Genomic DNA, 561,487 nt, shown 5'->3' on the forward strand with positions numbered 1-561,487 from the left:
GGCAGCTGAGTCGTGGTTAGCCTCCAGCTCTGGGTGGCACTCCCACAGCCCTGCCTGGAGCTTGGGGACGTTGCTGCTTCAGTTTACTTTCCATCCCACTTCCCCTCCCCTGCGTCCTTGTAGCTGTTTTGCTTGGCACTAAGCACAGGGGCAGGTGCAAGTATGTGGCAATCCTGCACAGAGATCCGTCAGTGCTGTTAAAAACTGTCCTGCACCGCCTCTGCTCCTGCCCTGTGTGCAGGTCTGGCCCAAGGCCACAGCTGTGAGGCTGTGGAGCTCAGCTCTGTTGTCTCCCACAGGCTACCCTGACTGCAGAGCAGACTGAGTGAACTGGAGCTGCCTTGGTTGCCTTTGTGGAGCCATTGTGGAGCTGCTGGCATTATGCTTAGGGACAGCAGGCTGCAAAAATCCCTTCTGCTTGTGAAGAAAGTTGCAGTCAAAATGGGCTTGAACATTCCCCTTAGACCTTTAGGTGATCATTTCTAGACTAACTGCACTGAGACCAGCTGCTGACAGATCATGGGGCTGAATGTGAGACAAAGCCGGTGCCAAAAACCCCACCCTGACCCATGGAAAATACCTGCTGCAGGCTGGCAACAAAGGTTGTGCAAAATAAACATGAATAGTAAGGTGGCACAATACAAGGCAAAGTGTCTTCAGAGGGACCTTGCACCAAATCAACCCAAAACTGAAAAAGGAGTAACGGAAAAAACTTGCAGCCATGTGTTGAAACACTGTCCAGGTCCAGGCTATAAGGAGCTGAAAACCTCTGGGCTGCAAGGGAGTGAGACTTTATCAAGCTACCTAGGTCCTTAGCAGATCAAAGAGGATTAATACGAGATGATGAACAAATCCTTGCTGAAAGACAGGGGAAGGGTTAGGGTCTTCTGTAACTGGAAGAATCTGGCTAGTTACCTTTAGAACATCTTGACTAAGCAACATGGCTCCAGTGAACTTTTCCAAAGTAAATTTCAGGTCAAACACCCCCAGCTGCTTTAGCACATCCATTTTCTGGCCGTGTCCTCCTGTTTTACATCATTCAGTAACCCTGCTTGCAGAGGTTTCTGGCTTGTCAGTCTCTCAGCTTAAGGCAACTATAGCTACAGGTTAAGACACCTCAACAGGCAGTGTAGTGGTGTTCAGCACTTCTTCCCTCTTAGTGTGGGGGTCCATAAGCTCTCCTTTTCAGTTTTCAGCACTTTAACTGGGTCCTTCTAGTTATACATCCTGTGGTCCCTTCCTCCTTGCATTTCCTTTCTGTCCAAGCAGCTGGAAGCCTTCTTCCAGGTCCTCCACTCTCCCCCTTTGATTTCACTGCCTCCTTCCTGAGTCTATTGTTCCTGCTTCCAGCAGGAGGCTGACAATAAAACAGTCACTGCCCCCAGCTGTGACCATACTAGCCCTTTCTCTCAAATTCTCTTCAGGGCTTCCCCCACAGGTGCCACACGGTTCCTAAGGAATGCTCTTTCCATAATTCTATGGATGTTTCACCAGTGGCTCTGCATCTCCTCTACACATTCCAGCTACCTATGGACCGAAGCACTGCTACCTAACCCCCCTGCACACAAATCCTTCATAGTGACCTCTTTGACAGTGGTGATTCCACTCTGAAAATCCTTTGTTTTCAAAAGAGCTTTCTCATTTTGCCTTGCTTATGACCTTGTCTTATGGTCAGCTCTGCATGCCTTTCTTTCATGGGTCACTGTCTTATGCTTAAGGCACATTACCAATGCTTGTACAGGCTGGAGACAATTAGTCCCTGTACTAGAGGGATTCAGTTTATTTAGAAAACTCCTGAGAAGGGTGATCTGCAGGGAAGAGAGATTACATATCTACTGGAGAATCTGGAAGAGTCATGTCTTATGGGTGGACAGCCCTGCTGGTTCTGACCTCAGGCAAGTTAGTGCCTGTGCTGTCAACTGCCCTTGAAAAAAGGGAGCTCAGGGTCTGCTCATTTCCTAGTTTTTCACCTTGCTTCCATGTGGTGTGATGTGTATGTCTTCCATCACTTGAGTGACTGTCCCCTGCCAAACAGCCTGCTTCCAGCAGGGACACCTGTAACCTTTCCAAACAGACCACCACAGCAAGATCTAAAACTAGTCCTCAGATCCAGGAAAACCCAGGCCACAACAGCTAGCATACCTCTACTTTGAGGTATGTCTAAAGTTTCCCAAGTCCAAAGCACCTGCCAGGCCAGAGGTGGTATTACCAGACATTTACAAATCAACTTTTAATTGTAACATTGGAAATGGAATAACAAAAGAAAAGCCTCAAGATACACATGTATATACACACAGTCATGTAACAACTACAGGAGCAGCATGCTTCTTTCCTGGCCCTACATTCCTGTCACCCTTTCCATCAAACCACAGCAGTTTTGCCTGGCAGCCCAGCAACATTGTTTGGCACAGCTGAAAGGGACAGTCCTCTCTTTCTCCCTTTCAAGACTTCCTAGCCCTTGCCTTACTTATTCAGCACTTGCACAAGCAGTAGATCAGCTCAGCAATGCAATGACAATCACTGTTTGAGCAGGGCTCAGGACAAGACAGCCCACAGCTACCATTTCCCAGAGTGGGTGCAAGGGACAGCACATGCAGCAGGACCAGCCTTTTGGCTGCAACACAACCCCAAATCACAGCAAGCCATCCATGACTACACTCCTCTATATCTCTCAAGTTACCCATCTGTTGTGTTCCTTAAATTATGTGTTCCTTCAACCTTTGCTGGCTTTTTTCCAAACCACATTTGCAAGACTGCAGTAAAATTGTGTAAGTTGTAAACTGTATTCACTCTATACTTACTATATTAGCTCCTTATCTTAGATCTTGCTGGTAGAATTGTGTGGAGCCAGTGAGTGACATGACTGCCTGCCTTGCTGCTGTACTTTTTCCTAGGGAGGCAGCTACTGATTACACTCAGTCCAGCACACTGGCAGCCTGGTCAGCCACAACCCTCAGCCAGCTGCTTCCCTTGCATCAATCCAAGTGAATACATGGCAGGGCAGTTTGCTGACTTGACAGAAACCTAACCTAACCCAAGGAAAAGTTTTCCATATGATCTCTGATGATAGAAAATTAGGAGCATCTTCTTACACACTGTCCCTTTCAGCTGGGAAGAAGCACGCTTGCTGAGAACCCGTCTCTTGTTGTAGTGAGGAGGAGAATGCTTGCTACTCGTTTTTCCTCTCCTCCATTCATGGCTGTGTTTGTTCCTTCCACTACTGAAAATAGCCAGGCTGCCCTTCAATATTGAGCAGAACTTTCTCCCAGAGTTACTGGCTATCCCCAAGGGAAATCACTTGGATTAGTTAGTGTCTGTGAACTGCTTAGTGAGAGAGAAGGACAAAAAAAATTTTTAAAAAGTTGTGTTAAAAATTGCTTCTTTGCCCAAGGCATCATTGTAGATTTCTGGTACCCCAACACTCAGCATTATGACCCATGGAAAACTCTATCTCCTTGTTACTTTTTGGGTAGTTTATTGAATTTGCCTACCCCTTTCCCAAAACTTCTCATTCAGCAAAAGTGTGAGAGGGCAATGGGTCTGAATAGGAGAGGAAGACTCAGCCACCTCATCTCTCTACTGCACAGTCCTATCACCCATGTTCTTTGCTGGGCAGTGAGAAAAGAACAAGGTCCCTTTTTCCCTCTTCCGCCCTGCTTTTGGACAGACTGACAGAGAAGCACTTCCTCTTACCTTTGGCTCAGGCCTGAAAGTGCAGGGCATATTTTATCCCCATCACAGCACTTCCCTCCTGAATCTCTCTAGCTTTTCCACAGTAACCTCATGCCCTCAGATAACCAGACTTCTGTACTGAAAATGTGTCCCTGGTGGTATGGCAGACTCCAAGATCACGCCTGGTCATCATCCTTTGCTTTCCTTTGCTCTCTTGGATACTGTTGGGAACTATCTTTTATTGACAGAAGTGGATAACAGCAAGGTGATCTCTGATTAGAAGGCTACATCAGGCTCAGGGTCTGGTGTCACAGCAGTCAGGAGGAAAGAGGTAGATGTCAGATGGGATGTAGATGGATAGGGAAGCTGAGAGCCAAAGAGCAGGCTGCCAGCTTGGAGCTCAGAAATTCAGCACTAAAGCACATGAGATGCAAAAGAAACAGATGCAGGAAATAGCAAAAACAGTGTTGTGACAGCACTCATTCACCGGGAACAGTCAGCAGCAGGAGGTCTTTCCTGTAGTAACAAAGGCAACAAAAAGAAGCTGATTATTTCTCAGACCAGCAGCATGTTCTCCCTGCTGCTTTTATGCAAAACTGATGGACCGGATCAGCAGCCTTGCCAGGATCTGGAGCAACCAGCATGGATTTGAAGGCCTGCAAGAGACCCTGCTGAGGTACAGAAGCTGAAGTAACCCTGCTGTATCAAGCATTCCGAGAACACAATGCAGTGAACAGAAACCATGCTTCCTACATGGAGGAGAGGAGCTTGCACTGTATCTCCCCATGTCTCCTAGCACAGACGGGCAGAGACAAAGTGTGACACTGACCTACTGGCCTCTGAGGCTGCCTTGGCTCCTCCTGAGCACATACCATTTCTCTCTGTCATGATTTAACCCTGCATCCAAGCATCACACAGCTCACTCCACCCACCCCATAGCACCCACTGGAATGGGGAAGAGAATTGGAAAAAGGTACAATTGGTGTGTGGAGACAAGAACAGTTTAATAGCTGAAATAAAGTAAAAAATATTAATATTAATATTAATATTAATATTAATATTAATAATAATAATAATAATAATAATAATAATAATAATAATAATAATAATAATAGTAGTAGGAAAAAAGTAATTAAACCCAAGAAAAAAGTGATTGACAATACAATTGCTCACTGCCTGCTGACTGATGCCCATCCCATTCCCAAACACAAGAAACAAGCAGAGAAGGGGAGCAGCAGCACACAACTGATGATGACAGGGCAGGAACAAACAACTCAGGTTGAGGCAGCTCCAGCCAACATGAACACAAAAGGAGGGTGCATAGTGTGCAGCCAGCCCTTACTGCACCCTGACATCAGCTCTCCTGGTATGACTGCCAGGACAGCTGCACCATGAATGGCATCAGGGAACTCAACTTGTTTAAAAATAACTCTGAGGAAAATGCTATCAGTTACTTTTACCTGCATTGCTTCCCCCGCACATGTGTGTGTAATCCCAGAAATGGCATATAGGTATCATTAAGGTAGTAGAATAAAAGCAACAGAAACTGGGGAATACTTAAGACAAAAGTGCTGCCAAGAATGAGCTCTGTCAGGTTAGATCAGTGTAATAAATTATGGTTGTATTAAAAATTCGGAGTATATAAGAAAGATATGTTTTGTAGAAACAAAACAAAATATAAAGCATGGAAAAGCCTCTCCCCCCAAGTGGGATGAGGCTTTCTGCCGAGGGGTTGCTGATTATCAGCAACGCCCAAGATAACTAACCAAAACCGGCCCATCAACCCAAACAAACACACAGGACACGGACCATCAGGAAAACAATGACACTGGCTCGGGAAATTATCTACCTCCGGATCCAAGCAACGCCCTGCGGATTCCAGTGGGTAGAGAAACTGATCAATCGAAAAAGACAAGTTCCAAAAGAAAAGCTTCGCCAGACTCAAACATTTCTGTGTCGAAGAAGCAATCAGGGAAAACAAAGGAGGAAACCCGGCCAAGATATTCATCGGCACCAACCCGGATTCCACCACCCTGTCATGAAAAACTTAACTTTGCAACACACAGAGTCTCCTTTGCATGAGAGGAGACTCTGGCCGGACACAAAAATAATATCATCATTCTAGGGCAGGAAATCCATTCACTGGACAATCAAGGACACTTGGTGAATGGAACTTGCCTGGAATTTTGGCCTGAGGACTTAAAAATCCTATAAAACCCCAATCCTGAGGCTGCTCAGACGTGGATTTGGGAAACCTATACCTCCGGTGTAGACCCCTGTCCACCCAGCGCTGCGCTGTTCTTTTTATTGTGGGTTTTTATCGCTGTTTCTGTTTATTATTGTTTTATTAATAAATTTCTCTTTGATTTTATCCCAAAATTGCCTTTGCATTTATAACAGATTGGTGCCGTGACTCGGATCGGAAAAACTGTGGGAGAACCTCGCTATCCAGGGGGGTACCCCCGCTGATTTCAGCGGCCTGGGAAGCCGAGAACCTCCGCAGTTCACTCCGACACCCGAACCAAATTTAGGCTGAGGTAAAAACCACAATAAAAGAGAAATACGGATCCAGGAAGAGCTCGGGAAAAGAAGCCGCGGCTTGGTAGCTCATAAAAAGTCAGTTGTGCACGAAGACATCCTCGCAGGAAAATTGCTGTAAGTACTGCAAGGTTGAGCAGAGTGATTGGGCAAGCGTGTGTGAGACGTGATCTGATCACGGAGCGAGAGCGGACTCCAAAGCCGCGGTTCCATCCTCCCGCGAGGGAATTGGCCGGCCACGGAGGAAGCGAGTCGGGGTGAGAGGACTCTCTCTACACGTTTGTAAAGCCTGGGGCCAAAGGGGTGCTCTGGGGGACTGGTCACGAAGGGCTGGAAGAGGAAGAGGACGTCCAGTAGAGCTCGGGAAAGAGTAAACTCTTCTAGCAATCAGGACCCAGGAGAGGTCCGGAGGAGAGATCAAAGCGCTAAGAAAAACCCCGGAACAGCAATCCGAGAAGGTGAGTATTAGCAGACTTTTTGACTCTCAAACTACAAACACAACGCAGAATACTAGGTAAGACTTTTGGTTTTTTTCCTTCACCATGGGACAGAAAAAGAGTAAAGTGCAAAAACCAGTAGACACGAGAAACCCTTCCATAGAAACGAAGGAATTGTTAGACATCCCACCAGAAAGTCCTTTGGGTTGGTTGTTAAAAGAGTGGGAAAATTGCCCTGAAAGGAAAAGGAAGTCCAAGGCAAAAATGATCTACTATTGTGCCGAGGTTTGGGGTGGACAGAAACTGAGGCCCCATCTCACTTGGCCAATATTAGGAACATTTGAAAAGTGGACGTGCAATGAGTTACTCTCGTATGTAGAGAGCAAGGTTCCCTCGGATTCCGAGGAACCGGAATATGCCCGACTCTGGCTAAAGGCCAGAGTAGGACTATTTCCGATCAAACTAAAAGATGAAACAAAAACAGAAACCTGGGAGCCCCTGGATCATTTACCTCCTCCATACCACGGGCCTGCAGGGTCTCCCGTGGTGGACCAAGTGGTGCCATCAGCTCCCACGAGCCAGCTGGCACAACCAAGTGAAGCACACACATCGCGAACAGGGGAACCGGCGCCAGCAGTGGTTCCGGTGGCCCCTCCCCTGGCTCCTCCTGTGGGAACCGCGACCGCTGCGGTTTCCCAAGAAACCATGGTAGCGCAAAATAGGGGATCTCCGTATCCCCCATTGCCCGTCCCGTTGCCGCAGTCAGATCCCCCAACTTTGGAAAGGGGGATCCTTCATAATAACCTAGCGGCAACTGATTTTTCATCAGCAATAAAGGAACAAACTCTCAAAAACCCCTATTCCCCCCCCTCAAGCAGGACTCGGTTTAAGTCTAGACAGATGAGTGAGGAATGGGAAGAGAATGAGAGTAGGCACAGAATGTTCCCTCTCAGGGAAGTGCCTACTGCTCCAGGAGTGATTGGATTTGTGAATGTACCCCTAAATTCAGGGGATGTGCGGGCATTTAAGAAAGAGATGGGAAGATTGTTGGATGATCCGTTTGGAGTGGCAGAAAGGTTGGATGAATTTTTAGGCAGTAGCATTTATACCTATGAAGATCTCATGGCTATCTTGAGATCTCTGTTTAGTCAAGAGGAAAGAGAAATGATTAAACAAGCTGGTATCAGGGAGTGGGAGCGGCGAAACCCTCAGGGAACGCCAGGCACTCAAAAGTGGCCGAGCGTAAGCCCGAGTTGGAACGCCCAAACGGAGGATGGTAGAAGGAGCATGAATGATTTAAGGAATATAATTGTGCAAGGAATAAGGGAAGCGGTTCCCCGGGGCCAAAATATTAGTAAGGTGTTTGGGGAATGTCAGGGGAAAGAGGAATCCCCCACCGAGTGGTTGGAAAGATTACGGCGAAGTCTGCAGATCTATTCTGGGACGGACCCTAGTTCTCCGGTAGGAGAAGTGTTACTTAAAACACAGTTCGTGGCGAAATCATGGGAGGATATTAGAAAGAAATTGGAAAAGATTGAAGGGTGGCAGGAGAAAGGTCTCCAAGAGCTTCTGAGGGAAGCTCAAAAGATTTACATGAGGAGAGAAGACGAGAAACAGAAACTTCAGGCCAAAATACTGGTGGCCGCAGTAAAAGAAGCTCAGAAACAAGAACAGGCACACGGCAAGTTTAAAACAGCGCCGAAAAAGCCGCAGGAGCCACAGAAGAATGGCTCCGCCCCGCGGAGAGATCCCCCAGAATGTTTTTACTGTAAGAAAGTAGGACACATACAAAGGAATTGCCACCAGAAAATAAAAGATGAAAAGGTATTTCAAGAAGATTAGGGAGGTCTTGGGCTCTTTCAGATGGGGATGATAACAGCAAAAGAGCCCTTGATAAAATTAAAAGTAGGTCCCCATCGCGAGGAAATAGAATTTTTGGTGGACACGGGAGCTGAGAGAAGCACCCTGCAAAAATTACCACGGGGATGCGTGGTAAGTAAGGAAAAGGTAGTGGTAATCGGTGCGAAGGGAGATCCCTTCAAAGTTTCTGTAATTAAAAATGTGGAAATAGAGTCTGAAAATAAAATATGCCTAGGAAATTTGTTATTGGTAGAAGAAGCCGATTACAATTTGTTAGGAAGAGATATGATTGTCTCATTGGGTATAAACATTGTCGTAAAGAATTCTGAATTAGTAATAAAGATATTCCATTTGACTCCAAAAGATGAAAAGGAAATCGATCCCAAAGTGTGGCATTCAAAAGGGGAGGTGGGGAAATTAGATATTACCCCCATCAAAATTGAAATAGAAAACCCAGAGGACCCGATAAGGGTAAAACAATACCCCATCCCGATAGAAGGGAAAAGGGGTCTGAAACTAGTAATTGATGACCTCCTTAGAGGAGGTACCCTCGAACCCTGCATGTCTCAACATAACACCCCCATCCTGGCTGTGAAGAAAGCGGATGGGAGCTTCCGACTGGTGCAGGATCTCAGGGCAGTAAATGCTAGAACCCGAACCAGGTTTCCGGTAGTGGCAAATCCTTATACTTTACTTAACAGACTCTCACCCGAGGATGTATGGTACAGTGTAATTGATTTAAAAGACGCATTTTGGACTTGTCCTTTGGATGAAGGGAGTAGGAACTTCTTTGCCTTTCAATGGGAGGATCCGGACACAAACAGAAATCAACAGTTAAGGTGGACGGTCCTCCCACAGGGGTTTGTGGAATCACCCAATTTATTTGGACAGGCATTGGAACAATTACTTACTGAATTCATTCCAGAAGAAGGGACAAAGCTCTTACAATATGTAGATGATTTATTAATTGCTGGAACCATGGAGGAAAAGGTCAGAAAAAGTACAATTTCATTATTGAATTTTCTGGGGAAAAAGGGGTTGAAAGTATCAAAATCCAAACTGCAGTTCACGGAGCCCGAGGTAAAATATCTGGGACATTGGATTTCTCAGGGGAAAAAGATGCTAGATCCTGACAGAGTGGCCGGGATTCTGGTGCTCCCAGCCCCAAAAACGAAAAGACAAATCAGGCAATTTTTAGGGCTCCTGGGATATTGCAGACAGTGGATTGAAGGATACAGTGAAAAAGTAAAATTTTTGTATGAGAGATTAAACACAGATAGAGTAAAATGGACCACACAGGATGAAAGCAAGTTTCAGGAATTGAAAACTGCACTTATAACTGCTCCTGTTCTAACCTTGCCAGACACAAATAAAGAATTCCAGCTATTTGTTGATGTAAGTGGACAAACAGCCCAAGGAGTTCTGACCCAGGAGTGGGCAGAAAAGAAGAAGCCCATAGGATTTTTATCAAAAATCCTAGATCCAGTCAGTCGAGGGTGGCCCACTTGCTTGCAAGCAATTGTTGCAGTAGCTCTGTTAGTCGGGGAAGCAAAAAAGATAACTTTTGGAGCCTCTTTGACAGTCTACACCCCACACGATGTAAGAACTATCTTACAACAAAAAGCCGAGAAATGGCTAACTGATTCGAGGCTTCTGAAATATGAAGCCATGCTAATTAGTTCGCCGGGCCTCGAGTTGAGGACAACTACTGTCCAAAACCCGGCGCAGTTTTTGTTTGGGGAACCAACAGGTGAGCTGTTGCATAATTGCATTGAAGCAGTGGAATTGCAAACTAAGGTAAGACCAGATCTGGAAGATCAAGAGTTAGAGGGGGGAGAAAAATGGTTTATTGATGGTTCATCAAAAATGGTAGAAGGAAAAAGAAAGTCAGGTTATGCCATCATAAATGGTAAGACCGAACAAATCATAGAATCAGGTCCTTTGCAAGCATGTTGGTCGGCTCAAGCCTGTGAACTGTTTGCACTCTTAAGAGCCCTCAAAGGCCTGAAGGGAAAAAGGGGAACTATTTTCACCGATTCGAAGTATGCATTTGGGGTAGTGCATACTTTTGGAAAAATATGGGAAGAAAGAGGTTTAATAAACACCAAGGGAAAAAGATTAATACATGGAGAAATAATTAAACAAATCTTAGAAGCTATCAGGGAGCCCCAGGAGATATCAGTAGTCCATGTAAAAGGACACCAAACTGGGTGGCGGTTTCACACCAGGGGAAACAATCTAGCGGACAAAGAGGCGAAACGAGCTGCGTTACTGGCGGTAAGTATTCCCGAGATCAGTCCCAAAGAAACCCCAGAAGTGTCCGTGCTTCCTTCAGAGAAGGAGCAAGAAGATTTCCAGAAGGTAGGTGGATATTTTAAAGAAAATAAATGGTGGTTGCCAGACGGGAGGGAGCTGGTTCCAAAAAGTATAGCAAAAGGAATACTCAGGAGATTGCATGAACAAACCCACTGGGGAACCCGGGCACTGGCTGAACAATTTTTAAAATTTTTCGGATGTAAAGGAATTTTTGAACTTGCCAAGCAAGAGGTACAGGGGTGCGTGATATGCCAGAAAGTAAATCGTGCCAATTCAAAACAAACAAATTGGGGTGGCCGGCCACTTTCGTATAGGCCATTCGAGAGAATCCAGGTAGATTTCACGGAACTACCAAAGATTGGGAGAAATAGATATTTATTAGTGATAGTGGATAAACTGACACATTGGGTCGAGGCATTTCCCAGAGCAAAGGCTACGGCCCAAACCGTATCTAAAATTCTACTAGAGGAAATAATTCCTAGATATGGGATAGTAGACCATATCGATTCTGATCAAGGGACTCACTTCACTTCCAAAATCATCAAACAACTGTCAGATGCATTGGGAATCAGATGGCAATATCACACCCCCTGGCACCCTCAAAGCTCGGGACAAGTGGAGAGGATGAATCAAACCTTAAAGTCACAATTATCCAAATTAATAATCGAAACAAAAATGACTTGGATCCGATGTCTTCCTTTAGCTTTGTTAAACATCCGGACCATGCCTCATTCTGAAACCGGTTTATCCCCTTTTGAAATGCTATATGGAATGCCATATAGGCATGGGATGCCGGTGGCACACCCTCAAATAGAGGATGTGCAATTACAACCTTATCTCATTTCTATAAATAAAAATCTACAGGAACTCCGGAAAAAGGGATTGATTCCTCAGAGCACAACATTGGGATTTCCAGTTCACAAAATCCAGCCGGGCGACAAAGTATTGATTAAAGTGTGGAGGGAACTTCCCCTCAGTCCGCATTGGGAAGGTCCCTTCCTCGTTCTCCTGACCACGGACACTGCTGTACGAACGGCCGAGAAAGGGTGGACACACTTTTCTCGGGCCAAGAAGGTTCCGGATTGCCAAGCCCCCGAGTGGAAGATCACCACCCCGCCAGGAGATTTGAAAATCAAGCTCCGAAGGCACAACAAATGAACAATAGCGAGAAGATAAGTTGTAATATCCGCGATTGTTATTGTTTCCCGTTTATACATTTTAAGTGCGCTTATTGTAAGCAGATTTGGGTAACTCATTGCATAAGGGGTTATAAACCAAGGGGATTGTGCACTAGGTGCTACGAAAAAGAGCTAGACCAGACCAATCGATTCCTGATACTTGCGACTCGAGCGGGCCTTTTGGAACTTGACTCTCCGGAGTGGTTCCTGTTTTACCAAAAAGGATTAAGGGGTCAGCTTGATTGCAAAGCAGACCCCTTGGAAATTGAGTACCGAAGGACCATAAAAGTACCTTGTAGATTTGAACCAGTTAAAGCCTCTCGGTGGGCAACCTTCAAGCGGAGGTTTGCCATCAGGACATCAAGGGCCCCTGAAGACAGTCCTTGCTGCCGGGAAGATGGTTATCCCCGCCGTATACTTTTGTACGGGCGGAGGGAATGGCAGAGGGATGCAATTGTGGGGAATCCTGATGTCCCTGAGCCTAGTCATGTACTCGATCAAGAAAATAGAGGCCGAGGCCCCCCTAGGGGAGGCTCCCCAGGGGAAGTGTGAGCAGTGTCAGACTGCCCCAGAAAGCGAGCTCATGACCAAGTGCCCTTCGGAACTACAGGCAGGTATTTGTTGGTTAAACGGCACTCAGCTTGAATTATGTAAATCAGAAAGGAAAATCTGGTGCTCAAACTCGGGAGCAAGTATCAAGGAAAAACCTATTCGGAACTTGGAAGGAATAGGGGCTGCTGAGACCCACTTCCGAAACAAAAGAGAAATAAAGGGAATTCCCCCAATCGAGGTCTGTGGACAGTGTAATAAGACTGTCTGGATTGGGGGAAAGAAGCATTCGACGTTTTTGGCATACCACCGAGTTAACCCTACCTGCTACAATGAAGCAAGCTTAAAACCGTGCATGATGGGGGGAAAGCTGTACTGGGAAGGGAAAAATGTAAAACACGAGACAAGGCTGACATTCAATAATGAACCTATAATTTTGGAATTATTGAAGTCAGACGATGAGAACTCGTGTCTTCAATTCGACCCAGTGTTTTGCTTTTCAAAGGATGAAAAGGGATTGGATCCAGAAAGTAAAATAAAGCAAATAGCTATAGATTTAAAACGGAAAGAAATGGAAAATAAAAAGAAAAGGCTGGAGCAAGAGAGGTTAAACTCTCTCAGCGAACAATATGAATTATTAGAGAAACAATACGATAATTGGAAATTACCCAGCCCTAACCAAAACTTGTTTGTTGACTTAATGCAGGAAATAGCCACTGAATTAGGTATATCCAACTGCTGGATATGCGGTGGTTTAAAATCAGCAGAGAGGTGGCCATGGAAAGGAGAGGGATTGACCCCGGAACAAATATTAAAAGGGACAGAATTAAAATTCTCAAAAACTACCCGGAGGCCAGAGGGATGGGTCATAGATGACCGAATAATTGGAACGTTTTGCATTAGCCGGGAGGGAAAAGAGTTTACCGATGTGGTAGGATACACTCCGTGTGTAAATACACTCACGGTAAACTCAGAAAAGAAAACAAAAATCTGGCACCCGGAATCGCCCGAAGGATATTGGATCTCCTATCGGGAAAACAATTGTGAATGGGTAGAGACTATTGGATTGTGTTGGAACAAGAAACCGGGGGCCAATCCCTTCCATGTTTTCATAGGCCTGAGGGATTATTGGGAGGATCCGGCAAAAACTAATAAAAACTGGGAAGCTCCCGATGGAATTTACTGGATATGCGGGAAAAAGGCATACAGTGAATTACCTCGGAAGTGGAAAGGGTCATGCACACTGGGACTAATTCGGCCGTTTTTCTTCACCCTACCAAAAGATGAGAGTAAATCCCTAGGGGCTCCCCTCTTTGAAACTTTAGCTCGACAAAAGAGGGATCTAAAAAAGATATTACCGATAGCAGGAGGGAGCCAGAAATGGAACGAGGAAGAATGGCCGGCCGAGAGAATCATACAATACTATGGTCCGGCCACCTGGGCGAATGATGGCAGTTGGGGTTATAGAACCCCCATTTATCTTCTGAATCGGCTCATTCGACTGCAAGCGGTAATGGAGGTAGTTTCCAATCACACCTCAGAAGCCCTGGAACTCCTAGCAAGGCAACATTCTCAAATGAGGGCCTTTGTTTACCAGAACAGACTAGCCCTCGATTACTTGCTAGCTGAGGAGGGAGGGGTGTGCGGGAGATTCAATGAATCGGAGTGTTGCATGGAAATAGATGATTATGGCGAAACTATAAAGGGACTAGCTGCAGAAATCAAGAAAGTGGCACATGTGCCCGTTCAAAAATGGAATTCTATTCTACAAGCCTCTTGGTGGGATCAAATTTTCGGTCAAGGGGCCTGGTGGAAAAAGCTAGTGTTCTTTATAGGATGTTCAATAGCCGGAATCATCTTTTTACCTTGTTTAATTCCTTGCCTGATTAGGCTAATACAATCTGTAGTGCAAGGAATGCAAATTGCCGCCCTCCCAATAGATCCAGAAAAATCACAAGATAAAAGTGCCCTTCTTTCTAAATTGCTGGTTTTAGAAGAAGAGAAAGAGAGTAATAAGGCATTAAGGGCCTTAGAAAAATTTGAAAACGAACATATGCTGACCACCAAAATTGACAATTAGACAAAGAAAAATGATGATGGAAAAAGAATAAGAAAAGGATACTTTTCTTTAAAAAGAGTGTAAAATAACGAATTTTTAAATGTGATAAATTATTAGGTGGGGGACTGTAATAAATTATGGTTGTATTAAAAATTCGGAGTATATAAGAAAGATATGTTTTGTAGAAACAAAACAAAATATAAAGCATGGAAAAGCCTCTCCCCCCAAGTGGGATGAGGCTTTCTGCCGAGGGGTTGCTGATTATCAGCAACGCCCAAGATAACTAACCAAAACCGGCCCATCAACCCAAACAAACACACAGGACACGGACCATCAGGAAAACAATGACACTGGCTCGGGAAATTATCTACCTCCGGATCCAAGCAACGCCCTGCGGATTCCAGTGGGTAGAGAAACTGATCAATCGAAAAAGACAAGTTCCAAAAGAAAAGCTTCGCCAGACTCAAACATTTCTGTGTCGAAGAAGCAATCAGGGAAAACAAAGGAGGAAACCCGGCCAAGATATTCATCGGCACCAACCCGGATTCCACCACCCTGTCATGAAAAACTTAACTTTGCAACACACAGAGTCTCCTTTGCATGAGAGGAGACTCTGGCCGGACACAAAAATAATATCATCATTCTAGGGCAGGAAATCCATTCACTGGACAATCAAGGACACTTGGTGAATGGAACTTGCCTGGAATTTTGGCCTGAGGACTTAAAAATCCTATAAAACCCCAATCCTGAGGCTGCTCAGACGTGGATTTGGGAAACCTATACCTCCGGTGTAGACCCCTGTCCACCCAGCGCTGCGCTGTTCTTTTTATTGTGGGTTTTTATCGCTGTTTCTGTTTATTATTGTTTTATTAATAAATTTCTCTTTGATTTTATCCCAAAATTGCCTTTGCATTTATAACAATCAGGCTTCACTACCCAGCTCAGAAACTCATCTCAGAGCAGCTTCAATCAGATGTGCCAGCCAGAAGCCTCTCATCTTACTGCATGTGCCTACCATATCAGGTCTCACTGTAATCATAGTTAGAGCTTTGCTGATTCCCAGAACACAAGACCCAGCTAAACCTGCAAGGGTTTTTCTGCAGGGCTATTTTTTCCCTCAGAAACTCTGTTGCTCCTGATTGCATCTCTATGTCCCATTACTTTATGTATCTTCTGAAGACCATGGGTCCTAAGTTCCCATTGCAACGAATTCTATTGTCTAGCTTAACATCTGTGGATTGTCTGGAAATGAGTGAAGAAAGCCTTTAAATTTAAACTGAAAGTTGTCCAGATATTAGTACATTTAAGAGTTTCTTTTAGTGACAAGCTAGTGCTGCAGAGCAAACTCTTTTCAGAGGTAAGGAAATACCAATGCATTCCATCTCTGTAATACCAAGCTACTGATTAACTTTTGTTGTTGTTCTCATCCCCCTGAACCTCTTACTGCTCTGCAGTCACTTTTTCTCACTAAAGAATGAAATGTATTATATGCCATTGACTTTTAGTTCACAGCACAACCATATTTTTTCCTATTTTTCTTGCTTTATAACTCAGTGCTTTTCTAGCCAATACTCTACTGCTTCTAGGCAGGTAATACAGTAGTTAAAGGCCCTGACATTATCTTTGCTCTGAAGTGACAACTTCCCTACCTTGATTGCTGCCTCATGATGCCTTGATTACTGCAGTCAAGTAATAGCCTCTTGAGAGGTCCCCCCCTGATTAAATCAGAGCTGTGAAGATGGAGAAGAGTCTGAAGGGGAAGCCATACCAGGTGAGGATGAAGTCACTCGGTCTTTCAGCCTGGAGGAAACTGAGGGGACCTCATTCCTCATCGTGGTCTTCAGTATCATCACGAGGGGAAGCATAGGGGCAGGGACATTCTCTTTAATGACCAGTGTCAGGACTCTAAGCAGAGATTTGGGTTGGCTATTAGAAAAGAGTTCATCACACAGAGGGTGATTGGGCACTGGAACAGGCTCCCCAGGGAAGTGGTCACAGCACCAATCCTGACAGAGTTCAAGAAGCTTATGGACAGTGCTCTTAGGCACATGGTGTGACTCTTAGGGATATCCTATGCAGAGCCAAGAGTGTGACCCGACGATCTGTGTGAGTGCATTCCAACTGAGGACATTCTGTGGTTCTGTAAATCATTTCCAAATCACCGTTCGTTTGTGCCAGTGTACCAAGCCCGGTGCCCTAAGGTCGGCTGCTGGAGCAGGTGATGCCTGTAAACGCTGCTCTGAGCTTTTCCCCCGGTAGCAGATGACCCACGGCAGGCACTGCCCCACTGCTATTCTAAAGCGCCCTTCTCTCGGTGCGGGCCCGCAGCGGCCCCAAAAGGAGGGGCATAGCCAGCAGGGCTCCGCAGCAGCGCCGAGCAGGGAGCTGTGGGCCTGCCCTAAACGCTCCGGGCTCACGGCGGTCTCGGGGCGTGCAACGTCCCGTGTGCGTAAGGCGATGCCGTGACCCCCGCTAGGCGTGGGGCCGGCAGCCGACGCAGCGCTTGGGGTGACCTGGAGCTAACACTGCCCCACATCCCGGCACCGGAGGGAAAGCGGGACCTTGCTCCCTTCTCGCCGTTCAGACCCAGGGACGCGGCTGGGGGCCGGCCCACGGGACTCCACCGCGGCCGTGGCGCCGATTGGGCCCGGCCGGCTGCCGTCCCCGCGGGGGTGTCTGGGAAGGAGAAATCATGGCGGCGGAGCCGAGCAAGACGGAGATCCAGACTCTCTTCAAGCGGCTTCGGGCAGCGCCGGCCAACAAGGTAGCGGGGAGCGGCCGGGGTCCGCCGAACTGTCCGCGCCGGGCTGTCGCCCTGCGGCCGCGGCTTGCGCTCCGGCCGGGCCCCGGCGGGCTCCGGGCCGCGCTGCGGCGGCTGTTGGGGCGGCCGGGCAGGGGCCCTGGGGGAGCGCCTGGGCAGAGCGGCCGGGCCGCCGAGCTGAGGCAGGGGTCGTGGAGCGGCAGAGCCGTCGCTTCAACCTGGCTGTCCCTCTGTCTTCGCTTTAGTCGTGCTTCGACTGCGGCGCCAAGAACCCGAGCTGGGCCAGTATCACCTACGGGGTCTTTCTGTGCATCGACTGCTCCGGCGTCCACAGGTCCCTGGGCGTGCACCTCAGCTTCATCAGGTGCGTGGGGAGCGCGGCCCGCGGCACCGCCGGCAGGCCTGGAGCAGCCAGCCCGCCTGGGGGTGGGAGCACGCAGGGACTGGGAGAGAAGCCTTATCACGGAGCGATCACCTCGGGGTTTATGTGGCTTGCTCGCTGGAGGTTCTCAGCATTTCCAGTTCCAAAATGGAGTTTCCAAAGCACCTCAGGTGGAACGTCGACATGTTGCTTTCGCTAACCTTGCAGAAACGCTGTCTGGACTTGGCATTGTAGGAGCAGAGACGAGAGTGTGGTGTGTGAATCTTGCCAGTAAGGCAGCAGTGTGGTGTATATACATTTCATAATGCTGAGCAAGGCAAAAAGAGGAATATTATTTAATCTTTTACTATTAACCTAATGGGGATGATGGTGTTGGCTTTTCAGCCTAGTTCTTGTTTTCAGTAGTTGTAAAAATTAGCATTTTAAGTTAACAGAACTGTGACCTTTATTTGCTAGGAGAGAAGTTGAGTAAGTGGTATGAGACACTCTGTGTCCCCTCTAGCTTTACTTGGATGTATTCTCGGTTGCTCTGTCACGTGTTTTGGCCCAACCTGTGGGATGGGCTGACTATGAGTCTCTCATGTTGCGGTGAGATCACATGTAGAATGAAAGTTCTTGGCTGTGCTTTCCTAGCTCAAGCTGTGCCCTCTAAAACAAGCAGTACAAGGGAGAGATCATAAAAATTTGGATGAAAGCTGGTCTTCTTCCTTACTTTAAAAGTTAAAATTATTTTTTTACAGGAGCAAAAAAATTCCCAAGATGTTCTTTTCACCCTTGCCTCTTACACTTTGGAATAGTGGTGGGATATCTGACCATTTTAGGCCAGAGCTTGGTTTTGCGTTTGGTTTGCCTGGTCTTTATTAATAGAAATAATTGGTTCTCACTCACACAGGTCCACAGAGTTGGATTCTAACTGGAACTGGTTCCAGCTGAGGTGTATGCAAGTGGGCAGTAATGCCAACGCGGTGAGGATCCTCTGTAGGCATTTTGCTTGCTTTCCCTCTTGCTAATCCACATTCTCTGCTTCTTGTCCCTTTCCTTTGTGTGGCTTTCTTGGTACCAGTCTCATCTGAAATGTGTTATGAAGGGAGGCATTTGTCAAATGTGCTTGGAAATCAGACTGATTTTTGCATGCATTGTTTTCTGGTGTGCAGATCTCTCATTTTTTTGCACCTCATTTAAATGAGAGGCATAGCCTTCTTAAATGATAGGAGTTAATAACACTGATCAGTTTGAAAGCTAATGCTCAGCATTGTGACTCAGAATCATCCCTCTGTAGAGAAGATGGATGATTTTCATAGGCCCTTGGAGTGAGACTTTGTGTAGAATGCTGATCAAGGAATGGTTGGTTCGTGCTGTGTTCTCAGTTTTTCATCCTCTGTCTCTGGGAAGTTTTGTTTTTCTGTTGAGTTTGCCTAGTGCTTGCTTGAGTATGATCTAGCAGTCAGGAAACTAAATATTCCTCTCTTTTCAGACTGCTTTCTTCCGACAGCATGGCTGTACCACCACAGATGCCAATGCTAAATATAACAGTCGAGCTGCCCAGATGTACAGGGAGAAGATCCGGCAGCTGGCAAGCGCTGCCATGGCCAAGTATGGCACTGATGTAAGTCTGAGAGCTCTGGAGTGCTACATGGGTATGCTGGATGCTCAGTCTTGTAGGATACCTTCTTTTTTGCCTCTCCTCTCTTTAGTTGCTTATAGATGGACTGAGTGGAGCCCCTGGGCACTCCCCTGACAAGAGCGATGCTGATTTCTTCATGGAGCACACGCAGGTGAGAAGAACTACCTAAACCAGGCAGCCTTAATAGCTCTCCAATAGCCAGCTGTTCAGCCAGGAGCAGTGCCACTTAGCTTGGAAGGACTCTAAACTGTATAATTACTCAGTATAATGTGCAGTCATCTGCCTGGGACATAGTCACAGATCTGAACAGTCCCTGTAATATCCATGTCCTTTGTTTTTGAGACCATCTTTGGCTTCAAGAAGTACTCAAAGCTACCACCTATGCCCTGGAAGATGCTTTGTGTATTGTGTTAATACTTAGCTTCTTTCTACTGCTGAAGCAAGGTCTACCTATTACTTTGAATTTCTGGTTTAGAAGAAACTTTTCAGAACATAGACCCTGATAAAGTGGATTTGGGCAATTGCACCATGCCAGGCAGACTTTATCAGCTAATGTATGAATTAGATATATGGCAAATAGAGACACTGGAAGTGGAGATTAATTTTTCCCAGGAAAACTCATTTAAACTTTCTCCCAGATTGAAACTCATTTCCTTTAACCTGGGAAGTCCTCACATTAGCCAGCTTGTCAAATGATTCTGTCATTCCTCCTGGCCTTACATTCAGCTTAGCTTCCTTTTCTTTTTTAAATTTTTGTCCCTACTAAGGGAATCCACACATTATATTCAGGGAAGGCATAGTCTGAAGCTTGGAATAAGTTTCTTTTGGCTTAAAATTGAATACAGGTCACTAAACCTGTATTAAATTCAGGATTGTTTGGTTCATTCATCTTCTGCAAAAAGCTGGAATGAGTATCTCCTTGCAGCCTTCCAGTACCTGGGATGTAGCAGATGCCAGCCAGAATCCTGCGCAGTCTTCTTCAGAGGTAGAAAAAGCAGAAAAGTCATCAGAAGGCAGCGAAGTTTCGAGTGAGTTTTTACTGAGTAATTTTTCCAAGAATCTGCCTTCATTTCCGGGACAGCACAGTTCTGTACCACTGCTGGAAGGGCTGAACTTAGGCTTTGGTTCAGGCCTGAAGGAGGGGAAGTTCTATGCACTCTTATCATGTTTAGTTAAATTAGTGGAGACTTCTAAAAAAAATGCTCCATCTTGGCTCAGTTCTTCACTTTTCCTGAAATGCACACACAACTGTTTTGGGGATTAGCTGCCCCATTTGTCTGCTTTCAGACCTTATTATTTGTCGAAACACTCTTCTCTACCCCTTGAATTTGGTGGGTTTGAAAATTACATAGGACAGAAAACTTTCTAGGGTGAAGGGACAAGGAAACCAAGAACCTGGGGGCATAGCTGTAATTTGAAATCAGCTTTGTATATTTCTCTGCAGACTGTTTGCTTTCTTTTACTGTGTTAAGAACACTGCAGAAGGAATAATTTACTCTGCGGAGATGTAAAGTTGTTTTGCTTGGGAAATTGTATATTTCAAGCTGCAACTGGATTTATTTGTGGGGGCAGAGGAGAGATGTAGAGAAACTGTGAACATACTGGAAAGAAAATGGTTGAGAATCAATCTGCTGAATATTCTCTTCTGGTTTTGTGCCCACAGATCCCAGCCAAGGTCCATCTATTGACTTGTTGAGCACATCTCCTAAAGCTCCTCTAGGTAAGACTCTTCACTCTCAGATCAGTCTTGTTCTTACACCCGCTGCTCAGTAGTAAACTCAGTGAAGGTGGAAGCAGTGAGCCAGTTTCCAGAATGTCTAAATGAGCTTATCTCCCTGTTGAGCCAGTACTTGGGATGTTCCTGAATGAAGCCCAAAATCAAGTCACAGTTTTCTGGAGGTTTCCTCCTCATTTGGATAATTGAGTTCAAAGCTGTTGCTTTTCCAAAAGCATGTTTTCCTGGTTTTGAGCTTTGGACAAAACTTGGTACTTGCGTATGTAGAACTTGGGTGATCAAGGCCACATGGCTGGTTTTTTTGTTTGTTTGTTTCCCCACAGAACCTTTGGAGGCAAATGAATTTTTAGCTTTCAGATAATAGGGATTTGTATCTGATTCTTCCCTGCCATTACTGTCCTGGCTGCATACAGAAGATCTAGCTGGAGCTTCTTTCCTTATTGAGAGCATGCTCCTAGCCCACAGTGGGTTCATTCTGGGTGGAAGGCCTGTGTCCTCAAGTGTCTGTTCATTCCCCATGTTTTACATCTCTTCCTCAGACATGTCCATGTATCTGTCAGCACAAGGGGCTGCTCCTGCTGGAGGTAACTGGCTAACAGCTGGCCTGCACTGGCTGCTTGTGACAGCTCTGCTTGCCCCTCCTGAGATTCTGCCTTCAATTCTAACTTTAGCTTCCTGTGCTTAGAGAGAGAGAACAAGACAAAGCTTATATTGTTGTATTGAGATCTAAACCAGATATGTCATATCTGTAAAGAGCTCTTATTAACATTTCTGTTAAATGTTTCCTGAAATATAAAAAAACCCAAACACAAACCCAAAAACCTCGAATCAAGTGTTAGGAACAACAAGCAGAAAACAGTTTCAGATAGTGTGAATGTTTTGAAACCCCTTATTTAAAAAGACTTATCATAAGACTAGAAAAGATAAAAGTCAATGTGTCAAGAATAATTTTTGGGCTAACATCAGTCATGTGGCTGTAGAAAGTCAGGAGACACACACACAGAAGAAAAGCCCAACAAGGATAATTAAAGATTTTGGACTTAACTATAGGAAGCTGGAAAACGTTTTGGGCAGTCCCTCTCTGCTTTGTTCTTACACTTTTTCCCAGACATCTGCTGCTTGGCTGGCCCTTGTCTGGTTTTACAAGTGTGGCATGCCCTCAAGAGTGACAAGTGCAAGGTGTTGGGGAACCTGTTGCTTTTACAGCTTGCTGCACTTAAGGTCCATTTTTTTTATGTATGTTCATGGAAACACAACTTTAGGGTTCTTGCTGCTTTATCCCTACGGCATTGGTGAGGCTCTGACCTTCACATGTCTCTGAAGCTGCAATTTTTTGAATTTGTGTATGGGATAAACTTAGTCTTTCTCTAACTACCCTGATACCTACTGCGTAACACTCAGAGGAGTTATTCACAGTTCTTAATTCAATTATAAGTTGCTCCAGAAATACACATGCTTCTTTAGGCCACCAGCCTGCAACTGTGGAGCTTCTATGTGCATCTTTCTTGCCTGGATGAAATCACCCAGGCTTCTGATGTGAAGCTGCATGGTGTGCCTTGGACGCTACTGCAGCTGGACTGTGGTGGATGTTCATGTGGGTTGCTGTCTAATTTTGGCCTCTTAAATTAATTTCCTTCTGCTTATTTGCTGCTTCCCTCCTTTTGCAGAACTTAAATCCTCCCTCATTGGAAAGAAGAAGCCAGGAGCTGCCAAGAAAGGGGTATGTCTGAGCTGTTTTATGGAGGGGAGGTAAAGCATGTCTTGCATTTCTGCTGTCCTTTCCCTGATCGTTGCTTTCTGCTTAACTAAGCTGTGTGACAAAGCTGTAGAGATCTGTTTTGGGGAAAGGAGACCTTAAGCAGCCTGTATATTATTGCCAAAAAAATTATGTTGTGGATCATTATTGGTTGTGGTCTGAAGCATATGTGGTTGATCTCTAAGTGTTGGCCACTGGTGGGTTAACTCAGGTGTTCTTCCATACTGTGTTGCCAGCTCTTTTGGGTCCATAGGCTGTGACTACACAGGGAGACTGAAGGCCTCATAGGTGCAGCAAGAAGTAGGATTCAGGCTTTCTTCTACAATGACCAATCTACAATGAGAAATTCACAGGATTTTGTTTTTGTTTTTCAAGCTGGGTGCAAAAAAAGGTCTTGGAGCCCAGAAAGTCAGCAGCCAGAGCTTCACTGAGATTGAGCGGCAAGCCCAGGTAGCAGAACAGCTGAGGGAGCAACAGGCTGCAGAGTCCAGGAAACAAGCCGAGGAGTCCATGTAAGTGCCCTGTTTGGGATGAGTACCTTGCATACCTAAGGCAGAAGTAGTGTGAGGTTAATGCTGTTCACCCTAGGATCACTAAATGTGACTACGCAAAATGAGAGGAAGAGCAGTAGCTATATGCCAGTATGGCCCTTGCAGCAGGGCACAAGTTATACTGCTGTATTTTATTCAAATTAGCATTCCTGGAAGGGAATGCAGGGAGCAGATATTTCTGTATCTTGTGTTTCTGTTCACCTTTGGACAGGAGTGAAAAAGCCAAAGGCTGAACTGGATGGATCATTCTGGGTGCAGGGGTGGGTAGAAGACAGACATTGTGATGCTTACAGTAAGGAAATCATGGTTAGCCAAAGAAGAGTTGAATCCCAGTGGAGGAGATGGCAAAACAAGTAATAGCTTATGTGCAAGGATTTTTGGCAGAGCTGTTGTGAAAGTGGCCGTTTAGAAGCGTGGTCAGGGTTACTTAACCACTTGTTCTACAACATGGGCAGTGAGGGAGGGTAATGGGCTAGCACCCACCATGGATCTTTCCCTTAGAGTCACCTCAATGCGACTGGCTTATCAGGAACTGCAGCTTGATCGGAAGAAGGAAGAGAAGAAACTCCAGAACCTTGAAGGGAAGAAACGTGAACAAGCAGAGAGGCTGGGCATGGGATTGGCATCCAGAAGGTACTTGGTTGTGGATGGTGTAGGACAGACAGGTGTCTTGGAAGTTCCCTGCTCTGGAAAAGTTTCTTGAAGGCAGTAGTTCGCTCTTGTAATAGATAAGGAGATGAGTTAAAAGTGCTTATATGCTGGTCTCTGACTGAAAATGCTTCAGGCCCCAGAAGGAATAAGGACTCTGTTCAAAGGTTCTGGTTCTCATTTGAGCTTTTCCCCAGATATGTGTGGCCTGTCAGTGTCTAGCACTAGAGCAGTGTATCAGAGCTTGACAAGTATCCCCCTGCAGAATCCTTCCTTTAAGAAGGTAGTTCGGGACTTCTGAAGGAGCACAGATAAGCATTCAACTATCACATGATAACCATTCTATCATAGAAGGGGACTGACATCCCACAACTCTCCCTCAAAATTTGTGTCATCTGCCCTGCCTGTGAAGGCCGGATTCAGTTTTGAGGCAGACTTGGTTGTAGGGACTGGATGCTGTCAAACCCATCAGTCCTGACTCTGCCTGTTTGTTGTGCTAGTTCTGTTTCACACTCAGTGATGTCTGAGATGCAAGTAATTGAGCAAGAGACGCCGCTGGTAGCAAAAACTTCCCGCTCCCAACTGGACTTGTTTGAAGATGGTGGAAGCTTCACATCTGGACCCCCCAAGTAAGACTTAGCTTCAGTGTGGTCTTTGCTTATTCCTGAATTTCATGTCTGGTGTAAATTACCCATTTTCTGTACCTAGGTACAAATACAGTCCCTTCTCATTCGAAGATGCATTTGGTTCACGATGGGAAACGGACTCTTCATGGGGTATGGACAAAGAGGAGGAACCAGAGGTGACCGTTTCCAGCATTCGGCCAGTTTCAGAGAGGTAAAGTGCTTGCCACTGCTAGTGTACCTTGTGCCCCTTATGTAGGGGGCAAAGGATAAGTGTGGGAGCTGTGGCACAGATGCTACTGTGTTATAGTAGGAGCCTTGCGCTGCAAAAAATTACTTGAAGAGGCACAGACAGGCCCAAGAAAAAGGGCCTCGAGTGAAAGGGCCTTGGACATCTCTTTGCCTGTCATGTCTATAAGTTTATACACTGTGGTCATCGAGTGCTGAGTGTCCCGAGGTGGGGAGAGGAGACCCACAACGTAACTAACACTTAAGGGTGACTTACTTTCCTCTGATTAGATGAGGTCTGAGACAGAAGTCTGATTCTTTACTGTGTTGGTGAGCTTGTCTCACTGAGATGTCTCCTCTTGTTTCCTCAGACCCACCAGCAGGCGGGAGATTGAGAACAGGCCGTCCATGGTGGAATCCAATGAAGCTCGGCAGAAGTTTGCAGGGGCTAAAGCTATCTCTTCAGATATGTTTTTCGGACGGGAAGCAGATGCTGAGGTAGATGCATTCTGCAGTGCTTACACTGGTACAGCTCTGGCTTTACCTCCTCCTGTGTGCTCAGGTTATACTTTGTTCCCTTCCTATATAATCTTTTTGTTGTGTTTTCTGCTGCAGTATGAAGCCAGATCCCGACTGCAGCAGCTCTCGGGCAGCAGTGCCATCAGTTCTGCAGACCTGTTTGGAGAGGCTGACAATGTGCACTCAGGTTTGTTAGCACTCAGTGGGTTGAGGAAGGGAGCAGTTTTGGAAGACCTAGACTGGAGGGGATCAAGGTGCTTTCTGGAGCTGAGGGACTCTGGGCTAACTCCTCCTGGTTCTTGTAGGTGGTGTGTCTATTGGAAATGTCCTGCCTGCAGCTGACATTGCACAGTTTAAGCAAGGAGTGAAATCAGTTGCCGGCAAGATGGCTGTCCTGGCCAATGGGGTGATGAACTCCCTTCAGGTGAGTTTACATTATGGCACCTTCAGAAAGGCTGTTATCATGTTCAGGGACTTTCACCATACCCTGGCTTCTATTGGAATTATCACTATCTTCTCAAATTATGTGGAAAGTCCCAGGTAGACACCTGTCTTGTATAGCTGTTGACTGCAGTACTAAGCAATTGCAGGTGGCCAGTGAACTCTACTTGGCCAGCCTTACTGTCCTGCTGCACAGGACACCTTGTTATGTCAGATACACCTTTTCCCACAAATTCCAGGCAGAATTTTAAAAATCAAGGTCATTTTACCTTCTGCCTTTGTACAGTGTCCGGTCTAGATAACCTCACACTGCATAAAATACCAAACCCCCCAATTTCTTGTTATCTGTCTCTGGATTTTGCACACAGATGTTGTAGCAAGATGTCTCTGTTTCTTCCTTAGGATCGTTATGGTTCATATTGATGACCCAGGGACTGCAAAGGGAAGCCAGCAAGAGGCACTGATGCCACCTTTGCCTGATGTAAACTCCGCAGGATTGTCTTATTTGTCTGGGTTGGGTGGGGAGGGGAGAAGGTGAGCGGAGGGGGTCAGGAGATGGCTGTGCCCAGGATGCTTTCTGAATATCTCTGGATTCCACTCTATTAAAATTCAATGTGCCCTCATACCCACTGCTATCTACTAGCCAGTGGAGACAGGCCTTTTTACAGGGTTAACCTCATTGCTGTAAAAGATATGACAGGAACTCCTGGGCTGCCCTCATCAGTGCTCCTGCCCTTCTTTGGCCCACACCTTAGCACACCAAGTGACAGAGAAAAGGGGAATGCTATTTTCCTGAACATCATGTGACATGACTGTTTTTTGTTCTGATCACTCTTCCCAATCCATGGTGCTGTGGAGTCCTCTGTATTCGCAGGGTTTGCTTTTTACCGTGATCTAGTCCTTTTTACTGTCTTCTAAACCAGCATATATGAATGCGGGAGAAAAAAAGATCAAATCAAAGATTATTTTTTTAGCTTCTATCTACATCATCAGCAAAAAAGGCCCAGGTAAAGAAGTAAAGAAATTTACTGGATCCCTGGTTTATTTTGTTGCCCAGCTTTGCATCAGATCAAAGTACTGAGCCTCTGACTTTACCATGAGGTGCAGCAGTGAGGACTGTCACTTTGGTCCTGTTCAGCTTGGTCTCTGGTTTTAACAAGAGTGCTTTTCTCTTCCTTGGACTATTGTGTTGAGAACTAGGTAGGAAGAAGAAGGTTGGGAAAGGGCTAGCTTTAAAACAATGTTAGCAAAAGTGAGGCTGGGGTTGTTTGTTGTGGAGCCTCCTGTCTGGGACCGAGAAGAGGCTTGCATGGACTTCACCTCTCCTGTCCAGTTGAGGGGCTGCGGCAGCTGTGGGTGGGAGGGGGAGGGTTACTCAGCGGCTCTGTGCTGATGTTTCATCTTGGTGGGGAGTGAGGGGATGAGGGTCAGGTCTCCCTGTTCCTTGTCTCTGTGCTCTGACGCAGTTGTCAGTGTCACAGTACCCACAGCAGGCTGGGGCTGCAGGGAGTGGTGGTGCAGCTCCGGGGTGTGGTGGTGGTCCAGGCACTCGGGGGTGGGGCCAGCGCCTTCCCAGGCTGAGGCGAGAGGTTCCTGGGGCCCTGGAAGCTGGCCTGCCCACCAGATACCGCTCCCCTGAGGAGGGGCTGGGGCAGCCCAGAAGACCTGAAGACCCAGACACAGCAGAGGCCTGACACAGCATGCTTTATTGCCAGGCTGTCACAGCCACTCACTGAGCTGGGAGAGAATGCACAGATCATAAATAATTCAACTTACAATAAATAAATAACCCTACTGGCACCCTGCTACAAGCTTTGGGTTTCCAGCTCCTGGTGACCTGTGCTGCAGCACTTTATGACCAGGAGGAGCAAGGAGGCTCCCAAAGAAGCATGAGAAACTGAAGTTCCCCAAGAAATAACTAGTCTATGCAAGCTGGGGCACAGGAGCTGGGCTAGACAAAGCATTCGGGTCTGTGGAGGTTTAAACTGATGAGTTGGTTGCTATTACTGCAATGTGATGCTACTTATTTTTGTAGTTTTAAGGGCTATGCTGCTGCTCCAACAATACCAATATTTACAAAAAATCCCAACTTGATTTCATTTGAGGACTGCTGCTTTTTCCCTTAGTGCTTCTGCCCACCCAGCTCCAGTAGGTGCTCTGTATGCTTGCAAGCCATACCACCTGTGGCCAAGGATTTTAATGACCGTATCTCTCTCTTCCAAGTCCTCTGAAATTCACTTCTCCAAATGCCTGTAATATGCGTTTGGAAGGATGGGAAGACCTCACAGAAGGGTACTCAGTACAGCAGCGGAGCCAGACAGCACCATGCAGTACTTACTGCAATCTAGCTTATTTGCTGTATTTGCTTTGGCAAGTTTTGGACACATGGAGGAGAAAGCACAAAGCAGAGACAGGTTGCATGGCAATATCTAAGTTGCCCTTTTTTAGGAACTTTGTGAATTTCCTTACCTTTGATTATGTGCAGATGCAGCTTTACTGGGAATAATAATGGAACACAAGTGCAGAGCTGCTGCTGACGATTTAACCACTGTGTTATCTGGGCCAAATCTGAACAGAGCTGCACAACAAAACAGTGGCAAGCGGCCTGAACTAGTGCTCCCGCTGCTTCAGCACCTGCTGAACTGCGGAACTGGGAGGGAGAGCCCCGGTGAGAGCATTCCTGGCTGCTTCCAAGCACTGGCAGAGCTGGCGTTTGCTGGCTTGTCTTGCCTGCCAGCAGAGGGAAGCATAACACTGTAGCTGTAAATGGCTTCTGCAGAGGCGCTATTCCTGCACGGATTTGGAGCTAAGAAAAAGGCAAGTTGTTGCTGGGAAAAGATGGGTGAACCCGGCCCTGGGGATTAGCACAGCCACACACACACTGCTGACGTAGACAGAACCCACTGTTAGAGCAGATGCTCTGGGAGGAGGTGCTGTTCCTCCACTGGGTTCTGGAGAAACCCAAGATGGGAATGGTGCCCACCCTCACAACCTTCAGTTTTCAGAGGAGTCTGTCTCTTCATTGGAGCCTTCACTCTCAGCATCCATTTTTCGACGATGGTGCAGAGGTTTCCAAGGTGAATTAATCCTGGGCGAGTTACGAACAGGTATATTTGCTGTGTCTGCACTGGAGCTGGCAGGACCAGAGACAGAAAGCCCTGAAACCTGAGCTACCCTGAAAGAGAAAAGACAAACACTAGGCAGCATGTTGCAAAAACTTCTACTGCAGCACTCTTGAAGTGAACCTGGGAGAAAGGCTTAAAAATAGTACAGGGATGGAAAGATGTTCATGGCATAGTGGGGGAACACGTTGCACTGGTACCACCCAGACTCACCAAGATTCACTCAAGATGTGAATCTTCTCCTATTAAACTTATCTTCTGGGCTGATGTCGTTCCTTCCAACACTCCTACTTTTCACCATCCAAATAAGATTTCCCTGTTCATTAGAGACTGCTGCTTCCTCTAGATGCCTCTTTGAGTCTTCTCCTCTGTGTCTGAAGACTTTTGTAAGGATTTTGTTAACTGCACTGAGGCACCACAAGAAAGAAGCCCTTTCTGTTCAGGCTGCTCTTTGAGCTCCTCTATTGTTTTGTAGTAGAGCAGAGGAATAGGACAGTACTTTATTACACTCTTCTTTATCATGCTACCTTTAATCTGTTGCTTTACCTCCTAATTTAGGCAGTTCCACTTACAATTTCTCAAGTTCTTGATCCATGGCAGGGTCCAGAAACAAGTCTCCTTTATCTGGCAGAGCCCCTGTGGGGAACAAAACCAACCAAAGTATCAGCAGTTAGGCTATTCATTCTTCAAGAGAGCTGTTCAAGCCATAGCAGCATCCAAAATCTGGCCTGCAAGACAGACGACAATTTTCCTGATACCTATTAGAGAAATAGACACAATGTTTGAGATGACAGATAAAGAATGATGATTGATGATCCATTTTGTATGTCTTTCATACATGCTATAGCTGAGCTCAGACGACATGGGAGGCAACCTCAGTAGTCCCACTTCCTACAGTCCTGAGGATTGGCAGTTTTCATTCACTACAAAATTAAGAGTACTGACTGTCAGGGGTTGAGTCTGTCAACTCTGGGCCTCTGTTCATTGCCCAGTATAGTCACCAGTACCAGATGTAATACATGTGGTGCTGTCAGTGCCACAGCCTGAAACATACACTATACCACTCAGGATTATTTATGTTTTTGTGCCACCTGCCTTTCTTGTGGTGCACTGATCTTGGGGATCAAAACACTCCACAGGTTTAAGGCTTTCGCTTTCTTTGCAACTCAGGAAAAGTCAGGCCTGACTCTTGTGCACATTTTCTACAGATGTTAAGTGTGGATGAACTGCTCTAGCATTGCTTGCTGTCTGGGTGTGAGAATGAAAGGCTGGGCCAGTACTTGGGTACCCTCTCAGCATAAGATAAACATGCTTCTTTTCACATTAGAAACCCTACTCCAGGTGAAGGAAATGGTATAGTTCAGGACTGGAATAGCTGACTGATAATCCTTGCTCTTCTCTGAAAACACTGGGACCTTATCAGAGCCAGAAAGGAAGATGGGGCTCTTAGGAAAGCCCTCCTTACTAATTCTAACTCCACCTTGTGTAGGGGTCATGGGAGAGTGTGATCAGCCAGCACAGAGATTGTCTACCAGACCCTGGAGAGTACCACTGCACACCTGGACAAAAAACCCATTTGATAATCTATACCAACAGTATAGTAAGGAATGCTCTAAGGTTTTTCAGGAGACTTGGGTGCTACACTCAAAACCTTTGGAAAGGGGCTTTGTATTCTTTATGGGGACACAAACGTGTTTTCTGGCTCTGTTACCTTCCTCTTGCAGGAGAGGCTGGAGAGCCACCTGTTCCTCAAAGACAGGCTGGGACCAGTCATCAAAAATGTAGTGATGAATGCCTGAAAACTAGAGTAAGTTTAGACCAGAACTGATTCCCTCATTTATTTGGGTTCTAGTCTACTCTAGTAAATGAGCAGGAAAGTCTGGCACTGCAAAACAGTATCAAGAGATCCACAGAAGTGTCCCAGTCTGCTTCTCTTTGTCGGCTCAATTAAATTAACAATAAGTAACTAAAGGTTAACTTGGTTCTGTAGTTGCAGGGTGCACAGTGAAGTCTCTAGGGCACAAGATTTACTTGGGACAGTTGAAAAATGGCACTTGGAGCATTCACAAATCAACACTGACATTGGAGATTGCCAGGCAGACTGGATTCTGCAGTCTAACTCAGTGGCACTGTCCCAGCCTGAAGAAGCTGCTTTAATCTCTATCCGTGTTCTTCAAGAAGAGCTTCTGGCTTTGTGAGACCAAAACCTCCTCTGCCTGAAACTGCTCTCGCTGAAGGGCTTTGGGGAGCTTGTGATCCCCTACAGACCAAAGACTATTGAAATCACCCTTCAGGAGAGATTAAAAGACACCAGGAAAAGAATCCTCCTTTCCTTGCCAAAAATGCTAGCACCTGTCAGACTTGTGGTTGCTGCCCCTCCTCTGAGAGAGGCCTCAGCAGGAGGCTGGCAGAGGGCCAGAGGACAGGCCTACATTAATGGAAACTAAAACCCACTCACTTTGTAGATGGCACAATGGAAACTGTGGGCAGGATTTATTTTTTCTTTTTTTTTCTTTTTTTCCTTCTCATCTGTTTTCTTTATGCTTGACTAGAAGTGGATTTCATAGGGCAAAGGAAAAAAAGATTTTGCTTGCTGCCATCCAGGCATCACCTTCCTCCCAGTGAATACACTGCTTTCTAAGCCTGTTTTCAGAGGGGATTGCAGGGCTGCATTCATGCACCTTTGATATATAATCTGCCCTGCCCCAGAGGAGCATTAGCAGCTTAAATGGTTTGCTGTAAGAAGGGGCTCAGCCAGGGAAGACACACTTTTACTGCAGTAGGACACACCTGTGCAAAAGAAGCAGCCCTCAGGCAAGGTACACCTTTTCATTGAATTTTGTCTTTGCAATTAGAGACTGGAAGATACTCAGGCCTAGAAGTAGAGGAAGAGGATACTTACACAAAGACAGAGAGAGACATCTACCCTTAATGGCCAGGTGTTTTGCTGAGTGGAGATGAACTAAGCTAACTGTTTGAGACACCCCCCTCCCCCCAGCCCTCCCTCCCTGCTCCTGCCATTTAAATTTATCTCCTGGATACAGTCTTGTCAAACAGAAAAGCCATTTCTGTTCTTCTTTGTAGGAGGAGGAAGAGCACAAGCAAGGCGTATGGGGGAAATATGAAACTGTGAGTGAATTATGGATGGATTACATACTGTCCTTTGCCAGTGTAACACTGCTTCCTTGTTCCAAACCAGCACAACACAGAAACAAGCAGTGAGATGCTGGTTGGTAATCCCTGTGGTTCCCACAGCACCATGCTACAGATTTTTGTAGCAGTTTGTGTTTTCAGCAGGCCATAGCTAGCTTCTAGCAAGATTTTGCTGCCTTGAGGGAAAATGAGGAGGAGCTGGGAAAGACTGAGATTTTAACCTTTGAGCCAAAGAGATAGCAGTTTTCCATTAGGTGTGCCTGCTTGTCTTATAGATGAGAGCAGCCGTTTAAAATCTGCGGGAGCATAAAGGGCTAAAATATAAGATGGCACCTCAACTCAGTAATCCTTGAGGAAGCTCCACAGCTTCAGGCAGACAGGCACATGTTATATTTTTAAAGTTAATCCATCAACAAAAAGATGAAAAACTTCCCCTCACTCTCTTCCCGACAGTGTAAAATATGGGTTATAATTACAAAAGAAATTCCATAGAAATACAGAATGACTGGAAATCTAGAGCTGTATCATTTAGAGAAGTCTTACCTAGGGCTCGATTGATGCCCTGATCCTTTGCAAGAGCCATAAGGAATTCATAGAAGGTCATTCTCTGCACACTACTCAGCATTTCCTTCACAAGAGCAGAAGGTGGGCAGCTAGGAAAAGAGAGACTGAGATAATTTTGTTTTCTAAATTATAACCTTTTTTTTTCTCAGACTCAGCTCAAAATCGAGAAATAAACCCTTTACCTATTCTAACACTGTCAGGCTGCCTTGACTCAGTTTAAAATGCTGTTATCACACTATTATCAATGATAGTCATCCAAGGGGTAAGAAAACCTCTCCAACGATAGCCTAAATATGTCAGAGAACACTATTTAGGTGAGGACTAAATTAGCATATCCCCTTCTTCTACACTCACCTTAACCCCTGGTCCTGAGTTCTAAGCAGTATTTTCATGGTGATTCTTGCTCTTGACCAATATCTCTTGAAGGATTTCATGCAAAATCAAGCTGCCTTATAAAGAGGAAGTGTTGAACAGTCAGTGGTGTGGTGGTACCCCTGGGAGATGTGGGGGTGAACTGGTGATCCCTTAGGCAGAAGTGGTTACCAAAGCCTGACTGAATATTGAGCTACTGCATGAAAGGCTGGGAATTGCTCCCCTCATAGCGCTGTGCAAAGCACAACACACCTACCAGATGGGCCCACAGTACTCTTCCCATCTGAAGTTCTCAGGACATACAAGGAATGTATGTCCTTTTTTTATTGTTTAAAAGATCAAAACAACCCATCAACTCCATGCTTAGGTATCTATAGAACTGGACAGCAGTTCCCAGTAATTTTGTGGATCACTCCTCCATCCTCTGCTGAAGTAAAGCTAGTCTTGTACCTGGCATCTGTAGCTGGAGACCTGCTCCAACACAGGCTCAGGTACAGACTAACAGTGTGAACTCACCTATGTACTAAGGCTTCATACTCCATCCACCCAGTGGGCTCTTGGAACTCCCAAGAACCCAACTGCACTTGTTTATCCCCCCTAGCTAACTCATAATGGATCTCTTCTTGATGAAAGTGTCAATGCAGAAGTGAGATGGAGAGCAGATACCCAAATCCATCTATTACTTCAAGAATCAGTTCAAACCCCATGTTTCTCTGGTCCATGCAATTGTTTCTCTCATTTGGTTAAAGCTGTTCAGCTATGATGTCTTCCTTTGTACTTCCTCAGTGAGAGCCATGTGGGAATATCAGTTTGTTCAAAGCCCTCTCTTTCTTAACAGCTCCAACCTTACAAAGGGTCTCCACAGACAGGGACTTCAAATTTGTATTTTAGACTCTGTTTGTACCTGTACTTTGATCTGTCACACAAGGACTCCAGGCACTGGTAGAAGAGAGATGCCTCTACTCCTTCAAGTGGATTGCAGTCATTTGGAGGCTGGCGTTGCCGATGTTGTCCAGAGGATGATGTTGGCACAATCACAGTATTTGGATTCTTACCAGCCAGCAGGTCTTGATAAATGGCAGCCACACTTTCCAGGAACTCTAAAAGAATAGAAATAAATTGAAAACTCAGGGCTGTAAACAGCAAAGCAACCTCCTGACCTACCAGACTGTGGCTTAAACTGTTGTTCTGTGTTGTACATAGCACTAACAGGAAATAAGCACAACTCTACAGTATCCTGCATGTTCAGAACAGATATTATGCACACCCATACAGCCATTTCCATAGAAGTTGCTGTCTTCTTATTATTAGGATGATCATGAGAGGTCACTCACTCTGTTGAGAAGATTAATCTCAAGGGAAAAAAGGCTAGCTAGCACACTGATGAAACAGTGAGTGTGAAAGCTAATGTCAAACACAAAACTAGTTTGTGAAGTCTAAAATATTTTCCTTCTCCACCTCTTGCCACTGTTAAGACCTCGTCCAAGCTGGGAGCAAACTATATTGAATTGCAACAGGAGGAAAGGAAGCATATTAGTTAGGGCTCCAGGCTGTATCCCAGCTTGCCTCCGTGCTGCTCCAAAGTAAATATAACACAGGATTGAGAAGAAGGGCCAGGGCAGGTCAGGGCTGGAGTTGGCAGAAAGCCTCTCCCCAGGCTCCTCGTACTACCCACTGTTTACTGCAGGAGTCTAATTTTAAACAAGTTTGTTTATGGATGTGGTCAGCAGTTTACAAATCCAGATTCCATTTGGAGTGGTTTGCATGTGTGTGGGTTGGTGGGAGAGTGTATGACAGGCTGCGTGTGTGCACTGTGCCTGGGTGAACAGGACAGGGATGGGATCTTAGAGTGTGTGTACACAAGAATGAGCTTGCCAAGACTCCAGTGGCATTTAAGTTCTGAGTGAATGGAAGTGCAATGCCGTGCGTGAGGTGGGTGGAGAGGAAAGTCAAGATGTCAGCAGGCCCTGAGGCTGTGCTGAGGTTCTGCAGCTCCATGGAAATATTTGTTTTATCAGAGAAAAGTTTCCAAACACATTTTCTGTCCCCGACTAAAGGCATTGCAAGCCTGGTTCTGCCCAACTCAAAATCACCATTTAGAACTGTTTTTTTATAATGAATTGTCATGGATAAAGTGATATGCACAGTAGAGTTACAAGGGACGTATATACAGAGAACTATTGAGAAAAAGAGGTTTTTATATTAGGGATAGCAGAGGACTCCCAACTGCTAGGATGGGAACTCACAGGTTGGATCAGATCAGAAGGCCACCCAGGTTTACTCTCTGACCACAGACTATGCTCACAACAGCTTCTAGCCAGTGTTTCTGAGTACCCAAACCTAGCCCGTTCCGCCTGGTGGAGGCCAATTGTGAGCTACGTCCATCAGAGGGAGCCATTTCAGTGTGAGTGGACAGAAATCCAGGAGCTTTATGTTAAAAAGTGCTGTGCGACAGGAGATGAGAAAGTGGCATGCTAGCCAGTGCTTGGGAGCATTATGTAATGCTTCCCTCTTTTTGTCCTGAATGAGATTCTCGTTCCTCAGTCACAATTTAGAGGGGCTAGGGTGGCACGACGATATATTTTAAAGCAGTCTTCCCATACAGGACAAGCACCTTAATGCTCATCCAAGTTTCTCCACCTTGTTTCCTGAAGTTTAAAAATACCTGGGGATTTTACAGATGTGTATGTGTGGGTGAGCATGAGAAAATACACACACACACAAGCCAATATTATTTGATTTGTACTTTTCCTGCCAAGAGTTTTAGAAGTATCCTATCTAGTTAAAAATCAGACTGGGGAAGTGGGATTGAATACAACAAATGACCAACAATATGAAGACTGTTCACATGGGTTATCTGTTCCTTTTGCTTTCCACCTAGGGGTTCTCTAATCAAACAAAAGAGGTGGTTCTTCACTGGACAGGTGTCAAACCTGTGCAATTCTTCACCAAAAGGTGTGGAAGTTACAAGTTTATATGATTTCAAGGGGAGACCGAAAAAGTTCTTGGGAGTGGAGTCCACTGAGGGTTCCTAAACCCATGGAAATTATACCCAGTTCAGAAACTCTCTGAGCTGAAACCACCTCATAGTTGAGCAAATATTAAGGGGAAGAATTATATAGATTTGTCCAGTTGCTTTTTCCTTAAAGGCACCAGCTGGGGGGCTTTTCCTATCCTGTTTCCAGCAGGAATGAATAATTTCCTTAAAGAAAGGGAAGAAATGTTCCTAGTAAAAGCTAATTGTTAGGTGTTAACATAGTCTAGATAAAGCTGGAAATTCATGTCTCAAGACCAAGACAAATAAATGCATCGGACATAGCAGTTGTGGGTATGTCCTTATTCACAACAATTTGGAATCTCCTCATTAAGTCTCCTAATCACATCTGTGATGTTTTTCATCAGTAGAGTCCATTAGCTATATATTTTCTGTGAAAAAAACATATCCTCTCAAAAAAGTGCAAAGATTGGGAAGCTGTAAATTGTAATTCTACAAGTGGGAGAAGTCAACAACTTCCTGGCATTTACCTGAATAGTAGAACTGGATCTGGAAAGCAAAGAGGAAATCAGAAAAAGACATCAGGCAATCCATTGCATCATCCATCAGCACAATCCTATGATAAGATGAGAGAAACAGTTTAGCATCTACAAAAAAACTGAAGTCTGTAACCAGGAACCCCAGACCTTTAGAAAGTGCAGCCAAGGAACTGTGTGCAGCTGAGGATTGCTAGTGGCCCAGTACAAGAAGTTAGGAGAGAGAAATGGGAACACCCACTGCTTCATGGATGTGGATGCCCTAATATCAAATGAAGGCAGTTTAAGAACCTGAAGCGAGCTGAAGATCCTGAATGTCAATCACACACTTCAGCTATAGTGTGAACAGAACAGTGCAACATTCAAAGCCCAATGGACAAGATGTCCAAAGAGGTACAAAACACTGGTACATAAAAATGCGGGGCTAGTTCATATGGTTATATAGAATTGTAGAATACCCTGAGTTGGAAGGGATCCACAAGGATCAATGAAGTCCAGATTCTGACTAAATGTGACTACAGACAGGACAGGTACACAAGTAGTAAACTCATATAAGCAGAATGAGACTCATGCTACTCCTCTGTATATCAGAATTCATCAAACTGGGACATTTTTCAGATTCATAAATGTCACAACAGTTGCAATTCAACATCTGTACTCAAACAAACTCTACTTGACTACAGAGGAAATAACATTGCACCAAAAATCAGCTTCCTAAATGCACTCTCTGAATATCCTATCCTCCCTTCCTGATAAAAGAATTGGTCTTTTTTCATATTAGGTTTATTATTTGACTATCAAGTCAACTAGCACAGCAACTGAAGACTTCTTGGGCCAGGGACAGTCTTCTTTGTCCCTGATAAGTCATAGGTGCATGTAGGGAGCTACAGACATCCTTACTTTGAAGACTATTTCTTGAATATGGAAAATACCAGCAACAGGCCATAAAGATGAAATGTAAGTGATAGCAAAGTCCAACTCTTCCTTTCAGAAAAAAAACTTGTTGATTTCAGGGCAGAAATGAAAATTAAAACAAAAACAATGCTCTGGTCACTGCCACCACTACCTAAGGATAAAAAGGTCAGTCTCTGATTGAGTGGGGAAAATCAAACTCATCTAATTAATGACAACTTAGACTGTAAAACAAAAGAAAATACTCCACTTGGATGGGGAAAAAGCCTGGAGTATTCAGGCAATGCTAAAGAAATGCAATTGGTATTTCTTTTCAGCTGCGTGTAGGTCTACTGAATCGGTACAGTCAGCATGTGGCACACTGTGCCATATGAGGACTGTCAGTTCATTACAGCCAAAGTATGGGTCATCCAGTAGGACCCTTTTGAACACAGGGCCAGATGCGATCTGCACACCAACTCCTGCAGCATCAATTGTCTAAACACACTGCTGGGGAAACACTGTTCTGTCTCATGTAAAAGACTCCAGGGAGCTGTGTGGGAGGCTAACCTAGAAGAACACAGGATCTTGCAAGACTTCCCTGCCACTCAGACCAGTTCTGTTCACTGTGGCAAAATCAAACATGTAGAGCAGCTTGAATTAATTATCTCAAAGAAGAAAGACTGGGGCTAAGAGGGTCCCCAGGAGAAAAGCCAGTATTTAAAACAAAACCCTTTGAAGATGTCAAAGTGCTTCTGATTTATTTATTACATTCCAGAAGCCTCCTCTCCTCCTGTATAAAGAAGCAGTAGCTTCAGTTCTTAATTCTCACTAATAAGCATGCTACTGAGATTGTCAGTGGCCACATCAAGGAAATGGCTTTGAAGCTGGCAGGCAGAGCATCTTCATCTCTCAGGCAATACTGTTCAGCCACTGGCATTTCCAGCCACTATTTATGCACTGGAAATGTGATTGGCCACATCACTGATGAGCTGCACTCTCTCCTTTGAAATGATGGTCTGTCTCCCAGATACCCTCAAAGCACCGAAGCTTTCTTCTCAAAAATGCAGAACAACAGTGGTGAGTGGTTTTACATATTTGTTATGCAGAGAGACAATATTACATCACCTTCATAACAAGAAATTTCACTTGTTAAATTTAAAACTCTGGTCAATGGCAGTGCTCTGCAGCACCAAGTTCCAGTCTCTTACTTAGAGGAGAACATGAGGAAGTATGCAGAAGTATGAGAATTTGATGGACAATTTTTGCTGTTAAAGACAGGAAGGAGCCTCTGAGGAAGCCTGTACAGCACATATGTGACGGAGGAGCATCTAAATAGAAGCAGGTGCACTCTGGTGCTGGGTTACTGACTCCGCTTGGCCCAGGAGTTTGCACACCGGAAATGTTGAGAAGTCTTTAAATCCCATACAATCATTTATGAGGAGATTGACTGCAGCTGGCAATTCCCCCACATGGCCAGCTGACTAAGCACTCAAGGAAGCAGAGAGAGCATCATATGCAACATATCTGCACCTCTTCCTTGAAATATCTGGCAAGGAGAAAAACCTAGCTATGGACTGTAACCTAGACAGCAGGACCAAAACTGAGGACAAAATCTGAAAGTCTGAATTGCAGCTCAAAAGAGTCCATCAGGTATCTCATATTTCAAGGGATTTTTTTTTCTTGTCCAAATTAGACTTTAAACCCTGAGGCCACAGATGTATTAAAAAAGTTAGTAGCTGGCACTCAGTGAATAATGAAAATCAAGGAGGAACTTTGGAAAGGACTGAAGAAAAATGCCTACACTTGAGGCATTCTGGTAGAGGGTATAGTGGTCTTTCAGGGTTCAAGTGGGTTTGGCTGGCAGGAAAGCCTAACTGTCGTGCCAATGGGGAAACTTTATGGTCTCTCCTGATTGTGGTTAAAATCTCAGAAATCCAGACTAGACAGGATGTTCCCAGGACAAACTCTAGACGAGGCAAATTGAAAGGACTTTTACCATTTTCTGCTACCATTAAAGGCTGACACAATCTGTCTTAAAGCCAGGCTGGATCAAATGAGCTTTCAGAGACTTGGTTTATTTACTGAGACATGGAGGCAAAAATAAGCAAAATGTACAAAACAGTCTGCTCTCTTAGGCAGTCTTTTAACAACAGGGCTACTGAATTGCAAGCCCCAGTTCCATTAGACCTGATCAGTGCAACGTGAGCTCACACACCAAATAAAAGAGCATAGCAGCTGTGAACTACTTGGCGGTAGCTACTCAGATGTGGGCAGTGAGTTCCTTGTGTTTCTCTTACAATAGAAAAATCAGTACTCAGGTATAGATCTTAAAACCATGGCATCAAACCAGAAAAAAAATCCTTCATATTGTGTCCTGCATTTTCAAGATTCAGAAAGCCAAGAGGGGTCTCTAAAGATCAAAGGTATCTCTGTAGATTAAAGTCTTTAACCTGCTAATGGCTATAACCATTAGCATAAAATTATAAGCATTATAACCATTAGCATAAAACCCCAAAAAAACATCCAAGAAATCTCACAGACACAGATATCCTAGTTCATTTTTTGGGTATGACTTCTGCATTTGTCTAGCGTGCCAAGAACAGGAAAATAGAGTTCTCTGATGTCATGAGAATAAAACCTATATTGTTGTCGTCTCTGTTCTTATGTTCTGACATATTCTGATCTTAGTCTTATTGTTTTTTATCAGAGCATAGCAACAGCTCCTGGATGAGTGGACTGCACCATGCTGTGAGATCATCTCAGTCATGCAGCACATAGGCTACAGCTATGACTTTCCTCTTTGCAACAGCACCAATACAGGTCCTGGCTGTTGCACTGAATGTTGCTGCTACTTTATTTCATTCACCCTCCCTGCTACTTTATTTCTTTCCTTGCCAAAGAAAATTAGCAACAGAACTATTGGGTGTGTGCGGACTGAAGAAGGAACAATGTCTCTAGGTTTGCATGTGACCCTCATGTTTTGCAAAGACTAGGTCAACTGGTGCTGTAAGAAAGTCTGCAGAGCTCACCCTTCTAACAGGCAGCAACCAAGGAGGACAATGGGGAGTGTAGACCAGAAAAAGGACAAGAGAGTGAGCAACAGTTGTAAGCAAAGAGAAAAGTGGTTTAGAAATATGACAAGTTTTATTAAGATTGTTCAAATAGATCAGCTTGTTACAGAGCTAGCAATGTGCAAGTAAATCTCTAGCAAGCCAAAAGTAGGAATGAGGTCACCCCCACCTGAGCCTCTGACAGAGATCTCATAACTCTCCAACACCTGCTCCCAAAGCCAGCTTGTCTGTCTCTATGGCACATGCACAACAGTACTGCAGGCCCCTGAATGGGGCCTCTAGTTTACAGCAGCCTTGTGGACTAAATTCCTGGACACAAACATCACAACATGTGTAGATATGCTGAAGTCTCCTTCATTGTATGCACCATCACAAATTCCTGCTCAGTTCAGCTGGAGCCCTATGAAATACACACCAGCACATGGGACTGGTGCTTGTGTACCTCCATGAAAGGAAGCAGATTTCTGCTATAGGACTAGCATTCTTAGTCTGGCATTGGGGGCCACGCAACTGAACACGTGTGTGTACCTTATTACATTTTCAATATCAGATAGTTAATAATCATCTGCCTGGGCTGGACTGGAATCAGCAAGCACAATCAGTCAAATACTCCGTATCACATTATCAACGCCCTGAGCCAACTATCTGCTTTTTGCCGTGTCTAGATTAAAATAAAATTTCAAACAGATTAGCTGCCATGTTCTTACCAAACATACTTTAAAACACTGGCAACCCTTCAGAGGTTAGTGTGTTTAAATGTGATCAACCATAGAAGCTGGGACAAGGGGGAACACATTTTAGAATGGTAAACAGTATTTGAAATCGAGTTTAAAAATCATGTCAGTTAAAAACATATTGGCTAACATTCTTTTATCTATAACTCATCCGAACATAGAGCCAACAGCAGCATTCTGCATTGATATTTCAGTCTCTTGAATCTTGAATACATACTCTTTCACACTGCTAGAGAAACACCCTGTTCTTAACTTCAAAAGATGGTGTCTTTTTTCCCCAAAACCTTAAAAGCGGAAGGTCCCTGTTCATACCTTTACCCACAGGTCTAGATCATGCATGTAGGTCTAATCTTGCCTTTAAAGAGAGAATGAGAACCCACCTTGCTGCTTTCTGAGTGAGTTCCATTGGGAAGTCAGGGCAGAGCAACTGCAGCAGGCAGTGGTATTCCTGTGCTGTCAGCAAATCTGCAGAAAAAGAGAGGTGAGAACATTGTCATTCTTTTATAGGCTGTTCCCTCCCCTTGCTTCCTCTCTAGGAAAAAAGCCTCATATTCCCTTGACTCCCAATTCAAGTAGTCTGAGTATTAAAGACAATATAACTGTTCCCTAGACTTTCAGAGATGGGCTCTTCAGATGGAGTTCCCAGCACCATCTGAAAGAGGCCTGATGAAGGGGAAATCCTATTGAACAGGTCCTGCAGAAAAACTGGTAACAGGTAGTGTTTCAATCTGAAAAAGGGGTAACCTAAACAGGGCAGTTTCAAGTGAGAACACAGTTTGGTTTGACTTGAATATACCCATGTGGAAAAAGGAATAATTTCAAAGTTGCTTAAATTTGCTGAAATTCACTGGCATGGTGACATTCCCCACAATACACTTGAAAATCATCCACAGAACATCTGGCAGCAGTAACAAAGGCAAACAAGGTTTTTGGGTTGTGTATGGAAAGCTACAGAGTATAAACCACAGACGTTATTACTTTGGCATTCAGTAAGGCAGCTGGATGGTCTCTTTTGGAATAATGTGTACAAATCTGGTCACTGTATTATAGGAAGCACAGAACAAAGTTCCAAAAAACACAAGGAAACCAATCAAATGATTCATGTTTCAGAGAGCAGCTTTGTGAAAGACTGGTCAAGAAGGAACATTGTGGCTCAGCAGAGGGAGTCTAAAAGAGGTGACTCGTAGGGAAGCTTATAGGATCCCAAGGGAATGGAAACATCCTGATGTTAAAAAGCCCTACATGATTGTATGTTCACAGTCCAAAAGGCTGTGGACTGGAGTTAAGAAGAAGACTAGCTGAATAGCAGCAATTTTGCAGTACTTCTATATACAGAAGAATGCAAAGTATGGAAGAAAGAGCCAGAGGTGGAAGCAGAGCCAAGCAGTAGTCAGGGAGGGGATCGCAAGGGCACTGGAAGAGGGACTGAGGTACAGAGCATAAGTTCTTTTGCCACAAACATGTTAGTCTTCATTAGGCTCTCATCCATATAATTAACCTTGTTTCAGATGACAGCCACAACTTAGAATCACAGAATCATTAAGGTCCAACCATTAGCCAACACTGCCAAGTCCACCATTGCACCACATCCCTAAGCATCACATCTACATGTTTTTTTAACACTTCCAAGGATGGCAATTCCATCACTTTCCAGGGCGGGGCAGGGCATTCCAATGCTTAACCACACTTTCAGTGAAGAAATTTTTCCTAATAGCCAATCTAAACTTTCCCTGGTGCAACTGGAAGCCATTTTCTCTAACCTTGTTACTTGGGAGGAAAGACTGACCCCCATCTCTCTATCTCTTTTCAGATAAATGTAGAGAGCAGTAAGGTTTCCCCTACACCTCTTTTTCTCCAGGCTAAACAACACCAGCTCCCTCAGCCATTTCTCCCAAGACTTGTACTCCAGACTTTTCACCAGCTCCATTGCGCTTCTCTGGATGCACTCCAGCACTTCAATGTCTTTCTTGCATTGAGGGGCCCAAAACTGGATGCAGGGTTCAACGTGTGGCCTCACCAGTACTGAGTACAGGGGGACAATCACTGCCCTAGTCCTGCTGGCCACACTACTGCTGATAGAGGCCAGGCCATTGGCCTTCTTGGCTACTTGGGCTGCCATTCAGAAAAACTTCAACAGGTTGAAGAGATGGGCAGAGAGGAAACAACTGAAATTTAACAAAGGCAAGTGTAGGGTCCTGCACCTGGGAAAGAACAGCCCCATGTATCAGCATAAGCTGGGGGCTGACCTGCTGGGAAGCAACTCTGTGGAAAGGGACCTGGGGGTACTGATGGACAACAAGCTGTCCCTGAGCCAGCAGTGCCCTTGTGGGCAAGAAGACCAATGGTATCCTGGGGTGCACTAGGAAGAGCATTGAGAGCAGGTCCAGGCAGATGACCCTGCCCCTCTACTCAGCCATTGTGATGCCACATCAGGAGCACTTTGTCCAGTTCTGGGATCTTCAGGACAAGAGAGACATAGAGCTCCTGGAGCAGGTCCAGTGGAGGGTTACTAAGATTATTAAGGGTCTGGAGAATCTCTTGTAAGCACAGGCTGAGTGACTTGGGCCGGTTCACCTTGAGAAGAGAAAACCGAGAAGGGATGTCATCAATGTCTATCAGTATATTGAAGGGAGGGTACCAAGAGGATGGAGCCAGGCTCTTCTTGATGGTGCCAAGCAGTAGGATAAGAAGCAATAGGTGGGAACACATACACAGGAATTTCCACATGGATATGAGGAAGAACTTTACTGTGGGAATGACCGTGCTCTAGGTTGTCCAACAAGGCTGTGGAGTCTCTCTCACTGGAGATACTCAAGAACCATCTGGATCAATCCTGTGTTGTGTGCTCTAGGATGACCTTGCTTGAGCAGGAAGGTTGGACCAAATGACCCACTGTGGCCAGTGATCCATTCTGTAATTTTCCACAGGCCCAGCACAGGAAACAGGTTACATGAAAACATAGAACATGGGCATATAAAAGCTCTTGTTGAAACAGACACTTTCTCTTAATTGAACAGGTAGTGTGGACCTCTTACTCTTCAAGGATTCTAAATCTAGCTTTGAATAATGCTGGGCAATAGATTTCTCATCTTTGCTAAAAGGTCTAGATGTTGGTCTGAAGGAATCACACCAGCTGGAAACTATGCAATATTCAATTGACAAATTTTTTATTTGCTGAAATTAAAATTATGCATCCTTACACCTCTTGCTTGTTATTATTTTTTCTTTCATTTGTCACCAGACCATTATAATAACCCTTTCTTCATACTATCTTATTCAATCCACTTAACAGATAACTACATTTATCTAAAGTTAAATCTGTTTACCTTACCCTCTACTTCTTTCCCTTCTTAGCCCAGTTATATCTGTTCCTCTGCTTTAATCCCCTTTAGGTTTTCACAGTGTGGTGTCCAGCAATATACAAAGCATCCTTCATGCATTCAGAACAGACAGGCTCTAGGAGGATAATCTGCCTGCTTTAATCAGCTAAGGCCCATTTCATTAATTTTGGTTTTTAGTCTCCTCTTTTCTCCTGGCAGGTGAAGGAGTTTGAGGCCAGCATTTTTTTGAAGGATGAGGTCTCCAAAGAAAGTTACACTTTTTTCTCAGTCCCTGTCTGATTGATAGACAAAAGCAGCTTGAGAAGGTAACTGGGTTCTAAGAGAGCATTAGTTTTGAGGCATAAATAGAGATCTCTCACTTGGCAGAAATAACATATTTCAAAAATTTATTATAATTTATGCTGTCTTTTTCTTCGGTCTCTTCTTACCAAATCACAGCATCATCCTTACTCCTCTACCATAAAACAACAAAACAATATAGAATAAAACAGAAGTCTGTTCAGAAAGAATTTAGGAAAGGGTGGCAGAGATCCTCTCCAAACCAGCACATTAGAGAATAAAGTTTGTTGTCAATAAAAGTGGAATTAATTACAGTTTTAATCCTTGGGCAAATGGTCCATTTGGACTAGAAACTGCCCATAAAGCTGAAGTGGTACAGAGAAGTTCCTCCTCTAAAGAAACCCTTTGTTTCTAACGCCTGGGGAAATGGCATCAAATTATTCACTGAAGTACACAGGCTGACTTTTTTAGGCTGTAACACAACTCAGCCTGTAGACAACCCAGGCGTCTGACCAACAAATCATACCAATTTTTCAGGCTATAGGTGGGTACCTTTTACACAGGAAGTGGGATCACCACAGACCTTAGGAGGTGTCTTCGGTTTGCTGTGATCACTGTTTTCCTATCCCCTACAGCAAGGTCAGTGAAGACCATGCAGAAAATTACATTTGCCCATGTACCACATTGTCTGCCAAGAGCTGCTTGGAATAAACAAAGGCAGTTTTGGTGCATGACCACGTTGCTCCTTCCTGTCTCCAGGCCACAGCTGAGTAAATAGAGTTCAGTGTTGCATGATGAAGAAAGAACGAAAAGAAGGAAGGTATCAGTCAGAATGGGTGAAAACTGGAATCCACAACTGCTACTTTGGTTGCTACCACAAATTACTGCATCTCAAGTTCCAGTAACAAATGAAGCAAATCATGTAGTGTTTAAATCTGACCCCACAGCACAGGGCAGTGAGATATATACATTCTATGGTGCCCTTGCAGTGGAACAAACTTGCTCATAACCAAATGCTCAAGGATGGAGATTGCAGTCTCCATGTTAATCATGTTCATTTACAGCTGAACTAACACTTTGCTCTTCTACCGAAAAAGAACTAATAACAAATTCCAAAGTCACTTTAAAACAACAGCTCACTGAGAAGGAGCTTAACAGGAAGTACTTCAACCATTCAGCATAATTTTTACTCTACTAGACTTCAAATTCTTGCCTAGCTTGTACTGCTACTGAGACCATGACACTAGCAAAATCCTAACCCTTTCCTAGAGATTGGATTGTCCTCTGAGTAGTTTATGGTCTTCTAATGCCTGAGGAAGATTCAGAGGTACAGTGGAGAAAGAATTTTGTCCATATGGTACAGTCTTAGAAGGTACCATTTCTGGACAAAAATGGCCTGCCTTGAGAAATATGGAGGCAGCTGCTTTGTACTTCCCTGGCTTTTAAAGCACATATTAAAGCTTTTCTGGTTTGTATGTGGCTAACAGATGGCACACAATCTGGAGTGATGCAAACTCTAGGAATACTAAATGATGTGTTAATGCTGCTGTCAGTGTTGTTCGTGAAGTGTAGACACACCTGAATTATCTTAAAACCAGTTATCTTTCATAGTGACAGCAGCCTAGACATAGAAGCCTGGAGCTCAGTGAAGGCTGTAAAATCTACCCAGGAAGCCAATAAATATTTAGGACTTAGCCTGAATTGCAGTCATTGCTGCTGTATCTAGGCTGCTTTCAGCACAAGAAGTAGCTATCTACAACATTGTCACAACATTGTGACAGCTATAAAATGCCCAAAGCAGTAGGAGAATATTTACTGCAGCTGGTGTATGAAATCTGCCCCAAAAAGTCACATTATTAGCTTCCCAGAAACACAAGGATTGCCTTGATGAATATACATTAAAAGTTCCCTATTTCCATAATTTTTTATTTACAGCCAGTATCCAAGCAGACTGGAGCCCTGAGCAATGTAGCTGTCCCCTTTGAATTATGTTAGGACACACAATTTCCACAGGTTGTTTTTCTACCACAGTCATGAAGTAATTCAAGAGTCATAAAGGCATAGAGCTGTAAATTAGTCTCCTGCAAATACAGTCTCCTGAGAACAGCCTATTTTTAATTTTTTAAATTTTTTTTTTAAGTGTTGGAAGAGTCTTTGTTGGTCTTTAGTTTTTTAGTGTTTCTGGTGTAAGTACCACATATTTAGGACTCTCTCCATATCCATGAAGGATTGCAACCTTGTAGAAAACAACAAAAAAACCAACCCCTCCCCAAAATAAAAGTCTACATCTTCTCATGCTGTCTATAGGAATGACAATTTTACAAAAAAATGAACATAAACATGAGCATTGATAATATTGCAACTTATTAAGTATCATCCGGCTAGTAGGCTAAACCCTGCACATGCCTTGTTCAACTACAGGATACCTATGGCCTAACTTCCTCCATACATCTATTGCTAATAACAATCAGAATGCCAAGAATTCTAGGGAAATTAATCCATGGACAGGACTGAGCATGCTCATGTCAGACATGTACAGCAGAATTCATTTTGCTCTTGAAGAGTACACACAGCTTCTACAATCATTAAATTATAGTGTAGAGAGTGTAGGAAAATCAGAAGAAAACAGAGAGACCCACTTGTTACTTCTAAGCAATAGGAAAACGCTCTAAAAGCCTAAGATTGATGTCAGGTTAGATAAAAAACAACTTAATTTTTTAAAGGAAGATTTTCTAGGAATAGTTTAAAGAGGATATTGGTAAAATCTCTATCATGGATCAACATAAGAACCTGTTCTTTACATGGAATCTTGGGCATAAGTAGCTTTAAATACTGCGGCTTTGTACAAAGGTCTGGCTCAATCTCTTTATATACTGGCATATATAATTTCTATATTTCATACATTTTATAAATTACTAGAATGTATTTTTCTTATTTTAATAACTGGATGCATTAACTCTGTCTTCCTGATGATAAGTTCATCATGCACCTAAGCAAATTTAAACTTACTTTTGCTGAAAGGGACAGGTTCAGTCCCTTTTTCTCCTTTCCCATCACTTGCTGGTGACCACATGGTTCTGAACCACCCCTTATGCCAGCTCTGGCACTCAGCAGGCTTCTTGCTGAGAAACTTGCACAGGCTCTCAGAAATATGTGATGAAAACTCATGCAAAGCAAACTGTGGAAGAGCACAACCAGGTGCAGGGAAGAGGGAAGGAGGTGGATAAGGATAGCAGATTCATCCCTCCTCAGCAGGGAAAAACTGTTAGACAGGCTTAAGGAGTTCCCTGCTTAAGACATTTTAATCCTTAGAGTCCAGGATGTATGCAAGGCAATGTCATAGGATTAGTGACCCTCCTAGGTTTCAGCTTTACCTGCTGCACTTGCACCCTGCCTGCTACAATGGTTTGTGAACACTCTGGTATCAGACACATTTAAGACAGAACTTTCGGCATCCTTACTATCCAAGCAGGCAAATGAATTCAAGTTACTCACAGACCTACTCTTTCCACTGATACTGTTTAGGTCCTCCCAGATGGGATCCCAGGACATCCTCAGGAGGACTCCAGAAGCCTTTGTGTCTGACATGACAGCAAAAGCAGACAGAGTAACTCAAGAATGCACAGAATTACTATAGTTTGGCTTAGATAGAAAAGTATCTTCAGCAACTGGCTGCACCCTGGATTGCCCCTCCTAACCTGTGAGAATATGAACAAATTCCTGCCAGACATAAGGGAAGGGTGCTGCTCCAGGTGAGCCATCTTCACAAACAAGATGTTTTGCAAAAAAGGATCCTTCTGCAAAAGGATCATGGCTGCAAACAGCAGATTTAGACGACTCCTGTTGACAGTAGATAAAAGAGCCAATTTATGATATGAAAAAAAAACAAAGAGTGAAAGAGATTTAGTGAGATTTGCCTGCAATAATCTATGTCCAACTCAGGATGAATATAGTGGAGAGCTAAGCAGACTGACCTAAAAAGATTTTTTGGGGGAGTGCTGCAAGAGAGAGCAAGGAGAGAGCATTAGCACTGTGATTGAGCAGAAAGCTAGTTTTGAAGTACTCAAAAGGAAGGTAAGAAGGAAAAGGTTCAGGTGCAGCTGATATGAAGAATTAACTCATTTGTTCTGGAGGTAGCCTGACAGTTCATATGAACTGAGAAGTGGGTCCATTACAGGTAAAGCTGTAATGCTTTAAAGCACCCTACTTTGAGCAAGCTAAAGGTTTTTAAGAGTTAGATCTTCTAGATGGTGTGATTGTTTTCCTGCACTTTGATCCTGAGTCCTTTTATCAATAAACCACTTGCCAGATTAACAAACACAGAAAATGAATTTGCACAGAACTTCTCCAATTCTATCCCCAGAATTCAGATTATTTCTGTTTATACAAATGTTAATCATCCTCTAGTCTCTTTCAAATGCCCCATAATTACCCTTTAGTATGAAGTGTTTCATGTGGCAGCATTACTTCAGCGTTGAGTGAATGTTAGTCAGGGCACCAGGAACTGTGCCAAAGGTACAGGCCAAGGCTATCATTTGGTGTGCTTATGTGGCTAACATGGCACATCCACAAACTGAAAAATTTGAACTTTCATTAGAAACATAAAGTTTTCAGCTCTCATGGTTGTAAAGAAAACTTTCCAATATTGGAAGAGTTTAAGTGATGCAGTGTGATATTCCTGAATCCACAGCAAATCTGAAACATGATTGAAGTTTGATCTTTTCCCTTTAGGAACCTAAACACTATACCTAATACAACACTAAAGACAATGTTAACTCTTTAATTTCTTGTTTTAAGTCTAGAATGGGACTTTGAATGTAGTTTGGGCTTAAAGAATTCGAAATTCCTGAAGTGCAAAACCAGCAAACAATAAGAAAGGAGAAGCAGCCCACAACTTCTGGCAATATTTCCAGAAGCAGAAAAAGAAGATAGAAGATGACAAACAAAAGAGTCTGGTTTAAATTTTCCAGTACATAGTTGACTACAGGAACCAGATGGTGACTTAAATGGACACCCAATTTTCTCCATGCAACATTCTTTAACATTTATAAAGATAAATCTATGCATATTCTAAAGCACATATAATCCTAAAGATATGCTCAGCTCATTGAGTATGATCTCTAAGGACATGTAGCTTTCTCTAAAGGACACAGGCATAGTTTTGTAGACTACAGTATGAGAATGTATGACTACCCATCATGTTTCAGAGGCATAGCAAACCCAGACCAAAACAAAGCAAGACAGATAAGTGGCTTTTAAGACAGATAAACTAGAAATAAGGTACTGTTTCAGAGTGAAAGTAATTTACAACTGAAACGCCTTAACATTTGACATTTTTTTGTATGTGTCCACTATGAAATTATTTTTTCCTTTCACTATAATGTTACTAAAGACATAACTAGCAGATCTCCCCAACTATAGGTGATTTAGCCTGCTTTTATCTTGTTCAATAGTTGACTTTTGCTCGTTTTGAGAAGTTTTCAGTCACTCGTGTAGAAAATAATCAATCCAATGCCAGAGCTAATTGGTCTTGTAAACAATAAGGAGAAAACATTCCTGTTGAAGTTCTGACCATCTGGGGGGCAGACTGCTCAACCACTTGAAACAGGACCCACAGCACTCTTAATGGTGAAGTACAGGAAAGCCAGCAACACTTCACTGAAGGGGACCATCAACATTTCCCCAAGCTCTCAAACAGCAGCAGTAATCTTTAGACAAGATGTGGATCAGCCTCTACTCAAGAAAACAAGTTGTCATTAAGCTTAAGATCTTCAAAACAACTGAAGAATTCATGGCTACACATCACGAGATGGGCAGAGTAAATGGGCAGGTGGCATGCAGCTGTATTTCATTCAATGCAGGACCTTACATACAACCCCTCCTCCCTTAGATATGTACTAGGACTAGTAACAATATGGCCAGTCTTCAATTAGTGTTTGGTATTTCCTTTCTGCTCTGGGAGCCCCAAGAAATAGTTAGCTGGCAGACAGCTCATCTGTGTCATGCACACAGGGTCAGGGAGCAGAAGAAAGCTATGACATTAACCTAAAACAAAAAGGAGGTAGAGGACAAGGAGGACACACAATGAACAGTGGAAATGCTGCAAATTGCTGTAGCAATGTAAGATCAATGATTTCCTTGATTTCCGGTTTCTTTCTAGAAAACTTTTTCAGCAAACATCAGCGAAAGGTTCCAATGAACCACTTCTGGTAGAATCAGGTATTTTCAAATACGTGTTCATATCACACAAGGTGGCATCTAAAAGCGTGAGGTGCAACAGTCAACAATTTTCTCAGAACAATGAATAAAAACAAGGAATGTTTTGGACTTTCCTCTTTTAGTGACTTATTTGGAAGAAGCATTCAAAAAACAGTGCAGCTGCTACAATCACCCAATGGAAGAGAGACAAATCATTTCAGCATAATTTATATCATGACTAGGGACAGCCTTGTGTGTGTCTCTTCCTGACCCTGCTCCATATCAGCTCTTCACTAATCCACTGCAAAGTTTTGAACAGTTAACTGCACCTTCACCAACAGCTGTCATCACAGCAGGCACTCAGATACTGCTTCTCTGAAACACATCCATCATGAGCCCAGGCATGAAGGAGACAAGTTCAAGCATGTGAAGAATGGAGAATTCCACATGCCGCCAAGAGTGACACCAGTATGGAATTACACAAAGCAGTCAACTCACTGTGGTTGAAACTCAAGAAGCTGGTTGTGATCCACAAAGCACTGAAGGATCTAGAACATCTTTCTCTGTGCACTTGTGTTCACCTGGAACCATTTGGCTACCTGACATAAACATGCATCTTCCAAGAACTGAAAGCCACCAGCAGACCTGGCCATTCTTTCACTTTACTGCTCAGTGTATTCAGAAGAGGTTTACACACAGGCTATGCAGTATAATCCCAAGTACCCAGACTGTGGGCTAGTTTTCTCCAATTTTCTTTCATAAATTACAATGCCCAAAAAAACAGTCTGAAAGGAAAGGGTGTTTTTTTTAGGAGCCTCCGAGTCAACAGTTAAAGTCTCTATTCATAAAAATAAATATGGTATCTGGACCTATGCTTGGGCAGTGTTGTTCAGTCATGTAAAATGCTGTTAAACACACCAATATTAAGTCTCTTTCATGAGTGTGACAACTTAAAAAGAAAATGAACCTCAAAGAGAGTAAATCTATAAAACAACTGGCTGGAGAAAGGTAATCTGGTTAATGACAAAGCTGAAGAAGTCATCATTAGTTATTTAGAAGGAAATGCAGTGGAGCATGTAAGCTTCACAGAGAATGCTTGGAGCCCATTACAATATCAATGAGCTAGATTAATGATTGTAAATGACCACCACTACAGAACTGGTCTGAATACAGAACAGAATGAATGCACTAAGAGAAACCTGAAACAACAAGGCATCCAACTGCCCCTTTTAAGGGTATGCTTTTGGCTAAGGTTCTGTGATGTCCCTTGATTTTAACTCTTATAATACTCTAGTGAGCTATGTGTCAAAAAAATATTTTTTTTCTAAGATTGAAACGAGAGAGAAAGAATGATAGTTTTTTCAGTATTTCACATGGAGAAATAAATATTTAATAAGAATTTAACATAGATATTAATATCTAAAAAATGAAACAAAGCCTTTTTTTTTACGGTTTCTTTAAGAAAGTACTAAACTTTTCCATTAATCCTGAAAGTTTTATGGACTTCATGAATCTTTGTCAAAGTTTAACTTAAATGCCTCCTATTTCACAGCTAAATAAACTTCCATGGACCATCTACCATGAGCCACAAGTTAAGAATATTTTGATGGAAGAAAGTTCAGGAAAATGTCCTAAATATTCAGGCATTATGCCCTAACACTGATGCTATGCATTTATTATGGTAATCAGAGAAGCATAAGAAACTAGACAAAAGAGCAAGTTGTTGCAGAAATAGAAAAGGACACTTTCTTCTTGTTGCACAGTGCTTTCTAGAGGGGAATAAAAGGCCATCTACTGGAAGACAAGAGTAGATAGGAATTTATACCGTAATCCTGGCTTGTTGAAACTGAAAACAGAATTCAGTTGTGTAATCTTTCTCAGCCTCATAACAAGGTCAGGCTCTTCAAGATCTTTGTAAGGATCTTTATAGCAGGAGCAATAAAAAGAAATATCACTTAACTGATTAGTTGTGGGATGATAACTTAGTACAATGAGTGAATTATTTTTACTGGGTATGATATGCAAGTGATTTCTCCTAAAGGAAGCATGATCAGTTTTCTGTAGAATCCTGGATGGATTGCTGCTGTGATGCAGGCTACTGATAAGACAACAACAACAACAACAAAAGAAAAAAAAAAGAAAAAAAGAAAAACCAAAACATCATCTCTAAAAGATGTAGGAATGTCCTTAGTTGGAACAGAAGATGGCAGGAGCACTAAAAACCCACAGTTACTGCTGACTAACCCTTTAATAGCAACAGTCAGTGAGATGGGCCATCCACAGTGAGTAACACTGTATTAACCTCTACCAGCAGCTGGGCCCTCAGCTACATTGCTCTAACAGAACTGTACTCTTTGTGGTTTCACTTACATTTTTTCATCTCCCATGCAACAATATCCTGACTGTTCAGCAAAAAAACCATCATGGAAATGCAAGTATGGTAAACCCTCAGAGGAGGAGTAAGATGAAAGCTGCTCTTTAAGCATCTCCAGCCATTGAAGACTTAGAACACACATGTTCCTTTTATTTCCTGCAACATTTGCCCTTTTTTTCCCATTCGATGTTAAGACTTATGGAGCAAGTCTGAAAATCAGATGGCACAAATCGTACAGCAATATAGCTGTAAGAAGTACTTAAATGTAATGTATTTCAGCATGTGTTCTTGACTCAAAGGAAATGTGCTGCATCTTTCAAAGCAAAGATTTAAAGCAAAGCTTTAAAGCTGAGGTCCTATTTGCTCCCTGTGATTAGAAATATTTCTTAATACTGCCCTGATGGGGAAAAAAATTGCTTCCTGGTGTTTCTGGCAAAAGAACTCTATCTCAATTCACTGCATCAGATGTAGCAGTATTTTAGTAGTACTTTATGAGAAATGGATGGTAAAAAAGGGGATTCTATATGAATGTATTAATTCATACTCCTCTCACTTTCACACCACGTTTAAAGGTAGCATCCATCCTTTCAGTTGTCTTTCACATGAGTTATCTTCTGTCTGGATCTGTTTCAGGCTTTGCTGTGCCAAGTCCCCACCTACACGCAGTACTAAGGCCTCCAAAACTAGTAGTGCTAGCACTTGAGAGATTCAAGATTAAATGAAATTATTAACACATTGGGGATCCAAAAGGAAAGCAAAAAATATCCCATCTCTAAGAATCCTCGGAGACGTTCAGCAGACAAATGCAAGAGACAGTTTCTCAGTTATTAGAAAAGTACAGAAAATGACTGGAGAACATGGGTCCATGAGCCAAAACAAGACTTAACTGATCCTGGAATTTGAAACAGGAAGAATAGGGGCCTTTAGGATTCATGCTTGTGGGCAACAAACAATGTACAAGTTCAAGGTTTATAAATTATCTCCAATAAATGGGATATGTTTGGAAAGTCACTTTGCATGACATGTTTATCAAGGGGAAAAACAAATCTTCTCACTATTTACTTTTGTGCTTTCCTTTCAGGAGGATGTTTTCTGGAGTTTGGTAAAGAACAAACAGATGAGTGCTACAAAGGGAAATAGACTGAGAGCCTTTATGTGTACATCTCATTTTCACTTGCAGCTTTGTATACACAGCTGTGACCAAACTGACTTTTGCTGAATGAAGGACACACAGTTCTGCAGCCACTGCCACAGCAAAGGGAAGATGATCATTACTTGCTTAGCAGTTAAGGTCTGAAATAAAAAATCAGTGAATTATTTGGAAATTCAATTAGCTTTTCTTCTGATTTCCTTTTCTTTTTGAACTGCTGTCTGTATCACTCTAAAGTCTTTCCATGAATACAGTGTAGATCTGAAAGCTTTCAAAGCTAGACAGATTAGATTCTAATTTCAATGTCTGAGTAAAAATATTAACTATTCTAGATGTTAAAAGTAAGCACTGAAAATGCTTTCTATTATACTTATTAAGAAAAAAAAAGAAAACCATAAGACTGCTACAAGTGTCTTGTATAGCAGGAATATGTGGAGATGCAGGAGTGAATTTGTTGCTGCACTAATGTGCCTTCAGATGCAAAATAAGAATAGGGACAGAAGGGTTTTGACTAGATAATATAACATATTCTTCTTCTTTTCAGTATTTCTACCTTTCTTTTAGTATTTCTACATGTGAATAGTACTGGTCACAACACAAGATTAATGATATATCATCAGACAGCCATATCTGACTCAAAAATGTCCAAAAGCTATAAGGGAAAAAAAATTGAATTATGGAGTAAATTCAAGCAGGCAAAATAGCATCTAGAATGTTTAAGCAGAAAGACAAAATGTATTTATGATTTTCTCAAAAAAGTGATGATGTTCAGCTCAGTGATTGTCATATTTGTCACAGATGAAACACATAGCTGCATATAGAATGTTTGGGATCCAGTCATATTTTCTCCCCTGCCTAGGAACACAGGAGAAGAACATAGTGGTCTAATTATTCATGTTTAGGCATTTTATAACAAGTTAAAAGTTGATATGTAACATTATAAAGAGAGATCTGTAATTCTTTTACGAACTTGACTATCATGGCCTACAAGCATTAATGGGAGTAGAAAACATGGCATGAATGAACAGTCTAGAGAATCAAAAAGTTATAAAAAGACCAACATTTATACTGCCCTCAGAAATCTGGTATAGCAGTTACAAGATACTAGTACATTTTCATGTTTCAGGTAGAAAAGCCACATTGATTTTCTAAGCAGAGATTGAAAACAAACAAACCAAACCCTAAAAAACAAAGTACTGGCACTCTCAATTCTCCAAAATAGTGGAGATCCCTTGGAGAAAGAAAATGGTTACCTGACAGGGAAAACCAAGTGATCTGTGATACAAATACAAACTAACATAGAGAAGTGAAATAAAAAAGTGGGAGAAATTCTACATGATCCTCAGGTGGAAGATTACAGTGTACCTTATAAACAGGCTTACATAACATTTGCTTTCAACACTTTTCTCTAAGGAGACTTAGAGAACCTAGCACTAGTATCTCAGAGAGAACGTGCATTTCAGTCCTACCAACTAGAGGATTCTAATTTAGGAAAAGGGACTGCAGAACCAGGAACACAGCAGACAGTAAGAAAAATCGTAATTACTTCATCCTGCATCAGGTCTGACACTGAAGAAGAATACCTGATATTAGACAAGGAAAGGTCAGAGGTTCAGCCAGTCTGGTAACTGTGACACTGCTTATTTACCACTGTGCACCCAGCCATACTAGTGTGCCACCCACAGCAGAAGTCTTGCCATTTCATAAGATGAGGAATGTAAGCACTTTCTTGCTCAGAGCATTAGCTAGAACTGAAGTTGAACAATAAGGCAAAAGAAACTTGTTTCCTCCTAAGACATGCACAATCACCTTCTCTACTCTTAAATCATGTACCCCAGACTTTTCACTTTGAAAGCAGAAGGCCTTGGGTCAGGAGAGACTCTGCTTTCACAGAATGAAAAAGGAATTAGAGCACCTAATGTATTCAGAGACCCAGAGATACACTACTGCCTGCTCAGTATAGAACATCCACAGGACAGAGTCATGCATTTAAGTCAGCTACCCAACACTAGCTGGATCCTTCTGTTATGGATCTGGTTGCAAAATGCTGAAAATTTTCTTCATTAATTTGGCTGGGTAGATTATTGCTGAAAGGCTAAATTAAGCATTATTGCTAACTGAATGGATGAGAAACAAATGAACCAAATCCTCAATGAAGAGATGTAAAAGCACAGCAAAGCAGACAGCCACTAGTGTTCTGATCAAAACCTCTGTTTATTAAACTGGTTAGTATTTAAATTTTTTAAGTTTAAGTACATATGTGTTTCTATTTCTAGGGTTTTCCTTGTCTGTTCCAAGACAGATCATAATGTGAAATTGGAGCCCAACATTAACTGTACAGAAGGAAGGTCTTTAAGTGATAGTACATGATACCACATTTAACAGTGTTCCTGTGCCAATCTGCATAATGAGTGGGGGATGAAAAGCAATCGTTTTTCTTCATGTACAGCTCAGTGAGGACAGTTCCAAGCCTGCCACACAAAACTGCTTTAATAAAGCAATCCAGTGCCTTTGATTTGAGAAACACGCAAAAGAATAAACAACCTATTAATCTAAATTTTCTTGTTTGCCTGAAAGTACAAAGCAGCAATGAACAAACCTCTTGGCTACATTAAGTGTACTGAAATGCAAAACTGCTTCTTTTCTCACCCTACAGTTACTCAGGAAAAAGAAGGGTAGAGAAGAGGGAAAGAAAAGAATAGGCAAGAGAAGCAGAAATGGTTTTAATATAAACTGTTCAGTTAAAAAACCAGGCACAACAAATTCTGAAGGAGGGCTTTCAAGTATTGCTACACGAAGGTACTTTAATACAAGTGGATGTGCTCAGAAGATGAGTGCTAGAGATAGCACTACTTAGTAAAGAGAAAGAATCCTCAGGCTAACCAGCTCTGAATTGAGCTGGTACTGTCAAGACTAAGGAACTACTGATAATAGCCTGAATAATGTTTTTAGTGGTTTTGTTTGTTTTGGGAAGCTTCAATACAAAATACAGGTGAACACTTTGTTTAATGTTAGTCTCCTGACTGTCTGCAGTGGTGTGTTTTGCTCTGTTATTCTAATGTACTTGCAGTCAGCAGAGGTGCTTTCATTATCCATCCACTAATTTTAACATCTGAAACAGAATTATTCTAGAAACATTGTCAGTCTGACTCAGTCTGAGTCTGCTGTGCTCAAGCACTATGAGTGTGGTTGGAGGATATGTTTAAGAATTTGGCTAAGCAGTTTTGGCAAACATTCCTGGTTCCCTTAGAGCTTTTTTCACAGTTTGAGAAGGGCAGAGATATATTAAAGTTACTTGTCAAAGCAACTTTATTACATCTATGGTCTGAGTAAAACATGCATAGTTTTATTCAAACTCTTTTCTGTACATATAGCAAATTATAACATGCATCAGAGAGTTAGGAAAAAGAATAAAGCTACTTCATTTGCTGTAGCACTAGCGAGCTTTTGGAAAAAATAGAAAAAAATATTCTGACAACTTTGGGATAAACAGAAGAACAATAAACTGAAAAAATGCCAGGACCTATACCATAGAGGATTTAATATCTGTCAGTTAAGCATCCATAACTTTTTATATGGAAAGTTCAGGAAAACACTAGAAATACCTGCAACCAGGATGTTTTCAGTAAAATGTTATGTGAGCCAATAAACAAGTCATCTTTCTGCTTTGGCTCCCACTCTTCCACATGCAGTTAAAGCCAGACAAGACAAATTCAACAAGCTGTTGATAGCTTATGCTACAATTGCAAACAAGAGATCCAAAGCTATATATAAATTGATTTCTGAGGAAGCGAAGTTTGATGGTGTTAAGAGCAGGTCTGGCCTACCAGGTCTTTTATAACACTATCAGACAAAGCTGTAATACAAACATAGATTTTATGCAGGGTCTTCTACTGCAAAGGGAAGTTTTTATTCTCCCTTAAATTTCATTCCCATCTTCTCCATTATTCCAGCACAGCTGCCTATACAGCTTCATTACAAACAGGACAAGAACTAATGAAATTGAAATTTTCTTTTTTACAGGTTATTTTTTGTTTGGACCAGTTCTGTGCTGCCTTCACTACACAGCCAACTGACCCTCCCCTCCAAAGAAAGGGAAGAAAATCAGGAGTAGAGAGGAAGGCAAGGACTACTCCTTCTCTCACCAGTGCCAACCTAACAGTCTTTATCTGGCCACAGGCTCAGCTGTCATCCTTGGGAAGAAGCAGTTTCCTTGCAAACCACTTTGCAGCACAGCTGGCCATAGGACTCCCAGGCAAACTCTTTTCTCCGGTGTCTGAACGCAATGCATCACCTTCCTCAGAATGCAATCCACAAAATGTCCCTACCTCCAAAGCACACAGGAGAGAGTGACAGACAATGCTTTATAAATGACAGTACCTGCAATTAGAAAACGTGACTGAAATCCATAATATTCCTGTTAAAAAAAAGAAGTCAATGCCAGTGCAAAAGCAGGAAATTAATCTTCTGGAGAGTAAGCTTGACTATCTCCTGCATCACACAATTCTAAATCATTAAGGAAATAGCTTATGGTTATTAAAGCTAGAGCATTAAAGGGATAAATCATTCTGAATTTATCTACTGAAGAATCTCTTACAAGAGTAAAATCTTGAACTAAAGTTAGTGAATAAGTGTCAGGTGCCTCCAATTATATCCTCCAGTAGCCACCGTGCAAAGAAATTTAAGGTCATCTTAATTAAGGACAAATGAATCTTTAACCAGTCACTTTAGCACTCAGCAGTGGTTTATGAACCTCTATTTTGTAGCATCAGAGACTGCATTTTATTAAACAACACCAGAACATCCCTTGCTCTGGGCAAAAAAGTCATTAGTGCAGTTAGTTCCACCCCCTCTTATGCATTTATGTATTTGACTTGGAAAGGTGCATCTTCTTCAAAAGTGCCATGTTTGCCTTAAGGTATTCTAAACAAGTCAATTTTCTTTCCTAGTAATGGGAGTACATACCCTTTTGAAGTTTTGGAGTTTGCTGGTTTGGGTGGACTTTTTTTCAAGAGTTACTCATGACTATCAGGTGGTTGAAAGTGTGATAATTAATTTTGAAATTACCAGATTAGATTTCTCTGCAGAGAGTGGGTTATTAATAGCTAAAGAGTTCAAAATTCTGAAAATCCACCCACAGTTGAATTGACATGCCAACATAAGGCTTATTTTGCCTTTGTTGTCAGCTTCCATCATTTAGAAGACTTATTATTCAGCTTTTTAAATGGCAAACCATTCTAACTTGCGTAAACTGAAAAACCTGCTTTTGGATCTCCACTGTTTAAAAAAAAAAATCTCACTTTCCATTCAATAGAATAAAATAAGAATGAGCAGAGATAAATCCATTTACAGAAAATAACCATTTTAGAAACTTTATGGCATTGCCTAAGCCCTGAATTTTTCATCTTATGCTACAAATTCCTGTATGTGAAACTGAAAATTTCCCCTGTTTACTCCTTCAGATGTTTTGGAAGTCATACAAAGAACAGAAGCTGTTACCTAATTTTATGCACAAGTTGTAAAATGAAAAAAGAAGAACCACCTACTATGGAATTTGTTCAGTACATGGAATACATGGCAGTACATGGAGTAAGAAGGCTGTTAGTACTCATCAATTATTTCAGTAATGTAAGACCTTGTTTATCTCAAAAAAACTCATGGAAAAGTTATTTTAAAACATGACAATAATACAACATGGAAAATGTCAAAAAATGGTAAAATCAGGAATGTGCAGAAAACTATCACAAGTCTGTATAAATGACATCAACACTTCTTCCATTATGCAAACACTGTTTCAAAGCATTATGCTATTATATATTTTCTCCTAGTTTCTTTATAATATTTATCATTCTTGCATACTTCATACAAATTACATTGTCACAGTGCTCCCAAACATCTTTATTGACACATTTTTGTATTATACTTTATTTGGATGAAATATCACACATTTCTTTGTGAGGGGAAGAGGAGGGGCAGGCACTGATCTCTTCTCTGTGCTGACCAGAGACAGGATCTGTGAGAATGGCCTGAAGATGTGTCAGGGGAGGTTCAGGCTGGATATTAGGAAAAGGTTCTTCACTCAGAGAGTTGTTGGGCACTGGAACAGGCCCCCAGGGAAGTGGTCACAGCACCAGCCTGACAGAGGTCTAGAAGTGTTTGCCACATGGTGTGAATCTTGGGGCTGATCCTGTGCAGGGCCAGGATTTGGACTCAACGATCCTTATGCATCCCTTCCAACTCAGCATCTTCTGTGATATATTCCTTTCCAAAAGGTGCACAGCCTACCCAAGATGAAATTCAGATAGTGGGAGAGATTAAGTTGTCTGCCAAACACTGACAATATTTGAACTACCTTTCTGATATATTTCAAGTGGAAGATTCAAGTAAAATTCATCTAATATTAGCATAAATATCTTTCATAGATTCCTAAGCAATATAAAAATAAATAATATAATGTTGAAAAAAAAAGCATCTGACAGCAGTGAATAATAATGAGAAGACAGGATTTTGCAGAAAACTAGGAAAAGAAATAAAATGAAGCTGGTAAAAAAAAAACAGGAGAAAAAAGACAAAGATAATGATATGCATATCAGGAGAAAACTGAAGTAATGATAGTCCTCTTGACATTTTGCTACATGGGGGGAAAAATAAAGTAGTGTTCAGAAAAAGCATGTGCTGTATTTAATCTGATACATATAATCCTTCTTTTTCTGCAGAATCCAAAACATTTTCCATTTCAATGATAATTTGCAAGGATGTCAGTAGTGGAGTGGTACTTAACATATTAAAAAATTAAAAGCAGATGTTCATAATTTCTGTGAGAATTTTGAAGAGGGTTGCCTGACAAGCTCTCAGCACTACTGAGAAGTGATTTTCAAAGCCTGAAACACCTGGGAAATTTTACAGGACTAGAAAAAAGCTGAAGTTACTTCAGCACTTAAAAATCCTAAGACTGGGGCTTACTCTGAGTGAAGTGCCTACATAACAAGAGCACACAGTATATTGATGCAAGCAAGGAGGGGTCAAAATAACACTTAAAGTACTGACACTAGTTGAGATTACATGGGCATTTGTACCATGGCCACTTTGATAGCATTCCCAAACAAAATACTCAAACAGGAAGTATTGCATTTAATGTGTAAATAACTGATAGCTAGGAAACATGAAGAAAAGTTTCTTGGTGAATTAAGCAATCTTTTCAAAGGGGAACACAAGTCTAGGTGTAAAAAACCATCAAAAACAAGGTTTTCTGAGGTATTACACTTCATACAAACAATGCTGTGATTAAAAATTTTGAATTACTCAAAACAACAACTAACTACATCAACTCTGACATCTCAAAATAAGGATGAGGAATCACTATTTAGGAGATGTACTTCTCTTGCGACCCCCAAGAACACCTCTTTAGTTTTACATTTTAAAGCAATTTTTCAATTCATGGCCTAGAAGAGGAAAAGAATTAAGTATAACATTTGTGAGCCATATACAAAGTGAGGAAACTCAAAATTTAAAAGGAGAGAGTAGAACCGTGGAAAAATCTCATGGGCGTAAGTCAGCTCACATGTAGCTTAGAACCTCATGCGTGAAACACTGTATCTAGCAGCAAAGAATGCAGAGCACTCCACCTGGGTAAATAGTTTCTACAAACACAGGTGAAGAAGGTGGTCACAAGAAATGCTCAGAAAATGCAATTAGGAGAATAATATGGTCCTGAGATGAGTAAACACAGCAATGTCAAGTAGAGAGGCTCAATTACCAGCACTTGATCAATGTGAGATATCCACAACTTTGGAACGATGGTTGAATTGAAAAGGAGTCAGATGCGCTGCAGAATGATCACGTGCTTACAAAACATGCCTCACAGAGAGAGGCTCAAGGTGGTAATTTACTTAGCTTGTCAAAAACAAGAATAAGACATTGTCTTTAACATATGATTGAAACACTTAAAACCCCATAATTTTCATAAAGTTAAAAAAAAATCAGGTGAAGTTAATCACACTGTTAAAGACTGCCACAAGTTGAGATTGTAGTAGCGTGCTCAGGAATCTGATTTTACAGGCCCCCAAAGAGATGCTTCAGTTCAAAATCAAGTAAGTCTTAGTAAATTCTGACCTACAACAAAACACACAAGTTACCAATAAACAACCTTCCTCCCCTGTCAGGACAATTTCTCTCTCAGCTGGCCCTTCCACCTTCACTGATGCCGCTGTCCTCTCAGCAGCAGCAGTGAGGAGTGTGCACCAGGGCCACCGTAGTGCATGTCTGCAGAACAACTACACATGGCTCAGGCTCCCTGAGTGAGGTGTCCGAGAGCAGGCAGTTTGCAGAAGTGCTCCTTCCCATGAAAACTCACTACTTCATGGGGACCGGGCTGCAGGCCAGCCTAATTGCTCTGGCAGCACCGGCAGCTGACTGCTTCCTCCTGCTATTTTTCCCAGGGGCCCTTCGGCCCCTTCAGGCTCACATGACTTAATCAAACCTGAATGCCCTTCTGGAAGATATGCAAATTATTTTTCAGTCAGACAAAAGTGTTTTGGCTGAATACTGGTGTTACTAAGTGAAGTTTAATGATGTGCTATACAGGTCAAACTTCATGGCCTAATGGCACTTTCTGGCTATAAATGCAACAAGTGTATTACTCTCTAACGGAGGTTTTAAAACAAAATATTAATGTATTCAGTACATTACCTAATTAGACTAGACTAAATATCAATACAAAGCACTATGACCTGTATTTAAGGTCAGGTTTGTTAATGCACTTCGGAACCGTTGTCAGTTTGAGTTCAGCCATGGGTGCAGAGTACCACACTCTGCATTCCACCTCTCTGTGACCTTGCACTGGCACATTTCAATGTGCTGTGCTGGGAGAAAACTAACTCAAGCAGCAGAAGTACTGAATAGTTTGCTGCCAGTTTAGCATGCTGAGACAGATCAGCACAAGATGGAACAAGTGCTGGAGCTGCCATAAGGAGGATGCAAGAAGGCAGTACTAGCCAGCAATTAGATCAGGTTATGCTGACATGGTACTGTACATTTAATTAAGGCATTAGTAAAGTCTCAGATGCATTCAATTCTGAGAAGACAACACCTTCAGTTTCCAATTCATGTTAGGCATATGACCAGAATAGGTCTCTTTTTCCTGTCTAGCTCTTACCACAAGAAACTGAATCACTAGGATATCTTAAATGCTGAGCCTTTTTCCAGTGCAAAGTAGAATAAACCAACTATAAATGTTTCATAGCCACATGAAGCATGGTGGTTTGGTTTTAGAGCCATTTTTATAAATTTTTGTGAAGAAAGAAACATTATATTGCTTCCAAGGTAATGAAAGTACAATTCCTAAAAGAACAGGTTTCAACTTGCAGTATTCCTGAGCAACCCATTTGCACTGTGGGGTAGACATACAGTCCTGTATATTTCCTTTATTTATATTAAAGATACAGTGTGGGATGATAATATGTATTACTGGCAATAGCACTTAACTGAATATTGGACATGTACTTTCTTGGTTCTCTTTCACCTGGTAAGGTCAACTGAAAAAAACCAAGGATACCAGAAGTAATGCTAAGATAAGCATGGTGTCAGTTGTTCTCCTTACAGTAAGACTTCTGCAATAAAGTGCCAAGCATTTAACTAGGTGCAGGGATCAGTTCTTTATAAACAATAATGGTGTGCCTCTACCTTATCCAGTCAGCTGCATGTCCTTGTATATATATTACTAGAATTAATACTACACAGAGCTCAAAATAATTTGTTGTTTATTTACAGTCACCCTTCTTACATGCTAATGAGTGACACCAGCTCTTCAGAGGGAAAATTTGCTTTTCTTGCCAATTGCAATTCTGTCTTTGGCAGACTCTGCCCTCAAAATAGAAGATTTCAGGGAGGGACTGAAGCAAATGAGAGGGAATGCACGGGAAGATAGTATGATATGAGAAGAATGCTTGCAATTTTACATGGAGAAAACCCAGCTGCCAGTTATTCAGACATTTGAACTCACACACACTCTGCTGTTTCATCAACAAAAGGTATACACTTTGATACTGAGTGGCCAGGGAACAGGTGCTCCTCTGTGCCCTAACCTGTTTATGCATTTCTAATTAAAAATGGCTGTATTAACAAATAATGCAATACATCATGCTTTGTCCCACTCCGTAAAAACATCTCTATTACAACACCTTCACCTCCATGTTAGACAAAGCCTACACAGAAAACGTAGTTACTGGGCAGCTTCTTCAAACTCACTTGTGAGTCAGGTAAAACACTGTGGAATTGGGACTTTTCAATAAGCAAAAATTTAAAATACTTTAGAACTTTGAAACTCCTTCAAAACCAGTGAAGTAATTTGCCTTTCTTTTGTTTTCTTGCAAGCTCCTGCCATGGTGCTTGTGGCCATTTCCAAATCACTTGACGCTCCTGGGAAGCAAGGGGATTGCATGCAGTAGTTTTATCAGAATTTGTCTATTCAGTGAACCTAAAGCCTGCAACAACATGCATGCACAAAGCACTTGAACTATCACAATGTTTTAGTGATCCCTAGATGTCATGTGGTTCTCAGGCTTGAAAGTCACATGTTAAAACTGTAGAAGACAACCAAAGGATATTTTGTAGAGGTACCATTCCAGACCAGGCTAAAACTGCAGAACAGAGTATCCCTTCAGGTTCTCACCTGTACCTTAACGTAACTGGGAAAAAACTGTATAACTACACATGCAGAAATGGGAGAACAAATTCTGCAACAAATTTCAAAGATATTAACTCTAGCAGAATTTGAAGTACTTCACTTAAAGCCGAAACTGAATTCTGTGAAGTCACCCAATTGATTCTCAGCTCATCCCACTGAGATAATCCAATGACAAGATTTCAGAGAAATCTAATTATGAAAGTGATCTGAGTTAAAAATGAGCTATAAATAAATTCAGTAAAAGTAGTGAAATGATAGAACACTGTACAGAGTATTCCAGTTAGCAAAGGGAAAATAAATTCTTGTGCAGAAAAATTAGCAGCCCACATGCTGCTCTGACTGCATTCAAGTCCCAAGAAGTTCTGCTTTGCACTTCCAATTACAGCAGATGGGAGTTGGTCTCACAGGCTTAATTGAAGGTACGTTCTGTGAGATGTTTTTGTAAACAATTCTTTCTCAATGTAGTCTCTTTTGCTTATCTGGTTTTGTTTCTCCTCAAAATCATCAAACAAGACAAATAAAATGTTATTTTTTCGTTAAGGCTCAAGGATAATAATATTTGTCAAATCTGCATTTACCTTGAAAACATTTTAAGTTCAAAGTGATCTGAATAAGGCTTCTGAAGAGCAGAAAAATCACTTCTGGATACTTCAATAACTGAAAACTGCAGTATTTTGAAGAAAGCTCTCTTGCTATTTTCTTTAAATCATCTCTTCTGCAGAGGTACAATCTATTTAAATCTTTAGTCATTTTTTCTGTATTTATTTATTTTTGCTTGTATTTCCTCCAAAAGCTACTATAGTCTGAAAACAAGATTTTAGAATAACTTCTGGCTATAACTTGAACAATCACATTCCTCGGTTGTAAGGAATATGTTTAATGACACAGTTAACTCCTTAAGGATTCAGGCTGCTCTACAGTCATTTACCACTACACTCCAGTTTCAAAACAAACACTTTTGTGTAACTTTAGGAGTTATGTAAAGTCCTTTTCCTATTGTGCCTGTAAACATCTTAAAAGACAAATAAATAAATTTCTAAGGTGAGGTAACTTAGCAGCAAGCAAATATCCAGCATTTTGAGGCTGCTTAAAATATTAGATTAACTTAACACTTACTTAAGCTTCTTCTAAAAGTATCTTAGAGCCATTGTTTAGAACTGACATAACAGTGAGGTCTCTGCCCTGCAGAGTAGTCATAAGTGAGTAAAATGTAAAATTCTTCTCTACCTGTATCTCCATTACATAAAAAATGCTCACAAAAATAAAAGGTAATTAAGACAGATTTGCTTGTATGATGACACTTTCCTAATCTGAATTTTTACATTTTTTATATGTTCAGTTTGTACCAACTAGAAACATACAAATATCCACAAATTAACTACTGGATGTATTTAAATAACACCTAATTTTTTATTAAACATTTGGCAAATGCTCAAATACAAAGAGAGCAAGAAAAGGCAAAGGAGCAAATGTTAACAATTGGGCTAAGAAGAAAGGTACACCTCACACTCTTCTGAAACTGTTCCAGATCTGAAAGATTTCAAGATGATTCTGTACGTTGTGTGTGACAATCCTTTGCAATCAAACCACAACAAACAGAGCTGCCACTTTCATATTTACTCTATGCAGGTTTGGTTAGTTTTCACATGAATAGCTTGAAATCCAGTTCTATCTATCATAAAGCCTTTCCTCCCTTCCTCCAGAATTGATTTTAATATCATCCAAAGAACTGTTAAAAGGCAGGAAAATTCCCATAGGAAAAAATGTTGAGTCTGAACTGGGGGAGGCGGGGAAGAAAGAAGAGAAAAAAGACTGATATTAAAGGCTTTTTTATGTTAAAGTTTTTAAATTTCAAATGCTTATAATGTTTTACTCATTCTTTTTTCTGTATTCAAAAAAGAGTTAAATTATTTTGATAGAAAGAGGCTGCAAGTTTACATGCATCTGTCTAAAATTAACTGTTTACGACTAACAAAAAAGCGAGTGTTCATTAAAGCCTTGATTTCATCAAATTTGATCTATACAGATAGCTAAATAGTTTTACTGATCCAGCCAACACTTATATGTCCAAAGATTACTTAATTCGATCCAACAGGTGTAACTCCAGGTTATAAATAGAAAAATGAAGGTACAGTGAGATTAAGACACAGATTAACAGGATTAGGATTCAGGAGTTGCCAGTTTCAAGTTCTTTGCTTATCCCATATTTGTTCCAGCAAACTAGGTACAAGAAGGACAGCACAGAACAGAGAAAAATGCTCACATCTTCCACTTGGCACCAAGAAAATAAAAGTTCAAACCTCTATTCAGTATCAGCTGTCTGACTAGGAATTGCCTTTACATACACCTGAAGCATGCCTATTATCAGAAATAATATTTGAGTATATAAGAACTAATTTAATTTATTTTTAATCAGTGTAAGACCTTGTAAAACAAAGCTCCAGGCTTTGTATGTGTATAGGGATGTTCCAGATACATTCTTCTAACTGAGAAAGACAAAAGAAGTAACAAACAAAGCTTTCAGTAGCCGTACTACTTCTTTAAAAAACACTTCCCTTAGTAATCTTGTTTATTTGCTGCATCTGTGTATTGGATTTGTATGCAAGGTTTTGGTAGAGGGTGAAGATGCAGGGATGGTTTGTGTGAGAAGTTTAAAGAAGCTTCACTCCCAGGTGTGAAAGAGCCAATGCTAGCCCAAAGCAAAATCAACCCATTAATGGCCAAGGCTGAGCCCATCACTGATGGTGGTAGAGCCTCTGGGATAACATATTTAAGAAGGAGTAAAATCCACAAACTGCAGAGCTGCAGTTGGAGAGAGAAGTGAGACTATGTGTGAGAAACAGCTCTCACACAGAGGTCAGTGGACAAGGAAGGGCAGGACGTGCTCTGGACACCAGAGCAGAAATACCCCTGTAGCTCTGGTGGGGCGAGGAGGTACAGAAATCCAGAATGAGGTTGAACCTAGGAAGAAGGGAAGGCTGGCTGGAAGATGTTTTTAAGATCTGGTTTTCTCTTTATCCTACTCCTGATTTCATTGGTAATAAATTCAATAAATTTCCACAAGTCATGTCAGTTTTGCCTGTGACAGTAACTGGTGAGTGATCTCTCCCCATCCTCATCTTGACCTGCAAGCCTTTAGTTATACTTTTCTCTTGATTCTCCAGCTAAGGAGGGGAAGAGAGAAAGCAGCCTTGGTGGGTACCTGGCATCCAGTTAGGGTTAACCCACCACAATCTGCTAAAGCTAGCAGATTAAGCTAAATTTACTTAACAAGAAACAGATAAAGAACATTTTACTAGACTTCTTTAATACTAGTTCTGCAAGATATCTTAGCTGGGGTTCAAAGGAAATACTTGAAGAGATTACAAATTCAATTTCAGTGACCATTGATTTGTTTCTTAACTCCTCTAGTCTAGTAAGATTTAATATAGTATTCACTTCCCTTTGCTTGGCTTAGGGGATACTTTAGATACAAAAGCTGGAGGAGATTTATAAGGGACAAAAAGCATCATGGAATAAAAAACTTTCCTAAAATGTATTCATGAACTTTACAGAAGAGTGAGTGCCAGAATAAATTAACACAGTATCATTAGAAAGACACATTTTTTTAAGGGTTTAACGTACTGATCCAGAAAACAGAAAATGTTTGAAATGCAGAGAGAAATGCAATTTTTATGTTGCCTCTCCTCAAGCTCCAAACTTAGAGCTTCAATGAAAAGGCTGCTCTATCTAAATTCCTAGTGTAAACAACGGGAGAAGGATAGTGACCAGAAGCCCATCCAAACTATTCAAAACTACCCTATGGATCAGATGCTCTCTGCTGACTACCAAGGAAGTGCATTAGATTTTGAGTTGAATTGTATACTCACAGGGCAAGACATGATGGACACAACCTGCAACAAGGGACAAGCTCCAGCAGGTATTCTTTAGTTTTGGCTTTAGCTACAACGTGTACTACTTGACTTTCCCATGGAGCAGCCTTTTCAGAGCAAATGCCAAAATGCCACTTTTCTGGGTTTGAGACCCAGAGTTCAGCTTTTAAGCCTGTTTTGCCAGATAAATAGGAAGCCATGACATAGCCAGATCAGGTTCTAAGCTTCATTGTTTTACTCTTTTAATGAAAGAATTCAGAAGATGACCCTTCACAGAACAGGTATGTTTAAGAAATCTTTTACTAGACATTGTATGCAACTTGCCTAGTAGACTGGACCTAAGGGGAAAGAACAGTCTGCTATTTTATAAGGTGGTCCCTTGAAGAAGAACATGCTTGAACAAGACTCTACTAGTTAGTACTTTGAAGCTAGGCAAAAACAACAAAGGACAGCAATCGCTGTATAAAAGGGAAATAGTCTGAATTTACAATGAGGGAAGATGAATAAAGAATATACTTAAGCATATAAAGTAGTTTCTATTTTGAGCACTTTCAAAAGGGAAAATCTCTTGGCAATTTTACTTTAGAAGCCAGCAACTTCTGTACACCAAGACTGGCTTTCTATGTGATACAGTTAAGTTACCAGCTAAGCACCAGACTGCTTATGAGCCAAGACACTTTCAGACAGGGTACACATTGGTATTACACACACATGAAATAACCTTCCCTTACTGAAGAGCGAAGAATTGTCAGGAAAATAATACTGAGCATGTGGTTCTACAACAGAGATGATGAACTTGATGACATATGTTCATTAAACTGATTTCTATCTTGCTCTAAAGACTTTGTTGAGAAAAGTTTGTAGCAAAGGGGGTTGTAATATCAAACTTGAAAACAACTACAAATACATCCTGCATCATCCCACACAGCTTATGCACAATGATCTACTATTCTGAGAAAGACGAGTACTTTCAAAACACTTGAAAAAAAAGATGACAAATTCTTAAAACAATTTATGTAGACAGTGTTACTTCATACTAACATATGTGTGTTTTCCTACTTGTTTCATGGTAAAACAATCCTGTATCTGCAAAAAATGCAACTTTAGTATATAAAACTGAAGTAATATATCAAAAGGCCAAACGTCTTGAACTCTGACTATGAGAACTTCAGCTAATTATTTCATTTCTCTGTCTCACTTTCTGGGACTGTGAAGTGAAAATAGCAATGTCAAGAATTTTGGGAAGCTTCATTCCTTAAGATCTATAAAATACCTGGAGATCCTTAGAGAGCAGATACAGAAAAGTGTTATTAATAATCATCATTCTGAAATTAAGACATCCCATTTGAGGTTCTGTCCATCACAGAAGAAAGCTGTAAAACACTTCTCAGCACCTTAAGAACAATTACACTTGCTAAGTCATTTCAAGGGTCTGATAAGAGAAGTTTCCAATCAAAGTAGACAGAAAAAAATAAATTCTTTCAGGAATAAGCTGCAATATTAACTGCTCACTATCCTAATAATACTAACTAGCATTTACTTTGTATTGTAACTTTTCACAGCACACCTATCCCTCTGCCTCTGCCAGCAGAATTAAGAAATACCTAACAGCAGCATGGGGAATGGGGATGAGAAAGAGGAAATAAAGAAAAAGCTTTGTTTCTGACATCAGATAGTGATGCAGCGACAGCTTCACACCAAAAGCACTGACAGCTTGCCTTCTTTTCAGATAATGTTTAAGTTATTCTGGGAATTCTATAAGGGAAATTTGACTGAAGAGTAGATGAGCACTTGGAATATGTAATACCTTAACTCCAGCAGAAAGAGTAGGGAGAAAGGTAAGCAGATACCATAGCTGGAAGGAAACAAATATATGACAAACAGATTATCAAAACAGAGATAAATAATAAAAAATAGGCAGGTAAAGGGCTGACTAGAGAAGGGGATGAATACAGTTCATAATGGAGATTGTCCTATAACACAAAGGAACCAAAGGGGAAGTCTTAAAATTCTATTCAGGATAATACTGCCTTTCCTGACATGTCTCCCTACCCTCTATGAAAATGAACACTAGTAACACTTTGGAACCTCACATATTTGCATTTCCAAACAAACAAAAAAAAATATTTTCAAATGTACAGTTTCCTTTAGGTTCATCATATAAGTTATGTACTCTCTAGCCCCCTTGATGCTAAAGCTTCTTTTGTTGAGAAACACCAGGTTACAGTTATATTCTCCAATACAGTGCTATTGGAGAAGCTGTACAAATTCATTAAATTAGCTGATGTAAATTTTTACTGTTTCTGGTTCTGAACCTTAATGCATGAAAACCTCAGAGAAGACAAGATTTGACAAGTATCTATGCAAGCACTAGAATTAACAATGCTTTTATCCTATGGATTTTTGGGCTTTGGCTAACTGACATTGCAATCCAGGAAGTGTGAACTTCTGTGGAAGCTTTTCCTGTGCCTGAAACATTTCGAAGGTCTTTTTCTTTATACCTGAAAAGCCATTTATAAAAGTTTCAGAAATGTATCTACCTGGCAATTAGAAGGACCACAGCCCTGGATTTCAGGAGAGCAGACTTTAATGACTTCAGATATGTCCTTGAAAGAATCCTATGGGATATGGGTCTAAAGAGAAAAAGGGGTCAAGAAGGGATGGATATTTAAGTAAGGTCCATTTTTCCAACAGAAGTTATGAGATTCATGCTTAGTAGGAGCACAGAATGTAAATCACTCTCAGATCAGCTTATGAAGGGAGGTATCACAGACTGTACATTACCACAATCACATCCTGTGGCAAATTCAAAACAGATCAAGCTTAATTTATAAATATTACCTACTACATTTCATAACTCATTTGCAGATTACAGGTTTTCCATAGTAGTACCTTATCCCCATTTCACAGAGTAGTAGTAGCATATCAAAGTACTAATCATGCATGCAGATCACTTCTACTGATACTCATCTAGGATCTTTGAAAGAGGCATAACAAAGTATAAGCCAGCAATCCTTTTCATCATATACAACAACTTTATACATGATCATATTGACTTAAACCAGACTTAGAGGTGTTTACTGGGGGGAAGGCAACTTTAAAAGGATGAAAGAATTTCTGTACTTAATTCAAAAATCACACTTTAGTCAAACATGGACATAGTGAATGGAACCAAGGCCTCAAAACAAAGTGCAAAGTAGAGACTTCCTGAAAGGTTTTAAGATTCTAGGATCGAGTTATCTTGCCTAACAAGAAAAGGCTTGCTGGAAGAGTTCAGTTATGTAGTTACAGAAACAGAAATTCAGTCAGTCCTTTTAACAACACAGGGAAAAATCAGTTCCTCAAAAGAAATAGATGTCACTCCCAAGGTTATTTTATCAAAATAACTGAATGTAAAGCTTTTGTGAGTATAACTATTAGATGAAGTGGAAGAACAGGGGGTTAGAAATTGTAGTTGTGCAAATTCCCAATGATCAAACAGAAAAAAACTTTCTACGCAGAGGTCAGGTCTGCTCAATCCAATGAGAGATACGTCTTGTAGAGTCAGGAGTGCAGTATATAAATCTATAATCTATAAATGTTAATTTAAGAAAGCTAGGTAGTGAATGTGTAGTGATGGAAACTATAAATAACAAGACCATGAGAGAGAAAAAGCTGAAGAAGAACCTGGGATGACAGAGACACAAAAATTATTTGCTCTGAGATTTTTTGTACAGCTGGACAAAAAGATAGCTATCTCTTCACTTAAAATGACAACTCCTAGTACCAAGGCTATGTCAAAGATTTAAATGCATGTGTGTAAAGAAGAGTCCTTACTCTTCCATTCATGCTGAACACACATTCGTCCTTCACAGTCTTCTTCCTCAGATTGCATCTACACTGCTCACAGCAGCTTAACACAGAGATGCTAGAGTTTATTCCACAGAAATGAGTGCAGACACACCATAATAACACTCCCCATATGTCAGCTGATCTGCTGAGACAGACCTATTAGGCTCAGGCTGCTGTCAGAGCAATATAGCTCTGCAACTTCCAGGTCCCAAGCCAGTATCTTGAGACAGTGCTGAATTGTACCATATGGAAATACAAACCCCAAGCTTCATTGTTTAGGTAAACATTGCATTGCACAGCACAGACACACACTTGAAGCCAATAGCATGGGCAGAAGTATGCTTTAGGGTTCACAGAGAAGGGAAGTAGATAATGCGTTCCTCAGTTTAGGCACTTTCAGCTCTCAGGGCAGACTAAGAGCCAACATTAGGCTGAAAGCAGATGTGGGTTTCACAGAGACTTCTCTTAAAACCTCTTTGCAGAAAGTCACAGTAAAAGGAATTGAGATAAAACAAGACTTTCACCTACTTTTCTACCTCTCTTTCAGCATTTCTGCTGCTGAAGAATAGATTAACAATATCATAAAACATACTAATTAATGAAACTAAGGTTTCATAGACATTCTGCTGGATGATTGCCTATGCATATGAAGTGCGCAGATCATCTTTCAAGACATATCACAAGTGAGAGAAGAGATAGACCAAGTTTACTTAATAAAAGAAACATGGAGCATTCAGAATCCTAGACCAGGTCAAACAATCTAGAACTAGTTTTGTTCCAGTAAACTTCCCCACAATTTGTAATACTAACTCTTCAAGACTATATTGGAACCTAAAAAAGTCTTAATTAAAAAAATCCATTTCAGTTGGTTTGAATAGGAATGCTGTCATAGGGATGGGAAACTTGCCAGAAGACTGCAAAGCAAATAGTAATAATAATTACCGGTTGAATTTTGGATAATTGCTTAGCAGAATGCAACAATGATCACTGCTTATTTAAATGTTTCGCTCAACTGAGCGAAAGAACATATTAATTTAATTTGCCAATGACACAACCAGTGAAGAAGTGTCAAAAGACACAAAATATCCAGAAAACATTAGAAAACAAACAGAAAAGTTTCTTGGTTTAAAAAAAAAAAAAATAAAAACAAAGATATACATCTGTAACATGGAATTGAGAAAAAATGTTTGAATATTAAGACAAGCTGGTGTATGCTCAGAGACAGTTGAAAAGGAAATAAAATACTGGGGCAAAAAATAAACACCAAACCAGATTAGACAAGGAGGATTTTCAGTGTGCTACATTTAATTTCACAAACTGCCTTGAAAGAATGGCATGAACTGAATTCAGGGAGGGACTAGCTGAAGACTCCATCACTGACCCAATTCTACAAATGATTACTACAATGCATTATAGATCTATGTAATGCAGATGTTTAAACTTACAATGGCTTGTCGATATATCTCACCATCTCTAAAATGTAATCCTCCACTTATTTCTCCCCATCTTCAGAAATCCTTTGTCCTGATACTTTAGAGTCATGATCGCTTCCAGGCAGAGCTACATTGATAAATCATAAATAGAAACAGCTGTAACTGTAGCACAAAGGAACTATGACGTAAGGTTGGAGATCAATCATTTCAGCCAAGGCTATCTGCTATTTCACCGCAGAATGAATTTCCAGAGAATACTGCATTAAAATTCACAGCTTACCTATCTTTAGGACATGCTGGGAGATCTCACTGATTCATAAAAGATTGCCTACAATGACATGGTATATAAATCTGATTTGGTTTCAATAACCAAATAAAAAAGAAAGGAAAAAAGATTCTGATATTTATGGTGATTGTCACCATATTGTTCTAAACATCTCAGCAGAGATTGGCTAAGCTAAAAATGGAGATAGTTTAAAAGCTGACAAGGGAGGGAATAAAAAAAGGCAGAGCAATTTAATACAAAGAATAACGTGTAGAAGTATTAGAAATACACTAGCAAAGGAAGGGATTTTGTAACCTCAGGAAAGTTATCTTGTCAACAAAAATGTATTAAAATAGCATCTTTCAAAATTGAGTGGTCCATTTAGCTCTTCTCCATCTCCAAGTTACATGAATTATATAGATTTTTCTATGTAAAATATAGAACATTTCTTTAATTTTTAATTTTTGTAAGGAATCTAGCCTTCCTGGCAAACTCAAGTAGATATAGTCATAGAGGCTTACCACTCTTCTCATTTCATGACATAGCTCATGTGCTTGGTTGTGTTAAACTTCCCTTTCCACAAGCTCCCGAGACAGCTAGGCTTCCAATTTCCTAATGCAAGTGTGCAGAAGTGAATGTGATGAATGTGAAAAGAACATGGCTACTTTATAAGATTTTATTTCAATATGAACAGTAACAGTACCTTTTGTCTGAAGGGGAGGCAAGTGTCTGCAAAAAGGATTCTCAGGCAATATAGTTTAACATACTTTCTGCAGCAGTTTCACATTTCAGTGCTATATCTAAGGTATCAAACAACAGCTATTTTTGCTGGAAGCAGTTCTAAATTGGGAGGGGGGGAGGTACAAAGAAAGAAAAAAGAGAAAAGCTGTTGAAAAGCACCAAAGAAAGCTGGGGCTCTAGAAAAGAAGTGCCAATGGCTCTGACTGAGCTTTCTGTTCACTTCTCAGTACATCAGGCCTGGAACAAGTTTCTCAGTGCAAAATTTCTCTAATTGGCTGGAAAGCATTTAAGGAAAAATCTTTTTAATTAAAAACAGAGAACCAACAAGACATGAAAGCCATGGGGGTTGGGAGAGGCATATGTTGACCTTATGAGGCTTCACAGCAGAACTCTGCAGGGGCCATTTAAACTGAGAAAGCACAGTTTTAATTAAAGAGTCCTGAGGAACAGACAATTCAAAAGAGCAGGTCAGATAGATTCCAAGAGGTCAATTTAAGCACAAGGAGAGGGAAAACAAGACTTCTGGCCATTCTGCCTTCCTCTGGGAGAAATCTGTTGCTAACTGATCATTATGCTTCAACAAACACTAGCTGTCCTCTAACCACCTCTGTGAGTGTTGTGTATCATTGCTACAAGTTAAAAGGAGGGCACAAAGGGTTGTAGTAAATGGGGTAACAGAATGGTGACCTCTCACCAGTGGGGTTCCACAGGGCTCCATCTTAGGCCCAGTTCTCAACATCTTCATAAATGACATGGATGTGGGGCTCAAAGGAATACTAAGTAAGTTTGTCAATGACATTAAACCAGGCAGAGCTATAGACTTTCTCAAGGGCAGAAAGGCCCTGCAAAGAGACCTTGACAAATCAGAGGTCTGGTTATTCACCAACCATATGAAGTTTAACAAGGGCAGGTGCCAGATTCTGCACCTGAGATGAGGCAAGCCTGGCTGTGTGGACAGACTGGGGAACAAAAGGCTGGAGAGCAGTGCCACAGGAAAGGGACATGAGGGTCCTGGTGGACAGAAAGTGGATTATGAGTCAGCAGTGCCCTGACAGCCAGGAGGGGCAAGCATGTCCAGAAGTGCATCAGGCACAGCATCACCAGGCAGGCAAGGGAGGGGATTGTTCCGCTCTGCTCTGCACTGGGGTGGCCTCACCTCGAGCCCTGTGTGCAGTTTTGGGTGCCACAATATAAGAAAGACATGAAACTATTACAGATTGTTCAAAGGATGGCTACAACAGTGGTGAAGGATCTGGAGGGAAAGCCGTATGAGGAGTGGCTGAGGTCACATGCTCTGTTCAGCCTGGAGAAGACACTGAGGTGAAACCTCATTGTGGTCTTCAGCATCCTCACAATGGGAAGTGGAGGAGAGGGCACTGATATCTATTCTCTCGTGACTGGGGACAAGACTCAAGGAAGACGTGAAGCTGAGTCAGGGGAGGTTTAGGCTGGATATTAGGAAAAGGGTTCTTCACCCCAAGGGTGTTTGGGCACTGGAACAGGCTCCTCAGGCAAGTGGCAACAGCATCAGCCTGACAGAGTTCAAGAAGCATCTGAAAAACACTCTCAGGCACATGGTGTGATTCTTGGGGTCATTGTGTGCAGGGTCTAGAACTGGATTCAGTGATCATGGTGGGTCCCTTCCAACTCAGCATATTCTGATTCTATCATAAGAAATTCTGTGAAGTTTTTTTTCAACAAGAAACCTCAATTTCTTGACACTGGATCACATTCATCTGTTTCCTTCTAGTCCTGGTATCACATTCCCAATGCATGGAATCCCAGATATGCTTATGCATACTTGAAAATAGAACTCTGCTTCTTACTAAGCTTCTAAAACCACTGGAAAATCCGATAAAATAGATCCAGCATATCACCAAAAAGAAATCCCCCTAAGGAAAAAAAAAACCAAACAACCCCCCCAAACAACAAACTTTACTTTTTCAAGTGTTACCATCACATTTATTGAACCTAGTAATTTTCCCTTGCTATTCAGAGACAAAAGAAAAAATACATCTAGTCTCCAAACAAAAGGACTTAAAAAGGTCAATGTAACCAGAACCCATCAAGTAACAGAGCTAACATCATAGAAAAATAACATAAAATCTGCTATATTTTTCCATGAAGAGCTATTTCCCAATAATTCAAAAGGATAAGGAATTAAATAGAAAGGTAACATCTACAGCAATTTCCCAAGAGAAACAGTAATGTTAGTGCATTTCAATTACTGTATACATGGTTCTGCAGACACACAGATTGTTACACCTGAGCACTGCTTGTGTTCAGACAGATTTCTCTATTACTGGCCATTTGAGAACTCATGGCTAGATGCATCTGCTTGAGTGAACAACATCACATTCTAAGTCAAGGCATGGTCAAGACTGACAGACAAAGCAGGAAATTTCCCTGCATCAAGGAGGAACAGCTAGAAGCCAGATTAAGCAATCACTTAACTTATTTGTGAGATTTTATCTACTTTTCTAAAATCCCAATTACACACTCAGAAATGAAAAGATAGGGGTTTTGTTTGTTTGGGGTTTTGTGAGTTTGTATAAACTTGGAAATGGCATCATCTTACATCTTTAATATTCTCCCTTGCTTCCCTCCAGCCAAGGTAAAAGCTTTGATGTAAGTTATTTATTAGGTGGACTTATATGCTCATAAGGCTGGTGTTTATGTCGTTTATCAGGGGTAGCCTCCACAGATGGAGAAAATTAAGAAAAAGCCACCACTCACTCCTAAAACATGAAATTCAAATCTGGAATGAAATTTAAAGTAAATGAGAGAGGGGCAAACAGCAGTAAACACTTTTGTGACAAAGGAATTAATAAAACCAAGAACATCCTAGAAGACATGGAAGTTAGTGAATGTAATACTTTTGACAAAGGAAGACAAAAGATGCCTTCATAGTTCTTCACAGACATAAATCAGTGACAAAGAATGGAGCAACCCCTGCCCAGAAACAAACCCAGAGAGAAAACTGGGGCAGATCAGAATCATGCTGTAGAAAACAAAGGGTATATTATCATCCTTTTCTGCACACAGAAATTCCATTGACATAAAGCGGCCATTTGATGAATAACACTCCATACACCTGACATAGGGCATCCAGTGCAGAAATTCTAGTTCAGGTCTCAAAAGTAATATTCCTATATTAGCCCAAGTTATATGGCTACTAATTTCAGAAACAGCAGGTTGTTTGTCCCATGCTCTGTTGCACAGTATATAACCATAAACAGAATTTCTTACCAGGACTCCATAAATTACCTACCTCCCTGTGGTGGTTTGAGCCTGGCTGGACACCAGGTGCCCACCAAAGCTGTTTTCACTCTACCCCCTCAACTAGACAATCAAGAGAAAATACAATGAAATCCTCATGGGGCAAGAGTAGGACAAGGAGAGATAACTCATCAGTTACTATCACAGGCAAAACAGACTCGATTTAGGGAAATGAAATTGAATCTATTATGAATGAAATCATAGTAAGAAATCAAAATCTTAAACCTTCCACTCACCCCTGCCTTCTTTCTGGGCTCAACCTCACTCCTGATTTCTTTACCACCTTCCAACCCATAAGTGACACAGGGAGACCAGGAAGCTTTTCAAACATTGTTTCTGCCATTTCTATCTCCTTGCTCTCTTCCCCAGCTCCAGTATGGCATTCCACTCATGGGAGACACTCCTCCACAAAGTTGTGCAGCACAATATCCTCCCCGGGGCTGCAGCTCATCACAAACTTCCCAGAGTAGGTCCCTTCCATGGGGCACAGTCCTTCAGGAATGCATTGCAACAGCTTGAGTCCCCCATGAAGTCACAAGTGCTGCCAGCAAAGATGCTCCAGCATGGGCTCCTCTCTCCATGGGTCCACAGGTCCTTCCAGGAGTCTGCTCCAGCATAGGCTTCCCATGCAAACACAGCCAAGAAAAAAAATCTAGTTCTAGTCTATGCCTGAGTGTGGTAATGACCATATTTCACCCACCACATTGTACAGGTTCAGCTTCTCAGTAAATGAGTTTAATTCTTAAATGGCCATGAATGTTATGAGTTCCCCTACACACAGGTATAGCAAAAAAAATTCCATAGCAAATAAAACTGAAACGAAAAATATCAAGGTTCTAGTTCATAATTCTGGCTAGAAAAACAGAGAAATTGGACTGAATGGATGAAAATATTGAGAGTCATTATATAGAGTGATGCATTTCTGTCTCTATTTAGTGTAAAAAGAAAATGTATGTAGATGTATAAATATACAGTTAAACATGTAATATTTACTCAGATTAAGATGTGAAGCTACTGGACTTCAAAGTTAGAAAAATATACACCGAACTCCTTTTAGGCCACAATCAGAGCTTAGCAGCATCCACCTGAGCTTTTGTTCCTGTGCTTATGTTCCCTTTCTCTTCAAAGTACCTTGGTGATTGCACTTCCTTCCACAGACTTTTCCATACTCACATAAAACTACTAAAAGTTAAAGAGAAAGGAGATACTACAAAGTTATAACTTTTCCATTTGTTTCAACAAAGCCGGGTGCCCTTTCTCTGGCTGAGGTCAATGCTGGATAAATAAAGCCTGATGAAAACTTGCACTGAAAGTACTGCGGTGGACACTTTGCATCAGAGAGCTTCTTCACAATTTTTCAATATGGTTTACTTCTAACAGCTGCAATTCTGGTGGATGACTTCTTCACTATTATCTCTAATTCCTATACAGAAATATGTTCTAGGAGTCTACATTTTATTTTTCCTGATTATGACCTGATCTCAAATCAGATATGTCCTTACTGCATACTCCTAAATTAGTATCATATAATTAATCTGAAATCTTTAAAATACTATCCTCGAACTCAAGTCAATTATTTATAACATAACAAAGTACCTCTCACTGGGAAGAAGGTGTTACAGACAGCATGGTCAGATACCTCAGTAGCTTACTACAGATTTTGTCATGTTTAACTATGATTGCTTAATTGCCAAAAATCTAGACAGCATACGTCAAAAAAGTCTTTATTCATGGTCTGGCAAACTCTGCTCATCAAAAGCAGAAGAGTTGCAAAGCTTAGCCAGAAGGCAAGGTTTCATCTGTATTTAAGATACATCTTTCCTGCAAGAAGAAATGAGGCTAAATAGCCTGAAAAAAATGAGGCTTATAGTTAAAAAAAACCCCACCAACATTCATATTTGTACAGCAACTTTCAGTGTATTTGCTTAAAATACTAAATTAAAAAGTAAAATAAAACATAATTTTAGTTGCATGTAGTTACAGGAGTTTATTTTGAACTCTGGCCAGTTCTGAAATACCTAATATACCAAGTGCAATATAAGAATAGCTAGGCATGATAGCACAGTGCTGAGTATTTATTTTGGCACTGAAGCTTTTTCCTTGTGGGTAGGGTTGGGGAAGAGGTCACACAGTTGTCAGTGGTCCCTCTTCCACAGCCATCAGGATTCTGCAGCATCATGTAGGAGCTATGGCAGGACTATTCAGGCACAGCTCAGGTGGCAGCGTTAGCCACCCCACACTGCTATAAATGCAACCTCCTGCAGGCTCCTAATGAAAGCACTCAGGAGCCCAGCTGGCTGAGAATTTCAGCACCCTCTTCCCTCATGCTCCACACCTGATATTCTAACTTGCTCTGGGCCCCAGTCAACAACCTCCAGCACATTTTTTTTCCGATCTATTGCAATGCACAGGCTCACAATGTCCTCCCTCTGATCTACTGTTGCTTGACAGGCTCTTCTGTAACAGAAGTAGTGCTAGCAACAAGGTGCTATTTTCTGGGAGCCATTTTTAACCATCTCACAGGGAAATGTGATGTTATCACCCCATTAATAATGTTAGAATATTAGAACATAATAATGTGAAGGGTCAGTATTTGTAGTGCATTAATAGCCCAGCTAATGATTTTCATGTCAAGGTAACAGGACAGCAGCAGATGCTGGAATACTTGCCTCCATTTTTCCCCACAGTTCGGAAACACCTCCAGAAGGTCCGAAGAAAAGATGCCCTATTATGAGGGGTGGCTTGAACAAAGCTGAACTCACGGAACAAAATGTGTGTTCCTTGCCGCACGCTGTTAAAACTGTGGACATAAAGTCAAAACAAGAATGTTAGAAAGCTGAACCAACATAAATGTTCTGGGAACAACTAGAACAGCGGCAAGAAAACCACTGGCCATTACATTTTGTGAAACCAAACCTCCAAAGTTTATACCCATCTGTTCTCTAGAGAGAAGACTATTTGCAAAAACCACACATTGAAATTTAATTATAGGAATTAGAGGCTTGTGAAAGTAAAATTCATTCTAAAGAATCCCAGCAAGGAGTGTCCAAGCCCCACTTATTTGAAAACAATCCATTGGAAAATGGCTCACCAAGAGTAACTGTTGTTTATTTGACCAGAAGATGCCCTTTCTTTTAGTACCATTTGAACTTCACTGCTATTTTCATTACAGTTTTCTTTAAAGCCACAAAAAAAATCCTCTTTAAGAGAAGCCTCAAGATATCATTTCTAGGTTACTGAAAATTTACTATTGTATGTATAAAATTTACTGTAGTTGTGATGAAAAGCTGATTGACACATCACTAAACAACAATTTGTACTAATGCACTTTGAAAAGAGTAGCTGGTCATTGTGATGGATCTTCAATTCAACACTCATGTTTTTGTATTTTAGTATAAATTTCTAAAATATGAGTTGTAAGCACTTTAGGCTAACTTATTACAGCAAACATTTGTCTTACAAAGGTTTCTCTGAAGTGCAAGAAGTTCTCCTTTGGGCATGGTAAAGCTCAACATACAAGAACAAAAGAAATGCAAATACAAACATTATATACCAAAAGGTATAATGACAGGGTTGCCTCAAAGATAGATTTTGTGCATTTCACTCAGCATCATGCAAGTGGGACAAAGCTTTGAAACACTCCAGAGAGATCATTAAAACATTCACTTGGGACAGCAGCTTAACTCTCCCTCATAGGAGAGAATTAATGAAAAGATACAAGTTTACTTTCATCACAGCAGATCCTCTCCATAGGTAGCATCTCCACAACAGACAAAATCCGGTGGTCAGTGTGAACCCTCTCAGTTTGCAATTTTAAATCACCTCTTTAAATATAAAGACTTTAAATCACTTTATCCTTCATAGTACAGAAAAGTGTTTCACATTTGAAAGAGAATTGTACCAGACAGAGTTTAGCAAAATTTAAAAAGGCATGTAACAACTGGGTGTGGGTGTGTGCGGAGAGAAGGCATTCAATTTTTACAAAAGGAATCACAATTTCTCATTTTTAATATCGTGGTTCTCAGACACATGAGCGAACGCAATCTGTTGTCATGTGTTGAAAGGTAGTACAGAACACAGTCTCTAGCCCCCCTACCCAGAAGGAAAGGTAACTCAAATAAAATAAGTACAATCAATTTATGATTAAGAAACACTCGTGACACTTGAATCCTGGAATCAGGAGTATTATTTCTGTAAATATCATGGACAAATACAGTATTTCATATTTATGAAACCTTTTTCATGCAAAGTAAAGCACAACCATTGTCCCAAGAGATTAAAGTAAATAAATAAATCATGTGCTGGATCAAAATATGCCAAAATTACATGACTACCACTGTGAGCAAAGAGTATTCATTACAAAGTGCTGCTGCTCACTGCCTTAGAGTGAACAAGTTCAGAGTACAGTAAAGTAACTTGCAAGAAGTCCCACAAGATGCCTGTGACAAAGCTGGAAATGGAATTTCAGATCTTCTCATCCCAAACCACAGCCTGTACGACTTCTTTCATTTCTGATCTGCATTGTTTCGCTGATGATTTGACAGACTGATGGAGAAAAGAAGGCTACAGATGAAAAAGAAGAAACTTGTTGTAATAGAAGAAGGCAGCTTTCAGAAAGATAATACACATAAGGGAGACATTTTGGAAGAGAAAGAAAATGAAGGCACAATGATACAATTAAATGCACCAAATTATACTGCTCAGAACATCTACAGAACATGCAAATTTTGGAAGCAGATCCTGGCACAATTGTAACGGAAAGGTCCAGACATGAAGCTAATCTACTATTAATTCACAACAGACAGTCCTACTACATTACTCCTTATTTCTAATAAGCAAAAACTCCAGTCACTTGCATTTTCAGCATGGCATGGCTCTAAACCTACCAGGCAGAAGGGTATGATATCATTTGTTGCTTACTCAGTTAAAAGAGTGGGTGGATATGCTGGAACATCAGCACACCTGGATGTGCTGACAGCCAAATGCCGCCAGCCAGTTGAGTAAAGGAGGATTTTGTTTAACTATACAGTGGAAAGATTTTCCCCCAAAAGCTCAAGACTGCAAGCCTGGGAGTCAGAATTTTATCCCAGTTAAGATGCTACATTTCAGAAACCCTACTTTATAAATTCCTTTTTATAAGTAGTAAAAGTTCAGCTCAAAGGAGCCAGCCCATGATGGAGCTATCCAGAAAGCAGCCCAATAACAAATCTACTCTCAGACAGGGTCAAGGTCACTATAAGGAACAGGAACACCATATATTTTGAATAAACGATGTGTGTTGAAATTTCTGTATCATGGGTAGATAGGCAGTACCAAAATAACTTGGCTACCTTTTTTTTTACAGCTGCCCAGAGATGAAGTTACCATTAATGTGGCAATCTTACAGGTAAGCATTTCTGGATCAAAGAAAAATTATGGCAACCCAAAGTTGTTACACGTATTCTACCAGTCGGTAGGGCATATGACCAACACCTTACCTTGATTTTAATACACATGCAAACAGACGTTTTTTCCCGATTACTTTTGAATACAAAAATGAAACAAGTTGCACTCAGAGAAATGGCATAAGCAAGATACCAACAATAAAGGAACAAACTTAACCATTAAGCTCAATCATTCTCAGCAAGTTGAACAGCTGCTGAAATTCTTCCCGTAGGATTGTACAGTCTTCCCTCTATCTGTCCTCCTCACTGAGCAGCTCATACTGTTAGCAAAGTTAAATGGCCAGAGCTTTTCAGCACATTTGAAGAAGAAAGACAGGAAAAAACAGGGTACCTCAACAAGTTATTACTTTGTCCTCAATCATTTAGAAATGGGTTTAGGAATCCAAAGCAGGGAAAATAATTTTTCACTTCTCTGGTTAACTGCTCTTTTCCCCCCTTTTAGGCATTTAAAGTACAGCCATCTGCAAGAGATTCCTTCCAGAAGAAAGCTTTCAACAACTGTGCTAGTCTCCAAGCCTCCTTTTGCAAACCTAATGATTGCTTCAGTCCTCTACATTATCAGTAAATAGAGAAGGCAAATTGGAAGAGTAACAATAGTTACTAATGATGTAATTTTATTTGTCTTGCTGAAACCAAGACTACAAATTGAACTGAATGTTCATTAGTTAATACCAGTTTACTGTGAGCACTCATATTTCACACAAGAATTGTCAGGCAACTGGATACTCTGGTAACAAAACAGCTTTTTCCATTCACTTGTGAGAAAATCCTGAAGAAAGACAAGAGAAGAATAAAGCAAGGTTCTCATTTGATGGAGCTATCTAAAGAAATTCTTACAGTAGGGGCTTCAGGATGCTTTCTCCCTCCTTTCCTTCCCATGTCCCAGAGCAGACAAAACCCAGAACAGTCTCCTCCAACACCACTGCTGAGAGGGCTGCATCTTGCAGCACACCCATGCAATGCTTGTGGGATGGTACATGCATGTGAGGGGAAGAAAAAAGGTTTGGGAGGAGACTTTGATAAAACAGCCTCAGCTCTCAAAAATGGCTGTGCTGGGAATTCTCGCACTCAGGTGCTGCTTCTCTGAACAAAGCAGCCTTCATAAGGCTTTGTCTTTTGTGTATTTACATTTTGGCAACCTGCCAGAGTCCAGAAACTTTCAAGTACTCTTTTCAAACCTTTGGACTTCTAAATAGATTGTAAAAGTCTCAGGATGCTATGGTAACATCTCAATTGAAACTCATTTTAGCAGTTAGCCTCTGCCTGCTGAACCCAGGCAAAGCCAAATGTGCACAATGTAGAGTCCCAAGTCCTGAAGAAGGATGGAAGAGCTTGCCAGGACCCTGCTGTCCCTGTAGCAGGTACCACCTTAGGTTACCATGCAAAGAGTTGAACAAGCTCCCAGGACCCCTCCTCTACCAAATGGAAAACAAGGAACAATTACTATTTTTTTCTAAATTGACAGCATTACTGCTTACATTTTCTATCAAGAACATGATGAAGAAAAAATTTTGAAGGCTTCTTGAGCATGAACCATTTACACACACACACACATACACCCTTTTCTTGCCAGCTACACAAGTGTCTAAGTCATTAAAACCGAGTTGAGTGTCTCAAGCAAAAATAAGGTAGTCTCAAATGCTAAGTTGCTATCAGAGGCTATGTTCAGACTGACCAAAACATCTGTAGATGAAAGGAGTGTGGAAGATTTGTTTTTTCTTGACACATGCTCTGGACTAGTTCTAATCTAGTCCCATTGACTGAATGCTCATTTGCAGAAGGAGTACATCTTCCAGTTTAGTTCCATCTGAAAGGAACCCAGAGCTCCAAGACTGCATCATTGTGTGAGCTAAAGCATAGGGATAATAACCAGGAGTATTAGGATTAGAGACTGTTCTACAATGGGTACCAAAAAACTAGCTCTAGCAATAGAAAATACTGAAATACAAAAGGCTTTAAAACCCAGGCCATTTCTGTTGTTAAATAATTTATCCACAACAAAAGATCCCCCAAATGACCAATTGCATTTAGCGCAAGGCTATGCTCTGAGATAGCAAAGTGGGGCTTACCTTGCCTATAAGGATCTCTGAGAGGGAACACTTAAAACTGGAGGCATAACTGGGTGAAAAAATAAATCACTGTTGTACTGATTAAATTACTGCTATATGAATGTAGTTTAAGATCATTTTATTCTTCACCTCTTGGTTAAAGTGTACTACAAAACAAATCATTGGACTATTTTTTTAGCTATCACCCATGGAAGGTAGTGTAGGACCACGAGCATTCCTCAATTCAAAGCCATTGTTCCAAGTGCTTTTTAAAATTCCACAGATCTTAGAACTTGGGACACTGAGGTCAGCCTCAAGGAAACCACCATCTTCTTCTAATGAAATTAGTAGTGCTTTTCAGGCATTTCCTCAGCAATGTGTTAAGACAAAACAGATGCTAAAAGTTATTCCTGATGACTGGCTTTAAGGGTAAAGAGTTGGTTTTTTCAACAAGCAGGCAGATAGGAAATCATTACACTACAAAATTTTGTCAAGACCGGGTGATATAGCACTGCAAACACAGAAACTGGATTTTTTGAGATCCTTTCTGTCTCACCCTCTCCAGCTAACTTCAGCTGAAGGGTGTGGGAAGGGGGAAAGGAGTGACACAAATTTTAACTATGCGTTTTCAGACTTCTTGATATAGGCTAGGAACATCTGTATTCATGGCAGACAATACAGGTGGTACAGAGATTATCCCATGTACCGAAATGAAGAAAATGAACAGCACAGCACCTGTGACACAGCTCAGAGTAGGCAGTGAACAAGCTTTGTTATGTTGCTTTGTAGCAAATCAAACCCTCTGAGACCAGTTTACAGATTCTGGAGAAGGAAAGGATTAAAGGAGTTGCTGTGCTTGCTTGTTATTACCCAGAAAGTCTTCATCTTTTCTAGAGTCCCTCTCCCTTAATTTTTCATATGGTAGGTCAGTAATTTAACACCTCAAGGCTTGCAAATCACAAGCTAAAATAACCGTACTGCGTTAAATTATTTGCCGAGGATTTAAAAAAAATGAAAAAAAAAAAAGAAAAAAATTAAAGGCAAATGGGGAGGGGTGGGGATGCAGGGATCTTTAAAAACAGAGGCCTTTTGATCAGAGCAGCATCCTGCAGTTTGCTGTAACTCAAGCTGACCATTCTTACATAGCAGGAATTAAGAACTCCCCCTGCCAGGCAGGGCCCTATTAAAACACAATAGCTGTTTGAAAAGGGTAAGCAAGCTGATATGGATATAATAGGCCACATATTGGGGCCCCTTTCTACGGTGAAATAAAGCTTCTTCTTAGAGTTATGAGCTGGGAAGCCTAGTATTCAGGAAGATGGGAAAGGGCATACAATGAAAGACCGTAAATAGCCCTGCAGAAGCCCTCCAAGGTGCTTAAGGGAAAAGTAAAGAAGCCTTCACAGATAAGCATCAATCACCCATGACCAGCTCTTTCAGTCTGATCAGGTGCAATTTCAGACTACACAGTGTTTCAACGAGTCTAGAGAGGTCTTGCTGGTATAAACAGAGATTTAGTTTTTACAGTAGGAGACTGTAAGTTGCACACCACAGGAACAGCTGCATGAACACTATTATAACTAGCTTTTATGGAGATCACTGCAAGTTGCTACCCAGCTTTCCTCAAAAAAAACCTGTTTTTTTCTGCCCAAACCTAAACTAAATACATAAATAATAAACCAATCCAGATTTATAACTACACAAGGAAAACTGGTAACTCTCCAGCTAATCTATTTAGTATTTGCTCAAACTGGTCCAACTTGACATTTTGGGGGCAAGAAGAAAATTCCTTCCGAACTGCTCTATAACCTTCTGTGTTCTGGGGGTATGGGAGATGCAAGTCTTCTGTCAGCTTCATTATCATACAGCCATAATTTCCATTCTTTGGTTTCCTTTATTAACCAACAGGTATTTCTGTCCTCATTGCCATGCTGTGGAATTCATTCACTAGCTTCCAGATGCCACAGAAACCATACGTGAACCTGTGGCAAGGGTGAGAAGATGGTACAAAAATGAAAAACACTATTAAAAACACAAGCCACACAGGGTAACATTCTGATTTCCTCTTATCTAACAGTTCAGAAAGTAGCTAAGGAATTGACATTGGCTGGAGATGGATTTTGATACCAAAGCATAAATGTCCGCCAAAGGAGGAGTATGGATTTGAAAATTATTGAAGATCTGCAGCCATCTTGCGCTCCTGAGATCAAAGTAAAATGCCAAGTAAAGGCAAATTGATTTCCCAGAAAGCTGAGGCCAAAGTATAAGTACAAGTAAGGGCTTTCTTGTTCCATTCTGAATGTTGCAAGACAGTTCCATGTTTTATAAACTAGACTTTTAGTTATTTTAAAAGGTTGCAGCACAATTATGTTATGACTGTGATGATGCATGAAATACTGAAATATAACTGAATACCTGTTCCAAAGAGATTCAGTACTGGTGCCATGCAAACAGATCTGTATTTGCTCCTTTCAGTCTTGGTCTGACTGGAGAATTTCAGAAGAAAAAATTTACCACTGGTACTCTCTCACCTATTCAGTTGCCTTGGCAAGAACTATAGCACATCAAAGACGGAGCAGCTTCCAATATTTTCATCATGGCAACAAATGAATCTTGCCAAAATCCCTTAATATAGATGAAGTTACATCATTTGACATTAATGCTAACTCTGCATTTGGAGATTGCTTAGCTAAACCACTTTGTGCTCACTACAACTGCTTGGCTACAGTGTTGACCAGCTACAGTTTGTTTAATTCACACAATAACATTAAATTTGCAAGACATGTGGTTATTGCAAGTCACTAAAGTTAATGTATTCTGGGATCTGTATGGTTTCAATACAGCACCGCACAGAAAATCTCGGGTTCTCTATGAAGACATGCAGATTTCTAGAAACTAGATTTTTTGCTTTTTTTGCTATTGTTTAGTTTTGTTTTTAAAGAAAAGGAAGATAAACCACATTTTTAAAATGCATTTTCCAGGCTTGCAAGACTTTCAGTGATTGATATACATGGAGATGCAGACATGGTTAAGGGATTTTATCCTGTAAGAGATAAGGAATCCTATTATGGGATGTTAGCAGATCCCATTGCTGCAAACATTTGCTGATTTTTACAGTTTGGCATATCTAATTTAGGAAAATTTTTCCATTTGCTGGCCTTGTCCACAAGAGAACACATATATTCTTAGCAAAGCAATTAGAAATGTTCCTCAGGGTTTTCTGTGATGCCTCAATATTTTGCAGCCAAAGAATAAACATGGAAGTCCTTCCATCAACACAAAATTGGGGAAAAAACCCAAACCAAAACCAAAAAAACCCCAAACCCTGACTTCAATTCTGATCCATTTTTCCTTAAAAATATTTCTGGGAAAAAATAAAGTGTTCTTCAAACTTACACTAACTGACTCCAATTTTATAGAAAGCCTTCTACGTTTAGACAGATGGAAGCTGAGAACTCTAAAACTGATCTCCTATTTACATAAAGTAGCCTAGACCCCTGCCAAAGTGCTTCATTAAAACAAGAGCTAAACCATGTGAGTTAGTAATACAGAGAGAGGTACTGTTGTTCATGAAGTTACCATGTATCCAACAGTGGTACTCTTACTGCTTGAGACATCAAAAGCTTTAATGGAGGAAATAGTATGTTAAAAAGAAAATATTTCTAACAGAAAATTATAAAACTGTGACTTTCATTCTTAAGAATAATTTTAAAGCCCCCACATATAATATGGGGAAATATACTGTACCAAACTTTCTACACTGCTATGTTTTTCCAAAGCTGCTATTTTTGTGTGCATTTCTACTGAATTCCAGTTCCCATTTTCACATTACTAAAACAGTTTTCTTCAAAACACTTAGAGAAACTGCAGGAAATCAAATCTTTACAGCATGTGACCAAGCATGAAGTGAGATTACTGCTTTATATACACATTGCAGATCGTGTGCATAAGTAGTCCCACTACATCTGTGGTGGATATATCACTATTTATCTTTCTCATATTTTCCTATGTATTCCAACAGTGACTCAGCAAGCACAATTGAGCAGTTTTCCAGATTGATGGAGAAAGTTGCTTGTCAATCAGCATTGAATATCTAATTTGCATCATGGCAAACTCTACTACAGACTTTTCCTCAGTGGAAGATGGATATTTCTAGAACTCCCCAATTCTGACTTGAGGGCCTTTTCACTTCTGCGAGGATACAAACAAAACCACAGCAGAGATGCATGATAAGAAATGCAAGAACACAGCAGGAACTAGCCAATATCACAGATATTAAAAAAAAAAAAAAAAAAAAAAAAAAAAAGCAGACTGATGGAGAAAGTAAAACTAAACAGAAGACTCTGTGACATCCCAGAAAGGGTGTGATGTACATTGCCAGCTCATGTCCAGCCTCTCATCCACCAATATCCCCAAGGCCTTCTTGGCAGGGCTGCTCTCCATCTGTTCATCCCCCAGCCTGTATAAGTTCATACATTTGAAGTCACAAAAGTGTGATTTTAACTCCCAGCTGGGATCATATACTTCTCCAAATTTGAACTAGTAATATCAGCAAATATGATGAAAAGCAATAAAAAATTGGAAGCAAAACCAAGAGTTTTACTAGAGTTAAAACCTAAAGCTAGAGAGAGAATAGTACATTCAACTCTAGCACAGAGAAAAAGCACAAACACAGTTAACTCTGATATATTTTGTCTTGATGCTTGTACCATTTCCCACATTCCTGGACTCTGGCATTTGGGAAATTTCTTTCCAGTTTTATTAGCTATCCACACCGCCTGTATGCAGTTGCCTTTAACCTAAAGGAAGCTCAGTTTCATGGCAGGTGTGTTGCATTTCAACCTTCAAGGCTATGAGAACAAATAAAATATACCAAATTACATAAGGTCTCCATAAAGTAGTCAGCCAACTCCTGCTGAAGGTATTCTGAAAAAGACCACAAGTAAATATGTAATTCCATGATTTAAACTAATAGAAAAGAAGTGGGCAAAGACTGCATTGCTACTCCAATGAATCTATACTAGGAGCATCATGACCTGATCACACTGCACATGGAAATTGTAATTACCTCTCTTCAGAGAGGCTACAGTGCTAACATTCATATGCTTTGGCAAACCCTGCAGATTCTTCTGTCATCAAAACAGTATGAGAAGTTTCTTACGTGGAGTATATTACCACACAGAGCATCACTGGTAAATGCTTTAAATTCAATTCTGTTACTGCTTTGCTACACTTCTTCCAAGATAATCCTGTTTACCAAAACCAAAAAGATTCTTTACCTTTTTATCCCCCTGTATTTCTTTGCAAGGGACACATCTGAGTATCCACTCATCTGTAAGACTCGCAAGAATAAGGTAAGAAAATACTACATTTTCTAATATATTAGCAACATGTACAAACCACAGTGGGAATTGTGCTATTGAAATTAATATATGCATTTTTCCAGCTGTTTACTCAACAGCAGTTATCCCAATCAGCATATTTGTCAGGTTGGGACTTGTTGCAATGTTTGTTACAGAGAAATAACTCTGGGAAAATAATGAATTCATAGATCCTCGCTGTCATATCAAAATCTCAATGCTGTTTCTGCCATAAAACAATTCTATAATAAAAACTTTGGGCAACAGATCTACAAGTTCCAGACAAAATTCACATAATTTAAATCTTAAATAGAGTTATCCACAACCCCCAGATCTTCCATAGCTCTCACACAAAATACATACCCCATGCACAGTGGGCAGGAGGTATTGAAATCCCATTTCTAAGGTGCATTGGAAAAATCCAATTACAAGAAAGAGAGTTTGCCCTTCTGACAATGCTACTCTGTAGAGGTGATACTGGAAGGCAACAAAAGTACTAGCAGAAAGGCTTTGTGTCCATTAGCAACATTCTTAGTGGAGAAATATGCAATTACTCTAGGTTCACCAGAAAGATTTATCAACAAATTCAGTCCTGCAAATCCATGTACTCTGTGAAGAGACACTTTCAAAATGTTTCTTTCACAGCAACTTATTCGTATTAGCTGCAAAACCTCCTCAGAGCTTCTGGCACAAATACTGTGTCTGAGTTCACATATTCACTCTCTTTCCACTGATAACTGAAGAGCAAAGGAGAGGCAGACAGCAGTCTTACGCAGTGCCCTAGGGATCAAGGAATCCCAAGTAAAAGCCTGTCAGGAACCATCAAGTACATTATCCCAGCTGAGATTTTCAGCCCAAAGGGCTGCTGCACAGCTAGGTCATTGACAGCAGCAGCTTGATACCAATCACATGGCTCAGTGCAGTCTTGCATTGAGTGGGATAATTTTATTTTTTTTCTCTCCAGAGCAGAAGACAAGTAGGAATCAGGACAGAATTTGAAGAATATATGAAATGCTGTGGGGTTTTCTGCAATTGTTCCAAAGATTGTATAAGAGAGAATATCAATATTTTAGGTAATATCCTAAAAGTATTAATACCTCACAGATACTACTGATTTTCCCAAAACACAAAGAACTAACACGAAAAAACCCCAACAACCAATGCCTCTCCTCCAAACAGTTGTACTGAAAAATCCTAATGAATGGCTTCATCTCTCAGGAAGGGAATCTGGCACAACTTGTCAAAGCCCTAAGGACCTTCTCACTACTGTTTTTGCTGTTTGTACTGTAATTGTACAAAGCACAGAGTCAACATTCTACAATGCTAGGTGCTGTAAAGTACATGCAGTACAATATCATTTCTGTCTTGAAGAGCTTACACTATCCTTGCAAACAAGACAAAACAAGTAACTCTGAAAAGGGGAAAGATGCAGAGCAGATGACAGCAAGATGATGACGATGATAAGGCCTACATACACAGATGCAAAGTAAAAAGAAAATTGATGGCTCTAAGCTAGCTCTAAGAATCTCTCCTTTTCATAATCAGATAATTCAGCTTATTTCCAGTTGCCAATTAAGGTTGCCTTCAGTGAGTGGCTTAGTTCTCATGGGCATCCCATCTGTCTTGTTCCTGGCCCTTCCCCCCTGCCCTCCACCCTCAAGGGTATTGAGACTTTTTTAAAGAGGAGGACATTGTTTACTCTACAGATTTATTTCTGTAATGTTGTACAGCAATAAAGGACTGAACAAGGCAAAAGTTTGTCTGATACCAAAGCCTGTGTCTACTGCCAGAAAAAGCCAAGGGGGGCGGTATCGTATTTGTCCCTAAGGAAAGAGTTGAACAAATTGTTCCAGCCAACCCAGATAGCAAAAGAAAATGAGGTACTTTCATTGCTAGAAGTTGATACTTCTCACCATGATAACATCTTCCTTCCCAAGGATCCCAAACTATACAGCACTGGCAGTCTTGTTACTAGGAACAACGCAAATGTTCCTTTCTGTAAAACAGGACTCTACACATTGCAGAGCTGGTATTTTGAACTGCCAGGCACACAACATATCTAAAAGCAGCATCTGACCCTCAGTCCTGTCAAACACATCACAGATGCCTTCTCAGATAAATACTGTTAAACTGTCACACAAGACCCAGCATGGGCGTTCAAGGTAGAGGCAGAAGAAACATCCTTAACAGAAGAAAGCGGATCTCAGACATCAGTTTGCAGTGTCCAGTGGAAGCAGTGCTACATCTGCAAGCTAAAAGCAAGATGTTTTTCACAATCATGCTCCAGATGGCAGGTGGTCAGGAGACATTTCACCAGAAACAAAAGAAAATAAGTGTTTTGCGACAAGAAAGAAAACAAAACAAAACCCAAAACAACAAAACAAAACAAGTCCATTCCCATGTCTCCTGTTCACTTGTGACTGATCTATCAAACTAACAATTAAAGTTACAGAAAAAACAGTTTCCTAACCAAGGTAAGTTACAACTGGCTATTATTTCTGAGCTTTCCAAAGAGTCTTGAATAGAGCAGCACAGGTACCTGCATGCTGGAAGAGAAAGTTTCAGGCAAAGGGTTAGCCTGCAAGAAAAGTAAAGCATAGGAAGTGTCTTCATCATTTTTTTTTTGCTGGTTCTTTAAGCTGAAATGAACAAAAAGACACACAGACTCCTTTTAAGAGCCCAGAAAATACAAAGTGGGATGCTATGAACATTCCCTCTGCGTGATCAAATGCATTAGCGTGGGGGCCCTGTTTTTCTTCAGAATAGGAAAGATCAAGAAAACAGGATGATAAATAATGTATAGGGGGAACATGTTCCTTTAAGATATGTTGGCACGGACATTAGGCTGGAAGAAGCAAAGCAGCATTAGTGTGTAATTACACAGAGGGTTTTCAAGAGTCTGCATTTCATGGATATTCAAGAGCAGGGCTGAGATTTCTCAGGCTTGTAATGAACAAATATCAGTAGCATTTCAGCATATCTATAAGATCAAGATTAGTCCTAAGAGAGATATAATTTTATTTGTGTAACTAAAAGATGTGGATTAATTGGCAGAGAGGTGATTGATCCCTATTCCTGTAAGGGTCAGGAGTGAGCCAGATGAGGGAAGCCTCAAGGTACTCCCAAGATTGAAAGCAGATGTCCACATGATTGGGACAAATGAATACTGGAATAAAGTGGGAGAAAAAACTATCCTTGAAGAGTAAAACTATTCTGGAAGGAAAACTGTAGAGATTAAGGTCAGCCCTCTGCAATCAGCAATCACAGGGCTAGACGGTGGATAGCAGTGAAATACATACTCAATTCCATTTCTTAGAGACAACTGGAAATTCTCATTGCCAGCTAAACACTTACTGCTTGAGCCACACAGAGCTAGAAGAGCACATAATTTTCAATTCTGAAATTTCACTCGGGTATGCTAAATCCCAACAAAATTTCTTAATTACCCAAAAAACCAAACTTGTCATAACTGGCTCAAAGACATGAATTGACTTAAGGTAAAGCGGGGCATTGCAATGCATAATGGAAATGCCATCAGGTTGCTCTTCAGCAGTGAATCCAGTGGAGAGGTCCATGGAACACCACTGTATTGAAAAGTAAGCCCTCTGAGAGGAGTTTGAAGAATATCCAACACCTGTTCTTGACAGACTAATTTCAATTTCTGAAAAGTTACAGTAGTATTTTTTTTGCCCCATAAACACTTAAAAGAAGTTACATGTTTGGGCCTGCCTGCTAGCTTTCTAAACCCTGGGCTAGGTCTCTGATTTTATGTCTGGACATCCTAACACCAAGTCCCTTCATCTCAAATCACTGCAGCATACTTCAAAATATGCACACTCCAATCCTCTCCTTCAGAAAAACATGGATTAAGGAAAATACTGGGAGAGTGCCCACAAACCTTCTAGAATCTCACAAGTTATCTTTGAAGATGTTGAGACTAAAGATCAAGTTTATTTGCTTGGGAGAGAAGTGTAGCCTTCAAAGCACAGCCAGAACAAATGTTGATAGTTGAGTGGATGAAGAGAAATCTTTTGGGCAGTGAGGGCTCACCACCAAGCCCTGGTAGCCAGAACACATGACATTTTCATAATATGAAACTTTGCATTCTATACCCATATTGGCTATCATTTATTCTCCAATTTTTCCCACATTTCAAATCTTCACAGTTCTCAAAATTACTAAGCTTGTTTGTGCTTTGGTATGGGGACACAGTTTCATTTGCTAAACTCGAGATATTTTATAAAAGAAAGAAGATAATTACTAGGTCTATATTACAGAATGAATGAACATGCAGCCTTTTCCTGTCTTTCATGAAATCAGAAACTCCACAAAACACTGTGAACAAAAAACCATCATAAAAATCATATCTCTGAAAATAAATGGGAAAAACAAGATCTCCAGCAACTAAGTCAATCTGAGGGTTTTCCTCTATGGAAAACCCTTCTGTTCTGTTTGTGATAACCGTCTTGAATCACTACTTATTCTTTCAAAGGTAGAAGAGGAACAGGAAGTGAGAAGAAAATGGTTATTATGTCAAGCTGAAGAAATACTACAGAGAAGGATTTTGAACAGTTTCACTGTGTAAATGGTCTCTTGCTCACCTTTCCATTTTTGAAGTATATATGATCATAAGTTTTGAAAAGGCACAGAGGCATCAGTTTGAAATTAGTGGCAAACTAAATCTAATCTGCAGATGCCTGAATGACAATTTCAGCTGGGTATTTCAAAGCCACCTTGCCTTCAATGCTGGTAGAGAAATCCTGTCACTGGGTAGAGGTCATTGTAATCCTGCTCTTTATCTTTCTTAAGGTCTTGTTTACTGACTGAACTTGTTTCTGTAGATAGAAAGCACACAGCTTTTCCCTAAAGAATTTTTTTGCAAATTAGCAAGAAGAGATAGTGCCCACATCCAGTATTTAAGGACTTATGCAGGTTTTAAATAAAGAAGAGACATCCTATTAAAGCATTCAACAGGACAACAATCACACAAGGAGACAAACAGCTCTAATTCATACTCAGAAAAAGGAAGAATGAGTGCTGCTGAAACCAGAAGCAGTCTGTGAAACAGTTCACTTCAGTATTTCTCAAGCAGTTTGGTACTAACAGTCCTGACCAAGACAAGCAGAATTTGGTTTTCCATGTTTTTAAAATTGCTGTTCCCCAGAGTGACTGCTTCACATGAATGTTTGTAATAGAAAAGGTACTGAATTGTACAAAACCCACATACATTTCCAAAATATGCTCAGGGAGCCCTTGGCTAACCCAGTAAAATCCAGCATTCACAACATAATCAGCACATGTCCAGCTCCATTCTGCTTCCAAAAGCCCCATCAGGCTGGCCCTATTAACAGCATCCTGATGTACTTACTATTCAGTGAAGAACCTGGCAATGCCATACTGACTAATATCTTCTCTGTTCTCCAGCAGCTGGCTCACTGCATCCTCCATGTATGTGAGGACATGTCGCTGAGCTGCAAATAAGAGAGAATAAGAGACAGAAGTTAGAATATTAGGGATCTGCAAAGTCCAGAGCCAGACAAGCCCAGCTGTGTGCCTTACACAAGACAGCAAGCATTTGCTTCCTCAATTAGAGTCGCTTTCTCCTAGAAATGGATAGCAAAATTCATCACCTAAATCCTGCTTTCCTTCCTGGCTATACAGAGTTAGGCATTAACATTGCTGATTCTTTTTTAGAATCCTCTGAGATTTTGGTATTGAAGGAAGATAAAGAGTTGTGAGGCAGTTTCACTGGAAAATGCTTACTCCAGAGGAGTTCCTGATCTCTGTTCTGAGCCATCTTTCCTACATAGCTTGTCAATGCTGTTTTGATGGGGCTGCTGCAGAGCTTTAGGTGTTCCTTCCCCTTCCCTCTAGACCAAAGCCAAGTATCTTTAAGGTTGTTCTGTAAAGGTTTCTTCCTGAAGGTGCAAATAAAAGTACATCTATTTCCAAACAAGCATCAATATATGTGGCAGGTGGGGAACAGGTCTGAACGCCAAGAGAGATTTATATTGCTCAACAGCCGGTCTCAAATAACTGTCTAGGCCAAACACAGGAGAATTTCAGAAATGGTGGATCTGCCAATACCCCACCACAGAATGACACTCACTTATAAGAAGCCTGAGTAAAGACAGTTTGGTGCAACACAAACTGTTTTGCCGCTTCTGCAGGGGGCAGACTGTACAAAACAAGCATTTGCCAGGGAGGAAGCAGCACAGATTTACCACTGAGCCCCTTTGATGTTTTTGGCTAGAAACCAAGTAAGAGCAACAAAGAGCTGAGTCTGAGGTGATGTGCCAGCTAGCAAGCAGTAGACTTTCCAAATCTACAAGTTCAACAATCAGAAGACAAGTTAGAACGAACCCAGGAAAATCATTCCTAACCTGGAAAGCACACAAACCCTGTTCCCAAACCACACACCTCCATCCTAAACACGTATCCTACTGCACCTTTGCAAGTAGTGTCGTGCTCTAAAAAGAGCAAGAGAAAACCCTTAGGGAATTTAGGAAAGGCAAGGGGTGTTCTTGTTCCTTGCCAATCTGCTCCAGACTTGGCAGAATCACCCCCTCACCAGCAACTGGCCAACCTCAGACCCACATCAATATTTTCCAAACCATTTTAATTTGTGTTTAATATCCTGGTAAGCATCAAGCCTGTGCCACTTGATACACAGCATGGAAGACCCTTTCATCTTAGTGTGAGGCAGGTGGACGTCAGGAGAGGCCCGGAAATGATTATTCCCAGTGGATACAGTGATTAAAAGTATGCATGAATATTGATTGCTATCAGGGGATTTCTCTGCCTAGAACACTTTTCAGGACAATGGTAAAATTGGTTAAGCACACCCTGGAAAATACCTTGCAGCTGATAGCAAAATGGTGAGCCAAAGGTTTAAAGATATTATCTGGCACTAAAAGATATAGGGCGTAGCTTTATTTAATTATTTTAATGCAAAGGAATAAATTTAATTTATGTGAGTGATTAAAGAAAAATAGCTCTGCGCACCTGTGTCCCCTGAGGGAAGAATGAGTCTGTGCAGCTCAGTCATAGGCTCAAGATAGCAACAACTGGGTAACTTTACTTCAGCCCGTCCTTCCTCCCTCCTCCTGATGCAGTCCATCTCACACTCAGCAATCATCTCCTCAGGCCCCTCTTGAGATGTCAGCAGTACCAGAATATGCCAGGAAATGGTACTAGCAGACAGACTTCCACTCATCTCAGCCTGGAATGAACTTCTGCTCAACTGCAAAACCATTCTCAACAGCTTGTGGGGAAGTATGCACTCCTTTCATAGAACAGTCCCTATCAATGAACCGTATTTCTGTTATTTTGCTTCTTTAGAGACATAAACCTCCCTCAGAAGCCTTTGGGAATAGACCAGCATGGTCCCACAGTGCTACACAGCACAATGTGGCTGACCTCTATCATAAAAACCTTTGAATCTGCTCCTGGAGAATAAATTAACTTTCAACATAGAATTTTAGACATTTCAAAATGTACACAAAAATACATAGGTCACAACTGAATACAATTACTTGTAAAGGGGTACTTCTCTTAAGCTTTTTGTTACATAGCCTAAGGATCCTGGCAAAGAACCTCTTTCCCTATTTCCCAGAAGAGTGGGTAGAGGTGTGGGGAAGGGAAGAAAACTGTGAGCAGAGAAGTTACAAGAAAATAGCACTTGAAATCTCCTTGAGAAGTCTCCCTCTTTGTACCTTTGGCTGCTGTGCTCTTTTCCAGGTAGCACAGTTCACACTGCCAAACTAAATTCCAGCTCTGGCTTCCTGTTCACCGACTGCCCAGCTCCATGGAACGATGCAAGTAATGTTTTACAACCCAACTAATGCTACACTATACAGGAAAGTCATAGAACAAAATGTAATTTGCAGACAGGTTTTAGCAGGCCAGAGAGGCAAAATAAAGTGCCAGGAGTCTGGTTTTAGCAAAAGAGTAGTTCCTTAATTAACACAAATGTTACTTTCCATAACAAACACTGGAACCATACCGGAACATTAACAGTTTATGCAAGCATAGTCAAAAATCTGTAGAGTTCTAGGCAAAATAAATGAGATGATTCATACATTTTAATAGGTTTTTTTTAAATCCAGGGATAATGAAGGTTGCTCATATTTTTGAGGCCCAATTTGGAATAATAAGGCAGCAAGTCCAAATCAGAATGTAAAGCCCAAATACTCATACCCCTGTGCTATAACAGCTTTCTGCCTCTACTAATTTTCTTCCTGACAGAACTCCAGTATACTGAAGTTTCCATATAGGAGGTGTTACATTGGGACATCAGTATTCGTTTGTTTCAGGTTTATTGCAACAGAAGTTCCCTACTCATACAGAACTTTCTGATGCAACCCATATTCTTTAAACTATAACAAAAATTTTTGACTCTGAAATCCCAGGCAACTACCCCAAACAGGAAACCAGCGTGCCTGCCACACTCATTTGGTAGGTGCCACACTCTTTGCTGTCAGATTTAAAAACTAACAGTCAGCTTTCACAAAAGAATCTGACAGAGTAAGTTCACAGAGGATTTTTCAGGCAGCCCATAACCTGATGCTAAGTAAATACCTTTGCACAGAATATCTTAATTCTTATCACTAAACCACCAACAGTGATGTTATATTTGGATCCTCAGTCCAATCAGTAGCAGCATGTACAGCTCCTCCAAAGCTGCCTCCTGCTGCACTTAAGAGAACAGCCTCTGATACTCATGTGCTCACATCCCACCATCACTCACATGCCCAATGTTTAAAATGAATTTTGGAATGAATGCAATTTTGGCTCAGAACCAAATTCAAGGCTGAGCAGCGGCTGTTCAGTGCAAGCGTGGCCAGACTTCAGCTTACAAGTACAAGGCATAATGAGGATTCCACCTACAGTCAATCCACAATCTCTATGGATTTCTCTAAAACAGATCACAACTAATTCCATTTAGCCATAACCACACCAAATTATTTTGCATATGTATTTAATATAGTCTTTTTATAAGTCACCAATGTGAAAAATGAGGTTCACTCACTTAATAAATTATAAAAGGTTTAATATGAACAAAAAGACAATTAGGAGACAAAGATAATAAAGGAAAGGGTTAAAACGGCCGGGTGCCCTAGCACACTGCCAGGAGTACACCTGATATCTTTGGAACACTCCTTTTATCCCATCCTTCTGTGGGCTTTTAATGCATATTCATACTTTTCCAATAAGTATTTTGCATGGCTATGCCCTGAATCTGCCTTTTTAGAGCAAGCATCTTAAAGATTTTATTTCCTTTTATCACATTTTTATTTGGGCTGGGGTTCCTTCTTCTGCAGGCAGTTAAGTGTTGATAGTAGCCTGGGCCTCATCATCTGTTTCCTGGAGGTTATCTTGCTTTATACAGACAGGACCTAGCCCTAATGTCCAAAATTCTTCTTGACCTATGCCTAAGACTTGCTAGCAGGAGAAAAAGACATAGCAAAAGCATATAACATATAACATTCAACTTAATACTTGCGAAAGCAAATATCACAATATGGATTTATAACACCAAGTTACTTGTTTCAATCTTTTGATTGAAATCCACTACTTTGTAGGTTTGATTACAAATCTAAGAACAAGCACTGATACTTGAAAAGTCTTGAAGGAAAATTTAATGCAAATAATATCACTGCACAAAACTGAATATATGCACTGAAATTCTCAGAGAGAGAAATTCAGAAGGAAGGAAGGAAATAGATGTCACCTTTAAGTCATGATACTGTGTATATATAATGGTTTTATTATCCAAGACATGACTTCTTATGACTTCTTCTGAAACAAAATCTGTCTCAAAGCAATTTGTAAGCACACAAGAGGTGTGTTTCTTTTGGTTTGGTTTTTGTTAAGTTGGGGTCATTCTTGGCATAACTGAATGTGCTGAAAAATCAGGAGTGGGAATTCCTGGAAAATGAGACCAGCTTTTCTTACTTATTTGCCTCCTTCTCAGCTGAAGTGCTGAAAATACACACTATTGATGCAATTAACATTATGATTAATTTCAGTTATCAGAAGCTCAAGAGCATAACAAGCTTTAATGTATCTGGAGTATTTCAGGCATTTCTTAATCGCTGAGAACATATCCTCTGAGAGCATAAGGTAATAGTTAAACACCCTTTCATTATTTGTTCTAAACCGGAGCTTAACTAAGGACACCACCTTATTACACACATTGGAAAGATACATCTCTAGTAACATAAAATCAATTTCATGCAAATATTATCAAAACAATAATGATGCAAGAGAGAAATAGTGAGGATAAAAACTGCAACAACAAAATCACATTAACTCTGGAAATTTTTCCAGTGTTAATGGTTTTTCAGGATGCTCTTCATAATCTTTTCAGATATCATTAAGGACTTAATCTCTTTAGATGTTGCTAAGTAATGGCCAGGGAAGAGAAGTGAACAAAGCAATTAACCTAAATGTCACATCTCTGTACTGTCATGGTTCCTTCCAGCCTTGCATAGCTTCACAGCGTAATTTCCTATTAACCCTCAAAAGGAAAATGTTTTTTGAAGGACAGAATATATAAGGACAAGTAGATCTTGTCATACTACAGGTATCACACAACATGAGACGTGCTGTTACTCAGGAGCACATGCCAAGGGCTCACACAATGTAACTATAGCATATTTCATATGTTCGAAGTTTCAAAATAACTTTCAACAAAAAATTTAAGAAACATTTCCATTTATTATTTAATCTTGACCATAGCTGAGAATTTGTTTCAAACAATGAGCAAAATACTGCACACAGACTGACTTAATTGTGCAACTCCTTCCAGCAGTCTGCTTCCTGCAAGGTGTCACACAGCTGCTAGAAACCACCCCCTCACCAAAGCAAATCTTTGAGCTATCTTTTCTTTTTTGTTTGGTTGGGGTTTTTGGAGGCTTTTGTTTAAATCTAAAATTATTACTCGTGGAAGAAATTGTCATTCTAGTTTGTTATAAGGCTTTAAGTAGCCTAATGGTTCCCTATCTATTCATGCTCAGAGGGACATAAACAAAGGACTGTACTCTCCAGTTCTGGAAGTCTACCTAATTCAGGATCAGCTTCCACCTGTACGTTTCAAGTTAAGGTGGAAATCCTGTGGTGCAAGCAGTATAGTGGTGAAACCCCCATCTTTTGGACAAAGTACTAGACTGAGTCTAAGAAGATTCAAATTTAATTAACATTTCTATAAGCAAACTCTTACACATTATATTCAACTTCTACATTGTAGCACTTCTATTTGTACAACAGAGCAAGAAACCAAAATTTTAAAAAGGCATTTTCTTCTCTTTTTCTAGACCATGAGATCATTCAGCCACAGTGCTTCACAGAAGTTCACCAAATATCTATACTAAGAGGAGAATCAGTGTCAGCTGAAATGTCTGGATAACAATGTGCTTATTATGCTGTTAAAGGAAATTATTTTACTTGCACTTTCCAGATCAGTATTTCTTAAGACTGTTCAGAAGACGAGTAAGCCTTAGGCTTCAGCATAGTCTCTACACAACTCAAGTTCTCTGTTGGGAGCTCAGTTTTGTAAAAGAACGTATACTCTTTCTAAGCATTGAACCTGAGACCTTTTATGAGAGAGATGAGGAAACACAACCGTGTTTCTGCCACTTGATAGGCCCATGCTTTACTGATAAGGCACTTTCCTAGCAGAAATGCCTTATCTTATATGCCTTATCTTATCTTATATGCCTTATATTGGCAAAAAAGGACAAGTAACAACATCCTGGAGTTGGGTAGTAGAAGGCAGGAGAATACACAGAAAACAGGAGTTTGGAAATTAGCAGTACTCTACTGCTTTTTCTCCATAACAGGAAAGGAGAGCAGGGAAGTAATACAATATGAAGCTTCAGAGACAGCTGCATGAGCAGAACAATACACTAAGTGCTCCACTGCCTGCTATAAATAACTGAGCAATCACCAGTTATTAAACCATAATGAGGAAGGCATGAAAAAGTGTCTCAAACCCTGCCTACTGTAGTTCCAGTCGCATCCATCAAATGAGACACATTATCATCACTATACCCAAACAATAAATGTTGTTTATTCAGTGAAAATACTGTTTATAATGTCCTACTTGTAATGACATCATCTTCACTGTAGTTTTTCTGCCAATTCTGCAGACCTCATCTCCATTGCTATTCACTAAGTGATGGGCCATCTCTTTTCTTCTACTTACTGTCTCATTGTGGCACGAGACATGTTGCCCTGATTTTTATATTCCAGGAACTTTGGCATAACAAAGGTTTGCAACTATTTTTCATCTTAAGTGAATATGTAATTCTCTCCCTGTTCATTTCTATTTTAACTCACAACTGCTTTTATTTCCCTTTTAGCATTCTAACTGGTTGTAGAAGAATTATCTCAAATGGTGGGGGGGAAGGGGGTGTGGAGTAACACAGCAAGTAGCACATTATGTTATTCTGGCTGCTCAATTTATACATTGGCCTTGGTTTTGGTTCTTGAGAAAGGGAAGAGGGGAAGAAGGGTTTGGGTGAGTTACCCATTCCAGTTCAGAAATGGCAGAGTCATCTGGTCTGTGAGAGTAAGAGAATACCTTAAGCTAGGGCAACACAACTTCAGAATGAAATTACAGAAAGTGAAATTTATCACAGTTCCTTACATCTCCCACTTCAGACAAATGTATTAACAAAACTTTGAAGTGCACAATAGAACACCTAATGTGATTAATGATGATTTCAGAATGCCAGTATAGAAAACAGAAAAGCAACTTAGAAAAACATGTGGGGCGGTGTGTTTATTTGGGGTGGGAGGAGGGGGAGTTAGAGGTTGTCTTGTTTTGGTTTTTAACCATCTTCCTACTGCTAATACACACCAAATTCCTCAGGATCTGTGAACAGTTTGATAAGTTACAAAGTCTCATGAAGGCAGAAACACTGGTTTTGGTAATATTTATATCTAATAAGAATATGCTTTCCTCCCCTCTAACAGCAGAAACTGCAATCTAAACCCAAGGTATACTAAGTAATGAACAGAACAGACTATTATACATGTTATTCCTCAATCTAATATGGTCACACTTGTCTTTCTTCTGACCCCAATGTCAGAACAATTTAGAAACTTGTACAAAATGAAAAGAGAATTCCAAATCAGCATGCGGAACAGAGATAAAAGGAGGCTCACTTAAGTGGCTAGTAAACAAGTGGCTGCTTCTACCTAACAATCCCGTACATCTAAGAAATCTCATGTCTTAGCTTCAGATGTGCAACAGAAAACTGGTTTATTTTCACACTTTAAGTATTTTTAGTCTGCTTCCTACATTGTTTTGAGGGATTCAATCCTGACAAGTTTCACCCAATTAAAAGTGCCAATTTCATTAAAAACAATTAGAAGAACCTAAAACCAAGTTGGCTCATTAAGAAAAAGAAATTTTGCAGGTTTCAACCTAGAGCTACTCTGGAAAAGTTATGAACTTCTCTATTAGCATGTAGGTTGAAAATGCTGAGGTAATGTGACAGACTAGCATAAACCCAAAGGAGCATGTCTAGTGTGTCTACATGGCACTGTGATGCTATTCTCAAACACCCAAAGCTCCACAACTGAAATCAGCAATAAGAACTTCAGTGAGGCGAGTCCCATGAGAGTCACCCTGAATAGAGCAGTAAACAAACCTTCTTCTGCCTTGAGTTTCCTTGACACAGAACAGCATTACAGTTATGCGGGTATGCACAAAGCACCCTAACAGCAGCACAATTCTACTCTAAGACAACTTAGATCACTCCTTTGCTTAAATGGTTAAACAAAACTTTTTTAGTCTAGTGCTTCCTGCAATACAGCTTTTCCATTTACAGCAGTGTTTCTATACTCTTGTTCCATTTTGACTTGCAGCAATGGCAAAATCATGATGGAACAAGTAGCACAAAAGAATCATTTCTGACCATCCCTTGTACAAGAAAATAATAGAAAATCACGTATACCTTTATAAGGGTTACTATCGAACAGTCTCTTGTGCCTAGGAAGTAATGGCTGAAGAGTTTCACTTCACAAACACTCTCTTGAACACAATCCAAATGCTTACTACTTGTAATTCATCTCCTCTTCAGCAATTAAATGAAGTCATATTGACTTTATTCCATCCTAATTATTTTTATTTGACACATTAACATCAAATCACTTTGCTCCTTAGTTTCCTGGAACATCAAGCCGTTAGAGACAGCTTAAGAAGGATGTCATCTTCAAAGGTAGCTGCTTCACAGGTTGAAAGATTTTCATTTTATGTAGGAAACATTTCCAATGTTACCTAATTTCAGAACAAAAGCTAGCATTCGAACCATCTCGCAACATAAGAGCAGCGCTCCTTCCCTTTGCTGGGAAACGAGCATGAAATAGGGATGCTCACACAGATCTGCGAGCAAAACAAGTGGGTAACGGGTGAAGTCTATCACAGAAAGGCCGGACGCCGCTTGTTACTACTCACGTCACCAAAGCGGGCAGTGGAGGAGACGGCAGCTCAGCTCCCGCCGGCTGCTGGCGGAGACCACACCTCTGGGCACCGGGGCGATGCTCCCTGTGCCCGAGAGGGTTCTGCAGCCCTCCCACCTCAGCGTCCGACAAGCCCGCTCTGTTACGGGCCCGTGCTGCCCGCTCCCCAGCCTAGGCAGACACGGGGCCACTGCGAGCCCCCTCACCCCGGCCCAGCCTGCGGCCGCTCGCCGCACTCCCCGCGAAGGACGGGCCGGGCCGCAGCCGCCCCAGCCCCGCCGAGCCCTCCCCATGCCGTGCCGCAGCACACCAGGGACAGAGAATCCTCAGGAAGCCTCCCCGCCCCGCTCCTCACCCAGGTACTCGGGCCCGGGCAGCGAGAGCCGCTCGGGGCTCAGCATCCTCCTCCTGCCGCTCCTTCCTGGCTTCCGCCCGTTTCCAAGGCGCCCGACGCTCCCGGCGCTGCTCGGCCGCTCGCCCCGGCTGGGAACACGCCCCTCGCCGCCACAGTTCCGCGCCCACAGCCGGCCCCGCCGCCCGGCCGCCCCGCCGCCCGTGCCCTCAGGGGCTGGGACAAGGCCGGGAAAGAGCCCGAGGGAAGGGCCTGAGCCCGGAGCCTGCGGACAGCGCCATGAGGAGGGGGCTGCGCGGAGGCCGCGGTGGGCCGTGCCCTGGGCAGCTGCTCCAGGGCTGAGGGACACCCCAGAGAGAGGAGAGCGAGCCAGCAGGCTCTCCCGGAGAGCCGTGTGTAAGGTTATTCTGATTGGATTCAAGTTGTCTAATTTAAGGTGTCTACTGCTAGGGGTTGTCTAGGACTACAGCTGTGGGGGAAAGACCTTGGTTTGAAGGTGAATTGTAATAAGTTAAAATCACAGAATATGCTGAGTTGGAAGGGACCCATCAGAATCATTGTGTCCAGCTCCTGGCCCTGAGCACGACACCCCAAAAATCGCACCATGAGTGTGAGGGCATTGTTCAGATGCTTCTTGAACTCTACCAGGCTTGGTGCTCTGACCACTTCTCTGGGTTAATGAAGTTAATGTGTAGCAGCTTTGTCCCAGAGAGCAAGGACTGAAAGTATGACCACGGAATCCTTTCAAGTTGTGTCCTTCTGTCCATACTATCCCAGAGCTGGAATTTTTGCATCCCTTGTGCTCAGGAGAGGCAGGTATGGAGAGCCTCAGGAACTGTCCCTTCTGTAGTCTCAAATACAAATGAGCAGAAAAGTCCTGAGTCACAGGGCTCTTTCTGTTCTTGGCTGGGAACTTGGCTGGGAATGGCCAGTGTACCAGGGATGTAGGAGAGGCAGAGCTCTTCATGTGGCTGGAAGCAAGTCTGCTGGGCTCCTCTTTCCCAGAAGCTGATGTGGCTAAAATTCCCAAGTTATTTTGCAGTTTCTTTCATCACCATTAGGAAAAAATACCAGTCCAGGATGTAATTCTGGGAGTAAGGAAAAAAAAAGAAAAAAAGGGACTGCAGGTGTTGTCTATGATTTTAATGACAAATGCAAAAGAATAGAAATTAAATTACTCATTTGTACATGCATATGATCTGCCTTTATTCCACTAGAGGAAAATGCTGAGGCATTGGCATTTAATCTGTATTTAAAGGACAGCCATATGTAAAAAGGGCAAACAAGATTCTATAACTTAACTGTTATTATCCCACACAAGATTGCCTGGACCACTCCTCTGTCTTTTTTTCTGTCTTAAAAAGCATATAGCTTGGATATAAATATTTCAAAGATGAGCAGAGAGAATAGTTTAGGGAGCAGACAATGAGATACTCCAGCGTGAAGAATGATTGAAAAAATGTAAGATTGCCTTAAAGAGGATAAGCATAACATATGAAATTATGTTATCTAAAATTATCTGTGCTACAATTAAACTCATTCAAAACTCCAGTTTGTTCAGTTCTGCACTTTGTGCATTTTATTATAGGCTATAAATTTAAATATGGGATATTTTTTAGTAATAGATACAATCAGATCGCAGAATACATTGATACAAGATACTTTTGAGCCCAGAAATTCAGCAGAATTTAGAAAGGAAGTGGATTCAAGCAGAATGAGAAAACACAGGATTATATTTTTACACACATAATCAATATCATTGGTGTTTAAAAACCTCTTCTGTAGTGCTGGTCAACTGAGCTGGTGGAAGCCTTCCACAGGTTGTGCACTGTTTCCTTTTGAGTTTTTAAACCATTTCTGTAAACAAGGATTTAGCCTTGATCAGTATCTGGCACATTGAGGCCTTTAAAGTCCAGTTTTGAATACTACATACTCTGACATCTCTCTGGTTTTTCCTTTGGGGTTGTTGGTTCTTTTTTTGTTGGGTTTTTTTTTCTTTTTTCACTTGTTACTCTTTGGTTTCTATAGGTTAGACTTTGTTATTTCCTTCAGACCATCTAAGGGAAACCTTTTGAACACTGGTCCCATTGGCGGTTTTAATAACTTTGTTTCAGTAGTAATGGTGCCTGACTGTTAATAACTTTAAGGAAAATTATACAAAAACGAGGTGTCATTTCTGGAGCCATTTATAGACTTCCCTGTTTACTATTATTTCTCCCTTGGCTTGCCAGGGCCCGGATTAGGTGATATAACAGATCAGCAGCACTCATCTGTTCCCTAACTCTCATGACCTCAAAAGAGAGAAATGCTGCCAGCCTTGGCCATAGGTGTTAAGTCTGTTTTACCAACTTGAGTTTAGAACCCTTGACTAGTGCATTTTAATAAATTGAGAAGGCTTTTCTGGGCCACTGGAAACCATCTGGAGGTTTAATAGCTGCCCCCAGAGGGGCACATCTAACAAGGACTTAATGTTCTTTTGGACCCAGCTGGAAGAATGATGCTGAAAAAAATTCTTTTTCCCTGTCACAGCCCCTTGGCAGATTATCAGAGGTACAGATCTCACTTCAGGGAAAGCCTATGGAGTACACTTTTACCATCTACCCTGGGAATCATGGTGGTGCTTACATTTCTTAATTAAAATTGCTGCATTCTGTTTACCAGGGATTTGGGTATCCAAATCAGTCTTTCAAGAAGGATCAATTGGATTACATTGGTACATTTTGTGCACACCCTCTTTTAACGTGATCTTGATTTGATTTGGCTTAATTCACTTCGAAGTGTGGTGTAAGTAGAATTTCAGAAATCATACGTTTAGTAAATTGGGCTAACTTAGTTATGTAAGAGTCCATTTGACCACAAGTTTGAAAATAGTGGTGTAATTTAAATTATGGAATGAAATAAAATATCTTTATTATGTTAAGATGCATGGACTGAAAACCTCTCACCTTTGTGTAAGTTTTGCGTTTCTCAGCAACTTTGCTAAAATCAGATTTCTGTTTTTCTCCAGAAACACATACTTTGCCCCCACTATGTTAATTGCTTAACTTACACTCTGCTGATTTTATGTTCATTTTTCCGAATTATACTATCAATGTTGAACTGAAATATTTTCCTTTTATTAGACAAAGTTCTCCTGAGAAACAGCTCCTCTTTCAGATAGAGTATTATATAGAATAATAAACAGGACTAGATATTAAGAAAAAATTCTACAGGAAGTGCCTTGTTTTAAACAGACTAAGTCACTTGGCCTGGCTTCTATTACTTTTATTGGAATGAAATTCTTCATTTGCTTAGAATTTCAACAATTATTACTAAGGTAGTTACAATACAGCTTTTTAGGTGTATTTGAAGAAACAAACTTTTTTTTTTTTTTTCTTCAAGTCACTGATGGAAATGTGCAAAGAACTAAGCTGTGGGCAGTCTTCAGTATTATTCTATGTGACTGTGAAATCAGTCTAAGGCAGTTTCACAGAAACACTGAGAAAATGTCTCTGGCCTTTTTTGTTTATCCTTTGAGCGTCCAAAGCTTTATCCTGTTTTAAAGCATAGTCAGCTAAGAGTCTGTCCTGTGCAGAGCTTGGCTTTTTTGACTTTGATAGTGTTTTGTGTTCTTCAAGGCTTCCCATGTATTTTCCAGATGAGTTTTTCCTTGTACATAATAATTAATAAAATTGCAGGTGTGGTAACAAAAAGACACATGAAAACCAAATTATACTGTGAAGAGAAAAACATTGACTTAAACAACTGTCAATCTTTATTGATAATCTATTATTTTTTGGCACATTAGCAGAGGTAAGTTTTGAGGAGAGATCTGAAGAAATGGAGAGTTAGAGTTTCACATGCTATTATTTATGTAAATTATTTGAAATATTGTAAGTGAAATTAGAATTCTATTTTGTAAGTCATTTAAAAAATCAAGGGCACTGAAGCTGGATGATTCATTTATGAGTCAGCTGCAAACCCATAAAAACCTCTCATTGAATTTTTGATTTAATAATTATTTATAGGAATGATGACCAAACTCTCTAAAGACGTACTAAAAGTAAGATTATCTTATATAAAACAGTCAGCCAAAACCTCAATGAAATTATGTGATGAAATCCATATTTTTATATTGTTGGTTCCTCAAGAGTCATTTACAGAAGAAGATCCACTACTTCTAGTTCTTCTCCTAATCTGAGCCTTCTCAAGTTGAATGAACTGTTTATCTGGTTCACCTACAGCACAGTGATTTTGCAAGTAAATGAATTATTTTTCCCAAATAATGCAGTATTAATACTTGTTTACCTCTTCAGGTAAAACCTAGACAAGCAGATAGAACTTACATTGTTCTTTAAGACCTTTAGAGAAATGAGATTCACCAAGTTTCTCTCTCCTAAAATCTGCCACAAGAGGAATTTTGGAAACAACTGTGTGTTTTCCAGCTAATGATAGATAACATGATAACAGCAGCAGCTCTCTTAAATAGCCAGCTTTTCTACCATTACAGAGCTTAACCAGTAATTGTACCTGGAAGTCTTAAGTCAGGAATATACTTAACTAGTAAGATGTCATAAGCATACAGGAAAATGTACTGTGAACACAATGCCATCATAATTTCTATTTTATTTACTAGTTTAACTGCATTTTAATCTGGATTGCTAACATTTTATTTTCCCTCTTGGACAGAAAGTAAAGAGAAATCTGGTCTGATTTTGAGATGTCTGTATTGTTGATTATTTAGGCCTAAACAAGCTCCAAGATCCTTGTATTTTAAATACAAGTTGTTGGGGGGGAAAAAAAACTCCTTGAAATATTCTTCTACTCCTCAGCCATAAGGAGTACTGTTGAACTTTGCATGATGTGCTTATGGGAAAAGGGAATGTAGTATGACAGATTCTGTGGCTCATTGAGGCCACATGTTCATTTTCAAATCAATGGTAGCTGTAAGTTGTATAATAGATTCCTGGCATGTATTAAATGCACTGTCCAAATTCTGATTTTGAGTTTAGTGTTTAGTAAGCAAAGTTAACTTTTTTGAAAGAGCAAACTGTTGAAAGACTCTCCTCCAGTTTTTGTTCCCATTATCTCATCAGGAAGGAAAGGACATCTTTAAAAGTACTTAAGTACCAAGTGAGTGACCCTTCTCTGTTGGAATGCCGCCCCACTAATGATGCAGAGAAGAAAAACAGCCATTTCTGGCAGAGTTTGCAGGATCTCTCATGCCAAACAAAGGAAAAAAATCTAAAATGCCTGGTAAAAATAAATATCACTATGAAATTCTGGCATGGAAAGCCTTTCTGACAGCCAAGGCTTAGCTCATCCTGGGGGGTAACCCAAAAAGGCCTGCAATTTTCATTATTTGTTTCTATTTATTGAATGTTCCTTGCAAACATAAGCTGCCAGACTCTGTTATCCATTAGACAAGGTGTCTGTGTGAGAAAATGATAATAAGTAAATGGCTTTGTGTGTGTGCAAGAGAACAGGCACACCCTCTGTAAGTGGGAGTGAGCTGTTGTTTCTGGGGGTGGAGTGAAGCTGTAACTCTGATGGCTGCAGTGGCCAGCTCTTGTGGGAAAGGTGCATAACTTTCCATGTGCAGAACAGAGATTAATCACATGCAAAGTACTCTGAAAATATTTTGTCTTATAACATCTGCATAGAAAAGCAAACGATGGAATCAAGGGAAAAAACCCAACAAAATGAAAGAAAGAGGAGATCACAGATTCATTAAAATACTGGAATTCTTGCAAAACAATTCTTAATTCTGTCTGCTAGCTACTCAGAAGGGCTTTTGGAAGACAGTGCTGCAGAGCCCCGCCACTCCACAGGAGTTGCAGTCAAAATATTTTTCCAGCAAAAGCACACATCTGTAGCCTAGTGATTCATTCCATAATATAAGAGGATATAGTGATAAATGTTTTTTTTCTTTTGCAACATAATGCTTAAGGTGTTTTCAAGAGTAACACCTTTATGGAGTGACTAGAGGAGAAGGTATAATGGTTGAAGTACTTAAGAAGAAAAGCAAATCACTTACTGAGAGAGGATATAAACCAACTGAGACTGAAACAGCAAATGAAGATTATGGCAATTAATTCTAAACAGACTAGAGGAAGCATAGAACATTTTTCAGAATATAGTAGAAAATTATTAAGTAACCTAATTAATTTTTAGCTGAGGAATGTTTTTAAATTTTTCTTTTGATTTGTTAACTTTATCATTCTAGTTTCTTTACCACAGCAAAATTCAAATTCTGCGTTTGAATCTGATAATAACATTATATATTAAGAAAATATCCTTAAGATTCTAACTTTAAGTGTTGAATTTTACACTATGTTAGTAAAGGAAGAGGTGTTCCTTGAATATGAAAGTTTAGATGTGAATCAGAGTTTTTCTAAAATTCTGTGACTAGATATTTCTGATACTTACTAAACATACTCAGTGTGCTCTAAGTTATGTGAAACAGAAACAAGAGAAACCTGTAGTCTCTATGACATGGTTTTCCCATGTGCATTATATGTGTTGGGTTTTGCTCAAGTCTCTGATAGAGTTTGCAACAACTCTGCTGACCTAGAATGAAGCACAAATGGAAATGCAATACAAAAACCCCGATTACCTTCAACTCTTAGAATGCTTTAATGTCATGTTAAAGTTTCTAAAATCCTAATCTTGCAATGATATGGACACAAGCATGTGACTGGGAGGGAGGCTGGATCTATGTGCATATGTGTGGGTGACTCGTGAAGAGGGTGTGTGCAAGTCTGGATCTTGCTCCCACCTGTGCCTTTATTCAGGTCTCACCCAGTGCTCCTAAGGAGCAATTAATTTGTTCCCTCACTCACATTTATCAAAAGCTAGTATGACAGAGGGAGAGGTGTTAAGAGGTATCTCTGATACAGCCACCCGATAGGAAAGCAGATGGTTGACATCTTATCAGAAACACTCAAGGGTTATATCTTGTTTGTGTTGGCAGGACTTGCCAGACCCATCATGCCAATAAAGTATTAGAAGTGAATCATCTTCAAAAAAGAAAATTCTCTTTATCATTCTGTCTACATTTTTACATCTCCACGGTGGCTTCTGTGAACAAGAAAGGTGTGTGAGCTGAGAAAAAGATGTTTATGTCTTTCACATCTATTCCCATGACTACTTGTTTCTTTACAGGCCAAATTTATGTATTCTAGGTTTTTTTCAGAAAGGAAAAGTCAGCCCATTGAAGATACTCCACATACTGAGAGGTATAAGGTCACCTTTCTTTCTGATTGTGTGATTGATTTTTACCACAAACTTCTTATCCGAGTACAGAGACTATTGATGGCAAAGTACATTAATAGCTGGAAGTCAAAGAAAAACACACGTCTTCAGTTCTTTAGAAAGTGCTTCTCTGTGGAGTCAAAAATTAATTTAGGAGACACAACTTGCTACTTATCCATTTGAATGTGTTTGGGGAATAAAGGTGGCTAGGCTTCTGTCTTCAAACTTAATTCTTTTGCTGGCTTTTAAGAGAACATTTCCCTTTTAAGCTCTTCCTCTTTTCCTTTTTTTCTGTGCCAGAATCAAGGTATTAAGCTGTGCAGTTCCTAAGGATAGGCCATAGGCTATCTTTGCAATGTAGACATTGTGCAAGGCCTGGATAATTGCCATTTCACTGCAGGGAGGAGTCTCATCAGGAATAGAAGAGGGTGTTTATTTGCATTATTTTTACATAGAGGATGTTAGGGAACCAGCACAAGAAGGAGCAGAACCAGCTTTCAAAAACACAGGGAGAAAGAAACACATGAAGAAAGGTTTGGTTTGGTCTGTTGTTTGATTTTGGGGTGTTTTTTGGGTTTTTTTCCCCTATTTTGAGAGTCAATTTACTTATGGTTTTGTTCTCTTTTCTCTCTTTTTTTTATTTTTTATTTTTTTCTTAGGAAGATTAAAGTGCCTTGGAGCTTGGTTTCTGTCCCACCTTCTAGACATACACATGAAAAAGGAAGGGGTTAGATGAATCTGTACTTTGGACAATACATTACAAAGAACCTTTTGCAAGATTCTTCATATCTCAGCTTTTAAATGTAGCCATTTAATGTAATCTTTAGTTTTGCTGATCTGAACTGCAAAGTAGAATTAATAGTGGTCCTTGAGATGATCACAAAGTTTCCCAGAACAAATGTGAAATTGGAATGCTTAGAAAGCAGCAGTTAATGAAAGGTGAAGAAAATTAAGTAACACATTGTGTTGTAAACTCTGACTTGCTAACCTGAATTTTATATTTTTGTAAATGAAAACAAGTGGTAACACTGCGGAAGATGGCACATGGTTTTATTAAGAATAAGTGAGCAGTAACTTGAGAAACACTGTAGGGGACAATGGTGACAGTATTTGAATGTTTATGACACCGGTGAGCATGTCTGGGTACACAGTAGTAATGCCAGTATTTAGAAAACTTAAGGGAAGGCAACAAAGGAAAATGTGAGAAAATAAAAATACAAATCAATGTTAAAATTTCATTTAATGTATTTAACAGAGAAACCATAATTTACAAACTAGGTAACCAGATGCAAAAGCTGACAATTCCTCAGCTCTTTGGAAAATTAAACTAGTTCTTTACATCAGTGAAGTTGGACACCCAACTATCCTGAGTATGGGAAAATCTGACTTTTAGCTTACCTGGTAATCCAAACTACCACCTCTTTAGTTCACTGGTGGTATGGAAGAGGGAACTGATGTAGGTAATGTACCAGTGGAGTAACTAAAGAAATTAAAAGGACCATTGGAAAATCTCATGGTCTAATACCTGTGATTTTATCTAGAACTTAGAGCCCTGTTGGTAATGTTTTGGTGTTTTCCTGGCTTTTCTGTTTATTTAATGGAGCTTGCTAGTAAAACAGAATTTGATCACAGTGCAGAGTTTGTAATTATCTTTCCAGTCCAGATTTCCTGAACTATATCCATTGTAGAAAGCAAGTTTGGTAGGTGTTCCAAAAGATTGCCTAGTCCAGTCTGTACGGCATCAAGACTAAACATATCAAGGCTAGTACCAGCATGTTTATCGAATTGTGTTCTTATAAAAATCCAGTGGAAGGGATTCCACAGTCCCTCTAGACAGTCTGCTCCATTTTTTGTTGAAAAATCCTCAGTTGGAATGCTGATCAGAAAAATATTTTAAGCATTTCTTATTGCAAATGAAGTTGACTCTTTCATGTCTTTCTACTGGAGCCATAGAGGATGGCTGATGAACATCTCTGTAATTAGCTCTTATAAATATCAGAAAGCTGCATCTGTCTTGAAGCTTTTATTTCTTGACTAGGCATACCTAATTCTTTCAGCTTTTTCTCAAAGTGTTTGATTTATACATTTATTATGATTATTATTTTCTTGTTTCTCTTCAGTTGTTTTTATGTTTCTATGGTGTTCAGGCAGGACCAGACATACTATCTATCCAACAGGGGCTTCAGTATTATGGGAATTTTAGAAAACAAATTGTCTCATATATGACACACCTGTTCAGATGTTCCAGAATTCAACACATTCCTGGCAGTGCTGCTGCATTGTTGGTTTATATTGTTTGTAATCCTAAGATGCTGTATTTCTGTCTAGTCCAAAATTCAGTGCAGTTTATTAATTTTTCATTCTGTTTCCCAAGAATAGTATGTTTCTAACTACTGTGGTTTACCTTGTTGGTTTTTGTGCAAACTGATCAATTTGCCAATAGGATTTGGGGTGTCTGATCTCATCCTTCCTAGTGTTTCCAGCCCTTTGCCTTTGTTTTGAGGTTATCAGTTGCCGTGGCTCAGATTTTACAAGCATAAATGTTGCATTGTTTAAGTTGTCAGCGAACATAGTAGACAAAACAGAACTCTAGATGCATCTAGGAACAAATCTGAAGTGCCTTTTTCTTTTGATGAATAATGACTAATGACCACTGTGATTTCCTTCTATCAGATGCTTGCAGATTTTCACGTATCTGTATTTAAAATGTCATTCTACTAAAGTGTCTTGTGAGATGATGCCGAAAGCCATACAAGGTGTATCGTGTCTGTTGCCTTCTGTTCACACAGCGAGCTTTACCTTACTTTAAAAAGGGAACTTGTTTTAGCACAAATGCATTTTGCCCATTTTTCATGTGTTTTTCATTCTAGTAAATTAATTCACTCTGTCTCAAGTATTTAAAATACAATTGCTCCAAACCTTTCTGAACACAACAATTAAGCTACCCAGTGTGTCATTCTCTTCTAGGAAACTTGTGTGAAGAAGCATGAAAAGATAATTTAAATCCTTTAAAAATACTTTGATAGGTAAGACCTACACCATTTTTTCTTCCCCCCCCCCCCTTTCTTTCTTTAAACCTCTTATTAAAATCTCTACAGTTTCAAGATAGATGAAGTGTATTTTCCCTAATAATCCTACCTCATTCTGGTCCCTTTCTTTCTTCTTTTTCTAATGACACTATGTTCTTGGTTGTCTTTTTCCTGACACAAGTTTGTTATTTAAAAACACCCTGAAAATTATGCAAATTATTAGTATTATTTCGTAGCACTTATTTTCTGTCATTGGATTGGTTTATTTCTCTAATGTTTCTTTTTGGAGGGGGGTATATCTGAATTATGCCCCAAAATGCTTAATAGGATAATAATCTTCTTCCTATTCCATTTATAATGCCTGGTGGAGGTTTTTTTGCTTGGGCATGTTGTCATATAAATGAATTGTTAATTATATTTTAATTAATTCTTTCTCATCTGTCTCACAATACTTGCTTTATATATCATTTATCAGTGATCTATAAATTATTGCAGGTTATTTAATGATGTTCCTCCCTCAGAGGTGTGGCTAGGAGCAAGTACCTACTGTGTAGGTTCAACCCATGCTACTTGTGCATGGATTGAAGTGTATTCTGATATTTACATAATCTTAAAGTTATTTGGTCTGAAAGAGGCAAGACCAAAACATATGGTTAAATTTTACCAACATTATTTAGCAACTTTTCTACTTTTGTCATAAATACCCATTTTACACTGCATAAATCTACTTTATAATTATTCCTCAAAGATCCCACATTCAATCAAATGGTGATTGAGAAGTTTATAATATAAATTGGTAGGTAATTGAGAAGTTTATAATATAAATTTTTATAATATATATAAATTTTTATAATATAAATTTTCATATGTTCAAATGCAATCTATTTAGGAGATTTTTGTGAAAGATAGTACTATGTGCTTCTCTGACATTTCACTAGGGGATTTCAAAATTAATAATAAGGCAGAGATACAGTTTAAGGAAGTTGAGTTTAGAGAGGAAAGTGATTTGCCAGAATACAGTGCAGGGTGCAGAGGACTGGTAAACACATTTTAATAGAGTGGGTAAAAAACATTTGTTCCCTGGGGAGAAAAGAACTGAAAAGCTAACAAGTGAATTTAAGTGTATTTAGGACAATATTTTTCGAGGGGCTTTTGTTTCAAACACAGGAAAATAGTGATCTCAACAGCTGACTGTTCCATGACCTAAGTATATAATTATCAGGAAGTTCTGGGCCCTGCCTCTGTCCTTTATCACTCTCAGTACTTCAGCACCTAAACTTCTAAAAGTTTCTGTGAGCCTGAAGTTAGAAGGACTCCTCTGAGTTATACTACCTGATGATCTAGCCTTAGTAGAGAATATAAACATAAATTAATTTTGGTTACATTGCTCTGTATTTTAGGGAGAAACAGTGGGGGTTTTGCATTCTAGTCAGTCAGCCACTCAGTGTGAGGTTATTGTTTTCTCTCTCTTAAACTTAACCCACTATTCAGAATTCTTACCCTTCAACCATCTTAAACTCTGGTATCTTGTAGTTTATTACTTTACAATAATTGCATATACTTTCTGTGCCTCAGTCTGTCACTGATTCCAAGTCAGTATTAAAGTAGAAAAGTTTTTTTAATCTCTTCACCTCAACAAGTCCCTCTTGACTACCTGTATTTGTTGTTACTCTTCTGCAACTTTGCACACTTTGCCTATTTTGCACTAACGTGGATTTATTCCTAACTTGAAGCAGTGGTTCTGCATATAAAGAAAAAAGACTGCTTTTTAAAAATTTTGGTGGCTGTGTACGGTAGATTTAAACATGGTTTGTTGCTCACTGTTTCTTCTGGTGTTCCTGCTCCTGGGAGTTCTCCTCAGTGAAGCTGTGTTGGATTATTTTCTCTTTCCACTGAGCACAGTTTGTCAAGACTCAATCCCTGTTATAATTTTATGTTGACATTTTTAATAATACCCGTTGTCTTCACCATTTTACACTTAATTAATAAGAGTGGCATAATTCTCTCCATCACATGCTGTGCCATTTTCTTACTCTTGTGATTGTTTAAAGGATGGGATTAATTACAGCTTCCTCTAAATTCATCTACAGGAAGGCTTTAAACAAGACCTTTTCTATTACTGGCTCTTTGGTCTCAATTTGACAAAATTCTCATCTTCCCCTGTGGTCTGGGTTTGGACTATCCAAGTCAGCTTTCTGTTCGAGTTAATACTTTGAGATCAACTGAGATTATTTATTTAACAACAGTTCCTTGTATTGTCAACCCTATGTATTAAAATGTCAAATCATACCAAAAGGATCATAAAACTGGCTCTAAGGGTGATCTCCAGCCTGTCTGCTTTTTAATGCAACACAGAACAGAAGGCACATAAGCTAATTGTCCAAGCGTTAATTTCTGTTCCTGCAGGAAACAACCCTGAATCTTGTTTTTTTAGGGTACCTGAGGTTCATACATAGTTAGCTATCTTCGGACACCGTTGCTATAAGGAAAATAGAATATTGTCTCGAACGGAGGGAAAAAACAGACGTTTCTCATAGGTAGCAATATGCATGCTGGGCAAAGGACTCGTGAATGTTTCCCTTTCGAAGGGAGTTTGGGAAATGGGGACGGGACGGGAAGAAGGGCTCTGCGATTTGTCTTGGGTACAGCCTAGCTGGCACAAGTCGGGAAGCGGTGGCAACACGCTGGGACAGGAGGATATCGGGCAGCCCTGCGGCGCTCCGCCGAGAGCCCGGAGCAAAGTTCCTTGGCGATGCTGCTGGAGTTGGGACAGGGAGAGCCGACATCGACGGCCCCGAGCACCGGAGTTGCTTTAGGAAGGGCTTCCCCGCCCGCGGTGTGGGAGCCGTACCCACGGCAAGTCCGGGAGCTCTGGGCGAGCCTAGGGGTCTCTCTAGTGACGGCCCCACGGGGTGGGGAAGGGAAGCGCGTGTCCCGAGCGCAGCCTCGGCCGCGGGACCGCCTCTGCCTCGCCGAAAGTTTGCGAAGTGCCTCGGCGCTGGGGGGAGCGGGGCGGGGGCTGCCCCGGCGGGGCTCCTCCTTCGGGGCCGGGCCTGGGCGGGCGGAGCGGAGAGGGAGCCCCCGGCCCCGGAGTTGCCGCGGCTGCGGACGGAGCGAGCGGCGGTCGTGCCGGGGCGCTCCGCGCAGGAGGAGCCCGCGACGTCGCTGCGGGCGGCCCGGGCGCGGGGCCGGGGCGCTGCCACCATGAGGCGGCGCGGCGGGGGTTGTCTCCTGCCCGCGCCTCCGCAGCTCCTGCTGGTGCTGCTGGGAGCGCTGCTCCGCTCCAGAGGTAAGCGGCTGCCGCGGCACGCTCTGCCCCGCGGCAGCGCGGGGGGCCCAGCTACCGTCCCGGGCTCGGCGGCGGCGATCCGTGCCCGGGCGGAGAGCCCTGCCCGGCCGCGCCGCTCACCTGCCCGCGCCCGCCGGGGCGGGGAGCCCTGCCCTGCGCCGCCCCGCCGCCGCTGCGCTTTGTCCGTGCCCCGTCCCGCGTCCAGACGCGGGGCTCTCGCCTTCGCCGTGTCCCGGGAAGAGTGACCCGGCAGGCCGGAGCGCGGGTCGCGGAGAGGCGCTGCCCTGGCCAGCGGGCTCTCCCCAGCGGAGAGCCCACAGCGCCCACGCGGCCGCTGCTCCCCGCGGAAGTTTGGCGGCGGCGGCGGCGGGCGCGGGCTTTGTTCCCGCGGTGCGAGCGGCGGGCCGGGCCGGGGCGGGCGCGCAGGTTGCCTCGCAGGCTGCCGTGCCCGGCGTGTCGGGACAGCCGCCGCTCCGGAGCAGGAATGCAGCCGCGCACCCGCCGCGACGGGCCCCTTAAAGGTACAGCCCGGCTCCGCGGTGGCGCCCCGGGCTACCTGCCTCGCCTCGGCGGGGACTGGGAATCCTCCCGCAGCGCCCTGGCACAGCAGGGCCAGAGCAGGAGTACCAAAAATAGTGACGAGGGGAGGGTTTCGCTGCGCTCTTGGCTAGCCGGGAGGTAGTCCCATGAAGTCTCGCCATGAAAACTTTAACTTTGTGGTTGCTCTGTCAACTGGCATCTGCTTTTCTTCGTTTTGTGCGGTGTTTCTTGATTTTACAAGTGCGCCCGGTGGAGAAGAAAGCATCTAAACGGTTCGGAAGATTGTTTATAAAGAATTAGAAGGCTTTTCGGGGAGGGGTGTGGAGAGGAGATACGTACCTCATTTCTTTCCCTTCATTGCTTTGGCAGCTGCTGTAAAATTTCACCCATCCGTTTTCTGATGTGCTACTCTGAAATTACAGGAAGCATTTGCAGTAGTGCTGCTGACCTCCATCATTCTACATGTATTGCCCCTGGGGCAGAATCATAGGGAGTTTGGGTTTCAAGTAATACTATTTCTCTTCTAACAAAAAACCTAAATGCAGGCAGCTTTGAATAAAGTGCTAAGGCAGCTTGGATAGACTGACTTGACAGGGCTGTATTTCCGTGTATCAGAAAGCCTCCTTTTTAGGAGCCAGAAGTACTCTTGAGTTCCCAAATGCCACACAGATACTTAGCTGCTCTCTAGGAGTGAGAAGGATCTAAAAGATACATCTTAGTGTAGGTACAGATCTGGATGTGTTTTATTTTGGCTGTTACCCAGGTGCTCCTAGTTAATGTGTCTGGGCTGTTAACAGCCATGTGGGGGATGTCTGATTGTAAAATGCAAGCTTGCTAGTAGGTGGTTGTTCCTTGATGTCTCTAGGATGCTTTTTTATGGCAGCTTGTTTCTCTTTCAAGTAGTTTTCCCATCAGTGCACTTTTGTGTATCCTCTTGATACTGTGATGACTATAAGTTTATGATTGAATGTACAGCTGCTTCCAGAAGTGAATATCTTCTTTCCTTCATCAAAATAAAAAGAAATAAGGACGCAATTTTGAAATAAGGACACAATCCCTGAGCAATCTTTTTCTTATTTGAAGCAAGGAAGAACAGGAGGCGATATCAGGACAGAGGTGACAGAGAAGATACCAAAATTTGTGATGAGTCAGTGTTGCTCCACTTAGCTAGAAAATTGTCAAAGTTGTCCTTTAGAAGTACCTGCAGGGGTGGTGTGCTGTCATAAAGCATCCACAGAAGTTGCGATGCCAAGCAGGTAAGTTGTTAGAAACGCTTGGTCATTTACTGCTCTGCCTCAGTACAGGAGAGCGTAAAGCAAACAAGTCTACAAGACTGACCTTTGACTCTTATAGTGGATAGTGGCAGATCAAGCTGGAGAAGGAAGTGCCAAAAAACCCATAAACCAACAAAAGAGTGTGCAAGTACCTTGAGCCCTTGGAAAAGTGCATTGCAGGTAAAAACAGGTATAGAGAAGGAAATTAATGCTAATGTCATGCACTGCTAGTGGCTGGATTGAAGAAGGACCTGGTGTTAAAATGGTTAGTATAAATACAGAATGTCACAGAACCTGTCTGGCTGATATGTTTGCTGTCCTGGCTCCTGGAGGTCTGCCAGAAAAATATATAGCTAATACCAGAGCTTCATTTCTGAAACATCTTAACTACATTTTATAGCTGGAAACCTGAACGTGTTACTTCTGTCCAAGTATATTTTGCAGTGGGACTCAAAATTTCCATTACCTGTGCTTGGCATTGCTGTTGATTCTACAGCTATTAGCCACGTGCAAAGTACCCGTTTTCTTATTGTCAGCTTGGAGGTGATAACGTTCTACTTCCTGGGTATGTTGAGAATGCCAGGGTTGCTGATCATCAGTCTGGATGATACTCACTGTTCTCTTGATCACCCTGAATTACCTTAACTTTCTTTTTTCCAAAGTGGTGATGGCACTGAGTAACATTCCCTTATATTTCTAAAATGAAGAGCAACGTGCTGCAGGCGGTGACAAGTGGTGGTTTTTTTGTTTTTGACAATTCTGTCTACTAAAACATAATGGAAAACATATGGCATTAATCTTCCAGTGTGAAGTTAGCGTTATTGTTTTATTTAGTGTATATAAGCAATTTTCTTTTATATTCTCTTTCTAGAAGCTTTCAGTTGTGTGCTATAGCACTGTTTGCTTCAACAGAGAAACTCTTCTTATATCTTGTGAGTGTGGGTGTATGCAGCAAGAAAATTAATAGGTGCATAGTTATATAAAGTGCTTGCATTTCCAGAGTATCTTGTGAACATTGAAGAGGGACATTCTCTTCCTGTGGGCCATAAAATGTGATTTCAGAAGACTTGTAGCTGTTTTTCTACATTGTATTCCTTGAACTTACAGAAGGAAAGGTGGTTAGATAGAAACATTATCCAGTTGTAGTTCAAACGAGAAAGCAGTACTTGCTGAGAAAAAGAAATCAAAGTAATTTGTATTTTGTTTTTACTTGTAAATGCTCTCCAGACTAGTGAAATTAACATTAAAAAATAGTTAAAACATTAATTCTATGAGAATGATCTGTAGTCTGATAGTGCTCTTGAATCTTCATGCACTCTTGTGAAATAGGCAAATATTATCCTTGTTTTGTAAATGTGGGAAGTGAAGTAGAAATTGTCTTGCCCAAGGCCAACTCCATTTGCCCTAGAATGCAACTTACTGTCAAACACAATAGAATGTATGCTTCATAACACTTATAAAAGCTGATAAAGAGATATTATCTTAAAAACCAGTCAAGGTTTTAAAAATAGGTTTATATAGTAAGTGCATGTTCTGCACCTTCATTGGATTCCTTTCTGCTTGTGACTATTTCTGTTTTTAACAGTACTTATGTTTCTCTTGCTGATAGTCAAAAGATCGTAAAATCACAGAAGTTTTACTGACTGTCTGTTGGAAAGGGTGAATTGGTAAATAAAGTGTTATTAAAATAGATGTAAAAGAAAGGTGGATACTTAATTTCTCTAGTCCTCCATTATTTCTAGTTTAGCTCTGGCATACAACAACCCCACTCCCTTGAATGGCATACTGTATTTAGCATCTGTCTGTGTTTCACACAAATCATGGCAGAAAACACTAAATGTAGTTGTCATCCACAAATCTCATGTCCTTGATGGTTAGGCTCTTTTGTGTCTGTGGTGGCAATGGTTCTTTGCCATTGCTGTTAGGTTAGGTATTTTATGGGATTTTGTTGCTCTACTGAGTGAAAACTGAGCACTGTAATGCTCTTTGAATCTCTTCTTTCTTCTGTCTGTAGATTTCCGTTTCCCTGTACTAAAGATAGTAAGTATGGATCCAGGGGCATGTTATTCTGTAGACTTGTAGTTTATTCATGCTGTATATCTGGTTGCTCTGGGACTGTTACCTGGGAGCATTTGACTGCCCTCCTGTTGTGAGTGAATTCATGTTCAGGTTTTTCAGCTTTCCAGGCATGTTTTTTTGCCTCTCTTATGCAGAACTGTCTGTTAGATGCTGAAGCGTTCCAGCCTGTGCATTTGGTCTTGAGCTGCAGTGAGTCTTTCTGTGAGCAGCAGATCTCCTCAGCTGTTGTGAGCCTAGATGAAAGGAGACTCACTGTGAAAGGGCAGGAAAATAAGTTTTCATAAAGACTTTATTAACATCAAATGGAGCTAATGTTTGTTGACTTTTGTAGCGCTGAATTGTGAATGACTGAAATTCTTCATATCAGGGAATTACATCTTATATTTAATTCTATAATTCTATTTAATTATAGAATTAAATCTATAATTTAATATAGAAGACAAAGGAAAAAAGGGAATTGAAGTGTCATGAGCCCCATTCTTTTGGTATGAGATATATTAAGCATTCTGGTATAAGCATGTTAGCACACCTGTGGGTTGAAAAGTAGTAACAGAAGCTTTGTCTGTCATGAGGTTCTTAGGTGATTAGGTTCTTCTGGTATTAGCCACCAGTCAGGAAGTCACAAACCATTAAGGTTAACAGACAGTAATGTAGATGCATATTCAATATTTGTACTGCCGGTTGCATTTTTGTCAAAAAGTGCATGACCAAAGACAGTGCAGATCTTGTTTCTCAAGCTGTTTGTTGTATGTTGATAGCAACTTTCTGGTGTTGCAATACTGACTAGTAAAAAGCACCAGATTTTTTCCCTGAATGGGTTAGAATGGAATTCACCTTCCTGTACTATAGTGATGAGGTTGTGTAAAGAACTGTTGTCCAGCAAAGCTTCCAGTAGATAACATATGTGCCTGAAAACAGACCCCATGTTCTGTAATGTCAAAGTGGAATTTTACTCTTGGAGTTAAATCTACCAGCAGTGAGACGTTATCATGACTCCATGCAGGGGAGACCCCTCTCCTGGCTTCCAGCATGGTGACTTCCTCCGTATGCCCTAGCAGGGCATAGTCTTCTGTGTCTCTTTGTTAGTGCCTGACAGCCCCTCCCGGCTGCTGGAGCTTTCTGTTTCTATTGCATAGCAGCAGTTCTTTAATCAGAAATCTTGTTAGTATTCAAGGATAATTGATCCGACTCTCTGGTAGGGGGTGGGGACCCAGCCTTGCATCCTTCTCCTTCTTGCCACCCCCAGTTTGACCCCTGTTGTCTCTTTGTTTTCTCCTGTTAAGTTTGTGCCAGTGATATGTGTGTGTGCTGTTTTTCCAAGCAGCCTGAAGTTGGCTGTAACCAAGAGCAGCAGTTAAATAGAGCCCGATTTCCCCGCTTCCTGGCGTTCAGTTGTTCGGCTCCATTTTCTGGTCTTCTGTGTTTTTGATTTGCAGAGAAGGAACTTACTTGGTGCCCCCGGGCATCTCTTAAACCCATTAGAACAAACTCCATTATTTCACTGTACTTAGAAATCCTCCTCCTTTAGTCCCAGCATCCATCAAAATAATGTATCCTCTGTAAGGCCCTCTGGAAAATGTTTAATAGGATCTTTTCAAACTCAAGGAGAGTTCCAGTTGGAAAGGGGGAGGGGAGAAGGCTAATGGAAGATCTGACTGTGACTTGCAGTAAGCCTGAACTTGGCCTGTGTCAGCTCTCCCTTCACCTCCATGCTGAGGGAAAGCTGAACAGAGCGGATCCAACACTGGGATCAAAGCTGGAAACAAAAGGCTTTGGGAGAAAAATTTCCCGTCTGGCCAAGAGGCAGCCACACAAAAGTGGTGCATAATTTATCACTCGAGGTTTATTTCTGCTGTGCTCCTTCTGGAGAGAGGAGGAAAAAAGAAGTGACTCTCCTGCTGTTTCGAAGTGGATAAGTGATGGCTTTGGAGATTTGAGGCAGGAAGGAGCTAGAGATACCATGGAAAAACCTTTTCAGTGCATTCTGTACCCAGCTCCTCTCTTCTCAGACATGGTCGGACATTATTTCTGTTGAGGGGAACCCTATTCTTTCATTTGGAAGTTTCAAAGTGTGAGGACTTTTAACTTCTCTGGTAATTTCCAAATCACAGTGGTGTTGCCCTTGGCAAAATCAAGTTCTTTGACTTTCTGAGGTGTGTTACTTAAGGATTGGTTTAGGTGCTGTGGCTCTGTGCAACATGAAGGAAGAGGCTACGTTTGCCCCAAAGGCTTTATAGTCTTAATTGGACATCTGACATCTGATAAGGATCAGGGATGTGATAATTCTACTGGGATAGATAAGATCAATATTAAAATGGTATCACTTTCTAATTAAATTTCCTTTAACTTTGGTTTAATGGGAAAAGCTTCCAAAGTTTTTCATTCCAATCACTTCTTAGAATGACGATAGAGAGAGGTTTTGGGTAGGAGCTTGGCATCAAAGACTACTGAAAGTTGGTAACTGTAAATGAAGCAGATGCAAGAGTAGTGTAAACCATGAGAAGAAGGTAAAGGAATATAGGAGTATAGATATTAACAGAAGCAAAGATAGGCATTTTGGAAATGAGAGCCAAGGACTTGAGCTGGCAAAGGAACAGAAGAGTTGTGTAAGGAAATCCAAGTGGAGTAATTATGTGGGATCTGATGGCAGAAAGAGTTGTTAATTAGGTAGGATAAAAGATGGAAATTTTGAAAGTGAAGATGAGCGTTGAGCATAGTTTAACTGCTGAGACAGGGAAGAACTTATTTTACGAATGCTTTAAAGGAGGATGTGACAGATTGTTAGGAATCTGTGACAGTAAAGTCCCTGACCTAATGGAGTGATTTTATGAAGTATTAGGAGCCTAGCAATGGGGTCAGAGGTGGAAAGGAAGACTATTATCAGAACAGTGAGATGGTGAACCCATGAGATAGTTCCATCACCACCTCTATCTGCAGTGGAATGCAGGTAGACCTGCAGGTAGAATGTGGAATCTGTCAGTCTTGGAAACACAAAGCCATAAGGATTTTTGAGTGGGATGTTCAGGAGGATATTTTGGAGGACAGTATTGTCTGAAAAAGTGTATAAAATGGGAGGGAGGGCAGAACTGAATTGAGAAGCTAGAATTTTGGAGATAATTGCTTGGAGAAAAGCATAAAGTGAGAATAGGTGATTACTATGGGTTTGGTAAGAAGTCTGGATATAGAAACAAGTGTAAGTCTGGTGACAGAAAATTGCTCCTTTCCTGGAAAAGCAGCCTACTTCTCTTCCCCTTCCCCATTAAGAATTGCTTTGTGAAAGAGTGAGTCACTATTTTGAGCAGTTAAAACACAGACACCTGATGTTCTCAGCCTTCTTCTCTGAAAGGCTTGTAAGAAGCATTCTGGGACTGCAAGGTTAGAGGGAAATACACACTCTGCTCCTTTAGCCTGAATCTCCAGCTCTGTCAGTTCATTTGACTTGGTGACAGCTGGTAGTGCTGGGAGAGGTTCTTGCTTAAGGTGCAGCCATTCAGTGTATCAGAACTGTCTCGTGGGATCTAGGATTAGAATAAAATAAAGACACACCTTCTTTTTTTTTTTTTTTTCCCTTTGTGCTCCCACCCAATTTTAGTTTAGAATTTCCATAACTGCTGAATAGTCAAATCCTTTCTTTGCAACTCTGAGGGCAGGAAAAACAAAAAAAAGGAAAGAAGTCTTGGGGTTGTAATTTCCTCTTTCTGTTCCAAGCTTCTGAGGATGAACCAGGAGGTGGGATGATTCTCTGAATTAAACTGCATTTTTTAAGAGGAAGCCAGCTTTACTGCTGTCTTTTCTTTGTTATTCAGACTTTGCCATTTCTTCAGGCTTGACAAATTTAAGAAATTAGGTTTTTGAGGCCTCAGAGACTGCATTCTCTTCACTGTGATTTTTGAAGCTTGCTACTCCTGAAAAGCCTGAGTTGAGTTTCTTGTGGCTGGAGGACATGCCACTAATTTGTGCTGCCTTTATAAAAGGGGCTTGATCAGCATAGTACCTATTAGCATGAGGAAAAACATAATGAGTCTGTCTGTGAGAGAAAACTAGAGCTTGTGGTATGGGAAAGGGGAGATTGCCATTCTGGAGGCTTTAATAGCCAAGAAACAGGAGAGAATAGTCATTGGTAAGTAGGAATGCTAGAGGACTACCTGCATTTTTGTCACGGATCTCAAATAGAGGTATTCAGTGTCTAAGTCTTAGAAAGCATGATGCAAAAGTAAGTGAGAGACTGGATCAGGAATCCTTCAAAAGCAGTAGTCTTTGCCCTGCAGACAGACCAAAGTTAAATACAAGGAAAGAGGAGGTTGAGCTCAGAGCTGTATGCATGCAGAGATGAAGTGATGATGGGAATTTTCTTGGGCATTGTCCTGGAAACAGGGAAGGACTGATTTGTCTGGCTGGTGTGGTTATGGCCCTTTGCTATCTTAGGGAAGGCTGCCTCTGCATCTGACTTCTTCCCTGATCCAGTGACCAGCAGCTGCAAGAGGGTGTTGACTCATGAAGAGCTGATTGCCGAGCAGTTGTCTCTACCACAAGGGTGGTAACCTCATGTGTTCCAGTTTGAACTGTCACCACTCATGAATCAATACTGTTTGGTAGGCCTTTGTTCACTACATTTTTGAATGTATGGAAGAATTCAGACCCACAGTCAGCATTACCTTAAACAGCAAAAGACCTTTAGGCCTTTTGGGTGTGAATTGTTTGTTTTAGGGGGTTTGTTTTTGTTTGTTTGTTCCATTATTTGTTTTGGTTTTTTTCTCCAGGCACAAGGTTCTTTTATCTGGAAAGCAGGTGGATCCCCTGCCTGTGCCTCAACTCCTCTACTAGAAGGGCAGATTTGTCATCTTTGCATCTTTGACAGTTATGCTGAGTAATTTCTATGCTACCAGTATTCAAGCAAGAACAACCTTGGTGTTCTCTGACTTCTGCAACCTTTGACTACAATCTTTGGTTTGAAGCAGCTTGCTCACTAACAGCAGAAGCCTGTTATTTCTCTGAGGTTTTTCTTGTTTGTGACCTGCCTTCTGTGAACTGGAAGATGAGGAGATTTAATCTTCTGTTGCTCTTAATGCAAATACCAGACTAGAACAAAATAAACAAATTGCATACGTTTAAGTTTTCCAGTCAATTGTCCCTAGAAAATGTTGGGCATTTTTTGGTGCTTCTTTTCTTGCCTTGTTATGGTTAGTTCTTCACCCACAAGTCTTTAGAAGTCTGGGAGCAAACTTTTAAGCTTGAAAGGAATGTCTAAAAAAAAAGACAATTCCTGTGATACTATGTAGTAACCTTTTCTTAGTTGGTTGTGCTGGAGAAGCAAGCTTGATGATGGTAATATGTATGCCGGAAGAACAAGAGAAACTCAGATGATTATTTTTTGAGAAAGGACCCGTGAGCAATTTTTGTGATAAGATGATTTAGAACAGACTGGCAAGAAAGAGGGGGTGGCAGACACTTGCCTCCTTTAAATGTTTGGCAAAACCCCACTTAGCTTAATTGGGTACACAAGGTGAAACCTAACACAGTTGCAATATAGAAATAATGGGAGATAGAGGGCAAATTAGACCCATGTACAGTTCATCAATTGTAGGATAAAAATAAACAGTACTCAGACAGAAGCCTTCGAGCAAGGAAGGGAGTGAGGCAGAGATGACATCTTCAGTATGTACATCTTGACTTACCCGCTCAGGCGAAACAGCCTCTGAGCTCAGGCTTCGATTAAGTGACTGGGACAGCTGCCAAAACACCTACGTTTGCTTGCTAATAAACTGCGGTGCATTGGTCTTGCAGGTTTATCTGGGAATGACATGGAGTGTTATCTGGGTTTGTCTTGGGTTTTTTCTTGAACATCATAACAACATGCTTCGCCTCCTGTGTCAAGGTCTTAAACTAAATATGGTGGCAATGCTAGAACTGCTTCTTGAGGTGTTGTGAGGACAGGGGGCAATTGGAGTTACACCCCAGAAGTCCAGGTAGCCTAAGGAGCCAGCTTTTCTGACTGTGCAGGCTGCATACCAAAGGCTCTAAGGTATGTGCTTTATGGCTCCATGCCCTTCAGAGACAAGTAGAGAGGGAGTGGCTCACAGGAGCAAAATGACAGTAACTCCATAAGGAGAGTATTATTGGTTGTGGGTTGGGACTGAGCTAAGGTGGGTAGACAGCACAGACCCTCTGTAGCCCCACAGTAATGAGCCTCAGGAACTTTTGCATGCCTAAGGCTCTGCGTGGCTGTGCTGGCTGTGTAAGTGGCCCTAGCAAGTAGGACATGTTTGAACTGTTCAAGCCATTAGAACTGAATACAATGCTGAGATTTTTCTCCTATACTAATCAAGAATAAATTAAATATTTGACTCCCACAAGAACAAACTCCAGAGCTCTGTATATTCTTCCATTGTAAGCCAAGGGAAGTCAACTTCTTTATTTTCAGATGTGCAAAGATATGAAATTACTAGATCTATGAGATTTGTGTAATGATTGCTACAGAGTAGGACTGGGAGAATTTCCATTGCTGATCCTAGCAGCACCAAAACCAATTCTTTTTATGCAATCTCATCCAAAGCAGCAAAAATTGTCTCTGTCTAAAAGGACAAGGGAACCATAGACTGAAACCAAGTGAAAATGCTATCTATCCATGTCTATGAAAACATTGTTTCTGGGGTTTGACACTCCTTTTGAGGCTTGGGAAGCAAATAATTTAATCCAAAATTCTCAGGAGAGACTAGTAAGAGTCTAAACCAGAACAGAAGTTTCTATAGCAGAAAAAAAAAGTCCAAACCTAGCCAACTAGACCGCCACAAGTTATTGTACAAAATTATTCTGCTGGCACCTAGTACCAAGTGAAATGTGCAAAATCAAGTCAGACTTTTACCAAGCTGGCATGTGCAATTTGGATTGCAAGTTGGATACAGGGAGAATACTATAAACAATAAATGTCAGAATGAAAAGTAAAAGGAGAGATTGAGAAGAAAATTTTATAATCTTATGAGGAAAAGAACATATATTAGAGCAAGAAACACTTATCTTACTAGAAATAAAATGTTATTCTTTGGAACATTTTCATTTCTATCCTTGGACTCCATGCCATGTATCCTTTTCTCTCAAAACCTCTGTGGAGACAAGTCCTTCGTATGTTTAATCTACTAGAGGAAGAAACTCAAGCATCCTGCTTTTTACATGTGGGTAACACTTGCAGAGCTTGTTTTGCCAATAAAAGTGTCTTTGAATTGACTGTGGTGGGATGTGGTGTGAGTTCTGATGTAACATGGGGCTCTTTGCAAGTGCAGATTTTTATGAGAACTCATCTCTAAAATCTCTAGTAATTTTGTTTTCTTGTTGCTGTTGGGAATTGGCTCCTTTCTTTCTGTGGTCCATTGTTGTATGGATGATGTTTAGAAATGAAATTACTTCCATCTGGTTAAGAAATCTGATTTATCTCTGGGGGCCTGAACTGCTGTCTTAGCTAGCAGGAAATAAACAATGTTCCAACTGTCCCAAATTATCACCCACTTGCCTTTCTGTAGATCCATGTCTTTTGCAAGGATCCTAGAAGAGATGACTTAGGGATCATGAATTGCATTTTGCCAATTTCTGTTCCTTTGTATCTATCAATTTAGTCCTCTTCTCCTGTTTAAATTTGGTAAATTAAACACACTGCTAAAAGCAATGGAACAGTGGGCTGGACTATGGAGGTCTGGTTTGCCTGGACACAGTAGGTAGCTTGTTTCAGGTGGCACTAGGAATGCAGCTCCAAGTAACTTACAAGGGCATGTTACTGATTCAGAATAGGGTTTAGTATAATCTTGCTTTATGGAAAATATTGTCATCAAAATACAGTTATATGGTAATATAAAGCCCATGTTTTGGAATACCAGAATTGGAGTTTTTGCTCCTGCTGCCTTTTCTTTGAGTAAACTTGATATCTTTCTGAGAGAAACTTTTTTTGTGGGGATGCTAGGATGTTGTCACTGCTGAGGATTGTTCTTCTCTGCCCGCAGTGTATGTGGCTTGGCCTCCAGCTGCCGGGCTTCCTTGGCCCAGGGGTGTGGTTTCTTGTTGTGCCTAGTCTGGTGCAACTGTGGGTTGCCCCAGAGAGCAGTCTCGCTCCTTTGTCCCTTTGATAGGTCTGTGTAGATGTCTGCTGGATGAATCAGTCTTGAATCAGCTTGTTGGTCTGTCACAGAACTGGCCTGCAGAATGGTGAAACCACAGATTGTGTGGTATTGGCAAACTGAATTGCTCTTCAGTGAGCTCATCAGTATACTCCTGATGGAAGGACAGAGGGAACCGAGACCAACCATTTTTTTGGCACTGACTTGCTGCTTCCTCACTTCGCTTTGATAGTAATTTGGAAAGGCTTTCCCTAGAAATAAGGAAAGGTGAGAATTTAAGCCCAAGATCTAATATCTGTGGCTCATGTAAATGTAAGCCTCTTTATTGTATTGTTACTTGTATGACGGTCTTAGTGCTGTATTAGCAAGCAAGTGTGGTGAAAGATCAACCTATAGATGTTGCAACTGGTGTAGTACATTAATGGATGATGCCCTTTGTGGTGGAAACTTCTGTTCATTAGGGTTGGAAGAAAAGACCTACTATCTTATTTTAGTTGGGCTGCCATGTTGTGAGTTGTTGCCAGAGAAATGGTCAATCTGAATGTGAAAAGCTTTATTGCCTGCTAGTGCTTTGATTTTTCTTCCTTAATCTTGCCGTTTAAATGACTAATGTCTAGCAGAGAGTTGGTTTTTGACCCTCATTCACAGACTCTGGATCAGAGTTTTGCTTTCTCTCCCCACCACTCTATGCTGATGTAGAATAATGTTGTGGTTTGACAAGCCCGGCCTGGGCATGCACACAGAAGAAGGCGCAATCCACTCTCCTTCCAAGCTGGTGTGGAAATGGCAGTGCTGATGCGAAGTGTCTGGTTAGTCACAGGAGGACAGAGCTAGCTGTGGGAAAGCATAAGCTGTCTAAATGGCCATTCCTGTTCTCCCTGAATGAATATGTGGCAGGCTGAAGGGGAAGATGTACATAGGATGAATCTTACACATGAATTGTCAATTGGATCACGTAAAGATTCACTCTAATGGAAATCAGAGCTTGACAGTGTTACATGCAGCATGTGCATACAATAAGGACAATCCTGACCCTGAAGAATTAATAATTTCTACATGTAGTAAATTGACAGATATATGAAATAATGATATAAAATCCCCCACAATGAACTACTGATTAATGTAGTAAATAGAGGCTCCGCTTCAGCTTTGCCTTTTAGTCTGTACAGTGATGCTTCTTCCTGCCTTTCTGTTGAATCTGCCTTTCTCTAATTGTTCTATATCCCCCTCTGATACACTGCATGCAAGATTATCACAATTAGGCACATTTGTTGTGTCTGAGGTCTGATACTGGGAGAGTGAAAATTATTCTCAGATGTAATGTCCTTCTGAGAGGATTTAGTTGCTCTTTTTGCCCTGGATAATCTATGTTCCTGCTATCTGCCAGCATATTCAATAAACAGTTGGCACTAGTCTATTGAGGAGCTTCATATCTAAACCTAGCTTGCAAAGATCTGTTTTGTGTCCCTGACTCTTCCACCCTTTCCCCTATCCTGACTGTAGCATCTCTTAGGATGGTTCACAAAATGGTATTTAACCATGTAATCACAAAGGTCAAGAAATTTGAGAACAGAAGCTCAGCTTGGACTTGGTTAGAAATCCAAGTTTTAACCCTAGATTCCTGACTTGGGATAGTTTAGCTGTGGCCAACTTTACCTAATAATTATTAATTGCTCCTTTTTGCTGCTTTGTAGCAGCAACCTAGATTGCTGGGTAGAATTCTGTAAATACATAATTGGCTCCAGTGGCTGTAGTTACCCAATAGCTGAAGTGGTTTTCCCTGCCACCCCCTGGAGATCAGCTGTACCGAACGTGGGTTGGGAGTGCCATCTTTGCAAGCTGTTACCTGAGGATTCCCTATGGTTGTTGGGCCAGGTCTGCTAATGGCTAGGTGTGTGATTTTTTTACTTTTCTCTCAGGATAGTTGACAACTTCATTTTGGAGTCTACAGATGTTTTTCTTTTGAGGGTAAAGAAGTTAACAATGATGACTGCTTAATAGCTGGTTTTTTTCTGCATGCTAAAGTCAGTGTTTTTTTCCCAGATTAGAATGTTACATTTTTAAACATTTACTTATTCAAGTGTAGAATGATCTAATTCACTGTGTTTATTCCTTTTCATAAGAATTTTCAGCACAGTAGCATGCCTATCCTACTTCTAAATGTACAAACACTTGGTAAGCAGACTGTAAGAAGAAAATCACTCATGACCCAGTGTAGTAAATACATTTGTAAAGCCTTAAACAGGAAATGACCCCAACTGTTTCTGTCAGTTTGCCTCTGAGGCCATGGTTCTGCAAGGAGTGAAGCACCAGGAGGAATCGAACTAGGCTGGGTGAGGAGGAGTTGGAAGATCCTTCAAGTTTGCATCTTTTTGAAGCTCGTTGCTCACTGTGCCACTTTTGCTCACCCTTTTTTTTTATCAGGCTGCACAAAGCTATATCAGTTTATGGGGGTTTAGGACTGGCAGCAAGAGGAGGGCTAAGAGCTCTTTAGGATTGCACAACTGATAAATATAAAATCCCCATCCTGAAGCTTCTTTCTCATTTTGAGCAAACATCATTATGTTTCTGGAGAACCTGAGAGCTGCGTTATCACTTAAATATAGTTAAATCAAGACTGCTGTCTATCCTTTGCTTATTGTGCACAGAAGAGGGTTTGTTTCAGAGGGATACGTGGAAAGAAACTCGATTACAGCATGAAGGGCAGAAAATTCAATCTTACCCATGGAAAACAAACCAAGTTCTATATTCCTCTGAGGCCTTGATACCTAAATCATCATTTCAGTTTGCCAAGTGTTTGGGCAGTTTTAAAGAGGGGTATGGGAATGATTTCCCAAATTCTGTTTTTATTTGTAATTCCACATTGTTTGATAATGTACAGTAAACAAATGAAGTGGGGGTAATGAAACTCTAAGCATGATTCTCAAAATCTGAACTTAGTGGACCACATTTAGGCTCAGAATAAAGGACCTGGAAAGCTAACTGAGGTCAGCTTCTGAAGCTTAGATAGATGCTGTCATGACTGTAGTGTTGTGTAGCTTAGTTGGGTACTGTGCCTTAAACTGACCTGATCTCGAGAATAGTTGGCTGAAGGTCCAAATGTACCAGATGTTTCTTATTTAGAGGATGATCCATAGGAATAAATGTTATGTTCTTGCCATGTCTGGGGATGGTAGCATAAGGTACCAGAAGAATCAAGCAAATTTAGTCAGGATACAAACTGCACACTAAGGCCTTCCCCCCCACCCCTGCCGAAATAATTTTTTTCCTTTTTTCTTCCTGACTGAAAAAAAAGGTAATTTTACTGCATAGCTATTGAAAAGAATAACTCCTCCACATAGGAGTGGAAAGAAAGAAAAAAAAAGACTGTGTTCAACTGAAAAAAACTCCCAGGAACTTCTCAAGGTAGACCGTAATTACTGGAGATAAAATTCTGCTACAAGTAGACAAGTAGCCTTGTGTTCTGTCACTTTTCTACTGTTATCCAGTCATTTTAGGTAGCATTTATAGCACTGATGGGCTTGGGTTACTCTTTGATCATAGGAAGTACTCTATATTTGGCTGAATAATATTATGTCTTGCAATACCCAGAAATTGGCTCAAAAGCCTCATTCAACTTAATTTGTCTGTTGTACCCTACTCCCCAAAGTATGGTGGAATAACAGAAGGAAAATTGCTCTTGAGTCATTGTGGTAAATGCATCTGTAAGACAGGAGTCATCACACTGTCTATTCATGGGTTTTGGCCCTGACATCATGGTTATAGCAAAAGGAAGTATGCTTGCATGGGGGACACAGAAGAGTTTAAAAGCTTTTCAAGTGTGAAAAATTCTTCTTCCAGGGCTGAATGATGTGTGTGCTTAAATGGTTTCTGAGCTTTATGAGGAATCTTTTATTTAAATAGCACTTCAAATCCTGGAACCTGGTCCAGGAAGTACCAGAAGCACTTATAATATAGTTAATACAGGCAATTCTCATGAGAAAAATCTGCAGGCATCTTTAGCTTGCTTTTGTATGGAAGCAGTGGTTATTTCAATATGTGTGCATATCTCCTCAACCGAAAAAGCTAGTCCCAGGGAACAGAAGTTTTATAGGAACACGCAGCACAATAAAGGGAAGGGACGACAGAAGTAACTTGGCTGTGGGTGAAGACTCCTCATGAGTTTGCATTTTGAATCCCCTCCCTCCATTTGACAACAGATGCATCAAAATTGACTGTTAAGCGATGAATCCATCTGATTCCATCTGAAACTGGCTTTGAGAATCCTGTTTCTCATGTAGCTATTGAGATTATTCAGGTGTGCAAGTTGGGGTCTTAATGGAGATAAGCCTATTTCCAGGTCCCCGAGTGGTGGCAATGGTCTGAGTGGTTACTTCATCAAGCCCAGGAGATGTTTAGTCCTCTCTCATTAGGAGGCAGAGGTCTATAATGGGTTTTAATTGAGTTGAACTTTAGGACTGCTCAAAAGCTTTGTTTGGTTTAGGATGTGGCTGCTTGGTTAGAGAGTAATATTTCTGGAAAGAAGCATGTTAAACCTGTGTTTTGAGCTAATTTGTTGCTGGCTATTTCCCAAATATGAGTGAGGTTTTGGGTGGGGTTTTTTATGTTTAAATTCACAAAGTTTTTGGACTGGATTTTATCTCTTAAGGTTCTGATATTGTGCTCATCCCCAGCTTAAGGACCCATGGAGGCTGTGCTCTCTTGTATAGCAAGAAATTTTAAGTGGGATATCTGAAATTATTATTACAGTGATCCGCCCTGTGCCTCTGAGTGGCTGAATAGGAGGTAAAATATTGCTGAATGTCACAGTTTACAGCCTGGCAACTTCCATTTATTTTAGTGTGCTGGGTTATAAACTGGAGCTTTAGGAACTGTGCACAAGTGTCCTGAGGTAATGCATTGCCAGATAAGATCCTCTGAATTGCTGGGTCTAGTCTGATTGAATTGGAAGGAAGCTGCAGGCGTGACTCTCTCCTCCCTCTGGAGATGTGCCTCTTGCTCTTCAGGCCGTGTTACAAGGCCTGTGTGCCTCAGCCTGGCCAGGGCAGAAGACAGCTGAGGGCTTTTGCTGAGGGCAAGGAAAGGAAGGAAAGGTGTCCTATTTACTCCTAAACATCCTCAGTGTCTTGAAGCATGAGAGAGACATTTTACAATGCAAGTTGAACCAGTTCTGATGGTTTTTCCTAACTGGTTACATCAAAAAGGCCAAGGATCATTACTTCTTTTGCTGATTTTTTTTTGTTTTTTTTTCTTTCAGCCTTCCTCCCCCTCCACCTTTTGTCTTGCTTTCAGTTCACCCATCTGCATCTGGTCTTGCCCAGGCAGCTGCTGCTCTATTTGTGTGTTCCCTGGGGGAGCTCTGGTGCTTCTTTAAGATCTCCTATTGCTTTGGGAATTCACCTTTTAGACATGGTGCTAAATTAGCCTCTCTCATTTATTTAGTACTGTGAGAAAAGATTTCCTTTCCCAAAAAGCAGAAGAACGAGTTTCCAGCAGCCTGTGCTTGAGAGAAGAGTGTCTCTATGTAAATAGAACAGGTTTAAAAGCTATTGGCAAGGCAGCAGCTGGAGAGGTTTTGGAGGAATATTGTTTGTCCGAGTTGGCACTGTGAGGCCCTTAGGAGGCTAAGGCTGAAGAAATCCCCCCTGCGCTTTCTCCCTGGGGAAGGTTTGTCCACTGATGAGTGACCGCACTGCCCCTGTGCACTGTTGCCTCTTGTCCCCTGCCTCGGTCTCAGCACGGTTGCTCCTTTTTATTGCAGCTCGTTAGAGGAAAAATAGCCATTTGGGATTTTTTCAACCATTGGGTTCTGCATTTCCTCATTTGCCGCCCCTCTCCCCTGCCGGGCGTTGTGGGAGTCGTCCCCTCTGCAGGCGATGGTGGGAACGACTCTGGCCTCACTTATCATCAGTGACAAATCAATGGCAGCCTTCAGAAAGCTGGCCCCCAGGATCCCCGGTCGGCCCAGCTCTGGAGCAGTGGGAGGCTTCCCTGGTGGATAAAGGACTCCTTGCAGCCCTGACTTGTTGCCTTAAATCTGACTGAGGAAACCTTTTCAGTCTCTTCATCAGTGGCCCCCTCCCCTCTCGATTTGTCTTGGGGAAGGTGGTGGCTGGTGAAGGAGGGGGGGGCACATGGGGAGGTGGGGGGAGATGAGAGTGGGAGAGCATTGGGGTTTGGAACACTTTTTTCTGTTTCCCTTTCACAATAGCCTGGGTAGTGCATGCAGAGCTGGGCTCACAAAGCCTCCCCGAAGTGCCCGGAGTCCCGCAGGGCTCCTCAGTGTAAGTTTGCTGTGTGTATTCCTACCAACAATACAGCTGGGCCCAGCAACAGGCTCCAGCTTTGGGCAAATATTTCTACAGCTTTTCCTTAATCGCTTTTGAGGGGAGGAGGGTGAGATGGGTTTGAGAGGTAGGAGGGCGAAAGAAATTTAGTATATGCAAAGGAGACAAAAATAGATGTGGGTAGACGGATTTATCTCTGGCTTCTGTGGTCCAGGCTTCTAAAAGGAACCTTTGTCAGCATCCATGCTGAAGCTAGAGAGAGTTTGGGGAGCATCAGTATTGAATCTGAAGGAGAAGGGAGATTAAGGCAGTGGTTTCAGCTCCACAAGTCTAGTTTTTTTGTTTTCCTTTAAGAAGGAAGCATAGCTGACAAGCCCTTTCTGTGTAGTTTAATCCAAAGTGTTGGTGTAGACCGAAAGCACAGCCTTTCTTTGTGCTAAGTTATGTCTAGCTTATTTCTGCTTAGCTGTTCTGTAGAGCTTGTGCTTGATTTCCTATTCTCTCTATTACCTGTGAATTATGTCTCAGTTTCTAGCTTATTTGATCTGGGTCGCAGCTCCAGACTGGAAGAAATCAGATAAGTGATGTCCCTTTAAAACCGATTATTTCACCTTCACTGATAGGTTTTGGCTTTGGATGTTGCTTGAACCCACTGCTATAGCCCTGGGATAAACAGGTAGGCTCATGTTGATGTGCTGGTTTTGTCTCCTGTTTCTAAAGTTGTGGTGGAGATACCTAAACAGCATGAAACTGCTTGATTGGGTCAAGAAGAGATCATGTGAGCCCACTTCTCTGCCTCATTATGAGGAAAAATTAGCCAGGTCACCTCCTTTAAACATTGCTTTCCACCTCTGCAGGGCTGGCAGCAAGCCTGGCATTCCTACAGTTTGGAGTTAAATTCTTACATTGGTTAAGCTGTGTTGCATGTGTATTAAAGGTTCATATCTTAGATCTGATGTTTGTGTTACAGTAGGAATGATACCAGAAGTATAATCCTTTTTCCAGGTGTGTTATGTCAGAAATTAAATTTGGGCAGGAGGTGCTCACCTCCCAGAACAGGGAATACTTCTGCTCTAAGGTCATGGTTCCACAGATGCTTCACACTGAGCATAGCTAGGGCTGAACATATGGAGACTGAGCTTCCTGGACTCTCTGTCCAAGGCCATGTGCAGGATGAGGGAGACTACTGTGCAATGGTAAAGCTGAGAGTAAAGGTCTTAGCATGGATATAACCAATGCTTTTAAATAAGGGATATCCTTGCCTTTCATTCGGAGTGGAGCACAGAATATGAATCCTTATTTGTAGGAAGAAATTACTAATAGGCCAAATACAGATCTAAGTAAAAAGAACATAGAAAAACATCTGTCTTTATGGAGATGTTCAAGCACCCTTACCCTCACTAGCATCTGGTGACTGCCCCTTTGTTTTCTATTACTGATGATGTAGTGTTTGTAGAAGCATTCTAGCCATAGAACATCACAACTACTAGTGAGGCAAGGTTTGCAGGAGAAGAGAACAACTTTAGTTAGACCAACTAAGGTGGTTGGAAAAACAAACAAGATTTTGGGAGCAGTTTGTCCTGAGAACTAAAATAGAAGCCTAAGTCTTTAAATTAAGAAGACATTGAGGACACTTGCTTTGAGTTCAGCTTCACTGTGTTAGTGAATTGGATATTACAAAGAAAGTTCCTGATACTTCTGAAGCAGAAGGGGGATGATATGTAGGAAAGGAGTTGGTGCCATTAGGGGCCAAGACTACTCCAGTCCTTGTCTGATTTTCTCTTGCAGTTGACTAAAGTGTCAGGCTGAAATTTGAGAGAGGGAGAGACGAGTTTCTGCTTAAAACTGTCTGTGCAACTTAAGTTAGAAATTATTTGGTGAGTTTGGAAAATATGGATGGAGAGTGCTTCCCCCCTCCATGTTTAAAACCCTGCCATAGTACAGAAACATTTGAAAATATTAGAGTGCTTCTCATACTCCAGAAATAATAAAAAAGAAACAAATAAAAAAACCCAAACAATCCAAAACCAGAAGAAGCTCAAGGATTGTTTGGTTTCTGAAATTCACCCATGAATAGTGGAGCTGTAAATACTTTGTAAACATTCAAACACTTCTAATATTTTAAAAACTTTAAATTAGTATTTGTATGTGCTGAGTAGGAATTAAAAACCCTGCCAGCAAAACCCTGTTTGATGCTCAGTGTGGTGGACATTTACTATCCAGTCACTTGAGTTACCCAGGAGCTTCCTCCAGTTATTGCCTCCAGTGAAGGGCTCCAGAGGAACTCTGGTCCAGAGAATGTCTTCTGAGAGGCTGTCCTATGGGCTGAGGGCTTCTTTGCTGGCCGACTCACTCTGAGGAGCAGAAGGCAGCTGCAGGGGGCTATTTCTGTGTGCCACAAAGCAGTGTTGAAGATTGTGTTGCAATGCAAGAAATAGCATGGAGAGCTGTCATCCCACAAGGGATAGGTGCAAAAACAGTGCAGCTGTGTGATGTCAAATACCAAATAGTACAACCTGTCTGCCAGGTCACATTATTCCAGGTAATTTTAAAGGGTTAACCTTTTGGTTGCTAAGTGATGCAGATGGAAAAGAGCTATTTTGCCATCAGCTTGCACCTGGCTTAAACTTGTATATTGGTACTCAGTGGGAATAGAGAGAAAAGTGACTGTGCTGGCATCTGATTTGGACCGAGTTTGAATTTATGAGCATTTTTCAGGGGAGAAGAAAAACCACTGAAGTTTAGGAGGAAGGAGTAGCAGAAGAGAATTGAAGATTATAGAAGTAGGGAAGCTTGTTAAGAGACAGAAAGAAATGAGGGAATTTGGACAGGTGGAAGGAGGGTTCTGAGTACTGAATGTGAGATGGGGCACTGCCTTTTGCTCTCTTTTCCTTCATCTAGCTCTTACATGTAGCCTGTACCTTTTACTCCCAAGTCCCACTTTCCTATAGTGGCTCACCCACAAAGCAACTTTTGTCTTTCACATTCTTTTCTGTAGCTCGTCGTTTTTCTTAGAAAAAGGGGACTTTCTAGTTTGAGAGGCCTGAGACTGACCTGTTTGGCACCATGCTTTACCTCCCTATCACCTGTGTTACTCCACTTTCCTTCTATAGTTTTTAAAAGCATCTGACCCTCGTGCAAACCGTTCTTTGGCTTTTCAAGTTGGACACTTGGAAACAAGTTGGATACTTGGGTTTCTGTCACGGGACTCTGTCTCTCAGAGATCTTGAAAACACAGCTGATGATGCCATTTAAAGAAGTAAGATGTAGAGGTGGATGAATCCATGTTTATGGATTGCTTAATGGTTCTGGTGATGAATAACATAGTAATTGTGCATTGAGTTCAGGAGTTTGTGTTGCAAATAATACGGAGATTGTGTGGTGCCCAATTCAATAAAATTGCAGAAGCTGTGCAGGTGAATTTAATTCTGGGATTTCATTAAAACTTTTTCTAACTTGTTTAGAATGGATTTTAAATGTTCTGTGTAATCAACAGCAGCTGGATTTTTCTTCTGAAGCATTCTGCATAACATATTCTCTGCCAGACTGTTGCTCAGTTCTACATACCAGGAAGCAACCCTTTTAAATTCACACCTGTGAAATTAAATTTATTAAAATCTTTCAGGCCTTGGTCCCTCATTTCCTTTCAAATGGAGGGAGAGCTGGTGTTGGGGGTGTGTCTCCTAGCATGGTGTTTACTGCTACCTCTGTGATTAACCTGTTCCTCATGGACCATTCAATGCATTCAATTACACTACATATTTCCTCCTCTGTTGAGGAGTGTATTTGTATATAATACAATATTTTAAATTTGATTTGTCCCTTAGCAGTTCCTTTCTCTTTCTGCTCCTGCAGAAAGAGAAGGTCCAGATCTCTTGTAACACTGTGCTTGCAGCCTCTTTCAGCTCCTTTTGACCCATTCCCTGTTGAAGGAGAAAGTTGAGTAAAGGCCACAGGTCTGCAGATGAGAAACACAGGGAACGTGAGTTGAGATCCATGTTAATTTCCCTCCGGAAACTGCCTCTCCATAATGACAGTTCCAACATCCTCCAGAAGAAAAGGGCCCTGTCCCCCCTACAGCCCCCCTGGCAAATTTGATGTTCCTTGCAGCAGGGAAACCGGGCATGGAGCAGAACAGGTCAGCTGGGGCTTGAGAACACTCCCTTTTGGTGTCTTCATTGCTGAAGGGGGCTGGGGGCTCTTGCTGTTCTCAACCCCCTTCTTGCCCCTTCTCTCAAATCTCCCAAGTAAATACAATTTTATTTTATTATATTGCTGCTGATCTGCTGTTGTTTTTGATACAAAAAAGGTGGAAGGGGCAAGAAGGAACGAAAGAATCTGGCGACAGGAAGAGATGAATTGCTGAAGAATGACAGTGGCAGGGACTATTGTTCATTTTAACGCTGGAGCAGGAGCAGAGAGAAACGTTCACACGCCATTCTTGGGCATCCTGCTGGGCAGGCTAGGAAAGGGGCATTCCAGCTGGTCGTGAGATTTGGCTGGACAGATTGAATTGGGCTGAATAGAATGCTTGCCGTTTTTTATTATTATTATTTTTTTTCTTATAAAGAAACCCACTGATTAATTGCAATGGAACCCGATTAAAGGGAGAGCCTGAAACCCACACAGACATTACAGACATAAAGCTGTCAGCCTACCAGCATGTGATGACTGGGCTTTAACCCTTTACAAGGCTAATGGGGGAGGGGGATCCTCACCGGAGTCAGCATTGCTCAGTCTGTGTGTACATGTTTGTGAGAGAGAGGACTTCTGTCATTTGGGGAAGGAGTTGTGTGCACAGCAGGAGACCTGTAAACAGACTGTATCTCATGAAAGACAAGGGACTGAAGAATGAAAATAGGGTTTAGGGTCATTTTGTTCGTGGAGAGGTTGTATGAGGGTTTGCTCAAATGTTACTGGCTGTATTTTAATAGTTTTGCAGAATTCAGTAGCCCTTGTCCAACCATATCTGTCTCTACTTCTGTGCAATCCTCGGTATGGCAGTAGGAAAAATTCAGTAAAGAGACCTGTAAAGTTCCACAGGCTGCTTGGGGAATGTTGCAAAAGAACTTGGTAGAAACATGAAGAACATAAAAACCAGGTAAGTATATAAAGGAATGCTATAATGTGTGTGAGAACAAAGCTGTAGTTGATCTCAATTAGGAGACTGGTGTGGAAAGTGGATGGCAGCTTGGACATATGTTGTCTCAGCAGGGATGGGGGATGGAATGGAATTTCAGAATGCTTAGAAACCCCTTTCTAGGACTAAACGACTCATTTTTATTATATATTGATTTAATTTTAAAGCTTTTGAAAAAATTCCATGTTGTGATATTTGTGGTTTTCTTTAACCTATTTTTTTGCTCATCTGATTTAGTGTCTGGGCATGGTTCAATGCTCTCTGCTTATTCTCTTCTTCTTTAATACCCTGTTTGTAGCTTGCTGCTGTTGAGAAGCACAGATGATTTATTCAAATAGACTCTTCAAGCTTTGAAAGGGGTCTCTGTGCTGCAGTGCGAGGAGATTGGTAGGGGGGCAGATGCTCTTGCCCCCCAGCAATGCTCAGCTTCAAGTGTGGCACAGTAAAGGATGGCACATAAGTCCTCTAATGAGTGTGCTCTCCAGTCGTTTTATCTGTTTCTACAGCACCCTGTGCACATGTGTGCCCACTGGCTTGGAAATGTTTCTGTAGAGAAGTGGAAAGAGTGGAGATACGGTTGGAGCAAACAAAGGTCCTTTGTGGGCTCTGGGAAAATGACAGAGGGGTTGGTTTTTGCTCTCTAAAGCTCCTCATTCCTTCCAATTCATCGAATAGTTAAAGTTGGAAAAGGCCTTTAAGATCAATGAGTCCAACTGTTAACCAAGTACTGCCAAGCCCACCCCTAAACTATGTCATTAAGTACAATGTCTACATGCCTTTTGAATACCTCCAGGAATGGTGACTCTACTGCTTTCCTGGGCAGCCTGTTCCAATGCTTGACAACCCTTTTGGTGAAGAAATTTTTCCTAATAAATCTAAACAAAGCATTCCCATGCGTAACTTGAGACCATTTCCTCTCATCCTATTGCTTTGTTGCTTGGAAGAAGAGACCCCTGCTTCACTATAACCTCCCTTCAGGGAGTTGTAATGGTCTCCCCAAGCCTCCTTTTCTCCAGGCTAAACACCTCCAGCTCCCTCAGCTTCTTGTCATTAGACTTGTTCTCCATAGCCTTCACCAAAAGTGGCCGCAGCACTTGAGCTGTGGCTTCACCAGTGCTGAGTACAGGGGCACGATCACTGCCCTGGTCCTGCTGGCCACACTGTTGCTGATACAGGCCAGGATGCCGTTGGCCTTCTTGACCACCTGGACACTGCTGGATCATGTTCAGCTGCTGTCAACCAGCACCTCCAGGTCCTTTTCTGCTGGGCAGCTTTTCAGCCACTCTTCCTGCAAGCTGTGGTGCTGCTTGGGGTGGTTGTGACCCAGGTGCAGGACCTGACACTTCACCTTGCTGAGCCTTGAGCAATTGGCCTTCGGCCCATGATCCAGCCTGCAGAACCTTCCTGCCCTCCTGCAGATCAACACTCCCACCCAACTTGTCTGCAAGTGACTGAGGGTGTGCTTGATCTCCTTGTCCAGACTGATAAAGATAATAAACAGAACCAAGCCTGAAACTGAGCCCTGGGGATGGCCACTGACCGGCCACCAGCTGGATGTAACTCCAGGCACCACCACCACTCAGCCTGGCCATCCAGCTGGTTTTGCATCCAGGGAACAGTGCACTCATCTGAGCCATGAACAGGCAGTTTCCCCAGGAGAATGCTGTGGGAAACCATGTCAAATGCTTTACTGAAGAAGAGGTAGATAACATCCAGAGCCTTTCACTCATCCACTAAACAGGTCACATTGTCATAGGAGCTTTCTGAGGTGGAAGTTGCTTATCTTCCTTTTTTTGTCCTGCATTTCACTTCATTCAGAATGCCGGTTGTACCTTCACTGGCTTGGCTTCACAGGAAGCAGCTGTCAAATGGGCTCAGTTCCTGCTGGGAAAAGAAAATGAAAGTCAAAACATCATCTTTAAACTATCTCTCTGTACACATTAGTATTATATCAAGGGTTTGAGTATTCAAGAAAGAAGGGCATTATGCTAAGTCCTACAATTCATCAGTAAAATGAAGAACATGAACATACGGGATCTTGTATTATTTTCACTGCATCCTATTAATGAAAAAGAGACTGCTGCAAAAGTTGTTCATGCAGACAGCTGTGTACCACTCTGAGAACATGGGATCCCTTGAGATCTTAGCAAGGGATACTGGAAATATTCACTCACTCTCAACTGACCAAGGATGAGAGTCAAATTTCATGGTAACTCAGCATCAGTGTAGCCCAGGGAATCAGGAATGGCAGTCTCCTGAGATTCTTATTCTGTATTTTGAATGTGGAGATAGGAAGGTAGATGTTAACCACTGTAGTGCAAAAGCCCTGTGAGTGAGCAGGACTTAAAAAGCCTAGTGTTCATGCAGTGAAGTGTGGAGGGGAGGGATGGGGGGAGTCACTTCTGTACAAAAATCTCCTTATTCTTTGGTCGCTTCCTATGTCTTCTTGTTTCACCTTCTGCTGTTCATTTGTGGCTTCCCTTCCTCTTCCTCACCACCTACTAGTCCTGCTGTAGTCCTTTCCTGCAGCTCTGTTAACGTTTAACAAATTTCCCTCCAGTTCCTATGTTTCTTTTGGCTGTTGCTCAAGGCAAACTCCCCAGATCCAAAACTAATTTAGGGCTCTGAGCAACAGTAGCATTTAGCTGTTGGCTTTGTGCCATCAGGCGGGCAGCCTCTTCACTGAGAAGAAATCTAATTCCAGTGTTTATTAGATTAACAGTGGCCTCAGGACTGGACTTCCTTTTAATGTTGTCCTTTTAAGAATTGTAAGACTAATACAGGAACTTGGGAACCCCCAGGAGGGCCCCAGGAGCCTGGCTCTGACCTTTTTTTTTGGAAGCAGGACTTGGATCTGACTTAATTTGGGTCAGATGGCATAGGGGAGCAGACTGGTGAGGTGGAGCAGGAGGTGTTATTTTGACTTACCAAGCAGCGTGTGTAAATCCTTCCTTGTTTGTGCAATAGGGGCTTTGATTTCCTGAAAGTTTGTTTCAATAAGCTCTCTGGGGTAAGAACCTAGGTATGCAAGGGCAAATTGTGCCCTGGTTAAGAAGTGAACTGGGACTGGGTAGGATCTGTTTTAATTTCTCAGTTTGGCCACAAGCTCTTTGGGAAGTCACTTAGGGTTCAGGTTTCCAAGCATGAAGACTGCCTGTGGTGGGAGGTATGAGTATTTTGTAATATTCAGTCAGGTCTAAGTCTCTTAGGCCAGCTGTGTAATGATAGTTAAATATCTAATTTTCTACTGATTTTAATCGACTTAGGCACCCAAATACAGTTCTATGCTGTTTGGCTTCCATTTTTTGCTCCTGTCTTGAAGATAATACTTGTCAGCTTTTTAAGAGGTGTTAAAATTGTTCATTAGTAGAAAAAGGCAATTTGACACTCTCATAGTAGAGACCACACACATACCTAGAAAGATGTGGTTCCATGACTGGGCCATTTTGCTATTTGTGTGTCTTCCTCTGCCTGCCTTAGTGCTGTTGCTATTGTTTAATTGAAAGTGAAGCCCAGTGTGACCAGTACGAAACTGACTGTAAGAGGTTCTCTGGTGCTTTTCACTGTTGTGGTTAATTTTCCTGGGGTGTGAGTATAAATGAACTGTGGGACTTGCAGGTTTGTACAGGCATCACCTGAGACTTCCAGTTTAAGTGGAGGAAGAGTTTTATGAGCATGTTCTAAGTGTTGCAAAGGAGTCTGAAGTCCACGTGGGAAGTGTGGGTTGGTGCTTCATGGGCTGCCCTGAAAGCAAACAAATGTGGGTGGGCTAAACAGGGGCTGATGTACAGTATAGCTGCCCTGCAGTAACCCCAACACTGACATTCTTGTTCTTCCTGTTGGCACTTCTATTAGAACTTATCCCACTTGAGCCCATGAAACATATTTGCATTAAACTTGCATTTTTGAGTTCACGTGTGTGTGTGTATATGTATGCATATAGATATTATTAAAAAAAAATATTGCTGGTAAAGGTTTCTTTTTTACTTTAAAGTTAATCCAGTTCTCTGGTAGGCAGCACAGTGGCTGTGATGTCTCTGTGGTTGTGTGGTACCTCTCTTTGCCAGACCCAGCTCTGTTCTTCCAGCTCAATTTGGCCAGTTAATAATTGCCCCTTTGCCCCTCATCCTCCAATGGCAACATAATATCATGTGTGGAGTTATTTTTTAGAAAACAACATACAGAGCAACTCTCTTTGTCCCAAGATAGCTCCATTTATCTTGTGGTTTGTGCTTTTGAAGTCCTTCTGCCCGTGGGATTGCAAAAACGAGCTCCTGCCTCCTTATTGCCACAAAACCGCATTGCGTATCCTATCCCTTCCCTGGAGGACTCCTCTGCTAAGATGAGCTCTTGTGGTTGGCTTCCCGGTCTCTTGTGTGGCAGAGCTGGAAAGCTACAAAGCTCAGATGCTCCACTGCTAGCATGAGGGCCTCTTTATAGAAGACCAAAATAAACTCCTTAAAATGATCTCTCTATAAGAAAGCAGTCTCTATCTTGTCCAGGAACCTGGTCTTTTTTGTATCATGCCAAAATGATGGGAAGAATCTGACTGCAGCTTGCAAAAGCCAAAATGGGCTTTTTTTGAGCCAGAGTTGATCTCTTTGCACTATGTGCCTCGACAACTGCAGTCCCACTAGAACCTTGAAAAGGAAGACTTTTCAATGTTTTCACTTTTACTTTCTGAAAGGAAATACATGGCTATCAGTATTGGTGTGTTCTGGAACTGGTCAAGACAGAAGTCTTGAAAAGGTTAAACAAACAAAAGAGTTTTCCGGGTTTTGGAAAGAAGTTCTGGAGGTAGAATGTCCTTACAGCTTGTCCAGTGCCTGGAACATCTGAAAGATGAAAGAAGGTGGCTGATAATTTCCTGTGGGACTAACTTAGAGTAGTTTAGAGAGGCAGTGCCAGGTGAAACCTTAAAGACAGAGTAAAAATGGCTTTGAAATTGTGTTGAGCAATGTTTTGGGTAATTTGTAAATCCAGAGAGCACTGGACTAGCACTGATGCAGTAATTAACAAAGATCATGAATGGTGTGGCAGAAGAAGCTAAAAGCTCAAGCTCAAGGAGCTTTGAATCAAAAGGAAAAGGATTTTCCTGTAGACTTTGTGATAAGGAAGTGGCTGGATTCTGAATTTTCAAAAACACGTTTATCCTTGCAACCCAGATTGAAAAATGCCGCTTCTAGTTTTTCTTGGATCCCTGAAGTCTCTGAGTAAAATCTCTCAAGCAAAGATGGCAGTGGTGCTTCCTTCTCTTAAGCTGACATCTTTTGACCTCTTCATTTTCCTTTCGCCCCACCTTGAGACACCTTAGCTGCTCATGACGCTGCATTTTTTGTAATTAGTGCATTTTACAGCCAGTAGATTAAAACCAATTGGCATTAATTTCAGTTTTTGTTAATGCTGTGATTTGTAACTGGCTCCTTCATAGCTTTTGTCATGGTTAGAAGCTGCTACTGTTCAACACTATGTGCAGAGAGGAAGATGTATAGTTCTTCTGTATGAAACTGAAAACTGAGGGTTTTTTGCTTATTTTTAACTCAATTCATGTTTACTTGGTGGTGAGATAACAGCTATGTCTTTCTCAGCTGTGAAGCAAGGAATTCAGTGAAATCTTGAGGATGCTTGTGGCTTGGAAGAGGACATGACAGGAATGAAAGCAGAAGCAGAAAAAATGCTGGAAAAGCACTGATTGTTTGTTTGCCTGAAAAGTTAATTCTTGAGTTACTTAAGAGAAGTGAAGTAAAAGAGGGAGGAATGCATGTATTGAAATTAAGTCTTTAATTTCACATATTGTAGTTATGAGTGACAGATGCCAAGCTGGTTTTTACTGGGTCTTGTAGTTTGCTTGCATTCTTCTCCATTCAGTGAAGGGGAAAGATTGCAAAGCTTCCAAATTTCTGCAACAGCTCTGAGATTCTGATTCTTTCAGGTTGTTTCCCAGAAGTAATAGAGCATATCCCTACCATGACTGTAATAAGCCTTTGTTGCTCCTGTAGCTGAGATAATGTAAGGATCACTTTAGGATAATTACTTAAAGGACGAGAGAAATCTGTCTATGAAGTAATGGAAAAGTTAAAGGAAAGCTCATAGAACCTAAAATGCCCAATGTTTCTTGCCCTGTAACTGGGAAAACAAAGTCCAGTGTTTCACCTCCATGAACTTTGATATACCAGAAAGTTTTCTGGCTGTTCAGTGACCTTAATTCGTAAGTGCTGTCATGCTAGTGAAATTCACAGGTGACTGTACTAGGTGAAATACATTATAAGTACCTTTTCCCTGTGGATTATCTGCTTAAAACAGCAGGTTGCTCCTCTACCTGGCACTTAGCAATTGCTTCTCTAGCTGGCACTTAGTAATTTTGAAAGTCACCTGGTAACGTTTCTGCTCTTGTGCTGTTATTTTCTAAATTTTAGTGTTCTGCATGATTTGTGATAAATGAGCAGTAAATTGTTTGCAACCTTTATGGAACAGGAAAGGGTAGAGGTTGTTAGTGTGTGGGTTTAAAAAAAAAGCCACCACAATGAAAGAAATGGAAAGTTATGTGTCTCATGTTGCTGAAGTGACTAATTCTTGCAAAGCATGATGTAGGTTTAAGGTAATATTTTAAAGTGTTTGTCTAGCATGTGTGTGTATTCTGAAAGGGTCTGAGACCTGTAGCTCTGCCTGTCAGGCCCTTCTGGTCCAGCTAAACATTGCAGCAATGTTTTAGGTTGGATGATGATGTCCTTGAGTGATGTTATGCACTAACAACCTTTTTTTTCTGTCCATTTCTGAGAGGACAATAGACAGTATTTCATTTCTGTTTTAATATGCTTGAGTAGACTGATCCTGCATGACAAGTAATTTAGTGTTGGGCTAAGTTCCTTGGATTCTTTGTTGTAGCTCTCTATTGACATGCAGTTGCACAGGAGTTTGTAGCTATGTAAGAAAATGCTGCTTCATGTTAAAATCAGCAAAGCGTGTTTCTTGATGTCATCCTTCAGGTATCACTCTGCACTTCATAATATAAAATGGATGACATGCTCTCTGCTTAAGAGAGAAAATCCACAGGTAATGAAATGCCGAGACTGAAGGGATGCTTTTAACAGTAACATGAAAAAAAAATCATGTGATGGGAAGCAATGTTCTTGCTCCTTGGAATCCAGATTTAGACGTAGGAAAAATGATTCAGTCCACAGAGAAAGTAAAAGTATGTGGGTTAAAGTTATGTAGGAGGCTCAGTCTCTTCCAGTTAGGGCCTTGGAGGTAAGAAGCAGAATGTCAGAGGTAGCATACTGCAGCTCATGGCTTTCTGAGGTCTTTGCACCTTCATAGATACTTGGTGAAACAAACAGATGCTTCCACTATCTAATGTTTTTTTTACACACTTGTAGAATGAGTGGGAGAACCATCATACCGAATTCTGATCTTTTGAAGGGCTCAAAGACTTTTTAAGGGGCTGTTTCTGTTAACATAGGACATGATGTTTGAAGCAGGATGATACGATGCTTGGTTTCTTGGATGTCAGCAGTGTTTGACAGGCATGCAGAGCTACAGAACAAAACCAGCATTTTCTACTCTTCTGCCATTTCCAAATGTTTGAGAGAACCTTGTTGCTACAGAAAGGATGTTTGCCATTTAATGGCTATTAAATATGCAAAATGTATCACTGTATGGTCCCCCGTACAACATATTTTATCATTGTTTGTATTATTATTGTAACAATACAAAGATATTTTTCAGCCAAAATACCTGGAAATTAGAGTTGAGGTGTTTTACCAGGCCCTTACAAAGTACTCCTGGTGTTCCCGGGAAAGAGCTGTATAGGATTCTGAAGAGAAGGCTGGAGGAAAAAGTCACAGAATGGGTCAGGCTGGAAGGGACCACAGTAGGTATTCTGGTCTAACCTTCTGCTCCAGCAAGGTTATCCTAGAACACATGCCACTGGATTGCACCTAGACAGTTTTTGAATATTTCAAAATTGGTGAGGGAGATTCTACAGCCTGTCTGGACAACCTGTTCCAGTGCTCAGTTGCCTGCACAGCAAGAATTTCTTATGCTTGAGTGGAACTTCCTGTACATCAGTTTCTGTCCATTGCCTCTTATCTTGTTGCTTGGCTCTACTGAGCAGAGCCTGGCTCCATCTTCTGACACCCTCCCTTCAGATACTGATAGACATTGATGAGGTCCCCTCTCAGTCATCTCTTCTCAAAGCTGAACAGCCTCAACTCCTTCAGCCTTTGCTCATAAGAAAGATTCTTCATTCCCTTAATGATCTTCATAATCCTCCACTGGACCTGCTCCAGGAGCTCCATGTCTCTCTTGTGCTGAGGAGCTGAGAGCTGGAGATAACACTGCAGATGTGGTCACTCAGATACAGCTTTCTCCTGTCTAGCCTCACCTGTTAAAATTCCTTGGTCTATTTGAAATAGTTGTCATGTACCTGATACTTCCTGCCTTCATTTGGACAGGAGCTTCAGGCTGAGATTTTGATCTGTTTAACATTCTTTAGTGGTTGAAAGGTTCCTGTTTCTATACTGAGACTTCATGTGTTCACCATGAGCTACTTCCATAGGCACCTAAGAAGTTTCTCAGGAAACAGAGGGTAATATATTTCCTATGCAGACAGAAAACCTCATAGAATTGGTAGTTGTTACCTTTTGTCTGATTTCAAGAACTAAATATTCAGGAGGGAATAAGAATATACCATGTTGGTTCAGGCTTCAAACAGAGTCTTTTTGGAGTCTTGAGGGAACTATGTACCATAACACACTTTTAATAAACATTTTGTTACTGTGGTTAGAATATGTTGCTTAGTTTCCCTGTACAAGCCTTAGTATGGACCTTAATCTTACACTCCACTTCTGCAAATGGGGAGAAAGTTTATTCCTCCATGATGTGACATTTATGCATAATTAGCTTAAAGTATTTTTTTTCTGGCTGCCATATTGTGTCATAGCAGAAACCAATGGCCAGTCTTTTGTTCTTGCTCCTTGATTTTTCCAGGCATATCTTCATCTCAGCCTTTTCTATTAATTTGTTCAATCTGTTTCAAATTAATTTCCACCAGATGCACCAGTTTAAAAAAAATACTTTTTTGAAGGTTGAATCTTAATTTCCTGCCCTTAACACTAATCTTCTAAAGTCCCTTCTATATTGTTTCTTTTTCCTCTGTTGTGTTTGGAGCAGAATATTTCCTATTTTGGTATCATTTTCAGGCTCCTTCAACTTGATACTTACTTTTTCTTGCAGATCATTAATGAAGTTATTTAATGAGACTGGATCTAATGCTGATCCCTATAATACCTACTAGCTAGCTCTACCCCCTGCAGCTTGACTTGCTGCCATTTCTCATTATCTTTTGTTTATGGTCCTTCAGCTGACTTTTTTTGATCTGTGTTTGCTGGTAACTCAGCCAATTTGAGTAAGATTTTCATGGCAATAATAATGTACCTTCTGTTCAAAGACTGTATATGTAGAAACAGATTAAACATTAAGCCTCAGTACATTGTGGTGGCATAATAGTAGTATACCCACTTGTAGAAGGGAAAAAGTAATTTTGTCAAGTTCTGTAGAAGATATAGATAGAGTTAGGACAAGTATCTAGAGACCTCAGTTATAGTCACATTGATTATTGCAAGGTGTTAATTTATGGCTTTAAAGTTTTGGGAGAAGGAACTGTAACAATTGCTTCTTAATCCTGGAGTCTTTTTATGTTCAAATCAAATGCTTCTTCAGTATTTTTTTCCAACATTAGCTTACTATTTTTTAATAATTTTTTCAATGGTAGTGGAAATAGGAAATGCTTTCCTATTTCCTGGGTGCAGGTAGGGGTTTTCAGTGAGATTGCTGGTCTTTAATTCTGTGGGATCAGAATTGGGATCCAGAGACTCAAGCATGTTTTTAAAGGCCTCCTATTTTTCTCCCCATGCAGTGTTTCTGAAAATACAGCTTCTTTTCCAGTCTAACTCAGTCATATACCCATTGTACTAACAGTCAGTCAGTTTGCACTTTGTTGCACCCCTTATTTTCTTGAAGTCCTAATTAGCAGAAGCCCTGTGGAATTTCTTTTCCTTATGCTTTCTATTCTTTGTGCTCACATTAAGTGTAACATTTTTGAGGTCTAAGGTGTGTAGTTGTATAGTTTAATATGGTAACTGAAGGTGATTGTGCTTGATAACCTCTGTGCTTGATGTGCCTCTCCCTAGTACTTTGTTCAGTCACGTGTTTAATTGAGAACAAGCTGGTTCAGGATTGAGGTATCCCTGCTTTTTCAAATTGAAAGGGGAACTTCTAGGACTAGGAAACTTTCATTCTCACTTGGAGACTGCCAAAATAGACACCATATTCCACTACCAAAAAGCGGTAACATCTTCAATCTCTTCTCTGGTTCATGTGGTTTTGTTGAGGGTATGTATTTTTTTTCCTTAACCTTACCACCATCACATACTTCCTCGAATAAAACCTTAACAATTCTGTTTAAAGCTTTGAAAACTTTTGGATTGCTCTTCCTAGTGATGTTAACTTTAGGCAGGCTTCAACAGCTCAAAGACCATGTGGGTACCCAATCAGAACTGCTTCAGATGCTTCTGTAATAGGAGTAGAAAAGAAGAGAAAACTGTTGGCTTTTATCAGTGCACGGTGCCCCTTCTGACATCAGGCTGTCACACTGTAATGTTGCCTTTGCTGTGTCTGCCAGCAGAGCTCTGAGTTTTAAACAATGGTCAGCAAATCCCTTTTCTAAAGCTGGATTAACTGTACTTTTTCCTTCAGTGGAAACTGCTATTTGGGTAAGAGAGGAATCCAAAATTTTCATTTTCTCTCAAGACAGGCAAGCAAATAAAGCTGAGCTTCTTTGCTGTAGGAATTCAGGGAAGTGCTGGATAAAGAAGGAATCATCTGAACTATGTATTATCTGAACTATGCTTAACACCATCTGACATATCCAACATCTTCCCTCAACAAGGTGTGTATGTGATGGGAATGCAAAAGTGAGCCTGGAAGCGGAGAAAAAGGGATAATTGTTATCTGACACAGACCTTCTAGCAACAGGTGTGTAAGGTGTTAAGAAGGCTGTTAAAAAATTCTGTGTTACAGAATTCACTAATTTTAACCCCAAGTAAACAATCAGATGCTTGTGAGTTCTTAAAATACGGAAGAAAGAAATTCAGTGCATCTGTTGAAGCCAAGTCAAAATATTCTGATGCTTATTCCAGATTTGTTCAAAAATGCATCTGGGGATACCCTTCCATGCTTTCTCTGTGGAAAAAACCCTACAGCCTTATGCCCATCTCTATTAGGACTTTAGTTCTCTCCTTTCACCTTTAATTCCATCAACCATATTCCACTTCATTTACAAAGTCCTGGATTTCTTTTTCCCTCTTTGTCACTCTAAGTGTCAAATGTGTCCTGTATTTTCACACTCATTCAATATTCACTTACATTTTCTGTCCCCTCATGATTTTTCTGTGGTAGAGTTGAAATTATAAAATATGGTATTGTCATATTTTTGATTCTGTCTCTTGTAATAATGAGGTTTGCAGAAAGAGCTCTGCTTCCATTGAAGGTCTTCTGTAAGCCAGAATTAAGAGCCTGTCCATGGAGGGGGGGAAACCCAGGTTCATATGTTACTCAAAGCTGGACCAAGAGAATGATTGTTCTTACCAGAGGCTTCTGATTCTGAGCTGAACAATGTTCAACTGTAAATAATGCCAAATCTGTTTGTAGTTCTGGCTTTTCTAAAGTTGTTGTTGCTTTTTTCCTTGCAGCTTAGAAGGACTTAAAGGATACTTAGCGGTGGTTTTAGCTGTGCTATCCCATATTACAGGTACATGAAGAATTGGAGGGTGGTGAAAACAAACTGATGGCTGTGATCTTCCTACTGCTGATTTTAAAAATAACAGTAAGAGGTCCTATGTTAGGATCAAAGGGAAAAGATACAATCAACAGGGTTGTGTGGAGTGGGAGTCTCTTTTATGTAGTTGATTCTTGATACCTGGATGAAAGAAAATTTGGAAAGACAGCATGGCATTGACCATTGAAGCCAGGATCTTTTGCAGTTGTTCATTGAGGAAACTTCATCCATATGTGAATATGATAAAATTCTGATAGTGCTAGAATGCTACCAGAGACTGACAGGAATGTGTTCATCTCAACAAAAGATGCTTTTTACAGTGAGAACAATCATGCTACCTCCTCACTACCTCCCCAGGAACATGACAGAGTCCCCATTGCTGGAGGTTCTCAAGATGCAACTGTACTGGGTTAGTCTCATCCAGGCTCCCATTTTCCCTAAAAGGTTGCAGCAGCTGATCTTTTGAGGTCCCTTCCAAACCGGGCTGCTGCATGATTCCATGTTGAAGCAACAGCCTGTCAAAAGTTGAATAATAGTGAACAAAATAGTGTTAAGATCTGCCATGTGTCATTATTTTTACTGAAGAGGGAGAGGGTTAGAATTTTTCTTTTTGGAATAAAGCATGCCTTCAGGACTTAAACAAAACAGAGTTTTCACTCTCCACCAGAAATCTACTGTTTCTATCAAAGCAATAACAAGAGCCCGGTTTGGTAATTACCCTGTCTACTTAAGTTTTCTTTGTAATGTCAATATTTTTATGAATCTGTGGCAAATACAGGGCTGCTCTGTAGTAGTTCTGAAGGTTTGCATATTAGGTTTTGCTTTATTGGGGTGATGTTGTTTGGCCTGATGAAGAGTTGCTGGGAGGTGAAGGAAGCAGAGTAACAACCCACTGTTTAAGCAGCCCTGCCCTTGCTCCTCCCAACACCCCCACCACCTGCCCCCCCTCCAAATAAAGGATACACAGAAATGACAGGATGATAATTGACTTCTGCTTTTCAGCCAGAAATGACATTACTGCTTTGCCAGCTTTAGACATAAAAACATAAAACGACATAGATCCTAACTATTGCTTTAAGAGGGGAGGGGCAACTCACCCTTCCTCAGGAGACATTTCATTTCTCAAATAAATACAAAGATGTGGAGGATATTTGGAAGGAATCTGAGGAAACAGAGCATGCCATGCTAAATTTAAGGTGATGGCAGATACTAAGTATGAGGCCTGTGTTTAGACTGACTTCCTGTTTTTAAAATCTGGAGGTTGTTTGTATACTTTGATAGAAAACTGTTTGGTTACTGGATCCTGCTGCTATGCATCTGGAGGGAACCAAACTACAGAGAGTGAAGATGATTTTTTGGTTTTTTATACCCACAGGCGAGTGACAGTAGGAAATTGTTGTGGTCACATGAGGGATCAGGAGAGGCCATGAAAATTGAGTGATATCAGCTCAGCATGTGGCAATATCTCTGTTTAGCTTTTTCGTATTGTTTTGTATATATTGCATTGCTAAAATAAGTCAGGGGCTTGCCTCCTGCACAAGTGAAAAGATTTTTGAATACAGAGTTAGTAAAATTTCCACGCTTGCAATGTAATGTAAAGTTCCAGGAAAAATATTTGCCATAACTAATCCCAGAGGTGCCTTTCATTGTTCCTGCTCCAGAATAATGTGTAGAAGTGCAATTAGATATGTGCCCTTTGATTGCTGGTCCAGTTGCCTGAACAGCAAGCGCTGATTTCCGTCCTGTTCCTGGCCCACTGACTAACTGGGACTGAAACGTGACACTGGAGCTTTATATGTGTGTTTGGTCAGCCTTCTGTCTTATGCTCCCAGTGTTTAATGAGAGTTTGAGGTAAGAGAGTGGATATTCTGCTAAGGCGTCTCACACCAAGTGCACCACTTCCGCTTGGAGCTGGAAAAAACATGCTTCTCATCTTTATCCTTCCTGACCCTCTACTGTTACAGATAGAGTTACAGGATAGTGTCACTGGAGCTCTGAGCACTGGAAGATAAGCATGAGACGTCAAAGGTGAAATACTATCCACACTGAAATCATTGAGAAAATTCCTGCTGCCTTCAGGTGTGCCAGCTTTCATTCACCTTGTTCTTTTTGCTGGGAAACACCAGACATCCAGGATTGCTTCTGAAACTTTTCATAGGTTGAAATTGGTGTGCTTTCCCAGCAATCATGTGCATTACTTCACAAGTGCAAAACCGGGGTAGATCATGATTTATAATGACTAGAAGGTTAGTTCCCTTAAGGGAACAAATCACAAACTATTAGATCTGCAAAGGCTGTAATTCAAAATAGTTAAGCAAAGTATGCTTACATAACAGCACTACAGACACCAGCTAGTGCATATGAGAGAGTGCTGGTTGGTATCTGGGTCATAACGTGTCATTCAGCTTCCAACAGTTTCAGTAGCGTGGTAAAATCACAAAGAAGAGATGATGGAACATAGCAACTTTAATGAAGTGAGAAGAACACATTTAGTATGTGTGTGCTTATATATAGCCTATTATTAGTAGGAACTTTGAAGAGAACTATGTGTTTGACAATACAGCAGATTAAGTTACAGTTTGCAGACTGGGACAGCTGCACTAATTCTTTCTTTGCTGTTGCAGAGCTGTACTGCCATGCTGCTCACAGGGAAGGCCAGAAAAGCTGGTGAAAGGATTAAAGAACAAGTCTTCAGAGGAGGGGCTGAAGGAGCTAGGGGTTGTTTAGCCTGGAGAAAAGGAGGCTCAGGGAGACTATCACTCTCCACAACTACCTGAAAGGAGTTGTAGGGGAGCTAGGTGTCTTTTCTCCCAGGTACAAAGGGGAGCAGGATGATCAGAAATGGACTCAAGTTCTGTCAGAAGAGGTTCAGATTGGATATTGGGGAAAAATTCTTCACCAAAAGGCTTGTCAGCACTGGCGAACAGGCTACCCAGGGAATGGTGGAGTCTCCATTCCTGGAGGTTATTTAAAAGGCATGTGGATGTGGCACTTAGAGGTATGGTTTAATGGTGGACCTGGCAGTGTTGGGTTAATGGTTGGACTTGGTGACCTTAGAGATCTTTTCCAACCTAAATTATAGTGGTCTTGTTGGTCCTTTCCAACAGGAAGGGGTATTGGAGCTTAAAGTAGCTGGGATGAGTGTTTTGGGGTGCTTTTGAGGATAATGGTAGAAAATTGATTTGGAAAAGATAGTTTGAACAGTAGCTATTTTGGCTACAATATACAACTAGTTCTGGCTTTTTAAAAGGTTGTAGGTGACAGCAGAAGATGGTTTTTCCTGAATGTTCTGTGTTGTCAGTTTGAAGAAACCTATTTGATTTTTGTGGGTGGTTGTGGTTCTTCTGAATTTCCCTTAGTTTATTTCTACTAGTCTGAAATGTTGCGCAGATGATGAATTGCTTTTTCTTAGGAATGTCTGTTGCTTTTTTTGCCTTCTGGCTATATCACCCACTTGCTGTCCTTTTGACCCAGCCATTGGCCTGGCCATACCTGGAAAGTCCTCAGGAGATCTGACCACTCTACCCTCTTTCATTCCTTATTCAACTGTTCTTTCGGCCTTTATCCCTTGATACACCAGATGATGGCTGCTTTTTGGTTGTATGCGGTAATACCTTGAGATGTATGTTTTATACTAAACCTTTCAAAGATAACTTGTAGTGGATATGAGCAAAAGATTAAAAGGTTTTTACACCCATGACAGATGGAATAGAAATCCCACAACTAATTTGTTGGGTGCAGTTCAGCTTGGAAAATAATTTGTAGTTAAGGCCTTGCAACCTGCAGTGTAGCATTTGCAGGCAGGCAGCTGAGGCTGGCAGAAACCTCTTCAGCCAGTTTTGTGCAGAAGCAGCATAATGTAATCCCTTTTCAAGGAAGTGCATCCCTTCTGAAGTTCAGTCTTTGCTTTACTTGCACAAGTGAATCTCTTCACTGAAGGGCATTCTGTTGTTGAAAGAGTTGCAGAAGTATTACATCAATTTTTCAGATTCTGCTTTTCTCAATTAGAATGGAAAATTAGGAAATCATGAGGCTTGTTTTTTCTTCTTCCTTAAGGTTGATACAGTTTATGGTTAATCACAGGTACACTAGATGTATAAATGAGGTCAATGAAATCAAAAAGTCTGAAAATAGTTTAGCATGTATGTGATTACCACTTGAAGCAGGTATTTCTCTGTAATTCTTTCCTTATGATCTGTTGTTTAATCTAAGAGCTTTGGGTTTGAATTGCAGAAAGAGCCATGCAAAAAAATCCAACCCAGCTAGCCTGAGGGAGTTGATGATTGATAGAGTAATCATTTGTTTAACAGTGATATTGATTATATAGATTGTCTAGATAATGTCAGACAGAAGTTCAGGCATGACCTTTTAATTTTTGGGGGGTTGTTATAGCTGTTCTTTCTCAAGGAAGAGAATTTTTTAAGAGAAAGTGTGGGGTAATATCAAATAGTTGAATTTGCACAGAAATGAGAGTCAAGAGTTGTGTTAGTGTATTGTTCTGAAGGTGGGAAAGGAGGGCTGGGAGGTCCTTAGGCTAACTTTAAGGCTGGGAAAAAATATTCTTATCAGGCTATAGATTATCATTTGGACTACATTTTCTTTTGGTCAGTTTGTAAAGCTGAAAATCCTCTCGCTCTTAAAAATGTCAGTTATGTGCAGCCTATGTAACAGTTTAATGTTTACAGGTAAATAATAAAAGATTTTTTTTCCATTTTCACTGGAGTCTGAAATGTCTAAAATAGTGACATGCAAAAGGTATATATCTATAAAGTTTAGGGTTTGGAGAAGACCTTTCAAATAGCAAGGATTCTACTTCATAGAGTTTTCCCCTTGTGTTGTGGTGTCAGAACTAAGTGAAAAGCAGCAGCAGTGCTGTGGTCTAGGAGAAGACTGAGTTTGTAAAATAAGAGGGGTGTTCTGATACCTGGCATTCCTAGAATGTTTGTGATTAGTGACGAGTTATTTTTCAGCTGATTCCCAAGTCTCTTTTTGGCAAGTTTCACTTTGCTGTTGCCTTCAAAGAGCCCGTTTCCATGAAACTGCGCATAGTAATTGATCTTCAATTTCATCAAGCGAGGAGGGTGAATATTTTCCTTTGCAGTCAAGGATGTGTTCATAACACAGTAATGCATACACAGAGAAGAGTTGATGTCACTTTGTATTTAATATTTACTCTAGAATAGATGGGATCTCTTCAAAACATCTTTCTTTTTTTTCTTCCTTTACAGGTGTTACAAGTAGCACTGAGTGCTCCTGTGGACGTAATCATTTTACTTGTGCTGTCAGTGCTTTTGGTGAATGCACATGCATCCCTGCTCAGTGGCAATGTGATGGAGACAATGACTGTGGGGACCACAGTGATGAAGACGGCTGCAGTAAGAATACCATACTTGACTTGTGTTTGGGAAAATTGAGTATCTTTTTCTCTGCAGGTGCTTCCCTGTTTTACAGGCACATCCTACCATTTGTATGACAAAAGTTTTTGATTGTAGATGATGTACTTTTGACTGACTCAGAGTCAAACAAAGCCATTGTACACTGATATAAAACACTGTGAAAGCCCAACTTTGGCTTTTTTTGCAGCTAGTTTTAGATGGTGGTAAGACATGACTATGTTAGAGGGAGAGGAGGGACAGAGAAAAGTACCTCTCATTTTTCCACCCTTGCAAGAGCACTATCTCTGAATGATTTTGCTGTAAATATTAATGGAAAATAAAAAGCGTGAAGAGGCATATTGAGGGTATGTACCCTCTTAAGTAACATTCTAGTTTCTGTCCTGGCTGCCCTGTGAAGGGCGGGAAGGCAAACACTGAAATAACATTCATTGGTCTTGGGGTCTGCTGAGAGAGGTTACCTTGCAAGTACTGTGTATCTGCATAGTGTGGGCATCTGTGTAGCTGAGCCCAGCTAGGTGAGTACTGATGTGAAATGTCATTCTGAGTGGGTGTAGCATGACAGATGAATAGAGAAAGCCTCTTTCTGTGGAGACACAAGCAAATTCCTTTTTTACCTCATCTCTTTGGATTCCACAGAGCATGGTTGAATTGAAGAGTGGAAAAAAAGGCCTGGTCTCATGAAACTCCCTTACTAAACGTTGTCATAGAGCTGAAAATTTAAGGCTCCTAGCAGTGGACATGAGAGAGAAATTTATCTTTCCCTGCTGGATCTTTCTCTAACCTTCCCTGGTTGCTGCTGTTGATACCGTGTAGGAAGGAGCTTTCCTAGTCTTCTAAATATTGTCTTAAAGAATCTCTTCTTCATTAAATGTAGAAGTGTCAACCCAGCTTCATGAAAATTTCCTTCCTTCTCAATTCTTGTTTCTTAAAATATTGCAAAAGCTGAGTAATGTGGAAGACCTTGAGTCTTGGGGAGGTAAGGCGTATCCAATAGCTAAGCTGGTTTTACTGGCTTTTTATAAAGCACAGAAGACATTTTTTGGGGGATTTTTTTTTTTGTTTGTTTGTTTTTTGTTTTTGCAGGTAGGCATGGAGATTGGGGGATGGTGGTGGGGTTGTTTTAACTTTTTTTTTGGTGGGCTTAGTAAAGATTTAGACAAGTGATACTTCTTGATATGATTTTCTTTGTAATTCAACAAGTTTCAACTCCAAAAATTTCAAGTTAAGCAGGCATGGTAGGACTTAGGGGTGGTGCGAAGGATAAGATCTTCCATAGGAAGCACAGGAGGTGCTAACAAGAGTTGCTTCATACAACATGTGCTTAAACTGTGAATCTCCTTGCCACAAAACATTGAAACGTAAAACATTCTCAAATGCCAATCTGACAAGTTTATGGACCTATAATCCACTAAGGGCTGTTAAAGATGCATATGCCATATCTTGTTTGGGAAGTCTTTGTATTACAAGTAGGGGCAGATTTTGTGTTTTGAGGAAGAATGTTTATTTTCATGCTGCCTTCTTCTGCTTTTCTCTTGAAGATGGGAATCATCAACTGATGCATCATGTGTCTCTGTTACCTGTAAGAGAGGAACCTTTTGGTCTTGCACAGATATATTAAGCACAAGATATAATATATTAAGGAGATCTGGCCTGTATCTATTTGAATGGAAACTGTGCAAATTAGGAAGTAGTGCTGAAGTGTGAGCAATCCACTGATATTCTCAGACACTGGAGGTTGGGAAGGATAGAGGTAGACATATAAGAGACAGACTATAAAGTGATGCAGAGAATGTGGGAACTGGGTTTGACTTCTGCCTTTTTTAATTTACAGTTTATAAGAAGGTTGGCCACTGCAGTTAAGACAACAAAAAAAAAATTTCTATAAATACATTGGCAGTAAATGGAGGGCTGAGGAGAGTCTTTACCATTAGGTGAATGTAGAAGGTAACATTGTATCAGGGAAATGAGGAAAAAGGCAGAGTTACTTAATGCCTTCTTTGCCGTAGTCTTTAATGCCAAAACCAGTTGTATTCAGGGTACCCAGTTCCTTGAGCTGGACTTCAGTGACAGAGAGCTGAGTGAAGCCCCCATTTCCCAGAAGGAAATAGTGACCAGCATGCCATGTCTATGAGCCCAGATGGGATGCACCTAAAAGTAATGAGAGAGAATGAGAAAGAATTTGCCAAACCACTTTCAATCATTTACCAGCAGTCCTAGTTAACTGGAGAAGTTCCAGTTGAATGGAGATTGGCAAATAAAATACCCATCTAGAAGAAGAGTCTGAAGGATCATCCAGGGAACTAAAGGCCTGTCAGGCTGACCCTGGTACCAGGGATGGTCATGGAGCAGATCATCTTAGTGCCATCATACAACATGTGCAGAACAACCAGGGATTGGGCCTAGACAATATGCTTTGACAAAAGGCAGGTCCTGCTTAACCAACCTGATCTCCTTCTATGACAAGATGACCCAGTTAGTGGATGAGGAAAAGGCTGGGTTGATGAGCTGAGACTGTGCGAGGTTCAGCGAGGTGAAGTGTCAGGTCCTGCCCATGGGTCACAGCAAACCCAGGCAGTATTACAGGCTGAAAAGCTGCAGAGCAGAAAAGGACCTGGGGATGCTGGTCAGCAACAGCTGAACATGATCCAGTGTGTGTGTTCCGGTGGCCAAGAAGGCCAGTGGCATCCTGGAAGGATACCCTGTACTTGGCACTGGTGAGGCCACACCTCAAGTGCTGTGTCCTTGGAACAGCAGCTTAAACTTTAAATCAGTTTAAGCTTTCCACAAATCAGCAGTGATGCACATAGTACATGAGAACAGTTGGTTCACTGATTTTTCTTTCCATCTCTGGTTGTTTGTCTGTGACATGCAAAAAGTTTCCTGGTTGGAGTGAAATTTTGAGCTTCTCTGTTTTGAACTTGGTTTATGGTTTTATTTGTTTATTTATTTATTTTTTATGACTGAAATGATTAAATTTCTTGTAATACAAATACTGAACTAAAGATTTGGATTGTTCTGATTAAGTCATCCAGCAAGCCCCAGATTTACTAAGGCCTTTTGAAGAAACTCCTCAAAAAACATGGTTTTTTAGCCATAGTCGATGGCTAATCTTCATGCTGGAGTGGGTCCAGTTGTTTTTTCTGACTTACGAACCTCAACCACTTTATATAGAGTCTTCTGAGATGTTAGAGCTATTAAGATTCTTTTCCAGCAATTGTATGGATGTGCAGCTCTGGCAGGAATTTACAGGCAGGAATTATAATATCGAGTAGATGTCTTTGATTGGAAGAGATGTGTTTGCAAGGAATCTCACCTTTCCACTGGTCTGCTGCAAGTTAGTTTTGGAGTTACAGGATTTTCTTTTTTCTCCTGTGAATGTCCAAACTTTCCAGAGAAATAAAGCTGCAACCATACCTTTTTAAAGTGTACTTTTCTTCAGTGTATCATATGCTCAAATCTACACTATAAGCCAATACAATGAGAAGAATGAGTTCTGTCTACTTCCTTGGGAATAAGAGAGGAAAATGGGAAGACATTGGACTACTGGACTCTTAATAAAGCAAGAGTGAAACAGGTTGGGAGTTAATTTAGCAGGTCAAGATTCAGTCTTGCACCTGTGTCTATACAGTACTTTATATATGCTTGAGTAGTTGATTGGAGTTTGCTAAATTCTGTATTAATGCAACTTTCTAGCCTTGAATTGGTAATCTGTCTTTTTGGTTAAAGAATAACAGCTTGAAATGCAGTGTGTGGTGTAAAAAAATAAAAGCAAGATGCTTGGTAGTGAGTGGAGTTACAATTATGAAAAACAGGAGCAGACAGGGGAAACACTCCTTTTGAGAGACATTTTCAGTTTTAAGACAAATTCTTAAAATATATGGTGTGTTTTTTTGGTTGTTTTTTTAATATTCTGTTGCACACTATAAAAGAAATTACCACTTCTTGAGTTGGTTGCACTAAGTTTTTCCTCATCTGTCACTGTTTCTGCACACCCCAGACACTTTACATTTGTATTTGTGTCCTCAGAACATCTGCCTCTCCATAGGTATTTTCCATTGGTTTTAGGGGAGCCCTGCCTCTACTAACCTGTGATAGAAATTGTTCTCCTTGCATATTAGAAGCTGTGATGGAAGCCAATTATTCCGTGACATGTTTGCTTCCTGCTCTGGATCATGTTTACAAGCCGGAGTCCTGTAGTAATAATAGCAATAAGCAACCTGCCAGCTGTCATGCCAGCTCCATAGACTGTCTGGTGTCAGCTCTCTGGCTTGCTGACAGCGTCTGGCTTGGAAGCCCTCGCTGCACATGCACAGAGTTCAGCTGCCTTCCTGCCTTGTGCCAGCAGAGACTGCTTTGGCCTGTCCCTAACGAAAGCTGCACGCAAGCAGAGGAATGGTTTTCATTCTGCCCCCCTGCACGCCCTTTGAAGTCCTGCGTGGTGTGAATGAGTCTTACTTCCTGTGGCAAGGGTGAAAGGATAACTGAGTAAACTTAGCCTGAGGACTGATAAATAGTTCTGTTTCTCATAAGATACACCAAATCTCCCCATAACCATCCCCCCAGAAGAGTGTTCTTGCTCTGAATTTTAGATCTGTATCATACATAATTAACTTGTAAATGTGTTACTTTTTGGGACACAGACTTGCTTGCTTAGCTCTGTGCACTGTTGTACAATACTTCTTCCTTTGAAGGGACTGAAGAAAAATTTACTTCTTTTACCTGAAAGATTATTGAAAGTGATCTGTTGTTCCCATCTCATGGAGAAATCTATGCAGTTCCTGTTGAGTTACAGCTCATTCAAGCCCAGTAGAGGGTCACTTCCTTGCCAGGCAGGACCATCAGTATAACCTGCTCATCAGCCCCACAACAAAAATTTCTAAGGTGAGGTTAGGATAAAAATCTCACAGGTCTTGTATTAAAATTAATGAAAACTTTGAAAGAATAATTTTCCTTCGGCCATTCACTTAATCACAAGTCTTGAGCTCAGATGCATTGGCTCAGGTGAAGCTTCACTTCTAAACTTCAAGTTTTAAGAACTAGCAACTCTTGTCAAGAGTTCAGTGTTCTTTTGAAAACACGCCACTTCCATATCTGCGACTTTGTCATGTTATTGGGCCTGGAGAATGTGTGTTTCCTTTAAAAGGCACCAGAATTAATGCAATGCTGCCTCGGGCAGAGTGCTTGTGATCAAAGGGCTGTGAAAGATTGGATGCTGATAGTCTTTTAAATTATTTTTTTTTAATTTTTTTTTTTCTTTTGGCTGGCAACATTCTTAAATACAGTTCAGCAGTGCAATAACATTTTATGTTATTCTGGAACTAGATTTTCCAAAATGTTTGTTAGTAAAATGCAATGTCTCCTTTTCCTTTCTGAGAGTGGATTAACCTCCTTTATTTTTGTCCGTGGACTTTTTGCCAGCTGTGCTACGGATCTCAGCAAACAGATCTGTTTGCAGGTATGTATGTGTTTATACACATGCATGAATATGAACACAGCTGGGGGTCAGGCTGCACTTTTCTAATGTAGGTAGCATGAAATTTTTGAAGGTTTCTTTTATATTTATTAAAAAAATTAACTTCTCATTCTTCACGTGAATGAAAGTTTGTCTGATTAAGCAGCCAGTATTGTTCAAGCCTCTCTGCGTTCCAGAACTCTGAACAGCAGTTGCTTGCTGTCCTTGGGTACAAAACAACCTGCTCACCACAGGCAACAGGGATAAAGTGTTCAAAGGACAGTGGGACGTGATTCAGTCTGCGTTTCACCTTATAAACTTCCCTTTTCCCCCACCCTCCCCCTTCTCCTTCTGCTTGGCAATAAAAGAGTGTCCTGTGTAATAGGAGTTGAGAGAGGGGGAGGAATAGCAGGCTTATGATAGACCTAGCTTTTCTGAAACATTGGATGATGTCCAGTGTGACCATGCAGAGGATGAGCTCAGGGAAATGGTTGGAAGTTCAAAGGCCTTTTTGTATTGCTCACTGTCAGTTGACAGATGTGCTCTCTTTAGTTGTTGCTGCCCAGCCCAGTTCTTCCCACTGGCTCCCCCTCTTTGGGTTTGCTCCCCACCGTGCCTCTGCCTGGGGAGGCAAGTTAGTCCCTGTCTGTTTGGGTATTTGCCTACCTTCAGCTCCATCCTGGGGCTTGCCTTTGCTCATCTCTTTCAGGAACATAATGTTTCTTTGCATTGATATGGAGAGAACCATCTGGAATTGAGCAGAGAAGGGGAGGTTGAGGCTTAACTGTGTTTACTGTTGGCATAGCCTAATCCTGCTGTGAGTACTGGTGAAAGCACATTACTACAATCTATGATTGTTTACTTATCAGTGGAAGCAATGCCTATGAAGAACTTGCAGCTGTTTCAGAAAGTAATAAATACCCTTCATTTTACAGGTTGGAGAAGGAGGCTAAAGAGGTAGAACTGTCCCAGGGTCATGCATCAATATCAAGCTGGGATGAGGATATGGAGATTCAATTTCTAGTCTTCTTGATACTAATCCAGCTTGTTCTCCAGCAAGATGAAGCGATCTTGTTCCACCCCGTCAGTGAAAAGAGTTCTTGCTGCTTCATTTGTATTGCATGTACCTGTCTTCTGATTATGGCTTTTAAAATTATTTTAAATTAATATATGAGTAAAAGCAATACGCCTACTAGACTGTATAGCTGTTCCATTATGTCAGAGCAAGACATAGATAGTGGTGGTTGTTTGAGTGTCCTAAGTGTGACCTCCTGACTTTCGAATTTTGTCTTACCTTCAAATTTCCAAACACTTTGAATATATTTAATATTAATTAAATATAATTAAGCATAAATAATTATTAATCAGCATAATTATAATAAATATAATAATAAAATAGAATTAAGAATAAAATATTAAAAATAAACAATAAGATAATAAAATAATAAAAATTAATATAATTAAACAATATTAAACATTCTCTGTGGGCTAGTGATATGGCCTCGGCTTTAACTCCACAGAAATAAAACTCTTCAAAATATGAAGTAGTAAATGACCAACAAAAGAGCTGATTATTAACAACCCTAGAGCAAAGGGCTGTGCAGTGGAACTGGAATCTGATGTACTGAGAACAAATGGAAGGAAACAAGAATGTTTCTGTGTAAGCAGTGAGCTTTTTAGTGGGAAGGGATTGGAAGGGCAGAGCTAGGAAGAGAGGGATTAGCAAGAAATTACCTTCATGTGAAAGCTGCTCCCAGAATTTCTTGCATTTTCTTTTGAAGCATCTATTTCTGGCCATTATTAGATTCAGGTTACAAGGTTGGGTGCATCCCTGCCCTGATCCCATTGGCAGTTCCTCTGCTCTATGAGACATCAGCCCTCATTCATTAGTTTGGGTTTTTTGGTCTTAAGTGGATTTGTGGTTTTTCTTCCTCCTTTAAAGGAGAGCTCCTGTAGAAGGAGATTTAATCCCACCCTTCCCCCACCCCAATGTTGTCTGGGCTAGCACACACTTGCTTTCTGCTGGGTTGGGGAGTTTGGTCCTCCTTTGTATATGGCAGTTTGTGTTTTGCTTTCTTCCCCTGTGCTTGAAGCTTGATTTTTATATCTAGGGGGAGTATGAAATTGGCTGAACTACTCCCTGTAGGGGTGGAATTTCATTTTATGTTGTTACCTCATGAAGGGATGCAGCAGTTCAGTGGGATAATGGTATCCGCTCTGAACCAGCGCTAATGGCTTAACCCTCTGGGAGCCTGAAGAATTCTCCCCTGGAGAGTGAGCATGCAAATTCCCTTCCAGGTGGCTTCTGTGCAGTCCTTTGGTGATTAGTCATGCTAAAGCATATGCTGGGAGGATGGTCTTAGTCCTGAAATTGCAGCTGAGGCCAAAGAGGTTTTTCTCAGCGAGCAGTGTTTGGAAGTTGTGCTTGGGGTAGAGAGGTCTGATCTGTGGGACTGATCATCTGTATCCAAAAATGTCTTGGTTTTATTTGGAAGCAGAGTTTGGAAAGTAGAGAGTTTTCTACTTATACCTGCTCTGAGGAAGAAGAAAAAACTTCATTTGGCTGCAGCATCCCAGAGAAAGTGTAATGTAAGGAAAGGGGTCAGCTATTGGAAGATCAGGGTGCTGTCAAACCTGTAGTGGGAAAATACAGATTTTTGTGTTTCTCTCTCTTTCATACCCCTCCGGGGCCTAGAAGTAGCTGGATATGAGATAGGTAGATATCTGCATGGGGTAGCCTGGACATGATGGGAAGGGCCTTTTCTCAAGGGCCAATGCCAAATTCTTTGAGTTTTGAGAGCAATCACATCTGCAATGATGTCCTCAGATACAGAAATGCCTGCCATGCTACAGGAACAGCTGAGATGGTCTGAATTTGTGGTTAGAAAAATGGATGTTAGGGAAAGTCTGAATTTATCTACCCTAATATATTCTTACAGAGGGGGGCTTTTAGGACAGGGCCTTGGTGAGAAATGTTGAAGGACTTACTATGTAGAGCAGTGAATGATTTAGAATGTATAATCCATGCTTCTTTAACAGGACACTGGCAGCAGTCCTGGGCCAGGGGGAAACAGAGGGTTGAGAAAGCTGGAAAACCTGAAAATGTGGCTATTTGTTCTCCTTATTAAATCATCCTCCTTTTGTGTGTGGCTGCTGTCTTCACCTTCCTTTTTACCCACCTCCCTCTGCTCTCACTCCCACCTCCAGGATAGTGTTGGCAGGAAAGGGAGTAGCAGCATAGCAGAAAAGGGCTGGCCTGCCTGGTGACAGATGGGAGTTGCTGTCGGCACACTGGGCTGGGATGAAAGGGTTTCAGGCAGTAGCCTTTCCAGACCTCGCGTCGTCACATCACCGAGCAAATGCCTTTCTTTGGAGAACGCACCTGTCAGGAACAGTCTTGTGCAGCCCCTTGCCCCACAGCTGGCAGCACTTAAAAGCATGAACCTTTTGGGGTTGAGTGTTCCTCTCATCTGTGGGGGAAAGAAGAGGACTGGTGCTCCCCCTAGAATTCCAGCTTTGTGTCTTCAGGCCTCTTCAGACACTGTGGATTTTTGTTCCACTCCACTGCAAACAGACTCCTGCGTAGGGAAGCATTATCCCATGTCTGTCCTCTTCTTCCATCCTTTCTGGTTGGAAACCCCAAGCAAGATCTGGACTCTGTTGTTCATGCCTGAGGTACAGCAAATTATCCCCAGCAGTGGATTCTTGCCTCTTAGCTTCTTGCATATTTCTTAGACAAAAAAACTGAGAGTCCCCATGCTGAAACACACTGTAGCATGTTACTTTGTAAAGTCAAAACATTGCTTCTTATAGTTCTCATTTTAAGGAGCTTGCTGTGTAATATAAACAGGATGGACTGCCTCAGGAATCATGCAGGGAAGATATTGATAGTTTAATTTTGCTAGTTATAAAACAAGTGCAGTTATGGGAGGACATCAGGCTCAAGGATGAACTCGGTGAGGGAATTGCAACAGCTACTTTATTGTGGAAAGGTCAGTGTTTCTCTGGGGAAGAGGGACTGCTGAGCTATAGACCTACCCTGACCCCCCTCTAAGGAACAGCTCTTCCTGATGACTTGAAATTTTGTCTCTTGTTTCTAAGAGATTTAGCTCTGCTCCCTCAGGAGGGAAGGAACTTTGTTTCAGGAAGGAAGCTGGCTGCAGCTCCATGAGGTGTTTCTTTGCTCTTTCAGTGCTGCCCACTTGCTCCCCCTTGGACTTCCACTGTGACAATGGAAAATGTATCCGCCGGTCGTGGGTCTGCGATGGAGACAATGACTGTGAGGATGACTCTGATGAGCAGGACTGCCGTAAGTCACCTAAGGAAGAGGGTGGGTGCAGTGCCTGCCTGCTGTGACTGGGGAAAGTTGACCCTTTTTATTACAGGAATGTACGAATCTATCCAATGAATTGGACCTCTGCCTTTGTAATAAGCTATATTCTGCCTGTGACAGAGGTGTGTACCTGTAAGCCCTGCTGCCTTGGCACCTGGCTTGCTGTTCAGCTGCCTGTCTTGGGGGAGGAAATGCTTCTTCATCCAGCTGTAGAACCGTTTATGCCCTGCAGCCTTGCTAGTTAATGTCCCATGAAGCACTTCCCTGAGCTGGGCTTCATGCCCTCCCCTGTTAGTGGAAACACCTAACCCCTGCCAAATCCTACTGAACTCCCTGTCTGGCTGACTTCCTGTGGCCTCAGGTTCCACTGTCTGACTTTTCTGCAGTGCTGGCCTGTCACCAGCATCCTGCCCCTTCAAACAGGGCTCCTTGAGGAGAGGATGGGGCTGTAGGGATTCTACCTACCCAGAGTTGTGTGCATGGCGCTCCAGAGTGACTCTGATGGAGGAACCCCATCTGAAGAAATGTGGAAATAAAGCTCTTGACTGTCCACTGCATGCATGGAAATGAGTTCATTTTCTGATCAGTATAACCCTGATCTTTGCCTGCTTTTTTGGGCAAAGAACTGGGAAGCAAAGTTCAGGGGTTGACATCCTGTGTGATGCTCTGGAATGCAGGACTAAGCTCAGTTTTCCAGTCTATTCAAATATATTCATGAAGGAAAATATATGTAGGCCTGATTGATTTTCTGTTTTATGTAAAAGGTTGAAATGCCCTCATGTCTAAGATGACAGTGGAGATGGGTATAATCAAAAGATTTGGAGACTAATGAAAGGAGAAAGACAAGGTTCTGTGCATGAGAGATTCCTGGGGGGTTATTCAGACTAGCAGTAATCATAAGAGGGTTTCTGTTGGATTGAAGTCCTTGGGTGCTAAATTTGTAGTCCCTTTCCTTTCCTTACTGGTCTGCAGACAAGCTTCCTTAGGAGACTGGCAAGAAGAGTGGAATGAAGCTGCAAACACTGAGGTGTTCAGAAGAGGAAGTTCAAATTTTCTCTCTCCCTCTTCAATGAACCTGTCCTTTGCTTTGAAGACAGCTTTGGCATTGTCAACAAGGTGGAAATACAACACTGCTAGCAGTTATTTGTTAGATAATATTTGGGACTATTAACTCATTTAAAAAGGGTTAAATTAAATAAGTTAATTTAAAAATTACCTTTTTTCTGTGAAGGGTTATCTTGAATCTGGCTTGGGACTGTGCTAGAATACATGCCAGCATAGGATGGGTGGCTTCATCTCTCTCTTCCAGCTACTTCCTTCAACCTAAACCTCAGGTTCTAGAGTCTGATGTACTGTTGGTGTGTGAATGGAGTGGAAAAGAAACACTCAAGAAATCTCCCAGTGGCTCTCCTGGTATTTGTTAGGAAAATGAGCTCTCCAGCATCACCATGTCCTTGGAGGATGATGTCACTTGACTTGTAACAAGTCACGCATTTGCTGTTCTGCAAGCTAAATCTTCTTGCCATGCCTTCACCTTATCCCTGTTGTGTCCTTGCAGCTCCAAGGGAGTGTGAGGAAGATGAGTTCTCATGTCAGAATGGATACTGCATTCGCAGCCTGTGGCACTGTGATGGTGACAATGACTGTGGGGACAACAGTGATGAGCAGTGTGGTGAGTAATGTAAATACTGCCCTCACGGTACTTTAACAGGAGCTGTGCAGAGTCCAGCCTGTGCAGTTGTAGGATTCCCCGAACATGGCTAAGGCTCCCAGCTGGCTCTTCTGGGCTGAATTTGTGGGATAGTCCATTCCAAGGGCTGACTGCTTAGGATCTTGGACTATGTGGCTTACCTGCCAGGCAGAAAAAATCACTTGAGATCTTTCATTTCTTGACATGGCGTTGTGAAGTCCCCTTGGATTCATGTTGAATCCAGCACTCTGTGTCAGTTCAGTGAACAATGATGGTTGCACTCAGGCCCTGCCTGACACAGGTATATATGGTTTACTGAGCAGTCTTGTTTGTGGGTGCCCTAGGAGCTTCAGGAGGATGGTGTGGTGTTTTCCTGGGTACTCTGAAAAATGCCAAGGCTTTGTTTGCATTGCTATCTCTGCAGATATGAGGAAGTGCTCAGAGAAGGAGTTCCGTTGCAGTGACGGCAGCTGCATAGCTGAGCACTGGTTCTGTGATGGGGACACAGACTGCAAGGATGGCTCAGATGAAGAGAATTGCCGTAAGTGCTCTCCTTTGTAATCACAGGAAATAGCCCTTTGGACCTGCTCTTGCCTTGGGTTTTGGCATGTTTTCTGCAGCAGAGATCAAAAACGTGTTATTTCTGCCTGTACTGGCAGCTACTCTACCTTCTGCTGCCTACCCCAGAGGGCACAAAAGAATGGTGTCCCTCTTGTGTTACCTCACAGGCATACTTTGTCTGTGCTTTGCTGCTTCTCTTCCTTCCCAAAGCTGTGACCTTGAGTCAAGCAGGAGGCTTATGCTTTACTGAATATAGCTCTCTATAAAGGAGTTGAGGGGTAGCCGGAAGGCGAGAATACTATCCCTTGTTTTTCCTCTTTTCTGATTCTGGACTGAAATTTTAGAAGTGGAGGGCTACTCTGCTTATTGAAAGCACCCTCGATACTGGACACTGAAGGTACCTCCTATCTGCCCACTCTCTTTTCACTTAAATGCTTTTTGCAGGAAGTTGCTCAACAAGTGACCAATGCTGAAAGAGGTAGGTGGTGTTGGGGCATGAGAACCCGCAACAGTTGTTTCCTTCTTCACCTTCACAGGCTTGTAGCAAGTGGGACGCAGGAGTTTGTGTCCCTTTCTGATCCACACTGCCTCTCTCCTGAGTCTGTGAGCACTGTCCATGTCTCTGGAACTTGCAGTGGTCCCTTCCCCCTCCCTGCTCTCAAAGGCATTTTGCAGAATTTGTTCTAGATAGCAGGAAACTTCAAAAGGCTCTGGGAGGGGGATGAGGGCTGCCAGCTCCTGAAGGGCAGGGGGAGTGGATGCATGGGGGAGTTGTCTTTTATCTTTCCAGATAATGAGAGTTGGCAGAAAGCCAGGGGCTGCAAATATTTCTAAGCCAGGAAAGGACTCTACGAGGAAGCCAGCCTCTCTCCCTCTCCTTTCGCTCTCTGCCTTTCTCGTTCTGTTGCCTGTCACTTCACCAAAGGCCATGAATAGACCCTCAGGAGGGGAAGATCTATGTTCCAACGTTGCCTCCTGTGGGAGTGGAAGGGCATCCAGAAGTGGTGTACCTGTTTCTCTGAGTTGAAATGCTATTTCAGTCCTGGCTGGCAGTTGTCCCTATAAGACATTTTAAGTAACTTGCAAAGAAGTTGTTTGGCTACCTCCTATTCTTCATCCATGTGGTTGTCATCTTTTCCTTATCTACAATCACGTTTGTCATTTATCTGGGACAAGGTCAGATCACACTCTTCTTTTTTTGTCTAGGTTTTTTTCTTTTTGGTTTTTTTTGTGATATGTGTTTTATAATTGAATCACACAACATGATCATTTAAGTCACTGATTGCATTTTCTCAAGGAAACTGAAACACTCAGGTTCCTTTGGTGAGGGACACATTAACACACATTTTCATATCCAGCCACTGACACTCACTAAATGAAAACTCTTAATTCATGCCTTCAAGCTGTCCCCTTTTCTTCAGGTTGGAGAGACAGGTGTAGTTCACTTGCTATATTACTCTTTCTTATCAGTCTCTCTTTTCTTTTTGTTTAATAGATTTATATTCAGAACTCCTCAGTTGGGAGACTTCTTTATCTGAAATGTACAGCGCATTCTCCAGATACTATGAGAAGAGGTGTCAGATTCTGTTGTGTGGGACTCAAAATGTTTTTCATGCCTTCCCACTTAGTGTACTGTTGAACAGAGAGCAGTAGGCAAATCCTTGACCATTAGTTTGTTTGGCTTTGCCCACGGTCATCTCTCTGGCAGTGCTCCTTACTGAATAGGCATCATTGTTTTGGCCAGAGCTTGAGAGGAAAGAGAGGGGGAAATCCTCAAAGGTCAGGTGCTGGCCTGGACACCCTACTGCTTCCTTGCTTCCTTTGGTCTTCAAGTGCTTATTTTTGCTAAAATTTTAAAGGAATCATTCCCTGGTTTAACCTTGCATTCTGACATGCCTCAGTCCTTAATATGGAGCTATCCCTAAGGGTTTTTTTTATTTTTTTGTTTTTCTATCTACCTTTTTTTCAGGTTTATTAAAAAATTTAAACACTTTCTTGGCACTAAGACGTAGTGTTTCAAGCATCAGATAGAAGGTGATACTCCTGGATCCTTTTTGAGGACTTCCCATTAATTCTTCCCTCATATCTTTTTGCTTCTCTAGAATTTAATGGCTCTTGAAAAGTTCCACCTTTATAGCCTAATATCCTATGTAACTTTTTAGAAAAATTGTATTTACTGCATAGTTTCCATGAGTGTCTTTATATATAGGTTTAACCTGTTTTTCAAGGAAGCAAAACCAGCATGACCCTCCATAATGCAAATCATGCAGAGATTTAGAGCAATGGCTAGTAATTTCCAACCCCTTTCCACTGAATACTTGCCAAACCATTATGGGACTGAGAAGGTTGCCTCTAAACTGGACTGTATCTTGTCACCTCACACATTTTTTCTCTCATTCCCTTGTTAGCATCAGATGTTCCAGCTGCCACCTGCAGCTTGGAGGAGTTCCAGTGTGCATATGGACGCTGCATCTTGGACATCTACCACTGTGATGGTGATGATGACTGTGGGGACTGGTCTGATGAATCTGACTGCTGTAAGTTAGCACAGGGTGATATCCTTGTTCAAGCATCAGAGTTGCAAACGTAGATGCATTTTGCGTTGGCTGGAGAAGGGGTTACAGTGTAGATGGCAATCTAATTGTTCACACATAAGATGGCTCCTTCATTATTTGGGGTTTTGTTGAACTCTGGACAGTGAGAACAGTGGTGAGAACTGTACAGTCAGTGCAATTCTGCTTACAAGAATTACAACATTTTCCAGAAGAAATCTACTCGGAACCAAGTTCCGTAGTAATGGAGGGTAAGGGTGGTACTGAGGAGCTTTGGGGACTGTTACACTGGTCTGAGTTTTCTCTTTTTGTGTCTTATCATCTCTGCAGCATCTCACCAGCCTTGTCGCTCTGGAGAGTTCATGTGCAACAGTGGCTTGTGCATTAATGCTGGTTGGAGGTGTGATGGTGACTTTGACTGTGATGACCAGTCAGATGAGAGGAACTGCAGTGAGTGCTGGGAACTGGTGGAAATATTCAGTTTCTGTGGATGCAAAAGAGTGTTTCGGACAGTGATTTGGAATTGGGTCTCTTCTGATCTATCTTGCTTATCTAACATTCCTTTTTTTAACCCTCAGCAACATCTATGTGCACAGCTGACCAGTTCCGCTGCAAGTCAGGGCGCTGTGTCCGTCTGTCCTGGCGTTGTGATGGGGAAGATGACTGCTCTGACAACAGTGATGAGGAGAACTGTGAGAACACAGGTTTGACCTGCTACCTTGCTGCTTAATAGCTAATTAAGTTTCCATCCTGATGGTAGGAGGTAGTAAAGTCTCTTTTGTATTGCTTCAGAGAGTCTAGCCTGGAGTTTCTGTCCTTACCAGAGAATGGGATCTGTAGGCTGTCTTATATGCTTGCCAACTTGTGCAGGTCTGTGTGCTTAAACTAACTTAGGTGAAGGTGTTTTCTGGTCATGTATCCTCCTGTCTTGTCCCTACACTGTGAGTTACCACTGAGCTCTGGGACAATTGCATTCAGATTTGGAAATATCAATAATATCCCAAGTTACTACCCTTTGTCACATGGGCTATACTAACTTATGCCTTCTAGGTAGTTCTGGATAGCTTTTCTGTAGCATTGTGGAGTTGCTGAACAATTCTAGCAGGCAGTGGGATCAAAAAGGACATTTGGTGGAAGAGAAGAATAAAGCCTATTTTTAGAGGATTAAGGGTGTCAGCTTCTCCCTTAGATATTTGCTCAGGAGTTACTCTTTCTAGTATTAATTTCACATATTGCTATTCTTTTGTATGATAGTGGTTATGGGGAGGAGGAGGGTTTCAACACACCCTAGTGTTATGGTAGGATTCAGCGAATGTTTAGAATCTTTGCTTTTCTTTAAAGCCTTCAGGATACCTATAGGCTTTGTTGAGATATAGAGTGTACTGGTCCATGAATTCATCCTAGTGAGCGGTGCCCAGCTATGTGTACTAATCCTTCTGGATCAGTGTATTCTGAACAGTGGTTTCAGGGTGACAAAATGGATTTGTGATACTGTACCTCTTGTTTTGGGGCTGTTGAGGAGTGGAGAGTGGGTGTTCTATGAGGACAGCTGAGCTTAGAGGACCTGGAGAGGCACACTTTGTAGTCATTTGAGAGAAGCTGCGCTCAATTGGTCAGCTGTTGTGAGCATCAGTGTGGTGATCCTGGAAAAAGCAATCGTACTTAAAGACAAGCTGGTAACCCTGTTTCCTCATCCTGATAACAAAGGCATTTAGAGGTACTGAAAGAAGCCATGTTCAACTTCCAGAGCCACTGAAATTCATTACCTCCATATCAAATCCAGCACAAGATATAGTTACTGTAAGTTAGTTGTGCAGTTCTACATTAGGTCTCTGGTGACAGTGAAAGGTCTGTGGCAAAAATTAAACAGGCTTTTCTGGGATGTGTACTGGCTCATCTAAGCGACATAGTGTGGTGTCCCAATGTCTGTAGCAAGAGTTAAAATCCTCTTGGTTTTAGAGCAGAGTTATATTTTTATTTGCCATAGAGAAGATTTCTAAAATACAGTCAGCTGGTGTAAGGATCTTTATGTTCAATGTGACAAATGAAGTCCAAGTTTCAGAATCCTTCATATACAGTATTCCTGTGCTCTGAAAAGTGAATCTGCATGTGGTCTGGTTTTATGTTCCCACTTGGTGTGTCTGTAGTTCTTAACTGTACTTGTTAATCTCGCAACTACCCTTTTCCACACTGTTTACTGGCAGTCTGCCAATCTGATTTTTTTCTCTGTTGGTAACTGTATTGTACTATTATCTTCATAAGATTATCAGAGGGTGATGATTTAGGGACCGCTAATCAAGTCAGCTCAAGAAATAAGACGCAACAGGACAGTGCAGTTATTGCTGAAGAAACAATCAGATTGGCAGAGTCCCTACAAACAGTATTACTTTGCTTACAAGAATTCCGTAGTCTCCTTGCCAACAGCAGAAGTTGAAGCGTGTAGGTCATGTGAAATCCTGTTGCCTTAGCTCAGATTTCAGGGATGCATGTAAATCTCATTCCAAGTCCCTCAAAGTGCAGTTGGGGCTAGACAAGATGTTCCTTCTTAGGCAGGCTTAAGATCCATAGCTGTGCTGGTGTGACAGATCAGATTATTAAAGTGAAGAACTGACTCCTCCTTTGCACATGCTGAGTAGAGTTGTGAATTCTGGAAGCTAAGGCAGGATCTTCCAGTCATTTTAAGATAAACTAATCAGATGAACTTCACAGTAAATCAACAGTGGACTCAGACTAGCAGAGAGTTTATAGACCTCCAAATCAATATAAAAATATGCAGAGCAGTAAGGAGTGCTAGATGAGCTAAATTCAAGGGAAGAGGAAGTCTCTTGTTGCTCCCAGCTGAGCACAAAGAGGATTTGTACTCAGTTGAAAAGTTTATAACACATCTTAGAAAATGTTCTGTATTCTTTTCTTCTTTCATTCTACCATGACTGTTCCATCAGTAAGCTGTGATTTCCCTTTTTCTATTGCAGGCACCCCTCAGTGTGCCCCAGACCAGTTCCTGTGTGGGAACGGGCGTTGTATTGGCCAGAGGAAGCTGTGCAATGGAGCAAATGATTGTGGAGACGGCAGTGATGAGAGCCCACATCAAAACTGCCGTAAGTCCTCCCAAGTTCAGTCTTAGACATAAATGGAGGCCCATTAATGTGTGGGAGTCTGTCTATCTGGTGCTACTGAAGAATGTGTGTAGGAAAGAAAGTCTGAGCTGTGATAAATGGGAGCAAGTTAAAAATTGAGGAAAAAAAACCTTGTTGGTTTTGCCAATTAAAGGTTGAACACAAGGAATAATGGGGAAAAGATTAAGATCTCGAGTATCACCATTTGTCTGCAGAGACACTAAAAGCATGTTAATCTCTGTTAAAAAACAGTGAGGAATTGTGTGTTAAATTATTGTAAAAGCTCTGTTGTCCTGTTCAGTTGTGGCTTGCAGAGGAGAGCTCTGGCTGCAAGGAGGAAGCTTCCAGCGCAACTTGTGTCCTCCCCCTCTTGTTCTGCCTGCTTTGAAGAGTGACTGCTGCCTAACAGCTGAAGGCAAGAGCAGCTGCCTTGTGGTTTCAGCTCAGTTATCTTCACATGTTTCTTCTGCAGGTCCACGAACAGGAGAGGAGAATTGCAATGTCAACAATGGTGGCTGTGCTCAGAAGTGCCAGATGGTACGAGGGATGGTGCAGTGCACTTGCCACACAGGTTACAGGCTCCTGGAAGATGGCCGATCATGCCAAGGTGGGTTTTTGGAGCAGTAGCCTCCTCCCTGCTGCTTTGGTATGTTTGAAGTTGGTGGCTATGATAGGGTAAAAATCAGAGTATGAAAGCAGTTATAATCTATCAGTGAGATCGTCGGGTTTGTTGATGATCTATCTAATGGTAACTTCCTCTGTAAAATGCAGATGTGAATGAATGTGCTGAGGAAGGCTACTGCAGCCAAGGCTGTACCAACAGTGAAGGAGGCTTCCAGTGCTGGTGTGAGCAAGGCTACGAGCTGCGACCTGACAAACGTAGCTGCAAAGCTCTAGGTAAAAGGGAGTTCAACCTAAAAACACAACTGGTGTGCATCTGTTGGTCCAGTTCTCATAATTATATCTCTAGTGCTTCACTGGCAACATTGTACTGTTCGCCAAACCAACGCGTGAAGGAAAGAAAGCACCTGGATTTGTGTTAGATATGCCCATGCTGTTGATAAATACTTGTGAGAATTTTGTGTGATTTTGACCATGGAGAGAGGTACTGTTTCCTTTCCCTGCTAGGGAGACAGCGCTTGCCTTCTCTTCCTAGAGCTTTGTTGTTCCGTGTGACTCAGAACCTGGGACAAAATGAGCTTTCTGTCTCTGTTCTGGAAGTGTCTTACTTAGCCTTTCCAGTGAGTGTGGTTGTATCACACTTCCTTGTGCTCTGACCGATGGGGCTGGTCACCAATCCTGAATGCTGTGAATGGCTGCTGAATGGAGATCTGCTGGGTTTTTTAAAAGATATCTGTTTCACTTCTTTAACTTTACTCCTCCTCTAATGTAGGAGATGAGGAATTAGAAATTCCACTTAAAGACTTTAGATTTCATTAGGAATTCCCCTAGTGAAATCCATAACAGTTGTTGATATTTTGGGGATTTTTTTTTTTGCAGTGGAAGTACCTGCTGAGTTTATATCTGGCAGAGGCAGATTTCCTGTGTCCTGTCTGTGGTAGAAGGTGTAGTAGAACGTGTTTTTTCATGGCTAGAAAATGCATATAGGAAAAAGAAATCCTAGTCCAGCTGCCAAGTGGCTGTCTAGTGATATGGTTTCAGAGACTGAGGTGAGGCAGGCTTAGGTAGGACCTGGAATGATCACTTCTTGCTGAGTTAATGTTTGCCAGAAGGTTTAAAACTGCTCATCTTTGAGTTAGAACTGTGCATAGAGGATGTAAAAACAGCTCTCTGAAGTGTTTTGCACTTGGGGGTTGATTTCTGCTGCTAGTACTGTAAAACTCTGTTCTGGGACTTGGTGCAGAGGGAGTGGTAGGCAGGACCCAGTCAAATGCTGTCAAATACTCCAATGCTGTCTTCCTGTATATTCTTAGGGCCAGAGCCTGTGCTGCTGTTTGCCAATCGAATTGATATCCGACAAGTGTTGCCTCATCGCTCTGAGTATACGCTGCTCCTGAACAACCTGGAAAACGCTATTGCCCTTGACTTCCACCACAGCAAGGAGCTGGTGTTCTGGTCTGATGTCACGCTTGATCGCATCATGAGGGCCAATCTGAATGGTAGCAATGTGGAAGAGGTGGTTTCCACAGGGCTGGAGAGCCCAGGTGCGTCATCACAAAAAAGGCAACAGTATAGAGGGTGGGTGAGTGGAGAAAAGGGGGGACACAGCATTCAGAACAAAGTGCATGTCCCTGAGGAAGGGTATGGGTTGGATGGAATGGGTGTGACGTGAGTGTCCCCCTAATCTTGGCTGGCAGGAGAAGAAACTGAGCCTCTTCTAAGGTGGACAGGGAAAGGGAACTATTTTTCTGTGCAGATCCATAGTTTCATTCTGTGCTTAATTCTGTCTTGTACATAGGTGGACTTGCTGTTGACTGGATCCATGACAAATTATACTGGACGGACTCTGGGACATCTCGAATTGAAGTAGCAAACTTGGATGGCACTCACAGGAAAGTGCTTTTGTGGCAGAACCTGGAGAAGCCCCGAGCAATTGCCCTACATCCTATGGAGGGGTGAGTGAAAACACGGGAAACCAGGGGGAAACCCAATGAGCCCTCCATGTACATGCTTCTTGTTGAACATTGAAAACCCCATTCTTGGCTGCCAAGGTTACCTCGGGGCTCAAGACTTCAGTTGGCACTGACAGTTTGGGGAACCTGGCAATGCTGGGACCCTTCAGAGCCTTAATCCTGCTCTGGGCCCTTCGGTTTTCAATTTTCAGCAGGCTGGGTGTTACTTATCACTTCTCCTATGTCTGACCCAGTCTGACGCTCGAGGTCACAGGACTGATACTGTTTTGCCCTGATAGGGAGTGATGTTGGTTCTGTATGTGGGCCACAAGTTTTCTCTTGTCTCTCCCTGCCTCCTCCAGTACTATCTACTGGACTGATTGGGGCAACACTCCCCGCATTGAGTATTCCAATATGGATGGCTCTAATCGACGCATCATTGCGGATACACACCTCTTCTGGCCCAATGGACTGACCATTGACTATGCAGGACATCGAATGTACTGGGTGGATGCCAAACATCATGTCATTGAGAGGGCTGACCTTGATGGACGCAATAGGAAGGCTGTTATTAGCCAAGGTAAGTAACAGGCTTTCTCCAGGAGTGCTTTCTGCAATAAAGACCACAGAGTAGCACAGTGCTGAGCTGAGTTTGACACAGTGGCTTCTGCATCTGTACTTGTCTCCTGTTCTTTCACTGTGGATAGAATTCTATCACCACTGAGGGATGGAGTTTGCTACCGTCAAATCAGTGGCTGCATCAAAAGCAAGCTGAGGGAGGTGATTATGTTCTTGTGAGACTCCACCTGGAATGCTGCATCCAGCTCTGGGACTCCCAGCATAAGAACATGGAACTGTTGGAGGAAGTCTAGAGGAGGGCCACAAAGTTGATAAGAGGACAGGTGCACTCCCCTACAAAGGCTGGGAAAAAGCTGGGGCTGGTCAGCCTGGAGAGGAGAAGGTTGTGTGGAGACCTCATTACAACCTTTCAGTATCTGAAGGGAACCTACCAGGCAGCAGGAGAGGGACTCTTCATCAGGAACTGAAGTGTTAGGACAAGGAGTACTGGATACAGATTGAAAGAGGGGAAATTCAGGTTAGGTGTTAGGAAGAAATTTTTTACTGTAAGGGTGGTGAAGTGGTGGAACAGGTTGCCCAGGCAGGTTGTGAATGCCCCAGCCCTGGCACTATTCAAAGCTAGGTTGGATAAGGCCTTGAGCAACCTGGTCTAGTGGGAGGTGTCCCTGCCTATGGTGGGGGGATTGGAACTAGATGATCTTTAAGGTCCATTCCATCCTTCCAATGTTCTGTGATTATAGGACAGCAGAGAGGAATTGTGTGTTAAATTAGTGTAAAAGCATATTTGAGCAGGTTGAGTGTGGTGAAGCCTAAGGGGCAGTGGAAAGAGCATTCCCTTGTCTCCCTGCTAGCCTGAGTCATGTTAGATGTGATTGTATTCTTTACTGGATGTCTATTACAGGGCTCCCACACCCATTTGCTATCACCGTGTTTGAGGATAGTCTGTACTGGACGGACTGGCACACCAAGAGCATCAACAGTGCCAACAAATTCACAGGCAAGAACCAGGAGATCATCCGCAACAAACTTCACTTCCCTATGGACATCCACACGCTGCATCCTCAGCGTCAGCCAGCAGGTAACTGCAGAGCGGGTAGAGGCTCACTTGAGCCAGTAGAAGATCTGGAACCACCCACTCCCTGTAAAGCCGGGAGATGACAGCCTGAGCCCAGCATGAGGGACACACCCCCGCCTGTGCCCGCGGCCGAGGCACAACTTGCTCCACCGCCCTCGTGTTGAGGTTTCTGGCCCGGTACCTCGGAGTTGGATGTTACTGCAGCTCCCCCTGCTGACATCGGGGGTGGAGGCCTTTCAGTAGGAAATACTTGGGGTTTGTTTACACAAGAGATGTTTTGGGACGGGGAAAAATCATAAGTGGGCATCATAATGATTGACACCTCCCTTACTCCTCTTGAATTACCATTATCTGCTCTTGAAATGGATTGAGTTAAATGTTCATTTTAAAATTGAGCCTTAAAAATGGAGTTAGTGCTTTAGGTTATATGTTTCCTTATTTTCAGTTAACTTCTGGGTTGGGAAGTTATATCCATGTGGTCTTGACACCTCAACTTGTGTTTTTCCTAATTTCTTTACTCTTTGCTTTATGCGGTTGCTTTTGTCTTTGGCTACTTGAGCAGGGAGAAACCGTTGTGGGGACAACAATGGAGGCTGCACTCACCTCTGCCTGCCAAGCAGCAAGGATTACACCTGTGCCTGCCCCACGGGCTTCCGCAAGACCAGCAGCTATGCCTGTGCCCAGAGTAAGTGAGGTGGGACCACGTGCTCAGACGTTCAGTGGGTGGCAGAGGGCTGGCAGTGGGACTAAGCATGAGATCATTTGTTTCCAAGGAAATGCAGCTGGATAGACTGAGTTAGAAACATTAAGGGTCCTGCCAGAGGATGCTTCACGTTTTTGATACATTCCCATATTTTGTATTGTCACTGCCCTCACTAGGCTTCATGGGTGGGGATGCAGACAAATTCCACCTTTGGTTCTTATTTCAGGACTGCTATTGGCACCATGCTACCTGGCAGAGCTGATTGTCTCCCTGAAATTCCCATAATGGCTTTGTCAGTGATGAACAAAAAATTCAGTCCTCATCATTGCCACATTTCTCTTAATTTGCAACTATGTGAAGGAATTAGAGCAACTATCTCTCAGATTCTCAAGAGCTATTTTTAAATACCTATTTGATTTGGAGGGATGTCTATGCCATCCTTTGAAGAATATGTTTGCCCTTGTTCCCTCAGCATAGGGTACACCCCAAGAGAGAGCTCACGACCACTCTGACCTCCCCCTTGCCCATTCTCTCCCAGTGATATATTGCTTCCAGTAGAAAAAAAGACCAAAGACCTGCTAGTGAGAGATGATGTAGGTGGTTAAGGTTGTGGATATAGCAGGGAATTGTCTGTCTATCACTGTATTGTTGAACTTAGAGAAATTAAAAGAAGACCTTTCGACCTTTGATCAGGTCTTGACAAGTTCCTGCTTTTTGCCCGAAGGATGGACATCCGTCGGATCAGCTTTGACACAGATGACCTGTCAGATGATGTCATCCCCCTTGCTGATGTTCGCAGTGCTGTGGCTCTAGATTGGGACTCAAAGGATGACTATGTCTACTGGACAGATGTTAGCACTGACTCAATCAGCCGAGCAAAATGGGATGGATCAAACCAGGAGGTAGTGTTCACTGTGTGTGGAGGTCATCTGGCCAGGAGACTCCTTGAGCATCAGATTTGAAGCCACTGGGATACACTGGCTTTTTAAGGCACTGCAGTTCATGGTGGATCTTTTGTTCATTAGTTTGCCTAGTTCTGGCAAACTAATGAGATCACTGGACACTTCATAAACAATTGGGTGTATGAAGAACCTTGAATGGAGATATGAAACATGGTGATTTGTGGGCTGTGGTCAATTCCTTTGTCGTAGCCCTAGAATATGAAAGGAAAAAGTACTAAATCCTCTGTTATGTTCTACATTTGAAGCAAGAGTCGCGCTCTTTGGGAATGCTTTTTAAACACACTCCTAGGCTGATGGTACTATAAATCAAATGGAGTTCAAAGTTTGGATTTGCAGTTTGAACAGGCACAAAAAAAGTAGATGTTTCTTGAAATGAAAGCCTTATTGGACTTCTAAGTCCTTAATGCTCTCTCTTGTGTGGCATTGCTGTGCTCAGGCTTTTGCCTTTTGAAAGTTAACATTGTTTGTGAATAGGTAATGCATTGGACAAGTGCTTTCTCCCTAAGGTCTAATGTCACTAAGGAATTTTTCTTTTTGTTTTAATTTAGGTTGTGGTGGACACCAGCCTGGAAAGTCCAGCTGGACTTGCAATTGACTGGGTCACCAACAAATTATACTGGACTGATGCAGGTACTGGGATCCTCTGCTTTACATAGACTTCTGTCTTCCTCATTAGTTATGAAAACTGGAAATACACTCAGTAGTTCAGTCTGTTTCATTCCAAATTTGTCTTATTTCTGTGTAGCAAAAAGATGGAGTTTCATGTCACGTGTTTCTAACTGAGTGTGAATTGAGGCACAATCTTTAGTTTAATTCTCTTTGCAGTATCCCCAGTACTAATTCTGTAAAAATATTTGTCACTGTTGTCTTCCTGCAGAGCTTGTGATTGTGCATGTTTATGTATCTTCCAACAGTGTATCTTGGGGTGCAGCAGGTAATACTTGGAGCATGTTCCCTGCTGGAGAGTCATAGTTGAGAGATGTGAGGAAGCTTATTCTTTTCTAGCTGTTCTTTCATGGCATGGGGGCTTAGGTAAGAGGTGGATTATATACAGGACTCTGCATCTGTGACAGCCACAGAGGTGACTTGAGAGGATGGAAAGTGACACTTGAAGCTTGATTTCTTATCTGTCTTCCAGCTAAGAACACAGATGGCTACAGGGGAAGAATACATTGTTGTATGGAGGTTTTTGCCTTAGCTCTTGCAATTCCAGCTCAATCTCTGTTATTTTCTCTTTCAACTTTTGTAGGAACAGATAGGATAGAAGTCTCCAATACAGATGGGACCATGAGAACTGTTCTAATCTGGGAGAACCTAGACAGACCTAGAGATATTGTGGTGGACCCTGTTGGAGGGTAAGAGATTCTTTCTTCTGGGATGACATAACAATTCTTGCATGTCTAAAGACTTTCTTGCACATCTAAAGACTTTCTGGTTCTTTGGTTTTGTACAATTTTCTGTCTCACTGGTGCCATTGTTCTACAACCTGCTAATGACTGAAACTAGAGATGTGATTTTAGATGCTAATGGAGCAAGATAAGCAGAGGTAATTGCCTGTTGTGCTGTGGAGCTTGCAGGAGCTGGCTGGTGTTTTCATTTGTTTATTCTGGGGATGTAATAACTAAAGATGTGGTACAAAAATATGGAGAATGGGGCCATCTAGATGTTTTTTATTTCTCTGTTCCACATGTATGTTGAGTTTGTATTTCCTGCTTATCAACTAGAGTTTCAGTCAGAAGGATGTCCTCAGACCTTGTGGAGGTGGGGATAGGGTGGATAGGAAAAAGCTTGTCAGCCATTGCTTTAGAAGCGTTGAATGCCTTGAATCAGAGTGCCATTCTTTCCTTGAGTGGGTTACTGGAAGACAAATGCAGCAAGAGTGTAAAGGGCTAGTGGTGTATATTGGTAAATAATCAGTTAATTTTTAGACCTTGACCTATTTTCTTGAATTTTTTCCTACACACTGTAATTAGGCCAGCCCATGGGCAGTAGAAGGTATATGAATTTGAGCATGATCTTAGGCACATTACAAGAACCCAAGGCTGGACATGAGTACAGTAATACTTTAATGCTTCTTCCTGCTAAGTCCTAAAGGCACCAGACTCCCTTGCTTCTCTGGCAGTGAACAAGTGTGGGCATTCACTTCTGTCTGGGCTTCTTTTTAGGTTCATGTACTGGACTGACTGGGGAGCTAACCCAAAAATTGAACGTGCTGGGATGGATGCCTCAAACCGCTTGGTGATCATTTCCTCCAACCTGACCTGGCCCAATGGCTTGGCCATTGACTACGAATCACAGCGCTTGTACTGGGCAGATGCAGGCATGAAGACCATTGAGTATGCCAGTCTGGATGGAAGCCACAGGAAGGTAAGGAAACCATCTTTGAGGAGCAGGTCTGGGAGCCTGAGCACACAGTAATGATGGCTCCTGCCTCTTTTTCTGATGGAAAGGGAAATTTACAAATCAAAGTACAAAGCAGCTTTCACTAGGAGAAAAGAACTCCCTTTCAGTTTGAAACTGTGTGAGAGGGAAATTTGAGGGCTAAGGTTGCCTCATCATTCTCCTTTTGCTGTGATTGTATGTTCTGATGTTGAGAGGGGACAAGGGAAACCTCTTCTCCTTAGTGACTTAATAGTCACTAATATATATTTTATATATATATATAAAAGTAAATATATATATATAAATATTTTTCTATATTATATACGTAAATATAATATCTAGATTCTATTTTTATATAATATAATATTTTATATAATATTTATATATAATATTTATATATAATATTTATCTTGGGGTGATGGGGGTAATCTGAGCAGGTGCTGATTGGGAACAATCTGCCTCACCCCTTTGGACTTACTCTTTATGGTGAGAGACTCTACTGGACAGACTGGCAGGCCAAAAGCATCCAGAGCGCAGATAGGAGGACTGGGCAGTCTCGGGAAACACTGCAGGACAATCTGGAGAATCTTATGGATATTCACGTTTTCCACCGGCACAGGCCACCAGGTACAGAGCTCACGCCCAAGCCCCACTGAGCTGAGAGGTTGCTCAGGCTCTGCCATGTGGCACTTCTTTTCCACAAGGAGCTGACCTGTCAGCCCTCATTGTCTTAAGTGTCTGTGTGGAGTATGAGAGCATGAGAATTAACTCTTAACTTGGTATTTGAGGACATTCTAGAATGCATTTCTCTAGCTGCTGCATCCTTTTTTTGCGCCAGTGCTAGTGGCTTATAGATTTCTCATCCTCTTTTCCATAGTGCACACAGCTTGTGAAGTTAACAATGGAGGCTGCAGTCACCTGTGCCTTTTGGCACCTCTTCCAAAAGGTTACAGCTGTACCTGCCCTACAGGAATCAACCTGCAATCTGATGGCAAGACCTGCTCCCCTGGTGTGTAGAATCCTCACTGCAGTTTTGTATCAGAGCTACATTTTGCCTTTGCCTTGTTAAAGAAAAAAAAATTCACTTTTATGTGCTTACCTGCTTTATGCCTTCAATTTGAGTGGGAATTGTTATGAAGAAACTTACTGATAAATGGATTGATGGAGACATTTTTCTTGAAATTATGTTGGACAAGTAAACCAAATGTCACATTTTTTCCCATACTTTTGCCCTAATATTGAGGTGAATTCCTAAACTACAAGGTGATATATTCTTTAATAGGTCTGTGTACGCTCCTCCTGTGGACCCTCTTGAGGACAGTTGAAGGCACTTGGCTTCAGGCCATGGTACATCCACTTTTCCTCCGTAGCAGGAAAAAGTGACTCCTAATTTCCATTTCCCACACATATTTGCAGAAGTAACTATTCTTTGAGTGTAATGCTTTCCAACTTGGATGTAAAACAGCATTAAGTGATGCTCAATAAAGTGATGCTTTTGTACACAGACTGTCCATAAGCCAAGATCTGTCTTGAGACACCATCCCTTTTCCACTGAAGTTGATGTAACCTCTAGAATATTTGATAAGTGATGCCTGCTGTTGACTGAACTTGTTCCTCACTAATATCTGTCCATTGTCCACTCTGCAGGAATGACCAGCTTTCTGATCTTTGCCAGAAGGACTGACATTCGGATGGTCTCTCTGGATATCCCTTACTTTGCAGATGTTGTTGTCTCAGTCAATGTCACCATGAAGAACACCATTGCAATTGGAGTGGATCCTCATGAAGGTCTGAACTTCTTACTGTATTTGACTGTGTTTAAAAGGCAACAAATAGCTTTCTACCTAAATGTCTGAGTAAAGATCCAGGCACAGATCTTACTGTGGGCTGTGGATTTGAGTAGGTTTTTATTTTCCTTGTATGTGCTGCAAATAATTTGTTTCCAGTGAGGAAAGAAGTATCCTTACAGGAAAGCAGAGAACCCAAACTATACTGCCTGCAATATTGAGTGGAGTTCCTGTGCATTTTGGATTTAAGAAAGTTCCTCTTGCTGAGATCTTTTACAACAGTAGAGCTGAGACTGTGCTTTTTCATTTATAGTAAACATCTGATGCTGTGCTAGATGTAAACAGCATTGCACTGTAAGGTAGATTATCTCATTTTGAGAAGTTGAATGTGGAACTCTACTACTAGCTTATGGTATTAGGTGTTCTCTGTCCCTTTGTGAAGGTCAGACCTTGTGTAAAGGTCCTACATATTTTGGGGAGAGTTAGAACAAGAAAATTTGCACTGTTTTATCACTCTAGCTTAATGATCTTGTGCTGTTACTATTCCTGTACAATCAGATCCATTTTGAATGGTGTAGCAGATAGTCAGAGACCTGGATCTGCCTTTTAAGGATTTTGCTATTTGGTTGTTGGGGTTTGGTTGGGCTTTGTTCTGGGCATTTTCAAGTTTCTCTTTCTTCTTCAACCCAGGAAAGGTTTACTGGTCAGACAGCACATTGCGGAAAATCAGTCGTGCTGCCCTTGATGGCTCACAATTTGAGGACATCATCACTACAGGTGAGGGAGACTTTGATCTGAGAGCCTCTTGCTTCTATGCAGTATGAAAAGAGAGATTCTCTGATACGCTGGTAGAATACATTTTTGATGGAAAGGCAAGCAAAACCTAAATCAGTTGCCTACAAGATGGACAAGAGAAATACTAGAAGTTCCTGACTAAATTGGGAGAATAAGCAGTGACCAAAATGTTTTTCTCAGGTCTGTTGACTACAGATGGGCTGGCTGTGGATGCTATCGGCAGGAAGATATATTGGACAGATACAGGAACAAACCGGATTGAAGTGGGCAATCTCGATGGCTCCATGAGGAAAGTCTTGGTCTGGCAGAACCTGGACAGCCCTCGGGCAATAGCTTTATACCATGAAATGGGGTTAGTGTTGTCAAGATTGTCTAGTAGTTACACAGGACTTCTGATCTCCTTTTCCATAATACTTGCTGACTTTTCCCCAGGTATATGTACTGGACAGACTGGGGTGAGAATGCCAAGCTAGAACGCTCTGGGATGGATGGCTCTGGACGTGTGGTGTTGATCAGCAACAACTTGGGCTGGCCTAATGGACTGGCAGTGGATAAGGCTGGGTCCCAGCTGCTCTGGGCTGATGCACACACTGAGGTCTGATTCTGTTGTTCAGTGTTGTCATTGGGTATTTGGTAGCCTGGAGGCTGCTTTGAAGCTCTTGAGCAAGTTGTTGAAAGAGCAAGGGGAATGTAAGCTTTTCTGAGAGTATGGGCTATGGAGGGAGGGTCATGAATAACATCACTCACTGTGACTGTTTCCCACTTGCTACAGTAAGTGCTAGCAAGAGGAGAAGTGTTTTGAGTATAGGGTGACGCTCTACTTGTTCCTGCAGCGGATCGAGGCTGCGGATCTCAATGGCGCAAACCGCCGCACCCTGCTGTCTCCTGTGCAACATCCCTATGGCCTCACTTTGCTGGACTCTTACATCTACTGGACTGACTGGCAAACTCGCAGCATTCATAGGGCTGACAAGGACACTGGTGCTAATGTCATCTTGGTGAGGGCAAACCTGCCTGGCCTCATGGATATTCAAGCTGTTGACAGGGCACGGCCCGTGGGTAAGCTGCTTCCCACTTGGTGGATGTTGGTGGTGGTGGGGAGAGTCCTTCAGAGCTGTCATTGGAAAGAGCCCTTTGGTATGAAGCAGGAATGATAGAGTGACTTCTCAAAAATCAGCTTTTCTTCTGATGCCTTCTTTTAAGGCATCACTTCTTCCGTCTTTACCTATTTTTGCACATCTCCCTGTTTACCCAGCTCTGTAAGTCTAGTGTTGATTACTGCATACTTTTTGACCTCTTTGTCCCATTTCCTTCATTGGATTGCACTGACAACCTCATTCACACACAGCAGAGCCACTTTCGTAGGAGAACTGAGCAGGTCGTGCCTTATTAGGCTTCATCAGACTGTACTGACATTGAACAATTTCCCTTTATTAACTCTAAAAGACTCTATTTCTTCTTAAACCAGTTGCTGAAATATTATTTCAAGTTCTAGTATTATTTCTAAATCATTGCAGGGTTCATCTTCTTGTCTGCCTCTTTGCTCTGCAAAATCTCTGCTGCTTTAGTTGCTCTTAGTATATCATGTTGTCCAACTATTCTGTGCTACAGTCAATTCTTTGTTACTCCTTGGGGATCCTATAACCCCATCTTGCCTTCTTGCTGTAGTTTTATTTTGTTAGAATTTCCCCAATACATACTTCTACAGAAAACTATGCTGCTTTTCCTGTGGTTACTAATGCCAGAACACCACTTGACTGTGTAACTTGGCAATATAACTTAAAGCTGACCAAAAGTCTAACCATCATATCTGCATTGTCTTCTTCTTACTTCCTGCACCTGTCTCCTGGGCTTGTTCCTTCCTAGTAAATGTATGCTGGATTCTTTACAATTAAAAAAAAATTATATGACCCTAATACGTCAGGCTCTTCCAGCAGACTTCTCTGATGCCTTTGTTTACTTGCCACTGTGTGCGGCTAAGTTGAAACAGAAGCTTCTTTGTCAGCCTGGCCTCTGGTGCATTGTCACACTATTTCCCCACAGGGTTGGATCTTTCTGTCAGCATTACCATTTGCAGCAGTAATAAAGTTAAACTGCAGTTGCATAAATCTGTGAACATTTGGCTGTTTCTTTTTCCATGAGGAAAACTATGATTAGCAAGGAGTGCAGGTTAAGATTTTTCTTCTAAATGATCCCTCTTCTTCTGGACCCTTCTGTTCTCCTTGCCAATTATGCCCATAGCTACCTTGGAATCTCGGAGAGGAGGGAGAGTGTCTCTGTACAAAGGGCTGTAGATTCCCAGCAAGGCTGGGATGGTAAGGATGAACTCAGCTGCTCGCAAGTTGTGCATGTATGTAGCCTTTAAAATAAAGATTTGGTCTATGGGATCCTAAAACTATGCTTTCCCTGTTTCTAAAGGCTTCAATAAATGTGGAGTTCGTAATGGTGGCTGCTCCCACCTTTGCTTGCCTCACCCCACTGGTTTCTCCTGTGCCTGCCCCACTGGCATTCAGCTGAAGAGAGATGAGCAGACATGCGACTCTTCTCCAGAGACCTACCTACTTTTCTCTAGCCGTGCTTCCATTCGTCGCATCTCACTGGACACCAGTGACCACACAGATGTACACATACCTGTCCCTGAGCTGAACAACGTCATTTCTCTGGACTATGATAGTGTGGATGGCAAGATTTACTACACAGATGTATTTCTTGATGTTATCAGGTAGGTTCCAGTCAAGTGCTTGGCCAGTGCCCAGGTCACCCAGTGACTTGTGCAGAGTGTGCCAGTAAACTGGGGAGGCTGAGCACTACACCACTACTTACACCTTGTCTTTGGTACACACCATCATGTGTGTCAGTGGACTCACACTGAAGGTGTGTTTAACCTGCTGGAGACTGGGGGAGAAAGTATTAGGGAGGTAGTAGTATGCAGTTGCCGTGTGATTAATGGAGACCCAGGTTTCAGGAGCTACCTGTTCCTCACTGCCATTTGTCATTGATTTCTGTCCAGGCGGGCTGATCTGAATGGCAGCAACATGGAAACAGTTATTGGTCAGGGTTTGAAGACTACAGATGGCCTGGCAGTGGACTGGGTTGCCAGGAACCTCTACTGGACAGACACAGGACGCAATACCATCGAAGTGTCTAGACTGGATGGAAGCTCCAGGAAAGTGCTGATAAATAACAGCCTGGATGAACCTCGAGCCATTGCTGTTTTTCCCAAGAAGGGGTAGGTATGGGGTTATTGGTGGGGCAGGGGGAAGGGCTGCACAGAGGCAGACTTGAAGAGGAGGTTGTAGGAGCAAGAAGAGATGTGCCATGTGAATCTGCAGGTACTAGCAAGGGGTTGACTCTGAGTTACCTGTAGTAGTCAGCCGAACAGTGAATTTGAAGGTTGGGTAGATAGCCGTGATAAGCAGGTTACAGACTAATTGTCTTTTTGAACCTGAAGAATCTTGCAGTTTCATTCATAACTAAAACCTTCCTTAGGCCAAATGAAATGGTCTTTTCTTCTTACACTTGCCTTTTATCTTGTTAGGTATCTCTTCTGGACAGATTGGGGTCACATTGCTAAAATTGAACGGGCAAACTTGGATGGCTCTGAACGTAAAATCCTGATTAACACCGACCTAGGATGGCCCAATGGATTGACTTTGGATTATGACACCAGGAGGTCAGTGAAAGATTTTGCTATACTTGCATAGGGTTAAGGGATGTAATGAATTTTTTAGCCCTCTTAGCTTCATTTATTGGAGTAGTACTGTGGGTTTGGGTTTGGTTTTGGGGTGTTTTGGGGCTTCTTTAGTTTTTATTTCCTGATCCATCTTATGATTCTATGACCTTGGCCAGTAAATGACTAGAAAGTAAAGAGAAGTTGTTTCAATGGAAGCTCACCTCTTTCCCTGTGCCTTCAGGATATACTGGGTAGATGCACACCTTGATCGCATAGAGAGTTGTGACCTCAATGGGAAGCTACGGCAAGTGTTGGTCAGCCAGGTGTCACATCCCTTCGCTCTGACACAGGTGAGATGATTTTCCTGCTGCCACCAATCTCCCTGGTGTGTTAATGAGTTTGTACTGTGGAGTTTGGAAACAGGGAAGTGTTACAATCTGAGGAAACTGTGCTAGTAGGTGTAGACAGTCTTTGTAGATTGTAAACCATCTTTACAATAAGAGGGTAAGGGTTTGAAAAGGCCTTTGTTTTGGGCCTTCTGCCACTGGGATGTGTTTTTTATGATTATCCTGTGTCTACATGACTAAACATGCTAATAATGGCTGTGATTTTTCTTTGCTGTCTCCCTGAGCAGCAGGACAGATGGATATACTGGACTGACTGGCAAACAAAATCTATTCAGAGAGTGGACAAATACTCTGGGCGGAACAAAGAGACTGTCCTAGCCAACGTTGAGGGATTGATGGATATCATTGTGGTTTCTCCTCAGAGACAGACAGGTAAATAGAAGGACCTTGATTCAGGCAAATGCTAAGTGTAGACCAAAAGAATTCTGGAGCTACTGCACTGTTGTGGATGTCAAGTAAGAATGACATCCTTTTTTATGCTCAAACTATTCACACATCTTTCTTTTACCACATTCCTTGTCTGCCTGTGACTTTTTAGACAGGTACATCTTAATGGTGTTCTGTTAAAGCTTTGATAACAAATGTCACTTTCTTGTTGTTCACCCAACATTGTGTTAAAACAGAAGAATGTGAGGTTTTTATTATTTTTATCTCTGCAACTGTGTTGTGTGGGCTTCTGTCTAAAGATTTCCAGTACATTCCTTTCAAGACTGCAGTAATCCAATTCAGTATCTGGCTATTGTCATCACTTGCTTAGCCGTCAGATGACGGGCATATGCCAAAATCATAATAACTTACCAGATTTCTAAGAAGTATTTCTGGCTGAGCAGGAAAGAAGGTTATTGCTCTGAGCCCCTTTTTGTTCAGATGTAACATATTTAGAAAATTGTTTGCTCCTTCCAGGTAGTAATGCTTGTGGAGTGAACAATGGAGGCTGCACTCACCTCTGCTTTGCCAGAGCTTCTGACTTTGTCTGTGCGTGTCCGGATGAACCAGATGGGCGGCCCTGTTCTACAAGTGAGTTTATTGAGTGTCACTTTGTAAGTTTTCTCTAAATAATCCTTTTTCTGTTTCTCTGTTTCTGCTGCATCTCTTTTGTATTTTTCTTTTTATTCTTGGATTTCTCAGCCTCCTTTGGACTGAATTCTTTTGGGATCCTCCCTCGTGGGGAGCCCTGCTTATCTCAGTTCTTATGATTCGAAGAAAACTCCTGAGCCTGTTAGAATCTTGCTTCTCGTGTTTATTAAAAGGTCATCACAAAACTTAACAGGTCTTTCCAGGCTGACTACACAAGGTTAATCTTTGCAATCTGGTACATTTTCTTCTGATGGTACAAACAAGGCCTTGTGGCACACTTTGTGTCTGATGCACAAAAATGGGCCTGAACTACGCAGTTCTTTTATCTTTATACCTATTTTTACCCAATTAACAATAGACACGCATATTATTTTTCTCAATGACCCAATGACCCATCACCTCTGTGATGCACTGCAGCATTTTTTACTCAATCACTTACTACTACCCAAAAACCGCTAGGAGAAGAACATGAAGAAGGAAGAAGGACAACACCCTAAATCCTCCATCTTGTCTCCTGTTCTCTAAACTTACTTTTTAACCCAGTGATTTAAAAAAACTTTCTAATCTACACACACTTTTAGCTTTTTCTATCCAACTTCAACATTTGTTTTCATGTATCACCGTGAAAACGTGCTCATGAATTTCATATTATATGAAATTCAGTGGTTTTCTGGATCTTATAACTAAGTATCAGAAACAAGGGCATACACTCTGTATTCCAGACTCCAACACACTTGGGTAGTAGTTTTCAAAGGTGTGCCACTGCCACTGCTTATGCAGTGGCAACCAGAGCAGCTGAGGCTCTCCAGTGTATACATCTTATGCAGAATCGCATATTGGAACTAAGGCCAGTGGTTGTGAGCAGTAGAGCTTTCTTCTGTCCTTTCTGCTGACAGACTGGGTTTGAGATGGGGAGGCTGCTCATATAAGCTATAGAGAGTTTTGGAAATGGCCTATCAGACTTGCTCGTATGTCCCACAAAGCTGGAGTCCTGCTTATTTTCCTCTGTTGTTCCAGTTCCTGGTGTGGTGCCCCCTGGTCCAGAACCAACCAGTGTAAGTGAGAGAAGTCAAACACCACCTGGCAGACTAGGTTCTTCAACAACGAAACCTCTCACATCTCTGGAAACAGTGGAAGGAAAGTAAGTGTTCTTGTTCTCATGGAATTGGGGTGTGAAAGTCCCAGTTTTTGCAAGGTGCCACATACAAGCCCCCTCTGGTTGCTGTCATCCAAATATACCTATCCCTAGCCATAAGAGGATATTCCAGCTCCAGATTTCACTTTTTTTAATGTGTGAAACTATTATGACAAAGGTGCAGAACATTGTTGAGATGGCAAGAAACAGCTGCAGATTCTTTCTGTTTTGTTGAAATGTGTGTGTAGGCTGACTGCACTGAGGTGTTAAAATCCACCTTTTGATTGATTTTTGAATTTCCTAATTTTAAGAACCTATTTCTGAGAGGAGGACAGAGGAGTCTGTTACTTCAATTCACTGAAACATCTCAGACTATACCCACACAGCTGAGGAAATGGTTCTGCCATGGGAAGGGGATAGCTTGCTTGAGGCAGAATAGAATCTTTGCGGCTCTAACATTTAAGTTATACAGGTAGTTAATAGACTCTTTTCTGCTAATTCTCTACAGCCTGCTATTTATACAGCTGAGATAGATTGACATTTAAGGAAAAAAAAAAGTAAGAAACACCTAAGGAAGTTAAAGCTGCTGGAGGCTGATCGGAGTTTTTTTCCTGGCCAATAACTGGCCATTTCTGAGAATTGACAGTAGTTTTGATCATTGAAATGTGAGATCAACCTGTGACAAACACTCTTTTAAACCTAAGCCCAGGACTTTTCTTGCTCTCTTGGTTTCTGGTTTTGAAAGGTAACAGAGCTCCAGCTGGCTCCTGTCCCCTGCCCAGACCATGCAGCCCAGGCAGGGGGCTGGGCTGGGCCTGCTGAGACTCCCGGGCAGGGGATGGAGCCTGTGGGGGTCCCCCAGGCCAGGGCTGGGCTCTGCTGCAGCCTCAGAGGAAGCCTCCAGGGTGTCTGAAGCTTTCCCCAGGGGGTCCCTGGTTCTAGGCCTGCTGAGCTGAAATCTGACTCAATGAATACCTGCTGCAGCTTGAGCCAGATTTTAACCTTTTCACTACCCAGATGAGACTTGCAGATTTAATCCTTTTTCCAGAGAGAGAAGAGAGAGAGTGATCAACAGATAAAGAGACAACATAAACAATCAAAGCCAGTGAAGAAAGGAATTAAGCCTCAGATGGGAAGAGAATAAGGAGATGCCTTAATAAGCTGAAATATTATTTTGTTAAAGCTATGGAGATGGACAATAATGTTCTGAAAAAAAACAACTCCTTTAATTCATGAAAGAGTATGGGGGGATATATTTTAATTCATGAAAGATATGGGGGGAATGAAGTATTTCAAAATGTAGATCTGAGCAAAGGTAATTCACTGATGAAGTTGAGCAAATAGTGAAGTAGTTGTGATCCTATGAGATGGTGGAACAGAATCAGAGAAGTGAGAGTTGCTGAAAACTTTTAGCCCCTAAGAAGAAAAGAAAAGTTCTGTTCCCAGAAATGATCACAGAGATAAATGAATAGAACCTTTGCCTTTGAATAACTCATCCTTAAAATGACACCCCTTGAATTCATGAACACACCTCAGAGTAGTGTGAAATGAGTGGAGAGGACTGATGGCAGAGTTTTCCAGGTGGCTAGCATCAGAAAAATAGAAAACCATGAGAAAATGGTTTTCTTGTGAAAAACTCTCTATAGAATGACAAAAGAGAACTTCATTTTTCCTCTACAGAGACTGATGAAAAAGCTACTATATAGTTGGGACTGCTTTAATCACCAAGTTTTGTCTCTATGTTGTCAATTAGACAAGGGAATGGTTGGGTGGTGGGGAAAAAGAGTTTCTGGAAGTTTTATTCTGGTTTCTTATCCTTGTAGTTTTGTTAATAAACTTTCTTTATTCCTTTTAAGTTTTAAGCCTGTTTTGCCCTTCTCCTAATCCATATCTCACAGCAAGAAAGGAGAAAGTTTTCTAGTGATTTCTTAATTAGTGCTTTAAAACCACGACAGCAGCTCAGCAAAAGAGTGGCTCTATAGTGTGTGGTTATTTACAGAGCAAAACTTGCACTTTGCTGAGTATGACTTACTGGACAGAAATGTCTTTGTGATGCCTCTGAGACATTTTGATTTTTGCTTCAGCACTGATGCTGAAATTTGTTTTCTGAAAGATACGAGTACACCTGTGTACCTGAGAGGCAAATCTAGAATGTGTCTTATACAAAGATACTGCAGACTGATAATTGATATATCCATGCACACCCCCTATATATATGTATGTATGTGGTTTTCTCTTCTCTGGATGCAGAATACTGAAGAAGAGAATACCTGTAGTTTTTAGCTGGAAATGGAAGGGATATCAGTGCTAGCCCATTCCATCCTGTTTTTTGATACTATTGATACTGTTCATTCTACTTTCAGTAAATAACTGTCCTTCTGTTATTCAGCTGTTCTGACAAAGATGCTAGGCAAGGTTTGTGTACTCGTGCCAATGAGGCAGTGTTGGCCACCATGGGTGAGTTGCTTTTCTTTAACTCTTCTCCACCAGGGTTGTTCCTAGATGTGCTCAGGGCATTCTAGTCTGTAATGTCTGAAACTGAAATTTCTGGAACTCAGACTTGAATTACTCAAATGCCTCTATAGTCATTCATTAACCTAGATGGGCACTTTTTCTAATGACTCTTTGGTCTGAAGAATAGTTCTGTTTTCTTTCATCCTATACCTCATCATTTGGGCTCTTCCCATTAATAATACTCTTTTTCACTGTCTCTTTTGTGTTTAGTTGAAGGTGGTTGACTGTGGTAATTGCTTCCCACTGCAGGAATAACCTGTCAGCAAAGGGGTTTAACTCCTCCATTAAAACCCCATTACAAAGATCTTGGTGCTCCTTGGTTTGCTGGGGCCTGGGTGGGAGGAAAGTTTACCATATGTTTGTTTCATATGAAGCCGAACAAAACCCTCTGCTAAACCTTAATGTGCTGACATTTTAGTTTACATACTTCTGTATGGGTAAAACCCCAGCATGAGACATTGCACCAAGGTCAGTATTATCCAGTGAAATATAAAATGAGTGCATAAATTATCCTTGGTATTCACTTTCAGGAGAAGGACTGCATGTCAGCTACATTATTGGAGGTCTTCTCAGCATCTTGTTTATTTTGCTGCTTATTGCTGCTTTAATTATATATAGGTAAGTGATCTTTTTTCCCTCTCCTGGCCAATTGTAAACTCTTGGTTTATAGGAGAAGAAAGTCCCTGAAAGGACTAGATCTTTTTTTATTGTCATTTACAGTCCTTTTTTCCTCCATTGGAAGGAGGGAGTGCTTGATAATTTTATTTGCAAGGTTTGAGCCCTGTGCCTCTAAAGTATTGGTCATGCAGTTCTACTATTTGAAACCTTATTGGCTACATTTTCTGCAGAGAGCTTATGGGTTATAGACAGGGATGTGAGATAATTCACATCTCAGTAAATGTGTGAGCTTGTGTGCTTTCTGACAGATAACTTCACCATTTACTGCCATGGTAGCTTTTGTGGTTACATGGCAGTGCCTTGCTGTACTGGTGGCTAGTAAATGGACTTGTAGCTGACGAGCCAGGTGAAGCCAGGATTTTCTCTTTGAGGGACAGTAGAGCTGGCTGGAGCCATCCACTCACTGAGCACTCAGGAATTTTGGTTCCTGGAAGTAGGTTCCCGTGACTTTTCTGACATCTCTCTCCCTTTAGGCATAATAAGTCCAAGTTTACGGACCCTGGCTTGGGGAACCTAACCTACAGTAATCCTTCATATCGGACATCTACCCAGGAAGTGAAGATTGAATCGATTCCCAAACCAACCATGTACAACCAGTTGTGCTACAAGAAAGAGGTAAGCGCTGTTTCTAAGGACATGGGAGCTCAGCTCAAGCTGCTGTTGAGTATTACAGGCCTCATTGTGTAGAAAGATTGCAACTTGTAAGCATTTACTTCTAGGATGTAGGAGGACAGCTTCAGTGGATTGTTCAGACTGCTATGGAGATCAGCCAGCAGCACTTCTTCCCCAGTGAGCTGTAGTGAATTTGACCTGTCTTCAGTTCTCTGCTTCTTACCCACTCCCACAGTGTCTTGTATTTCATATGCATTGGGTGTTGGCCCTTGAAAGTACATGAGCCAATTGGAATTGTCTTCCTTGGATACAAGTCCCAGTTAATGATGTTGCACCAAGGTTGCTTTGGGCAGTCACCAGGAGAACAGGCAGCCAGAAGGGGTTTGGTAACAAGAATGTGGCTCCTGGCTGTGCATGGCCTGGAGGGGATCGGATAAGGGAAAAAAATAAAGCCCTTATTAAAAAGAGTATTTTAAAGGCCCTTCAGAGGTGTGTACTTTGTGCCACATGATGGAGAGTGTTTAATATGATATCTTGCAGCGCTTAGTTTCTTCTCTCTTTTCTCCTCAGAAGCTTTCTTATCACTCAGATAGCTTCTCATCTTCCCTCTTCTGATTTCCGTCCACATCCTCACATCAGGTATCACTACTCTGTGTGTCTGATCCTGCCTCCGTCACTCAAGCTCTGTTGTGTGGCTCAAGCACTGTCCATACTAATTGCTCTTTCTTGGTTTTTCCTCCCAGCTTTTATGTCCTTACACTAGCTCTACTGTCTGTCAGGAACGTATAAGTAATTTTCTGTGGCAGATTCTTTGGTCTGGACTTTGGCTACTTGTAGTCAGTAATATTTTAAAAAAGGCAATTTCTGTTAGGACTATTTATGATTATCTATTAGATCGCTTAGTTCCTCTAGCAGGGATCACAGACTTATGCAGGGAAGAGTTTTCCCTTACTGTTTTTCAAAGGTACCCAATAGATTCCCCGAATCTTCAAGCCATTTTAGCCTTATCTATTAAGGATAAGACAGGATTATTTATCTGGGAATCTAAATCCTTTCCACTTTTCTGTTAATTCCAATGCTCCTTGATATACCCAGATATATATTTCCCCACCCCCTTCACTTTCTCCTCAGGGATAGATCAGATGCTCCTTATTTGTCAGTGAGCTGAGTTAGATTTCACTACTTTAATCTCAGTGTGGGCCTTTTAGCCTCTGATCATTTTCGTTGTTTCTCTATAATCTCCTTACCCTGTGCCGCTGTGAGACTTGAACTCAACAGTGGTATTCCAGCTGTGCTTTGCTGAAAGGTGAATCTAGAATGACTCAGATGTAAAGATTTTCAAACCTAGAATTGATCTCCTGCCTACTTTTACCGTGATGTTTTCTGCTTCCCATTTTCTTTGGTGGGGTTTTTTTGCTTCCTTTTTAGGCTCAGTGTTCTTACTCTCTTCTGTCAGGGAATATGTATAGTTGAGTGAGAAGAGCAGCCTCATCCTCATTCCTCTTCCACAACTGAAGAATCACGGAGTTTGGAATGAGAGCCCTTGCAGGGAGGATTCACCTGGGGGTGGTAAAAAACTAAAGGATGCTTAAAATGGGTTCTGTCATTGTGGCAGTTAAAGCCAGTAGCTGTTTACGTGGTGGTCCAGCTTTTTGTCTGCTTCACTGTCTTCATTCCAGCTCTGCATTGCTCTTTGCTATGTTTTTCCATAGATGTATTTTTTTCATTCATCTGCCTTCTCCCTAGACTGGTCCTGACCACAGCTACACTAAGGAGAAGATCAAGATTGTGGAGGGAATATGCCTTTTATCCAGTGATGATTCCGAATGGGATGACCTGAAGCAGATTCGGAGCTCCCGTGGAGGGATCCTCCGGGACCACGTCTGCATGAAGACAGATACGGTCTCTATCCAGGCTAGTTCTGGCTCACTGGATGACACCGAAACTGAGCAGCTGCTACAGGAAGAACAGTCTGAATGCAGCAGTGTTAACACAGCAGCAGCCACTCCTGAGCGGCGAGGCTCACTCCCAGACACAGGCTGGAAACACCAACGCAAGCCCTCCACAGAGAGCGAGGTCTAAAGTACATGTGACTTTGGAAACAGTCGTACCTTCCCTACCCTCTGCTCTGCACAAAAAAGACAGGACTCTGCCTGCCTTGCAAGGAGGGGCGCAGAGACCAGCCTCTCTTGCAAGGGGCCTGAGACTGGGACTGCCTTTCAGCATGGAGCTTGGGCAGCTGTGTTGTTGTGGTTGGAGAAGGAGGATGGGTGGGTTGATTGGAACCCAGAGACCCTTTTGACTCATTTTCACTGTCTGTGGTTTATTTATATGTTCCCTTTTCCTGGAAGCTGCCACATTAACTTTTGCAGTGACTTGTCTGGCCTGAATCTGGTTCGGAGTCTCTGTTCCCTGGCAACCTGCAAGTCCTGTGCCATCCAGCTCACAGTCAATGCCCATGAAGAGAGCAGAGCTGCCTCATTGCTGGCTCCTGGTCACAGAAGTACCCCTAGTCATTCCAGCACTAGCAGCACTCTTTGAGGCTTTGTGTTGAGGGGTCTCTGATGTAAGAGAGGTCTTGGTAGAGATGGGATATACTTTGGGGCTCAAGAGGTGACTCAGGTCATCTTGTAAAGGCATAAAGAGGGTAACCACAGTTGCCAAGACTCACTTCATGAGAACATCACTGCTTACTTTCATATCTGCTACTAAAAACTCTAAGGAATGCTCAGATTGGAGCACTGTGTCTGTTGCTGGCAGTGGACACTGCTCCTGTTCTCCCCTTTCCTGTTAAAACATGTTTCTACTCTGCAAAAACAAGATTCAGCAAATGGCCCTTTAAGAACTGTTCCGGAGTCTGAGTGCTGGACTTGAGACAAGAAGAGACTGGTATTTTACGTAGCTCTACAGAGCTAATGGGAGGAAATGGATCTCAGCAAGACCTAAATTTTACTGATCTTTGTATAAGTGATATATAAAAAAAGAAAAAGAAAATTTGCTAGGTCCCCACAAGTCCCAGTTCTGCAAGGTCCCAATTATTTTGGCCTTTAGGACCTTGGATTACCATAATAAGGGAAAAGAGAATTCCTAGGTCGAGTCTTTCCCAGGAGAATGCTCAGTGCTGACAGTTAGGAACTGCTTTATTACTAGGCTGCACCCATTTGACCTAGAATGGAAGACAATAATCAGAGAGCTGCAAGAGCCATTTGAAGTAGTTGTTTATCAGATAGAATTGCACTTTAAGTTCTTCTGTTACCACTAAATAGCTCTCCTTTCCAAATAATTTTTCCCATCAGCTGCAAGAGCTTCAGTTGTTCTCTGGCCTCCAAGACTCTTACCCTTTAGGGAATGTCATCCTACCCTTGCAGCCAAAACCCAGCAGCATTTGGAGCTGGGTCTTGCATGCTCCCAAGGACTATTGCCACCTCTTCATATTCTCTTGTCATCTGTTTGTTCAAAAAGAAAAAAGAGAAAATATTGCTTGACACTCTTCAAAAATGAAATTTGTATTAACCTCTCAAAGCACATGGTAAAATATTAAGCATTAAGCCAGATTCTTGGAAGCAGAACTTCCCAGTGAAGAATTTCTCATTGAAATTAACAATCACAAAGAATTTCTCACTGAAATCTTTGTAACCTCTTTTATCACCTGGAAAGAGGTCAAGTACATTCCCACCCGTGGTGTAAAGAGAGCAAAACATACACTGGGGTATGGTTCAGAGGTAGGGTGAGGGTACATCTCCCATGCAGTATTTTTTTCAGCTGATTAAAAACGAGAATCATCCTACTCTGCTTGAACTTTGTTTATGTACTAACAGGCCTGCTACCCCTGTAAAACACAACAGTTGCCAGTGGTTTGCCTGTAGTTTTCACAGCAGAGGTATCTTTGTAGACAGGGGAAGGTTACAGCTTCAACCTGGCTAGGTGGCTTGAGACTCTGTCCCTAACTGCACCATTGGGCTGACTGGTGTATATTCCAGTAGAAAATTAACTGGAGATAAGGCTTGGATTTCCCTGTCTTAATGTGGGACTCTTCCCTACTCCCAGAGGGATTTATTTTTATTTTTTTAAATTAGATTTTTATTTAATTATTTATTTGACTCCAGCCTTGGAAGCATTGATTTTGTTGGGCAGAGGCACTTTTGGATTGAGGTGTGGACTCAACTGGGAACTGAGAAAGGAGTGCATATCATTGACACGGACCCTGCCCATCTAAGCCACTTCATGCAGGGACAACATCAGAGGGCTCAAGCATAGGCAGAAGAATCAATTTGAGCAGAAACCATGTGTAGGGGCAGGGGCATCAGGGCTGGGAGTGGGGAGATGGGGGAGGAAGGCTCTGACTTGTAGGAGAGCAGGGTTTCTTTGGGTTTTGGAATGGGTTGTAGTTTTTTTCCCCATAGCTTATGTGACCATGCACCAAAATCCTGAGGTGGGACAGGGGTGAAGGGAAACATCTGCCCAGACCTGTCACTTAAGATTAAATCAGCCTGTCAGAATAACTGCTGTCCAAGTCTCAAGTGTGGAATGGAAAGGAAAAAAACAGTCTTTTCAACAACTCATGGTGTTTGTGATCTCCACCTTGATCAATATTCTCTGCTGCTTTAGGAGAGACCCTGCGCACTCCAGCCTAACAACCATTCATAACTGCTCTCTGCTCCCTTCCTCAAACGATTATGGTGAAAAGGATCAATAAAATGTCACACAGCCTCCTCTACCAGTGAGGTGGGCAGAAATTTGTGTCTTTTTCCTAGAGACAGCCCCAGTAAGATGCTGCCTTGGGGATGCATCATGGTTCCCCATTCTGGGGAAGAGAAGACCCTCGTTGCACTTAGGATGTTAAGAATGTAGAAAGGCTACTGGAGGATGATCTCTTGAGCACTGATTTACTATGTAAAAAGCAAACCTCTCTCCTGTCTGTCCTGAGCTAACGTCAGTGATTTCCGTGTGTTCCTGTGTAATGGTTTTAACGTTACTCACTGGAGACATTGGATTTTCTGGAGTTATTTAACCACTGTGTTCAATATTTTAGGGGTCGATGATAATTTAATATAAATTTAGCTTTTCTTAACCACTCTGCCTGGCTTTTGGTTGTGAATCATGCATGCTATTTGGACTCTCCTTTGAATGAGGAACTCCCAAACCTGTTCAGACAGCCTCAACTTTGCTTCATTTGAGAGGAGGAAGAAGGTAGGAACGGATTTGGGTTCTCAGAAACCTGATTGTAGTACACACTGTACCCCTATGATTTTGAATCAAGGGTCCAATATCTACACTCACTTTTGCAGATTCCTTCACACATCTATTACCTCTCCTTCTGCCTCACATAGGCACATGGCTTTTTCCCCCCCACTTTAACATGGCAGCAGCAGAAGAGGCTCTTCATTTTGGCATGTATTAGGACTGTAGAGATCTCAAGCCTCTTCTGAGTGGAAAATAAAGCTCTGAGGAAGAGCTGCTTTTTCTTTCTGTAGGAGGTTTAGTTCAAGCTTCTGTTGCCTTTTTTGATAACCAGGAGTTTAAATAGTACAAAAGGCTTGAGTAATGAATGAAACATCCACTAATACCTAACACTGCAGTACTGGTGCCAATCTTGTAACACATTCTGTCCCTTTCTGACAAAAGAACCACCTAAAATATTTAAAACAACTGTATTTCTGCTCATTTCACAATTGAAGCACAGTGCAGAAGCCATTTCAGTCAGGTCATGAAAAAACTGCCTTACTTTCAAAAAAATGGTGTTTACATGGCATGGTGGGGAGAGGATAGTGTTAAGATTAATTGCACTTGTGTGCATTGCACTCTGCTGTCCCTTGCCTTCTATTCTGATAAAATTTTTTTCTTCAAATTTTTTAAGCTGAAGTGAAGAAACAATGGAGGGAAAACACACTGTGCTCCAAAACCAGTTCAGAGAATAGGTCAGGGTGGAAAGGACACTGTGGCCCATCTGAGCCAATCTCCCTGATCAAGGAGGGTAACCCCAGAGCACATGGCACAGGGCTGTATCCGGACAGATCCTATGATCCCCAGTGAGGGAGACTCCACAACTTCTCTGGACCATCTTCCAGTGCACGGTACACAGTAAAGAAGTCCCTGCTATTCATGTGGAATTTCCTGTGCATCAGTTCCCGCCCGTTTCCTCTTGTTGCTTGCACCACCGAGCAGAACCTGGCTCCATCCTCTGACACCTCCCTCAGATACTGACAGACATTGATGAGGTTTCCCTCTCAGTCCTTTCTTGAATTGCTGCTTTGCAAACTCACTGACCATAGGAAAGAGAAGGCCCTCTTCTCTCTAATAGGATCTTCCTCAAAGCCGAATCCATCAGCTCCGAGGTGTTTTAGCCCTTTGCCAAAGGGTCCTGCACCCTGATCCGGCTGCCTTAGGACCAGCGCCTGTCGCCAGGCGCTGCTGGGGCCGCAGAGGGCTCGGCAGCCCCCTCCTGCACTTTCCCAGGGGACACGGCGGCGGCCGAGGGAGCGGACTCGGACTCGGGCGCGTTTCGTTGGTTTCCGAGCGGGGCGCGCCCGGGCCTGGCCGCTACCGCTGGAGGCCCCGCGGCACCGCCGCCGTCTCGGGAGCGCGCGTGGAGCACGCGCTGCGGCTGCCGGATTCAAACGGGCCAATAAGGGGCGCGGGCTCGAGCGCGGGCGGGGCCGGCAGCGACCAATGGGCGCGGCGGACACTGAGGGGTGCGGGCGGTGCTGGTGATTTCAAACCCCGCCGAGGAGCTGCCGGACCGTCACCGGCCCGACCCGCCGGGCCCAGGTGAGACCCGCTGACCTTGTCCTTTTCCCGGTGGGCCTCGATTCCTTTCCCGTCTGCTGCCCGCGCCCGTGGGAGAGTGGCTAGGCCTTCCTCCGCCGCCAGGCCCGAGCCTCCCCGTTACTCCCGGGGACCGTGTGGAGGCGCAGTCCCAGTGGCGCGACATCTTCCCACGGGAAGGGCTCGGGTCCGTGCACTGCGCCGGTGTCCGCCCGCAGAGCCCGGCGGCGTGAGGATTGCGGCTGGCAGCGGCGAGAGGCCGCGGCCTGTACCGCGGCGCGCTGTGCAGGTGCAGCTTGCTCAGGCCGCCCGCTAACTGGGGGGCGATGGGGCCTGTGGGAGCCGCGGGCTCGGCGGCTTCACTACGGCTGCCTCCGTCCGTTGTGGGCCTGGGGCTGCTGGTGGGGGCCTTCCGTGGGAGGCGGCCGGGAGAGTGCAGCCGGGGGCTGGCGGTAGAGCCGAGCACCCCTTAAGGGAAAGGCGGACCGGGTGCCTTCTGTCCCCTGAGGCTGCGTGCAGGATCGGTTCTCCCCTTTAGAATGCCCTAAAAAAAACGTTCTCTGGGTTGCTTTTAGCCTTAAAACCATAGGTACGAGCTCATCTCTTATTTCGGTAGCTCTGTTGTTGGGTGCAAATGTTTAAGATTGCCTGAGCCCCTCACGAGGAGATGCTTCCTGTTGAATCCTCTCTAGCATATGCGAGGAAGGGCTCGGTAGAAGTGTCCCGTATTTCTGCACAGACACCTTTCCGCATTTCATTTGATTTTGTTTCTGAATCAGTCCTGTTCCAAAGGCAGTTTGTACAGATGGTGTACAGAGGGTTTTCCTTCTGAATCTGGCCCTGTCAGTGGGAGACCCGAAGTTTACAGGTCGAAAGACAGAGGCTGAGGAATACTTTTGTGTGCATTAAGGAAACCGGGATTCTGTTCTAAGAAAAAATAAGTCATATGTGCTACAGTTTTCTAACTGATTCGTGTTTGTTGTGTGTCATCTATCTGATTGTTCTGAGGTTTTTACTTTATGCTGATTTTAGTATTTGATTTTTGCTGAACTGCAGTGCAGTTCCAAGTTGCCTCGTGCAGGTGGAAGGGGATCAGTAGTTGTCAGGATGGTGAGCTACCAGCAATGGGAGCCCTTCCTAATATATTACTTGTGTATCAAAGAAAGTGTTACTGTAGGCTTTCAGTGAATCAATTGGTCTGAAACTGTAAAGCTGCTTAGTTCAGAGTGCATGGAGTCTTGAATACTGGAGTATTCTAAAAGTCTGCTCATATAGGTCTGTAAATAAAACTTTGAGAAAGCTTAACCTCAGAAGGTGGAATGATCGAGTGCAAATTGCCTGGATAGTTTTGACTCTTTGATGTCCAACATAAGATCAATTGATTTTGCAAAGTTTAGAATTTCATTTGGTTTTCTTGCATTGGCAAGAAAAGGCTTAGCCTTTCTTCAAACTTTGCTGTTTTGGTAGCTTCCTATCATACTGAACTTACAGATTCATCACTTGTTTTTTTTTCTACTTCAAGAATTGTGATAGGGCTAAGCCTTATAAGCAACATTGAGAGAGTGGTATATCAAAGCAGAATCACTGGCAAATGGCCTTCAGTTAAAATAGACTGTTTCTGAAAAAATGGTTGCAGATATATTGAAAGTAATTCTCAAAAACACAATTTTGAGTACATTAACTAGGTTATACATTAACTGCTATAGGAAAAATTATGTGACAAATTGACAAAAAGAAATTTGAATTTTAGAAGTATGGGAGTTATTTAGACTGCTTTAGATCTGTATTGATGGAAGGTTTCTCCCTTGATATTCTAATATGAAAAAGGGAATGTATGGTAATGGAATATGATTCCTGGTTCTTGTATGCATATGACTTGTATTTTGTCAGACTTAACTTTCATGCTGGCTCTTGTCCTTCCCCTTGTATGGGCCAGTTATGTAAGCTGGGCCTCTGCCTCTGAAAACATGGTCTGCCACAGTGGGTCTGTGCTCTCATACCAATGTCTGCTAAAACAGAAAGATCTTGTTTCTATTTAATAGTTAATGAAGAAAATGTGAATTTCAGTGTAATGTTATAAATTGTTTGACTCTGTGTGTTTGGTGATAAATTTACAGCTGAAAAGCATTTAGTATGTTGTATGCTCCTTCAGTCAGTCCTTTTCTTATATTTGTTTTTTGCTACCCAGTTGTCATCTGCAAAGGCAGCAATTCTGTTTGTCCCTTCTTACACATCACTTATGCACATCTTGAACAGTACATCCAATTAGAAACTGCTCTGAATGTTTTGTGGAATAGAAATAACTATCTTAATTATCTAATCTGGAGGATTTTGTTGTGTAGGATGCATGACTGGAAGGACACTTGAGAGATGTAAATGCTTGCAAACCTTTAATTAAGGTCAGTGTTCATCTGGTTTCCTTTTTCCCCATTCCTACCTCTCTTCTGTTCCACACTACCATCAGCCGTCCTTACATGGTTTGTAAAAGAAATGTATAAACTTTTATTGCTAATTTGTGAACTATTTAATGTAAATGGTTTGTCAGGTCTCTGCTAGAGTAGGATGGTGTTAAAGCCATTTGCATCAGAGCAAATGTAGCAGAGTAGTTGGTTCAAAACAACATAGTCCAAGACTAATATGGTTTTGCTTTGCTGATGCTTTGTTGTAGATTGTTCCCAGTGGTTCATGTTATATGGGTGGAGTTTTGAAGTGACATTGAAAAGTCTTGTACTTTCTTGTTTAAACTAAATATTGCCTTGCATCGGGCAGCGTTGCTCTGGCTTGTTTGAATAAAGAGTCTCTTGATCTAAGCACTTGTACATTGTCTGGGGTTGTCTGACAGCTCGATTGCTGCTAATGTCAGACGTTGAAAAGCAGAAGCTGCTGCGCACGTTCGTACCTTCCTGTTGCAGGAGTAGAGTGAGGTGGTAGGAAAAGTAACTTGGACGATTATTCAGTGGGAAGCATGGCTAGTGCTGGTGGTGCCTGGAAGAGGTTTCTTTCTTCAGCTAGCTAAAAAGATGGCTGGAGAAATACAGCCTTGCATCACATGGCTTGATGCTCTTCTGAGAAGGAAGCAAATGACACCCAGTTTCCACCATACCAGCTTCTTCAGTAGCTACTGTCACTATAGAAAAGGCATCTCAAAATGTCAGACGATGGGCTAGAGAGATTGCTGATGAATCAGCTCCACCAGAGTGCTGTCATTGCACATCTCGCAGCAGCATGAAATGCGGGGATGGTACGGTGCCAGCCTCTTCGTTCGTACCTCCTTCGGAAGGCACTGTTTCTCCTTCCCCACGGCTGGCCTTGTTCCTCCTGTCGGGTTTCAGAACCGCTCCCTCCTTCAGTTCGGGATTGCTGGATGATTGGTGGCCTGGGATAATGTCTGCTGCATGCTCGGGTATGACCGCAGCTCCCTCTGTTAGAGTAGTAATTGTTCTGACGGGTATGGGCGTTCGGGGTATGACTCATGAGGACAGCAGGCCTGGCGGGCCAAGCTGGTCACTGGTCGCCGGCCCGGCGGCGCTTTCCTGGCCGAGAGGCGGCACCGCGGCCGCCGGCAGGGCCGGGCAGCGCCCGCTGCCGCTCGCCCGGCCCCGCGGGGGCTGCTCAGCGGCGGTGGGAAAGGAGCGCGATGTGCCCGGGGCCGCCGCGGGGTCAGCGCGGCGGGGCCGGCCCTGCCCTGCCCTGCCCGCCTTTGTCTGGCCCCGGCGCGGGCCGGCTCCCGCCCAGGTGCGGCCGCGGCGCCCCGAGCCCCGCCCGCGGCGGGGAGGGGCTCCTCCCGGCCCGCCCGCGGTTCCCGCCCGCTGCCGCCGGGAGCCGGCCCGGAGCTGTCAGGGTGAGTGTCCGGCCAGGCCCGGCCGAGGCGCGGGCGGTGCGCGGCGGCGCTGGCAGGGCTCCGCTCGGCCCGGCCCGGCCCGGCACGGCCGTGGGGCGGGGGCGGCGGGCAGAGACAATGCCGGGCGGGCGGGCGGCCTGCTCGCCGTGCCCGGCCGCGGCCTGCGGCCAGACACCCGCGGATCGGGAAACGTCTCCGGGCTATGGGGACGCATCTGGGGCTGCGGGCAGAAGTGGAGGGAGTGCTCTTCTGGAAGGTGCTGGGGATGGCGGGGGCGCTGCTAGTTGAAGAGGGAAGCCGTGCCAGAGGGAGCTTCCCTTGGAGAAGGAGGGAGCTAGTGATGTCTCCGCGGGAGCTTTCCTTCATCAGCGGTTCAGGCCGTCCTTTTAAAGAACATCACATGAACCTTTTCATGCCTGAGCTTTGTAAAACCTCTTGAGGGATGGGGGGCTTTGCAGCTTAAAAGCACAGTCCCATTGACATCTTTCACTCCCTACTGTCCACCCTTAGAATTTTGTCAGTGCATTGCCTGTAAGCTTGCCTGTGTGTTGCCCTTTTTCCCTTTTGCCCTTCTCGGCTTCTGGCTTCACTCCAGGCTTACCCATGCAGTTACAAATTGCTTCTCGTCTTAGCTGTAACAGAAGGTCCGTTTATTTTGCATTGTCTTTCACTTTCAGATGAATGGAAAAGAACGGCCCTGGTTACTTTCAGAGTATTGTGTATTATACATATGTATGTATTAAAATGTATTTTTCCAGAGAAATTAAGTATTTGTATATCTTACCTATAACTTGTCATTTGTGCTATTAAAATTTTCACTGAGGTGAGTTAGGACATACAAGTTAGAGCAGGCAAGAGAGAATTTAATGCTGCTTGTTCTTGAATGCCATTGCATTGCTGCTGAAGCAGTAGCTTCCATTTAGCATACATTTCTCCTTTTTGTTATTCTGAGGTTTTTCCATTTTTTTCATCGAGAGTCTGTGTATCTTGCAACTTATAATTCATCTACCAATTGAAAATGCTAGCCTTTAAAATTCTATAATTTTTTAATTGCCTACTGTCTTGTGATTGCTTCAGCCTTCAACTTTTTTTTTGAGCTACTTTGTATTGTAGGGGAAGGTTTGGCTGGCAAATACAAAAAAAAAAAACACAACTGTGTTGGGCTAAACTTCTAAGAAACTTCATCATTTCAGAGCCAAAGAGCAAATGTGACCCAAAACTGCCATCAAACAAACAAACAAACAGCTAATTCTTTCTGCTGGGAAAACGGTGGCTGCACTGAGATCTGTCTGCCAAGAAGTATAGTTTTATCTGAAATGTGTCATCCAACTATGTACACTCCAAATTTGTGGCCTGCTGTATAGGAATATTTCAAATAGATTTTTTCCTTTAAAAATACCTGTCTTGATTTCTCAGAACTTATTCTTGAATAACGTTTTTGAGAATCTTTCAAATTATGAAAATATTTGATGATATTCTTGTGCAATGGTAATATTCAATAGGTGAAACTGAGTAGGGAGAAGTAGACAATCAGTATCAGTAAGCCACTGGTTTTGTTTAGTATAAAATGGCTTCCTAGCTTGCCATTGTACATCTTCTGTAGAAGATAGTCTGGAAGCTGACACTTCACAATAAAATACAGTGATAGGTGATCAATGTATGCTTCAAAAGAAATCACGTTTTAGAATGTTAATGATGTAAAGACTTTTCCTTAGTAGTACCCCATACTGTAAGCTATGATGTTAATGCAGTTCAGCTCTCCAAATTGTGGCAGGAAAAGCATTTATTTACAAGTTGAGTAGCAGCTGTTACAGAGTAGTGCATGGTGAATCCAAACTTTGATGTTTTGATACTTTCTCACAATCTTTTAATGTGTTGATACATTTATATCCCAAACTTAGGTATATTAATTTGGGAACTCTCACTTTTACGTTTGAAATTCTTGCTTTTATGTTGCCTTGTAAGCGCTTTCTACTCTTGCTGCGTTTTGCGTGATCTCCCTTCAAAAGATCCTGTTCTTTTCTTGATGGTCTTCATTTTCTCGCTGTTCTGTAATATAAACTTGCCCTGCCAAGAACTGTCAGGAAAGATTTGTTATTCATCTCCACTACAGATTTCTCGGGTGGCTTGCTTTTGGAAATGTTGCATTTGACCACTTTTATGACAAATGTCTCACACAAAACTTAATTTGGCAGTTCAGTTGTTTCAGAGGTCTTATTTTCTGGATTTTACCATGAACGTTGTCACTGAAAGACTTAATTCTGTTTGTTCCAAGTTGTGGCAACAAAAAAAATCTAAGTAGGTCAAACACTTCATTGCTGCAAATTCACTAGTAATAACAGAATTTAGCTGTGTTATCGTATAATGAGGCCACTTGCTATTTGGATATTGAAAAGTAATGACTTGAGGTTTACATGTCTTTGCAAAGAAACTTAAGAAAAACCTTTTTCTCAAATGTTAGATACTCCATGATCACACAGAACCCAGTGACTTAATTAAAAAGAGAAACAACAGTCTTTTATTCTGGTAAATGTAAGATGCAGACAGTACAAAATCTTGGCATTAGGACAGACACGAGCAGAGATGAAGCTAGAAAGACTGGATGTTCAAGAAGGAGCTTTCCCTCTGTGACTGTGGAATACTTTCTGAGAAATTATCTGTTCTAAAGGGATTTGTAAATTACTGGGGGGAGTATAATTTTATCACTATTTTTAGATTCCAGATTCAGTGCAACTTAACCCATTTTGTAATTGAAGTATCGATTGTAGATGTTAATGACTAAAAATAGCAGGGGAACTGGGTTGACCAGGCTGAAAATAATAGTTGAAACACTGTTTGATGGTTATTCAGCTTCCTTCCCTATGTCTTATCATATGTGATCCCCCCAAGTACATTGTGATGTGGGAAAGGAAATTCTAGATTCTGTAGTGTATTACTAGTGTATAAGCAAGAGGTTGTACTTCGTGGCAGTGAACTGTTGTGTATGTGTGAGGATAAAAGTAATTGTAAATCAGTATCAGTCTGGTAATGGACAAGCCTTTTTAATAGAGTTGCTATCGACTTTGGGGTTTGAACTGTATTGAGGTTTGTAGTACTTGATTGAGGACTGTCCTATAGTAAGACTTCTTTCCTTAGCAGAACAGATCTCTGGAAAGAAATAAATATTTCTTTTTATTGTTGAAGCAGGAAGTTCATGCTTTTGTCAGTTTTGTAAAAAAACAGAGCACAGATGTCTAGTACAGGTGCCAAAATTTTATCCTGGTGTTTCTGTTGCTGGCAGGTATGTTCATGCTTTCTTCCCCTTTTTGTTTTTGTTCGGAATAACTTTTGTCCTTGTATTGGTTCCTTATATGTTCTTCAACAAAAAAAGTATAAAGAGGCAATAGCTTGAATTAGTTCCAAGTTTCTGATTAAGAATCAGAGCTACCTAATTTTCTATAAAGTTTACTGTGCTTGTTCTTTGCGAAGGTGTGTGGCTTTGGGAAGAGACCACCGCATCTATTTATGTTGTCTGCATCCACACTGAGGAAGTACTCCATTATTTCTGTATTGGTGCATTGAAATGAAGATATTCCTAATCCAAGCTGAGTTTATACTGGCAAAGCTGTCTTTGCTGATGGCATTTGGCTGCAGAACTAATTTGAGGGATGGGGAATTTTACTGCTGGAAACGGTGTTCACTATAGGGCATGCCTGCATCCATTGCTAGGTGGGCTGTTTGGAAGGCTTTTAATGTAAATTCAGTCTCATTTCTTGCTTTTGAACAGAAGTCATCACCTTCATAGAGATAGATATGTTTTACCCCCACTTCTGTATTTGCCATAAGCATCTTGCTTTTGGGTGTGGGGTGCTTTTTGTGTTGTTTCAGTGTGCATGTTTGTTTTTTGGTGGGTTTGGGTTTTTTTGTTTGATAAGTTTTTTTAAAAGGTAAAGTGCATTAAGTTTGAATCAGGAGTCTGTTGGTTTCTATTTTATTTTGAACTCTCAGTAGTCTGAAGGACAGGTAAGAAAGAGAACAAATGAGAGGTTGGGGCAGAGAAAACATAAACGTAAGTTTAAACAGATGAAGCAGATCCCTTGCAAAAGGTTGATGGAGTTTGGATGCAGTAACTCACTTGCCCTTTTGACCTTGTATGTTTGTTTGTGATTGGTATGGCCTTTGAGTTCTGTTCTCATTGTAAATTTTAATTTGGAGTACCCTTTTTGTCAATTCCTGATATGGAGGAATGCCGTGGCTTGAGGGTGGGGGGGTTGTTTTTTAGTGAGTTGAACATGAAAAAAGATAGTGAAACAGAATTATCTGTTCAGTGGCATGGGTTTAGGTAGCCTCACTTCTGAGTACTTTGCTTCTTATATAATGAGCAGATCCTTTCATTCTCAGTGGTTTACAGTTCTTTGGCCCTCCCCAAAAATATTTTTTTTTTCTTTAGAGGCACACTTGATACTACTATGTGATATCAAGAAAAAATAGCGATATTGTTGTGTGTTTTGATGAGAAAGGAAATGAGAAGGACAAACCATAATAACGCTTGGATACACTTGTTTATGTATGTAGTCAATTTGTCTTCTGACATTGACTTGTCTTTTACTGCCGTTGGGCAAATTAATAGTTTATGCAATTATAGTGAGAACAGTATTAACATCCATAGGAACTTCTAAATATTTAAGGTAAGCTTAGTGTAATTTGCTGTGGGGCTGTGTCTGTTGGTTACAGGTAGGAGTTTTGGAGTTCTTTGTGTTTCTTATGTTTTTTCTTTATTAATTATTGAGAGGTTAGGTTGTTACTTCAGTATCTTCTAGCAAAACCAGGAAGGAATAAAAAAGATTGTTTTTACTGAATGCTGTCGCTAGCCTAATTTTGCTGTTGAGTTAGCTGTATGTGTGGCTGACAGAAGGCTTTGAAGAACTTGCCTATATTAATTTATATGAATGAAAATACACCCCTAATTCAAGGGATTAGATTTCTACAGAGAACCTCTGAGTATTAGGTGAAATATTTTGTAGGCTAAAGTATACAACTTTGCTGGCATAGGCTGAATTTCTGTTAGGAGCATTCTGCTAGTGTTGTGTACTTATGCCTGTAGTGATAAATTGTTGTGTATGGCCAGGTTATAGAGTTTTTGGCTTGGTCTGTGAATTCAGACTGGTGTGTTGAAATGTGTTCTTCCCTCTCTGGTTTGATTTTGTGCTTATAAATAACACTGGGAGCCCTTTCTACTGCTGCTGCTATTTTCATTTTGCTGATCTCTCTCCATGAGACATGTTCTCTCATTATTTTCTGAGCAGTCAGGTTAGTTGTACAATAAGTAGGAGATGAGCATTGAGCCTGAGATCTCATCTGTCATACCCTAATAGTCAGTGTTGTTGTTGTTGTTTTATTCTAAAGGAAAGGGAGAAGGGAGAAACCACTAAAACTTGTATGACTAAGGATTTGAGTCCTATTCTTGGCAAGAAATTGATCTCTTGTTGACAGTTGCTGATGCTGGCTACATTAGAATTAGGGCAAAAAAGGGTTTTGTTCTTCTCAGTAGCTTCGTTTCAATTGTGCTGTTTGTAAAGTTGTTAAAATAACTGTGCTTACACTTGTATCAGATTATTTTTTGACACTGATTCATGGAACCTGTTGCTAAAAGCACATCTCAGTAAGCGATGATGGGAACTCATTTTGGTTTACTGCCTTAGCTGTAATGCATTCTTCCTCAAGCTTAGGCGAGGTTATATTCCACCTTTCAGCTTACTAAAAGTTTCACTGATGGAGACTTGTAGTGTCAGAAATACTACTAATTGCACTGCTCTCTAATCTTTAATGACTTCTGGTAACTTTCTAGAGCTAAAAAATAGTAGTCTGCTGTGTAAAGTGTGCATCTAAATATAATTACAACCTTGGATTGTATATTAGCAATGAGATTTGCTACCGAACTGGGGTGTTTTTGAGAGGAGTGTTGAGGGTTGGTTGGTTAGTTTTGGTTTGTTTCTGTGGGGTTTTTTGTTTAGTTTTGAGTTTGGTGGTTTTGGGTTTTTTTGGTTTTTGTTTTTGTATTTTTAGGTATAAGTAAGTATACACTCAATATGCTTTTTTTTTTGTTTTCTTATTTGTCCTTATCTCTACAGAAATTACTGTAGCTGCAGAGAGAGCCTGATTTACAATGGGGGACGACAGTGAGTGGATGAAACTGCCCATTGATCAAAAATGTGAACATAAGGTAGGCAATCTTGAATTTGGCTTGCTGTATATCTCTGCTCATGGTGATTCTGTAGTGCTTCTGTATCTAAATACACTGTAATTGGGTAATCTTGACAGCTGCATGGTGTGAGTACTAACAGATCTGAAAGTGCATCAGCTCTATCCAGCCTAGAGTCTGGATAACCTCTATTAAGCAGATTTTAGTAGTGTTATATGGCGTAAGCTTGTGCGCTGAAAGATCAGTACAGTCATTCATGTGGAGAAGTTAGTCATCTGTAGCTGAAACTATTGCTGGGCTCCCACTTCCTCATTGGTGGTTGCTAGAATTTATGAAGAGCAGGGGGGAAGACTGGCATCTCTCTATCCAGATCATTCTTGGTAGGAGAAAAACAAGTATTTTGACAAGTATTTTGTCCTGTTGCATGTTATTCATATAGACATTGAAGAGAAATCTGCAGGTGCCAGGATGGAAGAGCTTTGTGAGATTGGTGAGTTAAGGTTGTAATAGCACAACATTTAAATGTCCAATTTCTGCTTCCAGCTATGGAAAGCCAGATTAAACGGTTATGAAGAAGCCCTTAAGCTCTTCCAGAAGATAGATGATGAAAAGAGTCCTGAATGGTCCAAGTATCTTGGATTGATAAAGAAGTTTGTGACCGATTCCAATGCAGTGGCTCAGCTGAAAGGACTGGAAGCAGCGCTTGCTTATGTTGAAAATGCTCATGTAGCTGGGAAGTAAGTAGCCTTTTCTTGCTACTCTTAGCCTTAGGACAGTTTTATGTGCCTCTCTGAGAAAGGCTGCAACTGCATGTAAATTGTGCATTGGACACTAACAATTCTGATCTCCCTTGTTAAGAGCAGAACTTGCTTTCTAATCCAGAGATCTTGCCGAATGGCAGGCCTTCCTTGTGGATGGCCTCCATGTGCCACAAATTGCAAGCAGTATTTATCACAAATTGCTTGCAGTATTCTAAAAAACTATTGAAGGCACTAGTAAAAATTTTTGAAATGGCAAAAATAGTAAGTCACTAATGTGGTGGTCTAAGTGCTGTGAACTGGAATCTCTTGTTTGATGGAAACAGTCTTATCAGTACAGAAGGGAGCCTTTTTTTCAGGGGGATATTTGTTTAATTCATACATGAAATAAAATATAGTTATGAGACATTGCATCCAGCATAACCAATATGAATCTTCATACCTGCCAATTTCTTTACTGGATATGTTTTAGTACTTCTTTGTTGTCTAGCCAATGAAATAGGCCATACTTCTGAGGGTGAAATGAAAGCACATAACAGGCCAGGTTAGTGCTTTGGTCCGCTGACTTTGTGACCTGATGAAATGAATAAAGGTCTTACTTAAACAAACCCAAAGCTTTGTTTGAAAATCTAACAACTTTGTACACTCCTTGATCTAAAAATGGTGTCAGTGATTTAGTTTATCTGAAGTTCGGAAGTATATGTGAAGCACTGTGCTGGGGTTATATATTGATACAGTTAACGTATTGCAACATACGTAATTTCTTGGCATGGCATTTGTGAACCTCAACTAGAGAATGTCTGCTATTCACTGGTATACTCTGGTACTAGAATCATATTAACTATGGTCTGTGTTCTTTTATAAAACTAGATGACAAAGTTATCCCTTAAGAAAGTTTATTTCCTTTAAGGTTATCTTAGGATGTAGACCCTTTTATGTGAAGGCTTGTTGGGTTTTAATATGGATTTGCTGCTTGTGTGTTTTTTCCTGTGGATAATGATGTAGAACACTTAATTCACATAAATGTTCCAAAAGTAATACTCTCTCATCTTTCAGGACAACAGGAGAAGTAGCATCTGGAGTTGTAAATAAAGTGTTCAATCAGCCAAAGGCCAGAGCAAAAGAGTTGGGTGAAGATATATGTCTAATGTATATAGAAATTGAGAAAGGAGAGGCAGTACAAGAGGAATTATTAAAGGGTCTGGACAACAAAAACCCCAAAATCATAGTAGCATGTATTGAGACACTGAGGAAAGCACTAAGGTAAGCTTTTAGTTCATAGTGTTTTTTGTGGTTTTCTTTGGTTTTTCCTCACACCAGCAATATGTGGAGCCTAATTTTATTGCTTAAGTCTTCAGTAAGTCCTTGCTATTTTGAGTAGAACACATCTTTCCTGAACTGGTATTTTTTTACAGCAACAGTTGACAACACCATGAGATTAGTTAGATGTGAGGGTTGTCTGTGTTGTGTAAGCCTCATCTGGATCTCTTTCATTCATGGTAACTGTTTCTCAAACTTCCATTTTCCCAGCCTCTGAGAGAAGGGCAATATTAGTGTGTGTTGTTCCAGACTGTGTAGCTTCTCTTCTGAATATCTGTAATAAACTCACTGATGTAAAAACTAAAATGTTGTTTGGGTTTGTTTTTTTAAACCACTGTTTTCCTCACTGATGTGAGCATTTTTAATTGGGTACACAGTGTGTGTTTTTAGAAGAAAGAAAAAAAACAAGCCTATTGCACAGTAAGCTTCTATTGTCCATATAATAATTTCTTTATTGGAGAGCTGCTAGTGCTCCCTGAAAATCAAATCCAGTTTAAGATGATGTAGTAGGCTTCAGTATTAGATTATTTTTTGGTTCTACATCAAGTTTGTTTGCTGCCTTTGAGTGAAAAATACTGGGGCTTTATGAAGTTATTATACTTAGTGTATATATAATTTACTGACCATTAGGGGTTTTTTTAAAGGAAAATTTTGGAATTAATGGACAGAACACTTCTTTCTGAGTAAAGTAGCTCATGTGAAAACTATATAATGTATCTGGAGAGTGCCTTGTTATATATCATTGAGAACTTTCTGAGGCTTACATAGAGATGATCCTTGTTAAACTGATTGTTTCAGGCTTCAGTCATGTCAGTATAAAGATTTGGGCTTAACACATTACCTATGCTTCTTTTAAGTGAAACTACTGTCTTATATTTAAGAATATATTTCAGCTACTTTAAATTGCCTATCTGGTTAAATGTCCTTTTAACAGTGCAGTGTAATTAGAAACCTGCATAACCTTTTGCAATATCTTTCAACTAACAAATTCTGTAAAATGTCACATGTATTTTTTTCCTTACATGCAGAATTTTATTATCTTTGTGATGTTAAAATCAAATACTCTTGTGCAGCCCTCTTGGCTTAAACTCCATCTTCTGATTCTGAGCTCTGTTGCTACTTAAATTTTTCTTATGCTTTGGTAGGCTTTCTGCACAGATAAAAAAAATTATCTGTGTTGTACCTAGGTAGGTAGCTTGAATGCATAACTAGTTTAATATCTGGTACTTTCTGTCTTATGCTAAGGTTTCTGTTATTGCTTATTATATAAATTAGATTATATGAATTAGATACAAATAAGTTTCCACAGGCATTTCTCCCAGTATGCTCTCTTTTTGAGTCATGATGGAAAATTGAATTCTTGGGCAACTCATTTGTTCACATATTTAAATCTTGCTACTTCCAAGACCTCTTTTGAAGTGTTTTATACTTAGTTTTTTTAAAGTTGATGTAGAAATTAAATGATGTGCACTAGAATTTCTAGAAAGTGAGACATGTGGATTTTAGTTCTTGAGCAGCCTTTTTTGCTAGCTTTTTTTATGTGGAACTTGAATTGGAGGGAACCATAAGAAAATGTATGATTGGAAGAAAGCTTAATGCAGAATTAAGAAATGTTTCTGAATTAAAAAAAAAACACTGCTTTTGAGGTGCTTTATATATGATGCCTTAGTAACTACAGCATTTAACTTTGAGTCTGAAAAGCAAGTTCTTGTGTTCTTATTCGTCACTGATTGAAATAAGAAGTTTTGTGTATTAAGTGCAACAGCATGTAGAGTCTTCTGTCAAGGAAGGGTGACTGGCTGGGGAAACTTGTTTTATGTGTTCCTTCAGTGGCACATATTTCAGCACATATGTTTTCTGTGAAGATGACCCAAGCTCACTTTAATTATCTGGTCCAACAAGTGGAAAAGTGACTAATGCTTTTACTGCAGTTTGCTTCCAAGGATAGACAAAGGAGATTCTATTCTGATTTAAAAAAAAAAAAAAGTAGGTCATACAAATTTTGGTCTAAGGACAACTTCTTTCTTCTCTCATCTTTTTTCCCCCCCTCAGCAAGGGAGCTGATTTAAGCACTGGATTGGATTAAATGCTTTGAAGTAATTTGAGAGGCCTGATTTTGTAATTCCAAGCTGGGTGTGGAGGTTAATTTTGATAGGGCATATATTCTTTAAATTTTACAGTAGCATCTCAAAATAATATCTAGCAAAATGGTTTGAGTAACTGACAAAGTCGCTAAATGTGCACTTGGAAGACTTTCATAGACTGTTTTTTTAAAAGTGAGTTGTTATTTGTGGATCACTCCTGTTCATGGGCACTGATGCTATTCTGTGTGTTTAACTTGCAGTGAATTTGGTTCAAAGATAATCTCACTGAAGCCAATCATCAAAGTATTGCCAAAACTTTTTGAATCTCGGGAAAAGGCTGTTCGAGACGAAGCCAAGCTCCTTGCTGTGGAGATCTACCGTTGGATAAGGGATGCTTTGAGACCTCCATTGCAGAACATAAATTCTGTTCAGGTAGGCAGGAAGTATTTCTGTATCCAAACATTCAATGCTTGTCCTCCCTGATTCTGTGATGTTGGGCATTCTTAAAGCCAAAACTGGAATATTTTTTTAGCTCCATTTAACTTTGCCTGAAACGTTGGTCACTCCTAGTCATTTGTAAGGAAATCATAACAATGTTTGATTGCTCTGAACATACATGAAGTTGTGGGGTGAGGCCTCATATTGAAACTGAGGATGGCAATTGGGCAGTAGAATGTAGCAGAATGATTGCCCTTACAAAAGACCCTTGCACTGAGAGTGTTCAAGTCAATAATTTTCTTCTTCAGTTTTCTTTTTTCCTGAAGTTTTTTCCTCTGTGCATCCCTTCATACTTATTCTGATGATGCTCAGGATGTGACTGCTTCCCTTCAGGAAGTGGCCTTGCATTATGATAGATAGATAGAATGTTTCATCATTTTAAAATTTTATAAATTATGCATCCTTTCCTCCTACCCACTTGAGTTAATTATTTTCAGGTGGAAAGCAGTAGCTTGCTTTAAAAGGACATGGTTAAAAAAAAAACCAAACCTGTTTCATCAACTGTAGCTTAGCATGTTTGTTTCATCTTAGTTTTAGTGTGTAATAATAGCATGACTGTAAAGGGAAGCTTCCTTCATACTCAGCCATTTTTATTTTGAAGTGTCTACAGAGGGGCCACACCATTCTGACTGTTTTGCTATTTGTTCTTATGTAATTGCTTTGCAATAACATTCTCTTCTGTGGATATACTTAGTCAAAGACGTCTGAGCAGTGAATGTGAAGTTGCTCCTTTATTGTCAGAAAAAAGATAGTAGTGAAAGGTAGTGCTATCTTGGCTTTGAAATGGAAAATTGTAATGGCTTGCTTGTCTTGGAGTATGTCCATAATGTCTCTGATGCAATGATTCTTTTCCCTTTTGGCAGCTAAAAGAACTGGAAGAAGAATGGATCAAAGTGTCATCAGCTGCTCCTAAGCAGACCAGGTTCCTGCGTTCCCAACAGGAGCTGAAAGCAAAATTTGAGCAGCAGCAGGGACTTGGAGGAGATGCAGATGGAGGTAAGCTATTTAATCTCTATTGGCAAGTATACTGTATACAGTGTGTGAAGGGATGCATTAAATTGTAAAGGAGCTTCTAATCAAGATGGTGCAAAACGTGGCACTACACAAGAAGAAAATGTGTCTGAGGCAGAAACTATATTAGAGAGTATCTGTTTTTTGAAATAGCAAAATCACAACTGCTGATAGCACTTTGTAAACAATGAGCCTTAGGTGGTGCTCTGGTCAAGATTTTGTGTCACTATGCTTATATATTTCTTTCTCCTGGTTGCAGGAGATGATGACGAGGAAGAAGTGGTACCACAAGTAGATGCATATGAGTTGCTTGAAGCTGTAGAAATTCTCTCCAAGCTTCCCAAAGACTTCTATGAGAAAATAGTAAGCCAAAACTCTAATACTACCTGTTAATTCTTTGTCTGGTTGATGAGTCTTAAGACTTATAGGCAATTCTGCAGTATATGCTTTAGTGCTGCATTGATAATAACAAACTAGTGTTAATAACATAAGTTTTTAAAGTTGGATTTAGCAGCAAGAAAGCTGTAATTTTAAAGGGCCTGAGGTATGTCTTGGGAAAGGACTGTATTTCATATTTCATTGCAATTACTGATGTTAATCTGTAGGGAGAGCCTGGTTTTCTCAGGATGGAATAAAGGTTTTTAACATTTCTCTAGAAGTGTTCTTCTTTTGTATGCTTCTTTAGAAGTGTTTGTATTTATAAATAAATGTAAATTATTTGCTCTGCAGGAAGCAAAAAAGTGGCAAGAAAGGAAAGAAGCTTTAGAGGCTGTTGAACTGCTTGTGAAAAATCCCAAGCTGGAATCAGGAGACTATGCAGACTTGGTGAAAGCTCTCAAAAAGGTAGTAAATAAAACTCAGAGTGCACATATAATTTAATATTTTTTTTTGTAATTTATTGGTATGATAGTTTCAAAGTTATAGTTAATATAATAATCATGAGTAGAAAATAACTAGCTGGAACAGTTGTGGAAATAACCCAATCTGTGGTACACTGATTATTGTAAGAAATTCTTCCATGTCTCTGAAACTTGGATTTTTCTCTTCAGGTTGTTGGAAAGGATACAAATGTTATGTTAGTTGCTTTGGCTGCCAAATGCCTTGCTGGACTAGCTACAGGCCTCCGAAAGAAATTTGGACAGTATGCAGGGCATGTAAGTAAGAGTATGTGCTTTTTTCCTAATTTTATTCATGCTGGACACCTTTTTTCCCTTTCCCCTGTCAAGCCTTCATATTTATCAAAGGTATTCTTTGTACAATTAGGAGTGCTTAAAAAGAGTAAGCATTGAAATACTTGCCTAGATATTTGTAGCTTAAGTTCGAAAGAACCTTCTTCATTCATATTTAGCAACACGAAGCTTTCGGTTGCAATGTAAGTCTTCTCTACTAAGAGAATTGAATTGTTCTGCCATTAAATGAACTTCATTTTCATTACCTCATCCTAGAGATACCCAGACAGGAATGCATTTGTAGGCCACCGTGAAAAAACAGCTTCTAAATTGGAGTTCTACTTAGCACCTCCATGGTGTATGTTTTATGTTGGTTTGCTGTTTTGAATGTTGGGGGATGGTAGGTGGTGGGTGTTCTGTTTCCTTGTTGCCGGGTTTTGTGGGGGTTTTTGTCTGCTTTAAATAGTAAAAGGTTCTGAGATTTTTGGTACCAAAATGTTCTGGTGCTCCAGTTCAGTGCTGTTTGTTCTCTCCTTTGCTGATCATCTCTTATCAATAGCTAATATCAGGGAATACAGGGAAGCTTAACCAGTATGTGGAAACAAAGAGAGCTTTTAATAAGTTTCAGTTCTCACTCATTTCTCAAGCCTGTGTCGCTGTGTTCTTTAAGCTGCTCAATCAAATTATCTGTGTGATAAGCAAGAGTAATGGGCTTAGAGAACTGATGTGCCTGGCTGCCAGTAGTGTTGTCTCTGAATTGGGAAGTTGCTGAGTGTCACTGCTTCAGAAACATTCAAGTCTCCTGAACTCTGAACAATGGTTTGGACTTTTCATTCTGAAAGCTGTCTGTAGTTATAAAAATCATTCTTACATCTGTTTCATAGTTGATTTCTGAAGGTTAACCCTTATAGCTGCAGAGTTAGTGTTGAAAAAGCCAGGCTTCTAAAATAAGGGTGTAGCTCTGTGGTTGACAAGCAAATGGCATTGAGAAGATGACTTTTTCAATACTGTAATGGCAGCTCTGAATTGTATAATCTCAGTACTCATTTTACCAGTTCACTTGATTGTTTGCTGGATTTATTTACTTGTGAGGAAGATGTAGACTTCTCCTGAGAGTGGGCATTGAAGTGTTAAAAAACAGAATTGTTGCTAGAATTGTATGATCATAAACTCTATTACTTACATATAGGACTGAAATGCTAGTCTGCAATCTGTGTTTCTAGGAAGAGTAGCGAAATCATGCACAGAATCGTACTCTTCACTATATAATTGAGTATATGTGTGCCAGCCTCACCTCTGACTGCATTTGTACCCCTGGACTAATTTTTCTTCTTTCCCTCTCACATGGGCTACGGCTTCTGATTTCCATGTTAAAAAAAAAAAAACAAAAATGCTCATTTTACCTGTCAGCATTTTCTAAAACAGAGGCTTAATGATTTAAAATATCTCTTCCTTATGACTTTGTTCTCTGTAGGGTGTAAGGATGTCTAGCACCTGCAATAGCATGAATGATGGTCTTTGTGGTGTCATCTGTATTATCTGGAGGTTTTTTGAGTGCTGAAGTCTGTGAACTGGGAATTTGGAGGTTGCAGCCCAAAAAAGGATGCCACCTGAGGCTAGGTCACAGTGCATCACAAGGGGTTGAGATCCCATAGCTTCTGAGTAGAAAGCAAATCTATTTTCTGTTATGCAAGAGTGTGTAACTTCTATAAAGCATCTGACTGCTTCCAAACTATGAAGTGTTATGTTTATGAAAATCTTGAAAATAGCTTGCTTTCCACAGTTAAGATCTATGTGTTTCTGGCTCAGTGACAGAAGTCATTACTGCTACAGACCCCATACTAAAATGTACCTATTCATATTACTGGCACATGAGTTTCTGCAGCGGAGTTATTTTTACTTTATTTCCCCCTTGAATATTTTATTTACTTGTTTTTATTTACAGCAGTGGCTGTCTGAGCCCTAGACTAGGTAGAAATTGCTGTCGAATTCTAGTATGGCATAATTTGCTGTCAAACGTGCTTTTTCAGGGTTATAGATCTGAAAAATATTGCTGCAGAGAGGATTCCAGTTGCTTTAGAACTATGATCTTGTCAGCTGTGGATCAGATGAGGACTTCTTAATGATCCATGTTTAGTGCTGTCAGAAAGCTGGGAAAGAGGGGACAGGTTAAATGCCTTCTTGATTTCTTAGAATATAAGAGCATGGCACCCTTTTGGTTATGAAATCATTAATTTCCATTCTATTGCTCTGTATTCCAGCATAATTCCATAATCTGTAATTATGTGAACTTGTAGGTCTACCTTTTGTTACAAAATCGTTTAAAAATCTTTATTTGTTAATAGAGTGACTAGAATGAGTTTAATATTGGAGAACGGCTAAAATAAACTACTTCAGACTGCTGTTGTGTACTTCTGGAGGGGGACAGTGGAGATGTTTGAATTACTGGCTTCTCTGCCCGGGTGCGGACTATCAGGCTTTCCAGTTATATTAGTGAAGAGGGGGTTGACATCTTTGTTCCTTTTTCCATAGGTTGTTCCAACAATCCTGGAGAAATTCAAGGAGAAGAAGCCCCAGGTAGTGCAAGCACTGCAGGAGGCCATTGATGCAATCTTTCTTACAGTAAGTAAGCGTGAAAATTTCCCCATTGTCTGAGAATTGTTCTCTAATTTTGCTTTACTTTTCTCTTTACTGAAATAATGACTTTTTTATTCAATACTATAGACCACACTGCAGAACATAAGTGAAGATATTTTGGCAGTCATGGACAATAAAAACCCAACAATTAAGCAACAAACATCCCTTTTCATTGCAAGAAGCTTCCGACACTGCACACCTTCTACTCTGCCAAAAAGCCTATTAAAACCTTTCTGTGCTGCACTTCTCAAGGTAAAGCAGAAGGAGTTGATACTTCTCTGGCACTGACTTGAACACTGTTGTTATGAAACCTTGGATTGTTTGGGGAGAAAGACCCGAACGTAGTGCAGAGACCAGAGAGTTCTTGTGTGCTGTGTAGCCCTCAGAGTCAGTTTTGGCTGACATCAAACTTGAAGGTGATTGTCAGTCAGGGGAACAATTTAGTTTCCTTTATCTTAGCTCTTTTGTAGCTGTACTCACTAAGTTTGTAAAAGGTTGAGACTGTGATTTACAACTGTTATCCGAGACACTGCCACTTGCTTCTTGCACACATCTCTAGCAAGTTTTTATTGGAATGCTGTTGTTTACTGTGAATAAAAGAGCAACCATCATTGATTCATACATGGCAGTGATGTTAGAGCATTTATCAGTGTAAATGATAATTATGTGTACTTTTTTCTTACTGCAAATAGCCCTTTCCTTGGTATAGGCAACATCCCTGGCTTAAAAAATGGAGATGTGAACAAGATTGCAGGACTTAAAACTCTTTATGAACTTTCATGATGTTTAAAGCATGAATATTCAACCTCTTGTTGTGGAAAAAAAAAACAATGATGAGAAAATGGCTGTATCTGAGAAAAAGTAGACTTGGTCAGTACATAGAAAAACAGAAGTGAAAAACAGCCTCTTTTCTTTCTGCACTGAAATGTCAAGGATTACTCTGTAATAGATTTAGATTTTAAATAAGGGGAGGGGATTTATATAAGATGTTTAGATATGAGCCACAAGTCACATGACATAAGTTGTGTCTCTCTGCAGCATATCAATGATTCTGCTCCTGAAGTAAGAGATGCTGGATTTGAAGCATTAGGCACTGCCTTGAAAGTTGCTGGAGAGAAAGCTGTGAATCCATTTTTAGCAGATGTAGACAAACTAAAGCTTGATCGGGTGAGTATTGTTATAAATGTTGTAAAAAAGGCTTAATTTATCCATTTAAGATGTATCTTAGGCTAGAGAAGATGAAAGAAGATGCTTTAGCCTAGTTAATTTCAGTGTGGATTTTTGAAGATGTATTTTTTACTTAAATGTTACTGATGTTGCAGGGAATCTGAAAATCTCTTCCTTCTTACATAAAGTATCTGGCTGTATTATCTATGAAGTGGGTTGTGAGATTTAGTTGTGGTTTTGGTTGGTGATATTTGGAGTTTTGTTTGTTTTTTAATACTTTGGTTGTGACCTAAAAGTTTCTTTTAGACAACATAGGGTCAAATTTTTTTATTACTAGATAGGATTTGGTATTAAAGACATACTTCCCAACAACAAAGTTGTTATGCTTTTGCATAAGCTGACACATGTATTGATTTAATGAGGATTTTATAATTTAAGGTGCTCAGATTAAGTCTTAGAGCATCTGTGAGTGTCAGTAGGATGTCAGTGTTTTTATTGTATATAAATGCAATTCATTTTGAACTAGGAGAATTATTTTGACAATACAGTGATGGCTGATGCCACTGACTGGTTAACCTTACTATTTAAGGAACACCAGATAACAAAATTTTGTAAAGTAAACAACTTAAACTCCTCACATTTTTTTTCACAGTAGTCAAATTTGAGCCACTGCTGGTAAAGGGACACTGCATCCAATTGTGGTAGCTAACTAGCTTCTTTCCACCCCCACCTTCTTTGTTTTTTTCCCCCCTCTGCATGGCAGATTAAAGAGTGTGCTGAAAAGGTAGAATTGGTTTATGGTAAAAAACCAGGAGGACCAGCTGAGAAAAAAGAAGGCAAGCCTATTACTGGAAAGACTGCTGCTCTTCCAGGGCCTGCAGGAGATAAAGAAACAAAAGATGCGGCAACCAGACCAGGACCACTGAAAAAAACATCTGCAGTGAAGGTAAGAGATTGTCTGACAGTTGTCTGTGACTGTATCAAATAGTTACTTAGCGCAGATCAAAGGTGGTCTGTTGAACTTCTGCCTCCACTGAGCTATCACTGTCCTTTTGCCAGGAGCAGGTGAGCCTAACAGCAAAAGGAAATCTGTGACTTCTGGGAATGTAATGAAATCTTGGGTTTTAATTATACAAACTGTCTTGTCACTTATGTCTTAATACCAGATTTTGATTTTGAAATAGTGATAAAAGACTGGAGGCATTCAGAGAAGCCTCAGATGTTGTAATATTGATGTACTGTGATATAGTAATACTTGGCTGAAGTCAACACTTTTTGTAACTAGCAAGGTTACTAATTAAGTATTGGGTATTTTTTCAGCATTGTTTTTAGTTAGTTGCTTTGTATATTTTGAAGAAATTTGAACTATTAGCCTCTATTTCTTTAATATTATTCTTTGGATTTTAAATATTGACTGCAGTAGACAGTCTTTGTAATATGCTACTTAGTTCTTCAGGTGGGATACCTGGAAGTGTACAGAAGAATGGATAAAATTTTTGGAAATCTATTGGTACTCAGATAACCTGAGAAAAGAGACACCAGTCACAAGTTTATTATCTAACAAGTATCCACAAGAAAACATAAAGATTAAGTCATTATTTCCTGAACTTTGACAAATACATCATTCTTACCTTTTTTATCTTTCATGGTCCTGTTATTTTTTGTAAAACCTACCTTTTGCAGTCTGAAAGCAATATATTAATTAAATAAGCTCTAGCTTATCTCTTCCTGCAGTTGTTATGCTATCAGAGATGCATATTTTTTTTGCATTAGAATGTAGTATAGGAAAACCAGCATTCTTTTGATGTCTGATCTAGAGACATATTTGATCTTGGCTAACTTGTCAATTTTCTAGGCTGGGGTCCCACCGAAGAAAGGGAAACCAGCTACATCTGCAGGCACAGGAGGTACTGGAACTAAAGGCAAGAAGGGTCCTGAGACCAAAGAAATCTTTGAATCGGAGCTCTCTGTGAGTATACTGCTGTTCTCTAAAATGTAAGGCCCTCTATAACCAAAGGATTGCAGCTTTGGTTAATCAATTCTTCAGGTACTACAAAGTTTTTCAAGGAGGTTGGTTGTTCTAGTTAGGAGAAAGGAAAGCTGTATGTATAAATTTAGAACTGGTGAAATGGGTCTTTAGTAAATACACCTGTTCTTCAGGCTGTTTTTGGACCAGGCCATATAAGACAGTAAGCAATAAATCATGTTTATACCCTTATAACAGGGTATATTTTTGTCCCTGAAGTAGGAAGAGATGAAAAAAATAGTGATACTTCATATGTAATTTAGGACACATGATTTGCTGAGGGAGTCTGGTATTAAAAGCCTGATTGAAATCTGAAATTAAGTAATAAATTAATTTTAAAATAAATATAATAATTGGATTAATTAAATTATTGATAATTTAATTAATATATAATTAAATAATTTAATTAATTAATAAAAATCTGTTCCGTTCCTACGAAGTTACATTTCAAAAAAATTCCTGAATTCTGCATGTTAGCTGAGCATCTACTACTTTCTTGGTAGAGAACCAGGTAAACTCAGGTATCTGTTGGTCAAACAGTAATGAAAACCTATTAAAGCTTTTCTAGATATATCTGCAAGTTTTTTGGGCTGTCCATCCAAATCATCGTTATATTTGAAGTATTGCTTAGGGTGAATAATTTCTATTGTGCATCCAGTTTATATTGCTAGTTATACAGTAGAAAATGAGAATACAGTTCCTGGAGGTGATGCAGACACCAGTGAAACAAATGAAGTTTTTCTCACTAAATAACTTTTATTTTCGATTTTTCTAAAATGGAGACAGAAGATAGGTCTCCTGCCTGTCCTCATTAGCTTCTGATTAATTGTTGTCAGTGTTTATTCAGACTTGATCCAAAAGTACCTTGCAAATTTTAGGTTACCGCTGCTTGATTCTTCAAGCAGATACTTGGTATTCAAGATTAGTTTTTACTATGTGCACAGTTTCTCATGCTTTCCAGAGATTGCTTTTCTGTTGCAGTGCAATTTCAGCAGCTTTCTAAGCTCATAAGACCCCTAAACTACAATCCATACTAAAATCTTCCAATCTGCAGCAAAACCCTTTTCCTATTTTGTAAATGCACCACAGTACAAGGGTCAGTCCAGTACATTACCTGTCTTTAAGGTTTCTGCCTTCCTCTGAAGGGATACAGTGAAGTGTTAACCTTGATCTGATCTGTCTGCAGATAGAAGTATGTGAAGAGAAAGCTGCTGCTGTCCTTCCAGCTTCTTGTATCCAGCAGTTGGACAGTGGTAACTGGAAAGAGCGGCTTGCCTGCATGGAGGAGTTTCAGAAGGTATGTTTGAACAGTTGATAAGAGGCGGTAGGGAAAGAGGAAACAGGTAATAATTTCTTAACTCTTTAGGCCTGGTAAGTTTCCTGGAATACTTACTTGTAGTAGTTGTATGTCAGTACTTCAGATCAGATGGATTAAACAGTACTTGAAAAAGCCAAATGGCTTATGTGGTTCAAATTCCATAACAATAGTGGAGTATTTTACCTTAATGTAGGTAGTTGTGCTTTTGTCAAAAATACTTGTGTTTTGATTGAGGATACTTAGACATCTTTTTAAAACTCCAAGTAATTGTAAAGCTTGGTCTCAAAGATAACTAGACTTAAACCAAAGTTTTTGCAACAACTAGGCCAAATCTATTGCAAATAAGTTCCTGCTGTTTGTGTGTTAGGCAGCAATTGATTATAACCAATTATTTGCCAGTTGAAATCTTTGTTTAGAGACTTACACAGTACTAGAAGTCTTCACAGCTAGTGGAAAGTCCTTCATGTAGTCACAAAGAAAAAAAAAATTCAAATGTCCCTCAGATGGTATTTATTAGAAGACCTTGGAGAGTTCACACTCAAAAAAGCTTCAACTGTAGATGTACAAGTAGCTCATACCATTACACCAGTAGTCATGACTGAGCTTTTAATATTTTAATGGGAAAAGTGACTAACTTGAGTTACAGCATGGTGACTGGCTGCATTGAAATGCTGCTGCAGAAGCCTGCTTTATTAAAACGTTGCCATTTCAGTTGAATGAATAAGCTTAACAACAGCTAAACCCCAGTAATTTAGACCATATTCAGCCTAATCTCTGCTGTGTAGTCTACGTTCCAATATGAAAGCTGCATAATATGCTTCAGTTTAGGAAGGATGTTGAGACACTTGAGTGCCTCCAGAGGAGGGCAACGTGGCTGGAACACAAACCCTGTGAGGAATGGCTGAGGGAGCTGGGGTTGTTTAGCCTGGAGAAAAGGAGACTCAGAGGTGACCTTATCACTCTCTACAGCTCCCTGAAAGGTGGTTGTAGTCAGGTGGGGGTTGGTCTCTTTCTCCAGGCAGCAGCTGATAGAACAACAGGACACAGGCTCAAGCTGTGCCAAGGGAAATATAGGTTGGATATTAGGAAAAAGTTTTTCACACAAAGAGTGATAAAATACTGGAATGGCCTGCCTGGGGAGGTGGTGGAGTCGCCATCCATGGATGTGTTTAAAAATAGACTGGATGTGGCACTAGATCCCATAGTTTAGTTGAGGTGTTAGGGCATGGGTTGGACTCGATCTTGAAGGTCTCTTCCAACCTAGTCATTCTGTGAATTCATCTTAAAAACAAAAGCAGCTTTTTGAGGGACAGGTGAGTTGTTTGGGGGATTTTGTTTGTTTGTTTTTAATTAAGTAGTAAATTTCTATGGTTGGAATGGCCAATAATGATTGTTAAGGACATTTGTTAAAGAACATTAAAGGAGTAATGTGAATGCTGTAGGTTAAATGTTGGTTCAGTATCTCAGACTCCTTGTAAAAGTGGCTCTTCAGGTAAATTATTATGCTGAGAATTTTTGCAATTTAATTCAGTATTAAGAAAATACTTTGAGGACAGTTGAGAATTTCTGAGTTTTGTATAGTTTTTGACCCACTGGCTAACCTAATGTTTATTCTTTAGGCTGTTGAGCTTATGGAAAGAAGTGAAATGCCTTGCCAAGCCCTTGTAAGAATGCTGGCCAAGAAACCTGGTTGGAAGGAAACAAATTTTCAGGTAATACATTATCCTTTTGTATCTAAATAGTCCATTTTTGTTAATGTAGTTTCCAGCTAAAAGTCTGTAAGTGCGTATGTCACTGTGGCCACAGTTCTGTCTGTAATCAATGAGAATATATACTCTAAAACTGGATTTTATTTCTGTTGAGAGTTGAGACTTTAGATGTCATCTAAGGTATCTAAAGATTATCTTTAGATGTATATGTATACATGTGCATATATATGTATAAGCATGTGTGTATATGTAAGTTCTAAAAGTAGATAATTCCAGCCCAGTATTGTTGGTTGTGTGTATATATATAATAGTATGTATTTGTGTGTGTACAGTTTTTGTGTATAATCACATAAAACACCTATATATGTATGTGTACAAAATATCTGTGTGCATAAATACTTTTACATATTCAAATGTGTGTGTGTATATATAAATACAAATTTTGTGCATATGTTAGTATTTACCCACAAAGCCATATAATTCTTATATGTATCTATATATATAGAGAATGAGAAAAATTAGTCTAAAGTACACAAAGACATGAGTTAACTTCCTTCCTATTTTGGATATTTCAGGTGATGCAGATGAAACTACATATAGTTGCATTGATTGCACAGAAAGGAAATTTCTCCAAAACTTCAGCACAGGTTGTGCTGGATGGTCTTGTAGACAAGGTTGGTGATGTGAAATGTGGAACTAATGCAAAAGAGGCCATGACAGCAATAGCAGAAGCATGTCAGTTGCCATGGACTGCTGAACAGGTGAGTGAGTAGCAAAGGAATTCATTCAGTAAGTAAAATCAAAAATAATATATAGGGTGTTCTTTCAGTCTGGGGACTAAATCCCAAATCTTTGATTTTTTTCTGTTGCATGAAAGTGATTTGTTTGCTCTCAAGATGCTTCCTGAAGCAGAAGTTAAATATATATTCTTCTAAAATTGAAAATAGAATCCTAGGAATAGTTTGAGTTGGAATGGACCCTAAAAATCATCCAGGTCCTCCTCTCACAGCGTAGGTAGGAATACCTTCTACTGGACCAGGTTGCTCAAAGCCCCTCCAACCTGGCCTTGAGAATTTCCAGGGATGGGGCAGCCTCTTTCAGTTCAGACACATTACTCTTTGTCCAACCACTGTATGCCCATTTCAAAAGTTTTCTTGGAGGCTTCCTTCAAGTACTGGAGGGCCACAAGAAGATCACCCTGGAGCCTTATCCAGGATGAAAAATGCCAATTATGTCAGTCTTTCCTCATTGGAGAGGTGCTCCATCCTTTTAATCATGGTGGCCCTGCTCTGTACTCATTCCAACAGATCTAAGTCATTCCTGTGCTGAATGCCCCAGAACTGGATGCAGCACTGCTGGTAGGGTCTGCTGGTAGAGCAGAGCAGAAAGGCAGAATCTCCTCCCTTCACCCTGCTGGCCACACTGTTTTTGGTGCAGCCCAGGACACAATTGGCTTTCTGGGCTGTTAGTGTACGTTGCTGGGTCATGTCCAGCCTCCTTGGAGGGGCTGGATGCACTCTCTTGCACACACTGTCTCTCCATTCATACCCCAGCCTGTGTTGATACTGGAATTGCCCTGACCCAGATGCAACACCTTGGCTTGTTGAACTTCTTAAGGTTTCCATGGGCTCACTTCTCAAACTTGTCGAGGTCCCTCTGGATGGTATCCTGTCCTTCAGGTGTTAACTCCACCACTCAGCTTCTTTCATCTCAAACTTGCCCTCAGGAAGCACTCAATCCTTTTGTCTGGCAGTTATGACATTAAATGGCACTGGTCCTAATATGGATCTCTGAGAGGTGCTGCCTGCCATTGATGTCCATCAGGACTCTGAGCCATTGACCACTACCCTCTGGATGTGATCATTCCACCAATTCCTTATCTACTGAGCTGGGGTGACTCTACCTTTTAAGATAGCTTCGGGAGCTGGGGGGAAGTTGAAGCTGCGAGAGGCTGATGGGAGTTTTTTTTCTCTTGACCAATTACTAGCCATTTCTGAGAACTGACAGTAATTCTGACCATTGAAAAGTGAGATCAATTTGTGAATACCTACCTTAAGACTCAAGACTGGGAATTTCTCTCCCTCTTTGGTTTCTGGCTTCTGAGGAGGTAACAGGGCTCTGTCTTGGCCTCCTCCCCCCGCCTCCAGGCCGGACAAGGCCGCAGAGGGCGAAGGGGGTGGAGAAACAGAACCAGCCGGCCTGACTTTGCAGTTTCTGATGCTGAGCTGGAACCTGACACCATGAACATCTGCAGCTTTTCCAATACTTTAACTCTTTTACTACCTGGATGAGACTTACAGATTACTGCTTTTTCCCAGAGAGAGGGAAAGAGAGAGAGAGAGAGAGGGATAATCAGCATGAAGAAGACATCATAAAACCATCAAAGACAGTGAAGAAAAGAATTAAGTTTTAGATGGGGAAGAGGGAATAAGGAGATGCTTTAATAAGCTGAAATATTTTTCTGTTAAAGCTATTGAGATGGACAATAGTGTTCTGAAAAAAAAACCACCTCCTTTAATTCATGACAGAGTATATTGGGAGGAATGGAGTGTTCAAAGTGTAGATTTTGAGCAAAAGGTGGAGTAGTTGTGATACAGTGAGGTGCTGGAACAGCGGGGGAGAAGTAATAGTTGAAGATGTGGGGCCGTTGTAGAGGCAAAGAGAAAACTTCTGTTTCCAGGGAAGCCCACAGAAACAGATGAAGAGAACTTTTGCCTTTGAATAACTCATCCTTAAAAATCACATCATCCCTAGACTCATTTGACCCATAACACACCTCAAAGTGATGTGAAATGGGAGGAGAGAATTGATGGCAGATTCTTCTGGGCAGCTGGCATCAGAGAAATAGAAAGCTATAACAGAAATAGTTTTCTTGTGAGAAACTCCATAGATTAGCAGAAGAAGACTTCTGTTTCTCTACAAAGACTGATGAAAAGACTATAGCAAGAATTGAGATTGTTGTAAACGCCAAAGTTTTTTTGTCTCTATGTTGTCATGTGAACAAGGGAATAGTTGAGTAGTGGGGGGAAAAAGGGGTTTTCTGGAAGTTTTATTCTGGTTTTCTCATTCTTGTGGTTTTGTTAATAAACTTACTTTGTTCCTTTTAAGTTTTAAGCCTGTTTTGCTCTTGTTCTAATCCATATCTCACAGCAAGAAATAAGTAAGTTTTCTAGTGATTTTTTTAGTTGCTGTTTAAAACCACAACATTTATTTGGTGCATTGGCCGGGAAATGAAATTAGCAGATCAAAACCACTGTATCTATGAAGTTCACAGACCAGATGTGAAATCCACATCTCTCCAATTCAGAGAGAAGAATGTTGTGTGGGACCTTGTCAAAAGCCTGTCAGAAGTCCAGATACATGGTATCTATAGCTGCACTGATGTAATTGCTCTATCATAAAAGGCCATGAGTTTGGTCAGGGAGGACTTGCCCTTGGTAAGAAGCCATGCTGGCTGTCTCAGTCACCTCCCTGTCCTCCACATGATTCAGCACAGCTTCTAGGAGGATCTCTTTCATGATCTTCCAAAGCACAGTAATAATATGAATAATTATCTAATTAATGATAATGAATAATTATCTAATGCTTCTTTCTTTATACTGCCAAAGCAGGTACAAGTCCATAATAAAGGTGTCTCTGGCTGCCTTTTAAGTACTTCAGGAACTTCTGGTTCACTTCATTTCCAGTTGTATCCTGCTACATGACACAGTTGCTTTTTCCTCTTCTGTTACCCCAGCTGTTTCTGTTCACTTGCCCTATGTTTTTTGCAGGTGTCTTCACTTTTTTATTACAGTGCTTTGTCACCTGGTTTGCCAGTGAAAGTTTACACTTAGCTCTCTTGTATTCTAGGTTGTGGCTATGGCTTTCTCTCAGAAGAATCCTAAAAACCAGTCAGAAACTTTGAACTGGCTTTCAAATGCAATTAAAGAGTTTGGCTTTTCTGGGTAAGTCTTAAGTAAATTGCTAAGAAAAATTTGAATGAAAATGTTTCTAATCTGGAGTTAAGATTTGGTTCATCTGAGCTTTAGTCCCTTAAACTCTCATGCCAGTCATGTTCTTCTAGCTCTTAAGTATATAACTGAAAGTATCTGGCATTACTGGTACAATAGGATGTGATTACACTGCTGGCTACTCATCACTCGATCCTCTCTGAAGAGCATTTGTCTTAAACTTAAGGTACTTAATAAGTGTGGGCTGGGCACAGAGCTCTGGTATTGCATCCTACTTAGATACACCTGCACCCAAATGGGCCACTGTATTTTATAGTTTAAAAGGAAAAGCCACATCAACCTACAGAAGAGAACATACCAACATTCCTGTTCATCTCCTTGGGAGACATTTTGAGGTTGATTACAGATGGATGAAGTTTTAGCCAACAAAATAGCTGTTACTATGTCTGACATTGCAAGCATAAGAAATTAATTATCCATCAGAACCAGGGATAGCATGCTTTAATTTTCAATCACTAGTCTTTTAACTGAATGTGGTAAAGCATATATATAATAGAGTTTAGTCCTGAGGAGGAAATCTCTATGCAGGGAAGGCTTCAAATATCACTTTATTTGACAACTTGGGCAGTTACTATGCCATGCCTGTCTTAAGATATTTTGTGGCTTTTAAATGGCTAGTGACATTGATGAAGTCTGGGAAATAAACTCTCCTTTAGTAAATTCCCCCCAAAAATATATATTTAGAGAAGATTAATGAATTTAAACCTTCCTTTATTTCTGTTGTAAATATACTTCTGAAAATTGTGCCTTTTTCTGGAAGATCATGAGAGTAACAGCAAAATAAAAAAATAGCCCACCACAACAATAATGTACCCTCACCTTTATTGTGTAGTCATGTTTCAGGTACTCAAAATGTTTCTAGATTCATTCCTCAATATTTCAGTCCTAGCAGTCACAGGGATTATGTAGTTTAAGAAACTTTCCAGCTGTGGTAATAGTAAGCTTTGATATAAATTGTTTGCAGATTGATTTTCACAGTATGCTGTTTTGCAAACTGATCTTTCAGTAGTTATTTAAGTAGCTACTATCTACGCTGTACCTGTGATGATATTTTGAGTATACATGCGTCTAAGTTGTGTGAATCTGTCTAGGGGTATCTTTGTTATTTAACATATTGTGATGATTTTGTTTGTTGGTGCTGTTTCCTGTGTTGTATTTATGGGAGACATCTTTTCTTCACAGATTGAATGTCAAAGCTTTCATCAGTAATGTGAAGACAGCTCTTGCTGCAACTAACCCTGTGAGTAAATTTAGAATCTTAATCCTGAATTATTATCAGTCCTTAATTTGAAGACTGAATGCTTTTTCCTCTTTCTGGCAGGCTGTGAGGACTTCTGCCATTACATTGCTGGGAGTAATGTATCTTTATGTGGGACCTTCTCTGCGAATGTTTTTTGAGGACGAGAAGCCAGCCCTTCTTTCCCAGATAGATGCAGAATTTGAAAAGGTATAAAGTGGAGCTCTTTTGCTACCAAGTGTTATTAAAGCTACTTTGAAACTTCAGTAGCTGGTAGGAGTTGGTAGTAATATTGTGGTCTAACCTTTGGGCTTGTGATTGAAGACGGTGCACAAAGGCTCCAAATTCATTATGTGTAGCTACCTCAATAGTAATTTTTTTCATTATGAACTTTATTTATTTATTTATTCCTGGATTTGTTTGAATAGTGTAGTGGTTTAGAATTCCATTGTTCTCAGCCAGTGCATTCATATCATGCAAGTGGTTTTATTTTTAATGTCAAATGAAAAACCGTAAAATTGTTGTTTCTGATTTTATGTTACTTGCAGATGCAAGGACAGACAGCACCAGCTCCAACTCGTGGCATTTCCAGGCACAACGTGGGAGGTGGGGGAGATGATGGTGAAGAAGAAGAACAGGAGGAGGTTGGGAATGATGTTGTGGATCTCTTGCCGAGAACAGATATTGGGTAGGTTTGGATTCTAGCACCTGATGATACACTTCTACTGCAATGAAAAACTTTCCTTTTAAAAATGCTTTCTAAGCAGAAATCTATGGTGTTAAAGCGCTCAAATACTAATAGAGATATTACTAAGTAAACAGGCACTTTACCTGTTTTTCTCTTGCAGTGATAAGATCACAGCAGAACTAGTGTCTAAGATTGGGGATAAAAATTGGAAGATCAGAAAGGAAGGTCTAGATGAAGTGACAAGCATAATAAATGAAGCAAAGTTCATACAGCCAAACATCGGAGAACTTCCAGCTGCTCTGAAGGGTCGTCTCAATGACTCCAATAAAATCTTGGTATGTTTTTCAGAATCCTATTTCAGTTGCTTCCAGCTTAAAACTTACAGAAGTTATGATTTCTGGTCTCTTTCAATGTCATTAAATGAACAGCTGGAAAACAGTGAACTGTGTGTTTCCAAATCATGTATTTGCCTGTTTTAATAAATACTCGCCTTTTTTTAATTTAGAAATGCTTTGAAAGAAAGGAAAGTCTACCTTTATTCTGAGTGCAATATAAGGAAATCTTAAAATAATTTAACTAATTGCTTAATTTGTGACAAAAATGAATTGTGCCTTGTTTGAAAATATTTTTACTTGAAACTTAATTTGCTCAGAATATGGAATTATTTTTTATTTTTCAGTGTGATGGATTTGAAGGCTGGAATAGGTGTCATTGAGCAGGCATTCTAAAGTAAACGTTTAATATATAGCAGTGTCTCTTTTCCCTGTATAACTAGGAGCTTTTCCACAAATGCTTGTAATGCTGTTTTATTTAAAACCTTTTTTTCCTTATGTTATAGGTGCAACAAACACTGAGCATTCTTCAGCAACTAGCAACAGCAATGGGCCCCAATATCAAACAGTATGTGAAGAATTTGGGGATTCCTGTCATTACAGTCCTCGGAGATAGTAAGGTAGGACAGACATCAGGATCTTTGCATTTTGTGTATCTGAGCTATGCCTGAAAGTTGAATGGTAGTTAAAACTTGCTTGGAAGCTTACCAATTTTCTTGCCTGAATGTCAACTTAATATTCAAGTATAAATATGTGCCTGAATGTATATTCATATATATTTTCTTCCCTGTAACTTAACCCAGTGGAACAATCTGGCCTTTAAATAAATGTGGTGACTATATGCATATTTCTGCTGCTGAAAGTACACCGTTTTAGACACTGAACAGGTTTGCTTGGTAAAGTTTCTTGTAGAATTTTTAGTGTATCACTGTGGATTCTGGTATACATTGTTGTCTTTGTCACTAGGGGAGACCTTTGAATTGGTGGTAGACATAGGACATTCGTAACTGACACTGAAGCTTGTATAAATAACATGAGCATCGAGTTTGCCAGGATGCTGTGTCAAAATCAAGCTTAGGACCATGGGAAAGAGCTATATGAAGCAATGGGTAAAGAGGCTTGGGAAGGTGCCAATATCTTGTGCCAAAAGTCTTGGGCAATTATCAAAGACAGCATACTTCAGCTGTCTCTGCTTGGAATGTGAGTAGGAAAAAGAGCAGAAGCTGGATCTACCTGTCCCAAACAATGGAAGGACTTGGACTGGTTCTAGGGCTAGATAAAAAATCTCCTGATTCAATTTTTTCTCTATGAAGAGTCTTCAAGAACTGAGATTTTATGCGACTCTTAAGTTCTTCTTTTAACTCACCAATTATCCTGAGATAACAGCAAGCTTCTCTTGTAGAGTCATAGAACTTTTTAGGTTGGAAAGGAACCCTACAAACCATCTAGTTCCAACCCCTCTGCCATTGGCAGGGACACTTTCCAGTAGACCATGTTGCTCAGTGCCCAAGACTGGTAGGAGAATTGCAAGCACGTGGTTTAAGGATAAGACCAATTGTGATTAACTTAGTTACTAAAATGCATAATACTGACATAACTTGTAAGCACTGTAATGCTGACAAAGAAGATTGTATGCTTGTTTGAGCACTCTTACAGTGGTATTTTTTTTTAAGTACTGCAAAGGCAAGATTTACCTAGTTTATCAAATCTATCAAGTTTTTGAAGATGAGGGTGGTCCATTTTAGGTCCTACTTTAATATGTGGACCTACTTTTATAGTGGACCTGCTAGTCCACTATAAAAGTAGAATAGTTGAGGAAAATAATCAGCTTGAAGCATGAGTGAAGATAAATTAAATTAGGGTGGTGGGAACCAAAGCCTTGTCAGAGAGGCTGATGAGCATGTATTTACCTGCAGTACATGATTTCTTTTCCTCAATAAGATAGAAGGTGGAAGAAGCTGGTAAAGCAAGGATGCTGACTTCTTGTTTACATATATGCCTGAATGTTACTTGTCTATTTAATATGGTTCATACTTAACTGAGTCTGCTACGTTATTAGCTTTCCTCAGAAATTCAGCCTGCAGGAGAGGGTTGTATGTATAGAGTCATGTCTAGACTGATAAAAGTTTTAAAGAACCATGGTTGTTAAATATTCCATCTGGCTTCTCATAACTTCATATAGCCCCTTCAAAAAAGGGTGCTGTTCTAAATTTTGCTTGGAAAAAACACTAAAGATGGAAATAGGTAGGAGTTAGAGGGCTCCCTCATTCCTGATATGACTTTTGCTCATGTGTATCCTAAATGAGTGTCCTAATAGCAGGCTCCATAATCCACTTGCCTTGATTCATGAATGTGCAGTTTATTTTAAGCACTATATAAGTCAAATTATTTTTTATCTTCTTTAAGAGTTAGACTCCCAGAATTGTCATTAGTGAATGGTAGCATGTAAAAGTTATTTTAGAGATACCCTTTCACTCTCCTTATTAAACTTCGCCCTCTTTATTAAACTATTTAAAAAATGTAAGTTTAATGTCTGATTTGGGGATTACAGTAGCTGATATCATCACTGAAACTAAATTCTTCTGAATCTTACACTTCTCGAGCTGCAAATAAGAGATTTCAAAGCCTGTAATGTGTAGCTTTTTGCTTTCATAGGAAGGAGGACTATTGCTTTTTCTGTCATAATCTTCTGACCCCTCTTTAGGTTTATTCTTTTTAAATCTTGTTCTTGCTGCAGAATAATGTTCGTGCTGCTGCACTGGCAACTGTGAATGCCTGGGCTGAACAAACTGGCATGAAGGAGTGGTTGGAAGGGGAAGACCTGTCTGAAGAGCTAAAAAAAGAAAATCCTTTCCTAAGACAAGAGGTAGGCTTCTGTCAAGTAAATTTGTATGTGTCAAATCAAAATAATCTTATGTGCTATGGACTCTTTATCTATGCAGACTGAAATGGCACAATGCTACCATTACGTGGGAAAGCAAGTAGCTGTGTATTTGTACTGACATAAAATTGTTAAACCTCAAAAGGCTAATAACAAGCTTTCTTCCTGCATCATAACTGTCATTTAGACTTCTGTGCTTCTAAAATGAAACTTTTGTCTGTTTTGGTTAGCGTTTTAAGAGTTCTAGTGTTGTATTCCCTCAAATTCACCACAGAATAGAACTGGAGACATTAAAAAGTGCTGCTGGAATTCTGTTCCTTTCAAAAGGAAGAAACAGCCTGCAAAGAGACCAGGCTTAAAGTTTTAAGATAGTTGCGTGATGTGCTGTACTTAACTTTCAATTTTTGTAATTTTTTTGATATGAAAATATATGTTGTTCAAGGATACTTGTCTGACAAAAAGTTTGGGTGGGTTTTTCTTTCTTACACTGTAGAATGTAATGGTATGTGAAGGACTACTATTCATACTCTCATGGCCTGACACAGCACTGTGAACACTTCTTTAAAAGCTTTTATTTTAAAACTTTCTTTCAGCTTCTTGGTTGGTTGGCTGAGAAGTTGCCTGCCCTCCGTTCTGTTCCTTCTGACCTACTCTTGTGTGTGCCTCACCTGTACTCCTGCCTTGAAGATCGAAATGGGGATGTGCGCAAAAAGGCACAGGATGCCCTGCCCTTCTTCATGATGCATCTTGGCTTTGAGAAGATGGCAAAAGCCACTGGCAAGCTGAAGGTACTTCTCTTAGAGAGATTAGATCATATGATCTTGAATGAGTGAATATTAAGTCCTATTCACAGTCTCATGACATGCTCTCTTGAGTCATGTAAGCTTGTCTGCATTGAATATTTTCAGGGGGACTGAAAATAGTATCAGCTGTGAGCTAGAGCTTTCTCTGCTTCAAAAATTATTACTGCCATTACAGGCTTATTACTTCAAAAGCTTGATACTTATTCACTCTGCTTTTCTTCTGAAAAAAATGTGTTTGCGGATAGCTTCCATACCAGGTCCTGTCCCACTCTATGCCTTTGTACTCATACTTTAACATGATTTCTAGCAGTTTGGTTTGACTTATGGACCCCTGAGTGGTGAATAGGCACTTAATTTGATGTCTGAAGACCACTTACCTAGAACACATTGCTGGTTTGCGTATTTCCCATAGATCTTGCAGAAGAAACTTTAACGAAAGATTTATTAACTCAGAAGAAAAGTATCTGAGAACAGTGATGTTTTAGGATGAGCATCCTCTGAGATGCTTAACAGAGCATGGATTGTTTCAAGCTACTTTTGTTTCTGTTGTTTGTAGCATGTATTGGAAAGATTAGTGATATATACTACTAAATTTATCACTTCTTTTTTGCACTTTTTATTCTCTAGCCAACTTCCAAAGACCAAGTACTGGCCATGCTTGAGAAAGCCAAAGCCAACATGCCAGCCAAACCAGCTCCTCTTGCTAAAACATCTTCCAGAGTGGTAGGAGGAGCAGCTCCAGCCAAATTCCAGCCTGCATCAGGTAACCTCTCTGACATTTTGGGAAATGGCTGAGAAAATGGTGGATTTGAAGCTTTTTGACTTGCCAGTGGAGTAAACATACTTAGCTGGAGAAGAGGTATTCAGCATAGTTAGGGGTTTGGTCTTTCTTGCATTTGAATCAGCTTCCAGTGTAGGAGGGTGTTTCCTTTCCACACAGCCATCTGTCAGCTGCTCTTTGAAAACTTGAAAATATCTACTTGGTATTGAAGCTAAAACCAAGCTGGTCTGAAGGGAGAGATTTTTTTCTAATACTAATCTGATTTTAATAATATTTTTTTAAAATGTTTTCACGTTATTTTTTCTGGACTATTTCCTCAGTGTAGTTCACTGTGGGGCTTCCAGAATGCTTGTGTGATGGGATTACGGGACAAATCATTTGAAGAAGTAGTCCTGCTTGCTGGGGCTAGCTTGCCTTCTCAAGCCAGGTGCAACTACAGCTCTAGACATTAGCCTGCACAGTATATATGTCTACATTTTTTAATTGTTCTGAAAAATGACAAATTGGCTGACATATCATGATCTTAATTAGGAAAACTTTGTATGCTAACATGGAATTTAAGGGACTTCTTCAGTGGGTCTAAAGTCCACAGACATATGTGTGATTAAGCATATTATATCCACAAAGAGTTTTTCTTATGCCCTAAGAACAGAAAACTTAGAACCTAAAATAGGCTTCTAGATAACTTTAAATGGTCAATTGTTTCTCCAGCATTTGCTGATGATTTGGGGTCTAATACCATGGAACCCAAGCCTGATCTCAAAAAAGCCAAAGCAGGAGGACTCTCCTCTAAAACTAAGGTATGTTGATTGCATTTTGTGTAAAATCAGTTTTATGAAGTTAGTAGCTGTGGTTTGTTAATATTTTTGTAGGTAGAAAGGTGTAGTCCTTGCTAGGGACAACTTTTATTAAAAATCTTCATGCTTGTCCGAACTCTGAAATGACAGGCATTCCTGTATCACTTACCTGATCGCTGCTTTTGTCATTAGCTAATTAATTCCTAAAGTGCATATTATCAAAAATCAGTCTTATGAGCATTTCTGTTTGTTCCAGGTTTTCTTGGCCTCTTCAACTTTGTGCTATTTAGAATTCATTCTTACCATTTCAGGTCAAATGTTGCACTTGAATGTTGATTTTGAACCCATGTATAAAAAATTAATCTCTGCCTTACCGTATGAAGGCTAAAAAGTTCTCAATCAAAAATGGAAAAAAGGGAAGGAGTATGCTTAAAAAAATAATAATCTCAACTGATTACAGTCAATTTTTGGTTAGGTTTTCCTGTTGTGTTACAGTAAATTTTTTTTGCTGTTAATAATAAAGTTTGTCCTATATGTGTAACTAAAAATAACCCAAATTGTTCTAGTCCCATTGTCTCCATTGTCTGAAGTAGTGTTGTTACAAGAACATTTGGTGTAGGTCCATATTCATGGCAAGAATGAGCAGAACAAACCTTGAAGGATATTGTAGGTTTGCTGAAGTTAATGCAGTGTTCTGTCAGACAGCTGCTTACTCTCAAGAGTTTCCATTCCAAACCTTTTAACACATCCACAGCAAAGACTTTTCTATGGCTTATTTACAGCAGTCAGATGTTAATAGCAGTATGTCCAAGGGTAATGCCCGCCTGTCCAAAGCTAATGCAAGCCTCAGCAAGGGCGGTTCAAGTCTGACAAAGAGCCAGTCTATCAAACAGGTACCGCGTTGAGTTTTAGGGATGTGTGTGGGTGACTAGCACACTGGTTGAGAGTAATGTGTCATAATTCACAGAGTACTACTGCGCACACTGTCATGCGTATTGCTTCCACAGTGGCTGAGCACATACTTTTAAACTTCTAATCAACATTTTTCTTTCAGCTTCTCTCTGGCTCTTGTACACATAGGCAGCATGAGGGTGGCAAGTATCTAACGCTGGCAGTTGTTGGGACTGAGGCATATATATGGCTTGTGTTGCCTGCTAATACCTTGCTTCTTTCAGGGTGTACAGGGAAAGAAGGTGCTAAGCAAGCCTAATCTGAAGGAAGATGATGATAAATCAGGCCCTATTTTTATCATTGTCCCAAATGGGAAAGAACAGAGGATGAAAGAAGAGAAAGCTCTGAAGGTGAGAAAAACCAGAATGCATTCACAAGTTTTGAAGTGGAGGCTTTTGACGCATTCTTTAGTTTTTAATTTAGAATTAAACATACTGTGGCATGTGTTAGCCACTCTCCATCTCTTGGAGTCTGATTCTTGAGTTGAATTTTATACATCAATAGTGGGCTTACTGTGGTGTTTTCTGATTTTCAAATTTTGTGCATTTATGCCCTGTCGTAAAAGCCAGAGGCCTTTTTACATTTTTCAAGTTAGGAAGTATCATTAAGCTTAGTCAATTGTTTGTATGTACAATGTCAGAATTCTAGGGTACTTCGCAAATGCTTTAATATACTTATTTTGAGCAGAGCCCCAAACTTAGCAGATTGTAGTGAAATTCTGTTATTGAAAATATGCATGTTCTTTGTAACTTGCTAGTAGGTAGGCCTGTCTGGAGGTTAAAAGCAACGACTTCGAGATAATCATTAAGATAATGGCATAAGGATAACTAGTCCATCTGAAGAAAACTTGTCACACGAAAAAAAGCTGAGCAATCACTGATTTTTCATTACTTCTTGGCAATAAGGAGGCTTTGAAAACAAATTCTGAAGCAGAATTAGAAGATTTTCAGTCAGCAGCATCTGTCAGGAAGAAAAGGTATTGCTTTATGTGAATTCTAAATGCTGCCTTTTACAGGTGTTAAAGTGGAATTTCACTACTCCTCGTGATGAATATATTGAACAGCTAAAAACTCAGATGTCCACTTGTGTGGCCAAATGGCTACAGGATGAGATGTTTCATGCAGACTTCCAGCACCACAACAAAGCACTGACTGTTATGATTGAGGTGAGTTTGGATTTGTGGTAGAAGATGAGGCTGATAGAATTACTCTCTGCTGTGAAAAATACTGCTTAAATTAAAATAGAAATTCTTTGAGGAGCCAGGGGTCAGTGTTCTGTGTAGTTGAAACTTAAACATACATAGAAGTAATTTTCAGAGGTATGATGAAGTTGGTATTAATACTGTTCTTGGGAGAAGGGAGAATTTCCTCACCAGAGACTTTTTTAGAATTTCGGAAGGCCATGTAAGTTAAGTCAGTATGTATGATTCTAAGAATCTGCCAATAAATGTAGATTTTCTTACCAGACATAGCTTAGTTTATTTTCTTCTTGAACAATGTATATGTGTGTTTCATTTACATAACCTTTTTTTTTTTCACTTTCTTCAAGCACTTGGAGAGTGAAAAAGATGGAGTCATCAGCTGCCTGGATTTGATCCTAAAATGGCTTACCCTGAGGTTCTTTGATACCAACACAAGTGTTTTGATGAAAGCACTAGAATACCTTAAATTGCTTTTCAATTTGCTGAATCAAGAAGAGTATCACCTCACCGAAAATGAAGCATCCTCTTTCATCCCATATCTTATCCTAAAGGTACAATTTGTTTTACTGAAGCTGATGTTATTTTTTCATGAGGAATATGTCAGATTGCTATCAAACATGGCAGTATGTTCATTCTAAATGTATTGTGAATGGAGTTAAATCCAGTTGATGGCTGGTTTGAGATTCAAAAGGCTGTGGTTTTTTAACCTGGAGAAAAGGAGGCTCAGGGGAGATCTTAGTGCTCTTTAGAACTACCTGAAAGGAGGTTGTAGTGAGGGGGGTGTTGGTATTGTCTTATCAAGTAACAATTGAATAGAATGAGAGCAAAAGGCCACAAGTTGTTCTAGGGGAGGCTTTGGATATTTGGAAAAATTTCTTCACTGAATGGGTTGTCGATCACTGAAACAGGCTGCCCAGAGAAGAGGTTGAGTCTCCATCCCTGGAAGTATTTAGAAGACATGTAGATGTCACACCTGGGGACATGGTTTAATGGTAGACTTGGCAGTGTTGGTTTAACAGTTTGACTTGATGATCTTAAGGTTGTCTTTTCTCATTTTCATGATTCTATATTGCATATTACCCTTTAAAAGCCATTGACAAAAAAGGGATTTTACCTTAAGAATGATTCTGGCTTTCCTAAAACTATTTAGAGTAGTCAAAAGTATCATGGGATGGTATAGAATATTCTGTATTTCTTCCCCTCTTTTTAATTTTTATTTTTAAATTAATTTTCCATTAGGTAGGAGAACCGAAAGATGTCATCCGTAAGGATGTACGTGCAATTCTGAACAGAATGTGTCGCATCTATCCTGCCAGCAAGATGTTCCCTTTTATCATGGAGGGGACAAAATCAAAAAACTCCAAACAACGTGCAGGTGGGAAATGGCCTGTTGAACTGCACATGTGCAAAGTACTTGAAATTGCTTTGGCTTACATCTTGAAAAACGCAGCATAAGAATGTTGGGTGGGATGTGAGATTTGTGTGCACATGGCATTTTATGCAGATGTTTGTAAGTGTTTAAATGATCAGTATTTCAAGTAGCTACATGTTGCTTTTTATTTTTTGGTGTCTTTGTCCCCCCGAAGACAAGTAATTTCTTAAGTTGCTATGAGTATTATGAGTCCTTTGAGTAGTCTTGTTTTCTTAGTGAAACAGTGCTGGGGAGAACAGTGACAATACTGTTTTCCTACTCAGCAAGGGAATCAGTTAATCTGATCAAGACATGTCTCTACACTGGACATCTGTCTCACCACAAGTAATGTCTATAATAAAGTTGTGGTATTTGTAGTTCAAACAACTACCTGTCACTTGGAAAATATCTTACCTGGTATAAGCAGAAAGTTGAATTCTATACATAATATAGTATTGCAAGCTCACAACTGTTTACCTGAATGTGATGCTAACTGTAACATTGCTCATACATCATTATAGGAAATACTTGAAGTGTAGAGGAGTGACTGACAGCTTTTAGATACTATCTGTGAAGTGGTCTGCTGTAGCTTACTATTGATCCCATAAATCACCTGGAGTATATCTGTCATCAGCTTTATGATAGGCAGTTCTCTACAGTAAACGTTCAAGTTGTGCAGGCAACACAGGAATTGGGAGTGCTCTTTTCCCAGCAGTTTTAAAATTGAAAGTGCATATGTTATTTTCTTCTTTTAGAATGCTTGGAAGAGCTTGGATGTCTGGTTGAATCATATGGCATGAATGTATGCCAGCCGACTCCAGGGAAAGCCTTAAAAGAAATGGCAACTCACATCGGTGACCGAGACAACGCTGTGCGCAACGCTGCACTGAATACCATTGTGACAGTCTACAACGTCCATGGTGACCAAGTGTTCAAGCTGATTGGAAATGTCAGTATAACTGCAAATAAGTTTATAGGGGATTTGGGGTTAGGGTGCTGTGCTTGGTTTGGTTTATGGATTTTTTTGTTTGGGGTTTGGTGGTTTGGTTTTTCTTTAAGTCCTTACACTTTTGTAGGGAATTAGCACTGTTTTGCTTGTTATTGTGATTTTTGTAGTTTTGAAAATAACTTACTACATCATAGATCCTCTGATGACTATTTGGTTAATCCCAGACTATAGAATATATGAAATCTTAGAATGGTTTGAAAAGGGTCTTGAAAAACCATTTAGGTCCAAACCCTCTGCCATGGGCAGAGACACTTGAACACTTCCAGAGAGTGTGTATCCTGTTTCATTGCCTCAGCCATTCTCACAGTCAAGAGATTTTAATCCAATTTCATTTAGTTTCTTTAATTTATATTAATTACCGCTTTTCTGTCACTGCATGCTCCTATTAGAAGTCCCTCTCCAGCTTCCTTGTAGGCCCCTTTCAGGTACTGGAAGACTGCAATGAGGTCTCCTCAGAGCCTTCTCTTCAGCATACTCCCAACCCCAGCTCTCAGCCTCCAGTAAAAGAGATGTATATGTAACCTGGATATGCATGAATGAAAAAAAAACTGGAAATAGAAAAAAAGAGAAAAACATTGATCTTCATGGGAATTAAATTGTTCATAAAGAGTAACTTGCGTTATAGTCAACTGTACAAGTAATGCCTCTGATTGAGAATATTTGGATTAACTTGTTTGGCCGAAAAAAGCTGGTTGGTTTGGCTCAGTTAAGTCCTCACCTTTTTTTTCTTTATGCCAAATTTATCCAATTGCTTTGCAGTTGAAGTCTTGTGAGTTTGGATTGCTTGCTTTATCTTACTGCATTTCATTTTTGAAGTGTCAGTACTATGTCGCTTTGTATTGCTGCTCTTTTGCTCTCTGAAAATCATACTTGGCTATTATCATCTAAAATGCTGTAAAAGTTGAAGGTGGCCAAACTCATTTTCCAGTGCCCAACAATGGAAAGCTAGTTGACTGTGTTTATAATTACTGTGCATATCAGATTAAGTACACTGAATTCTAATCTGAGATCTAATCAAGAGCAGTTAGATAATTTTTTACAGTTCTGTTCTCTGGATTTGTTCTTGGTAATGTTTCTAGCAGCACTAAAACTGATAGGAATATGATAGATATTTTAATACCTTTGCGGCTTTGTTGTGTTGTGTCATATGCCATAGGGCATACAAGATATTGGATGGGTATTTTATGGAATATGACAAGCAGGGGAAGCAAGGCTGCCTTTTTTTTTTTTGTTTGTTTTTTGTTTAAACTTCTAGCTTCTTGAAAAGTTGAAATTTAACATGACTCTTATTTTCTCTGGTAACTGTTCCCATGAGGTTTAATGTTACATTTTTATTAACATTTTAGATTTTCATCCTACTTAACAATTGTTCAGAGTGCAATCTGCTTCTGCCTCAGTTCTAGATAGTCTGCTTAGTTTTGAATTTTCAAGGTAAAGGAAAAACTGTAGCACCTGAACAATTCAGCCCTTTTAAACCATGATTTTCTGGGCTTCAGTATGGCCCAACTATGGGTTCTCAGGAAGGTTTCTAAATCATGGGGATGCTGGAGAGTACTTCTCATGAAATTGTAGTGCCTATTTTTGCTCAAATAGAGTTATTGGCAGGCTTTGGTCTGGTAGATAAGCAGGTAAATTGGAGCATTAAGTTGCCTGATCTGGTGTTCATATTGAATTATGAGTACATTGAATAGGACAACTGTCAGGACTCTGGCCTCTGTGGCAGGGTCTAGAGTGTTAAAGTACTGCCTGGCCTGCTAATAGCAAATATAGAAAGGTGGGTGGGGTTTTTTTGTTTGGGGTTTTTGCAGCAACACTTGCAACAATTACAAGCACAGGATAGTACTCTATAGTTTGAATTCAAGATATACTGTTTTTTGAAAGTTATGTGGGCTAGAAATAGGTGCATTCTGTATTACAGCTTGTCAACGTGTGTTAGTTAGCTCTTGAAGTAGCACCTGACAGTCCAGAGTGTCCTGGTGAGTTTGCTTCTAGGAGGTAGCATTGACAAAATTCCCACCTTCGTATTAGAGAACTTCAGTCTGTACTAATAAGTATGGTGTGAATCCTGTAGGTGACTGAGTTTTCTAAAACCCATACAACTCAGGTTGAGTTGAAAGCATTGTGTTACAGCTTTCAGAGAAAGACATGAGCATGCTGGAGGAAAGAATAAAACGGTCAGCCAAGAGACCCACTTCTGCTCCAGTGAGACAGGCAGAGGAGAAACCCCAGCGTACTCAGAACATCAGTGCCAACACCAGCATGATGCGCAAGGGACAAGCTGAGGACATGTCCTCCAAACTCAAGTATGTAATGTTACATTATGGTCTCTTGCCTGCATAGTGTATGTGCCAATATGTCTGGCAATGTCATTTTAGTTCCTGTATCATCATCTTTGCATGTTGTGAAAAATGGCCAAATAATATAAATCTGAATGTCTGAAATTTTTTGTCTTGTCTGTCTTTAAATCTTTCTAAATGGTCTTGTGCCTTTTTTCACTGCTTCTCCATGGACAGAATTATGTATCGCACTTATAGGATGTAAGTACTGCCCACTAACTCCGTGGTAGCAAGGCTCTTGTATCTTTCAATTTCTATCCTAGCCATCCCTTCCTGAGGGTGATGGGTTTTCCATGGTTAGTTCTAGGTTATTTACAGGTCTCTGAATTAAAGAAAAGAAAGAAAACAGAAATATGGGTTTCTGCCAAGGTGACTGTAGATCAAGCTGCAGACAGACATGGCGCTTCCACATTAAGCAACTGTTCAAAATATTGGGAGAACTTTTAGTTGCATTTAACTTGGTATTTGTTGGACCCTGTTCTAGTTATGTTAGACACAAACCACAGAAATGGATAAGCATGTGTGAATTGTAGAGCCTGGGGCAAGAGTACCCGAAACAGAAAGCTCAGGAACTATTCCTTGCCACCTGCTCATTGTTTGGGAATAAAAGTCTGTGCTGAGAGCTATGTATTAAAATATTTCCTTGAAAAATCTGATTTGCAGCATAGGTCATGAGGGGATGCTGGGAGTCTGCGATTCAGAGGAGGTTGTGAGGTTGCTCTGTACATGTGCATCCTATCCATTATTTAAAAAACAAAGGTGAAAAAAGGCCACTCAAACTTTAAAGTTATATTCCTTTATACTAGTAAAGGAAGTAAAGTAGACTAGTACTGTAAACTGTGCTAGTTATCTCCACCCATGCATACCTAGCACAGGTACAGGGCATCTTGTGGTTTAAAAGATAAACTAGGAGGGCAAAGTAAGTAGCAGCTGCTCTTCTAGCCTACAGTGTTTGTTTTACTAAGGACTAGGGGAAAGGCAAGGGGGAGTTAAGGGGCTTGAATGTAATCCAAACTGCAAAACCTGTGCTGCTATGAGAGCTTTAGGGCTACCAGTGGATACTAGTGCTAATATTCTTGCCTCTTATGTATGTATAATAAGCACTGTATGTATAATAAACTAAAACTACCTCCTGGTTTCTGTAGCCAAAATCGCAACATGGGCAGCCACTCTGAGACAACACATACAGTCCCACGGGAATTTCAGCTGGATCTTGATGAAATTGAAAATGACAATGGAACCGTCAGATGTGAGATGCCAGCACTTGTACAGCACAAACTTGATGACATCTTTGAGCCAGTCTTGATTCCTGAGCCCAAGTGAGTTTAGTTTTAACTCCTAGGTGAAATCAGCTGGGCTGCCTAAAAAGTATTGAGAAGGTGAATTTATAGTGCTAGTTTCTACATTCATACTTGTTTTCATGAGAGGGTAATGTCAGCTGATTTGAAGAGATAGCAAAACAAAAGTGTGTTGTACTCTTCTGAAATCTGGAGAGCAGTTATTTTTAATGAAAAATGTGAGTTCTACTTAGGCATTTTTATAGTTACAGGGTCTTGAGTTTGTAAGTGCATCATCAGTGTCTTTACAAATAGTGCAATAGACATGGTAAAAGGAATGATTGCTTCCTTGAGAATCCTCAGTGAAGAAATAAATATTTTTTCCTAGTCTCTAAATCATCATTGAAATACACCAGTTAGGTGTATACTAAACTAGCTCTCCAAAAAGTAATGAATCCTGTTTTCAACCCTTTAGAATCCGTGCTGTGTCCCCTCACTTTGATGACATGCACAGTAACACAGCTTCTACTATCAACTTTGTCATTTCTCAAGTAGCCAGTGGTGATATAAATACAAGCATCCAGGCTCTGACACAGGTAAGTGAATTAAGGTAGCAGTTAATCACACTGTACTTTGCCTGCGAGGGTGATGAGTTGCACTGTGGTGGAGCAGTCATGTCAGGTGACGTGGGCTCTGCTCAGGATCTCCCTGATGACAAAACTAAGTGCACAGGGGCCATCTGACTCGCTTTAGCAATAGAAATTCCACTTGGAAGTTATAGAATAAACTTAATGCTTTTTTCATTAGTGCTTCTGTGTTATATTTTTGGTTTTGTCAAATTATTTGTACTATGACTTTGGAAAAGCCAGTTAGTCAATGAGACTTAACCTCTGTCAAGGATCTCTATAACAGTTTAAATTTAGAAGAATTGTTTTGCCCCATAGTTTTTGCATGAATTTATGGTGGCTTTAACTTTTTAAATTTTTTTTTTGTTCAGGGGATCTCATAAAGCTGTAAATTTCAGCATCTATAATGCTGCTGTTGATGTTTTCATTTGTCTACAGGATAAGATTACAGTTCTCTAAAAATGTCAGTAAGTGGTTGGGTTTGGATTAGCAATACAAGTCTCTAGCTACTGATTTTGGGTGAAAGCTTAGAATACAACTGCCTTGGCAAATGGATTGGTCATGGTAAAAACCTTCTTGTAGAACACTATTTAAATTATTGTTGTTTTGCACTGTTTGCATTGTGTTGACTTCATTAGAGCATTCTGGTTTTAAATCTTAGATTGATGAGGTACTCAAACAGGAGGACAAAGCAGAAGCTATGTCTGGCCATATTGACCAATTCCTAATAGCCACATTTATGCAGCTCCGGTTAATCTACAACACACACATGGCAGATGAGAAGCTGGACAAAGATGAGATCGTCAGACTTTACAGCTGTATTATTGGGAGCATGATCACGGTAAGGCTTTTCTCTAAAAGATAAGGTGAAGAGCAAACAACTCCTGTGCAGAAGTTGTGGGAGAATGGAATGTCTGTTCTGTACCTAGGTTAGCTTACTACTGAGTCTTTCTTACAAAGGTTTGTCGTCAAGTGCTCATCATCACACCTTTTGAGAACAGGTGGGGAACGAAATGTTGGGAAAGAGAAGGTCTCTGCTTCTGCAAGATACAGCCACTAAGACTTCTGTTAACCTCTGTTTTTAATATTCTTTACCTTTTGAGTGCTGAGTTGGTGGCCTGAGTATTTCTAGTAGTCACACAGTAAAAGTAACTTTCTTCATAGTTGTGTTTTGACTGTTTTTACTCTTGTGGGAAATGGGGAGATGTCATGGTTTGATAGTGTAGTCTAGAGAAGTCCCTATACTAAAGGATCATGTGCAGGGAAAACTTACACTTTCTTCAATCTGTAGCTATTTCAGATAGAGAGTCTGGCTCGAGAAGCATCCACTGGTGTGCTTAAAGACCTAATGCATGGTCTTATTACATTAATGCTGGATTCTCGAGTTGAAGATCTTGAGGAGGGTGAGCAGGTCATCCGATCAGTCAACCTCTTGGTAGTGAAAGTACTGGAGAAGTCTGATCAGACCAACATCTTGAGGTATGTAATGAAAACTGCACAATTACTGCTCTTCTTTACCTGTTCTCTTGCGTTCCTTGAATGACTGAGTTTGGTAGTTATTTTGTAAGCAAAGACCGATGCCTGTAGAATCATTCAGCTAGCTAATAAAGAATGATCACTGATTGTGAACAGAATTTGACTGCACAGCTGGAGACAGGCTAAACAAACCAGCTTAGTATGATTCTTTGTGCTTTGAAGTTCAGCAGACTGTATCTTAAGTTCTTGTAATGTACTAGAAAGGAGAGAGCTATTGCACATCTGCTGGACTAACCCAAATCACTGGTGTAATATTCTGTGGTGAGTTGGCATCTTTTTTTCTCGTGTATAGCACTTTTTTCTGTGTAACGTTTATAAATTTATTCCTTCCAGTGCTCTGCTTGTTTTGCTCCAAGACAGTCTTCTAGCAACAGCCAGTTCTCCTAAGTTTGCAGAACTTGTCATGAAGGTGAGCCTATAGTAGAGATTTTGGTTTGTCTGAATCACCTTACCTGAAAGAACAGATGGAGTTAAAAAAAATTAGTGTCCATAATTTGAAATATTTCTTATAACTTCTATAATTCTGGTCTTATTAGATGTCACATATAGGAACTTGCGGAGGCAGCTGTTTACCTGTTAATAGTTTACAGAAACTTGAGTACACTGATACAAAATGCACACAGAGGTGTACAGTCGCCTGCTGGGCTTGTTTGCTTAGGCACTGCACTGTGCTATGGATTCAAACAGTGCCAGACTGGAGCTGGCTTGTATCCTGTCATCTGTATTGATAGGCAGAGTGAACAGACAAACGTCTGCATTTAAAGCATGAGCACGATCTTTTCTTACCATACAACACCCTTTTGTAGCTGGCATGATTTAAAGACAGCTCAGGCATTCTTAGTGAGGTTAAATCTAAAGAACTTGTGCTGTGTGTAGGTGTACATAGCATATATGTATTATCTGCTGAAATTTCTTCACACAAGGCGTTCAGTCCCCTATTATAGGTAGAGAAGTCAGCACCTCACTTATGCATCAGCTCTAAAGAAAGATCTGGATATTGTACAGCCAGTTACAAAAAGAAAGTACGTACCAGTGCAAATTAGCTTGAGCAGCAGACACAGTGTGTGCCTGTATGATGTGCTAGCAGAGTGAAGTGGCTCAGTAATGGTATTGTGTAACTTGTACTTATATAATCAAGTGCTTCTTTCTTGAGTTGTCTTGCTTTAAGTCAGCCTCTCATTCCAGTGTCTGTGGAGAATGGTGCGTCTTCTTCCGGAAACCATTAATAGCATCAATCTGGATCGGATCCTGCTGGATATCCACATTTTCATGAAGGTCTTTCCCAAAGAGAAGCTGAAGCAATGTAAGAGTGAGTTCCCTATTAGGACATTGAAGACTCTGCTTCACACCCTGTGCAAGTTGAAAGGGCCCAAGGTCAGAGCAATCACTAGTCATATATTTTTAAATTGGATGTTCATGCAGTCTCTACAGTATTTCCTCTTCTTTTTTTTTTAATTCTCCTTTTTTCTCATTTTAGATCTTAGATCATTTAACAATGATAGATAACAAAAATGAGTCAGAGCTAGAAGCTCACCTTTGTAGAGTAATGAAACATGCCATGGACCAGACTGGAAAAGCTGATAAGGATACAGAAAAAGGAGCTTCTCGCATAGTAAGTAAAGAAAATGTGTTGGCAGGGGAAGTGAGTGTAAGGCAACTTATTTAAGAAATAAACTTAATTTTGTGTTTGTGGAATATCAAATAATTCCCTTTTCAACATTCAACTAACATTGGAAATACTCTTCTAAAGCGAAATTTTCATTTGCAGCTGTTTTGGAATTTGTTGTGTGCGTTTATCTGACTATTCTATGCATATCCCAGGATGAAGTACTCTCCAGGAGATTCAAATGTGCAGCATAAATTTTATGCTGCATGGTACTGTATCTGATCTACTAAAAGTTAGCCCCATCCAAAGCAGGTTTTAAACACTTAAGTTCTCGGAAGAAGTCCTACAGCTTCCTTGCTCATATACTGAGTATAAAATGTCTATGTAGAACGCTGATCACTTCAAGATTTTCTTCATCTTGGAAGCTCTGTATTCATCTAGCAGGTCTGAGGGTGTCATGGGTGTCATGATTTCTGTTTGGTTTTATTTGCTTTGCTTTAAAAGTCTCCTGTTGTTTATTTATTTAGGAGGAAAAGGCTTCAAAAGCCAAAGTCAATGATATTTTGGCAGAAATATTTAAGAAGATTGGCTCAAAGGAGAACACCAAGGAGGTGAGTGCCCCCTTCCTGCAAGAAAGAGAACATGATACACTAGAATGGTGTATGCAGCAGCTGTAGTAATACATAACAACTCTTCCCTCCCAGGGTCTGGCAGAACTGTATGAATACAAGAAGAAATATTCTGATGCAGACATTGAGCCCTTCCTCAAAAATTCCTCACAATTCTTCCAAAGCTATGTAGAAAGAGGCCTCCGACTGATAGAAACAGAACGGGAAGGGAAAGGACGCATTGCTACTTCTACAGGTACGTGTTATAGAAAACCTGATTGGTTTATGAGAGGCAGAGATAGAACAGTTACTTGTCTCATGGTAGAAATTAATATTTAAATATATTTATGGATTTCTGAACCAAGCCATGTATTCTCTTGCTGCTTGTGTTGCTTCACAAGGCACCATTTGTAGGGAGTATGCATTCTTTGTTTACAAAAACAGAAGTTATGACCACACAGCAAATGTAGAAAACATCTGAAAGGCTTGGCAAATCTGGTTTTAATCCATATCCTGTAGTGTGGGTTGAACATTAGCCTGTTTCATGTCTGGTATCAAGATTTGGTTCTGCAAGGTTTTGTAAAGCTGGTTTAAAACAGCAGCAGCCGCTGTCAGATTCTTCTTTTACCTTGTTACTAAAAACATATAGGCGGCATTTTAGTAGTAGTATTTTCTGTGTAATTGGAAAGCTTATTTTAAATTACATGAACTGTTTCTGTTGTTGTGATGATCCCTTTCCAGTAATTAGCTTTTAAATTGGATGAATTACTGTAAAACTGTTTGTTGCTGAGTCTTTTCATTGCAGATAAATACAAAGGAGTACTTAATGAAATATTAGGGTAGGAATGTGACAAGTTATTAGCTAACAGTAAAAGCTGATACACAGTCTAGCAAAACTACCTCTAACTTTTATTTCTTACTTTCATAGTTTCATAGTGTCCTGCAGAAATTTAGCTTTTTTTCTACTACTGCTCCTTCTCCTATCCCTGTATTGTAGATTCTTTTAGGAAGACAGATGATATGAGACTCTTTCAGAACTTCCTAATGTGTCCAACTATGCAGGACAGAAAATTCTACCTTTCATCATGAAAGTTTGTACAACTCAGAAATATTAGTTCAACCATTTTCAAAACCAAATTTACATGCGACAGTTGTCTTTTTTTTTTCCTTCCCTAACTTAAGGTCTGATATGATAGAACTTGCTGTTCCTTATTGCAGCAGTGCTTCATTTAGAGTAAGGTATAAATGCTTAACCTTAATTCTCCTTTTATCTATTTTAAACACCCTTGTAGTAAACTAGTGAGAACAAATCTTTGTCCATGCCAAGTCTTAGAATTTGCAATTCTTTTAATAATGGATAAGGTTTTTTTCATCTTGTAAATTCCTTTTCTAGTCTCTTGATAGGAAGCTTAAAAACCTTGTTATGTGCATTCCAGAAATCACTCTTTTGAGACTGAGTTGGAATAAAAAGCTTCAGGTTGCACAAATGAGAGATAAAGATGGGTTAGAATTAGTGCTAAACCCAAAAACCCGACAACTCCAATTATTTTCTACCTTGCCAGTTTCTCAGTTCTCCTGTTGGACATTAGCTGATGTGCATCAGCATCTTCCTCTCCCCACACTGTTCTCTTCAGCTATTTGCTTCAGCACTTCTAGAGCTGCTTTGCAGCCACTCCTTGAATTTCTCCATTTCTTTTCTTGGTTTTCAGTTGTCACTTTTGCAAGGACATGAAAGGCCAGATATGTCTATACTAGCAAATGCAAATAACTAGAAAATAATAGGTTGGTTGTTTCTTCATCCATTGCATCTTATTTCAAGGAACTGACCAAGAGGTTTATGCCTTTCTGATGTTTTAAATTTTTTTTATCTTTCCTCCTTCCTTCCCCTCATCCTCCAGGAATTTCTACTCAGATGGAAGGAACATGTGTTCCTGCGTCTACCCACACTGTATCTTCATGTATAGGAAATACAAATGGGGAGGAAGTGGGGCCTTCAGTTTACTTGGAAAGATTAAAAATCCTCAGGCAGCGTTGTGGCCTTGACAACGCAAAGGTATTGTACTTGACACCACTTGTAAATCCCCTGGGGAGGCACTTGATTTGCTTTTTTTTTTTTGTTTGTTTTTTTTGGTTTTTTTTTTTTGTTTTGTTTTGGTGGTTTGTTGTTTTTTGTTTTTTTGGTTTTTTTTTTTTTTTGTTCAAATGCCAGAAGGCAGATTCCAATCAGAATGTATGATATTTCGCTTATTATGCATGTCCTGGCTACTCACTGCATGTCACTATTTCTAGTATAAATGGCTTTAAACTCATTACTTGGCTAAGTTAAGTAGGGTTACATTTCAATCCACTCTGTCTGCATCACTGGTGTTACATGCAAGTTGTTTCTACAGGCCTGTTGCTTATTATCTTCCCTTGCTGGGAAGTTGAGTCTCAGAAAGGTTCAAACAACAACCATTCTCTAAAAGTTAATACCTCAGAGATGAATGATGTGGAAATTCCAGATCTGTCTGCTCTGAAACAATCATGAGAGCTGAATTAAAACTTTGAAGTTTTTCAGTGTCTGGGTACTGAGGTACAGGAATGGTGAATGAGCTTAGTATTGGAAACTTGTGGACCAAAATTTCTTACAGTTCAATGATCTCTGTGTTAAGAATCTAGTGCCAGTTCCTGAAATTTCAATTTGGCCATGTGAGAAGTGATGTTCACTCTAGGAATAGTCATCCAAATGCATCACTGTTTTAACTTTGACACAAATTTGAGTATTAGCTTAGAGATCTGAGGAGGGAGAAATGTTTCCTAGATGATAGCAACAAGGTAAGTAACTCAGAAGGAGATACCAGTTGGTAAAAGAACAGTGAATTGACACTTTTAAGTCTTTGACAGGTTCAGTCTTGCCAGTCATTTAAAGTTTCCTCTCCTCATTCTTCCAGAAAATTCATTGTCTGCTGATGTTGCACATAGGCAGGGATTTTTCTCTTGTGTTAGAATTTAAGCTGTTCAAGACTCTGGCAGTCTCTCTCAGTAAAACTCTGGTCTGCAGGGAATTTTTTGATCTTGAAAGACTAGTTTCTTTGTGTCACTGTTGACATAAAATGAAACATTAACTACTCAGATGATAAGAATTGAGTATTGTAATTAGCTTTGCATGGTTCTGACTTTATTGTTCCAGATCCATTTGTGTTGTAGTGTTCTTCCCTTTCCTCTGTTTTTATTGCCTCCTGTAGAGATGAAAAGCCATTGATTATGATTTGTACTTTTTATATGGCCTTTACCACTATGTCTTAACACTTCACTTTCCTCCCTCATAGCAGGAAGACAGACCCCCTCTGACGTCTCTACTTTCTAAACCAACACTCCCTACAGTTGCATCCTCTACAGATATGCTTCACAGTAAGCTCTCCCAGCTGCGTGAATCCCGAGAGCAGTACCAACATCTGGACCTGGACTCCAATCAGACTCATTCCTCTGGCATTGGAACTACCCTGGCTTCACCCTCTTCTGCAGCAGCCAATATTGATGACTTGAAAAAAAGATTGGAGAGAATAAAAAGCAGTCGCAAATAGAGATGCAAAGAGACGGTATTGCTGTTGCTTGGGGCTGTCTTCAGCTTTAGTTTACTAAACTAGAAGTCTTCATAGTTAAATGGCCTCGTTTAGGCCTAATGTATACAAACTGGTTTATGTATAATACAGTGGATTTTGGGGGGTTGAGTCATTGTGGCACAAGTATTTGTACATAATCTGCTTCTCAATGAGCATCTCTTTGACAATAGAAGGCTGTCTGTGTATTAGTTTTAGTGTACAGACCTGTAAACAACCATCCTCTTGCTCAGACTAGTTTCTCATGACTTGGGGTTTTTATTTGTAAAGCTGTCTTTAAAATCTTTTCCTAGTTCTTAACTCTTAGAAGATCTTTAGTGATTTCACTTTTAATTTCGTGAATTCTTCTCCATGTAATCCTTGAACTGTTGATTCTGTATGGACACATGGCATGAAGTAACTAATTTAAGTGTCTTTTGTAAATAAAGTTTGCATTAACTATACCAGCCTCTGTAGGAACAGCAGTGACTGCTGGTTAGAGGTCACTCTCTATTCCTGAATGTTAGTGACTGGGCATCTTAAAACTGAACTAAGCTGACATGAACCTTGGGGTTTGGATACACTATAAGGAAGATGAGTGGAAATATACTGTCTGTGGGTGCAGTCCTGAGACTTTGCACTCTTACTTCTATGAACAGTAGTACATTTTTCATATAGTTGCTTTTTTTGTTTTGGAATAAGTTTCTGTAACTTGAAAATACTTAGTTTGCTGTAATGCTTATTTTGAATTATCTAGTCCTTGTGATGCCTTTACCCAGATTGTGTGGTCCCATCTGAGGGAGCTTTCTTTGAGGGAGCCTGCTGCTGTTGGTATGGAATAGAGTAGCAGTGGTGTTCAGTCAGTGGACTCATTTATCCTGAGCTCATCTGGTTAAGCAGTGTTCCTCACACACTACATTCTTTTTGCTCTTAAACATCAGATGTTACCATTTTGTAACTAAGACACCTAATAGAAGTAGTCTGCAAAAGTTGTAGCCACTTTTTTTTTTTAATGAGTAATTAGCCTTTTTCAGAAGCTCCAAATAATGAAGATTAAGACAGACACACTGTGTATCCTTTCTAGCCCTTACATTTCTAGGGAGGTGTGATGTATTTTCACCTTACTACTGCACTTCCATATGAAAACTGGTTGTGAAGCATAAATTGCACATCTGTTTGATAACTCGAACAGAGTTATTGAAGAGTTGGACAAGCAGGCTTAAAATAACACACTTCTACGCTAGATTTTAATCTGTTCCATGTAACTGCTGCTTCTGTTGTTTGCTATGTGGACCAGCAGTCTCTGCGTAAGAGCCATTACTAAAACTGTCTTGCCTGATTACAGTAAAAATGTGGCTTTAAATTAGTACTTGTACAACAGATCTATGCCAGAGCTTCTGCAAATGTCTGAAATCTTCCTTTCACAGGACCCCCTAGGCTGGGGTTGCAGTTGACATAAAGCTGCTTGGTGCTTATGGTGAGTTTGCACACTGATAGCAGGTGATCGCGAGCGTTCTCCATCCTGCATTAACTGATATGATCCTGTTCATTGCTCCACTGCCTTGATTTAGTAGTCACAGTCTCCTTCCATAACCTGAAATGGGCATGCACTCGTGGAACAGAGCTCTGTTACAAATGGAGGTTTGGCCCTTATTGGTAAGTGCTGTGGTATTGTGCACTTAAACTGGGGCAGTTTGTGAATAGTTTGTGTTGGCTGACACTAGAGTTACTGCCACTACCTCTCAATTACTAGCTGCTCTCTGAAACTTAGTGACATTTAAATTAATCCATATGTTCCTTTGCTGTATTCAGCAGCCATTCTGAAGAACTATTTGTTAATTAGCTCAGGATGTTAAAACAGCAATGCCTGCAAACCTGCATAAACTTATTTTAAATTTGAAGCTGAATCAGAGGTGAAATACAGGAATAATTGAGTAGCAGAAGATATAGTTGGTTTTATGAATGAGTTTTTGCCCTGTGTCTTTGTAGTGTTTGGTTGGACTCAATATCCTGGGAGTTCTGAACTAAAACTTGTGCACATAAATTAATAAAGCCTAATCTTTACCCCAGACAATATTTAAATAACATTAAACTGAATTTTAAAAATTATTCCTCTGTATTGTTTGTAACAAGTCAATATGAACAGTGACTTTCTCCAGAAATTGTATTGTCACAGTATGGGTCCTGGTTCCCCTCTTTTGTCACAGGTTATTTATTAGTATTTAAGGGGCGAGGCTTAAAATTTAAACATTAGAAGGGCTAAACATTTTCAGTGTTCAATGTCTGTGGTTATCAATGACTTTAAACAGTCATGAAACTTGAGCTGTTGAGGTTTTGTTCTTCAGATTTCTTTGAGATGTTGTTTTTTATTCTTTATTTGGGCAATCAAATTGGGCTGCTTCAACTTGGTTTGCAAATGAGCCATCTAAAAGGAGATGGCCAGACACTAACTGACCCATAACTTTTTTTTTTAGAACAACTAATTTCACTGTTGCCTGTTTCTGTGACTTTATGGCACTATAAGTGAGAAGTTTAGAAATGTGGTGCCATAGGGAGCAAGGAGAATTTTCAAATCTCATGATTGTCTTAGTAGAAAATTGGGCTGAACAAATTGGATGGTCAAGAATTTGCATTTACTGCTCTACTTCCGGGTCCTCAGTGGTCCACAAATTCCTGCTACAGAGGAGTTTGTGAAAGACTGAAGCTTGTTTTTGGAGAGATCCCTAAACAGCCTTTATAATATAAGCAAACAGGTATAGTGCAGGATGCTTCCATTGCAGGCTTTGACAATGACTACATGAATTGCGTCCTTCAGAATCTTGCTATGCAGGTGGAAAACACACAGTGAGGACCCAGCACCTCCTGCTGTGTAGGAACTTGCTGGAAGTGCTGCTTGATGTATTTGAGATGCTATTCCTTGTACAATGAATTGCACACAGTGGTGCTGGTATTTATTGCCTGCTGTTGTAGCTGAGAACAATGTTTGTCTGATCAAAACAGCTTCTGCTTTCTTTACTTTTGACATTGGTGTTTTGTGTAATGCCACAGGTTCTGTAGGGTGGTTACCTCTGGGGTGGGTATCTCTGGTGGGTCAAAAACTAGAACAGAAAATCAGTTGCCTTGAAGGGAGGAAAAGGGTAATCTTGCTTGCTGTGACTGACAAGGCCATTATGTGAGGTCCAAAACCTGTTGATTATAGCTAATGGAAGGGAGGGGAATTTGTTTGAAGCACAGCAGTAATTAGCAGTATAGTTAGTGCTGTGGTACTCCTGGCTACTGTCATGACTTAGATCCAACTGCAAACTAAACTCACCATGAATAAAAGGAAGAAGATGGGTTTCAGAGCTTTTATTTTCAAGGGATAAGACTTTTCCTTTGTCAAGTTGTAAGAATATTACTTGTTTTACTTCAGGATCTTCTATGCTTATGTTTTAAAGTGGAGCATTGTAACAAAACTGAGAGCAAGGAAAGTAAATGTTTCATCTATCGCCCGTGATTTTCGATGATTTTTCGCATCCACTTTTTCAGGCGGAATACATGGGTGTAAAATCCATATTTGCCGTCTCGGTCACAGCCTTCTCCCCATGAAACTATTCCCACTTGATACCAACGGTTGTCATCTGGGTTCTAAAGTAAAGAAAAAATGGTATTGGGACAAAGGAGCAAGAGACTTGATAGAATCAGAGAATCATTAGGGTTGGAAAAGACTTCCAAGATCAAGTCCAACCTTTGACCAAACACCACCATGTTAACCAAACCACAGCACTGAATGTACTCTTTCAGTGAAGAAATTCCTCCTTATGTCCAGCTTGGATGTCCCTTGTCACAGCTTGAGGCCATTTTCTCGTGTCCTTTGCTTGACAGAAAGAAGATGCCGAGGGCCACCTAACTCCAACCTCCTTTCAGGAGGTCTCCCGTGAGCTTCCTTTTCTCCAGGCTAAACGAGCCCAGCTCCCTCAGCCGCGCCTCGTAAGACTTGTGCTCTGGATTGTTTAGCAGATTGTTGATTAGATTGTTGCCCTCTCATCTAAACCTTGGATGTGCTTCAGCCTGTTTAATGATGGATGTTACCTTGGGATTCAGACTGGCATCTCCAACAGAGTTTGTTGGAGTAATTTTTTCTCTACTCTTAAATCTGTAATTAAGAATTAGCCATCACTCATGCGTCCTGCAGGTGATCTCCCAATATGCTGGGAGCTCAGTATAGAAATGGGGCTGGATGACTGCAGGATTTGTCTCCATTACTCCCCTTGGGCACGAGCTGAGTTTGCTTCAGCCACTCAGCAGTGGCTCAGCTCTGCTGCTGTTTATTAGAGTATGAAGTTCAGCATAGAACAGACCTATTGCTGTATGTCTTATAAGCTTGAACTTGTTGAACATACCTTCATTACAAAAGGTCCCCCACTGTCCCCTTCACAGGCATCTCCTCTCTTTAATGCATCAGGACTGTAACCTACAGGCAAGAAAAATGGACATTTGACTGTAGGGGGAGTTGGCTAGTGTTGGCCACATTTTCTTTAAAGTTTTGGGATACATGGCATGTTTTAGGACCCATGAGATTGTTTTCTAATTCTGTCAACTCTTGGACTTGTGCTTTTCACATATGTAAAAATTCTAAGTCTGCATCTATCTTTGCAGCATTCTTGAATCCACCCTCTGTGCTCTCATTCCTGTTTTTTCATCAGAATTGCTGTTACTGTCAGCACTGACACTGTACAGCAGCTGTAGCTTGAGCTACTGTGCTTTTCTTATCTTAGAAACTTATTTGTAATAATCCATGTTCCCTGTTCTTCTGTTTACTATAGATACATTGTTGTCCACACTTTCACCTTCCTGTCACTCTTGAGTTCTGCTTGACCTTTCCCCAGCTGTTTTCCTAAATTCTCACTATGAGGAGAAAGAGGATTTTGTTCATTCCTGACAAACTAGATAGTATCCCTGCATTTTCCCATCACCCGTGTCTCCATTTTTTTTTCTGTATGTCTGCATCTCAGCTATTTCAAAGAATGTTGTCTAGAAAAAGAATCAATAAGAACTGTGTTTTCAGCACACTCATGTAATTGATTTCCATCCTAACTCAAGCAATCAAATGTGTTTAAATGCAAGCAGCACAAATTTAGGGAAAAATCACAAGGCTTGCTTGTAGAAACTGATAAAGTCTGCACAAGTGAAGAATTATTAAATTCTTCAGCAGAAATTATTAAACTGCTACGTAAATCCATGGTCTCTTGGTAACTTGAATTCTGTGCCCACTTCTCACTCAAAAAGGGTATGATGCTAAAAGAGATTTAGGAAGGTAGGAGCCTTCAAACTTTGTGGCCATAAGTATGAATGGGCTCCAAAAGATTGAGATAGGCTAGTAGATAGGATAATAGGTGTGCAGCCTTTAATTCAAGAAGTCACTGAACTGCTCTATGTACTGGTGAAAAGATAATTTTATTTCTGCTTAGTTGTCCCACAGCTGCTGCTGCTACTTAGTACCATTAGACTTGTGCCTTACACAGATTGGAGTTGCAAACTTTATTCCTAGCTTTAAGTATTCCAGCCCTCATGTTTTCTGAGAGCTGAGAAAGTTCTTATCATAGGGAAGTTATTCTTTGTGGAGGGCTTTTGCAAATTTATCAGAAGGTAACCTTGCTGCACGAGTCACACCAGGAGCTCAGAACCCTTCACTTGTGCCTGTGACTCCAGTGTTACTTACCTGCACAGAACATGTTGTCAGTGACTTTAACTCTGGTGGATGCCTTGCAGGTACTTTGATCTACAATGGGCAAATTGACCTGTTGCAGAACTGTGGGCAGGTTGGAGGGGTTAGTGGCCCATGTTTCTTTCAAGTTTCCCCAGCCAGTTACCCTCCCTTTGTAACCTGCCAGCATCAGCCTGTGGAAGGAAGCACAAGTATAATTAAATGTATTGCAACAGCTTTCTCCTGCCTGGCACTCTTACTGCAAATAGCCTTGAGAAGTCATCTTTTTCTCTCTCCTCCTCACCTCTGCACAACCTCTTTGGTAGGTAGGCAGACAGGATGGATGTAGTCACTGAAGCTGATGGGTCTCTTTAAGTGCATGAGTGCAATGTCTCGGTCCATGTTCTCTTTCCAGTTGTACTTGGGATGGATGATGATTTTATCCAACAGAGCAATCTTCTCTTTATTCTTTTCATATCTGAAATAGTTATGAAGGAAAGAACTTGCTCTACAGTAGCAACTGAGAGTCTTCTAGAGTTTGATACTCTCAGCTTTGTACCCTCTGAGATAATGCTGTCTTTACATAGGAGCACCCTTTTAGATTTCCCAGGCTTCCTTGCTTTCTTTCACTTTAACCTTTCAAGATCAGCAAGAGCAGCAAATGACAGCCCCATTAGATCCTGTTATTGAGAGGCATGTAACATTAGCTATAATATTTCCTTGGATACTGAATGACAGCCCAACTTCAAAGTATCTCATAACTTCAAGAGGAAGCCTAGTTCCTTCTCACTTCATTCAGACTCTTACTTTGCTCTTACGTGCTTGCCAATCCGCACCAATATGTCATTTGTACTTAAGTTCTTATCCCAGGGTGGATAAAAAAGACAATGAGCAGCAGTCAGGATCCAGGTGTCACTGATGAGGCTGGCACCACACAGCAGCTCCTGAGGAGACTTTTTATAGAGCATCACCTGCCTGAGAGATGAGGAAGAAGGAAGGGCTTAGCAGGACTAAATGGGCCCTGCTAAAGAAAGTGCAGAATTGGCAGTGAGCAGGAAACAGCATTGCACAATACTGACAAAACTGCCTAAGTAGGTCTGTAGAAAAAGTCTTCCTAGACATGTATATCCTTTATAGTAGGCCATTTTCCCCATTTCTTTCACCTGGAGAAGTTTCTCATCCTTTTTATTTCAGCAAAGCTGGAAAGAGGAAGACGTGAAGATGAAACACACCAACACACTTGCTTCCTCCAGTTCTTGCATTGCGTACTTGATTCAAAAGGTGAGTTTCTTTCCAGCTATTTTAGTACTGCTCTGTCAACCACTTTGAGAAGCTTTAGATTAGAATCTGTAATTTGTGCACACTGCCTAAGATAGGAAGGCTCTTTTATTTCTACCTGCTTGAGCTGAAGAGAAGAGAGACAGACACAATTCCCAAAAGCAAAGACAGTACTTACCAGGGGGAGCTGCCAACTTCTGCATCATCACCACCAACAACTCTTCCTGTGTAGGAATCCAACAGCTCCCTCTCACTTTTGTCTGTTATCTTTTTCTTCTCAAATAAAGGACGACTGCCACAATCTGAAAAAACAAGCAATCTGGATTTGCTGCTCTACCTGATTCACAGTGGACAACTGTTGTCTGCTATCAGCATGCAAAGCTGGAAGATCTTAGAAAGGAAGTGCTTACTAGCTCCATGATTGGAACTGGATATTGACTTCCAAGAGTTCTTCAAGGAATTTAAGTATCTTCCCCTGCTTTTAACAGCTTTTGGCTAGCTCATGTTTCTGAGGAACAGTGAATAGGAAGAAGCTCCAGCCCTTCTGCAAACATGCTATATATAGAGAGAGTTTTTGCTCACCTGCTTCACCTGAACCAAAAGTTTTTTCATCAAAGAAGGTTTTGAACTCTTTAGGAATAGTAGAACGTCCTGATATTCCCTCAGATTCTTGGTTCTCATCCTCTAGCGAGCTGTCTGAGAAATGGAAAGACAAACATGGTAAAAGGCTTAAGTGTAGTTGCCATAATTATCAGCAATGTAAATGTTCCTTTCCCCACAGAGTGGGTCTGATGAAGAAATGATGTTTTAAAATACCAGTGTTCTTTCTGACATGCCTTGTCCACCACTGTGAGTTTTCAGGGAGAAGAGAATACCTGAGAGAGGTAACAGTGCTTTGCACTTAAGGCAGGTTAGTACATGTGATATATGGACAAACAGGACTCCCATGGGCAGACTGCATGTACATCCTTGTCTATGCCTCCCAGGCCAAGCACTTCATTCTACTCCTGTTGTTATTTGTTGCTGCCTCAAATGTGTGCCTTCCCAAACCTATGCAGACTTCTCACCGCAGTAGTGCAGATCACAGTAGTCAAAGTAGGGTGGTTCCTCCGTGACGCACCAGACACCCTCATCATCTCTGTCTGGATTCCGACAGTAATTCTCCTGCAGCTCCACTTCTGGGTCAATGTCTTTTCCTTGGAGCACCTCTTTGGCTTTCTCGGAGTTCCATGGCAGACACTTAGCTCCAGACACAGTGACTGAGAGAGCCCCTGTGTAAAGCATGCCTTTCTCTGGTTCACAAGGTTCCGTTGGGGTAGGTTCTATGGCCGGTGGAGTAAATGGAACGGTTGTTCTATCTTCACCTGGAAAGTCAGAGAGCTGTCCTAAGCCATAGCTATGTACTCAGAGGTGCTGTTAACAAATAGCACCACACCCCCTTCTCTAAAGCCTGGAGTTCCGTGGAGCCTCCCATTATGTTTGGGAGCTCCCACTGTGTTCCCATGCATGTGGTGGCCCTCTAAAATATTGTGGTGTCAGAGGTGGTCCAGCAGTATGTGAAGTGAGGCTGGCACTATTCATCACACTTCTCTGTCACTAAGGTATAAGGAACAATATTGTGTTCCCTTCTGGGGCATCTTTGAGAACCAGTTTAAGGGACGGGTAGGTGTCTCAGGCATCAAAATTCTGCTGTATTAGGTCCTCCAACACCTTATTCTGAAATGCTTAACTAGGCCATATTTGCGGGAGTCTTTTACTGTGCTATTCTATTGAAAGGGCAAATTTACCTTTTGCCAATGTTTCTATGTCTAATGATAAGTGAAAATTTTCCCTGCAAGACTTTTCACACTTTTTCTTGCAAGTGTCCTAATGACTGCAAGTTTTAAGCAGCATTTCGTGAATGATCTGTTCTTGCTTGGTCTCAAGGTGCTTTCTCCTTGTGCACAGGGAGAGTCCCCATGTGAACAGAGACCTTATTTGACTATTCACTCTGGTCTGGTCCACAACAATCACTGAGCAAGTAGCAGTCACCTTAATCGGTGGGGCTGCTCCTGTTTTTTGACTCATGTCAACATGATTACAAAAGAACTGTGCATAAAACCAAGGCTTTTCTAATCCTGCTATATCTATGCACATGCAAATGTAACTGTAAGATACTGCAGGTCAGAAATATGCTGGTGAACAGAAGTAGCAGATGTCTGATGGCCTCGAAGCAGGGCAGTATTTCTTCTGCAGACCAGAGCAATGGTAATGGTTTTTAAAATATCAAAATGCCCCATGTCAAAATGGTTTCCAACCTCTAACTTATGCTTATGAGTTGTTGCTTCTAGTCTATGTTTTTGGAAGAGAAACTTCTGCTGTATGAGAAGATTCTCTCCTTTACCAGTTCTTCTGAGACAGAGGCCAAGTCTCAGGGAAGTCGCTCTGTACTGGGGAGAAACTGGAATGTGTAAATGTAGGGGGATGGTCCTCCATGTCCAGTGCAAGGATGAGAGAATGGCATCTTCTCTTTACTCAAAATTGTATTAAACTGCACACCTCCACAGGAGAGAATGATACTAAAGCAGGCAGTCAAGCAAAAACTACTTATTTTGTCCTAAAGGTAGGAATTCAGAACAAAAAACATTATTGACCCATGTCTGTCACAAATTAGAGACAACTGCATTAGGATTTTGGGGTGACTGACTAGAAAAATATTGTAGCACATTCTAGGGGACTGCTGAGACTGGTTTTAATTTAGATCTAGATTAGCATAATGTAGACAAAACAGCTCATTATGTATGGACAACTCAGTGACTTTTCTTCCTCAGCTCTTTTACCCTTTAAGATGCAGTTTCTCTACTCCTACTGACCTCTGTTCATGTAAGCATTCCCCCTCCTTAACCCTCTCCTTGACTGCTTTAGTATCAGTCTCAGTGCAGTGTTTTACTGTGAGTGAAGGGGTCTCTGGAGTGCTGAGGCATACCACACACGGGGATGGGACACGCCTCTCGTTCCACTGTTGGGTCTCGAGTATAGCACCATGGGCCCTCTAAGTTGTTGTCTGGGTTTCTGCAGTAGTTCTCAATGAGGTTGGGATAAACGGTGGCATTAAATCTATGAGAGACAAAGCTGGTTAGGCTAGCAAGGAAGGACCTCCCAGAGAACTCTTAAGGGTATGTGGGAGATGAACTTACTTAGGAATATGTGGATATTTGCTTGTCCACACTTGACATTCAATCCCAGACTTAGTGTGGCTAATTGTTCCCCGATAGTTCTGGCCCAGCCCAAGAGCGCAGTTACCTGTCAAAATCCCAACACAGTGTAAGCCAGAGTCAGTGGAGAACTGGATGTTGCATTTTTCAAGGTCAGAAGTACCATTTCACGTATCCCTTTAGCTTTTGCTGGGTGTATGAGCCTGCACAACAGAGGCATCCTCTTCCTGTGAGAAGAGCACACAGCCTAAGTTTTCCCTTCCTTGTCAGAGGCTGCTATCCCTGAGGCCTCTGTGCTTTGCTTTGGCTCACAGCCTTTCTGAGAGACTGCTCACACCTGACTGTGTCACAGGGATAAGGATATTTACCCCATGCTATTTCAGTGCACAGGGCAGATTGTCTGTTGAAATGGTTAGTGGGGAAATAAAAAGTAAGAAATAATTTAAAATTCCTCCCCAGTTATTTTTCTTTATAATTAGATGGCTTAAACTCTCCAACATCAGTTTAATTTTTTTTCTGTATAATCTCTGCAGGAAGCAAGTTCCTGGCACTCACTGTATCTGGGAGATTGAGGTCAGCATGAAGTTCATACCTTCTAGACAAGCATCCAGAACTGTCCTGGACATTCCCAGGCCCTGACATACTAGCAAAATAAGAAGAAAGAAACACATTATATGAAAGCAATCCAAATAAGCATCATCATTTGAATCAATTTATCATCTAGAGACAAACCAGTGCTTAGCCCTGGAAAGTGAGCCCTTAAAAGGGAGCCATCTCTCCAGGATGAGACAGTGCGTCCTAAGGGATAAGAGTACCTGCAGGACTCAGAACAACTTACCTTGGTATTTTGACCAAAATATGTCCTGTAAAATAGAAAAAAAAGAAAAGAAAAATATGTATTTAGGGACACAGAACATCACATTTTTCTTGGCTACTGCAATTCAAATCAGTAAGCGAATGTCCCATCACAACAAAAAGCCTAACCTAGCTCTGTTTATACCAATTACTATGGAGTCAAAGCTAAAACTTCCCATACAAAACCACATTCCCACACATCAGACTCAGGAATCAAGACAGTAGACCAAATATGTTTATAACCTTCATCAACCTGCAGAGCAAGCAGAGCTTTCTGTAGAGCAGTGGACTACAGTGCAGAAGTCCAAGCAGCTGAACCTGGAATTTCTAAGGCCACAGATCACATGTACATATTGCTCAGCTCTTTGGATCTACATCTCTACCATGCAGCCTGAGGCTGATTGCTTTTGAAGTATTCCACAGAGGTAGCATCTTGCTGGCTTAACCTCCTAACTGTTTATCTGTTGTATTTTTGGGTGTGGAATTCTGCAGGGACATCAGCCTTGGAGCTAGGAGGAAATTCCAAAAGGATGCAGCACAAATTTGGCAGAGTGAGTGAGTCTGGAAACCAGAAAAAGAGACAGGGTGTGCAAAAGCTTCAGCTCAAGGGAGTCTGAGGCACCTGCACTCAGTGTTTGGCTGCTATGCCAGTGCTTCTGTGAGTGTCTGGGGCAGCAGCTCTCATGTGTGAGGTACCATGCTGAGCTGGTGGAAGATGCTATTCAGGACCAATGGCACCTTGTCACTTCATGCATGGAGAGGGAGAGAAAAGAACCTGAGCTTTCAGATGTATTCCCTGCAGTATCTCAAGGAGGGAAGCTCCCTAAGGAAGCCTGAGCTTGCCATGTGGTGTGCACACATCAGCCTCATCTTTGGTTCACAGAATTAAGTATTACTACCCTGGCCTCTGGCTGTGTGTAACCTGCTGTTGTCTCCCTACAGGGGCTGGCTGGGGGAATGTTTCCTGGTACGTACCGTCTGATCGATGGATTCCAGGGCTTCAAAAGCCTCCTCATAACTGCATTTCTCCTCCAGGCACTCTCGCTCCAGGTTTCCCTTAAGCATCTCTTCTAGAAATCCCTTGTTGGCACGTCGGTGGCGCCTGAGCAATGAGAGTGCTTGCCCCTTTTCCAGGAAAACTATCAGGTCAGAACACTGCCAGTCAAAGGGCTGCTCACAGCCAGAGGGCACCTTTTTCTCCCCTTTCAGTTTCCAAAAACCACATGCAGCTGCTGTGGTGATCCCACAGCCCAGCCTCCCCCAGTGCACCATGCAGAGAGGAGAAGCCGTGTCAGGTCTACACTTGATCAGAGCAGGCTCTCTAGAATTCATCCTGTCACAGCTCCCATCACTTAGGGAACAGAAGTGACAGGAGCACTGCTTCCTCAGCAAAGCTGCTCTGCTCATTTGCAGTTAGATAGAGGCTTGTTTGCTTTGAGCCTGCTGCTGCCCCTGTCTCCAGCCACTGTATTTCCAGCTTGCCAACCTCAGACCACTGTGATAAGCGCAGCTTGGTTCCATTTCATATTCAGAGCCCCTGATTTGAGACCTGGAGACAGGTCTTCCCCCACACAGTAGTGGGTCTGAGAGGGCTTAACCTCCTGTTAAGAAGAGACATTTAGAGACTAATAAAAGGAGCAGTGAGCAGGAAGGTGGCATATTTTGTACTACATAGTTTTGATAAGGGACAGCTGGGGAGGCAATGGAGAATTGAAATCACCTAGGTCAGCTGAGGAACTGTATCCCTAAAAGCCCCATGGTTGTGTTACACTCGATCCTGGATGGAGCCACAGTACCCTGCCATTTCCCAGGTGACCCATAAAATCCACTGAGTTGCTGTCACCAACTGACAGATGCAGCTGCATTCTCCTATGTTAATTCCAGTCTCAGCACCCTTTTGCTCCCAACTTAAAGCATTTAACCTGTCCTCTTGACTTGAGGAAGAAAACTTGCCACCTGTGTTACCCCTGGAAAGAACTAACCTCATCTTTCTTCCTCCTGTCATCTATTGGTACTTCTTCCCTTGAATCTTACCTCCAGCATGGCTCAAGGTGAGGTGCAGAAGGCTGAAGAAGAGCAGGCCCCTCAGTATGCTGGTTTTGGTGTGCGCCATGCTGTATAGCCCTGGCTGCAGGGGAATTGCAAAGGAAGCAGAATAAGCAGAGTCACAGCCCTGCTGGGTTAATATTGAACCAGAATGAAGAAACAGGACTCCAGGTCGTGGTGTGTCAGGGACGGTGGGACTCATCCCTCCTCTCTTGGCATCTCTCCCTCCTGTCAGAGCATCTTTGTTTCCTTACTTCCTATTTCATATGTAGGAAGATGGCATGAGTAACAAGAGGACAAGTTTGTCCCAGGGCACAGGGAGAACTTGGGCTGGAGAGAGGTACCTCTGCCAGCTCACAGTCATCCCAGCCAGAGAACTTTTGCTCCTTTTCCCTTGCTTTGCTCCCGTGTTGTCCTGGCACCATCACTGCCTCCCCACAGTGCTGGTTCAGGTCCCTGCCACTGGCTGTACTCTAGCAGCCTCAAATGCAGGAAGACTTTGAGACCTCCTTAGCCATTCTCAGTCCTTCTCTTTTTAGCTGCAAGCCCCCTGATTCTTCCTAATGCTCAGTTGTCTTTCCTACCTGCAGTTATCAGCAAGCTCAGCTCTTTTGGCACCACAATACACAGTTTCAGTGTTCCCCTTTCTCCCTTGCCCATGACAAGGAGCAGAAAGGGTGCCCTTGACAGCCCACTGTGAATTTAAATTTTCCTCTCATTTAGGTCAGCAGTTACATTGTCAGTGCATTCTTCACAATGCCTTGTAATTCCCAATTGAGTGGAGGAGGATGAAGCAGCATGAAGGCTGGACTCCCCCTTTTCTTTCCCCCATAGTGGAACATACTAAAGTCCATCTGAAAGGAAACAGAAACTCTGAGAAGCAGGGAGCTAGCACACACAAAACCAGCCAGGAAAACAAGGGCTTCCAGGAACAGGGAGACAGGAATGGTCTGGATGTCATGATATCAGCTATTAAGTCAAGAATTGGACTACCAGAGCTGGGAAGGTTCTAATGATTGCTACAGCAAGCAAACCACTGGCAAGAGTGGAAAAACAGCAGAAAGCAGGGCAGTGTGGGGGTGGTCTCAGGAACTGCCTCATGGAACAAAAGTGCTTCCTTCCCAGCAGGGAGCATATTTTGTGCCGTGCCTCTGTGCAGCTGATACGTCTGTAATGTTTATCTCCATAGAAGGAGTGCAAATATTAGCATTAGGGTGGCTGAGGAATGACTCTGGACACTGGTACAAAGAGCAGTTGCAGAGGCTTCCTTCCTCACATAAGAGTATCTCTTGTTCTCATCCACACACGTCTCTACTCCCTGCTCTGGATTTTGGAAAGATACCTTTAGGATTGGCTGGGATTCCCTGGGTGGAAATGACCTGGGTGTAGAGTGTGTGCATGGGATTAGACACAACCCTGGAAATACCCGTGTTACTTAACAGGGGAAGCAGCATTTAGGCAGAGAGCATAGGCAGGGACAGGAAAGAGCACAAACCAGAGCGGTGAGGTCAGAGCTGCTGCTGTGTCCCACACAGCCACCTCCACTCCTCACTGAAGGAGGAGGTACAAGCAGCTTTCGATATCCTCAATCACTTTCTTTTTAATTTCTGCATCTCTGTCTCTTCTTTATAATAACCAGGCAGCCTTTACACTGCAGCTTAAGTCAACGTTGTTATACTTATGCATAGGTGTTTACCTTCTTCTTGTCTTCCCTTTAAAGGAAAAGGTCTTACCATCTTCCATGGGATCACGCAGTATCTAAGGCTAACTTTAAGCGATGCTACAATACAGCAGTTAAGCTTGGTCATCAGACAGGTATGAATATCTTTTAATACTTATATATGGCATCCTCCTTTAACATTACTTTGTTCTGGTTCCTACATTCATTTTGTTGCTTAAGCATTTGTTTGAAAAACTTACTGAAACTGATGATGATTCTGTCACTATGTCTGGCTGCTTCTTTTCCAGCTGCTATTTTTCTTTCCCCCATGATACAAGATAAACCCACCTATCAGGGCAACTAGGTTGTTAACTGTAACTGCTGAAACCTTTTATCTCTAGGTTATTCAAGGCTACATCTATTGCTTAGCTTCCATTTCTTTGGTTTTGCTTTGTAATTGGAGATTTTCACTACATCCTGGGACACTTTGCAGCCCTTTCTGGTGTCTCACAACAATGTCAGTAATAAAAGATGCTGACTCTTCACATTGTGGCCTTTTCTCATTCCATAATGTGCTTCTAGGGCTGCTCTCTGTTTCTCCCATTCCTGTGGTTAGCCTCTGCAGCAGCACAGCATGCATCAGGTATCATCTCTCCAGGAGTGACTTTTACCACTCTGGCATTTAACACTTCCATTCCTGTAAGCAAATTTTTATAATTTAATTTTTTTACTGCCTTCACTCACCCATGAATGATGGATGCTATTTTCTTTCTTAGGACAGGAGAGTTAAAATACCTTTACCATCCAGAGTTATGGCTTATAACACAGTTGGGAGTTTTGATCTCTTTCCTTCTATGTGTTGATTCTTCTTTTTAAGTAAAGAAAGTCTTTGGCAGTTTTTTTTCCTGTGTAACTACTTTTCAGCTTCCAAGGAGCAGAATATAGGTGGTTTGGTCTTGGCCCCTTTTCTTGGGCCTTTGTCAGCTCTGTGATGGATACAGTTTGCTGGTTCAGTAGTTGGGACATTTATCAATCTGTTCCTAAAGTGAGTTATACACTTTGATCAAAGAAACACCTTGGGTACAATAAGAAAGATGAAACCCTTATCCCTTCACACGGGGGTTCCCCTGTCCCTGAGAGCCAGGGACCTGCCAGGTGCAGGGGGGACTTCAAGACCCAGAGAATTCTCTCCTTCCCTTACAGCCTGCTCCTTTGCATTCAAACACTTTGGTCAGGTTTAAACCAGTTTACAAGTTGGCCAGGGGCTGAACCCTGACCCTGGTGTGAGGTTTAAATGTAACACTTGTGTGCATGCCTGACACCTGGTGTGGCCCTGCAAGCATGAAGGACCCCAGTCATCGAAAAGACATTGGCATTGGTCACCCAGGAGTGTTGCAGCAGCACCCCAAAGCTTTGGTGAAGCCCTGCCAGCATGGTGGGCCTCGCCAATGCAGGAGAGCTGTGTGCTTGCTGCCTGAACCTGTAATGGTAATGGTGTGCAAGATCTCCAGCCAGCTGGGTAATCCATGTCTGCTGTCCTGAAGCATAACCTTCACTGGCATTGAAAGCAGCACACTGTGTTCCCCATGCCAGCATATGGCACCAGGCAGGCACACATCTGTTTCCTTGCTATCCTTCTTCCATTATCACCAGGATCCTGACAATTGCAGGAAAGGTAATACACCGGCGTGAGGGCTTGTTATGGATCCAAATAAAAAAGGCACTCAGAGCCCACTTTGTGGTCATTAAAATACATTTGTTGGGCATAATACAAGAAAGGGTATAGCATTAGATAATCCCACGCCTCTTTAGATGCTGCAAACACCAAGCTATACAGCACTGCACAGCTATCTAGTCAGGACACAGCACCCTGTACAGATCCCATCCATGTTGAGGTTTATCAGCACCATGGTCTTTAGGGCTTTTATAGGAATTTCCTAGGAGTAAACAACTTTATGTGTCATTTTGCTGTCAAGCAAAAGGTTCTTCACATGACAACATGCTGTTTCTAAGACAGACACAGTGGTGACATCAGCACTAGGGGCCCATGGGATTCACCTATGGGTTCCTCAGAATTAGCGAGCTAAGTTTATCTTAGCCAAGTGATACGTGCAGCACAGCACAGACATGCTCCCACCTACTCAGATCAACTGTTAGGTGAACAATGTTTCTGTGAAGACCTCCTAATTCATAATTGCTCATTGTATTTCTCTCCTATTACCTTAGACTAAAGAAGCAGGTCGGCTATTTAGGCAATCAGGGTCTGGGTTCTCCCCACCCCATTGTTCCCCCTTCTCTCCCAGTTCCGCTGTGACAGAGGGCAACACGCTTCAAACGCAGCACGTGAGCCCAGCTCCAGTGAGAACATTCTGCAGCTGTGTCAATATTTGAGTTTGGATAGGCACCAAAGAGAGAACAGTAGGAAGCACACTGCAGCTTCAAATACAAGCCACCTTACACGCCTGTGCTCCAAGAACTCGGGGAAGACTTAGCTCATGTGCCCCTATAGAGAAAATAATTAAAAATTAGAGCACCCAAAGGTTTATCGACTGAATTCACCTTCCATCTTTGTGTCACATCCAAGTGGATCTCACTCTAGCACCTTGTCTGCAAACAGGTTGTAAAAGTTCATGAAAAGAAAATTTATGTAAAAACTGCAAACAGCAGCTTTTAGGAGTATCACAGGAGCTGCATTCATAGCACCCCAAAAGGGAACTGTGCTACTTATGATTCCTTGGTGCCTCTATATTTTCCTCTTGTGCAGTGGGCATAAGAAACCCAGAAAATTTAAAGTCACTAAGCAAGACTAAACAAAAAACTTTGGGGAATTGCAGATGTTTGAGTGTCATAAGACAGAGAGCAAGAATAGCTAAAACTGAGGATTCAGCAAATGAAAGTACTGTTCCTATAACATGTGAAAAGAGAATGCAGAGCAGGCAAGTCTGAACAACCTATTAGGTCTGGTATTGTCAGCCCTTCCTAGGAGGTCAAGTTCACATAGCTGTGCACTTCGTTCCTGCAACAGGACTAATTTACATCAGCAAGCCTCAGTTGGCAAACAGGCACTGAAGAAGGTGGAGCAGAGGGGATATTGGGATGTAGTTGTGGCAGTGCTGTCTTTTAATGTTTTGGTGCAGGCATAGGACAGTAGGGGAAGAGAGGAAGCAATAATGTGTGAAGAGAAATGAAAAAAAATTACTGAACCCAACCTGAAGTGGAGAGGAAATGGAAAATCTTCTAAGCAGGGATGAACTAGTCAACCTTATGTGGAGAGTTGAGGAGCCTTTCAGCAGGGGACACTGAAAATTGCTCATTGAGACACAAAACTATCCTTTTCATGTCCTCAGACAGACTGTCAGGTCACTGTAAGTGAAGAAAACTGACAGCAAGCAAACCAGGTGACAGCAGAGAAGGAACACTCAGCCCTAGCTCCAAGGCAGGACTTTGCTTCTGCTAATTGTGTAAAATGTTCTTCATATTACAAGGTACCTTGTAAACACTTGGGAAGCTGCTCTCCAGTAATGTCTGGCACCAGCATGAGCTTCAAATAATCAGAAGTGTTGCTTAGCTCCAAGAATAAAAGCCCAGGAAAGTGCCTGAATAGCAACAAGTAATTAAAAAACTTGAAAGGAAGGCACTGTTTAAAGTCACTGCTTTGAAACTTTTCCTGCCTTCCCCGCAGTGCACTGTCACTGACTGACAATGTAACACAGGCAGAACAGAAGCACTGCTCATTAATGCTGTGTCTTCTCTAGGAAGTTATTCCCATCAACAGCCAATGCCTTCCCTGTGCCAGGCCCAGCATGTGGCATGTGTAGGCTCATAGCTTCAGTGAGCAGCTACTGCAAAGACCCACATTTATACAAGCAGTTACCTTCAAGACTGCTAATTCTGCCTGGGGCTGAGCCATAGGGCCTTGTTGCTAACAGAGAGATGAGAGGGCCAGGTTTTGGTTTTTTTACCTCAATTGAATAAGTACAGAAGATCAGCCAGGGCGTCTTGGGACAGCCAGTATCAATCTTGACCTCTACCACTTCTGCCACAGCTTCTGAAGCCCATTCCCTCCTGGATGATGACCACATCACAGCGTGAGGCCTCATCCTGCATCATAATGCATTTGTCCCCATGCTCAGAGAGGATGATTTTGATTATATCCTTTGCTCCTGGACACATGGCCTTTGTCCCATGTGCCCCAGGATCTGGGATCTGCCTTGAGACTGGTAAGTAGCAATGCTGACTGTGATCAGCAGCTCAGCCTCACTCACAGGCCTCAGCACCTACACCATGAGCGAGGTGGGCTCTGCCACAAGCCCCCCCCTACTGGCCTTTCCTCTGTGGCTTCTTTCTTGCTGCCTGAGGTAGGTCCACAGCAAGTGAGGCCACTACTCAGAGTCCTTTCCCACCTTGTGGGTGAGCACATGGTGCACAAGGCTCTGGGGAAGAGTGTAGCCCATACCACAGGGCTCACATTTTCAGGGCTTGCCAGCCAGGTGGGATTTCTGATGGCACCACAGCTTAGTGGCCAGGGTGTAGGACTTGCTGCACTGCTTGCAGGTGGAAGTGCATTCCCCCATGTGCAGGCATGCATGGTTGCACAAGGAGCTGGGGTTGGCCAGGTGACACTCACCTATGGCACCCCTTGGGACCAGCTGGGCCAATCCCAGTGGCCAAATGGATCTTACTGTGCATGCAGAGAGAGAGACAGCGTGCAAAGTCCTTGCCACACTGCTGGCAGGACAAGGGGTGTTGGCCCTGGTGCTCCTGTAAATCTCACTTGGGGCAGCAAACCTTGTTACACTGGGTGCACTGAAATGGCCACGCAGCCCCATGGGCCAACGCGTGGGCCTTGAAACTCCCTGCTGAACTATAGCTCTTGCCACACTGCGTGTGCAGGAGGGGCATGTGGCCAGGGTGGACAAAGTAGTGCTTCTTGGGGTGGCAGAGCCACAGGAAGGCTTTATCATACTCTCTGGAACACCAACTGTGCTTTATCATCCCCTTTTGGGACAGAGATTTAGAGGAAGGCCTGGGCTGCCAGACTAATCCTCTACCAGCTTCGTATACTTCTCCTACCCCTCCAGTGAGCTCTTCCGCCCATGCTCTGGGAATGCCAGTCTGAAGTTTTTGGAAGCTTTGCTCTCCTTCTCACAAATCTCTACAGTCTGTCCTATAGGACTGGGTTTCTGGCATTCCTGCCCAGTTGTCCTGCCACCAGAGTCCTGCAGGTGCTTCTGGAGTGGGCTGGCCAGAGCATGCACCTTGCACGGCTTGCCAACCAAAGGAGCACTGAATCAAACCGTACTTGAGGGAGACAACAGATGCAGACAGATGCTGCCTGCTGTCCCATTTACACTTTTTTCTGCTGCAGATCTGGGAAACACACCCTTATCCAACTCTTCTTTGCACCTACCACTGGTCTTAATGGTTGAGATGGGCTCAACGTGCTGAGTCTCAGTCCCCAGCACCCTGGCTTGCCATGGTTTATGTTTGGAAGCTTCTTGCAGCCTGTGGAAATATTTGGAGGACAGCCTGCTAGCAGGGTCACTGAGGACTGTGGTTTCACCAGCTACCGCCTTGGAGACCTCGGGATCCCCTGCACAAACACAAAGGCGTAATGGGTGAATTATCGCTGGCTGTTATGTGACATGATTGCTGCTGGATAAGAGGAAGATGAACGCTGGAGATGGATACTCTGCTATGCAGTAATCCTGGGGCTCTGCCATGAGAACCTTTACTTTTATGATCTTTTTTCCTTTTAAACTGGGGAATAGGGACGAATCTCTGATTTCTCACCACAGACACAGTACCCGTGCAGCATTTCTATTGTTTCACGAGCACTATTTCTAGGACGTATTGTCATGACTGGCATAAAGCAAGGCGACACGCTCTTCCTCGGCTGGTAGCTCCTAAAAGCGACTCGAAGTCCGGACCGCCGTCCCACAGGGGCTTCAGAGCGCACACATGCCGGGGATAGCTGAAGGCGCAAACGCGATGCTCGGCAAGGCCGGGCCGCTCACCGCACTCACGAGAGGCTCCGCCTGCGGGGGGTGCCTCGGGCCCCCCGCGCCTCCTCGCCCCCTGGGCCTCGGGCGCTCCGTGCCGGCGGAACGCGGCGAGGGAGCGGCGGACGCGCCCGGACGGCGGCCGGCAGCGGGCGGGGCGGGGCGGGTTCCCCCGGCGGCGAGGCCGCGCTTCCGGCGAGCGGCGGTGACAGGCGGGCGGCGGCAGCGGCAGGTACCGGCACCGGCGGGGCGGTGTGGGGTGCCTGGAGAGCGCGGCCGGGCCCTGCCTGCAGCAGCGGGGCCCGGCGGCCTGTCCTGGTGCTGCTGGGGCAGGGGAGCGGCCCGGCGGTGGGGCTGAGCGGGCCGGGGCTGGGCCCGGAGCCCCGAGCGATCCGCCCGGGTGTTGCCGGGCTCGCCCTGTGTGGGGGAGCGGCTCGGTTCAGCCGCGCTGCGCGCCTGGCGGGAAGAGCGCGGCTGCTGAAGCGCCGCGGGCACCTGGGCGGGGAGAGCCGGGCCGGCAGCCCGCGGTGTCCTGCTCACCGCTGATCGGTGCTGGCGGTGCAGGTACCGCCGGAGCGGCGCCGCCGGGCCTGCTGCTGGCTGCTCCCCACCTGCGGCGGGGCTGGCGCTGGGGCTGGCTGCCGCTAACCCCAGTGCCCAGCAGCAGGGATGGTTCTTGTCCTGCCTTCAGGCAGCTGGTGTGTACCAGGGGACCTTTGTTTCAACAGTGTAAGTAGCAAATCAGAGTCTCGTAAGCAATCTTGAGGTTCGCTCAGGCGTCTCGCAGGAGATGGATGAGTCGAAGGGAACGGGAGGGAACGGATGTATTGTGGAGAGGGTGATGAGGAGGAGGAGGGTGCAGCCCGCGCCGGGCTGTGTGTGCCCCACAGCTTTCCTCACATGTGAGTCCTGGGCGGGTCCTGCACGGCACTGAGAGCAGCCTCTGTACTTTGTGCGGCAGCTCCGGAGAGAGGACACTTGGAGAGTTCAGCGCTTTTGCCCTCAGACCCTGCAGAGAACCAGTAAGGGGAGGCTGCCTGCTCGCTAGGGTGGATTTCCAGCAGGCACGGAGGTGGCCTTCAGCAAACGGATTGAGATGATTGGGGAAGGAAAGCTGCTCAATTAAAAAGCTGTTGGAATAATGAGGGACCAAAGAGCTTCCCTGAGCAATAATTTGTCTGTCCTGAGTTTATTGGTCGTGGTGATCCATGACAAGGTCTCGCCCTGGACCTCTTTGTTCTGTCAGGGTGGTACCAGTGTAGTGATGCTCTCGGTGGTATCTCGGATATGTCTCGATGTGAGGGAAGATAAGGGTTGAGCTTTGTAGGTGGGTCTTGGTTCTGGAACTCATTCATGCACGTGAGTACTCTGAAGGTCTGCTGCTTAATAACTGCTCCCTTTTCTTGCAATGTGCTTGTTTTTAACACTGTAGGAAAGTGCAGGTTCTTGATTGATGTGTACAGAAAAAGACATTTGTGCAAATAAGCCGGAACTGGGAGGAGGTGTGGATGGCAGCAGAGTCAGAAAAATAATCCCGGAACTGGGAGTGCATTGCATCTGACCATTGCTTGTTCATCTTGCACAGAAGAAGAGGCCACTTTGCTTCTGTAATTCTTTATTGTAGGTACAGCTCCAGGATGTGGTAATATATGCATGGACTTATTTTGAAGTGTAATTCACTTCTGAACTAATAGTACATCTAGAAGAAAAACAGGAAAAGGAAACTACCAAGCAGATGTAGCTTAGAAATAAGTGGTAGAAAAGTAGTGAAATTGAAATTGCAGAAAAAAATAGTTTGCATGAACATCAGCTACCAAGATTTTCTGGATATAAGTGAATAGTCTTCCCTGGGTAAATTCTGGATCTTATACAAGGAATCTTCAGCTCAGAATTTGTGTGAAAATTTTATTTTAGTGGTCTGAGTTCTCTTCTTTAGCAGAATGTGCTGTTTTCCATCATATGTCTCTCTTATGCAGGAAAGTTAATTTTTATTACACAGCAAGTGTTCAGGTGCAGTGTAGTTGCAGAAGACATATTTAAGTACTTGGAAAAAAAGGTAATGGTTGGCTTTTTAGAGCTTGGCAGTAAGCAAGTGCTTCTGCTGTCATGTGTGATTCTTTTGTTTTGGAATGTTTGGCTAGAATTTTTGTTTTTTCAATCTAGGTCTGTAATTTTTCTTATTTGCTGTATGGAGTGTACCACTTGCTTTTTGTAATGAAATTTATGTAAAACAGGTGCAGTTTTTAAACTGAGTTAAATCTGTTGAAATGCTCTTTTATTGTTAAAAAAACTTGAAGTGTTTTTAACTAACACTTTACCCATGTTAACAACTATATCACCATGATACATATGGACTCTCCATTTAATGACAGATCCTAGGGGTCATTTTTGAGTACACAGGGAAGCATCTCATGCGGCTGCAGTATTGGAAAGTAAAATGTGTATCCTTGTATGAAGATCCTCAATTTGTGTCTTACATCCTAACTCCAGTTATCTCATTCTCAGAGCCTACTAGTTCCCAAGCAGGTAGAGGGTTACATGTCCTAAACTGCTGTATGGTTATCTGATGTGAGACCCCATGCTTTTGTTGTTTACATGTTGGAGAAAATTCTGCAAAACCTTCTGGGGCTCTCTGGGTACTACAGTCTGGTTCACAAGAAGGATCTGAAATCTAAGAGGTCTTTTGCTCTGGATCCTGCTTCCATTAGCACCATGGAGCAGTAATCTACAACCAAGGAATGAAGCTGGCTGTGAAACCCACATGAAGGTATCTGGAGAGCCTTGTCTATTTTTCCAAGGAGTGAGGGAAGAGCAGTATCCACTGGGCTCTTTTTGCAGTTTGAGTTCTACTAACAACTTCCACATGGTGCCACACTAAGATTAATTATATGCCTCAGGGGAAATCCCCCAGTGCTGTCTAATAACCTGCTCTTCTGTCTCTGGACAAGTGCTGTAAGCTGACTGAAGCCAGGTGGTGATCTGTGTAGGAACAAGTGAGAACACTTGGTGACTTGCTGGCCCTATGGCAGTACCATCACTGCTCTGTGAGGGGATTTGGATTTGGTCCCCAAACGTTTCAGGACCCAGCTTTGGGGAAGTGGTTGTCCCCAAGAACTTCCCATGAAAGGCATCTCAGTGAATGGCAGCAGTTGAATGTGGATCCTCTGTCCTCACTAGGGCCGGGAAGTCCCTGAGAGCTGTGAATGCTGAGAGGCTGCCCTGGGGAGCCATGGATGCTTCCTCAGCATGGAGCACTGGCTTTTGGGTCTGCTGAGCTCCTGTGGGAAATGCTTTAAGCTCGCTGAGTCATAGGAGTCAGTGCCTGGTGTTACCATAGAAATCAGATCAGCTGCTAGGGGTGGGGAGTCCTTGTCCCTTGGCTCCACTGCTGCGTGGTTCCAGCATGAACTCACGGTGCTAGGGAACCTGATTTCTTGCTCCTTGCCCTGTCAAGATCAGAGGAGGTGAGGCAGCTCTGGCAGCCCTCACCAGAGGGCAGGGTATAATTTTGCTTGGAACTTTGCATGGCTGCAGTGGTGGGACCCTGTGTGTCTGATGTGCTGTCTTGATGACCTGCTGCTTGTATATGTCTTGCTCTTTGATATTTTGGGAAACATTGCATTTGATTAGCAATACTGTCCAATCCTTTGGGAGCCCCAGAGAGGTGAAAACTGGTTGCAAACTGGTGAGTAGCAGATAAGGGAGGACAGGAAGTAAATAACATTGGAATGGTCCAAAGGGAGAGGAAAAACACTGAATATCCAATTTCCTGTGCTCTAAAAACGCGTCCTCAAGCTTGGTGCAAGTATAGACCTGAGCATGGATGTGACACCTTCCAGAATTTAATCTCTCACAGGTTTTGTCCTCTGTGCTGTCTGTGCAACTGTTTCATTGTTTTCTCTACATGAATATGCACATTCAAGCTCTAGGGATGGAAAGCGCAAAACATCATTGCCGCCTCTCCATTCTGCCAAAGGAAATAGCTTTACTGTGAATATTATTTTCACACTAAGGTGTTTTGCCTCCTCAGATCATCTTTGAACCCTTTGCTCTCCTCATAAGGCAAAATAAGCACAAGCATCTCTGTGAAACAGTATTATAGAGACTCTTTCTGATGCAAGGTGTCACTTCATTTTTCTACGGTTCCTCTTGGCTTGCTGCCTGCTGACCACTGAATTACTGTCCATGTAATCCAGACCTACATAGTTGTCCTTTTTAATGTTTCCTTGCTTACTTCCAGGAGACTGAATTCAGAGGATAACAGCTGCTTCCCAAGGATTGTCCCTGAATTGGTACTTTAGGAGATCCTGTATGCTGTGCTAGCTCAGTCCCAGTTTTAATGTATCTTCTGCTTCAGATGAGAGTGAGAAGTATTTGCAAACAACAGCAAATGCACTGAGCTGTCTGTTTCTTGGACCCTCTTAATTCTTTGGTCTCCTTATGGCATGCTTGGTGAAAAATATTCAGGCAGTATGGCTTTAAGTGAAAGAGACGATTCCTTGCTGCTAGCTATTATGTAGGAGAAAGGATTTGTTGGTGGTGCTGAAAGGGGATGAAGATTGTATGTGTATTGTTCTCCCTGTTTTATAGCTCAGCCTAAAAAATTCCTGTTTTGAGGAGATGTTCACTTCTCTGTTCAGATCCCAGCACACTGAAGCACCCACTTCAGTGCTGTTGAGAGCTCTGGTTCTCCATTATGGGGAGAAGGGGGGGTGATTCTTGGGAAAGCTTCCAGCACTGGGCCAACTGTGGAAACAGCCGGGCTTTGTGCCAACCGTTTGGAGGGAGGGGGAGCTTAGAGCCATACAGGGAGTGTATCAGGCCGGGGCTGGTGCAGCCTGTCGCCTTCTGCAGAGTCCTGGTGCTGCTTCTGTTTCAGGAGAGAAAAACTGTTCTGTCCAGAGCTGTGGTCAAGCAGAGACTCCTTGAGAGGGTTGGTACAGCTCTTGATGGCCTTTGATAGCAATTGGCATGAAAGAATCTGACATGTTGAGCCTCCAGCAAGGAGGAGGAGTTGCTGCTTGTATTAAGGGGGAGGGGAAACAATCTCTGGATAAGTAAAGGTAAGGGAGTATTGGGGGGAAATCAGTGAGAAGAGGAAGTGCGTCTTCGGGGAGGTAGATTTGTGATCTCTGTGTCTCACCTAACAATCTCTGCAGTCTGTGTTCTAGACACTGCAAAGTAAACTGTGATATTTGGGGACCATGGCTACAGACCCACTCTCGGAGCTTCAGGATGACCTGAACTTGGATGATACCAACGAGTCCCTCAGTCAGCTCAAACTGGCCTCCATAGATGATAAGAACTGGCCAGCAGATGAAGTCCCTGCTTTTCCCAAATCGGGTAAGTACCCTGCTTGTTTGGGATCTGGGTTTTGGCCAAAAAGCAGTTGTTTGTCCTGCAGCATTGTGGTCATATCTACATATTCAGAGAGCCCCAGATCAATTTAAAGCTTTATAGCCACATTAAACTTGCACCACACCCAAGTGAATCAGCCTTAGTTTTGAATAGCCAGCTGCTGTAAATATGCTCTTCTCAGTCCTGTGCCTGGCTACATTTTGGTGCTGACAGTACAGATGTGCTGTAAATCCTTGAGTGTCATCCATTATGGTCTCTTGCAGGAGAGTTTGGCCTTCTGTACAGGAATAGTCTCAAACTTCCATCTGGGAGGTGGGGCTGGAGACCTGAGTTGTTGCTCTGAAATCCTGTGCTATGAACTATGAACAAAGAGGTCAGGAAAATTAGCTCAAGGATGTACAGGATGACCATCCATCATGGGGACTATGTTAAAATCCTCCTTTCCTAAAGAGCCATGGTGGTGTCCTCGGGTTTTGTCTTTGTGAATATTTGTGACATATCTGAATAATGGTTTGAGAGAGTGTACATTGAGGGACACATATGGCTCTCATAGGACTGACAGGACTCTTCTGAAGTCATTGCTGCTCTTGTCCATTCAGAATTTCAAAAGTGGTTTTTCAAGTTGTACAGTTGCATACATTAGTCCCTCCCATGTAGTAGTGCCATTTTTTCTTATACCTCTATCTCTTTGTACTTGCCAATAATGTGCTCCAGATCCCTCCTCTGATTGCTTGTTTCTTGTACTTTGTGCAGATGACTCCAAAGGCTCCCCTGAGCCTGTCACTCACCTGCAGTGGAATGATCCCTACTATGATATCGCCAGGCACCACATTGTGGAAGTAGCAGGTAGGAACCTTTCTGTTTTCTCCTTGGATGTCTTTGCAGTTGGACTGAGGAAGGGCTTTTCTAATAGATCTCTGGGGACATCTGCTGTTTGCCAAGCCCAAGTGGCAATGACAGGTGGTGAAGAAGGGACACCAAACTTCTTGAATGTTTGTGATATGTGTGATTTTTCATTGACTTCAGCTAAACTTGGGTTACTTCTGGCTTACTTGGCTCTTGCTGACTTGATTATATTATTATCAGGACTCAGTTGCTTTTGCTGATTTTTTTTTAGCTATGACTCTTTACTACATCCCAAGCACAAAAGTGTTTTTTGCTTGATAATGTCACAGAAATTACCTAGTTAAGCAATACAGCTGTAAGGTCCTCAGCTGACTGGGTAATCCACTATAGGTGGCATCACTCATATCTGAATGACCAGAGCTGTCCAGAAATAACATGTACAGAAATCCAAAATAGGGGGAATAGGCAAGGAAGGACCTGTTCGTTCAGGGTCACAAGCATTTGGATTTTCTTTGTGTGTTCTTGTCCATATTATTTTATTTACACTAACCCTTGGTGATATACTGCTGGGACCTCCATAAGAAAGAGTTTTGGGAGTATTCTCCAGGTTGGTGTGGTGAGCCTGAGTGAAGGGTAAGGCCAGTTTGTCTTGTGTTCCTTGTTCTTAAAAAAAAAAAAAAAAAAGAAGCACTTCTTCAACTTGTTGTGACTTGATTCATACTTCCTGCTTGACTATGGCCACCTCCTACCTCTCCTGCTACCACCTCCTACCCCTCCTACTGCCATCTCTCTGTACCTTGGTCCTTGCCCCACATGTGAATTTTCAAGGAAGCTGGAGTCCTCCTGATTCAGGGTTGTTCTGCAGCAGAGTTTGACTACAGCAGAAAGAGTCTCAGGCACTTACTTTGGTGAGAGTTGTCTTGATATCATTCTTTTCTGGGCAGTTTTCTCAAATGAGCTTTTTTTTTCCTAATGTCTCATGTTCCATCTTTTGTAGAATAAAATTGTAATGGCAGGCTCAAAACATTTTTGTGTATTGTCTCCCGCTCAGTTTGACAGGCCAGGTGTTTGATATTTGGGCCATTATGCCTTTATAGCTTTGCCAGAAGTGTTTTCATTTACAAATGTGTTACTAAGCTTCTTTTCCATGGGGCTGGAGTTTCAGGACTGGGGTTTATAGAGGTCTGCACCCTGGTCTCTGGTGCTGAAACTGGAAAGGGATAGATGTGTGGACTCCACCATTTCAGTGGTAATAGTAAGAATATTTGGAATGCGAATGGTAGAGGTAACTGGTGTTTGAGGACTCTGGGAAAGGATGAGTTAAAGTCGTTTGCTTTAGACTAAGCTTCAATAGCTTAGCAGAGTTTAGATCAGAGACATTGATAAGATTAGAATGTCAGCCCAAACCAAGGATATAATTTGTCTGCTGCCTCCTGACATAAACACCACTCTTTCTTTGGGATTTCTGTTCCCATGGGATTGGGATTTCATGTTCCAAGGTAACATGACTTTTCTTTGACAAGCTCTCTGAATGGAATATCCCTCCAGTGGAGATGTGTGTTAGCAGCTGTTGGAATGTAGCCATTTGACACGGTCTAGGGTAGCAAATGAAGAATTAGCCAGCTTCCTGAAAAGATTCTGGGATGGGATGGCAGCTGACTGGGAGCCGTGCCTGCATTCTGAACTCTTCCTCGTTGTGGTTTAAATTTGTATTCCTAGTGAGCTCTGTGTCCCTGCAGCGTCTCTGTATAGTGCAGAAACAGCTCAGAGAAGCTTCTGTTCCTGGCTCTTGCTGGCCAATTTTCACCGGTAGTTGATGCGTCTGAAAGCATGTGATGGTCCCACACACGGCGTGTGGTGTGATGCCTTTCTTGGCACTGGGAGAGCTTGGAGCACAGCTCCAGATAGAGGATTTGTTGCCATATAGGTTTGAGACTTGCTGGTTTCTCATCTCCTGAAAGGAGAATTTATGAAGTTGATCTAAGGGGTCTGACTTGTAATCTTAGCTTCAGGGTGAAGTTATTATTTTTTTTTTTTTTTTTTTTGGTCAGTAATTGAGAATTTTAACTGTTCAGAGTGTCAGACAGAGTAGTGTTCTCTGGATTGTTGTTGCGGGCAAACAATCTGGGAAAGTTTGGAAAAATCCTATTAGAGGTAGCCTGAAGAATAAAAATCTCTGGAGGATTAATATGAAACTGCTCAGATCTGCCTCTGCTGACAAATTGTGTTTTGCAGAAGCTCCAGGTGCAATGAACACTGGCTATGCTGAGCCTGAAACAAAATTACCCTAGTTCTCTTGTAAATATTAGCAAATGGCAGCAGATCAAGGATATTTTTTTCCATTCTATTGATTCATTGGCTTTCTGTCCCATGTCCTTCCCTGTTCTGCACTTTAGAGCAGAAAGCTTGTGGCTGCCTCTGTTCCTGCCTGCCCTGAAATATGTTCTGGGATGATGATGCTATTTTGAGACAAAAGCAGAAGGCTGGTTCCCATCCTCGGGCTGAACTCCATGATCCCAGTGTTATCCTGTGTGGTCAGAAAAGTAATTGCTTCTTGCTGGATGTGCATGGTGTTAATAGCTTAATAAAAGCCCGGTTTTGATGACAAAAAGTTAGCACACTCGTTTTCTAGCTGACCTTAATTTCTGAATCAGTCCAAGGCATGCTGGATTTGAAAAGCCTGGCTATCTGACTTAAGAGGGTAAATAACTGAAAAACATTTTGCAGAATTTGTTAGGAAAATAAGTTTTTGGGGTTTGTTTTTCACTTAAAAATAGTGCAGCTGTTTCATGGAGACTCTCCTTGGTGCCCCATGCTCCTGTCTTTTCTGGGGACTGGGATCTTGTGGGGAGAGGCTATCCATGGGAAAGGAGCAGGCATGTCACTGCTGTCCCATGTGGTGGTATGTTACACAAAAATGACACCAAAAGGCATCCAGGCCACAGTCCTGAGGGAGTACTCAGAACTGGAATATTGTTAGGAATCACAGTATTTTAGTTTAAGGAAACATTCTTTTGGTTCTGGGACTCAATGCTTTTCTGAAGAAAGATGTTGGTGCTCTGCTGGTCCTTTCAGACTTGCCTTAAAGTGTGTGTTTCTGGAGTTTTTACACAGGCTCTGGAGAGGTCTCTGTGTGGTTTTGTTTTTCTTGACTCTGAGTACCTCTTTTTGTGAGCACTGTAGCAGCGAAATTCTTCTTTACACGTGGCCAGAAGCTGAAAGAGAGGAGGTTTGATTTCATTGCACAATCTACTTCTGCAAAGTGTGTTTTTTTCCTTGCTTATGTCACATAGCATTTGGAGGAAACACAAGTCCTGGTTGAGGACTGTAAAGGAACTATCCCAAGTTTCTGTTATGTTGAGTGTTTCTGTGTTCTCCTGCCAGTTCTTAAATGGCAAAGGTGCTGTTTCCATCTTCCTGGGGGTTGAGGCAGACTAGATGTGACATAGTCTTGGCCTTGAATTTTAGCACAGGCTGAAATTCAAAACTAAAGCAGGAAGTTAATAGTCTAAAGGAGGTCTCTGGAGATGGAGTTCATACTGGAAACCGGTGGCTGTGTAGAGAAGGGCTCTTGTCAGCCCTGGCAAGGTATTCCTTCCTCATTCTGCTGCCCAGTCTGAAATACGGGTCTCTTCTTTGTGGTCAATATGCAAAACTATGGCTATGAGGATCATCAGCATTCCCATTTTACACAATAACTGTCCTGCTTTCTTTTGGGATAAGAAAATGGGGGCATAACATATATTGGCATATGAGTTTCTCACTGCCAGGGAGGGTAGAGGATAGTGTATCAGTGGCCAGGAAAGTGGCTGTCGCTGTATACTCCGGCTACATAATCCCTGCCCAGTGATTTCGAAACTTTGTTGGAGCTCAAAGCATGTTTCTGCTAGTTTGTGTGGGAAATCTGCTGCCTCACATTAATTAATTAATTAATTGTCCACCTGTGGGGCTGCCCTCAGAGAAAAGCTGTAATGCCAATATGTGTAATTGAAGTGGGAAAACAAGGTGGAGAGCTATGATTGTACCTTCTTTTGTTTTACTGGATTGAAGCTGCAATTTCAGCAGTAAATCTATTTTCATTGGTGAATCTGATACCAAACCTAACCAACAAACATGGCTGCAGGTGCCAAAGCTGTAACTAGTGCTGGTGATTAGCCGTAGGTGTTGGTGGTTGACATGGAGAGGTAAAATCAGTCTTGGAACACCAGTAGCTGTTGTTTCTCTAGGTAGGCAAAGGTAGAAGTGGCAGACAGAACCTGTGTTGAAGGTGTATTTGGTGGCTAATGGACTCAGCAAAGGTCCAGTAGCAAAGGGTAAAGAGGGTCCTTTTCCCTTCAGCCACGGTGCATTGTTACTGGTTCCATTAATACAGACTGCCTGCATTTCTGCTGCTTTTGGATGTCGTTTCCGACTTCTAACTTTTTTTGTTTATTCGTCTGTTTAAGAATATTTTGTATGATAAAAAATGATGAATTGCCTCTGTAGAACTGAGTCCATCCAAAGCAAGCCCAGCTTGTGCACCATATTTTGATATGCAAGGTCAAGGGAAGGGAGAGTATCTAAGGAATTTTAAGTTTCTAAGGGAGACTAAGAGAATGGAGAATTTCTGCCTAGAGCCCTCCTCTGCAAAGGCTTCTGTCTCAATTGGCCCATGTGGCTCTGTTGAGTATATCACTGTGAGAGTGATGGAAAGGGGCTGGGTGTGATAATAAATGTCTTCATAAACTAGAGGAACCTTTTTTTATTCTAATTGGCAGTTGATTTTTTTTATTTGGAATCTACTAATCATAAAAAAAGTTATGGGTGTGGGATATGTTATTCATATGGTATGATACCATTCTCTGTACACTTCTGAAGTTGTTCAGAAGACTTCAGAATGAATTGCAATTAACCCTTTTAAAAGTGGCAGTACAGCAGTTGCTGTTTCGGTGGCAGAGAAAGTGTAACAGTAAGAGCAAGAAATTTGATTATATGGAATTAGTTGCAAATTCAAGAAAGAAATTTGGGAATCAAGGGTTGCTGTTATTGCCTCTCATTGTTAGGCAAAGCTGCTTTGGAGAGGAGCATGGGGGAAAGATGAAATGGAAGGAGGTTGAATGCTGCAAGACAGCCCAGTGCCTATCTGGCTAGGCTCTCAGACTTTACCCTCATGATTACTTTCTGGGAAAGGATGCAAAGCTTGGCTTGCTATAACTTTTTTTCTATTCCTCCAGACCAGGGTGCACTTGATGGGGCCCAACCAGGTAGGTAGATTTTTTGTGGCACTAACATTTGGTTCTGTAGATCATGGTATTCCTTTAGCATGACCATGGCCTGTAGCTGGACTGTCTCAGGGGAGCCCAAACTTTGCTCAGCCTTAGGCTGCACTGGCAATTTTTCAGGAGTCCAAAGGCTGCACAAAATTGTTGTCTGAGGGCTGCACCTCTGCCTCAGGCACAGCAGAATCATCTGAGCCAAATTTGGCGAGTGGGCTTTACTTTGGGCACTTCGGGGCTCATGGGTCTCTGTAAATCCTGTTCCTGTCCTGTCCTGGTGGTGGCCTGCTTGGACCAGTTCAGTTTGAACTCCAGTTTATCCTGTTATCATATGTGCTTTGGAAGTTCATTCTAGGATTGCTTCCTATTCTTTCACATTATCTGCTGCTGCACTCACTTGCCAAGCAGCTGGTACTTAAACTGGATTCTCCATCTGAAAGCAACCGTTATCTATTTCTTCTCCATTTGGCTGCAGAGATGTTGTGTTCTGGTAACTTGTTTGCCCAAAGCTGTGCTTGACTGCCCTGGGCTTGCTGAGCATTTGTTAATACTCTCCGGACTTCAGTCCTAAGTCTCAGTAATTTGGCTGCTGGTGCTTTCATGCTTCTCAATGTACATGAAAACTTCTATTGGTGTGAAATTCTTATTGCTAAGACCTTCACACGATTCATGGAAATGCTGATTCTCATTTCCTCATTATGTGGAGTCTTCATCCCCTTTTCTATGCTCTCAGACATCCTCCCAATCTACATTCTTTAATCCAACCCTCTAGTATATTTTGCATCAGTTAAAGCTGTATTCACTTTATAAGGCTTTCTGATTCTGACAGTGTTTGGATATTGGGAATATTGAGATGGACAAAATCATGTATTCAAATTCTTCTGCTTTGAGCTCCTTACCTTCTTTTCCTTCAGGGCTAAATCCTCTCTGAAATTCAATAGGCAACTAAAATCTACTACATTTAAGTGTTTCCCAGCTGTGCCATAAGCTTAGCACAGCTAATTGGAGTGAAATTACATTTGACAGGTTTTTTAATGACATGGCTCTGATTAAACATGCTAAGCTTTGTGAAATTTGTGTAGTAATGTTCCAGCATTCTGTAGTGGTGCCCGTTCCTTGACCCTGAACTCTGTTAACTTTGTTATTTTAGCAGTAACACTAGCTTTTGGTGGCAAGTTTTATCCATCTGCATTCTCTCAGTATCAAAGTACTAGGATACTCCCATTTGAATCTTTTAACAAAGTGGGCACTTAACTGAAGCGACCTGATGAAGATAGGAATAAACAGTCTCTAGACTGCAATTAGGCTGCCTCAAATCATGACATAAATGCTAAAGGATATATTTCAGCATATGTAATGGATATATTTCTATTTACCTAGAAATAATAAATAACAGGATTTGCATACCAAGGAGGTATTTTCCAGGTTAGCTGTGCAGATTCATTTAATGCACTGTCTTGGCTCATTATTGCCATCTTGATGTGAATTTCTGCTGTGATACATTGATATTGCTGCAGGTTTCAATCTGAAACATTTGCAACAGCATTTCAATTTCTGCCCTTTTAGTAGTGTGGCCTTGCACTCATGCCTTGGAAATACAGATTTTCCTTTCCCTTTGTCTTAGAAGATGGAAATGCTGCTTTTCAAGCAAGAGGAAAAATGCAGTTCAGGCTTTAAAAGTGCCATAACAATGTTCTGGAGCTTATGTCTATCAGTGCTACAAGTTCACATCTCTTTAGATGAGCAGATGTCTTGATTGGAGAGGCTTTAGATATTGGCTGGTGTCTTGCTCTTTGTTGGTAAAAGCAAAATAATCTGAATCCCATCCTTCAGGAAGGTAGTTTAATTCCAGTGTACATTGAAAATATGTTTTATGTATGAAATTACAAAGCTGGGGTGCTCTGTGAGTACTGATGGTAAATAATTGGTTATTGGTTTGTTGTTAACTATTGAGCATTCCTCATCTGGGAGAGGTAGGAGGCAGCCTGAGAAGCCAAGTGATTACTTCGTGGTCTATAGTTGTGTTCAGTGGAAACTTCAGCTATTTGCAATTGCAAACAAGGGGTGAAAACCTAGATACATAAGATTAGTACTGCAAACAGGAAAGCAAGTAGTACAAGGGATGGAGCATCTGGGAAAGATCAAACCTGATAAGAATCTGTTCTGTAGGAGGCACAGGGGCCACCTGAAGGTAGTTTCCTCCAACAAGAATGCATGGAATGGGCTTTAAGTTCTTGTTTATAAATTGGAGCTACTGATTGTTCATCTTTGATGCTGAATTTTTGATTTTGTCATGTCTGGAGCAAGGACACTGATCAGATATATGTCAGGTAGAAACAAGGTTGGCAGTTGATGGTTTTGGAAGTTTCTGTGTTGACAGGCTGAGCTCAGTGTGATGAAACTGGAGCAAAACCCAGAACTCAGAAAAGGGCACGGTTCCTTTGTAGGTCTCATGCATAAATTCATTCTGATTTGGAAGGCAAAGCAGGCCACTCCTTTTTCAGTCATCCAGGCCACTGTAGATTATCTTTTGATGTACTTGGCCCTGGAAATTGTCCAGGGGATACATGCCATCTCCCCTTTGGCAGAATCATGGATTGTCTGTTTATTCTTTACCAGTGATCCCAGACATTTTCACCAAGGCTATATAAGGAACAAGACTGAAGACTTTGCATAGGCTTCGCTGTAGGCTTTTATGTCATTTCAGAGAAAGCTATGTGAGGTATGTCGTTCCTGAATTGTGACTTGTCAGGTCTGATAATCAGTGTCCAGAAGCCTGAGCTGAGTGTATGGCCACCCACAACATGGCACAAACATGGTGCTGGTACTGCACACCACAAAGGCCTGCCTTGATTAAGCTTGCAGTCTGCATCTGGCCCTCAGACCATCCACTCTGGTGTGAAATGCAGCCTCTCAGTTAACTGAAGATATCACCTGTTCTGAATTTAGCATAGAGCTATGTTTGATCCGTTGTCTTTCTTGCCATTCTCTTTCATGACTATAAAACTCAACAGATTCTCAAATACTGAATCTCTTGGTGCTTTATACAGGCAGGACCATTTGTGTTTCTGATAGAGACATATGAGTTGCTCAAGACCAACAGAAAAGGTCACAATATGCCATGTTCCTTTCCCAGGACTTTGCAACCTGCACTTAGCCTTTTAGACAACTCAGTTACATTAGACCAGGCCCTAAAGGTCATAGCAAGCTACCAAGAAACTCTGGGCTAGGCAGAGAGTGGGCTACCGTGGGATATGCGATGTGACATTGGTCTTGTGGCCTGGCTGTGACTGTATCCGGCTGTTCCAGATGAGCCTTGCATCACTCTCTCCTAGTCCTGCATTCCAGGTCATGTGTCCTCCCTAACTGCCCCGTATCTCCGCATGTGTACGTCAATGTGATGGCCTATGCTGCCCCTCTCCTGGTCCATACCTAGTGCTGCTGCAGTGTCCTTAGCTTTGGTAGAATTTCTGGCTTGTGTGCATCAGTAAATTCTGTGTTGTCTGGTGAGTGACTTAAAAATGGGACTTGTAAGGTGAAAATAAAAATTATCAAGTAGCAAGAGAATCTGTTCTGGCAAGATGGGGGCAAAAGGGGACTGGTGGCATTTTAATGTCATGGCTGGTGTGTATGAGTTCTCTGCTGCCATTTGCAGCACCAAGTGGTCACCTGGTACTCACCGGCAATATTCCCAGAAATATCAGGTTTGCTGTTCTGAGACCTCAGTTGCTGCATGGCAAGTGTAGCCAAGTGGTAGTTGAGGACAACAGCCTGTGCCAAGGTGAGAAAATGGCTGCATGGATATTGTAAATCCATGCTAGGAAAAGGATTTATTTCAAGAGGAATGATGTATTGCAGGTCTGTCCTGGAATAAGTACTGATCCTTGCTGCTTTTCTGTGCTGTGGTCTGTGTGAGATGGTTTGCCATATGGGAGTAAGGGAGGTATTGTTGAGTATAACCTCAACAGCCCCATTCACTGTTGCACTCTCTGCTTGAAGAAAACACAGGTTTCAGAGCAGGGTGAGTAGCTAAAAAGGTGGGAAGACTTTCACCCTTCATACTAAAGGAACCATTTAATCTCCACTGCTGCTAAAAAGAATTCATCTTTGTGGAAATGGATTGGGTGTTGTGTCTGGGAGAGAATCAGACTTTCCCTCAAACTGTATGTCCGCAAGATCTGTGACCTGGTTTGTACTTATCCAAATCTCCCTATTCCCTAGCACGTCTGCTAAGCTTGGCCATGCGTGTCTGCTTGGGCTTTGTTCATGGGGCTGAGATCTCTGCTGACAGAAGTCCACTGATGGTTGAAGACTTGCTTTGGGAAAAACTTGGCTTGTTGTCTCTGAAGCCTCAAGTGGTGGCTGGGTGTGTCCTCCATGACATGACGGTGCTTTATGGGTTATTTGGCTCCAGTGTAATGGGGACTGTTTTCTGCATGGCTTTTACAAAGAATGCTTTGTTGTGCTGCACTTTGCAGCTTCTTCCGTCTCAGGCTGGAAAAATTTCTCTGTGGATGGAAAATCTAGGAAGCAGTGAAGAGCTTATTCTACAGTCTCCCTGGAGAATCTAGAAGCCCTGCTTGGCCCATCTGTAGAAGACTTAGGATGATGCTTGTTTCTCATCTTTGGGATGCAACTGGAACTGTTCTTTTTCTAGGAATTTCTTGATTTCCAGGGTATGAAATGTCCTGTGTTTTGTGTGCAGGACTAAGCTTCAGGTGAAGCAAGAAACAGATGCACCAGACTATTAGAAGTTAGTCTGGGACTGTGTGCAGGGTGGAAGGAGTTACTGTGCCAGTAAGGGGCAGTTTTCCCTTTGCCTCCTTGGACACATGTGCATCAGGAACAGTGCCCAGGGACAACTTTGCAGGATTAATGCTCTGAGCACTCTGCTCTGTACTTGCCTCCATCCCTATGTGCCCCAAGGCATCCTGGCTTCCAGTCCTTCCTCTCCTTTCAGGGCTGGAGCAGGGAATCTGTTCTTCATTCTCATTGTTGACTTGCCAGGCCCTTGGTGTTCAGGTTTCTGCTTCCACACTAGGCCCATGATAACTGCTGAAAATCAGATTTAGCTTTGCTGGAAGCTGTGCCTTGTTACAGTGGTTTCTCATTCTTTCTTTACCCCTTGCTGCCAAGACCACGTGAAGTCCTTAACTCCCCATAATCTCTGGCACTTTATCTGCAGGTGATGACAAATATGGAAGAAAAGTCATTTTGTTCAGTGCCTGCCGGATGCCCCCAAGTCATCAGTTAGATCATGTGAAACTGCTGGGGTAAGTAGAGTCTTAGTAGGATGCTGTTAATTTCTTAAATCTGACCTAATTCTCAGCTGTTGGATTCCTGGGGACAGATCTGCAGTGGCTTCTTTAGCTGGACATGTCCTCCCAAGTGCTTACCCTCCATTGCTGGAGATGCAAATCCTCTGTTATGGCACACAAAAAGAGTCCCAAAGGGAGGAAGAGCCTCTCTGTAGCAGAGCATGAAGTGAGTTCATCAGTTCTTTCTTCTCAGGTACCTGAAATTCACACTGGACCAGTATGTGGAGAGTGATTACACTCTGGTGTACCTGCACCATGGCCTGACCAGTGAGAACAAGCCATCCCTGAGCTGGTTGCGGGATGCCTACAGGGAATTCGATCGCAAGTGAGTAAAGCTGCAGCAATCAAAGGTGTTATGTGCTGTTCTCTAGCCTAACATAGAGGATCTTCCCCAGGCCCCCTGTGCAGCTTGCTGATCATAATTTATTGTCATTTATTCTCCTGCTTAAGGAGGTGGATTGTTGTTTAATGCAGACTGAATCATAGGATAAACAGCTCCTTCTGTAGTTACATCCTTTAAGCCAACAGGCAAGCAGCAAACCCAGGACCTGGTGCAAGTGTGTCAGCCCCATGGTATAATTGTAGGTTCCTGGATAGGCTGCTCACTGCTTTTATGTGAATCTTGGAACACAGGGTAGCATGTCCTTAGGTTGCTGAGTGGCCTGACACAGCTATGGAGCATGGAAGAGCTGAGGCCGGGTGTGCTGGGGCGTGGTGAGGCTCAGTGCAAAAAGGATGAAGCAACCAGGGTGCCTTAATCATGTGGAAAGGTTAGTTCCTCTGCTTAAAGTACAGCTTGTCATTACTGGGCTTCTCTTGACAGGTACAAGAAGAACATCAAAGCCTTGTATATTGTGCACCCAACCATGTTCATCAAGACCTTGCTGATACTCTTCAAGCCTCTGATTAGGTAGGAAGGAAGCATTGGAGGCTTACCCACATGCTCACACTGTTGGGGAACAGTGGGGCATTCTCAGAGGGGCACAAGCTGAGCCCAGGCTGCCAAGCCTATCCTGGAGTCTCTCACCATTTTCTATCTCCTCTGACTTCTGAGCTCAGAAGTACTCACACACCAGAAATACCTCTTTAGGAACCTACAGAGTTTGCAGCTCTGTGATACTCTTTTTCTCTCCAGCCAAGTAGAAGTAAAAAGTTGCAGGCTCTGCAACTCGATTTTTAAATTTATTGTGATACTGAAATCATAAACTATTAAATAATTGGGAGTAAAATCTTCTCAAGCCTACTGCTGAACATAGGAAAGAGAAATCCAGAATTTGAGGGAGCCTTCTGCTGCTGGGGCTTCTAATGTACCTTGGAAAGTCTTTGCATCTCCTGGTAAAATAGATGGAGTGGCAGAATGATGTGGGTGACATTTCTGCTGCTCAGCCATACCTCCCCTTTGCCCCACTGATGTTTCTTGCAGCCCCCTGCTCTTCTTTTCTGTCAGAAGTCAGTTCTATTACTGGATTTCCCAATTCCTCACATTATGTACCTTTCTCTTGTTTTTCAGCTTTAAATTTGGACGGAAGATTTTTTATGTGAATTACCTTAGTGAGCTGGAGGAGTATGTGAAGCTGGAACAGTTGGGGATCCCAAGCCAAGTGCTGAAGTGAGAATACTGCCTCTCTCCCCCCTTGCTTGGGGCTCTGTAAGAGGGGACTTTTTGTAAAGAGTGGCAAGGGAAGGAAGAGATTGTTCCACTCAGGCAGTGGTGGTTTTCCAGGGTGTGGTGACAAGTTGCCTTCAAGACTGCTTTCTCTCTGCCGTCCTTCCTGTGTGTCCTTGGGCCCCAGTCCCCAGTTCTGTCTGAGATAAAAATCCTCCCCCAGTGGAGCACCAATGTTGTATCTCCCACTCAGCCCCCTGGGGACTTTCTGCAAGATACTGACCTTAACACTGACCTGGAGCTCATGGTGTGCATCTCCTGTTGTCTGGGCACCTGCTTAGCTCATTTTGCACTGTTCAGCTTGTCTTTAGGGCTTCCCAAAGTTGCCATAATTTCAGTCCTACCAGATTGCTTCCCTGTCCCACACCCACATATGCATCTGTCTCATCACAAGCAGTGCTGTCCTGGCCACCTGCCCACGCTGTTACTCAGCTACTCCAACTCTCAATTACAGATAGATACTCCTTTTCTCCCTTCTTTTTTTTTGCAACCAGATGTTTGTTCTTGTGCTCCAGAACTGCCTATCGTGGTTTTGCATAGGTGGAATTGACTATACTAGTCTGTTGCTGTTACCAGTGGGTGTGTGGTGCTGCGTTTTTGCACTTTCAAGGACGTGGAGTGGCTTTTTTACTAGTCTGTGTTTTGCTGCAGGTATGATGAATACCTGAGATCCCTGCAGAAACCTTTGCCCCAGAAGCCAACACCTCCACGCCCACCACTGCCAAACCAGCAGTTTGGAGTCTCCCTACAGCAGTGAGTATTTCTGGACTTTGCTGCTTTTGCCCTGACTTGCTTGATATGATGTCACTGTATTTATTACTGAAAAACAGCAGAAAATGGCTGCAAAATTTCTTGCAGTTCAGACTTCCTATGAAACTTTAATCATTTTCCCGGAGAATCCTGTGCTCGTGTCCAGATCCTGACTAACTCAATTCAGTTCCACCCTCTTGATCTTGGGTTAGATTGTTTTTGCAACTTAGGGTCACTAAGGGAGGAGCAAAATAAGGGCCATAGGGTCAGCTTTATGGCACTAGAAACTTCCTTTTAAGCAAAAGAAGTCTGTAGGAGGCTGATAGGGGTCTCTTTAGGACTATGCTGCTTTGAGCAGTGCTGCAGATTTGTTAGTTGTTCTCCTAATCATAAATTCTATTTTAAAAGCACCTCTATTCACCCTTGTAGTGAATCCCACTCCCCATTACTGCGCAGTGAGAAAGGCAAACACAGACACTGGCAAGGGCTGGTGATACTGAGTAAGTGTTGAAGGTATTTTTAACTCTGAGTGTGGTTTTGCCTCCCAGGGGAATGAGGAGGAGCCAGTACTGTGTAGCTAGACACATCCTCTGAGGCAGTCTGGGAACACATTCCCCAGCTTCAGTGCAACATTTCCAGATGGTGTTTGCCCTGGTGCCGTGGTGCCTGAGCTTGTCAGCAGCCTGGGAGGGGTGAACAGCTCTAAGCTATCCAGTGGTCTGGACAATCAAATGTGAGGGTGGCACCCTGGTGTCATGAGGTGTTCCCTGACAGCCATTTTGCTGATATTTGAGCTTCTGTCACAGGAATGTGGTGGCAAATTTTTTTTTTTTTCTCATGTGTCAGCTTCTTTCTGCAATTGCTTCTATGGGAGAGGAAAAAGGAAGCGTAACCCTTTTCACCTGATTCATAACTAGCATTCTTGCCTTCTGGGAAACCAAAAACTTTGCCCTGGCATATATAGACTGAGATTTTTACAGGAGATGGAAAAATGTTCCTGTGGTCTAGTAATGAGCTCACAGTTGCTGCAGCAAATGATGGAACATGATGGGTAAAGAGGATAGAAGGCTGGAATAATGGCTGAACCAGGGATGGGGATAGCAAGATCATATGTAGTACAGCTTGTTGAGGGCAAATTGAAGACTTGGAGGCTGCATGTAGGGCAGGAGCAGTGCTGTGTACCAGTCATGTGTAATATGTTGTTTCTTGCTGCAGTCTCAGGGAGAAGAGCCCTGATCAGTCTGCTGTTCCTCTGGTGGTCAGAGACACCATTGCTCACTTGCTTGAGCATGGTAAGTGTTTGGGGAAGCTGCGGGCCCGTATCAGTGATCTCTGTTCTGTCCAAGCTCCCATCAGGACTGTGGTAAGATAAAGAAAAGCAGCAGTCCTAGAATAGGGTGTAAAGCCTGAACTAGGTGAGTTAGCTGTCAAGTGAGATTGTGGAGGGCTTAGGAGACCTTCTTCTTTCTGGAGGAGTCCATGTTCCCACTTTGATAAAACTAACCAAATGCTCCTTGTATCCTTTGTCTGATAGTGGAAGCAGAATGGTTGTGCTCTGAAAAAGAGACTTGTTCATATCTGTCTGAATGCCCCACAGCATGGATTTATAATTGTTAAGGCCAGCATTTTTAGAGACTCTCACATGGCTGATTTTTTTCTTCTCCATCTGCTGTCACTTCACAGCTCTTAATACAGAGGGGATTTTCCGGAGATCAGCAAATACACAGGTTGTCAGAGAGGTCCAGCAAAAATACAATATGGGTAAGTGCCCAAAGACATCAGAGCCACTCTCATTCCCTAGTTACTACTGTCCAACTGCAACTGTGTTGGAACTAGTCCATCATGGATCCTCTCCTTCTCTGATAGGTCTGTAGGTGGAGGCCTCATCTTGGGGTATGACCTGAGTTGCAAGGGAGAAGTATCTGGCACTTCTGCTGTGGAAAGCATATTCCTTCCCACTCATATTCCACTTACTACCCTTTTTTTTCCTGAAAGTTTCCCTGTTTCATGGGGTGTGATATACCATCTTACTCTGGTTATGCTGAAGGGACTTAAGATGACCAGGATGAAACTTAGTCATGTTTCATTTGATGACTTTTAAATATGTAGTGCTGGATTCAGCACTGCTTTGTATATGATTTTGGAACATATTTTTCCACTCTGCCAGAAGATGTGATAGTTGAGGATTCTGTGTTCTTTAAAATACCCCTTCCTTAGTTTTGGGCTCTGACCATCATGTCCTGTCCTTTGTCTGGAGGAGGTGCTGCTTTGGCCCGTGAGCACTGAGTCTCTGCTCTACTTTCTCAGGCGTGCCCGTAGATTTCCAGGAGTATGAAGATGTCCACCTCCCTGCTGTGATTCTCAAGACCTTCTTGAGGGAGCTACCTGAGCCCCTCCTCACTTTTGGCCTCTACAGCCATGTTGTCAGTTTCCAGAGTGAGTTGTGACGAGTGTGCTACTCCCTGAATGTTGCACTGGCTAAAGGCAAAAGATGTCTTAGTGGGGACATGCATGGGATGCCTTGTGACTGCCAAGAGGGCCTTCATCAGGATGGGTGCTGAGGATTGTCCTCTCTCTTGATTTTTAGGTGTGGAGGAGGTGAAACGTGTGGATATTGTCCGCAAAACACTCCAGGATTTGCCAGAAGAAAACTACCAAGTGCTCCGTTTACTGACAGCCTTTCTGGTGCAGGTGAGCACTAGCCTAAGCACTTGGTTCTCATAACGCTGAGAGGTGCAGGCAGGCCTTCACCCTAAAAGGGGAAGGCATACAGCCTGTGTGGTCTATACTAGGAAGGCTGAAAGCTCCCCAGGGTGGAAGTAACTACAAAGTAGCTGAGTAGAAGAGGGGTCTCAGATCTGCTTTACAGTACTTCCTGCTGCCAAGGAAGCCACTGCAAGGCCATTCAAGCAAGAGGGAAGATCATGAGTGGTGATCTGGTCTTGTAGAGACATTATCTGACAATCATCTTGGTCCTGTTGTTATGATACGGCCTGACCAGCTTTTCTCCTCTCGTTATCTCTGTGAGTCTGTCAGCTCTAGATTTGAGGGTAGAGGGCAGCTGCTGTGTTATTCTGTAGGATTCACAATGGTCTCTTTCCTTCCCACATAGGTCTCTGCTCACAGTGACAGAAACAAGATGACAAACACCAACCTGGCAGTTGTGTTTGGCCCAAATCTGCTCTGGGCCAAAGATGTGGCCATCACTCTAAAAGCCATCAATCCCATCAATACCTTTACCAAATTCCTGCTGGACCACCAGAAGGAGCTGTTTGAGGCTGCGGAGGCCTGAATCCAGGCCAGCCCACACCTGCACACTGTGCCCACCTTCCCCCTTCTTTGTCTTGGAGCTGTGACCAAGCTGTCTCCAGTACAAAGGGACCATTGATCTTCTGGGTGATGAGCAGAGTGAGGGCTGTGGAGATGATGGTGAAAGTGTGCAAGTAAGTGAGCAGGAGACCTGCAGCTCTGGATGGGCAGGGGAGCTGGTCTCCCAGCTGCTGAGACTGGAGTCCTAACCCACCTGTGCAGCTCCTCCAGGGCTCATCACCAGTCTTCTGCCCTATCAGATGACCTGCCTTTCTTTCCTCCCTCCCTTACGTGCCGTTTTTCTGCCCTCCTGGTCCCTTCCTCAGCACAGATCTTTTTGTTCGAGCTCCCAGTAGCCCCAGCTCACCCCTCCTTGCCTCTACTGGGCTGTCTGGGCTAGGGCAGACTTGCTGGTTTTTGTGGTGGAGACATTCTTACTGTGAGTGCCGTTTCTCAGCACTGAACATGCATCCTGCCTTTCCCCAGGGGCACCTAAAGCAGGGAAAGGAGCAGCAGCCCTTGTGCTTCAGGTAGCAGCATGTCCTGCATTTGCAAACACCACTCTAGACCCCCTGCTTCTGGCAGGCATGTGAAGGACAGGCTCATGGCAGTGGGCTATTAGCTGTCAGACTCCAAAACAATGAAGGTGAGTTTAGCCCAAAGCCCAGCCCCTTTGGGGTCACCTACTCCAGGTACTATTCAGTGTTTGCTGGACTGTAGTGGGTGACTTGCCTCCTGTAGTTATCTAGCTCAGGTGTGTTTGTCCCTCCAGCAGCACTTCCAGCCTGGCTGGGAAGGTTCATGCCAGGCCTGGCTGTGCATGCAGGCCAGCTGTGACCCTTTGACAGCTGGTGAGTCTGAATGGCAGGAGTGAGTGCCTTGGTGGCACTGAGCTGCTGAACACCATGAGGATCACCATCTGTCCTGGCAGCAGCACAGAAGGGCCTCCTCTTCTGGCATATGTATCTGTGCGGACTGGCACAGACCACCTTGACTAGTTAGTTGTCTTTTTGAGCACAACTTTCCTCAGCACAGTGTAACAGAGCATGGCCTTGAGGGAAGGTCTGGGGACTGGGGCTAACCCTCACCATGGAGTGCACAGTGCCTGGGTTACAAATTTCTGCCCAGGTGCTGAGTACTCATGTGCCAAAGCTGTGAGGTTACAGCCATTCCATGTCAAGGGCCTTTGCCGTGTCTCCTCCGGGGTTCATATCTTCCACCCTGCCACCTGGTCAGATGCATCCTGTATGCCCTGGGCACAGCTGGAGAGATTGTGTTCTCTGCAAGGCAGGCTCAGAGTGGGGTGGTCCTGGCACCTCCCTGGAGCAGCTGCGATACTGTTACAGCATCTCTTTTGGGTTTGGGTTGCCTCATTCCCATTACCTGAACTGAAAGAGATCCTTCTCCTCAGCCCGGGCCTGTCAGGGTTTTAGGAGGGAGCTTCTAGCCTTACTTCACTGGTGTGATTTATCTTTGTATCTTGTGCCCTGTGTGCCTGGGCCAGACCTCCCTGCTGCATCTGGCCTCAGGGAAAAATCTTTTGGACCAAGCAGAACTGTTTTTTTAAAAGCTACTGGATGCTAAATAGAATTTGCTTTTTCATAATATTTTAACCTGCCTTTAAACACTGACCAAGGGTCGGTGCCCTGGTGTAATCAAAGTAAGTGGCATCTGCTGCAGGAATTAAGGAGACTGCTTTTTGCTAAACTCTGGAATGGGGATGGGTGCAAACATAGGGAGCTCTGCAGGGCAGCTAGGTCCAGCCAGCTGGCTTGGAGGAGGCACACCCACATGTGGGTGGGAACAGTGAACAAGAAAGTGAGCATTACTAAGACTGGAGCAAGAGATGTTGTAAGACAGGACTGGATCTGATCCTTTCTAGATACTGGGAGACTTTGCCCTATGGAGGCTACCAGGCTGCTGACTTCTTCATCTCCTTCCAAGAGTAGGAGCCTTCCTTGTTTGGCCAAGATATGAATTGTTTCATCCTGAACAATTCACAGCAGTAACTAAATACATGTTTTTTGAGGGAGAAGTAATCTGCTCCTAATTCATCTGTAATCTCTTCTAGAATGAGTTAGCAGGGCAGATGGGCTGTGGAGGAGTAATCTGGGGTGGACTAGTGTGGAGAGAGGTGTACTTGCCCCAGTGTTTAAGGAGCAAGGCTAAGCGAAGTGCAGCCCCTCTTTCCCTGCAGGTGCCCTGCTCTGTGGAGGCTTTGGTAGGGGGAGAAGGAGACTTGGTGCTCTGACTGTATCTGCAGCTGACACTGGCTTCTCCTTCATTTCCCTAGAGGAAAGGCAAGCCCAGCTAACCTCTGGGACAAACGCCGAAGCTTGGCAACCTGGAATCCAAGTGCCTGCGTGCATGAGGCCTGGCCCTACGCACTCTCTGGGGAAGTTGGCATGTTCTGGCCTTGCAGAGCAGCAAGGACTGTTCCCTGCCCAGTAGCCAGAGGAGCAGAGCTGGAGTAGTTCCTCTCCAGGGGGAAAGTGGGGAATACTGCAAGTGTCTGAGTTCTGGCTGGAGTTTGATGGTTTATTTTAGGGGTTTTTTATGGGATTTAGGTTTTGGTTTGTTTTTTTTTTTTAGTGAATTCTTGAAATTATGTTTCCCTTTTTAGCAAAATAGAGGCTGGTTCATCCCCTGCAGGCAGGGATAAAAGCCTGCTCCAGTTCAGTGCCTGCAGGGAGCAGATTCAGAGTGTTGAGGGAACTACTACTGCTCATGGTGGGAAAGTGCTTGCAAATCCTGGAAGGGACCCACTGTAAATATCCCCTTTCCTCTACTGCTCCTTGTGCTGGAGCTGCTGAGGGCCCTGGAGCAGGCACAGTAACCAGGGTTGCTTTTGCAGTCTATTCTCCTGAATGCCTTGTATTGAAATACTCCTCCTATGATCTGAGCAAGGAACTGGCCTGGGCCTGTCTGCAGCCTGTGTCAGGTGGGTGGTCACCAGAGGCTGCACTTGCCAAGGCCAGGAGGTTAAATTCCCTCCTCACATGGGCAGGGTCCTGGCTGGGCTGGGTTTCTCTGCCTCATAGAGGTTGGGGGTGGTATACAGTTAAGGTGCTGCTCTTGTGTTGGTTTTCTCCTTGCTGTAGAGCTGCCCAAGGGTCTCTTCCCTGGCTTACCTTTCAGGTTAGCTATTAGCCATTTCTTCCTGGGGGGGTACCTGTTCTGCACCAACCTCCTGCTTTTAGTACCTAGAACATTCCCCTCTGCTAGCCAAGCCTCCTGCTGTCTTAATGGCCTCTGTTCACTCCCTGGCCCAAGCTGTGAACTGACACCAGAACTTTTGGGTGATGCAGGGGTTCTGGGGCCATCCAGATGCCTTGTGTGCTAACACAAGAGAGCTGAGGGCCAGTTTGGTCCCAGTTTCCTTTTATATGCACAGGGGCTCCTGTGCAAAAATTTCAGCTTTGCTTTTATTGCTGGCATTCCCTGCCTTCTTCTTTGTTCATGTTCATGAGGTGCAGGCCTGGGTTTTCACGGTTCACACTGTTTTTCTTTTAATCTGCACCGATCTTGTATTTCACAGTTTGCACTTTTTGTATTTCAATAAAAATGAAAATGTAATCTCAGATTACATTGGTATGATGTATGATTTGTATGATGATGACAGGTATGTTGGTCAAGTGGCAGCAGCAGTGGCACATCTACAAAAAACAAGTAAGGCTATCTATGCTGCAAACCACAACCATGCTGCAAGGGAGGAAAGAAAGTATGAAATGCCTCCTATGTGAGTAACTCCGAAGAAATACTAGTTTGCAGGAGCCTTGGGCTGGAAATAGAGTTTAAAAAGTTGTATGTATTTGGCTCTTTCCTGAAGAGGGCTATTCTTCCACATTATCATCTTCCTGTCATGATGAACAGTCTGCCTAGGACTGCCCAAGGGTGCCAAGTGGGAGCCACTTTAGGATTAGTTAGCCAAGTTTATCCTGTGGGCAGGTGATACACAGAAGACGCCTGCACCTTCTCATTTCAGTGTATGTGGATTGCCAACTGGTCTGGTTAGGACCACCACACTCCCCTTGATCCATATTCAGTTCATTACCTTTTCCTAAAGACTGCAATTTGCCTGTTACATCAGTAAGCTTTTTGACTAGGATGCAAGAATTAGGAGTAGAATGGAGAGCACTGGAGCTAAAACCATCAGCACTGGGCAGCAGCCTGACTGCTGGGCTGTCAGCAATGATGTGGCAGGGTGTGTTAATGCTGATGTCAACACTTGCATGTCTAAACAGTGTGCTGCTTGTCAGTTCTTACTGTTCATAAACTGTCCAGTTAAGGGCTTCCCAGTTGCCAGTTCCCCTTCTGCATGTTGACATGGCCCCTATAATGGGGTCAGCATGGTTAACATGCCAACTATACAGCAAGATCTATCAAACCTCATCTCAGTGTAGCAGCTGGTCATGGCTCTGGGCTTTGTCACATTGACCTGCCTGGCACTGTGTTGTAGCAACATCAACTCAGAGGAGCTGGAGAGCAGGCGCATCTGTCCCTGACAGGGAGCTGGCATTGGAAGGACCTATGTTATGTGCAGCCATGGGCAGTGCTGAACACAGTGTGAACACCATTGCAACTGGCCCGATAGCTTTATGGACACTGTTTGGAGAACATTATTTATAAATACATACAGTAGGCTCACAAGGTAATGTAATTTAATTGTTCATGACCTTGGTGATGAATCATACTTCTGTGATTGTTCACTTTCTCGCTTATTTGCTGATGGCTTTTCCAGTCCCTTGTCTTACTGGTGACACGGTGTAAATGGTGGATACTGAAAGCCCTGTAGGAAGCCCCAGATTCCACAGGATGGTTTTTGTGAGTTTTGAAACTGTACCATATAATTTTTAAGTTCATGAAATAACACTCATAAATACACACATATACATGCATATAACGTAGACAGAGACAAGTTGATGTCCATAAGATTGCAGTGAGATGCTCAGTTTACTGTGTTACCTTCTGAACATGTGATAAAAGCAATCTCTCTTAATTAGTTATCCTTGTATCCCAAGCTGGAATATTCCCTTCATAGAAGCTTCTAATACACAGTTATTTTTCTTTTTTTTTCTCCCCATTCCTGCCACTTTATCCACTGTATATTTTTTATAATAACCAGACACCCTTTACACTGTACACAGATTTTTATAATCTTGTCTTTCCATTAAAGGGAAGGTGTTAGCACCATACCTGGCATTGTGTGTTATACAGGGTTAACTTTCATCAATACTAGAATAGAGCTGTTGAGTGGTTATTCTTTCCACATTATATTAGTCTCTGCTATCCCTCCTGTCAACTCAAAACAGTCCTATGCTTCTTTATAGCATGTAGTAGCAACCCTGTACAATGCAAATTCTGTGGGTATATTTTTTTCCCCTTTTCCCACCCCTTTCTTTTGGAAATGAGTTAATATTTCAGTTTCCCAATTTGCTGGTGAGGGCAGCAGGATCAAACACTGTATGACACCTGTTCCTCCCACCTCCAGGCATCTGTTCTGTCTGCCCCTTGCTGTCCTTCCAGTAGGTTGATCTCCATAGGATCCCACTGACTGCCCCAACTATAATGCACCAGTCCATTTTGCCCTCTCTGATGGAGGCAGCAACTTGTTTTGTCCCACATTCACTGACAGGCCCCTAACCCTCCTGTTTCCTGGAGGAAAACAAGTATGAGCCTGGGACTGTCCCAGACCTGTTGGTACACACAGGAAAATGCAGTGTTGCTTACATAAAAGTTTTATTGGAAATTCTTTGAATACTTGAAGTACACTGGAGACTTTCCAAAACAATACACTTGAGGAGCCTTCCCCTCCACCCAAAGTATCTGTAAATCAGCAGCTACATACTTAATGTCCTTAATATTGAGTTGAGCAGAGCTGCTAAAATAAACAGCCTTCATAACACAATCTGTGGCAGGCCACAGCAGCTAGATCTTTACTGAAGCAGAACATTTGTGCAGTGGCCAGGGAACTCAGAGCCTAGATGTAGCAACTGTGTATTGAAATTGAGGACTGTTCAGACTAGAGGCAGGTAAACTCAGCCCTGGAGAATCTTATTGCTATGGCCATCCAGCTCAACACTAGCAGCTTAAATAGGCAATTTTCCAGCCTTTTGAAGAGAAGAAAATGTGCTACAGTGCCATTCTGCCTTATGAGCTGTGAGAGCTGTAGCCATGTTAGGAACTCCATCAATAAAAGAGCACAAGTACAAGCCCTGACCTCCTGGGTGGGATTAACAAGAATGGCAGTGCTTCATGCCAGCTCCACAACTCATCAGCAGAAGAGCACAGCAGGAGTGCTGGCTAGAGGAAGTTTAACCTCAATTTTTTTCTATTCATATGGTGTGAACCAGCACTTCACCTCATCTCTGCTGCTCTGCAGCCCAGAAAGTGTGACTTTTAAGTGACTAAAGGTGACAACCACCTATCTATCAGCTACTTCCTACAAAGTGGTGGACCAACTTCCTGAAAACAGGTGAGAGGCAATTGATCCATTAATTCCTTGTGTTCCTGCACCCTTCTGCGACCCTTTCCACCTGTGAAACAAGGTGGCTCTTGGATGGGGATCAAGTATTTGTTTCAGCCCATCTTACTAGAGCTGTGTTACAAACTTTCATCTTGGAAGCTTGCTTAAATGTTTGTGCATCTTACTTTGCACGGACAAAGCATTTCCATGTGAAGTTGCTAAAAAGTTGAATTGGTTGAGTAAAATAAAAAGGTTCTGGTGGGCAACTTTCCTTCAATGAAGCTCTTACCTGGAGTTTTAGAACTTAAAAGGCTTCCCACCAAACACATCTCTCAACAAAAAAATCTCATGAAGTTCAAAGCATTGCATTGCTCTGGCCTTACAGTAAGATCTGTTCTGAATTTGGCTCCGTGCTCCAGCAGTGACACGGAAATAGTGTTCCAGAGTGGAGTTTGGGCTCCCCCATCAGCTGCAGGCAATCTCTTCCAACTATGAATGCAGCTAAGCTGAAGAAGCTGCTACATTGCACCACCTAGAAGGCTGGTTACTCAGCCACTCTGAGGAAATGAAGGTGATTTCTCAGTACTCAAGCAACACAGCTCCACTTAAGGGGAAAAAAAATGATTTTGGACAGTAAGGGGTCTTGCAGTTGCTCACTCTAGTTACACAGGGGAGGAGGAGAGAGAACCACAAGAAAACCCACCTTATCCAAGTTTCTGTTTAGTATCACTGTTTCTCCTCCCACCCTTACATGAGGCAGAAGACATGCAACAGCCAAATTGCCCACAGAGCAATGCCAGCCAGTCACACTGTCTATGGCCAGATTCTTACAAAAATAAAATTTCAGCTACTCAAAAAGCCAGCTGATTAAAAAGTACCATAAGCTTCCAAAAAAAGTGTGCTTCTTTAAGGAAGCTGCTTTCTGAATGGCCAAAGAACACTACAAATTCATCCATGCCTATCAGAAAACAGCTTTTTACGAAGTCCCTGCCACTGATGTGTGCATTTCATTCTATCAGTGAGCCCTGACTGGATGCAATGGACACAGAGTCCCCAAAACAGAGTATAATATTAATCAAGTCTGTTTCAGAAAATAAATATTTTGGATATTTTCCTGCAAAGAGAGACCAATCTCACTGGCCAGGATTCTATGGCACACTTGCTCTCTGCAGTGATCAGAACAGAATGACCCGCACTATAACATGAAAACAGAACATCTTTTAAATATAGGTTTCTTTAAAAGCAATAAATATTTTTTAATTCTTAAGATCATCTATTAACCATAAAGCAGGAAGGCTTGCAAGGATTAGAGGAAAAAAATCTTGGACTAAGACTCCTAGTTACATAACCCTAAAGAAATAGGATTCCTAGTATTTACAGTTATGTTTTAGAAGCAGAGGCTATGAATTCAGCATCGTCACAGCTGCTAAGTGCAGGCTTGCCAACAGTCAACACTGTTAAACTCAGCATGGCCGAGTGTCAGTACACTCAGGAAGGAAGTGTGGAAAGCATTCCTGTAGTTTCACTCCTGCTTATCAGCCACCTAACAGAATGCCTTGCACAAAATCACTGTGTAGAGACCCAATTTCTTAGAAGCAGGAAAACAAAGGTAACTTGTATTATGCAGGTCTCAAAGCTGACACCTCTCCCTGGGCTCCAAGCATGCACTCTGAAGTCAGGATGAAATGCCCAGTTCTGTGGAATGGATATCCTAGACTTCAAGCAGCCGAATTTGCTGAACTCACAGACCCTGGAAATAAACCAAAGCTTTCTATGCTCTAACAGGATCAGAGACTGTAGGAAAAAGTCTGTTAGCAAGAAGCTCTACCTAGGGAATTTACACCATAGGACTCTTGGAGGAAGCATATGGCAACTTTCCACGGAGCCCCTCCATACAGAACACAGACTGAGGAGAAAGTAAGTTTCCATACATTGGAGTTTGACTTCCTGTGTCCCTACCGAAGTCTTAAAACTGACTGTGAGCAGGAAAAGCAGTCCTGAACTACGTGGTGGAAAAGTTGAGGAGAATCAGCAGATGAGCCGTATCTGTCATTGAAGAGAGAAAAGAAAGCTCACTTGATGGAAGGAACTAGTCAATGTGAACAAAACGCAGAGCAGGAGCGAAAGAGATATTTGTTGATGTCATCTCCAGGATGCTTGAGGAAGAAGAATTGCTGCAGCAGAACTGGGAAACAGCTTCACTGCAAGGTTTCCACAAAAGCATCAAATTCTTTAACATTTTTTTCATGGACTGCCAGCTTCTCTGGTAACGAGTCCTGGAAGGGTAAGGAAAGATGAGGATCAGGGCTCATTCACAGCAGACAGAAGGGAATTTTAAACACACTAGGCAGAAACCATCTGTTTCTGAGTCATGCAATCCCTAACCAATACTCTAGGCTCACCTTTCTACGTGCACAAAACCAGGAGCCCTCTGGCAGCATCCAGGAAATGACCCTGAGAAGGGCACTCTGCCCAGAGACTGTTTGTTCTGCAGGAACAGGAGGTGCACTGGGGCCTCACCTTGTGCAATCCCCAGCAGCTGCAGCACAATAACCCACTCACATCACTGCCTTCATCAAGTTACTTGCTGCTTTCAGACTCTGGTTTTAATTTTTCTCCACAATATGCCAGAGAGCCTAATAGAGCACTCACTCAGACATGACTTTTACCAGCTACACCAGAACTCCAACTTTGCTCAGGCCACAAAGTCAGGCCTGGTTTGCCACCAAGTGAGACATCCCAGAGGCAGGATTAATTAGGGGGGTTTCAATGAAAACCAGAGCAAGCATGCTGCAGCAGCCTTCAGTTTCAAGACAAACACTAGTTTCAGAGGTTCAGGTGTGCCACAAACAATCTGGATTTATTTGGAATATATTAGTGATGGACTCCCTTTGGGCAGGATCTCTCTTCTGAAAAGGATAGGAAAAACATGGGGCTTATTAGAGTGGGTCCAGAGCCGGGCCACAAAAATGATCACACACAAATGAGTGCTGAAGCACCTCTCCTGTTAAGACAGGCTGAGAGACTTAGGGTCATTCAGCCTGGAGATGAGAAGGCTCTGAGGAGACCTTATTGTGGCTTTTCACCACTAAAAGGAGACAGACCTTTAAGAAAAATGGGAACAGATTTTTTAGCAGGGGTTGTTGTGATAAGACAAGGGGCAATGGTTTTAAATTGAAAGAGAGTAGATTTACACTAGATAAAATAATTTTTTTTATAAAGCTGGTGAAAAACTGTAACAGGCTGCCCAGAGAAGTGGTGGATGCCCCATCCATGGAAATCATGAAGGCCAGGTTAGATGGGCTGAGCAATGTGATTTACTTGGAAGATGTCCCTGCTCATTGCAGAGGGGTTGGACTAGATGACCTTGAAAGGTTCCTTCCAACCCAAACTATTCTACAATTCTATGAAGATAATTTTTTCAAACTTAGAATAGGGAGAGCATTTTAAAGTACATACGATTCCCACAAACAGAAATTTCAGGGTTCCATACCAAATCCTCTGCCATGGACTGTGCTCCAATGTCAATGGAGAGGCTGCTGAGTTGAGGGGGGTTCTGAAATTCACGGTAAAATGTCCCCAGGTCCATTGGAAGAATGTCATCTTTTGAAAATGCTGGTTTCTAGAATCACAGACATGCTGTTAATTCCCAAAGACATTGGCTTCCCTTTTGTTATAAACTCAGGTAAAGTCATTACCTGCTATCAGTAAACATCTTGGCATTACAACTGTTGCTGCAATAATGCATATTAAATAACTGAAGAACAGCCAATATCACTTGAGCAGTTGGAAGAGAACATTTATTTGGAATCTGGCTCCTCTAGTTGCTAAGAAAGAGGATGCCAAGCCCAGATTTTAGTAGAGAATTGAAATGGTATTTAATTTGTGACTTGATTCCTGGTACCAGTGTCTTTGTAGTTCTGGGACTGTCACGCCCTATTGTGGTACTGTGAATGATGTGTCTCTTCCACTCCCACTAAAAACTACTCTGACATCATTTGCCATTGCACCAGCACGTGAAGCCCACCTAAGGTGCAGGTGTGGTGTAAGAGCTCTGATGAGGGCACTTACAAAGTCGATCATAACAAAGTCATCATGGGTGTTCCCTGTGCTGCTGCCACTGGAGCCCTCCGAGTGTAAGCTGCCTTGTAGAGGAGATTCCGTTTCTGGGGATTCAGGAGGATTGACCTGCCCAAGAAATCAAAGACAGTGAGTACTGATCTTACAGTCACGTCTGTCTGTGTACTTTGGCAGTGTGGGGGCAGTTAGGAGGCTGGACAATGAACATTAACTAGAGCAGGGGCAGCAAATACATGCTGTTATTTGTACGTCTAGAGAGCCCAAGATTCAACACAGGAGACTTCTTGAAACCAAACAAATCTGAACAACTAGTTATTTTCTCCAAAATCAAAGTGTATTCAAGGCATGGATGTTTGGATAAGGGATGCTGAGAAGGCACATATACCTCTGGAAGAGTCTTACCATGGGGTCGTTATCTTCCAGCTCAACATTCTTGGGAGCAAACATGGCAAAAGGAATGTCTAAGTTGGCCATGGTCACCTGAGGAGATTTAGCAAACAGAATTTCACTAAGATGCTCTGCTTACCTGGCACAGAAAAGGATACTGAACGTCTTTGTCAGGCCAGCTAAGAACAGCCCAGTATCGTGTCAGCAGTTACACAGGAGGCTGACAACCTCACTTAAAAGGCGTGAAATCCAGAGATGATACTCAGTTGACATAATGCAGATACATACCTTGAGACAGGGTTGCTACTATATGTATCTTGTATAATGTAGGCAAAGAGTAATGAACTGCTACAAATTGAAACAATTCTCCTTCCTTCATACAAAAGGCCTAGAACTGCAGCCCTAGGAACTAAGCTGATCCCTAAACTGCCCTTGCTGAACTTAAATGCTTGCTTCTAGTGATGAACTAGTCTACTGCATGTTCCTTCAAGAAAGGGAAGCTTGCTACCAGCTTTCCTAGTTTATGGACCTGTGGTACTGACAGATCATTGTGAGATCCAAGAGTATCAAGTCTTCTATTCCCAAATAGGGTGTTGGCAAAGTGGAGCAAATTCAACAGCTGTCACATCTCAAAAGGATTTTATGAAAAACAAAATTCGCCTTGGCAAAACCTTGTAGGGAAAGGCAGCAGGCAGAAATATGCACTCTCAGTCTCTGAGGTTGCTGTGGTATTGCGGTGCTTTTTGCTTCTCTATGTATGAACAGATGGGAGAAGAAGCATATTATGGTGCTCTCTGAGAAGATCTACTGCTCATTACCTGGTTAATGGGTTTGTTGACAAAAGCTCCCACCTTCCGGATAAAGATGGTCTCCAAAAGGTCATGTGGGGAGCCACACTTTCCTTCACTGCTGTTGGATACTGTTTCTGTGTCCTCACTGGGGGAGGAAAACACATAATTAGTGTCTCCTGACACAAACAGGGTAGATACATAACATTCTTTATGAGACTCCTTCATTTTTCTTGGTTTACTCCTAGTATTGGAAGAAGGACAACAGAAATCTGTCCTTGTACCATACCTTCCTCCTCAGTCAGGAGCACAAAAGGAAAGTGGACAGTTGTGGAATCAGATTTTTGTTTAAAGCTGGACAAAAACTATTTAGTTGTTTCAGTAAAGTTGCTGAAATACACTTTTCTTCTGGGAAATGGACTTTTAACTTGTGTGTGTTCACAGAAATTCCTGTTCATCACTACTATTTTTTTCAGTAACACAGTAGTCACAGATCTCTGTGGTGAGGTGAGGGCAAGAACCACAATTATACCTGTCGCTCAGTTTACAGATGCAGCAGTCTGGTACATCACAACAGCCACTCCCAGTATGATTAATTCACTCCATGTTTATTAGGTACTTCCATGACCTATTTGTTTTGGTTTTTTTCCTACCACAGGTATTCAGAACTTTAAAACAAAAAAATAGTTTTGTCCCATGGAACGGGAATTACCTAGATAGTATACCCAGGAAAGTGCTGGTGCGACTGAGTTTTCATTTCCCCAGTGCAAAATCTCTGTGACTCACAACTAAGTGATCCCAAGAGAGATTTCTCAAGGAAAAAAAAATATGGTGATCAAAAAACCAGAAGGATGTAATTAGCTGTGAGGGAGTTGATTTAGGACAGTTTGAGGTTTCACTGTTTCCTTTTAAATAGCTTTGTGCCTAAAGTTTCTTACTAAAATGGTGAACAGATTTATGGTTAACTACAACTGGCTTTGGTAACAACACACTAAATCTCTAGAGAATTTGAGATTTATTTGTGAATTTACTGCATCTTGTTTTACAATCAGAAAAACCAGCAGAAAGATTGAAAAAAATTATAAAATTTATGATAAAGTTGGCATAGAAGAAGATACATTACATAGAAGAAGGATATTACATGGACTAGGATGCTTAAAATGATGGGAAAGATCATTGTTTGGAGAAAGGCTGAAAAAGCCCCAGCAGAGAAAGCTGTAAGTTGATTTGAGGGATGGAAAGACAACAGTTATACTACAAACAACAGATAAAAAGGGGGAAACAAAAAGTTTTATCTTAATAAGCTTATAAATGGGTTAGCAAAAGTGGTGGATCATCTAAAACCAACCTACCTGCTAGAAGGAGTAGCTGCTGAGTAATGGACTCCATCCAGTGGGGTGCACATCCTCTCTTGATCAGCTTGAGTGCCATGTGCTGGCTGGCTAGGAACTGGGGGAACTCCCCCTTCTTTGCCTGGACCAATCAACTGAGATAGGAATAGTCAAGTTAAGAGATGTCAAAATCAAACCAACACCACAGTGCAATACAAAGTAGATTCCATCATACTGGGCATAAGTTGTGGGGGTTTTGGCATATGACTGGGCTCTAGTCCCTGTAAGCCTCAGAGACATGTCTTGTAGGAGTGGGTTATCACAATACAAACTCATTTTTACTGCTTTTCTACTCTACTCCTCTCCACTTCAGGCCTATTTTACACTGCAGAGTTCCCTGGCTGTAAGTACTCTGCTTCATGAGGAGGAATGGAGGAAAAAAACATTTATCCTCTTGCTACAAGCCCATGGCTCCGTACAGCTTCAAGAGAAGGGGAAGTGGAGAGGGAGGTGCTGATCTCTTCTCCCTGGGATCCAGTGATAGAATGCATGGGAATTGTTTGAAGCTGCACCAGGGGAAGCTAAGACTGAGCATTAAAAAGCATTTTTTTGCAGAGAGGGTGGTCAAAAACTAGAACAGTATTTTCTTCCTAGAGAGGTGGTCAATGCCCCAAGCTGTCAGTTTTTAAGAGGCATTTGGACAATTGCCTTAATACCAGGCTTTAACTTGGCCAGCCCTGAACTGGTCAGACAGTTGGATTAGATGCTCACTAGAGGACCATTCCAACTGAAATTATTTTGTTTTACTAACATTGTGTCAGCAAAACTGGTGCAGCACCAATATCACAAGCAGAAAAAGACTTCTGTCAATGTGGCTTATTTGTCTGATGGACCAATATAACTATGTCAATATGAACTGTCAGTGTATCCTATGTCTAGCCTACACAACTGTGCTTGCACAGCTGCAGGGGCAGCAGCTCTGTAAGACAGGCAATATTTGGAGTCAGTGACAAACTGGTGCAGGTAAACAGGTCTGCTGCCTGCTCTCTTGGCATAGTTTTTCCACATGACCCCATACCCCAGTAAAGTCAGGAATGCTGAGGAGACAATTCCCAACTCCTGCGGAAGTTGTGCTTTCTCTGTATTTACTTTACATTTTTTCCATTCCTGACAGACAGGACAGCAATGCATGCAACTAGTTTCAATGCCTCTCTTGGGTGTACAAGTGACACTAATGGCTGCAGTACCAGCCCTGCCGGTTTTACTCTCTACAAGTACCTGGTGAGGGTGTGCAGCATTCAAGCCACCAGCAAAGAGTACAGGATACCCCATGTCAGCTGATCCAACTCCCAGGGCAGCAGGCTGATAGGAAAGACGAGAGCTGGAAAGCTAAGAAAGAAGAGAAAAAACAAGGGCAAAGGGAGAGGAGAGAGGAAAGGGAAGAGGAATGCCCCACAGCCTGAATAATCACCATTCACTGAAGAAGGAACAGGAAAAGTTGGAGGCACAGCATTTCAGGCTGGCAGAAGGATGCTAGGTTTCCACTGGAATCAATAATGTAGGTTATTGTTCTAAAAAATTCTTACTGCTATGAGGACTACTTGACAATAGTCCAGGGGACTAAGTCTGAGCCTTGACAGGAAAACAAGATTGGCTTCCTACACATGCAGGAGTAGGCTGTGCAAGGTATGACTGACATCCTGTCTCAGGGAAGCTCTGCTCTACAGGCCTATTTCAAATACTGGTGTAGTAGGTTGACACTGGCCAGATGCATGAATGTCATCGTGAACTTACTGAAGAGCTAATATTTATCTTTTTTCATCCCAAAAACTTCATTATCAAATGTTTGAACCTACCCCCATTGCAAATTAAAACAGCTGATCTTCCAGACCTGTTCAAATAGCTTCAGTGGAAGAATACATGGTACCATAAATGTGCCAGGTAAAGAGAACTGGGAAGCTAACCCATGTGAGATTGCTTTAGGAATGAAATGTTGTAAGCAGTGAAACCCAGCAGAAATCCCTTATACATCCCAGGTAGAAATCTACCCAGTCAGCTTATATACAACTTTCCTGTTCTCACTTGACTAACTTCAAGAGGAACATTTCTTCCAGAGTTCAGTGTGAGCTCCAGCAGCACCAAAGCTGATGTCCTTTACAGGGATCAAAATGAGAACAGCACTTTCATTCAGATGAGGCTAGTTAAGCTGAGTAGAGGTCTGATGACTGTACAGGCTCTAGGGGCATTGGCTGTTAACAGAAAACACTGAGAATTGTGCCTTTCTACTTGTGTCTTTCACTAACAATCCTTGACGCCTGTTGTGTTTTTAGGGGTGCTTGTCCTGTCTTTGGGAGACCTTCCTCTGCAAAGGCATTTAAGAAGCCAGTCTCAGTAAAGTGCTCATTGTGGGTCCACCAGTCTTTCCCATGCACAACAAACACCTGTGTTTTCTTGTATTTGTTTTGTCATGCCAGAACTTGTATTCTGGCCATGTAGAGCATATTGTATTGACAACTCACTTGATGTGAAAAGGCCAGTCCCATCACTGGGACCTTCAAGGTGTCGGTCACCACAGGAGGAGGGGTCTGAAAATGTGCCTTTGTGACAGTAAAAACACACTGTACACAGACACAGACAAATAGAGGAAACAAGGAAAAGAGAGGGGGGGGAGAGAGAGAGATAGAGAGAGAGAATAGAGAAGGACTTCAGAGAGGAATTATGAAGAGTTGGATGAACTGAATGCTATTGAAGAGGTTTTGGCTGCAGCAGCCACACCTACACAGAGCAGAAGTCTCAGTATTGCCAGAAGGACATTCATTTTGTAAAGAATTGACTGTTTTTCAATCAGAGTGAACCACTGAACACAGGTAATATTTTAGATTCCAGTGTACCGTGACAGAAAGTAACTGCCAGAGACTCTGTTCCACAGTTAATTCTAATTGGTACCAGCCAATTAGCAAAGAGAAGGCTGAGCAGTTGCCAGAAAAAGTAAAATACTTTTTTTTTTTTTAATTTAAAAATTACTTGTATTTCAGCACTCTCCATCCATCTGTACTCCCTATCCTCCAGCTTTCTGAGGGATCCTATCTTGGCAGTTCTGTGCTGCACCCTTAGAATAAAGGGGACCTGGACTACTGTGCAATTCAAACACACTGATGTGAAGCAGGAACTCCATCAACAGGAGCAAAACTCAGAAGTAAAGTCTCTCAGAGGGCACTAATGCAAAAAAGGGCAATCCAAATCTGGTTCAGTCCCATACCTCCTCCCAGTCATTTTCCTACCAGTGGTTTTCACTTTGAGGAAAGCTCCAGCTTCATTTCTGGTATTACTCATGACCAGACTCTCCTGAATTTTGGGCTACTTCATAACACACATACACAGACATGCAAGTTCACAGAGAAGGTAACAACTATTTCCTTGTATCACACAGGTTAAGCCTTTACTGAGAAGGCAGGTAGAGATTCACACAATTTGCTCACAAAATCACAGTTCCTAGCTTTTTCCTAGTCTTTAACCTGGACAGAACATATAGAAAGCTGGAGAAAAAGATTAACTTCTTCTTTCCCTTTTAATTTGAAGTTCACTCTGCCAAGGCAGCCTTACAATTCTAACTTGTGGTAACAAAGACTGGCAGTTGCTTTACAAATAATGGCACAGCATATGGCAATTATGAGCCACAGAAAAAGCAAGAAAATAGGCTCATACTTAATGTAAATCTTCAAGGTTCAAGTGGTTTCATAAAGCTTTTCCCCCTCAATGACAGTAAAGCTTCATGACCCCTGGGGAAATGTCAACTTCAATGTAGTTACATACGCTACTACTGTTGAGTAACACTGGCACAAGCAAGCCAGTGGAAATTTCCTTATGAAATCTTTTGTATTCACCCCACTTTAGGAAAACACAGGAAAAAAATCAGCCACAAACTCATTTCCTGAACTGTATATTGAAGAGTAAGAAAAGCTTTATTCCATGAGACTTACTGTGAGTGCTGGCTAATTAGTTCAACATTGCCTAATACCTGGTCACCTGAAATCACTTTGGCACAAAAATGCTTCCTAAGAGAAGCTCATTTCTAGCTCATTCATACAGTAGAATACATTCTGCTAAACCAGGCATATTAATTCCTCTGAACCAGCAGAAAGGCCTGTAGCAAATTCTTTCAGTCTGTAACAGCATTCCACCTATACTTCATTCTATGTTTTCACATTGACACTGAAAGAGATTTAGAGTCTTTAGATTGTCTTTAAAGGTCAGTAGAGTCATCTGCTTTGCTGGACAAGGCCAGGCAATCCTGAATATTTAAAGTGATAGAACAACTGCAACTCTGGCCAAGTCTTCAAAATACAGAACTGTGGAATCAGATACGTAAGACAGTAAAAGAACTTCAGAGTTTCTGGGTATTTATATTCAAAAGGAAACCATTACCTATTTATTTTAAAATTTAAACTTAAATGAAATTTGCATGGGCAATTTTTTTGCCAATACATATTCCTGGTTTTGCCAATACATTCCTGCTGCCCCAACTAATTTTAGATGGTCCAACAAATGCAGCTTTTTTTTCTTTTTTATGTCTTTCTCCAGTATTTCCCTGGTGTTTCAGTGGTTTTTTTTTCAATGTCAGTCTGTTACTTAGGCTGCCTGACATCAATGTCTTGGTTTCTTCCTCTTGCAGCATTGGTATGTAAATATGTAAGTACACTGCTATCCTCTTCAAGCACACCTCAACCCAGCTACAGGAGTAGGCTCTTTTAATCCTTCTCAGTAATTCAGTCTTCCTAGGCCCCAGGAATTTTGTTGAAATTAGTATCTAATTTCAGTAGATTTTACTCAAGAATGTCATGACATAAATAACCCACACATTAAATTTTAAGTAGCAGCAGGAGGCTTTCTGTTTGCACAATAGTTGATGTAGGAATAGAAAGCCATTCTTACAGCAATTGTTCTATCTAGAAGTAAAAAGAGACGGGTTTCTCTTACCTGAGATGGAGGAGAGGTGGAAAAAGATGTGGTACATACTTCTTGGGAATCTTCTACGGAAGGGTACACTGCACCATTGTCCTCACCAGCTCTAAAGCAGCAAGAAAAGACAAGTTTTCTAACCGAAAATATTCCGTAAAACAAATAGTAAAACACACTGGGACAAACACTGCAGGGAGGTTGAGAGTATTTGGGTGTAGTTGAAAGGAGAATTATGAAGGGCTCTCATCTACTTGCCAGAACTGAGGAAAACAAAGTGGGAAAACGTCAGTTTTCCTCTGGTGTTTGTCTTCTACACCACATAAAATAACAGAGGTGCTTCTAACTAACGCTTTTGTTATACCAGGTAGTGCAACTGGCTTTGGTGTTTACACAACCATTGTCAAGCACCACCACTGGTCCCAGTTTGAATGCCCTCACATTCATTTCAGAGAAGACAAACCTCTCATCTCCAAAGAGAAATTAAACTGATCTTTCCCCAGTGGAAATATCCAGGGATGCATGCATCTAGACACGTAGTTCTGCATCAGGATTAACCATTACACTTTCAAATTCTTGAAGGCAGCCAAGATTAAACATTCTTTGTGTTCAAGTGCTTCTGTGAAGAATTTGGGAAGATACTGGGGGCTTGCTGCACTCAGTCATCTCAATGTGAGAAGAAAAATGTCACCTTTCATCACATCTTTAACTATGCCAATATGACTGATACTACTTCTCCAGTGTCCCTTCCCATGCTGTCAACAAATAGTGGAAAAGGCTCTGTATTTGGGCATAATGGATGCCTTTACCATGGCCCATGACTTCAACTCAGTATTTCCTCACCTGTAATTGCAGGGATGCATGGGTGAAGAGCTGGGATAGGGACGGTCCACAAAGTGATCAATTATAATCCCCATGATAGGAGGGGTCCTCTCAAACTGCCTGCAAGGCAACAAGCAATGGTGTTATTGGCTTATTCTCTCTACTCTTCCCAATTCATGGTGCCCTCACAGAAAGCCTTTGTGTCTATTAATGGGACCAGAACATCTTTAAAATTTAGTCCTGTGACTCCAGACACGCATCAAAAATTTGGAGTTCTAGAGCCTGGCTCAGGGCTACCCAAATACTCCCCTTGCTGCAAGGCTTAAGCATGAGGGAGAGTGTTCATCATGAAAGAGAACCTCAGCAGGAAAGGATAAGCAGAAGGGAAAGATTTGGGGGCTCAGAATATGACAGGGTTAACAGTAAATTATTGTGAAACAGTTTTTGGCATCATCACATTTTCTTACCTGGTTGACATGAAAGCAAGGTTGATTCTGTAGGCACAAGACAAAGTGATGGTGCCCACTGGGGTACCCACTGTCCCAACACGGACTGTCTGGAAACCTGTAAAGTTAAGGAATAATTATCAGTTTCACTGATTATTTATATGCTGTACTTTTTTATTCTGAGGTTACACTATCTTATTTCAGTAGTGTTTCCATTCTCTCTTGCAATCTGAACTCCAAAAACACACATAGAACCCATAATAAAACAGCAGCACTAGGTTGCCTTGCTGGTAGGATTCACCTGCAAGACTTCTGATGTTGCTTCCTGGCTTCTTGGTCTAAAATATTGTTCTGAATAGAACACTACTTGTTCCTCAGTAGATCATGATCTCCTTTACAAGTCCTGCACCTTATCAACATCATTCCATATTCTTATTTCAGTTCTGTATCACTAGAGTCAAAATGGCAATCACCCAAGACTTTGTCCAAGTACCACCATTATACTTATCACCTTGTGGCACAAGGCTGCACTGGCAGCTGCAGACAAAAAGCATATGTAATCCTCAGACTGATTTTCCTTATGGTACTTGGGAATAGCAACCAAAAGGTAGTCAAAATGAAACATAGTTCTACTCTTGTTTGTGTGTTGTCTAACCATACCTTCTCCCAAGCCACTCAGCTGGACTTCACCAAAATATATCCTGAAGGAAAAGGAAAAAGAAAAGCTGTTAGATCCAGTTGGGATATAATGCTATATATATATATGTGTATATATATATATATATATATATATATACTTATTCCTTATTTAATTTTGGTGTTTGAAAGGCTGGAACTACTTTTCCTCTTCAGGAAAAAAGAGCCCAAAATAAATGGCTGGAATGCCCATCTCAAAAAACCTTACAGCTGCTTCAGAAGAAGAACAGGTCATGTAAAAAGAAGGAGAAAGAGAAAACGGTAGTCCAATCAGAAATTTCTCTTTAAGTTTTTTAAGCCTCTGTGGTTAAGTCTACAGTTCAGAGCAAAAAATGTGAAGTGATACAAACTTCACAGAGAGGTCTAAAAGCTGATGCTCATCACATAACTTAAAAGATTAACTGTGCTGTAAAGAGACCTGCTCTTAAGTACATGCCACATCTGCAATGGAGGCAAAAATGAGAAAATGGCTGGAATTTCTTTTTGAGTTCTCAACTGTGCAAATGATAACAAACCTGAGATTTACAGTCATATAATTTAGCTATGCAAACATGTCAAAGACTTTTCTCAAAGCCAAAAACAGGGTCTGGAAGATAACTACGGTCCACAAGCTAGTCAGATTCACAGGCTAAACAGAGTTGAACCTCAGTATTTGAATGAGTAAACTGCAAGAACTACAGGAAGTGAAGTTGAGGATGCATCTTTAAAATGGAGTAATAGGAGAGAGTCTGAATCCATACTGCAAAAGTACACATTGCAGCTATGTGCAATGTTTAGAGGCATTTATGAAACACAGGCCAGACACCAAACAATTGGATGCTAGTAAGCAATTTAACCAGGGATTGCATATGGAATTTTTTTTTTTTACTCTTTCTGACATGGTAGGCAAACACTTCACAGCCTGTGCTTAGCTTTTCTTGCAATGGCTCAAGTGAGGACTATAAGGTGATACATAGACCAAAGTTTTCTTCTGTCACTGATCAGTAGTAGTTCTATGCAGACAGTTTGATTTTATTATTACTTATCCATTTTTAACTATATTTGCAGCTACGCTGTGCAAGTCTAGAGTCTCTGCTGTTTACATTTGAAATGGGAAAATTCTGCTTTACCTGTACAATATTACATATTCATGGCCTTGTTTCCTTGAGAGTCTGTAGGCTGGAGTTACTCTGGTTATAGCAAGCAAAGACTTCAGCAGTAGAGACAGCCTATTGTATACAGTGTATGAAACTTTGATTTCTTTGTCACACCTAAAGAACACAAAGGAAAAAAAATTAGTCTTTTGCCCACAACTAAATTGCCTGGGTTTGGGGTTCTTGTTTATTTTGGTTTGCAGTTGCTTTTATTTTATTTTAAATAAAAATTAGTCAGGGGCAGTTGTTTAATTTTATTGCCAAAATGATAAACCAGTGTGGTTGCCTGTACTGACCAACCAGCAGAGTCCCACTTCAACCTAGTCACCTGCTGTAGAATAAATTGCTGAAAAATGCCATGCAGCCTTCTACTAAACAGACATCTTTTCAATATTAAAAACATTTGTTATTACTGAGACTCTGAATTCTTCTATCTAAGGAAACCTACTAGTTGTAATGGAAGGACGAAGAAGGAATTAAATTACTAGTTTACTTTCTTGACACTGGTGTTAAAACAGTTTGACTGCTGCTCTAGACAAAGGGGGGAGTTCCCTCTGAAGTGCCCCTGGCCACACAGCCAGTATGTGCTCATTGAGCACCATGGATTAACCACATGTACATCTCATCAGCTAAAAACTACAAACACGAAGAATGTGCGAAGAATGCACTTACTTTTCATTCATTTCTAGACACCAAATTTCCAGCTCCATGGAGTCCCCCTGCATCAGAGAAAAAGTGGCAAACAAATGCTCATTTCAGAACACAGACCTTTTCAAATCTCATTAGTGATCAGCAGTGGCCACACCTCTCAGTGGTTTGTCTCCTGGCTCCTACTTTCTTGTGATGCAATGATAGAAAAAGGTGCACTGGAAGTATATCTGCACAATTATGTCACCTGAGGGAACACCTTCCTCAGAATGCCTAAGTTCTTCATGGTCTAAGAAACTAGTTTCTTAAAATTTAAGAATTAATGAATTTAATTTTCTTAAAATTAGTTTCTTAAAAAATTTAGATTTTGCTCTGTGTCATTTGTGTGTTTGGCCTCAGACTTTTGCAGTGAATTGCTTCTGTTAAACAATACATTTCTTTTCCTCAGCATATCACCTAACGTAATAACAGTTAGATATTCTCACATTGTCTTGGAATAAAGGGCAGGAGTTCTGGTAGCTGACTTAAGATTCAGGCTAAAAAGCCCACAAACAAAAAAAAAAAAGAGAGCATCTGTTTTGACTCAGTTCTCACCTCTGAGGTTTTGAGAGAAATCTCCACGCACATAGACCGTCCAACAGCGGGCAACTGTCCTGCCAGGGCTTTCTTTGCTTCATGAGTAACCTCTGGTATATCTTTGATTGCCAAATTGAACTGCAGAATCAAAGAGATGGTTCCATTTTTTTCATTTCTTTGAAAAACTGCTTGATGGTACATTTCAGACAGGCTCACAGACCCATATATAACATAGTAGGTCAGTGTCCACTGAAATATTTATGAAACAGAAAATTTCCAGCTGGGTTCAAGCTTTTCATATTTACAAAGATTCCCTTGGCTGCTAATTCAAATGTTTTTCTTGATCCTGCTATAAAAAATATGCTGCTTTTCCCTCAGTTCAGTCATGTCTTCACCCACAGAGTATCTTTAGTGTTTTCAATTTTAATAAACCCCATTACTAAAAAGTCTTGATTTGCAGAGTAGCAAACTTCTAACAGGTAAGAACTCATCACACCATCCCCAAGCCAATCTTGGAAATGTGCCTTAGCTGGCAGGAGTTGCTAAGAGGCATCATTTCTCTTACCCCTCATCAGCATATAAGAGTCCAGAGTGATTTGTTGCATGTGAGCAACAACCACCACCCCCCCCCCCAATATCACCAATGAACATAACTAAATATAGTACCTGTTCTATGCATAATTATTATTGTCTGCACAAGACTGTAATAATCACATGGTGTTCTCAGCACAGACACAGAGTTGTGGAGTTGCTTTAAAAAATACGACCTTACCCAGTCAGAACCTGTTGGGGAGGATGATGAGCGGGTACAGATTTTCTCTCCAAGTCGGGCCTGGACAATTACTTGTACTGTCTGGAACAGAAAGAAAAGTTTTGGGCTCAGCACAGCCCACAGTTCAGGGCCTGAGCTACACAAGCTCCATGTGAAAGAAATTAAAGGGCTGACCAGGGTGTAGAGAAGTAGAGTTTGCTACCCTGAACTTCAGTTCTAATCAATTTCAATTACTACATTTAAAAGGCAAATGTAGTTCAGAAAGAAAATTATTTTAGGCTGACCTTTCTCTGTAACAACATTAAGAGACTAAGTCAATTTTGCAATCAGAATTCGCAGTTTTCAGTAGAAAATTAGAAGAATTTACAAAAATATCCCAAACCTGGACAACTAAACTAAAGCCAAATGAATCTGTACATTTATACCAAAGCCATTGTCAGATTATCTACTTGCACCTATGCCTGAAGCGAGGCCAAATTTTATAATTACACACCAACAATATTCAAAAGAACATTCTGGTGTTGTTGTTTTTGAATGCAATATAAAAATTTAGATAGGCTGAAAGAGTGGAGTCCAGCAGAATAAACTACCCAACAGCTGGGTGGTTAGACGTGCTGCTAGAAACCCAAAGCTGACAGAGGTGTAAAGTGCCTACAACTGATTCTAAAGCAGCATGCTTCTGGAGGATGGAAGATGATTTGAGGGTAGAAAAAAAGGGGAAAAGATGTTTTTCTAGTTGCTCTCAGGAATCTCCTAAATTTGACATCAGCTTTTCTTCCTTTGTTCTTCAGCAAAATGAAACAAAACAAAAAAAAAACAACAAACCCAAACCTCAATCTTGTTACTCTAACCACACCAAGTACATTGTTTGTTTTTTTGATTTTTTAAACAAGGAAGGAGAGGCATTTGTCCAAAGGAAAACATATTACCTTTAAAGCAAAAAATTTGATGAACTTGTCCAGGTCCTTCCTGTCCTGGGAACTGAGATCAGTGTCCATTGCATATGGCAATCTGAAATATAGCACAGGTCTAGGAATGAAGTCTTCCTCCAGCTTTCTGTTTAGATTTCAAAATATTTTTGCCATTAGAGGCCACCTCAAAAGAAATGATAAGCACCAAAGCCCTCTACCTGTCAAAATCCAAACATGCTAAAAACTTTGGGATGTGAGTAGGAGGTATAAATGTGCATTGATAGTTTATCTGGTCAGTGCAAAGATCAAAAAAAATTTTAAAACAAAGAAGGCTCACAAATAAAACTCAGTACCAGTTCTGCAATTTCGCTAGCTTAATTTAAAAAAGCAAAACAATAAAAAAACAACTTTGAACACCCCAACACCACTGACTGCATTCTATGCCAAGCTAACCATCAGACATGGAGGTCTCTACTTCAAAAATAATTTATCTTCAGCTATCAGCACTGGTTAAAACCAAGCCGAATTGTTCTCTTGGGCCTGAATTTCTTAGAACAGTATTTCAGCAGAAATGTATAAAATAAACCATTGCTGGATCAGGCTACACTGTTTCTTTATTTTCAACAAATAGTACTTGCAGTAAAACTATACAGCTACAAAATTTACCTACAACCAACTGGAAAAACACGTTTTTGTCAAGAAATAGACCAAAATCCTCTGTTCACTTCTCTTGAAATCTCTGATAATAAATACTTAGCTTTCACATTGACACTGCCTTGTTTTTCAAAATACAATTGTTTCTAGGAACACAATGAACTTGCACGGCGTCTGAAGCAGGGCAGGGCAAGGCAATAATCCTATTTCTGCCACCATCATGTCACATGGCCTGGGATAAATCACAATTCTTCTGTCTCTCAGTTTCTTCACACGTAAGTTAATAATCATATAGAGACCACTGGGGAAGAATGCCTTAATTAGCAAGATTCATTATAGTTTTTGCTTATAAGCTTCAGAGTATTAATTCACCCTGAACCCCTGTTGCAGTTTTGAGACAGCTAATCAGCCTGAAGCAGCTTGTCAAACATCCCATATTTATGGAACATGCTGCTCCTCACAGGAACACTGAGGTCAGGGAGCACAAGCAGCTGCTGTGCACAACATTACTCAGTGTTCAATCATTAAGCAAAGACTGAACTTACAGCAGAGTATGTTATTTATGCAAATTAAAGCTTGCAGGGCAAAAGGGCCAATAGCCCTTTTAGTTCACACAGAAAATACAGAATCTTTAATGACCACACACATGCAGTGCTTCTATTTAAAATATCACACTTAATGCCAGTAGAGGCATAATGCTTTAGGAGCATCAGTCAAAAAGGGCTGCAAAATAAGTGCTGCAATTTACAGAGCATTTTATAGAGAACAGTGCTGCTTTCTGAATGACTCTATAAAAAGAAAGCTGGATATATAACATGGTTGAAAGTTCCTAGGCTACATTCATACCACATCTCCTTAAGCTGTTCTCATTACAAATTATAATTTGAGAACAACAGAAGCGATTCAACATCAAATGCATTATCAAATTATCCTTTGGATATTTTAACCTCCTTATTAAAACTGTTATGCCTTCTTTCCCTGCATTTACCTCCACTAGAAGATTACAGACCCTTTCCACTGTGGGGGGTGCAAAAGGAAGTCAGCATTTAAATTTTTAGTCAGCATTTGATTACTGCTTGATGCAGTAATCAAATTTTTTTAAAAATAACCCTTTAGTACTGGCATGTACCACTACAGAAGTACCACAATCCAAAACAAACAAAACCCCAGGCAAGAACAACCTGTTATTATTTTTTTGACCTAATTAAGTACAGCACTGTAAGGGTTGAGATCTGAGATCTTTGACAAACCTGACTGATATAAGGCAGTAAAATACTGCATTAAAAAATACTTTTTTCTTAGCAAAGAGAATGTTGCCATTTAAATACTAAAAAAAAAAAAAAAAATTATACTGGCTTTTAATGTGAAAAGTGACATGTGACCCCTGCAGAAAGACACAAGGAAGTATATATCCTTATATTGTGGAAGAGCTGTCAAATAAAGCACCCACAAATGTGTGCCTTTTGAGGCTGGAAAAAAGTTCTGATATCAACTATTTCAAGATGCCTGGGAACTAATGGAAGCTACTCTCAAGTTAGCTGCCACAGCTGACCTGAACAGGAAGGAAATTCTTTAAACTTAGTTCCACCAAACTCAATCAGCTTCTCAGGTCCTGTGGGTTGCAATGCCAGCACAGCTCTTTGTTGAGTGCTACTGCATAGACCTATGCTTAACTCAAGGAAAACACTGGCTCATTTTACACTGAGTAACAATTAGAAGGAAATAACCTTTGGTCTAGGCTAGAAAAATACAGATGACTGATTTCCACTCAACCAGGTAATCCCTTCAGTAAACTGATATATTCGCCAGTACATGATGCAAAAAGCATTTTGTCCGTATGGCTTTTTACTTTGTCTCCCCCTTCCTGCAACACCCATTTTTATACTCTTGCTTTTATTTATATGCCTTTGTCTTCACTTTACTGTGAAGAGAGACATCAGAAACAAGATGTTCAAAGGACAACTGCTGCATGTGGGTCTCTTGACTAAATACTTATTCCTTCTCCCAAGGCTGAGGCAGATTTTATCCAACACTTTAACATCTAAGCGTGTGCATTCTACGCTCTACTGCTATTTATACCCTCCTTCTCTGAGAAGGACACATCAGCATAAGGTGATGGCGCTGTTTGCATGATGCAAGGAACTGCAAGAGCCCTCCCCTTAAAGCCTCGGCAGAGCCCAGAGGAACTACAGCGAGCGGCACGCCGTGCTCCAAGCCGGGCTCCGCGCTGCCAGCCCGAGCGGGCACCTGTAACCCGGCACACAACAGGTGCACGGCAACTCCCGGACACCGGCAGCACCTCCGTGTTCCATACACGGGAACCGAGCGAGTACATCTCTCCGACACCCCCGCAAACAGGAAAGGAGCAGAAGCACCTGACACATACCAGGCATTATTGCTACTGCTGGGGAAAGCATATATAGGCTGCTTCCATCATTTCCTGTATTTCTCTCTGAGCCATGTCTGCCACAACTTACAGTTATCTTGCTTTCTCTTCAACCAGACATTCATCAATGCAAAATAATTACTCATAGTTCTTATCCCAGAGTGAAATTGAAAAGAGGGGAAAAACCAGAGTGGGTGTAGCTGTAAGGAAAGGGCTGTGAATAGCTCTCCAATGTTTGTTCCAAGTTACCTGACTGTATCCCTTGCCCATACCACTCTGCCACAACTTCTTTTTTAATACAGGACCCAAATCCAATCTCCAAGGGTGTCATATGAGAAGCTCAGAAAAGCCTCGTTGAATCATGCAGTAAACAAGAAGCACATGGAGGTTTTCGAAGCTTTTAAGAGTGCCTAGAACACATTCTCCCTTCAATGAACAAGAAGCTTCACTGCAAGCAGGTATTTTGAGCACACTAATAAGCAACTATAAGATCTTCATAAACACAATGCTCTGTTTCAAGACTGGGCCTACAAGTCAAACAACAGTATCCTGCAATTACTTAAAATTAATCTCCATTTTACCTTCTTAGTAGATTAGTCAGAAACCTAGAGAGAAGTAGCAAACAGTTCTAAGGTGTGACACTCTCATTCTTTAAAGTTTATGGATTTTTTTTTTCAAGAGAAGATTAAATTCTAACAGTAAAACTGTTTCACATAATATAAACATTCTGATGTAATAATCAAAGGCTCTGTAGTTCACTATATGCTCAGGCTTCGACTGATAAAGAGGTAATTTTTCCTCCTGATCAGGAAACAGATTCACTTTATAACCAGCTCCACTGCCAGCTCCACTGACTTAGAAACAAAATTAATTCCTGTTGACCAGCAGTTACATTCTGTACTTCCCTAAGGTCTAAAAATGGTATCAGTTCAAAGGTCCATCCTCTCAATTTGTTTGTCAAGCCAAAGTATACAGAGTAAACCAGAATCTGCTTCTACATACCCTGTACTATAACCACCAACATAATCACCACCTCTCAACTATTGTATGAACACATGTGCGGAAATGTTAAGATTATACAATACCATTTAAGCAAAATAAAGTGATCCTGTATGATCCTTCTGGACATCTACAGACAGCCTGGTTCATCTGAAAGACTTATTTCTTGTCACAAGAAGGAAAGGTCCTCCAGGTCAGGCCACTCCTGCAATAATTTGGAGATGCTCTAAACTTTATTTGGACAGCCAACTAATTTTCAGCTACAACAGTAATTTGCCATGTTTTTCCCTCTTGCTATGTGCCTAGTCACACCGCTTTTGGGATTTGTAAGTAGGCAGTTTGTAGGCTTAGTCCAGAGAGTCCCTTTTCTACATGTTCACTGACATGGAAGGTGTCTCTGCTCCACCGAATCCACGGGAATGACTCTGACTGTGCCCTAAGAGCCACACCTTCAACAGGAAAGAAAGATACGACCACCTGTAAACCTCTGCTCTTTCCCAGCATAGTGCAAGCTCGCATGTTACAGGAAGTCTATACAATGGAGCGTGCGGTCTCACATTCTACTATTTCCAACAGGCTCCGAAGTATTTTGATTTTAAATGACCACTTGCTGAGATTACAACGGGCCACATCTTTCCCAGGCCCCACTGACAGCCACCAAGTCGTTAGGAAAACGAATGGCAGACGACACGCAGAACCGACCCCTGCGAGCAGCGAAGCAAACTAAAACGGAGACACCAAGCCGTAGCCAAAGGTATAGACCCACGTCGCGGCCCCCTCCCCTCGAAGGCCTCCCGCAGGCTCGGGGAGCTCACAGCCCTGCCCTGCGGGGTCCGCGGTACCTGCGCGGGGCCGGCAGTGCTGGCGGCGCGGCGGCTCATCCCGCGCGGGGCCCGCTCCGCCGCCGCGCCCCGGCGCCTCCTCCGCGCCCCGACCGGGCACGGGGAGAGCCCCGCGGCCCCGGGACCGCGGTCGCCGCCTCCAAGCCTCGAAGCCGCCCCGGGGCTCTGGCCGGCGCCCCTCCTCCTCCTCGTTCCCGGCCCGGGGGTCTCGTCGCGAGTGTCAGCGCCGGCGGGGGTGCGCGGCCGGAGGCGGGGGCCGGGCCGGGGCTGCCACTGCCCTCAAAGCCAAGGGCTGCGCCGCGCCGCCGCCATCGCCGTCGCCATCGCCGCTGTTTGTTTTCATCCGCTGCGGGCGGGGGGGGGGAAGGAAGGAAGGAGGAAGGGAGGAAAGAAAGGAGGTGCCTGAGCGTCCGCAGCGGCACTTTCCGCACGCAGCCGCCGCTCCCCGCCCGCCCGCGGGCGCGCAGAGCCCGCAGTCCAGCGGGACAGGAGGTCACCGAGGCCGAGAAAAGCGGAGCAGCGCCCGACGCCGCTGCCGCCGGTAGCCCTTGCCTGTGGCGAATCTATCGCGGCGAATGTGGGGCCGGGCCGGCGGGGACCGCCTGGGAGCGGCCGCGGGGCCGGGAAGGGGTGGGACGACTCCGGTCGGGCGGCCCGTGGGGTCCGCGGCGCCCGGCAAGGGCAGCGCCCGCCGGGGCTGCCCGCGGTTCGTGTCTGCCGGGCCCGGCGGCGGTGACTGCGGACGACTCCAGCTCCCTCTCCGCCACGGGAGGTAAATTCCTGTCAGAGCCAAGCAGAGTTGTCGGCTCCGCGGTGAGCCCACCTGGCTGACAGTGTATTTAAAAGCAGAAAAAGAAAAGTTAAAAAGGTTTGCTGGATGATCAGACTAAAAGGAAAACGATAACGGAGTCTGAAAAGCTCACCAGTAAGAACCGTTCTGAGTATCCTCTTTTGTTTTATGCGGGTGAAACCTCTGGGAAAGCCCCCAGGGACTCCCCTGGCCGTCAGCCATGGCCGTACCTATCGCGGTTCTTGACTGCGACCTCTTGCTCTATGGCCGCGGACACAGGACTTTGGATCGCTTCAAGCTGGAGGATGTCACGGATGAGTATCTGGTATCCACGTACGGCTTTCCCCGACAGTTCATTTGCTACCTAGTGGATCTCCTGGGAGCCACTCTCTCACGCCCTACACAGCGGTCCAGAGCCATCAGTCCAGAGACGCAAATACTTGCTGCGTTGGGTTTCTATACCTCTGGCTCCTTCCAGACTCGCATGGGGGATGCTATTGGCATTAGCCAAGCCTCGATGAGCCGCTGTGTTGCCAATGTAACCGAGGCACTGGTGGAAAGAGCCTCACAGTTCATTCACTTTCCTAAAGATGAAGCTACTGTTCAGACCCTGAAGGAGGACTTTTATGGGCTGGCAGGAATGCCGGGAGTGCTGGGGGTGGTTGACTGCACCCACGTGGCAATCAAAGCACCAAACGCTGAGGACCTGTCCTATGTGAACCGAAAGGGTCTCCATTCCCTGAACTGCCTCATGGTGTGTGATTCCAGAGGAGTCCTCCTTAGTGCTGAAACGCACTGGCCAGGGAGCCTGCCGGACTGCACGGTGTTAGAGCAGGCAGCCCTCACAAGCCAGTTTGAAACTGAGCTACATAAAGATGGCTGGCTACTTGGTAAGTCAATTTTTCATCCTTGTTTTCAGTAGAAAGTCTATCATATATTGTCTCCTTACTGAGTGAGAACCTCTGGGCACTAGTGATATGTTTACTTTCGGTTGCTTTCCTGCAAATTGATTTGAGATTTATGATTAGGTTTGGACAACCCTTATCTTGGAATCCTAGAACAGTAACTTCTAATCTGTGTTTTATACAGTCTGATTATTGTATGTATTAATCCTCATTCATTCTGTTAATAGCTTTCTTTCAGTATTCTACACCTTTCCATGCTGAATTGTGCAATTTTTAATTCTAGGTACTGTGCTAGTACTACTGTATCCCCCTGTTTTATGCAGTAGATTAATTCTCTTAAAACTCTTCTGTGGAAAATCTTTCAGGATTTTCTTGTGTAAAACTGAATGCCTTTACTTTGCCACATTCGTAAACCAGAGTTACTTCTTCCATGCCTTCTCTTTTAGCTAGAGGAAGAATTTATTCTGTACCAGAAAACCAGTCTGAAATGTGGCTAACTGTAGGTGTGTAACCTGTCCTGCTCCTTTCCACTGCTAACAGGTGACAGCTCCTTCTTGCTCCGGACGTGGTTGATGACCCCTCTGCACATCCCCGAGACGCCTGCAGAGTACCGCTACAACATGGCCCATTCCGCCACTCACAACGTCATTGAGCGCACGTTCAGAACCATCCGGTCGCGGTTCCGCTGCCTCGATGGCTCCAAAGGCACCCTGCAGTATTCTCCAGAGAAGTCCAGCCACATCATTCTGGCCTGCTGCGTGCTTCATAACATCTCCCTGCAACATGGACTGGACGTGTGGTCTGCACCAGCCGCAGGGCACATGGAACAATCGGAAGAAGAATACGAGCAAATGGAATCGGTGGACTCAGAAGCCTGTCGTGTCCGTCAGGAACTTTTACTTACTCATTTTAGCTAATGTTGTGACAGAGAGAAGGCTTCTAACAGTTCATCTGGAAAGTTATCTGGAGTAAAAATGCCCCTTCCTCTTCTTTAAGCCTGTAGAGACTTAAGGAGATGTGAAATGAGAAGAAATTTATTCTCTTCATTTCAGGCAAATTTCTGAACTTCTCTCAATCTCTCCAGGGATTCAATTTAATTGGTACATTTTTGTTGTCATGATGCTTAGAGACACCCCTTTCACTTGACTTAGAGAACAATGACTAATGTGACAACAGTGGGAAAATTAGGGAAATTGTCTTCTATAGTGATGGAAAATCTGTCAACTTTATGCTGTTTTACAAAGCAATGATTCTTTTCCACTGTGTAACTCAAAACACGACTGATTTTTTAAACAGTATTTTGCACAAATTAAATTTCCACATGAGCTCCTTTCTACTATGAATTCATGAGCAGCAAAGCAAACATTTACATTTTTGTTTGTAGGTATAAAGTTTTGCTCAACATTATTTTGCCGTTTTGCACATGTCACAAACCCCAGTGATTTATCTGAAAGCTGGCAGCTGTGTCCTGGGAGGGGTCTGGCATTTTGCTGGGCACACACTAGTGCTTGCACGTATCTAGAAGGGTTGAACATTCCTTCTTTCCTAAACAGGCTGCAGAAGATGTTCTGCTGTGGTGACTGTGTCGGGTGCTTAACAGATATCAGGAAATAGGCTAGTGGAGCTGAGGCTGGTTTTCTCCTGCAGCAGGAAACTGGTCATCTTGTTGGCTGCTTAAAAGAAACGCCAAGGACTGACTGGGTCACAGAAATCGAGCCAATTGCAAAAGTTCTCCATTTAGATCAAAGCAGAGGTGTGGAAAGGCTGCTCTAGCACTGCTGGCAGTCTGCTTCTTCAGTGGAACAGGATGACTGATGCACGCAGTTGTTGCTGGCACCAGGCTGGGCAGTTTCCTGGAAATGTTCTCTTTCTAAAAGGCACAAGTGTTTCCAAGGATCTCATGACAGCAGTCTAAGAAAATTTTGTTTCTTAGATTTTATTTTTTACTGGGCAGTAAATGTAACAAAAGTGGTAGGGAATGCAGAAAACTACAAAACTAACTACTTAAAGCAGCAGTGCAACTGCCTGACATTGTGGGTCTGTCCTTTCAGAGGAAGTGAGCCTGGATCATGCCCCACATTTGATGAATACAAGTGTATGGGACACATTTTGCAGTGCAGGGTGGAGATGTAGGGTTAGATACACTCTGCCAGGTTTGCAGTGGCAGTAAGCACTTAGTAGCTCACAGAAAACCAAGCATGCTTGATGACATGTAAACAAGATGCTTTCAGAAGCCTCAATGAGAGCTGTAAAATGTTATGTACAAAGATCTCAGAAGTAATTCCATTTTCTTTACACAAGATATTATACAAGAACTACTATTGGTCACTGCAGCAAAACTCCTTCTCCTTTTACCTAGGAAAAAGCAGACAAGCATTGTTTTCTAAAAAAAGCATTTTTAAGGTAAGGGTTGCTGTCGTATATGGTGCCTGATGGCTCATAATCACATCTGATGGTCTTTGCTAAAAATACTGTTCACTGGACCAAAACACCAGCAGACACTGAATGAGCTGTGTGGGTGGTGGTAAGGTCAAGTGAGACTTGGACATGTGGTACGAGGTACAAACATTGTCACTTAATGACAAGCTGGAGTTTCTCAATTTACGCTATGAATAGCTCTTCTTAGCATGTGCTGAGGCCAGAACAAACTCAGTGTTCACTTCCTGGAACACATTTCCTGCTCAATTTTGTCTTCTTTCAGCCACTGTCACCTGTGGTAGAACTTAATTTCAAAACCGATCTCACTGCTTGTCAGTTTGGGCAAAAACTGTGTCAGGTCACACCAGACAAAACCAATCCACTGAACACTATTCTTGCCTGAGTCAGATGTCAGTACCCTTCTCTTTGCTCAGGAAATGTAGGGAGCAGTTTCCACCACATACTCCTAAGCAGCTTCCTTCAAAACAATTCACCCAGACTTTTTTGTTTTCCCTCAGAAAAGGCTTTTTTCTTTTCCCTCATGGGGCCAGGTTGCTCAGAACTCTCTCCATCCAACCTGGCCTTGAACATTTCAGGGATGGGGCGTTCACAGCTTCTCTGGACAACCTGCTCCTGTGTCTCACCACCCTCACAGTAAAGAATTTTCTCCAATATCTAATCGAAACCTACTCTCTTTCAATTTAAAGTCCTTCCCCTTTGTCTTGTCACTACACGCTCTAGTAAATAGTCTTGCCCCAGCTTTCCTCTAAGCTCCCCTCCAGTACCAGAAGGCAGCACTTAGGTCATGCAGAAGCATTCTCTTTTCCAGGCTGAAAAACAAATTGAAAAAAAGTATTTTCAGCAAATTGTTTTGAGATTTGTGATTTGGTTTATGCAGAAAATAATGCTGTGGAAAGCCAGTGTCCACAAAGGAGACAGAGGAGTCCTGCAACTTTATTTGAATAAAGGGAGAGAGTTCACTGGGCCATACCCATAGAAAGGACAAAGCCTCCTTTTATCCTAAACTCCCGACTGCAGCGTGCCCACTTCCTTTCCCCATTTGCTGAGGTATTGGGAAGGTAGATCCCGATCCACCTGCTACATGTTCCCCTAAAGTTCAGGAGTTCATTAACACTCATTTCTCCTTTTAAGTCTGGACGGCCCTTATCTTGGAAGTTTAGAACAGTAACTTCCAATCTGTTTTATACAGTCCGACTATTGTGTGTATTAGTTTACATTCATTCTGTTAAGAGCGTTTTTCCAGAATCCCACACCGCCCTAAGCTAAATTATGCAGCTTTTCAATTCTGGGCTGGGGCGCTGCCCCGCAGTTCTCGGGGCTCGACTGCTCTCGCCTGCCCTCCGTCGCCTCCGGGAGGCGGTGAAACACCTCGTCGCTCGACTGGCGCTGCCTGGCGGCGTTCTACCCTCGGCTGCTCGGGCCTTGGTCCCGCGCTCGGCGCCGCCGCCGTTGGGCCCCGCTCGGCGCTCGGCTGGCCCGCCTGGCCGGAGCTCGGCGCGGCGGCGGCGACGACCGACCCCGGGGCCGCTCCGCCCGCCCGGCCCGGCCCCGCTCCGGCCCCGCCGCTGCAGGTACGCTCCGGGCCTACGCGCGCCGCCGGCCCCGCGCCGACGCCGCGCCGCCGCTCCCGGGCGGGCGCGGTCGACCCCGCGGCGGCGCCCCGGAAGGCGGCGGTACCGACCCGTGTGAGGCCGCGGCGGGTGGAGCGCGGACGGGAGGGAGTCGGGACTCGCTGCCGGGGCCTTTGTACGGGAGTTCCGGAACCGCGGCCTTACGGTGGGGGGCGCGGGGAGGGCGGCGCGCTGCCCCGGGCCGGGCGCCGTGGCGGGAGGGCGAAACCCGCGGCGCTGCCTCCCGCCGGCCGGCGGGAACGGGAGCCCCCGGGGAGAGCGTCCCGGAGAGCAGCCCGTGCCCCGCTCCGCCCTCTTGAGCGTACCTCAAACCGGATTTTCTGTCCCGGCTTGGGTGCCTGGCGCTTCCCTGTCCATCGCCCCCGCCCCTCCTGCTGCCCCCACGGCTCGGTCCGCTCGCGTTCTGGGGCTGTTGCTTTGACATAATGTTTTTAATTGTTGTTGTTTTCCGCCCTTACCCAAATAAAACATGCAGCAAGTGTTGTCTGCTCTATCTCTCCTGTTGTTAAAGTGTGTTGCAGAACACGCTTATGAAAGTAGCGTTTGGCATAAATTATATTCAGGGGTGCCTCTATTTATGTCTTGTCTTGTGAGGAAACGAACCCAGCTAATTCGCCAGCTATGGGAACGTTTTTTGTTGTCATCTACCACATTTTTCCCGACAACACATACATTTCTGTAGTGTTTTTGTAGTGTTTTTTTGGATTACTTGTGGTCCTGTCAATACCATGCGTTCGGCTGCCTTTGGAAAGCAGTTTTTCCTGAACTAAATCAGCGTATCATCTTCAAGGGATCCTGTAGGTGGTTACGAGTAGCTTTTCTTGCTACACACTTTTAAGTATTATTCTGCGGTAACAGACTGATTCAAGAATTATCTAAATGCAAGCCTGTCTTCAGGAAGATTAGCTGTATGAATGTGAAGTCCGTGTAAATACGGTCACTGCTCAGTGCTGCTCCGTTTTCTTCTCTGCATGAAGTGATCTTTGGTCTTTATTTAAAAACCTAGTGTGTTTTTCTATATTTGTCCTTGTTTACTGCTCCACCCAGCTTGGTGTCCTCTGCAAATGTCATCTGGCTTCTTTTGCCACTCCCATCCTCTTTCAAATTGCTAATGGGGATGTTAAAAAGGGACCTAGGAATGACCTGCTGGTAATGTGCACTTATTGCCAGTCCATTACTGGTCTGTTAAGTTTGTTGTTGGGTCAGTTTTCAGAATGTGGTATGGGGTTAAATCCATGCAGATGTGAATGCCTTATGGGTGATGCAGGACCTGAAATTCTCTGCTAAATTAAAAATCCTTTCTTGTGTTCTGAAGGGCTGCTGTAATGCATTTCCTAACATTCATAACTCTTCTGCATAGCTTGCGTGTCAATTCTGGAGTCCACAAATGATGCTTCTCTGGATAACTTAAAAAAAAAAAAATTGGTCCATTTCTATTTTGAAATAAGTGTGTTATTTGTGGCAGTGCGGCTCTTAATGAGTAGGGCTGTCCACTAACATTTATATTTTTCCTAATACTTGAAATGAAGAATGTATTTGGATCCAAATGTCTGGACATGCCTTTTCAGATTGAGTTGCTGGGCAGTTTCTGCCGAATGTTTACTTTGCTGACAGCTTGTTCTCAGTTTTCTCTCTTTTGCCCTTTTCTGAGTCATAACTGACCCTCTAGATTCTTGTTTGGTTGTTTCCTACTTTTCCATTTTCCGAGCAGCACTTCTAACTTTTATGCAGCTGTAACAACCAGTTCTAAAGAAGGCAAGCAGTGATCCAGTCTGCTGCTATCCCTCTGCCAGAAGTTTGGCATTTTGAATAATTATTTTTTTAAGAAACTTCTGGAAAGAAACTCTAGTATCTTTTATGCCATGCTTAGCAGGCTGACTGAACTGAGGGGTCTTGCAGAGTTATTGTTGATGTGAATACTTACTGCTAATGCAAACAGCACCAAGGTACTTTTTTTTCCCCCTGTTGAGTTTTTGGGGGCCTGATAAAGGGCATAGTGCATGGTGATGGTTACCTTGTGTGTTTTGTGTTAGTAGCCCTGTGCTATCCTAGCAAGGAGGGTGGTAGAAACAAAATATTAGTAAGGTAAGGACAGAAGGATTTTGTTTTACAAAAGTGGATGACAATGTGATATGCAGTGGAAGAGGATTAATATTAGAAATATTTTACTGGAAGGTTGTTACAGGATATAGTAGTTGCCTAATGAAAGACATGTTTGGGTTGCTTGAAACAAGAGGAGACCTGCTTTCCTCTACAGGATGAAGCAGTACTCGTCTGCATCTCAGGACTTGGTTGGTTGTTAGGAATTCTGACTGGGATTGTTGTCTGGTAGCTGTTTGTTGTCTCCTGTTTTTGTTAACTGCTTGTTGAAGGGGATGATGAAGTGTCAGGCTTGAGTGTGGAGAACATCATCTTAATCCATGTGCTCGCACAGCTCCACGTGTTCTCAGTGAGGTGTTTTGGGTTGTCCTTGCAGAGTGATCCCTGCTTCCTTCTTCCTGGTACCTATTACTAATTCTTCACCTTGAGCAGTGCAGGACTGCTGAGAGGAGTCTCTGACTCACGTTTTGGACACTTTTCCCCCTCCCTTTATATTTCTCCCAGAGACTCAGTCTAAAGCCAAGAAGGGCAATGCTGTCAAGAATTGTCTGTTTCTTTGTTCGGAGTCTAAATCTTCATTGTCTCCCACCTCTTCTATAATTCTGATACATCTTTGTGTGAAGACTCCAGCTTCTGTATGGATCATTTTTGCTTTTGTCTTGTTACTGCATTTTTTTGTCTTGTTACTGTATTTCTTTGTGAGCAAGAAATTATATGACTTGTGTTTTCTAAAACTTGTTCTAGCTTCCAGTTGCTTTTTCTTTATTACTCAGATAAGATGCTTGTGCCTTAAGTGCAGCCTTGAATGCATAAAACACTTCAGTCTTCACCTTGGGGGTATGTGATGCTGCTTCTGCTGCTCTGTAGTGTTGGCACTCCCACATTACTGTGGAATGTGTGATGTCACTTGGGGCCACTTGGCTGTGGCCCTTGAGCTTGAGGAACCATGATGTGACTATTAATGTAAATAATGGGATTTTGAAAATTCCTTTGTCTTTCTACCTAAATTAGAGTAATTTTTTAGGGGGTTAATCTGAATTTTATATTTCTCTGTTTGTCTCTCTGTTGCTCTGACTTTCTCTTCTTTCTGTCCCTCACTTCCTGCTGTGTATACTACTTAACAAAAGATGCTATGGTTTGAATATGGAATTGTGGAAATGGACTCTTAATCTTTCAGATCTCAGTTCTGCTGTTTGACTTACCTTACAGCTTTGTGAAATTATGTTTATTCTCTCCCTATCTTCTGGATTGAAACTAATATCTCTCTTCTCAAGAATTCATTACGTTTATATGGAAGTTGTAATAATAGTTATGAAAGTGCTCCATATTCTCATTGGTAAATGAAACTGTCAGACTCCAGACATGGGTGATCACTTACATTTATTATTACTAGTTCCCTTTTTATATTTACCATTCATTTTCTGACCTTTAGAAGTTGATATCTGCAAGTTTCTCTTCCATGTCTTCATAATTTTGCGGCAAATAGTCAGCATTTTAATGTACTTCTTTTGAATAAAAAGTTCTTTTATGTGTATTTAGATCATTTAATTCAGACTGGGAAGACAAATTTAAGATTCTAGTGGCAATTAGCTCCTTGTTGTAGTCATACAGGATCTCAAAATGACAAAGTACTATTGACATCTTTGTAATGTAATTGAATTTCCTGAGCTGTATGTAGTTGTATTTTAAAACACAACATTGAATTTTTCAATCATGAAGCACTAGGACAAGTAATTTTTCTTTAGGAATCCTGTTTTTATGTGTAAACACTTATTGCAGTGAGTGCAATTTAGAGCAGTGTGTCTACTGCATCTACAGAAAATGTGCTTTTGAATTACTTTCCATCTCTCTCTGGCTTTAATCAAGGGAAAACTTCAGCTTACCATATAATACTTTGGGGAGTATTTAAAAACTTGGAAGAGTAAAACCAGGACCATATAATGGAAGTGCCTTCATGGTATTAGTTTTGGATTCCGTCGTATAGTTGCATCATAAACTTCTTTCACTTCTCCTAAGTGTTTTTTATTCTTCATGTTTAGGGGCACTTAGTTGAAGTCTGACTCTTGTTCTAATTAAATTCTTAAATTAAGCAGCTTTTTTTGTTTTTTTTTTAAAGCATAATCAAGGACACAAATAGAAACAGAACAAAATAATGTGCTTTTTTCATTGTTTTGATTAATCATGCTTAAGATAGTGTTGTTAACCATCTGTAGACTGTTTTTGTTTGTGGGTTACCCTTGTTTAAAGATTCTAGTCCAGTGTAGCTTTATTTTCTGTTTTTTGTTCATTTAGATATTACTGCAAGGTATCTTGAAGTTTGCTGTACGCAAAATGTTTTCTGGTCTTTAGGGGTTTTTTTTGTTTGTTTGTTTTTAACCCAAGAAGAGCTTATACCTCTACAGTCTAAAGGCTCATCTGGAACTACCACAGATGGAGCTAAGGGAAGAGAAATCATGTTGTTTGAAGTAAATTTAAACATATATAGCTAATCAGCTACATTGTCAGAAATTTATATGGCCATGTCATTTAAGAGTGAACATAGTCCTGTTCTTCCAAATACTTATGTTTTGACCTGTGCAACTATCTGGGATATGAGTCATGTCACCTATTTTTTACTGATTTTGTTGTTGTTGTAGCATTGTTCAAATGCCATTGCTACTGGCAAACTGGGAATTACCAAATTAGGATTCCTTGAGTTGTCTTGTTTGTTTTGTATTGTTTTGTATTGCTCAGTTTTTCAGGTGGAGGCACAAGAAGGGTTAATGAGAATGGCATGACGTTTGATATGGATCGACTCATATATTTAATATAAAATCATATTTTTAATAACACTGCAAGTATGAGTCAGGTCTTCTATCTGAAGTGTTTCTTGGGCTTCTTACATGGAATTGTTTCATGCAGTTTAGGAAAATGATGGCCTCAAAATCTCCATGTCACAGAAAGGAGGGAAACACAGATTGTAGACAAGGAAGGGAACTAGAAAGTCACTGGAGCTGTGATTGCTTGTGTATATTCTAAATTATGTTCCAGGCATCTGGTTTGTTCTTTGAGATCTCCTGTCTCTGGGTGTCAGAAACAAATTTTATTGTTTTATGAAAGAAGTGCCTGCAAAAGGAGGGGCTGTGTAGTTCACAGTCCTTGGCAAGATGATCTTTGGCAGTTTTCAGTGGGCAGTTTTTGCTCTTTTGAGCATTTGAAAAGTATAAGGTGTCTTGGTAAAGCAGTTTGTTTCAAAATTAAACTGTATAAAATACAAGAGAAAGCGACTTGTAGAAAATCCTTGGAGGAAATAGCCTGTCTTGTGACTGCAGCCTTCATTAGGATCACTGTCAGCGAAGATAAAGCATTTGGGCTGTAGTGCTGCATACACTGTTTTCATGCCTGTCTGATGATCTGATTCCTCCTGGAGAATCCATCCACACGGGCAGTGGTGGGAATGCTAAATTATTGCTAATATTTATTAAATGTAACTTGAATTACTAACATTTATTAAATGCAATAAGCAGTTCTCTTGAAACTTTTAGTATATTATTGGTGTTAAAGCCTGAGATGCTGCACTTTAATTTGGAATAACTGCAATGGCATTGTTTGTGCTGGACACACTGCTTAAGAACAGACATTTTGAAAACAGAAGTAACTCTGGCTTAAAAGAGAGGTAGGCCCCAGGCCAGAGCAGGGGGTGTTGAGTGTAATAATCTGTTTCCTCTTCTTTTCTAGAGACAAGTTTGCTTGTGGTTTTGCTGGACAGTGGCATGCCTCATTGTTCACCACAATTTTGTTTTTGTTGTGTTTTGAGTCCTTTTTTTCCCACACATATTCTTTTAATACAAAATATACAGCCCTGGCCCATCAACTATGTGTGGATCATGGCTGTTTTACAGTCAATACGGTCTGGAAGTCTTAGAATTTGAAAAAGGGACTTGGAGACCAAAACTACTGGCATGTAGTTTTTTTCCTCTGGTCTCTTACAGGGAATCTTATAAATACATTCTCTCTGTGGAACCCAGATTGCAAAGTCAGTGACAGCTTTAATATTTCACTTCATATTGCCTCTTTCTTCATCAGTTACATGAGATCTCTTTGGGCAGCAAAATTGTCTAAAATTATTTGGACATTTGTATCTTCTGGATAGATCTCCCATTGTAAATATAATTTACTGATTGCAGGGTTTTGTTTTTTTTTTCTTTTTAAACACTGATGGAGCTGTTTACACTGATTCTCTGCACATGCATTAGGAAAGGCTTTTACTGTTGGGCTCAGCACACAACCACAAAGTTCTTTGCAGTGGTAATAGATTAGTCTGAGGGCTGAAAGCCACATGAAATAACGTTTTTCCCCCATGAAAGATGGAATAACAGGAAGATAGTATTGCAGTATTTTTCTTTGTATCAAAGTCAGCTGTGCTCCCAGTGTGGTGGTACCAGAATATCCACAAAATTAATAGCAATAAAGATGGGGAGTGGGCACATTAAGAGATGGGACCATCATCTCTGTAAAGTGCTGAAGTTTTGAATGGTGAGCCATTGCCTAATGCATAAAATATCTTGATATCCTTTTTATATGGCAAATTGAATGTGCTTCTTTTTCTTCCTCTTCTCACCCTACCTTTTTGTCAGTGTTTTCAGGGAGTCATGTATCACTATGAGGTATCACCAATTTGCAGCTTCACTTTGGTTTTTTTAGAGGTTCAGCATCTGTAAAAGCGACAGTTACAAGTGAACGTACATTACTCCAATACTGGGAATTCTTCAGGCTTCTTTGAGGATGGTGCTGGTATGGAGCAAGTAAAAGGCTTGAGTTTGGGCTGTGTAATGCTCTTTCCAAAACTGTAAATAGCCCATCATGTTGTCCTGAAATGCCCTGAAGGGAGAAAACACTTAAGGAAAGAAAGCTGCCAATTACAGAAAAATTTCTTGACTCTCCATTTTCAGAATTTCCTGTGGTGCTCTGGATCACATTCAGGGCATCAGCTAATCTTGCAGTTGTTGGACACTTTTGGTCATCCTGGTTCAACCAACCATTCAAATCGCCCTTCCTCCCCCAAAAAATAAGTAAACAAAACAAACTCAACAAGAAGAACAAAACAGAACAATACCAATCCCTCTTTAGGTGGTCAGCTGTTTATCAGTTGAGATAGCTGTGGGTATTTGTAGTAGACACTGCTACTGAATCAGTCCACCACTTGCCTGAACAGGTTTGATCCAGTAAGCTGCAAGTTTTATTTATGTTCAGTCCCAAGAAGTATTTTCAAACCCCCTGCAGTTAATTTAAACTTTGTTAGTCAGATGGCTAATGAGTAGCTGCAAATATGGTTGGTACTTCAATGGTTTATCTGCTACTGGTATTTAATAACATGTCATTGTTCAGCTTGTATTTGAGCAAAATGTTTGGAGTTGTTTGGTATCTTTACTAGGTTAGAGAAAAAATTGGCTCCTTTAACACCCTCACAAAAAACCCTATACAAACCAAAAACCTAAAGGGAAAAAAAAAACAAAAACCCCACACCAAAACAAACGGAAGCTGAACACATGTTCCAATAGAAAGGTTAAAGGCTTCCTGCTAAAATGAGCAAAGATAATGCCAGTATTCACTGCATGCCAGTGCTACACTGCATCTGTTTCTTTATTTGAAGGCTCTGAGTTTCTTTGCCTGTCTCAAGTGTTGCTGAATGTGTCACCAGCTAGTGGAGCAGTTACTGTGGTCAGGCTAATTCAAACCAAGGATAAAGTTTGGCTCCCAAAGGGGCCCAGGGTAACGCTGAAATCTCAGCATCACTCAAGAAGGATATATTCAGTGTTTTCTGAAGAGATCCCAGCTTTTAAAAATGTTGAGCTGGTTAGCAGGGTACTGTGAGGGCATTAGAACCCTGGGTGTTTCCTTTGTTTACTTTTGAAAGGGGATAAAGACATTAAGTTAGGAGAAGCTGAAAAATCGAGGTAATGGTCCCTGAGGGAAAAACATGAAGTTCAAACACTTGGGCTCACATATGAAGTGTTTGTTACAGCCAGATTAGTTGAATAAATTAGGACACACATGCAGAGATTTAGATAAGCTATCTTAAGGTATGTACTTGGTTTTATGTAGTGGAGATGACTTGGTCTTTCAGTAATGTGCATGCTGGAACTTCACTGACTGCAATTGTAGGAGTGATCTCCCTGTTTATTCTACAATATGTAAACTTGTCCATGGCATAAATAAACTTAAAGTCATTTGTTAAACCTCTTGATTTCTTTGTTGCTATTGTACTTTAGCGAACATTAGTTCTGATGGGAATGAAAAGTTGCTAGGTTGTCAGAGCTTGTTCTTTGTGAGTGATCATGAGTGATTGTTTTCCTGCTTGTAAATTACCATGATCTCAAATTATTTATGTGGTTTATCCTTCACAGCTATCAAAAAGCTATTCCAAAGTTTAACTCTTTCTGAACTTCCAGCTTATTCCAGCTCCAGGACAGGTCTTCCACTGGTGTCCTGTTTATATGTTTATTCTTGGATTGTTGAAGTCCAAATTCCTTGAATACACCCATATAGAATATTCAGCTACTGTTTTCTTTATTTTACTAGATTAAGAGTTAAACAGTTTCCTCCTGTAAAGTAGACTTTTTGTTGCCTGCATTGTTCTGAGCTGTCCTCCTCCTCCTCCATTCTGCTTACCATCTGAGTCTAGTAATTTCTGAACATGGGTGCCTGGAGCTGTTTGCAGAATCCAGATCAGGATTTATTAGCATTTAGCTAAAGAAGATTTTTAGTTCAGGGATTCCTGTATTATATTGTGCTTTTGGGTGTATCTATTCCAGTTATCCTTCTAGGTTTTTTGGATCTGGGCTTTTTTAATCTGTATAGTTATTTTTAAGAATTCTCCTGCAGCATGATATCTTCAGTTTTTGTGTTGCTTTTCCAGTAAGTAAAGTAAGTGTTTTGTAGAATAATTCCTACCTAATGTTTGGCTTCTCAAAAGAAGGCTTATTGTACACCATGGAGTTCAGCTTCTCTAAAACACATGATCCCCATGCTGTTCACATTAAGCATCAGGGAATTTCCAGCTAGCTTGACTTTCACTGTGGAGAATTTCTTTTCTAGGAGGATGGATGCTTTTACTTGTTAATTTCTTCAGTACTCTTTATTTTACGTCTACAAATAAAAACTGGTGTGCTTTTTTAGAACTTATTTTCCTGGCTTATCTCTTTAGACAGCTCCTCCCTTTAAGCTGCAGCTGTCTTAAGTCATCTGTTCAGGAGAGTTTTTTTGAGGAGAGTGGGAGGAAAGAAAATATTGCTAATGACCATTCTGAGTTATGTCATCTAAAAATTTATCTCTTGTGCATGTTAACCTATTTTCTTCTTCATGTGTTTTTTTTTTCTTTTTTAAATTTCTATTCCCTTCTCTATTGAATATTGATGGTTTTGTTCAGTGTAACATGAGCTGTGTAGAGTTTGTCTTTACATCTTCATGTTATCAAGAGATGGCAGAGTAGTATGCACACTCTGCTGGGGTCAGAAGGTAATAGCATTGCAGCAGTTTCTTGGTTTGTCTGTTCTAAGAAACTTTTCTTGAGAGCTTTTTGTGGCAAGCTCCAATGTATGACACCACTGAGAAGCTGTGTGACTGGGTTTGCTATTAGAGTCACTCTATTATTTATTTATTATATTTATTTAGCTTTTCTTGACTGCTTAATACAGTCAGTATTAAAGCTTTCCTTTGCAGCTGAAAGTGTCCCAAAAGCATTATTCTTTGCCACTGTGCATTACTTGGGTGAACTGCTGTTCTAAGAGCAATGCAGATTGAAAGATGATGTGCAGACAATGGAATAATCTTGGTGGAGCTGTCTCATACATCATTGTTTTTGTATTTTGTAAGCTGTTGATGGAGTTGGAAGAAATTCGGACTTGAGGTCAATCGATTATCTGACTTTTGCAGTTTGACCTGTTAACTGAGATTTGAGTAGTTCCTGGGAGATTCCTCTGTCATATTGTCAATTTGATTGGAATATTGTTCCTCTAGCTTTCAGACCCCCTTCCCAAATAGGACCTAAATCTTCAAGGTGTAAAGACTGTATCTTCATAAATTTTTTTTCCTTTATTATATACAGCAAGAGGTGAGAAGAATGGAAGGAGTTTGAAGGCAAATTTTTAATTCTCCATATGTGTAGTGTGCCTAGGGCACGTGTACAAGGGAAGAGCTGGATGCTTTCAAAGTAATCTTTGGCTGCAGAAATGTCAAAGTGGGGCTTTGATAATGGAAGCAGGTAGCAAAGGCTGCGTAAGAAGAAAGATTTATCTCTCAAATCTAGTATTTTTGGGATTTAAAGCTTTTGCTTCCTCTGGGTGATCAAGGTAAAAGCTGCCTTCCTTATCAGTCTCTTATCTTTTTAGGTTTCCATGAAGATAAACAACTGAAATGTGGATAGCTTATTTGTAGCTTGGTGGTGGTTGTCATCTGGAGCCTGCTGGTGTCTCCTCTCAGTAGTAGGCGTGGTGGTGGCAGCTGAGAGCCATGAAGGTTGTCCCAGAGAAGAATGCTGTCCGCATCCTGTGGGGTAGGGAACGTGGTACCCAAGCCTTGGGTGCTCAGCGGCTTCTGCAGGAGCTGGTGGAGGATAAAACTCGATGGATGAAATGGGAGGGCAAGGTAAGGTTGTGGGATAGAGCTGCATAGCTTGATCTTGGAGTGGGGGAAGGGAGGCAGGGATTTGAAATAAATTGTCTTGTGATTGTTCCTTTGATGTGTTACACTTGATATGCTCTCTGGCTCTGTTCAGTTCCTGCAGTGATGTGATACTAGATATGTTCCTGCAGCGGGCTCCCCTTGTTGTCTGTGTGGCTTACAGTTAAAGTATGATCATATGACTCTTGCAACACTTCCTGCTTTGTTGGCTTTTTCAGAAAGTTGAGTTACCAGACAGTCCACGCTCCACCTTCTTGCTGGCGTTTAGTCCAGACAGGTAATTAACTCTTAGTTCGTTCCCTGTTTCAGCAGTCTCCCTACACTTACAAAAGTGATGGAGGCTTGTGCCCATTGAGTTGTCCAGTCCTGAACGGCCGAATGAAACTTCTGGTTCCTGACACACATGGATCGAATGTGTGCACCTTCCTAATCTCACAGCTTCAAGCCTAGTTGGTGCTTAATTTTTGAGGTACCCAGGTGATACCAAGTTCTAAGGAAAAAGGACCTGTGCAGACACCGTGGGATTTCATAAGAAACTAAAGGGAGTAAAGGATGTTTTTATACAACATGCCCAAATGATGTGACACGTTCACTGGGATATCTAACAATAAAGAACAAAGCAAAATTATGTGTCTATTGGAAGCAGAAATGGAGGTGGGATCTCTCATAGTGTCACTTGATTTGACAGTGGTTGAGACAGTGTGGAGAATTGGGAATATTTCTTTGCCCCAGACTGTCACTCAGGAGTGCCTTCTGAGCTGCATGTTCACTCTGACGTTCAAGGTCAAGTTTGTGCTTGCAGATTCAGATGAGCTCATGTTTGCATGGACCCTGAAATCTGGCTACAAAAAGCTTTGTGACCATTGGTGAAACAGTAGCCTCTTAACCCTTTGAGCTCAGTGTGAGAGAGCTGCTGGGTTAGGTGTGAACAGACCCTTGTTGAGGTGAAGCTAACCGTGGTCTAATTTTGCTGTGTTCTTCTCATGCTAATGTTTGTCTTACCTTCTGCGTTCCCAGGACCCTAATGGCTTCCACGCATGTGAACCACAACATCTATATCACAGAGGTGAAAACGGGCAAGTGTGTTCATTCCTTGGTTGGGCATCGTCGCACTCCCTGGTGTGTCACCTTCCATCCCACCATCCCAGGCCTCATTGCTTCAGGATGCCTAGATGGGGAGGTTAGAATTTGGGATTTACATGTAAGTCTTTCCTGAAGCATATGTCCTTTGATATTTGGTGGGTGGCGACTAATTTTGGCTGAGTTTGTTTTCCAAATGTTACCTGGTAAGAGAGCTGTTTGGAGGCTTTTCTGGAACCTGTGTCTAAAAGCATAGAACCATAGACATCCTCTCCTCTCTAGAGAGGAGGTGACAGATTCTTCATTCAGTCCTGACAGGTAGGTTGTGCTTAATTGATTGCAGTGGTACAGGTAATGCTGGAGAACTTTGTGCAAGGTGCCTGTTTAGCCTTTGTGAGAGACATGCTGTTTGTTATTCCACTGAGCATATCTGAACTGTTCATTAGAGAAGATGCTGCTCTACCTAGTTTGGTAAATGGCACAGAGACAAAACTTATGGGCTTGTCTGTTTGGTTTTTTTTAAATGAAGCATTTTTACAGGCTGCTTGAGACACACTTACTTACAAAAATACATCTGTGGTCATTGTTGCAAGTAGTGTTACATTTTAGACCTGGCACATGACCTTGTATGGGAGCAGCTGTTGTTGTCAAGACAGCACCTCGCTTGCAATGCTCTAGGGCAGCTGGGAGGCATGGGGAGTTCATGGTAACTTAATGATGGCAAACTTTGTGATAAGCTGCATGTGGTTCTTGACTCCTCGCTCTAGGGTGGAAGCGAGAGCTGGTTCACGGATAGCAACAATGCCATTGCATCACTTGCTTTTCATCCTACGGCTCAGCTCTTGCTGATTGCCACTGCCAATGAGATACATTTCTGGGACTGGAGTCGTCGGGAGCCTTTTGCAGTGGTGAAAACGGCCAGTGAAATGGAACGGGTCAGGTGAGCTCCTGCTTCTGGATGAAGAAAATGCTTGTATGTGAAAAATGGTTAGATTTGGGAAGTGTGTGTGAGGTTCCTCTGGGATGCTGCAGCCTCTGCACTCAGGCAGTGGAGAGAAGTGTTGCTTGCAGCTCCTTGACTCAGCTGGTAGAAAATCAGTTCTGTGGGCAGAAAGAAAACCAATTGAAAGTAATAGATCAACTTGGTTGTTCATATTTGCAATAGGACATGTGTCCATTAAATGTCCAGAATCTACTTCATGTTGATTTGTAAGTTTAGTAATTAAACTTGTCAGCCATAAGGATGAAAAACCCAGTAATTGCTGGAACAGAATGCTGAGGTATTACTTTGACACACTTGTAGAGGAAACTGGATTGCTGGAAACCTGCTGTCTGCTTTTGAGCAATTTAAAATAAGACAATGATGTGACATCAAGTCAAGTTAATCTCTGTACCAATTCCATTTTGTAGTATAAACATGTGTATTCCTTTATATTTTCTGGCTATTTCAATTGATACAGCAGTACTTACTTCCAGCTTTTAACTTTGGTGTAGTGTTGCTGTAGACTATAAAATAACTGCAGTCTTTAGCTAGATAGGTATATTTTGTTCTTAACGCATAAACTTTTTGACATCCTTCATAAAAAGATGATGATAATGTAGTAATGTTCTCATTGCAAACATGTCATGTGGGGTTTTCTTCCCTGCTGTGTTCAGCTTCCTGTGTCAATGTGGAATGTGGACTAATGATTGATATTCTGGCACTGCTTTTGTTTTAGGCTGGTACGGTTTGATCCCTTGGGACACTACTTGCTCACAGCGATAGTTAACCCTTCTAACCACCAGGTAAGGGGAGGACTTGTATTTACTGGCTAATTACAAGGTGCTCTATGTACTTTAGCCCTAGTCTGTTTCTAAGCAGACTTGTGTTTTACTGAAAACCTGAAGTCTTCTTAAGCTGAGTTCTGTCTCACCTACATTGGTGAGCATGAATGTTCTTGTGTTACATGCATGGCTAATAAAGTGCTTTCCAAAATGTGTTTTGTTTTTCCCTCTCTTTCTGACTAATGGTGGGACAGGGGTTCTCAGTGGTCCTGTTCTTTCAGTTCTGTTGTGATGTTCTTTTGGATTTGAAGCTATTTGAGGTATTAACAATTCTCCCCTCAGCTTCTGACCCTCAGACATTGATACTTCTGTTTATATGAACAGTGTGTTGTGAAAGCTCACTGGGCTGTAGGAAGAGGTTGTCTAGATCCATAAAATGAATTTAGAAATCATCTCAACTGGTTTTCTCCAAGTCAAGGCCTTTAGGAAGGGACTTATCACGTCCTTTCATCTGTCTGGGCCAGTAGCTGACTTTCTGCTGTTTATTTTTAAGTGCAGGATTTTGCCTTGAGGTGACTGAACTTTGACTGTTTCCTTCTGCAGAGCGATGAGGAAGTGGAAATCTCCGTGGACAGCACAGAGATGCCTCATTATCGTCAGCGCGCTATCCTTCCATCTCAGCCTGTGAGGCGCACACCCCTCCTCCACAACTTCCTGCATATGTTGTCCTCCCGCTCCTCTGGCATACAGGTGGGAGAGCAAAACAGTGTTCAAGACTCTGCTACCCCATCCCCTCCACCGCCTCCACCACCACCACCTCCGCCTCCAGCCAGTGAGAACACAAGGGCATCTGTCTATAACAGGCTCCGGGAGCGAGTCAGCTATCCCACAGCAGAGTGCTGCCAGCACTTGGGGATGTTGTGCCTTTGCAGCCGATGCTCTAGTGCAAGACTTCCTTCTTCTCTCTTCCCACACCAGGAAAACGCACCCTCCACGTCTTCTGGGGCCACTGGCACTTCCTTCTCCTCTGTGCAGACAGAGCCTTATCAACCCCCAGAGCAGGCATCCGTAGCGCAGGAGGAGCAGGGGATACTTAACAGGCCCTCTGCTTTCAGCACAGTTCAGAGCAGCACTGCTGGCAACACCCTGCGCAACCTTAGCCTGGGCCCCACACGGCGGTCCCTCAGCGGGTCCTTGGCAGGCCACCAGTCCCGGTACCAACAGTCTGCGAGAGAGATGGCTTCAGGCTTGGGTGGGTCTGACTGGTCCAGGACAGTGCTGAACATGAGCTCTCGGTCTGAGCTGGAAGCCATGCCTCCCCCTAGGACCAGTGCCTCCTCCGTGAGCTTGCTGTCCGTGCTCAGACAGCAGGAGGGAGGTTCCCAGGCATCAGTGTATACCTCTGCAACAGAAGGTAGGGGCTTTCTGGCCCCAGGGGCTGAGGTGAACAGTGGTAGTAGTGCTGGCCCGAGCAATCCGGCCAGCATTCGTAATGAGCTCCAGTGTGATTTGAGGCGATTCTTCCTGGAATATGACCGGCTTCAGGAGTTAGATCAGGGGATTGGTGGGGAGCCCAGCCAGTCGCAACAGGCTCAAGAAATGCTCAACAACAACATTGAGCCTGATCGACCGGGTCCCTCCCATCAGCAGACTCCACAAAGCAGTGAAAACAATTCCAATTTGTCCCGGGGTCACCTGAACCGCTGTCGTGCTTGTCATAACCTGCTGACCTTTAACAATGACACGCTGCGCTGGGAAAGAAGCACGCCTAGCTACACAGCAGGGCAGGTCCAAAGCACATTTGAGGGTGTGCCTCCAAATACCAGCCAGGTGCAGCCTGCAGAGAGAACCGAGGGCAGAGCTCCTGCCTCTAGCAGACTGCAGCTGGGCAGCTCTTCCACCCCGCAGGAGGAGAGGACCGTGGGAGTGGTCTTTAACCAGGAGACGGGGCACTGGGAAAGAGTTTACAGCCAGTCGGCTTCAAGCAGACCTGGGAATGTATCACAGGAGGCCTTAAACCAGGAAATGCCTGAGGAAAGCTCAGAGGAGGATTCACTCAGGAGGTAAGATACATGCTTGCCCTTCCTCCTCTATTTTTTCCTGAACCTTTCCCATCTAGTCTGAGGTTTTTCAATATTTTCAGAGTTAAAAACCTTTTCTCATATGGCCGTGTGTTATTCATGTAGATGAAGACAGAGATGTTGGTGTTGATGTGTTTATAGCTGCCATTGTCATGCTGCAGATGAGTTCTGAACATTGTAAGGGCAGGACCTGTCAATGGTAGTACGGGCGAAAGGATGGGTTCTTGCAGCAGATCTCTGGGGTGAACTTTGCTTCTGGTGTTTCCAAGACCCTGCAGAAGCTGGAAACTCAGGATGCCTTAATGCTGTCCTTTGTGCCCCTTGTCACACACCCTATCATCATGTGCTATGCATGGAGAATCTGCCCAGGGCTGGCATGGAAAACTGGACATTAGTAAGTTGTTAAGTTAAAAGGGTTAACAATAACTTTCTTAATGTTGCCCAGAGGGGGAAGAAAGTCGAAACTCTGTGTCAGTGGTTTGGGTATAGGCAGTTGGTTTGCTCCTGATAAGAGAGGTAAGTTTTGAAAGCAGCTTCTGTTGACCTGAGCTGGCAAGGGACATACTGATCACTGAAAATTTTAGGGTTTGCTGTCTTCTTTTTTAAGAAGGTTATTTTTTTTTTTTAGAAGGATATTTTTTCTTCTGCTTCAAATATGGTACAAGAAACTGGATAAGTTAAATTGAACATGTGTCAGGAAATACCTGTCCTTTGTGTGAAAGTGTCTTCACTGGCTTGTGTGGATGATGCAGCTACACTGGTACTTTGGGTAGGGTTAACATACTGGGTTTCAGTTTCACATCTTCTCTGTCAAGTGGTTTGTGCTCTCACTAGAGCAAAGGTTCAGTCTTGTTGTTTCTCTGAAACAGATGCTTTGAGCTGTAGGAAAGCAAACTTTCCAGGTTGGATGCAGATGTAACTAACTAACTAAGAAGGCTTTGTACACAGGAGTGCCTGAGGAGAGGGAATTCTTTCCTCTGTCCTGCAGATAAGCTGATTATAATGAGACTGGAACAGTGACTGCCTTTCTTGTTGCTGTAGTTGCATAGCAAATAAGTGGTGGTGGTCATAAAATTATTAATCTGTTTCTAAATCCTTGCCCCAGTTTGTTTTTTTTTTTAAGAGCCTGCCATAATGAGTCTCAAACTGATTACATGTGAGCTACTTCTTGGGCTTGAACTTACCTACTGTTAATTTAAGTCAGATATCCTCTTGTCCCCTATTAAAGGGCATAAGAGTAAGAAGGAGCCAACAAATTTAGCTTTAAAATGGCACTTGAGTAAGTCTTGCGTTATCTTTCTTCTGAAATAGTGGTACATACTTATGTCATTTCCACTGCGTCTCCTTTTCTCAGATGAGTCACTGTAGTATCAGAAATAACGGGACAAATAACCTTCTTATTGATCAGACAGCTGGCACATATTTGGACAATGAGATGTAGTGGGGTATGTAGATAAAATCTTTTCTGTGGTAACTGTACCATTTAAAAACGCCTTGAGGCATATAATTCAATCCACCTCAGCCTGCAGGAGTCTAACAACGAGAGTCCTATGACTAAATCTCTGGGTCACTTTTCCTGTCATCCATGGTTGCTGCTACCTGCTCCAGTGGCTGTAAGCATTTGTGCAGGATTGCTTGCCTACCTGGTCACCTGAGCAAACAGGTACTTTTCGCTGAGACTTCTGATTTGGAGTGGGTAGTTTGATGCATGAGCTTAATTCCAGAGGAATTCCTGTAAGATGAAACATTTAGTGAAACCTTTCTGGTAGAGGTTGTTGAGAGTCTTCTAGGGTCTTTTGCTTTCCCCGTCTCCTGCTTCTGTTATCAGGCCTTTCTAAAGAACAGGCACGGCAGGGGTTTCTGCTTCCCTTCTAACTGAAGTTAAGGTTATCTGTAGAGTTCTGAGGTAAGAAGCTGGAAGCAGTGGGCAGTCTGGTATTAAATGCTCGTGGCAATTTCCTTGAAGTAAAACTTCATTTCCTTTCTTGTTAAACACATCAGGAGGGCTTGGGGCTTTGTGAAATCTTTTCTCTTAAAAGGAACCCTGCATGCAGGATAGCTCTATCCTGCAGGTGTAATTTTCTGCCGTTCTCAAATTAGCTGTTAATATTTTTCTTTATGGAACGTGGGAGATGAGATTAGCTCAGCTGGATTAGAGCATGGTTGCATAGCACCAGGGTTGTGGGTTCAATCCCCATATGGGCCATTTACTTCAGAATTGGGCTTGCTCATCCTTGTGGGTCCCTTCCAACTCCGAATATCCTGTGAACCAATTAAGTCAGCAAGCACCTTCTTACCTAAATTTTGCGTAGAATGAACATCTCACACCAAGCCTTCGTATCTCCCAGACCTAGAGCATGCTTTCACAATGGGAAGAGCTTCTGCACAGCTGAGTCCAAAATGTCTGTTAACCTTTGAAGCTACAGAAGCATGGAAAGATGGCGTCTGAGGGTCCTGAGATATAACCTGTGTAATGCTGAAAGTGCTGATGAAATACAAGGGGGAGAATAAGCCTTCAAACCTTGTACAATTTGACACTGCATAAACACTTCCAATCAATGTAATTTTGTGCCTATAAGCCTCTGGTTAATTCTTAGTGTTGGAATCCAAGATGTGCTCATAACCTGTTTTATAATTCTGTTCTTCTTTGTCTCTCCATTAGATGTCCTCATTGGGCAATTGAGCTCTATTTTCTAAGGTCAGCCCAAAAATGTAAGATAAAAATTTTATCTGGAAACCGTGTATGTTCTCATTCCCTATCCATGGGCAGGATTCATTCCCTGACATGGCCTTCCTAGTTGAGGAGCAGCTTTCTGGGAAAACATTGCCATTGAGAGTCAGTTAAGTTAATAGGGTAGCTTAGTGAAGGCTGTTCTTTGAATTCTGTTGATGCAACTATGTTAGGTGGGTAAGGAGAGAATTTTTTTGGTGGTACTAGGCTAATTATCTTGGACTAATCACAAAGGCATTAATAAGCATGTAATGACACTATTCCTAACTGGCAGCTGTGGCACCTCTGTTAGGAGAAGCACATCTCCCTTGTATTGCTGAGGCACCCAGAAGTCCTATCACATTCAGCTTGGCCTGAAAGCAGTGTGGCATTGAGCTGTGTACTTCTTGAAGTTGTGCTGATGAGGCATAAATTTGGGGAAAGTTTATGGTCTGTGTTAAGCAAAAGTTCATGAAACTGAGCTTCAGCTTTTCTGAGGTTCTCCAGGCTGATCTCATTAATTCAGTTGTAGGGGGTTTTCCCCTGTGAATGTCTTTGCCTCACTTCTAACATCAAAGTGAAAAGAATTTCAGAAATCTCTGAAGTTGCCATGTGAAATGTGCTGCATAAAATTGGTCATAGAAGCTGTTGGAAAGATGCAGATGAAGAAAGGATAACGGAGCAACAGATGACTGCTAGTTTAATTTTTTGGTAACTACCAGTTAATTTAAAAATGGATTGAGGAGCTATTGTATTAATACTGTAATCTCAGTGAGGGAAAAGATCCTCTAAGTATTTAAAGCCATTGCTGCTGTGTGGGCCAATTCAGGTTGATAATGAAAAGTTGAACAGGGAATGAAAGAGGATACTTCTAGTCAGCTGCTATTTAAATGAGATGAGCTGGTGCCACCTCCTTAAGACACTGATACACAGAATCTAGCAGGGACCTCTGCTGAAATATCTATCAATTCAGTAGTTAATCCTAGGTACAGTGCAATGCTGACTAATAAAACTGATCCATATTTTCTTTCTGGCTGTTTTAGTATGACACAAGTGACATCTACAGAATTAGTTTGGGGTTTTTAGAAAGAAAGGAAAATAATTAGGTTATAAATTTATTTTTGTTTCTGAGGTCTGTCATGGCACCCCAGAACACAGTATTTCTGGAATAGATGCAAGGAGCATGTAATGATAGGTGTCCCTGCTAACATATTTCAGACCTTATTCTGTGATACAGTTCCTATAGGATGGGGAAAAGGAGGGAGAGGAGCATTATCCTCTATAGATTTAGCTGCTTGTAATACACGAGTGGGACAACTTTTATATGGTTTATCTGTTTATTGTGTCTAGAGATTTGAGTATATTACTGCAAATGAAAAGTGTGTTCTGTTCTATTGCCAGGCAGGTTTTCATGAAACTTACGTTTCACAAGGAAATGCTTATTATCCTTATTCTTCCATGAAGAAGCTTTGTCTGGCAATTATGTTAAACTTTTCTAACCACTCCACTGCACTCATTCCAGAGGTCAGATTCTGTAGGCTGTGGTATGAGTAACTCTGTGCCTGCATTTTATGAATGCATAATGTTTTCACCTTGCCTCACCTATTTAGTTTGACAGACAAGATACGTTATTTAAGTCACCTGAAAATCTGAGAAGTCTTTTGAACCATCCTGGGTGACACTTTTGTCATGCATACAGGCCAAAAGGAGTGAGCATGTGTGAAATGAAGAAATTCTTGTCTGGGGACCCTTGTATAAACTCCTTTATTTTGTTTGTGAGTATATGAAAGGCAGAGTCCACTGTGCTGTGCACTGTGACCTGTTGAAGTTGGCACGGCTTACCAAAGGCTTTGTTGTGTTTTAGTCTGTTGGATGCACTGTGCACAAGTGACATGTGAAACCATCTTCCCTGGAACCATGTAACAGGGTCCAGGAACAAATCTGTGTCTTTCATTTTGTCAGGTCTTGTTTGAAGGCTCTGGTCCCTCCTGCTTTATTCTTGCTATGTGATGTGAAGCCGGTCACATGTAGTACAGTGACTCCAGCTCATCTCGTTTCTCTTCAGTATTGATGGCCTTTCTGGCCACACACAGCTCTCCTTACAGCAGCTAGGATAAACACCTGGTCTGTTCCCCTTTCAATCTTTCAGACCTTATTTCCATATTGCTTTGCTGCCACAAGGGGGTAATGTTGCTTCTGCTCCTTTCTGTCTCCTTTCCGAACCTGAAAGTTTCACAGTTCTTGTATGAAGGGCAGCTTGAGGACCCTCCCCACTGCCGAAGGGCAGCTTATCTCTGTAGTTACCATACAACTTCAAGTTCTTCGGTGTTTGGAGAAAGGTGTAAATGCGAGGATCCAGACGGGAAATGGCTCTGATACAGAATGCAAGCAAGGGAGGAGCTTATCCTTTTGCCTTTTGTAAGGGTTTGAAAGAGATAGATGTGGATCAGAGGTGAGACAGGTATTTTGTCTTTCTGATGTGTAAATGCTCATGAATTAGGGCTCTAAAAGACCTTGGCAACCTTGTAGAATTCTTCTGGACTTCTTGCTTATTGCCTACCAAGCCTGGAGCAAATCTTTCTTTGTAGTCTCCCTTCTCAAAGGTTTTGTTTTCATTTTAATGGTTGTTCACCCCCTTGGATGACTTTTGTAATAGGGAGCTTGTTTTCTGGAGGATTGCTTAGCAGATGTTGGTTGGAGTCTGGCAGTCACTTTTTCCCCCAGGCTCTGTTTGTTCTCTTCAAGTATGCCCTGAGCTATTACCTAAATTTTGGAGCTTTTCCATAAGAAAACAAAGAGTATGTTTGGGGTTTTTTTGTGTTGGATTTGTTTTTTTTTTTCCAGTGCAAATAGGTATAGCTTGCTCAAGACCTTGAGGGGATGCCTTTTCCTGCTCTAATTTGTAGATACAGTGCTCACTTGTGGTCCTATTGGGACCAGTCTGTGGTTAAAGTAGATTGACAGGGTAGGAGCAACCCCATTCCTGCCCAACGGTGATCAGTGCTGTATATGAAATGGAAAAAAGTACGGTCACTTTTGCAGCTTTTGTTCCTGAGTTCATGCCAGCAGAGCCTGAGCTTCTTATGTGTAGCTCTGGTTTTTGATGTAGATGACCAAGGCTGATCGGATCTCTGCGTGTACTGACTTCTGCTAACTTTCTCACTGTGCAGAGCACTGAATGAAAGGGTGTATGTCACTCATATCCTTGCTTTGAAAATTAAACAGCCAGAACACTTCCTTATCCCCTGCCATGGATACAGAATTGCCTAGGAAGACACATTCTGTGACTGACATTACCATCAAAATCCAAGAGGAGGGTAGTGCTACTCACTTAACTTTTTGGGGGAGAGCAATTAAAACAGGACGGAATTACCTTATATAAAGCTACAAATGTGTTTTATGGTGGAGACAGAGCACATACCTAGTATATTCTGCCTTCTGTTCCATTCCTTGTTTTTCAAAATCCTTGTAGTTGCTGGTTTTTTTTCCTAATTGCTTATAGCAGTTGTGGTTTTCTTATTCAAGTATTTAATATATATTGTGGCAGTTGTGTTGAGTTCACAGAGAAAGGGAGGCTTGAGCAGAAGAAGGGCACACCTGAGCTGTGGAGAAGAGGGTGGCTGCTCAGACTGCACATCAGTGGGAATGTGGCCTGTGCTAAATCTCAATAGACCTACCCAACATAATTTTTCTGACTATTTTTGTTCAGACCCGTTACTTGTGGAAACCTTACTAGCCTTGTGTCCTGGCATTTATAGTTGAGCTCAGTATTTTGTTGAAAGTTACAGTGTGTAGACCTTACCAATGCTGTGGAAAGAAGGATTTTTCTGACAAGCCTTGTAGCCTCCCCATGCAGTGTGATAGTTTTGGAAGAGTTTATCCTGTGCTGCTATCAGGCTTGGTAAGAAATAATTCCAAAGATACTTTGTTACAATTCTTAAAAATTGTGGTGATAGAGATAAGTAGAATCTCATCATTTAGTGAGAGTATCGAGATAAACGGAAGTTATAAATGGATTTGCAAGCAGAGAGAAGAGGTTTGGGTTTGTGCTTGGGAAGACATGCTTGAGGGGAGAAAGCCAGAACTGTGGTGTATGGTAATTATTTCTGTAAGCATTAGCCAGGGCATATAAGAATGAACAAGGACCTAATTTGTCTGTTGTGAACATAAAGTGAAATGATAGTGTAAAGGTGACATGAGCATATAAACATGATAATTAGCAGTGTTTATGTGTGAGATGTGCAGGCTGTGGACAAACTTGGTGAGTATTATTTGTTTGGTCTTTACTAAAAATGGAAAATATAAATTAGTTTTAGCATGAGACTGTAAATATAGCCTGAACTATAGGAGAGGCTGCCATGATATCTAAATGGTCAGTTAATGTCTATGTGAGCTCTGGGGTTATTGCAGTCACCCTTCCAGCTTTGTGGGCTTTTTTATCCAGACCAAGCCTTCTCTCTGTGTGGGCAGGAAAGACTGTTTTACTGAAGTTATAGAAGTTTGAGCTCTTTAATATGCTGCTAATTATGTGAAAGAACAAGTGAAAGAAATGCCTGTTTTCTTGCACAAATATTCCTTCCCCTGCCTTTGCTAGTTTCCTGGTTTAAGAATAATGTAAGGTTGCTAGAGCCCTGTTCTTCTTCACTGAGAGTTGGTGGGTGAGAAAAATGATGCCTTGTGCTTTTCCTTCTTGCAGTAACTATTAGAGGTCACTCCCTGCTGCCTGCTCCCCCAGTGCCTTGGGAAGCTGGACATATACCTGCAGCCTTTGCCAAACTTGCAGAAAGGCGTAAGCTGCTTTTTCTTTTTCTTGGCCTGAATTTAAATATGCAGCACTGACTGTAGCAGACTAAAAGAAATTCTTTTCCCTGTGTTCCTCTTGTAGCAGCTTGACTTGAAAACTAGGCAGGTATAGAATTAACTCCTTCTCAAATACCTTCACAGTATTTTCCCATTTGAATCACTGCCCTTCTTCCACCCGTCTTATTAGTCCAGGCCTAGCAATGAGGTGTTTACCTATAAAGGAAATGGGTTAAGTTTGTTCCTCTACAATCTCCAGGCAACATAAACCTCTTTCCCTACAAGTGTCTTTAATGTGGGATCTGTTCTGGAATTTCACCTGCTGCAGTGTGGCAGCAAGGAAGCTTACTGAATTTGAATTAAAGGGATGTTTTAGTGAGATTGGAAGGGTATATGCTTCCAAACTAGCTTTTTTTTTTTGCTTCTTTTGAGATCTAGAGTTGGGTGGGGGTTTTTGGTTTTTTGGTGGTGGTTTTGTGTGTGCATGTTTTTTATTGTGTTGTGGGGGTTTTTTTGTTATTGTTTGGGTGTGTGGGTGTTGGTTGTTGTCGTTTTGGGCAGGTTTTTTTGTGTGGTTGTTTGTTTTTTTTGAGGAATGCATATATAAGGTGACTGTAGACCAAAGATCTTGAATAAACACAGAAGTTTAAAGACAGCTGACTTCAAACAGATAGCTATTTGAGGATACCATAAAACATATCAGTTCTCAATTTTCCTACAGAGAGGGAAGAAGTGTGAATAGCTTCCCTCTCTTGAAAGCCATCCTTTGTTAGGATGTCTGTCTCCTCTGCTGTCTGCACATACTTTCCCTGCAGCCACCTGATCCAGCTGCTGCAGGGTGGGCAGCATGTCCAGACAAGCTCACTTGACCAGGTACAGTTGCTCCTGTTTCTGTTTTTTTACCTATGTGCCTTGAGTTCATGTAATTGTACTGTCTAGGGGATGATGCTCAGCTTGCAATTAATGGAGGTCTGTGACATGTTTGAACTATCTAGCTGAGATTTTTAGAGCTTATAGTCTGGCTTCAGGTAAGTCACATTAAAACAGTGTCTAAGTTTCAACTTAGTTTTGGTTTTTGCCAAGAAACAAGTTTTGGGCAGGCTCTCAAACCTTCTGTTTCAGGCCTGCTTGCTCATCTAAAAGCTCTCTGTAGCTTTCTTCACTGTGGGGAAGAGCTGGAGATGTTGGCAATGTAGTGTGCCTTTTTATTGTAATACAACCCTATAATTTTTAGATATGCATTCAATTTACATATACTCCGTGTGTGCTCTCACTCTTCATGCTCTTTAGAAATGCTCGCAGCATGATACGTCTGGGGACAAAGTGCCCTTATCCAATTATTTGCTCCTTATGACAGAAACTGAGCTGGAGAACTTGCAGTAGGGCATTTGTCTAATCTGTGGGACTGGAGCAAGAGAGGAGAGGGAGACCTGTGATCTGACTTAGTAATACAACTGTAACCGAAATAGTGATGACTCTGGATTTCTCCAGTTGAGCTGTTCTGGTCTGTTGAATAGCTAACATGCATTTTAAACATTTTCCACATGCATATTTAACTGATTGCACCAAATGGCTGTTTGTGTGATGATGTAAGTGACCTCCTCCCTTGCTCTTCTTGAGAGAGCACCTGCTGAAACTGAAGGCTGTAAATAAACAGGGTTCATTATCTGCCAGGAAACTGACTCATTTTTCTGCTTGAAATGCATTAGTATGAAATCGTTCCCCTATCTTCCTGAAGTAGGAAGACTGGACTAAGTGACTGAACTGCCCTGCCAGTCATCTGTTGACCTGACTTTATTACTCCAGCGTGAACCAAGAGCATTTTAAAGGAATTGCTTGATTTGTGATGAGACCTCTGTTTCCATAGCCTTAGAAACCTATGGAGATAATGGTATGGCTTCTGCCCCCTCAAGAAAGACACCTCCTCTTCAATTCCCTATGGAGAAACATGAGTCGTGTGTATGTAATTATCCCAAATGCTGACGCAGATCTGCATGTGTGGGTAAGCAGAGATTTCTGCTGTCCACAGAGTCTGTGGTGTTGGGAACTCCCAGAACAAGGAGAATTTGAAGCAGACATACAGATGAAGGTAGGCAGAAGAGCCTTCAGAAGAGTAAAGCTGTCTGCAGGCTAAAGGAGTTCAGTGTGTTGGCTGTGTTCTGGCCGTGCTTTTAAACCTTACGATAACTAGAGACTCATACCCTCTAGCTGAATTTCTGGTACAATGGCATGTTGTTAAGGGTCTAAGTGGAGAAATGTGATGTCTGTCTTCAGCTTGGTGCAGGTGCCTGCCCCATCTTGAGCACTGGTATGAAACTGCCACTGTAGACCAAAGTAGCATGTGCAGTAGCTTGAACTGATCTTAATTTTTTCTCCCCTCCTGTCCCTCAAGCTTTGCCCCTGCAAAATGGAAGTGCAAGATCTTTCATTGTTCTTTTTGTGTTGGAGTTATTGCCAAAACTAACCAATGCTGCTTGCTATAGTTGGTCTTGACCCTTTTAATGTCTGTCATGGGTGTGTGTTCCCTCTTGCTTGTTGAAATAATGAACTAATCATTCCCCAAATGCTGTATGATGAGGACCTCTCCATAATGCTCATTCATCTTTTGTTCTGATGCGTGGCCTTTTTCAGCAGGTGAAGTAATAGATTAAGAGTGCAGACATGAGTCTTCTTAAAGGACTCTGTCATTTTCTGTGAAGCCACCCACTTACCCTGTGATGAGCTCTAAAGTTGCTGTGTAGCTCCTGCAGCATCAGGTGGTAAATGGAAATTGGAGTTCCTAGACCAAGAGCAGAGGTGCAGTAATAGCACAATTCATCATGTGATATTACTTTCAAGATAAATTGAAGTAAGTTTAAAGGGTTAATTAACCATGTTTTTCTTGAAACTCAGCTCCCCATCTTTTAATTAGGAGAACTCAATTCGCAGTGCTCATTTCTGCTGTTCAAGCTCCTACTGACACATTCTTGTTTTGTGTAATTGTGCTCTTTTTCTCTGCGCTCCTTCCCAGCTTGGCTGAAGACCTTATGTGCTGTCTCTTTTTTGACTGAGAAATCCTTAGTTTGTTTTCTACAGGATTCTTGCCCAGAATCAGTGAAGGGGGAAAAAATCCCTTTCTGTGATAGCTTCTGCCTTATATCAGACGTGCTCCTCTGATCATGTCTGCACCTTCCACTGGGAAGGATATCTTGTCTGTCCCTAGTTGCACCTTCAGAGTTAACACAAATTCTTTCCCACAAACAGGGAGGCTGTTTTTGGAACTTGTCTTTGATCACATATTGCATCTTTGCTTTTCCTAAAAAAAGGAAATTATCTTGTAAAGGTTGCTCATTGTATGGAGTAACTTAAAAAAAAAGGTGATGAAAAGGATGCCTGACAGGGTTTGAATAGAAAGACAGCCACCAACTCTAGTTCTTCACTGAGGATGAGTTGTTTGGCACAGGCATGAACAAGGGGATGGAGGAGCTAACTCAGAACTCTAAAAGTGACTGTTGAGGTTTTAATGTGTAGTGTTATTTTCAGGTTATTTATCTCTTGTAGATGGTTACAACTATTTTAAGAAAAGCTTTATCCTTTTGTTTGACTATATTTTCTCTCTTAATTGTCTGTTTCTGACCTGTCTTAATCCAGTCTTGATGCCAGGCTAAATATGTCTAACCATAACCATGTGAAAGCTGAAGCAGTCTAGAAATGTTAGCTTAGAGGTATCAGAGCAGATTATGTTAAGAACTTAATTTTAGAAATAATTTTTTCAGGCAATCTTTAGAACCGCATACTGATTGCTTTTTTATTTTAAGCTTGAATATGAAACTGGTGAAGAGCAATAGTGTTTTTCTGTTTGACAAGGACTACAAAACTTTTATGGAAAATGAAGCTATGGAACAAAATGCTTGATGGCTTCTGCTTATGTGATTTCAATTTGCTTTTTGAAAGTAGGCGACACAATACAGATGTCTGAAATAATTTTTGCTTATTCTTCTGAGAAAAGGGAAAGAATTTTCCAAACCAGTGGATTGGGTTGTTTGAGATTTTTATTTAAAATAGTTTTCTAGTTTTCTATCAAGTCTATAATTGATCTCCAAGTATTAATTTGGTTTGTTAACAGTTAATTGAGTTCAAGGTTTGAGGGAGGGAGGATATTGGTGTTATTGGACAGCTGAAGAACATTCGACTGTTTTCTTCTTTTAGCTTTCTTATTATCTTTAGGTTATGCATCGCCTGGCTCTAAGAGGAAGATGATTGAAGGGAATCTGGTTTTAAACTGTTGCTATTCCTTACCTTCTTATGAGAAACCACAGGAGCACATTCTCAGGGATGAGTGCTCGGGAACTGAGTGCTGGCTGTAAATTGGAGGGCTGAAAAAGGAATATAATGTGTAGCGTGATAATTTTCACCTCTGAATGGGCAGTATGCAATATAAAAGCCTTTTCAGGGAAGACATAAAACCAGGGGAGGAAAGTCAGAGGCTGCCAAGAGTCATCAATATACTTTTCCTTCCAAGGGTATCTAGGAATTTTCTGTTTTAAGCTCTCCTCATAGCTGAAGGCTGGGAGTAGGGGAGGGGTAGGTGTGATTGCTGTCCTTAGAGTGCTTCATTTTACTGGTTTGCCCTGGTTGTTGGTATAGAGCAGCTTAGGAGGATGGCAGCTGACTGAACACCCTTTTGATTCTAAGGAAACAACCTCAATGCTGTTTGTTAACACCTCCCTTTTGGATGGGGAGGAAAACCCTTCCCTCAGTGTGGCTTGGAGTAGCGTTACTCAGTAACGCTCATGCTGTGACAGCAAATCTAAGATGTGGTGTAGGAATTGCATATCCTTAGAAACTATTACTGAAAAGTTAAATTTGGTGCAGTTAAGTATCCTCTCAAAGCCTGCTGAGATGAATCGCTCTGTCCCAAAAGGCTTTGGTGGTGATTCTCATCCCTGTGGGGACAATGGGGGTATAGTCCAATGGCTGATGTGCTATGAGGAGATTGCTTCATGACCTTTTTCTCCTTGAACTGCAGCTTCTGACATTCAGCTTCATTCCTGAAAAATCTCCCTTTTCTGCTTGTAATGTCTTGCATCTGTGCACTCTTTCTCTCTCCCTTGTCTAGAGGTGTCTGTCCTGTAACTTGGAGTCTGCTTCCTTTACCCCCTTGTTAGTGGTTGATGCAGACCTGAGTTAACAGAGCAAGTGTAGATGTTCCAGAGCACTTCAGAGCTGCTGATGTCTGACAGAAGAGAAGCCTGATCTCAATCAGAGAGTTGAGATTTCAATGCTGCTGAACAGAGGCAATTTATATCTTGTAGTAGTTTTAATAAAAAAATGTAAACCAAACAAAAACTACAATCCCTAATAACTCCTAATTTAGCAAGCTGGGACAGAAGCATCTCTCAGGGTGAGCAGAGTTAATCTTCAACATTTGCAGGATTGACTGACAACCTGGAGGATGATAATGTGCGATTTTTTTTTTTCCTGGTGAGCGGGGGAAGAGAGTAGAAATTGCAGTTTCTCTGCTAATTGTACTTTAGATGTCATTTGTGACAATTTCATATTGTCTAGACAGAGATAGTGGAGCAATTGCTTCCATAGAGCCTAGTGTTAGCCTGTTATATATCTGGATAGCAAAAATGGGGGATGTGGGAGAGGGGGAGGTTGCTGTAAGCTGCAGAAAGGATTCAGGAGTCAAGCATGATCTGCTGAAATGTTTCAAAAGGAGATGCAAGCAATATGCATTTCAGTTCTCTCTTTTCATGCTTCTGTGTTGGAAATTTAAATGTTTAGTGGCTAGCAGTTTACTGCAACAGAGCTACTTCTCTTCATCCATGGATTATGTTTGTCCTTCTTAGCAGAATTGCTCCCAATCTTACATTTACTGTAATATGATATTGGACTACCTTTTACTTTGGGTTTACTGAAAACAAATAGTCTGTGTCTCTTTTGGGATTTTGGGTGCCAGAAGTGTGATACCTTAGATCTGTCAGAGTGCAGCATGACTTTCTTTAAGAGTATTTATCTGCACCTTCCTGAGGGACAGTAGGTTACATTACCAGTGACACAGATGAGACACTGATGATTTTAGCAGTGTATCTATTATTGAATACTTTTGTCAGTACTAAATGCATTTGGATTTGTAACTTTGCATCTAAAGGGCTAAGTCAAGAATGACTTAGTTAAAAATGGATTTTATTTGTGCTTAGTACTCTGCGTCAGTACAGATATTGTTATTCTCTGGAGCATGAGAGCACAGAGATGGTCTGTCTGGATCTCATGAGATTGCTTATTGCCTTGTTTTGAATTTTTTGCCTATTATGTGTATTTGTATCCCTCTGTTCATTGCTCTGTGATCTGAGAGGGCACGGTTGTAGGATAATGAACATCTACTAATCAGACTTAAAATCAGCTCTAGCTTTTAGCAGTTACTGTTAACTGAATTAATTACCTTTGTCCAGATGGTCTGAATGTGGCCTTAATATGTGGCCTGTGTGCCTCAGTGTGAGGTAGAGCAGGAGCTGGATTTGGTCTTGGCTGGCTTCGGAAGGTCTGCTGGAAAGGCCATCTTAACTGAGGCCATTCAACTCAGTGCAAGCTCAGAGAGGATTCTGGGGGATGGATTTAACAGAGTGTTTGTAGTCCTGTTCCTTACAACTCAGTAACTCCTGGTCTTCCAAGGGAGCCCTTCTGGTGAAGGAGATGCTCCTGCTGCAGCAGCTTCTGTTGCTGGATGGGATGGAGTTGCAGCCTGTTCAGGTAATTCACAGGGCTGTTGAAGCCCAGAGGAAGTCTCTTTACCTGGACACCTGGCCATCCTGTGGCTCAGGTAACTGTTGGTTACTAAAGTAGCCTGTACCCATTCTCATCTGAAGGCCAAGTACCTGCTATAGCAAGACTCTTCAAATATTTATTTCAAGGATCCATTGCAGTGTAGTGGTGAGAATTAGAGATTCCCAAAAGTGCTGTTCCCAAGCCAAGCAGAGGGTCTCCTGGCAGACCCACACCAAGTTACAGTGATGTGTGCCCTGCTCCTGCACCCTTGGGGTGTCCTCTGCTTAGTATAGATTTTGATTTCTTTCGGTGTAGCTGCTGGATGCTTTCTGAAGGTGATCCCTCAAAGTCAGTGATCATCTTAGGTGGCTGCCAGTTTTCCCAAAGGTGAGAAGACAAATACGAGTGGAGAATACCAGGAGACTTCTTTCTAACAGGGTTTGCTAGGCCGTGCAGCATGTACTGGTCATCTTCCCTTGTGACTTTGATTTGACAGTGTCACTTAGTGGACAGATGCTGAAGGGCTGGGAAAGAAGGTGCAATGTGTTGTGGGGAGGCACCAAGACTTTTGATAGGGGCGAGTTTGATGATGATTTGTGTGTACGTGTTATCAGAACACCATAAGCATTGCTCACATTAGGAGGAGGTTGCTGTTTCTAGGGTTGTGACCCTGCCAGAATCTACATGCTCTGGAAGCTCTTTCTCCATGACTAAGTCCAGTGATCAGGCAGGATGTTCCAATATGGTGGCAGCCTTGGCATATCCAGGTCGCTTGCAAAATGCTGTTTCTGGAGCAGCTTAAGAAAGCAGATTTCTCAAAAGCATGTTGGTATTGCAGTGGCAGTAATCTAGTCTCTGAACTCTAGGCCAGTGGTTTAGAATGGACCAGCTGCCTGAGTAGGTAGGATATCCCTTCTGCTAATTTTAATCTGTCTATCTTTCCCCTAGAAGGAATTAAAGCACTTTATATGTGATGCATGTAATAGGTATACCTGTATACCTCACAGGTATGGGACTTCAGGTATACCTTGTAAAGCTGTAGCACTATTCATTCTGAATTGGTTGCTTTTTATACATATTGATATGTAGTTGGAGCAAAAGGAAGGGTTTGGTAAGACAGGATTGAAGTATAATGACTTTTTGGGTAGCCAAGGGATTCATAATATCTGGCAGTATTGAATGATAGAGCTTTTGACTCAGTAACCTAGGTACCAGGGGAATTAATTAATCTCAAAGTTTAAGAGATTTAATAACTGTTCTTTAATATGAAAAATGGTTGCCAAACAACTTTGTGCTAGAAAGGACAGGATTTCTTGCCTTATGCATAGTCCCAGTGCTTTGTGGCAAGTACTGAGTTTCTCAAGCTGACACACACCTTTCCAACTGGGAAACTGAAGCAATCTCTCACTGTTTTCTGTATTCTAAATCTATAATGTAAAATTGAAGTAAATTTTTTTTCTCATTGCTGGAAGACAGTAAAATTTTTTCTTGAGATCCTGATGGGTGGGCTGCTGCTAGGAAAAAAGATACCTCATTTGCAATTCTGCCATCTTTATGTGGCTAGAAATGGGAGGTTGGGTATGCATTTTATCTGGTCCTTCTTCCTGTTCCTGTGTTGATACTTGCTGTCCTGCACTGCAAAGGCTAACAGATTATTTTGAGTGTGGGGCTAAGACTGAAAGATTCAAATCTTTCTCAACAGCTGTGTGTGTGAGTGAGTAGAACAAATGTGGTGTTGGATCACTTTGACTTTCAAACCACAACTGCTTTCATTACATTACAGACTGGAAAACAGAATTTAGCAGGAGTTCTGGGGTAGACTTGAGAGGAAGCTCAGCAATCTTATAAGCTGGGAGAGTTGATTTTTCCATTTTCTGTACCTGCCCCAAATAATTTCTCTTATGTTAATCTAATGGCTGCAACAGGCCATGAGTCAGTCTTGAAACAGTGCTGTCCTCTGGTTTATGACAGAAAGTAGACAGAGGTGCATGTAGAAGCCAGAGTGGGGGACATGTTCCTGCTATATACTTTTGATTCTGCTGCCTTCATGACTCAGTCGCACTTCTTGTATATTCAGGCTGTCTGGCTGCATTTGCATACATTTACTTCTTGAGTGAATACTTGGTATCTCTCCCTGGGGCTGATTACAATACAGAAGAAAAGAACACTGATTTTTTTGTGGTTGAAAACCTCTTTTTCAGAGCCTTGAGACTAAGATTCAGGATCTTACTATGACTAGACACCAGTGGTACCCTTAAAGTCCACGTGCTACTGTGTTCTTTGTCCCCTGCTCCCCGGCCCCTTCCATGTGTAGCCACCTCTGAGTAGGTAAGAATCTGGCAGATGGGCAGTGCAGTGGTAGTGTTCACGGACCTGACGTGTTGGGGTGGTTTGTCTCCAGAGAAGTGACATCTACATCTTTCTCTTCGAACTTGGAAGCAGATATGGGACCAGTCTTCTTCCTTACCTGAGGTGTTCTTTCTCCTGTGCAGTGACAGCATAAATCTTTGAATACTTGTGGGGTGAAAACACTTATCCCATCAGGCAGTGGTTCAGTATGTTGCCGAATTCTCTGCATTAGTGATAGAAATAGTCTTAAGAGGTTTCAGAAAGTAGGTCATGTATAGAAGGGATTTTCCTGAATGGTCTTTGACATTGTAATTTGTTTTTCCTTTCTAGGAGGTTGCTGGAGTCTTCCCTCATTTCATTATCTCGCTATGATGGAGCAGGATCCCGGGAACATCCAATCTACCCAGATCCAGCCAGGTAAGATCTAAATGCAGTCTAAAGGCATTTAAGTTTTATATGTCTTCAGTATAACTCACTGAAACCTCTGTCAATGATTCTAAAATTGGGCTTATCTCCTTCTTAATGACTTGCCATGGGAAAGAGAGCAAAACAAGTGAGCAGATGCTGTTAAGTCTGGGGGGAAATGAGGAAAACAGGAAGGAATTACTGTTGAAATAAACACATAAGAATTCATGAAATCATTTGAGATGGAGAACACTAGGTGGCAAACAGGTCCAACAGTAAATGAGCTATATTAATATATTAAAAATCTCTTTTGAAGAAAAATGAATTAAAAAACAAATAATCTATTCAGGAGAAGGAACGAATGCAGTAAAGGCAATTAGGAGCTGGTGTGAGCAGACAACGTGCTTGGAAGCATGAATTGTCTCCATAAATGTATCTGTGCAAGAGAGAGCATAGCCAGAAGGTTATGTATACTTAACTAAGAACAAAATACTGACAATTATTTTTGAAGAGTCATGAATCATTGACATTAGACATAGAAACACCTGTAGTGCTGCTTAATCTTCAAAAGAGGTGGGAGTGTTTCAGAGGACTAGAAAAAGCAAATGTGGCAGTTATCAAAAATGGAAAGAAATGATCTTTGCAATTTCTATTTAGTGTATTAAGAAAGCAACAGATGGGATAATGTGACCCAAAGACTCTGTCAGAAGAAATGATAGAATCGTGAACAGCAAGCAGCTTTGGAAACTTTCAAAGAATAAATCATGACAAATAAGCTTTCTTTAGATGGGTTTAGGAAAGCTATGAATGAGGAAATTCAGTAAGTGTAAAATATATCTGATTTAGCCTTTTGGGGAACCTCTTGCATAGCTGTGTGAATTGAGGACTACTAGGATTTATCATAAAGAAGAGTACAGGAATATCACTGAAAGTTAAATCTTAAATAAACACAAAATCTGCATTTTTATACAGATGATACTCTTAAGTACAAGTTATGAAATAAAAGAGGTGTTGCAAACTGGCTAGATGGTGTAATTGTATTGGTAAACAACTCCTTGTTAACTGTCTCTGTAGATAATGCCTTGTAGAGGTGAAATCTTATATTTTACTTCTTTCCATTTATCGTGAAGAAAGTTGCCTTGTAAAGATAATTCAGAGGCTTAGGACTGATGTAAACAAAACTGTAGTGAAGTGAAAGTAAAGTGAAGTGTGCTGCCTAGATATGTAAGATTCTTGGGAAACCAGCCTAGGTGGCTGCTGAAAGTCTTGGCAAGTGCATGTCAGAAACACTGATAAACGTAAAAGCTTCTAAATGGCAGCTGGCTAAATGGCAGGTAAAGGGATTGATTTACCTGGAAAGATAAAAATTGTGTTCTACAAATGTTAATTTAAAGCTATTATTACATTCAGGTTAATTTTTGAGTGCTAAAAGCTGCTATATTGCTGGAAGTGCACCATTCCGTGTTTCTGAAATGCCTTGTCCAAAGCAGGCAGATTGATAGAGCAGGGATTTTAAGAACTGATTCTAGCTCTCTGGGAGCTGCCTTTCAAAAAAGGAAAGGAGTGCCTGCCTAGGTATCTGAATTCTTTTTTCCCCTTCTGTCAGGTATCTGCTATGATGAAGCTCAGTAAAATGTATGAAAAAGGATCAATGCCTGAGACATTTTCTAGCATAAGAGGGGCATGGTCAAAAACATTTTTCTACTTGAAGCCATTTTAGAACTGATACAGTGCTCTTCATGTGACAGTTCAAGTGGTTTTAGGTTGTGGTAGAAGCTATAGTAGCTTGAGTTTATAAGGAGCTTTGGAAGAAAAGTCCATTTTTGAAACTCTTCTAAGAGGGTAAATTTGTTCCAGTAAATATCACTGTCCTTTGCAGAGGATGAGATTCATAGGGGTGTGATCAGTACCAGCTGGAAGTTTGAGTGGGATAGAATTAGAGTCTTCCTCCATAAACCTTACTGGTGTTCTGGGCTAGTAGGATATTTTTAACTGTCCCTTTAACTAGTTAGAAATTTGAAAAGTGATTAAAAGGAGTGTTACTGCATTTTGAAGGGTTTTTTGTAGCATCACAAGTTCCAAATGTAAACTTATGTCTTTGAGAAGTTAAATAACAAGGTGGAAAAGTGAAACAAAGGTGAAATAAACACATCTATATCTATTAATAAACATCTATATATGTCTCTGTGTGTTTATATTAAATATGTATACCTCCTTAAGACCAAGCTGTTTCCACTGTACTCTTTTTTTAAAGAGTACATAAACTACACGATCTGAAAAATTTATTTTTGAGAGTGTGTGTATGTGTTAGTTTTGTTTCTGCATTTACTGTCTGTAATGGTGCTATATTTGAATAACCTAGGTCAGCAGTGAGGCGGGGAGAATATTTTTTCAAGTTCCCTCAGATTTAGAATGAATATTTTGATGCAGATTGCAGCAGTATTTCTCAGTGGCCTTGCTGAACTTCACTAAGGTCAGCTCGGCTGTTCTGTCATTCTCCACAGTTTCCATATGTACTGGGCTCAGAAAATAATCTGCCGAAGAATCAAATTAAACTGTCATCAAAGAACACCTATAGTAAAGTTTTTTTTAAAAATAGAAATACTCAATAAGAATTATAAGACTACATATATAAAGCACCACAGGGTGTTTGATGGATATATCTCCAGAAAAAAATCTTAAGTAGCTAGAAAGTATTTTATGTCTTACACCTTTCTCTCGGTTTATCAGAATTAAGCTTCTTGTGTTGTCTTTGGAGATCTTTTTCACAGTCTATTCAGTGTACACATCATGTGTCAGGAAGCTGAATCTGGCATCTTGTTATCGGGTATGGTCACCCTTTATTGCTACTCTTTCTCCTAACAAGCATCGCCATGTTTTTTCTTCTGGTATCCTGCATAACTTTAGAAGATTGCTAAACTCATTCTTCATATTCTTCTGTAGAATTCTCCCTTGGTGTGATATTAAGAAAAAGAAAAGTTTCAGTGGTTGCACTGCTGGACTGCTGAGACTACTGTTCATGTTTTCCAATGTTTGCCTTGTTTCCATGTTCCTTTTTTTTCTCTCTGTATATATTACACTGTAGATTTATTTTTAGGCACGCACAAAGGTTTTGGCTTATGGAAAAGCCCAGAGAAGAGAACAACTCCTCATTTTTGAATGTGCATCTGTAATGACTTGCTTTTTTGTATTTGGCCTAATAAGTCTTATGGGGAGTAGAGAGAAATGATGTGTTTGTCCAGCAAAGCCTTCTTCTTTAAGTAAGCATGAGCAAGTTTAACTCATTAAACAGTGCATAAAAGATTCAGGAGGAATCATGCTGAGTGTGTTGTTCCTCTTATCCTTTTGATGCTTATTGGCTTAAGTTTTTACACCCCTGAGCCTGTAGTCTGTCTCCTAAACTTGTCCTCCCCCCAAGTTAGAATTCAAGTCTAACCAAGTAAGGCTAATGAAATGATAAATCAAGCGTCTGAGGTGTCTGGATTTTAACACTGAGTGTGTCAGAGAAAACATATGCGAGGAGCTGTGGATATACACAGGGTAGGAAAAGAGTATGTGTTTACCCATCTTAAGAGAGTAATACTGGTGTGTAATAGCTGATGCAAGCAAATGCTAGGTTATGCATGAGAGAGAATTAAGAGTTAATTACAGAGGAAAAATTTCCTTTCAGGTGGGATGCAAGGCTTTTAAAGCTCCAGTTAACATATACCTCGTGGATCTGATGAAATTGTCACTGTATAAAATTCCTACCATTTAGATTACAAAGCAGTTAAAGATGTGAAACCTTTTTTTCTCCTGCTTGATATTCCATGGTACTCCCTAAGTACCATCAAAACAACAGCACCTTCCTTCTTTGTTTATTTGAACAGTGCTGCTGTTTGGCATTGCAGGCAGAGTTCACATTGGAACTGGGCTTGGTTCTTAGAAGTGGTGCTTGCTGAGCTTACTTGAGTGAATTGGTAATAAATCAATCAGTGAGCTCTACAGAGTCCCAAGAAGCAAATTTCTCTTCTGTGGATGAGCTTTCTGTCTGTAGGTGCTGTGTGATGCTTCTGTTTGCAAAGGGGATCATGTGGGAGTATAGCATATAAAGGGAAAATTACTTTTCCTTGCTTTCTTTATTTACTCTGTCTTACGAATAAAATGCAAACAGTCCATCTTTTGCTAAGCTGTTACTGCCCTGGCACTTGGAGTTCAAAAGGAAAAGTAGAACTGGCTGTCCTTCTATACTTATGTAATGAATATTTTTGTATCTTTTTCTTGCTCAGGTTGTCTCCTGCTGCATATTATGCTCAGAGAATGATTCAGTATCTTTCCCGGAGGGACAGTATTCGACAACGCTCTATGCGATATCAGCAAAACCGTCTCCGCTCTTCCTCCTCCTCTGCTTCCACTTCAGAGAACTCAAGCCCATCTGTGGAGGGAAATGATCTGGAATTTGAAGACTTTGAGTAAGTGTGTTCTGCCTAGCCCTCTTGCTTGCATCTGTTGTCAGCACAGGACTGCTTTCTGGTTCCCTACTGTTTATCAATCAAAGACAACTTAGGTTACTTGTAGGAACAGGTTAAGTAATTAAATTAATAATTAGAGTATTGATGGCTAGAAATAGGTTTTGTCATTTCTGTTATGAAAACTAAGGATGTTGTAGGCTACCTTCAGCACATTAGAGTATGTCAGCCACATTTAGAAGACTGGTTAAATAATGAAAATGAGAATCTTTTTCTCCAATGGAACAGATAGGGAACCAAGAGTTTACTAGAGTAGTCAAATCTTGAGACAGAGCAAGAGTCACTAAGAGGCTTTGCAAGACTTAGTTCTTTGGTCTAAGGCTAAAGGAGACAAACATGTCTTGTTGCTTTTTCTTGCTCTATCTCTGTAGCTCTGTCAAATTAGCTGACATTTCTGGGATTGGTTTGGTTTGGGATTTTTTAAAAATTTGGTGACTGTGAATCTATGTTAAGGCTTAGTTTCCCATAAGGAGATAAAAAGGCCTCTTGTGTCAAAGGGATGGATCTACATCCAAACTTTAGAAGAATATTCCTGTTAGCCACTGTATTTCCTTCTGAGTGGTTCTGCTGACAAAGTTTTAAAGTCTGTTCTCCAGCATCTGCTTTTGGACTTCCAATGATACCCAGTGTAATTCCAGCAAAAAAATTTTGCAAACCCTTTCTAATAAATGGGAGAGGATAGTAATGTATTCTTTAGATGGCATGTAGACCAAAAACTCGGGAATTTCGATAAAAATCCAGTTTAGCGGCAAAGACAATGTAACCTTTCTAGCCTATCTTCCATAATTTCCTTTCAAATATGGGATTTTCTCTGAGTAGCCTTTAGTATTTCACTGAATTTTCCCCCATTTGTGTATATGGCAATTAAAACACAGGATAATTCTGAGCATGGTTGTAGAAGTAGTCTATGGTTATAGAGTAGTAGGGAGGTATGTTTGATGGGATCTGTGAACTCTTCAAAAAATATGGGTTATTATTATGCAGCTGCCAACAAAGGATGCTGTCAACTTCCCTACTATTTTAATTTGCACATTCGCTTGCTGCAGTGGCAGCACTTGAGATGACATATTGTTAAAACTCAGTGTCCTTTGTGTCAGGGTGAAATTCCTTTATGAAGGACACTAGTCACACTAGTGACTAGCTGTAGTGACTAGCTATTCCCAAAAGCAAGATACTAATCCCTTTCTAACTTTTAAGTGGTGGTAGACTGTTTTTTTCTTAGAAAGTTGTTCTGTGAAGCTGTCATTTCATGCTCCAGCAATTGAATACTCTGAAGTGAATACAGGGTGAGAGAATATCTTTCCCTCTCATTGTGACTTTGTTTGTGTAAAATGTAAATGAGGGCAGATAAGCTATTAGGCAGTGACTCTTCTGCATTTTCTCAAGCATCTTTGTGGTTTAGAAGAGCAGAAATATGGTGGCTGCTGCACCTGTTTTTGTGAAGTGGGTGTGTTGCAAGCATAGACCTTACTGTTTCCATTATTCCATTTTATTTGTCTGGGGCAGCTTGTTCTGCTAGAGAAGTAAAAGATGGTATGTTCTTTCACAGAGACAGGCAAACGCCTGTAGAGAAGTGTGTTCCCCTGCAGATAATGTTCACACAGTAAGAGCACCCAGTCAGGGAAGCTATTCAATCAGCCATACTGAAGTTGTCTTTCATTTCATACTGAGCCAAAAGAAGTGTTTATTCCTTAATGTGCAGTGCCTGAATTTGTTGGTTGAATATTTCATATCGAATTCTGGTCTGTGCATTCAAGACCTGCTGTCTTTTTACTTCTCTGCTTCATTATTTCTCTTGGCTGATTGGAGAGGGCTGCTCTGCGGGGGTCCTTAGAGCTGGAAGTTCTCGTGACTCATTTGATTTCTTCTGCTGAGACTTCACAATTAAATATCTTACAGAGTTCTTTGGCTCCTCTATCCCTCCTTCCATGCTTGTTCACACCAGTTGGTTTTACTGTGCATAATGCACTGGGCAATGAGTGAACCCTGTGCTTGTGCAAGATGCCTGGGAGACAAGCCTTCCTCTGCTTTCATATTTTGTGGGATTCAGAGAGGTTTTTTTCTCCTCAGAAATTAATTTTGTCTTTTTTCAGTTTTGTTTACCTAATGGCCTAGTAAGGGGCATGAAAAACTTGGCGTATGCACTGTTTATGCTTATGGCCTCTAAATTTAAGTTAAAGCCTCTTCTGTGTCTCAGTCAAGGGTGAATTAATTCATAAATTCATTTAGTTTCTGATGACAGTAGAAATAGTGTTGGTATAAGAATCTGAAGTAGTGCTTTTTATAGGTGTTAGCAATATCGTTCTTTTACACCAGCTTTTATGGACAGGAGAGGAGGAGGGAGACACGCTATACCTGTGGATTTTGGTCTAATAAGGTGTTCTCTCTCTACATGTGCTCCCTATGTTTAACCTGTCACTGTTGTCATCTTACTGCTTATTGAATGCAACTGTCAACTGTAAACTTAGTCATGTCTATATAAAAGCATTTAATACAGTTTGTAATATATATACAAGTTGTAATACTAGGTTATTACCAGATAGATTGATATGAGTGGGTTTTAAGGTTAGCTTTAGTAGAATCCTTAGGTGAAGTGAAAAGGTTTCCTGAGTTGTGGAATAAGAATCTCTGAATGAAGAATGATATCCCTTTAGTCTTCCAGCATAACTGGTAAAAATAGATTCTTTATAGACAAATTATACACATTGAACTTTCTAATTTCAAGTTCTTATTTGAGTATCTTATGTTTGCATCACACAGTAAATTTAGATTTTTAAAGCTAAAGTATTTTCTTTTGACTTTCTCAAGAATTTTGATTTGGTCTCATCTATGGACTTCCTTTAGTCTAGAACAGCTCTCTGATGTTGAGGACTGTGGGTAAAGCTTCTAGGACTCCTTAGATGGTGCAGCCTCATTTCTTTAATTCATAGTTCTGAATTTGTCACCATAATCAGAATGTGAAGGTGTTTCTGTAGGTGAGTTTTGGCCATCTATGTCCCTTTTTGGCAGCAGTAACTATGGGAACAAATACAGAAATACAGGTTTGTTTCATCTGTCAAACTGAAAAGCAGATATATAGGATAGTGCACCAGCTCTGAAAGCCTGAGTCAAGCCCTTTACTGCAGTTCAAAAAAGGCTTTCAAGCTAAGGCTAAAGGTGTGACTGTGGCTGACTACTCTGTCTACTTTTGAGAGTGAGCTGCCTGACAATGTAGATCTGAAGGAGCTTGGAGATTACACTCTTTTCATGTCTCCAGCTTTCCCGTGTTCTGTTCTATCCTTTTTCCTTCCTCGTAGGAGGGTTTGTGGTGGTGTGGATCCACTCAGTTGCGCCATTGTCACTAGGAAGATGTTTATTGTGTCTCTGTAGCAAGATGGGTTTTACCTCATAGGCCTGAAGTCTTGTTTTAGTGCTTCATCTATTTAATTTCTTTTGAGATACCACAAGCATCCAGACAGAAAATATGAGAACTGTAGACACTGTTTTACTGAGACCTTAATGGACCGTCTAGTTTTGTTGGAAGCAGGCTCTTGCTTTACAAAGATGATTAATCACTTCGGGAAAGCTTACAAGATTCAGAGTGATGTTATTTGGCTTTATTTGTCATTTTAAAATTCTTTTGTTTAAGGAATGTTCTGGACAAAGAGTTGTGGTCTCTCAGATGGGCATGGTTCTCCTCATAAGTGCATAAGATACATGAGTATCTGTCATACTTGCCTCCTGACATTTTTGATTGCTTTATTGACACTGTCTTGGCAAGAACTGCCAAATCGAAATTCTTCCAACAGCCTCTTGTTTTGAAAAGTTCTAGGATCACAACCTGCCAGCCAAGTGCCACTGTATTAGAGCTGCAAGTCTTATTTCCAGTGTCTTATATGTAATTTTCATTCATTTTGGAGAATAGCGTGATAGATTTTTTTTGGCCTCTTTTATAGATGAAATGTTTGGTTTGGGAGTCTGGTTTGTGTTCTAATTAGTGCTCCAGTTCAAGCTGACATTCTGGTTTAACTTCTTGTATTACGAAGTAAAGTGCATGTCTGATTAGATGTTTGTGTGAGACATCCAGGCAATCGCCCTTCTTTTGGAAAGTTTTCATTTAAAGCCTATTTTGTTGTTAGCTTCTTTAGGAATCTTGACTGGGGCACCGATACTTGACAATATTAATTAGTAACTGCCTGGATGCAATCATGTCTGAACTAACATTATGCAATGGAAGAGAAGAGGGAAAACAATGGCTGTGTCAACGTGGTTATTCAGTAGTGTGTATTTGGGTAGTAAGTTTGGTTTTGGATTCTGTTCTCTGTACTTCTCAAGTGGAACAGTAGAAGTGAGTTTTGGGTAGGGATTTGTGTGTCATGGTAAGAATAACCATGTGGTTTGTTTGATGGCTGGGACAGAAAGATTTTGGAAAGTTTGAGTGAAGGGATACGTTGGAGATAGCCAGTTACTGAAATAACTTCTTCCTTTCCCTTGTGACGGAAGTCCATGTGTGTATTTAAATCCAGTCTCTGCTTTTTTAGTCTGTATCACTATTTGCTAGAAACACAGTGCAGTGGGAGCACTAACCTGCAGGAGTGCAATCAATTCACTGTTCACCTTCTGACTTCCCTTAGCACACCAGCTACTAAGAGCACATTGGTAGAACTTGGACTCTTTTTGTAAAGTCTTGGTCTTTACTGCCCTCCTTAACAGCTCTCCACCATGCACTCCTGTATTTCAGTGTTTTTTTTTCTTTTCTGACAACCTTCAATTTCTGCAAAAGAAACTTCTTCAAGCAGTAGCCAGGTTTTCTTGGCAGGAGAAAGGAGAGATTGGAATGATTAAAGCCTTTTTGTGACACTTTAAATAAGTACAGAGCTTTTGATCTACTGCTCCAGAACACTGAGACAAGCTCTGTCATTGTGGAGAGAGAAGCATGAGGAATCCGAGAGGTTAAGGTGATACCTTAACCTTGGATGAATGGGATGCCAAGTGTTAGGCTCTCATAGGACATAGTGAAGGTGGATAAGAGAGATGACTTAATCAGTTGTAGCCTTTTGTTGTAGAGGTAGTGGTATCTATCCAAACTACAAGATTTCTAAAAGCAATTAGGCTGGGGTTTTAATTTTTCTCCTTGCCATCGAGATGTTTACATCTGAAGTCAACAAAAGACATAGGAGATGTGGGAATCTCAATAGGCTCTTCATGTCACTCAAGTGCTGATGGAAATGGATTTTTAGGATCCATGACAGGTCAGTATACTGCAGAAAATGTAGCCGGAAATCTTAGATGGGACAGTTTTTCTTTCTCAAGCATCCACAAATCATGTTCTTGCTAGCAATTTGCTATTTGAGTTCACATAAAGCAGGATCACTATTTGTTGTAAGTACCTGCCTTTGTTTCTTTCTTCCCAGAGCTCCTTTATCTGTTTTTGTGTTTTTTCATCTGCCTTTGTTTCTTGCCTCATATGGCACTGCATCATTGTTTTTGATGACGATGGGCCTTTTCAAAACGGGCTTTCAAAGCAGATGCAAATATATGTAACTTGGTGATCACTTTCTGGGTTTTTTTCTTCTCTGCTAGAGGTTTCTGAAGCAGTTACCACTGGGATGTCACTTCCAGATACACAGCATTTACATTAGCTATAATCATCATCTTAAACACAGTTTCAGGCTAAGACAAGTGCTGGATGAATGGGAGTGATACTGAATCTACTCTTTGAACTTAATTTTTCGAGAATTAGTTAAGTGTTAGCTTGTCTTGTGATCTTCTCCAAGTGGCCTGCAGCTTCACTTTTCCTATTCTTTTAATCTTTATCTTTTGCGACAGTCTTTTATATTACCCTTATCTTGGTCATAATGTCTAGTAATGCTGCATCGATACAGTGAACAGACAATAACTGTTTCCTTGCAGCAGTACTGCGGGGTTTTGCTAACCTCTCCAGCATGATGTTGCTTTACCATTAAGTCACATTCCAGCAAGGCAAGTGTCTTCATATCAGGGTGGTGAAAGAATGCATGCTTTTAGAAAGGTGGCAGTTGCCAGAAAAGCTACCATCATACTCCATACTCTTGGTTGCCTGAGTCTGTAGAAACAGTTTTGATGTCAAGATGGTACTTCTGAGTTTTTCTGACAAATCTAAACTCTGTCCATTGTTTTCTTTTTGCTTTTATTTTGTGACTGTGCAACTAAGAAGTCAAACTAGGTCACCTAGTAGGTGAAGTCTGGTGTTAATGAGAGTAATTAGAAAGCAAGCTGTTACTAGTTTGTTGCTGGCCATGCATAGCAGGTCTGTATTCATGAAGCGCATAGGTCTAACAGATTAGCATTGCTTGTAAAGCTATGGTTTCAATTTTGTTTCCTTTGGAAGCATAACAGTGCAATATATTTTTTCAAAAAGAGACAAAATTTGATGCCTCTAGCTTTGTCTAGCTGCTGATGTTTCTGCTTTCTAATGATTCAGTGTAGCTATGAAGTATATCAGTCTTACTCTAAATCAACCTCAATTTGTGAGCCCACCACACAGTGAAGTGATTAAAATAGAAATAACTGGATCGTGCACCTAGAAAAGAGTGAGTGCTTTATTCTAGTTACCAGTCAGTCTTTCTCTGAAGCAGTTAATCCTTGGCATTTTACAAGCAAGTACTGCTATTTCTCTTGACCTCTCATATGTGATGCTTTTCTGAAACACTTGATCTTCTGAAGTGCCATTTTTAATCTTGTAAATACATCTTCCCCTGATCAGTGCTCTGAGAGGTAATCAAGGCTGGGGGGTTTGTTTCTCTCTGGTCAGCAGAACCATTAGTAACTCAGCAGTCTGCCGTTTTATAGGAAGTTTTAGTTGATAAATATATGCACATTTTCTCTGGTGTTCCTTTCAAAAAGCTCCTAGTGAGAGATTGGCATTTCAGCTTTCAGAAGAATGCAGAATGATGGAAAGGCTTGGGCGACTTACCTAACTTCTTTATCAATTACTGTGTTAAAAATCTATTCTAGTTCCTGTCTCTCCAGCTGGCCACCATCACTCTTTGTAGTTTCTCTACTATTTTTGTTCTTCAACTGTTTTTGGCTTCCAGTGTTACACTTGGGACTTCACAGTCATACATTTAGTGCAAAGAAAATATTTTTGTATAACAAATGCTTTTTTTTTCTTGTTTTTTCTGGTTCTTGTTGTTTCCTTCAGTTCTGCCTTAAGTACTTCTTCAGTAATGGTCATATCCTTCAAAGATGGGTGAATAAATACGTAACTTCTATTTTTACCAGATAATGTATGTTCTTTTAGAGACACTTTAAAATAACCATGCAGTAGTCATTTTCATGTCTGTAGATGTCAATATTTGTACCCTTTTTGATAGAACCTATGCTTCTGACTTCCTTCTTTGTATCTTCTTGTGAAATTAACTCTCTGCTTAGATAAGTTAGTTGTCTTTAATGTTTCATCTTTAACATAACCCTGGTTTTAGGTGAGATACACTTGTCCCCAGAGCCAGAAGTAGGGTGGTCCCCTTTTCCTGATTTGAGTTTGTAACTTCTCCAAGACTTGAAGACTGCGAATAAAGTAGCACATACTGTATGGAACTTTTATTTTTTAATAAGACTCTAGTCCAACTGATCCAGGAGATATTATTTTAGCTACTGTGCCCCTTTGCAGAATTACAGCCAACTTGCAGTGTGGCTTTTCCTTTTGTGTTCTAGGATGCCTGCATCTCACAAAAATAGTCAGATTGACAATGTTTTATTTATTTTGTGTTTACCTCTCTATTTTGAGAGGCTTATTTTCTAGAAGTGCTCCCATTTTTCTTGCAGGATCAGACAGATTAAAAACTAAAAGTGTTAATTTCTGGTATTTGCTGCTCCTCTCAGTGGTGAAGCTATTACCTAACTTTCTGTCATAGTGTTCCCAACAGTATATGTTACCTTAGCCATTGTGCTGGAAACCAATTGACATGTTCTTAGAACCACCAACAAAAATAATGTTCCCTTCATCATTTTTTTTCCTACTTCTATACCCTTTGTAAAAAGTAAAAAAAAAGTAAACACTAAAAGAAAAAGTGCACACTTCATCTTGTATTGTATGTGTTCTATGTAACTCTAGAAGAGTACACTCTTCTAAAGGTGTGTATCATCTGTTTTCATCCAAATCAGCAGTGAATCCTGTCCAGTGAATTGCAAGATTTCAGGATCTTCTGCTTTAGAATGGCCAGTTTAATATGACATCTTCCAGGACCTCTCTTTAGAGGACTTGCAGTCAGACCTGACCAACCACTAAAGGCAAATAAGCTTGCAGTGCCTGGTAACCTTCCCTGAGCTCTTGGTAGGGCCTTTGGGCTACTCCTGCCCTCTGTCCTATGTCCTCTGAAATAACCCACTGCAATTTACCAAAAAAAAAAAAAAAAAAAAAAGGCAAGTCAGTACAGATAGTTCACATTTTCTCAGTGCTTTAAACATTGGTTTTTTTCTGCTTCAGAAAATGGTGCAACTTCAAACGTCAACCTTTAAGAAAAGTAGTAGATGCCACTCAAACAATTATTTACCATTTCTATTGTATGTGAGTGAGTATGTGACTATTAACCTCTGCAAATTGATTTAGCATTTTAAATTGGCTTGCACAAAACATGATAAAATGCTGAAAATATGGAACAATTGGCTTGGTGTGATGTATTTGATTCTTCTGAACTTACATGGCTTACTGGTGCTGGCTTTGATAATTAAATGGCTTTTCAAAATGGTCATTGTTGACCTAATTCTATTGGTAGTGTAGTCAGTGGGAGTTTTAATGTTGACTACAATGGGAACAGTTAGACCAACAGATTGCATTAGAAATCCCATGCTGTGTGTTTAATTTCACTTCCTGATACAACAATCTCTAAATATTAAAGTGAGTTCTTGCCAAGACAGAAAAGCAGAACATGGCATTTTTTTGTCCTTACTGTCTTCTGTATCCACTGTTATTAATGCAGTAGCCAAGTTACCAGATGAAAACAAATGCCTTCTTCTCCAAACTATAGGATGCAAAATTTTGTATCTCTTTCTGTTTTCAGAGCTGGCATTGCTGGTCCATTAAATTTGCACTAGTCAATTTTTCTCTCAACAATCAAGCAAGGCAATAGAAGAAAAAACCAAGGGGATTTCACTGTCTTACCCAGTTTAGGATAAACTTGCGTCCTTCTTATGTCCTATTAAATGTCTATAATTCTCTTGAATGTTTCAGAATTGCTTTCTTTTCATGCTCCATTGTAGGTTAATGTTAATACTATTTCTCCCCTACCAACTCTTGATCTCCACATCACTGTTTTGATTTGTCCCACCATGGTATCTGAACAAATGATGAATTACCTGAATTTTGAGCCAGACCTTACAAGTTATTTTGACCATTTTTTGGTTCTTGCCGTTTTCCTGCTGAGACAAATTAGTCTGTTAATAATTAGAGTATTATGTTTCCCTTGTCACCTTGCTGTGGTTTATTTCATTTACTTTAGCAAGGTTATTGACTTGCTTTATAGAAGAGGCTTTTTTTTATGTAGACAGAGACACACACACACACTGAGGGATTTGCTTTCCACTTCTGCAGGTAGTGTTAATTAAACTATCCACTGTGAGTCATTAGCTAATGAATCTGTAGGTAGTTGACACTAAATAGAAAGCAGAGCATTAGATCTTCATCAGTGCTTTAGGGAGCCTTGGAAACTTCTCATTTCTTGCTGGAGTGCTTCATGCTGGCACTGTGGTGTGCTAACATCTGCTCTCCTCCCTCTGTCAGCAGGCTGTATGTGGTACAGAAATAACACAAAGTGCCACCCATTTTCACTGATCTGTAGGGTGTTTTTTATTTTCCTTTCTAGAGGGTGCAGAAATAATCTTTAGCCAGTACCAGGGTAATATCAGCTGTCTAGCTTTGCAACGCTAGACTAGACGCTCTTGCATGTAGTTATTGAGCATGGGAGTTTAGCTATAAATGACTCTACAAATTAGTAATTCAGAGCAGTGTTTAGTAATATTCTTCTTCACTCCTAGGGGAGTGTATCTTACACTTCTACTTAGAGTAAATAGGAATTCTAGCTTTCTTGAAAGATAGCCACTGTTTATTACTCCCTGAAGTCTGAGTTATAAGGCAGGTGGCCATTGGGATGTGGGTTTTAATTTTTTTTTAAGGGGATGTTAAAAATATATGTCTGTCTTTTGAATTAGTAGAGGCTGTCTCTGTCATGGTGAAAACTGAAAAAAAAAAAGCAGCCTTGTCTATACTTTTCTCTTTCAGGTATTTTTCCATATTGTCGGGAGATTGTGTGCACAGTAAATCAATAGGGAAGTACAGGATGGACTTCTCACATCAGAAAGTTGCCTTGGTTAAAAAATGTGTCTGAAAATGTTTTTGTGGAGGCTAAGACCTGTGGGTAGTGGCAATTAGAAAAACTTTAATTAGTTCCTTTAGGTGTCTTGATTCAGTCTGTAGGCTTTGCCCTTTTGCCTCCTTTTGTTTGCTGGAGCTAATTCTTCATTCCTTTTGAAACCTGCTGCAGAGATTCTCTTCAGCTGGAGAGTTCTGTAGAGTGTAGTCCTGCTGTTGTTCCTCTTCCTGATATTTGTCCATTTCAAAAGTGTCTTCCAATTCTAGTAAATGTCCAAAGCAGATGCAAACCCTGAAAACAGTTTTGTTGCTATTCTCCCAGGGTTGCATATCAGTATTGTTTCAAAAGCTGCCACATGGAGGTTTTTAAAGAGTAATTCTTGTTTTCTGCTGGTTCTTACTGTCTGTGGCAAGATCTGGAACATGACACTTCGTTTTCCTTTGGCTTTTTCTCTTTAGCAACAAAAGTTGATATGTCAGCACTCAAGTTTGCAGGATTCCTTCTGTTATTGATCTGCATTTTAATAGGCTGGAGGCCTGTGATAAAAGAACAGCAGTAGCTTTTACATTTCTGATCTCAGGAACTCTGCTGGTTACACAAAATCATGAGGGTGAGGCGTGGCTTTGGCTGTGAACTGCAAATGCTGCATCTACAGTGGGAGGAGAAATGGAAGCTTTGAGCTTGGATTTAGATTTGATTTTGGTGAAATAGCTTGAAATGCTAATGAGCTTTGCAGAAGAACCTCTGCTTTTGTGTTCCTGGGTTCCTCAAGTGTGTGGGAAACAGCCACGTAATAGACTTTCTTCTCAGCCCACGTTTCTTGCTCACTGACTTTAAAAAAGCAAAACGAAAAATAATTATAAAATGCACAGCTTGCTGGAGTGGGTTAGAAATGTGCTGCTAGTGCGTTGCATAAGGAATATTTAGTTTCCTAGTGATTTCAAGGCTCTGCAAGTAATATTCTCCCCACAACTGCTTGGGAAGGAGACAGCGCTGCAGTTACAGATGGGGATTTGGAATTCAGGGAGAGCGGACTTGTTACTTGTGCAAGGTCATACAGAGAATAAATTTCTGAACAGAGAAGAAAGCACTGTTAAGGTCTCTTTCAGAACTTGAGAGTCACTAATGGAGTCTCATTATTTTCCTTGCGGTTTTAGTGCTGTATAATTACAGGTCCCCTTGTGGCTTAGGAATGCAGTATCAGGAATTTTGTGTGATGGGGATTCCGAAGGTCCTCCAGTTTGACCTTCTGCTTGTTGTACAGCTGTCATTACCAAAATCAGACTGGGCCATCCATGAGTTTGTCTAGCTCCTATCTTGAGATTTACAGGGATAGCAGCTCTGCAGCCTTTCTGTGTAGCCTGTTCAGTGTTGCACTGCCCTCCTGGGGAAGTGCCTTCCTGTGTCTGCTGTAGGATTATAGATGCTAGACCCTTTCCTCTCATTCCCCAAGGCCCAGACATTTATTGTGAAACAGAATGAGGTGTTGTCAAGGAGGTGCAATTTTGTCTGATACGACTTAGCATTTCTGATTTAACTGGAAAAACTTAGGAAAAGTGAGATAGTTTTAAGATCTGATTGCACTTAAACTGGACCTTCAGGGAAGGAACACAAAAGAATAGTCTGCTGATTACACTCTTTTGCTTGCACTTCTGGGAATAAAGGTGTGAACTTTAACAGATCTCTTTGGCTAACAGAAGGTTCTTCTCAGGACTCAGGTGAGCTTGCCTTTTGCTCTCCTGGTCAAAATTCTGAGGTTTCTCTTTCATTTGCTTAGGTGCTGACATTGATTCATTGACTCTCTATGGCTTTGTTGATACTTTTGAGACATTGTCAAACAGTGAAGAAAGAGGACTTTAAGGTTACCCTCATATAAAACTGTCAAGAGGGTTTGGTACAGTTACTTGCATGAATTTAGAACATTGGAAGCATAAGAACCATTGAATCTCTGTAGCATAGTCAGGTTGACTAGGTGATGTCATTGGTGTTTTGTTTTCTTGGAAAATACTTTATTACGAAGTATTTTTAATGTACAGTGATTTTCTTTCTTTTGTTGAAGGGACAATGGAGACCGATCCAGGCACCGAGCTCCCCGGAATGCCCGCATGTCTGCACCCTCACTGGGGCGCTTTGTCCCAAGGTAAGGCATCTATGCCTAAGAGCAAAAGGTGTGGGAATCCTGGAGGTACCAGTTGCAGTACAGCTCTCTAGTGCTTTCAGGTGGATTCCTTTTCTTGCACAGGGCTTCTTTATCCTTGGTTTGCAGTTTCTAGGACTCCTGGGATGGCATGTTGGTATGAGCTGCTTATCCTGTGATATCTGAAAGATAGCATGGTCTTAGTGCTTTTCACTTACAGGTTGAGTTCACAGTGTGAAGACAGAATAGGAGGAGAGAAGAATCTGATCAGAGATTTTCAGCACAATGCTGAGTACTGGTTTGAGATTAGGAAACTATTGTGGGAGATAGAGGATTTGTTTAGTGTTGATCTTTGCAGCCATGTCGATCAGAGGAGGATCTAATCTCTAATTTACTTTTTGTTTGAAGCAGGGAAGTGGTTGGCTAAGCAAAGGATTCCAGCCTTCTCTCTACTGTAGTCTGCTGGAATGTGGTCACATTTCCTCAAAGTAATTGTAGTTGCTCTTCAGGGCTGTAATACACAGGATGGCTTTCTCCATGATTTACTCTTTTTGTTTTGCAGACGCTTCTTGCTGCCAGAGTACTTGCCTTATGCTGGGATTTTCCATGAACGGGGACAGCCTGGCTTAGCCACTCATTCCTCTGTCAACAGGGTCTTGGCAGGTAATGAGATTTCCTTGTTTGCAGTAGTCATGTGTATTAGTGGTGTTTTCTTATGAATCTGAGCAGAGAAGGATTGATGAGGAAAATTAATTCCAACTTTTGAGGTTCTATTTGAGTTTAGGTTCTGTTTGAGTTGTCTGAAACAAAAGAAAAGACTGTTGGATTGATATAGTAAGCTGTCATTCAAGTGCTTGAGCAGTGCCGATTCCATGCTTCAGGTATATGTAACTGCATGAATTGGGGATGGGTGTTAACAATTCTCTATTTAACTTCTTCCCCTATTCCTAGATGTCTTTTTTGAAACAACCTGACAGACTAATGATCAGTTTGCTGCTGGTCCTTCTAATTGAATTATAGGGTGCCTTGTTCATGTTCCGGCTAGGAAGACGCACACAAGGCAATGTGGGATTCAATTAGGATCTTAATAAGTGCATATTAAAAAACTCAGCTGCCACCACATACAGCACACAGGCATTTGGGAGCCTTAGAGGGCAAGCGGAGGTGGGAAGGGAGGTGGGGGAAAGAGGAGGAGGAGTATGGCAGTCTGGCAGTTCATGAATGAGATGGTTATGGATGACACATATCTTGAGGGTGAGTCTTTTTTGGCTGGGTCTGAGTTGCTCTGTAATTAACCCCGGTGCGGGGGAGTAATTTTGGAGCTTGGGGAAGAACAAGAGATGATGTATGGACAGGTAGATTGGGATGTGGTTTTTCTTCTTCCTTTAGGTAATCACAGGACCATCACTGAAAGGAGTGCTGACAGGTTTCTCAAGAGGCTGCATGACCCTTGACCTTATCCTAAGGCACAATCAACTATGCCTAAGCCATTTATTTTTTACAGGATTTATCTAACCTGTTTCTATTGGAGTTTTTCCAATCATTTTGGGGCAGTACTATTGCCAGGTTTGCAGTGCTGGTTTAGTATGGCAGTGATCTTGCCTTTGATAATAGATTTCCATAATCTTCCAGACTTCTGTCTCCCTGGACATTTTGAGTTGAGTGGTTCCTAGTGCTGTTGCAATAATCGTAGGAGCTCAGGCAAACTCTCATCCAAAGCACCTCTGCTTGTATCCTGTAGGAAACAGTGGAGCTAACCTGTAGCGTTAGCTGACGCACATACTTCCCTGTGCTTGCTGCCTGTGTGGGCTTTGGCTGTTGGCACGTGGAAGCAGCACACTGGCAGATAATTACTTGCTGCCAGGCAACACTGCAGAACTCTTGTGTCGCCCAGCTTTGCTGGAGACACCTGCCTTCATCCCTCCTCCAGGCCTCCTTGTAGTTTGCCTGTTCCATTGAGGCTGGGAAATAACCTGGCTTTTTCATCTACACTTTTTGGGGAATTTGAGTCCCAAAACACACAAGCTTGCTGTTTTTTGAATGTATGCCGAGAATAACAAAGGAAGTCAGAAATTGTAATCACGGGAGTTTCAAAAACAAGATCAATCTTTTCTGCGTGATGCTGTGCTGAGCCTTCGTAAAGCAAGGTTCCTTGGCTCTGGCAGTGTTGTGGAATCTCACACTGGAATGGCTGGGACTCCACAGTAAATGCTTTTATTGACTTAAATATAAAATTAATTCTTCCAATGCAGTAGCTGCTTGTGCTATGTTGTTTTAATATTTTGTTTCATTTACCCATGCTTTCAGATTTCAAAATGTTCTTTTATGTCCATGCTCAAAAACTTGTTCGTATGTTGCAGAAAAAAGGAGAGTTGAAATTGCAAATACTAGGTGGAGGCATGACAGGCATGAACTAGAAGATGAGGAGGTTGCAGTTGTGGAATAGCCAAAGAATTTCTTATACTTGTTACACTGGTCAGCAGCATTGTCATTTTTGGTATTGTGTTTCAGAGACATTGAAAGTTACAATGCTGATAGTATACTTTCCTTTATATTTAGCCTGTGCCAGGGCTTATGGTAGCTTTTTCTTCAATATCATGGTGAAAAACCTCTATTCAAACTCGAAAGTACTTTAACCCTGGCCTGGTAGTTATGGGTGAGGTTGACAGCCTTGGCTGAGGAAAAAAATCAATCATTTATTTTCCCATTAACACAGGCTAATGTAAGCCTGAATGCTTTGAATTGCTTCATTCTACCATCCAGACTGTCATTTTTGAATTATGTTTAAATGCAAAAATGCCAAATGTATTTCTTATGTAACCTCTACAGCATTTGAGAAGAGTTACCAAAAAACTCTGTATTGCTAACCTGACAGTTTTCTAAAAACTGACAGTAGACTTCTGTGATCAAGTATGAGTGAGAGCTGCTGTTTGAGAAAATACATCCAGTTATACTTCTGCTCCTGTCCACTGCCCCATTTACTGCTATATGCTGAGGGGAATTCAAAGGAGCAGATGGAGATCTTAGTGTGTGAATTACTGTGGTGTGCTGACTAAATTTCTTAATGTCAGAGCTCTTGCTGTCAGGTTCTGTCCATTTACTTTCAGCTCTCTATGTCAACAGCTTTCTGTTGTTTAAGTGTCATTCTCATGCAAGTGTTACACAGACAGTCGCTGCACACTAGGGAAGACTGCCTTGAGACTAAATCCTTAGAGTCAGGTTTAATGAACCCCTAAAACTTGCAGGTTAGCTCTGCAGATGGAGTAGCACAGCAACACAGTGGGTTGGGCAGAGGGACTAACATGCCAGGCAGAGCTTAGGTCAAATCAGAGCCCTTTGTACTAGTCAGGGGACTGATGGCCATCCCTGTGCCAAGGCACTTCCAGGCAAAGCATGGGGAAGGTGGCAACAGATGGGTAGAGTAGGTGGGAGCCCAGGGGGAGAATGAAGCAATACCAGTCAACATGACAGACAGAGAGATCTCCATGCCAGCAGCCTAATTTGCATGGAGCACTGGAACAGCAACTCCCCTCAGTAGCACCTGTCTGCCTCCTTATCTCCTGATGCAGTTCAGATCTCTCAGCTGATACAGAATGCTGCATCACTGTGCTTTCTGGCATCAAGTAAAACACCATGTGAAAATATATTACATCAACATTGTTACCTTTATCATTGAAACTTGTAATCACACCAAAAAGTGTTGGTAGTTTGACAAGTTATATTTTTCTGTAAAGTCTACATTGATTGGCAGTAATTACACTGTCCTCCTTTAATCCTTTATTAACTGAGTCTTATATCAGCTTTTTCATTATTTTGTCTGGAATCAATGTCAGGTTGACAAGACTGACAGTCTCATCCTATTTCAACCTTTTAAAATACTGGTATAACACTAGCATATTTTTCAGTCTTCCATATTCCCCTTTATTTCAAGACTCATCAAGAAATCTGAGAGTTCATTTGGCAGCTCTTTTAAGGCTCTTGGTAGTGTGGGCTGCAAGCCACCCTCTACACTCTCCTCTCCTTGGTGAACTGCCCTGAGTGATGGAGTTGTGGTCTCCAAGGAAACATCCATACAGTGAAAGCCATTTGAAGTGGTTGTTTGCTGAAGTGGTGATGAAAGCAGTAAATATATTTTGGTTTCTCACTTCATGTGGCTGATTGATTGCATGTGGCAGTATAGGTGCATCTTGGAGCCATTTCAGTCTTAGAGTCTTTTGGGTTCTCTGCCATTTGTGGGCCAACAGAGTGGGGTTTTGATTTTTGGTTTGGTTTTCTTTTCCCTTTTTTATTTTTTTTTCCCTTTCTACACTTCCCAGGAGATACCAAAGAGATGTTCTGGGGGAGGAGGTTACACCCTTTCTAGTGGGAGTTAGTACTGCTGCAGAGCTCAGCAGTATTAATATGCGCAAGGAACACACAGCCCAGCATTGTGTTTACTACCTTGTACTGCTTTTTTGAAATGTTTCTGCAAGCTGAGTATTTCTGCCCACTGTTTTGTTTGCATTTGTTGTTTGTTTGTTTCTTTGGTTCATTTATTTCTTGTTTTTGGTTTGATATTTTGTTTGTTTTTTTAATAACTTTCTCTTTGTCCTAAGTTGCATTGTGAAGCAGGACACTCTTGTGATGGCCAAGTTATAGATATTTTTGGCATCTGGTAGCACAGACCAGGATGTCCATTTTAATATGTTTTTTAAAATCAGTAGATACATTTAAAAGAAAAGGTTTGTATCATTCCCACTGAAGTGCTTGTGACCTCTGATTCCCCTCTGTGAACTTTTGCCTCAGGCTCTATAGTAATTGACTGCTTTGGGATGGACAGAGACATGCTAATGGTATAGTGAAACAAAGAAGGCTTTAGTTTCAGTTCAGTGGAAGCTTAAGGGAAGAAGAGAATCAGTGTTTCCCAAGGAACTTTGCAGGAAGCTTTAAAAATTGACACAAATGCCATTTTGTTGGCATTTCTGTTACTCATTCGGAGACCTGCAGATGAAAGTTTATGGTAGAGTTACCTGTCTTTGTGAAATGCTTCTGTCTTGCATCTCTTTGTTTTAATAGGCTTCTATTCAGTTATGTGTATCTCAACAAACAAAATATTTTTCCTTGTGTGGTCATAGGTCATGTTTATCTATTCTGGTTTTGCCACCAGAATGTCTGTTTTTATCTGTTTAAACACAATCCAGCACAGTTGCTCTGAGTCTTCCACCTTCTGGGGAGATCCAGATTCAGCAGGGCTTAAGGGTTGAGTGATACAAATTCTACATATACAGTTTCTGAGTGATTTTGTTGCTATCTCAGGGTAATAAATTCAGATTGAATGCTTACATGTAGTCAAACAATGAGCTTGGTTACAGATTTTTTCATATCTCACACCTGTTCAGCATATAGCCTGCCACAAGAGGAATGATGGTTCAGCTTTGGGTATCTCTGCTGGAGTTGCCAAAGCAAGCTGTGTGTAGCCTTTTTGCACTGGGTCAGGGCTGAGGCTATTGATGAAGCTAAGAATCAGTTGATCCCTTTAATGGGAGTCGAACTTGAAAGTGTGATGTTTGGCTGTTGTTTTCCCAAAATCCCATAAGCTATGCTGTTCTTCAAAGCTTTACTTCCTGGGAGAATTCAAAGTCATGTGTCTTCTAGTGAATTTCTATACTTCAGTCAGCAACTGCTAACACACGATTGTTAGAGTGTGTGAAGTTCCATCATGGTGAAAATTAGTTAAGATGGATAAATGTGAACCTTCTGGAACAGGAAGGATGTGATTGAGGATGTGATAGTTCTAATAAGAATTATGGTGGTGGTCTCTCACCAGTGACATGCACTAGTTAAGGTGCCTCCTGGTGCACATTCCCAATCTGTTAATCACTCTAGCTGTGTTTAGGGCTAATGTTCACAAGTGAATGGCTCTAAGCTAAAGCCAGCTAAATTGATATAGGTGAGCCTGTGGTACATGCAGCTGCACAGAGTATTGATTGCCATTGCAAGTAGAGTTAGCCCTTTCACTTCTGCTCTAGTGATAGAAGTGATCATGATAAAAGGCTTCAAAACCGTGCTGAAGGCAGATCTCCAGTTCCTCTGGCATTTCAGGTGTGATTGCCTCCTGTGGCTCAAGTCATCTTGACCTAATCCTGTTCTGTCATGTATGCAATGCTGTTAATTCTGTTCTGAGATGCTCCCATCGCTCAGATGTGCTTGTAGTGATGCACAGCTGTGCAGGGTAAGACAGAGAGAACTTCAGAGCTCCGGAAGGCCAGCAAAAGTTGATGGGAAGACACATTGCCAGTTGCCTCTGGTGTACCCATGTCTTTCTCAGTATTAGTAGTTATGAATTTTCTGTACAGTTCCCTGAGATTTGAGTGTTATTCTGAATCTGTACCTTTAGATGTCCATCATTGGCTTTTTGATATTGGCTTGCTTCTGCCTTTTCTTCCAAGACAACTGTGTGAATTTGAATTAGTGTCTTGATCTAATCCTTCTTTTCATAGTAGACAGTTCTGTAGAATAATAGAATCAATGAAAATAGCTGTGTGGCTTTCTGTGCTGCGTGTTTCTCTTATAAGTCTATTTGATACTGCTAAATTTGGAAAGATGTGAACCTTTGAGTAATTTTATTTTCATGGTCTTTCTGTGATCTACGTCAGTGGACACTAAGTGATATAAGAGGCTTAAAATATGCCTCAGAGTCTTCTGCAACTTGAGAGCTATAGATACCTGTCACCTTCATCACAGACTTGAGAACAGTTTACAATTTCTCTGAAAGTGCAGCCTTTCATGCAGAAATGTAAGGAAAAAATGAGGCTGTAGGGCTGAATTGCAAATAAATGAACTTCTTACAGGAGGGAATGAGGAGTGTCCCTTCATGGGACTGGTGAGAGGTATCCTCAGAGATGTTGATTTCTTCAACATGATACTTAAGCTTCTGAAGACAGTAGGATTTTGGAAATGTGGTGAAGACTTTAATTGCGTGACATCCTCTTATCTAAGTGTTCACTTTTAAATTTATTTTGTGTATTCTAAAAACACACTTGCAGCCCTTGAGCTTTCACAAAGGTTAGCTGCTGCACCTCAGCTCTTATCTGCCTTTGTCTCTCAACAGCTGGTGTTTCCCTAGACCAACCTTCAACCATGAAAGTTTTTAATGTTGCTGCTCAATTACAGCAGAGTATCTCATAAATAAAATCTCCTGGTAGTTCGGTGTCCTATGTGCAGAATAAAATCATACATAGTGTTAGATCCCTTCTTGACTTCCAGTTCATGGATTCTGTAGCTGTGGCTACAGGATTATACCACCTCATGATTATGATCAGAAGGTGAACTTTTCAGCACACATTCTTTGAATTAAATCCCTGTCCCAGAAGATAGAAGACAGTTTGTTAATGCTTAAAAAAACAGTCTTGAAAACAACTTGTAATGCACAACTCTGTGGTGACACTGGGATAAGAAGCTGATCCACAGATGCTGTGTCCTTCCCAGCAAGTCCATCTTTATAGTACTTTAGTAATGTTTCCCTGTATTGCAAGATACCAGTGAGTTTGTTTTTTCCGGCTCTGTGCTTTAATTGGCAGTCCAGCTGCCTCTTTTCTGGAGCTGTAATCTGTGTCATCCTGTATTGTTGTACCTTGGCACAGTGAAGGCTGATAGGTAGTTGATGCAATTAGCCTTTGAATGACCTACAGGCAATCTCTTCTGAAATGCTAGTCCTGTGCAAAAATCCCCACAAATGTTCCTAAGCTGGTGGCATTCGTTTTGATGCAGATAAATACTCCTCAGCTAAATGGGATTTAGTTCTGTCTGCCTAGATGTCTCCTGAAAGTGGGTGATAGGTAGTTTTAAGAGAAAGCCATTAACACATGCATTTATGTGATGGAAGAGGTTGTGTGTGTTGTTTCCTGTCTGACATTCAAAAAATCAAATTCTGCATTGGGAGTCTGAGCGGTTACTCATCCTTATTTTGATGTCCGCTCCTGCTGTACACTGTCATACACAAAAAGCCTGAACAGACAGAAAGTGTCAGGGTACTTTCTGTGTGGAATAACTTTAATCTAGCTGTCTGCTTATTATGCCCTGCTTGCTCTGTGTCTCTGTTGACTTGCATCTTCCACTTAGCAACAGACATGCTCTGTGGTCACAAAGACTTCTCTGTTTACATGTGTGAACAGCTACAGTTTGGATTCTTTGGTTGGGACATTAAGAATGCAAAGCACTAGAGATTATAGGGCAGATGGAATGAACTTGCATCACAACCCTTATAAGATGCTATCCTCCATTTGCTACCAGAGACTAGAGTACTCTAAAGGCTTGAGTGATTCCAAAATCAGTTTAATTTCTGAAATTAATTTTGTGGATCAGTGTCTTTGTATGCAAAGAACCTTCATGCCTGAGACCTGGAGATTCTCCATGAGTCTCTTAAATATTGCACAGTAAAGGGGAGCTAAGGAGTCAAAATTGTGTTATTAGCACTTTAAAACCTGCTGTTGCTCAGTCCTTTTTGTTCTTGTCTTTCCTTTATGCTTTTATAACTCAAGCCATAGTTTATCACAATCTGCTAAGTCTGAGAATGTGTTAATTGAGAAGACTGTGAGTCAACTGGAAATAAGAATCCACAGCTACGTGCACTATGGGAGGTATTTACACTGTAAGTTTGGGGTCATCTGACTTGGGAGACCAAGCTTCCTGTATAGTTAGCAGAAAAAAAGAAGCCTCTGTTCTGAGGATTCATCCCCTGAAGTAAGCTGAAATGAGGTGCTCTGAATCTTCTGTGGAGCTGCCAGTATATTTAACAGTGATTAGATAGGGAGTTTTGGAAGAGTACTTTTCTGCTATGGGTTACTTAGATGCCTAAAATTAGGCAGTCTGCATCCTGCTCTGATGGCAGAAGGGATGTTATTTAGAAGAGGAGATCTTGATTCATCACTTGGATGATGGATCAGAGTGCACCCACAGCAAAACTGGGAGGAGTAGGTGATGAACCAGAAAGTTATACTGCTGTTCAGAGGGACTTTCATAGACTGGGAAATGGACCAGCAAATATCATTAAGTTCAGTGAAGAGAGATGCCAAGTCCTACACCTGGGGGAGAATGACCCCATGCACCAGTAGAGGCTGTGGACTTTCTGTCTGGAAAGCAGCTTTGCAATGAATGACCTGGGGGTTCTGTGGACAGCAAGTTGAAGATGAGCCAGCAAATGTGCCCTTCAGAAATTAAGGCCATCAGCGTGCTGTGTTGAATTAGGAAGAGCATTGCAAGCAGATTGAGGGAGGTCATCTTTTTCTTCAGGCCTGGTAAGGCCACATTTGTAGTACTTTGTCTAGTTCTGGACTCCAGTACAAGAAAGGTCTGGACATACTAGAGTAAGTGCACTGAGGGGCCACAAAGATGAGTGAGGGTTTGCAGACTGACTTGAGAGAATAGGTTGTGAGATACTCAGCCTGGAACTCTTCAGCCTGGAGAAGAGAGGGCTTGGACTGGATCTTGTCAATATGTATAAATAACTTGAGGAAATGAAGAGAACCAGACTCTTTTCAGGGATGCCCAGTGAAAGGACAAAAGGCAATGGACACGAATTGAAATTCCATTTAAACGCAAGAAAACTTTTTTGGTGAGAGTGGTCACAAAAAAATCCTGGACCAGTTTGCCTGTGGAGATTATGGGGTCTCTATCTTTGGAGATACCCAAGTTTGACTGGAGATAGTCCCCAGTAACCTGCTGTAATTCACCCTGCTCTGAGCAGGAGAGTGGTCTAGGGTATCTCAGAGTCTTTCCACTTTTCCACTTTCCACTTTCCACTCAGTCTTCAGTGATTCTCTGAATGGACTGAGTACACAGGAACAGTGAATGATGTTGGGGTTCAGTGTAGGTGGGAATAGAGTTGGTTGTAGTTCTCTTAAGCACTGTATTGTAGGAGTAGGTACAGCTGCTTCTGGTTGTATGTACTGGCATTGTCCACTAATTCTATTGTAAAACCTTACGATGGTTGTTACTGCAGAGGCCTTCTGGCTCTTTCAAGGTTTATTTGAGAGAGCAGATGTTACTGGAGCATACTTTGTTACTAACTTGCCATGAGTTTATATTTATTTTGTGTCAAGAGTCTCGTTTGGTGTTCCCTTTGGTAACTGAAAGTTACCAAACTTTCAAACTAAGGGTTGCCTGCTTATGTAGCACTAGTGTCCATAGAAGGACTTGGTCTAGATCAGTGTCTGTACATTGTGAGTATAATTTACAAATTTTGTTTGCAAGTGAGATTAGAATGAGCACAACTCTTCTGGTCAGAGTGAGTGCAGGCCACTTCATGGAAGATGCTTGATGAGGTCTGAGGTGACAGGGGATTCTTGACTAGTAGCTGGAAGTGATACTGCACTGAGGTTAGCAGTAGTTGTAAAGACCTGCATTTACTGAAGTGTGCCAGATACTGTCTGTGGCTGGCTACATTTCAGGAATTGTGGAGACGGTTTGCTGTGGGTTGTCCCTGGTTACGCTGCCTTGTGAGAGAAGTTGTTAGAGCAATGTATACAACTGTCCTCCATGTGATAAAGTAAAGGGTTAGAAGGCCCCAAATACAGAGCCTTGAAATGCTTATTACACTTTTATCATGTGTATCCAGAAGAGGTGATGGTCAATTGCAGAGTTGTTACCAACACTTTATAGGCTTTCATACTGCATTTGTAGAAGACTGTTCAAATCAGAACAATGGTACTCAAAGCCCTTGAATTAAGCTGAAACAGGGGAGATTTTTGACAGATAAGGAAGCAGCAGTTTTATGGAACATTTGGGCCAGAAGCAAGATGTATGTTAAACAAACCAGCTGTTAAGCTCTCTCAATTGCTATTGACCTTTCAGAGAACCAGGTGTTTGGGATCTGGGGTCAATCCACTTCTGACTGTAGATACTAAAATACAGAGTGTGAGAGTGGCAGTAGAAATCTATTTACTTGGAGGGCTGATTTTTCCTGCAGTTGCTTTATTCCCGGTGGTGATCCAAGCAATGATACCGTTGTGACTGAGTATTATTACAGCCCAGAGTGAGATGAGGTGCTTTGGGACCAGTAATGTGTATCCCATTTGCAGTTTTTGAAGTCTTGTTTTGGGCAATGTAGTGACTCTGCAAATGGCTTTGGGGAGCTGTGTGTGAACCAATGGAATACGAATTCTGTCATGATGCTACAGCTCTACAACCTTGTGTAGGCAGGCAATATCAGGCAGTATGAAACTACTGTTGTCTTTTTATATGATCTTACTAACATCATTCCAGATGATGTTCAAATCCACATGCAACTCTCTGTCTACATTTCAGGACTCAATATAGCTGAAGTAAGAATCAGCTGAGGAAAACTTCAGCTATAGAATGACATAAGCTTTATGTACTTAGCTAATCAAAGTAGTAGGTAGTTGTTGTTACTTGATTGGTCTATGGGCGAAAGATTTCTGATTTCTGATAAAGCACCCTTTAATACAATAGGCAAAATGCAGAGAAAGATGCAGAACGTGATACCAGAACAATTTAGCTTGGGGAAAAAAAGATAGATGCTTGAGCAGTGATGCTGGGAGGTTTTTATTTCTTGAAGTCCGGCCACATGAAGTTCACCACTTACCTTGTGGTAACTGATTGCTGAAGCAAATATTATTGCCAATTTTATGAAGCAAAATTATTGCCTAGTTGCAAAGGACAATTTATGATCATAGTGCTGGTCACAGAGTTCCTGGTACACGTACAGGAGTTTTCATAGGGTGTCTTCAGTGGTCCATTGCTGGAGAGGTTCTTCCAGCCATTTGCATCCTGTCACAAACTATAGTCTGTTCCAGTGCTGCACGATGGAAGAAGCAAGCATTGCATCGGAGAAAGCTTGTATAATGTGTTTTCTGATTCAAGCTGTCCCAGTAAGCCTTTCTTTGTATTGGTGGCTGTGAATCTAAAGCTGCCTTTGAGATTCAGAAAGGCATTGGAGAGAGGTGATCATGTTCTTAAAAGTGAAGGGTGCAGGCTGATTCCTTTTGTGTGCATTGTTAAAGAGATGAATTTCTAGATATCATTATATCAGAAGGGGTAAGGCTTTGCAGAAGTGCTCATCTTTTGTGGGCGGTGAGGGCCCCTTGGGGACCTGTCTCTTTGTGGGTGGTAAAACTCACTTAGCCATAAAAGTATTTTCCCAGAGCTTGATGCCTCCTTTTAAAAGGGAAAAAAATAATTAAAAAATTACCCACGCTCCAAAGCGCAGAGGGGAGGCAGGAACCCGTGTGATCTGCTGTGCAGAGGGGTAGGAATCCTCAGTGGCCTGCCACATTTGGCTGTCATCTTTGAAGAGATTAGTCATGATTTTCGCTAATGGGTTTTTTGGGTTGGAGGGTGGGGGAACCCTGCACCAAAAAGCAAACCCTAAGCCAGATTTGTTATGCCCAGTATAGAATATCTTCATAGACATTTTTATAGCCACCTTGCCATAATGATGGAGGAAGTTCTTGCTATGGCAACATAGCTGTATGTTGAATAGTGGATCTGGTAAGAATGCCATGTGCTGATCTCCTGGTCCCTTTTGCAGGTAGATAGGATTGTACCATTGGATGTTTTATTTGTAATTGAGCATTTATGTCTCAATCTGTTATCACTTAATGCATACAAATCAAAGGTTATGTTAGCTATTAGATTCTGCAGTAGTGTTTTTTCCTCCACATAGTATTGTTGCTCAGCTGGTACTGTTGGTTTTATGCTTCTGGTCTGCTGGCTTTTTCTGACTGTGGGGGAAAGATGTATGGGAGGATCTTGGCAGGGTAAGTGACAACTTCCTTGCTTCCTCAGAGTTACTTTGTCTTGTAGGTTTAACTTACCTGGGTATTTTGCCTTAACGTGAGCCATTATAAGTTGCCCTCTGTGTGGAACCTGGAGGAGTTTTAGAAAATGCCCGTGTCAAAGGCAGAGCCTAGGAAATAAATTTAGGCTTCAGACTTTCCCTAAAACATAAAGGCTGGATTTGTCCGTGCTTTTGGGTTGTTGAAAATGTGGAACGTGTTAAGTGTCTTGCATGAGATGGGGAAGTTCTTGAAGAAAACTGAGAAACTGAGCAGAGAAGCCAAAAAGCATTTGTGCAGTAGCAAACACAGGTCCTAGTCAGGATGAGAACACTAGGTTAAGTTCATATTAGCTTTTTAACTTGTTGCCTCAGAACTCAAGAGTAAATGCAGACAGCAGGAGATTTTGTACACTAGAAAATATAAACAGGATTCAAAGGCAGAGGTGTGCCTCATATATGTCCCTCCATGCCTTGTTCTTTTAAATTGGTGCACCCACCACCTCTGGAATGTGGCTGAAGTGGGAATGGTATCCAGTGTCTGCAGGAGCTCAGAGCTGGCTTTGAACTAAGCAAGAGTTGCAAGTTAGTGCTACTAAAGGAAGCTGTGTTTTGCTTTCTTGAGCAGTAGGTTGACACACTCTCCTGTTGAGCTCAGTGTGGGCTGTAATCCAGAAGCCCTGGCAGGCAGGAGTTGTTATGTTTCTGGGAGTTCAAAATCAGTGAGAGCTGTAAGCCAGCCTCTGCAGATATAACAGTTTTGGACTCTGAGTTCCCTTGTAGCCTGGCTTCTGAGTTCTGCTCCTGCTGCTCTGGGAACCTGATTCATGTCTCTTCCCCTTGCTTCAAGCGCTGTCTGAAACAAGGTACAATTTCAGCTGTACTGAATGCTTCAACTCACCAGCTTTTGCAGCAACAGGTGGGAACGCGTAGGTAGGTGTGGCCCATTACATAACTTCAGGGCTGGCAGCAAAGTGTGGAAAAAATTGTAGTGATAATCATAATTGCTTGGTTGTCTCTTTCAGCATCTTTGGGGTTAGTTAGAGTGGTTGTGGTAGAAGCCGTTCACAGAAGGCAAGGGAGGAGCAATCGAAGAATCAAAAATCTTAGTACCTTTGCTAAGAAAGAGTTAATGAGAATAGTTAGACTACTAGTCCAGAGTTTTGACCAGCAAGGGGGTCACTAGAAGTAGAGCAGGTTCAGTAGTAGTTGAGATGGAAGATATGCTGGAGAAGAAAAAGAACAGTAACTACCAGGAGTTCATATACAGTTTGAGAGCTAGCGATGAGAAGGGCAAATGGGACAATACATTTCCTCTTCTCATCCTAGACATCCAAACTGTGATCCAGAGTCACTGAGAAATGTAGAGATGCAAGAAGTTAATGCATATTTGTATTGTGAGGGGGAGGAGAAGAGCATACACGTTACTGACAAATGGCAAGGGATAGAAATTGATACAAAAGAGGGAAAAATTACATAGACCAGTGGAGTGCTTAGAAGGGCTGGGAGCATGCCTGTGTCTGTTAAGGGAAGGATTGCAGGAGGGGGAGGGAAGGTTGAAAAGGTAGAGGAAATAATGTCACTTGATAATTTTCTTATGAGCAGCTGAGATTCTGCGCAGAGACAAATGGAAGCTGGAGGAGGGGAGGGTTTGAGGAATGAGTCAAAGGTAGCTGGGATTGCAGGCGTGGGTTTCAGTTAAGCTGGAGAAACACTTTGTCTTCTTTCAAACAATTGTTCATATTAGCATTCATGGTGTGGGCATGCATGCACCCATCCATGTGATGTCTCCTGGTGTGCTGCACACAGAAGCTGTTTGAGGGTCTGTCTTTTGGTTTACCAGAGACCAACCGAGTCAGATCTCAAGGCTTCTCTGAGGTGCCAGAGTAGAAAAGTGTAGTGGAGGGAATTGGTCTGGTGGCAGTTTTCATTAGTGTTGTCTTGGAATAGATGGTGGAATGGGTACTGCAGAGGTGGGTAGGCTCAAAATCTGGTGGGGAGGGAAGGATGCAAATACCCAACACATACATACACATCCCCACAACCCCATTATGTGGACTGTGAAAAGTGTAAAGGAAATCCAAAAGTACTTTGCCAGAGTGAAAGGAAAAGAAGGCACAGGAGAAACAAGACTGAGGGGAGACAAATAACTGACAGTGCTTATGGACTGGAAATCATAGCAAGGTGAAATAAAAGAGAAGGGCTGATGGTAAATGCTGGAAGACATTAAGCTGTGACAGAGAGGGACTCGATAATAAAGTTTAGAGAAAATCTCATAGGCCAAATGGAGTGATCAGATTTGCAAAGATTTTGAAAGGTAAGGTGAGAAAACATTTTGCTGAGGTCTTTATTGGATTCTGAATGTGAAAGGCATGTTGGTTATGCAAGGGGAGTGTTTCTGTATTTCCCTGTCCCAGCTTGACTGATGAATTTCTATGGAAGAACCCTCATTCATGGATACCTGCATGTCTGTTGATGTAAGAAACAGTGAAAGCTGAAGGCAAAGCCCTGTCATAACTTCTCTGCTTGCAAAGAAACCGGCTGTAAGTGAATGTCGGTCTCCCTCATCACTCCTGTGATTTTAGAGAGCTACTTCCTAACTTCTGCTGCCCTATGGCTTGTGAGATCTAATAAAATTGTCATTTGGAACTGTAATTTTGCACTGAATCTTAGGACTGAGATGTTGGCTTGGAGTGTTCATCATCTTCTAGAATGTACCACTGCTGGTTCTTTGATCTGGTAGGAGCTGGACCTCTGACTGCTGCTATAAGGGTGAGATCCTGGAACATTTCATCAGTTCCTTTTTAGTTTGTGACCCCTACCCTCCAGTAAAGCATGGCTTCCTCCAAATCTTGATTGTGTATAATTGAAAATTTTACTGTAAACCAGTAAATTGTGATTGCCCTATTTTCATCACACAAAATTTCCCTCCACTTTTGCTTGTAAATGATGTATGGAATAGCTGTGGTGGTTATTTTGTACAGCAACTTCTTGGGCAGGTCTACTTAGGACCCTCTGAAAGCATTATGAGCTAATTCAAGTTGGATTAAGGTCAGTCTGCCCTAAAAAAGAAATTAAACCCATCTAAGTATCTGTTCATTGTGCAGTGCATGCTGAATACCTAAGAAGTGCTTCTGCTGCCGTAGTTTTTCTGGATGTGGCTTTGAGTTTGACTTTTAACACTTCTTAAAAATAATGGAATACAGCGATAGTCTCCTTTGATCTTGGTGTCGGTTTTGTAAATTGCAGTGGGTTGGACCTGTCTGCAATGAGCTGAGCTGTGGCACCTATTTACAGAAGTCACTGAAAAGTTATGAGTTTGGCCAAACTTCTTGATGGAGTCCTGACTTCTGGGAGCCCTGACTCTGTGTCACTGTTCCAAATGTTGCATGCTTACTTTCATGTTGTTAAACATAGTCTGTCAAGGTGTGGACTAATATGCTGTGTCAGTCCGGCTTTGCACACTCTGGGATTGAGGTCACTTCTTGAGCCTGAATCTCTGCACTGGCCCCAACAGAGATCCCTGCACACTTGCTAGGCTGCAGTAACCTGCTTTGTGCATTAAAGCTAGTAGCAATAAGGAATGAGTCTTGTTTCCATTGCTGTCATCTAGATCATGCCAAATGACCCACAAAACTTCTTCCATGAGGAAGTATTCAGAACATTATGATAGTACTTTATTTGCTGTAGGTTTCTTTTACTTTTTCCTATTCCAGTTGGAATAATGTGTTCTCCCCATTACATTCTTTCAGCCTGGGCTTCCTCCTTTCCATCTCACCGTGCTTTAAATTTAAACTGCCTTCATATGACTTAAACTACTGTTAGATTTTGTGTTTTCTCAGCTTGCTCATTTTCTTCTTTCTTTTGGCTGTATGTCTGTTCACTGCTTTACCCAGCAAACAGCAAATCTGTCTGCTTACTTTCCAGTTCCTGTCCTGTCTTCTCTTCCTGCTCTTTAGATTGGTGATACCTCGTGACGTGTCCTTCTCAGAGGATATTATTCCTGTGAAAATCTACCACTCAGCATGTTTAGCTAGTGCTTTGTATTGTGATGGTAGCTCAGTCCATGTCACTAAGCTGACACAGCGTTTTCGTTACAAGTTTGGATGCACAGGGCTGGTGCTGTAGTACAGCAGTCCTGAAATATGTTTAAGGATAGTAGTAACTTTTGCAAGTCTTCCACTGGCAAGTACAAACCTTTGAATACATTTTTTTTCTTGGCACTTTTATTAATACCGTGTACTGCTATTTCCACAGTGAAAAGTGGCTCCAGTGTGGAAGCTTGTTGTTGTACTGATGCACATTTAAATCTGCAGAATTCAAACCCTTCCAAAGAACATACTGCTTCTTGGATTAGTGAAAGTTTGTATTTTTGCATTGTGGTGGTTGATAAAGCATGCAGGTGCTCTACAAAGATATTGCTAAGGTTTTTTCTCCACTGCAGATGGGTGTTTTGGCATAAGACATGCACATTTCAAGTTGTGCTAAGCACACATTCTTGCAGTAAGAGCTGCAGAGGCGGTAGCAGGAATTTGGCTTGCTGATTTGTTTGGATTAATAGGATTTCATGTAGTTAAAATGCACACTCACAATGGAAAAGGCTTTTCTGTGTAAAGCAGTTTGACTTGTTATTTTTGTGTCTATTCTACATCTGTCTGTTGGTGTAGCTATATTGGTTAGATGGGAGTGCTGTTACAACATGATTTGAGCCTCTTAGGAAGGGGAATTACTTAGTGTGAACTAAAATTGTGGCCACACTAAGAAGCTATGGAATTGATGATAAAGTATAACCTGCATGGAATACGGGCTAGAGTTGACAATGGTCTTGACACACAGTCTCAATAACAAGAAATTGCAAGAGTTCTGAATTATCTAAAACTATATACAACAGTTTTGGCAACACTGGATTAGTCTGATATGTGTTAGCATCTATGTTAGATGACTGAACTGCAGTAGACCTCATAGACAGTGTGATGTGGCAACTGTGAAGGACACAAGCATTAGCCTTGGGTGGTAAGGATAGTCTAGTTAGGTGACAGCAACCCACTGAAGCAGTTTTTTTTTTGCTGCACTGGAAATATTCCTCTGAATCCAGACACTGCTAAGCTGGAAAGGTAACTTCTTCAATAGCTGTTGGCAGCAGAAATGTCTTAATACCATACTGATTCAGTTTCTTGCTGCCTCTGTTACTGGCTGAAGCACTGCTAATGGGAAGGGCAACTGTGTGTGTGCCAGTCGGACCTTACGAAGTTTTTCTTTGGTAAGAGAGCTGATGTTGGGATATAGGCAGGCAAATGACCCTTAAAAGCCAGAGATTTAGCTTTTTTCTTTGAAATACAGCAGCAGTATTTGAGGACTGCCCACCCTGAGTCAGGTCACACAATAAGCTCAGTTGTGCTCCTGTGCTGGGAGGGCCATTTAGTCAGGAGAGGGTAAGTCTGGGAAGGCAGGTTCCCACTCCTGGTATAGCTACTTGTGGAAGTTTGTCCTTGTGTTCTTCGGAAATGTGACAAAGTGAGATGGGAGCTCTGGAAACTGGAGAACATAAGTATCTGGTGCCTGCTTACAGCTGCTTGGTGGAAGGATGCCCCCTTTGTCTAGTCTGTGCAAGACTCTCCATCTGCAGCAATTAGGATTAGCAGGCACATTTCATGCTCTGAAAAGTCAGAAAAGAAAAGAAGAAGGAGTTTTACAAAAGGAAATGCCTGCCAGGCACAGATTCCACTCTGGTTTTGTGCAGAGAATAAACACAGATGTGAAGGTTAAAAAGCAGACTTCCAAAAGCATTTAATGACAGGCTTGGTAATGGTGCAAGGGACGTAGTGATGGGAGAGAGCAGAGGCATCACGAGTTGCAAAGTAAGCAGAGAGAGGAACCCCAGACAGACAGAGCACACATTAGCTATTGAGACCTTCCTAGTTCACATTACCAGGGATTTCGTTGCATTCTGGCAGGAGAGATACGACATTTTGATTTGGAGAGTCACCTACTATTTCTGGAAATTTATAAGGAAGCAGGGCTGTGAACATGCCTGCATGTGTGGGTTCAGAGGTGAAAGATGTGTATACACATTCCATTAGAGACTGGAGAGTTCAGTTCTCTTCTGCCTTTTCATCTATTGGTGTGTCTTGGACTCATTCACTGCTCCTCCCACCACACCCTCCATTAATTTGCAGAACTTTTTCCTCTGAAGAATCAGGTGCTTGGGAGCAGATTTCAAATGTATTATCTTAATGCTTTTTTAGTAGACTGATGTGGACCTCCAGATGTAGAAATGCCTGTAACCCAAATTATTGTTTCTCCTCACACTGACGAGATAAGGATTATCTTTATTTCCTCAGTATTTTCCAGTTAGTAGATTTCAGACTCTCATTCCTGGGCAGTAACTTGATGGCTCTTACAGCTGATTTAGTAAGTATCAGAGAATTTTGTAATAGAAATTGTGAGGAAAACATAAATTCCTTTCTCCAACCATTTACTCATTGTTTTATGTTAGGGGTTTTTAAATGCATACAGACAAATCGTATAAAAGGCTGCAAGTATGCAGAAAAGGTCAAACCAAAACATTAGCTAAATGAAATGCAGATTGGAATGTATTTTTAGTGCTTGAATATTTTCCCTAAAAGGCTATACTGAAGGAAACATGTTTTACTGCCTGAATCATATGTTAGTGTGAGGCATGCTTTTAACACATGCCGCTATCGCATGGAAGTGGAGAAGGCATCTCAAAACAAGTTTAACAGCTCCAGCAATTTGCCGATAGGAAGACTCCAGCTTTGGCTGTCCTTCCCAGCAAGGGGCCTAAATGAAAAAAAGAGAGAACTTGTTTGACCACCCACTTCTCAAACAGCTTGCAGATTGTTTCAGGCGAGGGTAACAGGTGTTTCTTTTATATCCATAACCTTTCCCTGCTAAACTCCTTCAATGATGCAGCATCTTAATTTGCAGGAGGATTTCTTTTGAAAAGTCTAGACCTATGATATATATTTTCACCTGAGGGCTTTATGGATCACCTGCATCTCTTTACATGTCATTCCAGTACTTTATCCAGAATCAGAATTCCAGGAGTTTCATGATGGTCCCTAAACAAGTGGCATTTTGCTCCTTTAAAAGTGTATGCATGCATGCTGTTGTTACATAGTGTAAAGCAATAGTGTAGTGGAGCCTTCCCAGGGAACATCCCATCCACTGCTGCTAAAAACATCATAAATGGCTAATGAGAACACAAACAGCTGAACCTAAACAGTCCTTGTTCATGAGGATTTTCTTATAAAGAAAAAAAGTAGCATTTAACAGCTTCATTTGAGTTGTACAGATGTAAGAGCATCATCAAGAGTTAGAAGCTCTGCTTCTTTTGCGAGTAGGATTTTTGGTTCTCTGGTAAATTGTACTTACTACCCTGCAAGAATGAACTTTCGAACTGTGCATAAGCTAAATAATTATGTATCATTAACAACATACAACTGTTACTTTCTGTTTAGTTGCCAAAATCAAGATCCCGGTTGTCTCATTCATCCCTTCTTTCTAGCAGTTGTTGAGCCGTTGTTCTCAACTCATCGCTAAGGTGATGTGTGAGTAAGATACTCTGGCCTGCCCATGGTTCAGATGATATTTCTCTCTGTTTTGTTGTGTTTTGGGGATCTTTTTGTTTGTTTGGGTTTTTTTGTGGTTTTGGGGTTTTGTTTTGTTTTGTTTGTTGGGGTTTTTTTGTGGGTTTCTTGTTTTGTTTTTGGTTTTTTTTGTTGATTGGTTGGTTGGGGTTTTTTTCTTTTATGGCATAAGAGATTATGAATCTTACAGAAAAAAGATAGTGTGCAGATACTGTTTAAATCCTGTCAGTCTTTTTATGGTGGTGACGCCCTAAAAATTAAGCCTTCTGATCTTGTTTTCATAGTTTCTAGCCACTTTCCCAGGGAAGTAACTAGAAACATAGATGTGTATACATTCTTTCCAAGAAATGTCTTTTGATGGACATTTTGTATGACCAGTGTGATTGGGAAGGTGATAACCTAACTATCCAATCCCTGGTCATTGTCAAGAATCTATAAATACTAGAATCGCAAAAATAAAATCATCCTTTTCCCTATCATACATTGAACCGTGTCCGTGTGAATCATTCTGTGTCCTACAGCGACATGGTGGTGGTGCTGTGCTTGTGGTGCTGATTGGTAGAGATTTGGGAGGTAGAAGGAAGGAATTCTGTGTATCCCTCACAGTTTATTTGTTTGGGTTTTTTTCTGTTCAGTGGTGCATATCTGATACTGGATGGCTGGAGAAAGTTCTTGTCAACTGGGAGACTTAGGCCACAATCTTTTGCTACCAGAAGCTGAGAGGGTTGATGTAGCTACGGCAAAGAAATGAAACTGCTTGTTCTTTCTAGGACACCCTGAGTAGGATGAGACATTCCTAAACAGAGACATTTGCTTGCTCTAATACGTATATGCAAAGGCTGGAATAAGATCGTTTATTTTTCACAGATTATGAGATTTTTCTCATCCCCCATTCTGTGCAAATATTATTGGCTCAACTTTTGCTTGTTCAGGAAACTGTCCATGCTGTTGCATATCTGATCTTCCAGCTCTCATGTGTAGCAGGGTGACATGAGCAGGGGAATCTCAATAGTGAACAGCAACAGAGTGAATTCTCTAAAGGAGAAGAAATGCCAGCTTGCTTGGTGAGATGCAAACAATACAGATAGGAGGGATGCATTTGAAAAGGATCTTAATATCTTCTAGTTTCCCTGAGGGAAAACTGGACTATACCATCAATGACAAATGCTTACTAGACACATTTCCCTATTAATTGTTAGATGATCAGACAAAGAAATAAAATATAGGAAGGTAAGACGTAAGGGAGCCATCATTACTCTATTGGAGGTGGAGGCTTTTGGTCAGTCATTTGTTCTTTTATTGTTTGTGCTTGTTGCAAATTAACTGATTTCCTTTTGAAGTCTAAAACTTATGGCTGAAAAATTCCCTTTCCTATATGATGTTTGCATTGTTCTCAATGTAAGTGGACCCCTTGGGCGCTTGACTGGCTCCTATTAGGATGGTCGTTTTCACTTACCTATAGCTGAGCCCTACTCAATTCCAATAGCTGATAGGTCTGTGCCACTCAACATGCTAAGTACTGCCCCTTTTAAAAAGAAATTTTGCAGTAGGAATGAACATGAATGGGAAATTACATTTCTTCTTATTTTATACATCTGGAATAAAGAAAAGATAATAGCCTTTTGAAGGTTCAGCCTTCAGAGGGCACAGACTCTTAGGGGCTTTCTCAGTTAATGTTGAATCTAAGATCTTTTCAGTGCTTAGTGTATGCTGAAATACTCTTGGTAGCATATTGTGCATCCATTCATGAAAATCATTTTACCCGTTTCCTATTTACAGCTTGCTTGTACATTGAAGAACAAGCAAAAGAAATGAAAAATATCTGGTTGAAATTCCCAGGTTGCTCTGCATACTGTTTTTACAGCATTAGCCCAGTTTTAGATAGTTAGCTCGTCCACTTCAAAATCTGTCTTTGAGGAAGCCTGGAACAGAGATTTGCTGGAACTTGTCAAATTCATATTCAGAACTTAATATATTTACTGTCATCAAAGGCAGTCCCCCAAACTAGGCTGTCACATAAAATACTTGAGGGTTGGAAATGTATAAGAACCTGTTCCATCTCCATTAGACTTCATTAATTATTTTGCCTGAATTCAAATTGGATTCAATTCAGAACTGGTTGTAAGAATCTGGTGTATTCTTGCAGCAAAGAGTCCTATCCTTGGTTTGTTAGATAGATTTGTTCTGTGTTTTGGACTTCCTGGAGCCTGGATTGTAGTAAATCTAGAACAAGAAAATGTAAAACCCATAAATTCTGATATTTCCTTTCTACAGTTATGGATTAACCTCGGTATCAGCTACAGATGCAAATAGTTTCATGAAGAGGTAATTACTTTTCAAAGGTACTCATGCTTAGAGATGCAAGTACTAATCTAGGGGGATTTTTATATCAGTCCCCAATCACTCCCTCAAACTGAGTCACAAATTAGCTAAGGGCATTCTCCAGCTTCCTCAAGCTTATCTGTAAGCATCATAATAAATTTTTCTCTTATTACAGGGGGACCTGCCAGACACTAACAAATTATGGGTAAATGATGTAGCCTGGAAAAAATTTGAACTCTGTTTTTTGTTAAATACATGGAAAAGAAATTCCCGTACTATGTAGATGTTTCATGTTCCCAAAACGTGTACCTCAAAGCCTGTGTAGCTCTAGAGTATTAGTTGTTCCTCTGAGAGTTTGATAGTAGTAGTCTGAAGTTAGCCTGCTTTTCACTGAGGTAGTGCTTGAGTGCCAAGGGAACTGGTTTTGCACCCCTTTTTTCCCTTTCAGTCTAAACTCAGACATTGGATTGCATGGCTTGATTCATAAATGAGCAATAGTTGACTGGCAAGGGTTCATTTCTCCATATGCCAAGATATGCTCCCCTCTGAGGAGGTTGAGACTGATGGATAAATACCTGTCACGTGTAGGTGGCCTATAAGAAAAGATTTGAGGATTTTTTTTATTTAAGTCATTGTTAAGACTTTCTTCCCCCCCAACTCCTTAAACTCTTTTGTCATGTGCTGAGTGGGGGTGGATGGAGTTCAGGGTGGTGGAGGGAAAAAGGGGGGCTGTTAAAAGCATTTATCTTCGTTTCTGCCATCATCCAGTGTTTATTACGCAGTGATAGACAGACGCAGGAAAGCTGCCAATCAAACCTACATTCACTGCATTTCAATTGGCCCTCGCTTTGGATTTCAGCATTTTGAAATCTACATCCTCTCTGCAGAAAAAGGTCGTTCTGTTCGTGAGGATGACAAGCCGGAGACCCTTGGGTACCCACTGCAGTTACTTGTGATCCCATCAAATAGTGGAGGACCCAAGAATCAGGACTGTCAGGTGCTTGGTGAGAACAGCTGCTTGTAAGAGCTGATCTGTTGCTGTCCAAATTTAAAAAGATGAAGTGTGTTGTTTGCTTTAGTTATATACACTACAGCTTGACAAGCAACAGCACCTTCTGCTCTCATCCAGACTGAAACCCTGACTGGGCAAAACCAGCTGAGAATAAGTTCTCATGCTTGCATGGTGAACAAAAGCTCTGTAGTGAGGGATTTAAATTTCCTAAGTCTTCCAGTCGTGGTCTAAAATGTTTCCCATAAACCAAAGAGGACAACACAGGTTGGGATAGCCTATTTCTGTGCTAGGGGGTATTTTCCTCCCTGAATTCATTGTATGAAATGTTTACATGCTTTTAATCATCTTTACTGTAGGACAGTGCATGCGTGCATGTGGGAGGCATCTGGCAGGACTTGTGATATGAATGTTATTCCACTTTGTTATATGTATATAGATATAATTTAATAATTGCACTCCTCAATTACATAATTAGTATAAGTAGAGATAATTACTTAATGAAGGATGTAGATCTTGGATTTATGATTAGTGTTAGTTACACTGGTTTGAAGCCTTTGAGAAATGGACCAAATTTTTCTGAACACGCACCTTTCACACTAAGAACTGTGTTGCCTCTGTCCTAATTTCTTTGATAAAGGTATCTGTTGCACCTGAAGCATTAGCATTACTCGATAGCTTGTGCTGGCTCTGAAATTTGTGTGGGGCTGTCCTGTAGATGGGGCAGTACTGCTTTTTTCCATTGTTAATTTCTCTGCATATGATGTGCCTGCCTTTGGAGGTGAAGAAGATTTAAGGCAAGGTTTAAATGAACCGTTACTTACCTGAAGGTTACATGGAAAGGGATGCAAAGATGAGAAATTTCACCAAAAAAATATCAAATCTGCTTGCCGGCTGCTTTTTATAGTACTTTTAGCAGTAGGTACAGCAATTGTGTGAGCCAGATGATCTTGCTGTTTGTGGAGCAGTTAGTGATTTTGCTAAGCTTCTCTAATGTAGAGGGAGAGCACTATTGTTTTCCTAAGTTATGTTCTTCTCCATTTTATATATTGCTTGTTACACCTCTGAAGGTTGTTCTCATTGCAAAACTTTGTAATGCTCTGTGATAAGATCAATATTCTGGAATTATGTGCCCTCAGTAGAACTTCTGTTGCCTGTCTTTACAGAGTGTTTTCCCTGCCTGACTCAGTCCTTTAAGGCAGGGGCTACCTTGCTGGTGAGGTTAGTTACTGTTTCCCTGCTGGAAGTCCCACTGCTTCACATTTGTAGAGCACCTGTTTTTCTCTTTCCTTCCTGAGGGTTGAAGGCAAGAAGAGCTGCCTTTGTGTACCAAATCCAGGCTTGCAGTGAGAAGACCTTTAAAGACGGAGCAACATAAAATTTAACTGTCCTACTTCTGGTTGCAAAGTGTAATTTCATTAATTCATTGAATCTGCTTTCTCTAGTGCATATCTTCTGTTCAGAGGAGCCCTTTGTTTTGAGGGTTATAGAGAACAAAGCCTTGGGCATATGTTACAGCAATAGAAATGTTTTTAATTCTGCTCTCCAAGTGATCTATGCATGTCTGACAGAGGCAGGTACAGAGATGGAGCAGATATACAATGGAGGTTGGTTGATTGCTGGAGGCTTGACAGAGCTCAGTGCACAGTATAACGCTGTCTGCTCAGAAGTCTTGTTCTTAGTATATTTCTGAGCTTTCTCTAGAACCACAGATCAGGACTCTAGCAGCTCTCTTGGTGTATTTATTTATCAGCATCAGTTTAGAATTTGCTTACTTACTTTGCCTTACCCACCTTGTTCTTTGCTTTGCTAAGAAAGCAAAAAACCCTTTGGTGCATTTGTGTGTTCAGGCATTTTGGGTTTCTTTCTTTTCCCATGCCTGAGTGGTCTTTTGGGATTTGATAAGAAAAGTAACTATCCAGCCACCCTACTCTCTTCATCTTCCTCCATACCAGTTTACCTTACTAGCAGTTAGTAAGCTCTTAACTCTGTACAGGTGTCTGACAGAGTTGTCAGAGTGATGTCTCTTCTACTATTGTTGCTGTGGCAGCAAAGTCCTGAGCCAACCCTTCCAGGAGAGTGAAAGCACTGAGTTTGCTGTGTACTTCCCACTGGAGACAGTGCAGAGATGCTGCAATCCAGACTGCAGAGACACTGGAAGCTTTGCTTTTAGTCTTTAGTGTTTGGGAGTGATCTTTACTCTCCCTTATCAAATTCTGTTACGTTGAATTTCTCTGGTTGCCAGGATATCTGTGTGTACATGGGCTGTCTGTCCATGAAGGCCTTAGAGATGCAAATAGCAGGAGATATTTTACTGTAGTACTACTGTGGATGAACTGTCTCTTGTCTCTGTTTGTGTCCCTTGGAATCCCATTTAATGCATCTCAGCTTTCTCAAATGGCTGCTGACTTAAGTAACCAGTAGCTGTGTTGGGAAAAATAGGCTCTTTATGATAGTTTCTGAAGAATTGTGCTTAGCCTTCTGATTTTGGGCTGCTGCCCAAATCCTTGGGCAGTTAGCTAGGGTCATGGTGTTTGCCTGGAGTCAGAGCAACCCTTGCCTGCTGCTGGGCCACACAAAGCAGCAAAGGGCCAGCTTCTAAGTCTTCCACACCAGTATTTTGTTACAGCCCTTACTGTGTGACAAAAACTGTAAGCAACCTGTATCTTCTGAGTGAAGCTTACAGTAGGAGCAGTGATTATATCCACAAATGTGTGTAATTTGCCAGGGCAATTGCTTTTCCTCAGTTTGTATTCTGATCTGCCTTCATAGCTATACTAGACAATTTTGGGTCTGTGAAAATCCAGCTTCACTACTGCTGATAAGTAGGATGCATTTGCACTGAATGAATTTATTAGGATTTCTGCCTTGTGTTTCTGGGCAAGTCTTATCTCTTATCAGCTTTATTTTCTTTCAGAAATGTGTTGCAGGGAGATGCTTTCCTGTTAATTTCCTGTATTCTGTGGCTTATTGAGGACATGCTGCCATTTCTGTAAATAAGGTTTCTTTAAGAATCTAGAATTTTGAATATTGGATTTTGAAAGATACTCTATGGTTTTGTCTACCCATCTTTTTTTCTGGTTATTCTTTTAGAAGTTAAATTGCTAATTATTTTCCCCTTTTCTCTAGGTGCTGTGATTGGGGATGGACAGTCAGCTGTGGCCAGCAACATTGCCAACACCACCTACCGGCTCCAGTGGTGGGACTTCACTAAGTTTGATCTGCCTGAAATCAGCAATGGTAAGTTGGAAAAGACACCAGTACCTTATTTTGAGTCTGTGCTAACCAGAGCTAGGGTAAGCTCTAGGATCTTTCAAAGGCAGCTGTATTTTGCAGGTCTTGTTTGTCATGTTGCATTGAGAACTGTAAAATGCTTAGTCTTTTGAGGAAGCTGACTAAAAGCTTGTAGAGCTGTTCCCACTCTATCTACCTTGTGTATTCTTGCTATCAGCAAATCCATGTGTAAATAGGGCTTGTTTTTTTTGTGAGCCTTTTCATGGCCATACACCATTCTCTTAGAATTCTGTATTCAATGTCTTCATTCTGCTACTAACAAGTTTCTAGAGAAATATTGTCTTTAAATTAGAGCCTGCTAATGAACTGTGTCTGATTTCTCAAAATTATTGACATTAGTATGTGTTAAAGTGCTGCAATACATTTGGGGAATGAGGACCCTAGTCTGTTGCTTACCATAGTGCTGCAAGCCCATGGAAGTAGATGTACCTTCTAGTCATTTGCAAAAGCAGTTATTTGTTCTGTTTCTCAGGCAAAAGCTATTTCTGAATCAGGAATCTGAGCAATATTGCTGATTTAATTTATTTTCTCTTGCATTTTGTGAAAATTAGACCATAGCTTCACATGTGCTCGATGGCATAAGCTAGCTCTCATGGTGGAAAAGACTTCTTTATGCAGGCACAAGCATGTTTGATACTTGTGGTCAGCTGATCAAAGAATGACATTTTCAGGGCTAAAACGAACTTGACTAGAAAGGCTATTTTTAACCCAGAGTGCTATCCTGATATAGCTTGTTGCACAGCTGCAGAAATGTTTGTGGCAGCCTGGGATGAAGAAAGGAGGTAGATATTCATGAATGTTTCTAAGTGCAAGTGATTTTTTAGCTTAGGCCATCTCTGTGCATATGTGAAATTCACTGCTTGATTTCTCAGCAAAAGCAGATTGGGTTCTACTTTAAGGGAATGATATTTTAGGGAGAATAGGGATTCTGTTTTCAGAAAGACTTCTGCTTTCACAGGTAGTCACTAAAATGAATTGAACAGAACTCTCACAGTCCCAGCTCCATGTGTTCTGTATTTCCAGAAATTGCATATCTGACCACAGATGTCTCTGTGGGGTAGTGTCCTGCTCCTTAAAGAACCCACAAAAGAAGAATGTATGGTGACACTCCAGTAGGAGAGATGCAGAGAATCAACATCACAGAATCAAAGGATAGTTTTGTCTGGAATGGAGTTTTAAGCATCATTTTGTTCACTTCCCCTTCTATGAACAGAAACATCTTTAAATCAGGTTGCTCAAAGCTCCATCCAGTCTGGCTGTCGTGGTTTAGCCCCATGCAGCCACTTCCTCACTTCCTTCCTGCCCCCTCAGGATAGGGAGTACAAGCAGAAAAAGGCAAAAACTCCAGGGTTGAAATACAAACAGTTTAATAATTGAAATAAAGTTAATAATAACAATAGCAATAGTAGTAACAAAAAGAGGGGATGAGGAGGGGTGAGAAAAGAGGGCGGGGAATAAAACCAAAGGAACACAGGTGATGCACACCTCACTACCCACTGACCAATGCTCAACCCCTTCCCAAACAGCAATTGGCCCCTTCCAGCAAACTCCCCCAGTTTATACACTGGGCACAATGTTCTGTGGTGTGGAAGATCCCTTTGAATAGTTTGGATCATCCATTTGGACCATATTCCCTCCCTCTTTTTGCTCAAGGCCAAGTTTTGCCACATGGTGGCAATACTTTTGGAGGTCCTGTCAGACTCTGGCACAGAATAAAGATGGAGTCAGAGAGGGAAGCAACTTAAATTCTTCGGGACTTCTCTGCAAGTTGTAGAGTGGTTGAAGAGTGTTTCAGCTGCTCATAGCTTATTTTTTTGCCTCATCTGGCTGCTGAGGAGAAGGCTGTTAATTAAAAAAACCCAACAACATAAGATGTTTGTTTATAATTTATAAAACCCCGTAGAAATTAAGAACCATCTGCTGCTCAATACATCAGTGTTTCAATCTTCTCTCTTTTACCTGCCGGGATGCTTTTATTCTGAAAAAACTACCAATTAGCTGGAAAGTGGGTATGGCTTCTGTTGTCATTGTGTCCTTCTTGTGGGCCACATTCCAGCTACAAGTCCATCCCCACCCCTTTCTGACTCCCCGTGCTGCAATTCATAGTACTTGGCTTGTCCATTTTGTCTTACGACCATTTGGAAATGTTCATGGTTACTCTTCTTCTATATGCTGAGCCAAATCCTGGCATTTCTACTCTGAAGCTTATCTCCTTCTTCCAAGGTGTAGTAGGGATGTATGAAGATGTAGCAGCTGTGCTTTTATATTAAACCAGGTATTTGCCAAGCTTGCCTAGGCACAGAACAAAGACAAACTACAAGTTTGCCTAGGTGCACAACTTAGAGATGATAGAGCATGGTGCTAAGAACATGAATTTTGTGGATTCAATCCCCATATGGGTCGTTCACTTAAAAGCTGGGCTTGATGATCCTTGTGGGTCCCTTCTAACTCAGAATGTTCATGATTCTCATATTCTCAAATGAGTAACAGTGGAGTGGTAGGTTGGATGAGTTTTCGGTTATTCTTCATGATATTGGAAATAAACTATTTTCCAATAAAATATTTTCCCAGTAAAAGCATCTGACCTCAGTAGCTCCTCTTTTTCCTCCCATTGTTTCCTATAAATCAGAGGTGGTCCTCTGAGATACTCTGCTTACACAGAGTGGGCTATTGTACCTCCTGGGACTGGCTTAAGACAAAAGTGGTTTGGGAGTTCAGGCAGATGAAATGATGCAGCTGAAGTCTGGGACTGCCTGCCAGCTCCTCTCTCCATCAAAGCAATGACTCTGTATCCAACCTCCATCTCTGAGCAGCTCTTCTTCCTGTAACAATTAAACAAAGAAAAGATAGCTTGGAAGTAGGATGTTTTCCACTGAGGCGGATGCATCTGAGTAAGTGACAGCAGCATGATTAGTGCAGTCCTGTGATCTCAGTGTCTGGGCCCCTGCACCCTTGGAAGCCTTGGGCTCAGGATGTGGCTCTGCAGCAGCAACCTCACTCAGTCCTCAGTCCAGCAAGAGCTTACGAAAGTGGATCCTGGCAGTCATGGGAAAGTGGCTGTGCAGGGACTTGTGGAATTTTAGTCTCAGCCCTGTCTTTCTCTGTTAATTGCAAAATGGAAAAAGATAGCTTCACATTTCTTCTCTCCTTTTGCCAGTTTTGCTTTTAATAGCTTTGAAATAAACATGACCCGGTCTTATATTGAAATTGTCAGTCATTATCAGCATTGGGGCGGAGAATTTATTTGACAGCAGAGACAATGCTATTTCTGCATTTATTTCATATTCTCCTAGAGAGTGTTGCATATCCTTAAAATTCCTGCAAGTATTGGAAATGTAGGCTACTGAAAATATAGGCTTTTCACAGTAAAATATTTGAAGGCTTTCTCTCTTTATATTTTTTAAAGTAGTTTCTCTCATGCTACTCACTGCTCATAATTTCAGTTTCTTGCCAGTTTGTAGGGTTGAACTGGTCTCATTTAGGAATCAGGAATTTGTCCTGTTCAAACACTGGGTCTTGAGGAAGGTGATTTGATCAACACTTCCTGATGTCAGTGGAACGCAGGGTAACTTAGTAAAAGAAAAAAAAAACTAAACAAATTTTTATATAGGAGCAGCTGTTAAGAGAGTGCCACCTCAAAGGGTGGCTAGGAACGGATGGTGTGTCCAGCATCATTTTCCTTTGGCAAATAGTGCTATTGCTGCTGCCATTCCAGGCTTTCTCCAGCTTCAAGCATAATTAATGTAGGTGTAAGCACTCCAAGTTGGTACAACAGCTTGATTAATTTGTTCTCTGATGTTTCTTTTGATCTGTTCTCTCAGTTCTGTGGTTGCATTAATGACAAAAGAAAACAGGAGATGAAAGGGCAGTCTTCTTGCAAGTATTTTTCCAAAAATAGCAATAATTTCCCCCCTAAAATCTTTATTTGCTTCATCTTCATAGATGAGGCCTCAGGCTCAAAGAAATCAAATAGCCACTGGTTTTGTCAAATGCATGGGTATGTTTATCTTTCTCATCTCTGGAGAACCTTGTAAGTGCTGTCCTTAAAATGAAACCTTGCTGAGATTCCCACCTGTCATATTTAGGCTTTTTCTGATTGCACAGTAGGCTCTCTTGGTTCCAGATGTAGGTGCTACCTGAGTCCTCATCCTTTGTAAATGAGGGCAAAGCAGAGAACCATAATGCCACTGTGAATCAGGTAATGAAAGACTGAAATAAGTAGCACTCTGTCCTGTTAAGCACAACTTGCATCTGTAATGTTTTTCTAGGAGACATTCAACATATTCAACAGACTTTAAAAACGAGATTATATCCTTTCATATTGGTGGTCACTGCTCACCAAAAACCTCTGTGCTGTGCTGGAAAAGGAGCAGGTGTGAGGGGGGAAACCCTGTAGATAGAAAATGAGTGAACATATGCTATATGATCAACTCTGGGTGACTGGTGATCCAAACCCAACATTGTTTTAAAAAGACATACGGTAAATCCTAGATGAGGAAGAGGATTAGAGAGCTGGAAATTAAAAAAATAGCCATGGAACTGTGAGGATATGTACAAAACATGGCAATATCCCCAAATCTGTAAATGGTACAGAAAAAATTCAAACATTTCTTACCTTGCAAAAATAAAAATGTGGGATTTTCTCTTAGGAATATCCAAGTTTGCGTTGGATTAACAAACCAAAACAGACTTCAAAAGCTGAGAAGAAACATGGATTCTGTACTGTGATTTTTCAGTAGTTACAGAGAAATCAGTATCTGTCCTCTCTAAAACTTCTTGTACCTCTTTGAAAAGCAGGAGTTCATTAATACAGAATGGTCCCTGAGCTAAATAGGTCCTGTTTAGGATCTGTCCCTGGACCTGTTAGAGCAAGTCCACAGGAGGGCCATGAAGATGATCAGAGGGCTGGGGAGACGCTCTACTATGAAGACAGGCTGAGACAGCTGGTTTTGTTTAACCTGGAGAAGAGAAGGCTTCAGGCAGCCTTTTGGTACTTAAATGGACCTTAGGAAAAAAGTGGAGAGAGACTTTTTGCTTGGGCAGATAATAATTTTAACTAAAAGAGGGTAGATTTATGTTGGATATTAGGAGAAAATTCTTTGCTTGGAGGGTAGTGAGACACTGAAACAAGTTGCCCAGAGAAGCTGTGGATGCCACATCCCTGGAAATGTTCAAAGCTGTGTGTCATGGGGCCCTGAGCAACCTAATCTCATCAAAGGTCTCCCTGCCCATGGCAGGAGGGTTGAAACTATGTGATCTTAAAGGTCCCTTCCAACTCAAACCATCCTATGATAAAATGACACCCGTACCTGCTCTGAGGAAGCAAGTTTATGATCTTGTGACTTCTAATACTGAGCATCAAATGACAGTAATTTAGAATATTGAGAAGCCATGGCTATCTCATGGAAACTGCTACCAGGCCCCAGAGGTGCAGGACAAACTTCCACATCTTGCAGCATAGGAATAGAGAGAACAGTTCTTAGACCCCCCAAAAATGGACTGAACTAAATTTATTTTTTTTTTCTAATAATCAAATTTTTTTTGCAGGGTTGGTGGTGGGGATGTTTCACAGTTGTATCTCTAGCAAATGCTCTGCATGTGTGCTATGCTTATTTTCTCTGTTGTCTTCTTGCTTGGCTCTCTTTTAAGTAAAGTCTTGTGGCTGTGAGAGTCTCAATACTCACCTTTTTAGTATGTTCCCATTCCCCCTTTTTTTTCTCCCAATTTTTTAGATCACTGCTGATTAGAGTACCACTAAAAAGGAATTGATGAGAAAAGACCCCGTATCCAAGTAGACTAGCTCCCTGCTGTCTTAGGCAAGCACATACTGTAGTTCCTAATATTCTGTCTTCTAATTGGTTAAGTTCTTTGCTCCTTTCATGTCTGTTGAAAATACTGTTCTAGAATCTTGATATCTTTGTTGAAACCTTTTAAAATCCAAACTCAATGTTTCTTTTACCCACTCACCTGGATAGTGGTCAGTTTTCAACATTATTTGTTGAAACAGATGTTTTTATGGCAGTTTCTGTAGTTTTTGAAAATACAGTATATGATTCCATTTCCTCACCCCCCTCCCCCTTTTTTGGGTGGGTTGGTGTTTTTTGTTTGTTTGGATATAAAATTCGTGTTTCATTTTCCCCAGTCATCTTCTTTGCTGCACATGTTATCATTTAGGGTTTAATCACTCTTGAACATGGCTGGCCCAAACTGTGCCCAGGGGTCCTGCACGTCTCCTCGGCACAAGGCTGTGTATCAGCACTGGTATTTCTGTTGGAATTGTGCTTCCTAGTGCAGTTTAGGATTGCTGTCACTTTCACTGTTACACTGGGTGATGCCTCAGTTTTTGCTACAGTAACGAAAGATTTTCTCATGTTTTCAAGTTCCTGGGTGAAGCAGAAGTTTATAAATGTCAACACAATCTAGAATTCTTTCATTTCCCTTCTGTCTCTGTATACTTCAGTTCACTGTGTGATCTGGTCATGCTCTGTTAATGAAATTACCCAGCTTCATCAAGAGGGTTTATCAACCAGCTCCACTGTGTGCCTAGCCCATTGATAAAGCTAATAAATAGGACTGGTTTTGGAATGAGTCACTCAACAAGAATCCTCCCAGTCTGACTGGGATTACAGTGGTCCAACCTGTTGTCATGTATCCTTTAGCTGGTTCACAGCACAGACTGGAGTCCTTGTGTTGATGCCCATCTCCTCTTGTGACATGAGTATTTAAATAAAGCCTAGAATTTTTTTTAAAAGGGTACATTTTAATTCTGTCCTTTTATTATTATTATTATTATTAAGCAATACAGTCTTTAATCTTTATTCTCTTGTCTTTCTGTTCAACTAGTTTCAGACTAAGCACTCAGGAATTTTGTCATCTTTTGAACCACCTGTTCTTTAAGGGCCTTGTGTATTTCATGTGCTGGTGTTGCAGCCTTGATAGTGACTACAATTATTTACCTTTTTCTGTTCAGCACCTTTCTGTTTATACTAGGCTTTACATTACTGTTTTTAGCAGTTTCAAGACTGAAAAATTAGTGGAATAAATTTAGGGTACAGGTGTAGGTGGTTTAGTAGAGAATGTAATTACATAGTCCACTTTACACCCTCGTCTTCTTTTTCATCAGAGTTTCCTAAATGGAACAGTAGATAGAAGTTGATACTCAGCCACAGAGGAAAGGAGTTCCCAGGAGAAATGTCTTTGAGACCAGAAGAATTAAAGATGAGGTTCAGTGGCTGCTTTAATTCAGCAATGCTGTAAGAAGGGCAGTGCTGTCTGCTTCCTTCTCATGACTAGTTTTTTTGCTGCTGCAAGCATCTGTGCAGCCATGGGTTGTACTGGGTTGGGAAACTGTTCTGGCTAAAAAATGACCTAGACAAGTCTGTAATTTCTCACAGCAGTTCCCTGATGCAGCTTTTTTCTTCTACAGAGGTGTTGGAAACAAAGGACAGGATTTGTCGAAGTATTGAGTTACAGCCTTAATTTGATTTACAAGTTTGGGCTTTCAGAAATATGCACAAAGTATTCTTGGTACTGTTACTTGTTAAATTAATGAAGAATCTAGACTACGAAGTGCCTTCATAAACTTGCTTGCCATTGTAGCTGGTCATATTAAAGGCCTCTTCTGGGCTAGGAATAATCTGATGGTTTAGAAGATCATTTCTGGACTGTAGAAATTGACACTGTTCTACATGGTGCTGTAGCTTCAAACATGTGAGGTGAGGCGTTCTGTCTTCTAGCATGCAAACTTTCTATATTGCAAACATAGGCTTTATTTACATTTTTTAAAATAACTCTATACTCTTGAGTTTGAAAATACTAGAACCTGAAACTTCCCTATCCAAAAATAGTGCATGCAGGTTCAGCTTCAAACCTCCTGAAAAACTGAAGTGCATTTAGGTTAGGCTGGTAGAGTAGACATCACTCCAGCCATGTCTTAACAAGGCATCACTGAACTGTTGGTGTAGATGGTGCTTGGAGGCCTTGGAACCACATTGTACTAGAGTTTTGTAGTCTTCATATGCAAGGTACAAAAGGGAAAAACACTTGGATGAGGTCACCCAGCAACTTACCAGAAGGGATTCAAATAAAACTATTGTTTTATGGATTGCTGCTCACTAGTCTGCTGAACAGTTACTTCACTGATGTGCATGAGTGTCTCAAATACTGGAGTAATTAAATGGAGGACCGGCTGGAGAAGTCTCTGCCCTTTCTCACTGACTTTATCCAAGATGAGTGTAGAAATCAGCTGTCAGAAATGAATGTCTGTATCTGCAGGGAGGAGTTTTTCACTCATCTCCTGTTTATTGGAGATGAGCAGAGCGGGAACTAGGCGCTCCACGAGAGAAGGGGAAATGAATTAAGGTGTACTGTTTCTAATGAGAATGCTGCTGGAGTTTGTCAGTGTCATGATTTGAGACTTGTTTAAACTGTGCTGTCCTTTGCAAAGGGTGTTGTTATGCTTAACAAAGGGAGGGGTTTGATAAAGTGCAATTGCTACTATTTATTGGCTGAAGGCTTCAGGAGGTGAGTAAATTTAATTTCCTGGGCTCATTGCAGTGTCTTATCTCCGTTTTGGAGCAAGTTATACATTAATCAGGGTATTAACATTTCATAAACTTTTGGAGGAAGCTAAATGTCTTGAGTGCCTTTTGTGTGTCCATTGTCCAGCATTAATTTTAAATCTTACTTTATTCTGTTCAACCTTACTACTTTAATCACTATTAATTTCTTTCTTTGCAGCCTCTGTGAATGTGCTTGTCCAAAACTGCAAGATTTACAATGATGCTAGCTGTGATATCTCTGCCGATGGGCAGCTGCTGGCAGCCTTCATTCCCAGCAGTCAGAGAGGCTTCCCTGATGAAGGAATACTGGCTGTATATTCTCTGGCACCCCACAACTTGGGAGAGATGCTTTACACAAAGCGATTTGGTAAGCATACAGCAAGCAGTCAGGGTAGGTGGGGGAGTGAGAATATCAGAACTTCAGCCTTCAGTAAGAAATGCAATAGCTTCAACATGAGTAATTGTAGCAACAGGAAACATTTGATTTGCCATCTAGCCAGCCACAGATAAAGTACTGCTGGGGAGAGGTTTATGATATGGTCTGGACATATCCAGACCAGTAAGGTGCTGGTATGGGGGAGCTGCTAAAGAATGGTTTTTATTCCTTAAAGGACTTCATTATCTTAGTGACAGAACACCTGCAGCAAGGAAATGTCTTACAAAATTTGTAACTTGTGGAGGTCTCCTTACTCTGTACCACTTATAAGAATGAGATTAGTATGGCATACTAATATGGCATTATGGGAATGCTAGAAGGGAATGAAAGAGCTGTGAGGATGAAACATGGGGCAGGATATCAACCCATGAGAGAAATAACCCCTTTTCTCTTATAGGACCTAATGCGATTTCTGTGAGCCTGTCTCCAATGGGCAGGTACGTTATGGTGGGACTGGCTTCCCGACGTATCCTGTTGCACCCCACTACGGAACACATGGTTGCTCAAGTTTTCAGGCTGCAACAGCCCCATGGTGGAGAAACCTCTATGAGGGTGAGTATATGTGTATTCTGTTTCTGTGTGTTTGCCTCCAGCCTAGTAGTTAGTTGTTGTGTAATGATAACAAAGAGGTAGCATGCTCCAGACCCACTGAATAATCAATATGTGAAGGAATTTATTGCAGATGTATGAAAACGTGGCAGGAGAATGTAAGTACAACAGAACTGTGAAACATTTCTCTTGTTTCAAATGACAAACAAGTACATTCCATGTTGTGGAATGCATTCCTAGGTCTAGACATCATTCAGAGTACCTAATAGGTCTTTTGTACTTTTTTGGGTGATAGGCATCTTGCTTGTGGTACTACAGTTGGCTTTGCTGAGGCAGCATATCAGCTGAGGCTTCAGGATCATTTTCTAGCATTCCAAAAAGCGACTAACCTCTAGGACAGCAGCCACCAGCAGTTTCAGGAAGGGTAGAAGCCAAATTTCGTATCGTACCTGCAAACTGAAGTTGATCATGTTTTTTTTTTTCCCAAACAGGCTTTGCTGGCTATTTATTAGCTAGTTCTTAATATATATATATAAGTGTATTTTGGCAATGGAATTATCTGTATGTTCTTCTGCTTTGTGGGACAGCTGAACCATGATCCACTCTGACTCGTTCAGTACCTGAGGGAAAACATTCTTCTTTTCACTAACTGGCAGAGTTCACAACATGTGTGTCTTGCTTTCCTAATGAGTGAAGCACAACAGCTGTTCAGTGATAGCTCTAGGTAGTAAAAGCCATGTCCAGTTCATAATGCACAAAGAGAGTTAAGGAGTCAGAACTAAGTAAATTCTAAAGCTGAAATTTGGGTTGGGTTCAAGTTCTAGACCATGTATTCATTCAGATGACTTGTTTTAGGAGATGAAAAATAAATCTTTAAACTTTTTCACTTTGAGGAATAACTTTACCATAGTGGAACATGAGAAATCTTTTTTCCCTGTCTTCTTTTTCTAAATGTTTTTTTTTTTTTTTAAAGGCCTCTCTAATTATTATTACTTTTTGGCCATACACTGTTTTCCCAGTGTACAAGGGTTGCAGTGAGGCATTTGTCTAGTGACCTGACACTGGGGAGAGAATTGTCACTGGGAGAAATTCCTTGATTCACCTTTGGATTCTGTAGTTGCTTTTCAGACAGGTTATGATTCAGAGAGAGTCACTTTATCAGCTGATTTAAAACTCTTGTTTATTGTCATAATCTGCTCCATATTATAAGGCAAGAGAAGATAAATGATGAAGGTATTGTTTGATGCTCCAGTCAGCACTTTTTCAGACCTGATTCTGAGCTACCATTCCGGTATAAGCCTCTCAAAGTAAGAAACAGAAATTAAAATGTATTCATGAAAAAAGTACAATTTGGTTTACAGGTAGAGTTGGTGAAAGTTGTGTGGATGTAAGATCACGAAGTGCATGGATTCAGCATTCTGTTAGGTCCTTTTAAAAATCTAGCTTGCCCTGGTACTGTTTCTTTTTCAGCTATTTTAAGATTCTTGTGAAATGTATATTTTTTTCTGCCAGAAACTGGAGTAGCCCTTCCCACAGTCTTTTTACCATATCATAAGTTAAGACAGAGAAGTCCTATTAGTGAAAATCACATGTCTTCCTCTCATCTGTCCTTTACATTTGCTCTTAACTCCAGTTGCTATGGCTTCTAGCCCTTACTTTTGGAGACATTTTTCTGTAGCCAGCTAAATCAGCAAGCTCACTGTCTAAATGTTTCATTTATATTTCTTCATCTCCATGTCTTCAAATGTTTGTACCCTTGCTCTTAGTCACCATTTAGTGAAGTAATGCTTTGTATTCTTTAATCTTCTCTAGTAATTTAATCTTCCAGCTTTCATTTTCTTTCTCTTTTGAATTCTCTCCAAAAAACACTTCTTTTTTGTGGTTTTTTTTTGTTTTTTCCCCCCTTGTTCTGGAATGTGTTTAAATGTACATAATGTGATAAGCACAGTTTTACCAGAAGGCCCACAGAGGGTAGTTTTTTTCTGTTTGTTTTGGACAACAGCCTTTACTTATGCAGTCAGAAACTATGGGGGGGGAGGATGGTCAGGTTTTGGGGGGGGGAGGTTGTTGTTTTGGTGCATTGAAAATTTTGTACAATTTTTTCCCACTCTTGCTTTTCAGACTTGCTCCACATCACTGCACTTCTGTCTTTCTCATCTGCTGTAGTTCTGTATTTTTTTTTCCTCCAGATGGATTACATGTATTCTAAAGGTTGCTTTTTTCATCTTGCACATGTATTTATAGCTTCCAAAAACCTTTCCCCCATGTTTTAAAATCCATCCAGTCTAGCAGGATTTGCTAGCTATATTGCTGTTTTCTCCTTTTCCAAATCATGTTTAAAGATGTTAAAAATGTCTTATTTCTGACTGCTTTGGACTTGGAGCTTTATACATGTGTGACAGGGTCACAGTTAGATCAGTTTGAGTTAATTTGGTTAAAGAACCTTCCTGTTGAGTGATGTTGAGTATTGTTTCAACATTTTGGTGTGCTGCTGGTTGTCTTTGTGCACTCCATAGGACCAAGCTTAAAAAGCATACAGCTGTTAATTTCATAAATACTACTCCTCCATCTAGTTGTAAAAATTAGTGCATTCACCACAGGTATTTCTTCTGCCTTGAGTTTTGCAGTAAGTCTGCTTCGTAAGTTTGTAATACTTTTCAAGGCATTCAAAATGAAAATAGAGTTTTAAATAGGAAACTATCATATTCTTAGCACCCAGTCCTTACAATGGCTGACATATTCATATACAGTTAAGTAAAAATCTGTTTATAGCTTGGCCAGCAGTACAAAAAGGTTTAGGAAACCTGGTGAAACTGTATTCTTTAATATCTAATTTAATATGCACCTTAGAGAGAATCAGAAAGCATTTTTGTTGCCTCTCTGCCAACAGCTTGTAATACAAAGCACTTGTTACTCAAACTCTTAATTAAAAATGAGTCAGAGCCTGTTTGAAGCAATATTTTGTGGATATTTTAATTATACCCTACTCCAAAACTCCCAAAAGAAATGCTAGATTATATTCTTTGCAAATTCTTGTAAGTTGTTTGACAGTTCTTCCTGCCTTCCTTCCTTCCTTCCTTCCTTCCTTCCTGCCTTCCTTCCTGCCCGCCTCCCTGCTTCCGTCATGGCTTTGGATTTGCAGTCAATGATCTGGGAGAGTAGGGCTTGACAATGTGGCCTCTAAGCCACTGCTGACCAGTGCAATACAATGATTATTTCTGATTCAAATTAACTCTTTTTCCACATCCTTAACTAGCGGTCAGTGGAATGCAGGTTTCTGTTGCTTCGAGAGTTTCTTTCATCTTGCTGTTAAAATAGAGTTTTTGAAGATGCAATTAATTAATTTTGTTACATGAAACTTTAATACATTTAATTGTACTAGAAATCCACTGGCCATTGATTTAATTTTCTGAGAGCTACAGCGTTTTTGTACTAAGCAGCACCTTGGTTATACAAGTGTACATTGTATACATCTTGCTGCTAGGGTTTCAGAGAGATTGGGTAGAGTTCACAACAGGTCAGGGCTGTCGTGATGTGACAGCTACGAATTTTGTTCAGAAATAAAGTCATGGATTGTCATTAAATGTGGTAGTTGTGAGCTAGAGGTTCATGCTTTTTCTGTTCACTCTCTTCAGATTATCCTGATTAGCATTTCACATGGAAACCTGGCTTTGCTAAAGAACAATTTTTAAACTTCAGTCTGAAAATCAAAGCTCTCTAGTAGTGTTGACTTTAAACAGAAGGGGTATGCATGAACGTTTAGTGTTTGTTGCTTGTGTTCTTGGGGGATTTTTTTGCAAATCTATGAAATATATCTGTAGCTGGAGAGTGCAGGGAAGGAATTGCTTTTAGCAGATACCTAGCTTGAGGGTAACACAGATAGCAGTGATGCTGGGAATTGTCTGCAGTTTGAGTTTTAGAGATAGAAAGCTTGGAGACAGGACTCCAAATGTGGAGCAAGGATAGGTTTTGCAGCCTGTTTTGAAAACAGGTGGAGTTTGTCTCTAAATAAAGTGTGTCTGTTTTCAAGCTGTTCGGTTTAGGGTGGTTTTTAAATTCCACGTGTTTCCAAGCATATATGGATGTTAAAGGACTTAGAAGAACATGAAATTAGAATCTTGTTTGGAGCTGAAGGTCCTTAGAAAGATGGGAAGAGTAAGGATCATACTGCCCTGGATCTGATAGCAGTGGGTACTAGTGTGAAAGGCAGCCAGAAGGTAGTTTTATTTCTAGCATTCACAAATGCTGATGCCCTTGCAATGTTTAATGTTTTCCATCCTATCCAGAGGAAGATAACTTGGAAATATCAGCAAAACATGATTACTGAAATTCAAATTAAAATAAAACCTTGAAAGTAGCTTTCAAGTTGAAGATAAAAAAAGTGAGGTAGGTGATAGAAAAATTTGATTGACATGAAGCTTAAGAGCAAATCATACAATTTGTGGGGATAAAGTGACTTAATGAATCCCCGTCTCAAATGCTGCACTTGCTTTGAATGTGGACAAAATTCAGGCTGTGGAGATCCAGAATTAGTTCTTGACAAGACTGCTGCTATTTGGGAAGCATTCCAATTAAGTGGTTGGTCAATAGCCTGGATGGAACAGAGTATGTGTACATTTCCATTGTAAACAGATGGAGAATTCCAAATACCACAGGAAGAAGGGCCTGAAACAAAAAGACTTGCAGAGTTTTAGCACAAAGCCAAGCTTTTTTTGTTCTAGCATATTAACTCTTAATGAGTACAATGCACAGAATATGTGAAAATATGCAGTTTTCCTGAGTGCTGTTGCATTCTGAGCTTCATGCAAGTGTCAGTAGAATTTATCCAGCATGGTCTGCAAAGGTCACTTACTGGGTGAGCTATGCAAGCTCCTGCAGCCATAATTGACCAAGCCTAAAGTCTGAAAGCAAATACCCTGCACATCTGCTTCACTGGGACACAAGTTAGTTTTATCTGAATCCTTGGTAATGTGAAAATAAAATTGATTAGGAAAATATGAGGAGATGGCTTAATGCAACACATTACCTCCAGTGCTGAGAACAAGAATAGTGTACAAGAAAGTACCTGCCTCTTGCTGTGCTGTTGAAGAACGTGTTGGTGTGGTCCCTTGGGTCGTCTTCTAAGAAAGATTAGACGTCTTCAGGTCAACAGGGTGATCTTCTGACAACTCCAAGTAGAACTGCAAATAATATGTCAAATTACTGCCCAAAGAAATTTTTCAGTCTTGGCAAAAGTCAAATGACAGATGTTTTTTAGGCTTTCAAAAGGCCATACAAAGTCACAGACTGCAGGCACCTGGTGATACTAGGAAGAGGACATGGAAACAGAACCCATTTTTGACTGAAATGGGAAATCCCTCCTTTTAATAGAGTGGAATTGTCTGGTTGAGACCAAGTACTTTATATTTTCTATGGATTGGCAGATTCTCTCAGGTATTTTGAGGAAAATAGATCATATCCAAAACCCATTTTGGTAAACACCGCTTATGTAGGTTGCTATAAAAAAAGTCTGTATTCAACATCACAACCTTGGAGGTGCAGATGACATGAAGATTTGCACAGATGTGCACATTTGAATATGGATGCAGAAATATGTAGGAATAGTATGTTGTAAGAGTTAGTTATATCGCTGTCTTGACTGATTCAGCTGTGTCTGCTTGAAGTCTGCTAAGACAGAGCTTAGAGGAAGCTAAAAACTCATTAGAACCCTTCATAAAATACTGTGTTAATATCTCATGTGATGTTTAAACATGGGAGCAATGTCTGTTTTAGTAAACTGGTGTGAAGAAAAGGCAAATGACATCTCTTCAGGATGTTTTTACTTCATGGGATGTGAAACTGAGAGCCAAGACATTTTGTTTAATATAAGATCCACTATTTGGAGAGCAGAGTTCTTGCAGTTCAGGTAAGGCCTTGAACCTGTTTGCCGCACAGTAGCTGCTGTTAGCTTTGGTGCAGTTTGGTATCTAGTTTTAACTAGATTTAAGAAATTATGGCAAACATCTGAGATTATTTATGTGCAGTGTCTTGCCAAGTCATTTAGGGGGAAGGGAAGCAAAGTAAATTATTACCAATTTGTATTGAACTGGACAGGGGCTGAGAAGAAATTGCTGTTTGCTATTGCATAAAATCTTTTTTCAGTACTTCTTCCTACCATGTTCCTTTGATTAAATTTGAACAAACTCTTTCCTCCAGTATTTATTCCTTCCAGACATCTAGGCAGCTGGATGACAGCCTCTTTTCACCTAGATGAGGATGCATGTAGCTCTGTCATCAACATATTGTTGACATTTGATCTTGTATGCCATTCTACTGAGGCTCAGCAGACAGAACAGAGTGGAATGGCAGCTGTGCGCAAATCCTTTGCTCTTGTCATTGGATTTTTAACACATTGTAGATGTTGCTGTTACAGTCTCAGCATGACATTTAATGAGGAATTCACAGATACTGGTTTTGGTTTGCAGAAAGTTAAGTGCAAAAATTAAAACGATTGCCATTCACTATTGCCAGAGAAATGACCGTATCTGTTAGATTGATGTGGCATTGAGAGCTGTTGGTGAGTTCTGCAAGAGACTAGCAGTGGGATACAGTCCTGTTGGCACAGTTCTGTTTGCTTGTGCATCTGCACTGAATATACATACACACACACGTATCTTATCTTCTGTCACTCCAATCCCTTTGGCATTCCTGTTTCTCTCCTTTTATCTTTCCCAACCATATGCATGTGCAAATGAAAGGATAATTGTTTTGTTTAACTATTTCTTGCTTACTCAACCCTAGGTTTCAGATTCAGGTTTGGACTGAATCCCCCTAAGGGGGTTTTTGGAGCGGTTATCCTGGTTTTACAGCCTTTGAAAGACAGGTAGTAAAATAATGAAGCGCTTCACTGCAAGTGTGTTATTTTCCTGAGTGAGAGCTTTGTTACCTAAGATGATCCATTTCTTCATAAGACCTTGTTCCCACTAGTTGTTTTCAAATGTAATAGTTGCATGGCAGGCTTGTGAAATAAAGCACCAGCTGATAATGCAAAGAACTCACCTAAAGAAAGAAAGGATTAGGTGTGCTTTAATGAGACTTCTCTGAATTTGAAATATCAGCAAGAAATTATCCTGATCTACTAGGATAAACCAACAGTCTTTTGCATTTGCAGAAAGTTTCTCAGTCCATCCAACAGGAATTTCTGATGCTGGCCTGTTTTAGGAATTGGATCAACTGTCCACAGTTAAGGTTTCAGTTGTTGCTGAAAATTAAGAGTTCTCATTTAATTTGCTGTGGCTCAGAAAGAAAAGCTAAGATTTTCTGCATGGACAAGTGCAGAAAAAGGCAGAAAGAGGTTTGTTATATTGGTAAAGACTGAAGAAGAAATTTATATATAATCCTATTGCATCTGAGGAAGATAAATGGAGTTGAAAGAAATTTTATTTGTGCTGAGCACTGGATGATAAAATCCATTTGAGGATAGGACTGACAAATCCAAAAAGATAAATGCATTATTTTTCACTTCTTAGATTCTAACAAAGATCTATTGGAAAGATGTGTATGTTGTTAGCAGGAATCAGATGTGGAGGAGGGGTTGAGCAGCATAGACCAACCTACCTAACAGGGAGAGACTGGGAGCAAGAAAGCAAATCTTCTCCCCCACCTCATCATGGAAAATGGGTGCCTTTTACTTTGTATCTGCATATAGACACAGAGACTCGCTCCTTCTAGAGGGGAGACTTGCTGTGTTTCAAAATGCTGGTATACATTGTCCTATGAATAAATGTATTGAGCAATCAGTCAGTTATCCCAAGGAGTGTTTGTTTTGCTTTGATTTTCTCTGCTTTAGACAAGCTAGACTTGAATTTTGCTGTAGAGGGTTCTGGAGTTTGTGACAGTGCAAGTCTTAAACCTGAATTTCATCATGTTGTGTGAAATTCATTAATAGGTGCCGCGGCGACGGAAAGCCCGGAGCGCCGCGACTTCTCTAGAGAAGCAGCCCTGAGAAGGGCTGGGCCGAAGCGCGTGTGAGCAGCTTCGGGCAGGCGAGTGATTCCAGCTCAGCTCAGTGGCGGCGGGCAGGCGACACGGGAAGCAGGGACGAGAAAGCTGGTCCAGCGTTCCACAAAGCACAAACCTTTATTCAGGCAGAGCTTTGGCAAAGAGTGCCAGCAACAGCGAATCCACCGAACAGGGGAAAACCCGGGATATTTATAGGAGAGGAGAGGGGCGGGGGGAGCCCGAGATACCTGTATCGGGGTGGGACAGCAGGGGGGAACACCAATGGAGCACAACAGTTTAACATATCTAACTCAAAGATACCTGGGAGCGATACATTGTGTCTCTTACAGAGAAGTATCTTGTCTCCAGGGCAGAGCCAGGATCTCGGGCTCTGTGGGCTCCTCCGCACCCACAAATAGGCAGCAAAGTAAAAAAATGTAATCTGAGTAAAAATATAGTACTATTTATTAAGGACATCAGGTTAGAATGTCTTTTTCTTATTATACTTCTGGGCCTTCAAAAAACATGAACTAATGGAATGCATAATACAAGTCAGTGATGCAGGCTTACTGGCAAAGGACATGTGGTGTATTCAGTGGAGTTGTAGATGCTTTATAGAAACTTACCTGATGCCTTGGTGTCAGAGATAAGCTAGTTAACATGTTTGCATTATAAAAATGTCGGGTAAGATATTTCAGTGGTAGCACACTCTTGGGAGAAGGCAAAAAAGAAGATAATTTATTTTACCGCTCTCTTGACAAGGTTCTTGCAATCAAAAAGAATGAAGTCAGATTTCCCCTGCTTATGCCTTCATGCTGTCACTGCATCTTACCTACTGCTCTGGCAAATACAATTGGAGTTCATAATTTTCAGCATTTGTTTTAATGCTCTTTGAGTAGTTTCAGACTGTATGTAGGCCTTGCTTGGAGATGTATTTTCAGTGAACTTAATATGGTGTTGTGGATTGGCTGTGATTTTAGGGCTACATCTGAGACATGTTTCACATACCTTAGAATGAGGCTAAATGAGGCACCTCTGCTGGCCAGAGTCTCTGGTATAGCTGCAGTTGCATTGACAAAGCTGTGCAGCCTCTGCAATCACTGTGGTGGTATAACTCATACCCACATGAAGAGCACTTTGTTTACCAATACAAACTTTGCATTTCTGGAGGTGAGAGGTACAATTATTGGTTGCCATTACAGTTATTCTCATCCAGCAGAGATGAATGATCCTCTCTGAAGCTCTTGCTTGGCAGCCCAGATTAGAGTAGCTGTGAAACCATGTATTTTACCAGTCCTCAAAGAGGTTTCTATAGCATTTAACATATCAGATATTTCTTTCCCTGTGTGTTTTCATTGTCTTTCAGCCTTTGGTGACAGTGTTAATTCAGTTGAAAATTAATAATTATGTTTTAGGCTGGTTATTTACAAACCCACCTGATCTGCTTCAGGGATGGCAGGATCTCTCCATGTAAAGGAGACAACAACTGCACCTCCTCCCCAAGCAGTCTTTATCAAGGCTGATCTAATAGCCAGATTACTGCTTAGGCTAAGCAAAGGTAATGGCTTGAAATTTATTGGCATCTCAAAAGCAGATGGATCTAGTCGAGAGCAGAAGTGTCTCTATTGAATTAAAATAGATAAAAAGCCAAGTTCCTGTTGAGTTTTCCTACCTGCTTGTGCCAAACTTTCTCTTCTCCAGCTTCAAAACATGTTTGTTCTTTCTCGAGTGCCAGAGAGAAGAAAGGTCTCACTCTGCCAAACAAGTAGCTTTCAGCACTCCTCTGCTTTTCATTGCTCTCCTTAGAGGTGGGAAGGCCTTGAGCAAAGAGGTGGCTGTGCAGATGATGTGATGCCTCTGCTTTGGCCAGGCACAGCGCTGCTTGGATCAGGAGAGTGGTGCAGTGCTGTGGCCAGCTGGCAACAGAAGCACAGACTTGGGGCAGCCTGCTGCTGCTTTGATGACTGACAGGATCCTGGTGATTGCTCTGCCCAGCTTTTTAGTGTTGCCACATCCTAGAAATGGGGGGGGGGGGGAAGGTGGAATTTCAAGGGTGTTATTAAAAAGCAGCAGCTTCCCTAGTACAGAATGGGAGGGGAAGACAGAAGGACTAGCTCAATAACGAGGATGTAGCAGAGACTTTTGGCAAAAAGTTTTCTTAACCCTCCAGGGCAGGTATAAATTAACTGTCTAGCTCTGTGCTTATGTATTGTGCCCTGGGCCTGTCAGCTTGACATTGAGGAAGAGATCATTGAGAAAGATTCCTTGAGGCTGTTGATTCTCATGCAGCCTCTCCTTGGCACTCTGCCATAAGTAAATACGTAAGTTCCTGGCTGTGACAGGTATGACAGTACTGATGTGAAGCAATGACAAGTTGAGGGAGGGGAAGCAGCAGCAGTGGGCCTTTGCCCTCCAAATGCAGCTTGTTTGTTGAATAATTTGAGAGCCTACTTTTTTCCTTATCTTCATGCCTTTATAGCCCTACTTTCTTTGAGCTGTCCATTCCTACGGCTGTGAAGCAATGAAAGGAACTTTAGAAAGTTCAGTGCATGATGGACATGCCCACTCCTGTTGAGTGAGAATGGAGAAGACACACCAAAGAGATAAGTAGTTACTTCTAGTACAATTTTTGGAAATAGAAAAGTGCAGACAAAAATTGCTCAAACAAATCTTTCCCCCCACTTCATGATTACGGGGATGTAAAATGGAAGCAACCAACTTGTTTCTTTAGTGAGTTGCTTACCCTTGGTACAAGTAGCCTTTTGTGTGGAAGTTTAGCTACCTAGACAGTTTTTGTTTTTCTAGAGGAAGACTTTTTACCTTCCTGGCATCCTCTGAACTCAAGAAGAGATGGATTCCTTGAAATGACAGAAGACTGCTGGAATCCCCAGCAAAGTGTGGAGGGATCACCAGAGACAGTTTTCTACAGACATAAGTACAGGTCAAGCAACTGTTCTGTGTAACTCAGGCTGGATCATGGGGTCCTAAAGGGAAGTAGTAGGACCTGTCATTTGTACTGAAATGATATTTATATATCGCTGTTGTTGCAAGAAGAGAACAGCTTGCTATACTTTTGTTACCTCTTAGTGTTTAAGCTTCTGGAGGTATGTTCTGAACCTCACACTCCTCAGACTTCACAGTGTTTGTAGTCAGAGAAACATACCATTCAAAACTATTTCCAAAGAGCATCTGGACATAAAGGTAGCTCCGACTTTGTAAAATGTTGATTGCCATGTCTAATGGTGTGGTTGTGCATTATTGAATTGGTAACAAGTTACTGAATTGGTAAGAGCAAGTTTGACATTGGTTATGGTGAAGAGCATGGAAGCTTTCTGTGACTGCTGATGGTGATTATGGGCTGATAATGTGTGGTGCAATGTGATATCTCTTAACCAAAAGTGCTACACTATTAAAAATAAGCTCTCTGGAAACTCTGATACGTGGGCACCTTAAAGATCAATCACCGCACTTTTGTGACAGTGATTCTAACTGATTCCTGAACCCTTGGCCATCAACATGGCTCTTAAAAATAGCCTGCAATTAATCTGTGGACCAGCACTAATGAAAAGAAACTGTTCAATTATCAACTTTATGCATTTGTATTGTTAATTTTAACAGTTTGAGGGTTGGCAGCAATCACTTGACCTAGAAGCTGGAGAGTTGTGTTTATGTAGGATTCCTGTAGTGACCTGAGTACTTTTCCTAGAAGTTCAGAATTACAAAGCCTGAACAATCCATAGCAAAGAGGTATGGTCAGTCTGTGGTATGTTTTCAGGCTGGCTACTTTGGTTGAAACATCTCAGTAACTTTTTATAAGATTTAACAATAGAAACAAGAAGACAAAAAAAAAAAAAAAAAAAAAAAAAATTAGCTGTGATCTATGGCAAATAATGCTTCCTGGCAGAGTTCTGACCTTCTTTGAAGAGAAGGACCTGCTGATGTTGAAGGAACTTGAATTTCTTTTTCCACTCTGTGTATAGAGTAGGGGGTCTTGCTAATGGATGCAATTGCAACAGACAGTCTGTATGACTGCATCAGATTGATTAGCTGGGTCCTGGTTACTGCTGCGAGTGGTGATTATGCCAGTACAGCTGCTTTCTCTTTTTATGTACTAATTACCACACGCACGGATGTCATCACCCTTAACACTGCATGGAGTTGTCCCATTAGCGTGGGAGTGGGAAGCAGCAGGGGAGGGGAGCTCTTCAGCGTGACAAGCTGTTTAGAATTGAATGGAGTGGAATGATGAAGCAACTATTCTAATGCAGAATTTTAAAGCTATCTTGTCTTTGAGATTCAGCCCTCAGCCAGCACTTGCAGGTTGTCAAAACCAGACTCATGTCCTTGGAGGAGTGTTTTCCATGGGGTGCTGTTTATTTCAAAGCAGTAAAAGCAGTGAAGCTCAGCTGTAGCCAGCAAGTCTCTCTCCTTGGTGTGGCTGGTTATGGAGCGTGTGGGACAACACCTGTGCAAGCTGACCTGCCAGTTGGGAGAGCTTGCTACTAGCCCAGGAAGGTGGTGGCTTCCTGAGATGTGACAAAACCATTCTCAATAGAAGAGAAACTGTTTCTGACTTGCCAAAGAAGGGTATGATAGAGGACCTTTGCAATCTTGAGAGATTCAGAATGCTTATTTTATGAATTTATGCTTCTGGTTCCAGCAGACCCCTCCCTTTTCCCTCTTTCCTCCTCCTCCAAATCCAGTCTTCCCATCTGAAAGTGCACCCTAATCTCCATGGTAACAGGTGTTAACCATGGTACAATCTGATTTTCCCCTTGCCCTTCCCTCTCTGCTGCCCCAGCAAGCAAGGCAGGGCAGGGGAACGGGACCAACATGTCAGAGATGGGTAAGGCCGTTTAGCTAAACCCCTAAAGACCTGCTCCTTCTGCTCTAATGCTGAACTTCTCTGAATACACTAACTGCTGAGTGATAGCCAAGGCAAAGAGTGACCAGCTTCTGCCATACAGAGAAATGCTTTTTCCTCATCTAATGTGACCTCCTCAGAGGAGCAGTTAAATTTGTTACTGTGATGGGAGATAATGTAGACATATTGTTTTGCTCTGACTTACTTTGTGTGCATATAGGATGGTCAGGATGAAGGTTCTGGGTACTAGCTATTGGAGGGCACACAGTTAAGTAATCCCTGACTCATGCTTCTCAAGTTAAATTGTCAAACAGACAAGATACGCAGTAGGCAACAGAGCTATGGAGTAAAATGGCCCCACTTTGTTATGATAGCTGATAAGTCCCATTCTCATGGCTTCTAATTATTTACCTCAAGTCATGTCAGCAGTGCAGTAGTTTTTGATTTGCATTCCCATCAACATTTATCCTCTTGTTCCAGCATACCATCATTCCCTTCCCTGCTTACTGGTTCACCACCATCCCCTTTTCTGTGGAGTCTGGAGGAAAGGTTTTGTGATGGTTGGATGCTTGCCCACTAGAAAATCTAATGAAAACTTGTCTTTCATCTTGGATTTATCCCATTGAAAATCCAGATTCAAAGTCTATATTGCTTGCAGTGATGTCAGTTTATTAGCTAAATTTCTGCAGAAATTCTCCTAATGATTTGGTCTAGTAAATGTGTTATTTAGTCCTACCCTTCCGAAGTCCTGATACTTTAATGGCCCAGTACACTGAAGCATCTTGTCCCTGTCTATTCTAGGCAGCCAAGGTGACTCATTACTGCTTTTTCTATTTCTCGTGCCTTTGTTTTTATGATTTCCCTGTGTCATATTTTTGGGCTAAGTGGGTTGTTGTCAGTATACCCAGTTTTGGTTGCTGGATGTTTCACAGTTGTGTGCCAGTCAGCCTATTAAAGATTTAAGGGCACACGTATGTGCATTTCTAGCAGCTGCTTGCTCTCACTGCTGATTTTAGTGGTTTCTTGCAACATCCTGTAAAGTGACATGTCTCTATGGCCATCTGTGCTGCTGCAGGGAAATTTGTTTGAGCCTCCTTGGCTCTCCTGCCTCGTATTGTCCTGTCAAGTAATCTCCTGTTATTGTTCCAGAGAGTTTTCAACGTTCTGTACCCAATGCCTGCCGACCAGAGAAGACATGTCAGCATAAACTCTGCTCGCTGGCTGCCTGAGCCAGGCCTGGGATTGGCATATGGCACCAACAAAGGGGACCTGGTGATTTGCCGACCAGAGTAAGTGCTTGCTTTACGTGGAGACACTACATGGAGATGTGACTGCTTTCACCATTCTGTTCTCAGCGTAGTGGGGATAACATGGCTTTTCTTGTGCTTGAGGGACCCAAGAGAGATCTTTTGGACTGCCACAGTGTTTGCCTGAGTCTCTTACAATCAGTATTTGTTTTGCTGATGGTAAACTTCGGAGAGTTTTTGAAGTGCATCTCATTAGCTCACGTTATTTCCCTCTTCTTTCTAGGATTTCTGGATCTTTTATTTCTTATATGATTAGTGCTGTTTCTTTCAGCCTTTCTGGATTTATAGACTTCTAAAGGTTTACAGTGTCAGGAAATTTGAGTTAGTAATACGCTTGCTTTCCTCAGCTTTCAAGGACCTCTTGAAGGCCACCAACCAGGTTGAAAGTTGCTGACCTAGAATTATCAAATACTTTTTACAGTAGTCAAGTGAGAGATTCTATAAACTGCAAAGATTTTTGTCATGATTATGAGCAAGCCAGTGAATTATTTTGATGTCCTCACAGCCCAGTGGTGTGACATGTACATTTCAGTTCTCTTTAATTTGTATAGAGCTGTGAAAGGTGTAACTGCTGCTTTGTAAGCTTACAATTCAACACAAGCTAATTTAGTTATGGTCTGACATAGATGATGACTGTGATACATACTGCTTTCAGTGTTCTTGGGGAGCATCTTCATCATACTTTGTTGAAACCCTTCTCTCCATTGTGTTGTCCAAGTGTTCTGTAGGAACCACATTTCTTTTATGCTGCAGGGACACTTCAGTTATTTCCTGGTACTAAACTACCTTGGTATTCTTTTGGGTTGTGCTTCACTTGTTGAAGCTCCTTGGAACTTAAAAGCTGGCAGCTAGAAACTTTCAGCACTGCTGGTAGTCATACTACATGCATGTGGTACTTGAGGAGAGTCATATTATCAATTTAGAATCACTAGCTTAAGTCAGAATAAATATATACAATTGTAACAGTGGCTAATTCAGCACAGCCTTCTGTGGTCTGTGGTTGAAATTCAGATTGGACCAGTTTTGGTAATACAGAATGGCAGTGCTTTTCAAACAGCCCTCTTGATCTTCTGAGCTTAATCTTTCATCAAGGCCTTATTTAAACATGAAGTTCTACAAGATACTGTTACTGAATAAGCTATAATCACTCTCTTTCAGGATAAGTGGCTTTCTTTAAGAACAGTTGCTGTATTTTCTAAGCAGAAGAATTATTCAAGAATAACGGCTCTTTTCTTGAACTTGAGAATTATTCGAAGTTATTTTCAGTATAGAAAAATGGTTAAGATTTAGTCTGCTGATTATGGTTCATGAGATGAACTTGGATGAGAACCCAGGGGAACAAAGTCTCCCTGAGGGTGGATTCTTTGATTGAATGCTGCAGAGTCAAGCTTGATCTGGCTGTCATGGCTACACACACCCCACATTACATTTCCACTCAGGTGCTTGCAGTACTCCAAAGCTGAGTGGCATGTCTCTTCTTGGCACCTCACTAATTAAAGAGTCAATATGAACACTTTCATGGTATGTTATGGAAATACAGTCAGCCTTTCTGCAACATCCATGTAAAACCTTCTTAGCTCACCATCTTAATTATGCACAATTCCAACAAAAATAGGTGTTTTGTATGTGAACATGAAACAAGGTGGCTGTATAGGTGGGAGATTTATTAGGGGGGGTTGACAAAAATGCTTCAGCAGGTTACCTGCTGGTGAATTGGAGTGATTGATGTTTCTGGTGATAATTGTGAATATCACATGGACCGGTGGGTTCTTTCTGGAGCAGGACACCTGATGTGTTCTGTTCTCAACTGCACCATTTTATAGACCAACAACAGTCAAGAATGACTTGTAAACCTCAGCATGAAGGTGGAGATACTCACTGAGCTGTATAATTTGTATTGAGGCACTAACATCAGAACACAAAGGTGAGTGAGGCTCTATCAGAGTAGAAGTGGCTTGCAGCTGTGGCATATGTTCCAGATCTATTTGACAGATCCTTAGAGAAAGGAAAAATCGTGACATATGGTTACCATCTCAGTAGTTCTTAGCTTAATAAACTTGGTTTGAGATTGATATGTGTATTGACTTTAACATGAGAAGTGAGGGAGAAAAATGAAAAATATTTGTGTGACTTGCATACACAGTAATACAGTGGAAGAGAAATACTAAATTTCTCAATTTAGTAATTGATAGAGCAATTGATAAAATTAAAAAAGAGCAATTGATAGAGTACTACTATATGGAGGATAGTCTAGCAAACCGCAGAAAAACACTGTACAGCTGAAACTTGTCCCCCCTAAACTGTTGTAATTTGGCAAAGAAAACTGGTTCAGTAGCAAACAACAGAGATTATTATAATTTCCTGGGTCTTAATTCCCATATACAATGGAGGCATTTGAAACCAAGTACTACAGGAATCATATAAACAGATTGAAATAGCAGCTGTTCCTCAAATAGAGGATTCAAATGAGTAGACTAGATGTACAAGCTGACCAAAAAAAAGAAAGAAAAAAAAAGCGTAACTTGAAGCTCCATACACTCGGGATGCTATGCAAGCAGTCTTCCCAGCATTCAAAAGAAACACTAGTTAAAAATGGAAATGGCAAGGTCATACTATGTTTGCAGTCCATAATTGTAATCTCAGTACACAGCTTTATAAGGTATATTTTGAAAGTAAATAAAATAAAAACCATGGAAAGTGGGATCGAATGCACTGTGATTTGGCTGGAGTACAGTAGGTTGTGTATACCTGTCCTTAAGAATTTTATGGTTTTATTTCTAATTAAAGGGTCAGCCAAGGATTTGCTCTAAGTCTAATATATCTGTGGTTTAATAAGGCAGTTCCTGTATTGGAACTACAATAAATTTGGTTAATTTCTAAAGAATTAGAACAAGATCAGGTAAAGAGAGGGTGAAGTCCTAGCTAAAGGAAAGAGTACAACCTTATTGACTTCTCGACTCTGCCATAAAAGAGGTCATTTAACTTCTTTAAAAAAACAGTTCTGGAACTGGTTGATTAATACTATTTACACTAATGGCTGGTAAGGTGCACTGAATAAATTTGCTGAGGATGTGACATCAGCTTTGTCATTGCAGAGAAAAATCAAAGTATTGCAAAGGAATCAGATTTCTGTGAAAGTGACTGGAGCTATAGAAATGAGAACTTAACGGTACAAAGTGCACTTAGTGACTAATTACACTGAGTTCGGTAGATAAAATGACGGAGGAGGAGAAAGACCTGAGGTTTTGGTTGATTGTAGGTGATTAAGCCATCAATACATGAGGCTGTAAGAAAAAAATTAGTTGTAGGATGAGGTACAAGATGCTTTACAGCAGAGATGGCAAAATATTAATATGGGTGTAGAAGAAGCTGGATATATAAGCTAGAATAGTTTAAGATTTGACTTTTAACTGGCACAGTAGCTTAGAGCGCTTGATAGTGGGATCAGTGGAACATTTTGTATAAGGAAATGTGCAGTGTGGAGTCTTTATCAGGGCTAAAAATGAAGGATAAGGAGGGGATTTTATAGCCTTCCAGTAAATATCTGACATGTGAGAAGTATTTAAAAGTATATCACAGAATGGTTAAGGTTGAAAGGGACCATTGGAAGTCATCTAGTCCAACCTCTGGTCAAGCTGCATCCCTTAGAGCACATAATTTAAGATAGTGACCAGATGGCTTTTTAATATCTCCAGGGATGGAGACAGTGAAATCTCACTGAGCAACCTGTCCCAGTGTGCTGTCACCTGGACAGTAAAGAAGTCCTTCCTCTTGTTTTGATGGAACTTTGTGTTCTGGTTTCTGCCCATTGCTTCTTGGCCTGTTGGTCAGCATTGTCAAGAGCCTGGCTCTTGACTCCCTCTCTTCAGTCCCTTAGTCATCAGTGCAGCCCTCCACTGTATCTGCTCCAGGAGCTCCATGTCTTTCTTGTTCTGAGAAGTCCAGGACTGGACACAGTGCTCCTGATTTGGCTTGATTCAGCCTCACCAGGGTAGAGGGGCAGGGCCATCTCCCTTGACCTGTCAAAGAGCTGTTAAAGCTCACACCCTAGGATTCCATTTGCCTTCTTGGCCACAAGGGCACTGCTGCCTCTTGGACAGTTCATCCACCAAGATCCCCATGTGCTTCTCCACAGAGCTGCATTCCAGCAGGTTCCCAGGCTGATGACCTGCACATGCCCTTTTTTGAATTTCAGTCAGTTCTTATCTGCCCTGTCTTCTCTTGTTCCTGTCGAGATCCTTCTGAATGGCAGCCCAGCACTAGGGGATATTGGTCATCCCAGCTTTGTGTCACCACTGAACTTGCTGAGGAGGCATCTGCCCATTCATCAGAGTCATTGATGAATAAATTAAACAGTACTGTGCTCAGTATTAACCCTTAGGGGACACCACTAGTTAAAGGCTTCCAACTGGACTCTGTGCTACTGATCAGAACCCTCTGAGACCTGTCATTGAGCCACTTCAATCCACTACTCAATCCTCACATCCATCCTGCAGATCCCATTTGCCTATCATGGGAGACAGTGTTACAAGGCTCGCTGAAATCAAGGTAGACAACATCCACTGCTCTTTGCTCATCTTTCTAACCAGCATTCCCATTTTAGAAGGCAATCAGGTTGGCTAAGCGTGATTTCCCTTTGTCCCATGAATCCGTGCCTGACTATTCTGACACCTGTATTTCATATATATGAAAATATTTCAGCTGTCATCCAGGTGAGCTGCCTCAGTACTGGGATAATGGGGCTAGCAGTTTGGAACTAGATACATAAATTATATATATAGATGTGTTTTGTTAGAGAGCAAAGAGGCACAAATTGACTATGACTAGGTTGTGACTGAAAATTAGAGGAAGGTGGCAACCAGGTGATTTCTGCAATAGCCTGTACATTGTTTGGGTGGATGCAAAAGACTCAGCTGTTTGGAAATGCAGCTCAGCTTGCAGAGACAAGTGTATGACTTGAATACTCGTGACTGAGGGTGAAACTGAACTGCTGAGCCATGAGGCAGGTTCTGGTATTTTAAACCCAAGGTTCCTATTTTAACAGGTGTTGACAAGTTGGCTCTCAGCTTTTGTGCTCTAGGGAGGTGAGAGCAGGTCTGTATGACCTGGTAAAAACTTTGCGTGCTTTGCCCTCTGAATCTGTCTTTGTGGAGTGGTTTGTGTGAAAGAACCCAGGGGATTGGATTCCTGTGCGACAGGAGCCCAGCTTTTAGAAATAACTTCCTCTGCAAGTGACCAACAGGAGAAACTATTTACTTTTCACAAGTCTGATCTTGGAGCTGGAGCAAGAGGACTCAGGTCTGTGGTTCACAGGCAGATCCTGTTGATAAGAGAGTGCTGGCTCAGATGTGGCTTGGAAACAGGTTGCAGTCTATGAGGTTGTGACAGCCTTTTTCTTTTCCAAGGGTCTTGTAATTCACTCTCGTCAAGGTTGCAAACTGGTAGACTTGCATACATTTTAGATCATGAGTCTGCTGTCTGCTTGCACATGGCTTCACATTAACACGTGGTAATCTGTGCTTTTTGTATTTAAGATGAATTCATGTTCAGTGCAAAAGTGTGGTATTGAAAGGCTCTGAGGCTGCCATGTTTTCGAGGGTGGGCACCACAGAGCTAAGTCTAGACACTAAATTGGTAACAGTGATATTCAGTGGAAGAGCCATGTCAGATATAAACAGGAATCCATTTAGGCATACCACATGAGGTAGTGTGCTCCATTTAGGAAGAGAACTACTATGCGTTACTCAGCTGTGGCCTGGAGGTCTGTCACGGGAAGTGATACAGAGCAGTGTGATTTAAATGATCTTGGGGTTTGCATCATGGAATGAAATCCTCAGTGTGTGTCTTATATGGTGGAAGCACCTGTACTGAATTAAAAAGGAATTTGATTCTTAATGCTTATAACCTTTCCTATCCTGTCACATCCCAACGAGAGCTTTCCCCTTCAGAAACATCCTTGGTGGGGCATCTCAAACATGAACTGTCTTGCAAAACATAAACAAGTGAGGCCAAAAGTGGTGAGGAGCAGACTGCCCTTTGCTGTCTTTGCTTCTGGAGGACCACCTTGGGAGAAAGACAGGGGATGCAAATATCAATTGTTTGTTGTTTCAGCTTGAGTGTCCTCTCGCCTGTGCTCAGAAGCAGCTTCTGTAGGGGCTCAGTGCTCACATGCTTTTGCAAATACTGTTCCAGAAACCTCACTGTTCTGAGAAAGCTTCAGGTTGTAGAAGCACCTTATCTAAGGCTAGCTTTTTAATGCAGGCATCCAGAAGAGAAGGAAGGATTTCTTCAGCAGTCAGATCCTCTGGTAATGGAATTCATATACCCCTGAAGATGCATCTGGTTCAGAGGCAGCATTCCTTAGATTTCTCTCATTGAGAAGTAGGTGTGGAGAGTCTCAAACTGATTCAGTGCTATTCATTTTGCATATTTTAATTCATTGGGGTGAGATCTGCCTCTAACATGAAATTATTCCAGGAAAATTATCTTTATGATAAATTCCTATGCTTTGCAAGAGATCACTGCATTTATCTGTCTGTGCCAATCTTTTTCTTTTTTTTTTCTGTGAGAATGGCATATCCTCACATCTACTGATGGGGACAATGTGTCTACATCTAGTTATCAGCGTTGGTAAAGAGATGGTAATCTATGCAGCTGCCTGGCACATCATGTCTTGCCTCTGGCTGGCTCCATTCCTCAGACTCTGCAGCCTCCAGCTATGATGCCCCCAGCAGCATAAGCTACATCCTTTGCCTCTTAAGAATAGCTTCTGGAGGATGGAGTAAACAAGGAGACAGAAGGAGGAGCTGTCTTCCTTCATGTGTAACCAAGGGATGTTAGCAACCCTGCATGGGGAATGTTCTCACAACTGTTAACTGGGCTAGCTGGAGATACTGTTTATGTCTGAGTCCTCCCTGCAAATGGCCTTTTGAAAGGCAGCATCTGCACGGCGTCTTTAACAAGGAAATGAATGCGTGTGTTGGACTTCTGCTGCCTGTTAAACATATGATACATTGAATTGTCTAAATGAGGATAAAAGATGCTTTTGATTGATAAAAGGACTGAAAAGGAGGAAAGATGGCCAATTTCGCAGTGTAGATGCATCCTGCAAGCATACATTTGGATTTTGTTATTCATGAATTTAAGAAAAAAACTAAATGAATTGTTTCCAAATTCTGCAGGGAAGCCTAGGTAGCCTCAGTGCCAAGACGCTCTGTCATTGCAGTTGCACAAGTAGAGAGCCGATGTGGAGGCTTGAAACAGTATTTCAATTTTGCTACCATTTTTTATTCTTTTTCCTTTTTCCTATGTGAATGGGATATCCAGGATGACTGATGGCATTAAGTGAAAGTTGCCCTCATAAAATTCCACTTAATATATCTGTGATTCCTAAAGATAAATTTTGAAAGCCGCTTTAAGTCTTCAGTTATTAGCAAGTTTGTTTCCCTCACCGAATTCAAGATACTGACTACTTAGTGACATTTGTTTTTCACCGTGAGAAAGGGAACTTGGTACAGAGCTTTGTGTTAAGAAATTGTAGCCTGGTATTTACCAGTTTGTGTACTGCATCACCGGCCATCTGCAGGTCCTAACTAGTTCTCAGTTTCAGTAGCACTCTTTGTAAGAGCACAGCCATGTGCTGTAAAAACAGTTACCAAATGCTTCACTTACATCTATTCAGATCACACCTGCCACCTTTTCTTCCTGTACTTTTTTCTAATTCTGTCTTCAAAAGAAGTTACATTTCATGCAAGCAATTATTTTACTAACTGCCTACTGCATGTGGCTCACTCATTGTTTCAATATATCTTCTTTTTTCTATTTGTTATATTACTCTCTTTAAGGATAAAAGTTACACTTAGAAGACAATAATAGTTTTAAGTATGGCTTTCTTTTTGAAAAATGCTGCTAAGTTGACTTTTTTGCCCTTTTGTCATTTCCTCTTTTTCTTTGTAACATATTAAACAGGTGCGAATGACTCAAAAAAGTTAACTTTTTAAAAAAAACTTCTAAATGAGTGCAACTAGCTGCTATGTCTGGCATATTTCTTACTCCCTAATTACACAAGTACCCTTGGATATTTTATAATTGGAGACTTCAGAGAAGAAAGTTCAATATCTTGTCCACTTTGAAACATCATTGATTTTTGTTGTTAGCCTCACAAACGAATAGACCTTTTTTCATTCTAATACCATTTTCCTCATGTTTATTTTTAGAATGTCTTTTCCCTCTCTTGCAGCACGAGTTCTCCGGCTGTCTTATAACCTTTCTTTTCTCCACAGATCTATACTAGACCTTCCTTGTTCACTTGTTTACTTCCTTGGCTTTCCAATAAGATTTTCTTTAATTTTCCAATTTTTAATCCATATTATTTATGGAGTTATATTTGGTGTCCCTTATGCATGTTTTTTCCAGGAGGACTCTACTAATGAATCCAGCTAGCAAATAAAACAACCAATTTTTTTTTTTTTTTTTTTTCCCCTATTTAAGTCCTTCTGCAAATGGTCTTAACTTCTTGTCTACAAAATGTGAGTAATTGTAGTAATAATTGCAATTTGGGGCTCTTGATGATTTTTTTTTTCCTTTTTTTCCCTTTTTTTTTGGAGGTGGTTTCCCCTGTATGCAAAACATAATACTTTTTAGTTGGATAATTTCAAAGCTGCTAAAGATTAAAAATAGAAACTTTGCTTGCCCTTTGGATCTCATTGAGATTTGACCAAACCAATATCTTGGTTCTGGAGCTTGGCAGCTTTGTGTGTGCACATTCCAGTGTTCTATTAAAAATAAGCATTTGCTATGCTTGCTAATTTTAAACATTTATTTTTACGTTGCTGTCTCCTGTTCTAGATGCATTTTCCTGGTTTAGTTTGCCGGTGTAATATCTACAAAACAAGCCTACTTCATCAATGTTAGTTTCTGCTAAAACAGTTATGAATGTTCAAATATGACTAAAGAGTGACTTTGGCTCTGAACAGTTGTAGCAGTTTAAGATGTTTTAAGGCCTTAGAAGGTGTAAGCAATTTGCACTCCCCCAAAGACTCCTAACATCCTAAATTGTCTAAGCTGCTGGAAGAGCTGATAGATCATAAACAGCCTAAGATATTCTGAGGGTTCAAAGCTTATTTGGAGTATAGTCTGCCTGTAATCACTTTAAGCAATTAACAAGCCTTTAGGTTTTTAGAGGACTTAAGCAAGTCATCCATCTTTAGAGCTGCCTGTATGGTGATATCAAGCTGAATTGTGTTTGTTTGAAGGCCTTTAAGCTGTGTGTTCTGGAATCTGTTATTTACCTTCCAGAGGTGTCCCTACCTGGTGCTTGGTGTGGTTGGAGCCAGATAGCAAAGGATACCATGGCATACTGGCAAGATTTAGTGAGAAGAAAATCAGTGCAAATTCAGGAAATTCTTATTTGATCTATTTCTGCCTTGTCTATTCCAGGCTATTTGGCCTGGGTGCCCTGCTCTTTTACTCATAAACATGATACAAGTTACAGCTTCCTATGTCATGCTGTATGTAAACACAGTGTGTTTACATTACAGTACTGTAAAAATTTCTGAGAAAATTGCTTTTAAAAACTGTTCTGGTGTTTTGGCAGAAGAATGAAAGCTGTCTGAGAGGGACTTTTCTTGTCCTTATTCTCAACACAGGTTTTTCTGTGCAGCCTTGCATTCCTTAAGGGCAGCACTCTCAACCTCAATATTTGTACTTGAGTCCCAAAATAATCAAATATCCACCTTTTCATACTAAATTGTTTTCTTTCTGCTCTGTCATTATCTTGGTGTTTAATTTCCATTTGTTACTCCTGTTGAATGTGTCGGAAGACTGATTCTTAATTGAAGACTTCTTCCATAGAATATAAGACAAATTCCTCTTAATGCTTTCTGGTGGTGTGTCATCCATTTCAAATTATTTTATGAGTCTGCTTATCTTCTACATGCAATCTGTAGGTAGGTTGCAAATGCTGACTCCTGGAAGTCGCTTAGTTTTTAGCTATAGTGGTCCTGTGGATCAGAAGAAACTATTCTGGTTTGGTTCTTCTTATTGTATTAATCTCTGTTTTCTTTCATTCCCTCTTCTTTCTTTCTGAAGTATCTACCAGTTTAGCTGACTAATGACTCCACTCCTTAGCTGAGATACCAAAATTTTGCTCAGGGAAGATGGCTGTTAGGGGTGTGCCTTCTAAATCTTATCCAATGGCCACATGAACTGGATCCAGCCTTAGGTGTCCACTGGTAGGCAAAACAAACTTTATATGTGCTTAAATTGCTGAGACAGAAGAGCTACTAAATTAGCTACTGGTGCCACCAGCTTTGTAAGGCTGACCTCATAAATGGTGTGAGTTTGAATACAGCATTTTCAAAAATCCCAACATTTAATCTAGCTGGCAGGACTGCACAATCAAATGAACAGGACCAGTCATCTCACAAGGTGTTCCAAGCTGAGTTGGCACCCTCCCCAAGGCAGGCACACAGCTACCGGCTGCACCAAGCTGCTTGCTGTCCTGCCTCTGCAGCACCTTGGACAATTCAGACTGGTGTCAGGGTATGTTTCTGCATAGTTGCTGGTTTTCACACAGGCAAAACTTCCAGGATTTTGGAAAATTAGTGGGTTATATCAATGTGAGGAGTAAAAATGAGGCTGCTCTTAGATGCATCATTTATCTCAATGTGATGAACAGGATGATGTCATGCATCATTTAAATATCTGTGGTTGTCAATCATAAACTGCAGATCTTGTGTTCCCTGAATTCCTGTATTCGATCTCGTGCCCTTCCCCTGGCTAGGGGAGAAACTAATGAAGCTGCCACCTCTTCTTGGTCAAAGGGAGTTACTGCCCTGCAGAATCACTCCAGAAATCCTGTTTGCTGGTTCCATACAGTTTGCACCGCAGCCAGTTTTCACTTGGATTTGTCTCTGCACGTGGTTCATCGCCTGCACAGAAAGCTAAATATTTATGAAGTAGGGCGTTAGAAATTATTGTTTTCCTATCCAGGCAGCTGCTGGGAGTGCCAAACTTCGCCTTGTATTAACAATACCGTTGCCTAGCTAATCATGGGAGCTAGGGATAGGCTTGCTGTGCTGATCATCACCGTGCTGGCAGAAGAGATAATGAGCTGCTGACAAGGATGCATCTGGAATCTAGCCAGCATTGCATTGCAGTGCACGAGATACTGTGTGCTGCTTCTTCCTTCCCAAACCAGGACAATAGATTCCTGTTCCTTAGCATAGTGTCACCTTGCTCTCTTGTAGCTTCAAGAGAAGCTGTATCAACGTTTCCTTGATACAGTTTGAATGGCTTAGGAGTGACAAGTTTACACAAAGGGAAGAAAGCATGTCTTGGGAAATTCAAATCCTTTGTAAATTAATCTGGTTTTGTATGCTTGCATTTAGTGATCTTGAATGGACAGTATATTTGAGAAATCAGCTTTAAGGAGTATTTTCTTTTGTGGAGAAAGCAAACTTGGCAGCATGAAAATCAGGCGCATTGCATGGCATCACTGTGCAGCTTCTTTTCTGTACTGGGCTTGCCACAGTCTTCATTGTGCTAATGAGGTTGTGCTGATATATTTAGATGGGATTGCAGGCAGCAGTGTTGTAATCAAAATTTAATTTGGTACTATAGCAAACAAGTGGGCTGCTGTTGGGCCTTTCCATGTGGCAGGATTTGAAGGAGGAGAGCAGTACATTTGCTCATTGCTGCTGCCTTCTTCAGTTTTCACTTAGATCACCCCCTGATACAAGTGAAAAGGTAGTAAGTGCTATTTATGTCTTCCTGGACACATACACACTACTTGCAAATTATGGTTTGTTTTGTCTTGCTGTTGTGCTCCTGAGCTGTATTGTTATGGTAGAGCTGGGGAATTTTCATCCTAATCCCTCCTCCTCTTCAATTTCCAGTTTTGGATATGCCAGCTGGGAGGGTTACCCAGATGTCTGTCTGTGCTGATCTGTGCTATGTCAATTTACCCTTCAAATACTGGTTAAGCAAATGCAGTAAATTGTATTTCAGCTCTCTTGTCATTTGTTAATAGTGTTGTCATTAATTCCTAGTACTTGGTCCTAGTTTCTTCCTGGAGACATAACTGAGCTGTGTAGGTAATACCTCCATGTAGAGGGAGAGGCTTGCTAAGTTGTTTGCTCTTGGTACTTAACAGACTCCACGCTGAATCCTTATTTGACTTTCAGCAAAGCCTGCAAGTCTGTGCCCTTCATCCTCTCCAAGCTCGTTAATAATGTGAGCTGGACACAAGCGTGAAGGAAAAGTCCATCTTAGAACAGATCCCTGCTGGGAAATCCAGGCTGTGAGCAGTTCTGCATATAACAAAGCTAATGGAAATTTCCAGGGAGGGCTTAGAGCGCTTAGTGACAGCCATAAAAGGGAAGAAAGTAAGAACTTGACTAAGTGGACTTCACTGTCCATGACTGACACAGTGCGGAGAATTGCAATTTTTCACCCTAAAGCCCTGGGCAACAAATGTCCTTTTTACTGCATCCACGTCCAAGTGGCTCCATGCTACACAGAGCTTCTGCCTTATGCCTTGAAAAATATAAAGTGCTTCTAGCATTTCTATGTCTAGAGTTTGATGAAGCAAAAGTTAAATGCTTACATTACCTGAAAAATATTCATTTCTCCAGTGTAAGCTCTGCTTCTTTGGAATGAATCGTCAGGCCTTGATTTGCAAATCTCCTGGGAAACGTACTGTGAAAGGCTGCTCATTTACAAAATTCAAGCAGTATTTTGCAAAGGGAGCTAAAGAACCTTTAGGTTTTCTGAAAAGGGAGATTGCACTATTTTAAATAGGTGTGGCTAAACCAGAGCAGGTCTTAAGCTTAATTGAAAATCTGATTTAAACCAAGGTAATTGTGGTTGTCACACACATCTTGTGTACTGAAGCTGGTTTAAGGTGTGATTATGTGATGAAGTTTCTAATGCAAGTATGGTGTTAAAACTGGCATTTAGCCCACACAATAGCAGTATTTCTTTGATGAGATTTTGATTCATTAAGAAGAGAAATTATGATCTTCATATAAAAGATAGTGCCCAACCAGTGTCCTCTGTTAAGTTCAGGTGTGTGCTCTCCTCACTGTATCTTGATGCGGTCTGAAACATCTCTTCTGTAGGCTCAATCAATCGTCTAAAGGCTGGAAAACCTAATCAGGAGCAATCTTGATGCTGATCTTAGGGCTGTGAAGAGACCAATGTGGATTCGGGCTCGGAGATGCACAGATGCATACAGAAGAGGACAGAGATGGTGCTGAGGGCCTTACGACTTTGGCGGGAGGTAGAGTTGGGAAAGCGCAAGTGTTGTGTACCTGGCCAAAGGAAGAGACTACTGAAAGGTAGTGGTAAAGATGCTTGCTGCTGCAGGGAGTGTCAGCTGTTTTTTCTAAGCCACTTCTTTTGCCCATCAGGGAGACACACTTAGACCAAACTAAAAAGCCAGGTTAAAGTGGTGCTGACTCCCATTGTGGCCAAGTGTAGTGACCTTGGCTTAAGCTTGTTTATCGGTGTTCCCAGAGTCAGCAGCTGGGGCAGTGGCACCATCTGCTACAGGTTCTCCTCCTAGAGAAGGAAGGCAAAGCCCTTGATTCTCTGGTAGTAAAGGAATAGCTAATAGGACCCTGGCAGCGAAACTCAGTTGAGAAATGGCAGTGCTTAAAACCAATATGCAGAGTTATACATTAAATTGAATGCCTGTTGATTTCACCGTGTGCAAACTTACAGCGTGGAGTTAAAGTGGACTTGGCTGTCCAGCAACCCAACTGTACAGTAGTGAGACTCTGCAGAATAGGTAGGAGCATGGTCAGTAGCTTTTCATCTGATGTCCTGTGTGTCAGCTTGGCACCATGATGCTTTTGTAGAAGTGAAATTGATCCACTCAGAGAAGTGTGTGTGTAGGATCTGGACTTTCTGTGTAGTACAGGAACACAGTGTTTGGGGGAAGAGAAGAAATACGATATTGTCAGCTCCCATCCTGGCCTGGGGGATGCTTTGTGGTCTTCTGGTTTCTTATCTCGGGAGCTGTCAAGCTGGCAAAGACAAGTAATGCGCATATTGGCAAGGAATACCAATCATGGACATAGCTGTGGGGGACCATGCCTGTTCTTTGGGAAGCATGAAGATGTGTGGTAGAAGAGGGAGGAGAGCACTGGTCAGCTTAGCTCTGTTGTGTACTAGCTGTAGATACCAAGCACACTAGACTTTTTATGGAAATTTTGACTACGAGGTCAGGAAGTCTCTCTTGCCTAGGGACTGTACTGCTTTGCAGACAACAAAGTGTGACAGCTAAGCCTCAGCCAGTATATTAGGCAGGGGATGGAGCAGCCAGAGGGACTGGCACAGTTTTAGTGACAAGTTACCATCTGTCAGTAAACTCAGAAACCTTTGTAAATCAGCATCTCACTGGCAGCTGCTTTCATGGGGTATAATGCAGCACAGGACCAGCTCAGCACAAAAAATGAAAAAGCAATGTCTGGTTACTTCTTGTAGCCTCTAAAACCTAATTTTGTTCATCTCTCTCGCCCTTGGTCTTAATCTGGGGTGCTGTCACCCTGGAAGCCTAGCCCCAGGCCTCCAGCACCCACTGCTTTCCCATTGCAGCATGTCTGACCTGCAGCATCCTCTAAGCTGGGGCTCTTGCCAATTCTGCTGAGGCATCTCTTTACAGGTTTCGATATGTACATAAAACATCTTGTTTGTGCCTGAGCCATAACCAGCTACCAAATACTTGCCTTGAATCCTTCCTTCAGATTATGGGACTGCCTCTAGTTCTGAGACTGTTTGCAGGGTGATGGAAGTCGAGCTCTTCAGACACAGTTCCCTTCTGTCTACACAGGACTTTATTTGTTGGTTTGGGTTTCCACTCCCTTCCTCACCCCCCCTCCCCTCGCCCCCCACTTGCCTTGCTGTGACCACTGCACAGCATGCTTCCTCTCCACACAGCACCATCAGGTGTGTGCAGTCCAGCAGCCATGTGGTGGTACACAACCATTTAAAAACTCCCAGGCCATCACACAAGCTGTCAGCATGGTGTAGCAAAACACTCCAGGAAGTGCCTTCCATGGTAATGCAGCCTGGAGTGCTTCTGAAGGTAGAACACAGCAGTAGGTGGGAGATCACTGTGCTGCCTTGGGCTGCATAGTGAGTGCCCATCCTGTGACATTTCTGTATGGCACAGAGTAAGCTGAATTTGCTCTCACCCTCTACTTGGTGGGATGTGTACTTGCAGCATTATTGTGGTTTCATTTCTGTGATTTCCTGTTGTCTTCAGCAATGGCTGATAACTTTGTCTGTTCCTGTGAGTAGTAAGCCCTGACTTGGTGTATCTTTTGGGGAATTGCTCTGTGAGAGGTTTCCAGAGCATTGGCTGTTCCATTATACTTAGGAGAATTAGATGTAAAATTCAAGTTGGGACTTTCCAGACACACATGCTGTTGATGCAATACAAGCTCTTCTGTGGAAACTTGTTAAACTGTGTTCTACATCTGTCCTTGCTCCACAGTGGCTGCCAGTGAGAGGGATGTATAAAGATTATGTATAGGTAGAATGAGAATAATTTGCAAAGAAATTAAATGTTGAGTAAGAGCAGTGTCTTACTTACCATTACCTAGTCAGGAATTCTCCACAGGGAGAACTGGCCTTTCCATTCCAATTCTTTGTTTAGTCACTTGGAAATAGGGTAACCGAATTTTATATACACAGTTGTATGTTTTCATTTCCTGAAAATCTCTCTGCTCCTGTTTCTGTGTCTTGGTGCTAACACTGAATTTAAATGAATGGAATATTCCAGAGTAATCTGGTAATACAGCACTCTGTGTTTGCAAGGTGGTTTATGGTGACGAGCCCTTTTAATGAAAATTTGAAGTGAGCTACATCTGCAGTTTCTGTAGGGCAGTAATCAACACTGTTCTTCATGTTGTGGGGGTGTAATGTGTGCTGGCTTAAACAGTGTCCTGTCATGCTAATATTTTTTCCTTCTTTGGCATTTTAAGGGCCTTAAACTCTGGAGTTGAATACCACTGGGACCAGCTGAATGAGAATGTCTTCACTGTGCATTCCAGCAGCAGGAGTACTGAGCGGCCTGGGTGAGTCTCCTGGGTGTTGGGTTAGAGAGCCTGACCCTTTCTGCTGTTTTTGTTAGATCTGACAACATCACTTCTTTGTTCCCTTACCACTGGCAGCTTTAAATATGTAATTTTCTCCCCATTTGACATTGCCTAGTTGGGTCACCTGACCTTCTTCCAGTAAGTGACATTCAGTGCCCAAACGTGCCAGTGATAGTAAAGTACATGTGTCATTCAGGGTCCCAGTAACAGCTGTGGGAGGAACATGTGGGGTTTGATGCATCAAAACCACCATGTAAAGCAAATGGCCTTTGGAGGGTAACTGAAGAGCAGGGGAGTTCACAGAGAGAAGGGCAAGTCTGCGGTGCTGACCTGGTGACTGATTTTCATCTTTTTAATTGCTGGTCATGGGACAGTTGTTTCTCAGTAATAAACTCTAAAAATAAAGCTAAATCTCTTGATGTCCCCCTTGGCTGTTTCAGTCTGTCCAGTGATGCACATGTTGTTCTAAACACAAGGGTGATGTTGCAGTCCATTGCTTCTTTCCATAGTGACAAGTACTTCTCTGTAAGCCAGCTCTTCTCAGCAAGAGGCTGATAGTTGTGTTTCTGAATTGTGAGCTTCAGCATACCAAGGAAGTTGTGAGCTTGCTAAATGTCTGGGCTGTCCTACAGCCTTGGTATGATTGTGGGTGAAAAATAAGCAGTAGAGATTATTTGCTCTATGAATGGATATTGCCACTACTTAAGTTTTTGACAGTACATAGTCAGTCTGGTATAATGGCAGCTTGAATGCAGAAATACTGGTCCAGAATGAACTAGCTCAAACAGAGAGAGCAAAAGAAGTGTAGCAGGTTTCAAAGCCTTATGAAAAAAAGGTTGTGAATGAGGCAGTCCTTCCTTGAATCTCTTTAGCATTCCCAACACTTAGAGGTCAGTTTAGAAAAGAGCGTTACGGCATTGTCAAGATTCAGCTGTAGCATTGTACACTTCAGCTGTTCGAGTCTGAGAAGCTAATGAGCCTTGAGGTGGTTCCTGTTGTTTGCTTTTGAGAACACAGGATTTCTCTTGTCTGACTGGAATGGGCAGAAATGCCTGCTGGAGTGCATTCATGTGCAACGCTGACAATCTAGGAAGTCCAGAGGAGGGAAAGGATACAGGCTACATCCATGGGAGTTGAAACTGCCCTGCTGTGCAGGAGGTTTTGTGTGTGTTTGTGCTTCTGCACTGCACATTGTGTTGCCTTCTCAACACAGTGACTCCAAGACAGCTGTTCTGCAGGCTAAATGATGCTGCAGGGATATCTCTCTGTGCCTGTAAGACACGCTGCTTCTGTGGAAGGGTGAGTGGACTCTTAAGACTCCGTTGGCTTAAGACTCAAGAGACCAGTATGTGTAAATGAGTGCAGGTCACAATTCCTTTCATCCCCATCCTCATAGTAGCCAGCAGGTGCCTGGTTGAAGTGGGATACAAGAAGAGCCTCATGTTCACGTTTCAGTCTTGCTTGGGCATGTTGCCTCCAATGATCCTGGTCTTACTTGTTTTTCTCTTTTTTCAGAACCAGCAGAGCTACATGGAGGACAGACAGGGACATGGGCCTGATGAATGCCATAGGCCTACAACCCCGAAATCCCCCCACCTCTGTGACATCGCAGGGTACCCAGACGTTGGCACCTCAGCTGCAGAATGCTGAGACTCAGACAGAGAGGGAGGTACAGGAGCAGGAATCCACCTCTGCAGGGACTGGTGAAGGTAGGAAATCAATTAATGGTTGACAGAGTTTACCTGGTGATTAGGAGTTTCCACATATGTTCCACATCCTGTCAGTGCATTTGGACACTCCTTTTTTTCTCTTCAACAAAGATTTCTTCAGCCTAATTTGCCTCTAGCCAGGCATAGATGATCAGGAGAGTGAATCTCTGGCCATATGAATAGAAAAGTTGTCTTTTTCACATGCTTTGAGGAAGGAAAGTTAATTCTCCTTCAGATTGTTGTATCTTTGTAGAATCAACTGTACTGCCTTCATTCCTCACACATCTCTTGAGCTCCTAACCATCAGTAAGACTGCAAGCTGATGAGAGTTAAAATTTCTGCCTCTATGTTAGAGTTCAGCTTGGTCCTTCCTCCAACTTAGGCAAAAAGTCTGCAGGCTTCACATGCTCAACATTTGGATACAAAAAAAATAGTGTAAATCACTTCTCACAAAGCAGCTTTGAGGATTCTGTTTAGTTTGATTAATGAGGTACATGAGTGCCCAGCTCAGCTGTACAAAAATGTCTCTAGTGGTTAGCAGTCCAGGAAAACTGACCAACATGTAAGGAGCTGGAAACCGCTACTGTGCAATTCCTGTGTAATGATAAAGTCACTAATCTGTTGAAAACACGTTGATTTATCCAGGCTTCTTGTCTCAATACTGTAACATTGTGCTTTCATTCAGCTCTGAAGGCTTGGTTAGGTAGGGGTTGGGCAGTATATACATAGGAAAGACAAGAGAAAATCAAGGAGACAGTTTTGAAGTTGTTGGTTTGTGATAAACCTGCTTGGCTTCGGAAAGCAGCCCACAAGATGCCTATTTGTGCCTGTGTACCTGTTTGTTCTCTGTCACTGTGAAAGTTACTTTTTGGTATGTGACTCTTCCACGGCTCCTGCTGTGTAGTATCCAGCATGTGTGATACGGCTTTGTGTTTCTCTGATCTCATCTCTTCTGTACAAAGTTAAGTGGGAAATTCCTGCCCGCTGGGGTTTCCGTCTGCTTATCTCAGCAGAGCCGAGATTAACCTCTCTGGAAGGTTAGTACAATTGAGGGCGTGTGAATACAACTGGAACACAGACTGTCTGGACAAATGCTGAACTCATGGGAACTGGTTCTTCCACTGAATGTGGTACACAGACTGAGGACGTGGTACAGTGTGGAGCCTTCTTGCATCACGGCCATGATGGCTGGCTGATCCTGCAGGCTTTGGGAGTCTGTTGAATCATCAGAGTTCTTCAACACCGCTTCTCCTCCTGCTGTTCTCCAGTCATCTGACGGTTTCTTTATCTTGTTCTTTCTAACCTTTCAGTTTCCAGATCTAGATTATGTGTTTGAACTAGACTGTTAATGAGATGGGGAAAGTGCAGTTCTTTACCAGTGCCTTGGTAGGATATCTCTACAAAGAAGCGAAACATACAACATTTGGAAGAAAAGGAGTGTAAATAACAAGCCTAGGACAGGTACTTCTCTTTGTCTCCCTTACTTGCTTGGAGGAAGATCGGCGAGTTCCACATCTGGTGTGATTCCCATCTCAGACATTGACTTACCACATGTCCCCTTGCAAATGGCCATAGCTGCAAAATGGGCTGTCACACTCCTGTCAGCTATGTTAGGGCCTGTAGAACAAAGGAGTTACTGCAGTTTAAACACGTGCACCAGAGATAAGCCAAGATGTTTTACCCTGTTGTTGATCAGTTCCTATGCCTGTTTCAGTGGAAATTCCTGTGTAAGTCTGCAGGAGTAACTTGAAACAGGGAACTGTGAAGACAGTAAAGGTCAGGAGCATGAAGGATCAAAAAACCCAATAGTAATCCATGACAGAAGAATAGTACAAAGACCTGACATGAAGTAGAAAGACAGATTTTCTTCTGCTTTTACCAACACCATAGCCATTTAGCCAGGTACTTGTGGCAGTGGTGGTCTGGCTCATTTAAGTCTTTGTGCTTCACATTACACATGACCATTACTGGCAGCTGTTTTCCCAGAATCATCAACTCTTGTGATGCATGTCCAGTGTGTTCCAGAAGGCAAGATTAGGTGATGTGGTGCTTTACTGATGGCTAGTTTTCCCACTGTATCTAATGTAACTCTGCCTGTTGGAAGGGAAACTGTGTTTCCTAACAGTGTGATGTAGATGTCAGGGGCAAAAGAAAAAAAAAAAAAAAAGTGCTACCAGTAACTTGGTGTGTGACTTAGGGCAAATTGATTAATCATCTACCAAATGGGAATAAATCTTCCCATAGTACAGCACACCAGGGGCTATGGAGATTAATTACTATTTTGTATGGGGCTTTGAAGATGGAAATCACTGTGTAAAGGCTTAGCAGTATTATCAGCAGCAGAATGGATAAATCAAGTGTGATTCTGAGTAATGTAAAGGAAAGTGGTTTAGTTATCACCTTGCCACGAAGGGCAAAAAAGCCCAAACCAACCAACCAACTGACGAACCAACAGAAAAAAACTTTTGTATGGTTAAAGAAAAAAAAAAAAGGAAGGCTACTGCTGCCCTGAAAGTGTGTTTCTGTCCTCTGTCATGTCAGCCCTGCTTTTGTGGGGAATTCTGGCTCAGGGCATTTCTTGCAGATATGTGCTTACTGTACAAAAAAATATAAAAAAAAGTATGCAGAATTGCATCAGAAATCTAATTAAGTTCTGTGTGGGTATAAATAGTTTCCTTTTCTCATGCAAAGCTCTGCGGGGACTTTGCTGCTCTGATTATCTTTCTACCTCCTTGGGAGGAATGAGTATATGATGACTTTATTAGAAGTGAATCCCTCTAATGTCTGCATCTTTCTGTTTTGCAGCAGTTAATAGTGGACTTGTGAACTCTGCTTCCACGCCATACACAAAGGAAAGGTAGTTAGAGTTGAGAGAAAACTAGGAGAGGTACCAAGAAATGCTTAAAACCGTGTTTAGCTGTCTCTTATTTTCTTTTAAGCTGACAGACATAGTGGAAATAGTGATAGAGTTGTAACTTTGAAACACCCTTAATTAGAAACAATCTGTTGGGCGTTATACTATGTTTTTCTTGCAAATAGACAGGCAGGATGGGAGTAGGATCTGTATTCAGCTGGCAAATTGAATCTCACTTAAAACCCAACAAAAATTCCTAATGAGATAAAATAGCCCAAAGCTTTAACCTTTATAAATTGTAATTCCTGGTCCAGACTGGGTTGGGCTGTGGCTGCCACTTGTTCAGGCTGTTGGATCTTTGGAGTACAGTGCAAAGGGGGCAATAACTGTAGGGTCTGCAGTTGTGCCAGAGCTGCTGCAGGCTGAGGGAGAGGGACCTCTGGAGAGCTGCAGGACACTTGTTTGATAGTGGGTCCATGCTGTCCCCAGCTGTTGAGAGTATATCAGTATATCTTTTTAGGTAATCCAGTTGTTAAAGAGGAAAAAAAAAACTACCAACAACAAATAATTGAAGAACAATTGTCATCTCATTTCCTTTCATCTGCATTGTCTTTGGGGCTTAAAATTCAGGTAGCTAGCTCAGTGCGTGTTGTGCAAGTAGGCACATGTTATGAGTTACTGAAATTGTAGCCATCCGAATATTTGCTGTCAGGGGATTGCTACTTTGCCTGTCTTTGGGGAGCAACATACTGACTACTGTCATGCCATATACAGTTTTTAACTTGTTGGGTTGAAGTGTTTCTCACCAGCCGGTACAAATTTCCATTAGTTCCAACTGCTTTCAGAGGTTGCAGCAGATTTGAGAGGGAAGAGGGTTGTAAAATGAAGGCTTGGGTTTGTAAGATTCAGTCTGTTCAAACCGTTGGTAGTGAAAAGACAGCACATGAAAGCAAAACTTTCCTGATAAAAGCAAAGCATCCCAAGGATGCCTAAGGAGCACTTACAAGCAATCAGTGTGCCTGCATGTGATGTAACTTATTTAATCTGAGACATTAGGAACATGTGTCGAGGGGCTGCTTGGGCAGGAATACTCTGTCCCCAGCCGAGCCTCATGAATGCTAACAAGAAGAAACATGTTGTTTTATGTTAGCTGAACACATTCTTGCAATGCTGTTGTCAGATGTGATGTGACTTTTGTGCAATTAGTGTAGAAATGGGAACTGGGACACCAGGGATCAGCTTCCAGATCTGCCTTTCATTCTCCAAGTAGAAACGTGGGTAGATCCCTTAGCCTTTCATCTGCCCGTCCATCTGTAAAATCTGCGTCATATGTCCTATAGAACTGCAAATTTTGGTTTCTCTTTAAAATCCTCTGAAAACCACTACCTAAAAAATAGGCTTAGGTTCTAGAAGTATGTACTATGCAAGCCTTTACGGCGTGATCTACTTCAAGTACTTGGGTCTCTTGGGATTAAATTATGTGGGCTACTTTTAAATTCTCATTACAAAAGTAAGTTTCACTCGTGAATATCCAAGGTGAGATATTGTTAAGAAAATTTTTACAAGTTAAAGCAGTTGTGTCTTTTCTGAGTTCTGTGGAGTTGTTTGGATTAACTTCCTCAGAAAGGAAGTGTGAACATGTTTCTGGGCTTGGTTGGAAAGAAAAGTAACTGGTAGTATTTCTTGCGGCATTAAGGGAGATATGATTATTCATAGCTGGTTATACTGCGGTGTATCCCTTTTCTATTCTTATGCAAGGAGTGAATTAATGTGAAAATGCTGACATTTTTATCTTTGAGCATCTGAATTAGTGGGTCAGCTCACACCTCAGAGCTATTATTTCAGGTTCTCTGAAGACTTAGATATCTCTGCAGTGCTTACTGTTAGTTCTAATTTTGAAGCTTTGTTTGCAAACATGGTTCCTAAATACTGCTGGTTTTAGAAAGAGGAAGTTTGAAAACAGAAGAAGATTCAAGAGCACTATCAGTATATTGCACAGATACAGGGGAGTCTGATCTCATCCTTGCTTCTGTGGACTTTGTATTTCATCAGGAGTGTGCCATCCATGCCCAGCGATAGACAACTTGTACTCTCGATAAGTACTTCAGAGTCCACTTACACATATTCTGCCTTATGCCCAACTCCATCAAAAGTTTGCAAGATGTTTTGCCTGTGTTGTTTTCTGCGTCAAATTCTTGTCTTGCTGGAGTAGCATAGAGGACTTTTAAAAAAAGGTGCATTAGCTAGGGATTATTTAGTTAAATGTTTGAGACAGCTACATTAACAGAAATGCTCTGGTCTTTGGGATAATTGCTCTCAAGAGTAAAGTTTTGTTCTGTGTTTGGAATAGACGGGTGTTTGGACCTCTGGAAAGGTCACTGCTTACAGTAGAAAACATTTGTAGGAGCACAGCACTGCAGCAAGCTGAAATGTGTGTGGTTTACAGCATTGCTGTTGTTTTGGGTAAGTGCCTGTGTTCCCACCCTGAACCTTCACCAAATGGAAGTCAGCTTATTTCACTTGCTCTGAGTACTAATGTAGTCTGCATTGGCAGCCTGGTGAAAGAAAGTGTGTGGGAGTCACCAGGCAGTAGAAATGGGCTGTGTGTGAATCTGTGCTGTAGCTCAGCTCAAGGCAAATGCCACAGCAAGCTTTGCCCTGAACTAGTCAGCCAAAGCCATCCTTGAAACCTGAGGAAAAGGGGAGGACAGTCCCCAAAGCAGAGGTGTTTGTTGGCTGATTGAATGGTGAGGCTCACTTCTGGCTCTCGATGGGCTGGGAATTTCCAACATTGCTGTAGCTCTGGGATCTGAAGGCCTTGCTGATTCCTGATGTGGCATCAGCCCTTGCCTGTCTTCTGAGCAAGCAGATGCCTCAATTGGAAATTCAGCCATGGCATATGGTAACTTAGGGGCAGGGAAGAGTAAGGAGTGCTGTGTTGAAACACGTGTTTGTGATGCAATGGAGCATTGGCTGGCTGGGAGCCCTTGCTGTTCTGCTGTTCCAATGCTTCTGTACTGGACTGGTTTATAGTGAGCGATCTATCAAGAGCACGATACCCGCTGCTTCAGGACTTGTGTAGATAGCACTGTCTGGCACATCTCTAGACCAGGTTGCAAATCTTGACTTTAAGCTTCCTCTCTGACCCAGCCAGATGGTTGGTAGTGAAGTATGACTGTGCCCTCAGAAGGAAGTGTCTGAATCCAAAACCATGCTTCTCAAACCTTCCACTTAGTTCTGCTCATGATTAATGTTTCAATATCCCTTGGCATGCATGTTTTTCACATTGGAGCTTCCAGTATAATAGCTGCCTCTGTCCCCAGTCTTTGTACTGGTCAGCCAAGTTCCTAGTTCATGCATCAGCCACATCCTAATTCATACGTCAGGCATACATCCTGAACAGGATTTCTCTGCTAGAGCTGTGTGTCAGGCTCTGTCCAGGGGTTATTCTTGCTCACTCCTCTAAGGCCATGCTGCAGATTCTCATGTGGTTACAGGTGTTTCTGTGATCCCACTGATGCTCTAATCAAGAGGATAGATAGTCATAGTGGATATAGCATGTTAACTACATTCCTGGCAGAAACCTACTTACTCTACTGGTGAGATTTAAATTTGCCCTTAATGTCCATGACATTTCTACAGCAGGGCAGTATGTCAGCAGACTTACTTGAGGATGAAATTAATTTTGTCCAATGGTGGGGGAGCTGGTAGTGCCTGATGCAAGTACCACTGAGCCCATGAGAAAAGGGAATAAGCTGTCACTGACTGACTGCATGACATCTCTGCAGTGGCATGGTGTGGACTTTGTTGAGTATCTTAGCTCTTATGCTGGATACAGAATAATGAGGTTGGAAGAGACCTTCAAGATCATCGAGTCCAACCCAGCCCGAACACCTCTACTAAACCATGGCACCGAGTGCCACATCCAGTCGTTTTTTAAACACCTCCAAAGATGGTGACTCTACCACTCCCCTGGGAAAACCATTCCAATACTTTATCACTCTTTCTGTAAAAAGCTTTTTCCTAATATCCAACCTGTATTTCCCTTGGCACAGCTTGAGTCTGTGTCCTGTTGTTCTGTCAGTTGCTGCCTGGAGAAAGAGACCAACCCCCACCTGACTACAACCACATTTCAGGGAGTTGTAGAGAGTGATAAGGTCACCTCTGAGTCTCCTTTTCTCCAGGCTAAACAACCCCAGCTCCCTCAGCCATTCCTCAAAGGGTTTGTGTTCCAAGCCCCTCGCCAGCCTCATTGCCCTCTCTGGATGTGCTCAAGCATCTCAACATCCTTCCTAAACTGAGGGGCCCAGAACTGGACACAACACTCCAGGTGTGGCCTCACCAGTGCTGAGTGCAGGGGAAGAATGACCTCCCTACTCCTGCTGGCCACACCATTCCTGATACAGGCCAGGAGCCATTGGCCTTCTTGGCCACCAGGGCACACTGCTGGCTCATGTTCAGCGGGCTGTCACCAGCACCCCCATGTCCCTTTCCTCCTGGGCACTGTCCAGCCACACTGTCCCCAGCCTGTAATGTTGCAGGGGGTTTTTGTGGCCAAGATGCAGGACTCGGCATTTGGACTTATTAAACTTCATCTTATTGGACTTTGCCCATCCATCCAACCGTTCCAGGTCTCTCTGCAGAGCCCTCCTCCCTTCCAACAGATCGACACATGCTCCCAGCTTACTGTCATTTGCAAATTTACTAATGAAAGACTCAATACCCTCATCCATGTTGTCAATAAAAATATTGATCAGAACTGCCCCCAGCACAGACCCCTGATGAACACCACTGGTGACTGGCCACCAGCTGGATGCAGCACTGTTCACCACCACTCTCTGGTCCTGGCCATCCAGCCAGTTCCTAACCCAGCACAGAGTGCTCCTGTCCAAGCCGTGGGCTGCCAGCTTTTCCAGGAGTGTGCTGTGGGAAATAGTGTCAAAGGCCTTGCTGAAGTCCAAATAGACAACGTCCACAGCCTTTCCTCCATCATACATGATCATATAATCATTTAGGTTGGAGAACACCTCCGAGATCATCAAATCCCAACCTTTGACTGAACACCACTAGGTAACTAAACTACAGCACTAAGTGCCATGTCCAGTCATTTCTTCAACAGTTCCAGGAACTGTGACTCCACCATTTTCCTGGGCAGTTAAAATGAGTAGCCACCATCTCAGTGAAAAAATTCTTTCTAATGTCCAACCTGAACCTCCCCTGGTGTGGCTTGAGGCCATTTCCTCTTATTCTGTCACTGGTTAACTGGGAGAAGAGATTGACTGCTACCTGGCTGTAACCTCCCTTCAGGTTGTTGTACAGAGTGATAAGGTCTCCCCTGAGCCTGCTTTTCTCCAGCCTAAACACCCCCAGCTCTCTCAACTGCTCTTCTTACAACTTGTTCTCCAGGCCTTTCCTTCAATACCTCCATCACCCTCCTTTGGATGTGCTCCAGTACCTCAATGTCCTTTCTTGTAGTGAGGGGCCCAAAACTTGGCACAGGGTTCAAGGCGTGGCCTCACTAGTGCAGAGTACAGGGAGACAATCACTGCCCTTTTCCTGCTGGCCACACTGTTGCTGATACAGGCCAGGATGCCATTGGCCTTCTTGACCACCTGGACACTGCTGGATCACATTTAGCTGCTGTCAACCAGCACCCCCAGGTCCTTTTCTGCTGAGCAGCTTTCCAGCCCCCCTTCCCTCAGCCTGTAGTGCTGCATGGCATTGTTGTGACCCAAGGGCACATTGTTGAACTGCTCATGCCTTTGCCCATGACCCAGCCTATCCAGATCCCTCCTCAGACCCTTTCTACTCTCCAGCAGATCAACACTCCCAACCAACTTACTGTCATCTGTGAACTTACTGAGGGTGCACTTGAATCCCCTCATCCAAATCATGGATAAAGATATTAAGCTCCACAGCCCCAAGTGGTTTTGTTTTCCTAGTCAGTGTGGCATTTTGTTTTTTATTGTGTTTTAACTCCTCCCTACATCTAGCCTTGTTGACATTTGTGCTCATTTTCTTGGTGCCAGGAGAGCTCACGGCTTTCTCCTCAAATCAGCACTGTGATAGCTTCATAGAGGTGGGAGTGAGATTTATTTCTTTAATAAGACTCAGCAGGATCCCACTGTGGAATGTTTCTAGCAGTTTATTATTACAGATTGTTCTCCCCAAATGCTCCGGGTAGGGTTTGTAGCAAAAGGAGGATGCTGAGAAACTAAACTGGGATGAACTTCCCTGTCATGGTGATTTTATCTCCTGTATTATTGACAATTCTTTCATGAGATTTTATTCTCAGGTAATCTTGAGCAACCGAGATATCTGATGATGATTCTCTCAGAGCTCACTACAACCTGACTATAAAGGGAAGATAAGAGTAGACAAAGACTGTAGGTCTTGAGATGGTTTTTTTTATTCCTCGAAAGATATTATCAGTCAAGGGAAGCAGGAGCCTACACACTAAATCGTAGCTAATGTGGAAGATCGTGTTCTGTAGCTGCTGTCTGCTGTTGGCCAACTTCTTATGTCCTCTCAAGATTGACACTGGGGACATTGGCCATTGTGTCATCTGCCTACTTCTCAAGCAGGTGAAGCAGGAAAAGCCATAGGGTTCTTTAACACTATGGGTGAAATGTTTGGTTTATTGAAGTGCAAACTGAGGTTTCTCTTCCTGTGGCAGGATTGTCTCTATAGCTGTGATAGAGCATCCTGCCTCTTTGACTACCACCATTTCCCCTATCTTTGTGGCCAAGATTTTCTTGACAGAATTCAGTGCTTTTGTTTGACACTTAACCAAGTGGAAAGTTATGAAAATAAAATACTGGGCTCCCTCTGGAATAAAAGCTATTTTCTGTCCCAGTACATGCACACTGCAGGAAGCAACTACTCATCATGCTTTATTTTGTGTCGTAGTTTGCCTTGTGCACTAGAGTTGCTTCTGCTTTCTTTTGCAGGTGAAGGTCCAGAATATGGGGCCAGTGGGGAGGATGCCCTGAGTAGGATTCAAAGGCTGATGGCAGAAGGTGGCATGACTGCCGTAGTTCAGCGGGAGCAGAGCACCACCATGGCGTCCATGGGCGGCTTTGGCAACAACATCATTGTGAGCCACCGGATCCACCGCAGCTCTCAGACTGGCACAGAGCCCACTGGAGCTGAGGGCACGTCAGCACAGCAGTCCACCTCTCAGCACCTGGGCACAGAGCTGGAGGGACGGATCCTGTCAGAGTCTGTGCAGCTGCCGGAGCACGGCCTGAGCCCGCGGACAGCCCCTAGTGGGAGTGAAGGACAAAGCGCTGGTGACCTGGACCTGCCAGAGCAGGCCCAGTCCTCCATGGACACCGAGGGACCAATTGAATACAGTGACCTAACTAATAATAACCATCTTCCTGACAGTACCAACTTCTATAGTAATGACAGCACCAGTGGGGAGTCGCGGAACAGGTAGAGATTGAGTTGTGTGTTGGTGCTACCCTTGTACTGCTCAGCAGAGACCTGTACCTCACAGCTGGCCAGGAGCTGGAAGAGTAGGGATGGGTGGTTCTAACAGGATGCTGGTGGTTCAGAGGGCTTCTCTATCGTGGGTGATGGGGGAAGGGATAATAATTGCAAGGGAAGCCATGGGGAAGAAAGCATACTTAACTTCCAACATTCCCACTGCTGAAGAATTAACAGGAATACAAACCGTACATGCTGCACATCAGTCAAATTTTGAAGCCCCATGGCATCCCCTGAGCTAAGCCCTGCAACTTTGTGTATCATCCTTTGTAAAGCCTTTTTCCTTTCCTTCTTCCTTTCTTTTTTCCTGCCCTTTTATATACATGAAGCAGATCAGTAGAGTGAAGAAAGGGGAAGGGGCCTGTAGCATCCTTCTGGAGACAGGCAGTACTGAGCAAACCCAGGCGTGATGCTCCAGTTCTGTTGCTGGAGTGGAGGAGTCTTCCATGCTACAGTCCCTCTCCAAGGCACAGCACTGCTCCCCCAGAGTGTGGTGTTCTGAGGCCAGTCCTGCCTATGCTGTGGTCTTTTCTGGGAAGAACTGGGCTTCACCAGAACATGCATGGCTCAGGATATGCTCACAGGTGGGATCTTTCCTTTTTATAGTTTAGGACTTGGCAGGAACTGAAGCAGAGATGCCGTATGGATGAGTAGAGGAACAAGGGCTACTGCTCTCTAGTCAGGATGCAGTTCACACAAGGATGTTCTAAGCTGTGCCAATATTAACACGAACGAGCCACCCCACTGGTTTCATGGTGCCAGGACTGAGCTGCACCTCCTTGGCAGGGGGCAGGAAATCTCTTTCAGCTCCAGACCACGGTGTGAGGTATGGGTCTGTGATGTAAGGTGTTGCATGTGAAATCTTGACCTTGTACATGTAGTTTCTAGTGGAGAAGTCAAGGCTCTGATACTTTGTTTTTAGTCTCAAATGTGATTTTCCTTTTCGTTTGTAACTCTCCATCCCTAGCAGGCTTGTGGAGGAAGTACGGGGAGAGCGTGAGTGCTAACGAGGGAAACACCAAAGATCAATGTCATTAAAATATGACAAACCCTTGCTTGACCTCCTGTCTTTATTTGTGTGATGTTTTTTTCTGTGTTTGGTTTTGGGGATAGATACATCCATCTCAGAAGCTCTAGGCAGCATACAAATGTCAGATGATGACCACCCCCTTCCCAGGAGGAAAGCAGACTCAGCCTTTGAGTTGAAAGTCCAGAACTGGGAAACAAGGAGGTGCATTTGGGAGTCTTGCTTGCAAATTAAAATTAAAATTTCATTTTAACCCATCTGGAGATGAGCAAGCACCTCTTCATTTCCCATCATTCAAGTACTGCAGTAAGGAGAAGGAGGAGCATTTCACCTATCCTGTGTAAAAATATGTGTAGAGGTGCAGCACTGTACATCTTGGGCATAGAGTGGTCTGTCTTGCTGCCCCCTTGATGCAGAAGAGGGTTGCAGTATCTGGCTCTTCTGAATAGAGGAATGCATACAGTTACCACTGTGGTGAGAGGGATGTTTCCACTGCTGTCTGAGCACCTGCCAGCAGCTGCTGTGCTCCTGCCCAGCTCCTCTAGATTCTGTGCTGCTAAGACATTACAATAAATAAGTCTGTCATTAGGCAGCACTCAAGTTCCCAGTCAGAAGAGTCTGTTAGAGAACATTAAGCAAATCTTCCCTTAAATCACAGCCTGGAAATGAACCTTAAATCAAATCAGCTGCTGCCAGGCCTCATTGCTGAGTGTTAATGAGGCTCTAAAACCTGCCCCAAGCCAACCACATCCCTGATCTGACAGGAGAGCAGCCTGAAAAATGGGATTCCGTTGTGTGGCAAGGAAGGTTTCATGCATCCCTGTATTGCCTTACTGTGGAGGGGCCTGAGGATGTGCTGGCAGTTGGGAGCCAGAAGAGCTATGTCTCAGATGGACTGACAAGGCAATGCAGGTCTAGACAGAGCTGTTTATTGCTCTGCTTGAAAACAAACTAAAACAGAACCTGGAAAAAAACCTGCTTCATCTCAGCCTGACATCATTTCTTCCCTTTCCCTGCATGATTCCTGGAAGAATCTTGAGGCCCATTCTTGGTAGATGTGTTGCAGAGCATTTATAGATATCCATTTTCAGAATGAGCCAAGCTATCTACAGAAAAATTTCCATCTCTCAGTTGGAGAAGTGTCTTCTGCCTCACTCTGGTGTTGGCAGATTCTCAAAGCCTGGCGTGCACTGTTGCTGGGCGCTCTGGCCAGGCTGCTGTGCAGAGGCCTGAAGCCTGCTCTGCTGATGGCTTCCCCTTGGTCCAGACCTGTCCCCACTGGAGACTGTGGCACGACGAGGTGAGCTCCAGAGCGAACCACAGCCGCTGTCTTTGCCGGTGCCTCGGGACATCTCTGAAGCTCTAAAGCGCTTTTCCATTCAAGACTTGAAGGGGAGGCTCTTCCTGATGAGGTAAGGGTGGAGGCCTGGTCAGAGCAAGCAGCTTTGTAGCTCTGGGCCAAAGGCTGCTAATAGTTGAGCCAGACTGCAGCTTGTGTTCCTATGGGCTTTAAGCAGGAGCAGTGGGCACAGTGGGTGTGGACAGGCTTAATCATCTGGTGCTGCCTTGGACGTGTTTTGTAGGTGACCTGCTGTGGGTGCACAACTGACCAGGTGCTCTCAGAGGTGATGGGCTTATATGTACAGAGAGCAGTGTTTTTGAGTTTCAGACCTAGGATCTGCCAAGCTCAGATTATCCCTGCCTGAGACCTGATGGAGCTACAGGGGTGAGTGGGTGAGGAGAGAACAGGAGGGAAAATTGAGCCACCCCAGTGCAATTTATTTATTATGCCTGTCATGTTTCTTGTGGGACACAATTCTTTATCCACTCTGGACTACCCTGCTCCAGCCCAGCAGTCTTGCTTGGTTGTTTCAGGCAGGGCTGATGTAACTGTACCCTCAAGCAGCACCCCTGAATCTGTGAGGTGACCTGAGGCCTGGAGCCCTGCACAGGACAGCAGGCAGTGGGATTGCCCACACCAGGGACAGCACCACAGCAGCTCAGGGCTCCTTCCCCAAGCCTTGTAGCTTTACCTGCTCACTGCAGTGTGACAATGCAGCACTGAGGCAAACGCCGTGCCAAGAGCAACATGGAAATTCAACAAGAGCTGCTTCAGGAAACCAAACCAGAGCTGTGCATGCTTGCTGGCCCAATTTAGGAGGCAAAATGAGAGCTTTGCTGCGTAGGAGCAGGAAATAATCTTAAAAAGTGAAAGCTTTTCTCAGCCATAGACTGTCAGGAGCCTTTAAATGTGCTAACAAAATCCTGGGGAAAGGAGAAATACAGTGCAAAGAATTTTATTTAGTTTTCAAAAGGCTTTTGATAAAGACCCTCACAAGAGGCTATTAAAGAAACTTGGTCACCTCAAGGGTGAGGGGTAGAGTCCTCCTGGAGATAGAAGCTATGGGAACTGGAGTCAAAAGTAAGAGCCATTTCTTGGCATGGAATGAGGTTAATGGTGGGTTGGTCAGGTTTAGTAGGAGCCAGTGTTCTCTAAAAGCCCTAATGAGCTCAAAGAGGAGGGGAACAGATGATGATAACAAGATTATTTAGGTTAGCTAGGAAGAGAGAATGTGCCAGAAACCTGGGGCAGTGGGAGGAGGTCGTGGTTGGAGCTTTTTGTATTAATCCTTCACAGATGGCAACCTGCATGGGCACTGCTGCAGCCAGTGAATGCTCCAGCATCCCTGGGCCTGGGACCACACCAGAGGGTGAGCACTGCCTGGAGGGAGACCTGGGATCCCAGAGAAGGTTGGTGACGCCTTGGCAGGTGGTACAGTGAAGTGGTGATGCCTGCTTGTCCCTGTGAATCCCAGGTTTTCTGCCTTCACTCCTTGGTTTATCTATTGCCCCATCTCCAAGTACTTCTATTTGGCCCCCCTGGAAGTCCCACTCCACATGTGGCTGCTGTGGGGTGACCTTGTAACAGGGTGGTGCTGGAACCCCAGCTGTGACACCAGGAGATGCTCTGGGCAGGAAGGAGAGGCAGGGACCTGGTCACAGCTGGGTGTGTGGGGAGTCTCTCCCATTATTACTGATGTCAAAGCCAAGCCCTGTAACTGGTTCCTCCAATTGCTGCTCAGGCTGCTGGCTAGGGACCAGTTGCCCTCTCTGCTCAGTCCCAATCTGTCAGAGAAGTTATTCTCCAACAGGAAAAGGCAAATTAATTAAAGTGTGCAGCATGTGAGCCATCCACCACTAATTGGGATCTCGGTGTGCAGTGCATAAATGTCATGCCATTGCCACTTCTGCATGGAGGGGGCCCTCAACACATGAGGGAGCTGGAAGGCAAAGCAATCTTTCCAGCTGCCACTCTGCCAGCCAATTAATGCACATATCCCTCTCCCCTCATCCCTGGGATCAGAGGCATCTCCCCCCTCCCTGCCCGGCTCCTGCCCATGCAGCCACTCGATGCACTCTACCGAGCACGAGGATTTGTTTTCCCCACAGCATCTCCAGCAGAAGTGCCTCTCATCTGCTCCCAGTGAGCTCCCTCGGCTCCTCTTCGTTTTGCCTTTCAAGCAGTTGTTGATGGCATATGGCACCGGTAGGAGCTGGCAGGGATCAAGCTGTCTTCCCTGGGATGCTGGCCCTGGGCATCAGCCCTCATTCTGCCAGGAGCCAGCATCCCAGAGAGGACACTGTGAGACTTCCCCTTTGCCTCTCATCTGAAAATCAATATGCTGCTGCTTGCTCTCCAAGCATCTGTCTTCTGTGCCAGGGTCTTGCCTGCCAATGCAGGCCAGGCTCCTCCTGCTCAGTGGTGCCACAGGGGAGGGACTGGGGCTCCCATGCAAGCAGCTCAAATAACTCAGGGGGACAGGCAAAGTGTGAGCAATGGGAGAAGTGAGCACAGCAGGGAGCAAATGCTACCCCTGGAAAAGGCAGCCAGACACAGAAGTCTCTCAGGAGGACCTGTTGCTGAAACTGGACCACTGTCTGAGGAGAGCTGCAGCTGGTCTCTGCCACCCCACAGAGCCTTCACTCCAGCTGTGGTTGGCCAACCAGTGAGATTCAGGCAAGCCCATGGAATTTGGCAGCTGCTGAGGTTTGCCTTTCTGTCCTTGCATCCTGTCCTGCTTCAGCTTGGCTGGTGGAGTTGGACTTTGGAGTCCCTGCTCTTTCTAAGCTCAGGAAACACCTGGAGCTCCCTGGCCTTTCACCCTTACCCTCTGAGCTCCTAGCTTCAGCTTCACAGAGGCTGGGATAAATAGCAGACACTGCAAAAATGTGAGATGTGGTAATTCAGGCTTGGTTCTTCCTCTTTCTTAGACTCATCTTCATGGCCTTTTCCTGGAGTTTAATGCTGGACCCCTGATACCATCACAGCTATTAAAGCCTGTCCCTCAATCCCCAGTTCAATAATACAGTAATAGCCTGATAGGATCAGGAGCTGGCTCTGATGGCAGATGGACTCCAGTCCCTTCCCCAGCACAGCATGGGGAACTGCCACCCTGCTGCAGGGAAGCTTTAATTTGCAGATTGTTTTCACTGCACACTTTGGGGATGGGGGCATGAGTAAGTGGTGATTGCTGGCTGCTGACCAGGCACTGCTGACAGCCCTTTGCTGGCAGATGCCCAAGCCCAGCTTCTCTCCTTCCCCTGGGTTCTTGTCAAACTCTCCCAGGGTGATGTGGTCGTGGCTCTGCCCTTTCCCTGGGGGTCCTTACCTCTGGGTTTGCTTGTCCTGCCAGACAGGGCCATACCCCACCCAGAGATCCACGCTTGGGCAGGGGCCATGAGCTCCTTCCCCCTCCAGCCTCAGGCACAATTAGAAAAGGCTCAGAGGGGCTAATGAAGACTGACTGGCAGCCACTGGGGAGGCTGACACTGAAACATTTAAGTGCTACAGCAGTGCAGAGGGTTGTACTTATCTGTCTGCCCACTGCAAAAGTTCCCATGGAAGCCCTGCCAACAGCCCTCTGTTAATCACCTACATAAGAGGAAATGCTAATTAAAACAATTATTTAGGGAGGGACTGAGACTGGTCCTGTTGCATTGGTGAGAGGGGGTGAGCACAGCCATTAAACAGCAGCTTTAGGGCTCTGGTACCTAGTGTGACTGGCAAGGGCAAGTGATAACTGAGAAGGACAAGGTTTTTTCATGTGGAGGGATCACCTGGGCCATGGGTCCCACTCAAGCAGGACAAGAGCTGAGCATGCAAAAGCAGCAGTAACCAGGCACAAGATGCTGCCCTGCACCCAGCCTTTCCCACCCACAATGGTGGGAGTAAGGATCTTGCTCCACGAACTCTTTGTTTCAGTGTCACGCAAGCTCCGCTGGCTCTTGGCAGGGGGCTTGGGGCTGTTCCCCGCAGAGCTGCAGCCCCAGGCTGGGCGGTTGGCAGCGCTCGGGGTGCAGTGACCCAGGAGAAGCCCTGGAGATGGGTTTGCTCCGGAGGCGCTGAGGATGGCTAAGCCCAGCGTTGCTTTTTTGATGAGATCTCAGATTTGGTTGACAAAGGTAGCTGTGTCGGCATAATATGCTTAGGCTCCTGTAAGGTATTTGACATAATACTTCCTGACAGCCTGATCGGAAATTAGCCCTGTCCAGCACTCTGTGGGTTTAATGCAGCTAAGTGCAACGCCGTATGTTTGGGGAGGCAGAATGTAGGTCGCAGCAGTGAGACAGAACCAGCAGCCAGGCGAAGGTCAGGGCAGACACAGCACCACTGGGGCCTGTCATGCAGAGGGACTGAGCTCATTCCCTACAAGTTACTTTGGAAATTTAACTTGAGAAATTGCTCTGCTAAAACTCCACCAGGACTCCAAGGTGCCACAAAAGAACCAGCTCGCGGATACCAGCAGTCAGAAAACCACCAGTGAGCAAGCAGAATTCTCATCCAGGTCCCACATGCTGCTCCCTGTCTTGGTGGTGTCTGGGCTTGCACTTGCTCCCCTCAGTTCCTCCCTGCAGGGTTCAGCAGAATGGGAAACCACCTTTCCCTGGGTTTCTTCAGGCTCGGTCCCCTGTTTCCTTCCCTGCCCTTTGGCTCTTACCCCTGCTTAGGTGATTTTCTCTAGCAACCATCTCCTGCAATTTTTTTCCTCCCCCCTTTGGAACATTATTTATCTTATGCTCATCAGTGAGCATGAGCTTTCCTTCCTAGAAGCACTGCTTCCCACAAAGTTAATGGGACTAATGGGAGCGGGGTGTTCTTGATGCTTGCCAGGATCAGATCCATCCACAGGGACACGCCAGGGTGGTGCAGATTTGTGGACTCTGCTGGACAAAAGCACATCCAGGTTGTGAGTTCTCATGTCCTGCCCACACCACCCTGGGGGTCACTCATTGGTCATTTGAAGCTCTGCCTTTGGGCAGACCCACCCAATGCAGGGCATGGAACTCCTCAATGCTGCCAGCCCCAGCCTCACTGGCTGCACAAATGTTAGCTTAAGGAACAGCAAACAGCCCTGAAACTGCTGAGGTTCCTCCCACCTCGAGCAGCCCTTTCTCTGTCTTCATCAAGGCTGTTTAAGGCTGTCCAGATGGCCTAATGTACCTCATCAAAGTACAATTTGTATCGCAGTGCGCAGCTATTTGAAGCATCCCAGCTTGGGGCTGGCAGTAACACTTTGACCAGTGACACATCTGCCTCAATTCATTGGGGAGGTGATGGATGGAGGGACTGTGTGATCTGTAGCCCAGTGTGGGAAGGCTGGCCCGGCTGAGGGACCAGGGGGGGCTTTTGTATGGTAGCTGTGAGCTGGTTGAGTCTCCCCAAAGCGTTGGCAGCTACTGCTGTAGGGGTGGTTGAAGATGCTACAAGTCCTGTCCTTTGGGAAACAGATGGAAAACCCTTTGAACCTGGCAGGAGCATGGGGTTTATCTCTCCAGCTGCCCTGACCCCACTTGCAGCCCCACTGGTTTTGCACCAACCCTTTGCAGCCCCAAAGGGTTGTTCCTTCCTGCTGGCATCTCAGCTATTTGTGGGAAATTTATTAAGCACTGCTTTGCTTTGCTTGTATTCTCTGCACAGGCTCTGTGTGCTGCAAGGGTTCTCCTGCAACCTTCCTCACCAGGCTGATGTGCTCCTGCTTCACAGCCAAGGTGGGAGAGATCTTGACTTCTATGCCAGGGATGCTGCAAGGTTTCCAGAACAGATCTCAGGCCTTGAATGGGTGAAAAAAGTAAGTTTTCATGAAATAGTTTTACCTTGCAAACAAATAAGGCTACAGCTGTTTACTTTCCTCTTTTGAAATACTATCACTACAGTAATGCTTCTTTAAATTTCAGTCATACAACCTATTTAGGGTCAGACACTCAACTGGGTATGAATTAATTCAGCTCATCAGAGCGTGGTATTCCTGAGAAGAAAATTCACCCTCAAAATGTGTTGCTCTCACTCAGCTCTGAAAATGAATATAGATTTTCCCCACTTCACAGTAGCAAGAGGGGATTCTGGTTTTTTTTTGTTGTGCTATGGGAATGCCTGCCATCCCACTGCCCAGCAGTACTGGGGGATGCTGGCACACCACAAGAGCTGGGGGAGAGCAGTGCTGGTGTGAGCAGCTGCCCGGGTAGGTGCTTGAACAGGGACTGGAGGAGCTGGATAAGGGTGGTTTGACTGAGTAGCTGCATGGACCAGCAGCTGGAAAAGGTACAGCCAGAGCATACCAGGGGTAGGAGTGCTGTGAAATGGGGTCTGAAGATGCCCCTTCTCCTGTGGTGACGTCAGCCAGTCTTCTTCCGAGGGACAGTGGCTAGTAACACTGCATCTCCAGCGAGGCAGTTGGAAGCACTTGCTCTCTGGAGGTGACGACAGCTCCTCTCCTCACATTCCAGCTTTCAAGGCCACTTACCCAATCCCCTCTTGGAAGGGGCTCTGGTCCCTGACTGCATCTGACTGGGCTCTGTCTCTGCCTGGCTGCCTAGACTCATCCCTATCTGCAGCTCCATCCTCCAGCCGAATCACCCAGGGGCTGGAAATTACCTCCTGTCACAGGCTCATTTTCATTAATAAAAAGTCCAGGCTGGGCTGGGATTTTTATTTGTTTTGCTGATGTGATTACCTGCCTCCCACCTGTGGCTCCCCCAGCCCCTGCCTGACAGAGAGGGGGATGCTTCATGTGGGTTAATAGGCTCTCAGGGGTACCTTTGCTCTATGTCATGGCCAAAAAATCCCAAAGCTCCAAGATCCCTGCCCCAGACAGCTCTTCAGGCCAGCCTACTCTAGCTGCTGGGAAGGGAAGCTGCAGGCACTCCAGCTGCTGAGGGGTTGCAGTGCTGCATTAGAGCATACCCCTGCCTCAAGTGAGGGTGTCAGTGCCAGGTCCCCAGGAAGAAGCACTTTGCTGCCCGCCTGGTCAGGCTTGCCAGCCAAATCTCTGGCTGGAGGCTTGCACAGGGGCTGTGCCAAGGTGGAGCACAGCAGGCCTGGCCATGTGGCCTCCACACGTGTGCATGTGTGTATACACTTGTGTGTGTGTGCATGCAAGGGAGCACCCACAGAGAAGGGCTGCAGCATGGAAGGATAGAGGGACAGAGCTGGGCTAGCAGCCTCCTGCCTTCTTCTTCTCATGCTCTCCACCCTGAGAAACCTTATTTAAATTAATGATAAAATTACCATGAATTAAGGGTAAGGATCTGTGCCAAAACAGAGGCTGCTCGTTTCCAGCTTCCCCACATCCTCCAGGTTTTTCTGTGAGATTGTTGGAGGGATGGAGACCTGGCTGGCTGGAGACTGGATCCTTTGTCCCTCAGTGTGAGCTTGCTCTTTTTGACTTTTGAGTCCTGTTGAGGGGATTTGTGCCTCCACCTGCCCCAGGGTCCCCAGCTCTGGGGGGAGTGCCTTGCAGGTGGCCCAGGCCCCACCACTCCCCTGCTCTGCAGCTGCCTCCTGCTCGCCTCCCAGTTCCCTGGCAGACACAGTAGTGAGATTATTGTAATGATGTCCGACAAGGCAGTATCAGGAATTACGCTGATAAATCTAAACAGACAGCTTACAAAAAACCCAACAAAAACAAAACAACCACAATTGAACCCAGGCTTGTAATTTAATACAGGGTTATTAGCTTGGCCATCAGAGAACAGAGCTCTTGCATCTTGCAGCCTCAAGCCTCCTCTGTCCCTGGCTCTGCCTTGAGATATGGCCTCTTGCCATAACAAAAGACTTTAACCATGTGTTTGGCTTGGCTTGGGGTGGTGAAGTCTCCTTGGTGAATGCTGGGGCTGGGTGTGGGGGTACAGACCTGTGGGATGAATACAAAACCCCAATGGCAGCAGGCTGCCTTCATCCCTGCAGTGTGTGGCAGATTGGTACCCATGGCCAACTCATGGTGGGCGCTCTTGCCAGGGTAAACTTCAGTGGGCAGAGGCTGGGGGAGAAGGGGTGAGAGGAGGGACAGCCTCACATGGGGGAGGTGTCAGTGCTGGGGGCTGCCCAGCAACACTCTTGATGCCCACAGGATGAGGGCAAGTGACCCACGGCCTTGTACCTTCCCCAGGGCACCAGGGCCAGGTGGAGATTCCCAGGTACAGAGAGATGCAGGGCAGGGGCAGCATCTTTCTTGGGAAAGCGAGGAACCGCTTCATTCTGGCTGTATTAAATGCTTTCTTTATGCAGGAAGTGCTGACTGGTTTTTACCTGCTGTGGGTTTTGCACATTTGCTGTGTTCCTCTCGGTTTCTTTCACTGTGAAGGACACCATAGGTAGCATTAACTTTAGTGGGGCCTCTATGTGAGGTAAATGTGCCCGTGGGGAGCACAAATTCTGTCCATGGGGGGATCAGAGTGGAGCTGCCTGAAGTGAGATGCGCACACATGGAGCTCTTTGTCCCCCAGCAGTGCAGCAATTACCTCAAACCAAGAGAAATGTTCTTTTTTCAAAGATACATTTAAAACAGGGAGTGCATTTATTAGACTGCATGTGTTTTAGAAGGCAGGCTCTGCCCAGCTGCTCGGTGAAGCAAATCTGATGGCAGGGCAATTGCACTGCAGGGCTGCTGGCTCTCTGCTCCTGCAGTGGACAATCCTGGGGGGCTGCAGGGAGCCCCTGGAGAGGCTTGGGTTTGTGTCGGCACCCCAGTGCAGGGAGGATGGCAAATCACTGGGAGGCTGGGCTGAGTGGTTCAGTGCCCATCTGGGACGGGACTTGTCTCCTCATTTGGGATGAGTTTCTCCTCCAGGAGTGGCTACACATGCCGAAGATGGTGTCAGCTCCATGGAGGTTTGCCAGGTTTAGAGGCTCCAACCCCTGTAGTCCAGGAACCAGCGTTTCCAGTGGACATCCTTTCCTGCAGCTCTGCAACAGCCGCTGACACATCCTGCAGAACCAGCAGAAATGGTTTGTATGGAGCACCTGGGCAGGAAGGTGTCAGGAGGGCAGCTGACCCCAAAAGCCTCCTGGGGACAGGCAGCATTGGAGGGCTCTGGCAGTGGCCACAGGGCTGCTGGGGACTCCATGCCGTGCCAGGGAGGAAGCTGCGGCTCACTCTGCCGGCAGTGGAACAGCCATGTGAGTAAGCACGGTGGGTTAGTGAATTCATGAATTAATGAAGTAGTGAATTGGAAAATTAGATAATTAGACTAATCCATGAAAGGGACTAGAGCCCCTGGTTGCTTTTTCTCTGATGGCTGGGCAGCAAGCTGTGTGGGACAGTGCCTGGGAGAGGGCCCTGGGAGCTCATAGCGACTGCAGGGCAGGCACAGAGTTCCCGAAGCTTCCTGGCTCCAAAGGCCAGACCCAGCCCATGGGCACAGCAGTCACAGGGAAGATGTGCTGTCTTCTGTGTCATGCGAGAAATGGCAGGAAAACAGCACAAGCTTACATTACTCTTTTATTTTTTTCCTAATTTTTTTTTTTAAATAATAGGTATAAAAGAAGTGATTCAGAAGCACTTTCCCCCTTCCATTAGAAAGCAAGTTAGAGTTGCAAGAGTGGGGACTGCAACAAAACAATTATATTGAAGTATTTGAAGCCGTGCTTATACGGCAAATGTAACAAAACTGCAACCTTAAAATAGCAGCAACAATCTTTTAAAACACAAAAAGCAGATGATTATTGACTGAAGAGATTGCAGCACACCAGGCTGGGTGCAGGCTATTGTGTTTAACTCTCTCCAGAGGTGCTGCATCAGGGCTGCAGCTGCCCTCCTGCTTTCTGATGAGCTCAAGCAACTGGCAGTGCCCAACAGTGCACAACAGCTTTCCAAGGGTAGCATCAGGTGACAGAAGTGTGTTTCACCTGCCATATCCCCTCAGTTGATTTAAGGCACTGATATTTGTGGCCAAGCTGAGAGCACAGCTGTTTGGTGCTCCCCTGGCATTTCAAGGATGCTCATGGGCCTATGGACTGGCGTGAATTTCATGCCTGTGGACCAGCCAGGTGTGGGAGGATGGCTTTCTGCATTAGTCACTACACTTTCATGCTCGCCTGGCTTCCCTGCATGGGCCAGAGTGTCTATCCCTTGCTTTCCTGGCTATGCCCTGTCACAGACCCCAGGGTGAATGGGGGCCTCTGGTGTCACCATCATCCCCGCTACTGGGGCCACACCTGCTCCATGGCTAAACATAGTCACAGCTCCCTGGGGCTGTGGCTCTGGCATCCTTCACTGGTGCTAAAAACAACATTTTCCAAATAATGAAAGAATCTTTCATTACATTGTCTCTGCAAGCAGCCCAGAAGGCTGGGAAACAGCTGAGCACTAAGTGATGTGCTTAATGCAGCTTTGGCATCAGTATTTATTCCCTCTGTCTCCAGTTAAGGCATGCCATGAAGCATGAGAAGATGTGGCTCTGGATGACTACTGGGAGTCTGGCTGAGGCAGCATGGCTGGGTGCTTTCAGTCACCTTCTCTCTCAGGAAGGCTGCAGCAAACCTGCTTCTCCTTGACCCTGCAAGTCCTCCTGCTCTGCTCCCTGCAGTGTGATTTTGTCCCAGCGTGGTCTGGGATCTGGCTCACTTCACACTCATGAGTGACTGTCCTCCTGCAGAACTCATGTCTGGGGCCATTTGTTCCTGATGTGCCCTGGGGACAGCTGGAATGAGGGGAAAGGGCTGTTCATCTGGGGATTGTATTGATGGGAAAGAGGAGGACTTGTGCACAGCTGATCCTGTACCTCCTCAATGTGGAGAACAGGTGTGGGAGGCTCCAGGCAAATGTGGCCTGAAAGCAGTGCTTATTTCAGACCTTTTAAATAGCTCTAAGCCCCTTTATAAGTGTGCCATTCCACAAGCCCTTAGGCAAATTATTAGGATAGAGGCAAGTAACCGCAAAGTGTTGTCCCTTCTTCCACCTCCCACAGGGATGACACTGGCCCAGGGGAAGGATCCATGTCCCTCAGGGCTGTGTTTCACCCAGCAGCACACACAGGGCAAAAGCCCACCCACGGGTGGCTGCTGTTGCCTGTGGCTCTGGGCATGGGCAGAGAGGCTGAGTTAACTGCCCTGGCATTTAGACAGCTCTGTGCTGCCAGGCAATGCCAGATCCACTCCAGTGAGTGAAGGGTGTCTCCTTGCTTGGCCAAGAGCAGGTAGAGCAGCTGTCTCTGCTCCCTTAGGGACACTTTACTCTTCTCACTGACTGCTGAGTAAAGCCTTCATGGCCATCTCCTGTGGCAGTGTTGGTCCAGAGGCCTGAGCCTTTCTCACTGTCACCAGCTCCTTTTTCTCTCTCTGACTCTTCCCTTCTGAGTTGGGTTTATTTTGGTTTTGAGCTGATAGATGGATTAGCATTTATCACCAGGCTGACTACCAGAGGGCTATTAAAAGTCATTTGCAATGTAAATACTTTCGTCATCAACCACATTTTCTTTAGACTAAGGTTGACTTTTATGAATATTAAAGCCTTGTAGATGGGTTCAGCAAGTTTGTGGGAGTACGTCTGTCAGAGGGAGGGGGACTGGCTGCCTGCATTGTGCTGGGGAGGCAATCTGGATCCACCGAAGGGCAAAGGGATCTGGTGGCAGAGGGAGGGAAGTGGAGCATGAAAGGGTGTGTGAGGCAGAAAGAAAACCTGAGTGCCTTGAAGAAGGAGAGAAAGAAAGGAGAGTGAGCATGCGAGCATATGCAGGAGTGCATCTCTCTGTGAGCAGGATGGGAGGGTAGGCTTGGGCTGGAGTGTTTTTGCTGGAGTCTGGTCAAGACTGTCAGGCTAGGAGAGGACTTGTGGAAGGAAAGGGGAGAGCTGGCCAGAGCTGATGGGGAGCAGATTTGTCCCTGGCAGAGCTCAGTGCCAGAGGTGTGTGACTGAACTGGTACAAGCCCTGTGTACTACCAGGATGGGTGAGAACTGTTCCTTTACTTGATGGTGCCCTGCCATGAGTGTAGGGTTGCAGGACCAGCAATGAATTCCCCAAATCCTCCAGCAGACACAGCCTGGCATTAGTTGGTGTGCCAGGAGCCAGTGCTGGCTGCTGCTGTGGCTGCTGCATGTTTGAGTACAGTTACTGGGAATCTGTCAGGGATAATGGGTGGATGTTCCTGGGCTTGTGGGGAAAGCCAGAGTAAATGACCCATAACTGCTTTTCCTGCTCTTCAAAAATATTCGTCTCCTGTGCACTCAGCAGTGTAAGCACTCTGCCACAGGATGACTATGGATGGGAGCTGTCACAAGCCAAGGTGGAATATCAAGGTGGTCACTTGCCACTGGTTTCTGCGTATCCCACTTCAGAGGCAGAGGTGAGAGGAGTGGCTTTGTCTGTTCCTAGGTGTTTAAGGTGCTCTGGTGCAAGGGCAATTTTTGAGAGGAACATGATGGAGCGTTGCCAGCTGATAATGGAAGACTAGCTAATGCTGATTAGAAAGCAGGCACAGCAGAGCATGGCTGAAAAGAAAAAATAAGACAAAGAAGCCAGTCAAAAAAATAGAAGCTGGAAGTAGAGTGATGCAAAAAAATGGGAGATGTGCAGTTCCATGAAAAATAGCTCCAGGAGTATCCCAGATCCCTACAAGGTGGTGGATGCTGGGTTTACTGGCTGGTTACTCCCCCAGACCAAGCTGGGTCAGTCCAGCAGGATAGCAGGAATCTCAGACTGTCACAGGCCTTAATCCCAAAAAAGTAAGGAAGGCCCTTAGTTTGCTTGGGCCATTGACTATGAAGTCAAGTCAGCCCTTGGTTTCCTCCATGGGGAAACCACAAGTCTCTCCTGTCCCACCTCACAGCCTGTCACAATGTATGTGGCCAGGGTGGGAGCTGAGGTCTGATTCTGGAGTGGATTAACTGCTGTTCATGACCAGTGCTGACATGGCCCAGGAAAGAAGGTGATGTCACTTTGGTGGCATCAAGGGAGGCTGGTGAAACTCACTGGCAGCCCATGAGAAGGGAATGTGCGAATATGTCAAGCCAAAAGAAGCAAGTGCTGTCTTTAATTGGAATATGTATAGTGAGTCCAGGCTTTCAGAAATTCTGCTTCTGACTAATGAGTGCATATAGCTCAGCTAAGAGTTAGAAGTTGAAAAGTTTTGTATCCAATTTGGTTACACATTTTTATCTCCATGACTGATCAGCTTTGGAAGAAGACATCTCGCTGTTCATTACAGTCTTTTGTCTTTCTATGGGGACTTGTAGTTTGAAACAAGAGTCCAATCAAATAACCCAGCTCCAGTACAATCAAACTGTCTTTGAAGCAGATATTTCCTCAGTCTGATGAGTTCTCACAGAGTGTGACAAAAGTTTATTCACATTAATTTTTTTTTTTAGGGGGAAAGAAGGAGGAGGAGAGGGTGGTATTTATTTCAGGTCAGGAATCTGGATAAGGCAAGAGACTCCAAATAACTGGCTGGAGTCTTTGACGGGTTTTGGTCAGTAACTGCAAAAAGCCAGTGTGGGCAGATGTTAAGCTGAAAAGAGCCAGCAAAGCCTCATTGCCCTCAATGCAATCACTTGGCTCTACACCAGCCAACATTTGGAAAGCTTTGTCTTCTTGCTTCTCAAAGAAGACAGGAAGAAAAACAAATACAAGTTGACTGAACTCGCTAAAGAAATGCCAGAATGTGGACTATGGTGACCAAAATAATGGTGGTGCATCTGCTTCCCTGCTGTGGCAGGGGCCTCTTGGTGTGCAAAGGCAGCAGCAAATCCAAGTGCCAAAAGGCTTTAACCTTTTCAGGGCGCAGAGATGCACCTGGAGCAGGAGATGTGTCATCAGAGAAAATTGTCTGAATTACCTTAATAATGTTCTCTCTGCTGGAATTCAGAAATGTGTCTCTGTTTGCAGAGATAAGGTACCAGTTTGCAGGATCTAGGGGAAAGAGAGGTCCAGTCTGTGAACTGCACTCATCTTTTGATGAGACATTAGATGAGACACTGACTTAAAATACTGCACTTTTGTTAATTGTTACCTCCCAGAGCCAGAGAAGTACGAGAAGAGGGTGAGGGGGTGAAGGAGTGAACGGTGGAAATCCATCTGCTACTGTGATGACTCCAAAGGAGGGTTAAAGTGGGGCGTTTATTTGTTTGTGTGTGTCTATGCATGTGTGTGTGTGAGCCGAGCAGATGGGGAAATGATACCTGTGTGTGTCTGTGAGACAGCAAAAGTGAGAGGCAGAGGGTGGGTGAGGGAGTTGCCCTAGGTATAAAGTGGAGGGAAGGGGAAAGGTGTACGGGAAAGGGAAGGCTTTTTTCCCCCTTTTCCCCTTTATTTCTTCTTGTTTGACACTTTCTCATTACCAGAAGCCAGACCTGGTGGACAGTCAGTCAGCCGGCTGTGGAACTGCCTGATGAGTTTTTTTGTTCTGCACGAACACCCCAGTTCCGAGTGTTAGTGAGAGCCCGGCAGAGCTTTTTAGGGACAGAGGAAAGCGCCGAGACCTCCCTTGGCCCAGGCTGTGCCGGTCCCCGCTCTGCACCTCCCTGCTCCTCGCTCTCTGTCGCCTTGGCACGCCGGATTGGGATTTATCCCCGCCGGTGGCTGCCGTGGGGGGCAGCAGGGCCGGAGCCCGGCGCCGGGGAGCGGGCGGTCCCGGGAGCGCTGTCCGGGGTGCTGCAAGAGCGCTTCTGCACATCTGGCCCGCGGGGACGGGAGGCCACATCTGGGACGGGGGAAAACGGCGGCTTGGGGATCGGCAGCGGCTCCTGGCGTCGTGAGCCCCGGTGCGTGCTCGTGGCGGCGAGGGGGGCGCACATCTGGGGGCGACACATGTGGGGGCGACACATCTGGGAGCGGGGGAGGGCGGGGGCGGGGGGAGGAGGACAGGGCCGAGCCAGCAGCGCCGGGCCCTCCCCTCTCCCCGCCCCTCCGCCGCGCTCGGCGCCGCCGGGACCGGGAGCCGGGACCGGAGCCGGGACCGGAGCCGGGACCGGAGCCGGGCCATGCCAGCCGGAGCCCCCGCGGGCGCGGCGCGGCACCATGGCCGCTGAGAACCGCTCGGCGCCGGGCGGCGGCGCGCCCTGGGCTGGGCTGCCCGGTGAGTCGCTGCTCGGGGCTCCGTGTGCGCGGCGCGGGGGGCGCAGGGCATCCCCCGCAGGGTCCGGCGCGGGGGTGTCAGCATGGCTTTGGGGTGCATGGGGAGGGGGCTGCGCACCCCCGGGGGATGTGGCACGCGGTCGCCCCAGGAATGGGGGAGGTGTCTCTGCCAACTTTCCCACATTCCTGCGTCTCTCCGGGAACGCCGGGGTGCCCCGCGGGTCGGGACCCTCGCGCTGGTTCGCTGCCCCGGGGTGTCTGGAGCCGTGCAGCCCTACCAGGGCACCGGGGTGATGTATGTCTGGCACCCCCTTTCCCTGCTCCCATCCAGACCAACACCGTTCCCGGGATCCCGTCGCCCGAGGAACCTCGGGTCCCTCCTGTCACCCAGGAAACAGCCTTGCCAGCATCCTGAGTAGGGAATATGAGCAGCCTGAGGCTCCGGAGACAGGCACCCCCAGGAGGAAACCCAGGACGGGGGTTATTTGCTCCCCTGATGCCTTCTCTGGGAAGGAGACGTTCCTGGACAAGAAACTACCTGCACGCTTTCTTTGCTTCCCTCACTATTCCAACAAGAGCGACAGGGACAGGGCCCCGTATCTTTTGGACACTTTGTCGCCATACTGGGCAAGCCCCCCTGGCGCTTGTGGCCACCTCCCAGGACATGACTAGGCAGAAGTTTGCCCCCTCTCCACAAGGCCCTCTGCCAGGTTGGGCATTGTGAGGGACACAGATCTTGCCCACTCTCTCCCTCAGCGTGGATCTCATCTTTCCTTTAGCCCTTTCTGGTCCCGTTGCACCCTTCCTGCTGGTAGTGGCAGAGCTGCCCCGTGCTCCCTGTTGGCCCATAATGGACAAGAGTTGGGCAGCCCCACTCTTCTTTCTTTCCAAAATAATGACATTGGCTTCAAATCAGGGAACAGTTCTTGTCATTTTTTTTTTAATAAAAGCAGCACTGTCTTCTGTCTGACCTGTTTTCAACCCCTCTGATTGTGCTGTGGATGGATTTTTCTTTTCTTTGGAAAGCCCAAGGCTAGGGAGATACTTCCCAACCTGAGAAACAGCTGGTGTTCTCCTGTGCTGGTAGCTGGGTTCTGCTTGGGCATTTAGAGACTCCCTGCTTTATCACAACTACCTTGAGTGACCTCCAAGCGTGGTTTGACATCTGCCACAACTTGCAGAGTCAACAGTGGGGCCAGAAGAATTGCTACAATGCAGTTGGGTGGCTTGTTAATGCAGACGCTGTCTGTCGAAATACTCAGGTGCCAGGATCCCAGAGCCCAGGCTTTTGGTGAAACAGCACCAGAGACAATGCTTATGTTGAAATCACAGGTGACACCAAGATGCTTTCGCTCTCTCTACTGCTGGGCACCACCTCCTGCTTCCTAACACCCTAACTCCTGTGATCTGAGCACCTGCTGCTGCTCTCCAGCCTGGACTAGGCCCCCATGAGACATCCCAGCAAAGAGCAAGGCATCCAGTAGCGATCCTAATCAGCAACCCATCCCTGGTTCACCCTTGAGCCGGGATGGTGGCCAGCGGCGGGAGCCCTGGGTGTGGCGGGTGGGGATGGGAGCAGGTGTGCAGCAGTGGGCAGCAGCCCTGGTTCCCGCAGGAGCCAAGCCAATGTGCCCTTGCAGCAAGTTCCCAGGGCTGCTGGACAGAGCAGCAGTGGCCCTGGGAGTGACCTGATGAGTGGGCAGAGGAAAGCTGATGGGAGGAGGAGGAGAAGGGATACCGGTAAAAGTGGTTTGTTTATTCACACGAGGGGCGTACCCATCTCAGCGGGTCAGTCTGTTTTCTTTCATAGAAGAGAAATGAACTGAAATGATTAATTAATGCTGTGATCCAATTACTCTGAGTTTGCAGGAGGAGCATGGTTTTTCTCTCTTAACTGTCCCCACGAGCATCCCATTGATGTCAGGTTTTGTCATGGTTGGAGTTTTGTTGTTTTGTTGTTTAAAATTAAAATGACAAATATCTCCCCAGGAAAAAAAAAAAAAAAAAAGGAAAAAAGACAAAAAGACAAAAACAGGGAATAAAAATAGTGAGATCAGGAGGAGCAGCTGATGCAGAACAGTCCCCAGCACACCTTTGTGTTGATCCCTTCTCTGCCTGCCCTGCTGAGCCCTGACCAGCAGCATCCACAGAGGTGAAGAGGTTTGGTGAGCGCCCAGCCGAGGTGGCAGACACAGCTCTGCAAAGGCAGAGGGGAGAGCAATCATGAGAGAGGGAAATGGAAGCTGTTTGCAAGGGGCTGCTGCTTTCTGCATAAACACAGCTCCTCTTTCCACATGGACAGGCATGCAGCAAGTGTTTGTGTGTGCAAGCTGACCCCTTTTCCTTAGCACGCTAAGTCAGGGCTTCGATGGGCATCTTGCAGAGAAGTGAGCATTGTCCTTGAGCCAGTTGCTCCTCAGTCTGACACGGGTCTATGCCCTTATTGCTCTCCAGAAAGCCAAGGGAGGAGGTTTGCTTTGCATTTCAGTATCCATTCTGAGCTGTCTCTAAAACTGCGTGTTTAAAAGATGCTTGGGGGAGATGCAAGAGTGCAGGACCTGACACAGCGAGGAAATGGAAGTTTTGGACCAGATCATTCCCATATATTTCCTTCCTCTCCTCTCTTCACTCCCAGCCCATTCCCTGCTGACTGCTCTTTAGCCTGCCAAGCACCAGCACCCACCAAGAGTGTGCCAGGTACCGGCAGTGTGGCAGGACTCCACACCTGGGCAGTGTTGAAGCCTCTTGAGCTTGTGATTGGAACCACGCTAAATCTATCCTTCTTCTGAGGGATTTGTGCAACCAGTCAGAAAACAGACACCAGTTTTTAGGAAGACTTGTGTGCTCTCCTGCCCAGGGCCCTGGCAGACCAGGAGGAAAGGGTCTGAATGTGTGGCTGCTGTCCAGCTCACAGCCCAGTGGAGGAGTGTGCCAGCCTCGACCATCCCTGGGAGCACAACCCACCCTGACATCCTTTTAACCCTCTAGGCATGGCAGTCTTGCTGCATCCAGACCCTTGAACATACTGAGAGGGAACCTTGCCCTGTATTCAGACAATTCATTTGCTGAAGCTTCAAGGAATTAGGCACTTCCTGGACAAATTAATCTGGGCCAAGACTGGTCAGGCTGGCCCATGATTCCAGTATCTCGCTGGTGCATGAACACAGGGCAAGGTGTCTCATATGGATCCACCCCTGGAGGCATAGAGACCGAGTTTTATCAGGAGACTCACAACCGGTCCCTGTTCCCCCAACTAGAGACACCTGGGTGTTCTTGCTCTGTGTGCCTGTTGGCAGCCATCCCACCTTCCCTGCAGATCGATGCACTGGTCCTCTTGGGACTTGACTCTGTTCCAGGACAGCACCGTTTGACCTATCTTCAGACCCTGAGTCCCCTGGCGCTGTGAGCATAGCAAATGAGGCTCTGCTGGAGATGCTCCCCAGCTCCGCCCCTTGCGTGCCGGGCACAGCTGCTCACACCTTCGCCCCAGGGCTGCTCTCGGGACCCTCCAGAGATGCCTTCAGCCCTGAGGCCGCACGGCATGGAGGAGGAGCTCCAACAAAAGCTCAGTTTATACCTTATATGATGTAAGTTTGCTAAGAAAATGAAGATCACCAGCCTGTCCAGCCTGCAAATGCAATGGCTGTAGGCACAGTGCTTTGTCTCTCTGACAATCCCTGAAACTGTTGCGCGAGGTCCTGCAAATCACAGCTGTGTGAGTCAGTGTCTTTCTGCCTTGCTGTCACCCTGTCCCCATCATGCCTTTATGTCCTGTGCAATATGAGCTCCATTCTCACTCGGTGCATGAAGCAGTGACAGGGATGCCCAAGTGCCCTATTCCCTTCCCACCTTCTGCCCCAGTATTGGGCAGGTTGAAGTGGGTGGCTGCAGAGGAACTCTCCCACCTGTTCCAGTGACTCAGAGAAAGCTGGAGAGGGATATGGGGAAGCACAGTGCTGTTTTACTTATCTTCAAGAGCCTCAAAGAGAAGTTACATCCCAGGTCAGTTGGTGAAGGAGGGGCAGCAGCTAGGAATGTTGTCCTTTAAAGGCAGAACTCAGCACAAACCATGGAGCTCCTGGAGCGCAGCAGGCTCGGCCTGAGACGTCGGCATGTTACTGAGCTATTGAGGGTGGCTGTGCTTCTCCAGCCAAGAAAGCCAGGCAGAGAAGCAGCCCCTCTGCTACCACAACTGCTTTTAAATCTAGCATATTGTATAGCACCTTGCAGCTTGGCAGAGGAGGCAGTGTGGTCTGACATCAGGAGCCTCAGCTGGAAGTGTCTGGAGGTGCAATGTCATCAGCAGCGTTAAGGCTCCTGGTGAAGTTGGTTTGCACTGGCCAGTTAAGGGGTTAATGCATTCAGCCTCTTTAAGCAGAATTAGATTGATTTGTCTGTGGGAAACTCAGCTGCAGTTGTGCAACACCGAGATCTGAAAACATGAGTCTGCAGACACGATGTCCCGGGCCCCTGCATCCGCTCCAGGTCACAGAGCAGCTCTCCAGAGGCCTCCATGGCGCCATGCTTCACTGACCCCACACTTGCAGACCCTCCCAGTGTTGATGTTAGCTCCCAAGTCCTGGGCAGTGTGGCAGGCTGGCTTTGCTGAGGAGGGATGAAGATCCTTGAGGGATGTTTGCATGACCAAGATGGGAAGAAGAGTGCCCGGCATCTCACAGTCTCTAGTGCCTCTGGGGTAGCTTGGATCCCTTCTCTGCTGACAGTTACATCATGTGCAGTCTCAGATAAAAAAGTGCCAAAATGTGCGCATGCCAAAAAAGTGCATGCATGTGTACAGAGAGGAGCGGAGAGCAAGGAAACCCTGCTGGCATTTGCCTTTGCCTGAAAACAGGCATGAATTTCCTGGCCTCAGACCTGCCTTTCTGCAGCACGTAGGAGCAGTGTCTAGCATGGTGGTCTCTACACTTCTTGCAGAGCTCAGATAACTCACCAAGGCCCATAAGTGATGCTCAGCTCATGAAACCCTCTGCTACTATGAGCTACTATAGTAGCTGCAGTCCCAGGCAATGAGATGGCTAGAAGCCCTGCCCTGTGCTGTGGGGCGCTGCCTGAAGCGTTAGTGTGGGGTGAGCAGCACCGCATCCCTGAGCAGCCCGAGCTGCATCCCCACCCTACGGCTCGTGGGGACCCTGGGGGAAAAAAGGGTGAGTGTAGAGTGCTGTGGGTCTCTGCATGGGGGTCAGCCCTTGCTTTATTCAGCACCTGCATGACAGGCTGGGGATCACCATCCTGCAGTGGGAAGGGTGGCTCCAGGCAGAGCTGGGCTGGCTGAGCCAGAGAGCTGCAGCCCAAAAAGGTTTCCAGCTCCAGCACAGCTCCCACTCTGCCCAGCAAGGAGCTGCTGGGAGCCTCCAGAGGAGGCAGCAGGGAGAGGTTTGCAGGCAACGTCTCTGTGTGAGGCCTCTCCTTCTCAAAAGATTTTCTTTGGACTTTTCTGTGGAGGAGATAGGTAATGCCTCCCTGGCAGACTGAGACTATTCCCACCTCCTTCTTCTCTGTCCCTCCCTTTCTCTGTTGCCACCATGGATAGGGATTTCCTAACTGCTCTCCTCCCCTGGCACCCTGACCCCCACACTTTCCATTCTGCTTGTCCATGCCCTGGGCTCTCCTGCCACCTTCTGCTACACTTCCTCTTCTTCACTCTCTTTGCTCAGCCATCACATCCAAATCCTCTGGCAGATCATATGGCCAAATGGGGTCTAATATTTTCAGTTTCCTTTTTCATTAGCACCTCAAAGATTCCCATCTTCTATCTGCCCCCAAGACTAGGGCTCTCATATACACATCCATACAGCAGGATTCTTGCTTCTGACTGATTTTCTGCCCTTGGCTCAGGGCATTAGCTGTTTTCTCTCACCCATTGCTTAGCTGGCTCATTTGTCCTCTCAAAGCCTTGCAGAGCTTTGCACTGCTTCATGGGGCAAGGGGCTCTTGTTTCCATTGTCACATCTTTAAAGTTTCAGGTGAGTACCTTGCTGTTTGCTCCGTGTGGTGCCTCAGTTCTGGGATGAGTTACAGAGAGACGTGTTCCCCCTGCCCTCCTGACACCCATGTTCTGCCAGAGCAGCACTGCATCTCTGACTGTCCAAGCTGCATGCCCACCCTACGGTTCATGGAGACCCTGGGGGGCAAAGAGTGAGTGCAGGGTGCTGCAGGTCTCTGCATGGGGGCCAGCCACTGCTTTATACAGCACCAGCCCTGGCACCCGGGACAGGCCGGGGGGGCAGATCCCCCAGCTAGGGACCTGGCATGGGAACCTGTGGCTGTATGCGGCCGTGGCAGGGTGAGGGAGCTTCCCTACAATTGGCTTCCCCAAAAGAGCCAAGTCCTTCCCCCTTGCCATCCCCTGGGGCAGGGGGAGCTGCTCTTCTAAGCAAACAGCTCTTAGGTGTTGCAACACTTGCCCCTCTATCCCTCCTCCACCATTCTCTCTCCCACGGGCATCTGGTCCTGGCCACTAACCTCTCCCTGGGAAGAGCCCAGCTAATCCAGGCAGTCACTTGTTGCTGTAATCCTCTCTCTCTCTCTCCCCTCCTTCCTGGATGCTGTCTGGTCCCAGAGCCCTTCCCGGCAGTGGGACCTGTAGCTGGAGCGGGGCTGCCTTGAAACAGCTGGGTTCTGTTAAAGCTTCAGCCCAGGCATATAAAAGAACATGAGCATCTCTCTGAGGCAGAGAGCATTAATGCAGTGGATGGGAGGGGAGAAGTGTGGCTCCAGCCCAGGCTCAGCTGGAAGCCCAGCACCTTTCTGGCTCAGCGACATGGGCTGAGCTTTGCCACCAGCAGGGAGCTGCAGCCCTGGGGCGGCCGAGGCAGAGGGCACTGGAGGGAGGGCACTGTGTCCCCCTCGTCCCGCCCCGCCATGCCGCCGTGCTGAGCCTTCTCCCCCGGGATGTTACCATCGGAGCCGGCGTGGGAGCTGCTGGGGAGCCGCCGGTGCCTGGGAGCTGCAGGCTGGGCACAGCAGGGTAAGGCTGGGCTTTGGCTTGCGTGGCATTTGCCGTGCACACTTGCTAGTAGCGTTCCACTCATAGGCTATTTATTTGGCCTAATAATTGGGTGACAGGTGGTTAATTAATTGTCAGAATGACCGGTGTGCTGATAGGCTATTTATAGGAGTGACCTTTCAAGTACTTTTTAAAAAAAACATTTCTCACTGGCTTGCTTCTTGTCTGGTAATGCTGTGGATAAATGGCATGCGGCCCCTTACAGTCTGCAAAGGGCACATTAGGGATACAGGCAAGTGCTTGGGGGACAGTTTGGGCAGGTGGTGCAGCTGTGCCTGCTGTGGAATGCTGGTGAGCCTGCTGGGCTGGGCACTACCTGCAGGAGCAGCTCAGCAGCCACAGCTCCGACCTGCGAGCGCTTCCCACAGCCGGGTCCAAGCCACCTTGGACGCCGTGCCTCGGCTTTACTCTGAAAGCCAGCATTAACCACATAGGTACAAGCAGCAGTGAAGGCAGGGAGGCTCCTGGCTTGCTTGGGAGGGTGGTGGGGTTACCCAGCTGCAGCACTCCCTTCTGGCCCTGAACACAGCAAATTTTCCAAACCTGATGCACAAACATGTGTCAGGCACGGGAGGGTCCTCTGGCCCCCTCTCCTCCCCCTGAAAGCTGGCTGCTCCTGTGCCACTGAGCTTACTGCTTCTCCAGTGACTCCAGGAAAAGCTATCAGAGGTTCTTAACTTGTGGGGATGGAGGAAATTGCTTTGCCTCATGAGGACCAGTTGAATAGCGGAGGAAGAAAGAAGAATAAATTATTCAATGGAAAAATCAAATGCTCAGAACCACCCTATATGTACTGACAAGAAACAATTCCTGCTCCACAATGGCTCAGATCTCCTCTGGAGCAGGATAAGGACTTCAGAGGGGTAAAAGCACAGCCACCAGCTGGAACTTGGAGGGCAGAGGGAGCCCTGGCATTTTAACACAACAGATCCTGCTGGCCTCTCATCTTTTTCTGTTTTTCTAGTTGTTTATTGCCTTCATCATTCCAATGCAGAGGCACAGGAGCAGACCAACACCAACCCTCCCCTTGCCAGACACAGGGCCTGCCCTCGGTCTTCTCTCATATGTTGTATTTCTAAGATGCCTTCCAGTATCTAGGAATTCTGTTTTCACATTCTGAAGGGTGTGAATCTGTCAACCAGAACAACCCCTCACTAGTTGTGAAATGGTGCCATGATTCAGGAACTAATTAACAGCTATTAGATAATGCAATTAGCGCCACAAACTGCCACCCTACACCCTAAGTATACCTTCCCTTTGTGAGCGTGAGCCATAAATGTCTGGCATCTTCTGTTCCCTCTCTTGTCTCCCTCCTCTCCTCTCCTCCTTGTGGTGGTGGCTGCACAAACTGCCCAGCCCCACATCACATCAGCAGTTTGACCTGACAGGATTAATCACATTTAGACTTTTACCCTCCCTGCACTTTTAGGAAGGCCAAGACAAACAGGGGGCTGGCAGTAGGCTGGCCGGGTTCTTTCCAAATGTGATACCAAAGGTGATGTGCCCGGGCCCAGCCTTTGGCACCCAGACAGAGCAGGGGGTGATGTGTGCCTTCTCCTGGAATGTGCCTGTGATAGAGGGGGCCACCTTCCCTCCCTCTTGGAGACAGGCAGCACTCAGAGTCCCAGAGGATCCATCCAGCCAGTAGCTGACAGCCACAGCCCCTCCATCCTGTCCCTGGGTTCGAGGTCGCTTTCAGTTTTGCTGTTGCTCCAAACCCATTTCCTCTGGGAGCAGCTCACGCTCATAGGTGTCCGCTAAAGCACGGCGTTCTCTGATTCTTCTCCCTGTACACATCTTCCTCCCCAGACTGGTGTGCAAGCGTGGGGCTTGCTTTATGATGGGTTCCTTGCAGAGCTCTGCTCAGTCCCAGAGGCTTTGCTTCAACTGCATGTGAACCAGACATGGCTTTGCACCCAACTTGCACCTGCTGCCTGAGTATCCCCAGCCCTGAAGATGATGCTGGGATGAGGGCAGTGTCAAAACTCTGGTGGTGATGTGGGATAGGGGGTGTGGAGCAGAGGGAGGCTGTGCAGTACAGGGATAACAGGCAGGGAATGTGGGGCAGCAGGGCTGCTTGCTCCAGGAGATCATCCCACAGCTTGAGGTGCCACCATCACATGGGTGTGTGTGAATACCAGCCTCTCCCATTGCCTTTGCTGTGCTGGTGCAGAGAGTGGCCAGCCCCTTCCACACAAGGAGCAGCAGGGGTGGGAAGGAGCTAAACCCTCCATCCCACATGAGCTGAGTGCACAGCAGGTGCTCAGTCACGAGCTGCAGCCGATGGAGCACCAGCCTCCAGCTACTGCAGATTCTTGGGTACAGGATGGTCACCAGCAGCCCATGACAGGGCTTTCTCCTCTCCTCTCTGGCAAGAGGCTGTGAGGCAGTTCGTAGGAGCTGACAAGCTGAGAAGGCTTGCTGGAGAGGCATGAGGTGCATCAAGGAAATAGCAGGAGTTTTCTGCTGTGGTCTCGAGTGTCACCCTGTGACAGAGTACTGGCTTTGCTCTTGCTCTGGAGTTGAATCCTCACACTAGAGGGGTCACACCCATGATTGCAGGTAGCAGTGGAGACCCCGCTGTGCCCACTGCCTGCAGTAGTTGGGTCCCACCCAAATTATAATTTTCTCTGCTTGAATCTGTGGCTGTGTGGGAAGGGAAAGGTATTTCCCTTGGGGACCACTGCTGCAGCCACAGAAACTCTTGGACCAGAGGATTCTATCAGTAAAGAGTTGGAGTCTCCCAATGGCTTTGATGGAGAGGAAAAAACCAGCTGTAAATCACTGCCAAAGTCTGAGGGAGTTTGCTGTAGCTGGCTGGTGCAAGCAGGTGTGGGAGAGCAGCCACTGAGCACTGCAGACAAAGAATGGTTGTGTGCAGGCTGAAAAGCCAATTGGTGTCACAGGTAGGTAGGGGTTTCAGCCCCAGGAGCCCTTCTGAAGTGATCTCTCAGCTTTGTCGAGGCCATATCTCCTCCCTGTCTGTGGTGTCATCATGAAAGTAGGGTGCAAAAGGCAATGGAGACAGAGAGGGGGATGTAGGATGGGGGCTGTGAAGGGAGAGAGAGAAGTGCACTCCTGCAGGTGCAGGGAGCAAGCACTGGGCACTGGAGTACATACGGAAGGCATTTAGTGGAGAGACACCAAGTTCTGGAGAGGTCCCTTGGTGTCTGCTGTCAGCACTGGGAGCAGAGATGTGGCTGGCATGAGGGTGGGGATGGTGTCACACTGGTGAGTTTGTTGCAGCTTCACAGCTTTCCTGTGTGCTCTCTCCATCTTTGGACACATGATAGGGATGCAGACAGAGATGTGACTGCCTGAGGGCTGTGCCCCCACCCAGGCCCTTCCCACGTAGCCTGGATGCTCTCTATTCCTAGTGCCCGTACAGGCATGATTCATGGCTTGTCAGCTACACACACTTATGAAATTTGTAGCATCTTTGGCCCTTTCCCAGCTCCAGACTGGGCTGCCTCCTCTGCTGGAAGACAAAGGCAGTGCCAAGCGGTCCCAGTGAGTTCAGAGAAGGTTTTGGGGGCAGAAGAGTGAGACAGGGGGGTAGAGAGCAGAAAATGGGAAAGAAGGGATGCCTGGTGGTCTGGGGTATGGCAGAGAACAGCCAGGGGATCTGAGGCGAGGGTGAGCGGTGTACACAGCTCCCAGCTCGCACTGTTGCTCTGTCTGTGTTGTATGTTATCTTCACACCTTTAAGAATTTTCAGTCTTCCTCCTTCTCTCACACAGGGGGTTACTTTATTTTTGCTGTTAGGTGAAGGCTTATTTTCACAGCGCACAGTGTTTAAGCCCTGCGCCCAGTTGCCTCTGCCTCCTCACACCAGTTTGCAGCATGACCTCTGGGTGGCATCCAAAGGCACTCCTGTGGGGCTGCCGCAGCCTTTCCTCCCGGTCTTGGGACACGGACAGAACAGTTCGGGGTTGAGATGGACTTTTCTTACTTTGGGTAACTGAGAACACAAACCTCTGTCAAGGCTGATAGTTAATTAGACACGCTTAGAAGAGGATGCCAGTTTATGAACAAAAGTGAGAAAACTGAAACCCACATTTTAGCAGAGACGATGGAAAGGTTTCTTTTCAAGACTTTTAAATTCTTCTTGGAAGAGCTGGGGTAGATGTCTGCATGATTGCTAGCTTGTCTGATCAGTTTGATTAGCTGTTACAAGAATGACAGTTAAATCTCCCCATCTCACCAAAGTGAAGAAATTAAAACTCATTTCAATTGTACTGCAACCAACCCCCAAACTGCCATGATTATATATTTCTAAGCCCTTTTATACACTTATCACCTTTTCTCACATCCCTGGCTGGGTGCCCAGGAAGGATGGCAGCAGGAAATTCTTTCCCTCTCCCCTGATGCATCTTTGATGCATCCCTTGTGCCCAGAGCTGGGTGCAAAGATGGGCAGTGCTACCAGGCTTCCTCACCCCATCCATATCTGGTATGTAGCATCTACCAAAGGGCACTGCTTTATTTTAAAAGCCTTTTGTCTTCACAGACACACTGAGAGGATAATGGTAGAGCAGTATTTCTTTGTCCCTCACCCACTTCTTTCCCTTGTACCTGTAAGAGGAGCTCCACCACTATCGCAGCTGTAGCCTTGCTAAAGCAGAAGCTGCCTAAACGGCTGCATCAGACCCTGGCTTTAGCATCTCAGCAGCCACATTTTCATTTAATTACACCTGTATCTCTTTAGAAAGTACTTATATTAAAAACTTGGCTATTTGCTGATGGCAGACATCTCCTACTCTCACCACAAATGAAAGACAAGGGCTTTTCTTTTCGAATAATTAAAATAGACAAATTGATCTCAAAGCCTGCCAGACCCTGTTTGGAAGAGGTGCATGTTTCTGGCATGTTTATATATTCAGCAAAATCAGCTTCAGGACTCCATGGGGCTGAACCCCTGCCCTGGGCACCAGGAGGAACTGCTGGAGGGGCTGCCCTTGATGGTCTGGCAGGGTTGGGATGCCCCCAAAAAGCCAGGGTGAGGCTGGTGAAGGCCCATCAGGTTTTGGGGGCCTAGATGGCATAGGAGAGGCAGGTTCAAGGGGAAGCTCTTCTGTCCAGCCCAACTCCCTCAGTGCCTTTGCTTTTCCTTTGCCTTCCAGGAAATTCCCTTTCATCTCAACACAGCACTTCTCATCTATTGATTTTTTTTTAAGGTCCATTCTACTCTTACCTTGGGTGATTAACCACAGGCATCTTGGTTTGGATGAAGACAGTAATTCTGTCCATAATTCTCATCACTTTTCATAACTAATTCCATGTATCACACTGAGGTGTCTAACTCCACACCATACATCTCCATGGCCTGGGTGGCTACAGCTGTACTGTGATGTGGGACTGGGGGAAGGGGCCATCCCTTCCCAGCATCACTGACTGATGGCACTTGTGCAGCTCCCTCCCCCTCCCAAGCTGCTGTGCTGTGCATTGCGCCACACCAAATTGCCCATCTTCAGCCTTTCTCAGCTTTTCAGCATCTGTATCTCAGCAGTGTCACCCTTTGGTCAGGGCCACCTCTGTTGGACAGGCTGGTGCCCCTGGTAAGATGCTGTGGGACTCACATAAGCTGTGGTGTAACTTGCTGTTTTCCTTCTCCCAGATTTCATCTTCCAGAAGGAGCTGTTTGCTGCAAGAGACACAGGTGAGCCAAGCAGACCACAGCACAGGCGTTGTGGATTAGGCCCCTCTTGGGGAGTGCTTTGGCAAGGTCAGCGGGACATGCCTGAGGCATACCATGAACCTGCTCTTGTCCCTGGGGCAGGGCACTGGCTCCATGCTGTGCTGTTCTGGCAGTGAGTGCTGTGTGTGCCTCCCCCCTGGGCTCTGCAGTCCTCTTTCCCCCAGCCCTCTGGCCTCCCTGTGTGCCTTTCTGGGGCACACAAGGTTTTGCTCCCACTGGGATATGCAAAGAAGGGACCATCACACCCTGGGCCTACAAAGAAGGGACCATCACATGCTGGACATGGGACTGTCCTAGCCCCATTCCTGCTTCTCTCCCTGCAACTCGTGTATCTCCTCTACTGCTAAACAGGGAGACAAAAAAATGCCTCAAACGGCCTCCTGGAGTGGCAGAGAGAAGTCCAGGAATGTCAGGAGATTTTTTGAGCACTAGCCAACAGCAGTGCTGGCCTGGGAAACTGAGGAAATGCTGCCAGGGCAGGCTGGCAGATCTGATATTCTCCCTTTCTGTCCTCGCTCTCCTTGCAGATCCCATGCACAACCTCTCTGCTCAGCCCTGGCAGGCAAAGATGGCCAACCTGACCTATGACAACTTCACCCTGGGCAATCACTCTGAGGTGGCCCTGCAGCCTCCCACCAACTACAAGACAGTGGAGCTGGTTTTCATCGCCACTGTCACCGGCTCACTCAGCCTTGTCACTGTGGTGGGGAACATCCTGGTGATGCTCTCCATCAAGGTGAACCGCCAGCTCCAGACTGTCAACAACTATTTCCTCTTCAGCCTGGCCTGTGCAGACCTCATCATCGGGGTCTTCTCCATGAACCTCTACACGGTCTACATCATCAAAGGCTACTGGCCACTGGGGGCCGTGGTGTGTGACCTGTGGCTGGCTCTGGACTATGTGGTGAGCAATGCCTCTGTCATGAACCTGCTCATCATCAGCTTTGACCGGTACTTCTGTGTCACCAAGCCCCTGACGTACCCGGCCAGGAGGACCACCAAGATGGCAGGGCTAATGATTGCAGCTGCATGGATATTATCCTTCATTCTCTGGGCTCCTGCCATCTTGTTCTGGCAGTTCATTGTGGGCAAGAGGACAGTCCCCGAGAGGGAGTGCTACATCCAGTTCCTCTCCAACCCAGCGGTGACATTTGGCACAGCCATTGCTGCTTTCTACCTGCCTGTGGTCATCATGACGGTGCTGTACATCCACATCTCCCTGGCCAGCAGAAGCAGGGTAAGGAGGCACAAGCCTGAGAGCAGGAAAGACAGGAAAACCAAGTCCCTCAGATTCCTCAAGGGCCCCGTGGTTAAACAGAACAACAATAACTCTCCCAAGAGGGCCGTGGAGGTGAAGGAGGAGGTGAGGAATGGGAAAGTGGATGACCAGCCATCTGCACAGACAGAGGCCACTGGCCATCAGGAGGAGAAGGAGACATCCAATGAGTCCAGCACCGTCAGCATGACCCAGACTACTAAAGACAAGCCCACAGCAGAAATCTTGCCAGCAGGGCAAGGACAGAGTCCAGCGAACCCCCGGGTGAACACAACTTCCAAGTGGTCCAAGATTAAGATTGTCACCAAGCAGACTGGGACTGAATGTGTCACCGCCATTGAGATTGTCCCAGCTAAGTCAGGTGCCTCTAACCACAACTCCCTGGCCAACAGCCGCCCAGTCAACGTTGCCAGGAAGTTTGCCAGCATTGCCAGAAGCCAAGTACGGAAGAAGCGCCAGATGGCTGCCCGAGAGAAGAAAGTCACCCGAACCATATTTGCCATCCTGCTGGCCTTCATACTCACATGGACGCCCTACAATGTGATGGTCCTCATTAACACTTTCTGTGAGACCTGCGTGCCCGAAACAGTGTGGTCCATCGGCTACTGGCTCTGCTATGTCAACAGCACCATCAACCCAGCCTGCTATGCCCTCTGCAACGCCACTTTCAAGAAAACCTTCAAGCACCTTCTCATGTGCCAGTACAGGAACATTGGCACAGCCAGATAAACTGGTACTCAGGGACCACTTCAGTAACATTATGGAAACCCTTCCCTTTGCCTCCTTTGCCAGCGGGGGTTCTTCTGCTCCCCACTCACAACAGTGCAGACTGTGCAGTGATTGCAGATGATGCCCTTCATCCAACGCTGACAAAAATCCGAGGTGTCTCTGAGCTGCAGGTCCTTCCAGTCACCCTGGGCCTGGGGACTAGCTCAGGGACCCACCGGGAAAGCCAGAGGCAAGAGGAGATGTGGTCACCAGGAGCCCTTCCCAGCTCCACGCTCTTAAGATTGGCCAAATGGCATCAGTGTTTTTCCTAAGACTGGATGTACCTTTTTCCCCAGCTGACTATCTCCAAGGTATCAGAGCTTGTCTGCATGCAGATGGGCTAATGCTGGATGCTTTCCATTGGCTTCTAAAGTGTTTATTACCCAAGAAATGAAAAGAAACCCGGGTCAAACATTTGCTAGGCATCTTGGACCAGGCTGGCTCAGGCATGCTAATGAGGACTCCTGCTGGCCCAGCCAGGCCCCCTGCAAAGGCAGTCAAGATTGGACCCTAACAGATGTGGCAAGATGCTTCCTTTCCCTTGAGAGTGCCATTGGACATCCTCACCCAGGGACCTGGGGCAGAATTTTTCCCTGGGCTCTGGCTCTGCTCTCCCCTTCACACACTTTCTGCCCTCAGACAGTAATTTGCTGAAAGACAGACAGACAAACCAAGCATTTCACTCCTGGATGAGGAGTGTGAAACCCAGTCGCCTCTGACAACAATGGAAACTAAAACTGCAAAGAAAAGAAGTGGTGTGGTGCAGGACTTCGCTCCACAGCCCTGGGGGAATGGGGGCCCTGAGAAGTGGGCAACAGTGACTGTGAAAATAACTGTTCTTGGGAGGGACCGGGGGGAGCTGGGGGTCTCAGAAGAGGGTGGGAAGAGGGTCTGCAATGTGGCCAAGGTGTCCCGTGTCTCATCCGGGCCATGAGCAGGTCCCTGCTCTCCCCACAGTGGGTGTAGGAGGCCTGATGCACGGCTCTGGAGGCAGGAGAGGATGATGGTGGCCTCCAGCCCCACTCCTGCCCTGAGTGCAGGGGGCTCCTCCAGGGAGGCTGAAGGAGCCAGTTGCTGAGCTTTGTAAATGGATGTAATGCTGTCATGGGTGTTGCGGCAGAGCCCTCAGCATGCGGGCTTTAGCCAGCGTCTCCAGCCTCCTCCCAGCCCACCCGTGTGTGCAACCCAGAGCACCCTGGCGCAGCTCCCTAGCTTCTCCCAAAGCCAGGTGGAAGCCTTGGTGGACACAGCCAGGTGCAGGCAAGGGATGGGATGGGGCCACTCTAGTGCTGGCAAACTCTGTGTCCATATGTCCTTCCCGTCCTCATGCCAGGGTGCAACTCGCAGAAAGGCTGCCCCAACCCAGATGGGAACCCCTCCAACACTGCCTTTAGGGGTACCCAAAATGCCTGGTGGGTTTCTGGGTATTTTTAAATGGTTACAACTGCAGCCCAACACACTCCAAGACAAATAAAGACCTTGGATCAGGAAACTAATGGCCATGGTGTGAGGAATGAATGAGTCATCACCCGGGTGGCTCCTTCCCTGCTTCCCAGTGTCACCCACTGGTGATATTTCCTGCAGTCCATCCCTTCTGCCAAGATTAAGGGGGATGGGGGCAGCCTGAAGTGTTGGCTGTGAGGTCTAGTGCTTTGTTCAGGACCACGTGCATGTGGCATCCAGGCTACCACCACCAGCTGCCATGGTAACTTCACTGCTGGTGCCAGTGGGGTCAGCACACCTGGGGTTTCCTGGGGCTTCCAGCACAGCAGTACCTTGTGGGGACAACAGGGGCATTCTGATACTTTTCTTTAAAAGATTTTTTATTGGAAAAGAAAAAAAATTCCAAAAGGAGAGCTCCCACCCATCACTGGTCTTGGCATGGCAAAGGCAGAAGGGCTGCAGCCCAGCATGGACACACATGGTTAGAAGTGACAGAGAGGAGACACGGTTGCTTCTCAGGGTGATTGTGTTTTCCTCAACTGCTGCAGGTAAATCATGCCCCAGCTAAAGGGATGCTGGAATAAACCCCCTTGAGTGAGAAGCTTGAGTGATGGGATTACTTGGTCATTCAACACCCAGCCCTTCCCTCTGGCACTGGTACCTGGTGGAGGAGCAAGGAGGCTCCAGGGCTTGCAAAAGGATGTGCCAAATGCAACTCATTTGTGCTGGAGGGTGGAAAAATGTGTGTTCCATCCCAGCTCTCTGAGCATATCCCAGGGAACCCCAACACCAGCTGAGAGGAGGTGAGCAGGATGCACCAGCAGTGCCCATGGGACAGCAAAGGAGGAGGCAGCCTATCCTGCAGGGTGGGTGGGTTTGCTCTCTACAACACTAATGATTAAAACAAGGCATCTCAGTGAAAGGAGTAAGGAGAGGAGGAGGAAGACTGTAGTGTGGGCCAGCTGCAGCTGGACATCCAGTCCTGTAGGCACCATGTTGAGGAGCCGCTGAGGATGCTCTTCCTGCTCTAGTCCTTCCCCTTGCCCTTCTTTGCTGCATTCAAGAAGCACAGGAGACAAGAGTTAGTAGTGCATCTGCTGGCACTGACACTGCTGTGGTAGAAACATAGCCAGCATGGCTGGCTGAGCATGGTGCAGTGGCTTCATCCCTGCAGGAAGCTTCCTGCCATGCCAAACCACATTTTGCACCAGTCCTGGTGTGAAGAGAACAGGGAATCCCCATCCCACCAAAAATGGCAGTGGTTTGTGGGGGGGACTAGTGTTTTTCCTAGTAGCACCTGCATCCCCCCCAGCCAGCAGCTGGACTTCACAGTGCAAAGGAAAGAGCATCCTACAAAATCCCCCACACCACCAGCAAAGCCAACCCCAATAGGCCAAGGTACCTCTGAAAAACCCCTGCCCAAGGTTGCAATGGGACCCTTCTGGGGACAGGAGTGGTGGGAACTGACCTTTGGACTTTGACTTGATCTTGGAGGAGCAGGGCTTGGTCACATAGACAGTCTCCTCACACTGGGCATTGTACAGGGCTTTCTTCAGGATGCCAGAGCGAGTCTTCAGGCCTGTCTGAGCACTACAGCCACCCCAGCTCTCAAACTTGTACTTGCAGTCAGCTGGATGAAAGGGGAGAGACATCAGAGCTAGCCAGGAGCTGGCAGGACACTAGCCCCCATCACCCAGCACAGGCTGGTCCCCAACCACCCCATCTCCATGTACCCACCTCCAAATTTCTTCTTCCAGTTGCAGGGGATCTTGCACTTGAGCTTCTTACTCTCATCTTTGCAAGTTCCCTCGCGGTAGCCCAGGCCACAGTCCTTACTGTTTGGAACACAAGGTCCCCAGTGCCAGTCCTCACACTTGGAGCCGTCCTTTTTTGTCTTTTCTGTGCAGAAAAGTGGAGTGGGCGCTCTCTGCAGGGACAGGGGAGCGTGCCTCACTCTTCCCCCCGCCCCACTGGCCCCCTGCCCCAGGCTGCCCCTCACCTTTCTTGTTCTTGCCAGCCTCGGCAGCAGCAGCCACCAGGATCAGCGCCAGGAGGAGGAGGAGGCCCCGAACCTGCATCCTGCCTGTGGAGGAAGGAGAGGGTGAGGTGGGTTGGAGGTTGGGGTGCAGTGTGGTGTCAAGAAGGAGACGGTGGGCTGTGGGCAGCCTGTGTGGGAGTAAGACAGCAGCTCACATTGCACACACTCACCTACATGTGTGTGTACCCCCCTGTGCCCTGCTTGTTGCCACCCAGTGGAATATGTTCACTAATTGCAACAAGAAGGTTAATTGTGTACCTCAACAACTGCCTCCCACTAGGGAGCTGCAGGGATGAGAGATTGTTCCTACCCCTGCAGCCCTTCCATTGCCCTGCATGTGGTCGAAATGCTCTCCATGGGGACCCCACAGCCCACACAGCATCTGGGGAAGATCCTACAGTTGGCTGCCAGTTGCCAGTCCTCACTCCCATATTTCTCTGTGGATCCTTTATCCATGACCCAGCAGGCTGCTGCCCCATACTGAAGAGCCTTTGGCCAGGGAACACAGCTCCCATAGTACCTTACTCCAGGGTACAAGAGGATGCCAGGGAGAAGGAAGAAAGCCCAGAAAAAACAAATCTGCTTCCATGAGAGGTCTGAGAGTTAAATCCATGGATTAAACACCAAAAAAAGAGCATCCACAGTGTGGGAGCTCATTGGAGGGATTGAGTGGGAGTGCTGAGCCCACTGCTCTCACCACCCATGTGTGCAGGGGGTGTGCAGATGTGCACACACCTGGGAGCAGGTTGGGGACAAGGGTGCACACACATTAAGGTTGGGCTCTGGGGATCATGCTCTGTCCCCCTGCCCCAGTAGCCTTGGACCATGTGACTGCTCCCCTCTGGCTGCTACCATGAGACTCTGTGGGATGTGGCTGCCAACACTGGAGTCCCAGATCCTGCTTTCAGTGGGAACAGGAGTGCAGGCATAAAGAGCCAGTGTTTCAAATCTGGAGACCCCTTTCCTGCTCCCCCACAGTGCTTTAAGATGCCACCCATATCTGTGTGGCAGCAGCTATCCATAAAACACACAGCACCTGCCCCGGCTCTGTGATGGGCTTTGCAGAATTGGGCTGTAGAGGACAGGATGAACCGCAGGCCCCAGGGGACATCAGCACAGGGAAGAGCCCGGGGTCAGCATTTGCTCCCTCCCCTGGGCTCCCTGGGCAGCGTGCCAGAGAGAGCAGCATCCCACAGTATTCAGGCTCCAGTGCACTCACCTTTCATGCATCCGCCACCAAGCTGCCAGCTTTGCTCTGCATTGAACTGTCACAGGGAATTACACAGAATGGCTGGCTGAGGGCACAATCAGGGTGAGATCTGCCTTCCCCCTCACCCAGCCCGGCTGGGAGCCATCCTGCCGAGCACAGCTCAGCTCTGTTCCCACCCATCTGCCCTCAAAGGGGATGAGGGCTCAGCCCAGATGGGATGGTTACAGATGACAAGGCTGGAGCTGAGTTGACTTACAGACATGGCTGTCCCACTTTCTGCAGCAGCTCTTATGTTGTAGCACCTCTGACATCCACATTATCCACAGCATCTCCCTGTTTTCAGGTGTTCTGTAAACGTCTCCCATCCTTTGCTGCAGAGCATTTCCCTGTGCTCCTCGCACCTACCTCCCAGCCCAGCACCTTCTGCTCAGACCCTTCTGACATTGTTTTCAAGCCCCCAGGGCAGACAGCCCCAGCTGATGTGCTCACCCCTGCCTCACCTCCAGGCACAGATTTACCCTGTTTACCATGGGTGCAGTGGGGGCCTGCCCATGTGTACACAGGGATGCTGGAAGGATGCCCTCTGAGGGGATGACCAGCTACAGCTCCAGGGACCCCTGAATTCACTCCCAGGCTCGACCCAGCACATTGTATTCCCCAGGCAAAGGTCTGCAAGGACCTTCAGTCATGGCTCATCCTAAAGCATTCTTAAGGAAAAGAGAGTGCAGTTTCCCAAACGGTTTTCCAAACAGCCAGGCAAACAAGGGCTGCTCCTGGCTGGGCTGACAGCACTTTCAGGCATGCTCACACAGCCCTACTCCTCCTGTGTCCCTGTGGGGCCCCGGTTTCTCTCCTCCTCAGACGCTGTCTGGCTCTCATATAACATCAGTCCCTGTTCTCCCTTCCCCCCTCCTCTAGCTGCCCTGGGTTTTTATGATCTATGATCAGCTCTAAAAAGAAAAATAAAATCACCTGGTGAAGCTGAAGCAGAGCTCAAATGCCCACTTCTTGCAAAGGGAAAGCTTGGACCTCTCTCCAGACAGCATTTTGGGCCAGGTAGTGGCCCTGACTTCTCCTAATGTGGGCCACACATCCTCCTGATCCCTCAATGGTGTGTCCCCGTGTGCTCCTGGGAACGGGGATGGCACCCCCGCACAGCCCCTTTGCCAGCAGTGGGACCTCTCGGCTCGGCTTTGCTCGGCTCGAATTGCAGCTGGCTCTGGCAGAGGTGGGCGCAGGACTGCAGTCCTCCCTCTGCGGGCTGAGCTCCTTCCCAGGCTCCGGGCAGGCAGCCCGGCACTCGAGGAGCCAGCCCAGCGCTCGGGAAGCCCGTGGCCTGGAGTGCCAAGCGACAACAGCAAGTTCCCTGCTGCCAGGAAAAGGGAGACCGAGCAAGTGCCCGTGAGCCAAGGCGTCAGCACGGCCAGGAGGCTTTCCTAGAGGTGATGAGGGAAGCAGAGCCGGGGGACTGTGGGGCTTTCCAGCAGGCGGTCTCACCTTCCCCTCGCAGAGAGGAGAAAGTGCTCCAAGGGAAAAAGGTTCTGGCCCCGCACTGGGGGCAGAGAGGGTGGAGCAGGCAGCCCTTCCACACCTCTGCCCTCCGCTCCCTCCTCAGGGTACATGCTGTGCCCTCAGCGCCGTGGAGCCTCTTTCCCTCTCCCTCCCGAGAGGCGGGCGGTGGTCGAGCCCCCTCCGGGGCAGCTCCCCGGACTCCGATCGGAGGATCTCCACCAGCTGAGCTCTCCCTGAACCAGTGTGGGGTGCTTTCCCAGAGGGAAGGGGGCAGGATACCGGGCCACTACCTCAACCCGTCTGCTCTCCAGGAGCCCTGACTCCCTACCAAACTCCATCCGTCTGCATCTCCTGGCTCCTCACAGGCGATCCCGCACCGGGGGGGTCACCGCCCCCGGTCCTCCGGCCCTAGTCGCCCTTTTCTGCAGCTCCTTCCCAGCCAGAGCCTATTCCCCACCCCGGCGAAGCTCCTTCCCGCTCCGGGGAGCCCTCAGCCTGGATGACTGCCGCCTCCCCGGGGAGGTGGCGGGCGGTCGCCGCTGGCCTGGCCCGGGGCGCCCGTGGCCGTGGCGTCGGGCGGGCGGTGCCGCCGTGCACGGGGCCGGGGGCTGGGGGCCCGACCCCGGGAGCTGTGGGAGGGGGGGCCGCACTCACCTGCGGAGCGGAGCGGAGCTGCTGCCTTTGTGTGGCGGCCGCGTGCGGAGCCCCGAGCGGCGCACAGCGGCCCCTGACGTCGGGCTCGGCTGGCAGCAAAAAGGTGGGTTTTTAGCCCAAAACTTTTCGCAAGCTCCTCCTCTGGCCCCCGGCAGGCACAAAGGCAGGGCGGCGGGGGAGCGGCCCGGGGGCAGGCTGGCCCCTCGGCCGGTGGGGCGGGGGCAGCGCGGGCCCCTCGGCCGGGGGTGAGCTGGGCCCGGGTGGCGTCAGGTCCCGCGGGGCACGGCCCCTGTCCCTTGTCCCCTCTCAGCTTCCTGCTGTGCTCTCCAGCCCGCACCCGCGGTACGGGTTCAGCTGACCAGGCACCCCATCACCACCGAGTGGCCGAGGGGTGGACAGCTGAACAGCCGGGCAGGTCTCCCCTGGGCGCTGCTGCTCTGAGTTCCGCTGGCAGCTGGCCCCGGGGACACCCCCGGGCCGAGGAAAGGGAACCACCCTGTGTCTCCACCAGCTCCGCGGATGCCTCCTTCTCCATCAAGGCCACTGGCATCAATGGATCGACCTCTCATGATCTCTGCCCTTTTCACCCTTCTCTGCTTGCTCTGCTTCTCGTGGGAAGCTGGCAGGAAAGGGGTAGTTCTCAGCACCCAGAGCAGCACATCACTTACATGCTGCCCCAAGTGTCTGCCCAGTTCCATCCCTTGTGACCTGCCTGCCATGCTGCAGCCGTTCTCCTTGGACCAAGTGCCAGTATCCTATCCAACTGCCAGTGGGGCATGAAAAGGACCTTGCAGATCTGACTGCTCCTTTTCCCCCATCCACCACCTTTTCTTGGGAGGTGAGCAAGGCAGCAGCCAAGCCAATTCCCTTTTGGAGTTAGCAGCCAGAAAGGACAGTGTCATGCCAGAAAAATGGGGTTGTGGTGGAGAATGGAGCCATTTCTCCACCACTTATCCTGGAAGAAGTCTGCTGAGAGCAGGGCTGCCACAGGTGGGGTTGCAGGGCAGGGCTGATTTTTATGAGCTGCTTCAAAACCAGGAATCACTTTACAAAAGATTGCCACATTTAATTGTCACTCTGCCAGCAGTTTCCTAAACATCTGCAAAGGTTTTGAGGAGAGCTGGTAAATGTGGGACCGTGTCATCTCCCCTTCCTGCTGCACACACAGCAACAGGCACTGTTCTGTCTGGTGAGGGATCTGGAGATGTCAGGCTGTACATTTGAGCCCAGGATGGATCCTGATAGCTGGGCAGGTAACAAAGCCAATAGCCTCTACCCATTGCTGGGCCTTTAAACTCAAGCTGAAGAAAGGTGCTGAGACAAACTTCAGTGTAAAAAAGAAGGACCTAGGTGTACATCAGGTTTGCCTGCCTGAATCACGGGACCGTGATGAGCAGACCAGGGCCTATAGAACTGTTAAAGAACTAGGTGTGGAGTGAGCACTAATGCTGCTCTTCAGCTGTTTCTGGCCAGGAGCTGAAGATCTCACTGGAGTCCCCAGGGCACAGCAGCCCAAGGTACAGTGAAGCCTGGTGCAAATTTTCACTCCTTCCAGGGAACCAGGAGACAAACGCTAGCTGTGCAAGAGAGCAGAGATGCATTGGTGCACATCACGCTCAGCAGTGGCTGTGCTAGGTCCCTTTGGGCTGTTTTTGAGGGACATAGGGGAAATGGCTCCTTCCTCAGCTCAAACAAGCAGCAGACGGCTTTGACTGCAGAAAGCGGCCTCATACTGAGGAAAGGAGGAAAAAAGAGCGAGTGTGACCAACCCAGGTGCATTTCCCTGCTATTAGTTAGCTTGAGCTTTTTACCTCCAAAAATGTCACAAGCTAATTCATGGCATGTCAGCTCTGCATTTTCCATCTCTGGTCAAAGCCTGATCCTTGGGGAACTGGTAGTGGATGTTGCAGCAGAGCCAGTGCAGGGACACAGGCATGCATGGGAGAGGAATGACCTTTTTCTTTTTGAGGTGTGTGGCAGGTAATCATTAACAGGGCCAACTGCTACCACCCCAGCTCTGCTTAGCTGGGGCTGGGCTTGCATGGCTTTCTCCAGCCTGCACCCATGTACCTGGTGCCTACACCTCCAGGTGTGCTTTGATCCCACAGGAGGGCAGACAGACCTCTTAACCTCCAGCACCTGACTGAAAAGGACAAAGACAGTATGCTGACATCCTTTGGGCAGAAGGGCAGGACTGCCCCAAAGGTATACTGCCCCTTTCCCAACACTCCTCATCAGAGTGATCACATAGTGGGACTGTTTTTCTTCCCCGCTGTATATTTGACACTGGGGCGGCTGGAAGACTCCAATTGCCATGGTTACTGACAGCCTCCCTGCTGAGATGTGGGCCAAGCGCCAGCATGCTGGGGTCTGGGCACTGAAGCAGAGTGGGCCCCCTCCTCGCAGTTGCACGTACACCTGGTCCCTGGGGAGGGACAATTCGGTGTGCCTTACACCTGCTACAGATCCTCACTGTTAGCTCTGGGCAGGAGCTGAATTTTGAAGACCATGAAAGAGAGGCATGGTGGAGGTGGAAGGGACAATGCTGACAGGGAAGGAGGCTGCTTCTCCATGCAGAGAGAGGCTGGCAGGAGCACCAGGCAGGCTGCCAAACTCCCCATAGAAATCTGACTTTAAGGTATGAGTATAGCTCCTCATCACCCACTGGCTCCATCACTGCCATCGGCCATTGCAGTTACCTCCTTTTTCAAAGGAAACTCCACAGCAGAGAAGTGTGTTGGCCACAGTCATCCTTATGAGTCAGAGGCTGGAAGCAGAAGTGTCCCTAATCCTCTGCTTTTGTAATTGGAGAGCGGTCCTTCCACCAGAGTGGCAGAGATAATCCTTGCCCTCAGTGCTCAGCACTGGAGGCAGAAGCCCAAGACTCCCTGCTGGAGTGGAAATGAATAGGAAGAGCCCCCAGCAGGCTCATCTCCCGCAGAGCAGCATGGCTGGGGACAGCTCACCACAAAAAAAGGCCAACAAACATTTTGAAACAGGAGGCTGGATGCTGCTGTAGTATTCACTGACAGCTGTGGCAGCCAATGGGGCTACCTCCTTTGCCTCAAGGAAGAACAGCAGGCTGCTGTCTCATTTCCAAGGCCTTCTGGATCACTTGGGAAGGCAGTGCATTTTCTCCCTTTCCCAGATTACAGGAGCATTGATGTATGACACAGAATAGAGAAGGTCCCTCAGGACAAAGACCCTGTATCTAGCAACAGTCCCAAAAGGATGCTGTGCTGGTAAGTGAACAAGGATGTAGGCCAGGAGAGAACTCCCAAAAGTACCCCAAGTTTGGACAAGGGCAGAGGCCTTGGGATCCAATCTTGTTTATGCCATACAGGACATCTGTTGTGCAGTGCCTGCTGCAATCTTGCAGATGCAGCAAGAGACAGGAACTAAAACATCAATCTCTTTATTTCAATGGCAAGAAACAACAACATCCAAACAGTCAAAGTTCAAAAGCAATGGGAACACAGGCTCATGCCAGGCCCTGGGCCGGCTGTAGCCAACACCCTCACATAGCTACAAAAATACAGTCCTACAACAGCGTCTAAGAAACACAGACCCAGGTATTGCACAGAACCCCTGCCCTCAGGGGGCATGGCGATCAACACCCCCTCCTTCTTCACCAAAATATAAGCAGGCTTGGAATTGCACAGCAACTCTGCTCACAGGTGCATGGAGGGGCCAGGCAGGGAAAGGGACAGTGTGTCTCTCAACTACCTGTACAAAAACTATAAGGGAGGAAGGGGAAAGCTGAGGCTCTAAATGCCTCTGGGCCAAGTTGGGCATCCTGTCTGGGGCAGCAGTGGTGTGGACCTCAGATGACAGTGCCTTGTCAGTGGCCTGCCAGCAGTGCTGATGAGAACTCCAGGAACTCCTGGAGTGCCCCAGCTGTCGATGCATTAGTATGCTATCATTATTAGCTGCCAGTACTGCCACTGACCCCTGGCACCCTGCACTGCCCTGCACCTCTGTTCCCAAGTACAGAATCCCCCATCCTTCAAGGATGCCCCTGGGAAGAAAGTCTGAAGGGTATTCTGGTCCCCTACAGTATCCTCATACCCTTTTCTTGGTACTAGGAGGGATTCAAACAGTGCCTCCCAGCACTACCCAGTGGGCACAGCTGCGTGTGAGCACAGAGGGACTCCACAGACCACACACGACAGCAGCAGTATCCTCTCCTGGAGCCAAGCTGCAAACAGCAACCCCCTTCACGACCACTGCCCATCCAAAAGTGCCAAGCAGGTCTGCTAGCCTCAGAGCCATCAGTTTTCCTTCTCTGTGGGCACCTCCTGGTCTCAGGGACTCAGATCTGCAAAAGCCTTGCTGAAGGCCTGGCTTGATGTCTCAGCATCGAGCACTCACAGATCAACAGGGGAGATGGATTGTGGTGCCTCATGCCCCATGGCAGGCGGTTGGTAAAATTCTATTCCATTGCAGGCATAACTCAGGGTGAGGAGCACTGGTGGTTCCTATGAATCCAAATTCCTCTTTCTGCTAAAACTGGAAAGAATGAGCTCATGGTCAACCCAGGTGAGTTTTAACTCAGCTGGGTGAGCTCTCAAGTTTTCTCTGCAAAGCCCTGTGCCCAGTTCGGGGAATAGCAGGAGTCAGACTAAAAGGATGCATGTTGCCAGGTTGGGGGGCAGGAGGGGATCCCTGAGAGCAGCACTGACCCCAGCACTGCCTGACCAGCCCCGTGCAAAGTCTAGAATTAAGGGGGAAACTGAAGCAGGGAGGGCAGCTGAATCCAAGTCAGTATTTGGGAAATATAATGGGCATCACTGCTGCCACTGCCCCAGTTGAGTGCAGCTCTCCACCATCCTGCAGTGGGCTCACAAAGAGATGCTCAGCAGAGCAGGTGTGCAAACTGTTCTACCCAACCCCGTGGAGAGAAGTGTGGTGGGAGGGATTGGTAGCCTTCCTCCATGCCATCCCAGCCCTGAGTTAGACTGCTGGCTGAACACTAAAGGCCCATCAGGAGGGCACCTCTTGCCCTACTTCCAGCTGCACCAGGCCCATATGCTCTGAGGAAAGACTGGCTGCACAAGTGACTTCCCTCCTGCTGCAGAAGGCTCTGGGTAGGGCAACACACAGATGGGGTGCAGCCCCAGAAGGGAGGAGAAGGTAGGGCCAGTAAGTTGTGGCGCTTCCTTTGGGGCAAGGTCTGCGGCTCACAGCCTCTGCAGTCTGTCCATGCAGCTCCCACAGCTGTGCCAGACAGGAGAGGAGGAACAGGACACAAATCTAGCCAAGCACCTAAAAGAGGGGCACTGCCAGCAGAATGAGAGGGGCTAAGCAATGATATCCCACAAGGATCATAGGTAGGAGCCTGTGGAGGGGGCATTGGCATTACTCCCACGAACAAGGGTGACTGGGGGCTTCAACATGGCTGGGGGATAAAGCCCACCTAGGGCAGGGAATGTGGTGAATGAGAGGTGAAGGGGTGGACACACAGAGAATCAGGCTTCAAGTCTGAAATATCCATTGTCCTCATAAACAGAGTCCCAGCCCAGCCTGGGGCAGAGCACTTCCGAATCCATCTCCAGGAACCAGGTTGGCATCTGGGTAGGGTTGGGCCAGATACAGCTCTGCCAGTTGGCATTGTCCTCTTCTCATCCTGCATGAGCTGGCTTGGGCTAAGGCACGCCAAGCACTACACAGCTGTCTCCTGGTCCTCCCGCTGGATCATCTGGTAGTGCTGTCGGTTCTCGAGGTAGGCAGCTAAGTCAGGGTCATTGGCTTTCTCAGCACGGTGCTTCGGGGTGTCTCCCTGCACAGGGGAGGCAAGAAGTCAAGAGTGCCAAACACTGCCTGAATGCTGCTTTGGCACCCAAAGGTGTCCCCATTCCCCCATGTGGCTGGGTCCAGCAGATCCTGCAGCCAAACCCCAAGTCAGACAGCAGCCAAATGCCCATGTGCTCACCATGGGATCAAAGTGTGGTCCTGAGGAGCCTGACTACTGAAGGCCTGGAAGCTGTCCCCTGAAGAGCCATCAGCTCCAAGCATGGGCTAGGACATGACTGATCCTGGGCATCACAAGTCACCCAAGAAGAAACAAAGGCTGGTGCTCATAAACTGCTCTTCCCCTGTGCTGGGGAGGCAGGCGGGAAAGGGTGAGGAATGAGGGGTATGTCTGGGGAATGCCCAAGAATACCAACCCCCCTTCCCTCTCACAGCCTGGCTAGCGCTCCAGCTCCCGGAGGAGGATCACATTTCACCAGCTTATTGCAGCCATCTGGATTGTGTCCACTAATGAACTCCCGCACTCCATAAAAAGCAAATCTGTTAACAGCTCCCAGCTCTGTCTTCTCTCCCCCTTCCCTCCCCCTGCTCCTTGCTCCTCCTCTCCAAGTGCCCAGCCTCTGCTGTGCTGCTGAGAAAGGCCACAGAAACCTGGCGCTCTGCTGCTGCCATTGAAAACCAGCCCTGGAAGGGGTACCCGTCCTGCCTGGCTCATCCGCTGGTGCACAGCAGGGCACGGGCAGCTGCAGCAGCGTGCAGTGGCCTCCAGAGCAGCCCACAGCCATATTTCTCCATCAGGAACAATGGTCAGACATGCAGAGCCCTCCGCTGGGCCTGGATATGGCTGTGCACAAAAGCCCATCAGTGTGTGTGGCTGCAGAGAGGTATCACGCACCACGAAATCCTGGGATGTGCACCCCAAGACTGGGCACACTCTGTGATCCTGCATACACCCCCCAGCAGCCACACCATCAGGGGATGGAGACCACTCTGTGCTTTGGTGCTGGCTCTCCTTGATGGCCTCTTCCCCACATCCCCTGAATGCAATCACTCATTTAACAGAGAAGGAATTTAGCTTCTTTCCCTGCTCCCCTGCAGAAGCCCCTCTGCATCACTGCCTGCCTGCAGCCTGAAACCGGAGCTGCCAGGGCCTCCCTGCCCGGCTGGGCTGAGGCACTCCAACTGATAAGGCTCAGCCTCCCTCACCACTGCAGGGAGAGGGATCAGCCTGCTCCAAACCCTTGCTACAGTCTGCTGCTGGGGTTCCTAATGAGGTGGATCCTGCCTGTGCAGGCAGGCTGTGACCCGGAGCCCATGAGAGGTCAGTGCAGCAGCACAGCGGGGTCCCCAGGCAGCCACAAACCCGACATGCCTTTGCACAGGCACGTGCAAACCCATTCCCTGGGGCAGGCGCATGCCTGAGCAAGGCTCCCTTTTGTGCTGGCAGTCTGGGGGCTGTTCCTCTCCATCAGGCAAATGAGGGGGCTAGGGACAGAGAGGGGCCATGTCCTCTAACTGCACTCACCTCTTGCCTCTGCTGGCTGAGTCCCCATTCAGGCCAGCCCCACTCTGGGCACTGTGCAAGGCCAAAGCTTCAGACAGGACCAAGGAGGAAAGATGGGGAGCCAGAGATTATCTGTACTACATTCTCCTGACAGCTGGCAAACAGGGATGTGCATTGTCTAAACTGAACCCCAAGCTCCACCAGCACCCCTTAACTGGGCTCCTAAATGGTGTCCCAGACCCACAGACTGCACTTTCTTGGCTTGTTCTGCTACATCACCTCTGCTCCAGCCCATCACTAAAAGCCTCCACCAGAGAGATCTGACCACATCCCCTCTGCCACATGCCAGCCCCAGGAACCTCCTGTACCAAAATATGGCCCCACGTCCTCTTCTTTTGCAACTCTTCTTCCAGGGCTGGCACAATTCCCTGACACTAAGGCACAGCTCAATTAAGTCAGCATGTGAGGGAAAGTGCTGCCACTGCTTGCTCCTGCTCCCCACAGGCCAGCTTCACCCGCCAAGAGGAGCTCCCAGATCCCCCATTGTGACTGCTGGTGGGGGAGAGCGGGGGGAGTCCTGCAGCTGGGCGGGAGATTTCAGGGAGAATGTCCTTGCTCTGACCCCTGAGGGTGGGAAGGGGGAGACAGGGATGAGACATTCCAGCCTCTTGCTTCTAATTTAATAAAACAACCGCGAGAGAAGTGCCAAGAGAAGACAGATTTAACCCCTCTGTAGCTGGGTTCTACTGGGCAAACATGGGTGCTCCATGTCAGCTCCTCTCTCACTGGCAAACACCTCACCCAAAGAAGCCCTGTTCTGCTCCCATGCTGGCTCTGCTCCTTGCCAGCCCTCTGGTCACCCAAAAAGCCCCACTGCCACCATTCCCGCTGTCACCTGCAAGTCTGTCTTCATGAGCGAGGCCCCGGCCTCCACGATGTAGTGGCAGATAGTGCGCTGGCGTAAGGCTGCAGCCTGGTGCAAGCTGGTTTCACCACTGAGGAGGAAAAAGCAAGAGATGTGAGATGTCCCCCTGAACAGGGACACTCAGCACATGCAGGTGGCAACAAGGGACAGCAATTCAGCGGCAGCAGGAGCTGATGGTGAGTTGTGTCCAGGCAGCCCTGGCAGAGCAGGGGGTGCTACTCAGGGGCAGTCTGTCCAAAATGGACATGGCTAGAAATCATGGCTGGAAATTAGAGCAAGGGCAGCTGAATTGCCCCTATGACTGGTCACTTTGCAGAGGGTCTGGCCAACAGGTAATGCAAGTCAGGCAGCGACTTACTTCTCCTCCTCTGTGGCATCAAGGATTTCTGAAGGAGCTGTGGAAAGAAAGAGTGCAGGTGAATGAGACCTGGCTGTGGGGCACAGACAGACCTGCCTACTCCCTGGTCATAGTCTGCATCATTCCTTAGGGGCTGCTATTTTCATGCTGCCTACTGAAGTCCTAGCTCCAAAGTACTGAGGTCAGCAATGGCATCTGAGCCCAGCTGATCTCCAGAAAGAAGAATTGGTTGTGGACTCTCTACAGAGAAATATCTAAATAAAAATAAAGCTGTCTGTATTTCAGTGGGAACTGCCAAAAACAACAGGTCAGCTGCCCTGAAGGCAGAAGCAAGACACTGAGAAATGTTTCCCAGAGACATGTTGATCCCTGCCAGGATGCAGCAATAGCCATGAGGACACCCCAGTACTGGCAGAGCGATGCCAGGAAAAGCCCAAACAACAGAAGGATGATGTAGCAAACCCAGAGGGAAGGGATCTAAGCCCAGGAGCACTCCCTCTGAGCAGAGGGTTGATTTTTTTTGGCTGCCAGGCTCCTTTGCTAAGAGTGGCACTCGGGCTCCAGCTCACCATTCTCTATGATGTATTTGACGATGTCCTTGCTTCCCGATTTGACAGCATGGTGGAGGACAGTCTGGCCTGAGGAGTCTCGCACCATCAGGTCTCTTCCAGCTCGGTGCAGCTCTTGAAACTACAGGATTGTCAGATTGCTCAGGATGAGTTGCATTTCCCAGATCCAAGCCCCAGTATTATGTGCCTGGAGCGCCTGACAGGTTATGTGGATACTTGGGGCTGGTGAGGAGCTTTGTCCAGTTCTGCCATGCTATCAAGTCCCCTCCCTTCCTCTCCCTTCCCTTCGTGTCCCCCAGGAGACAAACCAGGGCTCCTTGCCAGAAACCTGCCTGGTTTCCAATCACCATTCCTGAAGGAAGGCCCTTGACAGGTGCTGCTCCAGGGCATGGGGATCATGGCTGGCAGGGATTTCCTTAGCCCAAGGGGCACACCAACCTAGGAGCCAGCATTGGCTGCTCATTTCAGCAGGCTGCTGGAGCACCTACCTTGCTGAAGTTGCCGCTCTTGGCAGCTTCTATCAGCAGGTCATCTGCAAAAAGAGATGTGTCAGGGTCAGAAAAGTCAATCTGTAACACTGCTTATCCAATCCTGAAGACAAGAGTTGGGCACCAGAGGTGTGGAGCAGGAGCACAAGCTTCTTCAGGGATTAAACCCTTGGTCAGACTGCATTTACATGTCTCTTCCACCTCCAGGAAGGCAAGGAACAAGCCAGGGGAAGGAGAGACCATGTAGCTAGGGGTGCAGCCAGACCTCAACCCCAGCAAGAAGCATGTGCAGGGGGAGTAGTCTCTGCCCTTGGGCAGGATAATTTGTGATGAAAGTGGGGAGCAAGTCTCCTGGGCATCAGCCAGCAGCAAAGACGCCTCTCACCAATGACTCACTCACACCTCCAGGCTCCGGTCAAGCTTCAGGAAACTCCTTCCATTTGTTCAGCTTGGTGAGGCCCCTGATCTAGTGTTCCCACCTCTCCAGGGAGAGGCAGAGACAGCCTCCCAACCCACTCCACAGCGCTCAGCTGTGCAGGTGGGGGATTAACCCCTTGCCATATAATTTCCCGCACGGTGGAGCCGGGAAGGCGCCTGGCTGGCCACTCCACAAATCACTGTCAGGTCTCTCGTGCTCACCTCTGGGTCACCCGCCTGCAGGGCTCCATGCTCCAGGACACATGGAACAACAGGGCTCCTCCCTGCTCACCAGGGAAATGATAGGCCAAAAAAAACCCATGGCAGGAAAACAGAAGAGTGCAACCTGAGAGGGGGTATGACCAGGAGTAGGACTCTGCTCACCTTTATGTGGGAGGCAACGTTCAGGCTCAGCACTGGAAGGGAAGCAGTGAAAGTGTAACTAACCCTGCCAGTCCTGGCAGCAGATGGCCCTAATAGGTATGCCACCATTAGAGGGATGGAGAAACCTGCCTGTGGCACTCCTTCTTCCCTGATCTGAGTTCTTCCATCCCCCCTCCCATTTCTACTGCTGCTCCTGGCACCATTGCTCATCCATACCCAATACTGGCCTTAGTTTGGCTGAAAGACACACATGTCCTTTGCCTCACAGGCCAGGTGCTGGAGCTTGACCCCATGGTTGAGCCTGGGGTCACAACCCTGGTGATGCCCCACTGCTTAGGGCAGTGCTGGCAGAGGAACAAGGAAAACAGGATGACATCTCATCCCTTGGTCTTACTCAACACTGAATTCCTGCTTTCTTCCAGGGAGCTCCCCTGTAAACTAGCCCAGGGATCAATGCTGTGAAGCCCACCCTAGGTCTCCCATCACTGCCCATTCTTCATGAGGCCCAGAACTCCCATTCTAGACTCACCTGGGGGCAGGAGAGGAGGGAGGAGAGGAGGAAGAGGAGGGAAATGCAAAATGGTGCCCAGGAGGTGTGGCAGATGAGTCCACGAGGTCAGGCATGGCAGGAGAAGTGCTCACAGTCTGAGTGACCACTAGCTCTGGATCCAGCACATAGAGCTCGTCCTGAGAGATCTCTGTCACATAGTTGAGGTGTTCCTGAAAGACACAAGTCAGCTCATGCTTCCTCAGAAGCAAGACCTACTTCTGAAAAACTCCATCCCCTCATATCCCAGTGGATGGGTTTGTGGCTCACCCGTTTGTTCAGCAGAGTAATAGTGGCTTGAACAGTCTTGTGCCTGGGAGCCTTTGCATCTCCTTATTCTTTTTTAGGCTTCCTACCTCCTGCCACCTTAGCAACCTTGTAAGCCTTATCTCCATGTCCTCCTCCCCAGCTCATTAGGGAAAGTATCTAATACTGGTGAAGATGACCCCAGCTGGTGGGTTCCCTGGCCAGTCTTGCTATGTTTGCTATTCCTTGCCTGCTGCACTGGAGGGCCCTGCAGGCAGCTTTCAGCCCAAGGCTCTGTGCTATCACCCAGGCTTCCTCCCTTTTCTCCAGAAACCTGGAGGTGCTGAGCCTGGTCCTGGGCCAGGCTCATCATGCCATCCCTTTGGGGGATGCCAAAGGGCAGGGCAGTGGTATAAGACCTGTGTGGCTCCAAGACTATGCCTGTCTGTTGGTCTGCATGCAGGTGGGACACCCAAGCACCCTCCCAGGGGGATGACTGTGCAGGATGAGGCTGCACTCACCTGTGCACGGTCTATCCTGTAAAAACGATCGGCCGTGGTTGCTGTAAGACAGGAACAGAATGAGACAGGCTGATCCTTGGTGTGAGACAAGGGAGATGGCCTCTTCCCACCAGGAGTGCCAGTGAGCTATCCAGCCACCTCCATGAGGCCACTCAAAGCACGTGATTGTCAGGCACAACAGAGCATGCCACCACTAGCTGTAGATCCAAGTCCCTATCTCCTAGGACAGCAGGAGAGCTTCAAATCAGCCTCCAACCTGTCTGAGTAAAGAGATCACCACAGAGAGAGAGGAGCTCCAACAGAGCAAGTGGCTATGCTGGAGCCAGACACACACAGCCACTATCCCTAGGGGAGCAGGGAGGGGTTATGGACTTAGGGCATCACCAAGGGAGACCAGGATAGGTAAGGGCACAGTGCCAGGACAGCTGGATTCCCATGCAGGGCAGCATTTCCCCAATATCCTGACAGGCTATTGGTGTCAGTCCAGGAGAGGTTGTTGCAGTGGGATCCTTGCAGACCCAAGGAAGTCTCTCTGCAAACAGTGGGGATGTGCCAGAGCAGGTGAGAGAAATGAAAGAGCCATGTTTATCCTGGATTTTTGCATCCAAGGAGCTACTGTTCAAGGCCTATAATTCAGCCATTTGAATGAACCTGTGTTGTGTTGAATGAGTCTCTTTCCTGACACGTATTTCTGAGCCCAGAACCTGCTGCTGGGAGATTGGCAGGAGAAGGGAAAGTGGCCCTGGTACAGCAGTTCCAGCAGTGACACCTGGGAGTGGCAACACCATGTGCAGGGCTGGAACCTTGAAGGGAGAAGTTGCACCCTCTGTTAGCACAAGGCTTCCCAGGCTCACTTTGCAACCCATGGCTGTGTTCTGCTGTGGTCTACACTCACTCTGCTTGCTGGGATGTCAGAGAGATGAAATCCTACCAACGGGCACTTCACTCAGCCAGCTTCCAGGTACAGAGGGAGCTTCTTGCTCAGAGAAGGAAAAGGGAGAAGAGAAAGCTACTTTCAGGCAGAGAATAGGCAGCAGCCGGAGCCCAGCAGGGAGGCTGCTCTCCCGTACCACTGCGATGCTCATGGTGAGCTCGGCTCCGAGCATGCTGGAGCAGGGGGGCCCCCTGCCTGCACAACACAGGAGAGCATCCCCAGCAGTCCTGCAGTGACAAACATATGCCACCGAGCTGCCTTCAGCTCCAGGGGCAAGAGAACCACAGACTCCCCTTCCCCCACTCCGGGTCAGCAGCCAGACACGCAGCCTGGCGGAAAGCACTGCGGTGCTCAGCCCCAAAGACCCAAACATCCATGAGTCCCAAGCCTCAGTGGTTCCCTGTGGCTTGTCACTGAATGTCTGTTCTCTCACCTCCCAAATTCAAAGAATCACAGAATGATTGAATTGCTTAGGTTGGAAAAGACCCTTAAGATCGAGTCCAACCATTAAACTAATGCTGCCACCACTAAATCGCATCCCTAAGTGCCACATCTACACATCTTTTAAGTATCTTTAGGGATGGGGACTCATCCACTTTCCTGGGCAGCCCATTCCAATGCTTGATCACCCTTTCACTGGGAAAAAAATCCTTCCTGATGCAACTTGAAGTCATTCATATCCCTTCCTCCTCTGGCTTGTGATTTTGGAGAAGATACCAACATAATTTCACACAACCTCCTTCCAAGTAGTTGTAGACAGAGATAAGGTCTCCCCTCAGCCTCTGTTTCTTCAGGCTAACCAAACCCAGCTCCCTCAGCTACACCTCCTAAGATTTGTACTTCAGAGCCTTCCCCAGCCCCATTGCCCTTCTCTGGATATGCTCCAGTACCTCAATGTCTTTCTTGCAGTGAGAGGCCCAGAACTGGATGCATGATTCCTGGTGTGGCCTTAGCAGGGCTGAGTACAGGGAGCCAATCACTGCCCTGGTCCCACTGCCTACGCTTTTCTTTATCCAGGCCAGGATGCCATTGGCCTTCTTGGCCACCTGGACACTGTCGGAGACTGAAACTGTTCGTGCCTCAAACATTGATACAAAATTTTGCTCATTATAACAAAAACTGTGTAAAGAAGCTACAACCAAAGGAGCCTCTCTGAAGATACCTGACAGGGACATTGGACTGAAAGTCAGACTGCTGAGATTAGTTAAAGGGAAAACCCATTCTTCAATCACCTGAAACAAACAAGTAAACAAGGAAAAGAATGTGAGCCAAACCCAGTAGTCCTGCTAAGAATCATCTTTGGCTTGCTTCAGGGTGGGGGAGGCTGTAGTCCACAGACCCATCTGCTGGGAGTATGTTTGCAGTTATTTCCCCCCCAACCAAGGTGGGGGGAGGAAGTTTGGGTGTGTTGTAACCTCTGCTCAGGGGCAGTGAACCCATCCTCCTTTATACAAACTGGCTATGGAACCCCCAAGCGTGCCCCAAAATGCCCCCATAGTCATTCCTGAGGCCTTGCACCACAGGACTGCATGTGATGAAACAAATGTAGAAGAGACAATGGAAACTACCCCCCCTCCCCATCAGAGAAGTGCTTGGATTTTCCTACCTGGCCTGAGCATATATTAACCCATCAGATTCTATGCTTTTCGGGGTGCTTTTCACCACCAAGAAGACTGGCTGGAGAGGATCAATGGAGCATCATTGGGATCCACAGAGTGGTGATACTTTCCTTGTTCTGTCCCTGTTACTCTTTCTGTCCCCCCCACCTATTTTCTATTTCTTTCTCTCATATTTATTACTAAACAAAAACCATACTATTGTCACTGGCATATGGTCTCATCTGCACCTTAATTCGGGCAGGGGCATTCCTAAGAACCTTAGTAATTGGATCCTGCCAGACACACACTGGATCATGTTCAGCTGCTATCAACCAGCACCCCCAGGTCCTTTTCTGCTGGGCAGCTTTCCAGCCCTGCTTTCTCCAGCCTGCAGCACTGCAGGTTGGGTGGTTGTGACCCAAGGGCAGGACATTCACTTTGTTGAACCTCATGCAATTTGTCTTGGCCCATGAACCAGCCTGTCCAGATCCCTCTGCAGTGCCTTCCTGCCCTCCTGCAGATCAACACTCCCACCCAACTTGTCTGCAAGTGACTGAGGGTGTGCTTGATCTCCTTGTCCACATTGATAAAGATAATAAACAGAACCAAGCCCAAAACTGAGCCCTGGGGATGGCCACTGACTGGCCACCAGCTGGATGTAACTCCAGACATCACCACTGTGGGCCTGGCCATCCAGCTGGTTTTGCATCCAGGGAACAGTGCACTCATCTGAGCCACAAGTAGCCAGTTTCCCCAGGAGGATGTTGTGGGAAACTGTCAAACATTTTACTGAAGTTCAGGTGGACAACATCCACAGCTCTTCATTCATCCACTGAGCAGGTCACCTTGACATAGAAAGAGAGGTCACCTTGACATAGAAAGAGATCATCTTGCTCTCCTTCCTTGCCTGTCCCCTCTGAAGAGTTTATAGCCATCCACTGCAGCACCCCAGTTGTGTGATCTGTCCCACCATGTCTCTGTGATGGCAACTAAGTCATGGTTTTCTTGCTTCGCCATATCTTCTGGCTCCTCCTGTTTGTAGCCCTGGTGCACTGGTGTCAATGCACTTCAGTTGGGGTACTGATTCCCCCACTTTTTTGGGCATAGGAGCCGTAACTACAATGCCCTAATTCTCAGGTTCTTCTGTGGTTTCTAATGCATCATAACCCTCGGATTTTTACAGCCACATGGATCTCCATCCCCTACCTCCACCGACCTGGCAGACCAAAGGACCTTGCTAGCAAATCATCACCCCCAGTCAACACTCCTAGGGGAGAGCGGTACTCACAGTCTAGGAAGCACCACTTAGGTGACAGTTTCTGGAATGACAGTGTCTTTGGCTTGGCTCCATCTCCCTCCTGCATAGTGAAAGAGAAGATAAAGGTGTAACTTATGGCCTCTGCATCTCTCTTTGGAACATAGCTCCTGCTTTGGGAGGTCCCTGCAGACATAGAGGACCACAGGCATTTGGATGAAATTGAACACAGGCACAGCACACTGCAACAGGGAGCACCATGGGACAGACTGGAGCTGACTGTAGAGCAGTGTCACAAGATGAGCCCATGAGACTGGCACAGTGGACGTGACAGATCAGCCCAGAGGACAGAGAGAGGCCATACACACCTGAAAGAGCAGGCGCTCTAAAGCAGAGGGCTGTGCAGGGAAATCCTGCAGAAAGGCAAGGTGTCCTGTTACAGCCTGTGTCTGGGAAGTCCCCCAGTCCCTCTCTTATCCCATTGGAGTTGCTTAATGTGCTGCCATATCTGACTTTACACACTGTCTGGCCACAAGGTACCTGGTCCTTGCCTGGCTTTAGGGTCAGAGCACAGAGCTTGCCCAAGGAGTGAGAAGAGGTAAACAATGAGGTGACCAAGGAACATGAGCCACACTGCAGAGTTTTAAAGTGCAGGAGATTACAGGGGCATCCTGCAGGCCTAGCACACTGGCACAGCAGGAAAGCATTACCATGTGAACCCAGGAGCTGCTAGCCATGTGCCGGCCTGTGTGTCCTCACCAGTGCCTGGGCACAAAGTGGGCAGGGGACATGCATATAGAGCAGGCACAGCAAGAGGCAGATGCCAGTGTGCCAGCCCAGGCAAGCAGCTCTGCAGCTCAGCTCTGCAGAACTCTACACATACACTGGATGGGATTCCCACAGGCACAAGAGGCAGCTAACAGCAGACTAAGAAAGGTCCCTTCAATCTTCTGTGCTATAATCAGATTGAACAGTGTAGCACAAGTCACACTATGGGCTTAGAAGGCACTGTTCACCAGGAGCAAGAGTTACACCGTCTGTGTACAGGCCACATACATGTGCTAGTACATTGGCAAGGACACAAAAATCAGTGCTTGTAAATGAGAAGAGTGAGAGGAGTTATAAACCTAATCCAGGCACCTAGAGAGGGCAGAGCTCTGACAGGAAACACAGAGCCTGTGAAGGGTTTAAGGGTTATAGGCCCCCACAGGATGTGTGCTGGCTTTTTATACTACCCTGTAGTTTTTCAGGGTCACTTTCTGGGTTTGGAGAGCAGTCAAAAGAGCAAAACTGGAAAAGAAGCTGCCAGACAGCAGGGAGCAACAAGGCATCCAGCTTGGGACCCTGCCTCCACCACATAGTGAAGGCAAACCATGATCTCTTAGCGTGACCCAAAGCAAGAGTGCGTGTGGTGGTGTGTGCAGGTCAAGGTGTCTTAGAAATCCTTTCCCTGAGTCCCCTCAGTATTCAGCCATGACCAATTTTCACACAGACTCACCTCCTGCAGCTTCTCAATTTGGGTCCGGCACAACTCCAGGTCACTGTCTCCTGGAACCACGATGATCCCTAGTGGCACAGCTGCAGGACAGGGCACAGACACAACTCAGGGAGCAGCTCATGCCCCATTCCCAACACCTCCCACAGTAGCTACAGGCTTTGCCAGACTTGGGGACTGCAGCTCCCACCCCCTGGTCACTCAGATGGTCACTCACAGGCTTCCTTGAGCTTTTCCTTGTCATAGTTCAGTGCCTCATAGTCACGCATGCTGATTCGGCTCACCCGGATCCGCAGCCGCTCGGGCACTGGCTGCTGGCTGTGTGCAGGGGGCAAGGAAAAATGAAGACAACAGAAAGTGACAGCCTGCTTTCACCTTATTCCCCTCATCCCTCCAAAACAGGCAAAAGCACAGCATTGCATAGACTGGGGTGGGGAGCTTGGTACCAGCAGCTTCTCCAGCATCAGGGTCTGGCCTTATTTCTGTGACCTGATCCCTTCCCAGACCCTCCCCAAGAAAGGACTGAAATGTCTCTGCCAGTCACGGATCAGTCCCATCCCTTTCCCTCCCAATCATCCTTCCTTGGAGAGGAGGTGGCAGATTGATCTGAGGAACCTACTCATTGAGCAGAGGCATGGAGTTGCGCCGCTTGGTCTTCTGCAGCATGTTGGCTTGGTTGCGCAGAGAGATGTGGATGCAGGAAGCTGCCAGCTTGCAGGGCTCTCCATCTACCTGCATGGGGATGGCCTTGGATGTGGTGAGAACCACTTGCCGGCACTGACAGAGCCGCTCCCCATGGCCACCAACTTGCAAGGCAGCCTGTGAAAGGGTGCAGAGTGAGAGAAGAACATGGACTGAGATGTGGATGAGGGGAACATCCACTGTCAGCTGGATGTGACAAGTGAATCAACTTCTGAGGGTCTCAGGTTTGATTTCAGTGAGAAGGGACTCACAGAGACCAGGGTGTGACAGCATCTCACCTAAATCTTAAGAGAGCAGACACTGTCACATAGGCCAGCACCACAACTCCTCCAGAGAGGATCTGTGGAGCTGTGGGCTGGCTGACACCTGATCAGTGGGACCATTCACTCCCCTGGTTGCTACCAACCAGGTTGCTACAACAGGCAACAGCACTGACTCACCAGCGACGTCATGGTGAAGCAGATAACTTCAATGCAGCCATCATCGTGGCGCTGGGGCTCGAAGTCATGGTGCTCCCCAGGGTTGCCCCAGGGCATGGTGCCTGCACAGTACCTGTGAAATGACAGGAAGAAATTCGTGGACTAGGACCCCAAACCCAGGCAAGTATCTACAGCACAGGTGTGAGAAGTCCCATATATGAAGACAAGTCCTGCAGGTGCTCACCTTGGGATGTTAAGGAAGACCAGACACTGGGGCTTCAGGTCCTGAATCTTGGGGGTCAGGTCTGTCCCATCACACTAGAGACAACACAGGAGTGTTCAGGCTGCTGTAAGGGGAGCCTGGTCCATCCTACCCACTTAGGAAGAAACGGCCTCCCTCCTCTGCTCCCTATAGTGAGTGCTCTCCAAGTCAGGGGAAGCTGATGCTCCCAGGAACATAACCACTCCCCAGCCCTGACATACTCAGTGTGCCAAGGGACATTCCTCATGCCTCCACAGCTCACCCCCTCCCTGGACCAGAGCACCCCAGCACACTCACAACCAGCCTGACGTGCTTCGCCAAGTCTTTGGAGCTCCCGGTGAGGAAGTCGGAGAAGGCTGTCTGCCAAGGCAAGAGACAGAGTTAGTGCCCAGGTGGTCACCAGAATGGGCAGCCAGGAAGCCTGCCACTGATCTGCAACTCAGCCTGCCACTGATCTCAGCTGCTGAAACCTGCAAACCCCCTTTTTACCCACTGGCAAAAGTCCTCTTCTCCTCCAAAATGTGACCCATTCCTCTTGCTATTTTGCCTACCAAAAACTTCAGGGCACCCTCAGTAACATGCTCTAGTGTTCCCTTGCCAGCCCAGTCCTGACTTTAAGGAAGAGCTGGCAAGATGAGTCTCCTCCAGTGAGACTCAAGTCACAAGAGACAAACTCAGTCTCAAGCTGTAATGGAGTACCACAAAACAGAACTGAAGTGACCCATCTAGAGATCCCAGGAGGGACAGCACGGGTCCCCTTTGGGTTTAACTGTGCAGACAGGAAAAGAGACACAAGCAGGACAGATGTGAGATGGCACAGAGCAGCATTTGGCCTTTATTACTGCTTAAATACCAGCCACCAGAAACATGGCTAGAAAGTATAGTGAGGATGAGAAGACAGAGGAACAAAGATGATACAAAGCTCTAGAGGTGAGACACAGGAGGGTGGTGTAATTAGCCAGGAAGCTGTAACTGGTCCAAGGTATATAGTAAAAGACCAAAGTAGTGCGTAGACTATGGAAAGGCTTCCTTTTCCTCTGCAGGGGGGATAGCCTGCCTTCCCACAGCTCCAGGGAGGTCCTGCCTGGATGACCACCCAGGAGCTTGAGATCAAGAACAATAGTGGCAGGAGATCAATACAGCAACTGTACTGCAGGCCACGGAGCAAGCTGTACTGCCAGCAGCACTCGCAGCCAAGGGGAGCTGTGATTCCCAGCACTGCAGTATTTCTCCAGCAACTCTCCAGCTTCGGGGCTGGGGGGCTTAGCTTGGGTGCATGGGAAGGTCCATGTAACTTATATGGGTGAGTTTAGGGTGCAGACAGAAGGCAGGTCCATGCCCGTGTTGCAGCTGACATTAAGGCTGCTATGATGGAAGGCTCAGATATCCCCCACACACTCACCCCAGCATAGAACATTTTATTCCGAAACCGGCTGTTGAACTTCTCTGGGTTGGCCTCTAGGGAAAGGAGAAAAAAGTCCAGGTCACTGGCCTACACATGGAAATATTTCACTTGACAGCTCTCCTCAGACACAGCACTTCAGCCAGCCTCAGCCAGGAGTCTATCCCCAGCTTCTTTCCTGTGCAGGCACCCCTCTTCCCCTTCTGCAGTTTCAACTAGCTCCTCATGTTTTACCTCCAGCTCTGTCCCTGAAGCAATTCTCTTGTTCACTTTCCTGAGAACCCACAAACAAGAACAGGCCCATCCCACAGACCCCGACCAAGTCCTGCCACTGCGCAGTACCTCGGGATTCGTGGAACTCCAGTGTCACCCGTGCATCAAAGCCAAGGCTGAAGTAGTTATTAAAGACATCCAAAGGGAGCTGAAATGGAAAGAAGGAACAAGGATGAGGCTTCCAGCATGTACCCATGGCAAAGATGAGGTCAGGTTACAGCAGAGCCACTACAGTGCTCATGAGGCTGAGGGACCCTGCTTGCCTTTTCCCTAAGAAAATACAGAGGTCACCAGCCTGAGATGATGGCTTAGTTCCTGGCTCCTACGGCCAAGGTAAATGGTCGAAGGGGACACACTCCTCTCTCTGAGGTTTCTGCAATCACCCATGTTTCTGTTGAAGAAAACAGTCTCACAGAAGACTGGGCTTATACCTCCTGCAAGTTGTGGTTAAAAACCTCTGGTAGGCATTTACTTATTAACTCTACATACACTCTTGCCATGAGTGCTGTGGCTCAGAGCCACAAACAGAATGGTGGAATTGGAGGAGTGAGAAAGAAACACCAACCCAAGAATGTAGCCTCAGGTGCTGCGACTGCCTGAGCCAGTGCAGAAGGGAGAATGCAGACCTCTAGTACAGGAAACAGGCATGGAGAGGAGGTGTCCCACCTTGTCAGCAGCTGCCTCATCCTTTTCCTCAGGGTTTGCGTCAGGGTTTGGCTCCACATGGAGATTCCAGCGATCAAGCTGCACTATGTTCCCATCTTCCACATGTGATAGGATCTTGGACAGAGGCTCATCTGTGTAACCCTGGTGAATAGAAGGACTTTGTGAGTCTCATGCCTGCCTCTCACAGAGCAGGCTTTGGTATGGCATCTCAGAGTAAAAGATGTAGAAGAGATCAACTCTACTTGAATGCACAATAAAGCGGGAATTGAAATTTAAAACAATACATCTTGCTTCTAAAAATCTTCCAAAGTTTGAAAAAGCAATTGCTTTTGTATATTCTAATGCAGAACCATTCAAATGTCAGAAGAACAGCAACATCCAAATTACACTTATTTGTTGGTCTGTATTTACAGGAAGTTGAAACACCAGCCCATGCAAATCTCCAACCATGTTTCTGAAACAAGGATTGAAGTACTGAGCCCTGCTCTGTCACCAGTGGGTTCTTGTGCCCATCACTTACCCCACCCCAGTTCAGTGTTCTGGCCAAGTCGTTCCCTGTCCCCAAAGGTAGGATGGCCACAGGAGGAGGTGGGTTGATGCGTAACTGGTCCAGAATTGAGAGTATCCAGCCCACCTGCTCAAGCAAGAGAGTGCAACGAAGCCATTGGTTATCTCAGGGGTCAGCAGGTGGGCAGAGGTGGCTTGGAGCCCTAGCAATGGCAGAGGGGCAGAGATGGGGTCTCCTTAGCCACAACTGAGGCTATTCACAGTCTTTAATACTCTAATCAGGTGCTGCAGGAGATATCAGTAACCCCAGTGAGGACACTTGCCCTCAAAAGGACTACAAAACCCAGACATGTTACAGACTACCACTCCCTGGAACACTGCATGAGGGGACCCAGAGTAGCTATGCTACCAGCTGTACCATGGACACAGTGTGCACAGTTTGCCCTGCTCTGGATTACAATAAGGAGGGCTGCTGTCTGCACTGAAAAAGCCTGGGCAAAGGGGTACCATGGGATAGAGGGGCTGGAGACTCACTGTGCCGTCTCCCCCGCATGCCAGGATCCGCAGGTTGTGGACTTTTCGGTACAGCTCCAGCCTGCAGGGAACAAGGAGGTTGAGGAGGGGAGGGGAGTGGTATTGAAGGTGTTACACAGCAGCTGCCTCACAGAGCCCTTGGCATTCACAAAGCCACATCCATGTCTCCCTCCACGAGCTGGGGGAAGAGCTCTTGGGAGGAATTCTGGGACATGGACTGGGGAGAGAAAGGTCCTGCCCCCATCAATACTCACGCCTCCTTGGGTCCACCCTGGCTGAGGTCAAAAACTTGCCGTGGGTTGAGATACCACATGAAGGATTGGATGATCTTGGATCCCTATGAGGAGAAGAAAGACTTCAGGTAATATCAAGTTCCCAGTGGACAGCAGAAGGAGGCATCTGATCCTGCCTAGAGACAGGATCCTAAGACCTGTCTGGAGGGGACACAGGCAAAGCCTGGCTGAGGTGGGAACTGCTGGGCAGCAAACTGACATTGTGGCCTCTTGTGCAGCTGAGACATCACCAAAACTATGATGAGAACTCAGCACTCAAATGGCAATGCCTTCACAGAGATGTCTTCTTAGACATGTCTTACCATGTCTTACCAGACAAGGCCATACCTGATTCCCACCACTCTTGGGATTCACAAACACCAGCAAGGGCTTCATGAGAGGAGCTGGCATGGGCTTGATGACAAAGGGCTTCCACCTCCCTTCCTGCAAGAGATACCATAGATCTTTCAACAAAGCTGGGGAAATGCAAGCTGCCACCTCCAGCTGAGCCCTAACATCATGCAGGTCAGAAGCAGGAGGAAGAAAACATTCTGGCCACCCCAAAAACTTTGTATCTGGGATATACCCTGCCAGCAGGCACCCTCCCTCCAGCTCAACCTCCTTAGTCTCAGTGCAGACCCAGAAAAGCCCACTTTTACTCCCAGCTTTGCTTCTCACTGTTCAGTCCCTCTGCCCTTCCAAGACAAGGTCATTCCCAGTCCTCTCATATCTTACCTCGGCCCCCTTTTTGCTGGATTTCCGTTTGAATGATGTCCTCTTCTTCTTCTTACTGGATTTCATTGGATTCTAGAGAGAAAAGAAATAAACACAAAAAATCTGTGAGAAACTATTGGGCAAGTGGGAACTGCGAAAGAGCCCCCAGACTGAAGTGACTTACCTGGGGCCGTCGGACCCGCAAAATCCAGGTAGGAGGAACAACGACAGCAGCATGAGCCCCCAGTGAGCAGGGCTCTTCAATGTGTTGCAGCATGAAACATGATACTTTGCTGTGATACTGGCCAAGGAGAAGACAGAGAGAAAACTCAGCTGCTCAGTTTGCTGGGCACAGCCACCATCTCCTCCTCTCAGGTCCCCCATGCCAATGCAGGGAGTGCTAGATGAAACCATGCAGGAATTGTGTAATGGAAAGGCAATGAAGAGAAGGTTTCTCAAAGGAGCTTGCAAATATCTTAGTACAGCCTCTCCCAGCAGGAGGAGCTGTTAAGGTCAGGCTGCAGAGTAGCAGCTTGGGGAGTCCCAGCAGAAAGCAGAGGTCATTAGTGCAGAACCGACTGCTAAGGCATTCAGGGGGGCTTTGCTCACCGCTTGTTTGCACCAGGAACAGCTGATGGCTACAATCTCTTTGCTGTGGAAGGCAAACTTCTGCTGAAAACCCTATGGTAGAAAGAATAAGAGGCTTAGGGAATTCCCTGTAGTTTCTTACCATCTAACAGTAAGAGACATTAACAAAGAGAGCATGCCTGCAGCTGAAGCCCTCCAGATCCTGTCAGACAGTCCCAAACACCATAACAGCACCAGAGAGACCACTGTGCTATGCAGGGATGTCCTTATTGCTCAAGGAAAACATGTCAGGAAGACAGTCTCTTTCAGGATTAGTTGGGCCCAGGGGAAGAACTACTCTATGTGGGAAGCACTTACATAGTGCTTCACTGAGCAAAGCAGCGCACGTGTCTTGGTTTTGCTGCCAAACAGGAATGGTGGGATGTTCCTAGTTCCCAGCCCTGTGCATGTCTCTGGCTTGACCTTAGGTTTCCTTCAGGCTGAGAAAAATGCCCAAGATGCCCTCTCACCTTGCCACACTGCCGGCATTTCCCTTCCTGCCGCCTCCGGTGCACCCAGTGATGTCGGACAACAATGGGCTAAATGGAAAAGAAAAAAAGAAAATTGAAAAAAAAAAGGGGGAATGTAGGGCCCAGTGTGTGAGGGAATATAGGAACAGGCAGAAAAAATGGACACAGGCCTGCCAACTTCTGCTCTTGCAGAAAAATCACTGCTCATAGGCACCAGCCCCCCACCCTCTGAGAGAAGGCAAAGCCAAAGAATCAGGGGGCAAGAGGCCAAATTAAGATGCTCCAGGAAAAGGGAATTAAAACCAGAAGAAATAGGAAGGAGGACAGGGATACTGAAGACTGAAAATCATACAAAGCAGATCCAACAGAGAGTGGCTGAGCAGTAGCACATCTCTGTCCTTTAACATCTCTGCCCAGATGCCCCTAATGCCAGGTGAAAAACATGCTGGTGGAAGGTGTGAAAATCCCTAGAGAGACACAGTTTCTGCCCGCATCAAGAACATGGAAGTGCTTGCAGCTAAGCAGTGAACCTCCTCACTCCACATTCCTCGAGAAAGAGCGGCAGCCCCAAAGCCCTCCACACCCACTTCCCCCTGCTCTTTCCCCAGGCCAATCCTGAGCCTGCTTTAGTCCCAGTGTGGGCAGCAAGGCTGCTCGCCAGCGCCTCTGCTCTGCCTGCAGGCTCATGGGAGGTTCAGGGCTGGGACCTGCAGAAGTAATTGTGAGGGAAGTTTTGTAATGAAGTACAACTTGTCCTAAATCCCATCCTACTTTTCCAGCCCTGGATTGGGAATGGCACTGCAGAAAGTAACTAAAAGAGGAAGGGAGTGAGAGTTCACAGGCTGGCATGGCAGGGCCCAACATCCTGACAGCTCCTGACAGCTTTTGGGATCATAATGATGAGAGGCAGAAACTGGTAGGAGGTTCGGGTCAGCTCCAGAGTTGCCTCCTCCAAGCACAGCACACAGGAGAGGACAAAGAGTCTTGTTGGCTTTAGCGGGTATTAATCCAGTAGGAGCAGAAGGAGGGCTGTGTCTTGAGTCCAAGCAGGCACATCTAGGGAAAAAGCTGACCCTGAAGGGAATCCCTGGCACCACAAAGGCCAGAAGAGCACCTTTTTAGGGAAACAGAAAGGAAGAGGCCTTGGAGGAACTGAGAAGCATTAGAAAGACAGGACGGAGAAGCAGAATTTGTGAGAAAAAAGAAAAAGCAAGAAAGGGGAGGGAGAAAATATTTGTAGAGGTTGGAGAGAAGAAAAATAGAGATGGAAGATTGAGCAGAGGCAGAAAGCTGTTAGCAAGCCCAAAGAGTAAGTGAAGCACAAATAAGGGAGCTAGGCTAAGAGTGATATGGGAAGGAGGCACAGAAGGAAAAACAAAGCAAGAAAGGAAGGTTTGAAGTGATGCTGAAAGCTTCCCTTTATGAGGTTATGCTGGCATTTCAAAGCAGGCAGACCTGTGTTTGAGTATCCTTCTCCAACTAGGTCTGCTGTGCCAGCACAAACACAGTGTGGGGGCAGCTCTGTTACCAAAATGGCCCATGACTGAGCCACCCACACCCACTCCAGAGCACTGCAAAGGTTACACTGGCTCCACAGGCTGGAGGGTGAAGCGTGAAGACTGACAGCTGCTTCCACCAGTGCAGGTCAGCAGACAGGTTCCAGGCCACTGCTTATGCCCAGTACATTACAACATGGGCTAAAGGGGTCTGATACCACTACTGTGGGCAACTTCCATTGCCACCTGTGGCACCCAGGTCAGAGCTGAGTGATAAAGCCAGAAATGAGCCCATACTGCTTCCTTCCAAATTGCAGGAGACTTGGGGACCTGCTGTTTGCCACAGGCTCATCTATATGCCTGGGGACCCAGCACAAGGGGCAAAGTTTCTCCCAGAAAACACTATCGGTAGGTTCCCCCTATGCAGATTCAGGAGATTCAGAACATGCAAACCATCAGATGCTCTGCATCTGCTGCCTGCAAACTCCTCACTCTTCATATCCAGTCTGTGCTGCTGCCTTGCAAAGAAACATCCCTTTTATGCCACCATCCCCTTGGAGCAGGAAGAAACATGACGCCTCCACTCGAATGGGCAACACACTGGCAGCATCTGGTGTCTTTACCACCAAACTGTAAATGGGAGAGGCAAACGTGGGCAGCATCCAAGGCACATCTCTCACCTCCCGTATGTTCCGGGATCCTGACTCCCTGAAGGAAGGTTTGCAGCGGAAATTTATCTGTAGGTTGAACACACATGAGGAATCAGTAAAACCATCATACCTGAAGGAAACCTACCAGAATTTACTGCACTACAGCAAGGCCCAGAACCTCTGAAGTTGTTTAGTACTTGCCACAAAACCTTCACACATATCAGTTACTGAACAAAATGGGGCCTGGGATCCCAATCATGTCACTAGATCCTCATTTTGGTACTGTCTCTTCAGAAGACCCCTCTTTGCAATTACACACTGCAGGTCCCAATCTTCTTGTGTTTCACTGCCCAAGAAAAGGCAGCTACAGTTTTGCAAGGGAGGGCTTAACAGGCTCTACTCACTTTCTCCAGCTGTTCAATGCAGGGTGTATGCACTACGATCTTGCAGGCTGCACATTTACGCCTGGAGAGAGGTTTTTGCTGAAGGGTAAGAAAAAGAGAGAAAAAATATATATGTGAATGAAAATATGCAGTGTTCAGAGCCTGGCAAGCTCAGCCTCCCATCACACCGCCTTCTTATTTATGTACTGGGATACAGAATAAACCCTATAGTAAAGTCAGATACAACCTACACTTCTTATCTAGAGAAGGGATCTAAGCATATGCCTATAGCAGATGTTCTCAAGCCTGGGACAGAGCAGGGAGGTACTTTCCCTACTGTCCTGTCCTACAGTCCTTGTCCTCTTCTGACACTGCCTGAGAACACCATGGAAGCTGGTCTGGGAGGCACCTGCAGAGTGGCATCGGTGACAGGCACCTGCAGAGTGGCAGGCACAGGGTGACATCAGTGCTCTGTGTCCTGCACCACGAGCAGGACTGAGCCTGCTAACTGGGAGGGAGGACTGCAGGGGCAGGAGGCAACAGGCCTGGGTTTCCAGAGCTCACTTTTCTCCTCTACTGAAAGGTCTTGGATTCAGACTGTCCTTCTAAGGGTGTGGAATCCCAACACCCTCTCTCCGGAACCCTTCAGGCAAGTGGTAGCCCTGCAACAGGTTCCTGTTGCATACTGAGAACCAGCATTGGCAGAAACTGGGCGACTTGGCCCTCTGGTATACAGAGGCAAGAGGGACACAGTCCCTGCCTCAGCAGCTCCCCAGCTCCCTACATGTCCCCCAGCAGTAGCAGCAGCAGCATGGCCTCTGTGGTCTCCCCATGAGGTGACGGCACAGCCGGGTTTGTGGCCATCGCTGGTGAGGCAGGCGGCCCCAGGTGACTCACCAGAAGCTTTGCCATACAGTTTTGTTCCCCAACGTAGCAGAAGTCCCCAGAGACATTGGTCTCAAACCAGATGTGCTCCCCATAGACTGCAGCCTCCTGAAAGACACAATACAACACAAGCTCTGAGAGCACCCCCAGAGAGGCACCTGAGCCCCTAAAATGCTTTGTGCAAGGGACAAGATACTGGACAATGCTGGGAGTGGGAGGTTGGAGCTAGGTGGAGGCCAGGAGACAAGATGCACACAACAGCCAGGGACATCTGGAGAGAGGAAATCTCACAAAGCTGCTGCCATGACCCACCTGTTGTAAACAAGAGGGCCCCAGGAAACCAGCTCCAAGACCCACAAACCACCTGTAGTGTCCTGCACAGGAGAGGGAGCTGCTTTCATCACCACGAGAGGAGGCAGCAGGGCAAACAGTGCAGGGGACTCCCCTGAACCAGCTTCTGTTCTACAAGCTGAAGGTGCAGCTTAAAACCTGCAGGTCTTTGCCTGTGAAGGAGCAGGGGCTTACTCCTCTTGCTTGGCCCCAGCCAACAGATCTTGGCTGTCAGAAGCAGAAAAGCTGGCAGTGGAGTAGTTATGCCATCCCTCCAGGAACCACCTGTGCCTCTATAGCCTCTCTCTTGCAGCACCAAGTAGTGCTGCCAGGAGCACAGATGCTGGTACCAGCTGGTGGCAATGGCAGAGGCCATAAACGTGTCAAAGTCAGTCACCTGGGAAGCCTCAACCCAGGGAAGAGCCTGCTGCTTCTTGGCCAAGAGCCCATTCCAAGTAAAGCCCAGCAAAACACAGTACAACTTACGCTCCAATCCACAGTGCTGCGTATCTGCCTCTCCGAGTCGTTCCTCATGGCTAGTGCCGGGTTTGGCTGGGCTACCATGTGCTGGAGACTGGATTTGGCAATAGCTTTCCTGGAAGACACAGGAGGGCTGGCTATTATATATATATGAAAAGCATAACCTGCTTCTAAGATGCAATATGAGGTTGGAGCAGAAAGGCCTCCTCAGGACCAAGCGGCTGGATACGAGGTGAATTTCCATCCCAGCTGGCTGAGAAGTATCTGTTCCTGTGAGATAGTCCTGTGGGATGAAGAAGGACTGGCCATGTTGTTGACAGCTCAGCCAGACACCCTGTACCCAACAAAAGGCACAGCCTGGGCCTGCTTGGTTTATGCCCTCAGGGATAAGAGTTCCATTGTAAAACACCCTGGGAGTGTCCACCAAGCTGTGGTCATGAGACTGCCTTTGCAGGAACAATCTAGAGCCCCTGTCCAACAGTCCCCCTGCATCTCTCCCACTCCAAGGCATCTCAGAACCTGGGCTGTTTTCAGACACCAGTACAACTGGCCAGAATAAAAGCAGCTGTTTGTTTGTAGCTAGTGAGCTTCTCCCAGATGTGCTAGGGTGGAAGAAAGGAGCAGGAAATCCAGCCAGCAGGAGAAAGTCTACATCTCCAGCCAGTAACCAGGCCTACTGCATTCCTCTGGTCCAAGCCTGACATTAGAGGACACCCACAAGCCCCAAGGACTGCACCAAGAGCATCAGTGGCAGCACTGGACCAAGTGGAAGATGCTCAAGGTATGCCAGCAGCACTGCAAGACACTAATGGCAGCCAGGTACAATGGCGCTAAGTCTCTTCCCTCTTTCCCCACTGAATCCGGGTGTGCACCCCACCTCTCCCCTCCCCAAGGCATTGCCTGCTTGCACACTACCACCATACATACAGCAGCCGGGGGCTCCAGCCGTCCGGGGTGGTGTGGCACGTGGGCTCCGGTCCCAAACCCTCGACGAGGGTGGCAGAGGGGCACCCGGTTCCAGCCACTCGGGCACAGCGCTGGGCCAGCAGCCGTGGGCGGCCAGAGGGGAGCAGCCCAGGCTGAGGGGCGTCGCTGGAGCGCCGGCGCTGGCTAAGGCGGCGGTAGCGGCCTGGCAGGCCGTAGGCAGCCCGGCCGTACATGACCTCGGTGGGCAGGCGGTGGGAGGAAGCGCGCCGCAGGCAGCGGGGGCCCCGCGACAGCAGCCCTGCCTGCAGCGGCCGCAGCTGGGGCAGCATGGCCAGCCACGTCTCCTCAGCACAAGGCTCGTGCTGGCCCTGCTCAGATGCTGCACCACCGTCTTCTGGAGACTCAGATCTGGAGCTGTCGGTGCAGTGAGCCCTGTCCCCCTCCTGTCCCGTGGGAATGAGGCTGGCCAGGAGGACAGTGGGACCCAGCAGCTGGGTATCAATGGCTTGTGCCTGGCCCCCGCGCTTCTTCTGCACTGCAAACCTGGGGCTGAGGCAGGGCGGCGTGGTGCTGGAGCGGCGACGAGTGCCGGGACGCCGGACCAAGCCCAGGCAGGAGAGGGATGCTGCCGGGACGCCTGAGCCACGGCGGCACTGGGCTAGCGAGGTGGAGGGCAGCCCCACCTGGGAGCGACGCCTGGCCTTGCCCGTGGGCACAGCCACCACGCTGGTGCGCCGCAGCCCTTTCCGCCCAAAGTGCCGCCTAAAAAAGGTTTCCATTGCATCTGGCTGGTGGCTGTTAACACAGAGACCGGGAATTAAGTAAGCTCCCCTAGGAGTCCCAGGTCACGCTGTGGCTGTCAGGGCAGGGGGACAGGGGGAAGCAGGGGACAGAGGGGTGAAGCAAGGAGTGGGAGACATGGCAATGCTACACGAGGCGTGTATTAGGGTTGCCCCCCACAGCTTTAGTGCTCCCCAAGTTTCACAGCTCAGCCCAGAGGGCTGCAATGGCAGGGCAGGTGTCACTACCTAGCTGGGACCCTCTGTATTCCCTGCTCTCCACTAAGCAGAGCCCCTGGCACCTTAATTACCCCCACCACTCTCCTGATGCTGATCCACCCCTAGTTTCCCCACAGGAACCACTCTGGCTAAGCACCAGTCCCACAAAATTTGTGGCATATTTAAATTAAGCCGTTGTGAGTCCTACAGAAGAAAATTAACCAGGCCAGTAAAACCAGGGCAGGAAAATTTGGTAGAAGCCGTGTGGGAGAGCTGGAAGCTGGGAGAGGCTGGAGCAGGGCAGAGGAGATTTAGGAAGACCATCCCATCTGTCCTGAGCAAGCCTTCCCTCTCGTGGGAGAAAGAGCTTTATGGAAAACTCATGCTTTCCCTGCCCAGCCCTCAAAGCTTGACAGGCTCCCTGGACACTGCAGCAGTCTGTTGAAAACCACAGGTGGAAGGTGCCACAGCATTTTCAGTGGCAGTGGCTCAGCATGCAAAGGCCTGAGTGGAAGGAGCAGAGTCTGGCTTTCTCCAGTGCTCCCCTCCTGCACAGACAGTGCTTCATTTCCCACCCTCCAGCTGCCACCTCTCTTCAGCTGCTAGAGGATTTATTCAAGGCCAACTTAAAAAAAAAACCACCAAAACCCACAGTTTGGTAGAAGCAAACTTCTCTTCAATTGCTCCCAAGGCAGGGGGCTCAGTCATGGCAGCCTGCCAAGCACACACAAGCCACCACCATCACCACTCTCAATGATTTCCACGCTGTGCAAGGCATCTCCCCTACCCACCACAAGGGCATGGAGTATTATTAAATACCTATTATTAGTAGATATTTAGACTAGAGACTCAACAAGGTTAGAGTACAGGGAACAGTCACCTTCTAGTCCTGCTGGCCACACTATTACTGATACAGGCCAGGATGCTGTTGGCTTTTGTGGCCTCTTGGCACACGCTGAATCATGTTCAGATGGCTGCCAATGAGCATCATCACCAACAGGTATTAAAAACCGTCTAAACAAATAAAACATATTTAAAAACACATGGGATGTGGCACACTGCAACAGACCCTTTTCGTCCAGCTTTAGTTCCTGGGGGAGACATACTGACCAAGGGCACCTCAAATGAGCTGAATGGCTGTTCCCTCCTGGCCCGGATATTCCACCAGCACAAAGCTGCTGTACCCCTTACTGCGGGCAGGAAGACCTCTTAACACAGCTTCCTTCCTTTTTGCACCAGTCTCGTGAGGAAATCTCCTAGAACAACCTTGGTTTGACATTTATGTTTGAGCACTAGCTGACTGCAGACCTTTTTATCTTCAGGGCTGTCTGTAAATGGCACAGGGAATCAAGCTCTGACCACCAGTGGTGAAGGTTATTACAAGATTGCCATTTGACAGCCCATGACAGCAGCATGTGGCAGCTCAGATATGCTGGGTGTACATATCCCCACCTCTTGCATCTCGCTTCCACCCTGAGCTCCAAATGGTGTACTGCAGGTGTGAGAGCTGCTGGTGGTAGAGGAGATGGACAAACTGCTGGGGCTGCCTATGGTTGGTACACATTAGCAGAGCTGTGTGCAGAGCAGCTGGGGAACCATGCACTAGGCAGAGAGGAGCCTGGAAAGAGCTAAGCCCTGGAAGCCTTGGGCCTAACACCAGCACATTACTGGCACCTCCATTGTTTGTCACAGAGAAAAGATGGAGAGGAGCCAGCACCTGTGGCTGCTCCGTAGATCGCATTACTCAGCTGAGTTAGGTAAGGAGGCTGGATGGAGGCAGCCTGGCATTTGCAGGGTGCAAAGGAAAGGAAGTAAGTAGTGCTGCATGTACTGGGACATCAACTCTACTTCTGAGCAGATACACACTATCATTTCACACTCCTCCCCTGAGTAAGGAACCAGACAGCAGCTCTGGTCTGCTCATGATCTGCAATCAGAGCTCTTGAAAGGTAGGGTGTTTTTTATTACCAGACTTCTCAAAGCATCCTAAACACCCTGCCTGGCCTCAGTGCAGAGATACTGCTGAAGCAGGAGCACATCCCAAAATGATCTGAACGCTCTTGGAAAACACAGCAGAGACTGAAGAGGAAAAACTTGCATCTTGTAATGGCAGTGGACATAGAGCTTGTGCATCAGCTGTTAAGGAGACATCTCTCCAGATATCCAGCTGCTATCCCTCATTTGGTGGTGGTGGTTCCAAAACCAGACAGGCTGACTCTTAGGGCTAAACATGCAGTGTCCCCCATGACATAATCTTTGCCCACATCAGGAAGAGGATCTGGATTTTCAGCTCAACTATCCTGCTTTGCTTCACTAACCTTGAGCAAACTCCCATGTACCATACTTAACAAGCTCTCTGTGATTGGCAGAGGGATCCTATGCCATACACCCTCTTGGCCCTCCCTCCACATTATTATTCCCTTTGTCCTTCCAGCAGCCTGGTCTATTCCTGCCAGGGCTCAGAAGCAAGAGAGATCTCAGGTTGCTTTCATACAGTGACAAATCTGGCACCCTTCTCCTGGCACCAAAGGAGGCAAGAGGACTCTACTGCAGGATGTTGTTGGCACTTAATGTACAAGCCTTGAGCCACAGAGAAGTCTGGACATAATAACACCATCAGCTCCTTCTGACCTTTCAGCAAACCTCCAACTAGTCGACTGGAAAGCATTTTTTCCAGCCACAGGACTACAAGGGAAACAAATCTGAGAGCTTCGCCCTGTTCCATGACGAGCACCTGTCCTGATGGCAGCTGGCTGGATTCCTGCATCCTGGCTAGCTGTGGGTGCTGGGGAGCTGCTGTGGCACTAGAGTGTGAGCAGGAGCCCATTTCAGTTTACATGCTGTCTTCTCTGGCAAAGACACTTGACGCCAACAAATCAGCCACAAGGAAAGTGTGTTATTAATAGCCACTCCTGTGTGACATCAAGATCTCCTGGGCTTCTGCCTCCCTGCCTCGGCACTGGAGAGACTGAGGGACCCAGGAGCCCGTCCAGAGAAATGCTGCTCATTCCCACCCTGCTGGCACACCACTGGTTGCCTTCAGCATCTGTTTCCATCACAAACTTGTACATCCCACACTGCCCTTTCAGTGCTCTGATATTCAATCTTCCCATGTATACTGCTGTCCTCACACCACCCCTGCTGAGATCCTGTCCCCGCTCTCCCGTCCTGCTTCCCACGCATCCCACCGACCTCTCCTCTCCCTGGGGCTCCCCAGCCAAGCTTCTCTGACCTTGCAAGAACAACCTGCACAGATGAGGCCTGCTGAGGAAGGTGCCCCAGTGCCAGATGGAGAAGGGAAAATGCTGGTCAAGATGTGGTGCAGCCCCTAAGGCTTTGGTTGCAGCGAGGTGTGCAGTGATCAGCAAGTTTCCAATCTGCACTTTGTTTCTACTCAGAATTTCCATTCCAGCTGTCATCTCTCCTACCATCACACAAATAAAACAGAGTCAGGAGCTCCCCTACATGTGGTCCAGTATGAGCAAGGAGATGGGGCTATCCCCAGCACAGGGGTAGGGAGGCTCCATCCAAACCATGAGCCTTTCAAAGCACCATGAGGGGTGAGCTATGGGCTATGCTCATCTATTTTAAGATTCATACATGTGATCTACTGCAACAAGTGCCACCACCTACATGGGCCACTTCCAGGCTTCCGAACTGCAGGTGCATGGTATTCCTAGGCCAAGGACGAGGACACCCTCAGTTGCACTGTCACCCTGCAGAGGAGGGGATTACTACTGCAACTGTAAGGTTGCCCCTCCAGGCTGCAGAAGCCAGTTTCTGATCCTAGCAGGGCACTCAGAAGGCAATGCATCTCAGCTTATCACTCAGTGAGTCCTGGGCCTGAACAAGATTAATTCAGACCTCTCTGCTGGTGACAAAGCAAGGCAAGTGCTTATAAACCAGCTGGTGGTCAGATGCATGCAGCTGCAGAGGACCTCCTCCCAGCCCTGTGGTTCCTGAGGTCCCTGCACGTGCTGCATAGAGGTCCCTCTCAGGGCTACTGGGCATGATTATGACAGCAAGGCACCCCTGGCAATATCTAAACACATTTGCCAAGTTGCTCAGAAGACTGTGAGTGTCACTGGCACTCTGGGTGGCCAGCCTGGAGGCCCCAGGACAGCACTGCTTCACAAGGGACAGCTAGCTACGTCAGAGTAGCATCTCTGTACCCTTCTTGTACTGGGCTGTGCTCAGGAGCTGGGGACACCACAGGGAGGAGATACAGCCTCTAAGATGCTTTCTTTGAATGAGCAAGTCAGGGTGACAGAACCAGCAGCTTCCTTGAGGTAGGGGGGGGGATTGTAGCAAGGCAAAGAAATGAAATGCCACAGTTTGACAGTTTGTCAGGGTACGCTTCTCCAAGTGGCAAAGCCAGGTGGAAGGACACCACTTGGCCATGCCTCAATCAAAGCAAGGCAAAAGCCATCTCACCTTCATGCCTGGCCCTTCACAAGAAAATACTCACATTTGATTTTCTGGGAAGAACAGGGGCTGGGAGCAGAAGGGACTAAGACTTTTTATACAGTTCCTAGCATTTTCCCAACACCCTTCTCATGGCAGCTCCATCCCACCTCACCCAAAGCTCTGCATGATGCCATCTCCTTTTCACCACCTTCTCAGGGCAAACGTTTAAGGCACATCTGCCAGAGTAGCTCAGATCCTCCACAGAGGCTTCATAAAGTGAAGAGTTTGCCAGCTCCAACATTCAGAGTAATGTTCCCATTACAATAATGTGATTTCCTTCCCAAAATCCATGGAAGATAGTGTTTTATCTTAATTTAAACCAAAACCATCTCCTTGGAGCCTCCTGGGCTGACTCTGGGCATTTATCTCCCTTGACAACTTTCTACCATCATAATGTTATGAAGTTTATATGCCACTACAGTAAATAATCTGCCTCCTGGCAATCAAGAAACCTGACAGCACTGATGTAAACAATCTGTTGCTGCATTTGGCTGAGGAGCCAAACAGCAAGACAGCCTTGAGTGATGAATTAACCAGGGCTGAAACACAGAGGGTGAGCCACTACCATCAGTGATGGTGCTGGGGCTGAGGCTGAGCAAGGGTCGGGGGAGAGGCTGGCCACACAGCTTCTATTTTGGTCCCATCAGTAGGAACAGCGATGCAGGCTGGGAAGAACTTGGAGAGTTTCTTTTTTCTCTCTCTCTCTCTGAGCTTCCTTTCCAGAGTGACATGCACAAAGCCAAGCAGCGGGGGCCTCAGAAGGGTGTTCTGTTGGTTTAGGTACCCAGACCATGGTTTCTTCTGTAGATTCCCATTATTGGTGATGGTCCCCTCTTTCAGTATGCACAGCTCTGCTCCTCACAAGGAGGGACACACTATTTAAAGGGTGGCCAGTCCCACAGCTCAGCTGTTTGATCCAAACTCACAGAGCAGCCTCAAAGTTTTTCCCCAGCACACAAAGCCAAAATCCTGGCACAGAAATTGCTACTGGCCACAGTGCTGCCCCAGGCAGGGGAATACACAGTGTCTGCCCAGGGCTGCAGCCCCAGGGAGGAGGCAATGAACCTTGTGTAACAACAAACCTGCAGTGTGGCAGATACAGAACACAGGCAGTGGTTCCCAGGGCTAGCAAGTCTCTGCACCTCCCAAAGCAAAGTCAAGAAAACCTCAGGCACTCCACAACAAGCACTGATGACAAAGATGGGACTCGCATGCCTCCCTCCAGCCTGCAGCAGGAATCAGGAAGGGCATGCCACTGCTCCTGGCATAAGCAGGTAATCACAGTGCCACCAGCACCAGAGGGTATGCCAGGAGGCCACAAATCTGTCCTGCTTTCCTAAACTATCCCAAAGCAAAGCAACTGAGGACTAAGGGTCCTGGCAAGGCACAGGCTATTTCCCTGTCCTCTTCTACCTGCAGATTTTCTGCTGCCACCCCCATGCCACATGGACTGGCAGGACAAAGGCAGCAGAATGGGTGTCTGGAAATACACCACTGGCAGGGGAAACCCCACAGAAACACCAGCCAGGCACCACTGAGTGCCACAGTGCTGCGTTTCACAGACCCCTCGCCTGAGCCCTGGGGACTGCTGTGGATCAGCTTGCTCCAGGCTGTGCCAGCAAACAGTGCTCAACAGAAACAAAGTTGAGGGTCTTGGGGATGACTCTGGGGTCTGCTCCCCCTGCCCTTCACAGTGGTCTGGAACCAAATGCCATACCTACAAACTAAGGGCTGCCGCTTCCCCCAGGTCCCCTCCCATCCCCCACCCAGCACAAACAAAAGCAGCAAATGTGAGGGAGAGGGATGAGCAGGGTAAGAAGAGGGAAGATAGTGGGAAAAAGCCCCCGTGACCTGATCCGAAGCGGTGCAGGAGTCCTGCAGGTGCTGAGTGGGTGGCAGCGGCTGCGCCGCAGCAGTGGGCCAGCCCTCCCCTACCAAGTCCTAGTTTGGAGAGAGTGCTTGGCTTCTCCCTGCGCTCCTCCCCACGCTGCAAAGCCTGACAGCGCTGTTAAAATAACCAACTGCACTTCCTCTCCGAGCAGCCCCGAGGCCGGCTCGCCCCCAGCCGCACGCACCACAGCGGGCCCGGAAAGAGAGGGGTCCCCACGGCGCCAGCTGCTCCCCGAACACTCAGCTGCAGCTCAGGGATGGAGCAGCTCCCCTGGCAGCGGCAGCAGGAGGACACGGGGAGGAACGCGCCTAAGTGGCGATTCTCTCCTGTCTCCTTGGAACTGGGATAAACTGGGATAACGGGTTTGCGTGGCTGATGGGAGTCAAGCTGCCAGTCATGGAGAGCCTGTCTTCATGCTCAGGAGGTATCTTGCTTCTGAGTTAGTCTTTGGTCCAGGCAGGCTCCACAGATGTCTCAGGAGCTTTTTGTCTTCATTGTGGAAACCCTCCATGAGACCTGTCATGGCCAGCTGGGGACTTCCCCGTCATGCTTCACCACTATTTGGGTTCCCCAGCTGCCCCTAGGGATCTGCTCACAGACAAACACAACCCATCTTCCTTTTGGGGCCACAAAACCCATCTCCTCTTTGGTCTTTGCAGAGAGGGGAGGGAAGGTCATGCCAAGGGCCAGCTCACTCCACAATGCCCGTCACCAGCTATTGTTATTTCGGTCATTTCCCCCAGCGATGAGAGCCGATGGTCACACAAGCCACAGCGAGTGAGTCAGTGCGGGCAGCTGCAGCTGAGACCTCGTCCTTTCACACCCTGCCCCCTCCTGCCTGCCCCTTCCCCTTGCCTACATGTCATGGCTAAAATTAGACAGGGAGCTCTTCTCCTCTGTGTGTAGGAATGTGTGTGTGTTTGGACTGTGCCCAGTGCTCCTTGGGGCCTGGAGTGGGACTACAATAACACAATCATAACAAAATGTCACAGAGGCTGCGGCCAGTGTGGCGAAGGCGGCCAGCTGCCTTCCCCATGGGTGTCTTGAAAGCAGTTCACAGGAAACTATTCCCCAGAGGGTAGCCAGGCCCAAAGGCTGAGCTACTACCATTGCTGTCATCTCCATCATAGCAGAAAGAGCAAGTGGCCTTTGTGAATCAGTGGGAGAGAGGGGTGGAAAGGACACATGAGCAAACCAATCCATTGCCAAAGCTGCTGAAGATTGTGTTCAGCTCTTTTCTCACATCACCAGAGGGGAAAGGGAGCTGGAGATATACCCAGGGCAGGCCGGAGGTGTTCATCCTGGTCAGTCCTCAAAACTGGCAGCTGATGAAGGATGGAAGGTTCTGCCTCCCTCCCAACACAGGGTATCTACACATCCTTTGGAATTCCCCTCCCAGTGCTGGGAAAGAGCCAGCTGCCACTAGCAGTCAAGCAGGTCCCAGCATTGTCACAGCCCCAGGGCAGCCATGCTGTCAGCTGCAGAAGGACCTCTAGGAACAGGTCCCAGTCCATCATTTTTAAGACTCACTTACCGGGACTGGCAGGATATTTTATCAAAGAGAAAATTAAAAATGTGCTGCAACTAGTCAATCATTCAGAGTAAAGTAGCCTGATATGAGATACGTGTGGTTCCTCGCTAGCCCCACCTCCAGCCAAAGAATCACACACACAATCACACAGAATGACTAGGCTGGAAGAGACCTTCAAGATCATCAAGTCCAACCTATGCCCTAATACCTCAACTAAACTGTGGCACTGAATGCCATATCCAGCCTTTTTTTAAACACATACAGGGATGGTGACTCCACCACCTCCCCAGGCAGACCATTCCAGTATTTTATCATTCTTTCCATGAAGAACTTTTTCCTAATGTCCAACCTAAATTTCCCTTGGCGCAGCTTAAGGCTGTGTCCTCTCATTCTGTTAGTTGCTGAAGCTTAGCACAGAATCACAGAATGATTTGGATTGGAAGAGACTTGAAAGGGCATCTTGTTGCAAGCCCACTACCATAGTCAGAACACCTTCCACTAGACCAGGTTGCTCAGAGTCCTAGCCAACCTGGTCTTGAACACTTCCAGGGAGGGTTGAAGCTTCCAGCATGTCTCCAACTGCCCCATGCCCACGTTGTTCAACCTGTCCCCTGAGGTCTATGCATAGCAGAGACTCCTGATGATAACAATTGCTGCTCTTCACAGTCACCACAATCCTATCTCCTTCCTGGGCTGGCAGGACCTGGACTTACAAATGTAAACAGCCTGGAGGGGTGACCATAGTGGATTCCAGGTGGCCCCAAAATCCCTTCCAAGTCAATCTGACCACTAAGAGACCAGGTTACTAATTCTCCAAGTCCCTGGAGGCAGCAGGAGCAGAAAGCCTAAGAACCCTCTCCTCAAGTTCAGTCATGCAAACCTTGCTGCCATTCTCCTAACCCCATGACTTAGTAAGCCATCAGCCTGTTAACATGCAGACAGGTGAATGGGTTGTGATGGAGACCAGTGTCTCCCAGTGCTGCTGTCACAGGTTTCAGTCTGCTGTGTTCAAGCAGAAACCACTGCTCCAGGCTGAGAGGCTCCCCAGGCCCACACAGCCCTGAGCAAGACTTTCCATGTGAGGAGATCCTGGTCCCACGCACCTGAAACCACACCACAAGTGACAGCCCCTGCAGGTGTCTGCAAGGGGGAGAACTGCTCATCATCCCTGAGAAACCCAGTCCCCAGTGATCTCTCTCCACCACAAAGCCTGAGACAGGAAAGACACCTCCCAAGCCTTCATCATGACCCTGTGACTAAGCAAAGCACATGCTGACTTGTCACACAAGTGGCATTTGTTAGTTTAACTGTGACCCTGTTACTGATATCATGTCTAACCTTTGGTTTCACTTTTTCACCTCATGGCCACAAGTGACTAAGTCTTTTTCTCCAGCACCTCACATCAAAATTCAAGTAACTCCTTTTAACAATGTTAAATCTATTATTTTTTGGCTTTGCTGAATGTCAGCTTGTCCCACTGCAACAAATGGGAGGGCAGGGCGAGAAGCTGTGTTTTTTTCTCCTCCACCCTTTTTGTTCTAAATGCCCTCAGCATATCTGGTCCTGTGCGCTTCCTTTTCTTTTTTCATTTTAACATCCCCACATCTGCCAGAATCACTGATGGGCTTTTTTCTTCCATCATCCTTCAGAGAGGGGAAGAAGCAATGCCCGTGCAGAGACCAGACTGCTGTCCCCCTTCCTGGAATGGACTAGCACTTTAGCACAGACCAGTAACACGGGGCTGCCTTGCTCCACTTCCCGAGTTTCTCTGCTCCTCCTCCCATGCCCACAGAGACACTGGGTGCTCCAGAGACTTGCGGTGTGGGAGGAGTGACCCAGGCTCCAGGTGCAGAAGTTGGGTGGGTGCCGTTGTGAGGCTCTGAGTGGTACCAGGACACGCAATCTGGTGCAGTGGGGTGCTGGCTGACAGCTGCCCTGGCTGAAGGCTTGCCTTTGAGCATCAGCCTGCCCACGGCAGCAGCTGACCAGTTTAAGCCATCAAGCTCACCAGCCACTTCAGCATAGAAAAAGCTCTATGCAGATGCTTTGCCAAGCCCTTTCTCGCAGAAGGGAGGAAAGCAAAACCAGGAGCGATGAGTCAAGGCCAGCAGCCCTGCAGAAGGGACATGTCACAACACCCAGCTGAAATTGAAATCAGCTGCAGGGAAAGGGCTGGAGTCGCACAGCAGAACACAAGAGATCCAAAGAGCGACCGTGCCCTCTGGTGTTCAACCCACGGCTCTTTGGACCTCTCCAAAACCCATCTGCCTCCCCTCTGCAGAGCACTAACCAGCCTCACTGACTCTTGCTCCCAACATCTCCAACCACAGGACTCCCAAGCAGCCCTGGGACATAAGATTTTTATGTCTGCAACATTAGACAAACAAGAGACCGACTGACAAACTCAGAAAGGCCCAGGATGCCATGCAGAGAAACTGTGCAGCAGAAGCCAGGAAGAGCAGTAAGGGTCTTCCACTGTGGCACTCACACATGTGCAGCCAAATCCTGACCAGGCTGATGTGCTGCTCTACAAAGACCAAGGCATAGGGAGCCTGGGACTTGTCACTACCTCCACATCTCCTCAGGAGCACTTGTGAGTGAGGTATTGGCTAGCCCCAACACTGTGTCTACCCTAGGCACTGGCTCCCACACAGCAACTATGTCCCAGCAATGGTGACTGTCTCCCAGGCCCTGTTCTTCCACCATTTCTGGCAGTCAGAGCCTTACTGAACTTCAGACTGCTTCAGCTAAATTTTATTATTTATTATTATTTAATCTAGTCATTTAGCTAAACCACCCTCAGTGCTGTCACCTTAGGTCTTCCAAGCACTCAGCATGCACTGGGTCTAGGTGCTCATGCCCACATTGCCTTGGACATAGAAGAGGAAGAGCTCAATTGACCTTCAATCCAAACTCCAGCAAAACAGAAGCTGCCATATTAGCTGATCAAAGTCCAGCAGCAAGCTGCCATCTAGAACAAAGTTAGTGACACAGGCATGAGGCAAGCAGCCTGGCTTTTGGTGGCCTTGGTTATTAGTAAAGACACAAGCGGGTGAGGTGGGGTGAGATGTGGGTGGGAGGGAGGAGAACTCTTGAAAAGAAACACTGCAGCAGCTGCTGGGACTGCACAGCCTGTGCAAGCCAATAAAAATACCACATACTTATACACCGCTGGCCAGTGCTTTATCCTCCTGGATCCCCATCGGCCGGGCTGGCTGCCCTGGAGACAAGGGAAGACACCTTTGTGGGGCAGGTGGAGTCTAGGGACACAAAGAGAGTGGTCAGCAAGCCATGAACACGCCTGGCTGCCTAGCACACAGCACTGTCCCCCCCTGCCCCAGTGCCATCTCTCCACCACACATGCTCTCCCTGGCCTTGGTACCTGCAGATCTCAGGGGCTCCAGTGGCACCGTGCCACCACCCATGCTGTCAGCCATGGAGGTCAATGCAGGCAACATGTGCAAAAAGCTGAAGTCAGCAACACCATTTTTCCCTAAAGAGCCATTCAGCAAACATGAATGCCACACTCCTGTGTCTGCAATACTAACCCAGCCCAGTACAGTCACCTCCAGCACAACCCAGCCAGCTGCAAGAGGGCACACTCAGGGACCAGCACCCGGCTGGCACAGAAAGAGAAGGCTTCCCTTCTTCCTTCCCTGTGATGGCCTGGTTCCTGGCTGCCTTCTTTCACCTTGATTGCTGGGTCCAGGCATGGATTTGAATTTCAAATAAATCATGAAGGCACTCTCCAAGCCTTGCATGGAGGAGCATTGTTTGGGCAGGGCAGAGCAGTTCACCTGTTCCCAACCCACTGGCCCCTGTGCATGGGCACCAACCCTTAGGAGCCCCAACTACTACCAGCCAGGGGCTGGGTAGCAAAGCTCTTGGTGACCCAGTGCAGATGGGAAGTGTCATTCTTGGGACCCCTCTGATGCCCACCACATCTGCTTCCTCACTCATTCAAACAATGTTCAAACTTGTGGGTGGGTAATGTTTGAGCTCAGGTGGGGGATCCTCAGCAGTAGCCTCTTCCGGAACATCTCCTGGCCCCATGCCAATGTGCAACCCTGCCAGGAGCTGTACTGGGGAGCAGGATACCTCCTCCCATGCATCTCAGCAGCTCTCACAGGACAGGAGCCCTGTAGCTTCATAATCCTGACATCTAGCAGCCTCACATGGGTGCAAAATCTGTGCAGAAAACACTCACCCCACCCCCTGCCACACTTCAGCAGTGGCAGCTGCCAGAGTGCCCCACGCCATCTCCTCTTTTGTGGTGACCTCAAGCTTGGGCAGTAAGAGGCTTAGCCCTGGATCTGAGAGGCTCCTGGCCAGAGCAAGGGTGGCAAGGTAGGATGATGTACAGATAATCGGACCAAGTGGGAACTTTCACACAGAGGGGACAGCACGTGGCCATCTGCATGGCCCCCTGCTCCCTCTCTTGGATGGCTACAGGCCACGGCTAGAGGCTGGGAGCTCAGGAGGAGGCTCCAAGCCATCTTAAGTACTTCTGCCCCTTGATTCTCTATCCTCATCCCACTGGGGAGTCCTGCCTAGAGTGGAGGTGGGGCCCTCCACAGCCAGTGGGGAGCAGGCAGCAGGGAATCCCCCTGTCCTCTGGCTCTGGATCCACACCTGGGCTGACAATGGCAAGCGAGGGACAGGCTGTTTGGCACACACATTTCCTGTGGAAGCCAAGCTGCACCAAAACAAGGGGAAAACCTTCTGCAAGAAGGCTCTGTGTTAGTTGCCCTGACTTCCTGGGCCAGCCAGCTGGGACACATGACTTTCTTCAAGGCTATAGCATGTGCTGAAGCCAGGACTGCTCCTGCCCTGCAAAGAGACAAGATGCTGCTGGGAAGCAGGGAAAGTGAGACAGGATGGATGAGTGAAGCTGGGAAAGAGCAAACACTAAGCTCTTGCCCATTGTTGCTGGGTGGGATTTTCACACTCTGGCTGGGTGCCCCCACGTGGGGCTGGGACTAGAGCCTGCCACAAGCTGGCATCCTGCAATAATGTCAGGGAGCCAGCAACGTCCCACGAGACGCACCAAAGGAATCTCCCACCAACATGGGGCAGCAGCCAAAGGGTGAGACTACCTCCAGCCAGATCTCTGTCTGCTCCCAGAGTGGGGCTCTCCCACCAGTGTCATGTACCTGCCAGCCTGCACCCACAGCTTGGGCAGCATCCTGCAGTCCCCCCAGAGACAGGTTTCCAGTTGTCACAGCTGGGCAGGGCTTCTCTGAGATAGGGCATGCTTAGCTCATTTCCCTAGGCCCTGAACCACTGGAAAGGGCTGACAGACATCAGTTGGACAAAGCTCAGCCAGGCTACTTCCAGGCACAGGAGCAATGATCACAGGTAGAAACTGGAACTGACAGCCTAACTCAGACAGCACAGCCTGCCCAGCAGCCAGGGCTGAGACAGGACGCCCATTAACTCCTACTGTCTGGAACAGCATGGAGTGGGAAGACATCCTCTCAGCTCCTCATCATGGCACAATGAGGAAGAGCTTCCCCTGTGGGCAGAGCTTACAGTTAAGTACAAAATTAGCAGCCTAAGGGATCAAGCCCTAAACTGCAGGCAGAAGGAGAACAGCACTGGGTCTAACACATATGTCCAGTGTGGACAGGACTCCATCCCTTCAGGCACCAGCCTGGCCAGCACAGCCTCACTGCTTCCATTGGCAGAGCTTCACCCTCCACCTGGAGTCCTGATGGGGAGAAGAAGGCCTCCCAGCTCCTGAACACAGACTGCAGCTGCTGCTGGATCTGCAAGTTGCAACACAAACACAGAGTATACTTCTGTATTACTGGAGAGCTGGCCTAGAGAAAGCTCTTGAACTCAGGATTGCAAAGAGAGAGCCATTATTATCCCCAGAGCCTAGTGCCAATTCAAGAACCAGCAAGACAGGTTTCCCCTATTTCCACATCTAGCTTGTGTTCCCAAGCCAGATCTGCACTAGAGTCCCTACTTGAAAAAGTCTCCAGCAGAAGCCATTCACCTCCTGCCAGTACCCTATCTCTTCCAAAAAAGATTGTCTGTGGGCCCAAGGGTCAAGGAGTCAGCCTGCAGTCCTCGCTCTACTCTTGAACTCAGCATCTCAAAGTCAGCACTGGTTCAAAAGAACCAGCAAGCAAGTGAATGCATGGCTGAGAGGTAACTCAGGAGCTTCAGCTCATAGAGTCACCTGGGAAAAAGAAAACAGAGCTCCACTGAGGCCAGAACTGCAAGTTAAATTTAGAGGCTTTGCCAAGTCTCTGGAGAGACTGTCTGCTCCCCAGGCACTGCACAATGATGAGTGAAGGAAATCCTACACTGTGTCTCCCACTACCTTCCAGAGCTCAGGTTGCCTTTCGTGAGAGCATCACCCATTGCAGAGGGCTGACCTCCCTTAAGGACATCTCCTTAGTCCCCAAGAGGACTCCCACAATCAAATAGCTCTCAAACTCTCCCTGTTTGCACCACCCACAGCTCTGCCTCTCCCCTCTCAACACTGCATCCTTGCAAAGACCTGTGTCCGCTCCCAGTGCCTGACTCTCCTCCTATTGTTTTTGCTCAAAGGAGGAAAGCAGTCCATCAGCCTCCCTCCTTTCAGCCTCTTGAGGAGATTACAGGGTTTCCTAGAAAGGATGCTCCAACTCCTAAGAAGATTAGCAGGAGGTGTCCCTGCCCATGGTGGGGGGGGGTTGGAACCGGATGATCTTTAAAGTCCCTTCCAACCTCAACCATTGTATGATGCTATAATTAAAGGTCCTGACACCTTCTCAGAGCAGGCACGTGTCACTGTGGCAGCCCCTGCTTTGATCTTGGGAGTGCAGGGGAGCTGCCAGTGCGTGCCTGGGACTGGAGAGGCAAGGCAGGTGGCAGGCAGGGTCCACACCACAGAAGACCTCAGTCTCTGGAAGCAGATCCCCCCCATACTGACTCTTCCCTGCCCTATCTCACAGCCCCACTGTGAGCTGGCAGCTGTCCCAGTCTGGCTCCAATGTGAGGCTGCATTGGCTGCCAACAGGTACGGCTGCTCAGCATGCCCAGTACTTTACTTTTCCCCTGTTTGGAAAAGAAGTCCCTGAGCAGCCCCACAGAAGGTCAGGCCCTGAGCAGAGAGTACAGAGCAAATTTAGCAACAGAAACAATTCTCTCAGCACATCCCATCTGCCCTGCAAGCAAGCCCAAGTGTCACTGCAGGGGACAGCTGGGGATTCCCACAGGTGACACTGGCCCAGGCCCAGCTAAAGCTACCCAACTCTGAGCATGATGGGGAGCAGAGGCTGGGGGCTTTCAGCGCTAGAGGCATACAAAATCTGCATGCATGGAGGAGAAGTAGGAAGATGATTGCTCAACAGCTACTTGGCAGCAAGGTGCTGTGTGAAAAAGCTTGTCCCGAGGGAAACACTGCTCTCAGCCTGCCAGCCTGCAGAGCACAAACTTCAGGCTCCTCACTACCATCTGGTCTTCCGCCAGGGCACCTGGGGCTTACCCCACTGGCAGCCTCTCTACTGCACCTGCACAGGGCAAAGTGGGTCCAAGGGCCAGCAGCTTCGAGGGCATCCCCCACACAGCAGAGATGGGGAAGGCTCGGCTGCTGTCCCAGTGGTACGTCGCTCTCAGCTTTCACATGGGTGTAAGCATCAAGCTGCAAAAAAGACAGTGGCAAGTGAAGTCCCAGAAAGATGTAGGCGGGCGCTCAGCTCAGTTTCTTGAGTGCCGTTTACCCACAGGTTGTGCCACCCACAGACCTTTCCTGGAGCAGTGGCAGGCAGCCCTAGCTCACCTGCAGGCTCCAGCACAAGACCTGCCAAAGGGTCACAGCCAAAACCTTGGTCTCATGCTCTGCTGGACAACCATCGGCCAGCTGCCCCACTGGTGGCTATGGTCCCTGCTTATGCTATCACACCAGCCAACATACTTCCTTTGAAGTGGGATTTGGTACAGAAGCTCTGAAGCCCAGAGGGAAGATCCATTTCAGCATCCCACTTCACTGGCACGGGGGCGAGCAAGAAACAGGCATTGTCACCAGCACTTACACTCCTTCCCCAATTCCTCCCTGGAAAGGGTGAACTGTGCAATTCACTCATAGCACAAGAAACAGGGCAGCTAGAAAGGCAATTTAATCCTAACCACCACCTCTTATCTGATTAGCCCCAATCTCTTTATCAGCCCAATTAAAAGAATTACCCGTCCATGGCCTGGATGCATGTATTGTGCACTTGTCTCTGTCTGCTCTAGAGCCAATTACTCCACCCTCCTGTAAGGCAATTATAAGGTACAGAAATAAGCCTGCTTGCAAAACACGGGACTAACATTGTACCATCAGAGGGCAGAGCTTGGGGGCTCACCCTTCTGTTGCCTCAAATCCCCTGAGGGCTCACCTGCCTTGGGGACAGGACAGGCTCTCTTGTCATTTTGCAGACCCCTGCCTCACCTGGCCATGCTTCCCAGTGTTTCTACAGGCAGAATGTACACTGGGTGTCCACCTCAGGAGACCTCTCTCCTTGAAGCCAGGGCTCTCCAGAGACCCACTCAAAGCAGTGAGCAAATTCTCCCCATTACCTAAGCTTCCTCTAGACCTGTTTCCCAGCCGCATGTGGCTCTGCGTAAAGCTCAGAATAAAAGTGGGTGCAAATTTTCTCACCGATGGCTGCTGGAAAGCATTTGGTGGGTAGGGGCTGGCTGTACTTCTTGACAAAAGGAAGCGTAGCACAGCCTTCCCTCGTAATTCCCTCAGAGGATGTGAAGAAACTTCATGCCATCCCCTGTTCCAACGCTCAGGTGGGCATGAATTCAGTGGCATGCAGCCAATTATCCTGCATGACTTCCCACTGAGTTTACCTCCCACTGGCGTGCGTGGGAGCTCCTCCAGTCTCAGAGGTCCATGGGAATCTCTCCTCCCTATCCTGCAGCTCTGTGTGCTGCATTCATCACCCTGAGCCAGAGGGACCAGGGTCCCTTCCTCAGCAGCAGAAGGGTGAGAATGCACTAAACAACCCAGCAGCCACTTCCAGCTGTCCTGGTGGGCCTACTAGCCTCCTCCAGCTCCTCCTGCCATCCCACTTTGCCTCTCCCCATGTGTCCACACTGCCAAAGGTTGTTCACATGTGGAAAACTTCCCCTTAGCTCTGATCTACATTGCAGTAACAGCAGCCCGAAGCCCCAAGACTCAGAGAGAGATGCCACACAGTATTGGCAACAGGCCAGAGACTGCCAGGATCTCGAGGCAGCCATTGTCAGCAGCTCTGAAACCAAAACAGAGAACACTGCTCTGTGGTGGAGTGACCTTGCAAACCATCCACTCCCAGGTCCGGCTTGGATGTGGAGGTTGAAATTGGAGCCTTTCTCCTGCTGTCAGCACGTGTGATACCACTCTGGTGGCATTGCATCCTGCTTCAACTGCTCCCATATGCCAAAAATACCTGTAAGATGTAGAAAGTTTGTCACGGGGCCACCAACATGGCTGAGGGCAACAGTTATCAAGCACAGGGAAAGGATGAGATAATGGAGGCAGTTTGGCCTGCAGAAAAGTTTGAGAGGGAACATTATTACTATCTTCAGCAACCTGATGGGAAAGTACAGAGAAGATTGGGTCAGATGCTGCCCAGACATGCACGGTGACAACCTGAGAGGGACCAGGCACAGGTTGCAACAAGGGAAACAGAACAGTTATTACAGGAAAAAAAAACCCAAGTAGCTGAAGCACAGCAGTGGGTGTCCATGGAAGCTGTGCTCTCTACACCCTGGCAACATTCAAAACTCAACATCAGTAGCCTGATCAAATTCGACCCTGCTCTGAGACAGCAGTGTGTACCAGGTAATCTCCAGAAGTTCCTTCAGACCTCAGTTATTCACTGTTTTCAAAGACCTCCGGATGGCAGAGGTACCAGGCTCTGGTACTTAGAGGTACTTGGTTTACATGGTCCAAATCCCCACGAGGCCAAGAGAGAGGCTAAGGGAGGCACGAGGAGCCCAGCTGGCTCTGGGACGGATGCATGTGAAGCGGGGATCCCAGCCGGCAGCGCGGGACGAGCGCAGCCATCCCCCGGCGCGGCAGGACTGCCAGCGTCGCAGGCGAAGCACGGGACGGGCGTGCGGGGATGGAGACAGGCAGCCCTGGGCGGGTGGAAGCGAATCCCCCAGAGACGAGGCTCCGATTCCACGGGGACCACAGCGCGCGCAAGGAGGGCAGTGCTCTCCAACTTCCCATCACTCGTGCCAAGAGCTTGAAAGGAGGGAAAAGCAAACTCACCCCGCTCCATCCCCACACCCTGTCCGGCATCCCCCCGCGGCTGCGCTCAGCCGGGGTCAGCCCCTCGACAGGGCCTGGTGACGGCCCGGCGGCAGGAGGTTCTTTGGGGGCCGGTGCTCCGCCGCCTACAGCCTGCCCTTCCCCGGGAGCCCATCTCCCTCCGGCCTCGCTCCCCCGCCAGGTGCCGGGGCGGCGGCACAGGCACCACCCGGAGCTCGCCCGCCCGGCGGGACCCGCCGTCCGCCCCGCCCGGTGCTCACCTGCGCCCGAAGAGCTTGAGGCCAGTGAAGCGCTTGCTGTGGCGGCGGCCCAGCGGAGGCGGCGGCAGCGGCGGTCCCCACTCGGGCTCGGCGCCGCCTGACGCCCCGGAGGAATCGGCTGTGGCGGCGGCGGTGTCGGAGGAGGCGGCGGAGGATGAACCGCCGGACGGCGGGGGCTGAGCCGCCTGCATGGCCGAGCTCAGGGCTCGGCGCCGGCGCTACCGCGGTTCCGAGCCAGGGGAGGGCACCGGGGGCGGGCGGGGGGCGCGGCCGGCCCGGGCTCCCGCCCCACCGGGGCCACGGGCAGGCGGGCAGGAAGTGCGGCCGCTCACCGGGGCACCGGCGGCAGCGCCGCCAGCGCCGCCTGCCGAGCGCGGGGATAGGGGCTGGCGGCGTGGCCCCGCGCCCGGCGCCGCCGCCTCAGGAAGCCGCGTGTCAGCCCCGCCGCCGCCCCGCGCTCGGAAGAGGCTCGGCGGCAGAAGCGGAGCCTCCCCCTGCCTCCGCCTCCGCCTCCCATTGTTCACCGCCGGACGGAGCGGACGGAGCCAACAGTCCTGCCGCCGCCACCGCCCTCTCCGGGGACCGGGAGCCACCGCCGGCCTTGTCGCCGAGGCCAACACTGAGACTCTTACCGAGCCCGGCGAGCTCCTGTCCCGCTTCACCCTGAGCCCGGCGACAGCGCTGGCTCAGCGGGCAGCGGCAGGGGCTTGCCTGCTCGGCGTGGCTGCCAGTCCAGGCAAAGAGCAGCTCTCCCAGCCCTCCTTTGCATGGAAAATGTGCCGGCCGCAATGGCAGCTTCCCTGCTTCCCAAGGGTGCGGAGCCAGGCTGAAAGCCGGGGCTGCAGGGGCTGCCAGGACAGGGCCCTGGCTGCCTGCTGCACGGTGCTCCTGCCAACCCCTAACACCCTGGGGCAGGTCCCACGGGCAACCTCAGAGACCAGCCTTTTTCCAAGAGGGCTGCTGGGGATGGGGACACACTTGCCGGCTTCCCAGAGACCGACAGCCCAGGCAGAACCGGGCTGGCCCGCTGTGCTCACAGGCTGGGCATCGAAAGCGCTCGCGCGGCCCTCTGGCATCCCGGCTGGGAGGCTGTGCTGCGCAAGCCCAGGCGCTATGAGAAGAGGAGGGGATTGCGGGCGAGGCTCTGGGCAAGCACAGGAAGCCTTTCCCCCAGCCCCCGAATCATGGGCTGTCAGCACTCGCCACAGCACCTTAGCCCCCCAACAGTAAGAGGAAGGTGGCAGAGCCCAGCTCGGTGGGTACCTTATATCTACGTCCCCCGGAGGGCTCTGGGGAACGTCCCAGGAGCGATGCCGCCACATCTGCCGCAGCATGAGCTGATGTGCTCAGCCAGCCCGGGGTTCACTCTCGCTCTTCCTCCCCCAGCAGCCGCTTTCCGGAGTCATCCCGAGGGCAGGTCCCTGGCAGTGCTCCGCCGCCCGGCCGGGGCCCCGGCTTTGTTTGCACCCTCCACCTGGTTCCTCTCTCTGCACTTCCTGGAAGTGTGAGGGCGGCTGTCATCGCAGCCGGCTGCGCGGCCTTCTTCCCACGGCGCTGGCCACCTCCTCTGCCGGGTCTCCAGGGAAGCCTCGTGCGCACCCTCGGCAAGCAGGAGCACGTCCTGGCACGCTGGCTGGGCGCCGAGGAGCCGCACCTCCCTTGCTGGGTGGTTCTTTGAATGCCCCCAGACTTGAGACAGTCCCCCGAAGCTGCCCCAGCACCGCCATGTACACCAGGCCGTGGCGGTGGGGTTGTCCTCCTGCCACGCACCCTGGGCCATGCACATCCTTACCCTGCAGGGCACCACAGCACTCACAACTCCTGGGTGTTTATGTCCTCCCTGTGTGGCAGGGAACAACATTTGAAAACAACCTCCAGCATCTGCTCAATCTGCACTGGAGTTCATTGAAAAAACTCTTTGGTAAGCCAGGAATGCACAGTGTGAAAAGTAGAAGCATCTAGGAGGCTCCCAGCTACCCTCCAAAAAATGGAGAAACTGCCTGACATTCATGATCCATCCCCCAGTGTGGGGTAACACAGCCTAAACCTGCAGGCCCGGCCTGTCCCCACCTCCAAAAATCCCAGCTCTTCACAACCAGATGCTACTTGGTGTGCTCTGGCTCCAGGAAAGCTTCGTATCACCAAGAGGGTCTGTGGTCAGCCTCTATGGGCCAGAGAAAAACAAGCAAGCAAAGCTGATCCTGGCAGCTTGCACAGATGGCATTTCTAAAGAGACACATGGTCTTGCTTTAAACTCCATCATCAAAAGGAAAAAAAAAAACATTGATGGACCTTGATCTCACCAGGCAAGGTCTGAAACTGAACACAACCCACTGCATTAATTGCTGTGCAGAGAGAGGAAAAGGCAAGTCCTGGATGCCTAACTCCAGCTCACAGATCAGGGAGGGGAGAGTTTTATTATTGTGGAAAGGGTTCGTCATCCCCACTGCTTTGCATGCCATGATGGGTTGGTTGCATTTTCTCCCTGCCTGCAGACATTTCCCTTTCATGTTTTGTGCTCTGTCTTGTGGTGTTGATGTCTAGTCCTCTTACCCAGGAGTATCAGGAGTACTGGGGCTTGGTGGGGCTGTTGGAGAAGTAACTCACCCTGCCCTGGGTCCTTTATCTTCCTCTGTGTGCTGTGTCCATGTGTCCTTTCACAGTTCTGTCCCTTGGCCTTGGTGCAAAACTATGGAGGAAATCCTAGAAATCCCAGTCCTGGCTGTTCTTGGTCAGACCAGAGAAGACAGACCCTGCTGCACAGGCTTCTCTGTAAGCAGCACAGGAGAGGGATAGGGATCACTGTGCTAGATGATGAATTGGTACCCTTGTTTTCGTGCTGGCTTGTGCAGCACCCTTGTACTGAAAGGATTAAGCTGCCTGCTTCAGCCAAACTCAGCAGGATACCTGCCTGTGGGATGCTTTGTGAACAGGGATCAGATAAGGGAAGGAGTGGTCAGAGGAAGGTCTCTTGTTTCAGGCATCCCAGCTCTCCCCACCGAGCAATGTTTGGATGCAGGTTGGCATTGACCCTAATACTGGTTAGTGCCCCTGACAACCTCCCTGCTGGCCTGCTCGGGGAGCCACACCCCGTGGTCCCCCTGCACACCTACACCACATGCAAGGCTGAGGCTGTGGTTGTGCGGACAAACAGGGGAGGGAGGATGTGTTCTGCTGCCTCAGACAGCTGACCTGGCTTGCCTAATGTGGAAAAACCACAGCAGGAGGAAGGGCAGGAGCATCCCCTCTGGCAGGAACAGGGTCTTGGGTCAGTTTAAACCAGGGAGCGTGTCTGGTTTAAGATGGGGCTTGCAGATGCGTTAAGCCATCCCTCCCTGGCATGCTGCAGGTATGCAGCTATGCTACACAGCTGGGCTGTACCTACAAACACAGTGTTTCTCCAAAACTGCTTCTTTGGATGTTTCTATCTCTTGTTACACACAGTGCCATATACAGTTCACCACTCCCTTGCACATAGGAACATCCAGAATGAGAGTGAACACACACGAGCACTGTGCTCCAAGCACAGGGTGATGCCAGCTCTAAATCCATCCCACCCCTGTGCCATGCACTACAGCCTGTGTCTGACAGTGGGGACCAGCAGAGCTTGTCCCTGCTTCTGGAAATAGTCGGGGCAGGGGATTAGTGGGACTCTTGTCACCTCCAACCAAAGTCTGTAAGGAGCCACCTACTCATTTCTAGCACTTTCCTCTGGCTGTGCCATCTCCTCTCCCCTGGTGCACAGAGGGATGTGGAGACAGATGTCTCTGTCAGAGTGGAGCAGGCTTAGCTTGCTGGAAACAAATGGGAATTTGATTATGCTGCTCTGCAGAGCAGGGCTAACACGATTAAAAGGCCAGCAGCCAGGACTTGGAGGAAGGTGATCCCCTCTCTGTCCCTTTCTCCCTGCTGACAGTGGAGGCTCTCCTTTCCTTCTTCCTCAGCCTCTGCGCTGCCCAGGGTGCCCTGGGACTTCACAAACATCCAGAGTCCAGATCTGAAGGCAAAAGGAAGAGAAGACAGCAGGGAGTTGCAACCATCTTCCCCTGGGCCCCTCAGGGTTCCTGCCTCCTTCTCTCCAGCAGCTCCTGCCAGTTCTCCCCTCTGGCTTGCCTGCTCTATGACCAAGCTCCCTTGTTATTTACATTACAAAGCGGCCCCCTCTGCTCCACTCTGCGGGTTATATTTAGCTCCCTGGCACAGAACAGCCTGTGAGTTGTATTAGCTGTGTCCTATCTGCCAGCCGGGGACCGCGCTGAGCAGCCGAGGTGCCTCACATCTCCCTAGCAGGGACGGGAGCTGGCTTGGGGGCACGGAGGGACACAGGACCCCCTCTTCCCGCTGCCAGAGATGGCTGTGTGGAGCCCTCTAGTGCGTGGGCTGGTCCAGGCGCTACCTCCGGACGTGACCGAGAGCCGAAGGGTACGAGTCTGACACCTGGCATGTCCCCCGCCCCATGAGAGAGCTCATATAGGAGCTTTGTGTGCTTGTGGTTTCCTTTCTGGGTAAACAACCCTCCGGGCTGCGTTGCTGGGAGCAGTGGCAGTGACAAAGGCTACTGCTGCAAGCATCACCCTGAAAGCAATGATGAAATTGAGAGGGAGCCCACAGCTGCTCAGGAGAGGTTGCAGGGTGCTGCTGTGAACTGCCACCACCTGCCCCAGGCCTCTCTGGCTCCAGGCTGACTTTCCCTACAGCAAAGTTCTGCCAGCCTCTAGCTTGCCCTATTGCCACTGGAGCTACCCCACTCGGGGAGCTAGAAATGATCCTGCCCCTCCACAAAACCTTGTTGGAGACACTCAAGGCAAGCAGGAGCTGACTTTTGACTCCTCTTGGCCAAAGTGCCAGGCTGGGGACTGAGGCACACAACCCTGGTATTTGCTCCAGGTTTGCTGTGGTGACAAAGGGCATTGGGTCCTTCTGGCATTGCAGAGGCACCTCCCGACTGGGAAAATTGTCCCAGAATGTGCAAATCTGGTGCACAAGCCAGCATCATTAATAAGTTTGGCACGAAACTGCTACTCAAAGCCCTAAATATAACCTGAGTGCTGAGCTCTCTTCCACCCGCCCAAGGCGCCTCCATACACCATGGCAGCTATTTATGGAAGGAACTTTATTTCCATGGGATTAATATCATTTCTGCTCATTTCAAAACCTTTATATAGCAGCTTATGCCGCCTGCCCCTCGTGATGACTAATGTGTCCCAGCAGGAGCAGGCAGGTTGGCAGCAAGGGGACTGGGGCCTCCAACCTTCAGCTGACATTGAGGATAACTGTGATGCCCACAGGCCATGGACGAGGTCTTCCAAACTCTGTACCAGGGTTCGTGTCTCCACAGCTAGACAGCAGAGCAAGGGGATTTCTGCCAGTCCCCTAGGACTTCCCATGCTACAGGAGGGGCACATGATGGAAAGGTTAGCCCACCTTTGGGTAAAAGCTCCATCACCACCTGACCTGCCTGAGGAAGTAGCCAGACCCAAAACTACATGAATGTCATAGGTAACAAGTAGATACAAGCAGATTTCCACCCCCAGACACTTCCATTTCTCCTTCCCTTGGTTTGGCTGTGCAAAACACAAGGTGGAGAGAACAGCTCATCCCAAGCACCATTTCTTCCTTTGCTGCTGGCCTGCAGGTTACTGTGGCATTCCCTCCAGCCTCTCAGAATCCTCGCTTCTGCATTGCACAGGGCAAAGTCCTTCACAAAGGGACCCCTTATAAGGGCTGTGTAGGACAGAGGGGCCTTCTGTAAGGGCAGCACAGGCTACAGCATGTCAACTGAGCCACCTGCTTAGGGTGGCTGGGGTGGGATGGGCAGGGTGTATAAAATCCCTAGCAACCTTAGATAATTCTGGAACAAATTCAGGCTGATAATTTAGGTTGCAATATGGTCCCTTCTTCCCCTGGGGAGGCTGGAAATTTGTAGCTGGCTAATCTGTTAGCAAAATACACATCTGGAGAAGACAGCTAAGAGGAGAAAATCCTGCTGTGCTTGGCACAGTAATTCCTCATCCTCTGTACCATCAGGGCAGAGACCCTCCTAGCTCTGCTTGGTGCCTCAGTGAGCAGCCCTGGGTACAGAAGGAGGGCCAGGAGGGCTGAGTGTTGCCCCAGCTCATGGCAAGGCTCAGGGACACAGGGCACCTGAGGAGCTCTCTGCCACCCCGGCTCCTGCTTGCCACCCACCACACGAATAACAAGTGCTGGGGATGAGTCAGCCTCGGGGCCCCTCCTGCTCTGCAGGCACTAATAAGGTTTCCCATTAGCTCCCATTACTGCAGTATTAGAGAGCAATTTGCTCACAGCTTGCACTGAAGCCCTTGTAAGGGGAGAAAAAGGGCTGCAGATGGGGCGTGACTGACAGCTCCTGCCCAAAATCTTCAGTCCGGCAGAGCTCTGCACCCCAGGGTCCCCAAGACCCTGAGGCAGGAGAGCTCATCCAGCCTCTGTCTGCCATGGCAGTGGGCATGGCACCAAGATCCTCCATGTCAGTTTTCCATCTGCTTGTAAACTATGTGGCACTTGCCACATGCCACTATGTGGCACTTGACATGGTGACATGGAGCTCAGAAGGACACAGACATCTGTGCTAAGCCAGCTCTGGAGAATGGTAAGAAGGCAGCTCCTGCTTCCTCCCCTCTTCTCAGTCCCAGGGTCAGTCCTGCAATGCTCAATGTTTAATCTGGGCTGGTGCAGGGTCAAAGGATTTCCCCTCACTTACACCTGAGTGCCATTCTGCAAAAGTTGGGGGTAGTAAATCCTAGAAGGGCTTAAACACACTTCTAGAGAAAGAAAGGACAGGGTGGGACACCAGACCTTATTTGTTGTGACAGAAGAATAGAGCTAAAGTCCTGGAGATGCTGACCCAATTATGATTTCGGACATTATGGCTGGAATTGGGAATAGGAGCTTACCTGAGTATTACCAGGCAGTGGCTCCCATAACCCCTGTGAGAGCTATGAGAACCACTCTTCACCTCTGCCAGCTTGGCTTGGTGATAGCAGGGATGGGTAAGCACAGGAGTTGCAATGGAAGAGTCACACCAGCCAGGAAAGATCTCTTGCTGCAAGGTATCCCCAAAAGGCCCAGACCACTGCCTAGGAAGCATCACACCCCCAGGATGGGAATGGGGAGTTGGATAGAAGGAAAATAAGGGGGGTCTGCAAAGGTGATAATGAGACTGCTACTGTTGAGCGGGTTGTTGCATGCAGGAAGGACTGGACTGTTTGCCTTGTTTCTATGCTGAGATGGTTTCTGGCGGGAATGTGCTGGTGGCTGGTGGAAAGAGCCAACCCTAACCCCAAGGGAGGGAGATTCCTCAGGGACAGGCCACTCCAGTGCCCCAGTGCAACCCTGACACTTGGGGGCCCAGGTGTTCCTACCTGTAGGAGACCTGCTTTCTGATGGCCAAGTGCAGGAACTGCTCCTCCACCTCCGCCATGGCCACTGCCCCTCTCATCTCCTCCCAAGCTGGATCCATGCTGCGGAGGCCCACGCGTTGTGCTCGCCCAGTGCTCTCTGTATCTGCTGCTCCCCGGAGGCTTGCTGTGGCTCCCCTGGCCACCTCACCATCACTCCTGGCAGGGGAGAAGTCTCTCCAGCTCCCAGGACCTTCAGCCATGCTGGAGTGATGTGTCTCTCTAGGCGAGGAGTCCCACTCTTCCCCCAGAACTTCTTGGGCAGCCCGATCTTGTCCCACAGGGTCCCACAGTGCTGCTCCGCTTTGCCTCCCCGGGGCTGTGGGACAATCCCGGCAAGGCTTAACTCCCTGAGGGAGCACAAACACGAGAAAAAACAGTGTCCAACTTTTTGCAGTGGTATTTATTGGTCTCTTGATAGCAGCTTGAGTAGCTCAGATGCAGCAGCTCAGCCTCCTGCTGTCTCTATTGCCCTGCCACTCTGAAGCGGAGGAATATCTGGCACACACCCAGAGATGCTGGTGCTGCTCCTCGGAGGTGCTGGCACCGTGAGAGCAGTGGAGAGGGAGTGGGGAACACAGCGGTCGCTGGAGAAGCACAGTCCAGGGATAGAGATGCTTGCAAGTGAGCGAAAAATAGCTTGGATTGCCTTCTGCGAGGTCCCTCTGGAGCCAGGCAGTTCCGTCAGTGTCCCCGGCAGCAGCAGCTGAGCAGGAGCAGCAGGGAAAGGTAGGCAGTGAGGAAAGTGCCTGTGCACAAAACCTGGAGCAGCTCTCAAAAGACAAGGCAGAAAGTGAGCATGAGTGTGTGCTGTGTG

The 561,487-nt window shown here is 43.8% G+C and overlaps 12 protein-coding genes and 1 non-coding gene across 40 annotated transcripts; 8 read left to right on the plus strand and 5 right to left on the minus strand.

The window, feature by feature from the left end:
- Positions 1-16,785: 16,785 nt before the first annotated feature.
- On the plus strand, positions 16,786-26,910 carry ARFGAP2 (ADP ribosylation factor GTPase activating protein 2). 2 transcript variants are annotated; one of them, XM_058829637.1, is made up of 17 exons: positions 16,786-17,373; positions 17,616-17,734; positions 18,645-18,717; positions 19,227-19,358; positions 19,447-19,527; positions 20,302-20,404; positions 21,040-21,096; positions 21,651-21,695; positions 22,779-22,831; positions 23,243-23,379; positions 23,920-24,051; positions 24,567-24,695; positions 24,775-24,903; positions 25,289-25,415; positions 25,533-25,623; positions 25,742-25,860; positions 26,280-26,910. In XM_058829637.1, exons 1-17 carry the CDS (start codon positions 17,302-17,304, stop codon positions 26,298-26,300), a joined length of 1,620 nt encoding a protein of 539 aa, XP_058685620.1. In that variant the 5' UTR covers positions 16,786-17,301; the 3' UTR covers positions 26,301-26,910. The 2 variants fall into 2 exon arrangements, with proteins under 2 accessions (XP_058685620.1, XP_058685621.1); XM_058829638.1 differs by lacking the exon at positions 21,651-21,695 and having other exon boundaries at positions 16,788-17,373.
- A 654-nt stretch (positions 26,911-27,564) lies between these two features.
- On the minus strand, positions 27,565-106,561 carry CSTPP1 (centriolar satellite-associated tubulin polyglutamylase complex regulator 1). Its single transcript, XM_058829653.1, has 9 exons — positions 106,445-106,561; positions 96,986-97,088; positions 81,435-81,565; positions 41,699-41,783; positions 36,614-36,699; positions 33,993-34,188; positions 32,696-32,805; positions 29,572-29,635; positions 27,565-29,052 (listed from the first exon to the last, which is right to left on the minus strand). Exons 1-9 carry the CDS (start codon positions 106,488-106,490, stop codon positions 28,872-28,874), a joined length of 1,002 nt encoding a protein of 333 aa, XP_058685636.1. The 5' UTR covers positions 106,491-106,561; the 3' UTR covers positions 27,565-28,871.
- Positions 106,562-119,760: 13,199 nt separating this feature from the next.
- Positions 119,761-204,373, plus strand: LRP4 (LDL receptor related protein 4). Of its 3 annotated transcripts, XM_058852211.1 has the most exons (39): positions 119,761-119,992; positions 160,479-160,625; positions 170,291-170,407; positions 171,990-172,103; positions 172,546-172,662; positions 175,091-175,219; positions 175,565-175,684; positions 175,813-175,938; positions 178,207-178,332; positions 178,823-178,957; positions 179,122-179,247; positions 180,285-180,515; positions 180,770-180,926; positions 181,286-181,503; positions 182,404-182,580; positions 183,137-183,262; positions 183,974-184,182; positions 184,791-184,872; positions 185,492-185,597; positions 186,408-186,609; positions 187,062-187,251; positions 187,502-187,633; positions 188,272-188,412; positions 189,102-189,188; positions 189,387-189,558; positions 189,639-189,801; positions 190,040-190,265; positions 191,625-191,928; positions 192,217-192,435; positions 192,745-192,879; positions 193,121-193,229; positions 193,514-193,658; positions 194,190-194,303; positions 195,381-195,504; positions 197,888-197,955; positions 198,543-198,630; positions 199,164-199,305; positions 199,873-199,941; positions 201,049-201,175. In XM_058852211.1, exons 1-38 carry the CDS (start codon positions 119,908-119,910, stop codon positions 199,915-199,917), a joined length of 5,454 nt encoding a protein of 1,817 aa, XP_058708194.1. In that variant the 5' UTR covers positions 119,761-119,907; the 3' UTR covers positions 199,918-199,941; positions 201,049-201,175. The 3 variants fall into 3 exon arrangements, with proteins under 3 accessions (XP_058708194.1, XP_058708178.1, XP_058708187.1); XM_058852195.1 differs by lacking the exon at positions 199,873-199,941 and having other exon boundaries at positions 201,049-204,373; XM_058852204.1 differs by lacking the exon at positions 199,873-199,941 and having other exon boundaries at positions 183,140-183,262; positions 201,049-204,373.
- A 1,606-nt stretch (positions 204,374-205,979) lies between these two features.
- On the plus strand, positions 205,980-261,563 carry CKAP5 (cytoskeleton associated protein 5). 5 transcript variants are annotated; one of them, XM_058836763.1, is made up of 45 exons: positions 205,980-206,070; positions 216,019-216,110; positions 216,633-216,826; positions 217,904-218,110; positions 220,512-220,683; positions 221,613-221,745; positions 222,020-222,123; positions 222,490-222,603; positions 222,810-222,914; positions 225,462-225,551; positions 225,654-225,818; positions 226,605-226,733; positions 227,497-227,679; positions 228,589-228,702; positions 229,946-230,056; positions 231,697-231,789; positions 232,362-232,547; positions 235,636-235,730; positions 236,979-237,036; positions 237,118-237,243; positions 237,582-237,721; positions 237,882-238,056; positions 238,560-238,673; positions 240,791-240,919; positions 241,528-241,722; positions 242,365-242,500; positions 243,230-243,318; positions 244,098-244,208; positions 244,491-244,616; positions 245,282-245,431; positions 245,815-246,018; positions 246,707-246,842; positions 247,634-247,827; positions 250,018-250,190; positions 251,369-251,542; positions 251,976-252,096; positions 252,788-252,967; positions 253,418-253,605; positions 253,996-254,071; positions 254,848-255,036; positions 255,140-255,274; positions 255,796-255,879; positions 255,973-256,132; positions 257,775-257,929; positions 259,185-261,563. In XM_058836763.1, exons 2-45 carry the CDS (start codon positions 216,054-216,056, stop codon positions 259,437-259,439), a joined length of 6,225 nt encoding a protein of 2,074 aa, XP_058692746.1. In that variant the 5' UTR covers positions 205,980-206,070; positions 216,019-216,053; the 3' UTR covers positions 259,440-261,563. The 5 variants fall into 5 exon arrangements, with proteins under 5 accessions (XP_058692746.1, XP_058692773.1, XP_058692783.1 ...); XM_058836790.1 differs by having other exon boundaries at positions 259,188-261,563; XM_058836781.1 differs by lacking the exon at positions 205,980-206,070 and adding an exon at positions 208,445-208,466.
- On the plus strand, positions 252,139-252,249 carry LOC131575032 (small nucleolar RNA SNORD67). The gene has a single exon (XR_009276678.1). It is a non-coding gene; the product is annotated as a small nucleolar RNA SNORD67 (small nucleolar RNA).
- Positions 261,564-262,775: 1,212 nt separating the features above from the next.
- On the minus strand, positions 262,776-272,658 carry F2 (coagulation factor II, thrombin). Of its 2 annotated transcripts, XM_058836821.1 has the most exons (14): positions 272,502-272,658; positions 271,443-271,606; positions 270,451-270,475; positions 270,205-270,255; positions 269,595-269,700; positions 269,384-269,514; positions 267,486-267,782; positions 267,001-267,114; positions 266,597-266,720; positions 265,948-266,115; positions 265,445-265,618; positions 265,156-265,334; positions 263,837-263,907; positions 262,776-263,081 (listed from the first exon to the last, which is right to left on the minus strand). In XM_058836821.1, exons 1-14 carry the CDS (start codon positions 272,578-272,580, stop codon positions 262,938-262,940), a joined length of 1,827 nt encoding a protein of 608 aa, XP_058692804.1. In that variant the 5' UTR covers positions 272,581-272,658; the 3' UTR covers positions 262,776-262,937. The 2 variants fall into 2 exon arrangements, with proteins under 2 accessions (XP_058692804.1, XP_058692796.1); XM_058836813.1 differs by lacking the exon at positions 272,502-272,658 and having other exon boundaries at positions 271,443-271,889.
- Positions 272,659-280,257: 7,599 nt separating this feature from the next.
- On the plus strand, positions 280,258-309,475 carry ARHGAP1 (Rho GTPase activating protein 1). Of its 2 annotated transcripts, none has more exons than XM_058827702.1 (13): positions 280,258-280,407; positions 285,335-285,518; positions 286,287-286,379; positions 296,820-296,907; positions 297,146-297,277; positions 297,776-297,862; positions 298,463-298,561; positions 299,270-299,371; positions 300,584-300,660; positions 301,052-301,129; positions 301,676-301,804; positions 301,956-302,059; positions 302,481-309,475. In XM_058827702.1, exons 2-13 carry the CDS (start codon positions 285,380-285,382, stop codon positions 302,658-302,660), a joined length of 1,308 nt encoding a protein of 435 aa, XP_058683685.1. In that variant the 5' UTR covers positions 280,258-280,407; positions 285,335-285,379; the 3' UTR covers positions 302,661-309,475. The 2 variants fall into 2 exon arrangements, with proteins under 2 accessions (XP_058683685.1, XP_058683693.1); XM_058827710.1 differs by lacking the exon at positions 280,258-280,407 and adding an exon at positions 284,982-285,108.
- On the minus strand, positions 305,202-332,731 carry ATG13 (autophagy related 13). Of its 13 annotated transcripts, XM_058827616.1 has the most exons (19): positions 331,571-331,904; positions 330,815-330,933; positions 326,708-326,789; positions 325,779-325,859; positions 325,025-325,144; positions 324,455-324,501; positions 323,759-323,899; positions 322,614-322,654; positions 321,975-322,071; positions 321,529-321,627; positions 320,707-320,797; positions 318,249-318,347; positions 317,008-317,118; positions 315,751-315,884; positions 314,429-314,546; positions 313,626-313,703; positions 313,215-313,331; positions 312,637-312,765; positions 305,202-311,419 (listed from the first exon to the last, which is right to left on the minus strand). In XM_058827616.1, exons 3-19 carry the CDS (start codon positions 326,774-326,776, stop codon positions 311,342-311,344), a joined length of 1,650 nt encoding a protein of 549 aa, XP_058683599.1. In that variant the 5' UTR covers positions 326,777-326,789; positions 330,815-330,933; positions 331,571-331,904; the 3' UTR covers positions 305,202-311,341. The 13 variants fall into 13 exon arrangements, with proteins under 13 accessions (XP_058683599.1, XP_058683591.1, XP_058683583.1 ...); XM_058827608.1 differs by lacking the exons at positions 330,815-330,933; positions 331,571-331,904 and adding an exon at positions 332,591-332,731; XM_058827600.1 differs by lacking the exons at positions 330,815-330,933; positions 331,571-331,904 and adding an exon at positions 332,494-332,630.
- HARBI1 (harbinger transposase derived 1) lies at positions 332,581-334,597 on the plus strand. The gene is made up of 2 exons (XM_058827725.1): positions 332,581-333,250; positions 333,806-334,597. The coding sequence occupies exons 1-2, from the start codon at positions 332,581-332,583 to the stop codon at positions 334,180-334,182; spliced, it is 1,047 nt and encodes a 348-aa protein (XP_058683708.1). The 3' UTR covers positions 334,183-334,597.
- A 2,543-nt stretch (positions 334,598-337,140) lies between these two features.
- AMBRA1 (autophagy and beclin 1 regulator 1) lies at positions 337,141-466,933 on the plus strand. 3 transcript variants are annotated; one of them, XM_058845110.1, is made up of 19 exons: positions 337,141-337,275; positions 347,805-348,060; positions 348,315-348,373; positions 349,114-349,297; positions 349,944-350,116; positions 350,895-350,961; positions 351,544-351,690; positions 352,849-353,003; positions 369,961-370,047; positions 374,304-374,486; positions 386,928-387,011; positions 387,571-387,671; positions 413,851-413,961; positions 422,755-422,943; positions 423,410-423,564; positions 437,555-437,694; positions 453,705-453,797; positions 455,334-455,527; positions 465,332-466,933. In XM_058845110.1, the coding sequence occupies exons 2-19, from the start codon at positions 347,926-347,928 to the stop codon at positions 465,820-465,822; spliced, it is 2,748 nt and encodes a 915-aa protein (XP_058701093.1). In that variant the 5' UTR covers positions 337,141-337,275; positions 347,805-347,925; the 3' UTR covers positions 465,823-466,933. The 3 variants fall into 3 exon arrangements, with proteins under 3 accessions (XP_058701093.1, XP_058701078.1, XP_058701085.1); XM_058845095.1 differs by having other exon boundaries at positions 351,544-353,003; XM_058845102.1 differs by having other exon boundaries at positions 351,544-353,003; positions 386,931-387,011.
- A 16,187-nt stretch (positions 466,934-483,120) lies between these two features.
- On the plus strand, positions 483,121-499,500 carry CHRM4 (cholinergic receptor muscarinic 4). Of its 2 annotated transcripts, none has more exons than XM_058847448.1 (3): positions 483,121-483,247; positions 495,890-495,931; positions 496,498-499,500. In XM_058847448.1, exons 1-3 carry the CDS (start codon positions 483,190-483,192, stop codon positions 497,973-497,975), a joined length of 1,578 nt encoding a protein of 525 aa, XP_058703431.1. In that variant the 5' UTR covers positions 483,121-483,189; the 3' UTR covers positions 497,976-499,500. The 2 variants fall into 2 exon arrangements, with proteins under 2 accessions (XP_058703431.1, XP_058703423.1); XM_058847440.1 differs by lacking the exon at positions 483,121-483,247 and adding an exon at positions 489,980-490,234.
- A 368-nt stretch (positions 499,501-499,868) lies between these two features.
- Positions 499,869-513,435, minus strand: MDK (midkine). 3 transcript variants are annotated; one of them, XM_058829341.1, is made up of 6 exons: positions 513,410-513,435; positions 513,022-513,121; positions 501,457-501,540; positions 501,195-501,356; positions 500,926-501,087; positions 499,869-500,510 (listed from the first exon to the last, which is right to left on the minus strand). In XM_058829341.1, exons 3-6 carry the CDS (start codon positions 501,533-501,535, stop codon positions 500,485-500,487), a joined length of 429 nt encoding a protein of 142 aa, XP_058685324.1. In that variant the 5' UTR covers positions 501,536-501,540; positions 513,022-513,121; positions 513,410-513,435; the 3' UTR covers positions 499,869-500,484. The 3 variants fall into 3 exon arrangements, with proteins under 3 accessions (XP_058685324.1, XP_058685315.1, XP_058685332.1); XM_058829332.1 differs by lacking the exons at positions 513,022-513,121; positions 513,410-513,435 and adding an exon at positions 504,872-505,001; XM_058829349.1 differs by lacking the exons at positions 513,022-513,121; positions 513,410-513,435 and adding an exon at positions 503,678-503,702.
- DGKZ (diacylglycerol kinase zeta) lies at positions 508,271-553,492 on the minus strand. 2 transcript variants are annotated; one of them, XM_058829313.1, is made up of 33 exons: positions 553,253-553,492; positions 545,911-546,009; positions 533,863-534,657; positions 532,942-533,050; positions 532,138-532,233; positions 531,262-531,339; positions 530,888-530,944; positions 528,712-528,780; positions 528,224-528,295; positions 527,799-527,915; positions 527,636-527,707; positions 527,249-527,344; positions 526,883-526,965; positions 526,629-526,689; positions 526,108-526,221; positions 525,588-525,728; positions 524,991-525,069; positions 524,649-524,704; positions 523,544-523,606; positions 523,229-523,302; positions 523,006-523,117; positions 522,483-522,682; positions 522,081-522,181; positions 521,867-521,946; positions 520,402-520,471; positions 516,582-516,622; positions 515,797-515,987; positions 515,268-515,299; positions 514,467-514,510; positions 513,979-514,099; positions 513,410-513,446; positions 513,022-513,121; positions 508,271-510,650 (listed from the first exon to the last, which is right to left on the minus strand). In XM_058829313.1, the coding sequence occupies exons 1-33, from the start codon at positions 553,441-553,443 to the stop codon at positions 510,534-510,536; spliced, it is 3,768 nt and encodes a 1,255-aa protein (XP_058685296.1). In that variant the 5' UTR covers positions 553,444-553,492; the 3' UTR covers positions 508,271-510,533. The 2 variants fall into 2 exon arrangements, with proteins under 2 accessions (XP_058685296.1, XP_058685303.1); XM_058829320.1 differs by lacking the exons at positions 533,863-534,657; positions 545,911-546,009.
- Between the last annotated feature and the right edge of the window lie 7,995 nt (positions 553,493-561,487).

This window comes from Poecile atricapillus, chromosome 1 (genome assembly GCF_030490865.1).
Source record: "Poecile atricapillus isolate bPoeAtr1 chromosome 1, bPoeAtr1.hap1, whole genome shotgun sequence".
Lineage (NCBI taxonomy): Eukaryota > Metazoa > Chordata > Aves > Passeriformes > Paridae > Poecile > Poecile atricapillus.

Coding starts and splice junctions, on each gene's coding strand:
- ARFGAP2 (XM_058829637.1), top strand. CDS start 17,302: ATGGCGGCGGAGCCGAGCAAGACGGAGATCCAGACTCTCTTCAAGCGG. Junction 19,528..20,301: donor TCTTCATGGAGCACACGCAG/GTGAGAAGAACT, acceptor ATCTCCTTGCAG/CCTTCCAGTACCTGGGATGT. Junction 21,696..22,778: donor AGGGGCTGCTCCTGCTGGAG/GTAACTGGCTAA, acceptor CTCCTTTTGCAG/AACTTAAATCCTCCCTCATT.
- CSTPP1 (XM_058829653.1), bottom strand. CDS start 106,490: ATGCTGAGCCCCGAGCGGCTCTCGCTGCCCGGGCCCGAGTACCTGG. Junction 97,089..106,444: donor GCCCGGGCCCGAGTACCTGG/GTGAGGAGCGGG, acceptor TCTTATTTGCAG/CTCAGCGACATGTCCTCACA. Junction 32,806..33,992: donor TGTGACAGATCAAAGTACAG/GTACAAACAGAG, acceptor CTCTTTTCCTAG/CTGCCCACCTTCTGCTCTTG.
- LRP4 (XM_058852195.1), top strand. CDS start 119,908: ATGAGGCGGCGCGGCGGGGGTTGTCTCCTGCCCGCGCCTCCGCAGCTC. Junction 183,263..183,973: donor CAGCTATGCCTGTGCCCAGA/GTAAGTGAGGTG, acceptor ACCTTTGATCAG/GTCTTGACAAGTTCCTGCTT. Junction 199,306..201,048: donor AGTTGTGCTACAAGAAAGAG/GTAAGCGCTGTT, acceptor CCTTCTCCCTAG/ACTGGTCCTGACCACAGCTA.
- CKAP5 (XM_058836763.1), top strand. CDS start 216,054: ATGGGGGACGACAGTGAGTGGATGAAACTGCCCATTGATCAAAAATGT. Junction 226,734..227,496: donor ACAAACTAAAGCTTGATCGG/GTGAGTATTGTT, acceptor TCTGCATGGCAG/ATTAAAGAGTGTGCTGAAAA. Junction 252,097..252,787: donor GCATCCAGGCTCTGACACAG/GTAAGTGAATTA, acceptor TTTAAATCTTAG/ATTGATGAGGTACTCAAACA.
- F2 (XM_058836813.1), bottom strand. CDS start 271,874: ATGAGCAGAGCAGCTTTGCTGAGGAAGCAGTGCTCCTGTCACTTCTGT. Junction 269,701..270,204: donor TCTGGATGCTTGTCTAGAAG/GTATGAACTTCA, acceptor GGATTTTGACAG/GTAACTGCGCTCTTGGGCTG. Junction 263,082..263,836: donor GGGGACCTTTTGTAATGAAG/GTATGTTCAACA, acceptor TCTTTACTTTAG/AACCCAGATGACAACCGTTG.
- ARHGAP1 (XM_058827702.1), top strand. CDS start 285,380: ATGGCTACAGACCCACTCTCGGAGCTTCAGGATGACCTGAACTTGGAT. Junction 297,278..297,775: donor TACAGGGAATTCGATCGCAA/GTGAGTAAAGCT, acceptor TTCTCTTGACAG/GTACAAGAAGAACATCAAAG. Junction 298,562..299,269: donor ATCCCAAGCCAAGTGCTGAA/GTGAGAATACTG, acceptor GTTTTGCTGCAG/GTATGATGAATACCTGAGAT.
- ATG13 (XM_058827608.1), bottom strand. CDS start 326,776: ATGGACACTGATCTCAGTTCCCAGGACAGGAAGGACCTGGACAAGTTC. Junction 325,860..326,707: donor TCAAATTTTTTGCTTTAAAG/GTAATATGTTTT, acceptor TTTCTGTTCCAG/ACAGTACAAGTAATTGTCCA. Junction 324,502..325,024: donor TTTCTCTCAAAACCTCAGAG/GTGAGAACTGAG, acceptor TCTCTGATGCAG/GGGGACTCCATGGAGCTGGA.
- HARBI1 (XM_058827725.1), top strand. CDS start 332,581: ATGGCCGTACCTATCGCGGTTCTTGACTGCGACCTCTTGCTCTATGGC. Junction 333,251..333,805: donor TAAAGATGGCTGGCTACTTG/GTAAGTCAATTT, acceptor CACTGCTAACAG/GTGACAGCTCCTTCTTGCTC.
- AMBRA1 (XM_058845095.1), top strand. CDS start 347,926: ATGAAGGTTGTCCCAGAGAAGAATGCTGTCCGCATCCTGTGGGGTAGG. Junction 348,061..348,314: donor GGATGAAATGGGAGGGCAAG/GTAAGGTTGTGG, acceptor TGGCTTTTTCAG/AAAGTTGAGTTACCAGACAG. Junction 423,565..437,554: donor GTGGAGAAACCTCTATGAGG/GTGAGTATATGT, acceptor TTATTGTTCCAG/AGAGTTTTCAACGTTCTGTA.
- CHRM4 (XM_058847440.1), top strand. CDS start 490,159: ATGTTACCATCGGAGCCGGCGTGGGAGCTGCTGGGGAGCCGCCGGTGC. Junction 490,235..495,889: donor TGCAGGCTGGGCACAGCAGG/GTAAGGCTGGGC, acceptor TCCTTCTCCCAG/ATTTCATCTTCCAGAAGGAG. Junction 495,932..496,497: donor GTTTGCTGCAAGAGACACAG/GTGAGCCAAGCA, acceptor CTCTCCTTGCAG/ATCCCATGCACAACCTCTCT.
- MDK (XM_058829341.1), bottom strand. CDS start 501,535: ATGCAGGTTCGGGGCCTCCTCCTCCTCCTGGCGCTGATCCTGGTGGCT. Junction 501,357..501,456: donor GGCTGGCAAGAACAAGAAAG/GTGAGGGGCAGC, acceptor TTTTCTGCACAG/AAAAGACAAAAAAGGACGGC. Junction 500,511..500,925: donor GATCAAGTCAAAGTCCAAAG/GTCAGTTCCCAC, acceptor TCTTGAATGCAG/CAAAGAAGGGCAAGGGGAAG.
- DGKZ (XM_058829313.1), bottom strand. CDS start 553,443: ATGCAGGCGGCTCAGCCCCCGCCGTCCGGCGGTTCATCCTCCGCCGCC. Junction 533,051..533,862: donor GGCTGGAGCCCCCGGCTGCT/GTATGTATGGTG, acceptor TGTGTCTTCCAG/GAAAGCTATTGCCAAATCCA. Junction 525,070..525,587: donor ATGAGGCAGCTGCTGACAAG/GTGGGACACCTC, acceptor TTTCCATTTCAG/CTCCCTTTGGATGTCTTTAA.